General features: G+C 41.6%; 2 protein-coding genes across 4 annotated transcripts; one reads left to right on the top strand and one right to left on the bottom strand.

Moving 5' to 3' along the window:
- Positions 1 to 26,675: 26,675 nt before the first annotated feature.
- Positions 26,676 to 85,448, bottom strand: ccdc172 (coiled-coil domain containing 172). 3 transcript variants are annotated; one of them, XM_072239805.1, is made up of 8 exons: positions 85,265 to 85,448; positions 77,294 to 77,379; positions 66,095 to 66,211; positions 63,174 to 63,339; positions 44,917 to 45,018; positions 37,064 to 37,166; positions 28,961 to 29,048; positions 26,676 to 28,141 (listed from the first exon to the last, which is right to left on the bottom strand). In XM_072239805.1, the coding sequence occupies exons 1-8, from the start codon at positions 85,341 to 85,343 to the stop codon at positions 28,094 to 28,096; spliced, it is 789 nt and encodes a 262-aa protein (XP_072095906.1). In that variant the 5' UTR covers positions 85,344 to 85,448; the 3' UTR covers positions 26,676 to 28,093. The 3 variants fall into 3 exon arrangements, with proteins under 3 accessions (XP_072095906.1, XP_072095908.1, XP_072095907.1); XM_072239806.1 differs by lacking the exon at positions 26,676 to 28,141 and adding an exon at positions 30,024 to 30,057; XM_072239807.1 differs by lacking the exon at positions 66,095 to 66,211.
- A 70,113-nt stretch (positions 85,449 to 155,561) lies between these two features.
- On the top strand, positions 155,562 to 438,868 carry gfra1b (gdnf family receptor alpha 1b). The gene is made up of 9 exons (XM_072239804.1): positions 155,562 to 155,994; positions 156,469 to 156,762; positions 156,871 to 156,966; positions 365,405 to 365,750; positions 411,532 to 411,641; positions 413,445 to 413,579; positions 416,954 to 417,141; positions 431,747 to 431,800; positions 437,415 to 438,868. The coding sequence occupies exons 1-9, from the start codon at positions 155,955 to 155,957 to the stop codon at positions 437,586 to 437,588; spliced, it is 1,437 nt and encodes a 478-aa protein (XP_072095905.1). The 5' UTR covers positions 155,562 to 155,954; the 3' UTR covers positions 437,589 to 438,868.
- The last annotated feature ends 122,170 nt before the right edge of the window (positions 438,869 to 561,038 follow it).

Genomic DNA, 561,038 nt, shown 5'->3' with positions numbered 1-561,038 from the left:
GCAGTGGCTGCACGTGACCCTGATCGGGGCTAAGCAGGTGCTACACCTTTCCCAAGGGTGATCTGCAGGCTAGCGGAGGGAAGGAGTGCCTTACACCTCCTTTGGTAGAGACATATCTCCACCTTGCCACCTAATTTTAAGATAACATATAACAAATGTAATTTTATATGTATAAGAAACCCAGTTTTTATATTTGCTGTGCTGAATTCACAGGAAAAATTGAGACATTCAAAATAGTTAAACATTGTATAAATGAAAATGTTTTGCACTTTAAAAATTAAAAGCAAAAATAAAACACTTCCATTAATGGCATTTCTGACAATATTAGAACTAATATCAGCAATTTTGTAACAAATGTAAACAATTAATTATGCTAAACTTGCAACTGCGCATAATACTGGGGAAAAACAATGCAACTGGATTCCCATCAATGAACTGTACAGCTGCTCCACCTAAGTCATGTACTTACACAGAACTTTCAGTCTCAGCCAGTGCATTTCAACGCAATACAATGAGTGAACTAACAGAAACTGAGGTAAGGTTACCGTATTTTTATGGTACAAAGGCATCATCTTTTTCTTCAAGGATCACTTCTACTCTGAAACATAGAAATATAGAAAACTTTCAGCACATTACAGGCCCCTCGGTCCACAAAGTTCTGCCCAACACGTCCCTACCTTAGAAATTACTAGGGATACCCATAGCCCTCTATTTTTCTAAGTTCCATGTACTTATCCAAAAGTCTGTTAGAAGACCCTGGCGTATTCGCCTCCACCACCATTGCCGGCAACCCATTCCATGCACTCACCACTCTGCGTAAAAAAAACTTACCCCCGACATCTCCTCTGTACCTGCTCCCCAGTACCTTAAACCTGTACCCTCTTGTGGCAGCCATTTCAGCCCTGGGAAGAAGCCTCTGACTATCCACACAATCAAAGTCTCTTATCATCTTATACATCTCTATCGGATCACCTCTCATCCTCCGTCACTCCAAGGAGAAAAGGCCGAGTTCACTCAACCTGTTTTCATAAGGCATGCTCCCCAATCCAGGCAACATCCTTGTAAGTCTCCTCAGCACCCTTTCTATGGTTTCCACATCCTTCCTGTGGTGAAGTGACCAGAACTGAGCACAGTATTCAAAGTGGGGTCTGACCAGGGTCCTATACAGCTGCAACATTACCTCTCGGCTCCTAAACTCAATCCCACGATTGATGAAGGCCAATACACTGTATGCCTTCTTAACCACAGAGCCAACCTGCGCAGTTGCTTTGAGCGTCCTATGGACTCGGACCCCAAGATCCCTCTGATCCTCCACACTGCCAAGAGTCTTACCATTATTACTATATTCTCCCATCATATTTGACCTACCAAAATGAACCACTTCACACTTAACTGGGTTGAACTCCATCTGACACTTCTCAGCCAGTTTTGCATTCTATCAATGTCCCGCTGTAACCTTTGACAGCCCTTCACACTATCCACAACACCTCCAACCTTTGTGTCATCAGCAAACTTACCAACCCATCCATCCACCTCCTTATTCAGGTCATTTATAAAAATCATGAAGAGTAGTAAGAACAGATCCCTGAGGCACTCCACTGGTCACTGACCTCCATGCAGAATATGACCCGTCTACAACCAATCTTTGATTTCTGTGGGCAAGCCAGTTCTGATTCGGTTTGTTTTGAGACATCCCTTGTACTAACTATTCCACAGGTGTCTGACAGGGTTTTAAATTTGCAAGGATATGGAGCAATAATCTGTTATCACCATAGGGGAGGATGTCTAAGTTGTTGACTGTTTACTAGCCTTAACCCTAACTGTAATGCATGGTCTGTTTTAGGTATAAAATGATGCTGTTTTGGAGGTCTGTCTAGGTCTAAAATTAAAACCTGTTCTGAAGTTGATATGACCACAGCTAATCTGGACCTAACCCCTTCTAGACTAGTGGAGAAAATGGGGTTTTCATGTTGCCCTAGATCATCACCAGAGCTAAACAAATCTTTCAGACTAGGGTAAATTTATGAGCCAGGTTAGAACACAACAGCTTATTGCGAACTAATCTCAAATATTTCATTGGGAGATAACACTGATCCTACCACAATTTGTCATGACACATGTTGTGAATACACTCAGGCTCCGGTTTACAATTGGTACATAATTTATACTTTATACTTTATTGTCGCCAAACAATTGATACTAAAATGTACAATTATCACAGTGATATTTGATTCTGCGCTTCCTGCTCCCTGGAGTACAAATCGATAGTTAATATTAAAAATTTAAATTATAAATCATAAATAGAAAATGGAAAGTAAGGTAGTGCAAAAAAACCGAGAGGCAGGTCCAGACGTTTGGAGGGTACGGCCCAGATCCGGGTCAGGATCCGTTCAGCAGTGTTATCACAGTTGGAAAGAATCTGTTTCCAAAGCTGGCCGTACGAGTCTTCAAGCTCCTGAGCCTTCTACCGGAGGGAAGAGGGACGAAAAGTGTGTTGGCTGGGTGGGTCGTGTCCTTGATTTTCCTGGCAGTACTGCTCTGACAGCGTGCGGTGTAAAGTGAGTCCACGGACGGAAGATTGGTTTATGTGATGTGCTGTGCTGTGTTCATGATCTTCTGCAGCTTCTTCAGGTCTTGGGCAGGACAACTTCCATATCAGGTTGTGATGCACCCTAGAAAACTGCTTTCTACGGTGCATTTATAAAAATTAGTGAGGGTTTTAGGGGATAGGCCAAATTTCTTTAGTTTTCTCAGGAAGTAAAGGCACTGGTGGGCCTTCTTGGCAGTGGACTCTGCTTGGTTGGACCAAGTAAGGTCATTTGTGATATTGACCCCGAGGAACTTAAAGCTTTTGACCTGTTCTACTTGCGCACCACCGATTTTTGGGCAAATAGTTCTCATTTGTTGAACGTGGGGCTTTTTACTCAACCCCAAAATAAATTCCTCAAATTCCCACCTGCATTTTGACCCTTTCTAAATTTTGAATACTTTGCACCATGTAAGACTATTTAAATAAGGAACAGTTACTTTGACAGAGTGTTATAGCCCACTACAGCACAGAAAGAGGCCTTTGGCCCATCTAGTCTATGCCAAACTCTTAGTCTGCCTTATGTCATCGACCCAGACCTGCACTTCCATCCCCCTTCCTTCCATGTACACCTTCAAACTTCTCTGAAATGAGAAGAAAAAACAGCAAAGAAATCCATACCCTGAACCAAGTTATTCAGCGAGGTGTATCCCAACCAATTTCAACAGTGATGTAATTTGGATCTCAATTACTGCCTGATAAGCTTAGAACACTTATTGGAAAATTAGGAGAAATTAGATAAAATTTTCTGTTTTTGAGCATATTTTAACCCAGTTTCAATCCTACCCTAAACATCTTAGGAAGATACTTGTGTGAACATTGGGCATCCATTCCTGTCCCTCTGTCAACCAAGTCTCTGTTGTGGCCACAACATCACAGTTCAATGTTCTAATCATTGCTCTAAGTTCATCACCCTTGCCCATAATACACCTAGCATTAAAAGTCATGTCATTCAACTCACCTGAATCATTGTGTCTTTTATATTGCTACTGGCTATGGCATCTTCCTCCCTCTCAATCCTTCCGGTTTCTAACCTAGAAAATGTTCCTCCTCAGAGTATAGCAAAAGCTAGGGAGCTAGACAACATCCCATTTGCAGTTCCAGTTGGGCTGTTTCAGGACTATAATGACATGGACATCTACCTGACAATGTGGAAAATTGCCCAGGAATGTTCTCTTCATAAAAGCAGGGTGGGTTCAACCTAGTTAATCAACAAAGTGATTGAAATTAATACCAAAAATATTAATTAATTGGTAGATCCTTGCCAATAACAAACACCCATTTTGGGTTTCATTGAACCTGATAGCTCCAGCTATCATCTCAGCCTTGGTCCACACATGGACCAAAAGAGACAGATTCTAGAAATGAAGTTAGAATGACTGGTCTTGACATAAATAGTCATCTGGTAAAACTGAATTTAATGTAATTAAGGGAACATGTAGCAATAGCTGGAGATATGTCTTGGACAAAGGAAGTTGACTGTGGTCGTTAAAACTCAATCATCCCAGTCCCAGAAATTCACCAGAGAAGTTCTTCAGGGCAGTGTCTGAGGTACAGCTATTTTCAGCTACTTCATCAATGACTGTCCATCATCATAAGGTCAGAAGTATGAAAATTCACAGATACTTTTGCAATTTTTATTTGCATATGCAATTCCTTGGTGAATGAATTAGCCCAGTGCTGTCTACAAGAAGATCTATACAGCATTCAGCAATGAACTAATAAGTACAAATAACATTTGCACTGTTTAAATGACAATGACCAACAAACAATCTAACCACCTACCCTTGACACTCAATGGCATTACCATTACTAAGTTCTCCACTAATAATATCTGGGGGTGAGGAAAGATCACTACTGACTAGAAAATCAGTGGTACCAACCACATAAATACTTCAGCTTCAAAAATGGGTCAGAGGTTGGGTGGCCTGTGAAAACAGCTTTAACTTGTGACAGCCAATCCCTTCCACCATCTACAAAGTACAATTCAGGACGTAATATTCTCCACTTGCTTTGGGTAGGTTAACTCCAACCATCCTCAAGGAGCTCAACACTGTTTAAGCAATAACTTCATAAACATTCACTCTCTCTACCAGTGATATGCAGTATACCATCTACAAAATACAATGTAGACATACCTGGTCTATTCTGACTGCACCTCCCAGACAACAGCATCAGTTCCATAGAAACACCACCAACTGCAGGTACCTTTCCAAGTTATACACCATCTTGACTTGGAAACATGTTGCTGGTCCTTCATTGTTACTGAGTCTGGATCAGGGATTCCCAACCATTTTTTTTATGGCATGGACCACAACCACTAACTGAGTGGTCTGTGGATCCCAGGTTGGGGACCCCTGGTGTAGAGCTGGAACTCCCTACTTTACAGCAGTATGGCAGCACTTTCACCAGAACTGTGGAAATGACTCTTGTTCACGTCTCAAGAGCAGTTAGAGATGGTCAAATATATTGGTCAAGCCAGCACCACCCAAAACCCAAATAAAAAGCCTTTCATAAACAAGGAGGTTTTAAATTCAAAGTCAAGTAGTTAAAACAATTGGTAGATATTTTAAATGAAAACTAAATCACATAAAAATGTAAACACAATGAATAAAAGACATAAATACAAACAAGTTTGTCACCAGTCTCGAGTTTGGAAGCACATTTAACTTAACATCATCTAGATCTGATTTGTTTTGTTATTTTTAAAGATATTATTCTGAAGCCACCAGATGGCACTATCATACTACATTTCTTATAAACTCCTCACCATTGCCTTCATCAAAACATTTTGGTAATATCAAAAACTATACTAGCAAAACTTGGATGAATACTTCACATGACATAAGAACCAAACTATTTATTGACTGTGATGTATACCAATCACAATTATCAAGTGAAACAGTGCTTATGATAAATTTACAAGAAAATGTATTCAGTATATACAATATTAATGTAATTTCATTATATCATAATGACCAAAAATTTAAGATAGTTTTATTGTTCAGAAATTCAATTATTATACCAAACATTGCACATTAGCACAAATTGAAGGAGTATAGCATCACTGTCACCCTTCTTAGTTGTAGAAGTCCCAGGTTTAGTCAGATGGTTCTTGGAAGTCATCTGCCTTATTTGTTTTTTTCATGTAAGGAGGCAGAAGAAGACCTTATAAAATAAGACCATAAGCTATAGGAGCAGAATTAAGTTATTTGGCCCATTGAGTCTGCTCTGTCATTTCATCATGGCGGATCCATTTCCTTCTCAGACCCAATCTCTTGCTTTCTCCCCATATCTCTTCATGTCCTGACTAATCAAGAATCTGTCAACCTCTGCCCTAAATATACCCAATGACTTGCCCCCACAGCCTCCTCTGGCAATGAATTCCATGGCCTCACCACTCTCTGGCTGAAGAAATTCCTCCTCATCTGTGTTTTATATGGACCTCCCTCTATTCTGAAGCTGAGCCTTCTGATCATAGAATTCCCACGCTGGGAAATGTCCTCTCCAATCCTACTCTTTTGAGGCCCTTCAACATTCAAAGGGTTTCAAAGAAGTCACCCCTCATCCTTCTGAATTCCAGTGAGTACAGGCTCAGAGGCATCAAACACTTCTCATATAATAAGCCTTTCAATTCTGGAGTCATTCTTGTGAACCTCCTTTGAACCCTCTCCAATGTCAGCACATCCTTTCTGAGATAATGCATCCAAAATTCTCACTATATTCCAAGTGAGGCTGCACCAGAGCTTTATAAAGCCTCAACATTACATCCCTGCTTTTATAGTCTAGACCTCTTGAAATGAATGCTATCACCACATTTACCTTCCTCACCACCAACTCAACCTGCCAAGTTAATCTTTAGAGAATCCTGCATAAGGACTCCCAAGTCCCTTTGCACTTCAGATTTTTAAATTTTCTCTCCATTTAGAAAATAGTCTATGCTTTTCTTTCTTCTACCGAAGTTCATGACCATACACTTCCAGACACGGTATTCCATCTGCCAATTCTTTGCCCATTCTTCTGATCTGCTTAAGTCTGTCTGTAGCCTCTCTGCTTCCTCAAAACTACCAGCCCCTTCACCTACCTTCATATTGTCTGCAAACTTAGCCACAAAGCCATCAATTCCATCATCCAAATCATTGGCATGTAACATAAAAAGAAGCCGTTCCAACACAAACCCCTGTGAAACACCACTATTCACCAGCAGCCAACCAGAAGAGGGTTCCTTTATTCCCTTTCTTTGCCTCTTGCCAATTAACCAATGCTCTATCCATGTTAATATCTCATCATGTAACAAGGAAAATAGGAAAAAGGTGAAGGAATTGATCCTTTTGCTCCCCCTGTATGTTGAACTTTTTAACAAGATAGCTGCTGAGCTTTTACCTCTGTCACTTTCCTATACTAACTCCATTTTCCCACATTCCCCTAATACCAGTCTTGACTATAATCAACAATTGAGCCTACCCAGTCCTCACAGGTGGAAATTTCCAAAGCTTCGCCATGTGCCAGTGAAGAAATGTCTTATTTCAATTCTGAATGGGTGACTTCTTAATTTGGAACTACAGACCCTAGCCTGTGAATAATCTGTCAAACTTGTAATATTTTTGTATATTTGCCAAATATTACTTTCATATATATTAGATTAAATTATTAGGCCATCTTTGTAACACCTGAATATATACTCTGTAGCCTAGGGTATCGAGAAGGACAAACTGGAGAGAAATAGAATAAAATACTGTACATAAAAATTATACAGTCAAAATAATAATTGTTATCCACAAATTATAGGTAAAATGGACTTTCTCATATTTTTCATTTATAAATAAAAGAAGAAAAATTGTACTAAAACCAAAAAGCTTCAAACTAATACCTGTGGCCACCTACATTATGAGGAGCAAAACAATCTACTCTGGTCTTGGAGCATAAAGGGCAACAGTATCTGCAGAATTTTTTTTCTGTTTTTCCTACTCTATGGGCATACGCACATCAGCATAGTATGAGTCTTATTTGCCTGTAAACCACGTTGGGTTGCTCTTCCAGAGATCTTACTTACGTAAAAAGGAAAAAGCTTGCTCTATAGTCAACTTCCTGTAAGCATAATCTTCATTCCACACGTATGGTTTGACAATTGCACAAGAGAATGCAGAAGTGTCCAATTAAGGAATGCTTGATGTGATTTTTGTGGAGGAGAGTAAAGACAAGATTACAAAAATAATCTGAGGGGTATGTCACCTCCAGTTGCTACCTCAAATATTGAAACTTCTCAATTTGTCTCAATATATTACAATTTCATTTTTAGTCATTTCTTCGTGTAGATCTCCACAATCAGTAGTGCCTTCAACAAAGATAAAAATCAGAAAGATAAAAATAGGAGCAGTGTCAGTAGACATCTTAAATTGAGTGAATGGGACATATTTATAGCATTAGAACTTATACAATGTGGGAATATCTGCAGAATTTAAGGACCAGTTGCGATAGTCCTGTATTAGATGGCCTTCATCAACAAATCTGAAATCACCTCATCTTTCCACTATCTTAACAGGGGTAATTTCCTCTTGTCCTCATTTATCACTCCATGAGCCTCCAGATCCAACACATCATTCGCCGTAACTTCTGCCACCTTCAATGGAATCCTACCACCAAACGCATCTTTACCTTCCACCCCCTCCACTCTCTGCTTTCCACAGGAATCACTTCCACCGTGATTTCTTTATCCATTTGTCTCTCTCCACTAATCTCCCTCCATGCTATACCCGCCCATTCACCTCATCCCTCCCCTTCATTCAAGGCCCAAACAGTCCTTCCAGGTAAGGCAAATCTGTTGGGTCCTCAATTAAATGCAGAGCTTCCAACATGGCCTCCTCCAAATTGATGCAAACCTACATAAATTACGGGAACCACTTTGTCGAATGCTTCTGCTTCATTTGCAAAAAGCAGTACAGTCCATCCTCCTTATCCGCGAGGGATTGGTTCCAGGACCCCACGCGGATACCAAAAATCGCAGATGCTCAAGTCCCTTATTTCACCTGTCTCAGTGAGTGGATCTTAGGACCCAGCGGAACCCCGGATTTATTGAAACTGTCAGTGTGGTGGGCATTAGGACCCGGCGGCGGAGCTCTGAATCCGTAGTGTTTCTGTTCACGAAAATAATCACGATCGCGACTTAAAATAAAGTGGAAATAATTAAGCGATCAGAAAGAGCTGAAACGCCATTAGTCATTGGAAAAGCGTTAGGCTACAGTCGGTCAACGATCAGAACAATTTTAAAGGATAAAATGAAAAAGGCCCTGCCCCAATTAAAGCAACAATTATTATGCAGCAACACGGTGGTTTAATTATTGGGTTTTTGATCCTCCATATCAACCCGGCAGGAATGGACAGTGCGCTCGGGAGCGATGTGTCATCGGATCGAACTCGGAAACTGCCGTTCCCGAGCCCGGCGCTGAAACATACGGCTCTTAAGTATTTTATATGCATAGAAAGGTAAAACAGACATCCCACCTCTCCCGGAAGTTCCGGGAGTCTCCCGCATATGAATAGTGGCTCCCTGATGCCCGCAAATTATATACAATATCACGGAAATCAATTTTTTTGAGAGCGAGCGAGAGAAAGCAAGCGAGAGCGCGCGAGCGACCACGAGAGAAAGAGCGCCCGAGCGAGAGCGCGCTATGGCAGAGTGTTCCAAAAAATATATAAAACGTACGTCACCCCAGACTTCACTAAAGTGTACCCCTGCCTAACAGGGGTCAACATAATGACAGTGTTGCTCGCTGCACTGTTTGCAACAGTGACTTTTCTATTGCCCATGGTGGGTTAAGACTGTAAAAGACATGTTGAGGTGAGTTTAACAGGTGTCATTCGTTCATTAGCATAGCTAACGTTATTTAAACTAGCTGGCTAGCTGCTAAGGAGCTACGCTATTGCAGACATCCCACCTCTCCCGGAAGTCTCCCGCAAATTGATGGTGCTACCTCCCTGAAATGAGTTTTTGCAGGGTGGGATGTCTGGTAAAATATATACTATATACTAAGAGAAACGTTTGAATAACTGACGCTAAATAATACCAGATGTACCTGTTCCAACTTACTTAGTAAGAGAACTTATGTTTTTTTTCGATCCCGATCCACGATAACCTACGCACATCCTCCCGTATTCTTTAAATCATCTCTAGATTACTTATAATACCTAATACAATGTAAATGCTATGTAAATAGTTGTTATACTGCATTGTTTAGGGAATAATGACAAGAAAAAAAAGTCTGTACATGTTCGAACAACAAGTCCTGGAAGAGCACTTCCAGGTTTTCTCGATTCGCGGTTGGTTGAATTCGTGCATGCGGAACTTGCAGAGCAGGAGGGCCGACTGTATTTCCCAGCAGCCGACCATTTTAATTCCTATCTCTATTCCCATTCCAACATGTCGATCCACGGCCTCCATTTCTGCTAAGGTAAGGACACTTTTAGGGTGGAAGAGCAACTCCTCATATTCCATCTAGGTCACCTCAAACTTGATGGCATGACTTTGATTCTTCCTTCCGCTAACATTTTTATTTCATCTCTCCTCCCCATGCTTTTCTATTCCCCACTCAAACCTACTCCCTCTTCTCCTCATCTGCCTACCACTTCGTCTCAGTGACCCTCCTACTTCCCTTTCTCCCACGGTCCATTCTCCTCTCCTAATTTTTTCTTCTACAGCCCTTCTTTCACTTTTCCACCACCAGGCTTCACCTATCAACTTCTGATTTGTCCTCCTTCCCCTTCTTCCCCTGCCCCCGACTTTTTTATTCTGGAATCGTCCTCCTTCCTTTCCAGTCCTGATGAAAGGCTCAACCTGATGCGTTGAATATTTATTCATTTCCAGTACGTTGTGTGCATTGATTCATTAGCAGTTATACTGCAATCTTCATTGTAGCTTACCTATCCAATAACGCTGTGTCACAAAATCACTGCTTTTTTTTTGAATCAAGCTGCCATTCAGCAGGTATTAGTCAGTCTAAATAGGCACTATAATGGTCTGCATTTTCTACTTTCCCCATTATGCTATTTATTTAATTAACTTACATGGAACAAATTTATTCTGATTTGTTGAAAGTATTCCAATTAGTTAAACTTTTGGCATTGATGAAACTAATGTTCCATTTGGTAAGCTGACAAGAGTAAAAATTGTCTCACCTCAGATTTCAGTGAAGTGGAACTATGCATTAATATTAATAAACAAATTATATTCTTTTCTTATATACAAAAGCCATAAGCGAAGAGGAAGGACTGAAGTTGTTCTTGATCATAATGATCACTCCTGCATTCAACAGTTACACTGCTATTTATGCAAGGCTTGAGAAGGGCATAGAATAATTATTGATTACAAATCGTGAAGCTACAGGAGCCTCCAGAGGGCAGGAAAGTACTCTCTGGACTCCATTGTTGGTGTCACCTCAGAAGATCAGCTATGGAACATACTGTACTGCACAGGCAGAAGCAAATATTTAAACATGGATCAGTCTCCAAGTTCATAATTCACCAGCGTTGTGTACGTAGGTATAAGAATAAATGAGTAACTCTGAAGCTAAGGGAGGTGTCATGTAGATATATTCCTCTAATAGTAATCAGAAAAGCCCCAAAATTTGCAGCACACATAAAACAAAGTAGGGTGAGCTTCATAAGAATCATTTTAAATCATGAGCCTGTGGACCAAAAAGACGTTTCAACGAGCATCGGAGAATAATGTATGAGAGAATATCAGTATTAATGAGGTAATTGAAGGCTGTCAGGCTCAAAATTCTAACCTGAAAAACAATACTCTGGGGCTAAGATGATTTCCAACATTAGACAGGGTGCTTCTTTTTTTTTAAAATGGAAAATCAGCAATCTCAGAAATAATCTATTTTGCTTATAATTTTCCAAGATCCAGCCACCTCATGGGTCTAGAAAGATACAATGACCAGCAGCTGCATTCACCGCTAAGCATTGTTAACACAGTTCTTTGCTGATGATATCAAATTGAAATTTAAACTTAGCTTGCAACTGTGGATTTCCAGAAACACCTGGGAGGTGTCCTTTGCGGCACGACAGAAATCACACTCTCAACTCCAACAACCAATTAAGGTGTTTACTCTGATCTAATTTTTTATTAAAGAATAGCATTTAACAAATTCTAGAGTGTTGGAGAAGGATATAAAAAGGGCATGGAGGAAAGTAGAAAAGGGAATGAGAGGAAACAGAACAGAGTGAAAAAGAAGGGTGGTAATAATGAGTGGCAAATAAGGATGACGGTGGTAGAGACAGAGGTGAGGACAGGCAGAGAGGAAGGTAAGTGCAAGTGAGGAATGATGTTAAGGGAACAATAAGCGGTAAGGTTGTCAACAGTCCCATATTAGCAGGAACCCTGCACTTTGTCGAAGAAGGCATTCCCTTCCTCTTGCCTAATTTTCCTGACCTAACCTATCAGAGTTCCAGCACAATCCTAAAGTGATTGATATTGTTATCTTGCTGCTAATCTCAGAAATTAGTTGAAACTTACCTTGAAGTTACCTTCCCTGTGGGAATTACTCCGGGGAAATCCTTCTCAGATGAAAGATAATGAGAGCATACCTTTTTCAGAAGAAGCTAAGCTACAACTTATATTAAGCTCCATTAGTTCTGATATCCATGGTTAACAACCGTATCATCTTCAGCTGTGCCAGATAAGTTTCCAGCCAGTGAAAACTTTTCCCTTTGATTAATTTTGAGCTTTACTCTGGAACTTTGATGCCACATTCAGTCAATTACTAATATGATGTGAGAGCCATTCACTCTCTCCTCACCTCTTGAATTCAGCTGGTTTGATCATGTTTGGAACGAGGTTGGAGATACAAAGCTGAGTTCACCTGGTCAAACTGAGCATCAATGAGCAGGACTATCAAGTTTGACTTGATGACACTCTCTCTTATACCTTCAATAATTTTTATCAAGGATTGAGAGTAGACTGATCTAATTATTCAGATTGGATTTGTTGTACTTTTGTGAAAAGGATATCCCTAGGCAAACTTTCATGTCTCAAATTATCTGGCTGTACTAGAATATCATGGTTGTTTCTAAAGCGCAAATGTTTCAACATTGCAACTAACGCATTGTCAGGGTCCATTATTTTTATTGTATTGAGTACTTATGCCATTCTTCATGGGGGTCAAATTAAATCAATTAACAATTGGCTTCTGGGATGAGGTGGGGAAGAGGGTCTTTGGCAGTAATCAAGATGGATTATCCAATCTCTTAATTAAGAAGTATCGTGAAAAAGTTAACCTTTTGCAATCATAGACTGGTCTCTCCTATACATGTGCAAGATGATGATAATTGCTTTTGAGAATAGCTTCCTCCATTCATTAGCCATTCAATTATGCGTTACCATCTTTGACAGTCCATATCAAGATTACAGAGCTCTGATCTGATTCATTGTGAGGATCTCTTCACTATGTCAATTGAATGTTCCATTCACTGTTTAGCATGTGTGTTGCCTGTGTTGTAGATTTACCAGGTTAGCATCTTAGATTTTAGGTATGTCATGTGTTGCTCAGCATGCAGTTTTTGCATTCTTTATTGAACAAGATTTGGTCTATGGGCTTGGTAACAGTGTAGTTACAAATTTTGGTAGAAGACAGCTTTACAGATCTGAACAAATTGACAGAGTCATGAAAATGTGTGCACATGCAAATATTGCCTGAATGCCATAAGACCATAAGACATAGGAGTAGAATTAGACCATTTGGCCCATTGAGTCTGTTCTGCCATTCAATCATGACTGATCCTTTTCTCCCCCCTCAGCCCCACTCACCAGCCTTCTCCCTGTAACCTCTGAACCCATGTTCAATCAAGAACCTATCAAACTCTGCCTTAAATACACCCACGACCTGGTCTCCACAGCTGCTAGTGATAATAAATTCCACAAATTCACCACCCTCTGCCTAAAGAAAATTCTCTGCATCTCTGTTTTAAATGGACGGCCCTCTGTCTTGACACTGTGCCCTCTCGTCCTAGGCTCCTCCACCATGGGGGCAAACTTTCCACATCTACTCTGTCTAGGCCTTCCAACATTCGAAAGGTTCCAATGAGATCACTCCTCATCCTCCTAAATTCCAGTGAGTACAGACCCAGAACCATCAAATGTTCCTTGTATGATAACTCTTTCATTCCTGGAATCATACTTGTGAACCTCTTCTGAACCCTCTCCAATGCCAGCATATCTTTTCTTAGATTAGGAACCCAAAACTGTTCACAATACTCAAGGTGAAGCATCACTAGTACCTTATAGAGACTCAGCATCACATCCCTGCTCTTGTACTCTAAACGTCTTGAAATGAATGCCAGCATTGCATTTGCCTTCCTCACCACCGACTCTTCCTGCAAGTTAACATTTAGGGTGTTCTACACAAGGTCTCCCAAGTCCCTTTGCATCTCAGAATTTTGGATTATCTACCCATTTAAAAAAGTTTGTGCGTTTATTTATTCTGCCAAAGTACATGTCTATATATTTGACACTTCCTAGCCCATTCTAATTTGTCCAAGTCTTTCTGCAGCTTACCTGTTCCTTCAACACCGCCTTCGTATCATCTGCAAACTTGGCAAGTGATATTACATATGAATGTGATATTACAGAGAAGGCATGTAATATTACTGAATAGTTTCCCATTCATCCTTCTCATCCTAATTTAGTTTCTGATGGAGCTGGCTGAAGACAGATTTCTGAAGTCAGGAAAGTACAATGAGGATTTGTTAGTCTCTCTTGACCGAGAGTCAAAGACATTTGTAAGTTCAGGGAGGGAACGTCAACTCAGACTATGAGAGGCCTGCATCAGGCATTTTCATGCCTTACGACTCACAGATTGGAAGTCTGTGTGGGGCGCCACTCCTCGCACAGACACTAGAGCAATGTGTGGTTAAATGCCTTGCTTAAGGACACAAACACGCTGCCACAGGACACAAACACGCTAGCGACCTTCAAATCACTAGACGAATGCCTAAACCACTTGGCCATGTGCCCAACACAAGTTCAAAGAAGGCTATATATAGTGGTTGACACTATTCCTGCACTTTTCTTGAGTAATCATAGAGTTAAAACCATGTCACTGTGCCTTTTGCTATCATTTGCCATTAGTTCTTCTGAACTGCAAGGACCTTGGTGGTGGCTTTCCCTTGGTAGACAGCAGAAAGATCCCTCTGTATTACCACTATGGGATTGATCTCATTCCCTGGTGGTCATGATTATACACCAGTCCAACTGGAATTTCTTCTCTTCAGAAAGGGGGAGATGAGGTTGTGAATCTGTGTAAGAGGCCTTGCTGTTAAATCAACATATAGTGGAAAAAGCACAGGAGATCCAGCAAGTCATTGACAAATACAACATACATTGATCCGTCAACTGTCAAGATCATCTATGAATCAAAATTCCAAGAGCCCGTTCTGTTGAAAGGATTGAAAAGTCAGAGCTTATCAAGAGTAGAGAGGCAATCAACACCTGCCAAAACAACAATTCAAAGGTACAAGAGATTCTGCAGATGCTAGAAATCCAGAGCAAAACACACAAAATGCTGGAGAAACTCAGTAGGTCAGGCAGCACACAAAATTCAAATACTTCGACCCATCTTATTCTTTAGTTTCACCACCAAAAAGGGCAAAAAGCTGGAAAGAACCAACACCACCTTCTGTAGACATGTATTAGATTAGATTCAACTTTATTGTCTTTCTTTTTTAATCTTTTTATTAGTTTTCAAGTTCATAAACATAAAAACAATAGTGATACATCTATTATCCATTTCTCAACTCCTAATTTACAGAGAAAGGTTGAACAAGTTGGGTCTTCATTCTTTGGAGCGTAGAAGGTTGAGGGGGGACTTGATAGAGGTGTTTAAAATTATGAGGGGGATAGATAGAGTTGACGTGGATAGGCTTTTTCCAATAAGAGTGGGGGACATTCAAACAAGAGGACATGAGTTGAGAGTTAAAGGGCAAAAGTTTAGGGGTAACATGAGGGGGAACTTCTTTACTCAGAGAGTGGTAGCTGTGTGGAACGAGCTTCCAGCAGAAGTGGTTGAGGCAGGTTTGATGTTGTCATTTAAAGTTAAATTGGATAGATATATGGACAGGAAAGGAATGGAGGGTTATGGGCCAAGTGCAGGTTGGTGGGACTAGGCGAGAGTAAGAGTTCGGCACGGACTAGAAGGGCCGAGATGGCCTGTTTCCGTGCTGTAATTGTTATATAGTTATATGTTATATGATACAAAGAGATTGGAATTACATTATTGGTAGTAAACATATATAATAGAAAGTACAAATAGTACAAGTGTAATAGACTTTCAAACTCTTAATAAAATTAATCATAAGGAGAAAAGAAATAAAAAGAAAAGGATATCACAAAGAAAAACCCAAAAAAACAAAAAAAAACTAAAAAAAGAGCTAAATTCCTAACCCCCCCCAAAAAAACCCGAACAGAACAAAACAGGGCTGAACCAATATATTAGATCGAACACATTCATTAATGTTATCAACTCTGCTCCTCTATTCATATATTCTAAGTTAATAAAAAGGATTCGAAAAAGGTCAAACTACATTGTATGAAAATATTGAATAAATGGCTTCCAAGTCTCTTCAAATTTAACCAAAGGATCAAAAATGACACTTCTGATTTTTTCTAAATTTAAACATGATATTGTTTGGGAAAACCATTGAAATGTAGTAGGGGGATTGGTCTCTTTCCAATTCAATAAAATGGATCTTCTGGCCATTAATGTAACAAGTGCAATCATCCAACAGGCTGAAGAGGATAAAGAGCTATGTTTCATCATTGGCAAACCAAAAATTGCCGTAATAGGATGGGGTTGTAAATCAAAACGCAAAACTGTTGAAATGATATCAAAGATATCTTTCCAAAAGTTTTCCAAGAGAGGGCAGGACCAGAACATGTGAATCAAAGAAGCCACTTCAGAGTGACATCTGTCACAAATAGGATTTATATGGGAGTAAAAATGAGCTAGTTTATCTTCAGACATATGGGCCCTATGCACTTCCTTAAATTGTATCAGCATATGTTTAGCACATATAGAGGAAGAGCTAACTAATTGAAAATTTTTTTCCCCATTTCTCTTGTTACATACCTCATGGATATCTTGTGACAGTCTTATGAGCATGATGTAATGGTCTTTCGGAGGTCACCTGAAGTAATTTTCCCGCCAATGTGAGGTCACGTGATGACATGTTCACCACGGGTATAAAAGGAGACCCCTGTGGTGATGCAGTTAGTTTTTTTCAGTTAGAACGTCAGCCAGAGACTCCACTCAGCTGCGTATTTGCCTTGTGACGCAGTTTGGATTTAAAATGGAGTTTTACGCTCTGTTGTAAGGTACAAAAGTGTTGGGCCGGCGGTTTAACCAATTGCTGCTATGTTTGTTGATGTACATTTTCAGTAGTATTGGATAGTGAAGACGGGAACCTGAAGGAGTCGTTCGACCGTTGAAAGGATCAACCATTATTGAATTCGTTCAGGAAAGAGTGATCTGCATGGGATAGCCTCTGCTAAAAGTAGCAGAAAGGGCTGTGCAGTATATAGTGTCCAGAGGGAAGGGTCAGTGCCTTTAAACCATTTTATTTCCATCATCATGAATCCTGCGAACAAGGCAAGACCCGGCTGGGATCGGCAGTGACGTTGTGTCTGCAAGGAATTCTTTACTTCAGCAAAGTCTCTCCTAGTTGACTGTATAAATCTCTTTGGACTTCCGAATTTACCATTCTAAGAATGGTGTTTGAATTTACCACTTTAAGAATTGTTTTCGCATTTATCACTTTAAGAACCAGTACTGAGTGGCGGTTTGTTAAATGGCCACATAGCAGTTTACTTCCAGTTAAGATTTTCGTTTGTTTTTTTTTATATTGAGCAGAGTTGAATAAGTGTTTATATAAAACCTGCCTCGATTGATACATTCATTGTTGCCAATCACGTGACATAAATTTGGGGGCTCATACAGACATGTTCCAATTTTGAGCTTAAGTGCTTGTTTAAGTATGATTCTGATTTGGAAAAGGGAAATATCCAATTCTTTTGTTTGATTGGTGTGCGCGTGATATTTGGCAGCAATAAATTTTGACGACTTTATGGCTTTGCCAGACCCAGAGTTTTTAGCGATGGCGAGAAAGGGTGTTGTATCCAAGATTGCTAGAAGGTTGAATATTAAAGGAATTACAAAGGTTACAACAAAGCCCATAATCCAGAGAAAAATCACTGAGCATTATATAAGTTTGGGAAAGTTTGATGAAGAAGTGTTAGATAGGTTTCCAATGAGTAATCTGGAAATGCAGTTACATATTGAACAAATAAAGTTAAAGCAATTAGAAGCTAATTTGGAAAGAAGTCGGTTAGAAGCTGAAAATAAACAGAAGGAATTTGAGGCTAGAGAAGCCCATAGGAAAAGGGAATTTGAAGAAAGAGAAGCAAATAAAAGGAGAGAGTTTGAGCTAGAGATTGAGAAATTAAAATCTGAGAATCAGTCCTCTGGTTCTAAGAAGCAGTTTATTGCTAGTCGTGAGATTATTTTGGTTCCTCCATTTAGTGAGACAGAAGTGGACAAATATTTCCAACATTTCGAAATTGTTGCTCTGAGTTTAAAGTGGCCGAAAGAGCACTGGCCAGTGATGTTGCAAAGTGTAATTAAAGGCAAGGCACAACAAGTTTATACAGCTTTAAACGCTGAGCATACACTGGATTATGATATTGTCAAACAGCATATATTGAAAGCGTATGAGTTGGTTCCGGAAGCGTATAGAGAAAGATTCAGAAATTTGAAGAAATCTGTGGGAAAAACTTACGTGGAATTTGCTTACGAGAAATCTGTGTTTTGAAAGATGGGTTTCCTCTAAAAATGTGAATGGGGAGTATAATAAATTAAGAGTTGATTTTAGTGGAGGAATTTAAAAGGAGCATTCCTGTTGAAGTGAGGACATACTTAAATGAAAGGGATACTGTTACATTGCAGGAGTCTGCTAAATTAGCTGATGAATATGCTTTAATTCATAAGAATAATTTTTCTCCAGGTAGGACTTTTAAAAGGAAAAATAGCGCAGAGAGTCAAGGTAAACCAGAAATTAAATCTGAAGTTAGTGAGAAAGGCAAGGATGAAGGGAGACATGTGAAGGAAAGACATTTTGGTATTATTTGTAATTATTGTAAGAAACCTGGACATGTAATAGCTAACTGTTTTCGATTGAAAAAGAAAGAGAAGGGAGCAGTCCCAGATGTTTATGTGCAGCATATTGAAACACCTGTAAATCCACAGAGTTTGATAGATACCAATGAAGTTTTGTCAGAGTCTGACCAAGTTAAGAGGGGATATGAACATTTTATGACTGAAGGATTTGTATCCTTGAAAGAGGGATCCACTCTGGTACCAATAAAAATACTTAGAGATACTGGAGCTTCTTGATCACTAATGTTAGACAGTGTTCTAAAGTTTAGTGATGAGTCTGACATTGGTGAGGTAAACTATATAAGAGGAGTTGGGAGTGCCCTTATGTCAGTATGTTTACATAGAGTAAATTTAAGGTCAGGGTTAGTTACAGGGCCTGTTAAAGTAGGACTACAACCCAATTTACCCGTGAATGATGTTTCATTCTTAGGGAATGACTTAGCAGATGGACAAGTTTTTCCTGAAGTGCATTTGACAGTAAAGCCTAATTCTGAGGAACCACAGAGGGATTCTAACATAGATTCTTCCTGTGTTGTAACACGAGCTATGGCTAAAAAGACTGATGTATAGGATGAGGTTGTTACCCATAACTGTTCAACTTGAGATTTGAATTTTGAGGATGTGTCAGAAAATTTCTTACCTTCATTATTTGATCAAGATTACTGTAGTAAGTCTGACCATGAAGATTTGTCTTTATCTCAGAAGGAGATGATAGCAGAGCAGGGTAGAGATCCTGAGATAGTTAAATTAAAGGAAGAAGCTCTTCCAGATAGTGAAATTGAGAGGGTGTCAATAGGATATTACTTTGAAAAGGGAGTATTAATGAGGAAGAGGAGATCTCCTACAGTTCCTGCAAGTGAGGAATGGGAAGTTAATCACCAGGTAGTTGTTCCTAAAGTTTAAAGTCTTTGATTTTCCTTTCCTTTGAAACTTTATTGGAGAAGTATTACATCTTAAGATGGTGGATTGCTCACTTCTTCCCCAAAGAACTTATTATTTCTTGCTGTGTCATTTTCGATCATTTATATATGAAAAAAAACTAATAATATGAATTGGCGCTTGGTCTTCTTGTTTTGACATATGAGTAAGAAGAAACTATTTTATGTTTGTAATTGTTGTAATCTCTTCCTTACATTTATAGTAATCGTGTTTTACTTTTTTGATCACGGGTGGTGTTTTTTAAGAAAACCATATTTCTTTTGGGTTGCCTTCTGGAGAGATGGGGTTAGATTTAGCATTGGCCACTTTTTGGCTTTTTTCCGGGTTCTTGTTGGTGGGGGGGGGGGGATGATATTTTTATTCTTATTTTTAATTTAGACTTTTTCTCTAAATGGGCTGACTTGAAACTACCAAAATGTCCGAAATGTCATAACTTCTGGTTCCTCTTTGAACCTTTTTTCCTCTTCTAGGGTCATGAGTCTGTATTCTGGTTAACCCTTTACATACCTTATGTTCGATTTCAGTACAATGGATAAGATTACTAATTTGGTCTCCTGGAATACAAATGGTTTAAACCACCCGGTTAAATGGAAGAAAATTTTTAAAGTATTCCAAAGGATGAATGCTCATATTATTTTCGTACAAGAAACTCATGTGCGGAAAGAAGATAATCAAAGTTTTTTTAAGGTTTTGGAAGGGCTATCAAAGCTGTTTGAATTCACAGGCCAAAGTGAAAGGCGTTTCTATTTTTATAGATCCTTCAATTTCATTTGTGCATCATGAGACTATTTCAGATCTGAATGGTAGATTTTTGTTAATTACTGGTCTGTTATTTAACAAAAAAGTTGCTGTGGTTAATGTTTACGCTCCAAATGTTGATTGTCCTGAATTTTTTAAACGCCTCTTTAAATCCCTTCCTAACTTAAACGATTATATGTTGATTATGCATGGAGATTTTAACCATTGTTTAAATCCTTGGGTGGATAGATCTATGTCTAATCAGGCACTTCCAAACAAATCGGCTACTCTTATTAACGACACTGGAACTTCAGTAATTTGGAAATTCTTAGACCCTAACGATAGAGCGTTTTCATTCTTTTCACATGTATATCATCATGTGATTACAATTGATTACTTTCTTATTGACCCACGATTAATTCCAATTGTAGTTGACTGCAAATATGACTCTATTGCTGTTTCATATGATAACCCTGGAATCATCCTTGTGAACCTCCTCTGGACCTTCTCCAATGCCTGCACATCTTTTCTAAGATGAGGGGCCCAAATCACCCATCCATCCAGCACCCCCTTTGACTTTCTACCATCAGGCAGGAGACTCCAATGCATAAAAACAAAAATGGTCAGGATGGGAAACAATTTCTTCCCCCAGACCATTAGGCTTCAGAACTCCCTACCATTTTCACATTCAAAGTGTCACTGGTTAATCTGTTGTGTGCCTTGCAATATTTAATTTATGAACTTTAGTTTGCTTATTTATATGTAATCTAACTTTAGATTTCATCCTATCTTTCATAAGTTATTATGTGTTATGTGTGTTATGTTTACTACTGTGCTTTACACCCTGGCTTGGAGAAATGTTGTCTCATTTGACGGTATAAATGAATATAGTTAAATGACAATAAACTTGACTTGATGTGAATCAGTGATCATGCTTCCTGTAATAGAATTTGGTATGTCAAGTGCTTCAAAGTTATTTTCAACACAAGCCAATATCAGGCGAGATGTAAGATCTTAGCTGATAAGTGAAGTGGCAGAAAACCAATAAATATACTAACCAGTAATCATATGAAATGTTTGGGATTACTGTGGACATCTATCGGGAGGCAATGGACCAGTCAGAATCAGAATCCTTTATTATCGCCAAGTATGTGGACACATATAGGGAATTTGATGCCGGTTTCCCTGAGCTCTCGCTGTACAGAATCAAAAAGCATACAAAACAATAGTGCAAATATTGTGAACTATATACAATGAGGTATACCTGTGTATGTACAGGTGGACTTGGTTTATAATAGACTAAAATTCAAGTGTTCATAAGACTGATGGCATACGGAAAGAAACTGTTCTTGTACTTATTTGTCCTGGCATACAGTAATCTAAAGCACCTACCAGAAGGAAGGAGTTGGAACAGGTGATGTCCAGGGTGTGATGGGTCTATGATAATGCTGCTTGCTCGCTCCCTGACTCCAGATGCATATAAGCCCTGGATCAAGGGCAGATTCACACCAATAATCCTTTCCGCAGCCCTGACGGTTCTTTGGAGTCTATTCTTGTCTTGTTTGGTAGCTGATCCAAACCAGACAGTGATGGATGAACAGAGAACAGACTGGATTATTCCTGAATAGAATTGAATCAGAAGCTCCTGAGGCAGGTTGTACTGCCTAAGTTGACGTAGGAAATACAATCTCTGCTGAGCCTTTTTGATAAGAGTGTCGGTGTTGGGTGTCCACTTCAGGTCCTGGGAGATTGTGACACCCAGAAACCTGAAGGTCTCCACAGCAGACACAATACTGTTGAGTATAGTGAGTGGGGGGGGGGGGGGGGGAGTATTGGGGTCTCCTCCTGAAGTTCACTGTCATCTCCACAGTCTTGAGCGTATTTTTAGCTCCAGATTGTTCTGACCGCACCAGAGGGCCAGCCATCCCACCACCTGTCTGTACAATCTAGATCTGCATTTGCGTGTTATATTTCATGTTGGCTTACTGAAAATTTGCAAGAATTTTGAAGCATCCTGATTAATAATTGTATGGGTTCAGAAGAACAGAGAAAGAGGCAAAAAATCCAAGTCGACAGCAGGATAAAATTTATTGAAGGAAGCGTTGGATTAAAATGACCAGCCTTCAAGTCATGACTCTGGTTCTCTATCAACATCTGAAGGCTTAGTTAGAATGAACTCACTTAAATATATATTTTGTGATCTGACTTACATCAAAAAGATACCTGTTTAAAGATAAATGGAAAACCTTCACAGATATAACAAATGTGAAGAGCATCTGTAAGAATTAATTATCTCACAATTCAACTCACAGAAGTGTTGCAAGTCAAAAGCCTGCAGAAGCTAAAAGACAGCTAGAAGAACTAAACAGGTCAGGTAGTATCTGTGGAGGTTGATGTTTTGTTTCCCCTACATCGTAATTGATAAGAGTAATGAAAAGGTAGCCAGTATATAGAAGTGAGAAGGCAGCATGAAACATATGCTTCCATATGTTTCCATATAACAAATAAACAGGCAGACTATTATTTAAATGGGGAAAGAATTCAAAGTTCTGAGATGCAACGGGACTTGGGAATCCTCGTACAGGATACCCTTAAGGTTAACCTCCAGGTTGAGTCGGTGGTGAAGAAGGCAAATGCAATGTTGGCATTCATTTCTAGAGGAATAGAGTATAGGAGCAGAGATGTGATGTTGAGGCTCTATAAGGCGCTGGTGAGACCTCACTTAAGAGTACTGTGGGCAGTTTTGGTCTCCTTATTTAAGAAAGGATGTGCTGACATTGGAGAGGGTACAGAGAAGATTCACTAGAATGATTCCGGGAATGAGAGGGTTAACATATGAGGAACATTTGTCCGCTCTTGGACTGTATTCCTTGGAGTTTAGAAGAATGAGGGGAGTCCTCATAGAAATATTTCAAATGTTGAAAGGCATGGACAAAGTGGATGGGGCAAAGTTGTTTCCCATGATGGGGGAGTCTAGTACGAGGGGGTATGACTTAAGGATTGAGGGGCGCCTATTCAGAAAAGAAATGCAAAGAAATTTTTTTTGTCAGAGGGTGGTGAATCTATGGAATTTGTTACCATGGGCAGCAGTGGAGGCCAAGTCATTGGGTGTATTTAAGGCAGAGATTGATAGGTATCTGAGTAGCCAGGGCATCAAAGGTTATGGTGAGAAGGCGGGGGAGTGGGACTAAATGGGAGAATGGATCAGCTCATGATAAATTGGCGGAGCAGACTCGATGGGCCGAATGGCCGACTTCTGCTCCTTTGTCTTATGGTCTTTCTGCTGATAGATGACAGATGGGAACACATAAGAAAAATAAATAATAAACACAAATGCTTCTGCAGATACAGGAAAAATAGCTAGGCAGATAAATCTGGGTGAAGAGGGGAGGACAGGTATGCAGGACGTTGAAGAAATCCATTGACTATGGCAGAGGGAAGTCTCATTTCTTTAAGAATGATGGCATTTCAGAGGCCTTGTAGCAGAAAGCTTCATCTTGAAAACGGATGTGGCTGAGACGGGGAATTGAGAGAAAGGTTTAGTGTCCTTACAGAGGGCAGGATGGGAGTAAGTGTAACTGAGTAAGCTGCAGAAGTCAGTATTTACAGTAGGTAATGGTGGATAGTTGAGTCCTGTCTTGGCTAGCTTTGACTTCAAGAAACATGGCTGAATGGGTCTATTTTATAACCAAAATGTTACTGTGAAAAAGTGTCTGAGTGAAAATCTTGCTTTTAAACAGCATACTGAGTTGAAGCCTGAGAATTTGTTCATTGGACTTTTGGACATCTAGAGATGAAGATGCCTAGCTATGTGAGATGACTACTTACATGGGAATTACATTAATGAAAACATACAAATGGCATGTTGTGTGGTTGATAAACAACATCAGGTGCCTTATATGCAATACCATAAAATTTACAAGGGTTTTCATTTCTGGAAGCTCATTGCATAAACCTTATAAATAAATGCGCTAGAAATTAGTGATTGTGACAGATGGGCACAAATAGAAACACAGCAGAGAATCAAGCCCTTCCACTCAACCCACTGTTGTAGTAGCTAATAGCAACACACAAAATGCTGGAGGAACTCAGGAGGCCAGGCAGCATCTATGAAAGGAGTACAGCCAGTTTTTGAGGTTGAGATTTTTCAGCAGGACTGAGTATTGTTCCTATGTCACTCAGCCATTCCCACATGGAAGTAGTTCACATATTGTACAATCATGATTATTGATAAAGTTCAGTTGGATATCCTGCATGTTGGCCTCCTGCTATGTGCTTTGTTCTATCCTCAGTATTGACCAGGATATCTATCTGAACTAGGCCCATTTGCCTGCATTTGGTCCATATCCCTCCTGGCCTTTGCTATCCATGTAACTGTCCAAATGTCTTTTAAACATTGTAACTGTACCTACTGCTATGTTTTGTCTGCCAACTTGTTCAATTTACCAACCAGCAACCATTAGGAGTTGCAACACAAGTTACTTTTAATTGTTCCCCTCACCTTAAAACTATGCCCTCTAGTTTTATACTCCCTGCTAAGTTTGAGATTTGAGATCAATTTTCAGTTTCTTGCAGGTTTAGTTCAAGCAGCAGACTGTATAGGAATGGGATTAAATTCAAGTTGCTGCTCAGCAAAAACAATATAACATGAAGCTTGCTGTTCTCAAGCATACAGAAAACCTACAGCACAATACAGGCTCTTCGGCCCACAATGCTGTGCTGAACGTACTTACTTTAGAAATTACCTCAGGTTATGCATAGCCCTCTATTCCTAATAGTCTCTGTTCCTAGTAGACATTCCAGCAGAACAGATCATGCTCTGCAGGGACCCATGATAGTGATATTAAACCTGCTTTTGATTCCGATTCTGAGCACTGCTAACTTACGTACAAACATACAAAATACAAACCTGGCCTGCCTTTCGGTAGGATCTTGGCTGAACTAACTATAAACTCCATATTCCTATATACCCCACAAATATTATCACTAATCCAAGGTCCAGCTTTGTGGATAGAATACAGAACACAGAACATTACAACACAATACAGTACAGGCTCTTCAGACCACAATGTTGTGCCAGCCTTACAACTTACTCTAAGATCAATCTAACCCTTCCCTCCTTCACAGCCCTCCTTTTTCCTATCAGCCATATGGCTATCTAAACCTTAAATGTCCCTAGTGTTTCTCCCTGGCAGGGTGTTCCATTCACCCACAACACACTGTAAAAAAAACAAAACAAATCTTACCTCTGACATCCTTCTTAAATTTTCCTCCAATCACCATAAAATTATGCCCGGCTTTGAGAAAAAAGTTTTTGGCTGTCCACTCAATCTTTGCCTCTTATCATCTTTATACCTCTATCAAGTCAGCTCTCATCCTCCTATCTCCAAAGAGAAAAGCCCTAACTTGCTCAACCTATCCTCACAAGGCATGCTCTCTAATCCAGACAGCATCCTGGTGAATCTCTTCTGCACCCTTTCTAAAGCTTCCACACCCTTCGTTTTATAAGGTAACCAGAACGGAACACAATATTCCAAGTGTAGTCTAACAGTCAAGAAAGTACACTGGTGCCTCTACTTCCTTGGAAGTCTTAGGAAAGTCAGAATATCTCCAATAACCCTCACTGATTTTTACAAATGAACTACAGAAAGCATTCCATTCAAGCATATCACAGCTTGAATGGCAACTGCACTGCCATTAAGAGACCTAAACAGAGCTGTGAACACAGCTCAGCACATCAGCCTCCCCTCCACAGACTCTGTCTACACTCCACGCTACCTCAAGACAGCAGCCAATATTTCAAAGACCTCTCCCATCCCAGTTATTCTCTGTTCTCTCCTCTGTTGTTCCATAGATAGACAAAACATGAAATCACATACCATCAAACTCAAGGACAGCTTCTATCTAACTGTTCTATGGACTCTGTCTACACATTACACTTTCAGTAAAACAGGCAGCATAATCAGAGACCCCACCCATCCCAGATACTCCCCTCTGCTCCCCCTCCATTGGGCAGAAATTACCAAGTTCTAAAACAGGGGCTCTCTACTTTTTTTTATATATATCAGAAGAATCAGAATCAGGTTTAATATCACCGGCATAAATCGTAAAATTTGTTGTCTTTGTGGCAGCAGTACAATACAATACACAATAGAAAAAACTGAATTATAGTAAAAAAAATATATGTATTTCAATTGTTTGCATGATTTGTTGTTTTATTTCTCTTGGGTTCTTTTGGGTTTCTTGCTTTGAGGCTGTCTGTGAGCAAGCAAATCTCAAGGTTGTATAATTTATACATAGTTTAATAATAAATCCACTTTGAATCTTTGAATTAAATAGTTAAATTAAACAAAGGGCAAAAACAGAAATAAAAAAAAGTAGTGTTCATGGGTTCAATATCCACTCAGACATTAATGGCAGAGGGGGAGATGCTCTTCCTGAATCACTGTTTGAAAGTTCGATACAGAAACTATTATCAGTTTTAAAGAATGCTTGGATGTGTACCTGCAGGCCTCTAAAGCTAGAGCTGTAAAATGGGATTAGGTAGCTTCATTTCCAAGAATGGGCAGGATTGGAAAAGGCCTTTGTGTGACAAACTTTATCTGATTCAGTATAGCATAGGCACTGTCTCAGCACAGACAGTCTGCTTCATTTGCAGAACTGTCTTGTCCTTCAGTGAGGTTCTGTGTCTGAAAGTCAAGGCAAGTAGTCAGAGGTGCCAGCTGTACTGTGAGTGAATGCCTTTGACATTCAGTTAATAACACTCGAGACTTTAAAATACCCAAAACCACTTTCACACTCTAAGGATCAATTAAAAACATTGAAACCAATAAATAAAAACTACATACTGTATAATTTCCCATTTATTAATTTGCCCCATTTATTTGAATGTGTTCTTCTCCACCCAGACCAGGTTTAACCTTACGCTAGGTCAGCAGTGGAGGCCAAGTCTTTATGTATTTTTATGAAGGGATGCAGAGTCTCAAGGATACATAAACCCCTTGAACATACAATTCCCACTCTGTGTTCTCTGGGGAAGCAGAAGTGGGTTGAAATCAGTCCTACAAACTAATTTATTTCTAAACTTACTTCTGCACATAAAACATAATATTAGCAGGAACTAATCTGTGAGTGGAACCAAAATTAAAATCCAGAATAATATCCCTCAATACTGCTATAATGTTCCACTTGAGAAAACTGATCAGGCTACATTTTGAGATATTTAGTAAGAGACTCTTTAGTAATTCAACTAGGAGGCAAGGCAAACACATTTAACAGCAGTTTTCTCACTGTAAACTGAAGTATATTTCTGATTGTGGCTGAGCTCATGCTTTGAAAAATAATAAAGAGTCATTGTATTTAATAGAACATAGAATAGTACAGCACTATACAGGCCCTTTGGCCCACGATGTTGTGCCGACCCTTAAACCCTGCCTCCCATATAACCCCCCACCTTAAATTAATCTTTAACTAATAATCACAATGTGAATGAAAAAGAACTAACAGTATTTTAAATTTAATTTTGAAAACTGTGTTCATATTTAGAGTCTCAAATTATTCATAATGTGTCTTCCAGTGTGTTTTTTGTTCATTTCACAGTGCTTGCAGAATCAGATGCAGTCCATTATGAAATATGAGACTTGTTCTGTGGATGGTTGTCCTGTGATAGTTTCTGAAAATACATAGTGGGATATTATAGATTTTGCTAGTTTTCTCTTCTGTCCAGCAGCATTGATCATTCCCATTCATTTGACCAAATGATCCAGAGCAGTGTGCTATCTATTATCTTCCTAAATGACAACTTGACCCACTGGTCACAGCAAAGAATAAACAGCCACTGAAACACGGCAAGTGCCACCACATTTCTTACTTTTGTAATTACAGAAAGCAAACACAGAAACACTTTAGTGTCACCAGACATGACAAGAAAGATTTTTTTAATGTGCAATGCATGCTGAAAAATAAACTAGAATTGAAAATTTGATCAGCATATGAACAAAATGAGATAGAATTTTTACTTACTAACAAATGTTTTGTTTTGTATGTAATGGTATTGATATTATAGAAACATGGAAGTTTAACAAATTATCATTAAACATAAGGTGGTAGAATCTGGGCTATGGTTTGTGCAAGATTACTGTTGCATTCATATACTATAAATTGCTGGTTATGTGTGGGGCAAATTAATCATCTGGGTACAGAAATGGTGGGGTAGTAGTGTTGGGTATAATGATAGCTTCTATTAGAGTGGCCATAATTCAATTAGTTTCAAGATATAATGGAAAAAATAGGACTGGTCTTCAAATTAAAGTCCTAAATTGGGTGGGAGACCAACAGGCTGTAACTCATTTTAAATCATAAAACAAAATAATAGCATTTATTAAAGTGGAAACAATATTTTAAAACTACATTTCCATTGTTTATGTTGTTCCATTGTTAAACTACATTTAACCAATTTCCCCCGGGATCAATAAAGTATGACTATGTTTACCAATTGCAAGGTCTGTATCTCTTTTCGAAGGGTCTCGTAAACACTCTCCAAATCATCGATTTTGTGTGATTCCAATTCTTTCTTTAACCTGAAACAGAAATATTCCTTATACAATACATAAAACATATCTTTCTAAAATTAAATATTTGCCTATAATATCTGGATAAAACTGCACATTTGCAGCAAGGTTGTAAAATTTCTCAGTCTGGTCTTCATGTTCCACACCTCCCAAAAACACTGATATCTCAAACCATATTGCTTAATAGTAAAGACTTGAAATAATGGCCTAATAGTTCTGGTCAAAGCCAAAGGACAAGTGATAAGACCCAACCTCAAAGTTCTAGCAACTGTTGTGATAAGAACTTTACGTTTGCTATTGCCTTCACCTGGATGGAGCACCTAGCCTTCTCTTCTTCCTATCTCATCCACGCCCCACTATAAAGTGGAACAAATGGTGCTAGCCTGAACTAGGCAGAGTTGGAAGGACTGAGCAGATTCACTCTGAGTCAACAAGGAAGTATTCTTCCCATGCTTTCTCACTTTTCTTGTCACGTGTTTCTCTAATTGTGGTAAACCATATATGTTGTAACTGGGTTACCTGCCTGGATAAGCCCCTCTGCTGACTGCTCCTGTGGCTCCTCCCACAGATCCCTGAATAAAGGCAGTTGTGCCACTGCTCCTCCTCTCAGTCCAGGGCAGATACTCAGCAGGGACAAGACCCATTTTGCTGTTAATAAAAGCCTTTCAATATTTGCTCTACTTCCAGTCTTTTGGAGTAATTGATAGTGCATCAATTTTATTAAATTGTACCCACAAGAGATTATTCAAGTACAATTGCCTGGTGTTTGGAGTGGCATCCAGCCCTTCCATTTTCCAAAGGACAATGGACACTTTGCTGCAGGGGATTCCACACGTAGCAGTGTACCTTGATGGTATTTTGATCACAGGGGCTACGAAGATGGAGCATCTGGCTAATTTAGAACGGGTGTTGAAGAGGCTCTCAGACGCAGGGCTGCAGTTGAAACGTGGAAAGTGTGTGTTCCTGGCATTCAGTGTGACTTACCTGGGACACAAGATCACAGCTGAGGGGCTTTACCCTGTGGAGGACAAAGTGAGAGCTATTAAGGAAGCCCCAAGCCCTAAGCCCGTCACGGAACTCAGATCATTCTTGGGCATGGTGAATTATTATGGCAAGTTTCTTCTTGACGTCTCAAGGGTTTTGACCCCACTCTATAAGCTGCTTCACAATGACACTAAGTGGCAATGGGGTGAAGAGCAGGAGAAAGCTTTCAAGGAAGTGAAAGAACTCCTCCACTCAGAGAAGCTGCTTGTTCACTATGACCCAGACAAGAAGATCACCCTTGCATGCGATGCCTCGCCCTATGGAATCGGGGCAGTTCTGTCACATGTAATGGAGGACCGTTCAGAGAAGCCTATTGATTTTGCTTCACGTACCCTGACAGCTGCTGAGAAGGGATATTCACAGCTAGACAAAGAAGGTCTGGCCATTGTTTTTGCAGTCAAACGCTTTCATCAGTATCTTTATGGACGCGCATTTACAATTTATACGGACCATAAACCACTGATGAGCCTGTTCAGTGAGACTAGATACATCCCACCGCTAGCCTCAGCGAGGATACAGCGTTGGGCTCTTACACTGTCAGCCTACCAGTACACTATAGTGTACAGAGCGGGTGGGAATAATGCTAATGCTGATGCACTGAGTGGACTACCTTCACCTGAGACACCTGTTTTACATATGTGCCTGCAGAGACTGTTTTCATTGGAGAGGCTGTCAGAGACGCCTGTAAAGGTGACCCAAATCAAGCAGTGGACAGAGAGGGACCCAGTCCTGTCAGAAGTCAAGACTTTTCTTTTACAAGGTTGGTCCAGAGTCATGGAAGGAGAGGAACTACGGCCTTTTGCCAAACGCAAGACAGAACTCAGCCTGCAGGGTGGCTGCATTTTCTGGGGGGCGAGGGTCATCATGCCTCCCCCTGGCCATTTACAGATTGTGGAGGAAATTCATGAGGCTCACCCAGGAGTATCTCAAATGAAAAGCCTTGCAAGATCCTAAGTTTGGTGGCCAGGAATGGATCGGGATCTGGAGAACAAGGTAAAATCATGCACGCAATGTCAGACTAATCAGAATATGCCACCACCAGCTCCTTTGTATCCATGGGAGTGGCCAGACCACCCCTGGTCTAGGCTACATTTGGACTTTGCTGGCCCTTTTATGGGGCAGATGTTTCTTGTAATGGTAGATGTGCATTCTAAATGGATCAAAGCTCACATCATGAGCAACATCACAGCCCCCTCAACTATAGACAAACTCAGACAAGTGTTTGCAGTCCACAGGTTGCCTGACACTCTGATCACTGATAATGGCCCGACGTTCACCAGTGAGCTGTTCAGTGAGTTCATGCAGCAGAATGGCATTTGTCACATTCAGACGGCCCCTTTCCACCCAGCCTCAAATGGTTTGCCTGTTCAGACAGTGAAGGAAAGCCTGAAGCGGATGACGGCACTCTCTTAGCATTCAGCTTTCATGTTTCCTGTTTAAATACCACCTCATGCCACAGACTACGACTGTCCGCACTCCCACCGGGATGCTGATGGTAGTCAAGATTGGACCTGCTGCGCCCGGACATGAAGGCAAAAGTGAGACAGTACAGTGGAAGCATGTCCACCAGTGACTTTGCCAGAGGGCAAGATGCTGGCAGAGGGGTCGGGGTTCCCTGAAGAGGATAGACATTCTCACGCAGACACACAGACCCCTCTCATGCCCCCAACACCAGACCCACCCAAAGCACCATCACCAGTTGTGCCTGCTGGGTCACCAGGGGTAGTGCGCAGATCACAGCGCACTCGTAAACCTCCTGACAGACTGAATCCTTGACGGGACAGTTTTTTTTTTTGTTGTTAGATTGAATGTTGAATCTGTCATGTTTTCCAGATGTTTTGTATTGATAAACGATTGCTGAGATACTAGTATAAGTTTTCAGGGGTATGCAAGTTAATAACACCACTGTTTTTATTTCCTAGTTTTTACATTTGGGGAATGTGGATCTTAAAGGGGGAGAAATGTTGTAATGTGAGCATTATTAAAAGTAAGTTAATACTAATTAGGATAATGGGGGGTTTTACTTTCTTTTTTTTACTTCCGGTGGGTTTTTGTATATAATGTGCCTGCCATGCCGCACGGGTTGTGAAAGCCTCTGTATGTACATAACGATTTTGAAGTTCAAGATAAAGTTGTTTCTTGGGCATGATGTTGTCGAGTGTGCCTTTTTCAAAGTAGAAGTTACTACAAATACAAACATCAACTTTTGATTGTACTTGGTTTTATAAATGCCACACATATGGCTTGCAAAATGCTCAGATAGATAACTAATCACATTTTTTGAGGATGCATGGTCAATGACAAACAATAAATAAGTCATTTTCAATTATATGAAAGAAAAAGAAAATATTGTCAAAATAATAAAGGTAAATTTTTCCTGTTAAGTTTTATAAAGATTGAAAACCCCAGATAATTTTTGTTGATCACCTGCAAGGTTAAGTTGTAAATAGTATGGATGTACAGTACTTATGCCTTCCCTTGACAGCAGTGGAGTGGACTGAACACCCCATCCTGCAAAGGGGTGCTGAATCACTGAGTGAGTTCAAACAACAAGAACTTGTGGCCTTTGGCAAAACAATCTTCTGTGTTTAGAGTCACCTATTTTATTTTTACTTGGAGCTATAGCACGGTAATAGGTCTTGTCAACTTAAGTCTGCACCGCCCAATTACATCCATGTGAACAATTAACCTACTAACCCATACATCATTGGAAATGTGGAAGGAAACTGAAGCATCCAGAGAAACACACGTGATCATGAAGAAGAGCATACAAACTCCTTACAGATAGAGACAGAATTGACCCCGGGTCACTGGTGATGTACGAGCATTAAGCGAGTCACCACGCTACTGTGTTCCACCCGGTTGCCACACAGTTTGTAGAGGTAGGAGTAATTGTACCATGATTAACAACTATCACACAGGTTTGAAGAAAAATAACTTAAATTGTTGTCCAAGATATTTCACTGCTCTCTAGATTACAGGTGGTGTATTGTCGAAGCTAAGTAATGAATCAGTCACATCCTCTTCCTCGAGCAAATTACTAAAATTTCATTGCACAACAGCATCAAAGTCCTAGAATAACTTACTAAAAGTAGACCATAAGACCATAAGACAAAGGAGCAGAAGTCGGCCATTCGGCCCATCGAGTCTGCTCCGCCATTTTATCATGAGCTGATACATTCTCCCATTTAGTCCCACTCCCCTGCCTTCTCACCATAACCTTTGATGCCCTGGCTATTCAGATACCTATCAATCTCTGCCTTAAATACACCCAATGACTTGACTCCACTGCCACCCGTGGCAACAAATTCCATAGATTCACCACCCTCTGACTAAAAAAATTTCTTCGCATTTCTGTTCTGAATGGGCGCCCTTCAATCCTTAAGTAAATGCCCTCTCGTACTAGACTCCCCCATCATGGGAAACAACTTTGCCACATCCACTCTGTCCATGCCTTTCAACATTCGAAATGTTTCTATGAGGTCTCCCCTCATTCTTCTAAACTCCAAGGAATACAGTTCAAGAGCAGACAAACGTTCCTCATATGTTAACCCTCTCATTCCCAGAATCATTCCAGTGAATCTTCTCTGTACCCTCTCCAATGTCAGCACATCCTTTCTTAAATAAGGAGACCAAAGCTGTCCACAGTACTCCAAGTGAGGTCTCACCAGTGCCTTATAGAGCCTCACCATCACATTCCTGCTCCTATACTGTATTCCTCTAGAAATGAATGCCAACATTGCATTCGCCTTCTTCACTACCGACTCAACCTGGAGGTTAACCTTAAGGGTATCCTGTATGAGGGCTCCCAAGTCCCGTTGCATCTCCGAACTTTGAATTCTCTCCCCATTTAAATAATAGTCTGCCCGTTTATTTTTTTCTGCCAAAGTGCATAACCATACACTTACCAACATTGTACTTCATTTGCCACTTCTCTGCACATTCTTCCAATCTATCCAAGTCTCTCTGCAGACTCTCCATTTCCTCAGCACTACCGGCCCCCCCACCTATCTTCGTATCATCAGCAAACTTAGCCACAAAGCCATCTATTCCATAATCCAAATCGTTGATGTACGAAGTAAAAAGAAGCGGCCCCAACATGGACCCCTGTGGAACACCACTGGTAACCGGCAGCCAACCAGAATAGGATCCCTTTATTCCCACTCTCTGTTTCCTGCCAATCAGTCAACGCTCTATCCACGTATGTAACTTTCCCATAATTCCATGGGCTCTTATCTTGTTAAGTAGCCTCATGTGTGGCACCTTGTCAAAGGCCTTCTGAAAATCCAAATATACAACATCCACTGCATCTCCCTTGTCTAGCCTACTGGTAATTTCCTCAAAAAAATTGTAATAGGTTTGTCAGGCAGGATTTTCCTTTAAAGAATCCATGCTGAGTTTGCCTATCTTGTCATATGCCTCCAGGTACTCTGCAACCTCATCCTTGGCAATCGACTCCAACAACGTCCCAAACACTGATGTCAAGCTAACAGGTCTGTAATTTCCTTTTTGCTTCCTTGCTCCCTTCTTAAATAGCGGAGTGACATTTGCAATCTTCCAGTCCTCTGGAACCATGCCAGAATCTATTGACTTTTGAAAGATCATCGCTAATGCCTCCGCAATCTCCACAGCTACTTCCTTCAGAACACACGGGTGCATTCCATCTGGTCCGGGAGATTTATCTACCTTTAGACTATTCAGCTTCCTGAGTACTTCCTCTGTCGTAATTGTGACTGCGCACGCTTCTCTTCCCTGCCACCCTTGAGTGTCCGGTATACTGCTGATGTCTTCCTCAGTGAAAACTGATGCAAAATACTCGTTCAGTTCCATCTCCTTATCTCCCATTACAATTTCTCCAGCATCATTCTCTATCAGTCCTATATCTACTCTCATCTGTCTTTTACTCTTTATATACTTGAAAAAGCTTTTAGTACCCTCTTTGATATTATTTGCTAGCTTCCTTTCATAGTTAATCTTTTCCCTCTTAACGACCTTCTTGGTTTCCTTTTGTAAGGTTTTAAAAACTTCCCAATCCTCTGTCTTCCCACTAATTTTTGCTTCCTTGTATGCCCTCTCCTTTGCTTTAACTTTGGCTTTGACTTCTCTTGTCAACCACGGTTGCATGCTTTTCCCATTCGAAAATTTCTTTTTTTTTGGAATATACCTGTCTTGCACCTTCCTCACTTCTCGCATAAACTCCAGCCACTGCTGCTCTGCCGTCTTTCCCGCCAGTGTCCCTTTCCAGTCAACTTTGGCCAGTTCCTCTCTCATGCCACTGTAATTTCCTTCACTCCACTGAAATACTGACACATCAGATTTCGGCTTCTCTTTTTCAAATTTCACAGTGAACTCAGTCATGTTATGATCACTGCCTCCTAAGGGTTCCTTCACCTCAATCTCTCTAATCACCTCCGGTTCATTACACAATACCCAATCCAGTACAGCCGATCCCCTAGTGGGCTCAACAACAAGCTGTTCTAAAAAGCCATCTCGCAGACATTCTACAAATTCCCTCTCTTGAGATCCAGTGCCCACCTGATTTTCCCAATCCACTGGCATGTTAAAATCCCCCACAGTTATCATAACACTGCCCTTCTGACAAGCCTTTTCTATTTCTTTTGTAATTTGTAGTCCACATCCCTGCAGCTGTTTGGAGACCTATAAATAACTGCCATCAGGGTCCTTTTACCCCTGCAATTTCTTAGCTCAACCCATAAAGATTCTGCACCTTCCGATCCTATATCACCTCTTTCTAATGATTTAATATCATTTCTTACCAATAAAGCCACGCCTCCCCCTCTGCCTACCTTCCTGTCCTTCTGATACACTCTGTATCCTTGGACGTTCAGCTCCCAGAGACATGCATCCTTTAGCCAGGTCTCTGTGATGGCCACAATATCATACCTGCCAATCTGTAGCTGTACGACAAGATCATCCACCTTATTCCTTATGCTGCGTGCATTTAAGTATAACATCTTAAGACCAGTATTTGGTATTTTTCGCTTTGATTTCACTGCAACTTTATTGCACTGCATCTCATCTCAATGGCTACAAATTTGCCCCATTATCTGCCTGTCTTTCCTGACATCCTTACTGCTCACTATCTTAGATTTATTTCAGTTTTCCCCTTTCTCCGCTCTGTCATTCCGGTTCCCATCCCCCTGCCAAATTAGTTTAAACCCTCCCTAACAGCTCTATTAAACTTTCTCGCCAGGATATTGGTCCGCTTCAGGTTCAGGTGTAACCCGTCCTTTTTGAACAGGTCATACTTCCCCCAGAAGAGATCCCAATTATCCAAGAATCTGAAGCCCTGCCCCCTGCACCAGTCTCTCAGCCACGCATTCATCTGCCTGATCCTACTATTCTTGCCCTCGCTAACACGTGGCACAGGTAGCAATCCCAAGATTACTACCCTGGAGGTCCTGCTTCTCCGCTTCCTTCCTAACTCCTGGAAATCTCTCTTCAGGACCTCCTCCTTTGTCTTATCTATGTCATTGGTACCAACATGTACCAAGACAACTAGCTGCTCACCCTCCCCCTTCAGAATATTCAGGACCCGATCCCAGACATCTCGTACCCTGGCACCTGGGAGGCAACACACCATGCGGGTATCTCTATCAGGCTCACAGAATCTCCTGTCCGTTCCCCCGAATATGGAATCCCCTACAACTATCGCATTTCTCTTCTCCCTCCTTCCCTCCTGCACAACAGCGCCAGGCTCATTGCCAGTACTGTGTATTCAGAAAATGGCTGAAGGATAATTAGGGCTTGAGTAGCAATGGCAGCTTAAACAGTAATATATTTTTCTGAAATAGCTTCATGCCATGAATGAACCAGAAAAAAAAGTTAAAATCTGTCAATTAACTTATTACAAGATATGGGAACTCCAATATTATTAATAAAATCCTACAATATATAATTCAGGAAATGTATGAACAATAATATACCCGTATACATAATTAAATCCAAGTTGGACATACCGTAAAATCTCATCATCTGTTTGAGGTTTTTGACATACTTTTAATCTTTCTGTTTCCAAAAGCTTTGAGTTAAAAGTAACTGCAGCAACCTCATCTTCAAGACCTGAAAAATAAGATGTTATTTTCACCTCTATTAACAAACCCACAAACAATCAGAGGGCAAATAATGTAGAACTGAAATGCCTCTGTGTAAATCTGAAATCAGTTGAAGAAATCAAAGGTTACAGTGCTTTTGACTGAAACAGACAATCCACACAGCAGGTGACACTACATGCCTCAAATATAACCAATCTGTTCAATCACTCCTGATCTGGATTCCATCTCCTTGCTTTTGATACCAAAGACCTTTCATTACAATATGTGAGAGATTAATAAGTTCTATTTTATGTCACACTAACTTAAACAGTAACTCAATAATGTTGTCTTATTGAAACCAGCCCAGACTCTTCTGGACTTTTGCGATGATGGCCTCCTGCTGTTTGAATTTACAACAATAGCTTTAACAGACTATTCAGACCAACAGAAGATGGCACCGATATGTAACAGCTCTTTGCATACAGCTCTGATGGGAATCATCAAATATTCCCATAGAGGACTACTGCAGCTGAAATCCTGTCACAGCCATGGGTACTTCAGTAAGCAACATTGTTTTAAGATATTTTTAAAAAAATCTATCGATACTCAAATCTAGCGACATTGGCGGATCTTCAACTGCGGACTGCATCATGAGTGCAGTTCCTCTTTAAGTAAATGGAATTGGGGAAGGCGCACCCGGTCCAGGTACGTTTGAAACATTGAGGCCTTAGACCCTCACTCCCAACTATCCTGCTGGCAAATGCATAATCTCTGGAAAATAAAGTTGAATACATCAGAGCAAAATTGCAGTACTTGAGGAACATTAGGGACTGCTGTGTAGCTAACTTCATGGAAATATAGCTCAGGCCCGCCATTTTGGACACAGCTAGGGTTGCCAACTGCGCCATATTAGCCAGGACATCCTGTATATTGGGCTAAATTGGTTTGTCCCATACGGGACCGCCCTTGTCCCGTATTTCCCCTGCTAAGGTAGAGTGTTCCTATGAAACCGTTCGTAAGCTGAAATAGTGTAAAGCGCAGAGGCAATTACCATTAATTTATATGGGAAAAATTTTTTGAGTGTTCCAAAACCCAAAAAATTACCTACCAAATCATACCAATAACACAAAACCTAAAATAACACTAACATAGTAAAAGCAGGAATGATATGATAAATACATAGCCTATATAAAGTAGAAATAATGTATGTGCAGTGTGTCAGAATTGAGAAGATTAAACTAAAACCGATTTGTAGAAAAAAAAATCAGCACGTACATGCATGTGCACACAGCTTCCCACACAGGGCTTCATGGTCATGGTAGTCTTTCTCAGGGTAAACACAAGTGTCCCATATTTGACTGCTACTTTTGTCCCTTATTTGGGAGTGAGAAAGTTGGCGACCCTAGACACAGTTCTTCAGTCCAATGGCTTCGTAACTCTTGGTAAAGACAGGACATCTCAGTCTTTTAAAGGTAGAGGTGGTGGATATGCTTTATGATTAACTCATTGTGGTGTTCAGATGTGGCAGTTCTGTCTCAATCATGCTCACTCGACCCAGAACATCTGGCGGTTAAATGTCAAAATTTTATCTACTAAGGGAGTTTTCCACCATCATCCTGGTACAGTGTACATTCTACCTCAGGCCAACATCAGGCAGGCACTGGAGTGGCTGAGCACATTCGGATGCCTTCCCTATCATTGTGGGGGATTTCAACCAGACCTGTTTGAAGAAATCTCTCAACAATTATCACCATCCTATCACCCGTGGAACCAGAGGAGTCACCATAATTGCCCACTGTAATACCACCATCTAGAATGCTTACTGTGCCATCCCACACATGCACTTTGGAAAGTCCAGTCACCTGGCTGTACTTCTACTCCCAATGTATAGGCAGAAACTAAAGACTGCAGCACCAGTATTGAGGATCAAGAAGGGATAGTCAATTGAAGAGGAGGAGTGCTTAAAGGACTGGACAAGATTCATGAATCTGAATATGTCACAGTTGTCACCGACTTCATCAAGAAATATATGGATGTGTGTGTGCTTTTGAGAACATACCACACATTCCCAAACTGAAAACTGTGGATGAACCAGGAGATTTGTAGTCTGATGAGGGTTAGATCAGTGCCATTCAAGACTGATGATCCAGAACTATACAAGAAATCCAAGTACGACCTACAGAAGGCTATTTTTTGAGAGTGAGAAAACAATTCTGATTCAAGTCAGATTTGCAATCAGATGTTCAACAGCTTTAGCAGGGTTGGTAGGCCATTACTTCCTAGAAAGTGAAACCAGACATTAGGTACGGCTGTTTTGCTTTGCTCCCAAATTAGCTCAATGCCCTTTCTGCACGCTTTGAAATGGAGAATTACAACTACACCTGTGCAAACCCTTGCAGCATCTGGTGACCCTGTGATCTCTGTCTCAGAGGCTGACATCAGAACATAATTCAGGAGGGTGAAGCCTCTCAAAGCACCTGGCCCTGATAGTGTACCTGGTAGGGCATTGAAAACACGTGACAACCAACAGGTGGGAGCATTCAAGGACATCAGAAATGTCCTCCTTTAAAGAATGGGGTTTCCCTCCCTCCACTATTGATGTGGCTGTCATCCATATCTCCTCCATTTCCCATAAATCCATGTTCACCCCATCTTCCCGCCGCTGTAATAGTGATAAGAGCTCCTCTTATCCTTCTCTACCACTCATCAGCAACTGCATCCAACTTATTATCCTCCACAACTTCTGTCATCTCCAAAGGGATCCTACCATCAAACGTACCTTTACCTTCTCCCCACTTTGCTTTCCAAACGGTTCACTCCCATTGTGATTCCCTTGTCCATTATTTCCTCCTCCACAAATCTTCCTCCTAGCACTTACCCCTGCAAGCGGCTGCCCACAAACCTCCTCCATCACCTCTATTCAGGGCCCCAGGCAGTCCTTACAGATGAGGCAACACTTCACCTGTTAATCTGTTGGGGTCTATTGTGTCTGGTGCTCCAATGCAGCCCTCTCTATGTTGGTGAGACCTGTCGTAAATAGGTGGACCACTTTGTCGAGCTCAGCACCTTCTGCCACAAGTGGGACTTCCGGGTGGCCAAACATTTCAATTTCGATTCCCAGTCCCATTCTGATATGTTGGTCCATGGCCTCCGCTTGTGCCAGCATGAGGCCACTCTCAGTGTGAAGCAGCAACAATTTATATTCCTTCCAGGTAGCCTTCAACCTGAAGGCATGAATATCAATTTCTCCTTCCAGTAAACAATACCCTATCCTCCCATCTCTATTCTCCACTTTGACCTTTTACCTCTTCTCACCTGCCTATCACTTCCCCCTGGGTCCCCCCCCCCCCCACCACTCCACTCCACCCCACCCTCAATTGTCCCTTTCTCCTCTGGTCCACTCTCCTCTCCTATCAGAATTGCTTCTTCTCCAACTGTTGATCTTTCCCATCCACCTAGCTTCACCTTACACCTTCCAGCTAGCCTTCTACCCCTCCCCCCACTTTTTATTCGGGTATCTTCCCCCTTCCTTCTCAGTCCCGAAGATGGGTCTCAGCCCAAAACATCGACTATCTATTCACTTCCATAGATGCTGCCTCTCTTACCACCAGGTGCGGCTAAATGTGCCTATAAGGGTCACCGACTGGAAGATAAACAGATGGAAGGCCAAAACAGCACATTAGTACAAGGGGTTTTATTTAGTGCCAGCTGGAAAAAGTGATAAAAGCTGCCTAGAAGTTGTGAAGAAAAATATTTACAAGTAGACAAATGATTAAAAAACATGTACAAATATCTACAGATGTAACCCTCAGGCTCGGCCAACACATGTTCGTCTAGGGGAAGATGGCCTCTGGCCCCACCAAACTGAGAAATCTCATTTGTGTGGATGCTGCATGATGTGTTGCCCGGTTACAAATCTGCACTGCAAAATATCAGACAATACACCACAAGCAATTAAATGATTGAACTTTATAAATCTTAATCTGAATATAGGGTTAGTAAAGAAAATAAAAAGGGCTCATTTTAAGGAAAAAGTCAAAAGTGCACGTTGGAGCTTGCTGATACGGCCATTCATCAACCATTGACCTCCTCCGAGTGTCGCTGATCTTTGGACCCTTGCTCCAAGTCTACTCCGTCCAGTGGTCTACCAGCTCTCTTCACACGTGTCTTCCTTCTTCATCTCTCGCCAACAAAAGACTGCAAAATTCTTGCTCTCAGACCCACAAGAAAGAACAACATCCCGCTCATTGGCTAACATACATTCCAAAGGCTCCATTATCTCTAGGCATAACCCAAACATTGCTGTTATAGAGAAGCCATTACCTTATCAGTGGGACATTAAAGAGCGGCCATTACATTAGCAATGAAACCTTGCAGCACATTACACTCTCCCCCCACCAAATTTAGTCATGTCCTCATGATGTTGAGATAATTTGCCAACCCTTCCTGCAAAACACAAAGCCCAATCCAGATGACATAGCTCCCCAAAACAGTAGGGGTCACACTCCGTTCCCCTGGTGCTACATAGGCCAGCCTATCCGGTGGTCTCCTAATTCTCTGAGACCTCCGTTCCCCTTCACCCAACTCTTCAGGTTCAGACACTACTGGGGATACTCCTGGTCTACCTGGCACGGCCCCCCCCCCGACCTATCATTCGTGCCCACCTGCAATTCGGGGCCCTCTGTCCCACAGCCAAGCCTCGCTTCCTTACCTGCAGAGTCCTGCTGCAACTCAGGCTGCCCACAGATAGCTCCCCCCCCCCACTTCACCTGACTCAGCGGGAGAAGGGCTGGGAGTCTCTTCCTCAATCAATGGGGAGTTAGCAAAAGGCAGCATATACCACACATCTAGGTCCTCATCCTCCAAATCAGTATCTCTCTCAGGGGTGGGGGCCAACCTAACCTTGCCTGCTGTGGGCCTGCAGTCGCCCAGTGTTTCCGCAGAGTCCTCTTACTAGGTGTAGGCTCCATGTCGAGCTCTGGGTCTACCTGCACCTCTTGTCCCGGGGCAGCAGATGGTTCCGATGGAGAATCTTGACAGGCCCATTTTCATCCTCTTGTTTTACCCGGAAAACTGGTAGGCTTGGTATCTGACTCTCCACCACACAGAGCCTAGCCACCTAGCGGTCAGCCAACTTATGCCTTCCAGGTAGCCCCAAGTTCCTTATGAGGACCCGGCCTCCTGGCATGAGTTGGGAGAACCTCACCTTTTGATCATACCCCTTATTTCCTTGATTCTGCTTGGCAGCTGTGACCCCAGCTAATTCATAAGCCCTTTTCAGCTCTCTTCTCATATCAGACACATATTTCAGATAAGTCTTCGGTGTTAAGTCACACTCGTCAGTCCTAAAACAAACATCAATGGGCAACCTTGCCTCGCACCCAAATATCAAGTATGGCAAGTACCTAGTAGCTTCATTTTGTGTACAGCTGTAACTGTGAACCAGATGCCCAATATGTTGACTCCACCTGCTCTTCTTGATGATCCTGAGCATGTCCAGCAAGGTCTGATTAAACCTCTCTGGCTGGGGATCATCCTGCTGGTGACAGGGCACGGTCCTCAACTTCTCAACTCCAAGCATGCCCAGTAACTCATGGATGAGTCTGCTCTCGAAATCCTGTCCCTGATCACTATGTATCCACGTCAGTAAATCCTTTCTAAAATAAGAAGCCCAAATCTGTACACAATACTCCAAGTGTGGTCTCACGAGTGCCTTATAGAGCCTCAATATCACATCCCTGCTATATTTCATTAGGAATTTGAGGAGACTTGGGATGTCACCAAAGGTTCTCACAAATTTCCTCAGGTGACCCGTGCAGAGTATTCTAGTTGGTTGCCTCACCATCCAGTATGCAGGAGCCACTACACAGGATCAGATAAAGCTGAAGAGAGTTGAAAAATCAGCTAGCTCCATCTTGGGCACTAGCCTCCCAACCATTAAGGACCACCTTCAGAAAGTGATGCCTCCAGAAGGTGACATCATTAAGGACTCCATCACCTAGGATATGCCCTCTTCTCATTGCCACCATCAAGGTGGTGGTACAGGAGCCTGAGCAGAGATACTTAATGTTTCAGGAACAGCTTTCTCTCTTTCATCATCAGATTTCTGAATTGGCAATGAACCTATAATCACAGTTCTTTTTTTGTTTTACTTATTTTAATTTTTACATATATTTTATTATGATGCATTTTATTGTACTGCTCTGCAAAACAACAAATTTCATGACATATGTGAGTGATATTAGATCTGATTCAGATTCATTCATAGTAAAAGCTTCAACCATTACCAAACATGGTTTTACCCCCAAACCCTAAAGTGTAATAGGGAACACACAAAATGCTGGAGGAACTCAGCAGGCCTGGCAGCATATATGGAAAAAAGGACAGTCTTACTATGTGCTAGCTGCTGCTGAATCTGTGAAAATTGTTGTTTTTGCATCAGTACTTGTTGCTGTTGATGTTGCTGGTATTGTTCTGCTGTAAATGCACTATCTTGCAGAATATGTACAGAACAGTGCATTAACCGCGGAACAATACCAGCAATATCAACAGCAACCAGTACTGATGCAGAAACAATCTATTTTTTCCCTATAGATGCTGCCTGGCCTGCTGAGTTTCTCTAGCATTTTGTATGTGTTGTTTGCATTTCCAGCATCTGCGGAATTTCTCTTGTTTGTGAAGGATAATAGAGAAGTTGATCAGAGGAGTGCTTCAAAGGAGAAAACAGAGACTGAGAGACTTAAGAAGAGTTTGCAACATCAACAGTGGAGGTTCAAGCATCCAGATTTGGAGCAGTGCTCTCAGAGGCAGGAAGTTTCTGGAGTGTGTTAAAAATATGAAAAGAAAGATGATAATACGAGGGGTGATTGCTAAGTTTGTAGCCCAAGGTAGAAGGAGTCAATTTTAGAAAACTTAGCACATTTATTTTTCAACATAGTCCCCTCCTACATTTACACACTTAGTCCAGCGGTCATGGAGCATACGGATCTTGGACCTCCAGAAAGTGTCCACAGCAGGGGTGTTTGATAAGTTCGTGGCCTAAGGTAGAAGGAGATGAGTTATACAGCTCTCGTTACATGCACATGTAGTTCAATTCTGAGTGATTACGCAGAAAGTTTGAAGTTAATAACTCATCAGGGGTGATTGATAAGTTCGCGACCTAAGGTAGAAGGCAGTGACCTCATACTTACAAAAAATAGAATAAGTGAAATTTGTTTTTTTAAATGAAATGATTGCATCTGATTCGACTTCCTCTGGCAGCAGGTTTCCGATATCAACCTGTCTTTTTTATCAAATCATCTTGAAAATTCATTCCTCTCAAATATGACCTCTTATTTTTGATACCTCTACAACACAATTAGGTGACATTACAGAGGTAGAAATAAGAAATTTTTGTGCAAGACCTACTCTGGTTGGTCCTACCAAAGTGCAAAGCCCCGCACTTGTCTGGATCCCATCAGCCTTTATTCTGGACCAACTTACCATAATGGATCGTGCCTTATTAACGCCCATGTACACAACATTCACTACTTTACCTTCATACAGTGCTTTGAAAAAGTATTCAGCCCCCATGTATTTTACTGGCAAATTTTCTAAATTTAAAATATATTGAAGTAGGATCTTTTGAGCTAATCTGTAAAACATTGTGCATCATGTCAAATCAACACCTGTCAACAATTTACGAAAAATTAAAAATCAGAATTTCAAGATCTTTTTTTATAACTAGTAAATTAATGGCATTTAAAAAATAAAACACTGCATTGCACAGACAAAAATACCTTGCAATTTGTTCTGGAGTTGTTGAAGTTCTTCTTTTAATTCATTTTTCTGTTGTTGGAGATCATTCAACTGTATGTTTTTCTGTTCAAGGTTTTTCATATCTGAAATTACATGATGCACAAAAATGAAAATAATTATACTCCTATATTTACCCAAGTCAAAATTTGTCAATTATTTCAGTTTTGGAACTTTAGCAAGATTTCACTGAGATTTAAATTCAAGAAAAAAAACAAGATATTGAACCTGCTATTTGACTTTGTTGAAAGAAAAGCCAATAGACTCTGTTAAATCATTTTCAGCATAGGTAACCATTAGAGGCTTATAATCCTTACTAGCAATAAAATGAAACAGTAATATTTTGTGCCAGTTGCCAACTGAAATATCAACTTTCATGAATTCTTTCTGATAGCTACCAAATACACATCCATTGTCAATGTTTGCCTATTTATTCTCCTCTACAAGAACGGGGGAAATTCAGGAAATTAAAGGACAAATCAACAGAATTGCAAAACTGTAATAGTAACAATGAAACACACACAAAAAGCTGGAAGAAGTCAGCGGGCCAGGCAGCATCTATAGAAAAGCGAAGGGTCTTGGCCCAATACGTTGACTGTTTACTCTTTTCCATAGATACTGCCTGGCCTGCTGAATTCTTCTGGCACTTTGCGTGTGTTGTTTTGGATTTCCAATTGATTTCCACCAGATTTTCTCATGTTAATGGTAACAATGATGTGGAGACAAAGAAAAACACCATCCATTTAAGAGTCAGAGTAGGGAAAAGGACTCTTTACCTGAATGCACATAGCACAGTTAGATTATACAAATAGAAAGCAAAGGAATGAGATGATAAACATTATAGAAATGTTAAGACCAAGGCTGGGCACTAAGTATTCTGGGGTAAGGGATGAGATCAGTACAATCGTGAGAAATTATATTGGTTTAAGATGGTCAAGATGTAGAATCAGTTTATGGAGAGAAAACGTAATAGCAAGATAAGGGTCTTAGAGTGAGTAATAGATCCCCTAACAGCAAATATACAGCAGAACAGACTATATCATGTGGACTTCAAAGAACAGACATCAATAGTTGTGGGTGACTTTAACCTTAAGGTAGATTGAACAAATCAAACTAGAAAAGAAGTCTATGGGATGAGTTTCTGGAATTTACTAAATACAGTTTCTCAGCACAACATATTTAGGAAACAGCCAGGAAGCAGGATATTTAGATCTGCTTCCGTGAAATGAGACAGAATTATCCACTCTCAGTTCATTACATAACACCCAATCCAGTGAAGCTGATACCCTAGTAGGTTCAATGACAAACTTCTCTAAAAGGTCATCTTGTAGGTAGTCAACAAACAGAGACGACAGTAGCGCAGCAATGGTGAGAGTTTCTGGGAAAAATGAGGATGGTGCAGGATTGATGTATTCCAAAAACAAAAATACACAACTGGCACAACAGTACAACCGTGGCTGCCAAGGGAAGTCAAAACTAATGTAAAAACAAAAGTGAGGGCTTACAACAAAGCAAAAATTAGAGAGAAGATAGAGGATTGGGAAGCTTTTAAAAACCTACAGACAGCAACTAAAAGAATCATTAGAAGGGAAAAGATGAAATATGAAAGGAAGCTAGCATACAATATCTGTCACAAAGGTGGGGGGGGGGGCGTTGGGAACGGACCCAAATGCAAGACACAGACACTGAAGTACTAGGAACAGGAACAGACAAAACTAAATGACGGGACAGCATGCAGACCAGGAGTAGGTACAGGAACACAGACTAGACTAAGGGAGCAGGACCAGGACGAGGGACTGGGAACAAGGAGCCTGGGCATGGACTCCGAGCCAGAAACTGGACAAGAACCCAGAACCTGGGTCTTGACTGGGGCTTGGGTTCCTGGAGGCCAGGCGAGGACATGACGGGGCAACAGTACTTTGAGGCAACGGGGCAAGGGTACTTCGAGGCAACTCCTGAAGAGGACACGGGACTCTTGGGCAGGACGTGGGACTCCACCCCACGGAGGCAAGGACAGGGAGGAATAGACTCAACTGCAGGGTAACGGCAAATGGCCTGGCTTACCCAATGGAGGCAAGGGACAGGAAGGGAGCTAGGTCTGGGGTGGCTCCAAGACTCGAGGCGGCCAGTAACCTCGGCAGGCTACAGAACAGCCACATCCATATCTCGATGACTTCACTAGCCTTCCACCGGTGGATTGCTCCAAGGGGAGACTGACAAGACATCCCAGCAGCACACTCAATCCCAGGGCCACTTATATTCCCAGCCCCAAGATGAGCATCATGTGCTTATGGTTAAGTCCAACTGAACAAGGTACAGCCGGAAGACCCGGAGTCCGGAGTAAAAGGACCGAACTGTGAACCGGATTGCGGACATCCGACCAGACCATGACAATATCGAAGTGGATAGTAAAAGCTTTTTCAAGTATGAAAAAATAAGAGAATTGAGTGTGGATATAGGACCACTAGAAAATGAGGCCAGAGAAATAATAACAGGGGACAAGGGGACGGCAGATGGAATAAATCTAATATTTTGTACCATCCTTCACAGTGGAAGACACTAGCAGTGTGCCAGATGTTGTAGTGTGCAAAGGAAAAGAAGTGAATGCAGCTACTATTACAAGGGAGAAGGTGCTCAAAAAGCTAAAAGACCTAAAAGTACATAAGTCACCTGGACCAGACAAACTGTATCCTAGGGTTCTGAAAGAAGTAGCATTAGAGATTGTCGACTCAAAAATCATCTGGCTCTGGCATGGTGCCAGAGGGCTGGAGAATTGCAAATGTCACTCCACTCTTTAAGAAAGGAGGACGGCAGCAGAAAGGAAATTGTAGATCAGTTAGCTTGACCTCAGTGGCTGGAAAGATTTTGGAGTCAATTGTTAAGGATGAGGTTCAGGAGTACTTGGTGACAAAGGACAAGATAGGACAAAGTCAGCATGGTTTCCTTAAGGGAAAATCTTGCCTGACAAACCTGTTGAAAAACCTTGAGGAGATTACAAGTAGGATAGATTAGATTAGATTATTAGATTACTAGGACACTCAGTCCTCGTTTATTGTCATTTAGAAATGCATGCATTAAAAAATGATACAATGTTCCTCCAGAATGATATCACAAAAACACAAGACAGACCAAGACTAACACTGACAAATCCACATAATTATAACATATAGTTACAACAGTGCAATCAATACCATAATTTGATAAGAGCAGACCACGGGCATGGTAAAAAAAAAAAGTCTCAAAGTCCCGATAGCCCCAATATCTCACGCAGACGGTAGAAGGGAGGAACTCTCCCTGCTATGAGCTCCTAAATGCCACAAACTTGCCGATGCAGCATCCTGGAAGCACCCGACCACAGCCGACTCTGAGTCTGTCCGAAAACTTCGAGCCTCCGACCAGCCCTCTGACATCGAGTACCGAGCACCATCTCTGCTGAGTGCCTCGGCCCCGCCTTGGCTGCTCAGTAATAAGCAAAGCCTAGGATTCGGGGCCTTCCCCTCCGGAGATTTCGGATCACACAGCAGCAGCAACATCAAAACAAGCATTTCAGAAGTTTCACCAGATGTTCCTCTGTGCTCTCACGTCTGCCTCCATCAAATCAGAATTGTGCACGGCCCCCTACTTGACAAATAACGTATTCATCACCGGATAGATAAAGGGGATGTAGTGGATGTTGTATATCTGGACTTTTAGAAGGTCTTTGACAAGATGCCATATATAAGGCTGCTTACCAAGTTAAGAGCCCATGGGTACTACAGGAAACTTACTAACACAGTTAAAGCATTGGCTGATTGGTAGGAGGCAGCAAGTGGAAATAAAATGATCCTTGTCTGGTTGGCTGCCAGTGACTTACGGTGTTCTGCAAGGGATGGTGTTGGGACTAATGCTTCTTTTTATGCTGTATATCAATGATTTAGGTGATGGAATAGATGACTTTGTTGCCAAGTTTTCAGATGATATGAACATTAGTGGAAGGGCAGGTAGTGACGTGGAAACAGGTAGGATGCAAAAGGACTTAGATTAGAAGATTGGGCAAGAAAGTGGCAAATGAAGTACAATGTTGGAAAATACATAGTCATGCACTTTGGTAATAGAAATAAATGTACGGACTATTTTCTAAATGGGGAGAAAATCCAGGAATCTGAAATGCAGAGGGACTTGGGAGTCCTTGTGCAGAACATCCTGAAGGTTAACTTGCAGATTGTGTTGGTGGTGAGGAATTGTGTTGGTGGTGAGGAAGGCAAATTCAGTGTTTAGCATTCATTTCAAGAGATCTTGATTACAAGAGCAGGGGTATGATGCTGAGGCTTTATAAGGCACTGCTGAGGCCTCAACCTGAGTACTATGAACAGCATTAGGCTCCTCATCTAAGAAAAGATGTGCTGGCATTGGACAGGGTTCAGAGACAGCTTATAAGGATGATTCCATGAATGAAACGGTTATCGTACGAGGAGTGTTTGTTGGCTCCATGTCTGTACTCGCTGGAACTTAGAAGGATGAGAGGGGTCTTATTGAAACCTTTCAAATGTTGAAAGACCTAGACAGTAGTTGTGGAAAGGATGTTTCCCATGGTGGAGGACTCTAAGACAAGAGGGCACAGCTTCAGGATAGAGGGGCATCCATTTGAAACAAATAGAGAAATTTCTTTAGCCAGAGGGTGGTGAATTTGTGGAATTTGTTACCACAAGAAGCTGTGGAGGCCAGGTTGTTGAGTATATTTAAGGCAGAGAATGATAGGTTTTTGATTGAACTTGGCATCAAGGGTTATGGGGAGAAGGCCAGGGAATGGGGTTGAGGAGGGGAAAAATGGATCAAACATGATTGAACAGCAGAACTGAATTCTACTCCTACGTCTTGTGATCTCTTGGTCTTTTGCCTTATACCACACAGCTACAAATGGCCTGTCAGAAAATCTTGTCCAGAATATAAAAAATGCACTATGAGCAATGTCATCAGAACACACTACACTAACACTGAACCAGAAGTTTCCCAGTTCCCTCTTTGATCATCATAATCCAGAACCAGAGATTGTTTCACAGCCACAAGTCTCACCTGCCAAGCAGAGTGATCCCTCTTGTCAGGGAAGATGTTATCCCACAAGAGTAAGAAATCCTCCACAGTGATTAAATCTTTAGGCCTGAATAGGACAATTTTAAATTTACTATTCTGTGTATGTCTGTATAGTAGTTGTATTATATAGTTAAGATGCATTCTATATTGAGTTGGAGCTTATGTTAAGTAGGGAGGAGTGTGTATTTAATATATTTGAGTAATATTGTAATATTTTGTTTGATTAAGCATGCCTTGTTGTTTATATAATTCATTATGGTTATATGTAAAAATATGTGAATTGCATATGTCATGACGCTACCACATAATACGTGTGCGATTCACTTAAACATGAACCAAAACTGATATCCCTGGCTCTCTAGTTTTCCTTTGAATTAGTTTAATGTTTTGGAATTACAAAACAAAATACTTTCTAGCAGTCTACAGAAAGTTTCTGCACCTTCAAGGCTAATAAAATGTACTTATCATGAGAATAGCATTCTGCTTAACTGAGACATGCACAGATGATCTAAAATCCTAGATGTGTTCAACACAAATTAAAACACTCAGTAATATTCACTCTCAGCATGAATTTCACTGAGTTCTGACCTTGGATTTATACATCACTACACAATATTCCTGTCCAATTGATTTCACAGTAAGATAATCTGACTGAAATGTCCAACTGACTACCTAATATAATAGAGTTGAATAGCTGACTAAAATTGCAGCAGCAATGCAGTCAAGGAGATAGCGGTCTAATCTTGCCACACTTATAAAAAAAATTGTTTTCCCCCCAGAGTGGAACAAGATTTCTATCATTTCGAACTTGAATTGCACCAATCCAGAAATTTACGAGGGCTATTCTAATTGTGAAACTTTTACACATCAGACTTAAGCACCTACTATGATTTCTGCATCGTTTATTGTGAAGAACAAGTATGATTTAAAAACACTGCTCCAGTCTGGCCTCACTCAATTGTCAAAATTCTTGACTCCTTTCATAAGGACAGTATCGAAGGTCACTTCCTCATGGAACTAGCACCACCACTCTCAAACTTCATACCTACACTCTCAGTCAGCTCCCACTTTGACCCAAGGGTCTCAACGATCAGCCATCAATATTCTCCTCCTTGACGTGCATTCTATGTTATACACATGGATCTTATCGTAACTTTTTTTATATCCATTGAAGTGAAAACTAAAAACCTACCAGAGTTAGTTTTCTAGGTTCTCCAACACAGAGACAATGAGGAGAAAATTCAATGTCCTCAGAACAAGCGGCAGGATAAGTGCAGCTGCTGAACATATATATGTTATCCAGCCATGAGAAAACAAGGACCCTAGAATGCTATTTTCTGAGATAAGCTACAAAGCTAAAAAGAAAATAGATTCCTTTCAGCAACATTCCTTCATTCAAAAGAAACCGACATAAGCAATACAGTCCACCTAATATTATGTACCTACAAACAACTAGCTAAAACAAAAACACATTGCATATTAATTTTAAAAAAATTAGCATTGTGTCAACTGTTTTCATAATGAAGTAATGCTGCATAGCATGCCCTGCATTTAGGGAAACTGATCTCTAAGGTGTAAGGGTAGCACCAAGGCTACCAGTGGGCAAGGTATCACAGTCAGCCTTTTAGGAGATGGGCCTTGCTATCCTGACCACAACTTTGCAAAATAATTTAGTCAGAATTTATTTGGGAGCAATGGTACTATAAACCACTATGCCTCTGGAATTACTTCTCAGAGATACAAAATTCAATGATGAAATTTACTATTACCTTCAAGGCTCCAGCATAGTCTTTGAAGGGGAGAGGGATGGTTTTGAGAGTCAAACCTCAGACCCGATACAAATTTCATAGCTTACCAAGCAGCAGTAGTCCTAACCCTCCTTTATGTTTCTGAGATTACAGCAATATTCTCAAAGCATTTGAAAAATACCACCAATACTGTTTCTGACATCAGTCTCACTGCCAAAGCCAAAATCCCCAGCACTAGAGCCCTAATTACATTCAGTAAGCTCAAATGGAAGACAATGTTATTCTTTTCTCAAAGCCAAACTCCTAAATGAACAGTCTATTCCACACTCTATCGCTGGACAAGGTAAACAGAGTAAAAGTTTCAAGGATGTTGCAACGGTAATGTGTTCCAGGAACTCGGGATTGGTCTTAATCTTGAATGCTTTCTGTCAAGTTTTCACATTCTCCTTGTCCCCATGTGGGTTTCATTAGGATGCTATTTTTATCCCACATGCCAAAGACATGCAGCCTGTAAGGTTAATTGGTGTGCAAATTGCCAAAAGTGAACGTGGGTGGTAAGAAAAGCAATGTTGCTGTGTTTGTTAGAAAAGCTTAGTGAAAAATTGGACTGGTGGGAATCTTCTGGAAACAGTCTCAGTGACAGCCCTACCTGTGGAAAAGTTCGCTGTTCCAATCAGTTACTTCACAATTCTCAAACTAGAGAGAAGCAAGCCATCTTCGATCAAGATGGACTGTATTTGAATAATCATCCATTTGTTACAGACTCTTATTTGTTGACCGCCAAACAAATGCTTCATAATGGAATCCAAGTGGTTAGGACTCCTGCAACAGGCCCTAAAAAAACGTCACTTCACCGTAATTTTTACTTCATTTATTTCTCAAAACCTCTCAAAAACAAAATTAGTGTCAACTACATAAGCAGTGCATGACTCTTAAGTGGAAAACAGAGCATAAGCATGGAAAGGAAAAAAAAAAATCACAAGATTTTAAAATGTTGTTCTGGAAACACAGTGGAGGGTTGTTGTTGGTCATGGTCAATTCCCATCTGCTGTTGCTTTCCTGCCCTTTCATCTGTCCAGTCATTGTAAGGCAATCAATTTGAAATTTCTTCCTGCAAAAGGACACCAGCAGCTCTTCCACATTGCATAGGTATGTTGCAATAACCAATTTTACTTTGAGTCTCCTAGTTCTGCTGCGCAAAATGACTGATGCATTGTTTTTGCTTCAAATCTTTTATTTGACAAATTTCCTCCTGGTATGTTAATTCTATTCAAATGGATTTATCATTAGGTTTTTGTTTTATGCTTGAGTTTGTTTTTATAAAATCAAGAATTCCTGTACTCTCCCATTTTTATCTATGTATGTTTTAATCATTGTTTGAAAGCTGCATTATTTTATAATGGGTTAGTAAATTTGTTGATAACACAAAGGTTGGAGGTGTTGTGGATAGTGTAGAGGACTGTCAGAGGGACATTGATAGGAAGCAAAAATGGGCTGAGAAGTGGCAGATGGAGTTCAACTCAGGTAAGCATGAGGTGGTTCATTTTGGTAGGTCAAATATGACGACAGAATATAGTATTAATAGTAAGACTCTTGGCAGTGTGAAGGATATTATATACTCCATGCTAGCATGAGTAATTCCCATTATTGCATGCATTCAAAGTTCATAGCAAGATGCTGATTTGTGCCACACTGAACAAGATCAATATATTTTTCAAACTAAAGCAAAAGATGGATGGAAATTCTGATGATCTTGAAAATCTGAAATAAATAACAGAAAAGACTAGTAGCCAGGTAGCATCAATGCATTGATAGAGATAAACAGAATTAGCATTTCAGGTTGATGACCTTTCATTTCAAATGGGAAAAGCTAAAGATAAAATGTATTTTAAATTACAGAGAAGGGAATTACAAGAATTGGGAATAAAAGGGTAAGTTTGTGATATGGTACTGGAAAGGGAAATTGAATGAAACAAGCAGTAGCTGTGTCAACTGAGAGAGTGGTAAACTTTCATAATAAAAGGTATGCCTGATGGAGCTGTGAATTAGATTTGAAATTACCAAAGGTGGAGAGAAGGAATAATTAATTCCAAAGATATGAGATACTAGGTCAAAAGGGCTCATTGTATCATTTCATGTCAAGAATGAAGTCTACAATGTACCCAGATGGCAGATGTGTTCCTTCAAACTCCATTAGGTATAGGGCCAGGGTTAGACAGTGTTCATACTAGAAGTGGGGTAGAGGATGAAGTGACAGGCAGCTAGAAGTTCAGGATCATTCTTACAGTCTCAATGATGTTCTGTAAGGCAGCCAGTCAATCTGCATTTAATTTCTTCAGTACTGAGGAAACAAAACCATGATCATTCTAAATCTGAAAGAGGTCTTCCCTGTACATCAATCAGATTCTTTTCCAACTTTACAAAAATCCTTTCTCCAGCTCATCACACCTTCACATGCAATTGCAGGAGAATCTCTACAAGATGGCACCAGTGAACAAAGGTGATGTTCTGCAGGTTATGTGCAATACATCTAAATATACAATACCTCTTTTGAATTACTCTCACTGCAATCTGCAGCATATAACTTACCTTCACACAATGTACTTTTAAATTGACTTAATGAACTATAGATTTCATGATCTTTTGAAGGACTTGATGGACTTAACTCTCAAGCAACAACTCTTTAAGTGGACAAAGGTTCATTGCCATGGCTGGAGCAAGATGGGGGACTCCAAGCCAGGCAGGAACGCAGAAGAATGAGGCCCCCTCTACCTAGCATCTTGTTAGTCAATATGCAGTCACCAGAGAACAAAATTGAGGACCTGAGGGCAAGATTGGTGTTCCAACAGGAAATGAGAAATTGTTGTGTTCTGTGCCTTACCAAGATGTGGCTTACTCAGAGTACCGCCAAATCGGCAATCAGACTCAAAGGCTTTTTGATACGCAGGATGGACCAAACTGCTGCTTCAGAAAAGAGCAAAAGATGAAGGTGTGTGTCTCATGGAGGTTTTGTCGAACTTGTATTTCCATGACCCTGAAAACCGAATGATCAAATGCTGACTGTTTACCAAGAGTTATCCTTCGTGATCCTGACCGCAGTTTACACACCTACAGCGGCTGACTATACTCAAGTGCTTGAGATACTGCATGACACTGTTAATAAACAAGAAACCGTCCACCCAATGCTTTTCATATCATATTGGGGATTTCTTGTTTAAAGAAATCCCTGCATATAACTTGTAGCGCCAGAGATCCCAACACACTAGACTACTGTTAAACAAAGATAAGCCCAAAATATGCCCAGAACGTATTTTGGTCCCAAAATATGCCCAGAACGTATTTTGGTAAATCTGATCACTTGGCTATCCTTCTCCTACTTGCATACAGGCAGAAAGTAAAGAGCAAAACTCCAAAAATTAAGACAACATAGATGTGGTCATAGGAGGAAAAACAGCAGCTACAGGATTGCTTCAAGTTGGTGGACTGGGCCATGTTCAAGGACTCATCCGTGAATCTGAATGAATACACCACAGTGGCCACAGACTTTTTAAAAACAATCATAGTTGAGTGTGTCCCCACATAATCATTCAGATCCTTCCCCAACCAGTAGCCCTGGAATGAACCATGAGATCTGCAATCTATTGAGAGTCCGATCAGAGGCATTCAAATATGGCAACCAAGTAAGTTACAAGAGGCATAGCAACTAAATTTGGGTAATGAAGGATACTCGATAGCTGCTGCAGGACTTGAATGCTGTCACCTGTTATGAAGTGAAATCAAGCAACATACTGTAGGTGACAATAAGGCTTCACTTCCAGATGAGCTCAATGCCTTCTATGCTTGCTTTAACCATCAAAACATGGAGAAAACATCATGAACTCCCACAGTCCCCAATGATTCTGTGATTTTAGTCTCTGAAGCTGACATGACAGCATGCTTCACAAGGATAAACCCATGGAAAGCATCCAGCCCAGATGGAGTACCTGGCCAAGTACTAAAGTCCTGTGCGGATCAACTGGTTTGAAGTGTTCACAGGTGTTCAACTTCTTACTTCAGCAGGTCAATTATACCGATGTGTAATGTCACGTACCCCGTGACGGGAATAAAGAACCAGCAGAGATGGAAAACACTTAGGAGTCCAGTATTGCTATTAACTAATAGTATTTATTAGTAACTACGCAATACATAGAAAACATAGAAAATAGGTGCAGGAGTAGGACATTCGGCCCTTCGAGCCTGCACCGCCATTTATTATGATCATGGCTGATCATCCAACTCAGAACCCCGCCCCAGCCTTCCCTCCATACCCCCTGATCCCCATAGCCACAAGGGCCATATCTAATTCCCTCTTAAATATAGCCAATGAACTGGCCTCAACTGTTTCCTGTGGCAGAGAATTCCACAGATTCACCACTCTCTGTGTGAAGAAGTTTTTCCTAATCTCGGTCCTAAAAGGCTTCCCCTCTATCCTCAAACTGTGGCCCCTCATTCTGGACTTCCCCAACATCGGGAACAATCTTCCTGCATCTAGCCTGTCCAATCCCTTTAGGATCTTATACGTTTCAATCAGATCCGCCCTCAATCTTCTAAATTCCAACGAGTACAAGCCCAGTTCATCCAGTCTTTCTTCATATGAAAGTCCTGCCATCCCAGGAATCAATCTGGTGAACCTTCTTTGTACTCCCTCTATGGCAAGGATGTCTTTCCTCAGATTAGGGGACCAAAACTGCACACAATACTCCAGGTGTGATCTCACCAAGGCCTTGTACAACTGCAGTAGTACCTCCCTGCTCCTGTACTCGAATCCTCTCGCTATAAATGCCAGCATACCATTCACCTTTTACACCGCCTGCTGTACCTGCATGCCCACTTTCAATGACTGGTGTATAATGACACCCAGGTCTCGTTGCACTTCCCCTTTTCCTAATCGGCCACCATTCAGATCATAATCTGTTTTCCTATTTTTGCCACCAAAGTGGATAACTTCACATTTATCCACATTAAATTGCATCTGCCATGAATTTGCCCACTCACCCAACCTATCCAAGTCACCCTCTTAGCATCCTCCTCACAGCTAACACTGTCACCCAGCTTCGTGTCATCCGCAAACTTGGAGATGCTGCATTTAATTCCCTCATCCAAGTCATTAATATATATTGTAAACAACTGGGGTCCCAGCACTGAGCCTTGCGGTACCCCACTAGTCACCGCCTACCATTCTGAAAAGGTCCCGTTTATTCCCACTCTTTGCTTCCTGTCTGCTAACCAACTCTCCACCCACACCAATACCTTACCCCCAATACCATGTGCTTTAAGTTTGCACACTAATCTCCTGTGTGGGACCTTGTCAAAAGCCTTCTGAAAATCCAAATATACCACATCCACTGGTTCTCCCCTATCCACTCTACTAGTTACATCCTCAAAAAATTCTATGAGATTCGTCAGACATGATTTTCCTTTCACAAATCCATGCTGACTTTGTCCGATCATTTCACCGCTTTCCAAATGTGCTGTTATCACATCCTTGATAACTGACTCCAGCAGTTTCCACACCACGGATGTTAGGCTAACCGGTCTATAATTCCCCTGTTTCTCTCTCCCTCTATTTTTAAAAAGTGGAGTTACATTAGCCACCCTCCAATCCTCAGGAACTAGTCCAGGATCTAACGAGTTTTGAAAAATTATCACTAATGCATCCACTATTTCTTGGGCTACTTCCTTAAGCACCCTGGGATGCAGACCATCTGGCCCTGGGGATTTATCTGCCTTCAATCCCTTCAATTTACCTAACACCACTTCCCTACTAACACGTATTTCGCTCAGTTCCTCCATCTCACTGGACCCTCTGTCCCCTACTATTTCTGGAAGATTATTTATGTCCTCCTTAGTGAAGACAGAACCAAATTATTCAATTGGTCTGCCATGTCCTTGCTCCCCATAATCAATTCACCTGTTTCTGTCTGCAGGGGACCTACATTTGTCTTTACCAGTCTTTTCCTTTTTACATATCTATAAAAGCTTTTACAGTCTATTTTTATGTTTCCTGCCAGTTTTCTCTCATAATCTTTTTTCCCCTTCCTAATTAAGCCCTTTGTCCTCCTCTGCTGAACTCTGAATTTCTCCCAGTCCTCAGGTGAGCCACTTTCTCTGGCTAATTTGTATGCTTCTTCTTTGGAATTGATACTATCCCTAATTTCTCTTGTCAGCCACGGGTGCACTACCTTCCTTGATTTATTCTTTTGCCAAACTGGGATGAACAATTGTTGTAGTTCATCCATGCAACCTTTAAATGCTTGCCATTGCATATCCACCATCAATCCTTTAAGTCCTATTAATACAGTAATATAAATGTAGATAAATCAAACAGGTTAGCAATGATTATATAAGTAAATCAATAAGTGTGGGAATATATGTGAAAACCAAGCTTCTGTAAGTCTAGGGGTAAAAAGATACAGTCTTACGATGATGAGTAAAGTTCAGTTCAGTTCATGGTATTGAGTTGAGTAATGGAGATGACAGAGAGGGAGAGAGATTTGAGTCTTCAGTTGAGCTGATCCTGTCGATCTTCAGTTGTCCTCCAAAATCCTTTAAAAGTCACCGACTGTGACCACAACAAAGGGGACTGGTTTTCTGTGGTGGAGTTATCAACCCAGGCAAAGGTTGGACACATGGACAACTCCCCACCGATCAATCCCTTTTCTCATTGTAAGAGCCAACTAATCAATCCGCCTGAGCGATCCTCCAAAAACTCACTTTTTCTGTGGGCACAGCAAAGCTCATTCAGTGTCCACAAACATGTGCCTGAGGTCTACCATCTGACCTATTTTATCTTCCCATGCTGAGCATCAACTGTCACTCAAATAACTCCTCCTTCCTTTGTCTGTGTAAGAAATGTACGAGCAGGCAAATATCCTTGAAGAAAGTATCAACAACCTGTGAGCAGTCTTCATCCATCTCTCTCTCTCTTTTAAAAACAAGTTGCTGGTGTTAAATAACTCTCTCTCTCTTTTCAAAAGCACAGTTAATAGGAGTAAACGAGCACAGTTCATAGGGGTAATTCAGGACCCCATCACACCCCTTTCTTCAGATAAAAAGATTTTTTGATGAAGGTGAAAGTTTTTTTAGTCTAAGTGTGAAGTACAGAGTTTGAAACAATACAGGTAAAATCATCAGGTGACAGGAAAATGTATACAATTTCCAACTTAATATCTCGATAACCAATCAGCTAATATATCTTTCACATGTTTAATTTTTAAGTCACATTCTTGCAATATCAGACTCCAATTAACAATCTTCTATTCTTATCCTTTACCTTAGTTAGAAACACCAACAGGTTATGATCCATGTAAACCAAAAGTGGTCTCTGGGCAACAGACAGATTTTGAGGTCTCTGATCATAGACCTCAAAACGTAAAGCCAGAATAAGTGCTAACAATTTCTTTTCAACAGTTGAATAATTTTTCTGGTGCACATTAAATTCCTTTGAGAAATAAGCTACTGAGTGTTCAATGTCATCCACTCCCTTCTGTAACAGTACTGCCCCAGCAGCTTCATCACTAGCATCTGTTCCTATCGAGAATGGTTTTGAAAAATCAGGTGCTTTGAGCACAGGATGGTTTCCAGACATTCAAATGCCTCCTGACAAAGATCACTTCATACAAATCTTTCACTCTTCCCTAGGAGTTTTGTTAAAGGGAGAGCAATGTCAGCAAAGTTCTTACAAAACTTATGATAATACCCAACCATTCCTAAAAATCTTCTCAAAGATTTGGCGGACCCAAAAGCAAGGCACAGACACTGAAATACTAGGAACTGGACTAGGAGTGGCAAGGAAGCAAAAGAACAGGCGAAGAAGGGACACTGGACATTGACACAGGCCCTGGATGAGATTAGGATGCAGGGCCTGGGCTAGGACTTGACTAGGATAGCGGAACCAGGACACGGAACTTGGAACTAGGAGCCTGGGCTTGGACTCTGAGCCAAAGACTGGACAAGGACCCAAAACCTGGGTCTTGACTCTGGCTCGGACCACGGATCGAGCCGAGGACATGATGGGGCTTGGGTTCCTCGAGGCGAGGACATGACGGGGCTTGGGTATGGACTCCAAGCCAGAGACTGGGAAAGGACCCAGAACCTTGAACTTGACTTGGGCTCGGACACCAAAACTAGACGAGGACAAGACATGGCTACAGGGTGAGGCCAGGCAACAGGACTGGATGTGAGACTCCTGGACAGGACAAGGGAATGCCAGCACAGGACAAGGGAACCCCAGCAACGGGCTGGGCAAGGTACTCCTGGGCTGGGCAAGACGAGAACACAAAGCCATGGCTTGGACAGGACAAGGTTCTTGGATCGTGGTTAGGACTGGACAAGACCCCAAAGCCCAGTCTTGGTCGAGGGAGGGACAGGGACGCAGGGCCTTGATTGAGGAAGGGACAGGAACATGGAACACAGAGCCAGGACCCCTTCTTGGAAACAGGACATAGGGCCAGGACTCATTACACAGACGAGACAGTTCCTAACACAAGGTAACAACAGACAGCCAGACCTATCTAGCAAGGGCGTGGACACAGACAGTTCCCAACACTAGGTAGCAGCAAACGGCTAGACTTACCTAGCAAAGGCGTGGATACAAAGACATATCTCAACACTAGGTAGCGGCAAACAGCCAGACCTACCTAGCAAAGGCGAGGACACAGAGACAGTTCAAAACAACAACAGACAGTTCCTTATCTTGCTTCAGCAATTGAACTTGACAGTGGTACAGTCAAGGGTTACAGGTGAGGCAATGCTTGGTTTCAGACAAGGCAAGGCTTCAGAAGGCAGAGGAACAGAAGGGATTCAGATAGGGGGTTTGGACAGGAACAATCCAGCAGCCAGAGGCTGAATCCTGAAGGTATTGATGAAGCCAGCCCAAACGAGAATCAGCTGCCTTAACAGAAACTGGGGAAAACCGGAAAACCTGGAATAAGGAACATGAACCGGACTGTGAACCGGAATGTTGATTTCACGGACCGGACTATGACACCGGTATTGAAACACCAATACCCTCGAATGGAAAATACTACAAAATGTAATGGATATGGCCCATCACTGGTAAAGTCCTTCTCACCATTGAGCATATCTACATGGAGCATAGTGACAGGACACTAGCATCCATCATCAGGAACCTCCAAAACCCGGGTCATGCTCTCTTCTTGCTGTTGCTATCAGAATAAAAGTACAGGAGCCTGAGGGTTCACACCACCAGGTTCAGGAACAGTTATTACACCTCAACCATCAGGTTCCTGAACTAGAGGGGATAACATCGCTTGCCCAATCACTGAATTGTTCTCACAAACTATGGACATGCTTTCAAGGCCTCTTCATCCCATGTTCTCATTAATAATTGTTTATTTTTTCTTTCTTTTTGTATTTACAGTGTTTGTTATCCTTAGCACATTGGTTGTTTGCTCTGTTGGTGTGGTCTTTCATTGATTCCATTATTGTTATTGGATTTATTGAGTATGCCCACAAGAAAATAAATCTCAGGGTTCCATATGTACTTTGATAATAAATTTAGTTTGAACTTTGAGGATCAACACTTTCCATTTTATTTTGTCCTTTCCCATTATGTAAAGGTCCAAACACAACAGAACCAACTATTTTCTTGTCCTTATTCCAAGTTATCAATTTGCATTCTGTGCTCCTGATGTGTTCTTCTCTATAAACAAGAGAAACCAGTGCCAAATAGGTAACAGTTGTGCAGACTATCTCTGTCAGTTGTCAAGAGTGACCCTGACTTTCCAGCTGTCTCTCACTTTCTTCCTCCATTTTCATTCTCCTTGTCCCATTAAGTTCAATCTTTGGCCTCCGCCACTGTTCCAACATAACTTAAGACGAGTTCAAGAAAGAGCCCTTCATTTTCTAACTGGGCACAGTTCTGTTTACAGGACACAACATTTTATTTCAGATCAACAACTATTCCTGCCTTGTATCTCATTTCTAGCAGTGAAGTGTATTTCTTTTTCTGATTATTTCATATTTCTTTGTTTACTTCAATTTACACTTCTGTGTGGCATACTTTTCTTATTCGTAAGCCTTTAGCAAAGACTATCAAGCGACACCATCAGCACTTCTGTTATCCAATCAGAACCTTTTAAAAAAAGTTTCCTGTTTGTTCTTTCTGCCCTGTTTCAGTTCCTACATAACTTAAAACATGCTGAATCAGGATCAGGGTATATGTATCATTGGCATATGTTGAGAAATTTACTGTTGGGCAGTACAGTACATTGCAATACATAATTAGAAAACCGATAAATTACAATAAAGACACAAAAAAATTAAATTAACTAAGTAGTGCCAGAAGAGCGTAAAAATACTTAGGTAGCCTTCATGGATTCATTGCCCATTCAGAAATCGGATGGTGGAGGGAAGAAGCTGTTCCTAAAATGTTGAGTGTGTGTACCTCCTCTTTCCTGGTAGCAAGGAAAAGAAGGCATGTCCTGGGTGAAGAGTGTCCTTAATGATGGATGCTGCCTTTTTTGAGGAACCATCTTTTAAAGATGATCTCAGTGCTGGAAAGGCTAGTACTCAGCTGGCTGAGTTTACAACTTTCTGCAGCTTTTTCCAATCCTGTGCACTGGACCCTCCAAACCAGACAGTGATGCAGACAGCTACAATACTCTTCACAGTACATCTGCAGAAATTTGTGTGTCTTTGGTGACATACCAAATCTCTTCAAACTCCTAATGAAATATAGCTGCTGTCATGCCTTCTTTGTAATTGCATCAATATATTGGGCCCTGGATAGATCTTCAGCGATGCTGATATCCACGAATCTCAAATCTCACTCCTTCCACTGCTGACTCCTCAATTAAGTCTGGCATATGTCCCCTTCACTTCCACTTCCTGAAGTCCGCAATCAATTCCTTGGCTTACAGATGTTCAGTGCAAGCTTGTTGTTGTGATACCACTCAACCAGCTGATCTATCTTGCTCCTGTATGCCTCATCATCACCAACTGAAATTCTGCCAACAATAGTCTGCAAATTTATAGATGCTGTTTGAGCTGTGCATAGCTACACAGTAATGTGGCTACCCTTTCTAAGTTCTGATGAAAGGTTATTGATTTGAAACATTGACTCTTCAGAGTGTGCCTGACCTTTAAAGAATTTCTAGCATTTTTTTAACACACGATTTGTAGAATGGCAAGTTAAGCCAAAGGCCTACAATTCTTTATGCTAGATATTTCAGCAATAAAATCGACAAAGAACATCAATCAATGAAAATCAGTAGCATCAGTTTTCAAATACATTACATATTTTGCTACTTTATGAATGAATTGTAAATAAAATGTATTGACTTTGTATTAGTTCTCAAAACCTTACCTTGAAAAATTTGAGAACATAAACATACAAAATGGGACTAAAAAAAATCACTAACCATTCTTCAGATACTTGGCTTCCATTTCCAAGTCAAATATTTTTGACTTTGCATTTACTTCAATTGTAATTATTCTATTGCTCAAGAGGTCATATGTAGCATTGAATTCTAAAATTTCTCTAACAAATCTGTCCCTTTCCTCTGCGTTTTTTCTTTTCTTCTCATGCTGGAAAACAGAAGCAACAAGTTGTTGATATTTCTCAGATTAATGGGATAACAGCTTATCAATAATTGGAATTTCATTTATGTTGCTAAAATAAATAAGAAGTTAATTTTCACAATCCTGCTTATATACTTGTGCTTCAAAACCACAGTTCAAATATGAGTGAATGTACACTGTATTCCACAATCAGTTTTCTTTTTACTATTTCAATGTAATTATGCATGGCATGATATATACAGATGGCATGCAAAAACTTTTCACTCTATCTTGCTATAATAATAAGCCATACCAAATCCTGTTCTGATCCTTCCAGTTTGGGGTTTAACTTTGCTTTCTAATTTGCTTGCACTCATACAGTGGTGCTAAGAAGTTTGTGAATCCTGCAGAATTTTCTCTATTTCTGCATAAATATGACTTAAAATGTGATCAGATTTTCATACAATCCTAAAACTAGATAAAGAGAACCTAATTAAATAAATAACATGAAAAACATTATACTTGTTCATTTAATGAGAAAAATTATCCAATATTACATGTATTTGTTGGAAAAAGTATGTGAATGCCTTTATTTAATAACTGTTGTGACCGCCTTGTGCAGCAATAACTTCAACCAAACATTTCCAGTAACTGTTAATCAGTCCTGCACATTGGCTTGGAGGAATTTTAGGTCACTTGTCCTTACAAAACTGCTTCAACTTTGGGATGTTGGTGGGCTTCCTTGCATGAACTGCTTAGTTTAGGTCCTGCCTCAACATTCCTATAGGATTTCTATAGGATTAAGATCAAGACTTTGACTTGGCCATTCCAAAACACGAATTTTCTTCTTTTTAAACTATTCTGTTGTTGATTTATTCTTGTCTTTTGGATCATTGTCTTTTGCATTATTCAACTTCTATTAAGCTTCAGGTGACAGACCACTACCCTGATATTCTCCTATAAAATGTCTTGATACAATTTTGAATTCATTGTTTCCTCAACCACTGCAAGCTGTCCAGGTCCTGAGGCAGCAAGGCAGGCCCAAACCATGATGCTCCTTCCACTATGCTTCACAGTTCAGATGAGGTTTTGGTGTGGTTATGCAGTGCTCTTTTTCCTCAAAATACAGCGAATATTTGTTTTTTTTTTTGGAGAGCAGTGATTTCCCTCATGATGTCCTTTCATGAACACCGTTTTTCTTATAGTGGACACACGAACTGAGAATTTAGTAAGATCTAGAGATCTCTGCCAGTCTTTTACTATTATCCTTGAGTTCTTTTTCACCACCTTCAGCATTGCAGATTGTAATCTTGGTGTGATCTTTGCAGATTGGCCACTCCTAGGAGAGTAGCAACAGTACTGTGTTTCCTCCATTTGTACACAATTTCTCTTACAGTGAACTAATGAACACTCTGCTCTCTAGAAATGTGTTTGTAGTCTTTTCCATCTTCATGCATCTCTGCAATTCTTCTTCTAAGGTCCTCTGAAAATTGTTTTGATTGTGGTGCACATAAACAGATCTTTCTTGAGAAAAGTAGGCTCTGTTAGTAACTTGACTTTGTCTTTCCTTTTGTATACCACACCTCCAATCACATCTCGTTGATTGGAACATCTGACTCCAAATAGCTTTTGTAGAAGGCATTACCCCAGAGGTTCACATACTTTTTCCAACAAATACATGTAATATTAGATCATTTTTCCTCAATAAATAAATGAACAGATATAATGTTTTTGCGTTACTTATTTAATTGGGTTCTCTTTATCTAGTTTTAGGACTTGTATGAAGATCTGATCACATTTAGGTCATATTTAAGAAATAGAGAAATAGAGATAATTCTACAGGGTTCACAAACTTTCTAGCAGCACTGTAGCAGTGTATAGCATTAATTACTGATTTAAGGAAAAGAAATTTTGCTCGTTTTCAAACCATCCAAAATATCTACTATTTCTGGGCAACAGAAGGGACATTTGAGCTGTACCTATCAACGTTCTTCTTTGTTTAAGTTCTGAAGCTAAGTGACCTACTCTTAGTATAATTTTCCACAAGCACAACACAGGCTATCTGAATTCAAACAGGTGGTTATTTCTGACAGCATAAAGAGAACAGAAAATTGTAAAGCAGATAGCAAAGTTGAATATGCATTCCATGTTTTTCACTCTGTTAAATCAATTCTCCTCACCATGATGCAAGTCTTCTGTGAGAGAATTGTTGGTAAAAACGAAATTCTGACTTTGGCTCTAACCCTAATCTTCCAGGTCACTCACCATTAAATCCTGGAATAACACGGAGTGCAAGTTTATATCACATAGATTACAGTAGTTCATGAAGAGGATCACTAGGTCAACTTTCACAAGGACATCTTGGTATAGAAAATAAGGCTAGTTTTAAAGATAATGTCCATATTACTAGGATTATCTTTAAAGCATCTTCAGAAATCAAACAAATGCTGGTCCTTGAACAAAAGGACAAAATTTAATCTTGATAAATGATAACTCAAAATATCATACAACAATGAGCAAAAAAATAAACACACAAGAACAAACTTGCATGCATCCATGCAGAAAACAGAGGCATATTTTGACAAAATCCTTTCTTCGAAACTGATAGAATTATTGCTGTAATAACAGAAAAGGGTAATGGAAGTACATAGGAAGATTGAAAAGATTGCTCAATTCACCCAGCTGTGTCTCAATTGAGACAGATTTTAATGTAGCTTAACTCAACTTCCAATAGTGTGTTACTACTATTGCTAAAATATATTGTAAAGAATTAAGGACTTACAAGCGCTTCTAAGTACATATTATTTTCTTTCGCCAACTCCTCTCTTTGCTTTTTGAAGCCATCTTCCTGCTTCTTCAGCAGATCCAAATGGAAAAGTTCAACTGAAACATTCTTTACCTTTTTTTATAAATATAATATTTAACTGGTCAGATAGATTGTTTATCACCTGAAAATCATGGTAATCCATATAAGAAGTCAAATGAGGTAAGAACTTGGTTTTTGATAGCTTGATGGGACGTTAAATCATGAACATTGTGTTCTAGTTACAGTAAAGAAAGCCACACTTTTCAAAACTACTAAAGCGCTACAGGATCTTTATGTAACACAAATAGAACATATAATTGAAATTTCAGTAAATAACACATTGCATTAAAAGAGACTATGTACTAGCATTGTGATTTGTTTGTTATAGAAATTAGTCAAGCAGAAATGAATGCAATGGACTTATTCATTTAGGTAATGATTGCTGGCATAAATAAAATGGAGGCTGATAACCTATTAAGCTGTGCTGTTTTAGTTGGTTAAAAGATTGAGTGATGGGACTAATGCCTTGTGCAGTGTCTAGGTAAGACAAACCAGGTAAGTAGCCTTTGGCGTTGGCTGCCTCCAACTCCAACAGCAGATCTCCTACTTCCATATAACCATATAACAATTACAGCACGGAAACAGGCTAGCTCGTCCCTTCTAGTCCATGCCAAACTCTTACTCTCACCTAGTCCCACCGACCTGTACTTAGCACATAACCCTCCATTCCTTTCCTGTCCATATATCTATCCAATTTAACTTTAAATGACAACATTGAACCTGCCTCAACCACTTCTGCTGGAAGCTCGTTCCACACAGCTACCACTCTCTGAGTAAAGAAGTTCCCCCTCATGTTACCCCTGAACTTTTGCCCTTTAACTCTCAACTCATGTCCTCTTGTTTGAATCTCCCCCACTCTCAATGGAAAAAGCCTATCCACCTCAACTCTATCTATCCCCCTCATAATTTTAAATACCTCTATCAAGTCCCCCCTCAACCTTCTACGCTCCAAAGAATAAAGACCCAACTTGTTCAACCATTCTCTGTAACTTAGGTGATGAAACCCAGGTAACATTCTAGTAAATCTTCTCTGTATTCTCTCTATTTTGTTGACATCTTTCCTATAATTTGGTGACCAGAACTGTACACAATACTCCAAATCTGGCCTCAGCAATGCCTTGTACAATTTCAACATTACATTCCTACTCCTATACTCAATGCTCTGATTTATAAAGGGCAGCATACCAAAAGCTTTCTTCACCACCCTATCCACATGAGATTCTGCCTTCAGGGAACTATGCACCATTATTCCTAGATCCCTCTGTCCTACTGCATTCTTCAATGCCCTACCATTTACCATGTATGTCCTATTTTGATTACTCCTACCAAAATGTAGCACTTCACATTTAACAGCATTAAACTCAATCTGCCACCTTTCAGCCCACTCCTCTAACTGGCCTAAATCTCTCTGCAAGCTTTGAAAAACTACTTCATTATCCACAACTCCACCTATCTTAGTATCACCTGCATACTTACTAATCCAATTTACCACCCCATCATCCAGATCATTAATGTATATGACAAACAACATTGGACCCAGTACAGATCCCTGAGGCACACCACTAGTCACCGGCCTCCAATCTGACAAACCGTTATCCACCACTGCTCTCTGGCGTCTCCCATCCAGCCACTGTTGAATCCATTTTACTACTTCAATATTAATACCTAACAATTGAACTTTCCTAACTAACCTTCCATGTGGAAACTTGTCAAAGGCCTTACTGAAGTCCATATAGACAACATCCACCGCTTTACCTTCGTCAACTTTCCTAGTAACCTCAAAGACGTTAGGGCTACCTGCTAGAAATCTTGGGAAGCACTCAAGTTTGTTGAAGAGAGTTGTCTCCCTTGCCTCCGCGGATCTGTAGCATTCTTCCAGTCTTTACCAGAGTAAAATGAGAGCAGCACTGAGGTGCTTGATGTGAACTGACTTTATTCTTCTTACATGCTCAGCAGACTTGGGTCCAAGCCACTTCACCAGCAGGGTGAGCTCTTCACTAGGCTTGAGGTTGAGGTCTTCAATGGCTTTGGAGTATGTGGACTTCCAAGCCCAGTAATTTTCTGGTTTATCATCGAATTTGATGAGTCTGGCTGTCAGCAGCTCATGACGGGCTAGGAATCTCATGAGATCTGACACCTCATGATTAGTTTGAAGCTCATTGGGGGTGTGGTGCACCTTACCAGAGAACTAAGCAATGTTACCACCTGTGTTATGCCATGGTACATATGAGCCTTCGAGTTTAACACTACATGGCTGCATATCTCTTTCATATCTATGAACAAGTGAGTGGCTGGTCATCGGAAGTTTTGAGATATCTGCCCGTTCAATGTGAGTATGCACATGTGAGGTAGCTGGTATCTAAGCTGTTCCATTTGAGTAAAAGATGTTGAGTTGTGGGGTGTTATTCTTAGGAAGAGGAGCCCCCTTTCAGTCTTAAATAGCTGGCCTGAGTCATCAGTGTCTGCTAAGGGTTGAGTATAACTAAACTGGCTTGAACAGACTTCTAAGTCCTCTCAGCTGAATGAAATGGTGAATTTGATCTGACATCATTCTCAGCAAACCGTTCCATGTCCACCTCAAAGACTTTGGCCTCGCCTAAAGCTGCCTCTGCTTCTTTTTTTATGCTGCAGTGCCTCTAATGTGGTTTCCAGGCGGGTCTTCTCTACAATTAATTCAGTCTGTCATAATTTAATAGCAATTTCGTATTTTGCACATGAGGCCCTAGCTAGCACTGCTTCAGCCTTTGCACAGATTTCCAGTGCCATGCTTGCTGCCCATCTGCTTGACAGTTTAGATAATCTCGACGAACATAAGGAACACACTGATCTGGTTTCAAGGCTTCTCTTCTCCATTGCCGACATTTTAACTTTTCGTCATGCTGGAACCTACAGAATCAATATCTTATCCGCTGTGGATGGAGTCACCGTTGAGAGTGTCTTTCTACTATTCTGCCCTTGCTGAAAAATTTTCTCTGTTTTCTCAAGCTAGGCAGACTGGTAAACTCCAGTCCCAGTGTAGTTGTTGTTTAAAGGCAGTTTTATTGATCACCAATACGTTACAGTAGGAGCTGAGTAAAAAGACAGTACTTCTCCGCATTCTCACGTAAGATAGTTTCAACTATTGATTAAAATTCTTTTGACCCCTAACAAAATGCTTCCAACTAATAGCGTCGAAATAAAATGCACAAAGAATACAAAAATGGCTCACCTGATGACAAAAGTAAAGCAGTGATATGTTCTTTGTGCCGGCTGTTGGAGAACTGGGAGACCCAGAGTCTTCTGGGGAACTACATCTGTGTGAAGTGCATCCGGCTACAGCTCCTTGAAGACTGTGTTAGGGATCTGGAGCAGCAGCTGGATGACCTTCAGCTTGTACAGGAGAGTGAGGAGATAACTGATCAGAGTTACAGGGAAGTAGTCACCCCAAAGATGCAGGAGGCAAGTAGCTGGGTGACTGGCAGGAGAAATGGAAATAGGCAGACAGAGCAGGGCACCCCTGTGCCCATTCCCCTCAAAAGCAAGTATACCGCTTTGGATACTTTTGTGGAGGATGACCTCCCGGGAGAATGCCATGACGACCAGGTTACAGGCACTGTGCATTGGTCTGTGGTGCAGAAGGGAAAGAGAGAGAAGACAGGAGCAGTAGTGATAGGGGACTCAATAGTGAGGGGAACAGACAGGATATTCTGTGGACGTGAATGGGACATACAGATGATACGCTGCCTACCAGGTACCAGGGTCAAGGATGTCTCAGATCGTGTCCACAACATTTTGGAGAGGGAGGGGGAGCAGCCAGATGAGTTGCTGCATATTAGTACCAATGACACAGGAAGGAAGAGCAATGAGGTCATGAAAAGAGAATTTAGAGAGCCAGGTAGAAACCCAAGAAGCAGGACTTCCTGAGTAAACTGGTTCAGGGGGTAGGGTTTCAGGTTCTTGGATCACTGGGATCTCTTCTGGGGGAGATATGGCCTGTTCAAAAATAATGGGTTGCACTTGAACCCAAGGGGGACCAATATTCTCGTGGGCAGGTTTGTTAGAGCTGTTGTGGAGGATTTAATCTAATTTGGCAGGCGGGTGGGAACTGGAGTGAAGGGACTCATGATAGGACAAATGGTAAAAATGTAAAGATAGTGTGCAGTCAGACTGTCAGGAAGGGCAGGTGATGGGACTTAGTTGCAGACAACAGGCTGGGTATCAAAACTTTAGAGATGCAGAATCAGAAAGTATAGCAAATATGATACTCAAGGTGTTGTATCTAAATGTACATAGTATAAGAAATAAGGTGGATGATCATGTTCCACTATTACAGTTTGCCAAGTATGATGTGGTGGCCATCACTGAATCGTGGCTGAAGGATGGTTGTAGTTGGGAGCTGAAAGTCCAAGCTTACACATTATTTCGGAGGGATAGGAAGGGAGGGAGAGGGGGTGATGTGGATTTACTGGTAAAGAATGGCATTGAATCAATAGAAAGATGTGACATAGGACTGGAAGATGTTGAAGCCTTGTGGGTTGAGTTAAGAAACTGCAAGGCTAAAAGGACATTGATGGCAGTTATATACAGGCCTCCCAACACTGGCTGGGAGATAGACCACAGGTTATAGCAGGACATAAAAAAGGCAAGTCAAAAGGGCAATGTTATGGTAGTCATGGGAGATTTTAACATGCAGGTTGATTGGGAAAATCAGGTTGATAATGGATCTCAAGAAAGTGAGCTTGTTGAATGCTGAAGAGATGGCTTCTTAGAGCAGTTTGTCATTGAGCCTACCGGGGATCAGCTATACTGTACTGCGTGGTATGTAACGAACTGGAGGCGATTAGGGAGCTTAAGGTAAAAGGACCCTTAGGAACCAGTGATCACCATACGACTGAGTTCAACTTGAAATTTGATAGGGAGAAAGTAAGATCTGATGTAGCAGTATTTCAGTGGAGTAAGGGAAAATTACAGTGGTATGAGAGAGGAGATGGCCAAAGTAAATTGTAAGGAGCTGCTGGTAGGGATGTCAGCAGAGCAGTAATGGTATGCGTTTCTGGGAATAATGGGGAAGGTGCAGGATATATGTACAGGTATTCCAAAAATGAAGAAATGCTCAAATGGTAAAATAGTACAACCACGGCTGACAAGGGAAGTCAATGCTATTGTAAAAGCAAAAGAAAGGGCATACAACAAAGCAAAAATTATTGGGAAGATAGAGGACCGAGAAGTTTTTAAAAACTTACGGAGAACAACCAAAAACATCATTAGAAGGGAAAAGATGAAATAGCAAATAACATCAAAGTGGATAGTAAAAGTTTTTTTCAAGTATTAAAAATAAAAAAGAAATGAGAGTGGACATAGGATTGCTAGAAAATGAGGCAGGAGAAATAATAACAGGGGACAAGGAGATTGGTTGATGAACTAAATGAGTATTTTGCATCAGTCTTCACTGTGAAAGACAGTAACAGTATGCCTGATGTTGGAGCGTGTGAAGGAAGAGAAGTGGGTGCTCAAAAAGCTAAAAACCTAAGGGTACATAGTCACCCGGACCAGATGATTAGAGATTGTGGTGGCATTAGAAATGATCTTTCAAAAATCATTGGACGCTGGCATGGTGCCAGTAGACTGGAAAACTGTAAATGTCACTCCATTCTTTTAGAAAGGAGGAAAGCAGCAGAAAGGAAATTATAGACCAGTTAGCCTGACCTCAGTGGTTGGGAAGATGTTAGAGCCACTTTGGTAGTAGAAATAAATGTGCAGACTATTTTTTAAATGGGGAGAAAATCCAAAAACCTGAGACACAGAGGGACTTGGGAGGCCTTGTACAAAAGACACTAAAGGTTAACTTACAGGTTGAGATGGTGGTGAGGAAGGCAAATGTCATGTTAGCATTCATTTCAAGAGGTCTAGAAATATAAGAGCAAGAATGTGATGCTGCGGCTTTAAAAGGCATTGGTGAGGCTTCACCATGAGTATTGTCAACAGTTTTGTGCCCCTCATCTTAGAAAAGATGTGCTGGCATTAGAGAGGGTCCAGAGGAGGTTCACGAGGATGATGTTTTTTCTATTAAGTGCAATCATGAACAATAGCCAGATCAGAAATGCTGATCAAGTCAACTAGTTCCCAAAGAGAACTCTGATAGGCCAATCAGATGGTTCGCTGCTGCTCAGCAATAGAACACAAAAAAATCATATGTACAATTAAGAAACACTGATTCCAGGAATAAAAGGATTATTATACGAGGAACGTGTGATGGCTTCATGTCTGTACTCGCTGGAATTCAGGAGGATGAAGGGGGATATAACTGAAATTTTTCGAATGTTGAAAGGCCTAGACAGAGTAGATGTGGTAAGGATGTTTCCCATGGTGGGACAGTCTAGGACAAGAGGGCACAGCCTCAGGATAGAATGGCGCCCTTTGGAAACAAAGATGCGGAGAAGTTTCTTTAGCTGAAGGGTGGAGAATTTGTAGAATTTGTTGTCACATGCAGCCGTGGAGGCCAGATCATTGGGTGTACTTAAGGCAGAGATTGATAGGTTCTTGATTGGACATGGCATGCAAGGTTATGGGGAGAAGGCCAGGAACTGGGGTTGAGGAGGAGGAAAAAAAGGATTGAATGGCAGACACGAGGAATTCTGAAAAACACTTTATATTCTGTCTGGGTAGCCTCCAACCTGATGGCATGAACATTGACTTCTCTAACTTCCACTAATGCCCCACCTCCCCCTCGTACCCCATCCGTTATTTATTTATATACACATTCTTTCTCTCACTCTCCTTTTTCTCCCTCTGTCCCTCTGACTATACCCCTTGCCCATCTTCTGTGTTTCCGCCCCCCTCCCCCTTTTCCTTCTCCCTGGGCCTCCTGTCCCATGATCCTCTCATATCCCTTTTGCCAATCACCTGTTCAGCTCTTGGCTCCATCCCTCCCCCTCCTGTCTTCTCCTATCATTTTGGATCTCCCTCTCCCCCTCCCACTTTTAAATCTCTTACTAGCTCTTTCTTCAGTTAGTCGTGACGAAGGGTCTCGGCTTGAAATGTCGACTGTACCGCTTCCTAGAGATGCTGCCTGGCCTGCTGCATTCACCAGCAACTTTGATGTGTGTTGATTGAATGGCAGAGCAGACTTGATGTGCCAGATGGCCTAATTCTGCTCCTACGTCTTATGGTCTTATGATATCTAGTTATTAGAATTAAAATAAACCAAATCAGGAAGGACAACCTCAATGTGGAGGATTTCACTGAAGATTAAACACCCAAAGTCAGCAAAGGACTTTAGCACAGGAATGCAGATGGGTTTGAACAGGCTAATGGGAATAGGATTTGAAGTCAGCAATTAGTCCTCAGATTGTTTTACAGTAGACTGCAGGCATGCACACATAATATATGAGTGGTCCTTAAGAGCAAACTGTTGCACAAACTTTGTACTTTTGAAAACAAACTTCAACTGTGCCTAACAGCTGGTCCCACTTAGAACAATGTGCCCAATTTATACCAGCTACGTTCTAACAATTATTTTACAAATGGTCTGATTGGTCCATGTATAGCTGCAAGAAAAAGTTAGCGAATCCTTTATAATTACCTGGCTTTCTGCATTTATTACTTGTAAATTGTGGTCTGATCTTGTCTAAGTCAAAATAATAGATAAACACAATCTGCCTGAACTAATAATACAAATAACTGTACTTCTCAATTCTGAGCACACCATTCAAACAATTACAATCTAGGAGTTCAAAAAAGTATGTGAACCTCTCAGGTAATGCCTTCTACTAAAGCTGTTTGGAATCAGTTGTTCCAATCAATGGGATGAGATTTGGAGGGGTGAGTTGGAGAAGTGCCCTGCCCTATAAAAAAGATGCACAAGTTAGGTTTTGTCATGGTCTGGTCCGTAAAGTCCGCGTTCCGGTTCACGGTCCGGTCTGTGGACTCCAAACCCCGGGTCTTCCGGCTATCCCTTCTTTCAGTTGGGCTTAATCGTAGGCACCTGATGCTCGTCTTGGGGCTGGGAATATAAGTGGCCTTGGGTTTGTGTGTGGTTGTTGGTTTGTCTTGTCAGTATCCCATCCTTGCCTCTGTGGGGTAAGTCAGGCTGTCTTTGCTGTTACCCTGTGGTTGGCTCTGTCCCTTCCTGTACTTGCCTCCGTTGGGTAAACCAGGTTGTCTTTGCTGTTACACTGAGGCTGGACTGTTTCCTTCCATTCCCCTTCTTTCTGGAGCCTTGCCCTGTGACCTGGTCAAATTGTACCACTGGAGCCTTGCCCCGTGACCTGGTCAAGTTGTACCACTGGAGTGAGACTGGAGCCTTGCTGTATTAAGATGAGGAACTGTCTATTGTTGAGTTGGAACTGTCCCTGTGTCCACACCTTTGTTAGGTAGGTCCAGCCATTTGCCACTACCTGGTGTTGAGAACCGTCTGTGTCCACGCCTTCGCTAGGTAGGTCTGGCCACTTGCCGCTACCTAGTGTTGGGAACCGTCTCATCGTGTTCAGCATTCTGTGTAGAGCCCCGGCCCCAAGTCCTGTTCCCAAGGAGGGGTCCCGGCTCTGTGTTCCTGTCTCTCAAGTCCAAGGCTCTGTGTCCCTATGCTCTAGAGCAAAGCTCTGTGTTCATGTCCTCCCCAAGACCAGGGCTCCGTGTTCTGCATTTCTGTAGTCCCAAGTCCAAGGTTCCGAGGTTCCTGTCGTCCCAAGTCCAAGGCTCAGCTGTTCCTAAGTACCAAGTCAAGGCTTCACGTTCTCATCCTGTCCATGTGCTTCATCCTGTGCTGAAGTTCCCTCGTCTTGCCCAGGAGTCTCTTGTTCTGTCCTGTAGCCTCGCCTAATCCTGTCTCCCAAGACCACGTCATGTCTTCGCCTAGTTCCGGAGTGCGAGCCTGAGCCAAGACCCAGGTTCTGGGTCCTTGTCCAATCTCTGGCTCGGAGTCCGAACCCAAGCCTCGTCATGTCCTCGCCTCGAAGAACCCAAGCCATGAAGTACCTAAGCTATGTCCAGTCCTGTAGCCACGTCATGTCCTCGCCTAGTTCCGGGGTCTGAGCCCAAGTCAAGACCCAAGTTCTGGGTCCTTGTCCAGTCTCCGGCTCGGAGTCCAAGCCTAGGCTCCTAGTTCCCAGTTCCTTGTCCTGGTCCCACTTGCCTAGCCAATGTCCTAGCCCCAGTCTGTGTTCTTGTCCCAGCTCTCTAGTCAAGTCCTGTTCCTAGTACTTCAGTGTCTGTGTCTTGCATTTGGGTCCTTTCAATGACGTCCCCTTTATGACAGGTTTACTGACAGAGATAGCTCTCCTCAAGAAAAAAATCTGTTTCTTTGCATCACGTCTCAATCAAAACAACCTACAAAGGACCTTCAAGGAAGAATTGGAGAGATGCACAAAACTGGAAAAGGCTACAAAAGTATTTCTAAAGACCTGAGTGTTCATCAGTCCACTGTAAGAGAAATTGTCTACAAATGGAGGAACTTAAGTATTCTCCCTCAGAGTGGGTGCCCTGCAAAGATCACACAAAGAGCACAATGTGCAGTGTTGTATGAGGTGAAAAAGAACCCGAGAGTAACAGCAAAACACCTGCAGAAATTCCAGAAGTTGCTAAATTTCCTGTTCATGTGTCCACGACAAGAAAAATACTCAACAAGAATATTGTTCATGAACGGACACCATGGAAGAAACCATTGCTTTCCAAAAAGCACATTGCTGCATGTCTCAAGATTGTAAAAGGCCACCTGGATGTTCCACAATGCTTCTGGGATAATGCCCTGTGGACAGAAGAGACAAAAGTTTAACTTTTTGGCAGAAATGTACTCTGCTATGTTTGGAAGGAAAAGGGCACCACACACCAACACCAAAACCTCATCCCACTGTGAAGCATGGTGGAAGGAGCATCATGCTTTGCTACCTCAGGGCCTGGCCAGCTTGCAATCATTGAGGAAAAGTTAATTCAAAATTGTATGAAGATATTTTACAGGAGAATGCCAGGGTAGTGGTCCATTATCTGAAGCTTAATAGAAGTTACATGATGCAACAAGACAATGATCCAAAAGATAAGAGTAAATCAATAGAGAATGGTTTAAAAGAAGAAAATTTGTGTTTTGGAATAGCCAAGTCCGAGTCCAGACCTTAACCCAATTGAGATGCTGGTCTAAAATTCCTCCTCGCCATTGTGTAGGTTTGATCAGCAGCTACAAGAAATGTTTGGTCGAGGTTATTGCTGCTAAAGGAGGTTCTACCAATTATTAAATACAAAGATTCACATACTTTTTCCAATCTCGACTGTGAATGATTAAACAATGTGTTTAATAAAGGCATGAAAAGTACAACTGTTAGTGTGTTATTAGTAGGCAGATTGTGTTTGTCTATATTGTGACTTCAGTGAAGATCAGACTACATTTTATGAGTAATTAATGCAGAATACTATGTAATTGCAAAGGGTTCACAAACTTTTTCTTGCAATTGTACATCTGTGGTAAACTCGTTATTTGTACAAATAAACTTGGCGTTAAAAATGCCATTATGTTTATTCTGGAAACCTGTAACCATGCAGTGATACAAAACAATTTCTGGTCAGCAAAGCCACAGGTAAAGAAATATGAGGCAGCATAGTTAAGATTAAGACACGTGGAATCCAAGGCAAGCTAGTTATTGAGCCAGAACCTTGAAAATGGTGTTATTATGTACATCAAACCACAGTTGCAGATTCAATGAGTGATTGAATTAATGATGATGACACAATTTTAAAGTCACATCAGACACTTCTGCTTAAAGAATTATTAAAGTAGATTTGTTTCTAATATTAACTAGTTACTTAAACATTACTTTATGGTAAACTGCCAAAACAGCAACACATAACTTTATAGATTGCAGCTGTGTATTTTACTATGTTATAATTACCTGATTTAACATTTGAAAATGCACGTACTTATGTTAAAACAATACTGCTGAAATGGAAACAGCTCCCAACAAATGAAATCAAGTATTGATTTGTATATCATATCAATGGCTTCATGACATGTTGATATTACAATAACTGTATATGTTGACAACCCCTGATATCACGAACTTTAAAAACTACTGATGTTACCATTCATGAGATAACATTTTAGTATGCTGCTTTTAAAAAGCACTTCCAAAAAAAAACTTTTAAAATTACCTTTGAATCCAAAATAGTTTTGTTTTTATATAAATGCTCTGTCACATCCCTGAGCTTTTCATTGCATCTAATAATTTCTGATTTGACTGAAACATAAACAACAAAATCTGTATGTAAGAAATAATCTAAACAAGAAAATATGTCTGTTATCAGGTCTCATGCATGCTTTGTAAAATTGGCAAATGAAAAAAGTGGGATGGAAGAAATAAAGCAATTTTACAACTTGCTACAGTTTTAATGAAATCTTTTCTCAAGCAGATTAAAATAGAACATAGAATACACAGAACAATTCAATAGTAAGGACATAGTAGCCCATTGTAATTGATTTTTGCAGCTCAGTTGACTGATGTGCACCTGCTGAACACTGATATCTCCCTCTCTCAGGGCTGTTAGAATTTAACTACATCTCTGAATCTAGAATAAAAAATGGAATTTGTACCTTTTACTGTTTAATCAGCATTTCTTGCTGTTATATAACATTATGCAATCAACTGCTGTAATTTCTGTACTTTTTCTTTCAATATGCTACAATCAGATAGTCAAGAACTAGTATTAAATTATTTCTGACCAGTCATTTCTATAAACCTCATTCAAAATAATCACAAATTCATGATAGTAGTGATGTTCTATATTCCATAGTACAGTAGATTCCAGTTAATTGTGACACATTGGGATCAGTACTTTTTGGCCCAATTAAACGGCCAATTAGCTGAAGATTCATGGAATTTGTTAAAAAGGTATAAAAATGACAAGTAGATTAACAAATTATGTAATTAAATGAAATACAGAACAAATTAAAACACTACTAATACTGTTACGTACTATAAAATTCTGTATTAATTCTTATTACTTTATTGACAGAGGAAAATATCTGCAGTGCATTCTTTTAACTATAAATAAACAAATAAGTGTGGACACGTAGTGGAGATACCGGATTGGCTTCATACCATGCTGTCAATGACAGCATCCTCCATATCTTCATTTTCATTGTAACACTGAAGATGACTGTCAATGCCTTCAAATTCTCCATAGTTTCTAAGGTGCTGTAGTGAAATCATTTCATTTTCACTCCTATTTCTTGCATCTCTAAGCCTGAATGCTTGAAACCACAGTGAGCAAAACGGTTCTGAAATGTTTTACTGCTCATTTCTTGCCAACTGTCAATAACAAAAGTGCTGTTTTGAACACATACATATGCAACTGATGCTATTTAAAAACTGTTTGTATTAAGCACTGTGTAGTGTCTAACGGCCAAACAGTGCACATGACTGACGCTAGTTAAGGCTAATTTATACTTTTGTGTCAAATGGATACCGTAACCTACGCAAATGGCCTACGCGCGTTGTGAACATTTATACTTGTGCGTTGGTGTGTCTGTGTCACTCTGCAATTCCGGCATGTTGCACATGTGCACACACCTGCCCGTGCAAGGCTTCATGGTCATGGTAGTCTTTCTTGGAGTAAATAAGTTTAAAGCGAGCGCCTTTTTTCGTAAAAGTGAAATATGTCCTCCATAATTTTGAAGGTCTGTAAAGCTTTATGGAAAGCATTGCAGCCAGAGTTCCTTCCCTGCCCTTCAGTCACCCAATGGGAAGCTATTGCAGAGTAGGAGGAAATGCAATGCTACCAAGCGGACCAATCACAGTTGTTGCGGTCTGCGTTGCCGCGACACGTAGGTACATTTTGGGAGAGGTGCGCATCAGGCTATGGTGTAGGGATCTGCTTAGGCTCCGCGTAGGGTTCGCAGCGATGCTGTACCTAGTTAACCAATGGCCCTATTGAATGGAATCCAATGTATATAGGAATCTTGGACGTACACCATTTCAATTGGGACAGCCAATATTTATGAAGAACATTCCACACCTCCTTCAAATCTAAAGAGAGGCAAGAATTCAAAGGCATCTCATTGGTTAATTGAACAAATAGCAAAACACAGGAATTGCTGGATAAACATTTGGGGGAGAGGGAATAGAAAGCCATGCTGATAATATCAGATACAGGGGTGTGGAAACACAAGAACAACATGAGTTCCAATACTGACTATTTACAGCCAAATGGTTACTTGTATTTCAGACTCAAGATAACTCACAGGAATATTAGCTTTTTCATTTGGCTGAAGATATGCACAAGAGCCCCAGTGCTGCTGAGAAGAAAGCTGTTCCAGTGAAGAACTATGTGATAATTAATCCTTTTTTTATTTTCTCATGATCCTAAGTGATAAAACTTCCTTTTATTTGGTCTTGGATGAATGTGTTTGCTTGCTAATTTAATAAACAGATAAAAACTTTCAAGCGTAAATACCCAGATTAGGATTGAATGCATGGGATTGCAAAAACATTGCATTGATAATATTGCAACTAGAAACAAATTTAGAATAGAAAATTGTACCCAGCAAATTCCAAGTTTTATCTAGAGAATAAGCAGCATAGAGATGCTATATGTTTATTGTGTCTCTGTGGGTGCAAGAGGAAAATCAAAATATTACAAGTTTAAAATAGTATATTTACTATTTCTGTGTCAAGATAGTTCCAGTACAGTGCCATTACACTACATGGACAGTGTGGCACCAAGTGTCATGGTCCGGTCCGTGAAGTCAGCATTCCGGTTCATGGTCCAGTCCGACGATTCCTTATTCTGTTTTTTTTCTGTTTTCCCTTGTTTCATTGGGTGCCTTAATTGAGGCACCTGATTCTCAGTTTGGGCTGGCACATAAATACCCCAGCAAACCAAGGATTCCCTGCTGGACTGTTCCCTTCCCTTCCCCATCTGAATCCCTGGCAGTTACTTCGGCAGTTTATCTCAACAGTTACTTCAGCACTAATTTTTGTCTGTAATCTTCCTCTGTTACCTTCGCCTGCTACCTTGCCTGCAACCTCGCCTGCGTCCTTGCCTGTACCACCGTCAAGTTCAACTGCCGGAGTGAGACCAGAGCCTTGCCACGCCAAGATAAGGAACTGTCTATTGTTGAGTTTGGAACTGTCTCTTTGTGTCCCTGTTTAGTGTCTGTGTCAAAGAAGAGTCCCGGCCCTAGGTCCTGTTCCCAAGGAGGGGTCCTGATTCTGTGTAGAGCCCCGGCTCTAAGTCCTGTCCCCAAGGAGGGGTCCCAGCTCTCTAGTCTGTGTTCCTGTGCTCCAGTCCAAGGCTCTGTGTTCCTGTGTTCCAAGACCAGGCACCGTGTTCCAGCCCTGTCCAAGTCTGTGTCCTCATCCAGTTCTGGTTCCTCGCACAGCCCAGGATTTCCTCGCCCAGCCTGGTGCTGGAGATTCCTCATCCTGTGCTGGATCGTTCCCATTAGAAACCTCGGCAGTTTGTCTTGGCAGTTCCTTCAGCAAGTATCCTCGGCAGTCATCCCAGCCCTGCATTCCAAGGAGGAGTCCCAGCTCCATACCCAAAAGCCTGACCAAGCCGAGTCCAAGAGCCGAGCCAAATCTAGTTCAAGAGTCACGTCCAGCCCAGGAGTACCTTGCCCAGCCTGGTGCTGGAGATTCCTCGTCCTGTCCTGTAGCCACGTCCTGCCCTTACCGAAATCCTAGTCCCGAGTCCTTGCCAAGATCCTAGTCCCGAGTCCTAGCCTAGACCCGGGTTCTGGATCCGAGTCCCAACCAAGACCCAGGTTCCGGGTCCTTGTTCAGACTCTGGTTCTGGAGTTCCAGGTTCCTAGTGCAGGCTCTTTGTTCCTAGTTCCAATTCCAGGTCCCGTGCTTTTAGCCCAAGTCCCAGCCCAGGCCCTGAATCCTAGTCTTGTCCAGGGCCTGTGTCAATGTCCAGCGTCGTTTCTTCCTGACTCACCTTGCTATATCGATAATCCTAGTCCTGTTCCTCGTACTCCAGTGTCTGCGTCTTGCTTTTGCAACCGCTTCCAACGCCCCCTTTATGACACCAAGGACACTTGGATTTTGCTTAAACTGCCATCAAAGCTCTCTGGTAAATATAAAAAGCACAGCAGGAAAGCCACTCAGCAAGACCACTGAAGCTGTGGTCATGGTATCCACTCTTCTATCTCAGATCTAAAAGGATACCCCTCTGTTTTGAGGCTGTGGTCCTCGACTCTCCCACCATAAGAAACATCCTCTCCACATCCATTTTATCACGGACTTTCACCATTCCATAGGTTTCAATGAAGTCACCCTTCATTCTTCTGAATTCTACTGAATACAGGCCCAGAGCCATCAAACACTCTTCATATGACAAGCCATTCAATGCTGGAATCATTTTTGTGAACCTCCTTTGAACCTCCTCCAGCTTCAACACATCCTTTCTCAGATGAGGGACCCAAACCTGCTCACAATACTCCAACTGAGGCCTCACCAGTGCTTTATAAAGTTTCAGCATTATGTCCTTGATTTTATATTCTAGTCCTCTTGAAACGAATGCTAACATTGTATTTGCCTTCCTCAGCACAGACTCAACTTGCAAATTAACCTTTAGGGAATCCTGCACAAGGACTCTCAAGTCACTTTGCATCTCCGTTTTTTCTATTTTCTCTCCATTTATAAAATAGTCTACCCTTTCATTACCATACACTTTCCAACATTGTATTCCATCTGCCATTTCTTTGCCCATCCTCTTAATTTGTCTAAATCTTTCTGTGGCCTCTCTACTTCCTCAAAACTACCTGTCCCTCCATCTATCTTCATATCATCTGAAAACTTTGCAACAAAGCCATCAATTCCATCATCCAAATCATTGAAACATAACATTAAACAATTGGTCCCAACACAGGAACACCAGTAGTCATCGGCAGCCAGACAGAAAAAGCTCCCTTCATTCCCACTCTTTGCCTTCTGCTAACCAGCCACTGTTTATTCTTCCTGGAATGTTTCCTGTTATACCATGGGCTCATAGCTTGTTGAGCAGCCTCATGGGTGGCACCTTGCCAAACTCCTTCTGAAAATTCAAGAACAGACCATCATGCAATTCGACTTTCTCTATCCTGCTTGTTTTTTCTTCAAAGAATTCCAACAGTTTGTCAGGCAAGATTTTCCCTTAAGAAAACCATAGCTATTTTATCATGTGCCTCTATGTACCCTGAGACGACATGCTTAATAATTGACTCCAACGTCTTCCCAACTACTGAGGTCAGACTAACTGGCCTACAGTTTCCTTTCTTCTGCTCACTCTCTTCTTGAAGAGTGGAGTGACACTTGCAATTTTCCAGTCTCTGGAGCCATTCCAGAAGCTAATGATTCTTAAAAGATCATTCATAATGCCTTTACAATCTCTTCAGCCACCTCTTTCAGGATTCTGGGGCGTACACCACCTGATCCAGGTGACTTATCTACCTTCAGACCTTTCTGTTTCCCAAGAACCTTCTGTCTAGTTATGGTAACTTCATACACTCCATGACCCTTGACACCTGGAACTTCCACCATACCGCTAGTGTCTCCCACAGTGAAGACTCATACAAAATACTTATTCAGTTCATCCACCATTTGACTGCCCCCTATTACTACCCTTTCAGCATCATTTTCCAGCAGTCTGATATCCACTCTTGCCTTTTACACTTTATGTAAGTCTTAGCTCAATGCAGACAAGACTTCATATACGCTCAGGGCCACTTTATTAGGTACTTGAATGGAACCTGTTATGGTCTTCTGCTGCTGTAGCCCACTCACTTCAAGATTCGATGTGTTGTGCACTCAGAGATGCTCTTCTGCACCTCACTGTTGTAACACATGGATAGGTGAGTTACTGTTGCCTTCAGGTCAGTTTGAACCTATCTGGCCCTTCTCCTCTGTTCATTTTCATTAACCAGGCATATTCGCTCACAGATCTGCCACTCACTGGGGGTTTAGTGGTTTTAACACCATTCTCTGTAAATTTTAGAGATTGTGTGGGTGAAAATCCTAGAAGATCAGCAATTTCTGAGATACTTAAACCACCCCATCTGGCACCAACAATCATTTCACTGTCAAAGTCATTTAGATCACATTTCTCCCCATTTTGATGTTTAGTCTAAATAACAACTGAAACTCTTGACAACGTCTGCATACATTGATGCATTGAATTTCTGATTAGATACTTGCATTAACAAACAGGTGTACAGGTGTACTTAATAAAGTGGCCACTGTGTATATATTGCCTCTTGGCATAGAGGCATTATGAAATTGTTTCCTAGGTTATGAAAATATGACTTTCAGAAATGTTTTCCCATACATTTAAAACATTTTCATTAATAATAATGTGGTGTTGTGGTATTCATTAATGACTGGGTATGGTATATATTCCATTGGTTTAATTTTTGGATAATATTAGAATTATTATACTGTGTACACAGAGTGATAATGATGTGGGTACCTACAAAAATAGGTGGTGGGATGGAGATACATCTCTACCAAAGGTGTAAGGCACTTCTTCCCTAAACTAGCCTGGAGATTACCGTTCCGCAAGGTGTAGCATGTGCTTAGCCCCCCCTCCCCCAGTCAGGGTCTCGTGAAGCCACGGGTGCAGGTGGTGGATGGTTGTATGAACAGCAGTTGCATATCATGTCCTGGTTATGTGACCACTGATAGCAGGCAGACAACTGCTGAAGAGTATTGATAAATGCTGGGGTCACCCTTCTTGTAAAATTGCTATCTAGAAGAAGACAATGACAAACCACTTCTGTAGAAAAGTTTGCCAAGAACAATGATGGTTATAGAAAAACCCAGATCACTCATGTCATATGACATGGCACATAATTATGATCATGAACTACAGAAAATGGTCGATTCTGATTTAGGAAGAAATCAGCTATGGACATTCGCAGACTGTCAGGGAACTGTAATCTTAGTATCTAACAGCAGTTGGCAAACTCTGAACGGCCGCGCCAGCAGTCACTTCTGGAAAAACAATGGCAGTGTCAAGCTCAGGCTAACAAACATAAAAGAACTATTTGGAGCCAGAACAACCATTATTGAGATCACAGTCTCTCCCACAGCAGCACAACAACACAACCTCACTCACTGCAGGACCTCACCAAAATCACCCAGGGACATAATCTAAACACAAAATATTCTGCAGATGGTGGAGCTCTAAAGTAACATATACATAATGCTGAAGGAATTCAACAGATCAGGCTGCATATATGGAGGGACATTATGGGCTGAAAGGATCTCAGCCCAAGACGTAGATTGGGAGACCGTTTCGCCGAGCACCTATGCTAGATCCGCCAGAAGAAGCAGGATCTCCCAGTGGCCACCCATTTCAATTCCATTTCCCAATCCCATTTTGTTATGTCAATCCAAGGCCTCTTTTACTGTTGCGATGAGGCTACACGCAGGTTGGAGGAAAAACACCTTATATTCCATCTGGGTAGCTTCCAACCTGATGGCATGAACATTGATTTCCTGAATTTTCGGTAATGCCCCCACTTCACCACTTCCCATCCTTTGCCCTCTCTCACTTCATCTCCTTGCCTGCCCAGCGCCTTGCTCTGCAGCTCCTCCATGCTTTTCTTTCTTCCATGGCCTTCTGTCTTCTCGTATTAGATCCCCCTTCTCCAGCCCTGTATCTCTTTAACCAACTTCCCAGCTCTTTACTTCATCCCTCCCCCTCCCAGTTTCACCTAACACCTTGTGTTTCTCTCTGCCTTCCCCAACCTTTTCAATCTACTCCTCAGCTTTTTTTTCCGTTCTGCTGAAGTGTCTCAGCCCGAAACATTGACTGTACTCTTCCAATAGATGCCGCCTGGCCAGCTGAGTTCCTCCAGCATTGTATTTATGTTGCTTGGATTTCCAGCATCTACAGATTGTCTCTTCTCCAAGACATCTAATGTTTATTCATTTCCAGCGATGCTGCCTGAGCTGCTGAGTTCCTCCAGGACTTTGTATGAGTTACTCAGGAATATAACTAGATGCCGGAGCAAAGCGAACAAGGTCACGGTCTGGGCTGCTGGGGAAAAACCCACGGGTCCTCGTCGCCCTTGAGAGCAATTCAACCTCTTCAGATGGAGCGCTGTCTACAGGGAGGAAACGCAGGCGCTTCATTTACCACTCTGGAGGTACTGCCTTTTTTCCAAAGCCTTCTGTTCGGACATCAGGATCTCTTCGAATAAATTGTCGAAACTCATGGTAGAAAATGGAGGCCAGTCAGTGCTCTGGCGGAGTGAAGCGGCAGTGCGGGAAACACACCGGCCCTCACACGGAGAAGGAAACCATCGGCTGCAGGAACAGATGAGCGGAAAAACCGGCAGCAGGCTGCACTGAGCATGCGCATTATCGAGAGGGGACAACCCGGCAGCCGGCTGCACCAAGCATGCGCCTGAGGCTCGCCGATCTACGCCAGGCGGAGAAAACTGGCAGCCGGCTGCACCGAGTTTGCGCATCCTCGAGAGGGAAAATCCGGCAGCCGGCCGCACCGAGCATGCGCATCATCGAGCGGGAAAACTGCCGAGCCGCGGGGAGAAAATTCGCAGCCGGCAGGACCGAATTTGCGCCGCTGTCTTGTCGAATTGTCACGCGTACTACTGTCCGCGCCGAAGGACATCATTAGTAAGGAACTGATAAAAATGAAAGTTCATTTTTGAGAGGAAACCTGCACTCTGTAAATGTGCTTCTCTTTGTGTTTAAAGCTCGAAATCGTATGAAGTTACAGTTAATCACGATAATCCTCTTTAGCATCTGGATCATTAGGTCCCACTCCCTCCCCACACCAAGACCGGCTTGTCCGTCCCCGTTTCCTGTTTCCCTTTAAACTCCACGGAAAGATTTATTATAATAATTGCAGCATTTGTAAAAACAAAACAATGAATTTGAGGTGTTTGTGTGTGGGGGCGGGGTATAACAATAGCTGTAATGTCTAGTTTGGTGTCAGTGTGGAACTTCCAAACATCATGATGTACCAGATCATTGAAGGTTTATAGTGATTAGTAATGTTCCAGTAATTTTTCACATGCCTTCCATCTTCTGAGATGTGATTTTAACCCTAGTGATAATGGTATTTTTAACTATTTCCCTTTTTAAAATACCGTTTCTGAAGATACATTTTTACAATAACATATTTCTTTTAATTTAACTCATTTTGTGAAGTTTATTACCAGTTTCATACAAATGTCTGTGATTTTATTTATATATTTATACAAGCATAGTGCAACTGCTTTGTTCTGTCCATTGATCAACCCTTCCAAAAGCCAATTTAAGTAGTGAACACTTAACCTATGTAATACTAAAACTCTCATGCTCTGTCTGTCTGTCTGTCTGTGACCTCCAATTAGCGCAAACAGTACATTACAGCTGCACTTTTTTTCAGCTAAATGGAATTAAAATGCGCTAACTTACAGAATGCAGGCAAAGTTCAAGGTTATATATTCGTATAAAATTGCTCATTCGCCAAAAATCAACAAGCTGGCTTTCACCCGAGAGCCGATTGGCCATCATGGAAGTCAAGACGTGACAGCCCGACGCATGCGCACGGCAGCCTCAGCAGCGACATCTACCAGAGCAAAAGGGCAGGGCAGCTCTATTTCACGGGGTCACCACCATCAGCATGTGCAGGATTGGGGCAGATCTAACTACCACCCATCAAAAAGAGATAATTAAATCTTACTGTAATGACATACTTCGAGACACCCATAAAACCCTTTGCTGCAGTCAAAAGACAGTGGTAACTATATCACGGCCATTTAGGAGAGCGCCAACCTTTGGTGTTAGTGCTTCGTATCTTCTATCCAGCATTAGAGTAAAAAAAAATGGTCAGCCTAATTATGCTGCGTGGAAAGGGAAGGGGGACATTATGGTCAAGAGATGACACCAAATGTTGTCGGGAAGTGGCAAGAAGAGGGAGAGAACAAGAATCGGATGAGGCCAGGGCCGCACGACTCCAGGATCAAAGAGTCAGCGCAAAAAAAAGATTAGAGAAGAAGAGACAGAGGAGGGGAGGCATGCACGTCTCCAGCATCAGAGACAAACAACAAACAGCAGAAGAGATGAAGAGACAGGTGATGAAAGGGCTGCATGTCTCCAGAATGACAACAAGAGGCACAAGGGTGGCAGATAAACCAGAAATAATGCCATCAAAAGTGTCCTTCATTAAATGAGGAGCAGCTATATTTGCTTTGCTACGCGTCGTTCTTCTTTAATAAACTGAGGTTTTCTACTTCAGTTTCCAAAGCAAAGCAATACCAATAGCATTCAGGAAAATTTAATGTTCATTCTGGTCACATCAGACTGCACTACCCTTCTCTCAAAGGGTGCCCCAACGGGTCACCCCGTTGTCTAGTAGATACTGTCCAGATGCACTAGAACTCTCCAGAGCCATTGAATATTTGTCCACTGCAAAATGCTGATATGAATATACTAAGCCATTTTGAATTGAATGATCTTTATTGTCATTATACATAGATACAATGAAACTCTGTTTGGCTTCCTCACAGGCAATTAAATAAAGCAGTAGATAAAAACAAGACAGTAATAGAAAACAGTATTAAATAGATAAGTAACAGAAAATAAGTTGTAGCAGCACCAGAATATCACAGTAATGCACGAAGTGCCATTAGTGCAAGTATTTGAGTCCTTTTGTGTGCATGTCTGTACTCACAGTTTCAATCATTGTTCTGCGGGAGTGGTATGATGGAGGCCACAGCTCTGGGACAGAAGCTGTTCCTCAGTCTATTTGTACTGGCTCTTAGTGTCCTGAACCTTTTGCTGGATAGCAGCGGATCAAACAGGGAGTGGCAGGGGTGTGTGGTGTCACTGGTTATGCTGATTGCTTTCCTCCTAAGTCTGCTGGAATAGATAGTGTCCAGTCCTGGGAGCTCCATCCTGCCAACTCGCTGGGCTGTCTTGTGTCATAAAGGGGGCGTCATTGAGAAGACCTAACTGCAACACACAGACACTGAAGTACTAGGAATAGGACTTGACTAGAGTAGGGACGTGACAGGATACAGACAAGGAGCAGGGACTGGAACACAGACCTGGGCTAGGACATGGACTAGACAGAGAACCCAGACAAGGAACCATGAACTAGGAGCTCAGGCTTGGGAAGGCGGGACCAGGACTAGGAACCATGAACTAGGAGCCCGGGCTTGGAGTTCGAGCCAGAGACCGGACAAAGGCCCAAAACCTGGGTCCAGCCTCGGGCTCGGACCCCAGAACTAGGCAAGGACATGACATGGCTACAGGACAGGACGTGGCTGGGGTCTTGGGTCTTGAGGCTGGGATCTTGGGTCTTGAGGCTGGGGCTTGGAGACAGACTGGGAACTGTACATCAACATAGAGCCGGGCCTTATCCTTAGACAAGCCGGGACTCAACTTTATCTTCATACCAAGGTGGGACAGGTCCATCCGTCGGGTAACAGCAGAATGGCCGGACTCACCCAACAGAGGCAAGTCAAGACAAGACAGGTCCCCCCGCAGGGCAATGGCAGAATGGCCTGACTTACCCCACGGAGGCGAGGACAAGAAGAGACAAACACCGAAGAACAACAGACAGTTCTATCTCTGCATCATGGTTGCTCCGAGTCGCAGTTACAGCCAGCAACCTTGGCTGGCTACAGAAACAGCTGGATCCCTACCTAGCTCGGAGTGGCTAATGGCCACTCAGCTGGCCCGGGAAACGGCCAAATTCATACCGCAAAGACAGCTCCAACTACCGACAGCAAGGCTCCATGAAGCAATGATTCTCCAACGCAGCCTAAAGATGGCAAGTGGCCGCTCTAGCTTTCCACCAGCAGGTTGCTCCCAGGGGATCTTGACAAGACAAACCAGCAGTCCACACTCAACCCCGAAGCTACTTATATTCCAAGCCCCAAGATGGGAATCAGGTGCCTATGAATAACCCAACCAAACCAAGGGGCAGCTGGAAGACCCGGAGTCCTGAGTCCACAGACCGGACCGTGAACTGGAATGTGGACTTCACGGACTGGACCATGACATCTTGTCGCTCAGTAGCTGTGCAGCTGGCATACCACAGAGTGGCCATTAACCATAAATGTTTAATGTTAATAAATATTTTTCAATAATGTTCTAAAAACTTTACTATCACCCAGAGATTATAAACCAAATTGATTTAGCATGCAGAAATATTCTATTTTTACTCATCCATCGTACTGTAAGCCACCATTATAAATCTGAAGCTGCCTTACACTCATTACCACTACGGTGCTAGTATGATTATACCATTTATATTGATTGAAAATTGTAAATTTGTGACAGCATAGCTGCTTGCACAGTAAAAGCTACCGCATACTGCTACCCTACTCCTTAAAAATTACATTTTCACTCGTTATTAATTCAAGCATGATCATGAATAGTAATTAAAGATAGAATTTGAAATGATTCTTTTTGTATGCGCTGTACATTTCATGAATTAGTCTTAAGGTTTATAGGCCAGACAGCTTGAATTTTTCAAGAACTAAGACTTACTAGCAGTCTTAATTTCTCTTTGTTCCTGATAGCTGTAGTTTTAGGGGACTTCTAGTGTTCTTTGTTTTACCATTCCATATAAGTCGGTAAAGATGACCATAAAAGCCATTTAGTGTTATCTGATGGTACCAATTAGTATCATGGATTCTATCACCAATATGATATCCATGGTATTTAGATTCAGCAACAGCTATGTAATAACGGTTGAACAACCTATTTAAGAAGACTTACATCCAGTACAGGAACAGTACTGGCAAGACAGTGCAATTGACCATGACTTTTCTACCTCTAGTGCCTTTTAGTGTCTTCTGCATTATCATTATTTTGTCCAAAAACATACTTTGTTAATTTATGCAATGAGGTCAATGTGTTTTTTTCACAATTAGCAATTTTATTTCAGAACAACCCTACAACAAATGGCTAAGGTGTTGGTGCGGGGAGAAATGGTTCACATTCTTGGTGTATTTGGGTAATTTCTGAAGTAAGTAATTGTTACTCATAAATTAAAGGACTTCTCTCTTAAAATCACAGGCTGAGCATTGCTAGCTTTCTTATTGGTCACACATTGTTTGGAATACCTTAATAGTGTTTCAGACCTTTTGATGATTCTGCCTCTGCTCTTTAGATTTTGATTTCTGGAATAATAAAGATCTAATGTGGTAATTTCCTGAACATGTTCAGTATAATATATGGTTACAAATGTGTATCAAATGGTAATAAATTTACTTTGAACTTTAATATTTTCACTTCCCTTCATCTGTAATACTACTTTTAAATTGTCCAGGATTTTCCAACTCAGATATTTTACAAAACATAGATTAATTCTCTTTAGGTCTATTGGAGGTTTTAACTCAAGATCAGTTCTTTCCATTGTTAGTTTTGGTATGTGGTATTAGACCAAGTATTCTGCGTAGCAAGGTAAGTTTTTTGGTCAGTTCTGTTCCTGCATATGAAGCAGTATTTCTGCCATGTTATAATTTATATTACGTTATAACTACATATGCTTTTGGATAATATAGTTTTAAATCTAGATCAGACTTTGATTTGAAACCTGTACTGCCAAATCCAATTTAATGTAGAATATACAATTAAATATTCATCATTGAGGAGATGACAGGCTTTTCTACATATTGGGTGATTTTTCATCTATTATCCTGTTAGATTGTAAGTCGGAAAAAGGTCTCTCATTTGTTGAAGTCATTAATTGTACTCAATTGGCAGCTGTATGATAGTCATAAATGGTGTGACCTATCCATATTGAAGTACCATATAGTGAACCTTGTTTATTCTTTTTGCTGATGGGTAATTCCTCACCTTCAGGCATTTGCATACTGTTAATGATATCACAATTGTCCATACCTTTAGGATTACAATATTCCACAACATATGGTAGAATAATTCATTTTCACTGATCTGCATCTAAGTATTTTTCTCTGATTTTCATAGCTGAAGCTGACTCTTTTCTCTAAGCTAGTTATTTAAAACTTGCCAATATTTTCCAAAATTTCTCATTTAAACTAAATATCTATGAATTCTTTGTGTAGTGACTATGCCCCACTTGACTCCCATTCGTCTAAGATAAACTGGCATTGACCCCGCCGACTCTGTAATTGCATTGGTGTGGATACTATATGATGCACCCCAGTACAAGCCCACAACATAGAATATCAGACAGTACACAATATACAAGTAAATCATTACACTTTATAATTATTTCTTGGTGATGGGTTAGTAGAAACAAATAAAATAAAGGCACCAAATCAGTAAATTTAGCAGTTTTGTGCACAAGAAATTTTAATGCGTTGAAGCTCATGCCTCCGGATCCCTCCACAATGACCTCCAGGCCTCCGACGACTGCCGAATCCCGGTATCCGCCGTCCTGGGACTCCAACTGCTCCCACACATGTCCGTCCTTGACTCTCGCCTCCCTAAAAAGCCACGCAAAAAAACCCAGGTTCCCAAACATAAGAAAGACTAACACTTGACATAAGAAAGAATAACACTTCTCCCATTGGACAGTAAACCCGTTATCAGTAATTATAACCAAAGCAAGCTGCTGCCAAGAACAACAGAGACCCCATGTTACTTTCCATTACAGAGAAGCCATTTTATTAACCTTAACAGTTAACATGGGAGAGAAACTACTACATTTGAAACACCACAGGATCCTATGTTCCTAGACTTTCCATAAAATTTGTTTTAACTTGCTGCTCATCATATCAGTTCCTTTTATTTTGTTTCATTTATTTACTGGCTTAATCATGTTTTCTTAATACTTTCTCATTAGTGACAACCATGAATAGAATGTTTTAACTTCTAAATCAGTTGATTTCATAGCCTTCAGATCATTATAAATTCATGGAGCAGTTTCCCAGGGCAAAGTATTATGCTAATTATCAGTAATTTATGTACATTGCATTCTGTATAGTGTAAATCATGGCAGCTGCTTATTTGGGACAACTCTTAAAGAACAAAAACTAATTGAGTACATAGCTGAGATTCCCCTCGTTTATTTGGGACACCATACTGCTTAATTGGACCAGGAGACTGTTGCCGAACAGTTTCTAACTAATGTCAGACGCGTGCACTTCTGTGGCTGTTAGACACTGTACCGTGTATAGTGAGAACTTGAACAGTTTTTAAATAGCATCAGTTGTATGGTGCTTGTGATCAAAAAGCAATGATTCTTATCACTGATAGTTGATGAGAAATAAACAGTAAGACAACTTGCTGCAGTTTTATTCACTGCAGTTTCAAGCATTCAGCCTTGGAGTGGGTGAAAATACAATGATTTCACCACTCAAGCAAGTTAGGAACTACAGAGAATTTGAAGGTGTCAACAATCATTTTGAATGTTACAATGAAAATGAAGAATTGGTGTATGCAATCATTGATGGCATTGTATGAAGGCAGTCCATTACCTATGATTTTATTCATTTACACCCAATCAAAAGAACATGGGAGCATACAGGTGCACTGGATGAATTCCACTGTTGATAAAATTATAAATTAATATACAATTTTATAGTACTGTGGTAGTATTGATAGTGTGCTAATTTGTTCTGTGTTTCATCTAAATCTCAAGGACCTCTGTTGGTTGAGGTCAACCATGGATGTTGCCTCCTAGCTCTCTATGTGATACACAAACCAGTATGTAGGCTAAGGCAGTACAATATGGAGAGCAAGCTGTTGGCTATGCAGTTGATGAATCCAAAGGAATGGTAGGGACTGATACAGTTTGGCACCAGGAGCATCACAGGAGTTGTCAGTCAATGGTGAACATAGTGTAGGACTGTCTTATTTCAGCTCCAGACTTTCTTGGGGTTTACTTCTAAAGCCTTCCCCATGAATGGGTATAGCCACAAAGTAGCAGAGGTTTGAGATCTGAGTTTTCCTTCGCCTAGATGAGCTGTCAACTAGGACTGTTGAGCCCAATGTCGCTGGTTTTAAAGTGCCAGTAAAACACCTTTGCTCCTTCTCCTGTCGGTAGAAACAGTTCTGCTGCCTTAGTAGCTAAGCCACACAAGAAGGACAGGAGCTGGACTTGGTCGTCAGAGGCTGTTTGGGTGTACGCCATTGGGAGCATTTAATAGGTAGTGGGATCTTATCCCCACTACCTCCCCTGGCTACTGACAACTTTAAGGAACCATTAATCTACATATATATCATTCGACACCGTGAGCAGGGAAGGTCTGTGGCAAATCATGGAACGACTGGGATGCCCCCCAAAGTTCCCCAGCATGGTCATCCAGCTACATGAAGATCAGAGTGGCCGAGTCAGACACAACAATGACCTCTCAGAACCCTTCCCTATAGGCAATGGAGTAAAGCAAGGCTGTGTCCTCGTGCCGACTCTCTTCACCATCTTCTTCAGCATGATGCTCGAAAGGGCCACAGAAAACCTTGATGACGAGGACGGTGTCTACATCCGATACCGCACTGATGGCAGCCTGTTCAACCTGAGGCGACTACAGTCCCACACTAAGACATTGGAGCAACTCATCTAAGAGCTACTCTTCGCCGATGATGCTGCCCTTGTTGCTCAGACAGAGACAGCCCTGCAGCGTATAACATCCTGCCTCGCAGAGGCTGCCGAGCTCTTCAGACTGGAAGTCAGTTTGAAGAAGACACCAGTTCTCCATCAGCCCACGCCTCAGGAAGATTACCACCCTCCCCACATCACCATCGGTGAGGTAGAGCTGAAGGCAGTCCACCAGTTCAGCTACCTGGGGTGCATCATCTCGCCAGATGCCAAGATCGACAAAGAGATTGACAAGAGACTGGCAAAGGCAAACAGCGCATTCGGCAGGCTGTACAAAAGAGTCTGGAACAACAAGCATTTGAAGAAAGGGATAAAAATCAGCATGTACAGAGCCATTGTACTGATCACCCTCCTGTACGACTCCGAGTCGTGGGTCACCTACCGTCACCACCTACGACTCCTTGAGCGTTTCCACCAGCGCTGCCTCCACACTATCCTCAACATCCACTGGAGTGACTTCGTCACCAACATCGAAGTCCTCGGACAGGCGGAGGTCACCAGCATCGAGGCCATGCTGTTGAAGACGCAGCTGCGCTGGGCAGGGCACGTCTCCAGGATGGAGGACCATCACCTGCCCAAGATTGTGCTGTATGTCGAACTCTCCACTGGTCACTGTGACAGAGGGGCACCGAAGAAAAGCTACAAGGACTCTCTGAAGAAATCTTTTGGTGCTTGTCACATTGACCATCGCCAGTGGTCTAATCTAATTGTGAGGCCTGGTGACACACCATTCACCAGTCTGTCTCCTCCTTCGATAACGTACACAGGGCTGGCATTGAGGACAAAAGGAGAAGGAGGAAGAACCGTGACACAGCAGCACCAAACCCAGAACAGAATTTCCCTTGCAGTTGCTGTGGTCAGACGTGCCTGTCCTATATTGGCCTCATCAGCCACCAGCGAGCCCACAGCAGACATGGGCAGCCCCCTTCCAAAATCTTCGTTTGTGAAGCCAAGCCATGATGATGATACCCTTTTAATTATTTCCATGAAATTTCAGCTAATTGGGGCAGCTGCTGAAGTTTGCAAAATGTGCTGATCCCTATGTGTCCCAATTAACCGGAATCCACTGTATTTTGAAGGGCTAGTGCCTGAGACTCGCACTGTGTTGTACTTCCTCACTAGTGCCTACAGACTGATTATGTGATGTTCTTTATATGTACCTTAAATATCACACTACGTCTTGTTTATTTATGTAATGTGTACAGCTCTGTAGGTTTTCAAAAAAGTAATTCTGAAGGATCGTACTGAAATCACCTTGAGGCGACTCGTGTGGCAGCAGAACTCTCAATGGCTATGATTAAATATTCTCATTTCAGCCTGATACAACTAAAAAACACAACTGCTTCCAAGGTCAGTACAGCAATCAACAAAGATGCCTTAATGCTTTTAAATGAACTATTGCTTAAAATTGACGGAAACAATGCCGAATGTGGATGGACTCCTCACCCAGATTCCACATGGGAAATATGGTTGCAGTTCAGGGACACAAGTGCGTTTAAGGAAATGGGGTTTTAACTCCCAATACCAACTATCTTGCTGGCAAACATGCGGTCTATGTTGAATAAAATTGATGATCTCAGAGCTAGGGTGCTGAATCAGAGGGATTTTAGAACAGCGTGTGTCCTTTGTTTCACGAAATCCTGGGTAACCCCTTCTGTACTGGATGCAGTGATTCAGATCGACGAGCTTTCTATACACCATCAGGGTAGATCTATAGTGTCTCTCAGAAGCAGAGGTGGAGGAGTATGCCTCATGATCAACCCTTCTTATATCAGTGCTGTCCCAATTCTGCTCACCAGACCTGGAATGCCTAGCAGTTAAGTGCTGTCCATTTTATCTACCATGGGAGATTTCTGGGATCATTTTGGTAGTGGTAAACATTCCACCTTAGGCCAATGTCAATCAGGCTTTAGATGATCTGAGCAATGGGATCAACATGCACGAAACAGCGCACTCTAACGCCTTCACTATCGTTTTGGGGGATTTTAACCAGGCCAGTCTGAAAAAAATCACTAAGCAATTACCATCAAGAGGTCACTTGCAATACCAGAGGAAACAACACACTGGAGCACTGTGACACCACCATCAAGAATGCCTAACGTGCTATTCCACGTCCTCACTTCAGGAAGTCTGATCACCTGGTTTCACCTGGCTGTACTTCTACTCCCTGAGTATAGGCAGAGACTGAAAACTGCAGCACCAGTAACGAGGACCAAGAAGGTATGGAAAAGGGAAGCACAGGAGCACTTGCTGGACTGCTTTGAATCAACGGACTGGACCATATTCAGGGATTCATCTTCGAACCTGAATGAGTATGCTGCAGTTGTTACCGACGTCATTAAAACCTGTGTGGATCAGTGTGTGCCTACAAAGACTTTCTGTACATTCCCAAACCAAAAGCTGTGGATGAACCAGGAGGTACATGGTCTGGTGAAGGCTAGATCTGTGGCAACCCAGGCCTGTACCAGAAAACCAGGTATGATTTGTGGAGGACTGTTTCAAGAGCAAAGAGACAATTTCGAATGAGGTTGGAGGAGATCTCAGATGTACGACAACTCTGGCAGGGTTTACAAGATATAACTTCCTACAAAGTGAAACCCAAGAGCATGAATGGCAGCGATGCTTCACTACCAAATGAACTCAATGCCTTCTATGCCCACTTTGAAAAGGAGAATATGACTACAGCTGTGAAGATCCCTGCTGTCTTTAAAGAGGGCGAGACCTCGCAAAGGTGGAAGGTTCTGATGGAATACCTCGTAAGGCTCTGAAAACCTGTGCCAAACAACTGGCAGGAGTATTCAAGGACATTTTCAACCTCTCACTGCTACGGGTAGAAGTTCCCACTTGCTTCAAAAAGGCAACAATTACACCAGTGACTAAGAATAATGTGAGCTGCCTTAATGACTATCAGCCCGTGACACTCACATCTACAGTGATTAAATGCTTTGAGAGATTGGTCATGACTAGACTGAACTCCTGCCTCAGCAAGGACCTGGACCCGTTGCAATTTGCCTATCATCACAATAGGTGAATGACAGATGCAATCTCAATGGCTCTTCACACAACCACCTGGACAATACAAACACCTATGTCAGGATGCTGTTCATCGACTGTAGCTCAGCATTTGACACCATCATTCCCACAATCCTGATAGAGAAGTTACAGAACCTAGGCCTCTGTACCTCTCTCTGCAATTGGATCCTTGACTTCCTAAGCAGATTGGTGATAACATCCCCTCCTCGCTGACCATATACACTAATGCACCTCAGGGGTGTGTGCTCCACCCACTGCTCTACTCTCTCTGTACCCATGACTGTGTGGCTAGGCATAGCTGAAATACCATCTATAAATTTGCTGATGATACAACCACTGTTGGTAGTGTGACGGGGTCCTGAATTACCACTATGAACTGAGCTCGTTTACCCCTATTAACTATGCTTTTGAAAAGAGAGAGAGAGAGAGAGAGAGCGAGAGAGAGAGAGAGAGTTATTTAACACCAACAACTTGTTTTTAAAAGAGAGAGAGAGAGAGTTATTTAACACCAACAACTTGTTTTTAAAAGAGAGAGAGAGAGAGAGAGAGAGAGAAGAAGACTAACTGTTGGACTGTCACTTTAAGGCACGAGGAAGAACTGGCTATCTTTTGGATTTCTGCTGAGTTGGAGAGAGAGATGGCACCGAGCAGCTCGTAAGTTGCTATGGGTGAGCAAAGCGGTATTATCTGATGGACACTCGATGTTATGATTTTTCCGGCAGCGTGTTGATACTTTCCAAGGACATTCGCCTGCTTGTGATGTTCTTACACAGACGAAGGAGGGGTTATTTGAGTGACAGTCGATGCTCCATGTGTCCACTCTCGCCTGGGTGATAGCTCCACCACAGAAAACCAGTCCCCTTTGTTGTGGTCACAGTTGGTGAGTTTTAAAGGATTTCGAAGGACAACGAGAAAATCGATGGCGTCAGCTCACCTGAAGACTCAAATCTCTCCCTCTCTCTCTCTCTATCACTACTCAACTCAATACCACGAATTGAACAGAACTGAACTGAACTTTACTCATCATCGTAAGACTGTATCTTTTTACCCCTGGACTTAAAGAGGCTTGTTTTTCATACATATATTTCCACACTTACTGATATACTTACTTATATATAGAATCATTGCTAACCTGTTTGATTTATCTACATTTATATTAATGTATTGCATAGTTACTAATAAGTATTATTAGTTTATAGCAATACTGGATTCCAAAGTGTTTTCCATCTCTGCTAGTTCTTCATTCCCGTCACGGGGTACGTGACAGTAGAATTCCTGCTGGAGCCAAGAGGCCGTACCACTAGTGGAGTGGTGTTACAGCAACAACCTTGCACTTAATGTCAGTAAGGCGAAAGTGCTGATTGTGGACTTCAGGAAGGATGAGACAAAAGAACACATACCAATCCTCATAGAAGAATCAGAAGTGGAGAGAGTGAGCAGTTTCAAGTTCCTGGGTGTCAAGATCTCTGAGGATCTAACATAGCAATGCAGTTATAAGAAGGCAAGACAGCGACTATACTTCATTTGGAGTTTGAAGAGATTTGGTATATCAACAAGTACACTCAAAAACGTCTATGGATGTACTGTGAAGAGCATTCTGGCAGGCTGCATCACTGTCTGGTATGGGGAAGGGGGCTACTGCACAGGACTGAAAGAAGCTGCAGAAGGTTGTATATTTAGTCAGCTCCATCTTGGGTACTTGCCTACAAAGTATCCAGGACATTTTCAAGGAGCAGTGTCTCAGAAATGCAGCGTCCATTATTAAGGACCTCCAGCACCCAGGGCATGTCCTTTTCTCGCTGTTACCATCAGGTAGTAGGAACAGAAGTTTGGTGGCAGACACTCAGCGATTCAGGAACAGCTTCTTCCCCTCTGCCAACTGATTCCTAAATGGACATTGAACCTATGAACACTCTTTTAATATATATTATTTCTGTTTTTGCACAATTTTTAGTCTATTCAATATACATATACAGTACTGTAATTGATATATTTATTTAGTATCTTTTTTCTTCTTCTATATTATATATTGCATTGAACTGCTGCTGCTAAGTTAATACATTTCACAACACATACCAGTGATAATAAACCTGATTCTGATTCTGATCTTGAAATTAAAACATGAAGCAATGTAAGCAATGCTTCATCAGGGAGTGGGAAATCAACCTGAACTCAGAATCTGTCCTATTGCAATATTTCCCTGCTTTTTGCTATTTTATTCTGGTAGTTCTTATCGGGCAGGAGCTTCCATCTATCCTTTACAAGCTAAATGTAATTTCAACTTGCTTGTTTTGTTACTAGTTACTGAAGTGAGTTTAGTGTAAACTATCACCCTTGACCGTGAGTCCCGCATTTCAGAAAAGAGGTGGAATTTTTCTGAACGATTATGAATATTTGCAATTCTCTAACCTAAACAGTTGGAATGGTGACTGTATATTCTCTGTACTTAAAAAATAGCATATCCTCAATTTATTGTCATATGTTCAAGTACATTAATGTACAAGTGCAGTGTGTGACGAAAGAGGGTTACAAAAGTACACATAGAGTAAGATGTTAACTGTCCTGTGCTAGCACCAGTGGGATCAACAGTTGATCTGCTACCTGTCTTCAGGAGAGAGAGAGACAAGTAAGACAATGGAGCAGCATTTGGAAATGTTAATGAGGAGACGAGAGAGAGTTTAACGGAAGGAGACACCGGTCTGAGTATTGTCAAGACCGGCTCCTTTTGAACCCTGAACTGTTTGAAGTGTGATGGACAGGCGATACCCCAGCAGGGGGATAAAAAGGGGCAGGTTCGCTAAGAGACCACACACGACACCACGAGGTAACGAGACCCTGGAAGCGGTGCGCCCCCACAAGTCGGTGAGAGTTTTGGAGGTCTGGTCGCGGGACCAGCCATAGGCGCACAGGGTGGAACGATACGGTCGGCGGGAACCTGGTGTGTGTCCGCCCTTGCCTGGGTGCCGGGTTCACCGCTGAAGAATGATCGTGTCTGGAATGGAGGGGTCACAGTCGGTGACCTCAGAAGACATTACAAAGGGCTCGCCTGAAAGCTAACTGCGAGGAATATCGAAGGTCTGTTTGGAATCCGATTTGCATATTCATTCGTTCTCTCTCTCTCTCTCTCTCCAACGGCACGACGGCGGTTACTGCGAACTGAACTAAACTGAACTCTGTCACTTGTGATTGATCATCTTGCCCCTAGACTGCGATAGAGCTTGATTGACCCTATTATCCTAGCTCTGTGTACATGTGTGTTTATTCATTGCTAACTGTTGCATTTATATCCTTACTATTAGAGTACTGTGTTGCTTATTTCTTTAATAAAACTTTCCTAGTTCCAGTAATCCAGACTCCAACTGAGTGGTCCATTTCTGCTGGTTTGACAACCCAGTTACGGGGTACGTAACATAAGTGGGGTTCTCGTCCGGGATTTTGAATGCTAAATTTGGGACGGGGTAAATTGATAGGGTTAAAATTCCCGAAAGAAAGAAAAGGCAAACAGCAGAAATGGAGATTGAGGAATTTCTAAAGGCGCCGACCTTGGAGGCATTAAAGGATGCCAGGAAAGCGGAATTGGCAGCTGTGGCCAAATGGTTGAATCTTGTTAAGGGGAAGTCGACAATGAGGAGAGAGGAGATACACAGAGCTATCGCAGAGCACTATGTATCTAAAGGTGTGTTTCCCCAAGGGGAGCTGGAGGTGATATCTATTGGAAAACCTGGTGGAGACACAGTACAGGTGCAGATTGAAAAACTGAGACTCGAGCACGAGTTCCGGGTATGGCAGCTAGAACACGAAGAGAAGCAGTTAGAATGGCAGGAGAAAGAGAAACAGTTAGAACGGCAAGAGAGGGAGAGACAGTTAGAACGGCAAGAGAGAGAGAGACAGAACGGCAAGAGAGAGAGAGGGACAAATAATTGGAGCGAGAAGAGAAACAGGGGGAAAGGGAATTCGAGCTGGAGAGGTTAAAGATGATGGCAGAGCAGGGGCCCATGCCGAACCGAGGTGGAGGGTTCAGGGCGACCCAGGAGGTTAGGCTGGTTCCCCCAATTGACGATACCGATGTGGATCGGTACTTTCTCCATTTCGAAAAAGTTGCTGCAAGTCAGGACTGGCCGAGGGATAAGTGGGCTGTTTTGCTTCAGAGTGTACCTAAAGGGAAAGCTCAACAAGCTTATTCGGCTTTGTCTGCGGAAGATGCCCAGAGGTATGAGGTGGTGAAAGAGGCCATCCTCAGGATTTATGAGTTGGTCCCGGAGGCATACCGGCAGAGGTTCCGGAATGCGAGGAATCAGTGGGACCGCACGTATTTAGAGTTTGCCCGTGAGATGCAGACATATTGTGAGCATTGGTGCACCTCGAAAGGGGTAGATGGGGATTATGACAGACTGCTACAGCTGATCCTGATTGAGCAGTTTAAAGGTTGTGTCCCTGAAGGTATGAGACCCTACCTAGATGAGAAAGAGGCAGCCACGTTAGCCGCAACTGCTAAGTTAGCGGATGAGTACGCGTTGACGCATGAAATGAAGTTTGCCCCGAGTAAAGGCTACCAGAAGGGTAGTCAGGACGGCGGGGAGAGTCCGCTGGAAAAGTCAGTAAGTAAGCCAGGGACTAGTGAGAAGGATAAGGTAGACCAGGAGCAGTCTAGTAGGAAGTCTCCTGGGGTCGTCTGTTATAATTGTGGGAAAGTCGGACACTTTGCGTACAGGTGCTTTGCCCCAAAGAAGGAGACAGGAAAAGGAAAAGCGGCATTTCCGACTGGCTATATTGAGTTGGTAAACAAACCGCTAGTAGAGAAGAGGGCTAGCAAAGTTCAGGAAGGGCGCGAGAGGTTTATCTCGGCCAGATTGGTGTTGGAGAAGGAGGGGTTAAGCCCAGTTCCAGTGCGGATCTGGAGAGACACAGGAGTGTGTCAGTCATTGATATTGAAGAGCATGTTAGAGTTTAGTTCAGAGACCCAGACTGGGGAGGTCAGGGTCAAAGGTATTGGGGAAGGGACAGAAGCAGTACCTTTGCACCAGATACACCTACAAAGCAACTTGGTCTCTGGATTAGTCACGATTGGGGTGAGGCCCGAATTACCGAAGAAAGGCGTGGAAGTCTTGCTCGGTAATGACCTCACCGGGGGAATTGTGTTCTCGGCAGTGAGATTGACAGGGCCGCCTGTCAGCATTAAGGCCCCGCCCATGGACTCGCAGGTTCATCCTGTTTGCGCAGTGTCTCGCTGTATTTTCTATGTTTCTATGTTTCTATGTATGTCCAGAGAGACTGCTGAGACATTTCTACCAAACTTGTACGAGGAGGGGGTAGAAAGTGAAAGGAAGGAGCGTAATGAAACAGGAGGAAATGGGGAAATTAAGGTAGATTTATCATTAGAAAAGAAGGACTTTATACAGGCACAGGAGCGAGACGAGGAAACAGCTCTCTGTGAAACAGAATTAGGAAGGGAGCCAGTGAATTATGGTGTGAAGGGGGAGGTGCTAAGGAAGGAAGGGAGACCAAGTACCGCAGATGAGGAATGGGGAGTGGTGCAAAAGAGTTATGGGAATGAGATTTTTAACCTGGCCCACAAGGTACCCCTTGGTGGACATTTTGAGGTGCTGAAGGAAACAGTTGGCGGAGCCAGGAGAGAGTTTTTCTGGCTGCACAGGAGGAAGGATGTTATTGATTATTGCAGACGCGAACTGAGACGGTCACAGGCTTTTGATATGCTAACAAACCTAGTCGGTGTTAGCGCGGAAATCAATGAAGCTAGGGTGCCGCCTGATAAGGGGAAAACCCATTTTGAAAAGATGAGTATGGTACCGACCAGATGGGAGAAGGCTATTGTTTTGGCCAGCTCTGCTGATAAGGTCTCTCCCTTAATCCCCGAACAAAGCGACCCTTTAGGAGAGCTAATTAAACGGCTCACACACGTGTTTGATTGTCCCGAGGCGATGCAAAGAACTGGGACGTTGGGTGGTGTTTGTCACGCTAGGTCAGCATAGTGAGCAGCATCCCTATAGAATGAGTAATTCAGTAACAAAAGGGCTAAAGAACACAGAAGTGTATATTGGCGATGTAATACAGCTGTCTGAAGCCAGCTTGATAGTGAACCTTGAAAAAAATGAGTTCGGCCACGCGAAGGTCACTTATCTGGGAATTGTGGTAACACAGGGGCAGCTGGCAGCGATGCAAGATAAGGTGCGGGCTATCTCTGACATTCCAACCCCGATAGACAAGAGGGCCCTCAGAAGGCTCTTGGAGATGGTGGGGTACTGTAGGAAGTTTTGCAATAACTTTGCAGGTACTACCCCTCCCCCTCCTACTAAGCCCTTGCGAAAGAAAACTAAGTCGGGATGGGACGACCCTTGTTATCGTGGTCCGGGACGAAACCCAATGAGAGGTTACACTGATCACAGTTCATCAGTGTTTTCGTCCACTATGAAGTTTGCTAAATTGGAGCCTGGTTTAGAGGATTATTAAAATAACACGTATAAAAGGGACAGAAAATGTGATTGCTGACTGTCTGTCAAGGTGTTGACAACTTAAAATTCTGTGTATTAGCCAAATAGCTGATGAAGATGTATATTTGTATGTATCTAATAATGTATTCATGCTTATAATTTTTACCCCGGTAAAAATCCTTAAAGGGGAGGGGTGTGACGAAAGAGGGTTACAAAAGTACACGCAGACTAAGATGTTAACTGTCCTGTGCTAGCACCAGTGGGATCAACAGTTGATCTGCCACCTGTTTTCAGGAGAGAGAGAGATAAGTAAGACAATGGACCAGCATTTGGAAATGTTAATGAGATGAGAGAGAGTTTAACGGAAGGAGACACCGGTCTGAGTATTGTCAAGACCGGCTCCTTTTGAACCCTGAACTGTTTGAAGTGTGATGGACAGGCGATACCCCAGCAGGGGGATAAAAAGGGGCAGGTTCGCTAAGACACCACACACAACACCACAAGGTAATGCGACCCTGGAAGCGGTGCGCCCCCACAAGTCGGTGGGAGTTTTGGAGGTGTGATCGCGGGACCAGCCATAGACGCACAGGGTGGAAAGATACGGTCGGTGTGAACCTGGTGTGTGTCCGCCCTTGCCTGGGTGCCGGGTTCACCGCTGAAGAACGATCGTGTCTGGAACGGAGGGGTCACAGTCGGTGACCTCAGAAGACATTACAAAAGGCTCGCCCGAAAGCTAACTGCGAGGAATATCGAAGGTCTGTTTGGAATCCGATTTGCATATTCATTTGTTCTCTCTCTCTCTCTCTCTCTCCAACGGCACGACGGCGGTTACTGCGAACTGAACTAAACTGAACTGTCACTTGTGATTGATCATCTTACCCCTAGACTGCGATAAAGCTTGATTAACCCTATTATCCTAGTTCTGTGTACATGTGTGTTTATTCATTGCTAACCTGTTGCATTTATATCCTTACTATTAGAGTACTGTGTTGCTTATTTCTTTAATAAAACTTTCTTAGTTCCAGTAATCCAGACTCCAACTGAGTGGTCCATTTCTGCTGGTTTGGCAACCCAGTTACGGGGTACGTAACAAGTGAGAAACTTACTTGAAGCAGCATCACAGGGGTGTTATTGTTATACAAAAAGGATCATCTGTTATTGAATCATGTTACATTCTGAAAACTGGAAGCTTAGCAGCTTGACTAGACCAGTATTTGATTTAAAATTGAAAATGAATTGTAATAATTCAATAGACAACTAAAAATTATTCTAAGAAATTATGTTGGGGAATTGTTGATAATGAAAATCTTTCTTATATTTATATGTTTCGCATGCATAATAAAAGTGCCTCAAAGAACTATGACCACTGTTTAGAAATATGGTGGTAACCATTTTTCATTCCCAAAGATCCAACATGCAGCAGTGATCTGATAGATAATTCATTTTTTTAAAAAGTAGTTTGGGAATTAGTAGAGTTCTTTCTTGTAAAAAAATGTTACCATTGAATTTTAAATATATTACTAAATGAGGTTTTAATTATATCTCAAGGAAAGGAAGGCACTTATGATAATACAACGTTGTATTGGTACTGGATTACATTGTTAATGTAATTAAAAAAGTATAATCTGGGTTTGTGTATTTGCTGCTGCTATAAAAGCTTCCAATCCCCATCTAAATATTGGACAAGATGAAAGTGGCTGCTTACCACATAATACCGGTTCCCAAAGTAGTTTATTAATTACACTTGAAGGTTTACATAATCATAAACACAAGGGATTCTGTAGATGTTGGAAATCTTAAGCAAAACACACAAAATACTGGAGGAACTCAAAAGTCAGGCAGTATCTATTGAGGGGGAAGACAGTCAAAATGTCAACTGACTTATTGAGTTCCTCCAGCACTTTGCATGTGTTGCTCAAGGTTTGCATAATGTTTTCTTTCAGACTACAGGCCATGCATTACTGAAAAGCAATGTGCTTTATTCCAAATGTAGTGCAGTAATAAATGATGCTGTATAAAAGTACAAATATTATGTTTACACCTATAACTATGGATCTATTTTCATTCTTCCAAAAATGTGATATAAATTTGTTTTTAAAACAATGTATTTTATATAGGTTTTATTTAAACTTATGACCTTAATTCATCGTATATCTTGGATATAAAGATATTGTGATTCGATGTCATGGACTTGGATATAGTCGGCATTATATGAATGGCTGAAAGATTATGATGGGGATCTGGTAACTTTTTTTGTTGCAGAAGATAAACTCAGTGTTTCTGGCATTGGGGAAATCATTTTTGGTATGATGAACAACACATTATTTACAGTAGAATTTAAATTTGAATTTACAATAGAATCCATAGAAAAGGATCACTCATATGCCATGCAACCTGTGAAATATCAATGGTTTCTCCACCTGACACTTAGCTACAGGTGCAGTTGCTGACTACCATCTTAAAGCTTGCCTGGCCTCACACTTTTATTGTTTGTTTTCAACTAAGTCGCTTTAGCTCCTCGAGCCACAGGCATCAGTTGCAGAATAAGCAATCTTCAGTCCTCTGTTCATCCTTGAAGTGGCTATTTGGTGTATTTTTGAAGGGAAAGATTTTCTACAATGATTGAATAAAAAATTCTATGTGGAGCAGTCAAGCCATACTGTCCATGTGGTTACTCTTAGGGCCTTTGATGTTTGGTGGCTGTGTGCGTCTCATCAATGAGCTTTCAGCCCAGTAAGAATTCAGTGCACAGTCGGGTTTAACACAAGATATATTAGATACCGTTATTACTGAATCACAAGAGTCTTAAAACATTCTGCCTACACATTTAACTCATTCATCACCAAATTGTCAGAACAACTGTGATAAAGTGTTGAAAATTTAAACTTCATCTGTTATTTAAATCATTATTATTATAGACTAAAATTGCTTGTGACATAAGCACTGCATTTAATAACAGAAACATACTTTTAAAGAAAAATAAGGCATCTGATACATTATGAACTATTTTAGTAAAAACAAATTGTTTCTTTGATACTTTAAATGAGACTCATTTTGATGATCTTTTATGTAATCGCATCAACTGAGTTCATTAATGTATATAGATCAGCTCTTGTTAATATAAAAACCATACAGTGATTTGCAAAAAAAATGTAGCGATAGCTGTTGGAATAGGAATTATATGATGGTTTCGTAATCAACTTTGGTAAACATTCCCGAAACCTATAGGCTGAAAAACTGAATGTTGCCTAGAAAGGTGAATTATTAAGATGATGTGAGCATCACTTATTTCAGGAGTCTAGAGCTGTCAAAGTTTGTAGTGCATGAGATCCAAAGATCTTATTTGCTCAGAGCTATGACTTTAAGACCAAGCTTGCAGAGGAAGTTAGATAATTCTTAGTTTCAAATCTGGGGTTGCTGATGAGGTGGGGTGGGAAGTGGAATGATGGATGAATTAGCTTCAGGGGTGAAAGGGTGTGTCATCACTCAGTGGGATAGGAGAGGAACACTGAGACCTTGAATGAGGGCCATCATTATGATAAGGATGAGGTGATTGTTGAAAGATCGGTGAGGATGATCAAGCAGCAGATCATTTTGCTGGAGGAGGGGGCTTGTTAAGTGGGTGTGGTAAACCATATATATATATATATGTTGTAACTGGGTTAACTGTCTGGACACGCCCCTCTGCTGACTGCCCCTGTGGCTCCCCCCACAGATCCCTGAATAAAGGCATTTTTGCCCTGTTCTCCCCCTCGGACCGGGGCAGACACTCAGCATGGAGGTCACATCTTACTGCGAATAAAAGCCTTTCAGTATTTACCCTACTTCAGTCTTTTGGAATTATTGAAGCAGCTTCAATTTTATTCGCAGTCAATTTTAAAGCATGGAACATTCCCTGAGACCTGACAAGTTAGATCTCGATCCGCAAACGCCTGAAGCTGGAAACACTTTCGAACTCTGGCAGGCTTGCTTCAAATCGTACCTAGAGGAGATTAAAGCGACCGACCCCGTAGCGAAGCTCAGAGTTCTACTCTCCAGGGTAAGTCCACGGGTCTATTTGCTGATCAGAGACCAGCCGAACTACAACGGCGCGATGAGTGCCCTCAAAGGACAATACCTGCGGCCGGTAAGCAGCGTCTACGCGCGACATCATTTAGCAACTCGAAACCAGCGGCCTGGGGAATCAAGTGCTGATTTCATCCGAGCCCTACAGACACTTGTGCGAGCCTGCAGTTGCTGAGAACTGATGGCAGAACAGCATGCAGAGCTCCTAGTGAGCGACGCCTTCGTCACGGAGACCAGGTCAGTGTATGTGCGCCAGCGGCTGCTGGAAAAAGCTGATCTTACCTTAAGTTCGGTGATCTAGCTGGCCGATACGCTGGAGGCCGCTTTGCACAACTCTGTGGCTCTCCAGGCACGCAATCCCCCGATGGCCTCGTGGGAGCCACAGACCCTGCAACCTGCCGGCGAATCGACCTCGGCTGCTGCCAGTCGCGAGTCCGCGAAGTGCTACTTCTGTAGACTCAAGAAGCACCCACGGAAATGCTGCGCGGCCCGACAAGCTACCTGCTCCAGCTGCGGAAAGAAGGGCCACTTCGCCAAGGTCTGTAAGTCCAAACCGTGAGCGGGATCAAGCAGTGCCGTGTGTGGGACATGGGGGTCGCCATCTTCCCTGCACGCCGCCACCACGTGCGAGACATGGGGGTCGCCATCTTCCCAGTTTGCCGCCACCACGTGCGAGACATGGGAGTGGTCATCTTGGTCGGCGCCACCTCCCCCTGCCTACGACCAATGGGTGCTCACAGGGCACCCCACCGCGCCAGACCAAGACAGCGACTCAACCCTGGCTTCCGTGACCCTCGACCAAAGCGCTCCCCACCAGCTCGCAAGGTCAATGATGGACATCCTGGTGGAGGGGCGCAGGACAAGCTGCCTGTTTGACACAGGCAGCATGGAGAGTTTTATCCACCCAGACACGGTGCAGCATTGCGGACTCACAATACGGCCGGTAAGTCAAAGAGTCGCCATGGCTTCCAGGTCGCATACAACAGACATCCGAGGGGGTTGTGTAGCAACGCTAGTGGTGCAGGGCACAGAATATAGAGACTTTACATTACTGGTCATACCTCAACTGTGTGCCCCTGTGCTATTGGAACTTGACTTCCAGAACCACCTGAAAAGTGTGACAGTGGAGTATAGTCATAGTCATACTTTATTGATCCCGGGGGAAATTGGTTTTTGTTACAGTTGCATCATAAATAATAAATAGTAATAAAACCATAAATAGTTAAATAGTAATATGTAAGTTATTCCATGAAATAAGTCCAGGACCAGCCTATTGGCTCAGGGTGTCTGACCCTCCAAGGGAGGAGTTGTAAAGTTTGATGGCCACAGGCAGGAATGACTTCCTATGACGCTCTGTATTGCATCTCGGTGGAATGAGTCTCTGGCTGAATGTACTCCTGTGCCCAACCAGTACATTATGTAGTGGATGGGAGACATTGTCCAAGATGGCATGCAACTTGGACAGCATCCTCTTTTCAGACACCACCGTCAGTCCAGTTCCATCCCCACAACATCACTGGCCTTACGAATGAGTTTGTTGATTCTGTTGGTGTCTGCTACCCTCAGCCTGCTGCCCCAGCACACAACAGCAAACGTGATAGCACTGGCCACCACAGACTCGTAGAACATCCTCAGCATTGTCCGGCAGATGTTAAAGGACCTCAGTCTCCTCAGGAAATAGAGACAGCTCTGACCCCTCTTGTAGACAGCCTCAGTGTTCTTTGACCAGTCCAGTTTATTGTCAATTCGTATCCCCTGGTATGTGCAATCCTCCACCATGTCCACCCTGACCCCCTGGATGGAAACAGGGGTCACCGGTACCTTAGTTCTCCTCAGGTCTACCACCAGCTCCTTAGTCTTTTTCACATTAAGCTGCAGATAATTCTGCTCACACCATGTGACAAAGTTTCTTACCGTAGCCCTGTACTCAGCCTCATCTCCCTTGCTGATGCATCCAACTATGGCAGAGTCATCACAAAACTTCTGAAGATGACAAGGCTCTGTGCAGTATTTGAAGTCCGAGGTGTAAGTGGTGAAGAGAAAGGGAGACAAGACAGTCCCCTGTGGAGCCCCAGTGCTGCTGATCACTCTGTCGGACACACAGTATTGCAAGCACACGTACTGTGGTCTGCCAGTCAGGTAATCAAGAATCCATGACACCAGGAAAGCATCCACCTACATCGCTGTCAGCTTCTCCCCCAGCAGAGCAGGGTAGATGGTGAAGTCAAAAAACATGACCCTCACAGCGCTCGCTGGCTTGTCCAGGTGGGAGTATGATAGGCCCCTCCCACGAATCACTGTCGTAAATCCCCAGTTTGGTAGGAATACATCACATACCCCGCTACTGACCACACACACACACACACACAAACACACACACACTGATCCCGCACATCCCATCCAACACCATGCCAACTGCCACACTACCGCCACTACTTGTGGCCTCTCCACCCTCAAGATCCCTCCCCCACCGCTGTTCGCCAACCTGACCCCTGACTGTAAACCTGTGGCAACTAAAAGCAGGAGGTACTGCACGGGGGACAGAGCCTTCATTAAGTCAGAGGTGCAGCGGCTGCTTAGGGAGGGGATCATTGAGGCAAGCACAAGTCCTTGGAGGGCGCAGGTGGCCGTTGTTCAGAATGGGGAGAAAAATAGGATGGTCGTGGACTATAGCCAGACCACAATAGGTTCACACAGCTCGACGCATACCCTCTACCCCGCATTGCGGATATGGTCAATCAGATAGCACAGTACAAGGTGTACTCGACCACAGACCTAAAATCCGCTTACCATCAGCTCTCCATCTGCCAGGAGGACTGCCCTTACACCGCCTTCGAGGCGGACGGCAGGCTTTATCACTTCCTGCACGTCCCCTTCGGTGTCACGAATGGTGTATCTATCTTCCAGAGGACAGTGGACCGGATGGTGGACCAGTGCCAACTGAAGGCCACGTTCCCATATCTGAGTAACATCACCATCTGCGGTCACGACCGGCAGGATCACGACAATAACCTCCAAAAATTTCTCCAAGCGGCCAAAGCTTTCAGTCTCACCTATAACAAGGACAAGTGTGTGTTCGGGACCACCCGACTTGCTATCATTAGGTGTGTCGTGGAGAATGGAGTCATCGGCCCTGACCCCGACCGTATGCACCCCCTGTTGGAACTCCCTCTTCCCAATTCCCTCAGAGCCCTCAAGAGGTGCCTGGGCTTCTTTTCATATTATGCCCAAATGGTCTCTAATTACGCAGACAAGGCCCGCCCCCCGGTCAAGTCCACCACATTCCCCCTCTCAGCTGAGGCCCGCGCGGCCTTCAGCCGCATAAAAGGGGACATTGCCAAAGCAGCAATGCATGCAGTGGATGAGGCCATTCACTTCCAAGTAGAGAGTGACGCCTCCGACTTTACACTGGCTGCCACCCTCAACCAGGCAGGAAGACTGATGGTATTCTTCTCCCATACCCTTCAAGGCCCTGAAATTCAGCACTCCACGGTGCAGAAAGAGGCCCAGGCCATAGTGGAAGCTATTAGGCACTGGAGGCACTATCTCGCTGGCAAAAAGTTCACCCTGCCAACTGACCAGCGCTCAGTTGCATTCATGTTTAATAACCAACAGCAGGACAAAATCAAAAATGATAAAATTCTGAGGTGAGGAATCGAACTCTCCACCTACAACTATGACATCATGTACCGGCCTGGGAAGCTCAACGAGCCCTCCGATGCCCTATCCCGGGGGACATGCACCAGTGTGCAGATTGACTGGCTATACGCCCTACATGTAGATCTTTGCCACCCGGGGGTCACCCGGCTTTTCCACTTCGTGAAAGCTGGGAACCTGCTTTACTCCCTCGAGGAGATCAGGACAATGACCAGGAACTGCCAAGTCTGCACAGAGTGCAAACCGCACTTCTACCGACCCGAAAAGGCACAACTCATCAAGGCCACCCGCCCCTTTGAGCGACTGAGTGTTGACTTTAAGGGCCCCCTTCCCTCCACCAACCACAATGTGTACTTTCTTAATGTTATTGATGAGTACTTCACCATCCCCTGCCCCGACACCACTACCACGTCAGTTGTAAAAGCCCTGCACGAGCTCTTCACTCTGTTCGGATACCCATGCTATATCCACAGTGACAGAGGGTCCTCGTTTATGAGTGACGAGCTGCACCAATACTTACTGGCTAGGGGAATTGCAACTAGTAGGACCACGAGCTATAATCCCTGGGGGAATGGACAGGTGGAGAAGGAGAATGCCACGGTGTGGAAAGCCACACTCTTAGCCCTCAGGTCAAAGGGACTGCTGGTATCCTGCTGGCAGGAGGCCCTTCCCGAGGCACTCCACTCCATCCGCTCTCTGTTATGCACATCCACCAATGCCACCTCTCATTAGCGGCTCTTTTCTTTTCCCAGAAAGTCGACCACTGGAACCACCCTACCAACTTGGCTGACGTCCCCGGGGCCAGTGCTGCTCCGGAAGCATGCGAGGAGCAATAAATACTCCCCGATGGTCGAGAGGGTTCACTTACTTCATGCGAACCCCCAGTATGCCTATGTGGTTTTAACTGATGGGCGGGAGGACACGGTCTCCATCCGTGACCTGGCGCCCGCAGGAGCACCGGGCCCCTACCCTGAACACTCCATGGTGACTATTAACCCTGTATCCACCAATATGTATACCCACCAGACATCGCACACTCCAAGCCCTACACAGACACCACATGACACTCCCATACCGGGCACGACGCACATGCACGAGGGATTACCGACGCCTAACGTGCTGGCACCTCAAGTCAGGCCGGAGCCAGCACAACCACCGTCGCCAATGCAATCACCACTGGTGCTACGTAGATCACAGCGACGGACTTGACCGCCTGATAGACTTGACATGTAAATATGCTTGTTTTAAATATTGTCAGTCACCTTACCCCGCGGGACTCTTTTTAGAAAAAGGAGGGGTGAATGTGGTAAACCACATATATACGTTGTAACTGGGTTAACTGTCTGGACACACCCCTCTGCTGACTGCCCCTGTGGCTCCTCCCACAGATCCCTGAATAAAGGCGTTTTTGCCCTGCTCCTCCCCCTCAGACCAGGGGCAGACACTCAGCATGGAGGTCACGTCTTACTGCGAATAAAAGCCTTTCAGTATTTACCCTACTTCAGTCTTTTGGAATTATTGAAGGAGCTTCAGTGGGGCAATAATCTGTAGAGGTTGGATTTATGACCAACCTGGAGAGTCTAAGTGAGAGTCATGAGGGAACAAAATTCATTTGCTTAAAGTCAACCTGCAAGAGGTGGATTTTATGCTCCACCAGCTCCAGATTTTATGGTAAAGTGCTGACATTGCAAAGCTTTTTCCTGCATGCAAAGCCTGCTCCATCTACTGGACATAGGTACATGGTTCAGAATTTTGGAGGTGCTGTTCAGTCATATGTGGCATAGTGTTCAATTCTTCTGCATGTGTCCAGGTTCCTTTTTATCTTAGTACATTAGATGCATGGAAGACCCAGAAGGAACATCACAAATTTTGCAGTAAGTCCACAATTTTGCCATGACATTGACTCTATTAAGATTGAATCTCTTAGCTCAAGAATGTGCTGTTGTGCAATCATATTTCTAAGCCAAACCACTTTCATATATATGTTTTTATTAAATTTCTGCCATGCCTCAGAAAACCTTCAACCACTTATATCTTTATTATTCCTTTTGCTATATCTTACTAACTCCTAATCTATTTAAAATTTCTGTATCATTATACCTATGGTGCCTTTTTGTTTGGGGTGTGTTGAACTAACCAACTTTAACCACTGATTTGTATTAACGATAGGCAAATTGCCTTTTACCTATAAAGCAAATGCCTACCAGATGTTGAACTTTCTTCTGGCAAACTGCCTGCTCAATTTTTGTTTTAAATTTCCACACAAAAAAATTACAGAATGCCAGGTGTTGCTACAGAAAAATATAGATTGTATGCTGAAGTGAACTCTTCATGTCATTAAGACTTATGGAAGCACACTGACAAAACTATAATTTAATTTCTTGTTGTTTTAAACCGAATGTTTTATTTCAAACATGAGAAAATCTGCAGATGTTGGAAATCCTACACATCACAAAATGTTGGTGAAACTCAGCATGTCGGACATCATCTTTGGAAATCAATAAACATTTGATGTTTTGGGCTGGGACTCTTCTTTAAGACAAATGTTTTATTTGTTTTGATATGGTTCAGTGAATGGAGCAGTGGATGATGGGTGGTTGATAGCTGGAGTCCCATGGTCACCCATTCTAGTTGCAAACATGCATCATGAATTATTTTCAAGATCTGGCATGATTTAAAATTAATAGGTGAACTGCAGAGCACCAGGAGAATGAGTTAGTGGCAAGAATGTTTTGGTGGGGTGGGGGAAGGAGAAGTTCTGGGCAGCAGACATCCAGATTAAATTTTGGTACTCCAGAGTAACACACAGGTTATTTGACTATTTATTTTTGAGAGTACAGACTTTTTCCATCCCTGCAGAACTACTGTATGTGAAGCCTGCATTATTTTGGCTCCAACCAGTTTGTATATAAAATGACACGAGGTTGAAGTTACATCCACAGTATTCTAATTACTATAACCAGAAATGGGGTGGAGGGGGGGGTTGTATTTTGGTAAAGAAATCAAATGCTTGAAGTCAACAGTAAAAATAGGGTACTGGCAGGAATATAGAGGAGAAATGAAATTAGAGGCTTGAGGCCTCCCTGAATGGAGTTCAAGAAGTGGTTGTTTCAGAGGTTAAAAGAAAACATCATTAATTTAAAACAAAATTTGACACCAAAGCTCAAATGGAAAGTGAATAGAGCGAATTTATAATTTCCCCAAAATCACTGGCTACCCTCCACTCTGCAACACTGTTTGTTCTAGTATCGTCCGGGTCATTCTTCCTCTGAGACCTCAGCCTCATGCACTTCAGTGTGGCTAAGAGCACAATTGTGCTGTCCCATTGCAGTCTGCAATTATGGAATGGCTTGACTGCTTGTGAAGCCGCAGCCCTCAGTCCGACTATAAGTAGGTGGATGCATTCAGAAATTATAGTAAAGTGGATTCTGATTAGTTGGGATATATTGGACCCAATTCATTTTGGCCTAATTAGGTGGTGCACCAAATAGCCAAAGTTTCAAGGCAAGAGTTTTAAAAAGGCAAAAATATAAGACAAATTAATGTTAACTGAGGAACAAATTACTTATTTAAATGAAATACAGAAAAATTATAACAATATCAGTACTACTGGTGGTTGTCTGTCATATAACCATGTAACAATTACAGCATGGAAACAGGCCATCTCGGCCCTTCTAGTCCGTGCTGAGCTCTTACTCTCACCTAGTCCCACCAACCTGCACTCAGCCCATAATGCGCCGTTCCTTTTCTGTCCATATATCTTTCCAATTTAACTTTAAACAACAACATCGAACCTGCCTCAACCACTTCTGCTGGATATCTGTCAATGACAGGAAACTTGTGCAGATGAGTTTTTAATGTGGAAAAGCCATTGCACTGGGGCATTTGCACACTATTGACCTTGGAATTCTAGGCCCAGTGGTACAAGTAGTTGTCATAACTGGGGCTTCCTTGGTTGCACGTAATGACCATAACTAATTCTGTACCTCGTCATACCCTTCAATCTCCATGGAGCATTGCAGAATTGCTTTCCTAGTAGATCTGCCCAGTCTACTGGAGCTGACTTAGTATGCTGGGACAGGCATGTCCCTGTCTCACCAGAGTATGAGATCTGCCAGCTACACTCACCTGGTTTAGACTGCCTGTTGAAGCAGTTTACTAGGGTATGAACACTGTCACATGCAAACAGCTACTTGGAACCACAGGTAAGAGTGTCTAATGACCACACAAGCACATGTGACTGACACTAGTTAGAAACTAGTCAGCATCAGACTCCTGACCGAACTAAACGTTATCGTGTCCCAAACAAAAGAAGGGAATTCTGTCTATTTTCTCAGTTTTTGTTCTTTCAGAGTTGTCACAAATAAGTGGTTGCCCCAAATAATCAATAGCCCAATTAACCAGAACCAGTACATCAAATTTCAAAGTAAATTTAGTATCAAAGTGCATATATGTCACCATATATAGCCTTAAGATTCATTTTCTTTTGGGCATACTCAATAAGTCTATTGAATAATAACCATAACAAAACCAGTGATAGACCGTACTAATTTGGGTATTCAACCAGAGTGCAGAAGACAACGGATAGTGAATTCAAATAGAGAAATAATAATAATAATAATAATAATAAATAACCAAGCAATAAACATTGAAAACATGAGATAGTGTCCTTGAAAGTAAGTTCATTGGTTGTGAGACCTTTTCAATGATGGTGCAAGTGACGTTATCTCTTTTGTTTAAAGAGCCTGATATTTAAGGGGTAATAACTATTCCTAAACCTGGTGGTGTGAGCCCTGAGGCTCCTGTACCTTCTTGATGGCAGCAGAGAGAAGAGAGCATGTCCTGTGTAGTGGGGGTTCCTGATGATGAGTGCTACCTTCCTGTGACAGTGTCTTATGTAGATGTGCTCAATGGTGGGGAGAGGTTTTACCTGTGATGACTAGGCTAAATCCACCACATTTTGTAGTATTTTCAGTTCAAGGAAAATATATTGTATTTGAAAAATAAAGGTATTTAGTAATTGGATGATTATGTACTTCATATACCAAGATGCAAGATGCATTTGTTTGCATACTGGAAACTTAATGTGCAGAATTGTAGATTAAGCTTTGCAAGTAAAAACAACTTCATAAAATGGATGTGTGTGTGCACCTTGCTAGGAATTCTTAATCTGTGTTGCAAGTAAATAATAAACAAAATGTGTTAATCATTTTTCACTTCAAACCTTGATTACCAGTTCTGGTCATCTTGGAAACAAAGTGAGCTTCACTAATAGCTAGTTACAACCTGTTGAGTTCACTCCAGCACACTTAAGAGTAGCCTAATAGACCCTATTCTCTCCCCTAACAATTAGTCCGACAAACGGATGATTTTCAGCGAAATCACTGAGCTGAGCTCTACAAAAACCCGACCCATTGCTGATACTGGCAGATACAGGTCGACCTTCACTAATCCAGCACCATTGGGACCTGAGGAGTTTCGGATTAGTGAAAATGCCGAATCACAGAAGGATCACATTAAACATAGAAACATAGAAAATAGGTGCAGGGGTAGGCCATTCGGCCCTTCGAGCCTGCACCGCCATTCAGTATGATCATGGCTGATCATCCAACTCAGAACCCTGTACCAACCTTCCCTACATACCCCCTGATCCCTTTAGCCACAAGGGCCATATCTAACTCCCTCTTAAATATAGCCAATGAACTGGCCTCAACTGTTTCCTGTGGCAGAGAATTCCACAGATTCACCACTCTCTGTGTGAAGAAGTTTTTCCTAATCTCGGTCCTAAAAGGCTTCCCCTTTATCCTCAAACTGTAACCCCTTGTTCTGGACTTCCCCAACATCAGGAACAATCTTCCTGCATCTAGCCTGTCCAATCCCTTTAGGATTTTATACGTTTCAATAAGATCCCCCCCTCAATCTTCTAAATTCCAACGAGTATAAGCCTAGTTGATCCAGTCTTTCATCATAAGAAAGTCCTGCCATCCCAGTAATCAATTTGGTGAACCTTCTTTGTACTCCCTCTATAGCAAGGATGTCTTTCCTCAGATTAGGGGACCAAAACTGCACACAATACTCCAGGTGTGGTCTCACCAAGGCCTTGTACAACTGCAGTAGTACCTCCCTGCTCCTGTACTTGAATCCTCTTGCTATGAATGCCATATGCATAATCAGTGCCGGATTATCGAAGGAACCAGATTACAGGTAGTTGGATTAGTGAAGGTCGACCTGTATCTGCCAGTATCAGCAATGGCAGGGGGAATCCAATGGACATAATGGCAATAGGCTTACACAATTTTTTCCATGTGCTACTTGTGTACATATACAAATAATATGAACAGAATGGACAGCCTACTTTTAGTTCTTGTTACATTAGTATCTATGATGTTTATCTAATTGTAAATAAAAATAATTAGAAGGGTAAAACTCATTCAACTCCTGATGAAATCGTGCTATACTTGAACCCTGTCTAACTGGTAGAAACTGATCACCATGTATATATACCGAGTGTCTTACTTGAGTTCATGAGCACTCTGCTGGAGCCAGAGGAAGGAAGAACATCTCAGGCTTCAGGGAAGAAGATACTGGTGCAAGATTAGGTTAGTACTTCAGTGGGGAATGCAGGTAAGTCCCAACAGTAATGCTAGTGTCTAACTGAAAGGTTTATTACCTCTGCTTGTGGAGATGGGTTGGAAATTTAAAACACTAAGAAAATAGGGAAAAAAATTACTAATTTTCCTTTTCTTAGTCCATGATTTACCTTATAATATAATTAAAAATCTCTAACTGCCACAGACGAAATAAAATTGAATATGAAAATAAGATGGTGCAGGTAACTGGCGACTCTGCGCATGCTCTACCGAGCAAACTGCCCTCTACACTATCCTATACCGAAGCAACTCTTCTAAACTTTCAATCTGCTACATCTAGCAAGATCAACAACACCCTGGCAAAGCTACTGACCCAGCTGGAGACCACTGCGCCAGACTGCTTCTTAAACTCTGGACCGCACCTGGACCAAACCAGTGATGCCTGGTCCGAGGCCCACCACGTTCCCGGAGACGCGCGGTCTGCTACTGTGCCGGAGCGCTTGGATACACGGCCCATTCTGACCAGCACCTCTCTGGAGCAGAGGACCACACAGAAGTGATGGCGGAGAGCTCAAGGTGCCCCAGACGCTTCCCCGGAGCGACCACCACAAAGCCCTGTTGGTGGACATCCACAGCTGCCAGAAGTGAGGCCTCTGCCACCGACCTCAGAAATCGAGCCCGAGGCTCGGCTGGAGCGGAGGCCTCCACAACCATGACTCAGTTTATGGACTTGTTTCAGCCAGGAGCCCGGCCCTCCAGGATTAAGTGTTGGCTTTGGGGCCCAACCCAATTGACAGCCTGGGCCCCCGGCAGCTGGAAGTGGCAGTGGAGCCTCCCCCATCACTCGGCCCGACCCAACGACGCGACCCGCCAATTAATCCCTGTGGGACGCGTCCACCATCCTCAAAGAGTTGACAACAACACACTGCATCAATGGAAACCTGGAAAGATGCACTATTTACCGAGGAAGCGTGGGAAAACAGCTGGACTGCTGGTCAGATTGAAGCTGAGGGGCTTCAGGGTCCCTATGACCACCATCCTACTAGCGAATGTGCAAGCCATAGAGAACAAGGTGGATGATCTTAAAGGGAGACTCACCTACTGCAGGGAGATGCAGAACTACTGTGTATTCTGTTTCACCGAGACCTGGCTCTCCCCTGCCACCTCCGACTGTGCCATCCGACCGGAGGGATTTTCGATCCATCGGATGGACTGCACAGCGTCTTTGGGCAAGACAAGGGGAGGTGGTGTCTGCCTACTGATCAACACTGCGTGGTGCTCGGACACAGTGGCACTGACAAGCTCCTGCAGCCCAGACCTGGAACACCTGTCGGTGAAGTGTCATCTCTACTATCTGCCACGGGAATTCACCTCAGTCGTACTGACAGCGGTCTATATTCCCCCCCCAGGTGGATGTGGAGTGTGCTCTGAACATACTGTATGCCAACATCAGTGAACTTGAGACCAGGTATCCAGAGGCTTTGCTCATTACAGCCAGGGACTTTAACCAGGCCAACCTCAGAAAGGCGCTGCCAAAGTTATACCAACATGTCTCCTGCCCCACTAGAGGCCCGAATATACTTGACCACTGCTACACAGCAGTCAAAGATGCCTACCATTTCGTCCCACAGCCTCACTTCAGAAAATCGAACCATTAGGCCGTGCTCCTCTTCCCGGCTTACAAGCAGAAACTGAAGCGGGAGATCACGGTGTCAAAGGCAGTGTCACATTGGACGGAGGAAATGGATGAGGTCCTCCGTGACTGCTTTGAATGGGTGGACTGGTTAGTATTCAAGGACTCGGCAGCTAACCTCGATGAGTATGCCTCAGCTGTCACGGACTTTATTTGGAAATGCACAGAGGACTGTGTGTCTCGCAAGACGATCCAGGTATTCCCTAACCGGAAAACTTGGATGAATTATGAGGTCAAGTCCCTTTTATAGACAATAGGCAATAGGTGCAGGAGTAGACCATTCAGCCCTTTGAGCCAGCACCACCATTCACTGTAATCATGGCTGATCATCCACAATCAGTATCCAGTTCCTGCCTTATCCCCATAACCTTTGGTTCCGCTATCTTTAAGAGCTCTATCCATCTCTTTCTTGAAAGCATCCAGAGACTTGGCCTCCACAGCCTTCTGGGGCAGAGCATTCCATGTATCCACCACTCTCTGGGTGAAAAAGTTTTTCCTCAACTCCGTTCTAAATGGCATACACCTTATTCTTAAACTGTGGCCTCTGGTTCTGGACTCACCGATCAGCGGGAACATGCTTCCTGTCTCCAGCGTGTCCAATCCCTTAATAATCTTATATGTTTCAATAAGATCCCCTCCCAGCCTTCTAAATTCCAGAATATACAAGCCTAGTCACTCCAATCTTTCGACATATGACAGTCCCACCGTCCCGAGAATTAACCTTGTGAACCTACGCTGCACTCCCTCAATAACAAGAATGTCCTTCCTCAAATTTGGAGACCAAGGCTGCGCACAGTACTCCAGGTGTGGTCTCACCAGGGCCCTGTACAGCTGCAGAAGGAGCTCTTTGCTCTTATACTCAATTCTCCTTGTTATGAAGGCCAGCATGCCATTAGCTTTCTTCACTGCCTGCTGTACTTGCATGCTTGCTTTCATTGACTGATGTACAAGAACACCTAGATCACGTTGTACTTCCCCTTTTCCTAACGACTCCATTTAAAGGAGTCAAGGCTTTTGAAGGCTAGAGCTGTGGCTTTTAGGTCTGGGGATACCAGTCGCTACACAGAATCCAGGTGTGAACTCCAGAAAGCCATTAAGGGTGCCAGGAGGCAATATCGAACCAAGTTGGAAGCCCAGGCTAACCAGAGGGATGCTAGTAGACTATGGGCAGGGTCTAAATGAGATCACTGGGCACAAAGAAAAGGCTGGGAATATCAATAACTGTGGCCCTTCTCTTCCTGATGAACTTAACGTATTCTACGCAAGGTTTGAACAGAAGAGGAGCGTCCTGCTCCCTCCGGATGAACAGGACCTGGTGGCATCGAGATTCATCGTCACCGAGGAGGATGTCAGAAGGGCCTTCCTGAACATAAATCCAAGGAAGGCGATGGGTCCAGATGGCGTCCCAGAATGGGTTCTCCAGGCCTGTGCAAGCAAGCTAGCTGGAGTGTTTGCTGACATCTTCAACTGCTTCTTGCTTCAGTCTAAGATCCCCTCATGTTTTAAGAAGGCAACGATAATCCCAGTGCCAAAGAAGAGCAAGGTGGCATGCCTAAATGACTATCGACCTGTGGCTCTGATATCAATTGCTATGAAGGCTTCGAGCGATTGGTTATGGCACACATCAACTACAGCCTACCGGTCAACCTCGACGCTTTGCAATTCGCCTACCGGAGCAACAGGTCAACGGCAGATGCCATCTCTCTGGCCCTACATTCCTCCTCAAACACCTGGAGAATAAAGACACATACGTAGGGCTCCTTTTCATTGACTACAGCTCTGCCTTTAATACCATCATTCCAAATAAACTGATTCCTAAGCTCCGGAACCTGGGCCTTAGCACTCAGATCTGCAGCTGGATCTTCAACTTCCTCACAGACAGGACCCAGGCTGTAAAAATAGGGGACAAGCTCTCCTCTACGATAACTCTTGAGCACCGGTGCCCCACAAGGCTGTGTACTCAGCCCCCTGCTGTACTCCCTGTACACCCATGATTGTGTAGCCAAGTTTCCATCGAACTCAATATGTAAGTTTGCTATTGACACAACAAATGTAGGCCGTATCTCAGCTAATGATGAGTTTGAGTACAGAGAGGAAATTAAGAACCTGATGGCATGGTGCGAAGACAATAACCTATCTCTCAACGTCAGCAAGACGAAGGAATTGGTTGTTGACTTCAGAAGGAGTAGCGGACCACACGACCCAATTTACATCGGTGGTGCACAAGTGGAACAGGTCAAAAGCTTTAAGTTCTTCGGGGTCAATATCACAAATGACCTGACTTGGTCCAACCAAGCAGAGTCCACTGCCAAGAAGGCCCACCAGCGCCTTTACTTCTTAAGAAAACTAAAGAAATTTGGCCTATCCCCTAAAACCCTCACTAATTTTTATAGATGCATCGTAGAAAGCATTCTTCTTGGGTGCATCACAACCTGCTATGGAAGTTGTCCTGTCCAAGACCGGAAGAAGCTGCAGAAGATCGTGAACACGGCACAGCACATCACACAAACCAATCTTTCATCTTTGGACCCACTTCACACCGCACGCTGTCGGAGCAGTGCTGCCAGGATAATCAAGGACACAACCCACCCAGCCAACACACTTTTCTTCCCTCTTGCCTCCAGGAGAAGGCTCAGGAGCTTGAAGACTCTACAGCCAGATTTGGGAACAGCTTCTCTCCAACTGTGATAAGACTGCTGAACAGATTCTGACCCAGATCTGGGCCGTACCCTCCAAATATCCGGACCTGCCTCTCGGTTTTTTTGCACTACCTTACTTTCCATTTTCTATTTTCTATTTATGAATTATAATTTAAATTTTTAATATTTACTATTGATTTGTAATCCAGGGAGCGGAGCGCAGAATCAAATATCGCTGTGATGATTGTACGTTCTAGTATCAATTGTTTAGCAACAATAAAGTATAAAAATCTCTTAACAGCCACAGAAGAAATAAAATTGAGCAGAGGAGGATTTAGGGTTACGGAGATAAAATCCACAATCTCTCTCAGCACAGGTGCACCACATGGCTGTGTGTTTAGCCCCCTGCTCTTCCCACCACATATATATGACTGAGGCTAAGCACAGCTCCAATACCATGTTTAAATTTACTGATGACACCACAGTCATAGGCCGAAACAAAGATGGTGATGAATCAAAATGTAGGAGGGAGATTGAAAATCTGTCTGAGAGGAGTCACAGCAACAATCTCTCACTCAATGTCAGCAAGACCAAGAATATGATTATTGAATTCAGGAGGAGGAAACTGGTGGTCCATGAGCCAGACAACATCAAGGGATCAGAGGTGGAGACAGTCAGCAATTTTAAATTCCTTAGTGTTATTATTTCAGAGGATCTGTCCTGGGTCCAGCACATAGGTGTCATTATGAAGAAAGCAGGGCAATGCCTCTACTTTCTTAGAAGGCTGCAAGAATTAGTATGTTATCTAAAACTTTGATGAACTTCTGTTGGTGTGTGGTGGAGAGTATATTGACAGGCTGCATCACAGCCTGGTATGGAAATACCAATGCTTTGTATGGAAAAGACTACAAGAGGTAGTAGATATGACCTTGTCCACACAGGTAAAGTCCTCCCCACTATTGAGCACATCTACATGGAGTGCTGCCACAGGAAAGCAGCATCCATCATCAAGGGTCACCATCCAGCCATGCTCTCTTCTCTTTGCTGAAAATCAAGAAGAAGGTGCCCGAGCCTCAGGACTCACACCATCAGTTTCAGGAACAGTTTTTATCCCTAACCATCGGGCTCTTGAACCAGCAGGGCTAACCCCACTTACCCCATCACTGAGTTGTTCCCACAACCTATGGACTCGCCTTCAAAGACTCTTTATCTCACATTCTTGATATCTATTGCGTATTTATTTATTTATTATTTCTTTTTTTTTCTTGTTCCATTTTTATATTTGCAGAGTTTCAGTTTTTTTTTGGACATGGGTTGTCATCAGCACAGTTGGGAGTGGTTTTTCATTGATTCTATTGTGCTTCGCATATGAACTGTGAATGCCTGCAAGAAAATGAATCTCCGTGGAGTGTGGTGATGTATATGTACTTTGATAATAAACTTACTTTGAACTTTAAAAATGCAGTAAAGTCTAAGGGAAACTTGAAAGCTTTTCTACAAAAGTAGCTTTAAATTTTTTTGAGCACAAGAGTGGTATTGATGGCAAAACACTATTCCAACAAAAACATTTTGGCTGATTGCCACTTTTTTTCATCCCCTTATGCAATGGTCAGCATGGTGCAGAAACTAGACATTTATTTGAAATACCAAAATGGCAAACTAAAACAGACATCCTCAAATCAATACATATAAAAATGGCCTTAGATGATACTGCAGGCATAGAGCCAATTAGGTGATACTGTAGGTATAGTGCTCAAAATGAAATATCCTTCTCTCATTCAGTGTGCTAACATATTCCATACATTCCAAAGGCTTTGTATACATACACCAAAAACAAAAGGGTAGCTAGGGAAAAAGTAGAACTACTCAAGAACAATTTAAGCCTAGCACAGAGGATGTGGGTGAGGTACTAAATGAGTAAAAATGGACGTAGTGCCTTCCCGACAAATATGATGAATAAACTTTTCTAGGCTTCAAGCTGGTTGCAGGTATTGATTATAACCAACATTTTGATGACAAATTCTGCCATCCCTGAAAAAGAGGGCAGAATTTGTCATCAAAACGTTGGTTATAATCGATATCTGTACCCGGCTTCAAGCCCAAGAAGAGTTTATTTGTACTAAATGAGTACTTCACATCAATATTCACTAAGCAGAAGATCATGGAGGAAAGTGAGATCAGTGTGGGTTCAGATCAAGAAGGAAGTGGTGTTGGATCTATTGAGGAACAAGAAGCTGAATAAATCCCCAGGGCCTGATGGAATTTATTGTAAGATATTGAGCGAGGCAAGAGAGGAGATTGCTGGGATCTTGACAAAGATCTTTGTATCCTCTGTAGCCATGTGAGATTAGCTAATTTTGTTCTTCTTTTAAGGATAGAGTAGGTATGATACAGGAAATTATAGGCTAGTGGGCCTCACATCATTGGTAGGGAAGTTACTGGAAAGGATTCTTCATAACAGGACTTACTCACATTTGGAAAAGCATGGTCTTATTAGGGATGGTCAGCATGGCTTTGTTCAAGGTTGGTCATGTCCTATGAACTTGCTTGGGTTTTATAAGGAGGCGATTGCTGAGGATAGAGCAATGGCTGTTGTCCACATGGACTTTAATAAGGCATTCAACAAAGTCCTTCAAGGTAGATTGATCCAGAAGATTTAGATGTATGAGATCCATGATGAATTGATACATTGGATTAGAGAAGACAAAGGTCAGTAGTGGAGTGGTGCTATTTTGATTGGAGGCCTGTGACCAGTGGTGAGAAAAATATAGTAGGGCTGATCAGTACGTTTATGAATGACTCAAAAATTGTTGTAATTGTATGATAGGGATATGTCAGATAATACAGCAGGATATACTTGAGATCAGCTGGAGAGATAAACAGAGAAATGGCAGATGGAATTTCATCTAGGCAAATGTGAGGTGTTGCACTTTGGGAGGTCAATTGTACGAATAGTATACAGTAAATGGCTGGACCCCTGAGAGCATTGATGTGCGGAAAGATCTTGTTGTCCAAGTCCGTGGATAACTGCACAAGTAGGCAGGGCATTAAAATAGATGTAAGGGATACTTGTCTGCACTGGTCAGAGCACTGAGCACAAGAGTCAGGAAGTCTTGCTGCATTTAATACTTAGGGTGAGCTGCTTTTGAGGTATTGTGTCCAATTTTGGTCAGAAAGGATGTGAAGGATTTAGAGAGAGAGGACACAGAATAGGTTCACCAGGTTGCTGCCTGGATGAGGAAAGTTTAAGTGTAAGGGGGGGGGGATGTTGGACAAACTTGGATTGTTTTCTCTGGCGCATCAGAGGCTGAATTCCACACAGATGTCACCCAAGAACAGGACTGACCACACCAACATTATGGAGCTGCAGGACCTTTTTAAATAAAGGATTTTCCATTTTTATAATATTATGTATGGATTAATAGTTAAAGATGCATAATTACTCAATGTCAAAACTTGACAATTTTCATGAGTAAACTTCAGCAAGAATAATTAACGGCTTTACCTTTTACAGAATGCTATATCTTTGCTCCTTATACATTATAACTGTCAAAAAGCAGGCAGCTCCGTCTGTCTGTTTTCTAGTTGAATATGTCCAGAGATTGGCATGTAGCACATTTGGTAAGATTCACAAACTTCAATAAGAGAGCAAAGAGATGATTTAATCTCTTCCCAGCCTACTAGTTTAATGAAGCAGTGGCCATGAGCCAAACAAGTTACTTCCTTTGCTCTGAAAGAAGTGTGAAAATTATCCCAGTGGATTCACTGAGAAAAGGAGAAATTCATTTCTGATTCAATATTCAAAAGGCTGCGACCAGTTTATGCAAAAAAAAACCCTGAAGCAACAGTAGCTTTGGGTCTCAGCAATTGGGAGAGCTCCTGCTTTGCCAAGACATTTATGGAATTTCTTTCATCAGAAGTCAGAGCTAAGAACAAGATCATTGTGAAGATACAGCAGGAAGCCCAGTAAATGTATATTGTGTGGAAAGAACCTCAATGACTCAATAAATGTAGATTATTTCACTACTGGGAGATGACAAGCTAGCACTAGAGGAGCTGAGCACTGTAAACAACCAGTAAGAGACAACACACACCAATGCCTTCTCAGTCATTGCAAGGATTTTCAACCAGTCCAGCTTGAAAGAATCTCTGATAATCTACTACCAACATGTCACCTGTAGAACCAAGGGTGCTATACCCTTGATCACTATTACATCAACATCAAGAACGCTTACTGTGCCATCCCATTCTTGCATTTTGTCAAGCCTGATCACCTGGCTGTATTTCTACTGCTGGCATATGGGCAGAGACTGAGGACTGCAGCACCGGTGGTGAGGACTGCAAAGGTATGGTCAAGGGAGGGCTGGAGTGCTTACAGGACTGCCTTGAATTGGTGGACTGGACCATAGTTGGGGATTCATCATTTAATTTGAATGAATATGGTACAGTTGTCACTGACTTTATCAAGACCTGCTTGGATGAGTGTGTGCTTTTGAAAATAACTGGAAGTATCCAAACAGGAAGCTCTGGATGAACCAGGAGTTTCATTGTCTGATAATCCAGTACACTACAAGAAGTCCACATGATTGGCTGATGGGGTATTTGCATTAATAAGCAGGTGTACAGGTGTACCTAATGTAGTCAATGAGTGCAGAAAGTAATGACATGCAAACTCTGCCAAAGTTGTCAGGAATCCAGTTATGCCTATAACTTCATACGGAATTGCTCTTTGCACTCACAAAAGGCCATTGTCTGCTAGTCTTGTGGCAGCAACTCAATGTATAAAAGTATACAGTCATGGTCAAGAGGTTCGCTTGTTGTTCAGAGGAAACTTTAGAATGGGGAAGAAGTGTGATAGAAGTGACTTTGACTATGTAAGGATGTTGGTGGCAGAAGGGATGGTTTTCTTATCTCAGAAACTGCTGATCCCCTGGGATTTTATGCATAGCAGCCTCTAGAGTTTCTAGAGAATGGTGTGAAAAACAAGAAGCATCCAGTGAGCAGCAGTTCTGTGGGTGAAAACACCTTATTAATGAGAGAGGTCAGTGGAGAATGTCAAGACTGATTCAAGCCGAAAGGAATGTGACAGCAACTCAAGCATTACAACAGTGATGTGCAGAAGACTATTTCTGAATGCACAACACATTGAACCTTGACGTGGAGCCACTACGGCAGCAGAAGACCACGAATATCCACTCAGTGGCTGTTTTATTAGGTACATCTGTGTGAATCCTCACAGTATCTGGTGAACCAATGATCTCTGTCTCAGAAGCCAATGTCAAACATTTTTCAAGAGGGTGAATTCTCACTAAGTATCAATCTGCTGTTTATCAATTACATCTCAGTGTTGAACATCAACATTCCCTCCGTATGAATCAACAAAATTTAAAACCTAGGCTAGTACCTCCCTCTGCAACATGATCTTTTGCTTCCTCATCGGGAGATCACAGTCAGTCTAGACTGGTAATAACATTTCCTCCTTTCTGACAATCAACTCAGGCACACCTAAAAGATGAATGCTTAGTCAAATGTTCTATTCACTCTACGATCATCACTGTGTGGTTAGGTGCAGCTCAAACATCATTTGCTGATGACACCACTGTTGTTGGCAGAATCTTAGATGGCAATGAGGAAGTGTACAGGAGTTGGAAAGACCAAAGAATTTATTGTGGACTTTACGAATTGGATGTCTGGAGAATACAAACCAGTCCTCATTGATGGTTCTGAGGTAGAAAGTGTGAGCACCTTCAAGTTCCTGGGCATCAACATTTCTGAGGATCTACACATTGATACAACCATGGAGAAAAAATCCCAGCGGCTATACTTCATTAGGTGTTTGAGGGGATTTGGTATGTTGCCAAAGACTCCTAAATTTCTACAGATGTACAAAAGAGAACATTTTGACTAGTTTTATCACTGCCTGGTATGGAGCCTCCAATGCACAGGGTTGTAGACTCAGCCAGATCAGATCCATCATGAGCACAGCCTTCCCACCATTGAGGGCATCTTCAAAAGGTGCATGCATTATTAAGGACTGTCACCATATACCCCTCCTCTCAATGCTGCCCATGGAGAGGAGGTACAGGAGCCTGAAGACCCAGACTCATCATTTTAGGAATGGCTTATTTCACTCTACCATCAGACATCTGAAGAGTCCATGAACTCATGAACACTATCTCACTATTCCAAGCATCTAAAAAATCCGCAGATGCTAGAAATCTAAAGCAACAAAACACAAAATGCTGGAGGAACTTGGCAAGCCAGGCAGCATCCATGGAAAAGAGTAAACAGTGGATGTTTCAGGTCGAAAGTCTAATGACATACTGAGGGTGTGCTGCACTCTCAAAAGCTCCATTACTTTGGGGAGATATAAGGCCTAACTGCACTGACATGCTTAAGATCCCATTGCTTTCAGCAGTTTTGAAAGGAAATTATCTGATAATTACCACATTCCCACATTCACTTTATGTCTGCCATGTTTACAATGATCACAATTCAGAAATACTTGTTGTGAAGTGTTTTGGGATGCTCTGAAACAGAAGTGAAAGGTGCTACGTAATGCATGTCTTTTTTTCTGTCTTTTATTATTAATGAAACCCCTTTTACCGAATGTCTCTAGAAACATGGTTTGTTAGCCCCTCACTAATACGCCAATGGACTCAGCATTAAGAAAACCACCTTCTCAAATTCTGGGTGTTTAGGGTCAATATGACTTGGGTCCCACCAGACTGGGAGAGCCAGAATATTTCAACCATCTGCATCCCAATCTGAGTGAATACTTTGGAAATACTGCTCATTTGTAATTATCCATGTGCAAGAAATAACAGATCATACACTGCATACAATTATAAAGACAGTATATTTACAAATTTCAGTTTAATCAGTTAGTAGGGGAAAAAAATAGAGAAAAATAAAAAGGGCCTATTACAGTTAGCCCAATCCAAATGTGCACATAAGTTGGATCTCCTCTTGAAGTTATCTTTAGCTCACACACTGGACCCACGGTTTGCATGAAAGCACACACCACCTTCTCAATGTCACTCAAAATCCGTCTCAAACAAACGGGCTTCCCCCATGGGAGTATTGGTCCTTCCTCCTTGAAACTATTCATCTGCACAAAGCTCCTTGCGAACAGGGACGACATCTTCAGCGAACTTCCCTCCTGTTTTCTCCCAGCTCCCACCTCGACCCACACCAGTGTCCATCTCATAAGCATCTCTGGCCAGCATTCTCTAGAACCTTCTCCCAATTCCACCATCCTGATTGGATAACACTACAGTCCTAAGTGTGAGCCACACAACCCCTTATCTTCAGCTCAAGCTCAAACATGCTGAAAGCAGAACAGACTGCTTTTACAGAACCACTAAAATGAAATGCCTACAGCATAGCAGTAAAAATCTTAAGCAGGGTGTTACATTAAAGTATCAGGAAAACATTACTGCAAAAAACTGGGGATGGTAGTACCTTAGGGTGTTAAGTCTCAAATTCAAAATAAGTTGAGATGTAAAAACTATAGATACTGGAAATCTGAAGTGAAAAAATACTGAAAAATATCCAATAGGTCAGGCAGCATTCATGGGAAGGAAACCCAAGCTAATGTTTCAGCTTGTAGAGCTTTCATTGGAACTTGGAAAGAAAGAAAAGGTTTAAGGTGTAGGGTAGGGGGACAGGAAGTTAGATGGAAGAAACAAAGAATATATCTCTAATAGAATGAAGCTGAGATAAGCTCTATGAAGTTTTGCTGGGAGATTGTTTATTTGGAGGTGAGGTAATATCTGAAAAGATATGAAAAGAAATTATCCTCAGATGTTTTCTCAATTTTATGTGTTATCAAAAAGTTCTGAAATTCCTTCGCACTCTGAAATTAGTTCATCAGGTCAAATTTCACAGCTCTTTTATGTTTTCAATCAATGAAGATGCCTTACCAGGAGATAGTAGTCACCTGGAGCAACAGTCAAGTATAACCAGTCTGACTATTTTTTTCACTTCTGTATCAATTTCAAGATAACCTGAAAGAGTACATAAGTTGGCAGATATTCATTTTTTCATTTTTTTCTCGTTTATTTGAAGTGCCTCTGCCACAAACTGCTTGAAGTCAAAATTGATAAATTTAGAATTGCAGCATTAATGAATCATAAGGCCAGTGATCCTTAACTAATAATATTTAAGAATCAAATGAGAAACCATGGAAAATGGAAAAGGGTGAATTGCTTGCATTACTTATTTCATTTGGGTTTGGAGCAGCAGTATGCAGTTGCACTTAAAGCAGGCTGATGTCTTTTGAAGAACACTAAAGGTGAAGTTTTTGCAGTGGCACACTTTAAAATTTTATTTTAACAGTTTAACAACTAAATGCCATGTCAAAGTGGCCATTAATTTAGAACAAAAAGCATAAAATTATGCAAAGCTCAGAAAAATTATGCATTTCCAGAAGATGCTTTCACAGTTCTTTTAGGTCCCTAGTTATTGTACAAGTGAGAACAAATCAAATTCAATTTATTTTTTTAAAGGTCAAATGACATAGGGTTGGAATCATTGTGGATAGAGCTAAGGAACTGTAAGGGTAAACAGACTCTGATGAGAGTTGTATACAGACCCCCAAACAGCTGTAAGGATAAGGTCTACAAATTACAAAGGGAGATAGAAAATGCATGCGGAAAGGGCAATGTTGCATTAGTGATGAGGGAATTCAATATGCAGGTAAATTGGGAAAATCAGGTTGATTCTGGGTTCCAAGAGGGGGAGTTTCTTGAATATCTACAAGATGGCCTTTTACAGCAGGTCCTGTTTGAACCCATCAGAGGATCAGCTATTCTGGATTGGGTGTTGTGCAATAAATCGGAATTGATTAGAGAGCTTAAGGTAAAAGAACCCACAGGGGAAAGCGATCATAATGTGATTGAGTTTACCCTGAAATTTGAGAAGGACAAGCTAAAGTCAGATGTATCAGTATTACAGTGGAGTGAAGGGAATTACAGAGGCATGAGAGAGGAGCTGGCCAAAATTGATTGGAAAAGAACACTGGCAGGGATGGTGGCAGAACAGCAATGGCTGCAATTACTGGAAGCAATTTAAAAGGCACAGGATATATACATTACTAAGAGGAAGAAGTACGTTAAAAACAAGATGACACAACTGTGTCTAATGAGAAGTCAAAGCTAATATAAAAGCCAAAGGGAGTCATATCATAGCAAAAATTAGTAGGAAGTTAGAGGATCGGGAAGCTTTTAAAACCCAATAGAAGGCAACTAAAAATGTCATTAAGAAGGTAAAAATGGAATATGAAACTAAGCTAGCTAATAATATTAAAGAGAACACCAAAAGTTTCTTCAGTGATAGAAAGTGTAAAAGAAAGGCAAGAGTGGATATCAGACTGCTCGAAAATGATACTGCAGAGGTAGCAATGGGGGACAAGGAAATGAAGGTTGATCTGAATAAGTATTTTACATCAGTCTTCATTGTGGAAGACACTAGCAATTTGGTGCAAGTTCCAGGTGTGTGAATTTACCATTACTGGAGAGAAGGTTTTTGGGAAGCTGAAAGATCTGAAGGTAGATAAGTCACCTGAACCAAATGGTGAATGGCCCAAGGATCTGAAAGAGGTGGCTGAAGGGATAGTAAAGGCATTAGTAATGAGCTCTCAAGAATCACTAGATTCTGGAATGGTTCTGGAAGTCTAGAAATTTGCAAATGCCACTCCACTCTTCAATTAGGGAGTAAGGCAGGGGTGTATGGGCTGGCAGGGAGGGGTAGCACCTCTGGTGGGGGAACATGTCGCATCCTTTTCAAGGCGGTTAGTCCACCTTTGGTCCCCACCTGGCCCTCAGCTCTCTCCTGTGGCTCCCTGTAGCTGTTTGCATGCGACAGCGGCCACACCCCGGGCAACGGCTTCGACAAGTCGGCTAAACAAGGTGAGGGCAGCCAATGGGTCTCAAACCCTCAGTGAGATAGGGAGTTGTCTATCCCAGCATGTGAAGACAGACTCTGGCGGATTGAGCAGATGAGACCAGTGGAAGGTCCAACGGTCAAGAAGGCGGTATCTGCAAGCGTTGTGGAATCTGTAGAGCAGGACAAGACACAGAAGCCATCCTGGTCATCTGCTGCACCTAGTCCATCTCCAGCCGTCTCAACTCTGCCTTGCTACTGGATCCAGATGGGAATTGGGAAGAGAGAGTGAGGCTGACGCTGCGCAACTCTCCCTCAGTTAAATCCAAATCACGCACTAGTCTCGACACCATCATAATGGTGTTCAGGTCCTCATCGACGTCGACGATGGATGAACACACATGGAAGAAGAAAGGAAACTATGGGCCTGTTAGTCTGACTCAGTGGTTGGGAAGATGTTGGAGCTGATTATTAAGGATGAGGTTTCTGGGTACTTGGAGGCACATGATAAAATAGGCTGTAGTCAGTATGGTTTCCTCAAGGGAAAACCTTGACTGACAAATCTGTAGGAATTATTTGGAGAAATAACAGCCAGGATAGATAAAGGAGAATCATTTGCTGTTATGTACTTGGATTTTCAGAAGGCCTTTGACATGGTGCCACACATGAGGCTGCTTAACAAGCTACAAACCCATAGTATTACAGAAAAGATTCCAGCATGGATAAAGTGTAGTAAGAAAGGGGGTCTTTTCTGGTTGGCTGCTGGTGACTAGCGGTGTTCCCCAGGGGTCTTCGTTGGGACTGATTCTTTTTATATTATAAAAATATAATATAAAAATTGGATGATGAGATTGATGGCTTTGTTGCAATATTTGCACATGATATGAAGGTAGATGGAGAGGCAGATATTTTTGAGGAAGTTGTCCTGTCCAAGCCCGGAAGAAGCTGCTGAAGATCATGAACACAGTGCAGCACATCACACAAACCAATCTTCCGTCCTTGGACTCACTTTACACTGCACGCTGCCGGAGCAGTGCTGCCAGGATAATCAAGGACACGACCCACCCAGCCAATACACTTTTCGTCCCTCTTCCCTCCAGGAGAAGGCTCAGGAGCTTGGTGACTTGTATGGCCAGATCTGGGAACAGCTTCTTTCCAAATGTGATAAGACTGCTGAACGGATCCTGACCCGGATCTGGGCCGTACCCTCCAAATATCCAGACCTGCATCTCGGTATTTTTGCGCTACATTACCTTCCATTTTTCTATTTTCTATTTATGATTTATAATTTAAATTTTTAATATTTACTATTGATTTGTAATCCAGGGAGCAGGAAGTGCAGAATCAAATATCGCTATAATGATTGTACGTTCTAGTATCAATTGTTTGGTGACAATAAAGTATAAGTATAGAGAGTCCACAGAAAGACAGACAGATCAGGAGAATGGGCAAAGTGGCAAATGGAACACAGTCGGAAAGTGTATGGTCATGCACCTTAGTGGAAGAAATGGAAGTGTAGTCTATTTTCTAAATGGAGAGAAAGTACAAAAAACTAAGGCACAAAGGGGCTTGGGAGTTCTTGTACAGGATTCCCTAAAGGTTAACTTGCAGGTTGAATCTGTGATGAGAAAGGCAAATGCGCTGTTAGCATGCATTTCACAAGGATGAGAATATAAAAGCAAGAATGTAATGCTGAGACTTTATAAAGCACTGATGAGGCCTCATGGAGTATTGCAAGTAGCTGTGGCCCCCCTTATCTTAGAAAGGATGTGCTGAAACTAGAGAGGGTGTGAAAGAGTTTCATAAAAATGATTCCAGGAATGAATGGCTTATCATGTAAAGAGTGTTTGATGACTCTGAACCTGTATAGAATTCAGAAGAATGAGGGGTGACTTCACTGAAATCTACTGAATGGTGAAAAGCCTTAATAGAGTGGATGTGGAGAGGATGTTTCCTTTGGTGGGAGAGTTTAAGACCAGAGGACACAGCCTCTGAATAGAAGGGCATCCTTTTAGAATGGAGATGAGGAGAAATTTCTTTAGCTAGAGAGTGGTGAATGTGTGGAATTCTTTGCCACAGGCAGCTATGGAGGCCAAGTCTTTATGTATATTTAAGGCAGAGATTGATAGATTCTTAATTGATCAGGGCATGAAGAGAGACGGAAAGAAGCAAGGAGATTGTGGCTGAGAGAAGAGTTGGATCAACCTTGATGAAATGGTGGAGCAGAATTGATGGGCCAAATGGCCTAATTCTGCTCCAATATCTTGCGATCTTATGGTCAAATTTGTCATATTAATTTGATTATGAATACATTTGGACAGTGGTTATTGATACTTGCAATTAAATATGTTCAAATAAAAATCTGGCTGTTCATTGTCTGAAATTGTAAGGTAAATACATAATACTTAAAAAAAAAATCATACACTACCTACTGCCCAAAATTCTGATCATTATGTGTAATAGGCTTGCAGTTAACCACCCCTCCTATACAGAATCATAGGCAGGAAGTAGGGCAGCAGGAGAATAGTACTCGGAGCCAACATGAACCCAAAGGACCAAATGCCCTTCAGCTGTTACTATATGTAAATATAAAGTAAGAATAAGATCATGGCTCAAAACAGTTTCGCACTATTAAATGAATTTTCTAATACAAAAAGTAAGACCTACATTTCATAAAAATGTAATTGCAGCAAGATTAAATACATCGACAAAGTTATTGTCTTTCCTGAATAGATAAGTGAATTTTTTTTCTGTGAAGATTTTAATTTCTTTCAAAATTCTGTGTCTGAAGTTTGCACTTCTATCATTTTGTTAATAACCATAGATTTGTTCATTTTAGTAATTTTTGTTAGCTAACTCCATCAAGGAAAATTGTTAAAAAAAAATAATTAGAAGATCACAATTGAAAAAAATGTGAACATGCCATCCTATATTGCATGATGTTTGTACATTTTCTGATTTTTGAACAAAATCGACTTGGACATCTATAAAAACAGAATATTGGATTTAGAAGAATGAGGAATGATCATGTTGAAATGTATAGTGTTGTTAGGAGGCTTTATGCTAAATGCAGGGATCATGTTCCCCTGGCTATAGTGTCTAGATTTTGGGTGTCACAGTTTGAAAATAAGTGGTTAGCCATTCATGGCATGGTTGGGAAGAGATTTCTTCATCACTGGACTAGTACATTTTAGGGATCTCTCTCCTGGGGACCTGACGAGGGTTCAGTTGGTGAGTATATTCAAGACAGTTTAATTTTCAGATATAAATAGGATTGGGTGATATGGGTAAGGGATAAAAGATCAGTCATTATTTTCACAATGACTGAACAGGGACATAGGGCAAAAAACGTCCAATCCTGCTTCTGTTCTAGCAATAATTATATTCCATAAGGTTGTTTTAGGCTAGGAAGGTTAACTAACTCTGCAGAATAGTCACATATTAAGGAAAGTCTAAGATCAGTCTGTGACCTGGAAAAGAAGAACTATCAAAAGAGATGTTTGCAGGCTGTTGCAAGAAGCATAAGGTTGTAATAGGAGGTGATTTTCACATATTGTCTGGGAATCCCATAATGTAAAAGGGCTGGATAGGGTAGATATTTGTCAAATGTGTTCGGGAGAGTTTCCTTAAATTTTTCTTGTAAGTATTTGGATAGACTAATTAGTGATTGTAAACATGAGTTCATGTGTTGCAGTTCATGTCTAACCAATCTTATTAAGTTTTTCAAGGAAGTTACCAGGAAAGTTGATGAAGGCAAGGCAGTAGATGTTGTCTACATGGACTTTAGCAAAGCCTTTGGAAAGGTCCTGCATGGGAGGTTAATCAAGAAGGTTCAGTCACTTGGGATTCAAGATGAGGTAGTAAATTGGATTAGACATTGGCTTTATGGGAGACTGCGTCTATCTATAAATGGAGTAGCAGCAATTTTTGTGCTGCTCTTAGTTCTGTTCTTTCCCCTTAGTTTAAACTTCAAATTTAAAATTTTTATTTGCTGATTCTTGAGGGGGAACAATATGACTATGTCTACAAGGAGTGGGAAAAACTTGTCTGAACCTAGTGATAAAGGTAATGGGAAAGGGAAGATGCAAAAGGAAAGATCTGATGAAATGCCACCATGGGCTGAAGATATGGTTCAGACACTGGATTCAATTAAAGATCAGAATGGGTCAATTAAAGACCAACTAGAAAAGAATAGTAATGAAATGAAGTCATTTCTGGGAAAACTTAAAGACCTGGAAACTCAAGTTATTACACACGAAGAGGAATTGAAGATAACCAAGCAAAAATTGTTTGAAGCTACAACTTGTTTGGAAAGATATCAAAGTAAGATTATAGACCTGAAAACTAGGTCTTACCGAAGGAATATACGAATTGTTGGGCTGCAAGAAAGAGCTGAAGATGGAGATTTAACTGCGTACTTTGGTAAGCTCTTCCATACCTTATTTCCTACCATGTTATCACAGCCGCCTGCTATAGAAAGAGCACACAGAACTTTTACTTCGAAATTTAAAGATCCAAGTAAACCAAGATCTGTTTTGGTTTGTTTTCATCACTTTAAAATTAAAGATCAAATAATGCAACAGGCAAGAAAACAGAAAGTTTTTAGATTTAAGGAATCTGAGCTTCGTTTTTATGAGGATTTTCTGAAAGAGGTGATGAAACAAAGATCAAGAATTGCTGTGGTAATGAAACAGGCATATGATAAGAAACTGTTTCCTTCTTCATGTTACCTGACAAGAATTAAAGTTTTCCCTCCTAATTCTCCTCCTCATACATTTTTCGACCCAAAAACTGCACTGGAGTTCGTTCAAACTATACCTGCTGCTGCTGCCGGATGAACTGTCCGGAAGATTGTTTGGTTATCTGTATATTATTGGCATTTCGGAAAGAAGATCTATGAAGGTTACTTAGCTATTTCATTCAGAGACTATTAAAAGAAGATAAGGAGATTTGCTCATTATTGCATATTATTGGTTTTTTTTGGAAAGAAGATCTATGGTCCAAGTATGACTGTTTAAATGGTTATCTGGACATTCGACTGAGAAAAAGAAGATAAAGGGACTTGTTCCTTTAACCTAATATCTGGTTTGGCTTTTTTCATTTCTTTCTTAATTAATCAATTGGTAGTTTTTCTTACTAATGGGGCTTCTTTATATATATATTTACGGGAGGGTTCAATTACTTATAATATTATTAGTTGGTATCTTTGAAAATTTAGTTGGGTTAAATATGCTATTAACTTTTTTCCTGCTTTATTATAGTGTCATATAACAGAATTTAAAGCTTTTTTAGGGATTTAATGTTAAATTTAAAAGTGGCGCTGGTTTTTCTTTTTAAAAGATAACATTATTTTGGTTCTTTCTTGTTTAAAAAGTAGATTAAATATAAACATGGGATAGTTTGTAGATGCTGGAATGTAAGTATTTTCCTCGGCTGAGATTTTGTCATTCCTCTTACAAGGTCAGTGGGGTTTTTTTTTAACTAGGAGGAGGGAGAGAGAATCTTTCTACATTTTTTGTGTACAGACAGAGCAGTCCCTGGCTTTGTATTCTATCATAGGGTGCCTGCTTTTTTTCGGGCTGTGGGGGGAGGAAGGTGGGGTTAGAGTTAGGGGCTTTTTCCCATTGGGTGGTTCCGGAGCATGTGTGTTTTCTATGTGGTTGTATTCTTCATCGCCACCATTTTTGATCATCTGGTATTGGTATGTGCTCTGCGCATGTGTAAAGTAGAATAAAATTATAGTATGGTATTTAAATGGATTAATGTAATAAGTTGGAATGTACGTGGTTGGAATCATCCTATCAAATGAAGAAAGACTTTTAAAATCATTAACCGATTCCAACCTGATATAATTTTTGCCCAAGAGACACAAACCAGGGCAAGAGATCAAAATAGATTTTTTGGATGGTGGAGGGGTTTGCAGTTTCACTCCACTTTTCAGAGTAAAACTAAGGGTGTATCCATCTTTATTAAATCCAATATATTTACTCAAGAGGATATTGAGTCAGATTTTAATGGTAGATTTTTAATTGTTAAAGTAGTAATTTGTAACAGAAAAGTTGTTTTGGTTAATTTGTACGGTCCTAACTTAGATGATCCTTCTTTTTTAAAAAAAGGTATTTGCTTTACTGCCTGATTTAAATGAATATATGTTGATAATAGGTGGGGATTTTAACTGTTGTTTAAATCCTTTGATTGACAAGAGCTCAACCAATCAGCGACTTCCAAATCACTCCACGTCATTTATTAATTCCTTTTTTACTGATTTTGGATTGATCAAATTATGGAGATACCTGCATCCTGATAACAGAGAATATTCTTTCTTTTCACATGTTTATAAAAAATATTCGAGGATCGATTCTGTTATAATCGATCCTCGCTTCTTGCCTAGTGTTAAAAATTGTGAATATGACACTATTGCTATATCTGATATATATGCCTTTAAGTTTGTCTTTTGAATTTGATGATGTCATTCTTGCCCGTCCATCATGGCGCATGTCTCAGACATTATTGTAAAACTCTGACTTTGTCAGTTTTATTGAAACTCAAATTAATCGTATGGGATACATTTAAAGCATTTTTACGTGGTCAGATCATTTCTTATTCAGCTAAGTTTAAAAAACAGACTAAAGTAGAATTAGATAAGATTTCAAAACAAATTAAAGACTTAGATAATATTCATGCAATTTCTCCTAATATTGATTTATTCAAACAAAGGGTGGAACTTCAATCACAATATAATCTATTATTAACTCATCCTATTGAAGGCTATTTGCTTAAGCTAAAGAGCCAATTTTATATGTTTGGAGACAAAAGTAATAAACTGCTTGCATCTCAATTGAAAACAGCAAGAGTCAAAGGCAAATTTTGAAAATTCGTAGGGAAGATGGTACCCAGGCTTGGGAATATGAAGAAATTAATAAGATTTTTCAAGATTTTTATACTGAACTTTATATATCTCAATGTCCAGTAGATTCTTCTAAAATGAATGCTTTCTTACCAAAGATTGCTTTTCCTAAAATTTCTGTTGAGGATCAAAAACCTCTTGATGCCCAAATTACTGAAGCCGAAATTCATAAAGCTATTTTTTTCAATGCAATCTGGTAAGGCCCCTGGACTTAATGGCTATCCTGTAGAATTTTATAAAAAATTTGGAAAATTGCTTTCTCGTATGTGTTGGAAATGTTTAAGGATTCTTTTGTGAAAGGTGATTTACCCTCTATTTTTTTAATGAGGCTTCTATTTCTTTAATTCTTAAAAAGGATAAAGATCCTACTGATTGTGCCTCTTATAGACCTATTTCATTACTGAATGTCGATGCTAAGATTCTGTCAAAGATAATGGCCAATTGGTTGGAGAATATTTTGAGTAAAATTATTTTTAAAGATCAAACAGGCTTTATAAAGGGTCATTATTCTTTTTCAAATGTTTGAAGATTATTTAACATTATATATTCGTCCTCTTTTAAAACTCCACAATGTGTCGTCTCTTTGGATGCTGAAAAAGCCTTCGACCGAGTTGAATGGAAATATTTATTTAATGTTTTAGAGAAATTTGGCTATGATGTTAATTTTATTAATTGGATTAAAATGATATATAAAATCCTATTGCTACTGTTAATACTAATAACTGTAAGTCTGCTTTTTCAGCTTTCACAGGGGACAAGACAAGGTTGTCCATTAAGTCCTCTGTTATTTAATTTAATAATAGAACTCCTTGCTATTGCTCCTCGTGAAGCTAAAGATATTTTTTTGGGATCTTTGTAAATGAGACCATTCATAACATTTCTCTTTACGCTGACGATTTATTGGTTTATATATCCAATCCTGAGGCATCTATTCCTGCCTTGCTAAAATTATTTAATAAATTTGGAGATTTTTCAGGATATAAAATAAATTTTAGTAAAAGTGAACTGTTTCCTTTAAATGAATCTGTTTCTATATATGATAATACTCCTTTCAAAGTTATGGATTCTTTTAGATATTTAGGTGTTATAGTCACTAAAAAAGATAAGGATCTTTATAAAGCTAATTTTGTTCCCTTGGTAGATTCTTTGAAGTATTTATTTAGTCAATGGAGTCCACTTACATTTTCACTTGTTGGTGGCATCCATATAGTCAAAATGATGATTTTATTAAAATTTTTATATTTATTTCAGAATATCCCTGTTTTTTTGACTAAGAAGTTTTTTGATCGGACTGATTCTATTATTTTATCTTTTATTTGGAATAATAAAAGACCAAGAATTAGTAAATGTCACTTACAAAAGTTGAAAAAGGACGGCGGTCTCTCTTTGCCTAATTTAAGAATGTATTACTGGGCTGTTAATGTGCAATGCATGTCCTTTTGGTTACATTGAGTTGATAAGAACAATCGGCCAATTTGGGTAGACTTGGAATTGAAAGCTGTGAGAGAGTTTTCTTTAACCTCGTTATTGGGAGCTGCTCTACCTATACAATTGGCTAAAGTTACTAATTTAAATCTATACCCCATGATTAAGCATTCTTTACAAATTTGGCTCCAGTTCCGCAATTTTTTTTAATCTTAAAAAGATTAAACTTTGTAATTTAATTTATCAAAATTACTTTTTAAGCCTTCTTTGAGTGACCCAATTTTTTTACTTTGGAAAAATAAAGGTATTAATTCTTTTTTGGATTTATTTAAAGAAGATAGATTGATGTCTTTTGAACAATTAGTTGATAAATATTCTCTTTCCTACTCACACTTTTTACAATACCTTCAGGTTAGACATTTCTTACAAAAATATTTAATTAATTTTCCTTACATATTGGATGCTGATCTGTTAGATACTGTTACGAGTATGAACACTTCGATGAAGGGTTCCATTGGAAGAATTTATAATTTACTATTACAATGGGATAAGTGTCCTTTATTTAAGATTAAACAAGACTGGGAAAAGGAAGTTAACTTGACTTTTATGACGGAGAATTGGAAGTGGATTCTGAAGCTGGTTAATTCTTCGATCTGTGCTAGTCATTCACTGATTCAATTTAAAATTGTATATCGCTACCATTTTACGAAAGAGAGATTGTCTAAAATATTCCCTAACGTTGATAGTTATTGTGATAGATGTAAAACTGAGGCAGCTACACTGACAAACATGTTTTGGTCTTGTTCTATACTGGAACAGTTTTGGAAGTCAGTTTTTTCGACAATTTCTAAAGCACTTAAAATTAATTTACAACCTAACAAATTAACTATGCTTTTTGGAATAATTCCTCAAAATATCTGTGGTATTTCTTTGTCTGACCAACATGTTATTGCATTTGTTACATTGATAGCTAGGAGGGCCATTTTGTTGAAGTGGAAGGATACATTGGCTCCCACTTTGTCACAATGGTTCTCTCAAGTGATGCTATGTCTTAGTTTGGAGAAAATTAGAAGTCGATCCTTTGAACCTTTATTTGATCTTGAGAAGAGATGGGGCTCATTTGCTCGTTGTTATCATTTGAGCTAATTGATAGATTTTTTTCCACAATCTGATTGTAACGATGAGCAATAAGGCACTGAGGAGTGTGGTAGAACAGAGGAATATGGGAACATAGATCCATAATTCCTTGAAAGTGGTACACAGATAGATAGGGTCATAAAAAAAGCTTTTGGGATAGTGGCCTTCATAAATCAAAGTATTGAGTACAGGAGTTGGCATGTTATGTTGAAGCTGTAGCAGATGTTGGTGAAGGCAAATTTGGAGTATTGTGTGTAGTTTTGGTCACCTACCTCAGGAAAGATGCCAATAAGATTTAAAGAGTGCAGAAAAAATTTATAAGGATGTTGCTAGGAGTTGAGGATCTGAGTTATAGGGAAAGGTTGAAAAGGTTAGGACTATTCAATAGAGCTTAGGAGAATGAAAGAAGATTTGATAGAAGTAATCAAAATTATTCGGGATATAGACAGAATAAATGCAAGTTGGCAATTTTCCACTGAGGTTATGTAAGTCTTAAACGTAAAATCAGGGGTTAAAGATGAAAAGTGAAATATTTAAGAGAAACATGGGGGGAATTTCTTCACTCAGAGGATGGTGAGGGTGTGGAATGAGCTGCCAGTGTAAGTAGTGGATGTAGGTTCAATTTCAATAATTAAGAGAAATTTGGAATGTACATGTTGGGAGGGATATGGAGGGCTATAGTCCAAGTGTGGGTCGATGGGACAGCACAGATTAATAGTTTAGCATGGACTAGATGGGCCAAAGGCCCATCTGAGCTGTTTTTTTTATGAGATAGTGGTTAGGGAGCATTTGATTGTGCTGTCAGTATATGTTTTATTTTGGGTAATTTTACTAAGCATCAATGGGTTTAGGAATAGGAGAAAAAGACTATTCTTTTGGGCCATTGCTCGTTTTACAGAACTAAAAAAAATTCTCTTGTATTGGTAACAAAGGAGTCAAAGTGAGTAAGAACAATCCATTCATCTGGTTAGTGTAGGAGGGACTGTGAAGTGGGATGGTATGGTCTGTAATATTAATTATTGTAGAGAAGTAAGTTTTCTAAGGTAAATTTGATAACATTTCTGATGTTCTCTATTGTGACTGGTGAGAGCACCTGGTAGGAGAACATTAAGCATGTAGAAAAGATGCCAATGGATATATGAGATGATAACATATTCAAGGTTGTTAGAGATGAAAAAGTACTTGAAAATGCTATGGAACTTCACACTTATGATATAACCATATAACAATTACAGCATGGAAACAGGCCATCTCGGCACTTCTAGCCCATGCCGAACGTTTACTCTCACCTAGTCCCACTGACCTGCACTCAGCCCACAACCCTCCATTCCTTTCCTTTTGGCATTTGTCTCATATCTCTAAACCTTTCATACTTATGTACCCACCCAGGTGCATTTCTTTTAATGTTGGAGCTGTACCCACATCTACCACTTGCCCTGGCAGATTGTTCCATAAACCAACAGTCCTCATATGAGAAAGTTGTTTTTTAGATTTCCTTCAAAATTTTCCCTCTCACCTTACACCTGTATGTTCTCTAATTTTAGACTCCCTTAACTGTGGGGGGGAAAGGACTATGAATATCACTGACTACCTGTGACCCTCATGATTTTATAAATCTCTATAAGATCACTTTTCAAATTCCTCTGCTCCAGAGAAAACAGTCTCAGCTTATCCTGTCTCTCCTTATAACTCTAGCCCTCCAGTCCCAGCAATATCCTTGTGAATCTTTTCTATACCTTCATTATCCTAATCCAGCCTTCTCACAGAATAGTGCCCAGAACTGCACATGATACACCAAGTGTAGTGGCACTGACATCTGTTACATGACATCCATCCTTTTTTTTGTTGCTATTCTGGGTGATTTTGATAGGGGCAGCCTGCAGAAAACGAATAACACAGCACTAGATTGAACTGAAATGAATATGTTTGGACTCTTTCGATTTTGTGTTTTATATTCTACGTTTTCACTCTTTCTTTGCTGTTTGTGCGATTTTTTTTTTCTTTTTGCTCATGGGGGAGTAGTTTGATGTTTTTCTTTGAATGGGTTCCATGGGTTTTTTTTTGTGTGTGGCTGTCTGTGGGAAGACAAATCTCAGGGTTGAGTACTGCATACATAATTTAATAACAAATGTACTTTGAATCTTTATACTCAGTACCTCAACTGATGAAGGCAAGCATGCCATATACCTTGTTTATCATTTTGTCTGCCTATTTGTTACTTACACAAAACTTTGCACTTGTAGCACCATATTTCTCTGCCCTGAACTGCTTATGACCTCTTTGGCTTAACATTTCAAGTTGCATCACTTTGCACGCCTGAGTTAAATTCCATCTGCCATTCCTTGTCCACTTCCCCAGATGATTAATATCCTGTTGTAACTTTCTATATAGACAACACCTACCATCTATCCTCTTGGTTGCCCTTTCAAAAAACACAAATCAAATTCATGACACATGATTTTCCATGAACATAGCCAGGCTCTCAGTAACCAGTCTGTTTTTCCAGTAATTTTCATACTACTCTGTCATGGTCCAGATCGAGGTCCCTTTAAGTTTACCTTGTTTATGTTACGATCCAGACCATTGATTCCCTGTTTTCCCGTGTCCCTCGACTTTGGCAGTTAGAGGCAATTAACACTTGGCTGAACCGGTAGTTTATAGTCTCCGGCTTTCAGCCGTTCGGCGCAGGAGCGTCTGCAAAGTCATCTAAGGTACGGTGTGCCGATGTCATCTGGCCGGAGCAAGCCTGGTCTCTGCTGAAGCGAATGCCAGTAATTTGCCTCTCCTCACCAAAGCGAGCCTGCAAAGTTTCCTCACCGAGGTGGGTCCGTCACTTAACTCGCCGGAGGGAATCAAGAACCGCTGTCTAGTGTTCCTGGGCCGAGTCGAGAGCTCACCACTACCCGGAGGCTCCAAGTCAAGTCCTTTCCCAAGTGGCATTCAAGCAACAAGGCAAGTCCTGGCCCTGGCGACATTCTAGCACCAAGTCAAGTCCTGGTCCTGGCGGCATTCAAGCACCAAGTCAAGTCCTGGTCCTGGCAGCTTCCCAGTTCTGAGTCAAGTCCTGGCCCTGTCGGTCTGTGATTCCTGTCCTACCCACTTCTCTGAATCCCTTCTCTGCCCCTCTCACCTCTAGCCCTCGTCTGCAGCCCCCGCCTGCACTTCGGTCTTGTTCCATCGCCAGAGCTAGATAGGTACTGTCTGGTGTTCATTCGTGTTGGTCTTGTCTTGTCTTGTTCTCGCCTCTGTGGGGTAAGTCAGGCCGTCTTGCCGTTGCCCTGCGGAGAGGGTCATGTTCTGTCTTGTCTTGTCCTCGCCTCCGTCGGGTAAGTCAGGCCGTCTTGCCGTTGCCCCGCGGGGAGTCATGTCTTGTCTTGTCCTCGCCTCCGTGGGGTGGGTCAGGCCCTCTTGCCGTTGCCCCACAGAGGGTCATGAGTCCTGTCCCTATGTCCTGTACCCAAGGAGGGGTCCCAGCTCTCTGTTCTATGTGTGAGTCCCGGCCCTATGTCCTGTACCCAAGGAGGGGTCCCGACTCTGTGTTCTGTGTATGTGTCCATGGTTCCATGTACCTGCTCCCCGAGACCTTGGCTGTGTTCCCATGTTCCTCCTCTCCCTAGCCCATGTCATGTCCTTGCCTGGTTCTGGGGTCCGAGCCCGAGGCAAGACCAGGTACTGGGTCCTTGCCCAGTCTCTGGCTCGGAATCCATACCCTAGCCTCTTCATGTCTCCTCTAGTTCTGGGAGCTGATTCTGAGTCCTAGCCCAGACCCTTGGTCCCAGCCTAGTCGTAGTCCTCAGTCCTTGTCCAGTTCACTATTCCTACTCCTGCCTTGCTCTCCTGGTTTCGAACAATAAACTAAATCTAAGTAACCTCACAAGATGTGTCTTGCATTTGGGTCCACCCTTGCTCCCAATGCCCCACCATTGTGACATACTCTGGCATAAGTTGTGAAATTTGTTGTTTTGCAGCAGCAGTACATTGCAATACATAATAATAAAAACTATAAATTACAATAAGAAGTATATGTTAAAAAAGAAAATTTTAAAAATTTGATGTCGTGTTCATGGATTAACTGATCATTCAAAACTTTGTTGGTGGAGGGGAAGAAACTGTCCCTGAAATGTTGAGTGTGTGTCTTCAGGCTCCTGTACTTCCTCCTCGATGGTACCAATGAGAAGAGGGCATGTTCTGGATGATGGGGTTCTTCATGATGGATACGAGCCTCCCGAGTTCTGAAATCGCCATTGTCTAGTACTAGAAGATGTATCCATTGACTTAATAGGTAGTTTCAATGGCGTATGATCGGAAACAGCAATGGAGTCATATTTACAGTCTACAAGTGGAATTAATCGAGAATCAATAAGAAAGTAATCAATTCTAGAATAATGATGATCTCCATGTGAAAAGAATGAAAACTCTTTATTGTTGGGGTGTAAGAATCTCCAAATCTCTGAAGTTCCAGAGTCAACCATAAAAGAGTTAATAAGAGTAGCCGATTTGTTCAGAAGTGCCTGATTAGACATAGATCTATCCATCCAAGGATTTAAACAACAGTTAAAATCTCCACCCATAATCAACATATAATCGTTTCAGTTAGGAAGGGATGTAAAGAGATGTTTAAAAAATTCAGAACAATCGACATTTGGAGCGTAAACATTAACCATAACTTTTTTGTTGAATAACAAACCTGTAATTAGCAAAAATCTACCACTCGGATCTGAAATAGTCTCATGATGCATAAATTAAATTGAAGGATCTATAAAAATAGAAACGCCTTTCACTTTGGCCTATGAATTTGAATGGTATTGTTGGTCCTTCCAAAACCTAAAAAAATGCTGATTATCCTCTTTCCACACATGAATTTCTTGTACGAAAATAATATGAGCATTCATCCTTTGGAATACCTTAAAAATTTTCTTCTGTTTAATCAGGTGGTTTAAACCATTTGTATTTTAGGAGACCAAATTAGTAATCTTATCCGTAGTACTGAAATCAAACATAAAGTATGTAAAGGGTTAACCAGAATACAAACTCCTGACCCCGGAAGAGGAGAAAAGGTTCAAAGAGGAACCAGAAGTTACAACATTTTGGACATTTTGCTAGTTTCAAGTCAGCCCATTTAGAGAAAAAGTCTAAATTTAAAATATGAACAGAAATATCAATCCCCCCCAAAAACCCGGAAAAAAGCCAAAAAGTGGCCAATACTAAATCTAATGCTAAACCTAACCCCATCTCTCCAGAAGGCAACCCAAAAGAAATATGTTTTTCTTAAAAAACACCACCCGTGGTCAAAAAAGTAAAAAAGCACTTACTATAAATGTAAAGAAAAGATTACAACAATTACAAACATAAAATAGTTTCTTTTTACTCATATATCAAAAAAAACAAGCGCCAATTCATATTATTAGTTTGTTTTTCATATATAAATGATGGAAAATGATGCAGCAAGAAAAAATAAATTCTTAGGGGAAGAAGAGAGCAATCTGCCATCTTAAGATATAATACTTCTCCAATAAAGTTGCAATGAAAAGAAAAATCAAAGACTGAATCTACTACTTAATTACTCTCAAAAGCAAAAAGATTAAAACGAAAAATACAAAATCACTAACAAAAAAAGAAAAAAATACTTTTATTCAAAAATACGAAAAATACCTACACTAGAAAACCAAGAACCCTCAAAATATAAAGTTCTAAATCTGTAAGCTAATTACAGCTTTTCTTCCAAAAAAAAAATGAAAAGCAAGTTAGAAAAAAGAAAAAAAAGAAAAGTGTGTTGATTAGCCTTTAGCAGAGGAAGGCAAATTGTCGAGAAAGCTTTGAGCTTCGTCCGGAGTCTTAAACAGATGATGAGGTTTATCGGCCAGAACAATTCTCAGACGTGCGGGGTACTGCAACGCTGATTTGAGGCCCTTACGATAAAATTCTGACATCTGCGGTTTAAAAGCCACCCATTCCCTCAAAACTTCCGCGCTGAAATCTTGAACGATGTGAAATCTGAAACTTTGAAATTCAATCATACCTTTCTGCCGAACAGTTCATATCAATTGATCCTTAATGTGAACATAGTGGAACTGAATAATATTAGGTCTCGGTTTAGAATCTTTGGAAGGTTTGGGGCATAAGGTACAATACACACTATGAAGCAATGGGAGGCCTCCAAAACTTCTGGACCAAACGCATCCATTGAAAATTTAGAGAAGTATTTAGTAGGATTGCCCGTCTCAACATCTTCGGGATGCCCAATTATTCGCAGGTTCTGTCACTAAGATCGATTTTCAAGATCGATAATCTTTGATTTAAAACGTTCCAATTGCTGAGACGTCGAAGCTAAATTTTTCTCCAGAGTTTCAATTTTTCAGTCTCTCAGCTGTGGGACTAAATAGGATAAAATGGATCAGCTCATGATAAAATGGCGGAGCAGACTCGATGGGCCGAATGGCCTACTTCTGCTCCTTTGTCTTATGGTCTTCCAATCGGCTTCATCCATTTCTGAAATTCTAATCTGTTGTTGATCGATTTCGTGTCTCAACAATTTAACATCATCTTGAATCGTCTTCAAAACTTCTTCAAACACAGCAAATCTTTGGTTAAGTTTATCCTCCAGAAGGTTCAACATTGTTTCAAAAGTTAATGGAATGTGCTTAGATGCTTTAGGATCGCCATCTTTTTTCTTGTTCCTGTCGAAGTCTTTCCCATTTTCAACTTCTCGTCCTCCGGTCAGCATTTTCAGTAAGTTAAAATTGAAGTTCAAAGATATATCTGTAGTATAAATCCTTTAGTGTAGGTATAGATGAAGTAAATAAGGGTGGTTACAGGTTAAAAAAAAGTAAAGGGAATGGAGCGAAGCCAGAGTGAACCTCACGTCACGAGTGCCTCCTGGAGAGTCGCAGTCTTAGGCACCCTAGCCGATTATACATGCCTAATACTTTTGTTTGCACAGTACTGTAGACCATCAGAGACATTGACACCCTGGAACCTGAGACTGCTCGCCCTTTCCACTTCTGATCCCTTGATGAGGACCGCTGTATGTTCCTTGACTTCCCTCTCCTGAAGTCCATAATCAATTCCTTGATCTTTCTGATGTTGAGTGCAAGGTTGTTGCTGTGATACCACTCAACCAGCTGGTTGTAGTGATGAAAGGATTAATCCTTAATTGAAGGGTGAAGGGAAGTTATTTAGTCAGCATTTTGGTGTGGAAATGGTCAGGTTAATAGGTTTAGAGAATACATATGCAGAGAAACAGTGAGGGGAAAATAGTAAGTTCTACAGTATTTCAGAGTGGAGTTTTGGGAGACAAGACTTGGACGGTGACAGGAAAAGAGGAAGGTGGTAGAAGAAAATGGGAGACAGCTGAGAGATATGTGGGTAAGTGGAGAAAAGAATGAAAGTGTTGTTACATTTGTTTTGAAAAACTGAAAGAATTTTACTCTCAGCAATAAACAGGTGAGGATTGCCAAAGACAAATAGTGAAGAACTACCAAATTTTTAGATGAGGAAAAGTTGTTAGCAAAAAAGGCAGAACATGGTCAAATAGATCTTCTGTGGAGTACTGCAGCCAAGCCTTGTGAACTCTCAAGAAGGGATCACATACTTGCTATGTAAGCAATATTCAACCAGAAAGATTTGAATATGAAAAGCATCATGCTCTGTAGCCAAAATCAACTATGTTTTGTACTGCAAGCTATTATTTTGTTTCTATCATTACTAATGAATATTGACTTTAAAATTAAGCAACTCTCATCATTACAATGACCGTTTGAATCACTGGCCCTGCACAATGGTTTGTTGAGAATTTTGGAATGCAGCTACAAGTGAAGTAAAAATATTTTCCAATGGAGAATGCTGAATGCTAATTTGGTCCCCTCACATACAATAGATTCTGCAGTATATGACACAATGTTCAATTCTAGTAAAACAATATATATCACTACATATCCAAGACTAATGTCATTGAAAATATGCCACTAAAACATGTGGTACTATTTGAAGCCTCTGCTAAGTACCTAACCTGTAACTCTATCCCTCCAAACCTAAACATAATGGCTCCAGATGATTCAATAACTCAACAAGTTATGCCTCATTGTGCGATCACTTATCTGGCCATCCCTTCTCTGAAACATTAAACATGATTAGCTGAAGAGACCTCACATTCAAGATAATAGCTTTGACTAGTCTGCTAAATGCAACAGAATATTATCGGAAGTACTACTATTTGAACCAGCCCAAAGTACTACAATATGTTGTCATACTTCTCATTCTACAACATTAATGAACTGACCTCAGGTATGGTAAAAAATATATGTGAGGTTACTTGTTGCTTTCTTTGTGATGAAAGTCTTCCTCTTTCCTTTTAATGTTATTCATTCAATTGCAGTTTTTAAATGTAAGTTTAATTTGTTCCATAAAAATAAAAAGAGCAACAATAAATTCAACACTACTCAAAACATGAAAAAAATAAATAATCCAAATTGTGTATATAAATATTTTTCTCTCGGATATTTCTGCTTGCACCCAAGTTGCCTCTTGCTAGCAAAAGACATTTGGTCTTCAGAACGCACCAGTTATTATCGTATGAGCTTTGGTAGGTAGAAAGCATGAAGATGCCAAAAATCAGATCAATCTTAACTTTAATTGACATCCGTACTTCCAGTGGATTGTATGGAGTGGAACTTACTAAATTTTTATCATTTGCTAATTCAGGATACAGTTTATTTGCATGAAACTTCAACCGGTGTTGCAAACTACAATACAGTCTTGAATCAAACCTACATCCTTTCTCATCAGTATAGATTGTAAGCATATGTTTTATCTTTTAAACTGTATCACACCACTGCCAAGTGGAGTGGTCTATGTGGCATATTGTGTGACCTTGAAGAACACTTAGCATTGGACTCAGGGATCATTCAGCTGAAGCCAGTAGGCCATAGATACCCATTGCAATCTACATGAAAAGGGATCAGTGAAGTAGATCTGAAAATTAGGCTATTAACCACTGACTGTAAGTTGGATAGTGATTGAGAAGGAGCCTGTAAAGAATAGACAGAGATCATCTCCATTACGACAGTAACTTTTCTTTACTCAGAATAGTTCTGTTATCTGTTTCCCTGTTGAGATGCTACCTTATATCCAGCGTATTTCCAGCATTTTCCTTTTGCTGTTAAAATTATTCATTCTTATATCCTCCCTGCCCCATCTTCCTTCAGCCATTGTAGTTACTTGCTTGCCAAGTAATTGACATTACTATCCAGATTATGATACATTCCCCACAGACTGCCAGATTCGGCAGAAGAAATCCTAGGTCAGTGAAAGAAAAAAATCTTTACTTCTGGCTTTCCTCTGTCCTTGTAAATGCTGGGCTCCCAAGATCTGTGTGGCAGCAGATGGGACCAAGCATCTGCTTTGAGCGTTTTGCATTCATGACAATTCCTCATGGGATATATTAGAACTTTTGCATTCCTATTGTGTTACAATGGGTTTCCACAATCTATTTTTTACACTCAATAGCTAAACTGACCCCAGACAAACTGTCCTCTGGCTGCTGCTATTATAGTTTCGAGGACATTTGACACATGATGCCTTGGAGCCTTGAAACCCCACCATCCCAAGAAGAGTGGGCATGTCATACATTTCAAAGTACTTATTTAGACTCCATGGAAAAGTTGGGTGATTGCTTTAATCGTTCAATGATTTGTTTCAAGATTTATGATTGAAATATGATTTGGTTCCTCATGGAATTTAATTGAACTTAACAGAGTTTGAACCATCTGTTATATTACAGCCGATTCTGATCGATAGCAGTCTTTAATTTCTCAGAAGCAATTTTCAATTGATGCATGTTCCTGTGTTTCTTTTTCTTTAATGTAACCTTGACTAAATATTGTGCCCAAGGTTTTTTTGTGCAGGCATTTTGTCAATTGTGAATTGGGGATTTAGAGTTAATCTTCTTTAATAATAATACTAAATCTTTCTATGATTGTTTACCTTTTTCTTATCTGTAGTAAGATGCTCCAGCTTGGTTGTCAATTCAGAACTGACACACCTCACAGGTATAACAGAGTGTTAATGGCAAAGGGTAGGGAGAGAGGATCCATTTTGCCAGTTTGTGAAATAAATCCCCAGATATAATGCAATAACAGTTGAGTTATGCTGATGTAGAACAGCGGTCTGATTTGAACATTGTGTTAGTTATTTTTAAGATCATAAACATGAAAACCCTTTATATGCCACAAACACAGAAGCCCTTTAAACCTGTTCAGGCTTAATGCCTGCAGTATATATAATGGTATTTTGCATATAAGAATTAGAAAAAACTGTAAGTCTGCACGGAGGCTGCAAAGTAATGTGACTGTACAAGGAAGTGGCAAATGGAGGATAATGAACTACTTTGTTTTCCTCCTCCTGAAAAAGTTCAGACAATTAAATACTTGCAGAGGAATTTGAGTATCCCTGTGTGTATATCATCAAACCTTAACACGCTAGTTATAGCAAACAGTTAGGAAAACATTGTCCATTTTTGCAAAGGCACAGTAATATAACTATATCAATAGGATTGCTTCCGTTTCGCAAGGCATATGGTAAATGGTGATACATTGGGAAGAAAGACTCCTTTTGAATGAGCAGAGCAAAGAAAATTCCTGAAATTAGAAGGTTATCCTATAATGTAACATAAAGTAAGATGAGTCAAATCTTCCAAGGTTAAACAAAGGTGAATTTAATAGAAATATACTTAATTTTCAGTTGGATGTGATAGGTCATTTCCTTGGGCTAGAGAAGCTGAAATGAGCAGTCTATTCTCAGGATAAGGAACAGCAATTTAGAATTGGGTTTGTCCGGAATCTTGATATCATATCTGACCCTGAGGTGAGCGTCAGGCTATATTGAAATGTCAATGAGATGTCAATTTTCATTTCCAAAATAGCAGCCAACTCAGCTCCTTCCTCATGTCTACTGACGTCTTCACTAGATTCCCTAATTCTACATACTGTGTTTGCAAGTAAGAAGCCATCTAAACCTCTTGTACTGACTGAGAGTTATTGAGTTATGCAGCACAGAAAAGGGGCCTTTTTCCCATTGCATTCATGCCAAGCTATTTGTCAACCTACACCAATCCCAATTTTCTACATTACATTTGGAATCTTCAATGCCATCTCTGTCTAAGGCTTCTTAAAATGAGTAATTGTATCTGATTCCACCACCTCCACTGGCAGTGCACCCTGGACATCAATCACTCTTTGTGTAAAAACACCAATCCCTCAACCCCTTTAACACTCCTAGTTCACACCTTAAGCCCATGTCTTCTTGATTTTGATACTCCTACCATGGGAAAAATTCTGACTACCTACCCTGTCTATGCTTCTCATAATCTGAGATCATTTTATCAGGTCACCCCTGAGTCTCCTTTGATTAAGGAGGGGAAAAAAGCTAGACTTTCCAATCTCCAACCCCCCGCCCAAAAAAGTAACTAAATCCAGGCAACATCCCAAGAAATCTCCTTTGCACTCTCTCCTGTGCAGTCACATCCTTCCTACAGTGTAGAGACCAAAACTGCATATGATACTCCAAATGCAATCTTACCAGTGTTTGGTAAAGTTGCCACATAACGTTCCAATTTTTATTTTCTATACAACATGTTGCAAGCATTCCGTATGCCTTCTTTGAAACCCTATCCACCTGACTAACTATTTGTGTAATTGGTTCAGTATTGTTACATGTACTGAAGCAGTGAAAAAAAATGTTTGTTTGTGTGCCATTCAGACAGATCATTCTATACATAAGTACATTGAGGGTGTATAAAAAGGAAAAAAAAAAACAGAATGTATCATATGGTGTAAAAGAGAATGTGCTGTGCAGAATGTACCACCTAATGTTATCCTGCTGTAGCCTGGATGGGACAATCTTCATCACCATCCACAATTTGCATTCCATCTGGTTTTAAATGTACAAATCATTCCTCCTGAATTTGTATATCACAAACAAAAGAGGTCCCAGCATGAATTCCTGCCATATACCACTAGTCACAGACTTACAATTTTTAAAAAATCTTTCCCCATTACACTTTCCCTATACTGCCAGTCTTGGAATAAATTGGCCATATTGCCTTGGATCCCTTTGTTACATAACCTTTTGGACCAGTCTACCATGTAGGAGCTTGTTAAATGCCATACTAAAGTCCATATAGACAACTCCTACCATGCTGCCTTCACTAATATCTTCAGTCACCATCTCAGAAAACTGAATCAAATTAATGATACAGAATTTCCCCTCACAAAGCCATGTTGATTCTCCCTAACTAGTCCCTGTCTTTCCAAAATAACAGAAATCCTTTCCCTTAGCATCTCCAATAATGATGGTAGGTGCACTAACCCATAGTTTTCTGGCTTATCCCTACTACTCTCCTTAAATAAAGGAACAGCAACAGAGCGACTGAATTTCATATGATTTCTTGTGTGCATGTTGCTTCTCTGATTGTTGATCTATGTCAGGTTTTGGTTAAGCAATACCTTAATATTAAAGTTCAGGTTTAAAAATTCTAATTCCTGTTTTAAAATTATGTATTGTCTCAGTTATCGCTATCTATGCAATCATCAACTCCATAATTCTCTAAATTACCAAATCTCTCCTAATTCTAGGTTCTTGCCCATCCCTAGATTTAATCTTCCTGCTATCGATGGCCATGCCCACAACCATCCTAACCTTTTACTAGATCTTTGGCTCTTGATCACTTTTACTACTTTAAGTAGCTACTTAAAATCTAGTATTTTGACCAAACTTTTTCTTCATTTGTACTAATGGCTCTGTATTTATCAATCTGTGTTTGCTCACAGTTCTGTCAGGCTCTTTGGGAGATTATTTGCTCCATTGAAATGGTTGCAACAATCTGCTGGAGGAATTCAATAGATAGAGCAGCATCTGTAGGAATTGAAAAGGAACTGCTGGTGTTTCAGGTCAAATCCCTGCATTAGATCTGAGGAAGAAAACTTCTTCAAAGTCAGCATACCCAGGAGATATAAAACGGAAGCAGAAGAAGCTGTCAATATTGGAATCTAGAGCAATAGTCTGCAGCAAGAACTCCATCCTGGTCCAGGATTGTAACCACACATTTCCTTTTCATCAATGGTGCTATCCAACTAATTGAGTTCCTCCGGAAACTTTTTTTTTACTTCAGATTCCAGTATCTGTACCCTGCTGTGCGTTCACTGAAGTTGTTGAGTTGAGAAATGTGTTGCCTCCAAGGCTGGTGAATTTGTGGATTCCCCTATTTTATAGGTTTCTGTATTCTCAGTGATTGAGTATAATCAGGACTGAGATCTACAAGTTTATGAAAACTAAATGAATGGAATCTAGAAGGGGAAATTGAATTTAAGGTGAAAGTTCAGCCATGAACTTGTTGGTTGGCAGAATAGGTGTGAGGGTCACATAGGCTACTCCAGTTGTAATTTCTGATGTTCTTGAATTAATGGGATTTGTATCTTTTGTTAGATTACAAATATTTCTACATGTAAGTCTTCAGTTTTCCCCTTGGTCCAGGTAAAATTCAGAAAACAGCTGTAACAGATGAAAACCTAGTTTATTCCATAATGGTAGATATTGATAATAACCGTAGAACGATGATGACGTTACAATTCCCACCAACCTTTCAGGTGCGCTCTCCTCCCGATTTTCCCGTAATCCGGGTCTACCAACAAGTGTTAAAATGCGGAGGAAATTTACGGCTGCCGAAAGGAATGCCGAATTCCTGCAACAATATCTGCAGCAAGGATTGTTTAATTTTTAGACCAGCCATTTTCAGGATTGCAACTTTATGACACTACAGTATTTGTGATTTTATTAAACAGATTTCACACCTATGCAAACTGGACACACTGGGAAGTGAAACAAAATGCCGTGCAGATTTGGAAAACCGATATGGATTTTATTGCTCTTTTTAAAATCATCAAATGTGAGGGACAGAGGAGGTATCACAGAGATCAGCGTTGTAATCTTTCAATTCCAGTCAGCAGGCGATGAATTGCTATTAGACTCTGCTTCCTGCAATAATCATTTCCGTACTTTTAATCTTTGGTATCTTACAGCAATGCGCCCAATATTAAGCAATCGATCTCTCGGTATCTATCTCAGTAAGATCTTGAACTGGGTAACAGTTATGAGCTTTCTCCGCAATTCCATATCAACCTTTATGTTACTGCTTTACGCTAAACAGAAATTAGAAATATTTGGCTCTACACATCATTCTGTAACTAACATGCCCGTCTTCCCAAAACGAGCAAGATAAAGCGCGGGGAGGGGAGATGGATGTGGGGGGGGGGGGTATGGTAGAAAATAAACGGTACGTAGGAAAGTAAGTGGCTGAATGCTAGATCGGAGTTGGAGGGAGCTGCAGACGTTTGTTTTAAGGGAAACTGTTGGTGGTGTTAGCGCTCATGTGCCAGATTCATCATACACATTAGGGTAAGCAGCGGATTGAGCAAGGCACTGAGTTGATGGATTGCCTCGAATTTTGATAGCACTTTCAGGCTATTTCGCCGGAGGAGCTGATATTTTAGGCGATACGGTATGTAAAAAAGAAATGTTACAGGTCGTGGGCGCTGATTTTTTTTTCTACAAACGTTCAACTACTGTGAATAAAAGCGGAAAGCCTGGCTCGCTGTTTAAAGGGGTTCGTGCCCAAAACTAAATGGATCTGAACTGGAATAATTTGCATCGCTGGCTCGTTCTGAACGTTGGAGTGTCAAAGTGCTGAAGCTACTTAATGAAGCAAAGCTGTTTATAGTTGATGTGCCGAAAACAACTGTATCGCAATGGTTTCTACAGCCTTGTATTTCGTTCTGCCCATTATAGGTAAGACGCACAATTTTACAAATTGTTCAGCTTATTGTTTTCTTTATCATAGTTCGACCCAAAAACTTAACGGGGAAGTATGTTTCATCCTGAGGTTATTTTGGTACATTAGCAGCCACTTCAAATTACCAGCCCAATAAAGGATACCCGAGTTCCAATACTATTTAATCTGGATCCACGTGAATCACAAGTGTCGTATTTTATTTTCTAATAGCTCAAATCAGACTTCGTTTTAGGTTGGGAAAAATCAGATTTATTGACCAGAATATATATTAAACCCTTAAATATTTCTATATTAATTTTCTTATTTTAAATGTTGGAATATTTTCTAGATTGTGTATTAACGATTTTGATTGGCAGATTATCTGTATTGTGTATAATCATTGATTTGTCCTTATCTATGGAGATCAGGAAACCCTGTGAAGTAATAAGTACTTGTTTTTTTTTCCCCCTTTCCTTCTTTCTCCCTTCCAGAAGCTGTAGTTCAGACTGCAGGTGTGAGTACCGCTATTAACCGTGTTGACTGCGTGAAGGCCAATGAACTGTGTACAGGTGACCCAGCCTGCAGCAGCAAGTATCGGACCCTTAGGCAATGCCTGGCCGGCAGCGCCAGCATGGTTACCGGACCCGAAGCCAAGAACGAATGCATCAGCGCCATGGAGGCAGTACGACAGAGCCCATTGTATAACTGCAGGTGTAAGAGGGGCATGAAAAACGAGAAAAGATGTCTTCGAATCTACTGGAGCATTCACCAAAGTTTCATGAATGGTATGGCACATGGTTTATAAATCCTTCGAGTTATTATGTTTAACAACTTTTATTTAAAAAATACACGTGCAATAAAACTAAGTTAACTGTGGTTGTGCGTCCCGACAGAGTTTACGATTACCGGACATGATCTGGTCGGTTCTCCGTATGAGCCGTTGAACAATAGACTTTCGGACATATTCAGGGCAGCATCCATCATCTCAGGTAAGTTTCACGGTGACATGTGACTTGTATTAACTTGAAATATAAAGATGGCTAACTCTCTACATTTAAAATACAGTACATTACGGTGTATAAATACCCACATTCCTCTCCATCACACATTTATATCCTGTCTTGTGAATTACTCACGTTGTGTGATGGATGCAGCTTCTATGTTCGCGCCGCCACAGTATCCTTATTTCGGTATCGACTTCTAGGTCAACTCAGGATTGTTGCTGCATCCCAGGCACCAATAACTACAAAATCTAAAACATTGGCCATACATAAGACCAACGTACGCTAATGCTGAGCTCGTTTCAAAAGTGATTTTCTAGCATACTTCTACTGATTTAATTGGCAGATTATGCTATGCAATAGGAACCACGCCTTCATGTTTGGATGAAGATCACGAGAGCCCCTTAGATACATTTAACTACTAATGGTGATTTACGATTCCCCCTTTCAAAATGATTCGATTATTAGCTTTGCAAGAAGAAAATGAAACAAACATTTTTTTTTGCTGTCCTAAGGATTGAAATAGGGAAAAAGACATGCCTTTACGAAAGGGAAATTCAGCGGGCAGGTCGTTTGCCTTTTTACTCCCATGTTTCTCATCTGTCTGTAGATGGCAGTCTCATGCCTTCTTAAAGATTTGTCTGTCTCCGAAATAGTGATAATTTTCTAGATCCATAACAAAGGGTTAGTGAGGGTTGTGTCAGATGTCAGGCGACCACAGGATAGATGATCTCTGAGAAGTGGAATGTTTTCCTTCTGTTTTATTTCCACCTACCTTGCTCATCGTTTCTCTTTCGTGTTTGTCTATTTGTTATTTAAAATGTACTAAGGTTTCAGAGTTTTTTAAAACTAGTCACAGGGTCGGGAACAGGCCCTTCGGCCTATTGAGTTCGCTCCCACCATCAAGCACTCAGTTACACAAATCTTACATTAATCCTTCATTTAATCCTCCTATATTCTCACCGGCCCCTCCCCGATTCTACAACTCGCCTATACAGGGCCAATTTATAGTGGACAATTAATTTACCAGTTTACAGAATTTAGGACACAGGAGGAAACCAGAGCATACCGGCTATCACAGGGAGACTTGCAGACTCCACGCCAGCAGTACCCGGAGGCGGGTCACTGGCACTGTGCAGCAGCAGATCTACAACCTGCACCACTGTACATTTAATTTCTTAATATTTATAGATGTGCCTGAAAAACATAGTCAAGATTAATTTTGAAGATGCTCAGTGGCCACTTTATTGGGTACACCTCCTTATCTAATCAACCAATCATGTGGCAGTAACCGAATGCATAAAAGCTGATAGATATGGTCAAGAGGTGCAGCTGTTGTTTAGACCAAGTATCAGAATGAGGTAGAAATGTGATCTAGATGATGTTGACCATAGAATGACTATAGGTACCAACCTGGGTGGTTTAAGTATCTCAGAAACTGCTGATTTCACAGGATTTTTGCACACAATTCAGAGTTTACAGAGAATGCTGCGAAAAAAATTCTAGCGAGTGGCAGTTCTGTGGTCACCTTGATAATGAGAGAGGTTAGGAGAGAATGGTCAGACTGGTTCAAGCGACAGTAACTCAAATAACTATGTGCTACAACAGTAATGTGCAGAAGAGCATTTCCAAATGCACAACATATCGAACCTTGCAGTGGGCGGCTATAGCAGCAGAACACTACATTGGGTTTCACTCCTGTGGCCACTTTATTAGGTATACTCCTACACCTAATAAAGTGGCTGCTGAGTGTGAAGTTTTTATTAGTCCATTGGCACTCATACATCTGTCCATACTTTAGTGGATTTCTGGTGTACTCCTAGACCTATAAAATAATACCATCTGGATCATAAACATAAAAATAAACATTTGTTTGTGATCTAGGAATGAACTGAACTTCAGCAAAATTAAACTGTTAAGTGTAGCACTAAAAAAAATATAGCCAGAAATAAATACAATTAAGCAGAAAAACATTCAGATGCTGATATGACGTAGAAACTGTAAGCACATGTTCCTGATTTAAACAAAAGGGTTTAAAATACATTAATATTTTTAAACTCATTTGGGAATGACAAGATGTTTCAATAATTCCACAGGACACTTTATTTAATGCCTTAGAGAGAGAATTATATGTGACCAAGTTATTTTGCATCATTTAGTCAAAGTATATATCTGAACTAGGATAGGAACCCGTGCTTTAATATTAGCTTGGCCATTATGGTCACATGGTGTTAAGATCTATGTAGCTACACAACTTTGGATTGGGGTGAGACCAGCACCAAAGGCATCCACATTTCAGTAACATGGAAATGGTTGCCTATTTCAACAGCTTGGGTAACTTTGATAAAATGGAGTCATCACTTCAGATTTAGCATAATTAGTTGTTACAAGGTTAGATTTGATTAAAGTTGGCAAAAGACTTAAAACTGATGTCATGACTGCATCTTCAAATATAACATGAAATTATCTGAACACTGTCAGTGCATAAATATCTTGACAAAGGTAGTACCACAAACTTAAGCGTCTAACTAAAATAGTTCATGGATTTCAAAGTGAAACTAACCAAGTCATGAACTCCTTCAACTATCATCTATGCTTTATATCATAATTCCAATCATTATTAATTTTTGCATTGTACTGTTAATTTTGATTGTACTGTTAATTTTTAGTAACTCAGATATGAATATAAATAGCGTTTTAGTGAGAACCATAAATTATACCAAAATAATGTTCCTGCATCAATAATATTATAAATGACTATAATAATAAGACCATAAGACTTGGGAGCAGAATTAGGCCATTCAACCCATCATATCAATTGTGTAAATCTGATTTAAAGAAACAGTCCAGAGGTAGTAAAAGTTGGCTCTTTAAAGCTGAACTATTCCGAAGTTCTTCTTTTCATATTGTAAATTGTTGATTTCATCATCACTGTGAATGTTGATCTGCCACAGAGCTGCCTGGCAATGTCTCAGATTGAAACACTCTGTTCAAATCCCTCCATAGAATCATTCTTTATATTTATGTAAGTTCAAACCATTAGTATCACAATCACCCCTCACCCACTTTGCCCCATCTTAATCCCTTGCCCTATCTTTCCACCTGGCCCCCAAATCTTATTATGATTTCTGTTCCCTAATGTCTAAGCTGTTGTAACTCTTCCATTTTCATTGGATGTCATTGCCATCCTGTAGTTTCATAGAAACATAGAAAGCCTACAGGACAATACAGGCTCTTTGGCCCACAATACTGTGCTGAACATGCACTTACTTTTGGAATTAACTAGGGTTACCCATAGCCCTCTATTTTTCTAAGCTCCATGTACCTATCCAGGAATCTCTTAAAAGACCCTATTGCATCTGCCTCCACCACCGTTGCCGGCAGCCCATTCCACACACTCACCACTCTCTGCGTTTTTCAAAAAAAAAACAACAACTTATCCCTGACATCTCCTCTGTACTCCTCTGTACCTACTTCCAAGCACCTTAAAACTGTGCCCTCTTGCGTTAGCCATTTCAGCCCTTGGAAAAATCCTCTGATTATCCACATGATCAATGCCTCTCATCATCTTATACACCTCTATCAGGTCACCTTTTATCCTCCGTCACTCCAAGGAGAAAATGCTGAGTTCACTCAACCTATTGTCATAAGGCGTGCTCCCCAATCCAGGCAACATCCTTGTAAATCTCCTCTGCACCCCTTCTATGGTTTCCACATCCTTCCTGTAGTGAGGCAACCAGAACTGAGCATGGTACTCCAAGTGGGGTCTGACCAGGGTCCTATATAGCTGTAACATTACCCCTCAGCTCTTAAACTCTATCCCATGGCTGATGAAGGCTAATGCACCATATGCCTTCTTAACCACAGAGTCAACCTGTGCAGCAGCTTTGAGTGTCCTATGGACACGGACCCCAAGATCCCTCTGATCCTCCACACTGTCAAGAGTCTTACCATTAATGCTATATTCTGCCATCATATTTGACTGACCAAAATGAACCATCTCACACTTACCTGGGTTGAACTCCATCTGCCACTTCTCAGGCCAGTTTTGCATCCTATTGATGTTCCACTGTAACCTCTGACAGCCCTCCAGACTATCCACAACACCCCCAACCTTTGACATTAGCAAATTTACTAACCCATTTCTCCACTTCCTCATCCAGCACATTTATAAAAATCACCAAAAGAAAGGGGTCCTAGAATAGATCCCTGAGACACACCAGTGGTCACCAACCTCCATGCTGAATATGACCCACCTACAACCACTCTTTACCTTCTGTGAACAAGCCAATTCTGGTTCCACAAAGCAAGGTACCCTTGGATCCTATGCCTCCTTACTTTCTCAATAAGCCCTGCATGGGGTACCTTATCAAATGCCTTGCTGAAATCCATATAAACTACATCTAATGCTCTACCTTCATCAACTTGTTTAGTCACATCCTCAAAAAATTCAATCGGGCTTGTAAGGCATGACCTGCTTTTGACAAAGTCATGCTGACTATTCCTAATCATATTATGCCCCTCCAAATGTTCATGAATCCTGCCTCTCAAGATCTTCTCCATTAACTTACCAACCACTGAAATAAGACTCACTGGTCTATAGTTTCCTGGTCTATCTCTACTCCCTTTCTTGAATAAGGGAACAACACCTGCAACCCTCCAATCCTCCGGAACCTCTCCTGTCCCCATTGATGATGCAGAGATCATTACCAGAGGCTCAGCAATCTCCTCCCTCATCTCCCACAGTAGCCTGAGGTACATCTCATCCAGTCCTAGAGACTTATACAACTTGATGCTTTCCAAAAGCTCCAGCACATCCTCTTTCTTAATGTCTATATGCTCAAGCTTTTCAATCTGCTGTAAGTCATCCCTGCAACTGCCAAGATTCTTTTCCGTAGTGAATACTGAAGCATCCTTTTCCTCTCTAACCTTTACTGCCCTGTCACACTGCTTCTAAAAGCCTCATTCTGTGGCCATCCCTTTAGCCACCTGTTCTAATATCTCTTTAAAGTTTAGAGCTAAATTTTGTCTGTGTAAGCTTTTATGAAGCGCCTTGAAGGTGTTACCCTGTAAAGATGCTAGTTAAGTGCAAATTGTTGTCCTTAATTTGAATCATTTCCATCATGGGACACAATGTCAGCATCAAATATTCTGAGGTGAGTTAGATTAGACATATAGGAATTCAAGTATTCTTAAGAGGCTGTTTTGCCATTCAGTGATACCATGACTGTTCTGTGATCTAATACATCATCCTACTTTTATCTGTATCTATTCATTTAGTTAACAGGATCTACCAATCTCACTTTTAAATGTAACTCTTGGGTTAAAGTAGAAGGTCTGCCCGGACCCTTAATCCCTTCTTATGTACATGATTGTGGACATGTTCCAGAAGAGTTCCAAACTTTGTATCAGCTTTTACAAGTATTTCTAGCCTCTCCAGAATGGGATGGATCTAATTTTCACACTTCATTTGAATGTTAAATTTCAATTGCAACCTTTGTTAGCTCTTCCTTCTTGTTTTGTCTGTTCCACCTAACAACTTTATCATCATTAAGTTTGCCCCTAGCTATCTTCAGTTCCAGAAATACAACTCTAGTTTGTTCATCACTGTTTAAGGCATGAAGATCAAATGTTTCACAAAGGCTTTATACAGATTGAAATTTATTCTTCCCTTGTATATCAGTCCTCTAGATTCATTAGACTTTTTGATCCTTTTCATAATCAACCCATGACATTAGCTGCATACTTGGACCTTACTTGGACATACTTAACACAGTGGTCCCCAACCTTTTTTGCACTGCGGACTGGTTTAATATCGACAATATTCTTGTGGACCGGCCGACCTGGGGGTGTGGGGAGGGGGGGTTGCCAAAGGACAAGAGTAGCAGTCAACTACGTTGTGTTTACCCCAAGAAAGACTACAATAACCATGAAGCCTTGCGCGGGCACCTGTGTGCGCCTGCGTGACTTGCACATGCGTGTGCGTGCTGATTTTTTTGTACAAATCGTTTTTGGCAATTCTGTTCGTTGGGGGTGGGGGGGTGTTAATCACGACCGGAATATAGGTGATAAGTGGCTAATGCACTCAATTTCATTTCTAAAAGGGTTTATCTAACAAAATTAATATTAAACACACAGCACATATTTTCCTTGCATGAATATAGTGATGTCAATTATCAGAGGAGGACAGGGGAGCTTGAAGTAAGTGTTGAACGAACTTCCAGTAGAAGTGGTAGAGGCAGGTTCGATGTTATCATTTAAAGAAAAATTGGATAGGTATATGGACAGGAAAGGAATGGAGGGTTATGGGCTGAGTGCAGGTTGGTGGGACTAGGTGAGAGTAGCGTTCGGCACGGACTAGAAGGGCCGAGATCGCCTGTTTCCGTGCTGTAATTGTTATATAGTTATATAAGTCACCTATAAGTCAATAGCATCATGACATTTTAAGTAACGTTTGGATATTAAAACACACAGCATATATTTTCCCAGTATGAACATATAAAATCATTGCAACACTCCAATATCGCTGAATCAGTGGGAGCCCTGGGCTTGTTTTCCTGCAACGAGACGGTCCTGTCGAGGGGTGATGGGAGACAGTGATACTCAAGGGGTGTTCCTTATGTCCCGTCTATTCCGCAATTTAGTTTTTGTTGCATTCATTACAGAGATATGTTGGAAATGGAAGCAACGTTTTCAGTGCTTTTGTGGTTATTTCAGGATATTTAGCCTTGACTTTGATCCAGAATGCCGGCAGAGATGTTATGTCAAACATACTTTTCAGCCCGCCATCATTTGCAAGCTGGAGGAGTTGATCTTCCCGCGCTGACATGGATGACGCACAGGTCATGACCTCGCCTGCGTTCAGGCTCAACAGTGGCTGTGACGGAGAATGAGGAAAAGTGCAGCTGACTCATATCACCAAATCATATCGTTTCCTCGCAGTCCAGTAGCACATGCTTTGCGACCCGGCACCGGTCCACAGCCCGGTGGTTGGGGACCGCTGATTTAGGACCCTCATGCTTCACTTTTATCACTGAGAAATTGTTCAATTTTATCCCTTTTGACACCCAACGTGTCCACAAGGAAACCTATTTGGAACATATTTGCTCATTTGCTTATTCAATGAATATCTTTTCTACTTTATGCATTCTTCTGTTTTGGGTGATATTGCTTTCTATGCCATTGACAAACTTGGTAACATTCTGCCAATTTGATTGTCTCCCAATTAATGCCAATGGATTTGTAACTAAGTTGATATTTAACCATCAAACCATGAGAAGCTTTGGCACTGAAGGAGCCCATTTGACCCATCATGCTGGCTAAAAAAACAATCCTCAAGTCATTCTTACCTCTCAGATGTCAGTCTGTTGCCTTGTAGATATGGCTCTTCAATACTCTTGGAGGCATCTTTAAACATGGTGTGTTTCTGCCCTGTACCACTTCAGAAAGTAAGTTCTAGCTTAGATCCCTGCTACTCATTGAGTGAATGTATTTTTGTCAATATTACTGTAATCCTTCTATCAAATACTCTGTCTATTCTGACTAGTTTTTGTCCTCTCTTCTAAGGACAGAAGATCGTTTTTTGATGTCTGAGTAACATACCTGATCTAAACTTAGGTTAAATTATTTTCCTATCACCATAAATTATTTTTGAGTGCTGAATTTCAACCCTATCCTAAACAATATGCATCAACTCCAAACCGAAGGAAGATTCGTATTCAGCTCTGCGATTTTCATTACACAATAACACAGCTAAACAAGGTTCTTTAATACCAATACAGGACATTGTGTCATGAATTGTGACTACATAAGATCTACACAGATGGTTGAGCTTTGTGAAATATTTATGACTCTGCTGGATTTTAGGTGGTGGAGTGGAGATGTGTCTCTACCAAAGGAAGTGTAAGGTGCTCCTTCCCTCTATTAGCCTGCAGGTCACCCTTGGCCAAGGAGCTTAGCCCCCCCTCCACCCCCGATCAGGATCATATGAAGCCATGGGAGCAGGTGGTAGATGGTCGTATGCACATCACAAGTCCTGGTTACCTGACAATCTCTGAAGAGTACTGATAATGACTGGAGTCACCCATCTTGCGAAGACACTGCCCAGCAGAAGGCAATGGGAAACTACTTCTGTAGAAAAATTTGCCAAGACTATGGCTTTAGACCATGGTCGCCCACGTCATGCGATGAGTCACGTAATGATGATGATATGTGGATTTGGACTCAAGGCTCAAAGATGAATATTAGCCAGTGTCAGATATTCATTCCATCTTCCTAAAGATGTACATTTATTTATTTCTTTCCAATGCTAGCTACTGGCTGGCTGGTGGTGGTGTGTAGTACTGGACAGTGAATGATCCCGAGTTCAAATCCAGCCAACTCTTTACACACTTCCCATCCGTACTGGGTCAAGTTAGCAACTCGGCCATGAAAAACAGTCAAGTGCTTTGGAAATGGCAAAAATGCTGCTCGATACACTGCAAGGTGTGAAAAGAAACAACAATGGTAGCTACATAAGAACTGAATATTAATTATTTTTAAATGGGAGCTTTGAATTGTTTTTCTGTGGATTTTTTATTCATAATTTAATATTAATAATATTTAATACGTTAAATAGTGTCTTTTGTCCAGCATAAATCTTAGAAGAATACATTGCGGCAGTACTAGAGGAGATTATTAAGGTATCCGTTAGTCTTGCGAGAGGATGGATCTGCGCCTGGAAAGTCTTCACTCTCCAGGGCGCAGGCCTGGGCAAGGTTGTATGCAAGACCGGCAGTTGCCTATGCTGCAAGTATCCCCTCTCCATGACACTGATGTTGTCCAAGGGAAGGGCAAGGGCCGATACAGCTTGGCACCAGTGTCGTTGCAGAGCACTGTGTGGTTAAGTGCCTTGCTCAAGGACACAACACGCTGTCTCGGCTGGGGCTCAAACTCACGACCTTCACTAGTCAAATGCCTTAACCACTGGCCACGTGCCCACATGGAGATTAAATTTGTGCCAGTTAATATGTGTTTGGAATAACTAAAATGGCGCAACAGTTTTATGGTAGCATTTGTAATATTGAATAGCTACTGCAAGTGCAGAGAACTTTGTAGTAACAGTTGTTATGAATTTGATCAAACTGTTGCAAAGTTTAAACAAAAAGCTTATAGAAATATAAAGTTTAAATGGATGTTTAAGAAGTATGTTTTATTTTTTAAAAATTTCTCACCATGTTAAGGAATATAATGTTGATGAAAGAAAATACTGCATCGGTATGACTCCTCTAGATCCTCATGCACACTGAATCCGATCCAGTAACAACTTTTGATAAGAGTCTGTGCCCATTGGTATCGAGGTCAAGAAAACAAAAACTCATTTCGCTTTGAACTTGTTCAGAAAGGTATTAGTTTCCTCCCTTTTAGCCTGACTCAAACCCAATGCCTTAAATTCGGTTTGCTCGCTTGTCACTCAAAGCTACTGATTCTCTGTTTTGGCCCAATGTCAGTAATCCTACAGCATCACACGTGTTCATGTGCGAGCTTGGCTGTGCTTGTCAATAACTTATTAACTGTGCTGGTGATCAGAGAGGGCACAGTTTCTGTCTCGCTCACTTACAGCAGGATTGCCCAGGTGTAAGTTGACTTTCTTAGTGAAATGATTCCTCTGAGTCAGTATCAAGCTTATTGTCATTTCATGACACAAACTTGGTTGTTTTGCAGCAACAGGACAGTGCAAAGTTATAAAAATTGCTATAATTTATGAAATTTGCATAAGTACTACAAAGAAAGGAGCAATGAGGTAGTGTTCATGGATTGTTAACAATCATAGGCATAGTCATAGTCATACTTTATTGATCCCGGGGGAAATTGGTTTTCGTTACAGTTGCATCCTCAACTCCTAGTCGGGGCTGGTAGGCGAACTGGAGGGGATCTAAGTGTGGCCTGACCATAGGCCGGAGCAGCTCCAGAACAAGTCTCTCCAGGGTCTTCATGATGTGGGAGGTCAATGCCACTGGTCTGTAGTCATTGAGGCCACTGGGGCGCGGTGTCTTCGGCACAGGGACGAGGCAGGATGTCTTCCACAGTACAGGAACCCTCCGGAGCCTCAGGCTCAGGTTGAATACATGGCGAAGTACTCCACATAGCTGAGGGGGACAGGCTTTGAGCACCCTGGTACTGACACCATCCAGTCCTGCAGCCTTGCTTGGGTTGAGACATTTTAGCTGTCTTCTCACCTGTTCAGCTGTGAAGTCCACCGTGGTGATTTCGTGTGGGGAAGGGGTATCGTCATGAGAGCAGGGTGGGGGACTGTGAGGAGGGGTAGGAGGAGAGAGTGGAATATGTGTTGGTTGGGAGCCAACAACAGATGGCTCATGTGTGGGATGGGCAGGGGCCACAATGTCAAATCTGTTAAAGAACAGGTTAAGTTCATTGACCCTATCCACACTGCCTTCCGCTCCTCTGTTGCTAGTTTGCCGGAACCCAGTGATGGTCCTCATCCCCCTCTAGACCTCTCTCATGTTGTTCTGCTGGAGTTTCCACTCAAGCTTCCTCCTGTACCTGTCTTTAGCCTCCCTGATCCTGGCTTTCAGGTCCTTCTGTATTGCCCTCAGCTCCTCCCTATTCCCATCTCTAAACGCCCTCTTTTTAGCGTTCAGGATGTCCTTAATGTCCTTTGTCACCCATGGCTTGTTATTTGAATAACAAAGGATAGTTCTTGTCGGAACATTGCAATCCACACAGAAGCTGATGTAATCAGTGATGCACTCTGTGAGCCCATTAATATCCTCTCCATGTGGCTCAGAGTGCCTGCCAGTCTGTCACCTCAAAACAACCCTGGAGCGCCTCATAAGCCTCCTCCGACCATTTCCTCACTGTCCTCGAGGTTGCAGGTTTACTCTTCACCAGAGGCACATAGCAGGGTTTTAGATGCACCAGGTTGTGATCTGACCTTCCCAGTGGGGGGAGGGGAGAGGAGCTGTGTGCATCCTTAACGTTAGCGTACATCAAATCCAGAGTCCTCTCCCCTCTGGTTGTACAGCTCACATACTGCGTGAAGTTGGGCAGTGTTCTAGCCATGGTAACCTGGTTGAGGTCACCCCAGATGGTAATGAGGGCACTCGGGTGCTGGGTTTGTGATCTGGCTATGACGGTGTAAATGATGTTACACGCCGACATCGGGTTGGCAGAGGGAGGGATGTACACAACAACCACAATTGCATGCGAGATTTCCCTTGGCAAATAATATGGCTGGAGTCCAACAGCAAAAAGTTCAATATCCAGGCTACAGACACGTTCCTTGATCGTAATATGCCCAGGATTGCACCATCTGTTATTTACCAGAACCGCCAGCCCCCTCTTTACACTTACCGCTCTCAGTGCAATTCCAGAAATCTGATGGTGGAGCAGAGAAAGCTAATCCTGAATCATTATGTGGGCCTTCAGGTTCCTGTACCTCCACCCAGATGGTAGTACTGAGAAGATGGTATATCCTGGATGGGGCAGTCCTTAAAAATACATGCAGCCGCCTTGAGGCATCGTCTCTTTGAGGTGCCCTCAATGGTCGGGAGCCTTGTGCCCATGATGAAGCTGGCTGAATTTCCAACCTTCAACTTCTTGTCATCCTGTACACGGAGGGCTGCAAATGAGGCTGTGAAGTAACCTGTCGAAATCCTCTCCACTGTAACCCTGGAGAAATGCGCAAGTTTAACTCAATGACATAATGCAAACAATAGCCTCCGAATTGAAACTGATATTTTTTACTGAGATGTGTGAAAGTCCACTTTCGAGTTCACTTAAAGGCAAAAATATGATATGTGAATCCATAAGTCACTGTCAATTTTCATATTTAATTTGAATTGTTTAAGGCTATATAATTTTGCAATTACTCATTTCAGTTTTGCAGTACACATTCTGTCTAGGTTATGAATGCCTAACTTATGTACAGTCTGTACAAGTGAATGGGCATTTGGGAGACTGGCAAAGGGAATTTGCTGGCTATTGCAGGGCTGCAGGTATCTTTTGCCATGCGGGAGCTCTGTTTGGTGCTACATTTCCAACTTGTGAAGTGGTTGGGTTACAAACAGTTCACAGGAATGGAACCCTGCCAGAATGTGGTGGTACCATTTACAGTGAGTGCATCTCCCAGGCAATGCACCAGCAGTGGCTGAATGGGTGCATTGAGGCTTCTGACGTTAATTTGGGTCATCTCAAGAAAGTTCATTGTCAGCTCTAACTTGCTCCACCATCTCACAGGAATGCATCAAATGTTTGTTCAGTGTCAACCCCCCACCCCACTAACATGGGCTGATATTCAAAAGTTACACAATGGAGTGCTGCAAATGCACATTCTGCCCCATCTGTTCATTGTGCAATGAAATAATGCTCCAAAATGTTATGCCACCATTAATTATGATGAATATATCTGTATCTGGTAATCTCATTGTAGTCAGCATGTACCGACTATTTTACCGCGATAATTCACTGGTCTTATGATGTGAATAATCGGATGTATGAGAACAAAATAAAATGAGTTCTTAGCAAAACTATTTTGTGCTCCATTTCATGTCATTTTGGGTACCATTGAAAATCCATCTCAAATTAAGATTTGAGATATCTATATCTATATAATCACCTATTAGATAGACAGACAGACGGACAGATAGATAGGTAAATACTTTATTGATCCCAAAGGAAATTACAGTGTCACAGTAGCATTACAAGTGCAAAGAAATACAAGTATTAGAAGAGAAGTAGAAAGAATGAGAAATAAGTTACCACAAACAGTCTAACGGGGGGGGGGGGGGGAAGGGGGTCATCACTTCCCCAGCTATAGGCTGACTCATTATAGGGCCTAATGGCCAAGGGTAAAAATGACATCATATATTGGTGACTTTCTTTCAAAATATGCAGTGAGTAGAAAATTGCAGTGCTTTTTTTTTACTGATATTTGATAATTATTCATGAGTAGGTATGGCTATACCAGATTGAAATGCACACCTCACTATCATTCCTACCTTTGTTCAGGTAAAAATGTTTGCTAAATAAATTGAGAGCTGCACATAGTGTTTGTAAGTGGGGCACTAGCCAATAATTTATTCTTAAATAAGAACTAACAATGGAACCTTAGATTTTAAATGATAAAAGATGACAACCTAATGTGATGTAATTTTGAATGTTTTTCTTCCGTTATGTGATAAATTTCTGAATATGAGTGAAATTAAAGATATTAACACCTTTATTCAGTTCATGGTATAAAATTTTAAATTGCTATGCTGTTATAGAAGGACTCAGGTGAACAAGGCAGGGGTCAATTTGCATACAGTTCTTCAAGTAATTCTCTGATATAATCTGTGAATAATTCAAGAGCTCTTTTTCTAGCAAGTCATTTCACACCTATTAAATTCCTTCACCCTTATCCACCTAATTATGCAGGTGTTATAACCAAATGAACATTAACCACATACACTCATGCTGCAATAAGGATTATGGAACTCTGAAAGATACATTAACTTGTTTTAGTGCTAGAATTTGATTGCCAAACTTAATATTACTTTGTAAGTATTATGTCTAGCTATTGTCATTGAATTTTATTTCCCTTTGTATGGCCTTTGAATTAGACAATAGACAATAGGCGCAGGAGTAGGCCATTCAGCCCTTCGAGCCAGCACCACCATTCACTGTGATCATGGCTGATCATCCACAATCAGTATCCTTTTCCTGCTTCTCCCCATATCCCTTCACTCCGCTATTTTTAAGAGCTCTATCTAACTCTTTTTTGAAAGAATCCAGAGGATTGGCCTCCACTGCCTTCTGAAGCAGAGCATTCCATAGAACCACAACCCTCTGTGTGAAAAAGTTTTTCCTTAACTCCATTCTAAATTGTCTACCTCTTATTCTTAAACTGTGGCCTCTGGTTCTGGACTCCCCCAACATCGGGAACATGTTTCCTGCCTCTAGCATGTCCAATCCCATAATAATCTTATATGTTTTAATCAGATCCCCTCTCATCCTTCTAAATTCCAGTGTATACAACCCCAGTTGCTCCAATCTTTCAACATATGCCAGCCCCGCCTTCCCAGGGATTAACCTCGTGAACCTACGCTGCACTCCTTCAATAGATGGAATGTCCCTACTCAAATCTGGAGACCAAAACTGTATACAGTATTCCAGGTGTGGTCTCACCAGGGCCCTGTACCACTGCAGAAGGACCTCTTTGCTCCTATACTCAATTCCCCTCGCCATGAAGGCCAGCATGCCATTAACTTTCTTCACTGCCTGCTGTACCTGCATGCTTACTTTCAGTGAGTGATGAACAAGGACACCTAGATCTCATTGTACTTCCCCTTTTCCTAACTTAACACCATTCAAATAGTAATCTGCCTTCCTGTTCTTGCCACCAAAGTGGATAACCTCACATTTATCCACATTAAACTGCATCTGCCATGCATCTGCCCACTCACCCAACCTGTCCAAGTCACCCTGCATTCTCATAACATCCTCCTCACATTTCACACTGCCACCCAGCTTTGTGTCATCTGCAAATTTGCTAATGTTACGTTTAATCCCTTCATCTAAATCATTAATGTATATTGTAAATAGCTGCGGTCCCAGCATTGAGCCTTGCGGTACCCCACTAGTCACTGCCTGCCATTCTGAAAAGGATCCATTAATCCCGACTCTGTTTCCTGTCTGCCAACCAATTTTCTATCCATGTCAGTACCCTTTCTCCAATATCATTTGCTCTAATTTTGCCTACTAACCTCCTATGTGGGACCTTATCAAAGGCTTTCTGAAAGTCCAGGTACACTACGTCCACTGGCTTTTCCATGTCTATTTTCATAGTCACATTCTCAAAAAATTCCAGAAGATTAGTCAAGCATGATTTCCCCCTCATAAATCCATGCTGACTCGGACCTATCCTGCCACTGCTATTCAAATATGCTGTTATTACATCTTTTATAATTGATTTCAGCATCTTCCCCACCACTGATGTCAGACTAACTGGTCTATAATTGCCTGTTTTCTCTCTCCCTCCTTTCTTAAAAAGTGGAACAACATTAGCTACCCTCCAATCTGCAGGATCTGGTCCTGAATCTATAAAACATTGGAAAATGATTACCAATGCATCCACGATTTCTAGAGCCACGTCCTTAAGTACCCTGGGATGCAGACCATCAGGCCCTGGGGACTTATCAACCTTCAGTCCCATCAGTTTACCCAACACCATTTTGTGCCTGATGCAAATTTCCTTCAGTTCCTCTGTTACCCTAGGTCCTCTGGCCACTATTACATCTGGAAGATTGTGTCTTCCCTAGTGAAGACAGATCCAAAGTACCTGTTCAGCTTGTCTGCCATTTCCTTGTTCCCCATAATAATTTCACCCATTTCTGTCTTCAAGGGCCCAACTTTGGTCTTAACTAATTTTTTCCTCTTCACATACCTAAAGAAGCTTTTACTATCCTCCTTTATATTTTTGGCTAGCTTACCTTCGTACCTCATCTTTTCCCCCTGTATTGCTTTTTTAGTTATTTTCTGTTGCTCCTTAATAGTCTCCCAGTCCTCTGGCTTCCCACTCATCCTTGCTATGTTATACTTCCTCTCTTTTATTTTTATACTGTCCTTGACTTCCCTCGTCATCTACGGTCGCCTCCTACTCCTCCTAGAACCTTTCTTCCTCTTTGGAATGAACTGATCCTGCACCTTCTGTATTATTCCCAGAAATACCTGCCATTGTTGTTCCACTGTCATCCCTGCTAGGGTATCTTTCCAGTCAACTTTTTGCAGCTCCTCCCTCATGTGTCCATAGTCCCCTTTGTTCAACTGTGATATTGACACTTAGTTTATGTTTATTATTTATGTTTCAACCTGTTTTAACATGTTTTTGTTTTTACCCTAATTAAATTAGAGGTTTTTAAAAATAGTTGAATTCAGGCCTCCAATCTGATGGCACCATGTAGAATATGGCAAGTACACTGTGTGCTTCCATTTCTAATTGTAAAATTGGTGCTCGGATATGTCACTTCGAGATTACATCATAAAATGTCATGATTCTTCAAAGGTGAAAAAAGTAAAGATTTGTCGATATCTGAATAGTACGTATTGGGAGAATGTCACATGTTCGGTACATGTTTTTCTATCTGTTTATTTTAATGCACCGAATATTGTAGAATGAGATTGCTGATTTTCCTGACATGCATGGGTTGAGAACACAGCAGCTGCAAAAACTATCTCCTAATCGAACCCCATGACCTCTTTCAAGGATATTACAAACATTAGGCCAAATTAATTTTAATGTCTTTCTTTGTATTTGTTGAGAATGCCGCAAGAAAATGAATCTCAGAGTAGTATGCATTTGGTAAAATATAAGTACTTTGATAATAAATTTACTTTGAAGTTTTGAATTCTGAAATTGAACATTATTCAGCACACTAGCTTGATGTAGCATTCTGTTTGTATCATCTTCTGGTTTGCAGTGGGATGGAGCACTGCACAGGATTGGAAAAAGTTGTAGGAAGTTGTAAACCTAGTCAGCTCCATCATAGGCACCAGTCTCCCCAGCATCAAGGACACTTTCAAAAGGCAGTGCTTGAAGAAGGCGGCATCTATTATTAAGGACCCCCATCACTCAGAACATGTCCTCTTCTCATTGCTGCCATCAAGGAGGATGTACAGGAGCCTGAAGACACACACTTGACAGTTCCGGAGCACCTTCCTTTCCCCCTGCCATCAGATTTCTGAATGAACAATGAACACTTGAGCACTACCACACTTTTTTGCTTTCCTTTTGCACTACTCCTTACTTAATTTTTGAAAGAGAGAGAGTATGTGTGTGTGTGTGTGTGTGTGTGTGTGTGTGTGTGTGTATATATATATATATATATATATATATATATATATATATATATACACACATACACACACAATATATGTTGCTGCTGACTGTACCACTTGGCAACAGCTGTGTAGGGATGGGGTTCATATTCTGGAGACAGAAAGAACAACCAGAAAAATGCCAGGAGAAATGCAGCCATGGTTACCACCACTACTACTTCCACCACTACCTCATATACATGTCCCACCTGCAATAGAGCTTGTGGGTCCAGGATAGGACTGTATAGTCATCAAAGATCTCAGCATTAAAGGAGTGGATGTCGTCATCAGGATTCGATGGACAACCGAAGAAGAGGAAGAATGTGTGTATATGTATGTATATGTATATATATAATATCTTATTGTAATTTATAGTTTTATCATTATGTATTGCAATGTACTGCCCCCTCCCCCCCACAGAACAAAAAAATTTCGCAACATATGCCAGTGATATTAAACCTGATTCTGGTTCCTGCTAGTGCACATTTTCCTAGGCAGGATGCAGAAAGCTGACTGAATTTCATGTTTAATGCATAATTCTGGGAGCGGCTGAGTGCACTGGTTCTCTTAGGAACCACCGGCCACAGACAATTCAGTTTGCTGTATTACAATAGCAGACAATTATAGAGATAAAGGAAAAAGCAAGATACCGCTACTAACATTAAGTTTTCCAATCAATTTGCCAAGATTTTTGGATTTTCTTTTGTTGCTGGGAGGACTCATTTCCTTTTAACTAATCCCATGAGATCGTTAATAGATCATGCAGATGGTAGTACTAGAGGAACTGTGTGAATCCCATAGCACCTCAAACCAGAATGCAGGAGGTAGCCACAATCTTGTGATACAGCAGTAAGAGCTATTCTAACCCACTCAAGCATTCCTCGATCATTCAGGCATAATTCCATAGCTTTTCATTAGTTTTAATTCATCTGTTTTCATTTATCTATTTACTTCCCTCTACATTTATGAGAAGCCAAGATAAAATATAGTTTGTGACATTTTTGATGATTTTGTAATTTTCTTTCAAATCAGGGTGGTGTTGTGGTTAGCAAATGCTTTACAGTGCCAATTTTCAATTCTCACTGCTGTCTGTAAGGAGTTTGAATGTTCTCCCTGTGACTGTGTGGGTTTCCCCTGGGTGCTCTAGTTTTCTTCCACAGTCCAAAGACATTCTAGTTGATAGGTTAATTGGTCAATGTAAATTGTCCCATGATTAGGCTAGGATTAAATCGGGGGTTCCTGGGTAGTGTGGCTAGAAAGGCCAGGTGGGCCTATTGCATGCTGTATCTCAGTGAAATAAAGAAGTCATGAAGTTCCTTATAAATAAGAAAAAATGATTTTAAAATGTTACACAGCTGTGCATCAGGAAGTTTTAAATATTCAAAGATTAATAGGCAGCTTGTAGAGTCGGGCTTCTACTTTATGGCCTGAAATGTACTTAGCTTGGATGCAGTTCAGGTGAGAACACCTGTGAGGGGCTTCTGGCAGGTCAGACATTCATTATTTCTGTGCCTGAACATTGAAGCATGGAAGGAAGGAATATTTTGAAGGCCAAATATCTGAACATATCCTGAACTTAAGGATTCATGACTGAGTCTTGGCACCAGTCCCCAGCATCCTGAATCCAGCCATTGAATTAGCATCATCGGATGCAACTAGCTCTGCTCCGTTCATTTAATGGAGTTATTGATTGTCATTAAAAGGGTAAATTTAGCTAAGTTTTCTTTTGATTTTGGTTACTTGACTTTATATTCACATGTTTGGTTAATGAAAATATGATAAATGTGTCATTAAGTAGTTTTGACAACAGGAGCTGTCAAACGGCCATCAGGACATTCCAGGTTGGGGCTTGAGGTTCAGCTGCCTAACCATCTGCTAACGTGGTTACAGTGAAGCTGCAGAAGATTATTGTAGTCCGGAGATGAAGGGACATGAGTTTTGGGCGATACCTGTGGTGCAGGCTGTGCTGAGCATGGTTTTGGTCATTGTGTTGCCAACCTTCATTTGACTGTCAGGGTCAAATGATACTAAGCTGAAATGGAAATAATCTGTGGGCTCCATTTAACAATTTTGAAATGCGGCAAAATACTATACTAACAAGACCAAAATCAATTTACAGTGTTCTTTAGTAACAGCCAAGATGCTGGAGGAACTCAGCACATCAGGCAACATCTGTGGAGGAAAACTTACAGTTGGTGTATTGGATCAAGGTGAAGATTCTTGACCAAAAATGTCAATTGTCCATTTCCCTCCACAGACACTCCCTGATATGTTGAGCTCCTCCAGTATCTTGTTTGTTTCTACAGATACTAGCTTCTGCAGTCTCTTGAGTCATCAGTATTGTTTAGGAAATTATTTCTCATTTGCTATAACACAAGAGGTGACCCTTGAGCCCATAGAGTCCATGCCATTCACAGCAGAGCAATCCCATAAGTCTTGTTCCTAGGCTTCCAATTTACTCCCACTTGCATTACTAACAGCTCTCCCTTGATTCTTTTGCCACTGATGTACATTGAGATGATTTACTGTAACCAAATTAACCAATCAGCACATCTTTAGGAGGTGGGATGATACCAAAATACCCAACAGAAACAATATGATCACAGGGAGAACATGCAAACTTCACACTTGCAGCATCAGAGGTCAGGATTGAATCTGAGTCACTGGATCTGTGAGATAGCATCACTAACCACCGTGAAACATTTCCCAACCCTTAACATTAGAATGTTGAAAAATCTAACATAATAAATGTAGGGGAATTAGAACAAAAAGAATGAATGCGCTTTTACATATGCTGGAAAATATTCAGTTAACCCTCAATCAGTGTCGCGAAATGTGCAGTCTTATATTCTGCTTCCACAAATTAATACTTCTAATTTTAATGGAACTGAATTGGAGAAGAGGGACATAAGACCAGAAGAAAGTAGGAACAGGAGTAGGTCACTTGGCCCCTCAAGCCTACCATGCAATTTAGTATGACCATGGCCTATACCGAACTGTCAAAGTTTGATGTCTACAAGTTCATTGCTAGTCAACATCTATGAATTGTTCCACAGCAGAGAACATGTTCTAGTCTGCCTTGGAAATTCAGTTCCAGTGACTTATTTATGCAGCTACTGTATATGTTGTTATTTTACTACATCTGGTTGCCCTCTATAAATCATTGCCTTCAGTTACCCTATTTTTTGGATGTTGTGTACATTGCTATATAACTCATTTAATTTGTTCTTAATTGTTCATTTCCACAATTTTATTAGGCCATCTGTGTGTAGAGATATTAAATGTAAACTTTGTGTTAGTAACTCTTTTCTCCAAAAAGCATAATTAAAATAAAACTGACAGTGTTACAGAAATATGTATGTTGATAGACTTAAATAAGAAGAGCACAATTAATGTGATATGCTTCAACTGGTAATAAATGGAAAAAAAAACAAGCGCAATTGTGATACACATTTGTTGTAAATTCACTTAAATAGATACTGAATCTAAAGAGTTAATCTAATCAGTAAATAATAGCTTACAAAATATTTCCAGCAATTTAAAAATAATTGTGACGTGTATTATTCCAGTCATCTGAATCTACTGCTGACTATGTGTAACTAATTTCTTCAAACAAAACAATTAAGACTAGAACTTCCATAATAATAGTTTATTATAAAGTTGCAAAACTTTCATTAAGTTATTGCATTAAATCTGAAATTGTTTGGTCATAGGTTCACAGGTTCACCCAGTGTAGAAGCAAGCGTTTTGCCCATCATGTGTGTGCTTACTGTCAGGTACCCAGGTGTACTAATTCCATTTTCCAGCACTTGGCTTGTGGCTTTCGCCATTCAACTGCTTGTTTGGCTACCTCTTAAATGTCTGAGAGGCTCTGTCTCTTCCACCCTTCCAGGCAGTGTGCTCATTTTTCCTTAGATTCTTTATAAACCTCTTACCCCTTACCTTAAGTCAGTGTTCTCCAGTGAGGAAAAGTCTCTTACTTTCTACTACCCTCATAATTTTACATTCATCAGTGGGGTTCCTAGTCCATCTCTTCTGTTCCAAGGAAAACAAAGCCAATTATTTAAATCTGTTCACATATCTGAAACATTGCACTCCATGCAACATTTTGCTGAATTTCCTTTGCCCCTTAGCGGTGTAATCAAGCCCTTTCTATACAGTTGGAACCAGAGTTGTGTGTGATACTCCAGCCATAACCTATTCAATGTTTTATATATACCATAGTCACCCTGTTCTTAGATTCTGTTCAGTAGCTAGCTCTGCATGCCTTCTTAACTATATTAATTACTTGCTCTGACACTTTCAGGGATCATTGGACCTGTACACCAAGGTCCCTCTAATCCAGGAGTTCCCAATCTTTTAATGACTTGTACTTTTGCCATTAACTGGGGGGTCATGGAGCCCAGGTTGGGAACTCCCACTCTAATCCTTAATACTCTTTGGGCCCTACCATTCATTGTGTAAGTTCTAGCCTTATTTGGCCTCACAATTATTAGGATTAAATTCCATCAGTCATTTCTCTGCTCAGTTTACAGCCTGACACTGCTCTCTTCACTATCAACAACACCCCCAGTTTCCACGTCAGTTACAAACTTACTTAACCAACCATAACTTATACACCCATATCCAAATCATGAATATACTGAACAGATAATAAAGCTCCCAGTGCCAATCCCTGTCATCCACCATAGAAACGTTCCACCATGGCCCTTGGCCTCCTATCACCAAATCAATTTTGTGTGCATTTTGTCTCTTAGATCCCATTGGCTCTTCTACTACTTGTACCTTTCTCCCAAGTGGAATCTCATAAAAAACCTTACTGAACTCCACATTTGCCCAGTCCTCATCAACACACTTCGTCTCCTTTGAAAAATTCAGTTCAAACTTCAAAGTAAATTTATTATTGATGTACACATACAAGCCTGCCGGCTGGTGGCGTAGCTGGACTTTGGAGTGAAGGCTCCCGAGTTCGAATCCAGCTGGCTTCCTTGCACGCTTTCCATCCATGCTGGATTGAGCGTCAAGCTAGCAACTCGGCCTCATAAAAATAAGAAAGCCTACTGAAAAAACACCGTCACAACGGCGTCCCGATGACTCCACTCAGAGTGCAGGGCTTTCTTCTTCTACACATCCAACCCTGAGATTCATTTTCTTGTGGGCATACTCAATAAATCTGTAGAATAATAACCATAACAGAATCAGTGAAAGACCACCTAAATAGAGTGTTCAACCAGAGTGCAGAAGACAACAAGGAGGACATAAATAATCTTCCAGAAATAGTAGGGGACAGAGGGTCCAGTGAGATGGAGGAACTGAGCGAAATACATGTTAGTAGGGAAGTGGTGTTAGGTAAATTGAAGGGATTGAAGGCAGATAAATCCCCAGGGCCAGATGGTCTGCATCCCAGAGTGCTTAAGGAAGTAGCCCAAGAAATAGTGGATGCATTAGTGATAATTTTTCAAAACTCGTTAGATTCCGGACTAGTTCCTGAGGATTGGAGGGTGGCTAATGTAACTCCACTTTTTAAAAAAGGAGGGAGAGAGAAACCAGGGAATTATAGACTGGTTAGCCTAACGTCAGTGGTGGGGAAACTGCTGGAGTCAGTTATCAAGGATGTGATAACAGCACATTTGGAAAGCGGTGGAATGATCGGACAAAGTCAGCATGGATTTGTGAAAGGAAAATCATGTCTGACGAATCTCATAGAATTTTTTCAGGATGTAACTAGTAGAGTGGATAGGGGAGAACCAGTGGATGTGGTATATTTGGATTTTCAGAAGGCTTTTGACAAGGTCCCACACAGGAGATTAGTGTGCAAACTTAAAGCACACGGTATTGGGGGTAAGGTATTGGTGTGGGTGGAGAGTTGGTTAGCAGACGGGAAGCAAAGAGTGGGAATAAACGGGACCTTTTCAGAATGGCAGGCGGTGACTAGTGGGGTACCGCAAGGCTCAGTGCTGGGACCCCAGTTGTTTACAATATATATTAATGACTTGGATGAGGGAATTAAATGCAGCATCTCCAAGTTTGCGGATGACACGAAGCTGGGTGGCAGTGTTAGCTGTGAGGAGGATGCTAAGAGGATGCAGGGTGACTTGGATAGGTTGGGTGAGTGGGCAAATTCATGGCAGATGCAATTTAATGTGGATAAATGTGAAGTTATCCACTTTGGTGGCAAAAATAGGAAAACAGATTATTATCTGAATGGTGGCCGATTAGGAAAAGGGGAGGTGCAACGAGACCTGGGTGTCATTATACACCAGTCATTGAAAGTGGGCATGCAGGTACAGCAGGCGGTGAAAAAGGCGAATGGTATGCTGGCATTTATAGCGAGAGGATTCGAGTACAGGAGCAGGGAGGTACTACTGCAGTTGTACAAGGCCTTGGTGAGACCACACCTGGAGTATTGTATGCAGTTTTGGTCCCCTAATCTGAGGAAAGACATCCTTGCCATAGAGGGAGTACAAAGAAGGTTCACCAGATTGATTCCTGGGATGGCAGGACTTTCATATGAAGAAAGACTGGATGAACTGGGCTTGTACTCGTTGGAATTTAGAAGATTGAGGGGGGATCTGATTGAAACGTATAAGATCCTAAAGGGATTGGACAGGCTAGATGCAGGAAGATTGTTCCCGATGTTGGGGAAGTCCAGAACGAAGGGCCACAGTTTGAGGATAGAGGGGAAGCCTTTTAGGACCGAGATTAGGAAAAACTTCTTCACACAGAGAGTGGTTAATCTGTGGAATTCTTTGCCACAGGAAACAGTTGAGGCCAGTTCATTGGCTATATTTAAGAGGGAGTTAGATATGGCCCTTGTGGCTACGGGGGTCAGGGGGTATGCAGGGAAGGCTGGGGCGGGGTTCTGAGTTGGATGATCAGCCATGATCATAATAAATGGCGGTGCAGGCTCGAAGGGCCGAATGGCCTACTCCTGCACCTATTTTCTATGTTTCTATGTAACAAACTCTGCAAATAGAAAAAGAAGAAATAATAATTATAATAATAAATAAGCAGATTAGTCAAAAACAATCTGCCCTAACAAAGCCATGCTTACTATCCATGATTAATCCCAGCCTTTCCAAGTGGAGATTAATTTTGTCTCTCAGAGTTTGTACATATCCCATCTTTAACCTGGTTGAGGATCTAATCTCATCCCAACATATCGATGTAGTTATAAAGAAGGCAAGACAGCGGCTATACTTCATTAGGAGTTTGAAGAGATTTGGCCTGTCAACAAATACACTCAAAAACTTCTAAAGATATATAGTGGAGCGCATTCTGACAGGCTGCATCACTGTCTGGTATGGGGGGGGAGGGTGCTACTATACAGGACCGAAAGAAGCTGCAGAGGGTTGTAAATTTAGTCTGCTCCATCTTGGGTATTAGCCTACAAAGTACCCAGGACTTCTTCAAGGAGCAGTGTCTCAAAGGTAGCATCTATTATTAAGGACCTCCAGCACCTAGGGCATGCCCTTTTCTCACTGTTAGCATCAGGTAGGAGGTACAGAAGTCTGAAGGCACACACTCAGCAATTCAGGAACAATTTCTTCCCTTCTGCCAAACAATTCCTAAATGGAATTCTTGGACACTACCTCATACATTATTTCTGGTTTTTGCAGGATTTTTAATCTATTCAATATATGTATACTGTATTTGATCTTATTTTTTATTATTATTTTGTTTTTTTCTTCTATATTATGTATTGCATTGAACTGCTGCTGCTAAGTTAACAAATTTCACGTCACATGCCCATTACAATAAAACTGATTCTGAGAAACTAGTGTCTACTATACAATATCTTTGCCCCTGAAAACACACCGTCATGGATTCATGTCTATGCTGCATAAGTGGCAATCCATTCCTCTCAATATCAATTTATAAAATCACTTAGCAAGGACAACCATTGCTATCCCTGGAGATGGTGATTGGATCATGCTTTAATCATGCGAAGTGGATAGCAAAAATTTGTAAAGGTTATTCGCTGGTTATGATGTAAGGCTGTGTTTTCACTGAGGGTAGTGAGTACAATGAAAATGATACTGTTAAAATTCTAATCATTATGGTTAGGTACATCTAGGGAGATTTCCAGTGCAAATGTAGCTGTGCACAGCTTAGGTGTTTTCACTGTCGTGAAACTATGCCTTCTGAAATCATATTAACAGCAGATGAAAATATGCCCAAGGCAAGAATAAATTTTGTTTAATAGTAAATTCTGCTCCAATCCACTGAACAGATATTTTCATTTATTTGATGATGCTTCAAAAATCCTAACCAAGAATATTAGATATTATTTTTTCACTTCATATATGACTTTATAATGATCATAAACAAGTGAAAGCTTTAGATATGCATGTAATTGTAAATTAAATGTATTCACCTCACTACACTACTTCTCCACAGTTGACAATTTTTTTGTGGTTCATCCAGTATTGTTTACTCATTTTCTATTACCAATTTTACTTCATGTGCCATTTTACGAGTACGACTTTTTTTAGCAAACAAAATATTTAGAACCTGAGAAGTATAAATGAAAGCTGATCAACCAAGATCAAGTTAAATGTGCCAACTGCAGGTGAGGTGTACAATGTTATATTGATTTTGTATCTGGTAATCCTTTTCCTGATGTCAGACGTACCAATGAAGGAGATGAAATAATAGACAATCCCAATGCAATTACTTCAGTGTAGCTAAGTGTTAGCTATTTTTTATTTTGCTCATTATCTATCACAGCTATTTATTAGAATGGTATATTTGTTTCATTATTTTAATAAATCTTGGTGAAATTGGATGCTTCTATTTGATAAACTCCAGGAAAAAAATAAATAACTGTAAAATATTTCACAGTACAAGCTATAATTCCTAAAACCTCTGTTAAGAACATGCTAAAATGAGTGAGGCCTATTAAAATACTTTGTTCTCCATCCATCATTACTTCAAAGTTGAGCTGAATACCTGTCAAGAATGTGTACCTTGTTCTAAACAGAATATAATCAGGTCTTTAACATGTACTCATTGTTGAATTGTTTCATTGAGTAATACTCCAGATATAATTCTGAAGGATGCAACTTTCAGCTCTATTCTATTGATTATATGAAGTGGGCAGATGACAGGACTGATGATGTATTTCAATGTTTCAGTATCACTGTTTTGGACAAGATGCTAAACTGTGGCTCTGTTTCTAGAGACATACAGCACAGAAACAGGCTCACCACATCCCTGCCAACTGCTTTGCATGTCTACACTGATCCAATTTATCCCCATCAATCTAGATCCCTCTATGCCTATCTAAATGTCTCTTATATGGAATGATTTTATCTGATTCCATAACGTCTTCTGCAGTGTGATCCAGTTACCAACTGCTCTCTGCAGAAAAAATAACCCACTCAAATTCCCTTTAGAATTCCTTCCTCTCACTTTAAACCTATGCCTTCTTGTTTTGGTCACAGGAAACAATTCTGACTATCCGCCTGTCTATGCTTTTCATAATTGTATGTACTTTTATCTGTTCAACCCTTCACTCAAAGGAAAAACAAGTCTAGCCTATCAAATCTTGCACTGTAACTAAAATTCTCTAATCCAGGTAACATGACCAAACTCCTGTGTACTCCCTTTAGTGCAATTATATTTTTTCTATAGTGTTACACCGAGAGCTGCATGCAGACCCCTCATGTACAGCCTCACTGGCTTTTTATAAAGTACTAACATAACTCCCAATTCTTATATTCTATGTCCCATGCCATATGCCTTCTTCACTACCGCATCTACCTATGATCTACCTTTGGTCAAAAATTAGTGGGAAGTTGGAGGATTGGGAAGCTTCTGAAAACCAACAGAAGGCAACAAAAAAAAGTAATTAATATGGTAAAGATGGAATACAAAAATAAGCTAGCCAATAATATTAAAGAGAAAACCAAAAGTTTCTTTAGATACATAAAGTGTAAAAGAGAGGCAAGAGTGGATGTGGACCACTGGAATACAATGCTAGAGAGGTAGTAATGGGGGACAATGAAATAGAAGATGAACTGAATAAGTATTTTGCAACAGTCTTCACTGTGGAAGACACTAGCAGTATGGTAGAAATTCCAGGTCTCAGGGGTCATGAAGTGTGTGAAGTTGCATTACTAGAGAGAAGGTTCTTGGGAAACTGAAAAGTCTGAAGGTAGTTAAGTCACCTGGATCAGGTAGTGTATGCCCAGGGTTCTGAAAGTGGTGGCTGAAGAGATTGTGGAGGCATTTGTAATGATCTTTTAAGAATCACTAGATTCTGGAATGGTTCCGGAAGCCTGGAAGATTATAAATGTCATTCCACTATCAAGAAGGGAGAGATGCAGAAACAAGGAAATTATAAGTCAGTTAGTCTAACCTCAGTGGTTGAGAAGATGTTGGAGTCGATTTTTAAGGATATAGTTGGTTTTGGGGTACTTGGAGGCACATGATAAAATAGGCCATAGCATGGTTTCCTCAGGAAAATCTTGCCTGACACATCTGATGGAATTCTTTGAAGCAATAACAAGCAGGATTGACAAAGGAGAATCAGTTGATATTGTCTACTTGGACTTTCAGAAAACCTTTGACAAGGTGCTGCACATGAAGCTGCTGAACAAGCTACAAGCCCATGGTATTACAGGGAAGATTCTAGCATAGATAAAGCAGTGGCTGATCGACAGGAGGCAAAGAATGGAAATAAAGGGAGCTCTTTCTGCCTGGCTGCCACTGACTAATGGTGTTCCACTGGAGTTTATGTTGGGACCAATTCTTTTTATGTTATATGTCAATGATTTGGATGATGGAATTGATGGCTTTCTTGCAAATTCTGCAGATGATATGAAGATAAATGGACAGACAGGTGATTTTGAGGAAGTAGAGAGGCTGCAGAAGAACTTGCACAGATTAGGAGAATTGGCAAAGAAATGGCAGATGGAGTATAGTGTCAGGAAGTGTATGGTCATGCAGTTTGGTAGAAGAAATGAAAGAGTTGATTATTTTCTAAATGGAGAGAAAATACAAAAAAACTGAGGCACAAAGGGACTTGAGAGTCCTTGTGCAGGATTCCCTAAAGGTTAATTTGCATGTTAAGCCTGTGGTAAGGACAGCAAATGCGATGTTACATTCATTTCAAGAGGACCGGAATATAAAAGCAAATATGGAACGTTGAAACTGTATAAAGCATTGATGAGGCCTCACTTGGAGTATTGTTAGTAGTTTTGGGCCACTTAATTTAGAAAGGATGTGCTGACACTGGTGAGGGTTCAAAGGAGATCACCAGAAATGATTGGGTATATGAGGACCATTTGGTTTTAGGCCTGTATTCACTAGAATTCAGAAGAATGAGGCGTAACTTCATTGAACCCTATTGAATGGTGAAAGGCTTTGATAAGAGTGGATGGGAAAAGGATGTTTCCTGTGATGGGGGAGACTAAGACCAGAGGACTCAGCTTCAAAATAGACGGTGTCCCTTTAGAATGGAAATGAAGAGGAATTTCTTTAGCTAGAGAGTGATGAGTCTGTGGAATTCTTTGCCACAGGCAACCTGGAGGCCATGTCTTTAGGTATATTTAAGGCAGAGATTGGTCAGGGCATGAAGGGATTGGGGGAGAAGGCAGGAGATGGAGCTGAGAGGAAAAATGGATCAGCCATGATGAAATGGTGGAGCAGACTCAATGGGCCAAATGGCCTAATTCTGTTCCTATATCTTATGGTCTTATGATGCTTCTATGGACTTGAACTTCAAGGTATCTCGAATGACTAACATTACTATACTTCTACTCTATGTATTTTATCTCTATTTGACTTCCTATCTGGTATTTGCTGAGATTAAATTCCATCTACTGATGCTCTTCCCAACTTTCCATCTTTGTATCAAGCTGTAGCTTTAGACAACCTTCCTCACTATCCACCACACCACCAATTTTCACATCACCAATAAACAATTATTGTATCTCTGACACTCTTAGTAATTAAAATGTGGGCTGTGAAATATAGGTCGACAGCTTAGAACGTATTGTGTTGTCCTAGTATTTCATAAATGTTTTTTCTCTACCATAAGTAGATTATGAGGTAGTGCTACTACCAGCAGATGGAATGTGTCAATGCAGGTATATATTGGATAGCAATAAACTTAAGCATGTTGAGTCTTAAAATGTCACTATTTATTTACTTTTCACAAGCTTTGGGAAATTTCAGAGCTCCTGTTTTGTAGACACATTGTTCCTCTTGACTATATATTAAGGAAACACATTCAGCCACATCCTTGACTTGAGACCTACAACCCTGATTTAGAGATACTCGGGTGACCACAGGTCTCATCTTTATATCTCCAGTTCACACCAGCTTTGAGAGGGCAGTACTTGTTATCCAGAGTTATCAATCAAGTTGCTAATTGCACATTAGGATAAACAATTTCTCTCTTCCACTGCAGAGCAATTTAAAAAAAAATCTTCCTAATTTTAACATATGGCAAAATTTCCAATATCCAAGCAGAAACAAATGGAATTACTTAGCTAACTGAACTTCTAGTCATGGAAATGGACTGTCACTTTTGTATTGTATTAGTCAATATGTACTTCCATGCATTTGCATTTTATACATGCTTGTATTTTACAACAATCGCCCATCCTGATTTTTCATGAAGGCAAGGACAGTTTTCTTGACCTGAGAGCTACTTTCTTCAGATTTGGCTAATGGTGCAGCTGCCAAATAAAGCAGATAGCAAGGTCATAATGAAACTAACACACTGATGCAGCATTCAGTATCTTAATATGCCATTGGACAAGCTAAGCATCATTGGTGTTTATGGCATTACATAAACTTTGTAGTTCTAAAGAAATTATTACCAAGGAACATCCAGCCATAAGCATTCTAATTGAGAAATTGGTGCTTTGAACACACAGTATCCTAGAACACTATATATCCTTTATGAAACCCTGTTGTCTGAGTTGCTCCTTCAAGAGAATATTCTACAATCGTATTCAACCTTAGTCTGAACGTGTTGCTGAACAAATTTAGAATTTAGTCAAAACAGCATATTGACTTGCTTTATGTGTGAGAAATGTATATAACATTTTCCCTGGTGTTACCCATAGGCTTGCTGTCTTGGGCATGGCTTTAGTGCTTTTGTAAATCTAGCTTTTAACTGGGATAGTAAGCTGGAGAGTAGAAAAGCAAGCATTGCATCTGTTTCTTTTCATCTATAATTCAGTGCTCTTCTACATTTGGTGAGCAGATGTTTCTTTATTACATTCCAATTACAATGATTGGTGCACTGATCTTCACTATTTTTTTTACAACCAGCCTATAAGAAGCCAGAGGAACTCAATGTGTCAGGCAGCATCTGTGGAGGGGAATGGACATTCAACATTTCAGATCAAGACCCTGCTTCTGTTTCTATGAAAGAGAGGTTTCATAGGCACTGGGTACAAAACCATTTAAAAAAAAAAAAAACTTTTATATCCTTAAGGCAGATTTGGAAGGTTCAAAAATTATCTGATTGAGTTTTAATAAGGCAAGGGGATTGCAGAGAGACCAGCAGGTTCAAGGCTATCCTGCAGCCCTTGGAGAATAATCAATATTTTTTTCCTCAGATGGCCAATGGCTCTGTACACTGAAGGTGATGCTGAACTTCATCTTTGCTGGCTTCCTAAATTGAAAGGTGGCTGTCAGGATTTGGGAGATAGACCACATTTTCTAGGGACTGCATTGCACTGCGGAGGCAGGTTGGCAGAGGACCCCTGTGGATGGTATGTTGAAGGCTCATCATCTCACAGGCATTAGTGAAGGAGTTGATGGGACTTACAGCACACATGTACACAAGGGTCATCTGTGTACAGCTGTTCAGTTACTGAAATTGGACTGATGTTGGTTTGAAATGGAGGTCATGCAGGTTGAACAGTTTCCCATTATTCCTGTAAAATGGCTTCATGCCAGTGAGAAGCTTGTTGGAAACGAGTACAGCACTGCAGCAAGAAAGAGTGAGAGTGATTTTAGGATGATGGCCCAGCCTTGATTGAAACTATACTGTGCTGGGAGAAGGTGTGTAGACCTATAGGTTAAGATCACAGTTTGCATGTTATCATAAAATAAACACAAGATGGAGATAAATTGCTGCAATCAGCCAAATGTTAGAGGCTACCCAATGGACTCTCTTGAGTCAATAAGAATATTTATTATTGAACAATCTGTTTGTCCATTCTCTTCCTCAGCTGTGTGATTAGTGACTCTCTGGACCCCTCAGTTGATCATCATACCTTGAACAAAGGGCCTCAGCTGATTTGCCTTCACCCTGGTTTGTCAGGTTCTGAAGGCCTGGGAATGCAGACGGTTTCACAGAGGAGGTGGGGGTGGAGGAAAGGGTAAACAGGTGGGTAGTTTGTGAAACAGTGTGCTGCTTTTGCAACTGACACATGGCTTCTGTTCATATGTGGGCTGGGGGGCTCTATTCCAACCCCAATGCCCCTTCTCCACCTTAAACAGTTATAAGACAATAAAACCATAAAGCCGTAAGACATAAGGGCAGATTTAGGCCACTCGGCTTCATGAGTCAGCTCTATCATTTGAACCTGCCCGATTTATTTCCCTCTCAACCCCATTCTCCTCCCTTCTCCCCATAACCTTTGATGCCCTTACTCATCAAAAACCTATTAACCTCCGCTTTAAATATACCACCCGTTCCAATGAGTACAGGCCCTGAGCCATTAATGCTCCTCATACATTAACCCTTTCATTCCCAGGATCATTCTCATAAACCTCCAACAGACTTTTTCCAATGCCAGCACATACTTTCTTAGAACAGAACAATATAGCACAGTACAAGCTCTTGGGCCTATGATGTTGGCAGCACCTTTTAACCTACTCTAAGGTCAATCTAACCCTTCCCTCCCACATAGCTCTCCATTTTTCTATCATCCATATGCCTATATGTCCCTAATGTATTTGCCTCTACCACCACCTGGCATTGTGTTCCACGCACCCACTCCTCTCTGGCTAAATAGACTTACTTAGGATATCCTCCTGTACATCCCTCCAATCATTTTAAAATTATGATCCCTCTTATTAACCATTTCCACCTAGGGAAAAAGTCTCTGGCTGTCCACTAGCTATGTGGACAGCCAGAGACATGTCAGATATAGGGACCAAAGGCTCCCAGGTGATATTCCAGAGGTTCCCAGGAATCAGTGGGAATGTCGCATTTCTTATTTTGTGATCTACTTTACATTGGGGAGGTAAATCACAGATTGGGTGACAGTTTTGTTGAATAATTCCTTGTAAATTCTAACTGTCACACAGAGCTCCTAATGACATCATTTGAATTCTTCATCTTACTCTTAATTTGTCCTCTGAAGTTCCAGTGAAGCTCAATATCAACTCAAAGCACATCACCTCATTTGTCATTTAGGTAGTTGGCAGCTTTTTTTCCTCAACAGTGAACTTAACAAATCCAGATAATAACCAGTATTTCATCTATCCCATACAGCAGCTGCTGGGAACAATTCTCATGCACTCAAAATCAGAATCAGGTTTAGTATCACTGGCATATGCCGTGTAATTTCTTGTTATAGAGCGGCAGTACATCGCAATAGATAATAGGAACCGTGTATTACAGTAAGAAGTGTGTGTATATTTTTTTTAAGTTAAATAAGCAGTGCAAAAAGAGAAAAAAATAGAAGTAGTGAGGTAGTGTTCATTTCTTTGCTAGATTCTTGTTTCTCTTCTTGACTTATTAACATCCACTTTGACTTGCACCTTAATGTTATCCATCTGCCTCCTTTCAAGATTTACCCTTTTGTTCTTCTCTCCTCTGCCACCCTTTCCCTCCCCTTCCACCCTTCTACTTGCATAAACCTGTTAAAATTTCAAACCTGTTTCAGCCATGACTTAAGTTTACCAAGCTTAAATGTTAAATTTATTTCACTCTTCCTGGATATAGCCTGATTAGCTGTGTGTTTCTGGTATTTTCTACTTTTATTTCAAATATAGCCATTAATATGTCGTTGGGGTTGACTGGTCAATTATCTGTAGATCTATGTACCCTATGGTTAATCTCGAGATTGTCTGCTACACGTAATACACAGCTATCCTTTGAAGATGATGCATGCAATATCTATCGAAACACATCCCCCTACACATTACTCCATTTCCACTGGTGCTTACTATATCAGCCATAACATGAAGATATGTACCCCATATACCAAGACTAGAATATAAGAGCAAAGATGTAATGCTGAGGCTTTATAAGGCATTGGTCAGACTACACTTGGAGTATTGTGAGTAATTTTTGGACCGTTATGTGTTGGCATTGGCGATAGTTCAGAGGAAGTTAATGAGAATGATTTCAGGAATAAAAAGTTAACATTTAAGGAATGTTTGCTGGCTCTGGGGTTTAGAAGAATGAGGAGGGATCACAGTGAAACCTATTGAATACTGAAAAGTCTGGATAGAGTAGATATGGGGAAGGAAGCTTCCTATAATGGGTATGTCTCAGACCAGAGGACACAGCCTCAGACTAGAGGGACGTCCATTTAGAACAGTGATGAGGAGGAATTTTTTTTAGCCAGGATTTGGTGAAACTGTGGAATTCATTGCCATGTGACAGTTGTGGAGACTAAGTTATTGAGCATGTTTAATGTGGACGTTGATATGTTCTTGATTAGTCAGGACATCAAAGGTTACGTAGACAAGGCAAGAGAATGGGGTTGAGAGGGTTAAGATGGAATGGTAGAGCAGACTCAATGGGCTGAGCAGCTTAATTCTGCTCCCATGTCTTATGATTGTATATTATCCTGCTGACTACCTCATTTATCTGTTCTTTCCTTGCTCAGGTTTTACTAAATATGAAATGTGCCGCAAACATTTTTGAACACTGGAAAAGACAATAATGTTTAAGCCTCAGAAGCCTGTTACTTTTCTATGGTTCTTACCAGTCTTGTGTTGAATAGCAGTCCTTTGGTATTACATGTTCTATGCCGAAAAAAGTACTTTTACAATCTCATTCATCCGTGCCTCCCTCTCGACTCTCACCTTACCATCTGTCTCCTCCATTCAGTCACTGGAGAAGGTTCAAGACTACATGAAAAGCTACATAGAAATTAGCTGACCTTGCTCATGTGATACGTTCACAAATTGCATATGCATCAGGGTATTTTAACAAACGCCAATTAGGGCTAGGGTTAGAGGAGAGACACAATACTTGGCTGTGTTCCATGGATTTAATGTGTGAAGCCCCTATCTGTGTATCAACTGTTTAGCCATGGCAGTTCAGCATTCAAGTAACTAAAAGGGCTTAAGAGTACATTACATTGGAAAACAATAAAAGAATTATATTTTTATGATGCCCATTTTTTTTTAAATGGGATCTTTATACAAAGGAGCAGATTCTGAATGGATACTGTCACCAATTTCCTGTCATCTATCTGTGACCTGGATTAATGTCTCATTGTCATGAAAGGCATCTTCCCTACCTTCACCATGTGCAGTGTGCTCCAGCTCAGTCACATGTGATTCTGTGATGGTGACTGAGAACATCAGGTATATTGTAATACAGAACTTCTTACCCTGTGATACTGGCATGAATACATTCCATTTCAACCTATCGTCAAACAGCCCACTATGAAGATGCAAAGGGCTGGCACATGCACACTGTAAATATTAGCAGTATAAGTACAGATGGCAGAAGAAGGATGTTTATCCACTAAATGATGCATAGTCTGATTAACTTTAATGTAACATATTGCTTTCTTTAGTGAATGTATGAGGGGTGATTGATAAGTTCGTGGCCTGGGGTAGAATGCGTCAATTTTAGAAAACCTAGCATGTTTATTTTTAGAACATAGAATCATAGAACATAGAAAACCTACAGCACAATACAGGCCCTTCGGCCCACAAAGTTGTGCCGAACATGCCTCTACCTTAGAAATTATTAGGTTTACCTATAGCCCTCTCTTTTTCTAAGCTCCATGTAGCTATCCAAAAGTCTCTTAAATGACACTATCGTATCCGCCTCCACCACCGTAGCCGGCAGCCCATTCCACACACTCACCACTCTCTGAGTAAGAGACTTACCCCTGACATCTCCTCCGTACCTACTCCCCAGCACCTTAAACCTGTGTCCTCTTGTGGCAACCATTTCAGCCCTGGGAAAAAGCCTCTGACTATCCACACGATCAATTCCTCTCATCATCTTATACACCTCTATCAGGTCACCTCACATCCTCCATTGCTCCAAGGAGAAAAGGCCGAGTTCACTCAACCTATTCTCATAAGGCATGCTCCCCAATCTAGGCAACATCTCCTCTGCACCCTTTCTATGGCTTCCACATCCTTCCTGTAGTGAGGTGATCAGAACTGAGCACAGTACTCCAAGTGGGGTCTGACCAGGGTCCTATATAGCTGCAACATTACCTCTCGACTCCTAAATTCAATTCTACGATTGATGAAGGCCAATACACAATACGCCTTCTTAACCACAGAGTCAACCTGTGCAGCTGCTTTGAGCATCCTATGGACTCAGACCCCAAGATCCCTCTGATCCTCCATGCTGCCAAGAGTCTTACCATTTTCCTACATTTACACACTTAGTTCAATGGTCTTGGAGCATACGGATCCCTTCTTTGTAGAAGTCGGCATCTTGGACCTCCAGAAGTGGTCCACAGCAGGGATGATTGATAAGTTTGTGGTCTAAGGTAGAAGGAGATGAGGAGGAACTACAAACTTTCTGCATTTTCACTCAGAGTTGAACTGCACATGCATGTAACGAGAGCTGTATAACTCATCTCCTACTTTAGGCCACCAACTTATCAATCACCCCTGCTGTGGACCACTTCTACAAAGAAGGGATCCATATGCTTCACGACTGCTGGACTAAATGTGTACGTGTAGGAGGGGACTATGTTGAAAAATAAGTGTGCTAGGTTTTCTAAAATTGACTCCTTCTACCTTAGGGCACGAACTTATCAATCACCCCTCGTAAAATATACTTTTACTGCAAGTCTTTTTTCAAAGAAGAACATGGAAGCTGTCAGTTGCATGCTCGAGCCTATATTTATTCTTCAACCAATACATACATACCGATTACTTGGTGCTGTTTTTGGAAACGTGTTCTGCCGAAATGATTGTAATGTCTTCTCCAGTATAGCAAGCTTACAAGTTAAATGTACAGCTCTGGTTGTAAAAGATACAATACGTTTTCTTTAGGATGTGCTGAGATTGTGTAAGGGACCACAAAATACAAGCCTTTCTTTAAACAGCAGTAGCTCAATGTACAATGAAACAATGTTTCCAGCCTAATAACAGGCTCACACATTTTAAGTATCAAAAAAAGAACTGCTGGAGTATTTTAAATACTTCTTGAAGGCAGCAGTACATCAATAATTCATCTTTTTGTGTGGTTGCTAAAGTGAATATTTGAAGTTCTTTGAATGCTAGCTACAGAGGAACTAGGTGATATAATGGATTTGAGCTCTGACCTTTCACCTCTTGAATGTGAATTTGAAACCTTCCCAGACAGATGTATTGACAGCCTCATTTTCCTGATGGCATTAATGGGCCCCAAGTGGAATTAGCTGGTTTTATACAGTTGCTAGCCATTCATCACCAGTACTTGAAAGAGAATGGAGAAAATGTTTGGGGAATTAGGAAAACAAATTTAGCAAAGGGGCAATATTGTATTCAGGTAGATTTAGGGTGCTTTGGCCTCGACCTAGACCTTTACAATTATGTAATCAAGGGTTAATATTGATAACAGGTTTGGAATTTTCAATGACAATTGTAAATTTACCTGTGCATTTCAGTACTACTGTAAGTCTGAAGTGGCAGCAAGCCTTACCATTATACCTCTTGGTATTAGTAAAAGAGAAAAGGAAATACAAACTTTACAGTTTAAATTAATCCTGCCACAGTCTTCCCAATTCTTCTCATCCTTGGGCTGAATGAGGTTAGATGTTAGAAAGTATCAGCTTCAATAAAAAAAAAATTGCAAGAGCATATATAGTTTGCATAAATTCCCTGCAGAATTTCTAAAAGCTTTTGACAAATTTCTAATCCAGGAGCACATGTTCATGTACAGAGGGTAAATTGTGTATTAGATAGAATCAGGGAGACTTGTACGTTTTCTCCATCATCAGGACTTTTGGTTAGTTCCTTTGGGAGTTAAAGGGATTTTTTCCCCCTATATTGCTTCAGTTCCTTTCTCCTGACTTGCTGATCGTTCCAGGATTCTTTTTGACAGGCAAGGTTGGAAGTTTGCACCATATTGTTTCACTGGAACAAGCTTGACATTATTAGATATCAGTTCTGCCTTGTTTCTCATACTGTATGTATGCATAACTTTGATTGCTTCTGTCAAATTAAAATGGCAAGAGGCTAAATTAGACAGTGCAAGCAAAAGAATACGGTGAGCCAATTACATTATCCAATGCTCACATTGCACTCAGTGATTGCAATGCTGCCAGTAATACAACTTTATATTTTATGTTCACTACAATGATTAATGTGTGTAGCTATTACTGATTCTAGTGTTAATTGACTGCATGCATTAGCAGGAGATCCTGAATCATAGCTTACTGAAGTTAGCTTGCATCGCTGAAACAGGAGATGCACAGTGGATGTGGCCATTTGCAAACCAAAGCTGATCATTGTCTGAAAATCTGCAGATGCTGGAAACCTGAAATAAAACAAAAACTAATGCTGGAAATGCTCAGCGTATTAAGCAACCTCTGTGAAGGAGAGTTAAAACTTCAGGACCACATTCTTCATCAGAACTTGGTAGACTCGCTTGAACATCAGTGAATAGTAACACTGGTTTCAGTCACAGCTGAATTCACCCTCCCTCACCTCTAAAATCTCTAACAATCAAAACTCATAACTATTGTTCATATCCTTGATACAACTGCTGGAAGCCCTGCAACCATGTGATTAAATAGCTGGTTTGTACACACTTCCAGCTATTCAATCACCCAAACACATTACAGAACACTCGTTGTTCTTCCCTTTCTTGCAAACGAATGTAATACATAGCAGAAGCAACAGGGGTCATGAGTCAGGCATGCCTTCTTACCATAATGCGCATGCATCAAGTCCTGATGCTGGGCTTCAATCCAAAATCGTTCCTTTCTTCCCACAGATGCTGATTGACACACTGGGTTCTTCCAGTATTTGTTTGTTATTCCTTGATCAGTGTATTTCTATTCTAATGAAGAAAGAGGCAACGGCTGATATTTCAACTTCCACCCTGCCCTTAAATTCACTTGGGCCATTTCGGACACTCTTCTCGATCGCTCTAGTTCTATCTCTGGAGACATATTTTTGACTGACATCTTTTATAAATGTACCGATTCCCACGGTTATCTTGATTACACCTCTTCCCACCTTGTCTCTTGTAAAAAAGGCTATTCCCTTTTCTCAGTTCCTTTGTCTCCACTGCATCTGTTCCCAGGGTGAAGCTTTCCTTTCCAGGACGAAGTTTTCCTTTCCAGGACATCAGAGATGTCCCCCTTCAAAGAACAATGTTTCACTTCCTCCACCATTGATGCCACTCTCACTCGCATCTCCTCCACTTTGTGGACATCTGTACTCAAATTACCTTCCCACTGCCATAACAGGGATAGATCTCCTCTTGTCCTAACCTACCACCCCATGAGCCTTCACATCCAATACATTACTCTCCATAACTTCCACCATCTCCAAAGGGATCCTACCACCAAGTATATCTTTACTCCCCCCCCCCACTCTCCGCTTTCCGCAGGGATTGCTTCCTCCATAGTTCCCTTATCCATTTATCCCTCTTCACTAATTTCCCTCCCTGCAAGCATCCAAAGTGCTACACCTGCCCATTCTCCTCCTCCCTCACCTCCATTTAGGGCCTAAACAGTCCTTCCATGATAGGCAACACTTCACCTGCGGATCTTTTAGGGTTGTCTATTGTATCTGTGCTCCTGATGCGGCCTCCTCTACATTGTTGAGACCCGTCGTAAATTGGGGAACCACTTTGTTGAGCACCTCTGCTCCATCTGCCAAAAATAGAATCCCCGGTGGCCAACCATTTTAATTTCTATTCCAGTTCCCATTCAGACATGTTCATCCATGGCCTCCTCATGTGCCCTGAAGAGGTCACTGTCAGGGTGGAGGAGAAACATTTCATATTCATTCTGGGTGGTCTCCAACCTGATGGCAAGAACATCGAGTAATTTTCCCCTCCCCCTTCCCTTTTCTTCTATTCCTTACTCTGGCCTCTTACCTCTTCTTGCCTGCCTATCACCTCCCCCTGGTTCCCCTCTTCATTCACTCTCTCCTATGTGTTTCAATTACAACACGTTGAAAAAATATCTACCTCAATATCATTAAACCTTGGGTGGTTATGAAAAAAGAGAAATGGATGAACCCAGATGGAGAAGTTAATAGTTGGAAGTGGATTTTGTACAGATACTCTAGAATCAAAAATTAACACATGCAGTAAACAATGGGTGTTGATGACGATGTGTAAGCATCTGAAGGTATTAATCTAGCTCAAAATGAATAGTCACATTGGAAATTTTATACTGATATACAGAAGCCATCACAGACTTTAAATGTGAACGATTGAGCTTTTTAAGTGAAAACAAGGATCATTTAATTCAATTCAAGTTTAATTGTCATTCATGAATATAGCCAAATGAGATAATATTACTTTGGGACAAAGGTGCTAAAATACATTACCAACAGTCACACATTCACAGAATAAAAGAGTCCTGACGCATTCACCCCCTCCCTCCCTCCCCCGACGACAGTGCAGTTTGATAACCAGTCCTCACACATAAGGTCAACAAACCCATGTAGATTATCAGTAAAAATACAATGATGCAGAATATGAATGTATATAGTCCAGACCCCACTCTCCAGCCCACCAATATCATCTGACAGCCCGTCCCGATGCCTGCTAGGCGACACCATGGCTTTGAGGCCCAGTCCTTACATAGACAAGCTCACATAAAGTACCAGTAAAATTACAACAACGCAGAATATGCATGTATATAGTCCAGGCCCCCCCCCCCCCAGTTCACCAAGATCATTTCCAGACGGGCCCCAGTGCCCAACGCCCATTAGGCGATACCGTGACTTTAAGGCCCAGTCCCTGCAGGTACAGGCAGATATAGATTAGTAAAAATACAACCAGACAAATATATGTATATTGTCCAGCTCTCCCAGCCCAACTGAAATCGTCAGCCGACCACAATGGCTCGGATACCTCTCTGCCAGTGGCTGAAAAGCAAGTGACCCTGCAGCTTGAGGCCTGAGTACATTGAGTGCTACCAAAAGAAGTCTGCAGTCAACCACAACAGAGCTTGTCTTCTGACAAGTGCAACCCTGTGAGAGCAGCATTGCCTCTGTTCTGGATTGTGTGCCATCCTGCCCCTGGTGGAGTGCAACAGCCTCAGCTCCTCATCTCCTCACTCCAGCAGCCGCAGACAAGTGACATCGTGGCTGCAGGCCTAGTCCTTGCTATGATCAAAGCCAGAGAGCTCCCCCGCCTTTCTCCGCGGCTCTCATCCAATAAATCAGCTAAGCAAACTTGCGGCATACCACATTAGCGGTGTTCAAAGGGATCTTGCGATCACAAGAAAAGTGCCAAAGATGGCCACTTGCTAATTAGTTTATATTGCATGAATGAACTTCCAAAGTACGTCTACCAAAGTGACATTAAAGAACATATTTGCCAGTTTGGAGGTGAACGGATTTACAGAGGTCTCTGGCTGCATGGAAACAAAATTGGCTATGGCATAGCAAAGAGAGAACGGAGGCAGCTGTAACTAAGACTAGAGTGATGTGTTGGAGAGTCCCAAGTGTAAGTGCTACCACTATTGCTCTTTTTGATTTAAACTAATACTTGACTTGGAAAGGTAGAAAACATTCAAAAGTGTCCAGCGGATAGTAAACTAGTGAAGGGGATACTGATTAATTGTCACAGTTGGAAGAATGAAGAACATGAAAGGCCTAGATAGAGTGGATGTTTCACAAAGTGGGAGAGTCTAGGACCAGAGGGGGCACACAGCCTCAGATTAAGGGATCTATATTTAGAACAGAGATGAGCAGAAATTTCTTTAGCAAGAGGGTAGTGACTCTGTTGAATTAATCTCCACCACAGCTGTGGAGGCCAAGTAACTGCTTATTTTTAAAGTGGAGGTTGGTATGTTCCTGATTAGTAAGGGTGCCAGAGATTATGGGGGAGAAGACAGGAGGATAGGGTTGTGAGGGAGAATAAATCAACCAAGATGGAATGGTGGAGCAGGCTTCATTGGCCAAATGGCCTAATTTTGTTCCAATGTCTTATGGAAAGATGCTGTGCAATTTTAAAAGGTTGCACTTTCAGTGAGTCACTGGATCCATGATCAAATTGAGAAGGGTGTTAAAAATGTTGACTCAGTTACTGGATTTATAAACAGTGGTGAAGTTTACAAATACAAGAAATTAAGATAAGTTTAAAAAAAATCATTGGTTAGGTCAAGCTGGAGTAATGTGTCCAATTCCAGGCATAGTACTTTAGGAAGGATGCCAAATTTTTACCAACAGAGCAGAGGATATTTAGAGTGACATCAGTGATTAAAGTTGCATGAGAATCGAGCTGTGTGGCTCCAGGCAGCTGGGAAAAAAATAGGAGGAGATTTGGTAGATGTTCATAAAAGAAATGGAGATTGTCACTAGTGGCAGGGAACTCTGTACCAAGACTTAGGGTAATTGGCAAAAGAAGCAGAGGAGACATGAGACAATTTTAAAGCAAATTGTTACAATGATACACTGCTTGAAGAAGTGATGGAAGCTGATTCAACAGTAATTTTCAAAAGGGAATAAATATACGAAGGAGAAATAATTGAAGATCTATGGAGAATAAACAGGGGAGTAGGACTGATTTGAGACCTCATTGGAAAATTGAGGACCCTGTGATCTTCTCTGCTGTATCATTCTATGATTTTCATCACTATAAGGTATCAAAGACAGGACCTGAAGAATATAGGTAGCAACGTCACATCTACCCATTTTATTAATTGATTTACTTGTTTATTTATTATGTTTTATTTTATTTATTATTATTTTTTCTCTCTCTCTGCTAGACTATGCATTGAACTGCTGCTGCTAAGTTAACAGATTTCACATCACATGCAGGTGATAATAAACCTGATTCTGATTTATCTCCTTTCCAAAGTGTGCTTTTACCCACAGGGAGGGAAAATAGTCATTCAAAGAACATTGGTGCAACTTTCAATCATTTGGGAGCTCTAATTAGAAGAAGGCAAGATTTGGAAGTAACTACTGAGCATGCAATGTGCAAACTTCCTGTTTTGTTATCCTGATCTTAGAGGCCAATGCTGAGCTGAAGCTGAACTGGATTAACCAAAGAAATGCTATGGTTACTAAAACAGATCAGGATGCTGTGGTGTATAACTCGTTTCCTTATTCCCTTAACCTTTCACTTAACCTCAAGCCAGGAGTGTTCTCCATTTGTCTGGATGGTGTTTCTCTGATGACATTTAATAGCCTACATTTTATCCAGGACAAAGTTGTCTATGAGGGATTCAATGGCTCAAATATTCCTTCCCTGCAACAACATCACTTAATGGTTTGGTGTACACTATATACCTGAGGCACTACCGTAACTTACTAAATACTCTCTTCCTGAAGCATGATGCTATTATTTAAAAAGGCAAGTGGTAGAGGTTAACAGACATTCCAGGTAGCCCTCCAAGTCACACATGGTCCTGAATTAAACATGTTTTTATGCCCTTTTTCGTTACTGTGTCACACTCTTGGACATTTCTATTTATTTGATGTCAGAATGACTTTATTTTACAGGCTGAAGAGCTCACAAGAAAAAAAAACTCAGTTCCTTCTTAAGGGTAATTAAAGACAGACATTAAATACCATGTTTATATTCTGAAAATGAAGGCTTTAACACTATCTGGTTTTCTGAACAACACCATAAAGGATGCAGGGGTGTCATGGACAGGGTTGCATCCAACTAAACTAATGATCATTCTTCTATGAACTTCTCAATCAGGCATGAAAGTGACTTTAATTCATCTCAGGTAAGATGGTATCAATAATATTGCTGAGTTAAGCCACTTGCATTTAGTCTTTGAATGACTGAGGTGTAGAGCACAAGAACAGGTCCTTTCATCCCACTTCATCCACGCCAACCATGATGTGTATCTACACTAATCCATTTGCTCACATTGGGCCTATATTCCTCAGTGCCTCTCTTATTCATGTACCTATCCAAATGCCTTTCAAAAATATTAATTATATCGGCCTCCATTACCTCCTCTGGCAGCTCTTTCTGCCTATTCACAACTCACTCTGAACAGCTTGCCTCTCAGATCTCCTTTACATTTCTATCACCTCACCCTCCAATTTGAGTCCCCTGACCTTGACCACCTATACCAGCCTACATTTACCCGTTTCCAGCAGGCTACAAAGAGCAAGCTCCTCATATCTCCCTTTTCTACAAATCATACTCAGTGCTAAGAAATTTAGTAACAGGTAATACCATATATGGAGTGTTTGAACATTTGGGGATTGCAGACCCCTTGCAGAACGATATTATGTGAAGAGAATTGAATCTGTCTTCTACACCCCTGTTTTGTTTCACCGGAGTCAACATCCCACGGTTTAATCAGTCATCCAACAGTCCCACACAGAGTACTGATTTAGAATCTAAAGAAAGAGAGTTGCTGACATCTTGAGAATAGGCAGTTAACATTGTATCACTGCTACTCTTGTGGGTCTGTGTCCAGTCCAGAGATCCACTGGATTACCAGACAGCTGTGGAAGACAAGTTTCTCAGTCTGCTTCGTTTACTAATATGTCCATGGTATATACCTGTCTCTAAAATGAGACCTGCAAGAATCAGGGCTTTCACCAAAGAGTAGTGGATTTGGAATAAATATTGTGAAGATTTAGATGCAGCTTTCCTGGAGGAACCCATCTGTTATTTTGCTGGATTCTCCTATCTTAATTCTACCTCTTGATTATTCTATTTTGGCATTTTAGCATTTTGTTTTTGTGCTGCTTCAGATTGCGTAACATGTTTTGTACCTTCCTGTTCTTCTGCGCTCATTGTTATTATCGTTTATTTTTCTCAGCTCAGGCTGGTAAAACCTGAGGTACGAGCATAGCCAAGCGTGCTCATTTCTCAATTGCTAGGAACTTTCAAACTATCCTAGTGGTGTTTAGTATTGTGGCTTTCTGAAGTTTTACATAGATATTGTTGTGTAGCCCTGATTGTTTAATGCTATTATGTAGTGCCTTTGGGATGACCCCTGTTGTAGATATTACTATCAGGACAATGTATGCCCTGTTCATGTTCCAAAGTCTTTCAATTTCTGCTTTTAATTCAGCATATTATAATTATTATCATGTATACTGTAATGTAGCAGTTAGTGCAGTGCTTCACAACACCAGCTGTAAAATCAGTGTTCAATTCCAGCCACTCTCTGTAAGGAGTTTGTACGTTCTCTCCATGACCATGTAGGTTTCCTCCATATACTCCAGATTCCTCGCACATTCCAGAGATGTATGGCTAGGGTTTGTGAGTTGTGGGTATGATATGTTGGCAGCGGAAATGTGGTGACACTTGCAGGCTGCCAAGCACAATAGTCAGTGATATCCGAACAATGCATTTCACCATATGTTTTGGTGTACTTGTGACAAAAAAAGCTAATTTAAAAAAACATCTTACTCTGTGACCTTCACCAAGCAAAGTACTTCATTGCAGCTTGTTGTATATAACAATAAACTAATCTGAGCCTGAATCTGAATCTGAATCTGAGGTCACAGTAAATGGCTAAAGTCCAAATCCTAAAACTCCAAATTCTTTGAATTCGCCTCAGTTGTAAAGCCTGCCTTTGAAAAATAAATGTTTGTTTTCTTTCATGGAAAAAAACATTGGCGTCCTCATCTTGGTCTTCCTCAGCAGAACTGGGTGAGAACTTTGTGCTCCAGTGAGTTATCTGTTGGGATTTCCCTGCCAAAATAACTGATCACTTGTGTTGTGTGCTTCATTGTGGGCAGACCTCTCTGATTCACTATCTAACCTACACAAATTGCTACTGTCAGTGCTGCTACCAGAGAGACATGGAGGAGCTTCTTCATGCTGTCTTCTACATTGAGTTATTGCTGCAGTAAGAGACATAAAAGGAAAGAAATAGCTAGTGATTATGAAATAATAGTCTACAAAATAAACTAGAAATTATGAAGCTTGTTGAATTGAGGTGCAATGAACAATATCCATATGCCCTGCTCGTATAAGGCACTGGCTTGTCCATCTTTGTTATGTGAACAATCTCCACCACCTCCTGCTCCCTTGAAGAGCATAGCATTGGGTAATTTCTGCTTCTATTGGGAACTTCTCAGGCATGATTTGATGTTTTATCTGACATAAATACAGGTTGAGAATTATTGATTGTGCATTCATCTGACTTTGAAGACACCTTCTTAAATTTTATCCAAAGTGAAATAAAATGTTTAAGAAGTTGACTTACTAATGCTAGGGAATTTTAAGGCATTTGAAAGGTATTTTCCCTTTGGCACAGAGAAAACAAACTAAAGCTCTGATGATGAGTGACCAAAGTCCATATTAGCCACATGCTGGCTTCTCATTGGTTATCCATAAGTCTGTCCACAATTTTTTGTGTGAGGTTCCAGAAAAAGACATAGAATATAAAAAGCCACAGAAATGTAAAAAAAAATATATAAAGTGAGGAAATCTATCAAATGTATGTTCTCTGTATTGCTTTCCATAGGTAGTGAGCCATTGAATGACAATTACATACAAATATTATCTGCAATTATCTTTCTACATTTTACCCTATGTTACCAACATTGAATGCTCCCTGGCTCCCCATCATATCTATCTATCTATCTATCTATCTATCTATCTCTCTCTCTCTCTCTCTCTCTCTCACACACACACACACACACACACACACACACACACACACAGTTCGAATGCAGCCAGTTTGGATTTCACTGTGGAATGGTGTTGGGAGGCACAGCTATACATTAAAGGCATCTACTCAAATTTCATTTGTGAAAAATTCTATCCATGGAAAAAAAAATTAGAAATTTTAGGGATCCTGTAATATATTTAGTGATAAGGCTGCTCTTTGGTATAATACTGTTGATGCATGAAGGCTTTTGAACTGATGTACCTTTGAAGGTATTGGATTAGTCCTGCCAGGGGTAAAAAAAAAGAGCTGTTTAATTATCTGATTGTTGAATGTTCACCAATGTGAAATAGGAACAAACAAAATATTATAATTTAGAATTCAAGTTTGGCATTTACCAGCAAATTAGGAATTATTGTAAGTTGAACGGACAAAGGAAATAATTTAAAAAAAATGTATCTTAGCATATCTGCAGTATATCCTCTGTGGAAAGATAAGTTTTGGTTTGAGCTAAGCATTTATTATTCTAACATAACTCTATAAGGTTAACTGATGAACCTTTTTTTTTACATTGAGAGTACTGCTGTGTTTGTATTATATTATAACAGAGCTTTTTCAGAAGTCTTAAAAGTTCAATTTACCAAAACTGAAGCTTGTGCTGATTCGGATATCAAATTCATATTACTATGAAAAACAAATGATTTTTAAAGGAATGAAAAATATTGATCCCTGGTATGTAATTTTTGCTTTATAGCTATTTTTAATCATAAGATATATTTAGAATTTAGTATTTCACACAAATTATAATTGATTGAGAATATATTACATTTCTCTTTCAAAACAGTGATTATACTGGCAGTTGATAGCAATTATAAATAAAATAAATGCAGTCTCTTGTGTACGAAAAGCAACTGTTACATTACCAGTGCTATTATTTGAAAACAATGCTACTAAGAAAGCTAGAATACATAATTAATTCTGCTTTACATTAGAAAATGATGGATGGCAGCAAGCTGCCTTCAAATAGTTCTCAGGAAAATAGGCAAACATATTTCATATATATGTGGAAGAAACAAATATAATGAAGGAAGGCAAGTTTTATTATTCACTATACCAAATAGATCATTAAGAATGTTCATTCCATTTTGACTGAAGTGATTTGTAAATCACTTACTACTTTAATTTTATAGATCTCATAACCTATATAGACAGTGATATTTTCTTGCAAATAAAAATGATGAAGAATCAGAGGCAACATATAACAACATTTAATTAACTTAGAGGGAGAAATATTTAATAAGTATTAATTTAAGTGAATATATATTATAAATTGTGATATTCTATTGCACAACATAACTATAAATCATGTTAGAAAAATATTATTCATGACAGTAGGACTGTGTGAAGGAGAGCCATGAACAATCTCTCACTGGGATTGGTGATGGCATCATTGAACCTGAATATCTTTGTCAGTGATTGGTTGAAGCCTTCAGAGCACCTTTGGGATACTGTAATATAAAATTAGGGGCAACACATGCAAAGTGCTAGAGGAACTCAACAGATCAGGCAGCATCTATGGAGAGGAATAAATAATCGACATTTCACATGATGTTTCTCGGCCCAAAGTGGCGACTCTTCATTCTCCATCATAGATGCTGCCTGACCTGCTGAGCTCCTCCAGTATTTTGTATAGAATTGTAGAATTGTACTGCTCAGAGAAAAGCCCTTTGGCCCAAACTCATCCATGCTGACCAAGTTGGATGTTCAAGCTGATCGCATCGCACAGCACTCTTCCATATCGCTCTAAACTTCCCCTAGGGTTCCTCCTCTTTTTCTTTCTCCTAATGGTCCACTCTCATCTCCTATTAGATTCTTTTTTTCTGCAGCCTTTGACCTTTCCCACCCACCTGGATTCACCTATCACCTTTCAGCTGGCCTCTCTTGCCATCCCCTAGAATTTTAGTCTGGCATCTTCCCCCTTCCTTCTCAGTCCTGAAGAAGGGTCTTGGCCCAAGTCAGCAAACTGTTTATTCTTTTCCATAGATGCTGCCTGACCTGCTGAGTTCTTCTAGGGTTTTGCGTGTGTTGCTTTGGATTTCCAGCAATTGCAGAATTCCTTGTGACTATGTCCTCTAATTTTTAACCCCCCAACCCTAGAAAAAAAGACAGCTCAGTTTCTATACAATCATTTCAGTTAAGGGCAGAGACCAAATGCGTATCAATAGGATTAGTAGAAAGGAAACTGATTGTTGCTAATAAATATGGCAGACTGAGGGGCTATTTTCTGTGCTGTATGACCCTATAACTCTATTTTATCACCCACCTCCAAATATCTGTGATTTCTACTAGTTGCTTGAATGCTTTGCTTGGGTTCCAACCAGACTTGCACACCTAATATGAGGTTCTTCAACTTTTATCAGCAGTTACAGGGGACCTTGAGCAGAATTGAAAATTGATGAATTACAGTATATTAGATTAGCTGTTTATGATTAGATGGTGTGTATTAATTGGAAAACATCAAAATCACTTTTGACACTGTATTTTGTATAACTTAGAGCATTGATTTATTAACCCTTTACTCTTAGAGTCCTTCATGAAACCTCCTCTGAAGGAAATCTGTTGAGGACATTGGTACATTATTATGTGCAGGAGCTTAATTTGTGTTGCTTTGGATTTCTAGCATCAGCGGAATCTCTTGTATTTGTGAATATACAAATATAGTTAGAACTAACTACACTGTATGCAGTTGTCCTCAGACTTGTTTTCTGGATTTCATGTAAATTTATCTGGATGTGATAGAACTAGTCACAGCTTAAGCAGCCACACAACCCACATTACAAGTTTATTAAGACAGGTCAAATGTCATGAGTAAAGTAATACAAGTACAACCACTTCAAATAATATAACATGTCATACCAAAGCTCCGAAGATTATATGATATAAAAAGCTACAAGTTATTGTGGACTGATATGAGCTCTATACTTGGAACTTTAATTGTAAATACGTGTCTTCCACTGACACATACATCTCTCTAATTCAGACTGAATACAACTCACTCTAGTGATTACTCAAAGGTGCCTGTTCCCATATACTTTGGCGATAGTTCCTTTCTGGAGTTCCCTTGTGAAGTGTCCTTTAAATGTAATTATTACTCCTGCTTTAACTTTAATAATGTACATCTCATTCCAGCAATCACCTGGAGGAATGCTCCTATCAGTATAATATTGTCTGAAGCTACCTGCAAGCTGCTATAGTTAGCCCTGAATGTTCCTCATTTTATAATACGAAAATCAAAAGTGATGATTTGGTAGATATAGCCTCCCATTAGATTATATCATCCTTATCCTGTGCAACTGCCGCAAGACCATGAAATATTCTGTGAAACACTGTTTCATGTTTGACTAATACCACAACGAAAATGCTTTGACAAGGAAAACTCTCTGTATTTTCAGCATTTTGAAAAGCTGATGCAGGGCTTAACAATAGTGACAAATTTTATTATATTGTTTAGCGATATAGCATGCCTGTGTCCTCTGGGCTACAACACCCCAGCAACCCTACGACACCGATTAACCCTAATCTAACCACTAGACAATTTAAAATGACTATTTAACCTACCCTGTGAACTGTGGGAGGAAACTGGAGCACCCAGCATTCCACGGGGATGACATGTAGAGACTCGTTGCAGAATGGCCTCAGAATTGAACTCTGAACTCTGGAGCACTCCAAGCTGTAATAGTGTTATACTAACTTACACTACCGTGGCACCCAATGTTGCCACTTTCAAAAACTTTTGGAGAAAGAACAGCCATGGCAGTGTTATGCTGATCAGTCAGGTTTTGACTTATAAGTCTCTAATTTTTATACAGGAATTTAAAGATGCCTCTTTCTATTTGTATAATTAGTTTCTTCACAATTACTACTCATGACATCTTAGAAAAACTTATTATGGAGTCCCTTGATTCCTCTTGGCATGGTGACATAGAAATTTTGGTCAGATCTTAGTCCATTCTGGCATACCCTGAGTAAACAACACATTTGGTAAAGATTAGGACCATAGCATATTAGGCAGCTAAACTAGCATTTGATAGTCCAGCCTCAGGGATTGGGATCGGATCAAAGCTGTTCAGTCCTGTAACATTCAGCCATCAATGATAATAGACATTTGTATACCTAATTTGAAGTGGATGTTACTCATGTGCAACCAAGATTGATTCCAGGACACTAGAGCTTAAAAACTATCATGCCCTCTGACAGGGTTTGGAAGCTATAAGCACCTTTGGCTACAAGTATCAAGTAGACTCCTCATTTATCTGAAATCCTGACCATCACAGAAGCTGGTCTACATCACTTTGATTCACTCTACAGGAAATTATGTAATAAAGGATAACACTAGATAACTCAAATACTTTAAACAGTAAATAATTCTGTTGTGATGAATTATGCTTCAGTACCTACTCACCTTCCAGCTAAGCTGAACCATTACCATCTGCATGGCAAGGAAGAACATTGCGCAGGCATGTCCTGTTCACAGAAAAAATCAGGACAAATCCAATACTGTAATGGAGCCAAAACAGATTGGAGGCAATAATCAACCAAATACTAGAAAGTGTTGACAAAAGTGCTATTGTGACACTTTTTTATCAATAATCTGCTTACTGATGATTAGTAGGGGTATGCCAGTGCCAATTGACTCCAGACCTTATTGTAATTACATAGAAAACATAGAAAATAGGTGCAGGAGTAGGCCATTCGGCCCTTCGAGCCTGCACTGCCATTCAGTATGATCATGGCTGATCATCCAACTCAGAACCCTGTATCTGTCTTCTCTCCATACCCCCTGATCCCTTTAGCCACAAGGGCCATATCTAACTCCCTCTTAAATATAGCCAATGAACTGGCCTCAACTGTTTCCTGTGGCAGAGAATTCCGCAGATTCACCACTCTCTGTGTGAAGAGGTTTTTCCTAATCTCAGTCCTAAAAGGCTTCCCCTTTATCCTCAAACTGTGACCCCTCGTCCTGTAATTGTTATTATCCAAGAACAAATAAAAGTGGTGAGTTGCTGAGGTTAGCTAAGTGATACTACTGTTAACAGCAAGGAAGCATCAGAATCAAGGATCCCTGGTAAAGATGAAGTCATTTGGAATCAGGAGATAACTGTCTAGTGGACGGAATGCTGGAGGAAAACTATCTCTGGCCTTTGACACTCCTGTAAAATATCTTCAGGGCAGCGCCAAAGGCTCAAGCATATTGTGTTTCATATTCAATGAGTCACCTTTCATTATAAGGTTAGAAGTAACATGTTCACTGATGGTGAGTTCAATTTCATACGCAATTATTCAGAGGATCAGGCAATCAGAGCCCTTATGTAGGCTTACCAGGCAGGTTTAATTGAGCTGCCTCTGGAGGGTTTAAACTAATTTAGCAGGAAGGTGGGAACCGGAGTGATCGGGCTGAGGAAGGGGAAAACAGATAAATCAAAGATAGCGTGCAACAGAGATGATAGAAAGGACAGGCAGGAGATGAGGCATAATCACAGCCAGTGGGATGAGTTACAGGGCAGTAGAGGTGTGGTGCAGTTAAAACAGAAAGCAACAAATACTGGACTGAAAATGTTATATTTGAATGCACGCAGCATAAGAAATAAAATGGACGATCTTGAAATCCAGCCACAGATTGGCAATTATGACCTTGTGGCCATCTCTGAAACACGGCTAAAAGATAGCTGCCATTGGGAGCTGAACATTCAAGGAAATATGGTGTACCGGAAAGATAGGTTAGTAGGCAGAGTATGGTGTGGCCCTGTGTATAAGAAATAATATTAAATCATTAGAAAGGGATAACATAGGATCGGAAGGTGTAGAGTCTCTATGGGTTGAGTTAAGAAATGACAAGCGTAAAAGGACCCTAATGACTGCTGTATATAGGCCTCCAAACAGCAGCTGGGATGTGGATTACAAATTTCAGCAGGAGATAGAAATGGCATGTCAGAAAGGCAATGTCATGATAATCGCTGGGGATTTTAACATGAAAGTGGATTGGGAAAACCAGGCCAGTACTGGACCTCAAGAGAGAGAATTTGTAGGATGTCTAAAGGATGGCTTTTTAGAACAGCTTGTTGTTGGGCCCACTAGAGGGTCGGCTGTGCTGGATTGGGTGTTGTGATCTGGAGGTGATAAGAGAGCTTAAGGTTAAGAAACCCTTGGGAACAGTGATCACAATATGATTGAGTTCACTTTGAAATTTGAGAAGGAGAAACTAAATTCCAATGTGTCAGTATTTCAGTGGAATAAAGGAAATTATAATGGCATGAGAGGGGAACTGGCCAAGGTTGACTGGAAAGGGACTCAAGCAGGAAGGACAGCAGAGCAGCAATGGCTGGAGTTTCTGCAAAAATGAGGGAAGTGCAAGACTGATATATTCCAAATAAGAAGAAATTTTTAAATGGAAGTAGGACACTATCATGGCTATGTGTGTGTGTGTGTGTGTATATATATAAAAAACCCTGAGTGATTTAAGAGACTGCCTCATCAGCACTACTTTTCCAAAACCAATTACAGGGAAGGAAAAGAGTTAATCCCTCAGCCCACATATGATATAGTTTCACCTAAAAAAAATAGATGCAGTGGGAAATATGACAGGGCTTGGAAGGTATTTTTCTGTATAAAATCACAGTGATATATTTTTGTAGGAGGGGTGATGAGGGAACAATTCAGAGTATGCTCCCAATGCAGATTTGATCACCTCAGGCTGCAAAACAGGAGAAGGACATATATTCCAGCACATACTGTAAATTACAGGAAATGCTGACCATTGTTGTCCAACCCTTAGGAAAGTCAGTATCATATAAGACTGGTCCAAGTCCATCTTGTCGAATTTTAGTCCCTGTACAAGATAATGGATATTAAAGCCAACCATTTAATTCATACTAATTTCAACAGCCTTTAGCTATCAAGATAGCAGTAAAGAACAAAAATAAAAGCAGAAAATACTGGAAACAGTGGGCTTGTGGGCAGAGAACCAGAAGTGATGTTTCAGATCGAAGACCTTTCCTCAGAGCTGGAAAATTTAGTAAACAATGACCTTTTAGCTAGCCTTCTTCCCCTCCCCCACCTTATAATTCTGACATCTTTCCCCCTTCCTTTCCAGTCCTGAAGAAGGGTCTTGGCCTGAAGTGTTGACTATTTGTTCATTTCCTTGAATGCTTCCTGACCTCCAGCATTTTGTGGAAGTTAAAGTATTATGGTTTTGTTTTTGAGAAGCATAGACTTGTGGGGCAAAGAATGAATTTTCAAATTAAGGGACTAGATTCAGATCATATGATTGATTATTTGAGTAGCGCGATGTTTTATAAATTATTAAGGCTTAGAGTAAAGTTAGATATTATGAAATACTTGTTTTTTTATAGAGTGATCACTTTAGAATATGTTGTCCATACAATATCTGGTGAACATGGGGTCACTGTAGGTATCCAGAGAAATGTTTGTTCAATTTGGTGAAATACAGTATATCATAGAGCCAGAATAGAATCTGATAGAGACTATTATGGGGAGATGAACAACATTTAGCTGACTTCAAGACTTCTGGACAAGCAAGTTGCATCCAGAGTTGGATGCATTTGTAGGAATTCCCCTTGCAATACCATATGATTGCAAGAATAAGAAATATGATTGCAAGAATAAGAAATAAGTTTGCAGGGCTGGACAAACAGCTCGATGTGAAGGAACAAACTTCTGACCAGAACCCAAGTAATAAATATAAAATAGGAGTTCTCACTCCATCAAGACATTCCAATTATTGCAGGAATATACATAAGCTTGGCAACAGAATCAGAAACCGAAGAAAAATGTAGACACATATTCATTGCTCATGGTTTTTAAGCTTGCCAAATCTGTGGATGCATACATGATTTAAGCATTGCAAGCTATGCTTAACTGTGGAAATATGTCAGCATTCCTTCGTCATAGCTGTTGTAAAACGTTGAAGATTCTGCACAGGTACATGATAACTGGATAGTACATGGATGGTAGGGGTATGGAGAGCTATGGTCCAGGTACTGGTCAATGGGAGTAGGCAGTTTAAATGGTTTGCCATGGACTAGATGGGCCAAAGAGCCTGTTTCTGTGCCGTAGTTTTCTATGGCTCTAACCAGCAACACCATGTGAATGAACATAGAACAGTACAGCACATTCAGCCCACAGTGTTGTGCTGACCTATGTGAACCTACTATACTATCTATCCCTTCCCTTCTATGCCGTTCAAAGCCTGCCATTTTTAGAAACATAGAAAACCTACAACACAATACAGGCCCTTCAGCCCAAAAAGCTGTGTTAAACATGTCCTCACCTTAGAATTACCTAGGCTTACCCATAACCCTCTATTTTTCTAAGCTCCATGTACCTATCCTGGAGTCTCTTAAAAGGCCCTATTGTTTCCGCCTCCACCACTGCTGCCAGCTGCCCATTCCACGCACTCACCACTCTCTGCGTAAAAAAACTTACCCCGACATCTCCTCTGTACCTACTTCCAAGCACCTTAAAACTATACCCTCCTGTGCTAGTCATTTCAGCCCTGGAAAAATCCTCTGACTATCCACACGATCAATGCCTCACATTATCTTGTACACCTCTATCAGGTCACCTGTCATCCTCCGTTGCTCCAAGGAAAAAAGGCTGAGTTCACTCAACCTATTCTCATAAGGCAAAGAACAAAGAATAGCACAGCACAGTACAGGCCCTTCGGCCCACAATGTTGTGCCGACCCTTAAACCCTGCCTCCCTTATAACCCCCCACCTTAAATTCCTCCATATACTTGTCTAGTAGTCTCTTAAATTTCACTAGTGTATCTGCCTCCACCACCGACTCAGACAGTGCATTCCACACACCAACCACTCTCTGAGAGAAAAACCTTCCTCTAATATCCCCCTTGAACTTCTCACCCCTTACCTTAAAGCCATATCCTCTTGTATTGAGCAGAGAGGCCCTGGGGAAGAGGCGCGGGCTGTCCACTCTATTCCTCTTAATATCTTGTATACCTCTATCATGTCTCCTCTCATCCTCCTCCTCTCCAAAGCGTAAAGCCCTAGCTGTCTTAATGTCTGATCATAATGTATACTCTCTAAACCAGGCAGCATCCTGGTAAATCTCTCCTGTTCCCTTTCCAATGCTTCCACATCCTTCCTATAGTGAGGCGACCAGAACTGGACACAGTACTCTAAGTGTGGCCTAACCAGAGTTTTATAGAGCTGCATCATTACCTCGCAACTCTTAAACTCTATTCCTCGACTTATGAAAGCTAACACCCCATAAGCTTTCTTAACTACCCTATCTACCTGTGAGGCAACTTTCAAGGATCTGTGGACACGTACCCCCAGATCCCTCTGCTCCTCCACATTACCAAGTATCCTGCCATTTACTTTGTACTCTGCCTTGGAGTTTGTCCTTCCAAAGTGTACCACCTCACACTTCTCTGGGTTGAACTCCATCTGCCACTTCCCAGCCCACTTCTGCATCCTATCAATGTCTCTCTGCAATCTTGAACAATCCTCTACACTATCCACAACACCACCAACCTTTGTGTCATCTGCAAACTTTCCAACCCACCCTTCTACCCCCACATCCAGGTTGTTAATAAAAATCATGAAAAGTAGAGGTCCCAGAACTGATCCTTGTGGGACACCACTAGTCACAACCCTTCAATCCGAGTGTACTCCCTCCACCACAACCCTGTTTTCTGCAGGCAAGCCAATTCTGAATCCACCTGGCCAAACCTCCCTGGATCCCATGCCTTCTGACTTTCTGAATAAGCCTACCATGTGGAACATTGTCAAATGCCTTACTAAAATCCATGTAGATCACATCCACTGCACTACCTTCATCTATATGCCTGGTCACCTCCTCAAAGAACTCTATCAGGCCTGTTAGACATGATCTGCCCTTCACAAAGCCATGTTGACTGTTCCTGATCAGACCATGATTCTCTAAATGCCCACAGATTCTATCTCTAAGAATCTTTTCCAACAGCTTTCCCACCACAGACGTAAGGCTCACTGGTCTATAATTACCCCGACTATCCCTACTACCTGTTTTGAACAAGGGGACAACATTCGCTTCCCTCAGGAAGGCATGCTCTCCAATCTAGGCAACATCCTTGTAAATCTCCTCTGCACCCTTTCTATGGTTTCCATGTCCTTCCTGTAGTGAGGCACTCAGAATTGAACACAGTACTCCAAGTGGGGTGTGACCAGGGTCCTATATAGCTGCAACATTACCTCTTGGCTCCTAAATTCAATCCCAGGATTGATGAAGGCCAATGCACTGTATGCCTTCTTAACCGCAGAGTCAACCTGCATAACAGCTTTGAATGTCTTGGATTTCATAAATCCATATGCCTATCTAAGAGTCTCTTAAAAAAAAAATCCCAATTTTAGCAGTCCCTATGACCACCTGTGCATTCCAGTAATAGTGTGTGTAAAAAAAAACATCCTACATCTGGCATCTCCGCTAAACTTTTCTCTACTCAACTTAAATGCATTATAGAATAGTACAGCACAGTACAGGCCCTTCGGCCCACAATGTTGTGCCAACCCTCAAACCCTGCCTCCCATATAAGCGCCCACCTTAAATTCCTCCATATGCCTGTCTAGTAGTCTCCTAAACTTCACTAATGTATCTGCCTCCACCACCGACTCAGGCAGTGCATTCTACGCACCAACCACTCTCTGAGTAAAAAAAACCTTCCCCTAATATCCCCCTTGAATTTCCCACCCCTTACCTTAAAGCCATGTCCTCTTGTATTGAGCAGTGGTGCCCTGGGGAAGAGGCGCTGGCTATCCACTCTATCTATTCCTCTTAATATCTTGTACACCTCTATCATGTCTCCTCTCATCCTCCTTCTCTCCAGAGAGTAAAGCCCTAGCTCCCTTAATCTCTGATCATTATGCATACTCTCTAAACCAGGCAGCATCCTGGTAAATCTCCTCTGTACCCTTTCCAATGCTTCCACATCCTTCCTATAGTGAGGTGACCAGAACTGGACACAGTACTCCAAGTGTGGCCTAACCAGAGTTTTACAGAGCTGCATCATTACATCGTGACTCTTAAACTCTATCCCTCGACTTTTGAAAGCTAACACCCCATAAGCTTTCTTAACTACCCTATCCACCTGTGAGGCAACTTTCAGGGATCTGTGGACATGTACCCCCAGATCCCTCTGCTCCCCGGTATTGTCCATTGGCAGAAAGGTGCAGCCTGCCTAATCTATCTATGCCTCTCATGATCTTAGACACCTTTATCAAATCAACTCTCATCCTCCATCCCTCCAAGGAGTGAAGCACTAGTTTTCTCAACCTTTCTTCATCAGTCATATTCTCCAATCTAGGCAGCATCCTAGTAAATCTCCTTTTCAACCTCTCTCTAAAGCTTCCACATCCTTACTATAATGAGACAACCAGAACTTATCTATCATAATTGTTTTCAAAACACTTACCTAGCCTAATTTTTGCCAGAAGCTCCTCAAGAATCATTGTCACCTTCTCAAGGCAGTTGATGATGGAGAATAGCTGCTAGCCTCTCCAGTGATAAACACTTCTGTGAATAAATAGTTTAAAAAAAATTCTGTGGCATCTAGTTGTTCTGATACAGCTCAGGTAGACATTTCAGCAGGACCGTTATTGACTGCATAAATGCTCACCCATTATGGCTAAGCTATGTTATAATTTCCAAAGCCCACATAGTACACAAAATACAGTGAAAGTGCTGTATATAAAATAGCAAAGCCTCAAGCTAAAATTGTTCCTGTGCTTGGATGCAATGAATGATAGGAAACAATGTTATAATGGCCTACTTGAGTTGGAGAGAAGATATGATAAAAGAAATTACCTCAGTGGATCAGAGACTGTAAAAGAATGCTCTTTCACTCTTTGATCCACATGGGAAGAGCCATTACAAAAGTTGCTGTTATATGTACAGTATACTGTGATTACAACTAAGTGTTCTGGATATGAAATAACAATAAACCAGGAGGCCAAATCAAGCAGGACTGATAAAGTAGAAGAGGTTGGATTTCTCAAAAGCAACAAGAACCTCCTTTTTCTTTCAGTTAGTCCTGACGAAGGGTCTCGGCCCAAAATGTCGACTGTACTGCTTCCTAGAGATGCTGCCTGGCCTGCTGCGTTCACCAGCAACTTTGATGTGTATTGCTTGAAATTCCAGCATCTGCAGATTTTCTCGTGTTTGTGTTTTTAAAAGAACCTCCTTTTTCTTGCTTTTCTCTCAGATGGATGTTAAAGCTGCTGGGTAACTGTACTCATTCAGACACAACTAAGGCAGATGTACACTAAGTGGAGTATTGCATACATGTCTGGTTGCCCCATCATAGGAGGGATGTTGAGGCTTTAGAGAGGATGCTGAAGAGGTTTGAGGATGCTGCCTGGATTAGAGGGGATGTGCTATAAGGAGAAGTTATAACTTGGGTTGTTTTCTCTGGAGTGGTAGAGGCTGAAGGGACATCTAATAGAGATTTGTAAGATTGTGAGAGGCATCGATTGAGTAGACAGACCAGTATCTTTTTTTTCCAGGATAAAATGTCTAATGACATATCCCAGGGCATACATTTAAGGAGAGAGTGGACAAGTTTTTTTTTACAGAGAATGCTGGGTGCCTGGGATGGTGGTAGAGGCAGATACATTAGGGATTTTTAAGAGATGATTAGATAGGCACATGAATGTAAGGGAAATGGAATGGTAGGGACATTGTGTAGGCAAAAGGGATTAGTTTAGTTGTCCTTTTGATTAATTTAATTGGTTTGGCCTGTTCCTGAGCTGTACTGTTCTATGTGCTATGTTGATTATTAAATCCTGAGTTATGATGGAGGATTGGATATAATTAGGATCTTCAGCTTTGTAAAGAAACAGTTAAAAGGAGACCTTACATATTTGCATGCAGTGGTAAATTATGTTTCAAAGGCAAATATGATTTAGTACTTTGAAATAAAAAGTCACAGGGGACAGAATTTCAAGCAATCACAAGCTAATTTATCTCTTTATTTTCACACACAAAAATTATCAATGTGTGAAATAGATTTCTAGTAAGTTAGTGAAAAGAAAACTCATTAGTCATTTAGGAAATGAGAATTGTGGGATCTTTGAGGCAAAAAGCTCCTGTGTTGTCTGAAGTGTATCCCTGTGCTTTGTCACTATAATACTGGAGAACTGTGTGTGGCAATCAGATATCCTAATGCACCTTCATCAGCCAGCACTAATGTCCATGAGTAACTGTCGGGAAGCAGACAAGGGCAGGTCCCTTGTGAAACCAGAAGTAACATTCTTCTTCTTTCATATCTCATAGAAAGTTCTTTTCTTGCATGTCTTATTCAAGACTCTGACTTCTAGGTTTATGAGTGTTAATTAGATCTATACAACACCTTAGAATAATTAACAGAAGACTGCAAAGCATCAGTAATAAGGATTGAAGGTTAGCTTTATTTGTCATATGTACATCGAAACATACAGCGAAATGCATTATTTGTGTCAACAGCAAACGCAGTCTGATATGATAGCACACAAGTATCACCATGCTTTCAGTGCCAACATAGCATGCCTTTAATTTACTATGTGTGTCTTTGAAATGTGGGAGGAAACGGGAGCTTAGACAGTTCAGTTAGAAGCATGTCTGAACTGAGGATTGCACTGTTCTCAGGCAGTTGCACTAGCCCCATTGTCTATCTAAAAGCTGACTACTTGCCCATGCAACTCGTATGCCGTTGTTGAGTCTGACTCCTGTTACGGAAACTTGCATACTGATGAACTCCTAGAGTGTTTAATCAAACCAATCTTGAATTGCTATCTGATTTTTCCGTTGTTCTGGTTATATTAGAATGCAATAGTTCAATGTGAAATATCATATTAAATTATTTGGTCTTATCGCTATTCTGCAGTAACTTGTACTTTCCTGAAACTCTGAAGGACTTATAAGAAAACTTCAAGCTGTTTTAAATCAAGCATTCTAGCCAATTTTCAAAGGAGTGAGTGAATGTTGCTGACCCTATTTTAATCCCTTGTACTTGTGAGAGGAATCTTAACTCCTGAAAAGGAAGCTAGGTGGTCAAATAAGCAGTTCTCTTGGGAATGGCATAATGAAACCTGGCAAATTTTAATCACCATGGCATATTTACACTCTGGTGTAACACACAGAAAACGCTGGAGAGCTCAGCAGGTCAGGGAGCGTCCATGGAAGGAATAATCAGTTGACATTTCTGGCTAAAACCATTCTGGTGGCTGATTGCCTGCTTATAAATGATTAGAAAAAGCAAGCGAATGGTGGTCATATATCTAAGATAGGGAGCCCTGGAGACTACCCACCAACATTCAGGTAAATCACAGGGACTGATTTTGGAAGGAGAGGGGTCATTGGATCACTGGATCATATCGTAGGCATTCCTGTGCTCTTGTTGAGTCTGATCCTGTCCAAATACTTTCTATCCCTTGTTCTGGAGCTATTTGTCTCTCCCAGTTCATCTTTCTCCTTTAAAATGTTTCCTTCCTATACCTATCCCAATGATACCTTAGCTTAAATCTACCTCACAAGACTACCAGGTCTTCTTGCAAGGATTTTGGGCTGTAATCCATATAGTATATTGTGTGGGGATTATGCTGCAATTCCCAGTTGTCCAGGAATCAAAGCCTGCCCTCCTGCACCTTTTCTTTTTCTTGCCAAGCACTTACTTATGCTATCCTCTTACTTCTATAACCCTTTTATTTCTACTAGCTCATGATACAAGTCATTTGGAAATTACTTCCTTTTATATTCTGTTTCTTAATTACTTTCCTAACTTCTTAAGGGTCTTCATTTAAGATCCCTTTTTCAACCTATGAGAATGGTCCCAATGTAGACCATAATTTTTGGTTGTGCACCATCCCCCTCTAGAATTTTCTATTCCCATTCAGTAACTTCCCCAGAGAGGCAGCAAAACATCCTGGAATCACTTTTACAACTCGTTTTACATCATCTGTCCCTTTAGTTCTCCTTTAAATATTACTTTTTTTTTTATCTCTTCTGTGTCTCTCTGTGGCCTTGGTTCTAGCTGTGCTACCCTCCCTCCACCCCCCCCCCCCACCTGCTTAAGAAACCTCTTTTTATAAGTACTGAAGAACTGAATAAAGAGTAAGATGTCTCCTGGGATACTCTGAATTACCTGCCCATCATTAAGGACCCCTACCATCCAGGCCATGCTCTCTTCTCGCTGTTGCAATTGGGAAGGAGGTACTAGGAGCCTTAGGTCCTCCCACTCCAGCTTCAGGAACAATTATCACCCTTCAACTATCAGGCTCTTGAACTAGCATGAATAATTTCACTCAACTCAACACGGAACTGATTCCACAACCTATGGACTCACTTTCAAGGAGTCTATAACTTGTGCTCTCAATATTGTTTATTTACTTATTTATTATTAATATTTTAGTATTTGCAGAATTTCTGTATTTCTGTATTTTGTAGTTTTGTACTTTGTCTTATTTGGAATATTGGTTGTTTGTCGGTCTTTGTATATAGCTTTTCATTGATTCCTCTGTGAATGCCTGCAAGAAAATTAATCTCAGAGGTATATATGGTGACATACACAGTATGTACTTTGATAATAAATTTACTTTGATCTTTGCATGCTCTTTGTTAGCTGCTGAGCAGTCACTTGTCCTCTCACTGCTGGCATGCACCGGAGGAGAGATTTACCACCTCAACCACCAAGCCAGTGGAAGGGATCCACCATACTTAGCCAATTTTGTCAGAGGTGCTGATATTTTCCATCACTGTAATATTAATACCCAATTCATATACCCAGAATGCACGTGGTGCAGTTATAGGGAACATCAGGAGCAGCTCCAAGGGTTGTCACAATCTTGATGAGTGAGGCTACAAGATAATTTCTGGATAATATTTTCAGACATCATGAATTTATCCGATATTAGGCCTTACATAGTGAATTTGGAGGTAAAGTGAGTAATAATACCTGATCCTTTGCAGTACTTTACTTATCAGTACTGCCTCAGTGTGGCAGAGATGTGGATTCAATCCTGGGTGAAGGTTGTGTGGAGTTTATTTGGTTTCTCATGACTGCATGATTCCTCCAGGTACTCCAGTTTCCTCTCACCTCCAAGGTTACTGAACCATCATAAGTCATCCCTTTGTGCAGGTGACAGGTGCGAGAGACAGCTGGGTGGTATTGTGGTAATGATGAGAAAGAATGTGGAAGAATAGAAAATGGATTAAGATTAATGTAAGATTACTGTAAATGGGGGGTTGATAGTGCAGATTTGGTGGGCTGAAGGGTTTGTTTACATGCAATATCTCTCTGTGATCCTACGATTATGACTTCAAAGTAATAAAGCATTGTGCCCACAGGGAGTTATTAAGGTGTAATGTCTATGTGAAGACAGATGGGTATTTCAGCAATTATACAACAACAAGGTCCCATGAACAACCTTGAGATGATGGATGACTCAGTTAATCTATAGATGTTATATTCCTGGACTTGAACATTAATGATCATTTTAGAGCCTCATATGTAAACAATTTAATTCAGGTCATCTATTTCGGTATATTTTTGATGTTACCAGTTAGAAATGTTTCTTTAATGGAAATTAAGGAAGTTGAGCCAGTTATGAATCCTGCTGTTTATAAAGTATAATAAGCTTGCCAATAATAGTAAAATCAGAAGGACAGCAAACTGGTTTAATGAATCAGAATTATGAAGCTAGATATCTCTGTGCAGTAAGGTACTGCTGCTCTTGTCAGCTACATATAATGATGAGAAGTTTTCAGAGTGCTCTGCCACAATTCAAACTTCATAGTAATTTCTCTGTGTACCTGTCACAAAAAAAAATGGAAAGTAGGAGATGTGCTCTGGAATCATATTGGTTGTTAATCAAAAGCTGTTTGAATTTGAGATAGTGCATTCCTGGCCATTAATTATCAGTTTCTCAAAATGGCTAATTAGGAAGAAATTATCAGTATCAGTTCAATCATCCTATTTGGCAGTTGATCAACAATCACTTGTGTCATTAGAGCTGGGTGCTCAAAGGCTTAAATTTCTGAGAGAAATCTTCACAGTACATTTGAAGCAGTTGTAATAATATCTAATAGTATCTGTCACCAGGAAAACACTGAAGGATTGGCCAGGATCAAAAATACGTTTCCAAATTTAAATAAATTACAATAGTCACATGTATCCAATATATTTGTATCAGTTTCAGAGAAGAAAAGTATGTTTTTTTTTTGGAACAATAGGTCTTCATATAAAATTAACCTAAGCCATCATCTGGCAGTGTGATATTATTTTGTGGTTTCATTGTAACATCGTTCATTGGCTGAGTAGTTGTTTTCTCCCATTCTTCAATTTGCTTTAAACTTCTCTGAGGATGAGATTCTCTGTAGTAATTTGCAGCCTCAGTGATAGTAAAGATATGAGGGTGAAAACATCACAAGTCAATGATGAGATTCTCAGTAATGATGAGCCCAAAATGTCAACTGTACTTTGCTGCCTGGCCTGCTGAGTTCCTCGACCAATTTGTGTTTGTTGCTTCCATTTACACTAATCCTACATTAGTCCTGTTTTGTTCTTCCCACAGTCCCAATATTTAATGAGAAGAGTTAGCAATGTCTTTTGACCTGTGGAAGGGAAATGTCTCAATAAGATCTACACTGGCAGCAGCTGCCCAAGCTACAGTAGATGCCCTGAATAGGATCAAAAATTGGGTCTTGGTATTAATTCAATAATTTAAGGTTATCTTCAGGCACCTTTCACACCTCAGACGGGTGATGACCTGTGTGATAACAGTATTTTGTTAGGAGCTGGTCTTTTAAGTTCGAATGATGTGATTGCTACATACCCTGATTTACATAAATTAATCTGTTCAGAGGAGAATTCAGTTTGTTCATTCTAGTGTATGTATACTATTAATGATAAGCAATCTTATCTATACTGATACTGAATAGGAATTTTTACAAGCCTGGCAACTACTTTTTAATTTTAATTATCTTTAATTTTTCTTAACATTGCTTTTTATTTGACTTTTGTCTTTGATTTTCCCCCTTCTTTTCTCAATATCTAATTTGGCAATGAATTAGGAACCATTTCCTTGGTTAGACTGTTTGGCATTTACTAATGGTTCTTCATTTAGTGTGGATAAGGAGTTGCAATCTGTTCATGCAAGTCCTAAATACTCATATGAAGAGGACTGGCTTATTTTTGATATTTAAAAAAAAAACTGCTAAAGGAACAAAATGGCTTGAGTCCTTAATATTACCTCTTCTTTTCTGTCATTTGGCATTTCTGTTTACACTTAGTTACTTTGCACTATTCCACTGAATTCAAAGATTCAAAGTACATTTATTATCAACGTATGTATGCACAATACAACTCTGAGATTCACCTTCTTGCAGAAAACCATGAAACAAAGAAAACAACGGAACTCATTCAAAGGAAAGCATCGCAACCCCAATGGGCAAAAAAAAGAACAAATTGTGCAAATGGCAAAAATTGAGTGGAAGAAAACAGAATATATAATACCAAACCACAAAGTAATCAAAAGAGTCCAGGAATGTACAGTTCAGCTCAGTTCACTTCAATCTACCACTGTGTTTTGCACTCATTGCTGTATTTCTTGTTGTATTTATTTTTATAAGACCATAAGTCCATAAGATATAGGATCAGGTAGGCCATTTGGCCCATCGTATCTGATCCACCATTCAATCATGGGCTGATCAAATTCTTCCAGTCATCCCCACTCTCCTACCTTCCCCACATAGCTTTTGATGCCCTGGCTAATCAAGAACCTATCTATTTCTGCTTTAAATGCACCAATGACTTGGTCTCCACAGCTGCTCGTGGCAAACAGTTCCACAGATTTACCACCCTCTGACTAAAGTAATTTCTCCGCATCTCTGTTCTAAATGGACGTCCTTCAATCCTGAAGTCATGCCCTCTTGTACTGGACTCCCCTACCATGGGAAATAAATTTGCCATATCTAATCTGTTCAGGCCTTTTAACATTCAGAATGTTTCTATGAGATCCTCCATTATTCTCATGAACCCCAGGGAATACAGCCCAAGAGCTGCCAGACTTTCCTCATACTGTAACCCTTTCATTCCTGGAATCATTCTCGTGAATCTTCTCTGAACCATCTCCAATGTCAGTACATCCTTTTCAAAAATAAGGAGCCCTAAACTGCACACAATACTCCAAGTGTGTTCTCACGAGTGCCTTATAGAGCCTCAACATCACATCCCTGCTCTTACATTCCATACCTCTAGAAATGAATGCCAATGTTGCATTTGCCTTCTTCACCACTGACTCAAGCTGGAGATTAACCTTTAGGGTATCTTGCACAAGGACTCCCAAGTCCCTTTGCATCTCTGCATTTTGAATTATCACCCATCTAAATAATAGTCTGCCCATTTATTTCTTCCACCAAAGTACATGACCTTACACTTTCCAACATTATATTTCATTTGCCACTTCTTTGCTCATTTCCCTAAACTATCCAAGTCTCTCTGCAGGCCCTCCTTTTCCTTAACACTACCCACTCCTCCACCTATCTTTGTATCTTCGGCAAATTTAGCCACAAATCCATTAATCCCATAGTCCAAGTCATTGACATATATCGTAAAAAGCAGCGGTCCCAACACCGACCCCTGTGGAACTCCACGGTAACCATCAGCCAGCCAGAATAGGATACCTTTATTCCCACTCTCTGTTTTCTGCCGATCAGCCAGTGCTCCACCCATGCTAGTAACTCCCCTGTAATTCCATGGGATCTTATCTTGCTAAGCAGTCTTATTGTGCTGCACCTTGTCAAAGACCTTCTGAAAATCCAAGTACACCATATCTACCGCATCTCCTTTGTCTACCCTGCTTGTAATTTCCTCAAAAAATTGCAGTAGGTTAGTCAGGCAGGATTTTCCTTTTAGGAAACCATGCTGGCTTTGGCCTATTTAGTCATGTGCCTCCAGGAATTCCATAATCTCATCCCTAACAATCGATTCCAACAACTTCCCAATCACTGATGTCAGGCTAACAGGTCTGTAATTTCCTTTCTACTGCCTCCCACCCTTCTTAAATAGTGGAGTAACATTTGCAATTTTCCAGTCATCCGGTACAATGCCAGAACATCTCGATTCTTGAAAGATCATCATTAATGCCTCCGCAATCTCTCCAGCTACTTCCTTCAGAACCCGAGGGTGTATTCCATCAGGTCCAGGAGATTTATCCACCTTCAGACCATTAAGCTTCCTGAGCACCTTCTCAGTTGCCATTTTCGCTGCATAAACTTCAATTCCCTGACTCTCTTGAATGTCCAGTGTACTGCAGATGTCTTTCACTGTGAAGACTGATGCAAAGTATGCATTCAGTTCCTCTGCCATCTCTGCATCTCTCATTACAATATCTTCAGCATAATTTCCTATTAGTCTAATATCTACCCTCAACTCTCTTTTATCTTTTATATATTTAAAAAAGCTTTTAGTATATTCTTTGATATTAGTCACCAGCTTCCTTTCATAATTCATCTTTTTCTTCTTAATGGCATTTTTAGTTTCCTTCTGCATGTTTTTAAAAGCTTCCCAATCCTCTATCTTCCCACAAGCTTTGGCTTCCTTGTATGCCCTCTCTTTTCCTTTTACTTTGGCTCTGACTTGTCAGCCACGGTAGTGTCCTTCTTCCATTCGAAAACTTATTTGCAAAATATCTGTCTTGCACTTCCCTCATTTTTGCAGAAACTCCAGCCATTGCTGCTCTGCTGTCCTTCCTACTAGTGTTTTTCTCCAGTCAACCTTGGCCAGTTCAGCTCTCATGCCATTGTAATTTCCTTTATTCCACTGAAATACTGACACGTTGGAATTTAGTTTCTCCTTCTCGAATTTCAAAGTGAACTCAATCATATTGTGATCACTGTTCCCCAAGTGTTCCCTAACCTTGAGCTCTCTTATCACCCTTTGGATCATTGTACAACACGCCATCCAGCACAGCCGATCCTCTAGTGGGTCCAACAACAAGCTGTTCTAAAAAGCCATCTTTTAGACATCCTACAAATTCTCTTTCTTGAGGTCCAGTACTGGCCTGGTTTTCCCAGTCCACTTTCATGTTAAAATCACCAACGATTATCATGACATTGCCTTTCTGACATGCCATTTCTATCTCCTGCTGTAATTTGTAATCCACATCCCAGCTGCTATTTGGAAGCCTGTATACAACTGCCATTAGGGTCCTTTTACCCTTGCTATTTCTTATTCTATATACTGTTACACATGTGACCTTCATGCAAGCCAGGAATTTCATTGCACCCTGGTGTATATGACAATATACCACTGGGTTATAGACTACCCAGGCAGAATATGAAGTGTTGTTTTCAGTTCATGATTCTAGCATCTGTAGTACCTCTGTCTGCAGCTTATTTTTGATCGTTGTTTGACCAAAACTACAAGAAGACCCGCGGAAAAGTTATAAATAAGTGAAGGTATAAGAACAGAAAAAGCAATTAATTTGAACTTAATTATGTAAAGTATTGTTTTCGTTGATGAGCATTAAGAATTTATGGTTCTGTGAAATGGTGGTGGGTCTTGAGTTCTGATTCTGAAATCCTACGAAGTATTTCCACTGCTTAATAAGCCAATTATAACTTTAGATTATTGTCAAAAGATTCCAACATCAGCATGACAATGGCTATATTTCATTAAGAATTTGAGGAGTCTTGGTATGTCACCAAAGACTCTTGCAAAGTTTCGACAGCTATAACGTGGAGAGTATTATAACATTATAAACTGGTTGCATCACCGTCTGGTATGGAGGGGCCATTTTACAGATTTGGAAAATGCTGCAGAAAGTTGTCAGCTCAGCCAGATCTTTCATGGGCACTAGCCTTTGCAGAATCAAGGATATCTTCAAAAAATAATGCCTCATGAAAGCATCATTCATCATTACGGTCCCCCATCACCCAAGATGTAACCTCTTCTCATTGCTACCATCAAGGAAGTGGGACAGGAACCTGAAGGCCCACACTCAATGTTTCAGGAACAGCTTCCTCCCCTCCACCATCAGATTTCTGAATGGACATTGAACCCATGAAGATTACCTCAATATTTTTTGCTCTCTTTTTATTTATAGTTATTACGTATTGCAATGCATTGCTGCCGCAAAACAACAAATTTCATGACATATGCCAGTGATATTCAACCTGAATCTGATCATAGGGGAATAAAATCTGTTTGTAATATCACCTTGGTGTGGCCAATGACAGTTTGGGATTTAATGCTTGGTTTTTGACCACAGCGGTAAATTCAAGTTTAAAAAGATTCCAGCTGTTTGCTAACATAAACTGCAGATTATGGAACAACAAAGTTTTGACTTTTGTGAAGTGAGCAGATCTCTACTCAAGATCAAATTATCTATCACAAAGTAATGTTGCATAGACTTCCCATTCTTTATGTTGGCACTGAGCCACTTGAAGAAAAAGTAACTTAATTCCGTCCTGACAAGGCCATGTGCACTTTTAAATATGAATTTAAATACACTATTATTAAATATAAGTATTTCAAGTTCAAGTTTATTGTCATCTGACTCTACATATATAAAAGTTAAATGAAACAACATTCCTCTAGACTACAGTACACCTGCAAAGCATAAATCATACACAGTACATAAACCAAAATATTACCATACATAAATTAATAAAATATAATACAAAATTTGGCATTATATTTGAAGAAATATAATTTATTTATTCATAAATTCAAGTCAACCCTAATTTTATTTTCTGTTGCAAACCTAGCTTGCTTTACTGAGACTTAGATATTCAAATAAAAATCAAAATTCATTTACCATAATTCTTTTCATATTTTTTCAAATAACATTAAAAGAACTCTCCTATGAATCATTCATTTTAATTGAAGCTAAACTCAATCTTTTGATCATTTCTGCAAACCATTCCTCAAACACATAAATAAAATATGAACAAGAACAAATTGCTTTTTAAGTCCTTCGTTTATTGTCATAAAATAATAGTAAACTGAGGATGAATAAGAGTAAATATATGGTACTTAAAATCAAGACTGAGACCAAACAGTAGTCTGGATGTAGGGTGCAAGTTGAATCAAGAGTTAAAATTGGCATGTCGCAAAGGTAATGCTACAGTTGTGGGGGACTTCAGCATGCAGGTAGACTGGAAGAATCAGGTTCGTACTGGACCCCAAGAAAGGGAGTTTGTAGAGTCCCTCCGAGATGGATTCTTAGAACAGCTTGTACTGGAGCCTACCAGAGAGAATGTAATTCTAGATTTAGTGTTGTGCAATGAACTGGATTTGATCAGGGACCTCGAGATAAAGGAACCATTAGGAGGTAGTGACCATAATATGATAAGCTTTAATTTACAATTTGAGAGGGAGAAGGGAAACTCTGAAGTGTCAGTATTACAGTTAAACAAAGGGAACTATGGTGCTATGAGGGAGGAGCTGGCCAAAGTTCAATGGAACAATACCCTAGCAGGGATGACAGTGGAACAGCAATGGCAAGTGTTTCTGGGAATAATGCGGAAGATGCAGGATAAGTTCTTTCCAAAGAGGAAGAAAGATCCTAAGGGGAGTAAGGGGAGGCCGTGGCTGACAAGGGAAGTAATGGACAGTATAAAAATAAAAGAGAAGAAGTATAACATAGCAAAGACGAGTGGGAAGCCGGAGGATTGGGAAACTTTTAAAGAGCAACAGAAGGTAACTAAAAAGGCAATACGCGGAGAAAAAATGAGGTACGAAGGTAAACTAGCCAGGAATATAAAGGAGGGTAGTAAAAGCTTCTTTAGGTATGTGAAAAGGAAAAAAATAGTTAAGACCAAAATTGGGCCTATGAAGACAGAAGCAGGTGAATTTATTATGGGGAACAAGGAAGTGGCAGACGAGTTCAACAGGTACTTTGGATCTGTCTTCACTAGGGAAGAAACAAACAATCTCCAAGATGTAATAGTGGCCAAAGGATGAATTGAAGGAAAATTATATTAGGCAGGAAATGGTGTTGGATAGGCTATTGGGCCTGAAGGCTGATAAGTCCCCGAGACCTGATGGTCTGCATTCCAGGGTACTTAAGGAGGTGGCTTTAGAAATCGTGGATGCATTGGTAATCATTTTCCAATGTTCTATAGATTCAGGATCAGTTCCTGTGGATTGGAGGGTGGCTAATGTTGTCCCTCTCTTCAACAAGGGAGGAAGAGAGAAAGCAGGGAATTATAGACTGGTTAGCCTGACGTCAGTGGTGGGAAAGATGCTGGAGTCAATTATAAAAGATGAAATCACGACACATCTGGATAGCAGTGACAGGATTAGTCCGAGTCAGCATGGATTTATGAAGGGGAAATCGTGCTTCACTAATCTTCTGGAATTTTTTGAGGATGTAACTATGAAAATGGACAAGGGAGAGCCAGTGGATGTAGTGTACCTGGACTTTCAGAAAGCCTTTGATAAAGTCCCACATAGGAGATTAGTGGGCAAAATTAGGGCACATGGTATTGGGGGCAGAGTACTAACATGGATTGAAAATTGGCTGGCTGACAGAAAACAAAGAGTAGCGATTAACAGGTCCCTTTCGGAATGGCAGGCGGTGACCAGCGGGGTACCACAGGGTTCAGTGCTAGCACCGCAGCTGTTTACAATATATATTAATGATTTAGATGAGGGAATTAAAAGTAACATTAGCAAATTTGCCGATGACACAAAGCTGGGTGGCAGTGTGAAATGTGAGGAGAATGTTATCAGAATGCAGGGTGATTTGGGCAGGCTGGGTGAGTGGGCAGATGCATGGCAGATGCAGTTTAATGTGGATAAATATGAGGTTATCCACTTTGGTGGTAAGAACAGGAAGGCAGATTATTATCTAAATGGAGTCAAGTTAGGAAAATGGGAAGCACAACGAGATCTAGGTGTTCTTGTACATCAGTCACTGAAAGCAAGCATGCAAGTACAGTAGGCGGTGAAGAAAGCTAATGGCATGCTGGCCTTCATAACAAAGGGAATTGAGTATAAGAGCAAAGAAGTCGTTCTGCAGCTGTACAGGGCCCTGGTGAGACCACACCTGGAGTACTGTATGCAGTTTTGGTCTCCAAATTTGAGGAAGGACATTCTTGCTATTGAGGGAGTACAGCGTAGGATCAGAAGGTTAATTCCCGGGATGGCAGGACTGTCATATGTCGAAAGATTGGAGCAACTGGGCTTGTATACTCTGGAATTTAGAAGGCTGCGAGGGGATCTTATTGAAACATATAAGATTATTAAGGGATTGGACACGCTGGAGGCAGGAAGCATGTTCCCACTGACGGGTGAGTCCAGAACCAGAGGCCACAGTTTAAGAATTAGGGGTAGGCCATTTAGAACGGAGTTGAGGAAAAACTTTTTCACCCAGAGAGTGGTGGATATATGGAATGCTCTGCCCCAGAAGGCTGTGGAGGCCAAGTCTCTGGATGCTTTCAAAAATGAGATGGATAGAGCTCTTAAAGATAGCAGAATCAAAGGTTATGGGGATAAGGCAGGAACTGGATACTGATTGTGAATGATCAGCCATGATCACAGTGAATGGTGGTGCTGGCTCAAGGGGCCGAATGGCCTACTCCTGCACCTATTGTCTATTGTCATTTGTGCAACATGTCAAAGTGGAATTGGTGTGGAGTGCTACTTCCCACAGAGTCCAATCAATTGTATGGCCTATAGTTCTCTTTCACTGTATCTGCGGGTACATAAAGAGGTAAACTGTTACAAATATCCCTTTTGAAAACAAAGTAATGAATGTTACTAAGAACAGCTCCAAGTTAGTTGACTGTGAAACCATGGACTGATATGTCAGTACCTCCCAGCTTCTAAATCAGAATAATTTTAAAGTCGAGGAACAAGGTTAGGAAGATAAAGCTAGAGCTGCTGTTCTTTGGTCAAAAGAGGTTGAGAGGAAATTATGAAGGGTATAGATAGGGTAAATGCAAGCAGGGGTTGGATTTACAACGAGGTTGTAGACCCACTGAGGTTGGTCTACAATGAGAGGTTTGGCGGTAATGCACCATTAAGTTGGATGCCAACCGCCGTAAAACAAGATACAGACAGACAATGAGAGGTCATAGGTTAAGGGTGAAAAGTGAGAAATTTAAGGGGAACATGAGAAACTTTTTCACTCAGAGGGTTGTGAGAGTATGGATTGAGGTGCCAGCACAAGTGGTACATGTGAGCTCGATTTCAATATTTAAGAGAAGTTTGGATAGGTACATTTATAGTAGTGGTATGGAGGGCTATGATCCTGGTTCAAGTTGATGGGACTAGGCAGTTTAAATAGTTTTGGCATGGATTATATGGGCTGAAGGGCCTGTTTCTGTGCTGTTCTTCTCTATGACTACATGACTATAAATCTCATAGAGGTACACGATAAGGCTAAGGAAGAAAAACTTCCTGATTTGCCAAAGGCACGAAGGGCCTTGAACTTAAGCTATGAGCTTGAAATATGGGAGAGGCAACAGAGAAGGTGAGAAGGCAGAAAGAGTTCCTCTTGTCTTTACCCTTCACCCCTTGAGCCTCCATATCCAGTATACCATTCTTCATCATGTCCTCCAGTGTAATGCGATCCCATTGTTTGCTACAGCTTCTCCTTATGCAGTGCCCCCACACCCCCCCCCGCACTATGTATTGATCTGTTGTCTGCACATGGGCATTCTCTCGCCCTCTCTCGCCTTCTCTCTCTCTCCCCCCACTGTGAATATACCAGTTGGAGCCATCACCTGCATGCATGCCTTTATTTGATATGTAGATGTGCACAGACACAACACTGTGGTCCACTTACCCTATCCCATTCCCACACTTTCATGTCCATCTTTCTCCTTCTCCATTGCCTGAATGAATCGCAAGGCAAAAAAGAAGGGCACTTAATATTCTGCCTGGGTAGTCTACAATCCAATGGCAAAATTATTGTGTTTTCCAATTTTAGGTATCACCCACCCCTCCTACTTTTTTTTTTCCTTCTCCCACTCCACCTCTCAGCCTTCTGATCTTCTGATCCTCCAATTTTTGCCCCCTTTTCCATCTCCGTCTACTAAATTCACATACATTTTTCTATCCCCTTCTCCAATTCTCACTTGGCTCATACTGTCATTCACCTCTCCCTTGTCTTCTACTAATACCCATTTTCTCTTCCCATCCTTATCAGAGTCCAGCAATGGTGTTTGTGCTTATCTCCGTCCTGCAGCATTCTCCAATTTTCTCATGTTGCTCTGTACCCTACCCCACTCCACCATCTGTTGTCTTTTTTTCCCTCTCATTGTCTTTCTCTATCTATCCTTCACCTGCCAAAGAATTCTAAATCCACCCCTCTCACCTCCCCTACCTGACACTACATGCCTCAGTCTACTATTCACCATGGAGCCCTTTACTGCAGCTTCCTTTCTCCTGTCTATGCTGGCCATCTCACCTCTCCACTCTCAGTCCTAATGCAGGGTTTCAGCCCAAAATATCAGAAGTTTATTTTCTCTTACTGATGCTGCTCTATCTGCTGAGTTCTTCCAGCAGATTGTGGATTGCTCCAGTTTCCAGCATCTACAATCTCTTGTGTATCCAGATATAGGAGGAGATAGGTTGTGCACTTTTTTTTAATGTAATATGTGGTAATGACTTGGAACTTCTGCCAACAGGGTTGATAGAGGCATAGATGTTTCAAATGACATTGGATGGACATTCAAAGGAAGTAAAGTTGCAGGACAGTGGGGATAGAGCAGGAAAATTGAACCATTTTGAGTCTATGATTCTTTGTGGAATTAGGTTATTATTTTTCATCCCTTCTTGACTTCTCTTCAATATAAGTTTTGTATGCCTATGTTTCAAGAAGGACGGGGTACTACCAGAATGTTGGCAGGGTAGCTCTTGGAAATATTGCAATGCTAGATTCCATAGATTGGACGCTTTAGTCCAGCCTCCTTCAAACAGCGCTGGAAGCCAGTTGCATTTCCATAGTATTGAATCTGAGATGTAGGTGAGTTAACAAAAACTACTATGTTTATTGAAAAGGAGACGTGCAGCAAACCTTAATCTTTTGCTCCAGAAGGGTGGATGTTGTTGTGTGCTCTGTTGTTTGGTTGAAATGTAGGTGTAGAACCTTCATGCTTCTCAATGTCAGAGTATACTACTGTGGAATTGGTCCCAAAGTGCTCAATATGCTGTAGATTCATGTTCGATAGTACTGTGTGAGTGTGAAAATCAATGAGCTGTTAGCTGCACCATGTAGGCAACTTTTATGTCGTAATTCATGCCACAGCTTTGTGATTGTGAACAGTGATTAAGGCTATTATTTCCTTTGGGATTATTTCAGGTAAATATTTATTTATTTAGCAATACAACGTGGAATATACCCTTCTGGCCCTTCGAGCCACACTGCCCCAGCAACCTCTGATTAATCCATAGCCTAATCACGGGACAGTTTACAATGATCAATTAACCTACTAACCGGTACATCTTTGGACTGTGAGAGGAAACCAAAGCACCTGGGGAAAAAAACCCACATATTCTACAGGGAGGACAAATAAACTTCTAACAGATGAGCTGTGAATTGAATTCTGACTAACTGCTCTGTAAGCTGCAACAAATTTCTACAGAGGGTCAGGGAAGCAGTCTTGAATGAAGAGAATAAACCTTCTTCTGAGGTTCTTTTGACCTACATGTACTTACCTGTACATCCTGAAAATGAGGATGGAATACAAAGAATCATAGCCATCGTAAAAGTGACAAAATCATTTGGCAACTATGGGACAAGTCTGGGAAACAAGTGATTTATCATGATCCAGTGAAGCAAGTCATCAGGAAAAAGGATAAAACCGATCACAGGCAAAGGGCCTGTTTGCAGCTGCCAAGCAGTAAACAATGCAAAGTGTCTGACATCCTCCTGACTGGGTCTTGGAGATTACAGCAGCAAAGTGCGGGAGCCCCTCACTTCATCTATTAAATAAATGGAGATGCTTTCCTGTTGAATAACACAACTGAAATCAAAGACTAGAATGAATGTGATCGTTACAAGACATAGGGCTAGACACTTGTGGGAAGTTGGCAAACCTGTTTATTTGAGAATCATGCCCCATTTATTGAAGATGTGAAGTTGCAACACTATTTTGACCTTATGCTGTTAGAAATAATATATTTGGGACCCAAAAGCAGAAACCAGGGAAATGCTTACTGCCTACCTGGTTGTTCTTATAAATCTATTCTGGCATTGTAACTTCATTACATTTTGGATTGTTCAGTGGAAATTCGGTTTGTTTATGAACTTGTGAATAAGATAGCTCTAGTATACAAAATTTGACATTTATTGGGCAGTCACAATTGTGGAAATGGCCTCTAAAATTGCAAAATAGTTTCAATCGGTGCAGTATGTTATTGTAAATGTAGTATTCGTCCGAAGGCAGAAGAGTTGGCTTTAGTTCCAACAAGAAGTCAGGATCATGTGAGCATAAGTTTGACTGCTATAAGGATACTGCTTGGCAAAATTCTGTCAGCTTAGAACTGCAGACACTTTAATTGTTACAGGTAAGGGTACTTAACCATTGTATACAAGACTAGATTGAATACATGCACTAGAATGGTGGAAGTTAAGCAAAGTCCCAATGGAAGGGAAACATTAGGTTGAAAACCACAGATGGGTGGTTTACCCAAGATTGAGTTAGGTGAACAAGACAAGGTACACAGTTTTATTACAGTGATTAAAAAGCCCTAGTGATTTCAAAACTAAGGATCTTAGATCAAGATGTTGATGTGAAAATTGATACAGCTGCAGCTGATCTGGTATCATTGTTAAGAAGTATTTGAAAATTTAAGTACTTATTTTATTAAGATGTTGAAGACACTTGAACAAATTGAATGGATAGTCCATTATAATGTGTAGATGACAAAGTTATTGATTATAGTGGTTGACTATGCATGGAAAGCATTGGTTGAGAGGGAAGATGGATTGGAAGTACAGTATGAACTCTGTGTCAATGGTTCGTAACCAGGTTTGAACAGGCTTCTGCAATAGAGTTACGTTTAAGTATTCACTTCTTCAAAGGCAGTCCCACAGGTGATGAACGCCTACTTTGTAAGCCCTCTAATGGCTGATAAGGCCACATTGGTCTTCCAAAGGTTTTTCCACATGGAGGTACTACAGTAGAGGTAGACTGTTCTTTTTTGAATCCCCATACTTCTGGCAAGGAGATGTAAGAATCTCAGTCATGCAGGTTGCCTCATTTCCTTTACCATCCTTACAGGCTGTGGTTCCTCTCTGGTGTTTACTTTTTCTAATCATTCTACCACTCACTTGAAATCCAATCTCATGGTTTTTGTTCTCCCAGCTAAGGGAAGTAGATACTTTCTATTTACTCTTTTGAGGTCCCACTTAATATTATACATTCAGCTCAGCAAACCCCTGCCCTTCAGTCTTTACAAGTTGTTTGGGGTCACCTCCTTCACTGAAATGTTACAGTTTTGCAAAGAAGATTTGAATGGCATAGTCTATCCATCGGTGCCTGCTGAATGTTATAGAGCCTTTATGTTGGAGATGTTGGCTTGGGAGAAATCACGTCTGTGGTTTGCTGAGTCTATCAATGCAACTGGGTGTGTTTACAACAGAAGTGTAATTTGTACACTCCTATTGCTTTTAGGCCCCTGCTCTAGGTAGTCCATGTCTCTACAGCATACAGGAGCGCGAGGGTCATTGAACCTTGTAGACCATGAGCATTTTGTATAAATTGGGATCTTGATCCTCAATGTTCTTTTCCTCAGACAGACAACTGCAAAGCAAGTGAGTGTTATTAGAGCCTTTCTATTACCAATATTGGCTTCAGAGCACAAACATTTGATGCTGGAAATTTTAAGCAATATACACAACGCTGAAGGACCTCAAAGTCTGGCAGCATCACGAGGATCAGAATCAGATGCTGAGGCTGAAACAGTGACTGCTTACTCACCTACATAGATGCTGCCTGACTTGCAAAGTTCCTCCAGCATTTTGTGTGTGTTGCATAACGTCAAGTAGCTGGTGCCAATCTACTTGTGAAGATCACAGCTTGGGCTCATAATGCTGACTCGCCCCCAATTTAGAGTTTTAACTTGCTTCTGTTCTTCAATTACGCTATATCTAATTGAATTAAGAAGCTGGGTTTATCTCAAACCTTCTTAAGAATCTTTGGCTCCTCCACCTTGTTCAGGCAGATTATAGATTTCTAAGTTGTAATGGTGGGATTTGAACAACATAGATGAGGAAGATCAACACTTCTCTGTAATTGATGCCCTCAAGAGGTGGTATGCTCATACCAAGCAACAACAACATAAACAGCAAAAATATTTCATGAAATTGTGGTTAAGGTGCAAAAGGAAGTTCAGAATTTTTTGTGCATTTAGAAAGATATTTCACTTGCTACAGGCACTGAGGCAGAGAACCTTAAAATGATCCAAGAAGACAGCATCAGCTGACAATTGAATTGAATTAACTTTATTTTTTACGTCTTTCAGGTACCTGAGGAGTAAAAATCTTTGTTACGTCTCCGTCTCAATGTGCGATGTGCAGTCATAGTTATTTATAATACTATGTCAATGTAACAGTCAATGTAACCTAGAAACACACTCAAATCAGCATGAGTTAATCAGTCTGATGGCCTGGTGGAAGAAGCTGTCCTGGAGCTTGTTGGTTCTGGCTTTTATGCTGCGGCACCATTTCCCGGATGGTAGCAGCTAGAATAGATTGTGATTGTGGTGACTCGGGTCCCCAATGATTCTTCGGGCCCTTTTTACACACCTGTCCTTGTAAATGTCCTGAATCATCATGGGAAGTTCTCAACTGCAGATGCACTGGGCTGTCCGCACCACTCTCTGCAGAGTCCTGCAATTAAGGGAGGCACAGTTCCCATATCAGGCAGTGATGCAGCCAGTCAGGATGCTCTCAATTATGCCCCTGTAGAACGTTCTTAGGATTTGGGGGCCCAGACCAAACTTGCTCAACCGTCTGAGGTGAAAGAGGTGCTGTTGTGCCTTTTTCACTGCACAGCTGGTGTGTACAGACCACGTGAGGTCCTTGGTGATGTGGATGCCGAGGAATTTAAAGCTGTTTACCCTCTCAACCCCAGATTCATTGATGTCAATAGGGATTAGCCCATCCCCATTCCTCCTATAATCCACAAACAACTCCTTTGTTTTTGCAACATTGAGGGAGAGGTTGTTTTCTTGACACCACTGTGTCAGAGAGATGACTTCTTCCCTGTAGGCCACCTCATTATTGTTTGAGATAAGGCCTATCAATGTGGTATCACTGGCAAATTTAATTAGCAGATTAGAGCTGTGGGTGGTGACACAGTCATGGGTATACAGGGAGTAAAGGAGAGGACAGTACACAGCCCTCGGGAGGCTCCTGTGTTGAGGATCAGAGGGGCAGAGGTGAGGGAGCCCACTCTTACCACCTGCCAGTGATCTGACAGGAAGTCCAGGATCCAGCTGCATAAGGCAGGGTCAAGGCCCAGGTCTCTGAGCTTCTTGTTGAGCCTGGATGGAATTATGGTGTTGAATGCTGAACTGTAGTCCAAGAACAGCATTTTCACATAAGCATCCTTCTCCAGGTGTGAAAGGATGGTATGTAGAGCAGTGGCTATTATGTCTTTGTCGACAAGGAGTAAAGCTCTCATTAAAGCCAGGAAACTCAAATGTGTTACAGAGCTCAGATGCTTTTTGGGCAAGATCCTATAGACACCCTAGATTCCCACCCAGTAAAGGAAACTTTAAGAAAAAATGATGCTGAAAAGTTGAAATAAAACCAATGAATGCTGGATACATTTGTAACCCCCTCACTGGGCGTGTATGCAAACTGGGCTCGTTTGCTAACTCTGCTGACAGCCATGGGACCCAGCGGTGAGAAGGCCAGCATTCATAAACAATATGTGTCTAGGGTCAGTATGAGTTGAAGTTCAACCAAACGGAAACGTCGTTTTAAACGAATGCTGTGTTAATATTGCCTATACACAATTACTGTTCATACGAACATAGAACATAAGAAATAGGAGCAGGAGTAGGCCATCGAGCCTGCCCTGCCATTCAATAAGATCATGGCTGATCTGTCCGTAAACTCAGCTCCATCTACCTGCCTTTTCCCCATAACCCTTAATTCCCTTACTATGTAAAAACCCATCTAACTGTTTCTTAAATATATTTAGTGAGGAAGCCTCAACTGCTTCCCTGGGCAGAGAATTCCACAGATTCACCACTCTCTGGGGGAAAAACAGTTTCTCCTCATCTCCATCTGGAATCTTCTCCCCTGAATCTTGAGGCAATGTCCCCTAGTTCTAGTCTCACCTACCAATGGAAGCAAATTTCCAACTTCTATCTTATCTATCCCTTTCAAAATTTTGTATGTTTCTATAAGATTCCCTCTCATTCTTCTGAACTCCAGAGAGTATAGTCCCAGGCGACTCAATCTCTCCTCATAGGATAACCCCTTCATCCCTGGAATCAACCTGGTGAACCTCCTCTGCACTGCCTCCAGAGCCAGTATATCCTTCCTCAAGTATGGAGATCAGAACTGCACACAGTACTCTAGGTGCAGCGTCACCGGTACCCTGTATAGTTGCAGCATGTCCTCCCTGCTCTTGAATTCAATCCCTCTAGCGATGAAGGCCAAGGCCAACATTCTGTTTGCCTTCTTAATAACCTGTTGTAACTGCAAGCCAACTTTTTGCAATTCATGCACAAGCACTCCCAAGTCCCTTTGCACATCATGCTGCAATCTTTCACCATTTAAGTAATAATCTGCTCTTCTATTATCCCTTCCAAAGTGCATGATCTCGCATTTACCAACATCGTATTCCATCTGCCAGACCTTGGCCCACTCACTTAACCTATCTATATCCCTCTGCAGACTCTCCACATCCTCTGTACAATTTGCTTTTTCACTCAGTTTAGTGCCATCAGCAAATTTTGCTATGCTACACTCAGTCCCCTCTTCCAAATCATCAATGTAAATAAACAGCTGCGGGCCCAGCACCAACCCCTGCGGCACCCCACTCACCACAGTCTGCCAAATAGAGGAACACCCATTTATACCAACTCTCTGCCTTCTATCGGTTAACCAATCTACTATCCATGCCAATACACTTCCTCCGACTCCATGCATCGGTATCCTATTTATAAGTCTCTTGTGCGGCACCCTATTAAATGCCTTCTGGAAATCCATGTACAGGTTTCCCCGCCATCCGAAGGTAGAGCGTTCCTATGAAATGGTTCGTAAGCCAGAATGTCGTAAAGTGAAGAAACAATTACCATTTATTTATATGGGAAAAATTTGTGAGTGTTCGCAAACCCAAAAAATAACCTACCAAATCATGCCAAATAACACACAAAACTAAAATAACAGTAACATATAGTAAGAGCAGGAATGATATGATAAATACACAGCCTATATAAAGCAGAAGGCTTGAAAAATCGACAGTGTGCTTGACTGCTTATCCTCGCACATTTTTCTATCATCTCATGCAGTTGCTTCATATTCAGTTCCTGGACAACTTCACTTTTGATCCGTTTGCTACTGCATTCGGTTTCAATTGTTATCCTTTCCTCTTCCAATTGCATCAGCTCTTCATCTATCAGTTCTTGGTCATGGGATACCAAAACCTCTTCAACTTCATCTTCGTCAACTTCCACAAGCGAAACTCACTTTGTCCTTACTTGGTTCACCACGATCGAAATGCTTGATTATGTCTAGTTTTACGCTAAGTGTAACATCCTTACGAGCTCGTTTAGGCTTTTCTGATACCTTAGAACTCATCTTGCTAACGGCTGCTCACACTCACGTGTTTAAGCAATGCCGGTGAGAATGCAGTTCCGGGGGAGGATCTTGGCTGCTCGGGGCACGCACTGCCTTTTTTGTAACAGTGGAAACACTTTCTGTTAGCGAAAACAGGTAACTAATGTAGGTCTTTCGTAACAGCGAGGTTTCGTAAAGCGAACGTTCAAAACGCGGGGGACACCTGTATATGACATCCATCTGTTCCCCTCTATCCACTGCACTCATTATGCCCTCAATGAACTCCAGTAATTTTGTCAAATAGCACCTGCCCTTTCTGAACCTATGCCGCATCTGTCTAATGGAACCACTCCTTTCTGAATATTTTACTATTTCTTCCTTAATGACAGCTTCAAGCATTTTCTCGACTACAAATCTTCAGCTAACTGGCCTATAGTTGCCCGTCTTTTGCCTACATCCTTTTATAAAAGGTGCCGTGACACTTGCTGTCTTCCAATCAGCCGGCACCTGCCCAGAATCTAGAGACCAGACAGAAAGTAACAGATTGTACACTGCATAAAATTATAAAGAAAGTATATTTACAAATTTCAGCTTTGTTGAACAGTTAATAGGAAAAAGAAAAGGAAATGAATAAAATGGCCCATTATAGTTAATGCAGTACAAATATGAACATAAAGTTGGAGGTCCTCTTGAAGTTGCCTTTACTCGCACTGGACCCATGGTCAGCATGAAAGCACACACCACATCCTGAGCTTCACTTGAAATCCATCTTGAACAAATGAGCTGTCTCTAGGGAGTATTGGCTCTTCCTCCTTGGACCCAGTCGTCTGCCCAAAGCACTTCCTTCAATGGGGACGCTCCTTCCCATGGTACTCTGAGCCATTTTCCCTACTGTTCTCTCCGCAGCTCCCGCCATAAAGGCCACAAACTCCTCCTGTGCCCGTCACAAATCTCTCTCCACCCAGCTCACTCTAGAACCATCTCCCAATTTCACTATCCTGATTGGTTGACACAACATTCCCAAGTTGGACATCACCCTGTCAATTGCATTTTTACCAACTCCACATCTGGTAAAGAATGTCTAGGGAAACTATTGCTGAATGCACATATCAACCACAGTGAAAGAGGAGTGGACTATATTTTGGTTCTAATTGATATCATGGGTCCATAATCATGTGTAGCCATGTGTCAAATACATTGGTTTACAAGCACTGCAGAGCCTGTTTGTTCAAGAGTTAAAATCTGTTTTTGCTGCACACAGTCTGCCTATCTCAGACAATGGTCCACGGTTCAGATCCATTCAATTTGAAATTTATGAAGAGTAACGTAATAAAGCAGAAAGGTCTTTCTGCACAGCAAGACAAAATAGGTCAGAGAGGTCAATTGAACATAACCATAAAAGATGAAATAAAAACAGAAAATGCGGGAAATATTCAATGAACTGGAGTTAACATTATCAGTTGAAGATCCTTTGTCAGAACAGTCTTCAAGTCAAGTCAAGTTTATTGTCATTTAACTATATACATGTATACCGTCAAATGAGACAATGTTCCTCTGGACCAGGGTGTAAAGCAAGTAGTACACATTACGCACATGTAATACACAATAACTTCGGAAAGTAAGAATAAAGTCTACAAATGAATAGGTAAACAAAGTAAAGTGCATAAATTAAATATTGCAAGGTACAGAATAAACTAACCAGTGACATTTCAATTGCGATGTGGCAGGGAGTTCAGAAGCCTAATGTTCTGAGGGAAGAAACCGTTCCCCATCCTGACTTTATGTATCAGAGTCTCCTGATGATAGAAAGTCAAAGAGGAAGCTGGATGGATGGGTGGGTGGGATTCTTGATAATGTTAAGGGCCCCACGTTTGAGTGCTCCTGATAAATGTCCCTGATGGATGGTAGGAAGACCCCCATGATCCTCTCAGCCATTACTACAGACCTTTGTAGGGACTTCCAGTCCGATGCTTGGCTGCTCCCATACCAGATGGAGGTGCAGTTTGTCAGGACACTCTCAATGATGCTCCTGTAAAATTCAGTCAAGATGGGGTGGGGAGGAGAACCTTGCTTGCCTCAAACTCCTTAGGAAGCGACTGGGTGTTCTGCTGTGCCTTCTTGTTCAGGGAAATGATATTGAGGGACCAGGTGAGGTCATCTCTGATTCAACCCTAACATCAACTAGGCTTAACTTGAGGGTGACCGTTCAGGAGGGTTTAAACTAATTTGGCAGGGGGATGGAAACCAGAGTAATCGGGTTGGGGATGGGGCCATTGGTTTACAAGCAGAGGCAGTGTGTCGTAGACTTTCTGGAAATACAGGCAAAATTGCAGACAGTGAAATTAGTTAAAGTGGAACAGGAAGCCAAAATCAAAAAGGAATAAGAATACAGTACTGAAGGTGTTATATTTGACTGCATGCAATATTGGGAATAGGGTAGATGATCTTGTAGCACAGAAATTGGCAGGTATGAGTTGTGGGCATCTCTGAGTCATGGCTGAAAGAAGATCATAGTTGGGTGCTAAACATCCAAGGAAGTACATTGTATCAAAAGGACAGGAGGTAGGCAGAGGGTGTGGGGTGGCTCTGTTGATAAAAATGATACCAAATCCTTAAAAAGAAATGTCATAGGATTGGATGATGTAGAATCCTTATGGGTAGAGTTAAGAAACTCCAAAGGTAGAATGACCCTGATGGGAGTTATAGACAGGGCTCTGAACAGTAGCCAGGATGTGGGATACAACTACAACAGGAGATTGAAAAGGCATGTAAGAAAATCAATGCTGAGATAATCATGGGGGATTTCAATATTCAGGTAGATTGGGAAAATCAAGTAGGTGCTGGATCCTTAGAGAGGGAATTTGTAGAATGCCTATGAGTTGGGATTTTAGAACAGTTTGTGGTTGAAGCCTCTAGGAGAACAGCAATTCTAGAATGGGTGTTAGATAATGACTGAGATTTGATTAGGGAGCTTCCGGTAAAAGAACCCTTAGGAGGCGGTGATCATAAAATGAAAGAAGTAATTTGAGAAAGAGAAGCTAAAATTGGAAGTATCAGTATGATAATGAAGTAAAGGGGATTATAGAGGTGTAAGAGATGAGTTGGCCAAAGTTGATTGGATGGGGACACTATCAAGGATGAAGGTAGAACAGCAATGGCTGATGTTTCTGAGGGAAATTTGGAAGATGCAGGAAAGCTACTTCCTAAAGATGAAGAGTTATTCTAAAGGCAAGATGAGGCAACCATGGCTGACAAGGGAAGTCAAAGACAACATAACAGCTAAAGATATAATGTAGCAAAGCTATAATATAACAAAAATTAGTGCTAAGGTAGAGGACTGGGAGGCTTTTAAAAATCAGCAGAAGGCAATTGACAAGCCATAAAGAGAGAAAAGATGAAGTATGAAGGTAAGCTAGCCAATAATATAAAAAAGGAAACAATGTTTTTTTAAAATATATAAAGAGTAAAAGAGAGATGAGAGTGGTTATCAGACCACTGGGAAATGATGATGGAGAGGCAGTAATGGGGGATAAAGAAATGATGGAGGAACCTAATACGTAATTAGCGTCAATCTTCACTGTGGAAGACACCAACAGAATACCAGAAATATGAAAGTGTCAGGGGGCAGAAATGAGTGCCATTGCTATTACTCAGGAGAAGGTGCTTGGGAAAATGGACTCACCTCAAGATTCAGCTAAAGAGATTGTGGAGGCATTAGTAATGGTTTTTCAAGAATCTCTGGGTTCTGGAATGGTTCCTGAGGACTAGAAAGTTGCAAATATCACTCCATCCTCTAAGAAGGCAGAGAGGCAGAAGAAAGGAAATTATAAGCCAGTTAGCCTGAATATTTGGAAAGATGTTGGAGTCTGTTATTAAGGATGGGGGTCTCAGAGTATGTGGAAGCACATGATAAAATAGGCCAAAATCAGCATGGTTTTGTAAAGAGGAAATATTGCTTGACAATTCTGTTAGAATTCTTTGACAAAATAGGCAGGATAGGTATAGGGGAATCAGTGGATGTTGCTTAATTGGATTTTTGGAAGCCTTTGACAAGGTGCTGCACTTGAGGCTGCTTAAGAAAGCTGGGCAAAGAAGTGACAGATGGAAGAAAGTGTAGGGAAAAGGAATAAAGGTGTGGACTATTTTCTAAAGGAGGAGAAAATTCAAAACTCAGAAGTGTAAAAGGGTGTCGTCATGTAAAATTTCCTTAAGGTTAATTTGTAGGTTGAGTCGGAAGGAAAATGCAATGTTAGCATTCTTTTCAAGAGGACTAGATACACAAGCGTGGATGTAGTGCTGAGGCTTTATAAGTCATTGGTCAGACTGCACTTGGGGTATTGTGAGCAGATTTGGGCCCTTTATCTAAGAAAGGGATGCATTGGAGAGGGTCCAAAGGAGGTTCACAAGAATGATCCCAGGAATGAAAGGATTAACATTTGCAGAATGTTAGAAGGCTCTGGGCCTGTACCCACTGGAGTTTAGAAGAATAATGGGGGTTCTCACTGAAACCTAATGGATACTGAGAGGCCTAGATGGAGTGGATGTGGAGAGGATGTTTCCTATAATGGAGAAGAGTGTGGTGAATCTGTGGAATTCATTTCCATAGATGTCTGTGGAGGTTAAGTCATTGGATTTATTTAAGGCAGAAGTTGATATGTTCTTGATTATCAGAGTGTCAAAGATTACGTGGAGAAGGCAGGAGTATGGGGTTGAGGGAGACACTAAAACAGCCATGATGGAATGGTGGAGCAGACTTGATGGGCTGAATGGCTCAATTCTGCTCCTATCTTTTATGGTTTTATAAAACATGAGCAAATTATATCTCCATCCACTGTAAGTCATTCTCCTGCTGAAATTTTAATAAATTAGAAACTTAGAACAAGATTGAGTCTCATCCGTGCCATTTTGGAGGGCAAAGTAGAAGAGAGAAGGTGGGAGCAATGTAAGTGTTATGATTGTAACTGTGATCAAAAGGAGGTCAAATTTGCATAGAGTTCGAGTACTGGGATCTCCGAAAAGGGCAGGAATCCATTTCCTACATCTACGCTATAGGTTATATGAGCACATCGACATAGCGAAACATGTATGCTGCTAGCTGGTGTTGAGAACAGCCCTTCTAATAATAATAGCTTCAGTTCATCTTTATTTCTTGGCTGAATGTCAAAGCATCTGACCTAATCTGTTCTGTAAAAGCTTGGGGAAATAATTGAAAAATTAAGGCAAATGCCACATGAAATATCTGATTTTGAAATTAATCATCCTTGCTGACCTGAGCAATGGGAATTTATATAGAAAATCTAAAAACATAATCAGGATTTTGGAGACTAATTCAGTAAGCTTGCCCTCAGTGCATTGTTTAACTCCTGAATTCATTATTGAAATAGATGAGGAATTAGGAGCAGTGTTTCTGCTATTGTTTGACTTGCACTCTTTTTCTCAGACTTCTATGGTACTGCAATTCCTCAGAAGATGAATCTATATGTCACAAATCAAAAATAAAAGAAGGAATTTCTGCAAATGCAGAAGCATGTTATTTATCTTCTGAGTAAGAGAGAGATTAACACGGAACTATTAATATTAACTGTATATGAAGTGGAAATTTAATTCAACTAATAACAGCAAATCAGGTCACCTCACAATTTTCTTTACCAAAGATCAGTGTTTTTGATAAATAACCCCAGACAAAGGAGCACATAGAAAATATTAATCTCTTTCAGATTCTAGTTTTTTTCCAGATTTCCAACCTGTTTTTTTAATATATAGAAAATTCTGAGCTCCTTGCATGAACAGTAGTTGCTTATTCAACAGAATCACCGCTATTATTCTTGCATTAGATATTCTTGATCTTGGGCTTTTATTTCGTGTGTTCACCTTGTGTGGCTTGCAATCACTAACAGCAGTCACAGCGCTGCTAACACACTCTTGCGTGCTTCTCACTTACAATATAGTCGCCTCGACTTGGCACTTCTGCTCAGCAAAGCAATTTTCAACAATTGTCTCCCAATGGATGATTACCATGGAAGGATAAAATATTACCATTTAACCTTAGTCTTGGCAGCATCCCAAGTATCTGTCATGTAAATATTGAACTGCTTTGTATTATGCAGTTAGCCTTTTGTCACTGAGTCCACTGTGCTGTAAAATGCTTTAGATGTTTGCACATTTCCATAAACGCCACTGGTTATGTGGTCTTGCCTTTGTCAGAATTAGTAGAAGGCTTTAACAGAAGGAACATAATTCTATAGTATGCTTCAAGGAAGTAAATAAAGTAAATTTATGTTGCTGGACAAAATTGACAAATGATTATAGATAGATCAAGCATTCACTCAGACAATTATTAAGGAATCCCCAAACATCAATTTAGTCTACAGTTACTTCAGACAATTCAAGCTGTTAATTGCACTTCAGTGAACAATTAGACACAAAAAGGACATGATCAAAAGCAATTCTGAAAATGCTGGAAATCTAGAGCAACGCACACAAAATACTGAAGGAACTCAGCATGTCAGGCGGTATCTGTGGAGAGGAATAAAATCTCCATTTTATGAAGAGGCTGAGACTCTTCAGGGCTGGAAAGGACAGGGGAAGGTGCCAAAATCAAATAAAAAAGGACTGCTTGTTCGTTCCTTAAATGTTCATGCTTTTGCCATTTTAAATAGTCATATTTTGGGCTGTGTCAGTGACTGTAGTCCCAAATAAGATATGATGTTAAAAATAATTGTTATGCATTTGGCATCCAAGATTGGTCTTGCCAGCAACAGAAGATACCAACAAGCAGCAGGTTCAGAAGACAGCCAAATAGATATCAAATAGGATCGTCATTAAAATTACACCAAGTCAGAGGTGTAAGAGATACTACTTTGCACCCACAAGAAGACCACAGTCCTTCTTCCCTCAGGTTTCCTTCTTCCAACGCAAGTCATGTCCAGTTGATGCACTTACCTGACTGCCAAAACTGTTCATGTGAGTGCCTGATGATACTATCCCATATCCAAAAACTCTCCCATCACTGAAACAATCACCACTGATAGGCCACAGAGCCTTTGCCAATCCACCCCTGAACCATAGGACCACAGAACACCACAGCACAGAAAACAGGCCATTCGGCCCTTCTAGTCTGTGCCGAAACTTTATTCTGCTGGTCCCAATGACCCGCACCCAGTCCATAACCCTCGAGACCTCTCCCATCCATTTATCTATCCAACTTGTTCTTAAAACTTAAGAGTGAGCCCACATTTACCACGTCAGATGGCAGCTCGTTCCCCACTCCCACCACTCTCTGAGTGAAGAAGTTCCCCCTAATGTTCACCCCAAATCTTTCCCCTTTCACCCTAAAGCCATGTCCTCTCATGTTTTCCTCTCCTAATCTAAGTGGAAAGAGCCTACTCGCATATAGTCTGTATATACCCCTCAGTATTTTGTAAACCTCTATCAAATCTCCCCTCATTTTTCCATGCTCCAAGGAATAAAGTCCTAACCTATTCAATCTTTCCCTGTAACTCAACTCCTGAAGGCCAGGCAACATCCTAGTAAATCTTCTCTGTATACTTTCAATCTTACTGATAACCTTCCTATAGTTAGGTGACCAGAACTGCACACAATATTCCAAATTTGGCCTCACCAATGTCTTATTCAACCTCGCCATAACATCCCAACTCCTATACTCTATACTTTGATTTATGAATGCCAGGATGCCAAAAGCCCTCTTTAACACCCTGTCCACTTGTGACACCACTTTCAGGGAATTATGTATCTGAGCTCCCAGATCCCTTTGTTCCTCAGCACTCCTCAGTGCCCTACCATTTACTGTGTATGTCCTACCTTGATTTGTCCTTCCAAAACGCAACACCTCACACTTGTCTGCATTAAATTCCATCTGCCATTTTCTAGTCCATTTTTCCAGCTGGTCCCGATCCCTCTGCAAGCTTTGAAAGGCTTCCTCACCATCCACAATGCCTCCAATCTTAGTGTCATCGGCAAACTTGCTGATCTAATTTTCCACATTTTCATTTAGATCATTGATATAGACAACAAACTGCAATGGTCCCAGCACAGATCCCTGAGTCACACCACTAGTCACGGGCCTCCAGTCTGAGAAGCAATTATCTACTACCACTCTGTCTTCTCCCACACAGCCAGTTTTGAATCCAGTTTACAACCTCTCCATGGATACCCAGTGTCTGAACCTTCTGAACTAACCTCCCATGTGGGACCTTGTCAAAGAACTTACTAAAGTCCATGTAGACAACATCCACAGCCTTTCCCTCATATACTTTCTTTGTAACCTCCTCAAAAAAAACTCTACAAGATTCATTAAACACAATCTACCATGCACAAAGCCATGCTGACTACCCTTAATCAGCAAATACTTGTATATCCGATCTCTCAGAACACCTTCCAATAATTTACCTACTACTGATCTTAGGCTCACCAATCTGTAATTGCTTGGTTTACTTTTAGACCCTTTTTTTAAACAATGGAACAACATGAGCCACCCTCCAGTCCTCTGGCGCTGCACCGGTGGCTAATGACATTTTAAATATTTCTGCCAGGGCCCCTGCAATTTCTACACTAGTCTCTCTCAATGACCAAGGAAATATCCTGTCAGGCCCGGGGGATTCATTTACCTTTATTTGATGTAAGGCAGCAAGCACCTCCTCCTCTTTAATCTCTATATGTTCCATGACACTACTGCTTGTTTCCATTCCTTCCATGTACACTCTACCAGTTTCCTGAGTAAATATTGATGAAAAAAACTGTTTAAGATCTCCCTCATCTCCTGAGGCTCCACACATAGATGACCACTCTGATCTTCTAGGGGACCAATTTTGTCCCTTACTATCCTTTTACTCTTCGGGTTTACCTTCACATTATCTGCCAAAGCAACCTCATGTCTTCTTTTTGCCTTCCTGATTTCCTTCTTTAGTATTTTCTTACATTTTCTATACTCTTCAAGTACCTCACTTGTTCCTAGTTGCATATACCTGCTATACACCTCTCTCCTTTTCTTAACCAGATCACCAATATCCCTTGAAAACCAAGGTTCCCTATGCCTGTTAACTTTGCCTTTAAACCTGGCAGGAACATGCAAACTCTGCATTCTCAACATTTTGCCTTTGAAGGCCTTCCACTTACTGAACACATCCTTACCAGAAAACAACTTATCCCAATCCACTCTTCCTAAATCCTTTCTCATCTCCACAAAATTGGCCATTCTCCAATTTAGAACCTCAACTTGAGGACCAGATCTATTTTTATTCATAATTAACTTGAAACTAATGACATTATGGTCACTGGACCCAAAATGTTCGCCTACACATACTTCTGACACCTGACCTGTCTGATTCTCTAATGGGAGATCGAGTGTTGCATCCTCTCTCGTTGGTACCTCTATATATTGATTTAGAAAGCTTTCCTGAACACAGCTGACAAATTCCAAGCCATCCAGCCCTTTCGCAGTGTGAGAGTCCCAGTCAGGATGTGGAAAATAAAAATCCCCTACTATTACAACTTTCTGTTTCTTACATCGGTCTGCTATCTCTCTACAGATTTGCTCCTCCAATTCTCTCTGACTATACAACCCTATTAGTGTAGTCACACCTTTCCCCTTCCTCAGCTCCACCCATATGGCCTCTGTAGACGAGCCCTCTGGGCTGTCCTGTCTACGCACAGCTGTGATATTCTCCTTGACTAGTAATGCCACTCCTCCCCCTTTCATCCCTCCCCCTGTCAAGTCTGAAACAACGGAACTCCGGAACATTAAGCTGCAGGTCCTGCTCCTCCTGCAACCAAGTCTCAGTAATAGCAACAATGTCGTAAACCCACGTGCTAATCCATGCCCTGAGCTCATCTGCCTTACCTACAATACTCCTTGCATTGAAATAGATGCACCTGAGAACATTTCTGTCCTGTACAAACCTTTGATTTCTGTCTAAACTTGAAGTTCTTGCATGACCTTTATCCTCCTCCACCTCACTATCTGCTCTAACACTCTGGTTCCCCTCCCCCTGTAAATCTAGTTTAAACCCCTCAGAGCAGCACTAGCAAACCTTCCCACAAGGATGTTAGTCCCCCTCCAGTTCAGGTGCAACCCGTCCCGTCAGAACAGGTCCCACCTTCCCTGGAACAAGGCCCAATTGTCCAGAAACATGAAGCCCTCCCTCCTGAACCAACTCCTTAGCCACATATTTAGATGCATTATCTTCCTCTTTCTGGCCTCACTAGCACATGGCACAGGTAGTAATCCTGAGAATACAACGCTGGAGGTCCTGTCCTTCAACTTTGCACCTAACTCTCTAGACTCTCTTTGCAGGACCTCCTCCTTCTTCCTATCCACGTCATTGGTCCCTACGTGGACCATGACATCTGGCTGCTCACCCTCCCTCCCGAAAATACTGAGAACTCCATCTGAGATATCGCGGACGCTGGCACCAGGGAGGTAACAGACCATCCGGGATTCTCGATCTCTCCCACAGAATCTCTTATTTGTCCCCCTAACTATCGAATCCCCTATCACTACTGCTCTCCTCTTTTCCCTCCTTCCTTTCTGAGCTGAGGGTCCAGTCTCGGTGCCAGAGACGTGACCACAACTTGTTCCTGGTAGGTCGTCCCCACCAAAGGTATCCAAAACGGTATACTTATTGTTGATGGGACCGGCCACAGGGGTGCTCTGCTCATTCTATTACCCTTCCCTCTCTTGACAGTCACCCAGCTACTTGTCTCCTGACTTTGAGGGGTGACTATCTCCCTGAAACTCCTGTCTATTTCTGCCTCTGCTTCACGAATGATCCGAAGTTCATCCGCTCCAGCTCCAGTTTCCTAACTCGGTTTGTCAGGAGCTGCAGCTGGATACACCTTTTACAGGTGTAGTCATCAGGGACGATGGTGCTCACCCTGACTTCCCACATACTGCAAATGGAGCACTCGACTGCCCTAACTGCTGCCTCCATTACCTACTTCTAAGTTAATTAGATTAATTAAAGAAGCTTACCTGGCCTTACCTCACTGGGAGCAAGCTCGTCCTCGTCCTCAGCCTCTGCTCGCCGAAGCCTCTTGAGCCAAAGCCTTCCTACTCTGTCTCCCATTACTCCGTCGTTCAGTCCTACGATGCCCGCTCTGTTAATCTGCTCACTTTTTAAACTCTCCCGCTGTTCTCACAGGCCGACCTTCACACGCTTGCGCAGTCACGCCCCATTCAAATTGCCGAAGAAATGACCAACAGGTTTTTTCTTCAGTGTAATTCAGTGAACTTGGTCTTACTTCAGTGACTCTATATTCACCTCCTCTATTCAAGTAACTCCTTGAATCATTGGCAAGATTGATTATTATGAAATTTGAAATCATATTAAAAACTATTTAACTGTTGATGAAACAGATTTTTTGACTTTTAAGTATGCCATACACTGAATATTGAAATTCAATCACTGAATTCTTGGTTTTTTCATTAACAACTGGGCACATTTTTCAACATTACTACAATTCTGTTAGAGTTCAGGATAAAATAGAATTCTCCAAATTCATAAAAGGCAACAGTCCATTTTTTGTTGTCTCAAACTCATGGCAACATAATTTATTTGTAACCACTGAAGTATTAATTTTTAGATCCAGGCTTAAGTTTAGTTTTTCAACCTAACTGCTTGTGAAAAGGTAATCTGTAGCAGTCTGTGCTGACTGCAACCAATTTTCAGCTTATTTGAATAGTTATTCATCACTACCTGCTGCAGTCACCTTTTAAGAGACAAGGTTCCTTTAAGAAATATTATGACTGTATTGTTACCACTGGTTCATGTGGCTGAATGATGACACAAGGTAGACTGCACAAGTTAGATGGCTAATCTGCAAGTGTTTGATGCTCTTCTTGTGACAATAGTGCTGTTATGAGACCTGTGCTGCTTTACCTTGATCATCGTCGAATGGAAACTTTAGAAATCCGGAATGTTGGTACACAAGTAAATGTACGTAGGCGCATTTTGAACATCCAATCCTTCCAAAGCAACATACAGAAAATGCTGGAGGAGCTCAGCAGGTCAGACAGCAACTATGAAAATGGACAAATCGTCGACATTTCAGCCTGAGTCCCTTCATCAGGACTGGAAAGGAATGGGGAAGACACCAGAATAAAAAGGTGGGGGCAGGGGAAGAATGATAGTTAGAAGGTGATAGGTGAAGCCAAGTAGGTGGGAAGACAGGTAAAAGTCTGGAGAGAAAGGAATCTGGTAGGAGAGGAGAGTGAAACATAGTACTGTATCACGGATCTCCAGGACTCTCTGTACATCTGTGCATTAAATACATGGTAGATTTGGAAGGAAAATTATATGCTTGGAAAATTTCCAGCAAGCCCCTCCTCCCCCACCCACCAATTTTCCTTTATTTTTCATTAAAATTGAACTAAATAAAACACATAAGCAATTTTAATGTATATTTATTTATTTAGCAATGCAGCATGAAGAAGCCCCTTCTGGTCCATTGAGCCGTGCTACCCCACCAACCACATAACCCCGATCAATCCTAACCTAATAATGGAGTAATTTACAATGACCAATTAACCTACCCATCACATCTTTGGACTGAGGAAGGAAACTGGAACACCCAGGAAAGCCCATGCATTCCATGGGGAGGACGTACAGTGACTCCTTATAAAATGGCACCGGAATTGAACTCCGAACTCTGAAACATCCTCAACTATAATAGCATTGCACAAACTGCAACGCTGGTATGGTGTTACATATGTCTGCTATGTCTGAATTGTCTAATTGAATCCATGGATCCAGTAGTTGTGCTGATGGGCAACACTCTTTTTGGAGCATTTATACATTGAGGTGTCTGGGGATTACTGATTGTTGGTCACACCTGGGGCAAGCATGAATCAGTAGCATGGCAATTTAGTGAAACTCCTGTAAGGCCAGTCCTCTGCTTATTGTTCATTCCCTGGCCTCTGCCACAAAGGCAGGAGCCACAGATCTGGCTTTGAATTCCATTCTGATTTCGCTCCCTATCCCATCCTTCCAACCTATATAGGGACCCTTAGTCCAAATCCTTAGGACTGACTCTGTTGGCCCAGGTAATCTCTTCTCCACTATATCTCTTCTCCACCACATCTCTTCTCCACCACATCCCATCGTACCCTACTACACAAACTTACCACAGGTCTTGCATGCACCTGAAATTTCCAGAAAGGGACAGTGGATCTGAAATGTTTGACTGCACTTGAATTTCTAGCTGGAGGTTTCATGGCAATGATCATTCTACAGAGTTGGGAGAATTAGAAATGAACAAGTTTTAAATTGCAAAAATGGTGGAAAGGTGAGGAGGGAGCAAGAGGGTCAGTAACAGAAGAAATTTCAGGAAGGGTTAAATCTTTATAAGGTTATTCAGAATTGGCTTCCATCAGAAGGTAGAGAATGGTAACAGATGGACATGTTCTGCCTGGAGGTCAGTCACCAGTGGTGTTCCATAAGAACATAAGAAATAGGAGCAGGAGTAGGCCATCCGGCCGATCAAGCCTGCTCCACCATTCAATAAGATCATGGCTGATCTGTCCATTATCTCAGCTCTATCTACCTGCCTTTTCCCCATAACCCTTAATTCCCTTACTATGTAAAAACCTATCTAACTATTTAGTGAGGAAGACTCAGATGCTTCCATGAGCAGAGAATGGGATCTGTTCTGGCTACTCTTTGTGCTTTTTCTAAAAGACTTGGGTGAGGAAGTAGAAGAGTGAATTAGTAAGCTTGCAAATGACATGAAGGTTGGTGGTGTTGAGGACAGTGTAGAAGGTAGTCTCAGGGTACAGTGAAACAGTGACAGGATGCAGAGCTGGACTGAGAAGAGACAGATAGAATTTAATGCATTAAAGCATGAAGTTATACACATTGGAAGTCAGAGTGGAGGGCAAGTGGCATGATTCTTAGCACTGTGGAGAAACAGATGGATCCTGAGGCCCTTATATATTGATCCCTCAAAATTGCCATGTAAGTTGATAAGTTGGTAAAGAAGACATATGATGTGTTCCCCTTCGTTAGTCAGGGGACTGAGTTCAAAAGCTGCAAGCTGCAGCTCCATAAAACCCTAATTAAACCACATTTGGAGTATGGTGTTCAATGTTGATCGTCTGATTATAGGAAGGATGTGAAAGCTTTAGAAAGCGTGCAGAGATTTAGCAGGATGTTGTCCAGATTGGAGAACATATCTTATGAAGATAGGTTGAGCAAGTTAGGGTTTTTCTTTTTGGACCATAGGCAGATGAGAAGCGAACGGAGGATAGGAGGCATAGGTAGAATGGACAGTTAGAGTCTTTTTTGCAGGGCAGAAATGGCTAGCACAAGGGGGGATACTTTTAGACAATAAGACTATAAGACAAAGGAGCAGAATTAGTCTATCTGGCTCATTGAGTCTGCTCCGCCATTCATTCATGGCTGATCCTTTGTCTTTCTCCTCCCCAACCCCAGTTCCCAGCCTTCTCTCCGTAACCTTTGATGCCATGTCCAGTCAAGAACCTATTTATCTCTGCCTTTAAATACACCCAATCACCTGGCCTCCACAGCTGCATATGGCAACAAATTACACAAATTTACCACCCTTTGGCTGAAGAATCTTCTCCACATCTCTGATTCAAAAGGGCACCCCTCTATCCTGAGGCTGTGCCCTCTTGTCCTAGACTCTCCCACCATGGGAAACATCCTTTCTACATCTACTCTGTCTAGGCCTTTCAATATTTGAAAGGATTCAATGATATCCCCCCTCATCTTTCTGTATTCCAGTGAGTACAGACCCAGAGCCATCAAACCTTCTTTGTGTGATAACCCTTTCATTCCTGGAATCATCCTTGTGAATCTCCTCTGAACCCTCTCCAATACCAGAACACCTTTTCTAAGATGAGGAGCCAAAAACTGTTCATAATACTCAAGGTGAGGCCTCACTAGTGCCTTATAAAGCATCAGCATCACATCCTTGCTTTTGTATACGAGACCTCTTGAAATGAGTGTTAACATGGCACTTACCTTGCTCACCACGGACTCAACCTGCAAGTTAACCTATAGGGTGACCTCCACAAGCACTCCCAAGTCCCTTTGCATCTCAGATTCCTGTATTTTCTCCATGTTTAGAAAATAGTCTGCACATTTATTTCTACTACTAAAGTTCATGACCATGCATTTTCCAAGATTGCATTTCATTTGCCACTTTCCTGCCCATTCTCCTAATCTGTCTAAGTCTTTCTGCATCCTGCCTGTTTCCTCAGCACTACTTGCTCCTTCACCAATCTTTGTATCATCTGTAAACCTGGCAACTAAACCATCTATTCCATCATCTAAATCATTTATATACAGCATAAAAAGAAGTGGTCCCAACACCAACCCCTGCGGAACACCACTAGTCACTAACAGCCAACCAGAAAAGGATCCTTTTACCTATCAGCCAATGCTCTAACCATGTTAATAACTTTCCTGTAATACTATGGGCTCTTAACTCGGTAGGCAGCCTCATGTATGTCACCTTGTCAAAGGCTTTCTGAAAGTCCAAATATACAACACTCACTGCATCCCCTTTATCTATCCTACTTGTAATCTCTTCAAAGATTTCCAACAGGTTTGTCAGGCAGGATTTTCCGTGAAGGAAACCATGCTGACTTTGTACAATCTTGTCCAATGTCACCAAGTACACCATCACCTCATCCTTAACAATTTACCCTAACATCTTCCCAACCAATGAGGTCAGGCTAAGTGCTCTATAGTTTCCTTTCTGCTGCCTTTCTCCTTTCTTAAAGAGTGGAGTGACATTTGCAATTTTCCAGTCCTCTGCACTATGTCAAGTCCAATGATTTTTGAAAGATCATTTATCTTGCCACCACAGTTTCTAATGCTATCTCTTTCAGAGCCCTAGGGTGCAGTTCATCTGGTCTGGGTGACTTATATACCTTTAGGTCTTTCAACTTTTTGAGCACTTTCTCACTTGTAACAGAGACTGCACCCATTTCTCTTCATTCAAACACTACAACATCAGGCATACTGCTGGTGTCTTCCACAGTGAAGACTGACACAATATACTCATTTAGTTCATCTGCCATCTCCTTGTCCCTCTTATTATTTCTCCTGCCTCATTTTCTAGCTGTCCTATATCCACTCTCATTTCTCTTTTATTTTTAACATACTTGAAAAAACTTTTACTATCCACTTTGATATTATTTTCTAGCTTGCTTTCACATATCATCTTTTCCCCTTCTAATGATTTTTTGAGTTGCTGTCTGTAGGTCTTTAAAAACTTCTGAATCCTCTATCTTCTCACTAATTTTTGCTTTGTTGCATGCCCTCTCTTTAGCATTTACATTGGCTTTGACTTCCCTTGTCAGGCATGGTTGTAGTATTTTACCATTTGAGTATTTCTTCATTTTTGGAATGCACATGTCCTGCACCTTCCTCATTTTTCCCAGAAACGCACACAGTAGCTGCTCTGCTGACATTCCTGCCAGCAGCTCCTTCCAATTTACTTTAGCCAACTCCTCTCTCATACCACTGTAATTTCCCTTACTCCACTGAAATACTGCTACATCAGACCTTACTTTCTCCCTGTTGAATTTCAAGTTGAACTTAATCATATTGTGATCACTGGTTCCTAAGAGTTCTTTTACCTTCAGCTCCTTAATCGCCTCCAGTTCATCACACACCACCCAATCCAGTATAGCTGATGCCCTAGTAGGCTCAATAACAAACTGCTCTAAAAAGCCATTTCTTAAGCATTCAACAAGCTCACTCTTGAGATCCATTTCCAACTTGATTTTCCCAATCGACCTGCATGTTAAAATCTCCTATGACTACAATAACATTGCCCTTTTGACACACCTTTTCTATTTCCTGCTGTAACCTGTGGTCCACCTCCCAGCCACTATTACATTCACATCCACGTCCTGTATGTAACTGCCATCAGTGTCCTTTTACCCTTGCCTTTTCTTAACTTAACCCACAAGGATTCAACATCTTCTCATCCTATGTCATATCTTTTCTATTGATTTGATACCATTCTTTACCAGTAGAGCTACATCACCCCCTCTCCCTACCTTCCTATCCCTCCGTAACAACGTGTAACCTTGGACATTCAGCTCCCAACTACAACCATCCTTCAGCCACGATTCAGTGATGGTCACAACATCATACCTGGTAACCTGTAATATTGCAACAAGGTCATCTACCTTATTTCTTATACTACACACATTTAGATACGACACCTTGAGTACTGTATTTGCTTTTCTTTCTGACTCTGCATCCCTAATAATTTGATACTCAGCCTGTTGACTGCAACTAAGACCCATTACCTGCCTGCCCTTCCTGACAATCTGACTGCACACTATCTTTACTTTTTCACCATCCGTCCTATCCTGAGCCCCTTCACTCCGGTTCCCACCCCCCGCCAAGTTGGTTTAAACCCTCCCCAACAGCTCGAACCAAACTGCCCGCGAGAATATTGGTCTCCCTCGGGTTCAGATGCAACCCGTCACTTTTGAGCAGGTCGTATCCCTCCCAGAAGAGGTCCCAATGATCCAAGAACCTGAAGCCCTGCCCCTTGCACCAGCTTCTCAACCACGCATTTATCTGCTAAATCATCTGTTTCTACCCTCACTGGCCATGGCACAGGTAGTAATCCAGAAATTACTATCTGGAAGATCCTGCTTCTCAGCTTTCTACCTAGCTCTCTTAATTCTCTTTTCAGGATCTCATTGCTTTTCCTTCCTATGACATTGGTACCAATATGTACCAAGGCATCTGGCTGCTCCCCCTCTCTCTCCAAAATGTTGTGGACGAGATCTGAGACATCCCTGACCCTGGTGCCGGAGAGGCAACATACAATCCGGGTGTCCCATTCACATCCACAGAACCTCCTGTCTGTTCCCCTCACTATCGAGTCCCCTATCACTACCACTCCCTTCTTCTCTCTCTTTCTTTTCTGCACTATGGACCCATGCTCAGTGCCTGTAACCTGGTCGCTGTGGCATTCTCCCGGGAGGTCATCCCCCACAAAAGTATCCAAAGCAGTGTACTTGTTTTTGAGGAGAATGGCCACAGGGATGCTCTGCTCTAACTGCCTGTTTCTGCTTTCCCTGACAGTCACCCAGATACTCACCTCCTGCAACTTCGGGGTGACTACCTCCTTGTAACTCTGATCAATGATCTCTTCATTCTCCTGTACAAGCCGAAGGTTATCCAGCTGCTGCTGCAGATCCCTAACACGGTCTTCAAGGAGCTGCAGCCGGATGCACTTCACACAGATATAGTTCCCCAGGAGACTCTGGCTCTTCCAGTTCTCTAACATCCGGCACAAAGAGCACACCACAATCATTTAAATAGTACAGTAAGAGAGGGGGATTGGAAATTATAGTGATTGGAGGAAAGTATAGAGGGATGTCAAGGTAGGCTTTTTACTCAGAACGTGGCAGGTGTGTAAACATGCTGCCGTAAGTGGTGGTAGAGGCAGTTATATTAGGGATATTTAAGGGACTCTTAGATAGGCACGTGGGTGAAAAGTACATGGAGAGTATGTGGGAGGGAAGGGTTAGATTGATATTAAAATGTCTGCACAATATGATGGGCAAAAGGGCCTGTACTGCACTGTACTGTTCTATGTTCTAAGGTTAATCATGTAACATGAAAGGGGGTGATTTTGTTTGTATCTTTAAAAAGTATTTTTTGAGAATAGGAAGCAAAAATTGGTTGTTTCGTGTAACAACAGGGTGGAAAACCAACTGCAGCATTAAGCTTGCTGCCTTAGTTGAAACCAACTTTCCCACTGCCAACAGGGATTAGATGCTGGAACTTTTCAATTTGTTTGGTTTAATACCATGCAAACAAAGTATTTTATAGGCCTTTGGGGAAACTACAGATTATTGAAAGTTTAATCATTGCAGCAACATCATCTCCTGAGGTTTCTCTACATCTGAGTCAACACGTATTTCATATTTTACCTCACATATTATGAGGCTCAAAGTCAGGTGATATTTTTTCAATACTACTAATAAAATGTGTACTTTAAAATGTCTCAAATGGAAATTGTTATGGAAGCATTAATATTTTTCTGCTGCCAATTATTCTCAGTTATTCATGCTGCTCTCCTATTTTTCCTATTATCTATATTTTCCATGTTACTTGAAATTTATTTCAAAAAGATATTTGCTTATTTTCTACCAACCCCATATTCATGGTTAAAATGTTATTACTTTAGTGAAAATCTTATTTGATGATCTATTTTCAGGCAATTATTAGATGCATTAGTAAAATTTGATCAGATGATCCCATCAGATTGACAGATTAAACTTTTTATATGATGTTGGTTGAAGCCAAGAGTCCTGGTTTTAATTATAGCTCGATTGGATTTGGGAGAATTAGAAATTCACCACTTCCAAATGAAATCAGGCTTGGGGCATTTGAACTCCCAGCTCTCATTAACACATTGTTGGTCCGGTTACTGTTCCCTTCAGTCAGCGGATAAAGATATATTTTAACACTTATTTAAAGAGAATCACTCTGCTTTACTGACAATTTAACACAGTAGGGTAACAGCTGCTCTCACCCTGCATCAGCATGGCCTAGAATGCCAGAGTCCTATTTATAAAAGGGATTGTTAATTTATATTTATTAGCGTGTCTTCCAGTGAACGCAAATGGGAAACTCATCTAACATCAAACTCAAAGACAATAAAATGGATAATTACCAGGAACAGAGCAGGAAATGGTGCATATCATTTTTAACTACTCCCCTTTATCCACTCCCAGTGAACAAAGTTAATATGCTTCTTAAGGAAGGTCAACATGTCAACAACTGGGTAGAACAAAGAGGAATAGATAGAACAACCAAATTTGAGTTTACAGTGCGAGTAGAGGAATTTTTATTTTATAATGCTCTTCACAATGTCATGCCCCCTCGACTGTTAGCTTTAATTTACACCTAAACATTCTGGCATATAATCTAGTATAGTTCTGCATTCCTCACTGTGTATTGCACATTTGCAGATTGTACTAATTAAAATAATGTGGAAAAATGGTGATCTCATCTTTGAGTATATTTAAAAAATTGTATCCTCAAAATTTTGCTTTCTCGAGTGGCATGAAGCCCAGCAAGAGAATGGGCCACACACACACAATGCTGGAGGAACTCAAGAAATCAGATAACATCTATGGAGAGGAAAAGAAAATTAAGGTTTTGGGCCGAGATCTTTCATCAGGATTGGGTCATGACTCTGTCATTGTGATCTATGATCTGGTTCTGATATTCCCCAGCCCTGAATTGTTGACTGTTGATTTTCCTCTATAGATTCTCCCTGACTTGCTGAGCTCCTCCAGCATTTTGTGTGAATTGTTCAAGATTTTCAGCATCTGCAGAACCTCTTGTGTCTCTAAAATAATAGTAACAAGAAATTCTACAGATGCTGGAAATCCAAAGGAACACACAAAATGCTGGAAGAACTCAGCAGGTCAGGGAGCATCCATTGAAATGAACAAACAGTTGACGTTTTGAGCCAAGTGTCCTGAAGAAGGGCCTTGGCCTGAAATGTCAACGGTTCATTTCCATGGATAATGCTCAACTTGATGAATTCCTCCAGCATTTTGTGTGTGTTGCTCTACAATAATAGGACAGTATTTTGGGAAATAGATGACATTTCCTCATTGCCGTTTTGGATGTTTGAAAATCTGTGCCCAGAGAATTGTAAATATTAAGTCAATGAGCTTATTGAACAATGAGTTCAATAGATATATGTGCAGTATCAGAAACAAATAATGTTGTGAATGCAGAACTGAAATGTATCAGTTATGATTTTATTAAATGGCAGAACGTGCTGAACGGTCTGCATTTCTTCTGTTCCCTTGAGTATGGGAGCATACTGGTTAGTCTCCAGACCAAGATCTGAAGATGGACCATTAACCAAGAGAATTGAATTTAAGTTCTAACTGAGCACTGCTCTTGAGCAAAGGAAATCTGTCATGATACATTTGTCTGAGGCTGCAGACTCAGCATTGTCAATGATTGGGAATAGCATCCATGTTTCAGGGTTCATTAGAGATAGACAATAAATACCACTCTTGCCAACAGCATCTACTGTTTTGCCTTAAAAAGCAAAAAAAAACTATGTTGTTGGATATGAGAAATTAAACCAGAAATTGCATGTTCAGCAGCATCTGTGGTGGGGGTGATTGAGTTAACCGTTAAGGTTGGTGATCTTTCATCTAAACTGGAAAAAAAATTGCTGCAAATTAAAACTCATTTCATTTCTCACTTCTCCATTTCTAATGAAAGGTCATCAATATGAAAAGTTAAATTAGTTTGTGTCTCCACAAATGAAGCTCGACTGCTAAGTACCTCTGGCATTTTCTACTTCCCTTATCCATATGTGCCCTTCAGAGAATGGGACCGGCATGCTTAACAAACTGTTGCAATGTTTACAATGAAGGTGCCCTCCTAATGCTGTTGAGGGTGGTGTTTCAGCTTTCTCATCCAGTGGTGATGAATGAAAGGCTATCTATTTCCAAGCAGTGATGGGATGGAGTGGGAAGGAATCCTGTGCAAGACAGCACTCCCATGCAACAGTAATACTTGTCTTTTTGAGAAGTATGAGATGTGATTATCAAATACAAGTGTGGATAGTTGTTAATGGATCAAGTACTGATCAACTGGAGTGCATAGTCTTGACTGGTACTGGTCTTATTGTTTCTTGATGCAGTACATCACTACTTAAGTGGAAAGTATACAGTACAGAATGTCCCGACCTTTGGATTGTAGATTACATAAAAAATTGAGTTAGTCAGAAGTAAAGCACTCAATGAAAATTTCATGGTCTGGTCCGTGAAATCCGTGTTCCGGTGCACGGTCTGGTCCGTGGACTCTGGACTCCGGGTCTTCCGGCTGTCTCTTGTTTCAGTTGGGCATAATCATAGGCACCTGATGCTCGTCTTGGGGCTGGGAATATAAGTGGCCTGGGGATCGAGTGTGGGTACTAGTTCACCTTGTCAGTATCCCCTTGGAGCAACCTGCTGGGGGAAGGCTAGAGCAGCCATTCGTGATCTCTAGGCCTGGTTGGAGGACCACCACTTCATGGAGCCTTGTTGTCTCCAGTCGGAGCAGTCATCGTGGTATGGATTGGGCTGTTTCCGGGTCCAGCTGAGTGGCCGTTTGCCACTCTGAGCTGGATATGGATTTGGTTGTTTCCATAGCCAGCCAAGGTTGCTGGCTGCCCTGAGACTCGGAGCCACCCTGGATTGAGCTCCCTTCCTGTCCTTGCCTCCATGGGGTAAGTCAGGCCATCCTTGCCGTTACCCTGTGGTTGGATCTGTCCCTTCCCATCCTTGCCTTGGTTGGGTAAGCTGAGCTGTCTTTGCTGTTACCCTGAGGCTGGTCTGTTCCCTTCCCCTCTCCATCTGAATCCCTGACAGTTTCCTTGGCAGTTTACCTTGGCAGTCATCCCGGTCCCGCATCCTAGAAAGGGTCCCAGCCCTGTGTTCCACGGAGTACCTCATCCTTTCCAGGAAAGCCTTGAAGAACCCAAGCCATGTCCAGTCCTGTAGCCACGTCATGTCCTCGCCTAGTTCTGGGGTCTGAGCCCCAGTCAAGACCCAGATTCTGGGTCCTTGTGCAGTCTCTGACTCGGAGTCCAAACCCAGGCTCCGAGTTCCCAGTTCCTTGTCCTGGTCCTGCTTTCCCAGCCAAAGTCCCAGCCCAAGTCTGTGTTCCTGTCCCAGTTTCCTAGTCTGTGTCCAGTCCTTTCCCTAACTCTAGTCCAGTCCATTTCCAAGTACTCAGTGTCTTGCATTTGGGTCTGCCATCAATGCCCCTGTATGACAGAATGAACCAGCCATACGTGGACCCAGCAACGCAGACACTGTCATCTAACTCTCATCATCCTGGGTTCCCTCCTGATAGAATAACCGCCCCCCCCCCCCACCTGCCCAGGTCGTCCTTAGTCCTGGAGAGCCTGTTCGGTCACCTAGAGGCTCCAATGGGGGGGGGTGGGGGAGTACTGTCATGGTCTGGTCCATGGACTCCAGAATCCAGGTCTTCCAGCTGTCCCTTGTTTCAGTTGGGCTTAATCATAGGCACCTGATGCTTGTCTTGGGGCTGGAATATAAGTGGCCCTGGGATTGAGTGTGGTGGCTGGTTCGTCTTGTCAGTATCCCCTTGGAGCAACCTGCCGGGGGAAGGCTGGAGCAGCCATTTGTGATCTCTAAGCCTGGTTGGAGGACCACCACTTCTTGGAGCCTTGTTGTCTCTAGTCGGAGCAGTCATCATGGTATGGATTCGTCTGTTTCCGTGGCCAGATGAGTGGCCGTCTGCCACGCCGAGCTGGATATGGATTTGGTTGTTTCCGTAGCCAGCCAAGGTTGCTGGCCGCCCCAGAGCCTCGGAGCCGCCCCAGATTGAGCTCCCTTCCTGTCCTTGCCTCCGTGGGGTAAGTCAGACCATCCTTGCTGTTACCCTGCGGTTGGATCTGTCCCCTCCCGTCCTCGCCTCGGTTGGGTAAGCCGTCTTTGCCGTTACCCTGAGGCTGGTCTGTTCTCTTCCCCTCTCCATCTGAATCCCTGACAGTTTCCTCGGCAGTTTACCTCGGCAGTTATCCCAGTCCCGCATCCTGGTAAGCATCCCGGACCGGTGTCCAAGGAAGGGGTCCGGCCCTGCGTTCCCAGGAAGGGCTGCCTCGTCCTGCCAAGAGTGCCTCGAAGAACCCAAGCTTCACCTAGTCCTGTAGCCATGTCATGTCCCTGCCTAATTCAGGGGTCTGGGCCTCAGTCAAAACCCAGGTTCTGGGTCCTTGTTCAGTCTCTGACTTGGACTCCAAACCCAGGTTCCTGGTTCCCAGTTCCTTGTCCTGGTCCCACTTTCCCAGCCAAAATCCTACCCCAAGTCTGTTCCTGTCCCAGCTCCTAGTGTGTCCAGTGCTGCCCCTAACTCTAGTCCAGTCCAGTTCCTAGTACTTCAGTGTCTTGCATTTGGATCCACCATCAATGCGCCCCCCCCACCCCATATTACAGAAAAATACATAGCCATTGACCTGTTCTGGTAGGTACAATGTTTATGAATTGGTCCAGTTGAGTTTCTGATCTTTCATGATATTAGGATGATGATTATAAACACATAAGACATTGGAGAAGAATTAGGCTGTTTGGTCCATCGAGTCTGCTCTGCCATTTCATTATGGCTGATTTATTATCCTTCCCTCACCTTCTCATAAACCTTCAATGTCCTGACAAAGCAAGAATCAATCAACTTTGGCTTTAAATATGCTCAATGGCTTGGCCTCCATGGCCATCTGTGGCAGTGAAGCCCACAGATTCTCCACCTTCTGGCTAAAGAAATTCCTCCTCATCTCCGTTATAAATGGACATACCCTTATTCTGAGGCTGAGATTATAGTAGACTGATTATAATCATCTTTTAAAGCTACAGAGGGTAGCTGAATTGGCATTTGTATTGGGCAAATACTTTGTACTATTTTGCAGTTCCAGTTCTGGTTGTTATTCAGGTTGTTTTGTGTGTGATTTTCTGATGAATTGGGAAATCATGATAGAACTGAATGTTTATAAGTTTCAGCAAACATCTTTGGGGTTTAAATAATCATAAAGTAGCTTGTTTCAAAGGACTAACATATTAAATTCAGATAGCATTAACAAACATGCAAGCAACGCAACCAAACCCTTCATCTTCTACCATACACCTAATTACATACTACCCAATATACGACTTGTTTGCATGATTAAATATGGAACTGCTCTTGCAGCTCTTCTTTTAAATTTAATATTCAATATGGCTAAGTATGTTACAAGATACCAAGTGATTGATATTGAATGGTGAAAATATTCTGATTTACTCAAAAAGGATATAATGCAATATATTTAAAGTTGAAATTGAAACCCAGCAATAGTTTGCAAATGTATGATTTCTCCAGTTTAAAATATTAGCTTTATGATACACAATCTGTTTAATCATACTTAATATCTGATGTTGTTCTCCTTAACTATGTAATTAAAAGTCCAATATTACTGCTTTGAAACCCTCTGTCAATTGGGGTCAACCATGGATGTTGTGTCCCAGCTGTTTACACGATTCACAAGTCAATATGCAAGCCAGTGCAGTAGGGTATGGAGAACAAGCTTCTGCCCATTTAGCAGGCTCCCCCTCTCCACGCAGCTGATAAATCCAAAGATCCAGAGGAATGGCAGAGACTGATACAGTTTGGCACCAGCAGTGTTGCAGGTCAGTGATTATACGTCAGTGTTGAACTCCATGCAGTACTGCCTGAGGGACTCCAGCCCCAGGTATTTCCTCAGGGTTTACTCCTGAAGCCTGCAAGGCAGCGCAGATTTGAGATCATCGTTTTCCTTCTCCTTGCTGAGCTGCCAATCACGGCTGATGAGCCCCATCTGCCCGAAGCAACTGGTTTTGAGGCGCCAGTAACCTGCCTTTGCCCCTTCTGCTGTCAGTAGAAATGGTTCTGCCAGCATTACTGGCTAAGCTGCACGTGAAGGCCAGGCGCTGGACTTGGCTGTCAGAGGCTATTTGAGGTGCATGCTTTTGGGAGCATTTAATAGGTAGTGGGAGCTTGTCCCCCCTACTACTCCTGACTCTGACAACCTTAGGGAACCACTAGTCCTTTAGATATGCTTGTATTACTACAATTAATGTGCAAAAATAAAGACAATATGTATTGATATTGCAAATTTAAATTCAAAATAACCAAAGGAGCACGACAGAAATATTATCCATCAGAATTTGTTATTGAACCAAAGGTAGGCAGGTATTTTAAAAAAAAAAACAGTTTTGGTCAAATTATTATGTTCTTAGGGAGCACTTTCAATAAAGAAGGCATTGTAATGAGCAGAACAATAGGGAGAGGATTCCTGAGCAGAACCTTAATAACAACAGATTTCTCATCATATAAAATGGAGATAATAAACCTCCTTCGGATTCTGAAGCTGAAGGCAGGATAAAGATTCTGAGGCAGGAGAGGTTTGCATAAAAGAGACAATTCCTGAGAGAGATTTGGAAACAAGGATGGGAATTTGAAATTGAGGTATAGTGAAGATCAGGGTAGATCACCAAGCATAGAGTATGCCACAATATGCGTTAAAGCACTTGTCTAGTTATGGCAAAATAAATGGAAATGGAATACATTCAGGCTATCCCAACATCTATTAAAGTAATACACATACAGTGCTGGAAGAACTCAACAGTTTGAGCAGCGTCTATGGAAATGAATAAACAGTCGACATTTCAGGGCGAGACCCTTCTTGACTGAGCAAATATGTACCAGTATGCCAAAGGCAGGGCAGGCACTCATCCAACCTGCTCCAGGTTGGACCTCCCACCACCTATTACCTCCACCCCAAGACAGACAAGGGTGGTAGGTACATGGAATGCATTCACCTGAAGTCTCACAGGATCCTGGTTTGGCCCTTAATTGTCATTGGGATAGCTCTGCCCAACAATCCAGTGGGAGAGCATCTCCAGCAGGTGTAGTGCAGTGGCTCAGGAAAGGAGCACACTCCCTCCTCAACACAGGATATTCTGAACATGCTCCGATAACCCCTTAGGAGAACGTTATACCTGACATGAGAGATCATTCTATTATTACTAAACCAGTTGCATGAAGTGGGGTTAAAGTATTGGATATAGGATGTCAATTGGTCCTTTTACCAAACTAAATGTAATTTATAAGTTCTGTTTTTCAAAATAGAGTAGATGTATTATTGATTATTATAGTAAACATCAATAGCAGAGAGATGTTTCACTTTGAGAAACCTTGAATAGCCTGAGATAAAACTTGTAAAGCCTTCAGTATTACTCAGAAAGAGGATATTTGCACATGCAAATTTTTTTAGAATATTGATTTTCAGTCATTAATGTACAAGGATAATGCAAATTATTTCTGCCAGCAAAGCCTATATGAATTTACTAAAATTAAAGAGAATTTGCAATTTTTGATTGAAGAGAAATATAAACTTCCCTGCCTTCTCAAAATCTTCACATTTAATATGTCTTCATCAGTTTCCGGTGACACTGCAAATAGAGTCCGAACAAAATGAGGTGAGGTTAGGTAAATCCCTCTCAATTTTGTAATTTTCAAAGCCTTTTTTCTTTTGTTTCCCCAGAAGACCTATAGTGAGGGAGAAAATGTCAGTGAAGGAGGAGTGATGTGAGAGAGAAGTGGGTGGGTTAAGGAAAATAACCAAGGGATAGGAATGAGTGGAGACAGACGAAGTGATTCAACAGTGGTGGATAGCAAAGCTGAAAATTGTAGGTGCAAGAAATAGGATCAAGATTGAAAAGCAGGAAGGAGTATTGAGATGGAAAATAGTCTGCAGATGCTGGAAATCCAGAGTAATGCACACAAGATGCTGGAAGAACTCAGCAGGTCAGGTAGGAATAATGAGCTGACGTTTTGGGTAGAGACCCTCTGAAGCAGAGTAGGGAAGATGTGGAATAGGAAGAAATGGAAACAACGGATCTTATCACTTAGAACAGTACAGCACACTATACTATTCAGTGCATAATGTTGTGCTGACTATTTCATCTACTCCATGATCAACCTAACACTTCCCTCCCCATAACTCCCCATTTCTCTTTCATCCATGTGTCCCATAGTATGTTTGGGTACAAGGGAAGAATAATTATCATGCACAATAGTGTGAGTTTGGGTTATGGGCAGTGGTGGAAATGTCAATTATCACATTAAGACAGAATATATCAAGTCAGAATATATTCTTAAGGTGGACATTGATGGAAGGTATGAGGCAGATGAATTTTAATTGGAGTTGATTGGACATTTTTGTACTTTTCTCACTTGAAATGTAGCTCAGGTTACATTTCCTTTCACTTGGTACATTAGGGAATATTGGAAGATGGTAGCAGTGGAGGAGTTTCAATATTAAATTATTTTCTCTGTATAAGATTTAAGAATAGTGAGGTGGGTAAGGAAAGACAGGTATTTGGTGCAAGTTGCTTTGCTGTGTAAGAGACAGATCAATTTTTATTCCTTTCAGGACATGAAGAGGAGAGTTGCTTTCTCTGTTTGGGTTTCTCAGGGCAGTTCTACATTTGGGCACAGAGTTTTTTGTATTTTTCAGTGCATGGAGTATTTGGGGTTTTGATCTCCATTGTCACAGCAGGGTACTTCTGCATTTATCTAACCCTGCGGCATGTCAAGCAGAACGCCAGCTGAAACAACAGCACTGCCTGCCACTTCTTCCGTTTATTCAGTCTATCAAATGGCTTGTGCAAATGCAGAAAGTTCAATTAAGTTATATGTCCACTGGAATTGATTGAGTGGGCAATGTTATGATTTTTCTCTCAGCTATAGTGCTTTATGCACAGAGCGAGAGCTCACAGCAGAGTTTGCTATCACTAAAGTCACTGAATTAGTAATTTTACTTTTCTCCACAAGCAGTGCTAACTCTGCTTTCCCTTGTTAGATGGTGCAATATACTGGTTACATCATAGCTAAGAGATAATAAGGGAGAGATTTGGTTAAACTTGTACAAGTATATTGGCTGACAATTTCACTCACCTACGCATATTAGATTCCATGTATATTTTATGAATTTTAACTTGTTATTAAGCAAACATAATTATATTTAAAGTACAATGAATACATTAAAGATAACTGCTTAAACCTACTTTAAAATGTATGAATTATTAAACAAAAATTCATCAAAAATTTTTCATGCTTACCATAGGCAAAAAGGCAGCCCAGAGGAGATCTACTCCTCCCTTTGTGCCCCAAGGTTCTTGCTGGTATATTTCTCGCAAGTAACTGCACCTGTCTGTTCTCACTGCCTTGGCCTTTTCGATCTCTGAGACAAACAGAAGTATGTTAGTATAAAATCTTTTCATCAGAGGTTATGGTGAGAAAGCAGGAGAATGGTGTTGAGGGAGATAATGAATTAGCCATGATGGAACGGTGGAGCAAACTCGATTGACTAATTCTGCTTCTGTCTTATAGACTTTTGGTCTAAAGTGGATCATAAGCCTGATTTCACACAAAAACCCGTAGGTTCTCAGTATTTGAAGTCTCCAAATCTAATTCAGAGAATTCCCAGATATCTACTGTTATATTCTTGTGATTTGGTGCCATGCAGAATATTATCTGGGAAAATGTAAGGTTATTCAGTTTTGTAGGAGGAATAAAAAAAAAAGCTAGAAATTGTTTGCCGCTGCAAAGACATAATAAAGAGGTGGAGGCACAATAACCTGCAGATGCTGCAATCTGGAGCAAAACAAAATGCTGGAAAATTCACAGGGGGTCAAGTAGTATTAATGGGGTTCAAGGATGGTTGATGGTCGAGACCCTGCATCAGAAAATGTGTGGGTGTGCACTGAGTTAGTGAAGGAATTGCTCCTGAAGAATGCCATTGTCAACATATTGAAGACTTTTGCTTCATAGTAGTTGAGAGGGTGAAAGAAAATGGTGTGTCAAATCCAGGTCACAGATGTGGTGAGGAAGAGCTCATAAACAGGAGAATTTGGACATCAATCAAAATGAAAGCAAATATCAGGAACTTGGACCCGCGAGGTCCTCCATTGGTCGGGGTCAGCCATGGCTGCTGCATCCTAGCTCTACGTTTACGTCAGCCAGAGCATCAATGTATGGACAGCAAGCTGTTGCCCATGCAGCAGGCTCCCTCTCTCCACGTGGCTGATGAATCCAAAGGAATGGCAGAGGCTAATAGAATTTGGCCCCCGTGGCATTGCAAGACATGCCAGTCAATGTTGAACTCAATATAAGACTGCCTTAGGGACTCCATCTCCGGATTTCTCCAGATCAGAGTTTTCCTTCTCCTAAATGAGCTGCCAACTACGGCTGACAAACCCCCACCTGTCCTGAGTGACTGGTTTTAAAGTGCTAGTAACCCACCTTTGTCTCTCCTCCGGGCAGCAGAAACAGTTCTGCTGAGCTTAGTAGCTAAGCCTCATTGAAGGCCAGGGGCTGAACTTGGTTGTCAGAGGCTATTTGAGACACACACCATTGTGAGCATTTAATAGATAGTGGGAGCTCATCTCCATAAAACCCTCAGCAGTCCCCCTCCCCTGGCTCTGACAACATTAATGAACCAAACCAAACTTTGGACCAAGGCCAGCAGTAGGGAGTGAGGTTGATTGGGGAGGTGTCATCGACATCGGGGGGCTAGTGAAGTGATTGGACGATGGAGGCTTGGGTGGGATGATTCACCATAGGCCATCTATGGACCCTAACCCGCAAGGACTCTATCTCATGTTCTTAATACTTTTTACTTATTTATTATTATTTCTTTTTTCTTTCTCTTTCTTTTGCACAGTTCATTGTTTTTATTCTACATTGTTTGCTGTCCGTCCAGTTGGGTGCAGTCTTTCACTTATTCTATTGTGTTTCTTGTATTTACTGTGATTGCCTGCAAGAAAATGAATCTCAGGGCTGTGTTTGGTGACATATATGTATTTTGATAATAAATTTACTTTTGGACTTTGAATTAATTTGGATGGGCTGGAAATTGTAATTGGTTCCAAGTTGCAGGGCTGCCCTGAGGGGTAAGTGTTCCAAGTTGAAGTAGCCACAGCACCATAATCTGCAAGCTGTCATCGGATCAGGCACGCTCCTTTCAACAGGCACTGAAATCCACTTCATGTACCTTTGGGAGGCCTCTTTCTACATGCAACTTGCAATATCTGGCGAGTGTAAATGCATCAGTGGAAATCAAGGAGTGGCATGCAGACATGTGTTGCATGTTTTTAATGTTGTTTGTGTCTGGGTTCTTTTCCTTTATTCATTATCATGAAATATTTACTTGCCATTCCAATCGAAGATGAGAAGATGGCGACGAGCCTTTGTAATCCATCTGGTGTTTCTCAGCAGGAACATGCTGGATTTTGACAGTGATGATGAAGGCTTAGAAATACACTTAGTCAGTATGGTTTGTAACTAGAAGGGGAATCTGTGGGTGGTGGTGTTCCTATGAATCTGATCTCCTTGTTTCCTTTGGTGATAAAGGTTGAAGATTTTGTGCCAGTGGTGTAGCCTAGGCACATGATTACAAAGCATTTTAGAGTTTGTACACACTATAGGCACAAAACACCTCTCCTTATTCAGTGAATATTGAAGATGATGGATGGAGAACCAATCAAGCTGGCTGTCTTGTCCAGGAGGATGTCTAGCTTCATGAATTTTGTTACAATTGCAGTCTGCCTAGACAACCAGAGAATATTCCATTACTTTCCTCACATGCCAGCACTCATTGTTGTGGGCAAAATCACGGATACTGACGAACAGGCACATAGGAATAAGATAGGTTTGCAGGTTGAGTGCAGTAGTAACAACAATCTTTATGACTAAGGAACTGATTAAAGACGTTAGGAAGGAGAAGTCAGACGAACACACACCTGTCCATCTGCGATGGAAAGGGTGAGCATCTTCAAGTTCCTGGCTGTTAACATCTCGGAAGATCTATTCATAGACACAACCACGAAGAAAGCACACCAGCATCTCTACTTTCTTAGAAATGTAAGGAGATTTGGTACATTATCAAAGACTCTGGCATGTTTCTGAGAATATGTAGTGGAAAGCATTCTGATTGGTCACATCACAGTCGAGTATGTAAACTCCAATGTGCAGGAACGCAAGAGGTTACAGAGAGAGGTGGACTCAGCCCTTTCCAAAATAGCCACAGCTCTCCCCACATCAAGGGTGGTATCTCAGGAAGGTGACATCCATCATTAAGAACCAACAGCATCTGGGCTGCGCTCTCTTCTCAATGTTGCCACCAAGCAAGAAGTACAAGAGACTGAAGCCCCACACCTTAAGGTTCAACAACAGCTTCTCTACTGCTGTCAGGTTCTTGAACAACTTGAAGAACCCTAACTCCACCTTGTTTGTTTTGTTGTGTATGTATAAATGATATAGCATTTATATTAACGTTATGTTTGTAATGTCCTGTACTGCAACTGCGAAGAGCTATTGTCATGGTATTTATACCCTGGGTATGTACTGTCTGCCTATGACCATATATTTGAACTTATACCATGTGGATGGTGTAAAGGCTTTGAGATATCAGGAGGGAGTCACTCACTCCAGGATATCCAGCCTCTGAATTGCTCTTACAACAGGAATTCTGCAGATGCTGGAAATTCAAGCAACACACATCAAAGTTGCTAGTGAACGCAATGGGCCAGGCAGCATCTCTAGGAAGAGGTACAGTCGACTTTCGGACTGAGACCTTTCGTCAGGACTAACTGAAGGAAGAGTTAGTAAGAGATTTGAAAGTGGGAGGGGGAGATCCAAAATGATAGGAGAAGACAGGAGGGGGAGGGATGGAGCCAAGAGCTGGACAGGTGATTGGCAAAGGGGATGTGAGAGGATCATGGGACAGGAGGTCCAGGGAGAAAGACGGTGGGGGGGGAACCAGACAATGGGCAAGGGGTATAGTCAGAGGGACAGAGGGAGAAAAAGGAGAGTGAGAGAAAGAATGTGTGTATAAAAAAAATAACGGATGGGGTACGAGGGGGAGGTGGGGCATTAGCGGAAGTTAGAGAAGTCGATGTTCATGCCATCAGGGTGGAGGCTACCCAGACGGAATATAAGGTGTTGTTCCTCCAACCTGAGTGTGGCTTTATCTTTACAGTAGAGGAGGCCGTGGATAGACATGTTACAGTAGAGGAGGCTGTGGACAGCCCCAAACAGTCCTTCTAGGTGAGGCGACACTTCACCTGTGAGTCGGCTGGGCTGATATACTGCGTCCGGTGCTCCCCATGTGGCCTTCTATATATTGGCAAGACCTGACGCAGACTGGGAGACCGCTTTGCTGAACACCTACGCTCTATCCTCCAGAGAAAGCAGGATCTCCCAGTGGTCACGCATTTTAATTCCACATCCCATTTCCATTCTGACATCACCTGTCCAGCTCTTGGCTCCATTCCTCCCCCTCCAGGCTTCTCCTATCATTTTGGATCTCCCCCTCCTCCTCCCACTTTCAAATCTCTTACTAGCTCTTCCTTCAGTTAGTCCTGACGAAGGGTCTCGGCCCGAAACGTCGACTGTACCTCCTCCTAGAGATGCTGCCTGGCCTGCTGCGTTCACCAGCAACTTTGATGTGTGTTGTCTGAATTGCTCTTGTAGCCACCTTATTTATATAGAGGTGAGTTTCTGTTCTGTGTAGTTCTAAAGGAATTATTCAAATAAGGTGGAAAAAATGAATATCGGTTTATAGAAGAATCCAGATATGCTGCTTGAAGAAATGCAATAAATTAATATGTCAGTACAGTGTATAAATGAGAAGGAAACAGAATGTGCTACTTATTAGCAAGAAAATTGGAATACAATGTTGAAGTCACAGCACAGGCTGAAAGGCAGAGGAGAGAGCATGGTTTGGCAACTACAGGAGGAGGAAGATAGCTTCAGAACAGAAACAAGAAAATAGGAGGGAATTTTTTTCACAGTTCATGATATTTAGAATTATACCAAATAATTATACACTCATACTTTTTGAGGCTGTTAATTAGAGTTATTAGTTATTTGTGTTTTGATTTATGTAAACTGCATACGGTAAGCAGTGCATTCAAAATTATGGAGATAATTATGTTAATTCTGCAATCATAGAGATGTTAAGTATAGCTTGTCGTGAAGAATTCTGTAGATAACTTAGACTGAGTATATTTATTGTTACTAATATATATTATATATAAAATTACTGAAACAGTTGGTTAATTGTATAATTTAAATTACTCTACAAGGTAGTTATTTCTCTGTAATGTCATACATGGATAGCAATTTGATGGAATAATGTAATGTTTTAGGTAATTGATCATTCACACAGGTTTATACTCTTTTATAGGAGAAGTAATGTAATTTGAATGTTGGTGTAACAGAATGTGCCCCTTGGTATAACCTTGATACTTTTTTCACCTAACAATATTCATTAAGTTGAGCATAGCTGCCTTTGATAAGAAAAGTTCTGTAGTTAATTCTGCCTAATCTGAGTCATGCTACCAGCAACAATACAAATCAAAGCCCAAACACTATTAATCTCAGTTAAGAAGGTTGCCCTGTGCAGATCACCTGAGTAAGGTAGGCCTACATTCATGAGCACTTTAAAGAACTAAAGGCAATTTTGTTGAAGAATGCACAATTCTGCGGAGCGTAGGTGCCGAGAACTGATTTTCTGCACACTAAGAGTAATAATGACAGGATAGAGAGCTGGCCTGTTAGGACTGAGATGTGGAAAAGATTATTACTGACAGGATTGTGAGTATGGATTATCTGCTCCAGAGGGTACCATTTTGAAGGACGATAGGGCTTGAGTATATCAAAAGAAAGAAGGGAAAGAGAATTAGGCAGGAAAATAGAGGAAGTATAGAATCAGCATGATTGGTTTGAATTACCGTGCAGGCTTAAGATACCAGATATCTGTCTTTTGCTTTTATTTCACTTTCTGGGCAGCAGCATGTTAGTGAGGGTCTATTTACTGCAGACTGACTGGAAAACAATTCATTAGTGAGATGCAACATGTGAGGTTCCTGTTTGGAAGCTGGCTATATACTAATTCACATGTAAACTTCACCTACAGATACAGTACCATGCAAATCTTGACTACCCAATTAATTTTAATATGTCAATATTGTTATTCATGAAGATCATTCATACTTATGAATACATTGCATATTCGTATCTTACTCTGTCTGAAAGAATGAATATGTATGTAAAACAAGTTTCATCTTATTAAAGCAGGAATAAAGTATCTACTGAATAATAAGATGCCATCCTCATCATCATTTTCTGGGTTACTATTTCAGTAACAAAATATTTCTGATAAAAGTCGTTGATTTTTTTGTTGAATTTATCCAACAGAGTACTGGCATAAGAAAACAGTTTACATTGTTGCAAAACATAAATGAGGACCCAGTAAGCATCGATATTAAAGACCACAGGACACAATTTGTCAAATCGGTCATAGCACAGCTGGAAGTAAAACTTCCTGAACAACATTGCTCCAAGATAATACATAAAGAGATAACATAAATCTTCTTGTATCATTCTGAACCACCAAGCGATCAAAGTAATTAAATCTGTTAAGATGTACAAGGTACAGAAAATAACTAGTGTTAGTGTGATGATCAAGACATTTAGTTGGGCCAAATGGATTGCAGATTTGGAACAATGCAGAGAAAGAGTAAGTGTTTTCTCTCCTGAACTTTCCAGTCAGCTAGGTAGAGTTTTAGCTGACGAAAGCACTAATACCCAGCATGCCAGTGGGATGAGCTATAGCCTATCATAGTGTTGACAGGAAATGTTAGATTACTTCTAGATTGGCCAAACATAAAAAAAGCTAGAAAAAAACTTTTCGATGGTGCATTTTGTTGTGGTCCTTTGAGGTATTTTGTTGCCATTGAGCCATAGAGTTATGAATAAACCAGATATATGATATTCTCTAAGTACATTATACATGATCAAAGCTATGACATCTAATTGATTTTTCTTGTAAGAAGCTGCTCTTGGTATTTCCTCCTACTGCGTGGTTCAGGCTTTCTCAGTATTTATTGTATTGCGGTGTTTGGGGTCTTGTGCAACACTATCACACAAACGATATTTACAAACTCACACAAATAATTCACGTTGTAATCCTGAGTGTGTTTATTTCATTTCCATTTTCTATTCCTATGAAAGGAATAACTTTGAATCAGTAGTGTTGCGTGTATATCAAGAGGTTATTTTGTTAGAAATTAATTGGCACAATTTTCTGGGTTTGAGCATTCGGTAACAGTATCTTTATAATCTAATAGCGGTGCATGCGAGCTCAATTGCAGTGTTTAAGAGAAGTTTGGGTAGGTACATGGATGGTAGGGATATGGAGGGTTGTGGTCCTGTTGGGAGTCAATGGGCGTAGGCAGTTTAAATGGTTTGGCATGAACTGGATGGGTTGAAAGGCCCGTTTTTGTGCTGTACTTTTCAATGACTCCAATCAATTTTACCAGCAGTCTATAATAATTACCAATATAGAGTTGAGGAGGATTAGTGTATAAATTGATAGCTTCTGTGTGTTCATTTATGGTAGGCATGAAAAACATTTTGTAATACAGAAGCATTCTTCTGCTCTAAACTCATTAAGCCAAGAGAAGGAGAAGGAAAGCATGAAGCATCTCAGATATGATAAGCCCAGGCACAGATAACAAATATGCATGAGTCATCCCAAACAATCCAAGAATCTGCCTAGTCAAACACCACTTACCCCACCTGAGGCAGAAGCTGACCATCCTGCACAAGACTCTTCTGTCACTTCATAACCTGTAGAGCTGGAGGGGAAAGAAGTCATCCTTGACCCCAAGGCACTGCCTAAGAAGAACATTTGCTTCTTAAATCTTAAACCTGATTATTTTTTTCAAAGATAATTTGCTATTCTAATAAGGATTTAAAAATGTTTAAGATAGTTAGAATCATAATCAGGTTTAATGTCACTGACATATGACGTGAAATTTGTTAACTTAGTAGCTGTACAATGCAATACATGACAATATAGAAAATAGGTAAATTACAGTAAGTTTGTATATGTTAAATAGTTAAATTAAAATAAATAGTGCAAAAACAGAAATAATTTTTTAAAAGGTGAGGTAGTGTTCATGGGTTCAATGTCCATTTAAAAATTGGATGGCAGAGGGGGGGGATGTTATAAGTAAGATTAAAATCCAATCTTGAGAGAAGGTACTAAATTGGGGGTGGGGGATATGAACGGATAAAACAGGAACCAAGAGGCTTTGATTAGAAGTAATCAGTGTTGAGCAAGTCCACGTCAGATGTGTGGGAGTTATTTAAAGACCAGCTGATCAGAGTTCAAGATGAGCTTTGAAATGATATAAAAACAAGACGTTTCATAGAATAGTACAGCACAGTACAGGCCTTTCGGCCCACAATGTTGTGCCGACTCTCAAACCCTGTCTCCCATATAAGCCCCCACCTTAGATTCCTCCATATACCTGTCTAGTAGTCTCTTAAACTTCATTAGTGTATCTGCCTCCACCACTGACTCAGACAGTGCATTCCACACACCAACCACTCTCTGAGTAAAAAACCTTCCTCTAATATCCCCCTTGAACTTCTCACCCCTTACCTTAAAGCCATGTCCTCTTGTATTGAGCAGTGGTGCCCTGGGAAAGAGGCGCTAGCTATCCACTCTATCTATTCCTCTTATTATCTTGTACACCTCTATCATGTCTCCTCTCATCCTCCTTCTCTCCAAAGAGTAAAGCCCTAGCTCCCTTGATCTCTGATCATAATCCATACTTTCTAAACCAGGCAGCATTCTGGTAAATCTCCTCTGTACCCTTTCCAATGCTTCCACATCCTTCCTATAGTGAGGTGACCAGAACTGGACACAATACTCCAAGTGTGGCCTAACGAGAGTTTTATAGAGCTGCATCATTACATCGCGACTCTTAAACTCCATCCCTCGACTTATGAAAGCTATCACCCCAGAAGCTTTCTTAACTACCCTATCCACCTGTGAGGCAACTTTCAAGGATCTGTAGACGTGTACCCTCAGATCCCTCTGCTCCTCCACACTACCAAGTATCCTGCCATTTACATTGTACTCTGCCTTGGAGTTTGTCCTTCCAAAATGTACCACCTCACACTTCTCCGGGTTGAACTCCATTTGCCACTTCTCAGCCCACTTCTGCATCCTATCAATGTCTCTCTGCAATCTTTGACAATCCTCTACACTATCTACAACACCACCCACCTTTGTGTCGTCTGCAAACTTGCCAATCCACCCTTCAACCCTCACATCTAGGTCGTTAATAAAAATCACGAAAAGTCGAGGTCCCAGAACAGATCCTTGTGGGACACCACTAGTCACAATCCTCCAATCTGAATGTACTCCCTCCACCACCACCCTCTGCCTTCTGCAGGCAAGCCAATTCTGAATCCACCTGGCCAAACTTCCCTGGATCCCATGCCTTCTAACTTTCTGAATAAGCCTACCGTGTGGAACCTTGTCAAATGCCTTACTAAAATCCATATAGATCACATCCACTGCACTACCCTCATCTATATGCCTGGTCACCTCCTCAAAGAACTCTATCAGGCTTGTTAGACACGATCTGCCCTTCACAAAGCCATGCTGACTGTCCCTGATCAGACCATGATTCTCTAAATGCCTATAGATCCTATCTCTAAGAATCTTTTCCAACAGCTTTCCCACCACAGACGTAAGGCTCACTGGTCGATAATTACCCGGACTATCCCTACTACCTTTTTTGAACAAGGGAACAACATTCGCCTCCCTCCAATCCTCCAGTACCATTCCCGTGGACAACGAGGACATAAAGATCCTAGCCAGAGGCTCAGCAATTTCTTCTCTCGCCTCGTGGAGCAGCCTGGGGAATATTCTGTCAGGCCCCGGGGACTTATCTGTCCTAATGTATTTTAACAACTCCAACACCTCCTCTCCCTTAATATCAGCATGCTCCAGAACATTAACCTCACTCATATTGTCCTCACCATCATCAAGTTCCCTCTCATTGGTGAATACTGAAGAGAAGTATTCATTGAGGACCTCGCTCACTTCCACAGCCTCCAGGCACATCTTCCCACCTTTATCTCTAATCGGTCCTACCTTCACTCCTGTCATCTGTTTTTTCTTCACATAATTGAAGAATGCCTTGGGGTTTTCCTTTACCCTACTCGCCAAGGCCTTCTCATGCCCCCTTCTTGCTCTTCTCAGCCCCTTCTTAAGCTCCTTTCTTGCTTCCCTATATTCCTCAATAGACCCATCTGATCCTTGCTTCCTCAACCTCATGTATGCTGCCTTCTTCCTCCTGACTAGATTTTCCAGCTCACTTGTCACCCATGGTTCCTTCACCCTACCATTCTTTCTCTTCCTCACCGGGATAAATTTATCCCTTACATCCCGCAAGAGATCTCTAAACAACGACCACATGTCCATAGTACATTTCCCTGCAAAAACATCATCCCAATTCACACCCGCAAGTTCTAGCCTTATAGCCTCATAATTTGCCTTTCCCCAGTTAAAAATTTTCCTGTCCTCTTTGATTCTATCCTTTTCCATGATAACTATAAAGGCCAGAGAGCGGTGGTCACTGTCCCCCAGATGCTCACCCACTGAGAGATCTGTGACCTGACCCGGTTCATTACCTAGTACTAGATCTAGTATGGCATTCCCCCTGGTGGGCCTGGAATGAGCAAAGGACATCCTGCGAAACCACCTGCACGAACTACTGTGCCAGTGCTGGATAGAGGGAGCAGTGCCTCAAGACATGGGAGACTGCAACATTGTCACCCTAATAAGAACAAAAGGGACAGAAGCGACTGTAACAACTACAGGGGAATCTCCTTGCTGAGCATCGTTGGGAAGGTCTTCGCCCGCGTGGTCCTGAACAGTCTGCAGAAAATAGCCGAAAGGGTATATCCCGAGTCTCAGTGCGGTTTCAGGTCAGAACGCTCCACAATCGACATGATCTTCTCCCTTCGACAGCTACAAGAGAAATGCAGACAGCAAAGACCACCACTCTACGTCGCTTTCATTGACCTTACGAAGGCCTTCGACCTCGTGAGCAGAGACGGCCTGTTCAAAATCCTCGCCAGGATTGGTTGTCCCCCAAGGCTCCTCAGGATAGTTCAGTCATTCCACACAGACACGAAGGGCGTCGTTCAGTTCGACGGCTCTTCTTTGGAGGCCTTCAACATCCGCAGCGGTGTGAAGCAGGGCTGTGTGCTTGCCCCCACCCTGTTTGGCACCTTCTTCACAGTCATGCTGAAGCACGCCTTTGGAACATCAACTGATGGTGTCTACCTCCACACCAGATCGGACAGGAAGCTATTCAGTCTGTCCCGGCTGAGGGCGAAAACCAAGGTTCGCGAAGTACTCATCAGGGACATGTTGTTTGCAGATGACGTGGCACTGTCAACACACTCTGAAGAGCAACTGCAACACCTCATGGACAGCTTGTTTTCTGGGAAAAACGAGGAAGGTGCAGGACACGTGTATTCCAAAAAATGAAGAAATAATCAAATGGGAAAATAGTACAACCATGGCTGACAAAGGACATCAAAGCTAATGTAAAAACAAGAGCAGGCATACAATAAGGCAAAAATTAGTGGGAAGATGGAGGTTTGGGAAGTTTTTAAAAACCTACATATAGCAACTAAAAGAATCATTAGAAGAGAAAAGATGAAATGTGAAAGCAAGCTAACAAACTATCAAAATGGATAGTAAAAGCTTTTTCAAGTATGAAAAAAATAAGAGAGATGAGAGTGGATATAGGACTGCTAGAAAACAAGGCAGGAGAAATAATAATGGGGGACAAGGAGATGGTAGATGAACTAAATGAGTACTTTGCATCAGCCATCACTGTGGAAGACACAAGCAGTATGCCTGATGTTGTAGTGTTTGAAGGAAGAGAAATGGGTGTAGTTACTATTACAAGGGAGAAGGTGCTCAAAAAGCTGAAGGACCTAGAAGTACATCTGGTCACCCGGACCAGGTGAATTGAACCTTAGGGTTCTGAAAGAGGTAGCGTTAGAGATTGTGGTGGCATTAGAAACGATCTTTCAAAAAGTATTGGACTCTGGCTTGGTGCCAGATGACTGGAAAATTGCAAATGTCACTCCACTCTTTAAGAAAGGAGAAAGGCAGCAAAAAGGAAATTATAGACTTGTTAGCCTGACCTCAGTGGTTGGGAAGATGTTAGGGTCAATTGTTAAGGACAAGGTGATGGAGTACTTGCTGACCCAGGACAAGATAGGACAAAGTCAGCATGGTTTCCCTAAGAGAAAATCCTGCCTGACGAACCTGCTGGAATTCTTTGAGGAGATTACAAGTAGGATAGATAAAGGAGATGCAGTGGATGTTGTATATTTGGACTTTCAGAAGTCTTTGACAGGGTGCCACATATGAGGCTGCTAACCAACTTAAGAGCCGTAGTTTTACAGGAAAGTTACTAACGTGGTTAGAGCATTGGCTGATTGGAAGAAGGCAGCGAGTGGGAATAAAAGCATTCTTATCTGTTTGCCTGCCAGTGACTAGTGGTGTTCTGCAGGAGTCGGTGCTGGGAGCAATTCTTTTTATGCTGTATATAAATGATTTAGATGATGAAATAGATGGCATTGTTGCCAAGTTTGCAGATGATACGAAGATTGATGGAGGGATAGGTAGTGTTGAGGAAACAGATAGGATGCAGAATGACTTAGACAGATTAGGAGAATGGACAAGAAAGTGGCAAATTAAATATAATGTTTGAAAATGCATGGTCATTGCCTTTGGTAGCAGAAATAAATGTGTGGACTATTTTCTAAATTGGGAGAAAATCCAAAAATCTGAGATGCAAAGAACTTGGGAGTCCTTTGCAGAACACCCTAAGGGCTAACGTAAACATGAGGAATTCTGCAGATGCTGGAAATTCAAGCAACACACATCAAAGTTGCTGGTGAACGCAACAGGCCAGGCAGCATTTCTAGGAAGAGGTACAGTCGACGTTTTGGGCCGAGTCCTGATGAAGGGTCTTGGCCTGAAACGTCGACTGTACCTCTTCCTAAAGATGCTGCCTGGCCTGCTGAGTTCACCAGCAACTTTGATGTGTGTTACTCTAAGGGCTAACTTGCAGGTTGGGTCAGTGATGAGGAAGGCAAATGTAATGTTAGCATTCATTTCAAGAGGTAATGAATACAAGAGCAAGGATGTGATGCTGAGGCTTTATAAGGCACTGGTGAGGCCTCACCTTGAGTATTGTGCACAGTTTTGGGCCTCTCATCTTAGAAAAGATGTGCTGGCATTGGAGAGGGTCCAGAGGAGGTTCACAAGTATGATTCCAGGAATGAAAGGATTATCATACAAGAAACGTTAGATGGCTCTGGGTCTGTACTTGCTGGAATTCAGAAGGATAAGGGGAGATCTCATTGAAACCCTTCAAATGTTGAAAGGCCTGGACAGAGTAGATGTGGAAATGATGTTTTCCTTGGTGGCAGAGTCTAGGACAAGAGCGCACAGTCTCGGGATAGGGGCCGTCCATTCAAAACAGAGATGCGGAAAAATTTCTTCAGCCAGAGGGTGGTGAATTTGTGGAATTTGTTGCCTCGTGAAACTGTGGAGGGAAAGTCGTTAGGTGTATTTAAGGCAGAGGTTGATAGGTTATTGATTGGTCATAGCATCAAAGGTTACGAGGAGAAGGCCAGGAAATGGGGTTGAAGAGGAGGGGGAAACAAAGGATCAGCGATGATCAGGCAGAGCAGACTCGATGGGTCAAATGGCTTAATTCTGCTCCTATATCTTATGGTCTTATGGGCTTAATATCCATTCTGGGACTATTAGACTGAAGAAACAGTTACTACCCCAAACTTGCAGGCTGGTCAACACTTCCACCAATTATCTCATCCCACCACCACAATATATACATCACCTTGTGTCACTATGTACATATAATCAGTCCATGTATATAAAAATTGCTGGTACATTGTGTTTTATAGTGTTGCATTTATATTTATTGTGTTTTTATTGTACTCCTTATGCTTATTGTGTTCTTTATGCTGCATCAGATTAACAATCATCTTACTCTCCTTTATACTCGTGTACTGAAGAATGACAGTAAACAATCTACCCCTCAATTCCAATGTGAATTTTCTATTCCTTTTTGACTTCTTACAACTGTACAAACTAATATCATGTCAGTGTGACTAAAGCATGAGAAGTACAACAAAAAAGACCTTTAAGAAACACGAGTTAATGTGCAGTTTAACCATAACCAATTACTTGTAGGTATCATAACTGCTGTTTCCCTTTTAGATCTGTTATTCACTGGAGCATAATTGTTGGAAAATTCTATTTTTATCTAGTGTACAAGAGTTGAGTACAAGTTGTGCTCAGTTTCATATGTTATAGTTGTACTAGGTACAAGGAACACGCGCCGAGATGATTACAACTAGCATCTAATATTTTTGCATGCATTTTGCTAAATGTGAATTCCTCTCTTGATATTACTACATCAAAAGGTACTTCAGGCTATATTTTCCACTTGATCAAATGTTAATCAAGCATGTTTTCTGAAAGATTTAAATTGTTTTATTCATGAAAGAGAATTATGGCATTTAGAGGCACCTCTGATGTGAAAGCTGAAACCTGACTTTCTTTTCTCTCCAAAAGCCACTGACAAATGCCAGGTTTCACCTGAGAATGCGATTTCTGTTTTCAGTGAGGATTGGGTCTTGCATTAGTATTCAACTATGGGAAAACAGCTGAGAGCAAAAAAATCGAATAAAACTTGCAAGCTTGACTTTTATAAGTCATGCTAGGAAGGATGAAATAGGAACAATAAGACTTTGATTCTAACATTTTATCATTCCCACATGAGAAAATGGTGATTTGACCAAAGAAACTTCAATAAGTGAACATAAAGTGCTCTTGTAGGAAAATCAAAAATTCCTTTGTAACAAGTGGACAGAAAAATTAACTAATTCATAAAATTAATGATACTAGCATGGGCATTTGACTGATATCTTAGAATATTACGATGAGTGCAGTTTCTTAATGGAAACGGGATTGCAGTGAATACAGTGAACTGATAGATAACAACCTCATTTTTGCACTTTCTATGAAGTACCAAGGACCTTTGTGGTGGTGTTCTTGGATTCATATTGATTTAGAATTCACCCAGTCACACTGCTGGTGCTTTGTGACCAGAACTATGAAAAATTACACCAAAAAGACTCTTACCTCTTCTTCGGGTGGAAACAATTCCCATGTTGGCTTTTTATTCAAAAACTGTAACTTGTGGGTGGATATGGGAAAAGGTCATAAGTCATGGGTAGAGAGGAGTTAGATGTGGAAAAGCGCAAACAGTGGTGGAATTGTGCAAGAACCCAACCACCATAGCAAGGTCTGTTGATCATATATTACACTCATTAATCATGTCAGATTGCATTGAAGTGCAGCAGAGCAAATCATTCTTAACTTTGCAGCACTGCCTGGGAAGAAATAATGTAAACAATGTTGATATTCCTGGGAATGTACGGTAATGACCCAAAATGCTGGTTGTTTATTTATTCTCACAGATGTTACCTGACCTGTAGAGTTCCTCCAGCATTTTGTATATGCTGAACACAAGAGATTCTGCAGATGCTGGAAATCCAGAGCAAAATGCTGGATAAAAACAGCAGGTCCGGCTATATCTATTGAAATGAATAAAGCGTCTATGTTTTAGGCTCAGACCTTTGTTTCAGAACTGGACAGGTAGGAGGAGGATACCAGAATAACAATGTGGGGGTAGGGGAAGAAGGACTAGCCAGAAGGTGATAGTTGAAGCCACGTGGGTGGGAAAGGTAAAGGGCTGGAGAAGAAGGAATCCGATAGGAAAGGAGTGTGGACCAGGGGAAAGGGAAAAAGAAGAGTCATCGGGGGAGTTGACAGGCAGGTGAGAAGAAGTAAGAGGTTAGAGTGAGGTATAGAAGAAGGAGGAAGGGAGAGGGGGAAAATTACCCAGAATTCTATATCTGTCACCCCAAATTCAGGTTAAAGTTTGATTTGATTGACATTTGGGGTATTTTGAAAGAATTGATAGGGTAGATGGAACTGTGGAATGATAGGAATTTATAGCATAGAAGGGAAGCATTCACATTATGTGTAGTTGAATGAAGTAGAGATATCCAGAAAAACCTTCAAGCCCTCAGTCTGAATGTAAGCTTGGTTACAGGACATCAGGTGTTCACACAGGTGCCTTTCAAATGAAAAATGCATTTCTACCTCCACTATCCTTTCAGAGACATCCAGTGAGTGATTTTCTTCCAATTTTGCTTTCTACCATTTACCTTAAATTAATGATTCCTAATTATTTGCTGAGAATAGCATATTTTTCCTATTGATGCTTCTCAAGTGTTTCAGAAAGATACAGGCCTCAATCAAAACAAACCTCAGTTTTCCCTCTTCACAAGAAAACAATTGATTGTTTCCCACATCTAAAATTCTTTTAGGTAAAGAGAAAGATTTTTGCCCCTTGTTGATACATTCTAGTAAAAGGTGATTTAACCTTGAAGACAAAAGCAGGTCATCCTGAAGAGGTTAGGTTAAGTGTGAGGCTCTCTCCCCAAAAATAAAACAGTTGACACTATTACAATAAATTGTTGTGAGTATGAGTTTAGTAGACCTTGTGGCCAAATTTATGGAGGGACTTAATGCCAGATCTGGCAGAATAAATTAGAGAACAAAAGCCACAACTTTATTAAATAAAGAAGATAGAGGGGAAAAATGGAAAATGGCCCATTTCTGGCATGTGTAGTCACAGATGTTATTTTATTTGCTTTGTACGTGAATCAGAAAATTTAAAAGAAATGATATAATTGTCATTTTATTGCCCAGAATTAATGTTATAATCAGAAAATGGAAAAAGAGACAATCGACCCATTAATATCTAGAATATTACAAATATCAACACTCAGCAGACAAAATGTTGAGGAATGTATATCCATAATTAGATATGCTCCTGATATCATGGCTACTAACTCATTTGGCTGACTTTAAATGAGAACAAGTGAAATGCAATGCAGCCTGAAACTAGATGACAATAGGTTCTGTTGGATTTTCACCAATACAACATGCTGTGGGCTAGGTGGGCAACAGGGAGTCAAAGCTCCCAATCACAGCTGGTGAGAACATTGTGAGCTTATTAAAGTGAGAAGGAAGTGCCACCCTATCAACGTCCGCACAGTTGGTCTACCTGATTCGAGGTTGCTCAGAAAAAAAAATAGCGAAATGTTGCTACAAGATATCTAATTTTAATCCAAAGAGTTCAAAGGCCTGATGCCATTGAAAGGCATATTTAGAAATATGTTTTATATTAATCATTGGAATCAAGTATAATCTGGAGATTCTATGTTCTATAATGGCAGGATATGGACATTTTGTAGGCAGAAGGAATTAGCTTAGTTGGCCATTTGATTATTAACTTCAAACAAAAGAAAATCTGCAGATGCTGGAAATCCAAGCAACACACACAAAATGCTGGAGGAGCTTAGCAGGCCAGACAGTGTCTATGGAAAAGAGTACAATCAACGTTTTGGGCAGAGACCCTAAGTTAATTCATTCAGCATGATTTTCCAAAGGGGAAATCTTGTTTGCTAAATATATTAGCATTCTTTGAGGAAGTAATCGCCAGGATAGACAAAGGAGAGCCAGTAGATATTGCTCACTTGGATTTTCAGAAGATCTTTGACAAACTGCTGTACATGAGGTGACTTAACAAGATAGGAGCCCATGATATTACAAGAAAGGTACTAATGTGAATAGAAGATTGGCAGGAGGCAAAGAGTAGAAATAAAGGGAGCCTTTTCTGGATGGCTGTCGGTGACTTGTAGTGTGTTGCAGGGGTTGGTGTTGGGACTGCTTCTTTTCACGTTATACGTCAATGATTTGGATGATGGAATTGATGGCTTTGTGGACGATATGAAGATAGGTGGTGGGGCAGGTAGTATTCAGAAAACAGCGTGAGTGCAGAACAAAATAAACAGATTGGAGGAATAGGCAAAGAAGTGGCAGATGAAATATAGTGTAGAGAGGTACATGGTCATGCTCATGCTCTTTGGCAGAAGAAATAAATGCATGGGCTGTTTTCTAAGTGAGGAAAAAATTCAAAACTCAGAGGTACAAAGGGCTTGGGAGTCCTTTAGGGATTCCCTAAACATTAACTTGCAGGTTGAGTCAGTGGTAAGGAAGGCAAATGTAATGTTCCCATTCATTTCAAGAGGACTAGGATACAAAAGCAAGGATGTAATTCTGAGGCTGTATAATACATTGGTCAGTCTGCATTTGGAGGATTGTGAGCAGTTTTGAGCCCCTTATCTGAGAAAAGATGTGCTGGCATTGGAGATGGTTCAGAGGAAGTTCACAAGAATTATCCCAGGAATGGAAAGGTTAACGTATGAGAAGAGTTTGATGGAAGAATGAGGGGTGATCTTATTGAAACCTATTGAATATCGGAAGGCCTAGATAGAGAGCGAATGGAGAGGATGCTCCTATAGTAGGGGAGTCTAGGACCAGAGGGCACAGCCCCAGAATAGAGAGATGTCCATCTAGAGCAGAGATGAGGAAACATTTCTTTAGCCAGGTGGTGCATCTGTGAAATTCATTGCCATAGATGGTTGTGGAGGCCAAATCATTGGGTGTATTTAAGGCAGAGGTAGATAGGTTCTTGATTGATCAGGGTGTTAGTGGTTACCAGGAGAAGGCAGGAGAAAGGGTTTGAGAGGGATAATTAATCAGCTATGATGGAATGGAGGAGCAGAGTCGATAGGCTGAATGGTCTAAATCTGCTTTTATGCCTTATGATTTGTCACAATATTGCAGACCAAAGGGCCTGTTCCTGTGCTGTACTGTACTGTTTTTTGTTCTATGTTCTATTTGCTCAAAGACAAATGAGCAGTAGAGCTACTGTAATGATGTATTCAATCGAATAAAGAGAATAATGTGTGTATATTGTTTGCGGAAAGAATTAGTTTAATAGACTGAATGGACATGCCTTGTCGGGTGTTGTCTGGTGGCATCCATTAGTCTCGCGAGACCATGGATCTGCGACTGGAAAGTCTTGCTTCAGTCTGTGTTAGAGCAGCATCTGTTGTGGCTGTAGAGACCCACACGGGAGTGACAGTCTCGGCTGCAGCGACCGCACTTGAAGGCGCTGTCCTCCAGTGTTGTCTTGGTGCTGTTTTTCCGACGAGTGCGCTTTTCTTCACAAGTTGAACGCAATTATATTTTGATCACTGGTTCCTAGGGGTTCTTTTACCTTTAGCTCCCTAATCGCCTCCAGTACATCACATAACACCCAATTCAATATAGCTGATCCCCTAGTAGGCTTACTGACAAATGCTCTAAAAAACCATCTCTTAGGCATTCAACAAATCATTCACTTGAGATCCATTCCAAACCTGATTTTCGAATCGACCTGCATGTTAAAATCTCCCATGACTATCATGACCTTGCCCTTTTGACACACCTTTTCTATTTCCTGTTGTAATCTGTGGTCCATCTCCCAACCTCTGTTGGGAAACCTATATATAACTGCCATCAGTGTCCTTTTACCCTTGCAGTTTCTTAACTCAACCCACAAGGATGTTACATCTTCCAATCCTATTTCATATCTTTCTACTGATTTAATGCCATTCTTTACTAGGAGAGCCAAGCCTTTCCCTCTACCTACTTTCCTCTCCCTCTGGACCTCTCCCAACTATAGCGATCCTTCAGCCACAATTCAGTGATGGTCATAACATCATACCTGGCTATCTGTAATAGTGCAACAAGGTCATCCACCTTATTTCTTATACTCTGCGCATTGGGATACAAGACCTTGAATACCATATTTGCTACACTTTTTGATTTTGCATCCCTAATGTACTGATACTCACCCTATAGGCTGCAGCCAAGTCCCATCACCTGCCTGCCCTTCCTGACAGTCTAACTGTACGCTACCTTTATTTTTTCACCATCCGTCCTATCCTGAGTCCCTTCACTCCAGTTCCCACCCCCCTGCCAAATTAGCTTAAACCCTTCCCAACAGCTCGAACAAATCTGCCCATGAGAACATAGAACATAGAATAGTACAGCACAGTACAGGCCTTTCGGCCCACAATGTTGTGCCGACCCTCAAACCCTGCCTCCCATATAAGCCCCCACCTTAGATTCCTCCATATACCTGTCTAGTAGTCTCTCAAACTTCACTAGCGTATCTGCCTCCACCACTGACTCAGGCAGTGCATTCCACGCACCAACCACTCTCTGAGTAAAAAACCTTCCTCTAATATCCCCCTTGACCTTCCCACCCATTACCTTAAAGCCATGTCCTCTTGTATTGAGTAGTGGTGCCCTGGGGAAGAGGCGCTGGCTATCCACTCTATCTACTCCTCTTATTATCTTGTACACCTCTATCATGTCTCCTCTCATCCTCCTCCTTTCCAAAGAGTAAAGCCCTAGCTCCCTTGATCTCTGATCATAATGCATACTTTCTAAACCAGGCAGCATCCTGGTAAATCTCCTCTGTACCCTTTCTAAATGCTTCCACATCCTTCCTATAGTGAGGTGACCAGAACTGGACACAGTACTCCAAGTGTGGCCTAACCAGAGTTTTATAGAGCTGCATCATTACATCATGACTCTTAAACGCTATCCCTCGACTTATGAAAGCTAACACCCCATAAGTTTTCTTAACTACCCTATCCACCTGTGAGGCAACTTACAGGGATCTGTGGACATGTTCCCCCAGATCCCTCTGCTCCTCCACACTACCAAGTATCCTGCCATTTACTTTGTACTCTGCCTTGGAGTTTGTCCTTCCAAAGTGTACCACCTCACACTTCTCCGGGTTGAACTCCATCTGTCACTTCTCAGCCCACTTCTGCATCCTATCAATGTCTCTCTGGAATCTTCGGCAATCCTCTACACTATCTACAACACCACCAACCTTTGTGTCGTCTGCAAACTTGTCAACCCACCCTTCTACCCCCACATCCAGGTCGTTAATAAAAATCACGAAAAGTCAAGATCCCAGAACAGATCCTTGTGGGACACCACTAGTCACAATCCTCCAATCTGAATGTACTCCCTCCATCACCACCCTCTGCCTTCTGCAGGCAAGCCAATTCTGAATCCACCTGGCCAAACCTCCTTGGATCCCATGCCTTCTAACTTTCTGAATAAGCCTACCGTGTGGAACCTTATCAAATGCCTTACTAAAATCCATATAGATCACATCCACTGCACTACCCTCATCTATATGCCTGGTCAACTCCTCAAAGAACTCTATCAGGCTTGTTAGACACGATCTGCCCTTCACAAAGCCATGCTGACTGTCCCTAATCAGACCATGATTCTCTAAATGCCCATAGATCCTATCTCTAAGCATCTTTTCCAACAGCTTTCCCACCACAGACGTAAGGCTCACTGGTCGATAATTACCCGGACTATCCCTACTACCTTTTTTGAACAAGGGAACAACATTCGCCTCCCTCCAATCCTCCGGTACCATTCCCGTGGACAACGAGGACATAAAGATCCTAGCCAGAGGCTCAGCAATCTCTTCTCTCACCTCGTAGAACAGCCTGGGGAATATTCTGTCAGGCCCCGGGGACTTATCTGTCCTAATGTATTTTAACAACTCCAACACCTCCTCTCCCTTAAGTTAATATCAGCATGCTCCAGAACATCAACCTCACTCATATTGTCCTCACCATCATCAAGTTCCCTCTCATTGGTGAATACTGAAGAGAAGTATTCATTGAGGACCTCGCTCACTTCCACAGCCTCCAGGCACATCTTCCCACCTTTTATCTCTAATCGGTCCTACCTTCACTCCTGTCATCCTTTTTTTCTTCACATAATTGAAGAATGCCTTGGGGTTTTCCTTTACCCTACTCGCCAAGGCCTTCTCATGCCCCCTTCTTGCTCTTCTCAGCCCCTTCTTAAGCTCCTTTCTTGCTTCCCTATATTCCTCAATAGACCCATCTGATCCTTGCTTCCTAAACCTCATGTATGCTGCCTTTTTCCACCTCACTTGTCACCCATGGTTCCTTCACCCTACCATTCTTTATCTTCCTCACCGGGACAAATTTATCCCTTACATCCGGCAAGAGATCTCTAAACATCGACCACATGTCCATAGTACATTTCCCTGCAAAAACATCATCCCAATTCACACCCGCAAGTTCTAGCCTTATAGCCTCATAATTTGCCTTTCCTCAATTAAAAATGTTCCTGTCCTCTTTGATTCTATCCTTTTCCATGATAATACTAAAGGCCAGGGAGTGGTGGTCACTGTCCCCCAGATGCTCACCCACTGAGAGATCTGTGACCTGACCCAGTTCATTACCTAGTACTAGATCTAGTATGGCATTCCCCCGATCAGTCTGTCCACATACTGTGACAGGAATCCATCCTGGACACACTTAACAAACTCTGCCCCATCTAATCAGGTGCCAATCAATATTAGGGAAGTTAAAGTCACCCATGATAACAACCCTGTTATTTTTGCACCTTTCCAAAATCTGCCTCCCAATCTGCTCCTCTGTATCTCTGCTGCTACCAGGGGGCCTATAGAATACGTCCAGTAGAGTAACTGCTCCCTTCCTGTTCTTGACTTCCATCCATATTGACTCAAAAGAGGATCCTGCTACATTACCCACCCTTTCTGTAGCTGTAATAGTATCCCTGACCAGTACTGCCACCCCTCCTTCCCTTTTTCCGCCCTCTCTATCCCTTTTAAAGCACTGAAATCTAGGAATATTGAGAATCCATTCCTGCCCTGGTGCCAGCCAAGTTGATGTAATGGCCACTACATCATAATTCCATGTATGTATCCAAGCTCTCAGTTCATCACCTTTGTTCCTGATGCTTCTTGCATTGAGGTACACACATTTCAGCCCTTCTACCTTACTGTCTTTACACCGTTTATTCTGCTTCTCTTTCCTCAAAGCCTTTCTGTATGTTAGATCTGGCTTTACTCCATGCACTTCTTTCACTGCTCTTTCGCACTGGGTCCCATCCCAACCCCCCTCACAAATTAGTTTAAACCCTCCCGAACCATGCTAGCAAACCTACCTGCAAGGATATTGCTCCCCCTCGAGTTCAGGTGCAACCCATCCAATCTGTACATATTGGTTCCCCTTGCGTTCAGGTGCAACCCATCACTTTTGCACAGGTCATACCTCTCCCAGGAGAGATCCCAACGATTCAAGAACCTGAAGCCCGACCTCCTGCACCAGCTTCTCAGCCACACATCTATCTGCCAAATCATCCTGATTCTACCCTCACTGGTGCGTGGCACAGGCAGCAACCCAGAATTACTACCTTGGAGGTCCTGCTTCTTAGCTTTCTACCTAGCTCTCTAAAATCTCTTTTCAGGATCTCTTTTCTTTTCCTTCCTATGTCATTGGTACCAATACGTACCAAGACAGCTGGCTGCTCTCCCCCTCTCTCCAAAATGTCGTGGACATGATCTGAGACATCCCTGCCCCTGAGACCCGGGATACAACATACCATCCATGTGTACCATTCACATGCACAGAATCTCCTCTCTGTTTCCCTCACTATCAAGTCCCCTATCACTACCACTCCCTTTTTCTCTTTCTCTCTGCACCACAGACCTGTAACCTGTAACCTGGTTACAGTACCTGTAACCCATTTGCCGTGGCATTCTCCCGAGAGGTCATTCTCCACTTAAGTATCTAAAGCGGAATACTTATTTTTGTATTGCCTCTTCCCTGTTGGGAGTGGGACAAACAGGCCATAACACAAGGTGAGCAGGATGCTTCATGATATTAATTCGACACTTGTACTAAAATTTTGTCCAACTTTCTGAGAGTTTAGATAGCTCCTTTCCTTTGACCAACCCTCCTTCCTTCCAGGACATGTACCAGAAGACCAGACCAGGCTTTGCTATTGGTCCTATTCAGAAGTGGACAATGATAGTTTGGGACACTGTCAATCACTGAAGATTTCTTGACTCCTATCAGAGCCTCACAAGATTACAAGATAGATAGAGATCAAGAAGGCCATTTGTCTCATTTTTGTCTATCCAGCTAGAAAAAAAACTGCAGTTTCAAATATGCTTTTTTTCCTCATTTATGCATATGGTTCTTTGCCCTGCTGTCACATTCAATTTGAAATTTACCTCCTACATCCAATTTATTGTATCCGCCTGGAGCCAGTTTTTTAAAGGTTGATAGCCTGGGTTTTTTCAGTGTTCTTTTGATAACCCTGCCCTTATTTCTGGTTCTCAAAAGATTCTGCAGTTGCTGGTAACTTTGAGCAACACACACAAAACGCTGGAGTAAACTCAACAAGTGAGGTCGCATCTAAAGAGTGGAATAAACACTCGACATTTAAGTGACGCCTAAGCTTGCAGTGTGATGAGGTGAGAACAATGCATTTCACTGTATGTTTCAATGTGATCAATAAATCAAATCTAAATTAAATAAACTCTTCTCCCAGATGCCTTCCCATGCATCTCCGTATTTCTCCACAACCATCCCACACTCTCAGCCTCCTCCACTAAAGAGGCTAATCCCAAGGGTCACACATCAATGCTCAGGTTGCTCCCCATCCCCCCACCTCTTCGTATGTACTCTTCTCTCAGTGCTGGAGCTGACTGTGAGATGCAGGTTGGTTTGAAAATATGACTCCTGATAGGAGATATGAGAGCTTCCTCTTAATCAGTTTGGGGAAAGAATCTCTGTCCGTTTTATAATCTGATAATGATTTATAAATACTTTTAGTGGGTATAAGAAAAATAAGTTTCTTTTGGAATCTGCTTTGACATTTAGAGGAATAGGAGGGGGTGTCATTGAATCCATTGAACATTGAAAAACCTAGACAGAGTGGACATGAAAGATGTTTCCAATGGTGGAAGAGTCTAGGACCAGAGGGATAGTCAGAATAGAAGCACGTTCTTTTAGAACAGAGTTGAGGAGGAATTTCTTTAGCCAGAAGGTGATGAGGTTTTGGAATTCATTGTCACAAACTGCTGTGGACATCAATTACTGGGTATATTTAAAGTGAAGATTTATAGATTCTTGGTTATTATGGACATCAAAGGTTATGGGGAGAGGGCAGGAGAATTGAGTTGAGAGGGGCATGCTGAAACTGGGAGGGTTCAAAGGAGGTTCACAAAAATTATTCTAGAGTTGAATGGCTTGTCATATGGGGAGTGTTTGATGGCTTTGGACCTGTATTCACTAGAATTCAGAAGAAGGAATGGTGACCTCCGTGAAATCTATCAAATAGTGAAAGGCCTTGATAGAGTGGATATAGAGAGGATGTTTCCTATGGTGGTAATGTCTAAGACCAGAGGACACAGCCTCAGAATAGAGGGGCGTTCTTTTATAACAGAGATGAGGAGGAATTTCTTTAGCCAGAGAGTCGTAAATCTGTGGAATTCTTTGTCACAAGGGGCTGTGGAGGCCATGTCTTTATGTATATTTAAGGCAGAGGTTTGTGATTGGTCAGGGCATAAAAGGATTTGTGGAGAAGGCAGGAGATTGTGGCTGAGAGTAAAATTGGATCATCATAATGAAATGGTGCAGTAGACTCGATGTGCCTAATTCTGCTCCTATATCTTACGGGCTAAATCATCTACCATCGAATGGTAGAAGGCTTGATGGGCTGAATGGCCTAATTCTGTTCCTATATCTTATGGTTTATGTCCTTTTGATCACCATTCTACTATTGAAAGAAGCAGCTAAGACATTGTGTTTCTGTGTAATTTAATGAAAGGTGAGTCCTAAAGGAAGAGTACTGACCTACAATGTTACATGAAATTTTGAAATTTCCTCCAGCATCCGCTGTGCTTTCATTGTGCTAACGCCTGTACATGCACAGTGGTATGTAATGGCTCACAATGCCACTTTCATCATGGCCTATAGTTGCTGCATCTGTCAGCACCTTAGAGACCTGAGAAGTTCACCTTCATTGCAGCTCTCAAACCTCCTGCAGTATTATCTAAAGGGGGGAATCCAATTTGGAAACGCATCTTCTAAGTAATATGAATAACCAGCTTTCCCACCATCTGCCCGATTGCAGTTTCAGATCTTCCACAATTCACAGCCTTCAGTTATACCCACAGTGGTGGTGCAACGACATCCTCAAAATGGTGTGAAGGAACACACTCCAGTCCTCATCGAGGGATCGGCAGTGGAAAGTTTGAGCAGTTTCAAGTTCCTGGGTGCCGACATCTCTGAAGACCTATACTGGGCCAAAGATATTGATGTAATTACAAAGAAGACATGTCAGCAGCTTTATTTCATTAGGAGTTTGAGGAGATTTGGTATCTCACCAAAGAGACTGGCAGATTTCTACAGATGTACCATGGAGAGCACTCTAACTAGTTGTATCGCCATCTGGTGGGGGGAGGCACTGCACAGGATCGGAAAACACTGCAGTAAAGTTGTAAACTCGGCCAGCTAGGCACTAGCTTCTCCAGCAATAAGATCACCTTCAAAAAACAATGCCTCAAACAAGACAACATTCATCATGAAGGATCCCCGTCATCACCCAGGACATGTCTATTTTCATTGCTACCATCAGAAAGGAGGTACAGGAGCCTGAAGACCCACACAATGTTTCAGAAACAGACTCTCCCCGCCACCATCATATTTCTGAATGGGCAATGGATCCATGAATACTACCTTGCTATTTTTTCCTCTCTATTTTCACTACTTATTTAATGTGACTTTATATATACACACACTATAATTTATAGTTTTCTTTATTTTGTATTGCAGTGTACTGCTGCCACAAAATGAAAAATGTCACCACAATTGCCAGTGATATCAAACCTGATTCTAATTCTGATTAACCATCAAGTCAACCTCACAATCTGGCAACTGAACCAATCCTTGCCCCATTGACTTCCTGCACTAACATCACTTGGCTCCTGCATTTTGATACACACTTACAACCTCTTGGCCTGATATCCCATAAAAGCCCTGACTTTCACTGCACCCTTTTGGGCCTCCCTTCCCATTAATGTACAGTCCGCGCCGTAATTGACTCAGATCAAGACTAAATTCAGAATGAAGAAGGCTGTTTTCTGGAACACAGTGAGCTTAGGATTCATTTGATCTCATCTATCTACTACTAAAACTCTCATGCTCTGTTTGTGACCCCCAATTAGTGCAAACGGTGCATTACAGCGGCACTTTTTTTGGCTAAATCAAACTAAAATGCGCTAACTTACAGAATGCAGGCAAAGTTCAGGGTTATATATTCGTATAAAATTGCTCATTCACCAAAAATCACAGGCTGCCTTTCACCCAAGACCGATCGGCCATCATGGAAATAAGGATGCCACAGCCCAACGCATGTGCACGGCCAGCCTCAGCAGCGCCTCACGATGCTCACAGAGCCGCTTCCACCTTCCATGGAGACCACAACGCCACAGCCCGACGCATGCGCACGGCCAGCCTCAGCAGCTTGGAGGCTTTGGTGTTACTGCTTCCTATCTTCTATCAAGCATTAGGGTAAAAATCTGAGGATAGCCTAATTATGCCGCATGGAAAGAGAAGGGGGACATTATGGTCAAAAGATGATGCCAAACGTGGTTGGGAAGCAGCAAGGAGAGGGAGAGAACAACAATCGGATGAAGCCAGGGCCGCACGACTCCAGGATCAAAGAGTCAGGACAAAAAAGATGAGAGAAGACGAGACAGAGGAGGCCAGACATGCACATCTCCAAAATGACAACAATAGGCACAGACGGAGGAGAGAACAAGAATCTGATCAGGCCTGGGCCGCATGACTCCAGGATCAGAGAGAAAGAACAAATGGTAGAAGAGATGAAGGATGAAAGGGCTGCGCGTCTCCAGAATGACAAAAACAGGCAGAGAAGGAGGAGAGAGGAAGAGACAGAGGAGAAAAGGAAAGATCAACTTGAGAATATGCGGCACAGAGTAATTATTGCGAGAGTTGCTGAAGGCGACAATGGCCACTTTCGACAACAATACCTTGACAGAGAAAGAGCAAGGCAAGCTGCACGACTGGCATGCCGTCACATTTCTGCTGATGTTGGTTCGATGACCAGAGTATGCCCTCACTGTCGTGTCTTCCTATTCACTGGAGAAACCGCACATTTCTGCTGTATGAAGGGAAAGGTCAGGATAGGCAATTTGCAGCCTCTACCTAATGAACTCCTCAATTTGTACAGCAATGATGAACCTATTGCAAACAAGTTCAGGAAGAACATCAGACAATACAATTGCCTCTTCCAAATGATATCCTTTGGTGCCAAAGAAGTCATTCCAACTAGGAATCGATGGAATCCTTCTGTGATTATTCAAGGCTAAATCCATCATTACTTCGGACATTTAATTCCAGACCTGACCCAGCAAGCCCTATTCCTTCAAGTTTACTTCATGGATATTTAATGTTCATTCCGGTCTCATATTTGTCTTGCTATGCGTCTTTCTTCTTTAATAAACTGAGTTTTTCTTCTTTAATTTCCAAATCAAAGAGATAGCAACAGCATTCAGGAAAATTTAATGTTCATTCTGGTCACATCAGACTGCACTACCCTTCTCTTAAAGGGTGCCCCAACCGGTCACCCCATTGTCTAGTAAGCTGCTAAAATCTGCCCTTGGATAAGACCCTCATTGCTCTTCTGCACATCAACCATTTAAATCACCTTTACCAAAGTTGTTCTGCCTTTCCTTCTTAACCTTGTTGTCCATTATTTCCTTCTATCCCCCAGCATGGTTAAACAGTCTCTCTAAATCCTCCAACAAAGCACCTTGGCCAAATTGATGTACACGGTTCTCTAAAGACTCTTTGGTTAATTTGCCGTGTTCTTTTTCAATAGATTATAGAGTCATTGCGTTCTACAGCATGGAAGTAGACCTTTCAGCCCAGCTTGGCCATGCTGACCAAGATGTCTATTTGAGTTAGTCCCATTTGCCTGTGTTTGGCTCAAGCCTCTCTAGGCCTCTTCTATCCATACACTTGTCCAAATGTCTTTTAAATGTTGTAATTGTACCCATCTCTACAGCTTTCTCTGGCAATTACTCATAAGCCAATTACTGTCTGCATGAAAAAGTTGCTCCTCGGGTCTCATTTAAATTTTTCCCCTTCTCCCTTATTTCAACAGATTGTTGGTAAACTAAGATGGATTCTTGGCCTCACGATCTACCTGGTCACGGCCTTGCACCTTATTGTCTGCTTCACTGCACTTTCTCAGCATTTTCCGTTGAATTACTGCTTTTCCCTTATTCTACCTCAATGTGATGATGTGATGGAAGCATCTGTATGGATGGCACGGAAAACAGATTTGCACTGTCCCCCAGTATGTGTGCCAATGATAAAACAATTACCAATTAAAACTAGTTTTATAACATTATATATACATATAATAATTGTCAACAGCAAAAACAAAGAGAATATTGCAATAAACACAGCTCATCTGCTGTTATTTTTAATCTAAATCCCAGAAATCTGGCAAAGTCTAAGGAGGCTTCAACTTCATAGGGGAAATTTTCAAGAGGCTTTCTATAAAATGCCAGTAGAAAAGATTTATATAAAGTTTTTTGGGCTTTTGGCTAACATAACAGCAAGGTTAGTGAATTGATTAAAGTCGTGAAAACAGAAGTGGTTCACTTGCAGGTTGGTAAACTATAATGACTTGGGTGCCACAAGGATCAGTGATGGAGTCTCAGCTATTTACAATCTATATTATTGCCTTGCACAAAGGAATTGTGTATAAAATATCCCAGTTTACTGCTGATACCAATTCAGGTGAGAAAGTAATCTCTGAGGAGGATTGAAAGAGACTGCAAAGAGATACGGACAGTTAATTACAAGTTTAATTGAAAAAGTATTCAGCCCCCACAACCACTTTCACATATATTGTCTCATTTTCAAAATTTAAAGTATATTAAAGTAGGATTTTTTCAGCAAAACCAGAAAACATTGTACAGAATCAGAATGAGGATTAATATCACTGGCATATGGCATGGAATTTGTTGTTATGCAGCAGCAGTACATTACCGCAATGCATAATAATAAAAACTGTTAATTACAGTAAGTATATATTTAAAAGGTTAAATTAAATATGTAGTGCAAAAAGGAAACAACAGTACTAAGATACTGTTCATGGGTTCAATGTCCATTCAGAAATTGGATGACAGAGGGGAAGATGCTGTTCCTGAATCATTGAGTGTGTGTCTTCAGGCTCCTGTATCTCCTCCTTGATGGTAGCAATAAGAAGAGGGCATGTCCTGAGAGGTGAGGGTCCTTCATAACGGATGCTGCCTTCTTGGGACACTGCTCCTTGAATATGACCTGGATCATGGGGAGGGAAATGCCCATGATAGAGCTGACTGAGTTCACAACTTTCTGCAGCTTATTTTGCTCCTGTTTAGTGCCCCCACCCATACCAGACGCTAATGCAGCCAGTTAGATTGCTCTCCATGGTACAGCTGTAGAAATTGTATGTCAAATCAACAGAAAAATTCCAAAACCTGTCAACAAGTTATTAAAAGTTAAAAGCCAAGATTGTGAAGCTAAAAGAGTATTCATTCCCTTTGTAATTACTACATAAACTTTCCTCTGGTGCAATACCAACTCACCAAATTTGTTGATGTAGCAAGTGGAAGGATAGCCTGTTTTCAATGCATTCATAAGAATAGGTACCTCCTCTGTCTGTAAGGTCCAACCATATGCTAGATTTTCAACAGACCAAGCCAAAGTGAAGACAAAGGAGCATTCAAGACAAGTCAGGAAAATGATAATAGAGAAGCAAAAATCTGGGGAAGAGTATAAGACCATCTCAAAGGTGCTGAACGTACCTTGGAGTTCAATACAGTCCATTGTGAAAAAGTGGAAAAAATATGAAACCACAGCCACACTGCCTAGGTCAGGCTGCCCCTCTAAACTTAGAAGCTGGAGAAGAATTGCACTTGTAAGAGTGGGTACTGTGATGCCAACAGTCATTCTGAGTGAGCTGCAGAGATCAGTGGCTGTAATTGGAGATGATGTTCATGGCTTCGCAATCTGTAAAACTGTGCATAAAAAGGGTATTTATGGAAGACTGGCAAGGAAGAAGACCTGGCTAAAAAAAAAATCCTTGCCTGCAAAGAAACTGTAAAGATGTGGAAGCATCTCATGGTCACATGAGACTAAAGTGCAACTTTTTGGCCTGAACGCCAAGCGGTACTCGTGGCAAAAATCTAATAGTATGCATCAGCCAGCTAACACCATTTCATACTGTAAAGTATGGTGGAAGTAGCGTCATGCTGTGGGCTGCGTTTCAGCAGCAAGGACTGGAAATCTGGTCAGGATTGATGAGATGTTGAATGCTGCTAAATACAGAGAGATTCTGGATAAAAACCTGCTAGCTTCTGTTAGAAAGCTTAAACTGGAGAGGACACTCGTCATTCAGCAGGATAACAACCCAAAGCCCACAGCCAGAGCAACCATGGAGTGGCTTCAAATGAAGAAAATTAATGTCCTTGAGTGGCCCACTCAAACTCCTGACCTTAACTTGATCAAGCATCTATAGAAAGACCTCAAGTCCACTGCTGCTCCCCAAATAGCCTGGCTCAATTTTGCAAGGAGGAATGGGCAAATTTCACTCTATCACAAACATGAGAAAATGTGCAGATGCTGGAAATCTGAAGCTACAGGCAAAAAATGCTGGGGCAACTCAGGAGGCTAGGCAGCATCTTTTGAAAAGAGTAAACAGTCGACATTTTGGGCCAAGAACCTGATGATGTCGACTGTGTCCACACATTTTAATTCTACGTCCCATTCCAATTCTGATATGTCTGTCCACGGCCTCCTCTACTGTAAAGATGAAGCCACACACAGGTTGGAGGAACAACACCTTGTATTCCGTCTGGGTAGCCTCCAACCTGATGGCATAAACATCAACTTCTCTAACTTCCGCTAATGCCCCACCTCCCCCTCGTACCCCATCCGTTATTTTTTTTATACACACATTCTTTCTCTCACTCTCCTTTTTCTCCCTCTGTCCCTCTGACTATACCCCTTGCCCATCCTCTGGGTTTTCCCCCCCCTCCCCCTTTTCTTTCTCCCTGGGCCTCCTGTCCCATGATCCTCTCATATCCCTTTTGCCAATCAACTGTCCAGCTCTTGGCTCCATCCCTCCCCCTCCTGTCTTCTCCTATCATTTTGGATCTCCCCCTCCCCCTCCCACTTCCAAAACTCTTACTAGCTCTTCTTTCAGTTAGTCCTGCGAAGGATCTCGGCCCGAAACGTCGACTGTACCTCTTCCTAGAGATGCTGCCTGGCCTGCTGCGTTCACCAGCAACTTTGGTATGTGTTGGATGTCGACTGTTAACTCTTTTCCATGCTGCTGCCTGGCTTGCTGAGTTCCTCCAGCATTTTGTGTGTGTTGCTCCATCATATTGTGCAAAGCAAATGGAGACTTATCCTAAAAGACTACCGGCTGTAATAGCTGTGAGAGTTGGTTCAACTAAGTACTGAGCAGAAAGGGATGAATACCTTTCAACTGCTGACATTTCAGTTTTTGGATTTTTAGTTTTCAAGCTTTACAATTTTCTCTTTTTTTTGGGCTCCGCTGTGAAAAAAGGAACATATGATTCACAAATAAAATTTATCAGTTAAATTGGTTGTAATACTTATTTATGTTAACAAAGGGTTGGGGGCTGAATACTTTTACAAGGCATTGTAAATGGATAAGACAATAGCAGATGGAATATAATGTGGGGAAATATGAAGTTAGTTGATCAGATGGATTTTTAAAAAATTTATGAGGAACTAGTGTTCAGAAAGATCTCTTGGTGTCCTTATACATGAAGTACAAAAAAGTTAACCTGTAATTAAAATGTGCCAGATGGGCCCTACATGGTTCCAGTTGGAGCCAGACTCAATTGCTGACACTTTATTTTGCAGTAATGGTACGACACAATAGTTCTGCCTCTTCAATGCACAGTCCTTAATGGCAGCCTAGTAGTAACAGCACTCAGTAACATCAGCATGCTCTCAATCTGCAACGTCAACTACCCCTCAGCCTCCACAGATGTTGTCTGATCCACTGTGTTCCCTCTGCAGTCTGACTGTTGCTCTCAGTTCTAGCATTTGCATCTGCTTGTATCTACAACACACTCACTATAGCTGCCTGGGAGAAATGGGAGTCTGCAGGGGAGAGGCAGAGAGCTCCCACATTCACCTAGGTGTCCTAGCCAACAAGTTACAAACCAGAAGAGGAATCCTGTGCACCAGATCATAGAACAAGATATTTCAGGAGCTCACAAACTATATCAAAGTATGTTGCGCATTTGGCAAGATTGCTATTGTATGAAAAAAATTAATGTTATGACATCCCTTGGATCTGGTCAACAGCAGTCACTTTCATACCATCTGTGCTACTGTGTAACCTTAGCAGTGTTTTAAATAGAGCTTACTCACCATCATAATTATGTACCATGTCACTATGACGTAGGAGGACATGGTCTCATGACCATGATTGTTCTTGGCAAATTTTTCTACAAAAGTAGTTTGCTATTGCTTTCTTCTGGGCAGTGTCCTTACAAAATGATGACCTCAGCCATTATCAATACTTTCCAGAGATTGTCTACCTGGTGTCAGTGGACATATAGCAGGACTTGTGGTGTGCACCAGCTGCTCATATGGCCATCCATCACCTCCCATGGCTTCATGTGACCCTGATCAATGGGGGGGGGGGAGAGGAGGAAACTAAGCAGGGGCTACACCTTGCCCAAGGCTGACTTGCGAGCTAGCAGAGGGAAGGAGTGCCCTTACACTTCCTTTGGTAGAGACCGATCTCTGCCTCACCACCCAGGAGCTTATTAGCATCTTCCATTTTGCCTTTATAACCTACCTTTGCCTCTTCCAAAAACTATGAAGAAATTGAGCAGAAAGGAGAAAATAGGAATGGGGACGCGCTGACAGCATAGCCTAAGACTTTAGTAGTGCCTAGAATGATGAGATTAGATAGGCGCCTGTGGTGCAGGGAAATAGACCAGGCACCAGGAGTCAACATGCATCGGGAATCTCTTGTTAGAACTTCCAGGTAGTCATTCAAGAAATTTACACAGACATAAAGTGAAAGTGAGCAACTTTGCTGCAGCCACACAGGAGCTACTTCTACATTGCGCTAGGACATTATAACACAGTTTAAAAGTTGTCAGATCAGAATGGCATTTGAAAATACAAAATTTCAAAGACAAATAAAGGTCAAATGCCATGATTTTCCATCATGTATTACTTGACTTGGCTTTGTTATAAATGATTCTCAAAACACCAATACTATTCCAAGAGTTTCTCATTTAAGAGAAGTAACACTTTTTTTCAACTGTATTGCCTCATTGAGAAGGGTTGCAGTGTTATGCATCCCACATGACATGTTGCTCAACATTTTAAAAATTATAGCCTTACATTTATAGCACAATGTGATAGTGAAATAATTATACATGCATGTCATTCTGACAATGGTTACTTATGACCTCTATTAGCAAGTTAGTACTGTCTCTGCACTCTCATTGTGGCTAACTCTGAGGGAGTCCAATGACAATGACGTGGTATTAGTAATGGTGTATTATTGTCACATGTGCCAAGACATACTGAAAAGCTTGTCTTGCATAGCATTCATTCAGAACAAAACATTATTCACTAAATCAAAAGAGAATAAGGCAAAACAATAACAATGCAAAATAAAGAGTAAAGTAAAAGTGACTGGAAAAAGTGCAGAGTAGGGAAATGATGAAGGGCAAGATCATAATGAAGTAGACTGAGAGGTCAGGAGCCCATTTTATCACACCAGAGGTCCATTCAAGAATCTGGTAACAGTGGAATGGAAGCTTCCATTCAGCCTGGTGGCTCATGGTTTCAGACTTTTGTAGATTTAAGTTCAAGTTTATTATCATCTGACAAAACAACCAAACAAAACAACGTTCCCTCGGACATCAAAACATATGTCACACATGGCACATGAAACAAAATATTACCACAAATAAGTTAATAAAATATAATTCAAAATGTAGCCCAATCAGTAAACAGCTCACTGTCCTAGTGACGAGACCTTAGTCTCACAGCCTAAGAGAAGGAGTGTTTACCTAGTATGGTAGTCTTAGTCTAGGTGCTCCTGTAACTTCTTCCTGAGGTTGTGGGATGGGTGGTAGGGATCCCCAATAATGCTTTGGGCCCTTTGTATACAATGCTCCTGGTAAATTTCATAAATGGGGTGATGGGGGAGAGGTGGAGAGGGAGAACTTGGTGATCCTTTTGGCAGCTTTTGCTATCCTCCGAAGGGTCTTGCAATCTGTTGCCTTGCAGCGTACACAGCACACAATGATGGAGCCAGACAGGATACTCTTGACGATGCTTCTGTAGAAAGGTGCTAGAGTGTAGCCATGCTGTGCCTTCTTGACTATTAAGTGGTGTTCTGGGTCCAGGCACCGCAGGAAACTTTGTGCTCTTCACTCTTTCCATGGCAGAGCCATTGATATGCAGTGGAGAGTGGTCAACCTGTGCCTTCCTGAGATCCACAGTCTTGTCCACATTGAGACTCAGGTTGTTGTTCTCACAACATTTGACAAGCTTCTGTACCTCCTCCCTGTAAGCTAACACAATTTGATGATGGACTTTGAGCTGGATCTGTCAGTGCAGTCGTAAGTAGGCACCATGAACAGCAGTGGGCTGAGCTCACAGCTCTGGGGCACTAGTGCTCAGTGTGATGGAACTTCAGATATTCCTGCCAACTCAAACTGACTGGGGTCTTTCCATCAAGAAGTCCAAGGTCCATTTTCTGAAAGGGTATTGAGTCCCAATGTGGACAGTTTACCCACCAGCTTCTGAGGGAATGCTGAGCTGAAGTCGTTGAACAATAACCTGGTGTATGAAGCACCATTTTCTTGGTGGGACAAGAAAGATTGGAGAGCAGAGACTGTGGCAGCTTTGGTACACTGGTTTGAACAGCTGGCAAACTGAAAAGGGTCCAATGTAGCTGCAAGGTGGGATTTTATAAGATCCATTACCAACTGCTCAAAGTACTTTGGGACTGTTGAGGTCAGTGCCACTGAACAATAATTGTTTAGTTGCTATCTTCTGCTTGATGGGAAGGGTCTTTGATTACGCTGGCTGCTTTACAGAGGCAGTGATAATATTGAAAAGAATATATGGAATGTCCAAATGTGAGATGAAATATCTGTTCAATATTTCCCTGTCTCTGGGATCCCCTTTTCATAGGGGATAGGCAGAGGCAGGATTAGATAAGATATTTGAGAAAACTAGATGTTCAGGAAAGTATGATACCAAATTAATGAGAGTTGAAACGTGGTTGATCAACCACTGATATTTCATCAGATTTGTCCCATTGTTTACCTTGAGTTAATCACTTGTTGCCATAGCTTAGGATCGGAATCAGAATTTAGATGACCCTCAGTATGATGTCATATAAAGAACTTTTCTTTGCACATTGGTTATGTCTTAAAATTTTAGCTCCCCTATCCACAGGGAACCTGTTCAATCTATTGCGCACATCACTGTAGCTGCTCTTGTAATGCTGACTAGCCACTGCTGATGTCACGCAGCAGTTCAAGGGGTTCAATGTTTAGTCCTCCAGAACAAAAATAATTCGAAGTAAGTTTATTTATGTCAGAGATCATTGTTGCATAAGCAAGGGCCACTCATCAGGAAGGACAAAGATCTTATAGCCACCCATTTAAGTTATAAAATGAGAGCTTTCTTATTAATTTGCTATATTCCCTGGACATACACAATACAATCACATGGGCTTAATGTATTATCTGAGCTCTTAGAATGGTTGTTGTTGTACTGTGTTAATGCTAAGCATTATTGCATGACTATGGTAATTTGATTTCAAGTGGAAACAATAATTTTGTAGACTCCTTATGAAAGTTACCTTTCTTTAATGGCATTCACTATAATGTCTGCCTACTTATTTCACCAGGGAGTTGAGGCTGTATATGTTAAACAGGGATATTGCCATCTTCTTCTTCCTCGTCTGGCTCCAAGCTTCCAGTCTCCTTGTTGTTACCTGCTTCTGTCTTCAATTGGATAGGTAATCCAGCATTCAGGAGCCAACACAAAGTCTCCACAATTTTTATTGTGTACTTCAAGATAAGCTCTGATGAATGAAGGAAGCAAAGTTTGACCTTCAGAACATTAAAGGACTTTAATCACAACCCAGGACATGGCATGTACAGTTGGTAACACACACAAAATGCTGGAGGAACTCAGCAGGCCAGGCAGCATCTATAGAAAAGTGTAAACAGTTGACGTTTTGGGCTGAGACCCTTCATCAGGACTGAATAGAATGTAGCATTGGGGTATTCTCATGGTTCTTGTTGTGAATGTAGTTGAAGAGTGCACTTCTAGGGGTGGGGGGGTCAGGAAAGTATAGAGGAGCCCTTGTTCCTGGAATCCTTTTCTGTTGATAGCACTGATTGTTGAGAATGCCCAGCAGTTCCTCAGAATGAAGTGGCCACGAGTCCTTAGAGGGAATCGAAATCTGTACTGATCATAGAGAAAGGGCTAGGTTTGTTAGAGGAAATCTTTACAGATATGAATGTGGTCAGTGGCTGCCTGCACTGCTGGAAAGCCATGAGTGTTGTCAGATTCCTGTTCCCAGTGCCCAATGCCACCTGTTCTTCACTAAAAACCACTCTCCCTTTGCTTGTGTGACCACTGCAATGCAACAATGGGCACTTTGTTGGAGGAGATCAGCTGCAGAATTCTGTGACAAGGAAGTTCAGAGTCAGCTTTGGGAAGAAAGATTTCCATCCATAAGAGATTACCTGAAATGTTTACACATCCCAGCACTGCCAGGCCTATCCTGTGAATCCATCATTCAGCACAGAAATCTAGGGTATGATGCATGGTGATGAAGCTTCTCTACAAATATGTGTTTCCCAGATGGGGTATTTGACCTTTGCCCCAAGATCTCCTAAGCCTTCCTGATTACATGAATAGTAATATCATTAAGCACAGTCCTGATGCCAAATGGAGATCAGGCATGTTAATACACATTGCAAACAGATGTGCCCAATCCAGTTTCATGACTGGAAATGAGTGCAATGTATTCTGAAGAGCTACACAACAAAACTTCTTGCTGTTGTCTTCTGCCTTCCCCATCCCCTGCCCACCAATCCAAAGTCCAAGACCTTCCTAAGCCATCAATCTGTCAGTTAGTTGACTGCCTTTCCATGACAGTTGATGTTCTCAATCTTCCTTTGGTCAAATAAACATTATTTACATTCTAAATTCTTTTAGCTGCTCCATGTATGTCAAAATGCTGATTTGATTTGGATTGATACTACTCATAGAATACGTGTTTTCCATGTCTTTCCTATGAATATTCTAGCTTTTTCTCAGTTTGTGGCCAATTTCTGTTGTTTCTGCTATATTTTGTGCATGAAGCTGGATCTAATACCATGTTTTCGGCCTTTCTTTCTCCTACATTGATGTGTTATTGTGTTCCTGATTTGATCCCAATCACTCATCGTCTTCCTTTTGGAAGATTTAATTGTCCTTTATGCTGATGTACTTTAATCATTTAGGCTTACTCTTTTTCAGTCTCTGCTAGTCTTGAGGTATTTATTTTGTGCTGCATCAGATTTGGAATAACAAATTGTTGTTCTCCTTTATACTACTCTACTGGAAATGACATTAAACAATCTTTATTCTTAAAGTACGGTGTTAACCCTCAGCCAAATATTTCTATTTTATCCTCTTATTTAATTGAAATTAAGCTTTTGAGATTATCTATTAATTTGTGCACAGAATCAGTTGTACAACATCTGTGGCAGGGTTTGCAGACCATTGCTTCCTAAAGGCGAAAACTTACAGCATAAATGGCATTGATACTTCACTTCCCAAGGAGCCCAACAGCTTTTATGCATGCTTTGAAAACCATACCTGTGCAAGTGCCACAGAATCCGGCAACACTCTGATCTCTATCTTGGAGGCCAATGTCCGAACATATCTCAAGAACGTGACCCCTCTTCTGGCCTAGACACTAAAACCCTATGCTGACCAATTGGCTCAAGTGTTCAAGGACATCTTTAACCTCTCACTGCTGTGGTTTGAGTTTCCCACCGCTTCAAAAGGGCAGCAATCATTCCAGTGTCCAAGAAGAGCAGGGTGAGCTATCTCAATGACTATCATCTAGTAGCACTTAAACCTACTGTAATGAAATACTTTGAGAGATTCATTATTGCTAGGATTAACTTCTGCCTGAGCAAGGACCTGGGCCCATAACAATTTGCTTTCCACCACCATAGCAAGTCTATAGTGGACTCAATCTCACTGGCTCTCCATTCTGCTTTGGAACAACTAGGCAAGGCACATGTCAAGCTTATGTTTATCAATTTCAACTCAGCATCCAATACCATTATTCCTTCAGCACCAATATCCACACTTCAATGTCTGGGCCTCTGTATTTCCGTCTGCATCTGTATCCTCAGCTTCCTTACTGGGAGACCACAGAAAGTGCAAATTGGTAATAACGCCTCCTCCTCGACACAGACAATCAACACAGGTGCACTTCAAGGATATATGGTTAGTCTTTTGTTCTACTGTCTCTACACATGACTGTGTGGCTAAGAAGAGCTCAATCACCATCTACAAATTTTCTAGTAACACCACTATTGTTGGAAGAATCTCAGGAAGTGATGGGGAGCCTTAGAAGAGAGAGATGGATCAAGTGGTTTAATGGTGTCATAACAACAACCTCACATTCAGCCTCAGCAAGACCAAGGAATTGATTGTGGACTTCAGGAATTGGGAAGAAATCAGAAGAACACACACTAGTTCCCATTGAGGGATCATTGGTGGAAAGGGTGAGCAGCTTTAAGTTCCTGGGCTTCAATATCTGAAAGCATCTCTCCTGGGCTTGACACATTGATGCAGTCATGAGGAAGGCATGCCAAAGGCTCTACTTTATTAGAAGTTTGAAGAGATTTGTTGTGTCACCAAAGACTTACAAAATTCTGTAGTTGAATGGTGGATAGCTTTCTGATTGGTTGTATCATAGAATCGTATGGAGTCTCCAATTCACATGATCACTCAGCCAACACCATCACAGGCAAACCTTCCCTACTATTGAGGATATCTTTGAGAAGTGGTGCCTCAAGAAGGCAGCATCTATCATAAAGGACCCTCACCATCCAGAGCACACCCACTTCTCATTACTACCATCAGGGAGTGGGCACAGGAGGCTGAGACCCACCAGTCAACAGTTTAGCAACAGCTTGTTCTCCATTCACATCAATTTCTGAATGCTCCATGAATCCATGAACACTACTTTGTTATTCCTTTCTGATTGCATTATTTATTTATTGCTGTAACTTATAGATTTTTATGACTTTGTACTCTAATGGTGCCACAAACCAACTAACTTCACATTACATAAGTGGGTGATTCTGAATCTTTGCATATTCATTCTTCAGTCATACTCATGACTCCATATCCTGAATGTATCTGGTCTTATTAACATTATCAAGTCAAAATGTGAACTGCCTCCTGTGGCACTCCACGTTCACTGAATTGTGTAATTATTCATCATACCTTGCAAACTATAATGGTATAGCTCATTTTTTGAAGAACTATGACTCAAATATTACAATGAACTACACTATATATCCTCAGGTTTTTTTCTTCTTTTTACTGATTCAATGTGTCTCAAAACATTAAAAATTCAATTAAAACATATTGTTTCCCAAATCAAGTGAAATGATCACCCTTTGGTGTCCCAGTGAGATTTTCCAGTGTTTAACTCAATGCTACAGATCAAAGAGATGACATGTTCAATTCACAGTCCATGCTGACCCAACTCTCCTCGGCCAGAGTAGTGGAAAGAGAATAATATCTACCCAATGTTCTTTCTGCTTTTGACATGTTGGAAACATCATCAGATAGTGATAAGATCAGGTTCAGTCAAAATTCTCCATTCTCTGCAACACACATAAAAGTTGCTGGTGAATGCAGCAGGCCAGGCAGCATCTCCAGGAAGAGGTACAGTTGACGTTTCAGGCCGAGACCCTTCGTCAGCTTGGCCCGAAACGTCGTCTGTACCTCTTCCTAGAGATGCTGCCTGGCCTGCTGCGTTCACCAGCAGCTTTTATGTGTGTTGTTGAAATTCCAGCATCTGCAGATTTCCTCGTGTTTGCATCCTCCATTCTCTCCTCATCCTAAGAACAACTCATCTTGAATGCAATGCAAAATTGAAAATTGCAAATTGGATGAGGTTCAAAAGACCACAGAACATGCAGGTGCAATTGAACTATTCCTGTAAAAAAAGAAGACTCCAATTCAAAGCAATGCAAATAGCATTGATTACCACACTCAAACAATTTTTGTTGACATCTTTTTCTTTCGGGTAGCTGAGATGCCTGCCCAACTCAGCCATAAGTTTCATACATGTATAAGCATCAAAGTTCAAGGTAAATTTGCTATCAAAGTACATAAATGTCACCAAATCCAACCCTGAGATTCATTTTAGACCACAAGACCTTAAGACATAGGAGAAGAATTAGGCCATCAGCCCATCGAGTTTGCTCGGCTATTCAATCATGGCTGATCCTTTTTTTTTTCTCTTCCTCAACCCCAGTTCCTGGCCTTTTCCCCGTAACCTTTGATGCTGTGTCCAATCAAGAACCTATCAATCTCTGCCCAACGACCTGGCTTCCACACCTGCATGTGGCAACAAATTCCACAAATTTGCCACCCTTTGTCTAAACTTGAACATGAACTGACTCAGCACGGAGTGAAGTTCTTCCCGCATTGTACGGTTCAGTTTCACGTGAAATGGTGATCTATTTAATTATTAAACTGGAATAATGATATCTAAAATGTTATAGTATCTGATTTATCGAAAAAAAGCCCTCTTCCACATTAAACAACCGGAATTCTGCAGACGCTGGAAATTCAAGCAACACACATAAAAGTTGCTGGTGAATGCAGCAGGCCAGGCAGCATCTCTAGGAAGAGGTGCAGTCGACGTTTCAGGCCAAGACCCTTCGTCAGGACTAACTGAAGGAAGAGTGAGTAAAGGATTTGAAAGTTGGAGGGGGCCCCCTCTTCCTAGAGATGCTGCCTGGCCTGCTGTGTTCACCAGCAACTTTTATGTGTGTTGCTCTTCCACATTAATTAGTTTTATGGACAGCAAAGCTCCACATTCTGAATGGCTCCTGTTCCACTTGTTTCCAAGTAATCAACCCTGTAGTGGTGACTTGATTTAGTTTGCTGCTCAGCTTTCTTTTCAGAGCCTCTGCCGTTCCTCTGCCATCGCACCCATGATCCCGAACCTTTGCCATTCTCCAGTATTAAATTCCAACCACCTCTTCTCCTTTTGCCAAGCTGTCTAACCCTCCCAATGCTGTTACAAGGATAGATCATAATTTTGCCAGACACTAGAATATCTTATATGCTTGCTGTAACTGTAGCTCTGCTTTGAAGGCACTATCCAGAAAACACCGTTATTATGTCATTTCAATAATGTCATCTTGAAAGCTTAAAAAGCAGAATGTATAGGATTTTAAGATCCCTTCTTGGAGTAATGTGTAAGGCATTCCAGATCAGCACAAAATATGAAATGCAATTCAGTATGGATTTAATAGCACAGTCAGTAATTCATGCAGTTGCTGATGTGATATTGACTGGAATTATCTTTGTACACAATTTTGGATGTTCCCACCTTAAGGATCATTAGGGTGATATTAACAAGAATAGCCAATGCAGCAATATATCTGTGGCATGACACATGATAGCGTATTGATCAGATTTCAGTCCAGATAGAGCTTCGATTAATGTTGGGTTATTGGCACACAGCTCATTCAAACAGCTGAGAGGAAGTTCTTTTGCAGAGGATTTAAAATAGACCTTGTACCTTAAGTGACCACCTATAAATGTTTTAATTTTCCCTAGTGATTGTTTTATTTGATGTTGTCTTTCTAAACTGTGTGCACATTACAATGGAACCCTTGTTGTCCTCCTTAATGAGAACAAATCCTCAGCCAATAATGAAAATCAAATGTTATTTCCACGTTACCTGATTTAGAATACATATGAATGTGTACTTAATGCTTTTGTTATTTGAGATGCAGTTGGTTATTTTGAGATCCCATGAGACTCTATTAAACAATAAGACCATAAGATATAGGAGCAGAATTAGGCCATTTGGCCCATCTAGTATATTCCACCACTCCACCTTGGCTGATAGATCACCCCGCTCAACCCCATTCTCCTGGCTTCTCCCTGTAACCTTTGAAGCTGTGATTAATAAAGAACCTATCAATATACCAAATGACTTGGTCTGCACAGCCATCTTTGGCAATGAATTCTACAGACTCACCACCAACTGGTAAAGAAATTTGTCCTCATCTCTGTTCTAAGTAGACATCCCTCAGTTCTGAGACTATGCATTCTGATCCTAGATTCACCCACTATAAAAAAACATCCTCTCCCACAACCACTCTATCCAGATCTTTCAGTATTCAACAGGTTTCTATGAGATACACCGCCCCCCATTCTTCTAAACTCCAGCAAGTACATGCCCTGAGCCATGAAATACTCCTCATATGTTCACTCTTTCATTCCTGGGATTATTCTTGTGATCCTTCTTTGAACCCTCTCCAATGTCAGCACATCCTTTCTTAGGCAAGGAACCTAGAATTGCTCAATCCTTGGAAAGTTATTATGAACATTTGCTGTCACTGACAGAGACTTGCACTTAGCTCTTTTCCTGACATTCAGTTTTTAATACAACTTACATTCCTTGCAAATGTAATTGGGAATATCAAAGTTGGGAGAGTGCATGTTCAGATACCAATACAGTTTGTACATGTTAATGGATGAAAGATTCACCCCTTAGTGTTAGCAACAAATGCCTTGAGATAAATCCAGGGATCGCAGAGTGTTTTGGCTTGATGAGCTAGAAATCTCTTTGCACTGAATCTCAATAAATATGACAAAGAATTCAATGTTGGATTATGTGGATTTTTGAGAAGTTGTGCCATGTGTTAGAGCTAACATTATAAACTGAAAAGAAGAGTGCTCTTAAGATTTAGTTATAATTAAGGCTAATGTGAAATCTGCCACTGTAAAATCAAACAACAAACTGTAGAATCAGAAATTAAATAATACAACAAATGTGCAGAGGAGATTTACAAAGGCACTGCCTGGATTTGAGGGCATACCTTATGAGAATAGATTGAGTGAACTTGGCCTTTTCTGCTTGGAGTGACGGAAGATGAGAGATGACTTGATAGAGGTGTATAAGATCATGAGGGGCATTGATCGTGTGGATAGCCAGAGGCTTTTTCCCAGGGCTGAAATGTTTAATACAAGGGGGCATAGTTTTAAGGTGCTTGGAAACAGGTACTGAGGGGATGTCAGGGTGCAGGAAAGGCAGGCAGGTGATGGGACTGAATCGCAGCCAACAGACTGAGTATCAAATCATTAGAGATGCAGAGTCAGAAATGACAGCAAATATGGTTCTCAGGGTGTTGTAACTAAATGCACATAATACTGTATAAGAAATAAAGTGGATGATCTTGTTGCAATATTACAGATTAACAGGTGTGATGTTGTGGCCATCACTGAATTGTGGCTGAGGGATGGTTGTAGTTGGGAGCTGAATGTACTAGGTTATACGTTATTTCGGAGGGATAGGAAGGTAGGCAGAGGAATTGGTGTGGCTCTACTGGTAAAGAATAAAATCAAATCAGTAGAAAGATGTGACATAGGATTGAAAGATGCTGAATCCTTGTGGGTTGAGTTAAGAAACTGCAAAGGTAAAAGGATGTTGATGGCAGTTATATACAGGCCTCCTAACAATGGCTGGGAGATGGACCACAGGTTATAGCAGGAAATAGAAAAGGCGAGTCAAAAGGGCAATGTTACGGTGGTTGATAGAGGTTGATTGGGAAAATCAGGTTGATAATGGATCTCAAGAAAGTGAGTTTGTTGAATGCCTAAGACATAGCTTTTTAGAGCAGTTTGTTGTTGAGCCTACAAGGGGATCAGCTATACTGGATTGAGTGTTATGTAATGAATTGGATGTGATTAGGGAGCTTAAGGTAAAAGAACCCTTAGGAACCAGTGATCACAATATGATTGTTTTCAACTTGAAATTTGATAGGGAGAAAGTAAAGTCTGATGTAGCAGTGTTTCAGTGGTGTCAGGAGAGAGGAGTTGGCCAAAGTAAATTGGAAGGATCTGCTGGCAGGGATGTCAGCATGGCAGTAATAGCATGCGTTTCTGGGGAAAATGAGGAAGGTGCAGGACATATGTATTCCAAAAATGAAGAAATACTCAAATGGTAAAATAGTACAACTGTGGCTGACAAGGGAAGTCAAAGCTATTATAAAAGCAAAAGAAAGGGCATACAAAGCAAAAATTAGTGGGAAGATAGAGGATTGGGAAGTTTTTAAAAACCTACAGAGTGCAACTAAAAAATCATTAAAAGGGAAAAGATGAAATATGAAAGCAGCTAGTAATTAATACCAAAGTGCATAGTAAAAGTTTTTTCAAGTATGTTAAAAATAAAAGAGAAATGAGAGTGTATATAGAACCACCAGAAAATGAGGCAGGAGAATTAATATGGGGGACAAGGAGATGGCTAATGTACAAAATGAGTATTTTGCATCAGTCTTCACTGTGGAAGACACTAGCAGTGTGCATGATGTTGTAGTGATTGAAGGAAGAGAAATGGCTGCAGTCCGTATTACAAGAGAGAAGGTGCTCAAAAATTTGAAAGACCTAAAGGTACATAAGTCATCTGGACCAGATGAACTGCACCCTAGGGTTCTGAAAGAGGTAGCATTAGAGATTGTGGTGGTATTAGAAATGATCTTTCAAAAATCATTGGACACTGGCATGGTGCCAGAGGACTCAAAAATTACAGATATCATTCCACTCTTTCAAAAAAGGAGGAAGGCAGCAGAAAGGAAATTATAGACCAGTTAGCCTGACCTCAGTGGTTGGGAAAATGTTAGAGTCAATAGTGAAGGATGAGGTGATTCAGTACTTGGTGACATGAGATAAGATATTAGAAAGTCAGCATGGTTTCCTTCAGGGAAAATCCTGCTTGATGAATCTGTTGGAATTCTTTGAGGAGATTACAAGTAGCATAGATAAAGGGGATACAGTGGATGTTGTATATTCGCACTTTCAGAAAGCCTTTGACAAGGTACCACACATGACGCTGCTTACCAAGTAATACCCATGGTATTACAGGAAAGTTACTAACATGGTTAGAGTATTGGCCGATTGGTGGGAGGCAGCAAGTGGGAATAAAAGGATCTTTTTCTGGTTGGCTGCCAGTGACTAGTTATGTTCTGCAGGAGTCGGTGTTGGGACCACTTTATTTTTATTCTGTATATAAATGATTTAGATGATGGAATAGATGGTTTTGTTGCCAGGTTTTCAGATGATACAAACATTGGTGGAGGGGTAGGTAGTGTTGGGGTAACAGGTAGGATGCAGAAAGACTTAGACAGATTAGGAGAATGGGTCAGAAAGTGGCAAATGAAACACAATGCTGGAATATGCATGGTCATGCACTTTGGTAGTGGAAATAAATGTGCGAACTATTTTCTAAACCGGGAGAAAATTCAAGAATCTGAGAGGGACTTGGGAGTGCTTGTGCAGAACACCCTGAAGGTTAACTTGCAGGCTGAGTCAGTGGTGAGGAAGGCAAATGCCATGTTAGCATTCATCTCAAGAGGACTAGAATACAAGATGCCGAGGCTTTATAAGGCACCGATGAGGCCTCACCTTGAGTACTGGGAACAGTTTTGGGCCCCTCATCTTAGAAAAGATGTGCTGGCATTGGAGAGGGTCCAGAGGAGGTTCACAAGGATGATTCCAGGAATTAAATAGTTATCGTATAAGGAATGTATGGCTCTAGGTCTGTACTCGCTGGAACTCAGAAGGATGAGGGGGAGCTCATTGAAACCTTTTGAATTTTGAAAGCTCTAGACAGAGTAGATGTGGAAAGGGTGTTTCTCATGATGACAGAATCTAGGAAAAGAGAGCACAGCCTCAGGATAGAGGGGCCCCCTTTCAAAACAGATATCCGGAGTAATTTCTTTAGCCAAAGGGTGGTGAATTTGTGTAAATTGTTGCCACATGTAGCTGTGGAGGCCAGGTAGTTGGATAGGTTCTTGATTGGACACGACATCAAAGGTTACAGGGAGAAGGCTGGGAACTGGGGTTGAGGAGGAGATAGAGAAAAGGATCAGCCATGATTGAATGGTGGAGCAGACTCAAAGGGCCAGATGGCCTAATTCTGCTCCTATGTCTCATAGTCTTATGGTCTCATACATGTGAATTATGTGCAAAATGTCAATGTCAGTTACTTACAGTAGTGTGGTTACCAGGCTAGAATGATAGGTGACTTACTTGTTATCTGTCTTCTGGATAACAGCATTGCTGGATAGATCATTATTTCCCCAATTATGCATTATACTTCGAGTTCTGTAAAAATGCACTGACTGAATAGACAGTGTGAGCAACTATCTGATCAGTTGTTAATTTGAGAGCCTTCTACGGGTAAGACATTTTTACTCACAACACTCTTAATATTCAACATGGTACTGTGATATACACTCAGTGGCCTGAGCTCCCTCCTGTGCCTAATAAAGTAGCCACTGAGTGTTTGTTTGTGACTTTCTGCTACTGTAGTCCATCCACTTCAAGGTTCAATATGTTGTGAGTTCAGAGTTGCTCTTCTGCACACTACTGTTGTAACGTGTGGTTATTTGAATTATTGTCACCTTCCTATCACCTTGAACCAGTCTGGCAATTCTCCTCTGTCCTCTCTCAGAGGCATTTTCACCCACAGAACTGCCACTCTTTAGATTTTTCTGTTTTTCACACCATTCTCTGTAAACTGCAGTGCATGAAAATACCAGGAAATCAACAGTTTCTGAGATACTTAAACCACCCCATCAGGCACCAACCATCATTCCATGATCAAAGTCACTTAGATCAAATTTCTTCTCCTTTCTGATATTTAGTCTGAAAAACAACTGAACCTCTTGACCATGTCTGCAAGCTATTATGCATTGAGTTGTTGTCACTTGATTGGCTGATTATATATTTGCATTAATGAGCAAGTGTACAGGTGCACCTAATAAAGTGGTTATTGAGTGTATTGATAAGTTTTCTTTAATATATACTGTGTGGAAAACCAGGAACTACAAGAGGGGAAGAAGCTGTTCCTGAATCGCTGAGTGTGTGCCTTCAGGCTTCTGTACCTCCTACCTGATGGTAACAGTGAGAAAAGGGCATGTCCTGGGTGTTGGAGGTCCTTAATAATGGACACTGCCTTTCTGAGACACCGCTCCCTAAAGATGTCCTGGGTACTTTGTAGGTTAGTATCCGATATGGAGCCAACTAAATTTACAACCCTCTGCAGCTTCTTTCGGTCCTGTGCAGTAGCACCCTCCCCACCCATTTATCAGTGTTCAATTCCAACATCTCCTGTAAGCAAGTTTGTATGTCCCTTCACGTGTGTGTGTGTGAATTTCCTCTGGGTGCTCCAGTTTCCTATGCCATTCCGGTTAGAAGGTCAATAGGCCATTGTGAACTGTCCTGTGATGAGGCTCGCTGGGCAGTGCAGTTCCATGGGCTAGAAGGACCAGTTCCACACTGTGTCTCTAAATAAACAAATAAATGAATATTTATACAACTCCTCTGCTGTAATAGATTTGGAGTTGTGTCCTGACTTTGAATAATGTCCCATCAATGACGATGGACAGATACTGAAAGTGGTGCTTTCCTATTATCAGTCCAACAAAGAGTGACACCTTTATCATTCATCATCAAATCAATTATCATTGGTTTGTCTTGGCTGGGGATTTTCACTTTTATTCTTGATGCTCTGCTTACCATAAGACCATAAGGCATAAGAGCAGAATTAGGCTATCTGGTCCAACGAGTCTGCTCTGCCATTCCTCCTCCTCAACCACAGTTCCCGGCCTTCTCCCCGTAATCTTTGATGCCATGTCCAATCAAGAACCTATCAATCACTGCCTTAAATACACCCAACGACCAGACCTCCACAGGTACATGTGGTAACAAATTCCACAACTTCACCACCAACCTCTGGAAAAGATATTTCTCCGCATCTCTGTTTTAAATAGTCATCCCTCTATCCTGAGGCTGTGCCCTCTTGCTCTAAACTCCCTCACCATGGGAAATATCCTTTCCACATCTACTCTGTCAATGCCTTTCAACATTCGAAAGGTTTCAATGAGATTCCCCTTCATCCTTCTGAATTCCAGCAAGTACAGACCCAGAGCCATCAAGCGTTCCTTGTATGATAACCCTTTTCTTCCTGGAATCATCCTTGTGAACTTCCTCTGGACCTCTCCAATGCCAGCACATCTTTTCTAAGATGAGGGGCCCAAAACTGTTCACAATACTCAAAGTAAGGCCTCACCTGTGGCTTATAAACCCTCAGCATTGCATCCTTGCTCTTGTATTCTCATCCTCTTGAAATGAATGCTAACATGGCATTTGCCTTCCTCACCACCAACTCAACCTGCAAGTTAACCTTTAGGGTGTCCTGCACAAGGATTCCCAAGCCCTCTGCGTCTCAGATTCCTGGATTTTCTCCCTGTTTAGAAAATACCAAAGTGCATGACACTGCATTTTCCAATTGTATTTCATTTGCCACTTTCTTGCCCGTTCTCCTAATCTATCTAAGTCCTTTTGCCTCCTACCTGTTTCCTCAACACTACCTGCCCCCCACTAATCTTCATATCATCCGCAAACTTGGCAACAAAGCCATCTATTCCATCATCTAAATTATTTATACACAGCATAAAAATGAAGTGGTCCGAACACCGACCCCTGTGGAACACTACTATTCACTGGCAGCCAACCAGAAAAGGATCCTTTTATTCTCACTCACTGCCTCCTACTAATCAACCAATGCTCTAACCATGTTAGTAACTTCCTTGTAATACCATGGGCTCTTAACTTGGTAAGCAGCCTCATGTGTGGCAGCTTGTCAAAGGCCTTCTGAAAGTGCAAATATACAACATCCACTGCATCCCCTTTATCTATGCTACTTGTAATCTCCTCAAAGAATTCCAACAAGTTCGTCAGGCAGGAGTTTCCCTGAAGGAAACCATGCTGACTTTCTACTATCTTGTCCTGTGTCACCAAGTACCCCATCACCTCATCCTTAACAATTGACTCTAACATCTTTCCAACCACTGAGGTCGGGATAACTGGTCTATAATTTTCTTCCTGCTGCTTTCCTCCTTTCTTGAAGAGTGGAGAGACATTTGCAATTTTCTTGTCTTCTGGCACCATGCCAAAGTCCAATAATTTTTGAAAGATAATTTCTAATGCCACCACAATCTCCAACGCTAGCTCTTTCAGAATCCTGGGGTGTAATTCATCTGGTCCGGGTGATAAGTGTACCTTTTGGCCTTTTAGCTTTTCAAGCACCTTCTCTCTTGAATAGTAACTGCACCCACTTCTCTTCCTTCATACACTACAATATCAGGCATACTGCTAGTGTCTTCCACAGTGAAGAATTATACAAAATACTCATTTAGTTCATCAGCCATCTCCTTGTCCCCCATTATTATTTCTTCTGCTTCTAGCTGTCCTATATCCACTCTCATTTCTCTCTTATTTTAACATACTTGAAAAAACTTGCACTATGCACTTTGATATTAATTGCTAGTTGCTTTCCCTTTTTCATCTTTTCCCTTTTAATGATTGTTTTAGTTGCTCTTTTCCCAGAAATGCTCATCATTGCTGCCCTACTGACATCCCTGCCAGCAGTTCCTTACAATTTATTTTGGCCAACTCCTCTCTCCACTGTAATTTCCCTTACTGCACTGAAATACTGCTACGTCCAGACTTTACTTCCTCCCTATCAAATTTCAAGTTGAACACAATCATATTGTGATCAGTAGTTCCTAAAAGTTCTTTTACCTTAAGCTCCCTGATTGCCTCCAGTTCGTTATATAACACCCTATTCAGTATAGCTGATCCTTTCGTAGGCTCAACGGCAAACTGCTCTAAAAAACCATCTCTTAGACATTGAACAAGCTCCCTCCCTTGAAATCCATTACCAACCTAATTTTCCCAATCGACCTGCATGGTAAAATCTCCTAAGACTACCCCATAACATTGCTCTTTTGACACGCCTTTTCTATTTCCTGTTGTAATCTGTGGTCCACCTCCCAGCCAATGTTGGGAGGCCTGTATATAACTGCTTTTTCTTAACTCAACCCCCAAGGATTCAACATCTTCTGATCCTATGCCACATCTTTCTACTGATTTGATGCAATATTTTATCAGTAGAGCCACACCACTCCCTCTGCCTACCTTCCTATCCCTCCAATATAAAGTGTAACCTTGGACATTCAGCTCCAAACTACAACCATCCTTCAGCCACGATTCAGTGATTGCCACAACATCATACCTGGCCATCTGTAATAGTGCAACAAGGTTATCCACCTTAGTTCTTAGATTACGCACATTTAGATACAACATCTTGAGTACCATATTTGCTATCCTTTCTGATTCCGCATCCCTAATGTTTTGCTACTCAACCTCTTGGCTACAACTAAGTCCCATCACCTGCCTGCCCTTCCTGACAATCTGACTGCATGCTATCTTTACTTTTTTACCATCCGTCCTATCCTGAGACCCTTCACTCCGGTTCCCACCCCCCTGCCAAGTTAGTTTAAACCCTTCCCAACAGCTCTAACAAACCTGCCTGCGAGAATATTGGTCCCCCTCGGGTTCAGGTGCAACCCATCACTTTTGAACAGGTCATATCTCCTCCAAAAGAGATCCCAATGATCCAAGAACCTGAACCCTTGCCCCCTGCACTAGCTTCTCAGCCACGCATTTGTCTGCCAAATCATCCTGTTTCTACCCTCACTGGCCCATGGCAGCAATCCAGAGATAACTACCTGGGAGGTCCTGCTTCTCAGCTTCCTACCTAGCTCTCTAAATTCTCTTTTTAGGACCTCATTGCTTTTGCTTCCTGTGTCATTGGTACCAATATGTACCAAGGCAGCTGGCTGCTCTCCCTCCCTCTCCAAAATGCTGTGGACATGATCTGAGACATCCCTGACCCTGGCACCTGGGAGGCAACATACCATCCGTGTGTCTCGTTCACATCCCCAGAATCTCCAGTCTGTTCCCCTCGCTATCGAGTCCCCTATTACTACCGCTCCCTTATTCTCTCTTTTTCCCTTCTGCACCACAGACCCATGCTCAGTGCCTGTAACCTGGTTGCCGTGGCATTCTCCCGGGAGGTCATCCCCCACAGAAGTATCCAAAGCGGTATACTTGTTTTTGAGGGGAATGGCCACAGGGGTGCTCTGCTCTAACTGCCTATTTCTGTTTTTCCTGACAGTTACCCCAGCTATTTGCCTCCTGCATCTTTGGGATGACTACTTCCCTGTAACTTTGATCAATTATCTCCTCACTCTCCTGTACAAGCTGAAGGTCATCCAGCTGCTGCTCCAGATCCCTAACACAGTCTTCAAGGAGCTGCAGCCGGATGCACTTCACACAGATGTAGTTCCCCGGGTGAGTCTGGCTCCCCCAGTTCTCTAACATCCGGCACAAAGAACACACCACCACCACCATTTAAGTGGAATAGTAAGAGAGAAAAAAAACAACAAAAAGGAAACCTTAACAGATGCTTTATGCGGAGCCGAAGCCTCTTTTGAGCCAAAGCCTGTCACTTCTACTCCCACCATTGGCCTACTCCTGACAATGGCCGCTTATCCCTTCTGTAATTCTACTTAGTTCGTAGAGCTCTGTTGACGTCTGTGATAGGCTCCGTAAATAGGACAAATGCCCGCGAAGCTCTCTTTTTAATAATCGCCACTGACCTACAAGAAACACCTTTTTCATAGACCTCTGTTGATGTCGCTAATAATCCCTGTACGATTATTAAGTGGAATGTTTCTATAGCTGATCCAGGTGGAACTATTAAAGTTCTTAGTCATAGTCTGATCAAACTTTAGAATCCCTCTCAGTTTAATTTAGATCCGTGTTAGTAATTCCAGCTCCACCATATATGGTCCCAAGCTCAGCTGTGTAAAGGGGGGGGGTGGGTGTTGGGCATGAGGCTGGTAATCCCATCCTGTAAAAACCAAGCACTACAGAAACACCTACAGAAGCTCCAGAGACCTCATCCTTGGAAGGGGAGTGATCTTCAAAGATGGGCCGTACCTGGGGTCAATTTGAAGGACTGGCCCAGGAGAGAGGATTCTGGCGAGCTGCAGTCAGCAATCTGTGCCCCAATAGGGGTGTTGGGCTAAGTAGAAGAAGTTATTAATTCCACTTCACATTGACAGTGACTGATGGCCCACTGTTATATGCTGTCAGAATCAAAAATGGCAACCAGTGAATCGATTTGTAATGGTCCAGGAAATTTGGATCAAGCTGGCTGAATTCACCCTTGGTTGTACACACTAGACAGTTCTCTGTGATAATGCTTCAGGTGCACAGGTGGTGACAGCACAGGTGCAATCATTCACTCAGGTGGATGAGCTGTTCAATGGCGGGATTAAGAATCATGAAGTTAGCTTTAAAATGGTCTTCATCATCCAGTGATCACCTGTGATTGCATGACTCTTTCAGCTTCAAGATTGCTTAATGTCAAGTACAAGGAGAATGAAATGATTGTTACTCCAGATCTGATGCAGCACAAAAATAAAAGACAAAAGATAAAGAACACAATAATAATTTAAAAACACACCATAAATATAAATAAATAAGATAGCTTACATACACAGATTGATTTTATATCCATGAATCCACTGGGCTGTACATAAAATGACTGACAGGAAATAGTAAAGTAACGGTGGAGTTAATGGGTGGAAATGTTGATCAGCTTTACTGCTTGGGGAAAATAATTGTTTTTGAGTCTGGTGGTCTGGTGAGGATGCTATTTAGTCTTTTGATAGACTTCTGGCTGAAAATTGTAATTACAATTCAGGCAATTCTCTCAAAGTGGCCATGCAAGTTGATAGGGTTGTTAAGAAGGTGTTGGCTTCCATTAGTTGGGAGACTGAGTTCAAGAGCCTTGAGGTAAGGTTGCAGCTCTATTGAACCCTGGTTACACCACACTTAAGAGTATAGTGTTCAGTTCTGGTTGCTTCATTATAGGAAGGGTATGAAAATTTCAGAGATGGGTGCAGAGGAGATTTACCAAGATACTGCCTAGATTAGCGATCATATCTTAAGAGAATGGGTTGAATGACTTAGGGCTTTTCTCTGCAGTGAAAAAGGATGAGAAGTGAAAGGAGGCATAGGTAGAATGGATAACCAGAGACTTTTTCACAGAACAGAAATGACTAACGAGGGGGCATAATTTTAAGGTGTTTGAAGGAAAGTATAGGAGGAATGTTAGCTATTTACACAGTGAGTGGTGGGTGCATGGTCCACCCTGCTAAGGGTGGTGGTTGAGACAGATACATTAGGAGCATTTAAGAAACTCTTATATAGGCACATAGATGATTGAAAATTGGAGGGCCACATGGGAGGGAAGGGTTAGATTGATCGTAGAGCAGGTTAAAGGTTGGCATAACATCGTGGGCCTAAAGGCCTGTACTATGCTGTAGTGTTCGATGTTCCTGGAATACCATTGGCTCTTTTTTTGTTGTCATCCAGAGCAATTGTTTGAATTTTGTGAAGCTGGTCAAAGTGAAACATGAGACAAGTGTTGTTTTCTGATTGTCGTGTCCAGTTATCCGTTGCTGCATTTGGAATCTCAGCCTGATAGTACAGGGATAGTGCAGTCTACAGCAGGGACTTGTTTATTCATTTATTTAGAGATGCAGTACCGAATGGGCCTTTCGGCCCTTCCAGCCACGCCCAATTTAACCCTAACCTGATCACAGGACAATTAATCTGTTAACCGGTTCGTCTCTGGATCGTGGGAGGAAACAGGAGTACACCGAGAAAACCCAAGCATTCCATGGGGAGGGTGGACAATCTCCATACAGAGGATGCTGGGATTGTACTCTGAACTCCGGTGCCCTGAGCTGTAAAAGCATTGCACCAACCACTATGCCAGTTTGGTATTTCTTATCTGTCCTGAAGTTGGTGGACTGTCTGTGTGTGAGTGGGTGCGAGAGTGGTGGATGAAATGAGCTTGTTTTATTGCTGCTGCTATTATTGCTGTTGTTGTTCTGCTGAACACTGGGCATGCTGGGTTAACATCACGATGTGTAGCTGCCCCAGCACATCCTTAGGTTGCGTTGGTTGTTAAACACAGATGACACATTTCACTATATGTTTCAATGTACATGTGATAAGTAAATGAATCAGACCCTGAAAGAAAAATTTCAGGAATTATTTGTCTATGATAGGATCAATGAGACTTACAGGAAGATGTTGGTTCCTGCTTGGTATTGCTGCCTGCCACATCTCCAGCAGTGCAATCGGATGGTCTGTATTAAACATCCTTGCATGAATTAAAAAATAGCTGCTTTGGTGACCTAAATAACAAATTTCCATAACATACACCAGTGATATTAAACCTGATTCTGGTTCTGATTCGGAAATTTTAAGCTGATCCCTGTCATATGTACTAATGCATTTATTCCTGGGGAGATATGAGTCCAGTGCATTCTATGAAGCAGATGGGATATCACTTAGAGATGGCTGTACCCAGGAAAAGCTGACTGCTGATTTAACTTTGTTAATTTTGACTTCAAGAAAGCTTTGCAGCTGGGAACAAATCAGCTCCAATTTTCTAAGTATAAATAGCCTGTAATTAAGTACTTGATATATAAAATGTGTGCTAATTTATGCCGAGTTGCTTGTGGAAATACATATTTATTCAGTGGAGGCACTTTCTCGGTCATTGATTCACTGGGTAGCTGTTGAGGTCAATGTCTGCTGCTTTACCTGTCCGATGGGATGGAGTGGATAAAAAATTGCATTTTGATCATTGCTAGGACCTATCTTTGTTTTGAGTTATTCTCTACTATGATGCTTTGCAAAATGAGAAATTGACTTAGCAATTTGTACAAAATCCACCAATCTTCCTAAAGGACTGGAAAATGTATATTTCCAAGTCTCTGTGCAACAAAAGGAATTTATTTTTCTTGGGAGAACTCTAATGCTTCCTAAATGCTATTGAATGAGACAATCACCCTGTTTGTGTCCCCATGATCAAGAAGCATATGCAGTAAAATGCATTTTGAATTTATATGATGTGATGGCCATAAAAACCTGTTCTTTAGATTGACATTTTCTTGTACAAGCTCTATTTGGAAACACTTGCACTTCTACAATGATCACACGCTACAGATAATACATTATTTGTGATTTTTTAAAAATCGCTATTCATGTGTTGGAGGGCTTCTGAAAATAAAAGTTTAAGTAATATGAATGAAGCTACATTGTGGAAGGGAGAAATAATGGTTTTCAAAATTGTTTAATCTCATCTGATTTGACAAGAAACATGAAATAATGCTGCAGATAAAGATAACTGCAGCACACATGTGCCACATGATCCCGTCACTTTGTTTAAAACAGATAAAAGGTAATTACTAAATGGACTTAATTAACCTTTAGCACAAAACAATATGTCTATAAAGAGCAAGTATTACACTGCAAAAATCTAATTTAAAGTTATTGATATTTCAATATACCTTTGTGCAAAGTGGCTTATTTTTAATAATAAAATATTCTTAATGAATAGTTTTAATTATGAATCTTTAAATTCAATCCAATTGGAGCTTCCAATTAGGTTAAAAGTATGTCAAAGTGATATTGACATGAATTAGTCCATTAAAGAATGTCTAACAAAGTGGTCAAATAATTCCGCAGATAATTTTTCAGCTTGTCCATTGGCCAAAATTCTGTGATAAGTAGTCATCGCTGCATTTAGATAATAATGTAAATGGAAATGAATAAGGTACAGAAATTTAAATGACTTACTACCACAACTCAACTTGAAGCTTCATTTTTCGAGAAAGACAGAAGGAAGATTAATGGGCATGTATTAAATTACACTTGTGGGTGTAGTATATGTATTGACTCTAGAGAGTTGCCTTTAATTCTGAGACAAAACCCATTAAACTTCATTGTTAACTTTGCTTCCAGTAAAGATTAAAAACCTTAGTAAGAAATTCATCAGGAATATATGTGTAACTGTGTAGCACAGTATTGCTGTAAATTCGACAGCTCTACAACCTTTCTTGTTGCTTACATCCAAAATTATTATTTTCTTGAGAGGTGATTTGTAATCCATGTGTCTAAAACCAGTACATTTAATGATACTTGATACAAGCTCCAACATGATCAATCAGGCCCAAAACTAACTGAATTTCTCTGAATTTAGTTGAGTAATTATTATGAATAGAGTCATGTTGTCATGAGGACTTTTATAATTCATTTTAAAGAAAATCATTTATAGCATCTGTTTTTGAAAAATTTTCATTCAGATAAGCAGAATGTTGACTTTGATATCCTTGAATTAAGAAGGGTAATTGTTATTTGTAATTGAGAACACAGATCAGCTACATCACTGTCCAGTACTGGAATTGCAAGGAATTTGAACACAAGTCCCTACAAAGGACTGCGAGGACTGTTGAGAGGGTCATCGGGGTTTCTCTTCCACCAATCAGAGATAAATAAGGCCCTTAACATTGTCAACGATCCCTCTCATCTTTCCCATCAGTCTCTTTGACTCCCTGCCATCAGGCAGGAGGCACGTAGCAATAGGGCAAAAGCTGTTAGAATGGGAAACAGCTTCTTCCCCCAGGCGGTGAGACTACTGAACTCCCTGCTACTGCCCAGGTCTCATCACGCATGAAGCACCAGTAATGTTACGCTGTTTTTTAAAACTTGAGTCATAAATGCACCTTATTATTTATTAGCTTCAATATCACATGTGTGAATTATGTGTACTGTGTTGTTCTCCCTGGTGTTTTGTTTGGCTGTGTGTGTATATTGTTTTGTTTGGCTGTGTATATTCATTAACTCCCCCCTCCCCCTCCCACTTTCAAAGCTCTTACTATCCCTTCTTTCAGTTAGTCCTGACAAAGGGTCTTGGCCCGAAATGTCGACTGTACCTCTTCCTATAGATGCTGCCTGGCCTGCTGCGTTCACCAGCATTTTTTGGGTATACTGTACATCTGAGTACATTGGGTTTTAATCATGGGTGAATCCTTTGCTTCCTTTTCAAGCTTCAATAACATGGCACCAGAGTTCAGAGCAACTCAACCATTGATCATGTAGTTGTCAATATCGGATGCAGCATTTGGGTTTTAATAACACTCTTTGACATGTCTAAGAAATTCAAGTTGCAGACTAATTTACTTTAACAAATGGGTGGCTCTCATCTGGTTTGATAAAATGCCAGATTTGCATGAAAAGTAACCAGCAGGTCAGAATATGTAATTATATCCCATTGTCATACATCTTGGAACGGGCCCTTTGGCTTACATGTCCTTGCTGATCAAAATCCCGATCAGCGTTCATCCCATTTTCCTGTATTTGCCCGCATCCCTCTGCTCCTTTCTGATCCATGTACCTACTCAAACTTTTTTTAAGCACTGTGATTGTACCCGCCACTATACACACCAGTGAAAAATTTGTCCGTCCGACCTCTTTAAAATATGTCACCCCTCACCTTAATCAACACTCAGTGGCCACTTTATTGGGTACACCTGCTCGTTAATGCAAATATCTAATCAGCCAATCATGTAGCGGCAACTCAATGCATAAAAGCATGAAGACGTGATCAAGAGGTTTGATAGATCTGTATTGGATTATGGAAATGTAGTATATGGATCAGCAGCTAGGTCTCTTATAAGGAAACTGGATGTGATTCAGGCTCAGGCCTTGAGAGTGTGCAGTGGGGCTTTTAAAACATCACCAGTGTCAGCCCTACAGGTAGAAATGGGAATAATGCCTTTGGAACTAAGAAGGATGCAACTGATGGCAAACTACTGGGCTAACTTGCAGGGGCACAATGATTCTCACCCTACTAAAGGAGTGTTGCAGGAGTGCTGGGAAAATGGGAGGTTTCAGAGGGATACCTTTAGTCGGGAAGGGAATGATATCGCGAAAGAATGTGGAGTGTTTGATCTGAGGATAAGTCCTTCAGTAGTTTATCCGGTTGTAGCTCCATGGAAGCTTGTATGGCCTGACATAGACTGGCATTTGTTAGAGGTAAAAAGGAAAGAAAGATATAAAACAGATTTGGTAAATGCATTTAACTGTCATGTGATGGAAAAGTATAGTGATTATACTCACATTTATACAGATGGTGCGAAGGAACCTGAAACAGGAGTGACGGGGTTTGGGGTGGTAATACCAGTAAAAGAAATTAGAATCAGCAGAAGAACATCTAATAAGTTAGGGGTGTTTACAGTGGAGATGCTGGCAGTGTTGGTTGCGTTGCAATGGGTGCAGAAAGCCAGACAAGCCAAAGCATTGATATGTTCAGATTCATCCTCAGTTCTAGCAAATTTAAGGTCTTTTCACACAAACAGTCGGCAAGATGTACTTTATGAAGTCCTTCAGTTAGTTACAAGAATTGCAAATCAGGGAGGTCAGGTAAAATTTCTATGGGTTCCAGCACATGTAGCGGTGAAGGGGAATGAGAGGGTGGATGAGTTGGCAAAGAGGGCGTTAAGGAAAGAAAATATGGAAATGCACATTAGTATCAGTAAAGCAGAGGTTAAGTGTGTAATCTGGGAAAAAGTCAACCGAATGTGGCAAGAAAGATGGGACAGGGAGGGGAAAGGGAGGCATTTATATCAAATACAAAAGAGTGTTGCATTTACTAGGGTAGGTAACGGAAACAGAAGAGAGGAAATTATGCGGACTAGGTTAAGGCTGGGGCATTGTGCATTAAACAAAACATTGAAAATGATAGGGAAACATCAGACAGGATTGTGTGAGGAATGTCAGGAAGAGGAGTCAGTAGAACATGTAGTTTTGTGTTGCAGGAAGTATGGGATACAGAGAGAGATGATGAGAAATAAATTAAGGGAGTTGGGGATGCAGGAATTCACATTAAAAGGGTTGCTGGGCATGGGTGAGAGAGCACAAGTCCGGGTATTTTTAGCGTTTTTAAGGGGTACAGGGGTTTTTTTATAGAATATGACGAATAAACAGGAATAGGATACTAGGATGGTTAAAGATGGGAGGGTGAAGTGTAGGTTTGTATATATATGTATATATAATATGTGCGTGCGTGTGTGTGCGCGCGTGCGCGATTGGGTGAAGGGATTTAGAATGTATGTCTAGTGCACATTCTGGAGCAGAGGGTGGCGGTAATGCACCATTAAGCTGGATGCCAACCGCCGTAAAACAAGATACAGACAGACAGACAAGAGGTTTGATTCAATGGGGATCTTATCTGAAGATATTTACTGATAGCTCAGTGGACGCAGAGAGCAGTAGGGCAGGATTTGGGATGTATGTGTCTCAACTTGGAGTTAAGATTGGTCACTGCGTTTCAGATGGTGTTTCTGTCTTTGCAACAGAATTATTAGCAATCCTCTGGGCCTTATGGTGGATAGGAGACTCTCGACCATGTAGGATTATCATCTGTTCAGATTCTGCTGCTGCCTTAGAGTCTATAAAAGGGAGTAAATCAAAAGCTCGTCCTGACATAGTTATTGAGATTCTCTTAGTGTTGTTTACAGTAGGGAAGATGGGTTGTGCAGTTAGATTTTCATGGATACCTGGGCATGCTGGGGTGGAGGGAAATGAAATTGTGGATGGCATTGCAAAGTCTTCCTTCCAGAGCAGGCAAGTAGAAATTAGAGTTCTAGGCAGAGCAGAATTGAGAAGTAGGATTAAAAAAAGTATAAAGAAGAAGTGGCAAGAGGATTGGAAAAATGAATTAAGGGGCAGGCATTATTTTTCTAGTCACCCACTATTTAAAAAGGTCTCAGACTGTTACCTTTTAAGTCGTAGAGATATGGTGAAATTTACAAGACTGAGGTTGGGGCATTGTGGCTAAACTATTATTTAAAGATAATAGGAAAACATCCTACATGTGACTGTGGGAGTCCAGAGACAGTCCAGCATGTTTTACTGAGCTGTAATCGATACAAAATTGAAAGAAGCATGTTGTTCAAGAGGCTATCTGGCTTAAATTTATTTTGGTTTTCTATTAAATCTTTGTTTGGCCATCAAGAGAATCAACATCTGATTGAAGAGTCTATAATTCAGTTTATACGTGAGACTAGGTTGTACTCAAGAATTTGAGTTCCTTGAAGTTCTATAATTAATTATACATCCTGCGGAGGGCTGTAATACGCCTAGATGCGTCTAAACAGCCAGAAGAAGAAGAAGTTTGATTATTGTTCAGACCGACCATTAGAATGGGGAAGAAATATGATCTTCTAAGTGACTTTGAACGTGGAATGATTGTTGGGGTCAGGCAAATGCTGATCTCCTGGGATTTTAATGCATAACAGTCTTTAGCGTTTACGGAGAATGATGTGAAAAAAACAAAACAATATCCAGTGAGCAGCAGTTCTGTGACAAAAATGCCTTCTTAATGAGAGAGGTCAGAGGAGAATGGCCAGACTGGTTCAGGCTAACAGGAAGTTGACAGTAATTCAAATCGCCATGTGTTACAACAACGGTGTTCGGTATAGTATCACTGACGCACAACTCATTGAACATTGGGTGGATGGTCTACAGCAGCAGAAGACCACAAACGTACACTCAGTGGCCACTTTATTAGGTAAAGGAGGTACCTAATAAAATAACAACTGAGTGTATGTTCTCTAGTTTTAGACTGCCCTGCCCTTGGCACAAAATTGTGACAACCTACCCTATCTATTCTCCTCATAATTTTTTAAACTGCTATAAGGTCACCTTTCAGTGTGGTGTGCTCCAGTGAGAAATTTCCTGGACTACCCAATTTCTCTCTCTGTTATTGTGCTTGTGACACTTTAGTATTTCTCGTTGCTTTTTTTCAGATTTACACCATTCTGTTATTCTTTGCTCATCTCTCTATTTATTGGAAACATAAGACACTGCAGATTTTGGAATGTGTAGCAACAAATTACTTTTTAGCTGGTCAAGCACCATCAATAGGGAGCAGTCCTGATTCAGGTTCAAGTTCACTTTATTGTCATTCAATCATACACATGTATGCGGCCAAACGATACATTGTTCCTCCAGACCAAGGTGCCCGACACAGTCCGTATAGCTCACACACATAGCACACAAAATAATATTACCACAAATAAATTAACAACTAATGAGGTTCATATACAATACAAGTTCAGAAGTGAACAGTATAATGTCACTGGCATCTCATGCATGATGAGACCTGGGTGATGTCAGGGAATTCGGTAGTCTCACGGCCTGGTGGAAGAAGCTTTTCCCTTCAAAACGGTGCTTGTCCTAATGCTATGGTACCTCCTGCCTGATGGTAGGGGTTCAAGAAATTGTTGGACAGATGAGAGAGATTATTGGCAATGCTAAGAGCCCTGTGTATGCTGCACCGCTGATAAGTATCTTTAACAAGTTTCAATCTAAAACGGAGAAAACTTTGTCTCTGTATAGGTGCTGCTCAGGCCACTGAGTTCTCCTAGCAGACCACTGCTCGTCGAATTAATTGTTACAGTGTGCACTGTTTACTCTGTGAGTTTACGTAAGCACGGAATTTCATTGCACCCCAGGTGTATGTGACAACAAACTGATTGGAATCTGAACCTAAATCTCTTCTGCTCTTTTAGTGCTACAACAGTTTTTCTATGGTGTGGTGACCAGGACCATACAGACTATTTCAAGGGTGACCTAACCAATTTCTTGTATGGCTGCAACATGATATCCCAGCCCCAATAGCTGAGACCCCTGCCCTCGAAGCAAATTAACCTTCTTCTTCACTACTCTATCCACCTGTGTCACCATTTTCAGGGAGCTATGACCTTTAACTCTGTACATGAATACTTCTAAGGTGCCTGCTATTACTGCAACACTCACAGCATGCTGGAGGGACTCAGCAGGTCGGGCAACATCCGTGGAAGCGATGAGTCGACGTTTTGGACCGGAACCCTTCGTCAGAACCCTGCCATTACTGCATTAGTCTGGCCAGTATTAGACAATCCACTCACCCTTGTCTGGATTAAATTCCATCCACTACTGCTCTGCCCAACTTTACAGTTTATCCATGTCCCTCTTCATCTTTAGGTAACATTCTTGCTATCTAAAATTCACAAGTCTTCATATCATTAGCAAATTTACTTATCAGAACATCCACATTTTTATATGACAAGCAACAACAGTCCCAGCACTAATTCCTGTAGTACTCTAGTTACAGACTTCCAGTCAGAAATAACCATCCACCATGATTCTTTGCTAACTAACATCAAACCAATTTAGGATCAATTTTGCCAGAACCCCTTGGGTTTCATTGTATCCCTAGTAACACACACAAGATTCTGGAGGGATTCAGCAGGTCAGGTAGCATCAATGGAAAGGAGTCAATGTTTCAGGCTAAGACCCTTTTTCAAGGTTCCCCACTATCCACATCATGCTCTCTTCTCACTCCCGCAATCAAGAAAGAGGCACAGGAGCCTCAGGTCCCACACCACCAGGTTCAGGAACAGTTATTACCCCTCAATCACCAGGCTCTTGAACCAAAGGATATAACTTCACTCAACTTCGCTCGCCCCATCACTGGACCGTTCCCACAACCTATGGACTCATTTTCAAGGACTTTTCATCTCATGTTCTCAATATATATTTATTCATTTATCTAACTATCTATTTATGTATTATTTGTTATTTATTATTTTCTCTTTGTATCAGCACACCTTGTTGTCTTTCACACATTGCTTGTTTGTCCGTCCGGTTGAGTGCGGTGTTTCATTAATTCTATTGTGTCTTTTGTATTTACTGTGAATGTCTGCAAGAAAATGGATCTCGGAGTGTTTATGGTGACATATATGTACTTTGATAATAAATTTACTTTGAACTTTGAACTTAATGTGCATCAATATCTCTAGCCCATTGTTCTTCCTGATATAATCAAATATTCAAAGTAAGAGTTAGCTAAGAAAAGGGATAGTCCCTTCAGGTGCCAAAATGGCCATCTTGGTGTGGAAACAAGGATTATGAGTCGTCTCCTGAATGAATATTTTGCGTCAATATTCAGCAGGGAGAGAAGGATGGTCTTGCTTTGAATATATTTACAAAGGGTTGTCTGAACTACAAGTAATTGGGTGAAAATTATTTTGGCTTCACCTTTGCCTCTGAATCAGAAGATAGTAGATTCAGACCAACCATGGGATTTTACATTGTACTATATTCAGGGAGCAAAGGTAAATTTAAATTGGTGAATTGATTTATTATTGTTACATGTACCAAGATACAGCGAAAAACCTTATTTTGCATGGTCTCCATATAGATCATTCCATCACATCATTGAGGTCATACCAGGGAAACAATACCAGAATTCAGTTATAGTTGTGGATGTACTCCATTACAGGCAGTTAATAAGGTGCAAGGCCAGAACGAGGTAGACTGTGAGGTCAAGCATCCATTTTATTATGCTAATTTAGAACATAGAACATAGAACTGGGGCGGGGTTCTGAGTTGGATGATCAGCCATGATCATAATAGATGGCGGTGCAGGCTCGAAGGGCCGAATGGCCTACTCCTGCACCTATTTTCTATGTTTCTATGTTTCTATGAAACATACAACACAATACAGGCCCTTTGGTCTACAATGCTGTGCCGAACATGTACTTCCTTTAGAAATTACCTCGGGTTACCCATAGCCCTCTATTTTTCTAAGCTTCATGTACCTATCCAGGTGTCTCTTAAAAGACCCTATTGTATCCGCCTCCACCACCGTTGCTGGCAGCCCATTCCACACACTCACCACCCTCTGTGTAGAAAAACTTACCCCAGACATCTCCTTTGTACCTACTTCCAAACACCTTAAAACTGTGCCCTCTCATGCTAGCCATTTCAGCCCTGGGAAAAAGCCTCTGACTATTCACATGATCAATGCCTCTCATCATCTTGTATGCCTCTACCAGGTCACCTCTCATCCTCCGTCACTCCAAGGAGAAAAGGCTTGTTACTGTTCAGTAATCTCATAACAGTAGGATGGAATTTGGCCTTGAGCACTTCCAGGCTTTTGTATCATCTACCCAATGGGATAGGTAGAAGAGGGAGCATCTGAGGTGGGTGGATGTCATCTTTTGAGAGCAAAATTAAAGCTACACCTTCTGAAATATCCTATGACAGTATTTGAAAAAGTTGGGAATTCCCCACCACCCTGACCAACTTCCTCACTCAACCCTCACCATCTCAAGCCGACATTATGGTAATTTATTTATTTGTAGCTTTTGGAGTCATGTTGCTAGTTTAGTAACCATGGCTGCACTTCATCATGTAATCTGTTACTTGTGAAGCATTTGGAAACATCCTCAGGACAACACATTAGTCTCTATATAAATGTGAGTACTATTTATTTTGCAAAGCAGTTAACCACCAACAGAATGGGACCAGGCCATGTGTGGGTTTGATGACTAATGATGCTAACCAATCATTTCCTTGTACAGCAGCTGAGATCAGAAACAGATTGGAAATTAAACTTGCTACCAACGTATTCCTTTAAAACAAATCCTGTTAGCAAGCTGTTCAAGTAAGAAGAGTTATTAGGCTTAAGCAGTATATCTTCAGTCATACTCAAAAGTTTCTGCAGGGTAAACAGGAGTTGTTGCAAATATAGATTTTGATGCAGCATATCATGAGACCAAAAGGGAGATGAAGCAGAATACACTGTTCCCACTAGAGTGCCCAATTACATATAATTATAATAAATTGTTTGCCTGCTGGCTGAAGTTGATCATCAGTCATGATCAGAACAGTTCCTTCCAGGCCAGTGACAATAAATGCTGTTCAGAAACCTCATGAAGGCATCTTTCGTCTCTGGAGAGAATACAGTACACAATTGGCATCTGACCCAGCAGGTCATGAACCAGAACCCATCTGCAAGATGGCTGGTAAAGTTGACTGTACACAGGCAGGAAGGAAATTGTCCTGAACCCAATTAATATGACGCAGTGGGTTGTCAAGGTAATTGCGTAACAGATACAAATGTTAATGATGTTGAATACTTAAATTCTACTCTGTTTTAAGGCTTGATGGATAATGCCAAGAAGCACTTATCTAGGAATGTGCACCTCCCAAACCCCTCCCGAACAACCTCTTTGCAACTTCAAACTAATATGTTCTCTCTGACCTGACAACGGGTGCTTTTCCTGAAATATTAACTCTGTTTTATCACAGATGCTACCTGAGCTTCAAAGTGTTTTCAGAGTTTTATTTCAGATGTTTTTGTCAAAATTGACCAACCACCTTTCCCCGCATCCATCAGGTTGCTGAAACCTGTGTTAGCCAGCAACCTTCCAGAGGCTTGCAATCATCTTGCAGTCTCTTCCTCCTTCCTAGATGCTCAGGGTTTCCTTTCAACAATTCCTGGCTACTATATACACACAAAAAAAACACGAACATTTGTTAAATTTCCGGCTCTTCACCGTTCCTTTCATATCTAGACTTCCTGGGTGCAAAGTCACTCTCCATTTCCTCCATCCTGTTACATTCTGATGTTTTAATCAAGGGTCTTTCAGAAGTCGGGAAAGAAGCACAAAACTTGTTGCTTCGCGATCATTTTATTAAGTGTTGATAGAACAAAGAAAATTGAAATGTGAAGTTATCCACTTTGGTGGTAAAAATAGGAAAACAGATTATTATCTGAATGGTGGCCGATTAGGAAAAGGGGAGGTGCAATGAGACCTGGGTGTCATTATACACCAGTCATTGAAAGTGGGCATGCAGGTACAGCAGGCGGTGAAAAAGGCGAATGGTATGCTGGCATTTATAGCGAGAGGATTCGAGTACAGGAGCAGGGAGGTACTACTGCAGTTGTACAAGGCCTTGGTGAGACCACACCTGGAGTATTGCATGCAGTTTTGGTCCCCTAATCTGAGGAAAGACATCCTTGCCATAGAGGGAGTACAAAGAAGGTTCACCAGATTGATTCCTGGGATGGCAGGACTTTCATATGAAGAAAGACTGGATGAACTGGGCTTGTAGTCGTTGGAATTTAGAAGATTGAGGGGGGATCTGATTGAAACGTATAAGATCCTAAAGGGATTGGACAGGCTAGATGCAGGAAGATTGTTCCCGATGTTGGGGAAGTCCAGAACGAGGGGCCACAGTTTGAGGATAGAGGGGAAGCCTTTTAGGACTGAGATTAGGAAAAACTTCTTCACACGGAGAGTGGTGAATCTGTGGAATTCTCTGCCACAGGAAACAGTTGAGGCCAGTTCATTGGCTATATTTAAGAGGGAGTTAGATATGGCCCTTGTGGCTACGGGGGTCAGGGGGTATGGAGGGAAAGCTGGGGCGGGGTTCTGAGTTGGATGATCAGCCATGATCATAATAAATGGCGGTGCAGGCTCGAAGGGCCGAATGGCCTACTCCTGCACCTATTTTCTATGTTTCTATGAAATGAACAGTAATAGGGGTCTACCAAGTAAAGAGAGAGAGAGAAAATAAACTAAGATGGTACTGCTTTGCACTGAATCTATTTTATACCCAAATATAAGGAAAATTCCATTCAAGTGTGTAAATTAGTCCATTAAAATTGAGGCCCTGATGTTTCATAGCTCAGTTGTTCCACTTGTTTGAGTGCAATGGTATCCTACTGAACCCGTAAACTTTAAACAGACTGATCCATTGCGATTGTTCTCAAGGTGTCTTTTCATCTTGCTATTTGGCCAATCGATGGTGGGGGGGGAGGGCTGCAGTTGGTGACTGTAACTAAACTGCTGAAACATCCTCTTCCACCCATTAGAGATACTTAACAGGAGCGCTACGTATGCAGGGCCCTTATCATTGTCCATGATCCCTTCCATCCATCCAGCAATCTCTTTAGCCCCCTCCCTCCAGGCAGGAAGTACCATAGCATAAGGACAAGAACTGTTTGGAGGGCAAAGAGCCAGTAGTTTTATACTGCTTACTTTTTAACTTGTATCATATATGCACCTTATTCTTTGTTAATTTATTTATGATAATATTGTATGTGATGCATGTGAGTTATGTGAACTGTAGTGTGCGCTTTGGCCTGGAGGATCACTGTTCATTTAGCGGTATATAAATGATGTGTTCAGCTGAATGACAATAAACTTGAACTTGAATGAATGCCATTTTGCTCTGGTTTTGAAAGTATGAAAACACTAGTTTTGAGAAATGATGATGTTTTCAAATGCACAAAGGAGTGCTTTTCAACCTACTTCACTCTTCCACCCTTTTGAAGAAACTGGGAGAAATTTATCTAGGATCTTACCTTGAAATTGTTACATTCATCCTATTTGACAAGCTTATTCATATTATTGAATAACACTGTAAATTTTGCTTTTGAAGTGTGTGTCCTTGACAATTCTGAAAGTATCACAGAGTTCCTTCACAAAGCTCTTCCTGTTAGGACCTAAGTTATCTATTTGCAATAACTTCATTTAATAGGTTATTTGGAATTTACAAGACTAAAACAGCAACGTGTCTCACAGTTCAAGAGCATGCACCATACTGATATGTGACCTTTAATTATGAAACAAGTGCTTTGAAATTGCTCCATTTATCAAATTCAATGAAAGATGTATTGCGTAGATGAACTGAGGACATAAGAGTTTGCAACCTGATCCGTTGAGTTCATCCAAGATTTTCATTTTGTTCCAAACTCCAGCGTTTACAGTCCCTTGGGTCTTCAGTGCAGCATCCACCGATCTATTGTTTTCTACTCGAGTCGCCGTTTCCCACCTGTCCCCTCCAACCCCAGTGTCATCTGTCATACTGCTCTGCACTGAGATCCTCTAACGGTTACACCTCATTAATGTTCTTGAAGGCTTTTGGGCACCTCTGTGTCTTGGACAAGAAATGCTTAGCATCTGACTTACAAGTTAGGATTTAGAACTGGCTTTCTGTAGAAGACAGCGAGTAGGAATGGAAAACTATTATTCTGACTGGAAGTCCATGGCTAGTGGTGTCCCACAAGGATTGGTGCAGGGACCTCTGTTTTTTTGGGATATGTATATCAATGGTTTAGATGAAACTGTGGGTGGATTCATCAGCAAGTTTGCAGATGACAACATGATTGGTGGAGTTGTAGACATTGTAAAGGATAAGCAAAGAATAAAGCGGGTTACAGATGAGTTACAGATAAGGGCAAAGATGTGGAAGATGGAGCTTAATCTGGACAAGTGTGAAGTTTCTCACTTTGGGAGGCCAAGTGAAAGAGAAAGTATACAGTTAATGGTAGACCCCTTAATAGCATTGAGGCAGAGAGGATCTTGGGGTTCAGATCTGTAGTTCACTGAAAGTGACTACACAGTAGGTTGAGTGGTAAAGAAGGCATATGTCATACTTGCCCTCATTGGTAGTATGAGTCTAAGAGTAAGGAAGGCATGCTGCAGCTTATATAAAACTTTAGTCAGTCCTCATTTGGAGTATTTCGTACAGTTCTATATGAAATTGGACCATACATCAAGTTTAATGAAAGACTGTAGTAAAGCTGAAGACTAAGAATTTGCTGCCTGACCCGTTGCCCCATTATAAGAAGGATATGGAGACTATGGAGAAGGTGCAGAAAAATTTTAACACTATGCTGCCTGGATTAGAGGGTAGGAGCTATATGGAAAGGTTGGATTGTTCTTCCTAGAGTGCCTGATTCAGAGGTAAGACCTGAATAGAGGCTTTTAAATTTTGAGAGTCATAGATAGGGTAGACAGACAAAGTCATTTCCCCAGGGTGGAAATGTCATGCAGCAGGGAACATTCTTTTAAGGTTAGATTGGGGAAGTTTAAAGATGATGTGAAGGGCATTTGTTTTTACACAGGGCATGGTAGCTGCCTGAAATAGATTACTGGGGAACTAGTGGAAGCAAGCATTTTGGTGGAGTTTAAATTGCTTTTACACAGACACATGAGGAAAACGGAGGGATATGGATGATACACAGGAGGAGGATATTTGATACAAATTGACATCAAGATTGTTACAACATTGTGGGTGGGATGCAAGTCCAGTGCTGTACTGTTCAGTGTTCTATATATAGGACATCAATAGCTGGAATATATCTCCATTCAGAATGATTATCAGCCAAAGGGAAACGTTGCCAATGTGAATTTCTTGGTAATGTGCGAGGAAACTCTTCAACTTGCTAATGGCTTTCTGCACCTATAAAACCCCCAACCAAGCAGAAAAAATGAAGCAATTAAAGGTTACATTGCTTGATCCAACTTGCACCTTGTGTACTGCTGGCTGCAATGAATGATTATCTAAAAGGAAATATAATTTTGTAAGGGAAATTAGCAGGAACTGTGCAATGGGAATATTATAGTGGAAGCACATACTGTATATAAAACTTAGCACCAGCTGCAGTGAATTAAGTAATTTTAATGTTCCTTTATTTTTAGATTGTGATCAGGTGGTGATAATACTTTTGTTGCTGTATTCCGCAATTATGAAAGAAACTAACTTGCCAAAATGTCGAAGTGAATGCCCTCATATTTATCAGCTTATGTCGGCACAATTTGTCCTGTTCATTTTTTAGTCAACAAAATTGTGCCTTTATAATGTACCATAAGATAAAATACAGGCAATGCATAGTGTAGGGTATCATATCGTCCATTTAATTCTATAGTTAGCGAGTAGCAACTTTCCACTGAGACTAAAAGCTTATGATGATTGCGAGTTTTATGCACTTTTATTCATAAGGGTGAACATTTCAAATGACAGCGGGTGTCAAATTGATGTACTTTATTATTTGAAAGGAGGAGTATTTCTTCATATAATGACTATTATTATGGCCTGGGTCTGCTTCAACCTATGAAAAGGCTTTGCAAATAATGTGAAGCATAAATGATTTCTGTCCAATCCTACTAAAATCTTTAGGTTAACGTTAGTCATTGGCAGGGACATGTTATCTTGAAATGGAAGTAATAAATTATAGATAGCAGTTTTCTAGCTGTGCTATTACCAGCTTACTACTTAGTTCTCAGAAACAGCAATGTACTTGATTGATTTGCCTCAAGACAATGATGGATAGTTTTGCTCATTGAATGTCAAATGTGTATAAATGTATCAGTGCCTTCTATATAGGAACTGACATACTAAGCTAGGGTGGGAGACTAGGCATCGAAGCTGTGTACGCCAGGTTATCTGTTTACACCACTTTATAAACCTCTATCAATATCTTGCCCAGATTTCTTCTTAACTCCCTGGAAGTATAGGTTATGCTTAATTTATCAAAGGCAGGCCTATTAAAAATACCCTTAACATATTGATTATTCATTAAAAATGATTGGCGGCACAGTGGTCTAGTGGTTAGCACAATGCTTTTCAGCGCCAGCGATCACTGATTGGGGTTCAATTCCTACCACTATTTGTAAGGAGTCTTCTCAATCTGTGGGTGACCACGTGGGCTTCCTCCGATTTCCTCCCACATACATTCCTGAGACATACAGGTAGTCAGTTGTGAGAATGCTATGTTTGCGCTGTAAGTAGACGACACCTGCGGGCTCTCCCAGCACATTCTCAGACTATGTTGGTTGTTGATGCAAACACCACGTTTCTCTGTATGTTTTGATGTACATGTGACAAATGAAGCTAATCTTTAAGCTATTTACGAAATAACCCATGTGCACATTTGGCTGAGACCATTTCAGTTCTTCAGAATACTGTTGAAATAGTTCTTGCTGATTCTTTCTCTTCCTATGGAATTAACTCCCCTGATACCCCTGTGCACATGCATACCTGTCCCAAATGTGGAGAGCCATTCTTGCTGACTGAAAGCATCCCAAAGTTGAAGGATGTGGGTAGAGCAATGGTGGAGGAGTAAGGAATGCTCTGGCCTTTGAATCACAATTCCACTCCTCACTTCATTGTCTGTAAAAAGTAATCAGTAATTTTCAGGTTTCCACTGACAGTTGGAATTTTAAAAACTTCTTGAAATTGAAATGAATAATTAAAATTCCTGAAAATTATTTGTTAAAAAAAGCTGTTGGCAACAAAGATCTAAAACACATACCTAATTAAAGCATTAAATAACATGAGTCTGCAAGGTGGCTTAGTGGTTAGAATAACACTATCACAGTACCAGCAACCCGGGTTCAGATGTGTTGCTGTCTGTTAGGAACTTGTACATTCTCCCTGTGGTTGTGTGAGTTTCCTCCAGGTTCTCTGGTTTCCTCCTACAGTCCAAAAGTGTATAGATTAGTAGACTAATTGGTCACATAGGTGTTAGTAGGTGGTGTGAGCTTGTTAGGCTGATAGGGCCTGTTAGCAAGCTGTATCTCTAAATACATTTTAAAAATTAAGGGTAAAATCATTTTTAAAGATACATCCTTCTGGCCACTAAATCCAAAGACCCACAAGCCCTTCTATCCTGCTGTTAGCAAGCTTGTGAAAAGGCCCCTCATGTACTAGAGATGAATTCATCACCCCCAATCTAACTTGTTGTGGCCCCTGTATCACATTTGCTTGCTTACACTGCATTTTGCATTTTGTTTTCCTTTCACTACCTCAATGAACTTATTTATGGAATGATCTGCTTGACTGGTACGCAAGGTTTTTCATCATATTTTCATATGTGTGACAATAATTCTAATTCTAACACTTCCTTTGGTAGAGATGTATCTCCACCCCGCCATCCGTAATAATCTATCGAAAAATCTGTTGAAAATCATCAAAATATATTACATTTCATTCTCTGTAAAACTGAATGTATTTGCTTTGCTCAATTTTACCAGGTTTCAGCATCAAACCAACTGAATAAATAAAAGCATTGCCCAAAAATGGTTCCAAGCAGCATCCTTCACTATGTGTTTCTGGAATGAACAGATTTGATAAATTGGCTTATTATTGTCACCTGTACCAAGGTACAGTGAAAATCTTGCCTTGCACATCCTCCATACAAATCAATTCCTTACTACAGTGTATTGAGGTGGGACAAGGTAAAACAATAACAGAATGCAAAATGAAGTGCTGCATTTACAGAGAAAATGCAGAGAAGGTGCAAGGTCACAATGAGGTAGGCTTTGAGGTTGAATCCATCTTATCATACTAGGAAACATTCAATAGCCTTATATTAGCAAGAAGGAACCTGTCCTTGAGCCTGCTGTCATGTGCTTTCAGGCCTTTGTATCTTCTGCCCAATGAGATGGGAGAGAAGAGAGAATGTGCGGGCTGGGTGGAATATTTGATTATGCTGGCTGCTCTACTGACCATCGGGAAGTATAGACCAAATAATTTCGATAAATTAAACTACAAAATTTAGTTGTAGTTTAATTTATCGAAATTACTTTTTTAAGCCTTCTTTGAGTGATCCAATTTTTTTACTCTGGAAAAATAAAGGTATTAATTCTTTTTTGGATTTATTTAAAGAGGAAAGATTGATATCTTTTGAACAATCAATTGATAAATATTCTCTTTCATACTCACACTTTCTGCAATACCTTCAAGTTAGACAATTTTTACAAAAATATTTAAGTAATTTTCCTTACATATTGGAGACCGACCTGTTAGATAATATTATGAGTATGAACCCTTCGATCAAGGGTTCTATTGGAAGAATTTATAATGTATTATTACAATGGGATAAGTGTCCCTTATCTAAGATTAAACAGGATTGGGAAAAGGAACTCAATTTGACTTTTATGACAGAGGATTGGATGCAGATTTTGACGTTGGTTAACTCTTCTTCAATTTGTGCTAGCCATTCACTGATTCAATTTAAAATTGTACATCGTTATCATTTGACCAAGGAGAGACTTTCTAAAATATTTTCTAATGTTGATAGTCATTGTGATAGATGTAAAACTGAGATAGCTACACTGACACATATGTTTTGGTCTTGTTCTATATTGGAACAGTTCTGGAAGTCAGTTTTTTTCAACAATTTCTAAAGCACTTAAAATTAATCTACAACCTAATAAATTAACTGTGCTTTTTGGAATAATTCCTCAAAATATTCATGGTATTTCTGTGTCTGACCAACATGTTATTGCATTTGTTACATTGATAGCTAGGAGGGCCATTTTGTTGAAGTGGAAGGATACATCAGTTCCCACTTTGTCACAATGGTTCTCTCAAGTGATGCTATGTCTTAGTTTGAAGAAAATTAGATGTCGAACCTTTGAACTTTTATTTGATTTTGAGAAAAGATGGAGCTCATTTGATCGTTATTATCATTTGAGCTAATTGATAGATTTTTTCCCACGATCTAATTGTAAATTCTTCGGTATATTTTCTTTTCTTGCTGGCGGTTTGACGTTTATTTTTAGAAGCTTTTTGTATGACACATGGCTCCGGGGTTGTACGCCTAATGGGGACTTTTTTCCCCACTTTTTCTGCTTAGGAGGGTTTTTTTGTTATCACAATTTTTTTTCAATCTTTATGATAATGTCTTTTTTGAGACGTTATAAGTGTTGTTACTTCAATGTACTCGTGTTATTTCTTTTGTATAATATAACAATAAAAAGATTTGAAAAGAAAGAGAAGTCTAGACCAAGTCCATGGAGGAGAAGTTGGTTTCATTGATAGGCTGACTAATGTCTACAACTCTTTGCAGTTTCTTGCAGTCATGGGCAGAACAGTTGCCGTACCAAGTCAAGCCAATAGGATACTTCCTATGGTGTATCAGTGAAAATTGGTGAAGGGTCAAAGAGGAAGATGCCAAATTTTTTTTAGACTCCTGAGAAAGTAGAGGCACTGGTGAGCATTCTTAGCCATGGTGTTTCTGTGGCTGGAGCAGGACAGGCTATTGGTGATGCTCACTCCCACAAACTTGAAATTCTCAACCCTCTTAAATGCACGCAGCATAAGGAATAAGGTGGATGATCTTGTCGTACAGCTGCAGGTTGGCAGGTATGATATTGTGGCCATCACTGAGACCTGGCTAAAGGATGCATGTTTCTGGGAGCTGAACGTCCAAGGATACACAGTGTATCACAGGTAGGCAGAGGGGGAGGCGTGGCTTTATTGGTAAGAAATGATATTAAATCATTAGAAAGAGGTGACATAGGATCAGAAGGTGCAGAGTCTTTATGGATTGAGCTAAGAAATCACAGGGGTAAAAGGACCCTGATGGCAGTTATATACAGGCCTCCTAACAGCTGCAATGATGTGGACTACAAATTACAACAGGAAATAGAAAAGGCTTGTCAGAAGGGCAGTGTTATGATAATTGTGGAGGATTTTAACATGCGAGTAGATTGGGAAAATCAGGTCAGCACTGGCTCTCAAGAGAGAGAATTTGTAGAATGTCTGCGAGATGGCCTTTTAGAACAGCTTGTTGTGGAGCCCACTAGGGGATCGGCTGTACTGGATTGGGTATTGTGTAATGAACCCGAGGTGATTAGAGAGATTGTGAAGGAACCCTTAGGAGACAGTGATCATAACATGGTTGAGTTCACTGTGAAATTAGAAAAAGAGAAGCCAAAATCTGATGTGTCGGTATTTCAGTGGAGTAAAGGAAATTACAGTGGCATGAGAGAGGAACTGGCCAAAGTTGACTGGAAAGGGACACTGGCGGGAAAGACAGCAGAGCAGCAGTGGCTGGAGTTTATGCGAGAAATGAGGAATGTGCAAGACAGGTATATTCCAAAAAAGAAGAAATTTGAGTGGAAAAAGGATGCAACCGTGGTTGACAAGAGAAGTCAAAGCCAAAGTTAAAGCAAAGGAGAGGGTATACAAGGAAGCAAAAATTACTGGGAAGACAGAGCATTGGGAAGTTTTTAAAACCTTACAAAAGGAAACCAAGAAGGTCATTAAGAGAGAAAAGATTAACTATGAAAGGAAGCTAGCAAATAATATCAAGGAGGATACTAAAAGCTTTTTCAAGTATATAAAGAGTAAAAGACAGGTGAGAGTAGATATAGGACTGATAGAGAATGATGCTGGAGAAATTGTAATGGGAGATAAGGAGATGGAACTGAACGAGTATTTTGCATCAGTCTTCACTGAGGAAGACATCAGCAGTATACCGGACACTCAAGGGTGGCAGGGAAGAAAAATTTGTGCAGTCACAATTATGGCAGAGAAAGTACTCAGGGAGCTGAATAGTCTAAAGGTAGATAAATCTCCCGGACCAGATGGAATGCACCCTTGTGTTCTGAAGGAAGTAGCTGTGGAGATTTCAGAGGCATTAGCGATGATCTTTCAAAAGTCGATAGATTCTGGCATTATTCCAGAGGACTGGAAGATTGAAAATGTCACTCCGCTATTTAAGAAGGGGGCAAGGAAGCAAAAAGGAAATTATAGACCTGTTAGCTTGACATTGGTGGTTGGGAAGTTGTTGGAGTCGATTGTCAAGGATGAGATTATGGAGTACCTGGAGGCATATGACAAGATAGGCAGAACTCAGCATGGTTTCCTTAAAGGAAAATCCTGCCTGACAAACCTATTGCAATTTCTTGAGGAAATTACAAGTAGGCTAGACAAGGGAGATGCAGTGGATGTTGCATATTTGGATTTTCAGAAGGCCTTTGACAAGGTGCCACACATGAGGCTGCTTAACAAGATGAGAGCCCATGGAATTACGGGAAAGTTATATACGTGGATAGAGCGTTGGCTGATTGGCAGGAAACAGAGAGTGGGAATAAAGGGATCCTATTCTGGTTGGCTGCCGGTTACCAGTGGTGTTCCACAGGGGGCTGTGTTGGGGCCGCTTCTTTTTACATTGTAGATCAACGATTTGGATTATGGAATAGATGGCTTTGTGGCTAAGTTTGCTGACGATACGAAGATAGGTGGAGGGGCCGGTAGTGCTGAGGAAACAGAGAGTCTGCAGAGAGACTTGGATAGATTGGGAGAATGGGTAAAGAAGTGGCAAATGAAATACAATGTTGGAAAGTGTATGGTTATGCACTTTGGCAGAAGAAATAAATGAGCAAACTATTATTTAAATGCGGAGAGAATTCAAGGTTCTGAGATGCAATGGGACTTGGGAGTCCTTGTGCAGGATACCCTTAAGGTTAACCTCCAGGTTGAGTCGGTAGAGAAGAAGGCGAATGCAATGTTGGCATTCATTTCTAGAGGAATAGAGTATAGGAGCAGGGATGTGATGTTGAGGCTCTGTAAGGCTCTGGTAAGACCTGACTTGGAGTACTGTGGGCAGTTTTGGGCTCCTTATTTAAAAAGGATATGCTGACGTTAGAGAGGGTACAGAGAAGATTCACTAGAATGATTCCGGGAATGAGAGGGTTAACATATGAGGAGTGTTTGTCCACTCCTGGACTGTATTCCTTGGTATTTGGAAGAATGAGAGGAGATCTCATAGAAACATTTCGAATGTTGAAAGGTATGGACAGAGTGGATGTGGCAAAGTTGTTTCCCATGGTGGGGGAGCCTAGTCCGAGAGGGCATGACTTAAGGATTGAAGGGCGCCCATTCAGAGCAGAGATGCGAAGAATCTTTTTTAGCCAGAGGGTGGAGAATCTATGGAATTTGTTGCCACGGGCAGCAGTGGAGGCCAAGTCATTGGGTGTATTTAAGGCAGAGATTGATAGGTATCTGAGTAGCCAGGGCATCAAAGGTTATGGTGAGAAGGCGGGGGAGTGGGACTAAATGGGAAAATGGATCAGCTCATGATAAAATGGCGGAGCAGACTCGATGGGCCGAATGGCTGACTTCTGCTCCTTTATCCTCTGGTCTTATGGTCTCTTGATCTCAACACCATTGACGTAAACTGGAGCATGTGCACCACACCCTTTCCTGAAGTCAATGACCAACTCTTGCTTTGTTGACACAGAGGGAAACATTGTTGACATTTTAATGGTGCTGAAATGTGATTTAATCATAGAATCATCAAACTGTAGAAATTTACACAGAAAGTGGTAATTCAGCCTGTCACATCAGAAGGTTGATCTTACTTTCCTACAGGGTTATGGCTTTTCAGCAGCCTATGAGTTACTTAAAGGGGTGCTTTCTTGAGGGTGACTTAAGCAATAAAAATCCAACTCATATAATGCTTCAATTTAACTACTTACATAAACTCAAGAGATTTTGCAGATGCTGGAAATCCAAAGCAATGCACACAAAATGCTGGAGGAACTCAGCAGGTCAGGTAGCATCAATGGAGGTGAATAAGCAGTCAATGTTTCGGGTTGAGATCCTTCATCGAGAGTTAATAATTATTTATTTAGTTTCTTGTGGTTCCCTGCCCCCTGCAAGATAAAAAGAAAACATCAGCTGATACCTGTTCTGTCTGTGCCAAGTACACTTTTCCCCTCTGATCTACTTCGCTCTCACCCATGTCCTTCCCACTGACCTGGGGCTGATCTACAACCCCACATGAACCCTGTAGCTCAAGATTGAAAAGCTGAGTATGAAAGAAAATTAAATTTACAGCAAAAAGTAGAAATTGAATTTTGCAAGAAAAGTAGAAATCGCCACAGTTTAACATGGCAATGTTCTATCAGCCATTTTGTTTCTTCCAAATAAGTTGCTGTCCCTTTTGAAGTCATGAACACAGACATCAAGCAACACGTTAAGCAGCTTCCAGTAAAACCACTAAAATTAACTTCTTGTCTTAAATCTCTATAATCCCGCATGATGGATTCTTGTTATATTTTGTTAAATCTTTGTATCTTGAATTGGTTATTAATAAAAAAAAAGGCTGAACAGATTTTTTTTCATCTTGTAATTCAATGCGTAAGAAACCATTTATATGATCAGCCAAGAGTATCCTCAAGAGTCTGTGCACACATTGAATGTAATTTTTACCATGTCAACTGGAAGAGACAAAGACGCTTGGAGATTTAATTACAAGAGCCATGACCTTGTTTTATCTGATTTAATACAAAATTCTTGTGAGATTATTGGATTGGAACATAAATTTGAAAAATGGTAATATTAAATGGAGCTCTGTAGTGACAGTAAGATCTGTAGTATTATAGTTTTTGCTATAGCAGCAGTTTGCATTTCGCCTTTACCTGCTGGTGGATGATAGCACTGGTAGAAAGAAGTGCAATTAATCAGGAAGCATACTGCTGATTCATTGGAATGCCGCTGAATAACAGAAACACCCAAAGGTACCAATTAAATCTACAAACACTTTATTGCAGTTTTCTTGAATAAATGACATGGAGGGTTAAGATCTTTTCTTCACTGAATATATATGTGCCAGGAAACTGGGTCCATTTGCCCAGTTTTAATGTGCAACTAAATGCTTTTTTATTCACAGAAAAGCAAACATGTTGGCAAAGAGGCATGAATTAAAGCATCCATATTTGGACATTATTGTTTTCACCACAGCTTCTGTCTGGCTTGTTTTTTCTGTAGTCTTAGACAACATTCCTCGGTATAAATAACACCTCCAACATTCATGCCATCTACATTCGTACTAATCACAGTCAAATTGTTAATTTAGATCACGAACAAAAAGAATCTCAGTGCTGATCCCTGCAGGACCTCACTGGTCACAAAATCCAATCAGAAAAGCATGCTTCCACCTCCAGCTTTGCCTCCCATCAATGAGCCAATTTTGGATCCAGTTAGCCAGCTCATCTCGATCTCAAGTGCCTTAACTTTCAGAATCAGTCTGTCGTATAGGATTTTCTCAAATGCCTTACTAAAGTCCATATAGACAACATCTAATGCCTTGTCATTGTCAATCTTCATAGCTATCTTCTTAAAAACCTCACATCAACTTAGTGAGTTAGGATCTCCCTCCACTCAAAGCTATGCTGACTATTCCTAATCAGCCACTCCCTTTGCAAGTGTACGTTATTCCTATCCCTTGGAATTTTCTCCAATAATTCCTCACCACTGACACTAGGGTCACCTGGCTTTTCCCTCCTGCTCTTCCTCAATAAAGGAACAATATCAGTGATCCTCCAGTCTTCTGTTATGTTATCTGTGGCTAACCATAGAAACCCTCTGGCCCTTCTTGGCTGAGCCAAACCATTTTCTGCCTAGTCCCACTGACCTGCACATGGACCATATCCCTCCGTACACCTCCCATCCATGTATCTGTCCAATTTATTCTTAAATGTTAAAAAAGAACCGGCATTTACCACCTCGTCTGGCAGCTCATTCCATACTCCCACCACTCTCTGTGTGAAGAAGCCCCCCCTAATGTTCCCTTTAAACTTTTCCCCCCTCACCCTAAACCCATGTCCTCTGGTTTTTTTCTCCCCTTGCCTCAGTGGAAAAAGCCTGCTTGCATTCACTCTATCTATACCCATCATAATTTTATATACCTCTATCAAATCTCCCCTCATTCTTCTACGCTCCAGGGAATAAAGTCCTAACCTATTCAACCTTTCTCTGTAACTGAGTTTCTCAAGTCCTGGCAACATCCTTGTAAACCTTCTCTGCACTCTTTCAACCTTACTTATATCCTTCCTGTAATTTGGTGACCAAAGCTGAACACAATACTCCAGATTCGGCCTCACCAATGCCTTATACAACCTCATCATAACATTCCAGCTCTTATACTTAATACTTAGATTAATAAAGGCCAATGTACCAAAAGCTCTCTTTACGACCCTATCTAACTGTGACGACGCTTTTAGGGAATTTTGTATCTGTATTCCCAGATCCCTCTGTTCCACTGCACTCCTCAGTGCCTTACCATTAACCCTGTATGTTCTACGTTGGTTTGTCCTTCCAACGTGCAATACCTCACACTTGTCAGTATTAAACTCCATCTGCCATTTTTCAGCCCATTTTTCCAGCTGGTCCAAGTCCCTCTGCAGGTTCTGAAAACCTTCCTCACTGTCTACTACACCTCCAATCTTTGTATCATCAGCAAACTTGCTGATCCAATTTACCACATTATCATCCAGATCATTGATATAGATGACAAATAACAATGGACCCAGCACTGATCCCTGTGGCACACCACTAGTCACAGGCCTCCACTCAGAGAAGCAATTCTCTACCACCAATCTCTGGCTTCTTCCATCGAGCCAATGTCTAATCCAATTTACCACCTCTCCAAGTATACCTAGCAACTGAATTTTCCTAACTAACCTCCCATGTGGGACCTTGTCAAAGGCCTTACTGAAGTCCACGTAGACAATATCCACTGCCTTCCCTTCATCCACTTTCCTGGTAACCTCCTCGAAAAACCCCAACAGATTGGTCAAACATGACCTACCACGCACAAAGCCATGTTGACTCTCCCTAATAAGCCCCTGTCTATCCAAATGCTTGTAGACTCTGTCTCTTAGTACTCCCTCCAATAACTTACCTACTACTGACATTAAACTCACCGGCCTATAATTTCCCGGATTACTTTTCGATCCTTTTTTAAACAACGGAACAACTTGAGCCACTCTCCAATCCTCCATTTTAAATATTTCTGCCAGGGCCCCCGCAATTTCAACATTAGTCTCCTTCAAGGTCTGAGGGAACACCCTGTCAGGTCCCGAGAATTTATCCACTTTAATTTTCCTCAAGACAGCAACCACCTCCTCCTTTTCAATCTGTACAGTTTCCATGGTCTCTCTACTTGATTCCCTCAATTCCATCGATTTCATGCCAGCTTCCTTAGTAAATACAGACACAAAAAAACCTATTTAAGATCTCCCCCATTTCCTTTGGTTCCGCACAAAGCCGACCACTCTGATCATCAAGAGGACCAATTTTATCCCTTACAATCCTTCTGCTCTTAATATACTTGTAAAAGCTCTTTGGATTATCCTTCACTTTGACTGCCAAGGCAACCTCATGTCTTCTTTTAGCCCCCCTGATTTCTTTCTTAAGTATTTTCTTGCACTTCTTATACTCCTCAAGCACCTGATTTACCCCCTGTTTCCTATACATTTCATACAACTCCCTCTTCTTCTTTATCAGAGTTGCAATATCCCTTGAGAACCAAGGTTCCTTATTCCTATTCAATTTGCCTTTAATCCTGACAGGAACATACAAACTCTGCACTCTCAAAATTTCCCCTTTGAAGGCTTCCCACCTACCAATCACATCTTTGCCAGAGAACAACCTGTCCCAATCCACACTTTTTAGATCCTTTCTCATTTCTTCAAATTTGGCCTTTTTCCAGTTCAGAACCTCAACCCTAGGACCAGATCTATCCTTGTCCATGATCAAATTGAAACTAATGGTGTTATGATCACTGGAACCAAAGTGCTCCCCTACACAGACTTCTGTCACTTGCCCTAATTCGTTACCTAACAGGAGATCCAGTATTGCATCCCCTCTAGTTGGTCCCTCTATATATTGATTTAGAAAACTTTCCTGAACACATTTTACAAACTCTAAACCATCTAGACCCCTAACAGTATGGGAGTCCCAATCAATGTATGGAAAATTAAAACCCCTACCACCACAACTTTATGTTTCCTGCAGTTGCCTGCTATCTCTCTGCAGATTTGCTCTTCCAAGTCTCGTTGACTATTGCGTGGTCTGTAATACAATCCCACTAATGTGGCCATACCTTTCCTGTTTCTCAGCTCCACCCATAAGGACTCAATAGACAAGCCCTCTAATCTGTCCTGCCTGAGCACTGCTGTAATATTTTCCCTAACAAGCAATGCTACTCCCCCACCTTTCATTCCTCTGCCTCGATCACATCTGAAACATCGGAACCCTGGAATATTAAGCTGCCAGTCCTGCCCCTCCTGTAACCAAGTTTCACTAATTGCTACAACATCATAATTCCACGTGTCAATCCATGCCCACAACTCATCCACCTTCCCCGCAATACTCCTAGCATTGAAATATATACACCTCAGAAGATTTTTACCACCACTCACAACCTTTCTATCAGCGGATTTGCTTAAACTTTCAACATCATTTATTTTCACCCCAGCCACATTGTCAGCTCTGGCACTCTGGTTCCCATCCCCCTGCAAATCTAGTTTAAAGCCTCCCCAATAGCACTAACAAACCTCCCTGAAAGGATATTGGTCCCCCTGTGGTTCAAGTGTAACCCGTCTCTCTTGTACGGGTCCCACCTGCCCTAGAAGAGGTCCCAATGATCCTGAAATCTGAAACCCTGACCCCTACACCAGTTCCTCAGCCACTTGTTCCTCCTCCAGATCATCCTATTCCTAACCTCACTGGCACCTAGCACAGGTAGCAATCCTGAGATTACCACCCTTGAGGTCCTGCTTTTCAACTTCCTACCAAGCTCTCTATACTCACTGTCCAGGACCTCTTCACTCTTCCTTGCTATGTCATTGGTACCAATGTGCACCACGACATCTGGCTGTATGTATGTACAAAAGTCTATCGGAACCCTGCTATCTCCTCCCTTGCAACCTGGAATAGATCTCATTCACCCTTGGGCATCAGAATCAGAATCAAGTTTATTATCACCTGCATGTATCGTGAAATTTGTTAATAGCAACAGTTCAATGCAATACATGATTATATAGAAATAAAATAAAATAAATAACTAAGTTAATTGGTTACAGTAAATATATGTGTAGCACCCCCCCCCCCCACCCCAGCCAGCCTCAGGGTCACTCGGCTCGCTGTCGTCTAGGGAAACAGCCCTCGGCCCCGGCAAACTGGGTAATTAGTTTGGGTGGATGCTGTGTGATGTACCCCACCTTGCCCAAATAACAGACAGTCCACCAGATATGATTAAATGATTGACAGTTTATAGATATTACTGGAACTATATAATTAATAGAGAATAAAATATAAAAGAAAAGTAAAAGGCGCCACACTTATCAAAGTTCAATCTCTTCGTGCACAAACAGTTGGAGCTCAGGACTCTTCTTCTTCACCCTGCGACCCCTCGGACCACCTCGACCGGCTGCCTAGGACTAACAACGGTGGTCGACCAGACGTTCCACACGAGTCCGTCTCCATCTCCTCTCCTCGCCGAATGCCCCGTTCAGGGTCTGATCCCGTTAGCGGACTCACAACACCTGGTCCATCCTCTGTCTCCCTCTCCCGCCTTCTCCTTCCAAAACCCCACGCATACAATATCTTATAGATACACCAAAAGCATAATAGCTATCCCAATTGGTTCGTAACATTTTCTTATTACAGTCTAACCCAAAACAAGCTGCTAGCGCAAGAACTTCCTCAGCGCTTAACATAACAAAGAAGCATTCCCAAGTATAACGTAACAAAGACGCCATTTTAATTAGCCTACGCAGTAACACAAAAGACGAAACCTCCTTACATATGTGTATTGAATAGATTAAAAATAGTGCAAAAAAAGAAACAATGTATATTAAACAAGTGTGAGGTAGTGTTTATGGGTTTATTATCCATTTAGAAATCACATGGCAGGTGGGGAGAAGCTGTTTCTGAATCGCTGAATGTGTGCCTTCAGGCTTCTGTACACCTTCCTGATGGTAACAGTGAGAAGACTGCATGTCCTGGGTGATGAGGGTCCTTAGTAATAAAAATGTCACCTTTTTGAGACACTAGTCCTTGAAGATGTCTTGAGAACAGTGGAAGCTTGTACCCAAGGTGGAGCTGACTAATTTTTCAACTTTCTGTGGTTTCTTTTGGCCCTGTGCAGTTACTTACCCATACCAGACAGTGATGCAGCCTGTCAGAATGCTCCCTACGGTACATTTATAGAAGTTCTCAAGTGTTTCAGTTGACAAACCAAACCTCTTCAAACCCCTAGTGAAATACAGCTGCTGTCTTGCCTTCTTTGTAGCTGCATCAATATGTTGGGACCAGGTTAAATCTTCAGAGATCTTGATACCCAGGAATTGAAATTGCTCACTCTCTCCACTTCTGATCCCTGTATGAGGATTGGCATGTGCTCCTTCGTCTTACCCTTCCTGAATTCCACAATCAGCTCTTTCCTTACTGACGCTGAGTGCAAGGTTGTCGCTGCGACACTACTTAAATAGCTGGTATATCTTGCTCCTGTACGCCCTCTCATCTCCATCTGAGATTCTACCAACAATGGTTGTACTATCAACAATTTACAGATGATATTTGAGCTATACCTAGCCACACAGTCATGGGTATAGAGGGAGTCGAGTGGTGGGCTAAGCACAAACATCTGAAGTGCACCAGTGTTGATCGTCACCAGGGAGATATTATCATCGATCCACATAGATGATGGTCTTCCTGTTAGGAAGTCGAGGGTTCAGTTGCAGAGGGAAGTACAGAGACCCAGGTTCTGTATCTTATTGATCAGGACTGTGGGAATGATGGTGTTAAACACTGAGTTATAGTTAACGAACAGCATCCTGACATAGGTGTTTGTATCATCCATGTGATCCAGGGCCATGGGAAGAGCCACTGAGATTGCATCTGCCATAGACCTGTTGTGGTGATAGGTAAATTGCAGTGGGCCAGGAGCCATAACCAACCTCACAAAACATTTCATCACCACAGATGTGAGTGCTACTGGACAATAGTCATTAAGTAGTCCACACTACTTTTCTTAGTGTGACGAGAATACACATAGATTAAGGTGTTAACTGTCCTGTGCTGGCACCAGTGGGATCAGCAGTTGGTCTGCCACCTGCCTTCAGGAGAAAGAGATAAGGAAAACAATGGAGCAGCATTTGGAGATGTTAATGAAGGGACGGGAGAGTTTAACGGAAGGAGAGCTGTCAAGATCGGCTCCCTCTTTGAACCCTGAACTGTTTGAAGTGATGGACAGGCGATACCTCAGCAGGGGGATAAAAAGGGACAGGTTCGCTAAGGCAAGACACACACGACACCCCGAGGTAACGAGACCCTGGAAGCGGTGCGTCTCCCACAAGTCGGTGGGAGGTTTTGGAAGGCTGGTCACGGGACCAAGCCATAGACGCACAGGGTGGAAAGGCACGATCAGCGGGAACCTGGTGTGTGTCCGTCCTTGCCTGGGTGCCAGGTTCACCGCAGAGAAACGATCGTATCTGGAAACGGAGGGGTCACAGTCGGTGACCTCAGAAGACATCACAAAGGGCTCGCCCGAAAACTGACTGCGAAGAATATCGAAGGTCTGTGCGGAAGCCGTTTGAATATTCATTCATTTTGCTCTCTCTCTCTCCCTCCCCCAACTGTCCATCTCCCACGGCAGTGATTACGGTGAACTGAACTGAATTCAATTGAACTGAACTTTGTGTCACTTTGAAACTGGTCATTTACCCCTAGACGACGATAGAGCTTGATTGATCCTGTTATCCTAATTCTGTGTACATGTGTGTTTATCATTGCTGAACTGTTGCATTTATTATCCTTTTGATTAGAGTACTGTGTTGCTTGTTTCTTTAATAAAACTTTCTTAGTTCTAGTAATCCAGACTCCAACTGAGTGACCCATTTCTGCTGGTTTGGCAACCCAGTTACGGGGTACGTAACATAAGTGGGGTTCTCGTCCGCGATTTTGAACGCGAAATTTGGGACGGAGTAAATTGATTGGGTTAAAATTCCCGAAAGAAAGAAAAGACAAACAGCAGAAATGGAGGTTGAGGAATTTATAAAGGCGCCGACCTTGGAGGCATTAGAGGATGCCAGGAAAGCGGAATTGGCAGCTGTGGCCAATCGGTTGAATCTTGCTAAAGGGAAGTCGACAATGAGGAGAGAGGAGATACACAGAGCTATCGTAGAGCACTATGTATCTAAAGGTGTGTTTCCCCAAGGGGAGCTAGAGGTGGTGTCTATCGAAAAACCTGCTGGAGACGCGGTACAGGTGCAGCTTGAAAAACTGAGACTCGAGCACGAGTTCCGGGTACGGCAGTTAGAACACGAAGAGAAGCAGTTAGAAAGGCAGGAGAAAGAGAAACAGTTAGAAAGGCAGGAGAGAGAGAGACAGTTGGTGCGAGAAGAGAAAGAGAGGAACAAACAGTTGGAGAGAGAAGAGAAAGAGAGGCAATGGGAGCGAGAAGAGAGAGAGAGGCAGAGGGAAAGGGAATTTGAGCTGGAGAAGTTAAAGATAAGGGCAGAGCAGGGGCCCATGCCGAACCAAGGTGGAGGGTTCCGGGCGACCCAGGAGGTTAGGCTGGTTCCCCCATTTGACGATACCGACGTGGATCGGTACTTTCTCCATTTCGAAAAAGTTGCTACCAGTCAGGACTGGCCGAGGGATAAGTGGGCTGTTTTGCTTCAGAGTGTCCTGAAAGGGAAAGCCCAACAAGCTTACTCAGCTTTGTCCGAGGAAGATGCCCAGAGGTATGAGGTGGTGAAAGAGGCCAGCCTCAGGATTTATGAGTTGGTCCCGGAGGCATACCGGCAGAGGTTCCGGAATGTGAGGAAGCAGTGGGACCGCACGTATTTAGAGTTTGCCCGTGAGATGCAGACATATTGTGAGTGTTGGTGCACCTCAAAGGGGGTAGATGGGGATTATGACAGACTGCTACAGCTGATCCTGATTGAGCAGTTTAAAGGTTGTGTCCCTGAGGGTATGAGACCCTACCTAGATAAGAAAGAGGCAGCCACGTTAGCCGCAACTGCTAAGTTAGCGGATGAGTATGCGTTGACGCATAAGATGAAGTTTGCCCCGAGTAAAGGCTACCAGAAGGGTAGTCAGGACGGCAGGGAGAGTCCGCCAGAAAAGTCAGAAAGTAAGCCGGGGACTAGTGAGAAGGATAAAGTAGACCGGGAGCAGTCTGGTAGGAAGTCTCCTGGGGTCATCTGTTATAATTGTGGGAAAGTCGGACACTTTGTGTCCAGGTGCTTTGCCCCAAAGAAGGAGACGGGAAAAGGAAAAACGGCGATTTTGACTGGTTGTATCGAGCTGGTAAACGAACCGCTAGGAGAGGACAGGTCTGCCAAAGTTCAGGAAGGGCGCGATAGGTTTATCTCGGCCGGATTGGTGTCAGTGAAGGAAGGGTTAAAACCAGTTCCAGTGCGGATCTGGAGAGACACGGGAGCATGTCAGTCATTGATATTGAAGAGTGTATTAGAGTTTAGCTCAGAGACCCAGACTGGGGAGGTCAAGGTCAAAGGTATTGGGGAAGGGACAGAGGCAGTCCCTTTGAACCAGATACACCTACAAAGCAACTTGGTCTCTGGACTAGTCACGATCGGGGTGAGGCCCGAATTACCAATGAAAGGCGTGGAAGTCTTGCTCGGTAATGACCTCGCCGGGGGAATCATGTTCCCAGCCGTGAGATTGACAGGTCAGCCTGCCAGCATTGAGGCCCCGCCCATGGACTCACAGGTTCATCACGGGACTGCCGAAGTAAATTTAGCTGAGACGCTTCTGCCAGCCTTGTACGAGAAGGGGGTAGAAAGTGAAAAGAAGGAGTGTAGTGAAACAAGAGATAGTGAGGGAGCTGAGACAGACGTAGCATTAACCAGGAAAGAATTTGTGCAGGCGCAGGAGCGAGACGAGGGGCTGATGGTTTTGGCGGAGACAGCTCTCTCTGACGCAGAATTATAAAGGGAACCAGTAGGCTATTGTGTGGAGGAGGAAGTGCTAAGGAAGAAAGGGAGACCAAGTACCGTACTCGCAGATGAGGAATGGGGGGTGGTGCAGAAGAGTTATGGGGATGAGATTTTTAACCTGGCCCACAAGGTACCTTTCGGTGGACATTTTGAGGTGCTGGAGGAAACAGTTGGTGGAATCATGAAAGAGGTTTACCGGCTGCACAGGAGGAAGGATGTTATTGATTATGGCAGACGCGAACTGAGACGATCACAGGCTTTTGATATGCTAACAAACCTAGTCGGTGTTAGCGCAGAAATCAATGAAGCTAGGGTCCCCCTGATAACAGAAAAAAACCATTTTGAAAAGATGAGTATGGTACCGACCAGATGGGAGAAGGCTATTGTTTTGGCCAGCTCTGCTGATAAGGTCTCTCCCTTAATCCCCGAACAAAGCGACTCTTTAGGAGAAGTAATTAAATGATTCGCACACATGTGTTTGATTGTCCCGAGGTGATGCAAAGAACTGGGACGCTGGAGTGTGTTTGTTATGCTAGGTTAGCCTAGTGAGCAACATCCCTATAGAATGAGTAATTCAGTGACGAAAGGGCTAACGAACACAGAAGTGTATATTGGCAATGTAATACGGCTATCTGAAGCCAGCTTGATAGTGAACCTTGAAAAAAATGAGTTCGGCCACACGAAGGTCACTTATCTGGGAATTGTGGTAACACAGGGGCAGCTGGCAGCGATGCAAGCTAAAGTGCAGGCTATCTCTGACATTCCAACCCCGACAGACAAGAGGGCCCTCAGAAAGCTCTTGGAGATGGTGGGGTACTGTAGGAAGTTTTGCAATAACTCTGCTGTTACTACCCCTCCCCCTCCTACTAAGCCCTTGCGAGAGAAAACTAAGTCGGAATGGGACGACCCTTGTTATTGTGGTCCAGGACGAAACCCAATGAGAGGTTACATTGATCGCAATTCATCAGTGTTTTTGGCCACTATGAAGTTTGCTAAGTTGGAGCCTGGTCTAAGGGATTATTAATAACCCATATAAAAGGAACAGAAAATGTGATGGCTGACTGTCAGGTGTTGACAACTTCAAATTCGCTGTATTAGCCAAATAGCTGATAAAGATGTATATTTGTGTGTATCAAATAATGTGTTCATGTTTGTAATTTTTACCCCGGTAAAAATCCTTAAAGGTGGGAGGTGTGACGAGAATACACATAGATTAAGATGTAGCTGTCCTGTGCTGGCACCAGTGGGATCAGCAGTTGGTCTGCCACCTGTCTTCAGGAGAAAGAGAGATAAGGAAAACAATGGAGCAGCATTTGGAGATGTTAATGAAGGGATGGGAGAGTTTAACGGAAGGAGAGCTGTCAAGATCGGCTCCCTCTTTGAACCCTGAACTGTTTGAAGTGATGGACAGGCGATACCCCAGCAGGGGGATAAAAAGGGACAGGTTCGCTAAGGCAAGACACACACGACACCCCGAGGTAACGAGACCCTGGAAGCGGTGCGTCTCCCTCAAGTCGGTGGGAAGTTTGGGAAGGCTGGTTGCGGGACCAAGCCATAGATGCACAGGGTGGAAAGGCACAATCAGCGGGAACCTAGTGTGTGTCCGCCCTTGCCTGGGTGCCAGGTTCACCGCAGGCAAACGATCGTATCTGGAAACGGAGGGGTCACGGTCGGTGACCTCAGAAGACATCACAAAGGGCTCGCCCGAAAGCTGACTGCGAAGAATATCGAAGGTCTGTGTGGAAGCCGTTTGAATATTCATTCGTTTTGCTCTCTCTCTCCCTCCCCCCACTGTCCATCTCCCACGGCGGTGATTACGGTGAACTGAACTGATTTCAATTGAACTGAACTTTGCGTCAGTTTGAGACTGATCATTTACCCCTAGACGACGATAGAGCTTGATTGATCCTGTTATCCTAATTCTGTGTACATGTGTGTTTATCATTGCTGAACTGTTGCATTTATTATCCTTTTGATTAGAGTACTGTGTTGCTTGTTTCTTTAATAAAACTTTCTTAGTTATAGTAATCCAGACTCCAACTGAGTGACCCATTTCTGCTGGTTTGGCAACCCAGTTACGGGGTACGTAACATTAGGCATTGGTATAATTTATGCCATTTGAAACAGGTCTGGTGAGCAGAATTGGGACAACACTGTGCTCCAGGAAGTGATCATAAGCCATACACCTCCACCTCTGCTTTTGAGGGACTTTTTGCAATCTATAGCATATATCACTTTCTACTTCTTAAGACTGACCTACTACAGATTGTCCATGTACCCCCTCCCAGATCTCATTGTCCTCCATGTCCTTCTTGGTGAATATAGAGAAGTACTTGTCAATGACCTCACCCACATTGCCTGCCTTCACCCTCAGGAGACCTATTCTTTTCCTCACTACTTTCCTACTCGTGCTGGACTTACAGAATATCTTGGAATTCTGTATAAGCTTAAATTTGCCAAGAATATTTCATGATTCCATTTTGCCTTCCAAATTTCTTAAGACTGAACTCTGCCTCGTCTTTTATAGGGCTCTGTATATTATTTTAAAAACAAATTGTGGATGCACTTAAAAAATCTAGCCCATGTAAGCCGCAAAGGCAGTTCCAGTCAATACTGGTAAAGTTAAAATCTCCTACTGCTCCAACCTTGTATCTGTTCTCCTAATTCCTATTGATTATTGAGAGGCTTATATGTACAGCCAGCAAGGTGATAGCCCCACTCTTGCTCCCAAGCTCTAAGCATATGGCCTCATTGAATAAACCGTGAGGGATATCATCTGTAAGTACTGCCATTATTGATTTTTATTTAGAGAAACAGCACAGTAACAAGCCCACAAAACCCAATTACACATGTGACCAATTAACCTACTAACCCAAAGTCCTTGGAGTGTGGGAGGAAACTAGAGCACCCAGAGGAAATCCATGCAGTTATGGGTAGAATGTACAAGCTCTTTACAGACAGCAGTGGGAATTGAACCCAAGTTGCTAGCACTGTAATAGCATTACACTAACCGTTACACTACCATGCTGTCCTAATTCACCCTAGTCAGAAATGCAACTATTCCTCCTCTTTTGCATTCCTCTTTGTCATGTCTAAAACTTGTATACACCAGAAAATGAAACTATCAGTTCTACCCTTCCCTCAACTATGTTTCCATGCTTACAATACACTGTACTGTGCAGAGCATTCTAACTGGCTGCATCACCGTCTGGTATGGAGGGGACACTACGCAGGATCAGAAAAAGCTGCAGAAAGTTGTGAATTCAGTCAGCTCCATCATGAGCACTAGCCTCCCCGACATCCACAAATTCTTCAAGGAGTGATCTTTCAAAAAGCAGGCAACCACCTTTAAGGACCCCCATCATCAAGGTCATGTCTTGTTCCCATTGCTACCGTCAGGAAGGAGGTACAGGAGCCTGAAGACACACAGTCAACATTTCAGGAATAGCTTTCTATACCTGCGGCAGACATGACCAACTTGCTAAACATAATATCTGTAACATTTTCCACATGCCAGATTCTCTGCAGAAATTCCCAACACAGCTCTAACATATGCAAACTTTGTCACATCAGCCTGGAGAATATTTATTCAGTTTAGTCATATTGTTAGAATCAGCATTTCCTCCATACCAGATCACTCCATGAAATTGTCAGTGTTCAATGATAGAACAATGTTTCCAAACACAATAAAATAAGAGCAACGTGAAATATTATAAACATAGTAACCTGCTTACGTGTGACCAGCCGAGTGTGATAATATGTGCCGGGTGCAGGATGTGACAGGTACTCTGGGAAGATTGTACCTTTGCTGATTTTGCACATCTCATTCAAATCTCTTACTAGCTCTTCCTTCAGTTAGTCCTGACAAAGGGTCTCGGCCCAAAACGTCGACTGTACCTTTTCCTATAGATGCTGCCTGGCCTGCTGAGTTCACCAGCAACTTTGATGTGTTTTGCTTGAAGTTCCAGCGTCTGCAGAATTCCTCGTGTTTGCGTTTTTAAACTCAGTCTTAAGTGTTTTTGGCTGTGCTGTACCCAGACAGGTAACAATCAGCTGCTCCTCACGCCTACAATGGGCATTGCTGGAAGACTGTAACAAGCCGGAAGCAGAGAGGTCAGAGTAGAATGGAACAGAGAGATAAAGTGTCAGGTGAACTGAACAGGTGCTGTTATTCAGGATTGTGAGTTCACCACCGACAGAACTTATAAATAGACAAAAAAGTAATTTTTATAATTTAAAGCAAGATCTTTACCATTACAATGAAGTCAAGAAGGCCTGTGAGGGGTGTGGAAGTTCACTCTGTGACAGGCACATTTAAAAATGAGATGCCAGTGTGGTGAAGCTTCTGCACAGGAGTACCAGCATATTAAACAATACGAGCAGTACGCAGGAGACAGAGCAGAGATATTCCACACTCAGCAGATTGAATCAAAGCTCTGTCTCCCTTGCTATGTTTGGTTGTGAATGGTACTGTACTATTAAGCAGCTAATGGGAGGAATTGGCTCCAAGGAAATCCTCATCCTGAATGACAGGTATTCCGAAATATGTCCAGGAATATGTGCCAAATGAACAATCCATCTCGACCTCCTCCTGAGATCCCCACATCACAGAAGCTAGTTTTCAGTCAATTTGATTCACCCCACAGTAATCCTGAAGACCTGCACTGCATAATCTGTCATGCTTCTTGTTTAGTTTTTCCATCCAGTTCAGCATTTACCAGACAATGGGGGAAAATTGCCAGGATACGTCCCATGCATAAAAACCAGGTCAGATCCAATCTGGCCAATCATTGCCTATCAATCCATTCTAATTATCAGTGATGTGATGTAAGGTGTCAAAAGCAGACTTATCAAACGGTATTAACGTATCAACAACATTCCAGCCAATGCCAAGTTTAAGTTTGGCCAGCCCCAGTTGGCTCGACTTCTCATCACAGCATTGATCCACTCATAGACGCAGGATCTGAACTCCAGAGGTGAGACAAGGTGAAATCAAGGCAATGGTTCATCAATCTCTGATAAAATTAAAATCAATGAGCAACCCAGAGAAAACACTGCAATGATTGGAGTTATGTTTTACCGCCCCACTAACAATGGCATTTTGGGAATGCCATAATGAACTTACAAACTCACATCATATTTATTTAGGGGTTCAGCATAGAAAGGTTCAGCATGATGTACAAATAGCTTACAAAGGATGCCAAGATTGAACTCTGAACTTTGACACTCCGAGCTGTAGTAGTGTCATGCTAACCGTTACACTATCAAAGCTAAGAGGAAGAGCAAGTATAATGAACTTAGAGACTCATATTATGCCTGCCTTCACCCAATTATTTGTAGGTAGTGACAAAAATATGTGCATCCCTTGGCTTGTCAGGGATGATTAAGCTAAAGAGGCTATTGTTCATGAAACATTGATAGCAATACATAGTCTACTGCCAGACTATTAGACTAGTCCCAGGTCAGGGATGAGGCTGTCAAGTGGCCGTTGTTTTGAAGTTTTAATGCATTATTTGCTTCTTTCCAAACAAAAGCGGGTAGCTGTCAAATCTCACAATCAGAAATTCCAAAGCTTCAAGAAGGTGAAACAAACATTATTTGACAGGACAAACACTTTAATTTCCCCATGAAAACCAGCCAGTAGACAGCTCTGCATTCCGACTAATGTGAAAACTTCATGCATGGTATAAAATTCCCATAATTTTCCATCCTCAAATTCACTTTTACACACCATGAATGTTTTGCTGATCTGTAAACATTGAAAATTTAATTCTATTTCATAGTTAAAAAGTAACCTTTAAAGTGTGCCCCATATCAGTATGTAAGGAAAATGCAGCAGTGAAAAACCTAAAAAGCTACTAATTTTTTGTATTGAATTGGTCACATAGATGCAACAATTTTCAAATGCTGTCTCTAGATTTTTCATCTGAGAATAGAACAATCAGTAATGAAAAAATTGGGAGTATGGTGGGGTGGTGTGTGTGATACACTTCCACCACCTAATCAATACCCCGGCATAACCAATGTAAATTTCAGATGAGCCTCTGCATGCAAATCTGTAATAGGCTGCCATGATATATAAATCAGAATCCTCCAACTATCCTTCAATTTTATGGGAACGTGCATGTTTCAGCTCATCACATGCACAGGGTTTCTTCTTGGGCAGATTCCCAGAATCAAAGGTGGCCTTCTTTCATCTTGTTTCTGTGGATGCTGAGATGACTGATGAGTCCAATATGGAACTGTAGACCCTTCCATTGATGGGGCAGCAACTGGCTGTCAAGTTGTTTGTTAGATGTGTTCTATCCACCATTTATACAGTCCATCTGCAGGCTACCTGCTTCCTCAATACTACCTGCCCCTCCACCTAACACAGACCCCTGTGGGACACTACTTGTCACTGGCAACCAACCACAATAGTTTGTCTTTATTCCCTTCTTTGCCTTTGGCCAGTCAGCCAATCTGCTATCCATATGAGTATATTTCCTGCAATACCAAGGGCTGTAATCTATTTGCAGCATCTTGTCAACGTCCTTCTGAAAATCCAAAATGTTCTGATGCATTTGATTACAAATGTTCCTTCTGTACTGTAAATGGCCCTAAGCCAGGAATTTCCCAAGAGGCAGTCGAAATGTTGTATTTCTTTCAAAGAAGGTTTGAGCACCTCCTTGATGTTTCCCCCCTGTGCACTCCTGGAAATCAGGCTCTAAACAACATGCATTTCCGCAGTCTTGTGTCAGCTTCAACAATGTGGCCTACCCAGTTCTGTCACTGTAACTGGGATTTCAAAGTTGGGAATGTTGACTTGGGAGAAGATACTGTTGTGTGTTCACTTGTCCTTCCAGTGAACTTGGGGAATTTTGAACAGGCAGTATAAATCCCTCATCACTTTCTACAGGGGCACAATTAAAAGCATCCTGTCTGGCTCCATCACTGCCTGGTATGGGAACTGTATTTCCTTCAATCGCAGGACCCTGCAGAATGTAATGCGGACAGCCCAGCACCTCTGTAGATGTGAACTTCCCACTATTCAGGACGTTTACAAAGACAGATGTGTAAAAAGGGCCCAAAGGATCATTGGGGACCCAAGTTACTCCAACCACAAACTGTTCCAGCTGCTACCATGTGGGAAACGGTACTGCAGCATAAAAGCCAGGACCAACGGGCTCCGGAACAGCTTCTTCCACCAGGCCATCAGATTGACGAATTCATGCTGATACATTAGTTCTAATGAATGAAAAAATTCTGCAGTCCTTTAAAATATCCCTCTCTGCTGGCCAGTGACTTAATCCAAGCGAAGGTCTGTGCCAAAAACATGGATTCACAAAACCAATCGGAATCATGGGAGTGTAGTGAAGCTGCACTTTACCTCATTGTTTTTGAATGATGACATTCAATTATAAGTATTAACCTGAATGGAAACCATTGGTAATCAGCACATTGCAATGACTGTTTAAACATAGTCTTGGAATCTAGGTGTCTCAAGCGTGCGGCAGGGTTCCACAGACCCTTCAGTTAATGGTATGGGTCTGTGGCATAAAAAGTGGTTGGGAACCCCTGGTGTAGAGCATACCTGGTGCTGTACATGTTTTGTCTTATGCTTTATCGATGATATACAGTATCTTCTGGCATCATGAACTTTTCAGTACAATGTGAGCCTCTCAATTCACCATGGACTGTCTCAAGCCTTGCTGCGGAATGAGGAGGGTTAGGTTGTAAAAAAAACTCAGTGCTACAGAAACGCCATCAGAAGCTCTAAATTTCTCCTCCCTGAGAGAGAAAGGATAAACCAAGAAGACGGGCTACACCTGGGAAAACTTGAAAGACTGGCAAAAAACAGATTGATTCTGGAGAGTTGCTGTCATTAGCCTATGCCCCTGTAGGGGTGGTGGGCTTAAAAAGAAGAGGGTGAGGTACTCAGCTTGGTCTGCTCCCATCGTTCCCTGTATTTCCAAAAGTTTTTCCTTCACAAAGCATACATGAGTGGATGGATTCAATCAAGCCAGTAGCAAGGACAAGGAGCAAATGTCATGTTCCCTCCATGAAATCCATGTTCCGGTTCACGGTCTGGTTCATGGATTCCGTACTCCGGGTCATCCAGCTGTCCCTTGTTTCATTTGGGCTTAATCATAGGCACCTGATACTCGTCTTGGAGCTGGGAATATAAGTGGCCCTGGGATCGAGTGTGGTTGCTGGTTAGTCTCGTCAGTATCCCGTCCTCGCCTCCATGGGGTAAGTCAGGCCGTCTTTGCCATTACCCTGTGGTTGGATCTGTCCCTTCCTGTCCCTGCCTCCATTGGGTAAGCCAGGCCATCTTTGCTGTTACCCTGAAGCTGGACTGTTCCCTTCCCTTCCCCCTCCTTCTGGAGCCTTGCCTGCAATCTTGTCATGTTCTACCACCAGAGTGAGACCAGAGCCTCGCTGTCAAGATAAGGAACTGTCTATCATTGAGTTGGAACTGTCTCTGTGTCCATGCCTTCACTAGGTAGGTCCAGCCGTTTGCCGCTACCTAGTGTTGCGAACCACATCTGTGTCCACGCCTAGCCGCTACCTAGTGTTGGGAACTGTCTCGTCATATTCAGCATTCTGTGTAGAGCCCCAGCCCCAAGTCCCATTTCCAAGGAGGGGTCCTGGCTTTGTGTTCCATGTATGAGTCCCAGCCCTAGGTCCTCTTCCCAAGGAGGGGTCCCGTCTCTGTGTTGCATATTCCTGTGTTCCTGTCTCTCAAGTCCAAGGCTCCATGTTCCCATGCTCTAGACCAAGGCTATGTGTTCCTGTCCTCCCCAGGAACAAGGCTCTGCGTTCTGCGTTCCGGTCATCCCAAGTCCAAGATTCCAAGGTTCCTGTCATCTAAAGTCCAAGGCTCGGCTGTTCCTGAGTACCAAGTCAAGGCTTTGTGTTCTCGTCATGTCCATGTGCTTTGTCCTGTGCTGGAGTTCCCTCCTCCTGTACTGGAGTTCCCTCGTCTTGCCCAGGAGTCTCTTGTTCTGTCCTGTAGCCTCGCCTAGCCCTGTCTCCCTAGACCACATCATGTCTTCGCCTAGTTCCGGAGTCCGAGCCCGAGTCAAGAGTCCTTGTCCGGCCTCTGGCTCGGAGTCCGAACCCAAGCCTCGTCATGTCCTCACCTCGAAGAACCCAAGCCTCGTCATGTCCTCGCCTCGAAGAACCCAAGCCTCGTCATGTCCTTGCCTCGAAGAACCCAAGCCATGTCCAGTCCTGTAGCCATGTCATGTCCTCGCCTAAGCTCCAGGGTCTGAGCCCGAGTCAAGATCCAGGTTCTGGGTCCTTGTCTAGTCTCCAGCTCGGAGTCCAAGCCCAGGCTCCTAGTTCCCAGTTCCTTGTCCTGGTCCCGCTTGCCTAGCCAATGTCCTAGCCCAAGTCTGTGTTCTTATCCCAGCTCTCTAGTCAGGTCCTGTTCCTAGTACTTCAGTGTCTGTGTCTTGCATTTGGGTCCTCTCAACGATGCCCCTTTATGACAGCAAAAGAATATTGTAATACTGAAAGCATCTATAGTGCAAAACAGTTCCACTCATCACAGAGCTCAGTGTCTGATGGTCATCTTTGTGGTCATTGCTAACAACACAAGTTATCTGCAACAGCATAAAAACCAACTTCATTCACATCTTTAGAAAATTAACATGTTATCGATAATGGAATGGTATCAAATACAGAGAAAATTGCAACATATAACAAAATAACCTCTTGTACCTATAAAGTGGCAACTGAGGTAAGTTCATGGCCTTGTGCTGCAGTAGCCCATCCACGTCAGAGAATGCTCTTCTGTACACCACTGTTGTATCACGTAGCTATTTGAGTATTGTCACCTTTGTGTCAGCTTGAACCAGACTGGTCAATCTCCTCTGACCTCCCTCATTAACAAGTCACTTTGCTACAGAACTACCACTCATCGGATGTTTTTTTTTGTTTTTTGCACCATTCTTTGTAAACTCTAGAGACTGTTGTGCATGAAAATCTCAGTAGATCTGCATCTTCTGGGATACTCAAGTTACCCCCGTCTACAACCACCAATCATTCCACAGTCAAAGTAACTCAGATCAGATTTCCTCCCTATTCTGATATTTGGTCTGAGCAACTGAACCTCTTGACCATGTCTGTATACCTTTATGCATTGAGATGCTGTCACTTGATTGGCAGATTAGATATTTGCTTTACTAAGCAAGTGTACACATGTACCTAATTAAGTAGCCACTAGTATGCAAGTTCTCTACAGTTAATATTTTATTTAGAAAATAACAAAAGACATTCTGCAGGTGCTGGAAATCCAGAGCACCAAACACAAAATGCTGGAGGAACTCAGTCAGTCAGGCAGTATCAATGGAAAGGAATACATATATATTACATATTTATTATATACATATTATATATTACTAAAATATAAATATACATATATAATAAGGAAATATATATATTACACAGTACTATACAAAAATTTTAGGCACATGCGTATTTGTCAATGTGGAGCAGGGAGCGAATTTGTAAATCTGGTAGGAGCAAAGCATATTGGGAATGACAAAGGGTGGAGCCCTGTGGGAGGGATGTGGGACGGGTGGCAGAGGAGTGCCAGGGATGGGATGTGGTGTGGTGTGGATGCAGATCCTGCCCTGAGTCAGCAGGCAAGGTCATTTGATTCCAAATTATTGATTTATTGATCATTACAGAATGTCTCTCTGGTCTTCCTGCTCTCTCCACTCTTCCTTCCTCTTTTCCCAATCCTGATTCCCCTCTCTCCCTGCTCCCTTCCCACTCTCAGTCCACAGCAGAGACCCATATCAGAATCAGGTTTATCATCACTCACATATGTCATGAAATTTGTATTTTTCTTTGTATGTTCTCCCTGAGTGCTCTGGTTTCCTCCCACAGTCCAAAGATGGAGCAGTTAGTAGGTTAATTGTCCCATGATTAGGCTGGGATTAATAGGTGGATTGCTGGGTGGTAGAACTCGTTGAGCTGGAAGAGCTTGTTCCGTGCTGTATCTCTGAATAAATAAATAAAATAGAATAAACAAGTATGTCATAACTTTTTTTTGTTGCACTAGGTGCAGAACCGATAGGCTCAAAGGGGAACAGCTGTTTGGATGCTGCCAAAGCCTGCAACTTAAACGACAACTGCAAAAAATTCCGATCAATGTACATCTCGCCCTGCACCGCCCGTGTCTCTGCGTCAGAGATCTGCAACCGGAGGAAATGCCACAGAGCCCTCCGACAGTTTTTTGATCGTGTCCCTGCAAAGTACACCTACGGAATGCTGTTCTGCTCTTGCAGGGATACAGCATGCACGGAACGGAGGCGGCAGACGATCGTGCCTATTTGTTCCTACCAGGACAAAGAAAAGCCAAATTGCCTGTCTTTGGCCACTATGTGCAAGACAAATTACATCTGCAGGTAAGATACCAGTTGGCAGAGGAGTGATTAATGAAAGCACGGAGCAAACTTTACAGCTGCTGAACTCACCAGGCTTTGGTTGCAGAATTTCCACCAGGGTATTGAGGAACTGGGAAAGCCTGACAGCTAGAGCTGAATAATAGAAGCCTGTTTCTTGTTGTAGTTCCAGTAGAATAGCTGATAACCGAAACAAATTATCCCGGGCTTTGTATCAGACATAGAGGAATGTGAACTACAGTCTGCGGGAAAAGCTAAAAATTTTATATATTCCATAAAGCATGGCTTCTGTTACATAATTCCGATTTACTCCATGGACTTTATTATAATTCTCAGTGTCCTCAATTATATATTGCAATAACACAGATGGCATAAAACTCCAGCAACTGCATTCCGTGTCCCACTAAGGAATAAAGTTATAAACTATTTGTTGATAATTTGTTCCCATTGGGGTTTGTAACAACATACTGAGCTCTCTCATTTAATCTCTTTTCAGTGAGGAAAAAATTGATCTGGTTTCAATGTGTTGGGAAGATTATAAGTATGTTCTTTACGAATGCATTAACCAGTATACATTGACTGAAGTCCTTATTCACCCTTAGACTGCAGATCAAGTAGTGTACTCTTCACCCGTCATGTCGAACACGTATCCGCTAACCTTCACCAGTCTCTCAGTGCTTCTTAGCAGTCCAAGTAAGGTTAGTATGTCAGTACATTTCCTATATGCTTCCGAGACATGGACAACCTGCAGCAGGCATTTCAATGCAATTGAAAATATCACCAAAGCGATAATCAGTCAATCTTACAAGTTCACTGGAACTTAGGTGTGAATTAATGTTAGCTTCCCCTGCCAGGCCGATATCTCTAGTGGCTGCCTATCACCATATTCTCAAAATAGAGATACTGCTTCGCCCTCGGTTATGGGAAGAGATGATGAAGAGGAAAGAGAAAAGGATTTTAAGGAAGCACTCCAAGTGTCCTCGAAGAAATGCTGCCTTCTGCTGATTTTGAGGAAGTACTGGCCCATGATTCTCAAAGTAGAGGATCATTCTGGATGAGAGCGTCAAGGCCATGCCTTGGAGGAGCACACTGAGCATCTGTAAATTGTAGAAGGAGAGCACCACCTCCAAACTGCTCATTCCCCTGTGCTGTTGCACCTCTTGCCCCATCTGCAAAAGAGTCGACACTTAGCTATCTCTGAATCTATAAACACACATCAAAGTTGCTGGTGAACGCAGCAGGCCCGGCAGCATCTCTAGGAAGAGGTTCAGTCGACGTTTTGGGCCAAGACGTCAACTGTACCTCTTCCTAGAGATGCTGCCTGGCCTGCTGCGTTCACCAGCAACTTTTATGTGTGTTGCTTGAATTTCCAGCATCTGCAGATTTCCTCGTGTTCTGAACCTATAAAGCTGGGTCAGAAAAGCAAGTGCTCCTGAGGGATTGCTTAAGAACAAGGAAGCAACAATTAGTCAAGTCAAGTCAAGTCACTTTTTATGGTCACTTCAACCATAACTGCTGGTACAGAACATAGTAAAAATGAGACAACGTTTTCCAGGATCATGGTGCTACCTGAAACAATACAAAAACTACACTGAACTACGTAAGAAAAAACACAAAAACTACACTAGACTACAGACCTATCCAGGACTGTATAAAGTGCACAAAAACAGTGCAGGCACTACAATAAATAATAATAATTAATAAACAAGACAATAGGCACAGTAGAGGGCAGTCAGTTGGTGTCAGTCCAGGCTCTGGGTATTGAGGAGTCTGATGGCTTGGGGGAAGAAACTGTTACATATCCTGGTCATGAGAGCCTGAATGCTTCGGTGCCTTTTTCCAGATGGCAGGAGGGAGAAGAGTTTATATGAGGGGTGCGTGGGGTCCTTCACAATGCTGTTCGCTTTACGGATGTAGCGTGTGGTGTAAATGTCTGTAATGGCGGGAAGAGAGACCCTGATGATCTTCTCAGCTGACCTCACTATCCGCTGCAGGGCCTTGCAATCCGAGATGGTACAATTTCCGAACCTGGCTGTTCAATTTTACCTTTGTTAAGTGTTATATTGGAGTTTACAAACATAAATAATTGCTTTCATATGCTCCCAATTATTCAATCTCTTGTACATGCAGGCTCTCTCTCTCACAAACCTAACTACAATTATATAGTTAGTCCATCACCACCCCCCCGCCACACGTCAGCCTGATCTACACAAACCCTTTCTCTAAGCCTACCACTGATATTCTACTCCATACAGAGTCACCACCAAAGTCATGTTTATGCAAAACATTTTATTCAGGCTAAGATCACCAGGTTGGGAGGAGAAGATGGCGGCGTGACAGCAGCGCGCACGGCCTCTCCGGTGAATGATATCTGTAATCTGTCAAGTAGGGGACCGTGCACAATTCTGATTTGATGGAGACAGACGTGAGAGTACGGAGGAACATCTGGAAAACTTCTGAAATGCCCACTTCGCTGCCACTGCTACTGAGTGGTAACCGGAATCTCCAGAGTAGAAGGCCCCGAATCCTCGGCTTTGCTTGTTTCAGCGGCCGGGGCGAGGTCAAAGGCGCTCGGCAGAGGATGGCGCTTGGGAGGCTGTATCGGAGGGGCTGGTCGGAGGCTCAAAGCTTTTGGACGGACGCACTCAGTGTCAGCTGTGGTCGGCTGCTTCCAAGGCATCGGCAAGTTGACGGTGCCTGGAGGTTTATGGCAGGGAGTTTCTCCCTTTTGCTGCCTGCTATTGGGGACTCAGGAGTTGATCGACTCGGGGACTTTGAGCCTTCTTTTTACCGTGCCCATGGTTTGATCTTCATCAAATTATGGTATTGCTTTGCACTGCTGTAACTATATGTTATAATTAGTGGTTCTGTCAGTGTTAGTCTTTGGTCTGTCCTGTTTTCTGTGATATCACTCCGGAGAAACATTGTATCATTTCTTAATGCATGTATGCATTTCTAAATGACAATAAGAGAGGACTGAGTGTTCTCATAATCTAAATGGAAGAAAGCTGCCACTCATGGAGGGGTACCCTTGCATTTAGTGCATCATTCATGTGGAGTAGTTGATGAACAGAGAATGTATTGAGCCCCAAACTGTGTAAATAATGTCTGCTGTCAGGCAGGTAAGCTCACTAAGAATTGAAATAACACATATAGGTGATTTCAAAAAAAATGGTGCAAGATAGGGAAATTTCATGATCAGCAGCCCAAAATCCATAAAATGCACCAGAAGTTTTCATGAAGCAAACTCCTTGTTGTCCGGTGGAATAGATATTTCACTGTGATTGGTCCACACTATTTCATTTGAACGTCGAGCCCTCATTACTCTCTGTTTTGCTAGTTAACATAAATGCATTTTGGCTATAGCTTATGAAAGCAAGCATTTCTGGTTCATTTTTGCAAGGTATCAGCAGAGACTGTGACAGATGAAGAGATTGGCATAGAGACACAGGTTGCAGAGAGGCACATTATGCACCCATGGGCTCTAACTCAGCACCAAGCATTGGAAATGTGGAGCAAGAGCAGGGGCTTGTCCAGAAATAGTCTCTCTTTGGTTCTGCCCAAGGGGATACAGATGAGAGGCCATGATTGGAAAGGTTTTGTGAAGAGGCTGTTTCTGGATTGTTAATACATTAATGTATCATTGAATTGCAATAGTCATAAAGCATTGTTAAGTCAATAACACTTTTCATTTGCTGCCAATTGCATGCTTTTAATAGTACACAGATAAGTGATACTAATCCAGTAGCTGTTGACATAGTTACAGACTCTGTTGTTCTTCATCGGAGAGGGTGGTTAATGGAGTGCTGCAGGCAGAAGCAGCACCCGACACCTATTAACTCAGTGCATCAACAACATACTCTGAACTTTGGGAGGCATTTGAGCAGCCTGTAGAAAGGCCCAGTGCTGCACAACACCATCTTTCATCGTCAGAAAAAATATCCTCTTACACAGACAGGATAAAACAAAGTCATGCAAAGAAATGCTGTTTGTCCCGTGACTGTTCCATGAAGATCACAGGCTACTTCCAAAATCTTGAAGGTATGTTAGCAAGAGCAAATGCATTAATTGCATGGTTGGTGATTTCATAAGGCGCATGCTTGACACCAGAGGAATGTCAAAGTTGCTTAGGCAAGTCGCCATGAATGTGCCTAAGCCAGTTTCCTGACAGCTGCTATTTCACCTAGAAATGGTTGTTAGCTAGATCTAAATTACAATTAATGACTTTGTTGTCTGGCTGTACATGTAGAACAATTTCTAGACAGTAAGTGATTTTGCTTGTCAGTGGAAGAAGTTCACACTTTGTGAGGGTGAAATGTCAGCAGAATTGGCCTTACATCTTTCTAGTGAATTGCAGTGGCCTACTCCACTCTTCCTATTCTTCTTCTTAAGCCCATCACCCCGCTGGGGCATAGGCCATCAACAGCATCTCACCAGAGTCCTCTCTCCTGGCCCGACAGAAGATCGATCGGCCCTGTGGCTTCTGTTTTTACCGCAGAACTTCAAACGTCTAGGTGAAGATTCTTCCTCTCCCAGGGATGAGGTCTTTGGAGGTTCTGTTGGCATTTCTGTAGCTCTGGGTTTTTAATGAGATGGGGTTGCTAGCCCCATGCCCAACCCTTCTTTCGCAGCTGGGCTGGGGACCATCCATGGCAGAGTTCACTCCTATGAAATGGATTTAATTCTAATACACTGTATGGATGTGCTGCAGTATCCCGATTACTGTTTGAGTGACACAGCGGACAGGCCCATTGCATCACAACTTCAGAGGCTTGAGTTCAGCCCTAACCTTAGGTACTGTTGGAACAGCCCCGTGTTTGCATGTATTTCCCACCAGGGTGCTCCACCATCCTCCTTTGTGCCAAAAATTTGTTGGCCAGTAGATTCATTTGTCACTGTAAATTGCTCCAGAAGTATGTGTCTGTAGGAGAACTGGAGGCAGGGAGCTGAGTTGATGGAAATACAAAACAATGGGAATAGTTCAGATAGGCTCTTTCCATGCCATAAGGCTCTGTTAAAACTTGATAAGTGTCGTTCATATCTTGTGCTATCTGTGAAAGAGCATTTTTATTGAGAAGAGACTGGTATGCAACTCCAAACCTCAAATGACAGAAGTGTTGGTGTAACTTCCTCGGTTTGAAGATAATTATTTTTCTGTTGAGGATTACTTTCCTGGCATAATTTCACAAGAAGTTAACTAAGCCTGCTTCATCAGTCAGTTTGTGAGTACAATGTATTCAATAACATTTTTGAAGACAATGTGATCCAACCGGTTTTCAGATCTTAGTTGCACCCACTGTAGACTTTCTGCAAAGCAGATGTGACACTGATTTCCAAGCAAAACACTACAGTGGTCTTATCTGCACATGTCGAAGGCACTGCAGTGTAGAGTAGCCTCAGGTACAAATTATATGGGAATTGAAATCATCACAGTACAGCAGCGGGTTAACACAAAATACTCTGCAGGTTCTGGGGTCAAAGCAACACTCACAACATGCTGGAGGAACTCAGCAGGTCAGGAAGCATCTGTGGAAACGATCAGTCAATGTTTCAGGCCGGAACCCTTCGTCAGGACCAGTCATCAGTTAATAACACATCAGGGGTGATTGATAAGTTTGTGGCCCAAGGTAGAATATGAGTTATTAACTTCAAACTTTCTGCATAATCATTCAAAGAATTGAACTGCATGTGCATGTAATAACAGCTGTATAACTCATCTCCTTCTACACTAGGCCATGAACTTATCAATCACCCATCTGTGGACACTTTCTGGAGGTCCAAGATCCGTATGCTCCTTGACCGCTGGACTAAGTGTATAAATGCAGGAGGGAACTACGTTGAAAACTAATAGGCCACAAACTTATCAATCAGCCCTCATATAATAGTCCTGTTGCGAGGCTACTTATTGCTGGCACTGAGTGCAGAGAAAAGTAAATCTTAGATTCCCAGGTCTACTCTTTCTTTATTGTTGACACAGAATCAGTGTTTTAATTGAAAAAGTATGTGATCAAGTGGTGGGGAAGACTCAATGAACTGAATGGTCTAATTCTGCTCCTTTGTCTTATGGTCTCATAGTTCTATGCTCTAGCAGGCGTTCAGATTTTCTGACTTTGGATGGACACATGTGAGTCTTGGTGTTACACTTGAACATTTGTATCTGCAGCCATTTTCTCAATCTTTTTGTCTTTACCCATTCCCCTGTATGTACAAAACATTAACCTGTATTAAAATATAATAATCTTCATCCAGCCACATATGTCATCCAAGAGTTCCCACCCTGAGCACTATAAGCACATGCAGAACGGCAACAGTTTTAATACAGCATAAATATCCTGAAGTGTCTCACAGAAGTGATGCCAGAGGAGAGCTGATGCCAAATCATATAAAGGAATACTGTCAAAGATGTCTACAAGTGTATACGTTTTGAACCACAAAGATGGTATTTCTCCTGGCCCCATGATTGGATCAGGACTGCTTCCCCACTAATGTTATAATGGTGCTCATGTACAAATTTTAGATTTCCAGAAACACATGAGATTCTGCAGATGCTGGAAATCCAGAGCAACGCAGACAAAATGCTGGAGGAACTCAGCAAGTCAGGCAGTATCCATGGAAATGAATATACAGTCAACGTTTCATGATGAAGGGCCTCGGCCCGATTCGTCAACTGCTTAGGTGCCTCATCAAAGACTATTGTGCAAAATGAAAGCTATGCTGTAGGGGATAACACACTGGAGTAGATTGAAGATTGGCTGGCTAACAGAAAACAAACAGTAGGCATAAACAGATCTTTTTCTGGTTGGCAAGATGTAACAGGTGTTGTCAAAAAGGATCAGTGTTGGGGCCATGATGTTTTAGAATCTTAACTCAATGACTCAGATGAAGACACTAAAGGAAGGATTGTAAATTTGCCTGTAAGTCAAAGTTAGGTGTGAAAGTAAGTTGTGAAGAGGGTGGAAGGATCCTGTAAAAAGATAAAAATAATTTAAATGAGTGAACAAAGATCTGACAATTTGAGTACAGTATCATGTGGGATCATTTGGAGCTGTCAATTTGAGAAGAGAATAGAACTGAATATTATCAAAATGTGAGAGACTCTCTCAGATGCAGAGGGAACTGTGTTACAAAAGCTAATATGCTGATAATCTGGCACAGCAGCAAGAGCTCCAAATTACATTATTCATACTTTTAATTCATTCTCTTAAATTTTACACAGTATCATAATCCATTTTCCACTGAAGTTTGGAACTGCGGTAAATCAAAAGGGCTCACAGGAACCAGGGTCCAATGAGTGGAAAGCGAGATAGTTAGAGTAGTAGACACAAGATACTGTGGGTGCAATAGAGACATTGGATGCCATGCCTCACAAGTGCCAGGGTCGGGGATGTCTCAGGTCGGGTCCACAGCAATTTAATGGGGGAGGATGAGCAGCCAGAAGTATTGGTACATATTGGCACCAATGACATAGGTAGGAAAAGCAGAGAGGTCCTGAAGAGAGAATTTAGGGAACTGTGTAAAAAGCTGTAAAACAGAACTGCCAGGGTAGTAATCTCTGGATTGCTGCATGTGCCATGTTACAATGAGGGTAAGAATAGGATGATTTGGAAGGTGAATGTATAGCTGGGGAAATCATGCAGGGGGCAGGGTTTCAGATTTCTGGATCATTGGGATCACTTCTAGGGAGGATATGACCTGTACAAAAGGGATGGGTTACACTTGAACTCGAAGGGAACCAATATCCTTGCAGGCAGGTTTGCTGGAACTGTTGGGGAGGGTTTAAACTAATTTGATAAATTGTAATTAAATCTTGTCTTAACTAAGAGAACAGGTTTAAAATTGTAAGTGGGCTACCCTTGCAGCTGACTCCTACTTTTGTACTTAGGATGAACACGATGAGCACACAGCTCTGTCTGCAACATGAAGCATGTCTGAGGGGTGCAATAGAAGTTGCTGTTGCCAGCCTTCAGAGCTCCTCAACAATTCATCACATTTTCCTTGAGAGGCATTTAAATTCCCAAACATGTACCCAAACACAAAGGATAGACTGCATTCCAGGTGCCCCATAGCACTGGAGTTTCTGCAGAGCAATTCCCTATTTCGATTTGACTTTAAATCTATCCCCTCCCCCTATACCTCAAACACGCCCATGGTAGGTTGATGCTGGGAATTCAGTGCAAATCCAGTGAAAAGTCTGTCCCTGGGCAACTTAAATTATTAAGAAATTCCAACAAGAGATACTGAGTGTTAAAAATAGGCTTCTTACCAGAAAAGCTAAGGAGTAACTGCTTATTGGCAACTTAAAATTATGCATCTCAAATTTCAACATTGATAGTTTTTTGCAAGAAATCATTAAATGTTCTTTGCCATTGCTTGAGCTAAATAAGGAAGAGAAATGTGGTGATGAGCACTGGAGAAATTCAAGATTTAATTCTCCTGTGCAAGATAAAGCTTGTTATCTTTTTATACTTTAGACACTATGAAGTACATTTGTACAATGCCCAGTGTATAACAGGCTTAAGCAAGAAATTCTTCTGCACACCACATTTTTTTGGGTGCGGTATGTTATCTTTTGTACCTCCAAAACAAAAAACTAATTGAAAGACAAACAAGGGAGTCTGGAATACATATAGATTAACTTTATTTTTACTTTAGCAAGGTGCGCGCATATGACGTGATGGCGTGATGACGTCTGCCACTCACATGCTTTCACATGTAGCCCATAATGAATTATGTAAATAAAAAAGAATGCTTCATCAAACAATATATTTACAATGTTACTCAAATATTATTGAACTAATATTATTGAAATATTAAATACACAACACTCCTCCATGCTTAGCTATAAACTCCACCACATTACAGAAATCATCTCAACTCGTATACAATAATATATATGTGTATGTGTATATGTATATATTCTTTTCCTTTTTTTTCACACATAAACAGTATACTATATAACACAACAACTATATAGATATCCTCAGCATTGTAAATTTTAAATTGTTCTATTCACAATTCTTGTGGAATTACCTCTTTCCTGACTCTGCTTCTGGCAGGTGAGACTTGTGGCTGTGAAACAATCTCAGGTTCTGGGGCCTCCTCCGTGGTGGTTATAGGAGTTGACTCTGGGACTCAGGAAGTAGTTCTGACATCTCTGGCTATCTTTCTTCTGAATGTGTTGGCATCCCGAACAGTGCATGGCAAGCTGCTCAATCTGCTGATCTATCCCAGGACCCCAGACAAAGCTTCTAGCCAGCATTCATTTTGACCATGTCCAGTTGACCAGCATGTGCTATAGCTCCTCCAACACTTTAGCTCTCAGCTAGAATGGTACAACTCTCAATCCCCACATTAAACAACCTCTGTCAAGGGCAAGTTCATCCTGGCACTGATAAAAATGGGGTAACTGGAGCCTCTGCTGCACGTTCTAGCAATTTTGGGTGGCCACATACACCTGAGTTATGGGTCATTCCTGCTTTCCCTTTAGATCATCTCTGCAGTAAAAAGGAAATTTTTGATTTACATTCGGGTGAATGCATCAAGAGAAGAGTCCTCTTTTGTATATTCTTTAGGTATTATCTTTTGCAAAGGTAGACGGGACAATCCATCAGCAATTCCATGATTAATTCTCTTCTTGAAATCGATCTGGTAATTATGCCCTCCAAGAAACAGAGCCCATCTCTGTATTCATGCTGTTGCTGCTGTTGGTAGAACACCCTTCTGTGCTTTGAAAATAAACTCTAGTGGTTGATGAACAGTAATGAGGGTAAATTTTTTCCCATGTAAGTACTGGTTCAAATATTTTACACACCAAACCAGACTCAAAGCCCTATTCAGTCTGTGCATAATTTGTCTCTGCAACACTCAGGGAATGTGATGCAAAGGCTAAGGGGCTTTCACTTCCATTACTCATAGCATGTGACATGACGGCATCTATACCATTGGATGAAGCGTCCCAACCAAGCTTCACGGACAATGTGGATCATAACGTGTGAGTACAGTCTCTGTCATCAGCATTTCCTTTACCTTTTTGAAAGCCAGCTCACATTACATTGTCCATTGCCATTTCTTCCTGATCTGTCCTAATGAGTTCAAGAGTGGAGTACAGTACCTAGGCTTGGCAGGAACCTGTTATAGTAATTGACAAATCCTAAAAAGGACCACTCTGTGTCACATGCTTTGGTCTTGAGACATCCACCACTCCTTGAATTTTCTCAGGACACTTGTTTAATTCTTGTGTGTCAATAGTGTGACCGCAGTAAGTGATGCTTAATTTGAAGAATTCGTACTTGCTGTGTCATGCTCTCAGCCTATAACCTTCGAATCTTTTTAACACTCTCTTGAAATTTTAGTGATGTTCCTTGTCATCCTTACTGGTATCAATGTTGTCATCCAGTAACACTGAGTGCCTGGGCAGACTTGCAGCACCTGGTCCACAGATTTCTGCCAGAGTGCAGTTGCAGATGCTACTCCAAAAATAAGACTATTATAGCTATAATGCCCTTTGTGAGCATTAACACTTTGGACTCTTCTTCCATCTTCTTGTGTAGGTAGGCCTTAGCTAAGTCTAGTTTGCTGAAGTCTTTTCCTTCAGAAAGATTTGCAAAGATCCTCTATCCTGAGCAGAGGATATTGATCTATTTTCAAAACAGGGTTGATGGTGACTTTAAAAATCAATACAGATCCTGACAAACCCATTATTCTTGGCTACTGGAACAACTAGCTCCACTCAACCTTAGAAAGAATTCCTTCATCTCCATGCAATATAGCTCATTGGCTACTTTATCTTAGGTGGTATAAAAGGAGAAGCTAAAGTCAGATGCATCAATATTACAGTGGAGTAGAGGGAATTACAGATGCATGAGAGGGGAGTTGGCCAGAATTGTTTGGAAAAGAACACTGGCAGGGATGAGGCAGAGCAGCAATGGCTGGAATTTTTGGAAGCAACTCAGAAAGTACAGGATACATACATCCCAAAGTGGAAGATGTATTCTAAAGGCAAGATGACACAACCACAGCTAACAAGAGAAGTCAGAGCCAACATAAAAGCCAAAGAGAGGGCATATAATATAGCAAGAATTAGTCGGGAATTAGAGGATCGGGAAGCTTTCAAATACGAACAGAAGGCAATTAAGAAGTCATAAGAAGGTAAAAATGGAATACGAAAGAATGTATCAGTATGGCAATAAAATAAAGGGAATTGCAGAGATATGAGAGAGGAGCTTGCCCAGTTGGACTGAAGGAGGATACTGGTGAGGATGACGGCAGAGCAAAGATGGGTGAAGTTTCTGGAAATAGTTCATGAGGTGCAGGACAGATATATCCCACAGAAGAAAAAGTTCTCAAATAGTAGGGATAAGCAACCATGGCTGACAAGGGAAATTAAGGACTGCAGGATACTAAAAGTTTTTCAGTTATATAAAGAGTAAAAGGGAAGTGAAAGTTGATATTGGACCACTGGAAAATGATGCTAGTGAGGTGGTAATGGGGGACAAAGAAATGGCAGATGAGCTTAACGGGTACTTTGCATTGGTCTTCACCGTGGAGGACATTAGCAGTGTGCCAGAGGTCCGTGAGTGTCAGGGAGCAGGAGTGTGTGCCATTGCTAATTACAAAGGAAAAAGTGCTAAGCAAATTCAAAGGTCACAAGGTAGATAAGTCATCTGGACCAGATAGATTACATCCCAGAGTCCTGAGAGAGGTTGCTGAAGAGATAATGGATGCATTGGTCATGATTTTTCAAGAATCACTTGATTCTGGCATACTCCCAGAGGACTGGGAGATTGCAAATGTCACTCCACTCTTTAAGAAGGAAGCAATGCAAAAGGAAGGAAACTATAGATCAGCCTAACCTCAGTGGTTGGGAAAGTGTTGGAGTCTATCACTAAGGTTCCGGTTTCAGGATACTTGGAGACTAATGATGAAATACATCAAAGTCAGCATGCTTTCTGTAAAGGGAAATCTTGCCTGACAAATCTGTTGGAGTTCTTCAAGGAAGTAAGAAGCAGGGTGGACAAAGGAGAGGCAGTGGATGTCATTTACTTGGATTTTCAGAAGGCATTTGATAAGGTGCCACACATGAGGCTGCTTAACAAGATAAAATCCGTTGATGTTTCAGGAAAGATACTGGCATGGATAGCTGAATGGCTGACAAGCAGGAAGCCACAAGTGGGAATAAAAATGGTCCTTTCTAGTTGGCTCCCAGTGACTAGTGGTGTTCCTCAGTGTTGGGACTGCTACTTTTCACATAATTTGTCAATGATTTGGTTAATGGAATTGATGGATTTGTGGCAAATTTTATGGATGATACAAAGATAGGTGGAGGAGTAGGCAATGCTGAGGAAGTAATGCGATTGCAGCAGGAGTTAGACAAATTGGAAGAATGGCAGATGGAATACAATGAGGGGAAATGTATAATAATGCATTTTGGTAGAAGGAACAATAGTGCACACCCTTATCTAAATGGGGAGAAGGTTCAAACATCAGACTTAGGAATCCCTGTGCAAAGCTCCTAGAAGGGTAACTTACAGATTGAGCCTGTGGCATGAAGGCAAATGCAATGTTGGCATTTATCTCAAGGGGAATAGAATATAAAAACAAAGAGATAATGCTGAGGCTTTATAAGAGACTATCCAGACCACACTTGGATTATTATCAACAGTTTTGGACCCCATATCTGAGAAAGGATGTGTTGTCATTGGAGAGAGTCCAGAGGAGGTTCGTGAGGATGATTCTGGGAATGAAGGGTTAACGATATGAGGAACGTTTGGCAGCTTTGGGCTTGTACTCACTGGAATTTAGAAGAATGCATGGTGATCTCATTGAAGGCTACCAAATGTTGAAAGGACTAGGTAGGGTGGATGTGGAAAGGAGGTTTCCTATGGTGGGCATATCTAGAACTAGAGGGCACAGCCTCAAAATTGAGGGCGACCATTTGGAACAGAGATAAGGAGAATTTTTTTTTAGCCAGAGAATGGTGAATTTGTGGAATGCTTTTCCACAGACTGCGGTGGATGTGGAGGCCAAGTCCATGGTATATTTAAGGCAGAAGTTGATCATTTCATAATCAGTTAGGGCATCAAAGGATATGGCGAGATGCAGGTGTATGGGGTTGAATGGGATCCGGGATCAGTCATGATAGAATGGTGGAACAGACTCAATGGGCTGAATGGCCTATTTCTCCTCCTATGTCTTATGGTCTTATGGAAGGTAAGCTAGCCAATAATACTAAAGGGGATACCAAAGTTTCTTCAGATACATAAAGTGTAAAAGAGAGGCAGCAGTGGATATCAGACCAGTGGAAAGTGATAGTGGAGAGGTAGTAATAGGGGCAATAAAATGGTGGACAAACTGACTAAATATTTTGCATCATTCTTCACAGTGGAAGACAATAGCAGTTACCATAACTAGGAAGAAGGTTCTTGGAAAACTGAAAAGTCTGAAGATAGAGAAGTTATTTGGACCAGATGTATACCCCAGAATTCTGAAAAATGTGCTTGAAGAGATTGTGGAAGCATTTGTATTGATCTTTCAAAAATCCCTAGATTCTGGAATGGTTCTGGAAGAATGGAAAATTGCAAATGTCACTCCTCTGTTCAAGAAGGGAAGGAGACAGAAAATAGAAAATTATAGGCCAGTTAGTCTGACAGTGGTTGGAGTCGATTGCTAAGAATGTGGTTTCGGGGTACTTGCAGGCATATGATAAAATAGGCTGCAGTCAGCACACTTTCCTCAGGGGAAAATCTTGCTTGACAATTCTGTTGGATTTCATCGAAGAAATAACAAGCAGAATAGACAAAGGAGAATCGGTTGATGTGTATTTTGATTTTCAAAGGCCTTTGACAAGGTGCCACATGTAAGGCTGCTTAACAAGCTACAAGCCTGTGGTATTGTAGGATAGATTCTAGCATGGATAAAGCAGTGGTTGACTGGCAGGTGGTAAAGAGTGGGAATAAAGGTTGCCTTTTCTGGTTGGCAGCAGTGACTAATAGTGTTCCACAGGGTCACAGGGTTCTGTGTTGGGACAGATTCTTTTTACGTATGTGTTAATAATTTGGATGATGGAATTGATGGCTTTGTTGCCAAGTTTGCAGATGATCTGGGGATAGGTGGAGGGACAGGTAGTTTTGAGGAAGTGGAGAGGCTACAGAAGGACTCAGACAGATTCAGAGAATGAGCAAAGAAATGGCAGATGGAATACAGTGTTCGGAAGTGTATGCTCATGCATTTTGGTAGAAGAAATGAAAGGATTGAATATTTTCTAAAGGGAGAGAAAATTTTTTTTAAAAAACTGAAGCAGAAAGGAATTTGTGAGTATTTGTACAGGATTCCTTGAAGGTTAGTACGCAGGTTGAGTCTGTGGTTAGGAAGGCAAATGTGATGTCCGCATTCATTTCCATAGATCTAGAATATAAAAGTAAGGCTGTAATGTTGGGATTTTATAAAGTACTGGTGAGGGCTCAGAGTATTGTGATTAGTTTTGGGCCCCTTATCTTAGAAAGGATGTGCTTAATGTAGAGAGGGTTCAATGGAGGTTTGCGAAAATTAATCCAGGATTAAATGATTTGTTATATGAAGAGTGTTTGAAGGTTCCGGGCCTGTATTCATTGGAATACGGAAGAATAAGGGGTGACCTCATTGAATTCTATTGGATGGTGAAAGGCCTTGATAGAGTGGATGTGGAGAAGATGTTTCCTGTGGTGGGAGAGTCTATGACCAGTGGACACAGAATAGAGGCACATCCTTTTGGAATGGCGATGAAGAGGAATTTCTTCAGCCAGAGAGTGGTGAATCTGTGGAATTCATTGTCACAGGCAGCTGTGGAAGCCAAGCCGTTATGTATATTTAAGGCTGAGTTTGATAGATTCTTGATCTTCAGGGCATGAAGGGATATGGGGAGGAGAATGGGGCTGAAAGGAAAAATAGATCAGCCATGATTAAAAGGTGCAGCAGATTTGATGGGCCAATTGGCCTAATTCTGCTCCCATGTCTTCTGGTCTTATGATCTTATAAGGGACTGGATGGCTTTGCAAAAGTTATGTGCGGCATTTTTATTCACCAATATTTTCCCTGTTTTTCAATGCATCCTGATCACTGCTGTGGTATCATCCAGTATCTCTCTTAATTTGCTTTCAGTTGACTCTATTGCAGGGGATGTGGCATGCAAATGGTGGATGGATCTCCAACCAAGTTGTAGATGTGTCAGCCACTCATGACCCCACAATGCTGACCCTCCTGTTATTACCACATAGAAGCCCAAAGCGGCTTGTTGGCTGTTGCATTTCACTGTTAGGAATGTCATTTCCACACAAGTTATCTTTTCTCCAGTGTAAGTTCTTAGTTGGATTTCCACAGGCTTCATTTCAGTATCTTTGAAATACCATTCAAACTCATTTTGTGGAATGATTGAAAAAGCCGAGCCAGTATCCTATTCCATTTTAATTAATTTGCCATTCAATTCTGGTCTTAGCCGTGTTGCTTTGCTATTGCTAATGTTCAGATTGTAAATGTCAAGGCTACCCAGTCCAGTATAATTCTCATCACGATTGGATTTTTCATGCAGATTAGTACTCATTTTGAAACTGCAACTTGACTTTTTATCTTTATCACTTCCCTGTGCAGTCCATTTATTTTTGCCTGTTCAACATTCTCTTTGTATGCATCCTACCTTGTTGCATTTTCTTCAAGTTTTGCCTTTACATCTACATTGGTCTGGAGTATGTGAGCCTCTGCCACAATGATATCACAATTTGGTAGGCCAAGCCGGTTTCTGTTTGGACATTGCAACTTTGTTCCTGCTCACTTTCGTTCCTGATGCAACTCAACTGTGTCTCTATCTGCTGTTTCCACTGTTACAGCAATTTCAACTGCTCTTTTAAATGTGAGTTCTGCTTCAGTTAGGAGCATTTTTGAATGTTTTTGTCTCTTAAGATTCCACAAACTAGACAATCTCTAAGAGCATCATTAAGCACATCACTGAACTGACAATGCTCAAACAACTTTTAAATTCAGCCATGTATGCGGAAATGGATTTCCTTGCTTTTGATTCCACTTAGGAAACATAATCAACAATGGTTTCAATTCATTACTTTTACAATATCAGCAACACTCATTTTGGTTGGTTTGGTTGGAGCAGTGAAACTAATAAGCAAATTTTATGCTTTTCCACATTTTACTTACTTCTCTTTCCTGTTTCATTTACTTCAAAATACTGCTCAATTTGCTTGGTATACATGAGCCAGTTATCCATTGTGCAATCAAATACATCTATCTGTATGATGTAGGCAGCCATTTCTTGTTCATGTTTTGCTTTTATTGTTTATGATTATTATCACCCAATACACACTATATATGAACTCATGAATTTGTCTGTTTCCTGACTTTTATTGAACACAAAATAATCTGCAGATGCTGGGGTCAAAGCAACACTCAGGGTTCCGGCCCGAAATGTTGACTGATCATTTCCACAGATGCTGCCCGACCTGCTGAGTTCCTCCAGCATGTTGTGAGTGTTGCTCCTGACTTTTATTAACTCGAACGAATCTGTCTACCCCTGTGCTGCCCTTTTTAAAAACTTGAATGTCTCGCTTTGTTTCAACGGGTAGGTAGTCATCTCAGGTTCAATTAAAACTTACTTGTCACCATTTTTATGTTTAAGTCCAAAACATAAATCTAATTGAAAGAAAAATCAGGGAGTCCAGAATTCATGTACGTTAGTTAGATCTTTACTTTAGCAAGACACATGCATGTAACATGGTGGCTTAATAAGGTATACCATTCACATACTTTTACATATAACCCATAATGAATTATGTAAACAATGAAGAATACTCAAACAATATATTTACAAATTTACTCAAATATTACTGAAATATTACATACACAACATTGTAGACAGTGAAATTTAATTATTTATTGAGATCCAATTCAGAACAGACCCTGCTGACCCTTTGAGCCGTGATGTCCAGCAACACTTGATTTAACTCTAGCCTAATCATGGAACAATTTACAATGACTAATTATCCTAGTAACCGATACATCTTTGGACTGTGGGAAGAAACTGGAGCACCTGAAGAATCCCCATGTATTCCATGGGGAGGATGTACAGATTCCTTACAGGTTAGATAGGATGTAAAACTTAAGCTATTCTTTCCATACATGTGAAGCATTCATTCATATCACTTGGCAAATGATATCAAAAGACTTGTGAAGCATATTTCAAAATTTTTTCACAAACTTACTATTAATGGCAGAGATCATTCATATGGGCGCAGTCCATCATGGGTAAAGCCCTCACAATTGAGCACATCAATATGAATCATTGTTGAAGTAAAGCAACATCTGTCATCATGGACCCCCAACCAGGACACTCTCTTCTCACTGCTGCCATCTGGAAGAAGGTACAGGAGCCTCAGGACCCACATCACCGGGTTCAGGAACAGTGATTACCCCTCAACCATCAGGCTCTTGAACCAAAGGGGGATAACCACTCAAATTCACTTGCCCCATGAGATGTTCCCACAAACCATGGACTCACTTTCAAGGACTCTTCATCTCAAGCTCTCAATATTTATTGCTTATTTATTTATTGCTATTATTTCTTTCTTATTGTATTTAATGTTTGTTGTCTTTTGCACACTGGTTGACGGCCCAAGTTGATACAGTTTTTCATTGATTCTATTATGGTTATTATTCTATTATGGATTTACTGACTATGCCCACAAGAAAATGAATCTCAGGGTTGTATATGGTGACATATATGTACTTTGATAATAAAATTACTTTGAAGTTTGAATATTGATGTAGTCTTGAGAAGGTGGTACAAGCTCCCTTCTGCACAATTTAAAGGGACTTCCCTTTAACATGATCATTGAATCCAGTGCATGTATTCTCCTTCAGGTAGGCTCCATAAAGTTTTCAATTGCCCTTTACTGCCAGCCCATTACATTAGGTCACATTGCCTCTCCCCAGTTATGTCTACAAAACCTCTTCACCCCAGAGAATTGCACCTCACTAATAATAATAACATTTATAGAGCACTTTTCATAAGGATGATGTAGTTCAAAGTGCTTTACAACAGGATAAATTGCAAACATGAAAATAAAATAAAAAAGATAAAAATAAATATGAAATATTATATAAAATTATGTTAGTTAAAAGAAAAGATAAATAAATTGGTTCTGTTCTGGTGTTTAAATGTGTCAACTGAGTCTGCATTCCTTATAGTTGTAGATATTATATTCTACAGTTTGGGAGTGTAGTTCAAAAAAAGTTGACCTGCCAATTATATTTTTGAAGGAAATTGTTTAAATTTAAGAGACTAGTGGAAGAACACCGGAGAGCTCAAGCAGAATTATAAAACTGCTCCAAGTCCCACTGCTTCAACTGAAACCATGTCTGGAAGGTACAATAAACACTTTGCATTGTTTTTCCCTATCTAAATCTGCAATGTCTTGGAATCACCTTTAATTTGGCCCACTGACTGAAGGCTTAACCTTCCATCCCTGGCTCCGAATATTTCTCCTGCCCTCTGTCAATGCTTCTGTCCTCCAAATATCCAAAATCCAAAATCTATTGTTTTCCAGAGTTGGCTTTATAAATGCAGAACAAGTGGTTACTGTGTATGTTTAGGCCAACTCTTTTATTTTCATAATTGGTAAAGGCTTCTAACACAGTCATTAGTTGTATTTTTAATATCAAGTATTTATTGGCTATGAATTGCTTTCTACTATGGAGTCTAACAGGTTCGTCATGAATTTTTAGAACCTAACGTTTAGAACTTGATTATTATGGTATTTCCTTGCCTTGAGCTTCCTAGTACATCTAATTTTCTAGACATATGTCTGAGACCTTCATAACCTTGCCTTAGCATAGCTGAATAATGAAGAATATTCTCCCCTGCAGACAGCAATTTAATTTTCAAGCAAACATGGGTTAACATCTCTGGATAGCTGTATTGCAACATTCATATTCCTGGTGATAAATAAAACATTTGGCCTCAGAAATTGTATGAGACGAGTCTCAGACATACAATAAACCCTTCAGGATTATGTCAGGTTTCACTCCACTGCTGCCCCCAGTAGGCACGTAGATTAAAATTAAAACTTAAAAAAGTACAAAAAATACATTGTACTAGTCTACTGATCTCACCCTTTGTTTTCATTATTAGTAAATCTGTCAACCTATCACTTGGAGCTTGGGAAGAGATTAGACTTTTCAGCCTTCCAGCCAGATTGTAGCTGCTCCAATCCTCAGAGTCTTTTACTCTCCATCTATTTCAAAATCCTCAACTGCTTTGCTCAACAAAGATGGCACATAATAACTGTTTGCCATCCCACAGATTTATCGTGGATTACAACAAAAATGTGCCAAATTCCTGAAAATTCCAGGCTTTGTTATTGAGAAGCTTGTCTGCTTAAAATGCATTACTTTACATCTGATAGAGTTTTAGCATCTACATTCATCTCAATATAGCTGTAAAGGAGAGAGGCAAAGTTCAGGTAATTTAATGAATTTTGCTTTAATTCAGTCAATATCAATGTCCTTAATTGTTTCAAGATATCAAAGTGTTAATTACTTGTTTTTAAGAACAACATTTCTGAATTGTATGATTAAATAGTTTTTGAGTGTTGTAATTGTCTGAAGTATTCTGCAAAAGGCCTCAGCCAAAAGTTTAGCATCACGTTTTGTATGGAGTCACTGCTTGCTAAAGGTTATCCAAAGCTCAGGCAGGTAGCCAGAGGGAGAGGCCTGGCTCTGTTGGTAAAAAATAAAATCAAGTACTTAGAAAGAGGTGGCAATAAGATCGGAAGATGTAGAATCGTTGTGAGGAGAGTTAAGGAACTGCAAGGGTACACTGATGTGAGTTATATACGGTATGTGGGTTATAAATTTCAATGGGAGATAGAAAATACATGTCAAAACAGAAATGTTATGACAGTCATGGAGGTTTTCAATATGTAGGTAGATTAAGAAAATCAGATTGGTGCTGATTTTCGATCCCAAGAGAGAGAATTTGTAGAATGCCTACAAGATGGCTTTATAGAGAGCTTGTGGTCGAGTCTACTAGAGAAGCAACTACTCTGGATTAGGTGTTGTGATAAGATTAGGGGTTTTAAGGTAGAGGAATCCTTAGGAGGCAATGATCATGATATGATAGAATTCACCTTACAAATTGAGAAGGAGAAGCTAAATCAGATGTATTAGCATTACAGTGGAGTAAACGGAATTACAAAGCATGAGAGAGGAGCCAGCCAACGTTGATTGAAAGAGGACACTTGTAGGGATGACAACAGAGCAGCAATTGGAGTTCTGGGAGCAATTCGAAATGTAGAGGATAGATACATTCCAAAGAGGAAGAAGTATTCTAAAGGCAGGATGATGCAACTGTGGCTGACAAGGAAAGCTAAAGTTGACATAAAAGCCAAAGAGAGGGCATATAATAGACCAAAAATTTGTGGGAAGTTAGAGGGTTGAGAAACTTTTAAAAACCAACAGAAGGCAACTAAAACAATCATTAAATAGGAAAAGATGGAATACAAAGGTAAGCTAACCAATAATTTCAAAAAGGATATCAAAAGATGTTTTTAAGAGTATATAAAGAGTAACAAAGAAGCGAGAGTAGATATTGGAGTGCTGGAAAATGATGCGGGAAAGGTAGTAATAGGTCAAGGAAATGGTAGATAAACTGAATAAGTATCAGCCTTCAATGTGGAAGACAGTAGCAGTATGCCAGATGTTCGAGAGTGTCGGGGGCAGAGGTGAGTGCAGTTGCTATTACTAGGGAGAAGGTTCTTGGGAAGCTGAGAGGTCTGAAGATCGGTAAGTCACCTGAACCAGATGGTGTACACCCCAGGCTTCTGAAAAAGGTAGGTAGCTAAAATGATTCTGGAGGCATTAGTAATGATCTTTCAAGAATCACTAGATTCAGACATGGTTTCATAGGACTGGAAAATTGCAAATGTCACTCCACTGTTCAAGAAGAGAGAAAGACAGAAGAAAGAAAATTACAGGCCAGTTATCCTGACCTCAGTGGCTGGGAAGATGTTGGAGTTGATTGTTAAGGATGAAGTTTTGGAGGCACATGATAAAATGGGCCAAAGCATGGTTTCCTCAACTGAAAATCTAGCTTGACAAATCTGTTGGCCTATGGTATTATAGAAAAGCTAGAAAATCTAGCTTGACAAATCTGTTAGCCCATGGTATTATAGGAAATATATCAGCATCGATAGAACATTGGCTGATTGGCAGGAGGCAAAGAGCGGCAATAAAGGGAGCCTTTTCTGATTGGCTGCTAGTGACTAGTGATGTTCTGCAGGGGTTGGTTTTGGGACCATTTCTTTTTACGTTAAGTGTCAGTGATTTGGATGATGGAATTGATGGCTTTGTGGCCAGGTTTGCAGATGATTTGAAAACCTTTAGTGTTACATATTTTCTCTTTCCTTTGTGTGAAAATATATCTCCTATTATCACTCCTAACTTCCTTATTTCCAATTTACAGTTTATATCAGATTATCCCTGTCCTGATTCAGGGATTTGACCAAGAATGTCAACAATTCCTTTCCCCCCACAGGGCTGTTCAACCTTCTGAGTTCCTCCGGCAGATTGTGTTTTATTTTATACCTGTTCTTACTTGGATTACCACACAGGATAAAGTAGAATAAGTGTGGCCAACTAGATCCATAAGACCATAAGATATCCTTTCATTTGAAGCTCAAATGTTTATGCAACTTGTCTTCAGTTCGAAATTTTTGTGCCATTTTGATGAATCTTTGATGTGCATTTTCCAAGGACCACATTTCATTCCCGAGACTAAAATTATATGCCTAAAATTATGTTTTCCTAAATGGCCAAAATTCTTTTTAATTAAACTGTCACCTCATCAAAGTTTAGTTGAAGGCCAGCATTTCCTTAATTACTTTGATGATGGGTTTGAACAAGGTTGTTGTCTTTCAGTCATTTTTGAACTTTGGTACTTAAATTTCAATTATTAATATATTGTTTACTTTCCCACTTTCAAAGAGAATAACAAGCTTTCATCACACAGAATTCTATTCTCCACAGATGTGTTGAGTTTTTTGTCTGTTCAAACAAAAGTTCAAAAGTAAACTTAATGTACATGCCACCATATACTATCCTGAGTTTTATTTTCTTGTGGGCATTCACAGTAAATGCCAAGAAAAACAATAGAATCAATGAAAAACTGTACACAAAGGCAAACAATCAATATGCAAAAGACAACAGATTGTGCCAATACAAAAAAGAAAAAGCAATATAATAATAATAAATTTACACAACAGTCAGATAAAACTTCGAAGGATATATTTTCATCATCGAAATCAGGATTCAGCACTTACACAAGCATATGCAATTCTGATAAGAAATACAGCCAATTAAATTAAAAGAGAGCACAACCCAGAAAAATGAAGAAAACGTTAACCAATGGAAGAAGAGCATGAGCCTCTCTGGAAGACATCCCCATGATCTGAGCAGATTAGATGTCGACAAACAAGTGTCAAACATCTGGCTCAGAGTTGGAGACCTCTTTCCAGAAACAGAAGCGTTCCTCGTGGCAATAAAGGATCAGGTGGTGAACACAAAAATGATCAAAATACATAATAATAGACCATAAAATTCAGGATGATAAATGCAGAAAATGCCAAGAGAAACCAGAAACAGTCCAATGTATTACAGGATCCTGCAGCAGTTTAACTCAATCTGATTACTTACACAGGCACAATCAAGTGGAAAACATCATTCACCAAAATCTTGTTTTAAAATATAAACTCATGAAAGAAATCATATCTTACAAGCCTAATCCGGTTTTAGAGTCAGAGTCCTATAAATTATATTATGACTGATCTATTATTACAGAGAGGACAATCCATAACCATCCAGATATAATAGTACAGGATAAACAAACAAGAACAACTTATTTAATAGATATAGCCACTGCAAACACACATAACATACAGAAATCAAAGATGCATACACATGTACATACAGAAATCAAAAAGTGAAACACACCAGAAAGATGCTGAATTAAAAGAGGAAATTGAAAGACTTTGGAACATGAATAGGGTATACATTGTCCCAACAGCAATATCTACAACTGTTTTCATCCCAAAGGCACCACACACTAACATTAAACAAATGGGGCTACTCAGCAATCTCTATGTAAATCTTCAGAAAGCCACAATACTAAACACCACTCGAATACTCTGAAAATTACTGGCAATTGAGAAATGAGTGTTCAAGGCTATGCCTTACTTCAGGTTTTACCAGCTGGAGCTGAGAGAAAATAAAATATAATAATAAATAATGACTATCGTGAGCATGAGTTGTAAGAATCCTTGAATGTGAGTCCATAGGTTGTGGAATCAACTCAATGCTGGGATGAGTGAAGTTATCACCTCTGGTTCAAGAGCCTGATGGTTGAGGGGTAATAACTGATCCTGAACCTGGTGGTGAGGGTCTTGAGGCTCCTGTACCTTCTTCCTGATGGCAGCAGAGAGAAGAGATCATAGCCTGGATGGATCAGACCTTCATGATAGATGCTGCTTTCTTGTGTCAGCGCTCCTTTCAAGACGGTGCTGTCGATACATGGTGACGTTTTGCAGGTAGCTCACAAAATGTCTAGATATATTTCTTCTGGATAGGCAATTCATTGGTCATCATTATCTATTTCTATCTATATTGGGGCTCAGAGCAAAGGAAGAAAAAGAAAAGAGGCTGATTTCCACTCTATGTGTGTCTTCCGGGTCATTTGAACATAAAACTCAAGGCTATGTCTGAGTATGAAAAAAAAGATGAAAAAATGCCTCTTAAATCTCTGGAAATCTCTAAAGACTTTTCAAAGGTGTAAATGAAGATATGGTACATAACTCTACAGACCTATTCCTACCTGCAATTGCTCTTGTCTGCCTCTTTAGCACAATGTTACCTCCAATGTTAAATGCTGGCAGCAAAAATCTGTTTTATTACCTTTGATAAAGAATCAGGCACTGCACTCGCTGCCAGCAGAAAATGTAATCTGGAGAAATGAAAGAGTGAGTATCAGTTGATTCAAAACATCACAACTTGAACCGAAAGCATTGAACCATGTCAAATGCCATTTAACCCCCAAACCAAACACAGATTAAAAAATAAACACAAGTTAAAGAGAGAGAGGATAGCATAAAATATTTCTGGAAGTTTTATTTTTGAAGCTAAATAAATATGCTCTGTGAGTCTAAATGTAATATTTATATAGCCCTTGAAATAATGACTTACAGTTACTGTATAAAATCTTATGGAAAATATTTTTATATAAATGCACGTCATTAACGAGAAGCTTTATTACAACTGTGGCATCAAACAACTCTTTTACTTGTGATAAATGCATCACTATTTATCCCAAATATTGTCTGTACGTATTTCACAATTAGTCTCCTATTTTGAGGGGTAGCATGGGCATCCACATGGGCCCCATCTATGCTTGCCTTTTCGTTGGCTAGTTAGAACAGTCCATGTTCCAAGCTTTTTCTGGTAATGCTCCCCAACTCCTTCTCTGCTACATTGACAGCTGCAATGATGCTGCTTCACGCACCCATGCTCAGCTCGTCAATTTCATCAACTTCGCTTCCAACTTACACCCTGCCGTTAAATTTACTTGGTCCCTTTCTGACACCTCCCTCCCCTTTCCCACCCACCTGGCTTCACCTATCACCTTCTAGCTAGCCTTCCTCCCCTCACCTCCACCTTTTTATTCTGGCATCTTCTCCCTTCCTTTACAGTCCTGATGAAGGGTCTCAGCCCGAAACATCAACCCTTTGTTCATTTCTATAGATGCTACCTGACCTGCTGAGTTCCTCCAGCATGTTTTGAGTGTGTTTCTTTGGATTTCCAGCATCTGCAGAATCTCTTGTGTTTATGAATAATTTCTTTGTGTGTATGGGATCAAAATGGAATACACAAATAATCTAAATGCATTTGGTTGAGTTCTCAGTCTATTTGTTGACATAAGCAAACTAGTATAGTCACATTAGTCCTTCTGTTGAGTGACTGTGACACATAAGCAAAAATCTGGTCTGCATGCATATCAAAGCAACACATTATAAGAATTGAAATCTATATTACTGAGGCAATTATAATTCTGCAAGAGCTTTCCATTAAAATAATGTGGCTGCTCTCTGAAGAGAGCTGAAGGAGACATTTCAAATTAAATATAAAGATTCTTTGATTCAATTAGTATGAAAGAATTCAATGTGTACTGAAACCTACAGCCAAAGCCAAAATTATACAGCAGCTCTATCTCATATTGTAATGAAGTGATTTATTGCACATGCTTTAATATGAGAAAGTGCTATTCCTCATTTTGAATTGTACCAGATGTAAATAAAGCACTTATTTTTGTTACATGCAAATACAGTAGCACATTAAATACACTTTGTGCATATTTCTACTCAATTGGAACTATTTCTGGCAGAAGACCTGGCAAAAGGAAAAATGGAATAGGCCATTCTGAGTATGGTTTTTATCATCACACATCTGAAATTATCAACATCCGTGATGCACAGCACTGCCTTTAAGGCAGAAAATGACCAATAATTAGCAGCATACCTCTTTTCAATTCCCACTAAAGCAAAGAGAAAAACCTGAAGTAAATTAGCTAGCATTAATTACTGTGTGCTGCCTGGAATATCAGTATGTGGTTGTATGTACATTTCTTACCTCAGTTATCACTGTTAATTACATTCTACATAGAACATAGACCATTACAGCAAATGAACATGTCCTTCGGCCAAACTAGTTAAGCTAATGACACCTAAGCCCTTTCACCTGCATATACCTCCTCTAAATTGTGTATGATGAAAGAATCAAAGTACAATGTAAATTTATTATCTAAGTATGTATATGTCACGTTATACTACATTAAGATACATTTTCTTGCAGGCATTCATGGTAAAAAAAAAGAAATACAATAGAATAAGTGAAAACTACACACAAAGACTTCCAAACAATGTGCAAAAGCAGCAAAGAATGCCACGTTTGCTAAACTGAAGCACGACAGTCAGAAGGCCTTCACAGCAAGTGGAGATGCATGTACCAAAATGTAAACGCATGCTATCCACACTTGAAAATCTAATCCATTTCCCAGGCTGTGATCCTCAACATGTTCATTGTAAATGTTTAATGTTGTACCCTGCACATATCTCTGCCTGACCACTGAAGCCATGTTTTACAGTGGAGCTGGGCCACACTCGTCACAGGTCTCTATCTATGAGTGTAATGGTGGGGACATGGGGTGTGACCACACATACGACTGAAAACTGCCCCCCATGACGTTGCCATTCTGGTCTCTTCAGGTGCTGCACTGGTTGGAACTGGCTTCCCATCTTTTGGATGAAGGGAGTGAGTTTAAAGCTAATCTTTAATCTGTTAAATATTTATATCATCCTTCAGCTTGATGAAAGAATTTTCTGGAACTGCTCCAGTTGCCTAAGGCTCCACTTTCAGTGGACCTGAGCAATAGCAGTCTGTTGGTCTCTCTGGGTCCCTAACCATTGCTTCAAGGATCTTCCACTGATAGGAAAAGATCAAAGCTATTATCAATGAAAAGGATATCAGCTCACAAAGCTGCACTGCCATTCTATGCTCTCCTGGTGATGCTTTGATTGGAACTGGCTTTCCAACATTTGGATGAGGGCACTGAGTTTAATGCATCCATATTTGCGGAGTTACAAAGTTGGACGGCAAGTGTTACTTGTGAGAAGGCTGCAGCACCTTGTCAGTGGAATGTAGACAGACTCAATGAATGGCCAAGGACATGGCAAATAGAACATAGTGCGGAAAAATGGGAGAAAGTTACTCCACTTTAAATTGAAAAATGTTAACGTAGTGTATCTTAATTGGTGGATTGTAAAGTGGTGTTCAGAGAGACCTTGATAGATAAGCAATTAAGCAGCCAACTAGTATGTCAGTCTTTTTTACAAGAGGATTCAAAGACAGGGGAAAGGATCTCTCACTGCAATTACATAGGCCCTGATAAGACCTCAGTTGGAGCATTGCATGTAGGCTCAGTCATTACCTAAGGAAAGATAAATCTTTAATAATGGGTGTGCGATGGTCTTTCATCAACTTAATTCCTGAGATGGAAGAATTATTCAATGAAGAAAGATTAATCAGATTCATCTATGATGTCTAGAGTTTAGAAAAGTGAGAATTTTTTTTTCTGAAACAGACAAAATTCTTATGGGACTTGACAGCTTAAAATGAGAAAAAATTTCTTCATCTAGAAAGAACCCTTTAAATTCCATACCGAAGAGATCCATGGATGCTCATATGCTGAGCATTAAAAAAAGAGATTCTTAGATTTTTGGAGATTAGGATGGCTAGTGGTTATTGGGCTGTAGGTTATTGGGCAGGTGCAAGTGCATGCAAAAGTAAAATATTGGCCATGATCTTATTCAAAAGTGGAGTAAATGAGAACCACTCCTCCTCCTATTTCTTACATTTGTGTTTCCTGATTGTATACAGTTAAATATGGAAACTTAGATGTTATAAATGGTAGTTTCCCTGGTCCTGGCCATTGTGGAGCATTGTCTATCATAATCATTGTGATCTCAACTATTTACAAACTATACTTGCTGTAGAAAAGCATCAAAGATGTTACATCTTGTTGACTTAGGATCTGCAAGTTATTTTCTTACATAAGCCTTCCCCTTTTGCCATTTGCCCCTACTACTGGCAACATATAGTAGTCAAGTAACCTACCTGCATACTTTTTGGATTTGGGAAGGAGTTAGGGGACCTGAAGGAACCTTCATAATCTCAGGGAGAATGTGCAAACTCCACATAAACACAGACAGAATGAAATGGGGTCTGTCACATTGAAAAGCAATAGAGCTTCAGATTCTTTCAGACTATTATTTCAAAATTTCAGATATTCTTATAAATTTATTTTAAGATGTTGTAACATTTCAACCTCTTCCTTAATCCTATATATGCCTTTAAAATTGCTGTTTGTAAGAAATCTTCCGCTTGATCAGCCATTCAGCAGGCTTGATGGTATTACCCTTGGTAGATACAGAGATCTGTGATGGCATCTGACATTATGAAAGCCAGAATCCACACCTGAGAGCACAAATCTTTAAGGACATCTTTCTTCAAGTCCAGAAGCAAAAGTACCATTTCTTGACTGAAGTAAAAATCTGTCCAATATTTTCACTAATCCCACTTGCCTCTCCTCCGGGTGCCCTCCTTTATTTCTTTACTCATCATTTTGCTTTGCACCAACATCCATTTTGTCCTTTAAACTCTCCTGCCCTCCACCCTATCACAGGCCTTCCACTTTTCTCTTTGCCCTCCTTATTCCGGTATCTGTAGTTCCTTAAAATCAAATTCAAGTTTATTGTCTTGGGAATACTTACCCAGGCCGTAAAAGCCCTGAAAATTTCTACGAAAATTTGACAAAAATCCAACATTTTCAAGCTCCAATGAAAGATCATTGAACCAGAACATTGACTATGCTTGCTCATGTATTGCTTTGTCCTGCTGAGTATATATTGTTTCAATTTAATCTTTGACTGGTATTCAGATGATAAATAAAACTTTAAAAATTATTGTATTAAACTCATTACCTCTATCATGGTAAAGCAATGTTTTTCTGTGCTTGAGTCTGCTGTCATTTGTCATTCATGTCAAAATTGGATCATGTTGTCATTGGTTTGTACCAGCAATTGTTAATGAAAGATCTTTTTATGCAAGTGTTGTTTATAAAGAACAAGCAGGTCACTAGAAATGCTGCCTGTTGCTGAATTTCTGACCTTATCCTCAACCTTATTCATTGGCTTCCCTGCTTCCCACTTTCATAGACCATCACCCCCCACCATCCAAATTTACCAAAATCTGCCTCGTGAGATAGTTTTGACAATGCCAGAAAGAGTATTTTGTTTTTAGGTAAGCCAAATCTCAGGGTTGCAAACTTTGAAAATAAATGTACTTTGAATCTGTTTTTGAATTGTTGGTGAGTTACTATGTGACACAGCATGCTGAAGGCAGCAAGAATGCAAAACCTTGTAGCTGGGCATGTTATAGAGAGGTCTCAGACTTACTCAATCATTTGTTGCAGTTGTGGGATAGTGTGATCAATGACGTTCTTAGTTATCCCATGGCTCTAATTATACCCAAGCTCTTCAGTCAGGGTCAGGTTGCTGGAGGAATGCCGTCGGTCTTTTGATGGTGTTTGTAAGCAACCATCCTATTAATTTCCTGGAATAAGTGAAGTAATGGATGACTGGTCATTGATTAAAGTATTTAATTCTTGCCAGAGAACTAGCACAGACTCGACGTCACACAACTGCAATCTTTTAAGTTGACCAAATCTTCTGGCTCAGTTTCTGGTACCATGACAGTTGCAAGAGTACTGGCTTTAATGTCTCAAGTGGGAACAATATAATCCCATGCTGGAATTTCAGAATTAATCTCAGAAATTGTGATGTATTGGGTTTGCAGTGAGTCTGTTAGCAATGTAGCTATGCATTGTAGATTGGAAAATGCCAGAAAGAAGCCTGAGGCCAGAGAAAAGCTAAAGGATGGTGATGAGTTTGACAAGCTCTGTTGAAGTTTGGCCACCTGGCCCAGGAGCCAGCAGACCATGTTATGGGAGGCTGCATAAATCAGTGGCAGTCTGCCCAGGAACTGCAGCTTTCTGCTGTACAGTATTCACCTGGCTGGCTCAGGTCTTCAAGACCTTGTTCAAGCTGCCCCATTCATCTCCAGTCTAATAATGGGCACAACGGCAGCTGACCCTAGTTGTATGTCCAGAGGCTGGTGTCTTCTCACCACAGATGTTCCTCAACAGACTTCCATATAAATCTGTTTAATCTTAAATCTGTTCAATCTGAGTAAGAGAAACAAAAACACAGTCCTTTCTTTTTCTTTCTCTCTCTCCCTCACCCTCACCCTCTCCCCTCCCTCTCCCCCCCTCCCTCTCCCTCCTCCCTCTCCCTCCTCCCTCTCCCTCTCTCTGGGTTAAATAGTTTGGCATGTACCAGATAGGCTGAAGGGCCTGTTTCTATTCTGTACTTTTCTCTGATTCCATGACTCTCTCTTTCTCTTTCTCCCTTCTCTCTCTCCATGAATCCTCTTCTCTCCAGCCTTCAATCAATCCTGTTGCTCTGCTCCTCCCTCCCCCTCCTTCCCTCCTTCTCTTTCTCCTTTCCTTTCTCTCTCTCTTTCAGTCTCTCTTTCTCCCCTCCCTCTCCCTCTCTGTCCTCTCTCTCTCTCTCTCACACACACACACACACACACACACACACACACACAGAGTCCCAATCCTCCCTCCCCCCAACCCATATCATCTGCACTCTCCACAGATACTGCCTGACTTGTTGAGTGTCTCCACCAAGCTCTGTTCTTATTTCAGTCTAAATAATATGATTATTTATAATGGCAAACAACAAAAGCAAGCAAATACTTTGTAATTTTGTTACATGACAAACAACCAGATCTATTTTTTACCTTCTAAATATTGCACTCATTTTCCAATTTCAAATATGACAGGATTGTGAAATAAAACAACAAATCCAATGTCAACATTTATAAGTACTTAGGGGAGTATTTGCTAAATAGAATTTGGCATTAATTATGTCAAATTGACTTATTGAAATGGCCCACCAGCTGAGCTGGCAATGTTGAAATTGATCCCTCTGTCCCTTGATCAGGAATGGCTTAGGTAGGGTGTGGGAGAATTACTGGCCATGTGAGTTACAGCAGGTTACATTGCTCTATGGCTATATGTGGAGTTATGGGGGAGGACTGAAAGAACAGAAGGAAAAATAACTTGAAGATATTAAGGCAAAGGTAGAAAAGCAGTGAGAAACTACAAATAATTAATGACTTTTCAATAATGACTCTTTCACCTTCTTGCTAGTCCTCCTTTCCTCCCCCAGCCTATTTATTCTGGCATCTTCCCTCTTCTTTTCCAGTCCTAATCCTAATGAAGTGTCTCAGCCTGAAACGTGCTTGGTTTACTCATTTCTGTTGTGTATTTAATATTTCAATAATATTTGAGTGATCTTGTGTATGTGTGTGCGTGTGTGTGTGTATATATATATATATATATATATATATAGTTTGATTATATTCATATTTATTTAAATAATTAATTACGGGTTATATGTAATAACAATAATAATAATAATAATGGCTCCGTCTGTCTAAGTAGACAATGGATGCGCCCGGTTTTTCAGGGCGCAGACCTGGGCGATGAATATGGAGATCCTGGGCTGCCCAGACATCAAGATCCCCCTCTCGGCCCGCGGATGTGGTCCAAAGGAATGCGAAGCAGTACATTTGGCATCAGCTTGGCTGCAGGAGCTGCCAGGACGTGATGTGATACGTCATCCAACCCCCTTAGGGACTCCACTCCGGATTTGTGTAGGGTTTACTCCTCAGCCTTCTCTTCTCCCGAAGATACCCACAAGGCAGTGGGATCCGTAACCCTGGATAGGGGCCCATACCGGGTACTGTCAGCTGGAGCCAGCTGAGCCCAGGACTCGTGTAAGGCAGGGTCGTCCCACCCTGTAGTAGTGACATGTGGAGCTACTACCCACTACATGTTATATGTCAATATATGTTAATTGCATATGTCATCATGCTACCACGTGATACGTGCGCCTTGCTTAAAGTAAAATCGAAGTTAGGTCCACATTCCCGGATTCCCATGTCTTCCTTTGAATTAGTTTAATCTTTTGAAGTTACAAAACATAACTATTTTCATAGATGCTACCTGACCTGCTGAGTTCCTCCAGCATTTTGCTCTGTTTCATAAATGTATCTTCTGTGTTTGTGTTATTTTACCATATATTCAAAAGTGTTACCATGTACATCATACAGAGAAGTAAAAATATATCTAGTCAGCTGTACTCCAAGGAAATCCCATTATACTGAACACATTAATGAAACAGTGAGCCATCCAAAGTATCCATTCCTCCTCTTGCAAGGTGATTTATGTCGAGTCAAGTGACACCTGTGAGGAAAATGTGGGAGAAAAACACATTCATTAAAAATGTAGTTCTACACCATTGTTATTCTTTGTTTGTACAATTAATTCATTGACCTCTAGATATTAAACACTAAATGGAATGATATTTGCTAGCAATGCAACTTCCTTTCAGATCATTCGTAATGATAAAGGATTAATTAATTTTCTAGACTGAATCGTCTTAATGACTTGCAAGTCTTTCAGATTGAAGAGACTATGACTTTAATTCTTTATGCGAGTGGTTAATTTAAAATCAATAATTCATTTTTATTGTTCATTGAATGATTGATTAGAGGTGGCCTATTTAGATGTCATACCGAGCTCCAATATATTTCCACAATCTTTGTTTTACCTAATTGGTCTTTGCAGTCCACGATGATAAATGGCTAACAGGATAAGCAGTTTGCAGTTTTCAACAAGTAATTGATGGGAAATGATAGCAGCAGACTGTATCACTCAAAGATACATCAGTGCTGAATGTTCATAATGGAAATTTCTTAAAGAAATTCACACCTTGATTAGAAATAACATTTCATTTGTAAGTTCCACAGTTCTTAAGGTAAGCAATTGCTTTACCTTCTTATTTCCAGTAGAACTGACAACAGTCATCACGTTACTGTTAACTATTTCTAACAGATCAAATTCAAACTGCAATAAATAACAGAAGAGATTAAAACCCATTTGGCAGTTCGGTCACTTTAGAAGGATATGAGGATGATAATGAAGGTGATGAGGATGTTACTGACATCTTAATTATAATTAAGATATGCCTCTCCCTGTTTGAATTTATGCAGCAAAACATCTGCTGGAGCCTTGAATGAATCAATGTTGAACTACATTCGGAGATGTTAGGCATATAATCCAAAGCTTTGTCAAAGCAAAAGATTTTTTAGAGGCTCATTAAGGAGGAAACTGGGATAGAGCACAGAAAACATCATCAGGGTCGCTCTCTCCCGCTCCCCTCTGCCCTCTCCCCTCCCCCCATTCAGGGCATGTATCAGGACCCAGCATACGCTGTGCCTCCAGCATTATCAAAGGCCGCTCCCACCCTTCCCACAATCTCTCTGACCTCCTGCTGTCAGGCAGAAGGTACTGCAACATAAGAATAACAACTGTCAGGCTGGGTAACAGCCTCTTCCCCAGGCACCCTGCTACCACCCAGCACATGGGTACACCCTGTCTGAATACCCATCAACTCACAGACACACTCTCATCCTGCATTGGTCACTATTTATCTCTTATTGATGCTGTTTCACACATTTATATGAGTGCTTGTTTCATTATAGTAATGCCAGTAGCATTATACTGTCTTACATAAACATACACCTCGCGCTTTATGTCAACCTTCGGCCGTGCTGCTTGGGGAGTTGTGCTGATATTATTTTGCGACTGAATGTGCTGGGTCATAACTATATATATGCTGTGTGTGACTGTATGCACCTTGGCACACCCAGAGGAACAATGTTTCATTTAGCTGTATACGTGTGTGCAGTTGAAAGACAGTAAACTTGAACTTGAACATGGAAAGATTACTGGAGGAATTTAACAGTTTAAATCTTCTTCACATGAAACATGACTGCCAGTGAAAAGTCCAACAAAACTGAGAACACAAGAAACCTGATTAAAAAGCCTAAGGTTGTTAGTTTGGGGTAGAATATAGAGATAGTGAAAAAATTTGCAAATCAAATTGGTGTTTTGGCAAAAAAAATGTATGAATGACAAGATGTATTTTTTCTTCCAATGTTTACAAAATAAATATTAACCTTAAATTTGTGTTGTGAAACATCCATTAAATTGATACAAAACCCTCTTATCCACCGGAATTTACTGCATTGGTTAAGAAAAAAAACATAGAATACTGTGCCAAAGTCTTAGGCACATATACTGTACTGTATATAGTTAAGGTGCCTAACACTTTTGCACAATGCTGTATTCATCAACGAGGAGTGGAGAGCGAATTCGTATTTCTGGTGGAACTACTGGGAATGGTGAAGAAGGAATGCCACAGGAAGGCTATGGGGCAGGTGGCAGATTAGGAGTGCTAAGGACATGAGGTGGCATGGGTGGAGACACAACCAGTCCAGAGATTCCAGGAAAGGTCATTTCATTCCAAACAATTGTTTTATTGATTGTTACAGAATGTCTCTATGGTGCTTTTTGCTTCCTCCCTTCTCCTTTCCCCTCTTCCCAACCATGATTCCCCTCTCCCTGTCCCCTTCCCAATATAGAGGTCCATACCAGAATCAGGTTTATCATCTCTTACATATGTCATGAAATTAGTTTCTTTGTGGCAGCATTACAGTGCAATGTATAAAATTCCTACAGTACTGTGCAAAAATCTCTAGCACCCCAGTGATGTATATGTGCCTAAGACTTTTGTATACTACTATAGATGTGGTTTCGTATGGCTGATCACAACAATCTACATAAGCCCACTGAATCCCTTCTTGCTTCTGCATACCCACTGTTTCAAGGTGAATCAAATACTTTGCACCCTCTCTGTCCTTCATAACCCTGAACTGAGCCTTTAGCCTTAAGTCTTCTCTACCATCAAGACTGTTGTCTTCCACATCTATACTGTCATTCATTTTCAACCCATCACACCTCATTTACCCTTTATCCCTTTTGGTGTTAACCATGTGAAGAAGGCCATCCAGATATGCTATGGATGGCTCTCCCCTTATCCAACCGTCTGCGGGCATGCAAAGCATTATTACCTATCATCAATTTCAGATGGTTATGAGAAGGCATACAGGAGCAAGATTCTTCAGTTAGTTGAGTGGTGTCACAGCAACAAACTTGCACTCAACATTAGGAAGACCAAGAACTAATTGTGAACTTCAGAAAGGGTAAGATGAGGGAACACATGTCAATCCTCATACATGGATCAGAAGTGGAAAGCGTAAGCAATTTTAAGTTCTAGGGTGCCAGAATCTCTGAGGATCTATCCTGGGCCCATCATATTAACGCTGCTACAAAGAAGGCATGACAATGGATATATTTCATTAGGAGTTTGTGGAGATTTTTGTATGCTTTGAAAAACACTCTGCAGACGTACCATGGAGAGGATTCTAACTGGCTGCATCACCCTCTGATACGGGGGGGGGGGGGGGGGGAGGGGGGAGGGGTTCTACTGCACAGAATCAAAAGAAGCTGTAAAAGGCTGTGAACTCAGTCAGCTCCATCATGGGCACTAACCGCCCCAGTATCCAGGACACCTTCAAGGGGCAGTGCCTTAAGAAGGATCCTCTTCTCATTGCTGCCAGCAGGGAGGAGATACAGGAGCCTAAGGCACACATTCAAATATTCAGGAAAGGCTTCTTTCCCTCTGTCATCAGATCTCTGAATGGTCATGGAACCCATGAAGACTACCTCTCTGCTTTTTTGCACTACCTTTGTAACTTAACTCTGTATGTACGTATACACACACACACACACACACACACATCTGCATTGTACTGCTGCCACAAAAACAACAAATTTCATGACATATGCTGATGATATTAAAACTGATTCTGATTCCTTTACTTTTGCCTTGGTGACCATGCCCAGTGCATATAGGATCTGGAATTCTCCCTCACAGTTTATTTACTTTTCCGCCATTACTCAATTAAAGCCTTCCTTAAAACGTGCCTCCTTTCTGCCATCTGTCTCAGCACTTCGTTCTTTGAAATTATTGAGAAAATAAACAGATGTGAACAGATAAGCTCCATTCAAATGGATATGGAGATCCACAAGAAAGCTACTCACTCACTCGGTGTTCGGACATGATCTAGAAATACAAGGAGCAAAAAGGAAGCAACCTTTTCTTGGATTTTAGGATTTAGGGAGGGGCTGGTGGATGGTCGTATGAGCAGCTGGTGTATATCTGCAACCACAGACGCCAGGCAAACAATCTCTGAAGAGTATTGATTATGGCTGGGGTCACCTGTCTTGTAAAGACACAACCCAGAAGGAGGCAATAGCAAACTACTTGAGCAGTGAATTTTGCCAGGTACAATCATGGTCATGGAAAAACTCTTATTGCCCATGTCATACAACACGGCACATAACAAATATTTGTAAAGTAAGAAGTAAAAATTGCTACAATGTTTTGTTCAGGATTTAGCTATTTCACAAATACTGATAGATTTCAACTGATCTATGTGGAATAAACTGAGTCTACATGATAGGCATACTTTTATGGTATTAGTTTTGTTTTCCACTAGATCCAACTTCAATATCACTCACAAGAGTCAGCAACTTGCCAAAACTTCAAGCCTTGCATCAAGTCCTGTAGGTACTCCACTGAGCTTTCTCAATGAAGAATGCTCAACTGATACCAATGAAACAACCCCAGTGTGAAATATGATTCGTTACATTTTATCTACTCCTCAGTAGCATTGCTTAAGGACAACCTCTAGTTGGGAGTACTCGTGTATTAGCAGATAAGGCTGAATATATTCTGAAGATCAGGATACATCTTTGAAGAAGCTGAGTTAAAGTAATAGGTGACTGCAATTTCTTGCTTTTTGATAATTTGAGGAATGTTGTATTGTTTCTACCTAGATCTTTAATCTCAGGCCATTTTTGCTTTGTAAAGTTACAGTATATAGTATAGAAGGAGATTCTGCCAATTTTAACTTGTCTGAGTACCAGTGATAACCTTTCAGCTTTATCTGGCTGAAAGCCAATAGAAAGGGGCAAAATTGCGGAGTCAATAAAGGTACAGCTGATTGGGAAGGAGCGTTAGGGTTGCAGGGGAGAATGGTTTCCGTGACGTGCTGAGCTGTGTCCACAACTCTCTGAGTTTTCTTGTGGTCATGGGCAAAGCAGGCACCATACCAAGCTGTGATGCATCCAAATAGGATTCTTTTTACAGTGCGTCAATAAAAATTGGTGAGAGTCAAAGACGATGTGCCAAATTTCTTTAGCCTCTTGAGGATGTATAAGTACTGGTGATCATGGGTAAAGCCCTCCCCACAATCAGACATATATACATAGAGTACTGTCACAGGAAAGCAGCATCCATCATCCGGGATGCCCACCACCCAGACTATTCTCTCTTCTCACTGCTGCCACCAGGTTCAGGAACAGTGATTACCCCTCAACCATCAGGCTCTTGAACTGGAGAGGGTAACTTCACTCGGTCCATCACTAAACTGTCCTCACAAACTACAGATTCAGTTTCAAGGATATAAACACTCATTTTTCATCTCACATTCTCAGTATGTATTGCTTGCTTGCTTATTTATTTATTTATTTATTTATCTATCTATCTATCTTTTATTTCTTTGCTTTGGTATCTGCACAGTTTGTTGCCCTTTGCACTTTGCTTGTTTGTGTGTCCTGTTGGGTGTAGTCTTTCACTGAATCTATTGTGCTTCTTGTATTTACTGTGAATGTCCACAAGAAAATGAATCTCAGGGTTGTATATGGTGACATATATGTATTTTGACAATAAATTTATTTTGAACTTTTCTTGTCCATGGCATCATGAGGACAGGCTATTGATAATGTTCACAACACGCTGGAGGAACTCAGCAGGTCGGGCAGCATCCGTGGAAACGATCAGTCGACGTTTCGGGCCGGAACCCTTAAACGTCGACTGATCGTTTCCACTGATGCTGCCGGACCTGCTGAGTTCCTCCAGCGTGTTGTGAGTGTTGCTTTGACCCCAGCATCTGCAGAGTATTTTGTGTTTACTATTGGTAATGTTCATGCCTAGGAACGTGAAGTTCTCAACCCTCTGGACATCAGCATTGTTGATGTAAACAGAAGGCTGTGCATCACCTCCCCTTTCTGAAGTCAATTACCTGTTGCAAGGGGCGCTGGTAGTGGACCCAAATGCAAGACACAGACACTGAAGTACAAGGAACTGGGCAATGAGTTTATCAAGAAAGCAAGGCAAGTCGGGAAGCAAGGATTGATCAGAGGTAATCCAGGAGAGAGCAAAGCAGAAGCAGGAAGAAGCGTAGCTGGACACGGACACAAGCACTGAACAAGACTGGAACTCAGGGCCTGGGCTAGGACTTGGACTTGGAACAAGTGACCCGGACATGAAACTTGGAACTACGAGCCTGGACAAGGACACTGAACCAAAGACTGGACAGGGACTAGGAACCTGGGTCTTGACTGGGACTCGGAACCTGGGTCTTGACTGGGACTCAGAACCTGGGTCTTGACTGGGACTCGGAACCTGGGTGCAGGCTAGGACTCAGGACTAGGATCTTGGCTAGGACTTGGGACTTGGATTGGACTTGGAACTCGACTGGGACTTGGATCAGACTAGACCCTCGACTGGGAGTGGGAACACAAAGCCTTGACTGGGACTGCACTGGAACACGAAACCTTGACTTGGACTGGACTCAGCTCTTGACTCTTGGACTGGACTCGGCTCTTGACTCAGACTAGACATAGGACACAAAACACTGAACCAGGGCTCCTCCTTGGATACAGGACATTGAGCTGGGACTCCTCTTAGACACGGAACACAGAGTCAGGACCCCTCCTTGGGTACAGGACATAGGGCTGGGACCCTTTCTATATGCAGAACACTGGACACGAAGAGACAGATCTCCACTCAAGGTAGCGGCAAACGGCCGAACCTATCCAGCGGAGGCGAGGACACAAAGAGACAGTTCCCAATTCGAGGTAGTGGCAAATGACTGGACCTACTTAGCGAAGGTGAGGACACAAAGAGACAGTTCCAAACAACGATAGGCTGTACCTTATCTTGACACGACAAGGGTCCAGTCTCACTCCGGCGGGTTACTTGACGGGGATTCTGACGAAGTCGCAGACGAGGTAGCAGATGAGGTTCCAAACGAGGTTCCAGATGAGGTAACTCACAGGGTTCCTACGAGATTCTTTCGGTACTGCCGGGGTGACAACCGAGGTGACTTGCCAAGGAGACTTGCCGAGGAGACTTGCCGAGGAGACTGCCGACGTGACTGACGAAGGTTACTGATGCCGAGCTTCCGATGATGAACCAGCAAAGAGCCACTGTAACCCAGAGCCTTTTATGTAGCCAGCCCCAAACGAGAATCACGCACCTCAATCAAGGCGCTCAATGGAACACAGGAAAAATGGAATAACCAGAGTATGGAATCCACGGACCGGACCGTGAACCGGAATGCAGACCTCACGGACTGGACCATGACATTATCAGTTCTTTTGATTTCCTGATATTGAGGGAAAGATTGCTGCATTGACACCATGTCATTGAGCTTTCTATCTCCTTCCTGTATTCTGACTCATTGTTATTCGGTATCAGATATGGCCCACTAAATATTTATTTATTTAGTGATACAGTGCGGAAAACACCCATCGAACCCTTCGAGGCACGTTGCCCTTGTAACCCCCAGCGAACCCGATTAACCCTAACCTAATCACAGGACAATTTACAATGACCAATTAACCTACCCGTTACATCTTTGGACTGTGGGAAGAAACCGGAAGACCCAGAGGAGACCCCATCCATTCCATGGGGAGGACATACAGAAACCCATTACAGAATGATGCCGGAATTGAACTCCGAACTCTGGGACTCCTGAGCTGCAAAGGTGCTGTGCTAACCTTTACACTACTGTGGTGCACCATAGTGGTATTATTTGCAAACTTGTAGATGGATTTGGAGCAGAATCTGGCCACACGGTCAGGAGCATACCAGGAGTCAGGTAGGGGCTGAGGATGCACCCTTATAGAGCTCCATTCTTCAGAATAAACATGATAGAGGTGTTCCTTCCTATCCTTACTGACTGCGACTGTTGGTCAAAAGTCAAAGATCCAGTTGTAAAGGAAGGTGTTGAATCCCAGGCTTTTGAATTTGGAGATAAGCTTGCTTAGAATAATGGTATTGAATATGGTGCTGTTGTCGATAAACAATAATCTAACATACTGTGGGTCACTTTATTACCTGAATGAACCAGAGATGAGTTAAGAGCCAGGGAAAATGCATCCACTGTAGACCTGTTTTGAGAGTCAGTGAATTACAATGGTGGTTTGGGAGGCTGGAGTTAATGAATGTGAGAATCTCCTCAAGTAGAACCAATGTCTCACAGGGAACATTGTGTGAACTGCATCCAGCTGCTGCTCCTTGAAGACCGTGTTAGGGATCTGCAGCAGCAGCTAGATGATCTTCAGCTTGTACAGGAGAGTGAGCAGATAATCGATCAGAGTTACAGGAAAGTAGTCAACCCCAAGTTGCAGGAGGCGAGTAGCTGGGAGACTGTCAAAAGAAAGAATGGGAAGCTGAATAGGTATTTAGTGCAGACCACCCTTGTGGCCATTCCCCTCAATAATGAGTCTACTGTTTTGTATAGTGTTGTGGGGGATGACCTCCCAGGGGAATGCCAACAAGACCAGGTTACTGGCACTGAGAATAAGTCTGGTGCAGAAGTGAAAGAGGGAAAAGAGGGGAGTGGTGGTGATAGAGGACTCAATAGTCAGAGGAACAGACCAGGATATCCTGTGAACATGAACGGGATACCTTTCTCTTCCTGTTGCCCTCCAGGTGCCAGGGTCGGGGACATTTCGGATCATGTCCACAGCATTTTGGAGAGGGAGGGAGAGCAGCCAGATGTCTTGGTACATACTGGTATCAAGGGCATAGGAAGGAAAGGCGATGAGGTCCTGAAGAGAGAATTCAGAGAGCTAGGCAGAAAGCTGAGAAGCAGGACCTCCAGGGCAGTAATTTCTTGATTGCCACCTGTGCCATGTGTTAGTGAGGGTAGGAACAGGATAATTTGGCAGATAAATGTGTGGCTGAGAAGGGGGCAGGGCTTCAGGGTCTTGGATCATTGCAATCTCTTCTGGGGGAGGTAAGACCTGTTCAAAAGTGACAGGTTGCACCCAAACCCAAGGGCGACCAATATTCTCGCAGGTAGGTTTGTTAGAGCTGTTGGGGAGGGTTTAAACTAATTTGGCAGGGGTATAAGAATTGGAGTGAAGGGACTAAGGATAGGACGGACAGTAAAAATCAAAGATTGCATGTGGTCAGAATGTCAGGAAGGGAAGGCAGATGACAGGACAAAATTGCAGCCAGCAGAGTGAGTATCAGTGCACAGGGGATGTAGAGTCAAAAAGGGTAGCAAATACAGAACTCAAAGTGTTATATCTCAATGCAAGGAGTATAAGAAATAAGGTGGGTGATCTTGTTGCACTATTACAGATTGTCCGGGAGATTTTAACATGCAGATAGAATGGGAAATTAGGTTGGTAATGGATCCCAAGAGAGTTAATTTGTTGAATGCCTATGAGATGGCTCTTTAGAACTGTTTGTCATTGAGCCAACTAGGGAATCATCTATACTGGATTGGGTGTTATGTAATGAACCAGATGCGATTAGGGAGCTTAAGGTAAAGGAACCCTCAGGAGCCAGTGATCACAATATGATTGAGTTCAACTTGAAATTTGATAAGGGGAAAGTAAAGTCTGACATAGCAGTATTTCAGTGGAGTAAAGGAAATTACAGTGGTATGAGAGAGGAGTTAGCCAAAGTAGATTGGAAGAAGAAGCTGGCAGGGATGACAGCAGAGCAGCAATGGCACGCATTTCTAGGAAAAATGAAGGGAAGTCAAAGCTAATGTAAAAGCAAAAGAGAAGGGATACAACAAATCAAAAATTAGCAAGAAGGTAGAGGATTGGGAAGCTTTTAAAATCATACAGAAAGCATCTAAAATAATCATTAGGAAGGAAAAGATAAAATATGAAAGCAAGCTAGGAAATAATATCAAGATGGATAGTAAAAGCTTTTTCAAGCATATAAAAAATAAAAGAGAGATGAGAGTAGATATAGGACCGCTAGAAAATGAGGCAGGAGAAATAATAACAGAGAACTAAATGAGCATTTTGCATCAGTTTTCACTTTAGAAGACACTAGCAGTGTGCCAGCAGTTAAGGGGTGTGAGGGAAGAGAAGTGAGTGCAGTTACTATTACAACGGAGAACATGCTCAAAAAGCTGAAAGACCTAAGGGTACGTAAGACACCCAGACCAGATAAACTGCACCCTAGGGTTCTGAAAGAGGTAGTGGTAGAGATTCTGGAGACCTGAGTGATGATCTTTCAAGAATCATTGTACTCTGGCATGGTTCTGGAGGACTGGAAAATTGTAAAAGTAACCTCATTTTTTAAGAAAGAAGGGAGGCAACAGAAAGGAAATTATAGACCAGTTAGCCTGACCTGAGTGGTTGGGAAGATATTGGAGTCAATTGTTAGGGATGAGGTTATGGAGTATTTTGTGACATGGGACAAGATAGGACGAAGTCAGCATGGTTTTGTTAAGGGAAAATCTTGCTTGACAAACCTGTTGGAATTCATTGAAGAAATTACAAGTAGGGTAGATAAAGGGGATGTAGTAGATGTTGTATATTTGGATTTTCAGAAGGCCTTTGACAAGGTGCCACATGAGGCTGCTTACCAAGCTAAGAGCCCATGGTATTATTGTAAAGTTACTAGCATGTTTAGAGCATTGACTGATGGTAAGAAGCAGTGAGTGGAAATAAAAGGATCCTTTTCGAGTTGGCTGCCGGTGATTAGAGGTGTTCCGTAGTGGTCAGTGTAGGGACTACTTCTTCTTATGCTGTACAGGTTTCCCCCACCATCTGAAGGTAGAGCATTCCTATGAAATGGTTCGTAAGCCAGAATGTCATAAAGCGAAGAAGCAATTGCCATTAACTTATATGGGAAAATTTGTGAGCGTTCGCAGACCTAATAAATAACCTACCGAAACATGCCAAATAACACATAAAACCTAAAATAACAGTAATATATAGCAAAAGCAGGAAGGATATGATAAATACACAGCCTATATAAAGTAGAAATACTTTTCTACAATCATTTCCACACTGTTCTCCATAGCAAAAATCTCACGCAAGCGCTCTCGGCAGAAACACGGCGCAAGCGCTCACGGCAGAAACACTCTCTCCCGTAACCTTTAAGCTATGAAGCTGCCAAATCATTCCAAATAACACATAAAAATACACAGCCTATATAAAGTAGAAATAATTTATGTACAGTGTGGTATCACTTACCGGAATTGGGAAGACAGTGCCGAGCACACTGAGGATGGTGTGTTAGGCTGAGTCCTGGAGGTTGGGGTGGTGCAGTGGACCCCAACCTCCGGGCCGCCGACCAATACTGATCCGCGAAGCATGCAGGGGTCCAGCGGTAGCCGAGACGCACCCAGCACATCTTTAAGGAAAAGGTCGAAATAAACAAGCTAATTAATTAGGTGCCGCCTGGCACGTAAATGTCGGCCCAGATCAGGGGCGACACAATCGATAATCGCCTCTGATCTGGGCCAACAATTACGTGCCGGGTGGCACCTAATTAATTAACTTGTTTATTTCGGCTTTTTTCTTAAAGATGCGCTGGGTGCGTCCCGGCTACCTCTGCATTCTTTGCGGCAATGTATCAGTCTGTGGCCCGGGGGTTGGGGTGGTGGGACACTGGGGTGTCCTCTCATCGTCGTCTATTTCCATCAGGGCAGGCAGGTCATCTTCTTCTATGTCTGCCTGCCTCGATGTCGAAGGTCGAGGTTCGTCGTCTGCTGTGGCTGATATGGAAGGCTTGAAAAACGACATTATGCTTGACTGCTCAGCCTCAAGCATTTTTCTATCATACAGTTCTTTGTAAGTACTCAAACCATCTTGCAAATATGCCCGAAACCAACACACCCTTTCAAAATTAAAGTCATACTTTTCTGCGATAATTGAAGCGAAAATCTCACGCAGTTGCTTCACGGTCAGTTCCTGGACAACTTCACTTTCGGTCCGTTCGCTACTGCATTCAGTTTCAATTGTTATCACTTCCTCTTCCAATTGCATCAGCTCTTCATCTATCAGTTCTTAATCATGGGATGCCAAAAACTCTTCAACTTCGTTAACTTCCACAAGCCAAACTCACTTTGTCCTTACTTCGTTCACGACGATTGAAACGCTTAATTATGTCTAGTTTTACACTAAGTGTAACACCCTTACGAGCTCTTTTAGGTTTTTCCGATACTGTACCTTAGAACTCATCTTGCTAACGGCTGCTCACAGACACGTGTTTAAGCAATGTAGGCTAGAATGCAGTTCCGGGGGAGGAGCTTGGCTGCTCAGCGTGCATGGTGCTTTTTTTGCTTGCTATTTTTTTCCTTGCGCTGCCTTTTCTCGTAACAGTGAAAACACCTTCTGTCAGCGAAAACAGGTAACTAATGTAGGTCTTTTCGTAACAGCGAGGTGTCGTAAAGTGAATGTTCGAAAAGTGGGGGACACCTGTATATCAATGACTTAGATGATGAAACAGATGGCTTTGTTGCCAATTTTTCAGATGATACAAAGATTGGTGAAGGGGCAGTTAGTGTTCAGGAAACAGGTAGGATGCAGGAGGACTTAGACAGATTAGGAGAATGGGCAAGAAAGTAGCAAATGAAATACAATGTTGGAAAATGCATGGTCATGCTCTTTGGTAGTAGAAATAAATGTGCAGCCTATTTTCTAAATGAAAGAAAATCCAAAAATCTGAGATACAAAGGGACTTGGGTGGCCTTGTGCAGAACACCCTAAAGGTTAACTTTCATATTGAGTCATTGGTGAGGAAGGAAAATGCAACGTTAGCATTAGTTTCAAGAGGTCTAGAATACAAGGACAGGGATGTGATGCTGAAGTTTAAGAGGCACTAGTGAGGCCTCACCTTGAGCACTGTGAAGAGTTTTGGGTTCCTTATCTAAGAAAAGAAGTGTTGGCATTGGAGGTGGTTCAGAGGAGATTTACAAGGAAGATTCTGGGAATGAAAGGGTTATCATATGAGCTTTTGGTTCTGGGTCTGTACTCGCTGGAATTTAGGATGAGGGCAGATCTCACTGAAAATGTTGAAAGGCCTAGACAGAGTAGATATGTGGAAAAGATGTTTCCCATGGTGGGGGAGTCTAGAACAAGAGGGCACAGCCTCAGGATAGAGGGGTATCCATTTAAAACAGAGATGCGGAGAAATTTCTTTAGCCAGAGGGTGCTGAATCTGTGGAACTTGTTGCCACAGGCAGCAGTGGAGGCCAGGTCATTGGGTGTATTTAAGTCAGAGATTTATATGTTCTTCATTAGTCATGGTGTCAAAGGTTATGGGGAGAAGGCCAGGGAGTGAGGCTGAGGATGGGAAAATAAAGGATCAGCCATGATTGAACTGTGGAGCAGATTCGATGGGCCAAATGGCGTTTTTCTGCTCCTATGACTTATGGTCTTATGGATTTCCCTGTTGAGACACTCTCCCAGCTCAATGGGCCTGAATCCTTCTTCAGTGAATTGTAGCAAGGTTTCTGGGTCAAAGTAGTCAGAGTAACAAGGAAGAGATCAGTCTTGGAGTCTAATAAAATTGTAATAAGTAGATTCAGGTTCACCAAGTGGATTGCATGATTTTAACGTTCCATTTGCCTCTCTCCCTTCAACATTGAAATTTAAGCACAATTCCTGTGAGAAATCCAAAAAGATTGAAGGTCAACAAAAGACTAATCACATTATGATGAGAAGTAATTACCAATTGCTAACATTTCAAAATTGAGCTCTGTTTGTTTTTAGGCCACCTTTCTTGTCTTAAGTGTATATTTGCGCATTAAAACATGGATTTATGGAGTGTAATCGATTCTGATGAAATGTATAGGTACTGCTCATGTAAAGATATGTTTGAAAGACACTGTAAGTAATATATTCAACCTACAACACTGAACACTGCTACAAATTGCCCTAACTGTTTTGGTGCCAAAGTGATAATGTAATGTTTTGTATCTTTCTTCCTAACAGGTCAAGGCTTGCAGATTTCATCACTAACTGTCAGCCAGAACCTCGTTCTGCAAGTGGTTGCTTAAGGCAGAATTATGCAGCTTGCTTACTTGCTTATTCAGGACTCATCGGTAAGATTTAGAGTACAGAGCATACTCCTTGCCACAGTGAGAACCAGAGCCATTAAATCTAAACCACGATTTAATAAAATTATGGCTAATTCAAGATCCAAGTCCATTAATTGCCTTTGCCCTATTTCATTTTATTACTTTAGTTAACAAAAAAAAACTAACAAAATCTCAACTTTAAAATCATTAACTGGTCTTGCATCAAATGTTGTTTACAGAAGGGACACAAGTTTCCAGCACCATTTTAATGTAGAAAAACTTCATTTTTGAAAGGCTTAGTTCTAATATTTAGATTATTGCCCCAGTACAATCTATCGTAACCCCTCATTTTCAAGTAAACGTACGTCAATATGTCCCGTAACCAACATCATTTACTTATTCATTCCTTGTGAATAACCATTGGAGTTTGAATATTATTTTATTTGTCTTTCTGATTGATTTTTGTGTGCATCCATGATACTTCAATCTATATATAAGGACCTCAGGTCTTAGGAGACTGCCATTATTTTCATTATTTATAAAGAAAATTAATTTCCTGCATCTCTGATCAAAACGACCCAAAGAAAATCAGAATCAAAACCAGATTTAATATCACTGACACATGGTGTGAAATTTGTTGTTATGTGGCAGCTGTACAATGCAGTACATAATAATTTTTAAAACTAAAATATGGCAAGAAGTATATATATTATATGAAATGAAATTAAATAAATAGTGCAAAAAGTGAGAAAAAAAGTAATGAGGTAGTGTTCATGGGTTCAGTGCCCATTCTGAAATCAGATGGCAGGGGAGAGGAAGCTGTTCCTGAATCGTTGACTGTGTGCCTTCAGGCTCTCGTACCTCATTTTTGATGGTACAAACAAGAACAACAAGAACAAGGCACCTCCTGGGTGATGGGCGTTCTTAATGGTGGGCGCCACCTTTTTGAGACAACCCTCCTTGAAGATGTCCTGGATGCTGGAGAGATTAGTGCCCGTGATGGATCTGACTGAGTTTACAACTCTCTGCAGCTTATTTCAGTCCTGTGCAGAGGACCCCCCCCCCCAACCCGACACCAGGCGGAGAAGCAACCAGTTAGAATGCTTTCCTCGGTACCGCTCCAGAAAATGGTAACAGTTCTGCAGCTTGGAGACAGGTCATTTCAATGTCCTGTCTAACAATGGCTGGTATCTCTCTCAATTTTTTAATTTAATTCTATAAGTATATCTGTTTTTATCTTTTTTCCTCACAAGCTTTTCTCACAAATATATCTAGGCTATTTCTTCAATTACTACTTGTGACACCAAGTTTTACATTCCAGCCATACTTTAGATCTCCTGATTTACTCCTATTTTATATTCATGGCCCCTACTCTTGCTCCATGCTGCAGGCCAGAATTTCATCTTTACATTTGCAACATCACATGATTAGAATTTTTTTTGCTTGCAGGGGAAGTAAGCAGTGAGACTGACAGGTTAAGCTGAACAGCTTGCCTGCGTGTTGTAATTTATAAAATCCTTGTCTATGTATAGCAATGAGACTTCACTTATACTTTCATCATAGAACCATTAGAAGATGACAATGGTTGAGAGATAGCTTCTCCAATTTTCTAAAAATTTCCCTTTTATCCCACTTGGGTCTATTGACGCCTGGCTCTAAAAAGTGACAAGCAGTAATGGCTGAGCAATCTCTTGCTATTTTTGAATGTTATTGTTTCTTTTCATATACTTATGATGTGACAGCCAAAGTGTTTATCTGAGAATATATAACAGTTTGTGTTCAGTTAAAAGAATGATTATTAACTGTGAAGTTGGCATCTCTTGACAGGAACTGTCATCACCCCAAACTATGTTGACTCCAGTGGGATCAGCGTGTCGCCATGGTGCACATGCAATGGCAGTGGGAACCAAAAGGACGAGTGTGAAGAATTTCAGAATTTCTTCAAAGACAACAGATGTTTCAGTAAGTTGAGCATTGTACAACTCAAGGGGAACATCATAGACAGTAGGTCTCTGCTGAACTGTCCCCTCACACCTATTTATTTATTCATTTATTTAGAGATACAGCACAGAGCAGGCCCATTGAGCTACGCTGCCCCAGCAGCCCCCAACAAACCTGACAAACTCTAACCTAATCACAGGACAATTTACAATGGCCAATTAACCTGCCCGCTCCACCTTCGGACTGTGGAAGGAAACCGCAGCACCTGAGGAAAACCTACATATTCCACAAGAAGGATCTGGAATGGCACCGGAATTGAACTCTGCACTTCAGGGTGCCCTGAGCTGTAATCGTCTGTTCTAACTGCTGCAATACCAAGGCGCCATTCAGTAAGAAACTGGCTGATCTTGCTTTAGCCTCAGTCCCACTTGTTTACCTGATCCTTACAATCCTTAAGCTTCTCTTTATCCAAAAATCTATTGATCCAGTCTTGAATATACTGACTTGTGCAGCCTCCACAGCTCTCTGGGATAAAGAATTCCAGGGATTTACAATCCTCTGAGAGAAGAAATTTCTTTTCTCCTCAATCTTAAAGATAGCTTTGTAGATTTTGCGGAAATATTTAATTATAAGAATATTAATATGTTGTGGCAGATTTGTGCATGTTTTTTCATCCTGTTCAATATATTGAAAATTATAGCAGCTGCAGATACGTATTTTTAAATTAATAAAAAGCACTGTTCATTCATTTTCTCCAATTGTACTTATTAAACTAGGATTTGTTCAGAACATAAATGCACACTTACATTTTCTTTATTAATTTAGATGGCTGTAAAATATATTAATCCAACTTTATGTAAAATTCTACATAACACTATAGTTATATGCAATTTCATTGGTGTTTAGATTCCCTCAAGGAAAACTAAGCTATAACTTGATTTTAAATCTTTTATACGAAAGGTTTTCTTGGATCAATTGGTAAATGAATCAAAGTTCAAAGTAAATTTTATTATCAAAGTACAGATATGTCACCATATACAACCCTGAGATTGATTATAATGTGTTTCTGGCCTGCCTAAAAAGGGGCTGTTCTGGTGCACCATATTGCTTTTCTCTAGGTGTGGGATGGGGTAGGACGTCCCTTGAGTTGGTGTTCCTGTCATGGTGGATATACAGGGCTGTACACGAGTACAGTGCATCATCATGTATTTCTGAACTATTTTAATGTATTCACTTTTTGACAATTTAGCCATTGCTGGAAAGAGCAGTATTCACTGTCCAAGCCTAATTGTTTTTGAAAAGGTAGTGATGAGTTGCCTTGCCTGAATTTCTTTTGTCCTTCTGGTGAGCCCAGGAAGGAGTTTGAGGATTTAGACTCACAAATGGTGATTGATTTTGAAGTCAGAATGGCAAACGACTTGAAAAGGAAGATGCACATGATTGTTTTTCCATGAGGGAGAAGCTCTTTCACTTTGTAGTCATGAAAGTCACGGATCTGGACGATGGGCAAGCAACTATAGTGCCCTTTGTCTATATCACATACTGCAGCCATTGTGGTAATGGAAAAAATAAATACTTATGATGGTGGATGGAGTACCAACCAAGCAGGCTGCTTTATCAGATGCCAATAGAATCCTACCTTACAATAGTTGGCTATTTGCCCACCAAGACTACATTGTCTATTAAACACCCATCCTCACTATTCTCTCTTTAGCCTCAACACATTATATACATGTCTTACATTGGCCAATTAGAATGTGCAAGGAAACTGGAGAAGAGAGAACATGCAAACTCTATACCTAAAATCAGAAACAAACCCAGGTCACTGAAGCTGTGAGATAGCAGCTCTACCAATTGACACTGACTGTTGCAATTGCACTCATCCATTCAAATGGAGGGTGTTCCATCACAATCTTGACATGCTTTATAGATGAGGAAAGACTTTGCGGTGTCTGAAGGCATGTGACTCACCAAATCATACCCTCCATCTTAATTAAGGTTCTCAGCTGGAAATGTCAACTATTTACTCATTTCCATTGATGCTGCCTGGCTTGCTGAGTTCCTTCAGCATTTTGTCTATGTTGCTCCAGCCTCTGACCTTTTTTTGTAGCCATAGTTATTTCTGGTTCATTAGAATTTCTTGTCAATGGTGATACTAATGCTTTGGTGGGGGACTCAGTGATGGCAATGCCATAGAAAATCAAAGAAAGGTCGCTAGATCCTTATTTGTTCGAGGTGGTCACTTCTTGGCAGCTTTGTGCAGAGGACTTACTTGTTGCTTACAGCCTACATATAATACGTGTTTAGATCTAGCTGCATGTACGTTAGGACTATTTCATTTGCTGGAGGGTTGCAAATGGAAATGAACACTGTCCCATCTCCCTGCACCCAGACCGTAGACCTCTATATTTCTCTAATCCATGTACGTTCCATTTACCTACACCCAGACCATAGCCCTCATACCTCTCTCATCCAAGTATGTCCCATCTCCCTACACCTAGGTCACAGCCTTCCAAGCTTCTTTCACCAAGTACGTCCCATCTATTTACACCCAGGCCATAGTCCTCCATATCCCTCTCATCCATGATCCTCTCCAAATCTCTCCTAATTGAAATCACATCTACCACTTATGCTGGCAGTTCATTCCACACTTGTACCACCCTCTAATGAAGAAATTCCCCCTCTAATGTCCCCTAAAAATTCATCTTTCACCTTCTATGGTAAGATTTTAACTGGATTTCTTGAATCTTTTCCCAGGCCTCTGGATTATTACTCCAGCTGCTTACCCACTACACAAATACATGCTTCCATTATCAGAAGGTTCATAGTTTTGATAATCAATTGTGCTGATTCCTTCAAGATGCCAATGTTGTTAGACAGAGAAATGATTGTCCTTTGATTATCTTTTCCTGATCATCTCCAGTGATGTGTTAGAAAACATGTATTGGGAAGTATCTTGTCTGACATGTCATCTGAAGGAGAAAATTACATGGGAATAGGGAATGCAAGAAAACACCAATATTGAGTCCTGAAGAAGTGCCTCGGCCTAAGACGTCGACTGTTTATTTATTTCCATAGAAGCTGCCTGACCTGCTGAGTTCCTCCTGCATTTTGTGTGTGTTGCTTTGGATTTCCACCATCTGCAGAATCTCTTGTGTTTATGAAACACCAATATTGACTCATTTTCTCATTTTTCTTTGTCAATTGATATTAGTCACATGTGATTTAGTGACTGAGTAAACACTTTTATATTCCAAATATCTGCCTTATATTTTTATTCGGATTCAATTTAAATAAATGGCATTCATATTAAAGAAATTAAAATAGGCTTTATTTTTCTTTTAAAACTTGTGTATTTATATTATGTTTTCAATATTCATTATTTTATTCTGCAGAAAATGCCATACTAGCATTTGGGAATGGCACTGATATGAACGTTTGGCAGTTAATTCCTCCTGTGCCAACTACAACCACAATCAAACAGAAGTACACTTCACAACCCAATACTGAGTCAGTGAGCCATGCTAATGAAATCAACTCAATCGATGATGAGAGTATTCTTTCTTTGTGTGCAAATTTACAGGTAAGAGATTACTGTTGCAAACCAGTCATTATCCATATGATTATCCAATGCAAACTTGTTAGTAAATTTTAGAAATACTTAATTACAGAATTCAGACAGGTTTATTATCACTGACCAATGACATGAACTTTGCTGTTTTGTGGCAGCAGTATAGTGCTAGACATAAAAAATTACTTTAAGTTACAATAATAAATAAATAATGCAAAAGGTAACGTTGAGGAGTTCGTGGACTATTTAAAAATCTGATGGCAGAGAGAAAGGAGCTGTTCCTAAAACATTGAATGTGGATCTTCAGGTTCCTGTACCTCTTCCCTGATGGTAGTATTGAGAAGAGCGCATGTCCTGGAAGGTCGTTATCATTAAGTTGCATCTGGAATTTCCAGTTGGTGGACGATTTCCCTCCACGCCGCTCTGACGTGTTGGGAAATCATGTGCTCGGCAGGTTCCAGCAGTGATTTGCCTTTGCCGACTGCCGGGTGAGATCACCAGCTCCGGCAGTGGATGACCAGGACGTCTAAGTGCCTTGTCGTTCTCTTAGCGCTCCACAAACGCCTGCTGGCCTGCCTTCTTGACCGTTGGACCATTAATCCGTCTCCTCCGCTCCATCTGCCAGGGCCCGACTTCACATGCTGGGATAGGCAAATCCCCTACCTCACCGAGGGTCGAGGACCCGTTGGCTACCCTCACCTGGTTTGGCCCGTCTGCCGAGACGGTTTACCGGGGTGTGGCCGCTGCGCATGCTACAGCTACTTGGAGCCACAGGTGAGAGCTGAGTGCCAGGTGGGGACCAAAGGTGGACAAGTCCCCTGAAAAAGGGCACGGCAGGCCCCCCCACCAGAGGTGCTACCCCTCCCTAGACAGCATATACACCCCATCCTGGAAGGTGAGGATCCTTAATGATGGATGCCACCTTTTCTAAAATGGCATCCTTGCATCTCCCTCTTAAACTTCTGAAGGGCTAACATAAGACATTCAGTAACATTTCAACTTGCTTGAACATATCTAATCACCAATAATTCTGGCAAAGTAGCCAAAATTACTAAACTGCAAAAGCAGAACTTCCTGGTGCCTAAACATTTCAATTCCGATTCCCATTCCCATTCCAATGTGTTGGTCCATGGACTCCTCATATGCCAAGATGAAGCCACCTTCTGAATGGAGAAGCAACACCTTATATTCCATTTGGGTAGCCTCCAAACTGATGACATGAATATCGATTTCTCCTTCCTGTAAAAAAATCCTCCCCTTCTACCCTTCTTTTCCTCACTTTGGCCTCTTCCCTCTTCTCATTTGTCTATCACTTCCCAATGAGTCCCCTCTTCATTCCCTTTCTCCCATGGTCCACTTTCCTCTCTTATTAGATTCCTTCCTCTCCAGCCCTTTATCTTTCCCACCCACCTGGCTTCACCAATCACCGTCCAACTGTTCTCCTTCCCCTCCCCCACCTTTTTATTCTGCAGTCTTCACCCTTCCTTTCCAGTCCTGAAGAAAGGCCTCACATGAAACGTTGACTGTTTATTCATTTCCATCGATGCTGCCAAACCTGCTGAGTTCCTCTAGTATTTTTTGCACTGCAATAAGTAGTTGCTGGCTTAATTGTTTTGTGTTTCTGTTCTATGTTATGATCAAAAGGAGAATTGTTGCATGGTTATTGTGATGTCCAAGGACCTAATAATTTGCTGAAGCTAGCCTGTTGTTCACTGTGACTTATTCTGGGACTTGAAGCCTGATTAAGTAAAAACATTTGCCTTTCCATATACTCAAAAAAGAATTTAGCCACATTGCCCACACTCATCATGTGTTCAGAATAAAACTGTTCTTTAATAATAAAGAACAGTTTAAGTGGTTTAAGTGCCACCAGGTAAAAGTCAGGTTCTTGAAATGAGAAAGATTTAACAAAGACATATGGCAAAGTGCATTATTTGTTCTGCATTCAGAATGGAATATTTATACACAATTTATATTCAGTTATATTTGACTTGAAGTATAAATATCAGTACCCACTTGTTTCCTAAAAAGAAACATAATAAATAATAATATAGGTATATAATGGAATTGAAAATGCAAGTGAAAGAAAAACATTTTGTATTAAATATCCATCAAATCACACATGCAAATACATGCACTGAAATATTGATAGCATTTTTCCAAGTGGTAAATGTTCAGAGAGAAGAACCTTATCACCTAGAGTGAATATAAATTATTCTTAAGGTTATTTTTAAATCATTGAGCAAACAGAAGGAGGATTTGTCTAGCTTTATTCTTTCAAATAAACTTTCTAGTTCCAACCTCATTAATTCAATAATTTATACTTTTGCAAAGTCTCAGATGGAGAAAGCCTATACCATTAATTGGAAGTCATGAGCAAAGAAAAAGGCAAAGGCACAGTCAATGATAGAAGAGTGAAGTACAAGAGTTCAATGTTCAAAGTAAATTTATTCTCAAAGTACATATCTGTCACCGTATACAACCGTGAGGTTCATTTTCTAGCAGTAACACAGCAGAATCAATGGAAGACCTCACCCAACAGGAGAGAACAAACAAACCAATATGCAAAAGACAATAAACTCTGCAAATACAAAAAAAGAAATAAAATAATGATCCTAATTAGGATTTTCTGATCCTGGTGACACAGGCAGTCAATTTACTCTCTACCATGTATCTACAGAAGTCTGTCAAAGTTTTAGATGTCATGCTGAAACTTTGTAAACTCTTAAGGGTTTCCTATGGTTACTGATGCCTGACATACTATGTACAGCCCATACATGAAACTGAACATTGGGGAAACATGTCGAACGGATGGGCTTGGAAGTCCCAGCTGATGCAGGGATCTTTTGCTGGGTGGAAACAACTCATTTCCACCTACCTTCTTTCCCCACCAACCAGGGTCTGGGTTGAGCTGCCCTGAACTGTTTTGTGCACTTTATGTAGTCCTGTGTAGGTCTGTAGTCTAGTGTAGTTTTTGTGTTATTTTACGTAGTCTAGTGTAACCTTGCGTTGTCTCACTTAGTCTAGTGTAGTTTTGTGTTGTTTCATGTAGCACCATGGTCCTGGAGGAATGTTGTTTTGTTTTTACTGTGTACTGTGCCAGCAGCTTATGGTCAAAATGACAATAAAAAGTGACTTGACTGGGGGTCACTACCCCTTCTCTCCCCATAATCAGGGGCTGGATTGAGCCATGCAAAGCCGGTGGAGGGGGGGTGGGTTGGGTCGGGGTCACTACACCTTCTCTCCCCACTAATTGGGGTTAGATTGAGCTGAGCAGAGCTGGGGGTGGGGGGGATAAGGTTAAAGCAGACTCACCAACTCACTCACTGAGTCATGAGGCCAGCTAGCAGACATTCTTCCCACTCCTGCTTGCTGTTTCTATCATCTTCTCCCACACATTGTTTTTGTTCATTTCTGGCATGTCAACAGTATAGTTTATGAGCAGTTCTCAGTAACTGAATCCTGTTGTAACCTGGGGATTGCCTGTATGGTCCTTCAGGGAAGGAAATCTGCTGTCCTAGGCCAGTATATCCTTTATGTTATTTCAGAATCCACTTATGCAGTTAATTCTCAATCGCCTCTTCATTTCAGAGGCCATTAGAGATAGACAATTAATACCAACCTCCAACAACAACAGTCATATCTGTTGAATGTGGTGAAGTGTTTTGAGAGGTTGGTGTTGAAACATATCAACTCCTGCCTGAGAACCAACTTGGAATCACTCCAATTTGCTTACTGGCACAACTGGTACCATTTCATCAGATTTTCACTCAACCCTGGAACATCTGGACAGCAACAATTTATACATCAGGATGCTCTTTATCAACAACTGCTTGACATTCAAACCTATCATCCCCTCAAAAATAATCAATAAGCTTTAAGACATTGGCCTCAATAGCTCCTTATGCAATTGGATTCTCAATTTCCACACTTGCAGACCCCAGTCAATTTAGATTGGCAACAAAATCTTTTCCACAATCTCCATCAGCACAGGTGAACCATGAGACTGTCTGCTTTCCCCGCTGCTCTACTCACTTTATACTTATGACTGCGTGGCTAAGCACAGCTCCAATGCCATATTTAAGATTGCAGATGACACCACTGTCATTACCCGAATCAAAGGTGCTGATGAATCAACATACAGGGGGGAGATTGAAAATCTGGCTGAGTGGTACCACAACAACAACCTCCTACTCAATGTCAGCAAGATCAAGGGTCTGATTATTGACTTTAGGAAAAGGATAGCGCTTGACATCAAGGCAGCATTTGACTGAGTATGGCATCAAGGTGCGTTAGAATGGGAATTAGGAGGAAAGCCCTCTGCTGGTTGGAATCATACCTGACACAAAGGAAGATGGTGTGGTGTTGGAGGTCAATCATCTCATCCTCAGGACATCACTGCAGGAATTCCTCAGGGAAGTGTCTTAGGAACAACCATCTTCTGGTGCTTCATCAAAGACCTTCCTTCCATCATAAGGTCAGAAGTGGGGGTGCTCGCAGATGACTGCACAATGTTCTGCACCATTCGTGACTCCTCAGATAGTGAAGCAACTCATACCCAAACGCAGCAGGACCTGCACAATATCCAGGCTTGGGCTGACATGTGGCAAGTAACATTCGAGCCACGCAAGTGCCAGGCAATGGCCATCTCCAACAAGAGAGGTAACCATCATCCCTTGACATTCAATGGTATCACTATCACTGAATCCCCTACTATCAACATCCCGGGAGTTACCACTGACAGGAAACTGAACTGGTCTAGCCATATAAACACCATGGCTACCAGAGCAGGTCAAAGGCTAGGAATCCTGCGACATGTAACTCACCTCCTGACTCCCCAAAGTCTGTCTATCATCTACAAGGCTCAGATCAGGAGTGTAATGGAATACTCACCACTCGTCGGGATGAGTGCAGTTCCAACAACACTCAAGAAGCTTGACGCCATCCAATACAAGGCAGCCCACTTGATTAGTACCCCTTCCACAACCATCCAATCCCTTCACCATTGACGAATAGTGTGTACTATCTTCAAGGTGCACTGCAACAACACACCAAAGGCAGCACCTTCCAGAGCCACGACCACTACCATCTAGGAGGTCAAGACCAGCAGATACCCGGGAACACCACCACTTGGAAAAGCCCCTGCAACTCAGTCACCATCCAGATGGAAACATATCATCATTTCTCCATTGTCACTGGGTCAAAATCATGGAATTCCCTCCCTGACAGCACCGTAGGTATATCTGTGCTTCAGGGACTGCAGTGGTTCAGGAAGCTAGCTCATCATCACCTTCTCAAGGGCAATTAGAGATGGGCAATAAATGCTGGCTTAGCTGATCATGCCCTCATCCTGTAAATGAATAAATAAAAAAAAACAAAGATCCATGAGCTTGTCCTCCTTGGAGAATGAGAGGTGGAGAAAGTCAGCAACTTTAGATTACTCGGTGTTATCACTTCAGTGGATCTGTCCTGGGCCCAGCACGTAACTGCCATTATAAAGGAAGCATGGTAGCTCTCCTACTTCCTTAGAAATTTGCGTAGGTTCACCATGATATCTAAAACTTTGACAAACTTCTATGGGTGTGTGCCTATTGACTGGCTGAATCAGAGCCTGATATGGAAACACCAATATCCTTGAATGGAAAATACTACAAAAAGTAGTGGATACGGCCCAGTCCATCATGAGTAAAGACACCCTGCCTCCACCATTGAGCACATCTACACGGAGCATTGAGCCCCTCCGCCCAAGTCATGCTCTCTTCTCACTGCTGCCGTTAGGAAGAAGTACAGAGCCTCAGAACTTGCACCACCAGATTAAGGAACTGTTATTACCCCTCAAGCATGAGGCTCTTAAACCAAAGGGAATAACTTCACTCAACTTCACTTCCGCCTTCATTGAAAAGTTCCCACAACCTATGGACTCACTTTCAAGAACTCTTCATCTCATGTTCTCGATACTTATTGCTTATTTATTTACTTGTTTGCTTGTTTACTATTTTATTTTGTTCTTTTTCTATTTGCACAGCTTGTTGTCTTTTGCACACTAGTTGTCTGCCCTGTTGCTACAGTCTTTCATTGATTCTGTTATGGTTATTGGATTTAGTGAGTATTCCTGCGAGGAAGTGAATCGCAAGGTTGTACATGGTGACATATATGTACCCGGATAATAAATGTACTTCAAACAACGTATCAAAGTGGAGAATGAAATGCTGTAAGGTAGATTCTTGACGTAGAAGAGCACTGTATGAAGCAAATTTGCAGGTAAATGAGACAAGCATGTATAGCTATGTATACTGCAAAACCCAGTTAACAATTCATCTTCAAGTCTGATCTTCAGAGCATTCCCACCAATACTGCTGCCCAGTAAGAGTGAGTGCTAATAGGAAAGTAAAGGAAAAGAAAAAGTATGCCTCTTCTTATAGCTACCAAGAGAACAAGTAAGAACATTTGTTTCTCTCTGCAATGAGCTTGTCAAAGGATGGAGTACTTTGTCACAGAGTGCATGAACAGGGGATATTGCAGTTTTTATGGTAACAAAAACAAGGAAAAATAGGAACTAATGGGAGAAAACTGGGCAGTAAATTATTTTTGGACATTCTTTGCAAAGGTCAAGTGGAGACAAAATAGGACCACTTTTATCTCCTGGGCCGAAGCCTGGTGGATCACTGTAAGTTTCTAAAGACCAGCAGGCTTTTAATTTGTGGCTGAAAATGACAGTTGCCAGAAGATGGAGGAAAGTAAAAAAGTCTGTCCTTCACCATGGGCCCAGCAATCATCTCCTGCCAGGTGTGCTGAACTATTGCCCGGTTTCACCATCCTCCCAGTGGGGAGGTATGGATCGGTGCCTATCACACAAAGAATGAATGCCAAGAGGTGTTCTGCATTGTTACACAAGTGAAATTGAGTGAGTGAGTGAGTGAGTTATTAGCTTGGTCTCCAGTTCTCTTGACTGCCTGTTCTTATAGACTTGCAAGGAATGAACAGGAAGATGTTCCAAGTTCACCTGCAAGGATTCCCCTCACATAGAGGTCAGGTGGTATGACACCCTTGCAAAGGTTTTGTGCTTGATGACGTCTCTGTGTGCTAGGGAATGTAGGAGTAGCAAAGAGAACAAGAACGAAACTATCCTCCAGTTTCAACTTGCCCCTTCCCTCTCTATGACAATTATCAGTGTAATATTCCATTCCGAAAGGTACTTACATACTTGCAGTTGCAGGACTATTTGCCACATGGATTTCTTCCATGCTGACACAAAGCAATTTGCAAGCAAGGAGCAGTGTTGTGGTATGGCAAATTGATGCTCCACTTTATAGAGAACATCAACAATCACCCTATTTGTCTGCTGCACAGACAGCAAAAACAATGGCTAAAAATAACTATGTGTTCATTCAAACAATGAGAGCTTGATTTAACACTTCTGATAACTCCTGGCAGCTCTCTTTCCCACTGAAATAATTACTAAAAATATTAAACGTAATCGAATATTTGTAGCACATTACTCACCATGGAATCAGTCCACCCACTTTGCACTAAGCAGGCAGATTAAAGAGTAAGGTGTGATGTTAATATAATCAGGAAAGTCTCTTATAAACGCGGTGAATCCTGTGATATTAATCTCAAGGTGGCAGCCTTGTTCAATTACAATTGTAATACTGATGTCTGGAATCAAAGGCCTCAAATTCTCACAAAAATTTGCATTTATATAGTGCCTTAAAACAATAAAATGTTCCAATATACTGCACAGGGGGTTTATCAGGCAATTGTTGACAATAGGGGAACTAATGGGACATTACAGCAGATTTGAAGGATTATCTTGGGCAGAAGAAGGCAAGTAGCAGGGTGGAAATTCCAGAACTCAGGACAAATGAAGGTGAGATGATTTAAATGAGGTATGCTATTGAGACCAGAAATGAAAATAATGTTGCAGATAGTTCAGTATTTTTGGACTAGGGATGTTTTAGATTGGGGAGGGATGGTTATGGAGGGAATAGAAAAAGCATGAGAAAGTTAAAATTGAGTCATTGATTAAAAGGTAGATAAGCTAGGTCAGTGATCCTGTGGTGATGGGTGAATATGACTGTGCAGGCTATAATACAAGCTGCAGAATTTGTGATGTTATCATATTTATGGAGAGTAGAAAATTGAAGAATAATGTACAAAAGCTAGTAAGTTATTATAAACACATATAAAATATTAGTGCAGTCACAGCCATCGTACTGTATCCAGTTCTGTGCACTACAGTTTACCAAGGCCTTTGATATGTTGTGCGACCTTTGGAAGGAAGTTACAAGAATGCTTCCAGAGATGAGGGATTACAGTCACATGAAGATAACAGGAGAAGTGGATTTGTTGTTGAAGGTTGAAGACCAAGTGGTTTGATAATCATAAGAGATATGGGAGGAAAAGTAAAAGGAAACTAATTTTCAGTGGTCATTGACATGAGACCACATATTGGAAAGGATTGGCAAAACTATCAAAGACTACTCAAGGAAATTCTATATTAGAAAATTAGTAAATTTGGTAAATTATTTTTTTATTGTAACACATAACAAAAATTCTTTTGCATGCTACCCTTACAGATAATTTCATCACATTAATGCATCAAAGTTTTACAAGGGCAAAGCAACAACAGAATGCAGAATAAAGTGTTACCATCACAGAGAAAGTGCAGTGTGTTGTGTGTTTAATATTTTGTAATAATTGAGTAGTATTGTAAATATATTGTTTGATTAAGCATTTTTGTTATATATTGCAGTGTGGATTATATGTAAAAGTACATAAATCGTAAATGTCATCACATCACGAAGTGATATGTGCACAGCTCGTTTAGAAGTGAAATAACAAAGTATACAAGTTATCCCGGTCTCCGCTTGCTTTTATTTCAATTAGTTTTTATATTTTGGAGTTACAAATCATAACTCAGTGCAAGCAGACAATAAAATGCAAGGATCGTAATGTGATAGATTGTAAAGTCAAGAGTACGCCTATTGTACAAGAAGTGCATTCAATAGTCTCATCAAATGAAGTGGAAGTTGTCCTTGAGCCTGGCAGTATGTGCCTTCAGGCTTTTGTATGTTTTTGCCTGATGATCAGGACAAAATATAGAATGTCTTGAGTAGGTGGAATCTTTGACTATGCAGTTGCTTTACTGAGGCAGCAAGAACTATTGACAGTCTCCATGAGTAGAGGCTGGCTTTTGTCATGTCCACAACACCACGGTTTCTTATAGTCTTGGGCAGCACAATTGCCACACAAAGTTGTGATGCATCCATAAGGGATACTCCCTCCTGTGCATCTATCAAAATTGTTGTGTTGCAAATTTCTGTAGGCCCTGGGGAAGTAGAGGTGCTGCATTTGGAATCCATTGTCTCATAGGCAGGCAGAAACAACTTTGGGAGAACCAATCAAAAGGGAACTGAGGAAGTACTTTAGGATGATGAGTGGGGAGAGTGTGAATAACCAGGTTGTTCTGTGCAGAAGCTGTTAGGGTCAGTTAGTCTCCTTCCCTGCTACACTACTCCAGGAGTCTATGCTGAAGAGTATTTAATATAGTTTGCAATACTGATTGTTGTGATTTTAGCACATGCTCAGAGATATCTAAAAAATACTTCTTAAATATCAAGTGATTGAAATTAGGTCATCAACCCTATTTGGGAGGAACTAATGAGGTATGGACTGCATTAGTTATTCTGCTGTAGGTAACTGAAGCCTCACCCTTTTCCAGCGAGCTACGCCACTGAGTTGAGTGGCATGTAAAGTGGAGGCAGTCTGATGGCAAATACAGGTGCATTATAGAAGAGGTATCACCAGATGCTAATAACTTTAAGTATTTTTGTAGCCCCTTTTAGAACAGCTAGTCAGGATTTAAAAATGCAGGAGCAACTGATGTGACATAAGAAATTACACATATTTCTTCCAGGCAATGATTTGTATTAGTATTTATTGAAGTTTTGTACATCTAAAAATTATCGGATGTCTTTTCTAAGGTGGATGTGGCTTCAACTAAAGATATATATAGCATGGTTAAGTTCAACTCAAGCAAATGTTGATTGATATTTTTCCACAAATTATAACAAATCATGATGTATTTGCAATGTGCATAATCTACAAGGCGAGTATAGAGTGGGTGATCCTCCTCATCTTCCTCTGAGTTTCCCACGTGGATAGAAGCCAGTTCTCATTCACTTGTACTTTGCATCAAGAAATGGCTGAAGTTAATGGATGGGACAAGGGTTATGAACCCTGCCAACATGCAATAATATCATTGAAACTTGTGTTCCACAACTCTCTGTGTTCCAACCACATCCATAAACTAGCATCTGCTTGAAGCAAAAATGTCCTGATATGTCCTGCTCATAAAATGCATGATATTCCGATCAAAGTGATAGAATGATGTATTGACAACCCTGTTCATCAATAACCTCCTGCGTTTGGGTTCTTCCAGGATGAGGTAACCCAGAACTCATAATAGCTTTGGCCTAAACAGTAGTGATTCAAATTGTGGGGCGAGAATGACTGTCCTTAATATTGATTTAGCATTTAACTAAGTGTGCAATCAAGAAGCCCAAATAAAAGTTAAGTCGATTCACAATCAAAAACTCTCTGCAAGCTAGAGTCATTTTGCTTAGTACAGAGCAAAATATTTCTATTTATTAGGTAGCAGCCATCTTTTTGTATTATATCAGTGCAGGAATTTTCCAAGGAGTATTTTTAGTGTGATCATTTGTAGCCACATTAATAATAACCTTCCCACTGTGATAGGATTGGAAGGAGGGTGAAGAGAGAAAAGTTTAAAGGGAACATGGGGGGGGGGGGTGCTTCTTCACACAGAGAGTGGTGGGAGTGTGGAATGAGCTGCCAGATGAAGTGGTAAATGCGGGCTCACTTTTAACATTTAAGAAAAACTTGGACAGGTACATGGATGAGAGGTGTATGGAGGGATATGGTCCAGGTGCAGGTCAGTGGGACTTGGCAGAAAAATGGTTCGGCACAGCCAAGAAGGGCCAAAAGGCCTGTTTCCGTGCTGTAATGTTCTATGGTTCTATGTTTCTAATGGAAGACAAAGAAATGGCAGATGAACTGAATTAAGTATTTTGCATCAGTCATCAATGTGGAAGACACTAGCAGTATGGTAGAAGTTTCAGCTTTCAAGGGCCATAAAGTGTGTGAAGTAACTACTACTAGGGAGAAAGTTCTTGGGAAACTGAAATGTCTGAAGGTAGATAAGTCGCCTGGCCCAGATGGTGTACACTCCAGGGTTCTGAAAGAGGTGGCTGAAGAGATTGTGGAAGCATTAGTAGTGATCTTTTAAGAACAACTAGATTCTGGAATGGTTCTGGAAGAGTAGAAAATTGCAAATGTCATTTCACTCTTCAAGAAGGGAGACAGGCAGAAGAAAGGAAATTATAGGCCAGTTAGTCTGACCTCAGTGGTTGGGAGGATGTTGGAGTCAATTGTTAAGGATGTGGTTTCGATGAACTTGGAGGCAGATGATAAAATAGGCTGCAGTCTGCATGGTTTCTGCAAGGGAAAATCTTACCTGACAAATCTGTTGTGGTTCTTTGAAGAAATAACAAGTAGGATAGACAAAGGAGAATCGGTTGATGTTGTGTACTTGGATTTTCAGAAGGCCTTTGACAAGGTGCCACACATGAGGCTGCTTAACAAGCTATGAGTCCATGGTCTTACAGGAGAGATTCTAGCATGGATAAAGCAGTGGTTGATTGACAGGAGGCAAAGAGTGGGAATAAAGGGAGTCTTTTCTAGTTGGCTGCCAGTGACTAGTGGTGTCCAACGGGAGTCTGTGTCAGGACCGATTCTTCTTATGTTATATGTCAACGATTTGGATGATGGAATTGATGGCTTTGTTGCAAAATTTGCAGACAATGTGAAGATAGGTGGAGGGGCAGGTAGTTCTGATGAAATAGAGAGGCTACAGAAGGATTTAGGCAGATTAGGAGGATCGGCAAAGAAGTGGAAGATGGAATACAGAGTATTGGAAAGTGTATGGTCATGCACTTTCTTAGAAGAAATGAAAGGGTTGACTATTTTCTAAATGTAGAAAAAATACAAAAATTGGAGGCACAAGGAATTTGGGAGTCCTTGTGCAGGATTCCCTGAAGGTTAATTTGCATGTTGAGTCTGTGGTGAGGAGGGTAAATATGATCTCAGTATTCATTTGCAGAGGACTAGAATATAAAAGCAATGATGCAATGCTGAAACTTTATAAAGCTCTTGGAGTATTGCAGACATCCCACCTCTCCCGGAAGTTCCGGGAGTCTCCCGCAAATTAATAGGGGCTCCCTGATGCCCGCAAATTATATACAATGTTCTGGAAATTGATTTTTTTTGAGAGCGAGCGTGAGAGCGAGCGCAAGAGCAAGAAAGCAAGCATGAGAGAGAGAGAGAGAGAGAGAGAGAGCGAGAGCAAGAGCAAGAGTGAGAGAGTTCCAAAAAAACTCAGAGTGGCAGAGTGTTCCAAAAAAAGAAAAAATAAAACGTGCGTCACCCCAGGCTACACTAAAGTGTATCCCTGCCTAATAGGGGTCAACATAATGACAGTGTTGCTCGCTGCACTGTTTGCAACAGTGACTTTTCTATTGCCCATGGTGGGTTAAGACTGTAAAAGACATGTTGAGGTGAGTTTAACAGGTGTCATTCGTTCATTAGCATAGCTAACGTTATTTAAACTAGCTGACCAGCTGCTAAGGAGCTACTCTATTGCAGACATCCCACCTCTCCCGGAAGTCTCCTGCAAATTGATGGTGCTACCTCCCTGAAATGAGTTTTTGCAGGGTGGGATGTCTGGTATTGTGAGCAGATTTGGGCTCCTTATCTTAGAAGGGATGTGCTGAAACTGGAGAGGTTCAATAGAGACTCACAGAAATGATTCCAGAATTACATAGCTTGTTATATGAAGAGAATTTGATGGCTCTGGGCCTGTATTCAGTAGAACTTAGAAGAATGAGGGGTGACCTCATTGGAAACCATTGAATGGTGAAAGGCCTTGATAGAATGGATGTGGAGGGGAGGTTTCCTCTGGTGAGGGGATCTAGGACCAAAGGATACAGCCTCAGAGTAGAGGGGTGTTGTTTAGGATGAAGCTGAGGAGGAATTTCTATCTGAGGAATTCATTGCCACAGGCAGCTGTGGAGGCCAAGTCTTTAAGCCAGAGGTTGATAGATTCTTGATGTTGAGGGCATGAAGGGATAAGGGGGGAAGGCAGAAGATAGGGGCTGAGGGAAAAAATGGATCAGCCATGACAACCCAATGGGCCAAATGCCCAATGCCCTAATTCTGCTCCTATATCTCATGGTCTTATGATCTTCAATAGGTGGCCTGCTGGCTGATGCGGCTCTGTGGGCCAGAAAGGCCTGTTCCGCACTGCATTTCTGAATAAATACATAAATTTAAAAGAGATCTTTGGGGAAAGTTTGAAATACAGAGAGTGGTGGCTGGATTGGGCTGCCAGAAGAGGCACCAAAAGCAGATACAGTATCACTTGGTAATTAGGGAATAACTGTTAGTCCTTCCAACTAATTCTTACTTAAAGAATTATTGAGACAATTCTAGAAGTAATAGAACCAATCTGGATTGAGGGAGTGGCCTGAGATGATGACATGTATTCTTCCACTTACCATACTGTACATTTCTTTAGAGATATTCCATTTGCCACAAAAGAACAAATAGGAGAGAATTAGTTCATCAAAAAACTCATCTATAACTTATCTATAATTGTAATGCCCTGAATGTGTGCATATCTGTCTAAATGAGTGAGAACAGGCCAATGCCTGTGTTCTGCAGTAGTCAATCGTACATCACTTTCAGAGAGGAAAGAAAAAACAGAAAATAGTCCAGTTTAGTCTCTCTTTTAAGAGCTCATTAACTGCATGAAGTCCTCTAGGTGTGAAGACAATATCGTTGCTCTGAACTTAATTACTCTACCAGGTTCTTTCAACATACTTACCAAGCTCTGATGCAATCCCAGCACTGCCCAGCCAACACAGATTAAATCAGCCAGACTCAACACTCCCAACAGAGTTAATTAAAAGTAAGCACAGCCTTGTGGAATAAGGCCTGGGCTTTGCAAATCCAAATCTTTTGTCCATCAGTGGTTCCAAATCAGAATCTGGTTACTTATCACTGATATATTGTATGTTGTGAAATTTGTTGTTTTGTGACAGCATTACAGTGCAAGACAGAAAACAATTACAACAAGTTACAATAGCAATAAAATAAATCAATAATGCAAAGAGGAGTGGTGAGGTAGTGTTCATGGACCATTCAGAAATCTGATGGAAATCTGAAGAAGCTGATCTTAAAATGTTGAGTGTGCTTCTTTAGGTTCCTATATCTTCTCTTCAGGCCTCACAACTTCTTTTCCTGACCATTGCATTGAGCCTAAGCTCCACATTTGTGTCTCTGTCACCTGTTCTCACCAACTTCAATAGATTTGAGGGTTCTTTGACCTCAGTGGGTTTATGTATTATCATCACCCAGTTCCCCAAAGACTGTTTTCGCCCAGGTTTTGGGACAGTATCCTGTCTCTTCAACTTCAGCTGTCAATATACTTTGTTTATCTGCCTTATGCTAATTTTTTCCCATGTTCTTTACTCAGGCACAGAGACTACGCTCTAATGTATCGGTTGCCCAAGACTTCTGCATTACAGAGGTAAACAATTAATAAGGAATTCACAACAAACTTATTTTTTAAGCACAATAATTGTGCCTGGACTTAGAATGAGTAGTTTGAATTCTTACAAAATGCAGTGTCACGCTTGGATTTAATTTAAAAGCATTTTGAACAAGTACTAGGAAACAGATCTATGTTTTTACAGTCTTAAGAAATCGTAACATAAATTTAAAAGGAAAGATAAGTGTTCATACTAAGAATAACAAATATAATAACAATCATGTTAATGAACACAAGGTTTACAAATTGCAATGGATCATAAAGAATTGGACTTGATGTAAAAGTGTTCCATTGAATCAAGTCACCTTAACTCATCCTCCACATTGAATCGATAACTGTAGTGTTCAGTAAATTAGCCTGTAAATAGAATTATTTAACTAGACCATAACATTCAGTTTAGGCTTCACTGGAGATTATGGCAGGGTCTAGTTAACGTTAGTAGACTCTGTTTCTCAGCCACAGTCATCTAGAATATATCAGCTCTTTAGCACTACAATACAGCCAGCAAGGAGAGGTGGGGCTGGATTGAGGCAGTCATCTAACATCAGAATGGGCAGGAATTACGGAGATTACAAACATACAATCAGTGGCAACATTATTAAGTACAGGAGGTACTAATAAAATGGCTGCTGAATGTATGTTCATGGTCTTCTGCCCATCCATTTCAAGGTTCGACATGTTGTGGGTTCAGAGATGCTCTTCTGCAAACCACTGTTGCAACACATGGTTATTTGAGTTACTGTTGTCGTCCTATCAGCCTGGCCATTCTCCTTTGACCTCTCTCATTAAGAAGGGACTTTTGCCTACACAACTGCTGCTCACTGGATTCTGTTTTTTTTTTGTTTTTTTGCACCATTCTCTGTAAACTCTTGGCATTATTCTGTTTGAAAATTCCAGGAGATCAGCAGTTTCTGAGATACTCAAACCACCCCATCTGTTACCAAAAATCATTCCACAGTCAAAGTTACTTAGATTACATTTCTTCACCATTCTGCTGTTTGGGCTGAACAGTAGCTGAACTTCTTGACCATGTCTGCGTGTTCTTATGCATTGAGTTGCTGCCACATGATTGGCTGATTAGATATTTGCATTAACAAGCAAGTGTACAAGAGAATACATTGTCCACTGAGTGTTGGTCTGGATTCAAAAACATCAGAGTTGTTGGAGGGAAATGTTAGATGCTGAGAAATGTTCAGCAGGAGACAAGTAATGATGTCAAATAGTGTGGTAAACTCAATCACAGGGATCAGGAAGGTTAACAGGTCAACCAGCAGCTGTTGACAGACTACTCCTGATTTCAGAGACTGCCAACAATACCGGAAAAGCTCATAGCTGTTTGATTCAGGTGTTCTTGGGAAGCAAGCTTGGCCAGCATTATAAGAGAAATACAATTAAAACCACAACTTCATTAATTACCTGAATTTCGGAGCAGGTTAATTGACTAGACTTATACTCGTTGGAATTTAGAAGATTGAGGGGGGATCTTATTGAAACGTATAAAATCCTAAAGAGATTGGATAGGCTAGATGTAGGAAGATTGTTCCCGATGTTGGGGAAGCCCAGAACGAGGGGTCACAGTCTGAGGATAAAGGGGAAGCCTTTTAGGACCGAGATTAGGAAAAACTTCTTCACACAGAGAATGGTGAATCTGTGGAATTCTCTGCCACAGGAAACAGTTGAGGCCAGTTCATTGGCTATGTTTAAGAGGGAGTTAGATATGGCCCTTGTGGCTAAGGGGATCAGGGGATATGGAGAGAAGGCAGGTACAGGGTTCTGAGTTGGATGATCAGCCATGATCATACTGAATGGTGGTGCAGGCTCGAAGGGCCGAATGGCCTACTCCTGCACCAATTTTCTAGATTTCTATGTTTCTATGCCACCTTTCACATTAGCTGCCCTTGAAACCAGAAGTGAATTGGAGGGAGGTTGGGCGTTTGTATTTAAACCTTGTCACCCTGCAGCCACTCCTTATCTGCCTACCGCACACCAACTCCCCATCCATTCCGTGATCATGTATAGGCATAGACTAAAGGGACTTAATATTATTAATATAATTTGGTGCATTTTCTGCTGACAGAAAATGACTAAAAACATTGTGTCCCCAAGAATATTTTAATAACCGTACTTGTGTGTATTTGTTAAAAGTTTAAATTCTTTACATATGCAGATATTTCTCTAGCTGTTTGTTAAGGGAGTTAATCAATATTGAATTAAGTAGGATTGATGGAATGTTATTTCTCACAACCAACTGCACTGTGGGAAAATTGTACTTCTAATCCTGAATTTAGTTTGAGGTTTGCCACTGTTAAATTCATGTTCTGTTGTCTTACAGTCATTGGTTAATTTAAATACCTATGAATTTCAACAAAGTAACTCACAATTCTTTTGACCCGAATGAAAGTAGTGTTCATATTTCCTGACATGGTACGAGGAAGGCTGTTCAGCTCACTGAGTATGTGCCAACATTAGAGTATTCCTACGTTTAATTCCCACTGTTACTTCTCTGAAACCTTGTTCCTCCTACATACTCATTAACTCCCCCAGTTTTTCTGCCGTCCACCTACTCCAAGGCAATTTATGTTCACCAATGAATCTGCCAGCACATCTTTTGGAATGTGAGCACTCCAACTCCACACATGGAAAACACGCCAGGTCTGGATCAAGCCCAGGTCAGTGGAGCAGTTCAGCAGCAGCACCAATTGGATGCACCACCATCGTGCTGTCAACTTAGAACAACATAACTGTAACATATTTTCATAAGAGTATCAACAATGTGGGATTGTACAAACACATCTTCTAAATTAGAAGCTTTTCCATATGGAATATAGATTTTATGTTGGAGTCAAAGAGCACTACAGCACAGAATGAGGCCCTTCAGCCCATCTAATCTGTGCAATGAGATTTTCTGCCTAGTCTCATCTACCTGCACCTGGACCTCAGCCCTTTGTACGTCTCTCATCCATATATCTATCCAAACTTCTGTTAAGTGTTATAAATGTACCTGCATCTACAGCTGATTCCACCCTCTGAATGAAGAAGTCTCTCCTCAGGTTTGCCTTAAAAATTTCACCTTTCACCATTAACCTCTGAATTATATTTCTAGAATCCCAAAATCCATATATTCACGTTATCTAAATTTCACCCTTCATAATTTTATACCTCTCTACAGAATCTTCCTCATTCTCCTGTGCTCCAGAGAATAAGGTCCTAATTGATTCAACCTATCCCTATAATTAAGGTCCCTAAGTCCTAAGAACATCCATGTAAATTTTCTCTCTACTCTTTCCAGCTTATTAATACTTTTCCTGTAGATAGGTCACCAGTAGTGCACACAGTACTCTAAATTTGACCTAAGCAACATCATATCCAACTTCCTCTCCTGTATACAAATACCAATTTATGAAGGCCAATGTGTCAAAAGCTTTCTTTACAACCCTATTTATCTATGATGCCATTTTCAAGGAATTATGCCTATGACAAATAAATCTAATCTTTATCTTTCATGGATCTCTATTCCCAGATCCAATTATTCTACCATTATCCTCAGTGACCTAAGATTCACATGATCTCCCTGGTTTGTCCTCCCAAAATGCAAACACCTCACACCTGTCTACATTAAACTCCATCTCCCATTTTTTTTCAGTCCATTTTCCTGCTGCAAGCTTTGATAGCCTTCCTTGGTGTCCACTACACCCCTAATCTTGGAGTCATCTGCTAATTTGCTGATCCAGTTTACCATATTATCATTTAAATCCTCATAAAGAATTCCTTAAAGGTTAATTTGCAGGTTGAGTCAGTGTTGAGGAAGGCAAATCCAATATTAGCATTCATTTCAAGAGGACTAGAATATAATAGCAAGGTCGTAATGCTGCGGCTTTATAAGGCATTGGTGAGGCCTCATTTGGTGTATTGTGAGGAGTCCTGGGCCCCTTATTCAAGAAAGGATGTGCAGACATTGGAAAGGGTTCAGCGGAGATATACGAGAATGATTTTAAGAATGAAAGGCTTATCATATGAGGAGCCATTGATGCCTTTGGTCCTTTACTTGCTGGAATTTAGAAGAATGAGGGAGGATCTCATTGAAACCTATCAAATGTTTAAAGGACAAGATAGAGTGGATGATTCCTATTGTGAGAGAGTCTAGGACAGCTTCATGATAGAGGGACAGAAATGTAGAACAGAGATTAGAAGGAATTTCTTTAGCCAGAGGGTGGTGAATCTATGGCATTCATTATCACAGGCAGCTGTGAAGGCCTCGTCATTGGGTTTAATTAAGGCAGAGGTTGATACGTTCAAGACTGGTCAGGATGTGAAAGGTTACAGGGAGAAGACAAGAATATGGGTTTGAGAGGAAAATGTATGGGCTATTTTTGAATGGCGGAGCAGACACTATGCACTGAATGGCCTAATTCTGCTCCTTTGTCTACTGGTCTACATCGTTAATATAAATGATAAATGACAATGGACCCAGCAGTGATCCCTGCAGCACACCACTTGTCATAGCCCTCCAATCAGAGAGACAACCATTTACTACCACTCTCTGGTTTCACCCACCAAGCCAAAGTTGAATCCAACTGATGTTGCGATGGTGAAATTAGACATTCTATGAGACGTTCTAATGGAAATATCATATTCTAGGCTTTGTGTCATCAAAATTTAACCTGAAGGACTGAAGGAATAGTGGCAAGGTGGCTGCATGTTTAATAGGAAACGAAAGGTGGATACAAGTTTATTTTCAGATCAGATGGAAGAGTGCAAGGTTTCCCATAGGGTCAGTGGTGGCAATTTTATTTTTCATAAATTATGTTAAAGATCTCCTCCAAGAGGAGCACAACCTTGTCATGGTTTGGAGGCTTGCGTGCCTCTATCACCCATAGAGCTATATTGACAGGATCCAGGGCCTTGTGCTTTGACACTTGGTAGGGTCATCCATACCAAACAGGTCAAAGGGTAGAATTCAGACTAAGAATGGTCTACCAGTCTCTAGGTTTGGGGGTTCAGCTCAGATCTAACAACTTTGACTAGTCAACAAATAATTGTTACAGAAACAGCAATGAAGAATCCTGTTGAAGGGTCTTGGCCCGAAACGTCAACTGTACTCTTTTCCATAGATGCTGCCTGGCCTACTGAGTTCCTCCAGCAGTTTGTGTGTGTTGCTTGGATTTCCAGCATCTGCAGATTTCCTCTTGTTACATTTGTGTGCAACAGTATGGACAAACAGAGATGGAAGACCTTCATTGCTGCCCTAAGTGCCAGCATAACAGGCAGTTGGTATATTAAGGATTTGGGTATGTGAGGCATTAGTCTTAAGTTTGCCAATAATGATAAAGTAACATTAAATGTATCAGGAAATAAAACAGAAAATGCTGGAGAACAGGCAAGGCAGCATCTGTGGAAGGTGAAGCAGAGTTAACTGGTCAACGATCTTTTATCATTTGCGCAACAGTGCAATTCTTACATTCCTTTGTAGATGTAACATTTAAGCTCCAATATTCTGGGTATTCGTATATTCCTGTGCAATACTGATATGCTTAGGAAGTGCCCCTTTGCATTCATTGATAGAACTTACTTTTGAAATTTTAATTATTTTCAGACACAGAGCTCCACTGCAAACAATAAGGAGATTTCTGCAATACAATCCAAAGAACAGACATCTGAAGGGACTTCATCTACAATCAGTCGAGAGGGCCACATCAGTACAGTGTTGTGGGTGATCACTATTTCACATTCAACTTTCATTTGCTTCTACTCAACAGAAACATTGTAGTTTCATACATGGACCTGTACAAAATCTATTTCCTGTCCATTTTATTTTTCAAAAATGCTAGTTCTAGAGACAATGTGGAGATATCCTGCTGAATCGAATTCGTTGTAACTAGTTGAGGCAGGGAAAATGCGAGCTTCTCGTCAATTATGGGCTACTTTATGCAATCCTACATTCCAAACAAAAAATCTAGTGGGCATCATGGACCAGGGTTTAACCACAGCTGCACTTTCTTTTGACCTAGCCTTAAGCTTGGAAGCGGCGTATGTTGAATCCTGGGTCCATTGTCTATACAACTGCTTCATTGAATCTGACAATTTAGGTAGAGCACAGCAGAGAATTTCTTTTGGCAATTGTTTTATTCAACTTACCATTTCAGCTGAAGAGTGGGAAGATATCCTGTTTTATTTTAAACATCAATTATTAGTTGGATTGCATCAGATATTTTGATCTTTATGAAATGCACAAATTTCCTGTAATGTTTATGTAAATTGTCTGCTGTCAAAACTAAAAAAATACATGACCCATGTCACAATCCTTTGTGAAAATCTGGGTTTTCTTTTGCCAGGAACTGAAATCTGTGATGTGCTTAAAATTCTTTAAAACAGTGATATTTACAAAATTGAGGATTTATTTTAAAGCTAGCCTTAGTAAATGGAAGTTTGTTTTCCTTTAAGTTTATGTTAATAACTATAAGCAGTTAGTGAACAGCATTATCACAGATAAAACATCCATTAATGTACTAAAGTGTTCACTCTGATACTTCTGCTCTACAGTAATTCTGTCAGTAACCAGCAACCTTTTGGCTGACTTGTGGTTAAACAACCGCAGTTTTGTCTGGAAACTGTTATAAATCAAATATCCAAATTTGATAGCTAATTGGAAGAATAGAAGGAAGAGTTATTTAGCTAACTTGATAGCTAATTGGAAGAACAGAGGGAAGCTGTTACTAACAGTGACACTGAAAATTGTGGAAACTATCTGTCACATTTTACAATGGAGCATTAAAACATATCTACGCATCAAAATTATTACTTCTTGTCTGTTTACATAATCTATACATCTGAGACTATAAATTGTCTAAAGAAAATTATTCTAAATTCCATTCATCATCAGTGGACTGTCATTTTGTACACTATATTCAGCCACTATGCAAGAGAAACATAGCAACCAAGGTGAAATCTCTGCATAAAAGGTCCTCAATTACTTTATTAAAATGCACATATAATCTTTTAAATGTTTTTGGATACTCGTGCTGGGTGATAGGTTATATTGTTGTAAATCCAAGCATTCATTAATCAATTATATCATTTTATTACTTACTTTCGAGGAAGTAATTGTATGTTGAAAATTTAATTTAGGATAAAGCATTGAGACAAGCTTGTGCAAATATTGACAAAGATAAAGCAATAGAATTTGAACCTTGCTCCTTACAATAAAATATCGTACAGTCTTTTTATTCCCAAACATAAAACAATTCAACAACTGAACTATGGTGGAGTACTTAGAGTATCAAGGCTCTATGACAAGAGTCACACTGTAGGTCAACTGACTGTCAGGGAACTTGAAAGTTCAAAGTAAATTTATTATCTAAGTACACACGCGTCACTGCATACAACCCTGAGGTTCACCTTCTTGCGGGCATACTCAACAAATCCGATAACCATAATAGAATCAATGAGAGACCGCACCAACAGGGTGGGAAACCTGGGTGCAAATACAAAAAGAAAGAAAATAAAGAATAGAGAAATAAGCAATAAATCTTGAGAACAGGAAAAAAAGAGCTCTTGAAAGTGAGTTTCAGTGTCTTCTCAATATTTCTGTCATACTGTCCATCATAAGGACCATTAAGTCAAACAGTCAAACAAGGCAGCAGTGGGTGGAACACAGGTATGGAAGAACCAGGCAGAAATCTACTATCATGAACCTTCAAATTCCACTGGAGAAAGTCAGACTGAAGAGAAGCAGGATGCTGGTATCTGTGCCAGATAGCCAATCAGGGATCCCAGGTGCTGCTTGGAGTAAGCTGACAGTGCTTTATGCAGCTCCTTCACCTGCAGAGTGACACACAGCGGCGGGAATTGGTGCTGCAATAACATTATACTAACCACTATACTATATGCCACCCCTTACTTAGCTAAAGATTTATTCAATGGAGTTTTCTACCATAGGTATAGATACATATGAGGAACACGTGGTCAGATATGTCAGTGTTTGTAATGGTTATTCTGGAATGACATTAAAATGGTGGACTATCAATTGTCCGCATGATTATATCACAAGATATAATCTTGTGGCAGAGGCCCATTCATATCTAACTATGCATTATTAGGCATCCATTAGTCTTGTGAGACCATGGATTTGCGCCTTGGAAGGTTTCCAGGGCGCAGGCCTGGGCAAGGTTGTATGGAAGACCGGCAATTGCCCATGCTGAAAGTCTCCCCTCTCCACGCCACCGATGTTGTCCAAGGGAAGGGCAGTAGGGCCGATACAGCCTGGCACTGGTGTCATCGCAGAGCAATGTGTGGTTAAGTGCCTTCCTCAAGGATACAACACGCTGCCTCAGCTGAGGCTCAAACTAGTGACCTTCAGATCACTAGACCAACGCCTTAACCACTTGGCCATGTGCCAACATGAACTAGCTATTATACACTTTTGTAATTGACAGTGTGTACCTGATCCAACTCTCCTGAGGCCAGGCTGAGGAAGTCAGCCATGGATGGTTAGAGAGGGTAGGACCTTACTTGGAATTCAACAAAAAGCAGCAGAGGAGGGAGGGGAGTGTCAGTACTCCACCTAAAGTACGCGGGAGTGAGGGACAAGGTCGAGTGCTACACTCAACAATGCTAGATTGTAAAGACGACTGAGGCCAGGGAGAGTAGGGGAAAGTTCTTCACTTGGGAAACAGCATTTGGTGAGGGGGATCAGGAGACCAGCTGCACATTGTGAAGGTGGAGTGACTGTGGATTAGGAGCTTGGGGATAATGAGTCTTAATTATCTGAAGATCTCCAGGTGAGTAATTCAGACTATGTACTTCAGGAGCACTGTCCAAATTCACCTTCAAGAGGGCAGATGTTATCACAAGCATGAAATTACATCAATCCTACAAGGGTGAATAATGAAGCAAGTGCCAGAATAAATAGGCATGATTTAATTAATGTCAAAATAGCACATTCTAAAATCTTCAATTCTTTAGTGTCAAGGTTGGTCAGAAGGCTGGAGTTTTACCAATTTAGAATTATTCTTATCCAGGTAGGTACATGTTAACCAGTTCAAAGTTCAAAAGTTCAAAATAAATTTATTATCAAAGTACTTATATGTCATTTTATACAATCCTGGAATTTATTTTCTTGTGGGCATACTCAATAATCCATAATAGAATAGTAACAATATAATAGATGAAAGACTGCACCAGTTTGAGTGTTCACAGTATCATTTAACATTGCAATGATGTATAGATTAAGCAGTTCCTGACCCAGTTATAGAAAAAAACCATTTATAAAACCATAAGATATAGGAGCAGAATTAGGCCATTTGGCCCATCAAGTCTGCTCCGCCATTTCATCATGGCTGATTCATTTTTCCACTCAGCCCTAATCTCCTGCCTTGGACTCCCCCCCCCACCCCTTATTCCTTCATGCTCTGACCAATCAAGAAGCTATCAAACTCTGGCTTAAATATACATAAAAAACAAGCAATGAATTTCACAGATTCCCCATTCCCTAGTGAAAGAAAATCCTCCTCTGCTCTGTTCTAAAAGGACACCTCTATATTCTGCAGCTGTGTCCTCTGTCCTAGACTCTCCCATGTCCTCGCCACATCCACTCTATCAAGGCCTTTCACCATACGATAGGCTTCAATGCGGTCACACACACCCCCACCCCCCAATCTTCTGAATTCCAGGAAATTCAGGCCCAAAGCCATCCAACACTCTTCATATGACAAGCCATTCAATCCTGGAATCATTTTCATTAGCCTCCTTTGAACCCTGTCCAATTTCAATATATCCTTTCTAAAATAAGGGGTCTAAACCTGCTCACAATCCTCCAAGTGAGGCCTCACCAGTACTTTATAAAGTCTTAACATTACATCCGTCCTTTTATATTCTAGTCCTTTGAAATGAATGCTAACATTGCATTTGCCTTCCTCACCACAGACTCAACCTGCAAATTAACCTTTAGGGAATCCTGCACAAGGACTCCAAAGTTCCTTTGCACCTTAGGTTTTTGTGTTCTCTCTCCATTTAGAAAATATTCAACCCTTTCATTCCTTCTACCAAAGTGCATGGCCAAACACTTTCCAACATTGTATCCCATCTGCAATTTCTTTGCCTATTCTCCTAATCTAAGTCCTTCTATAGCCTCTCTACTTCCAGAAAACTGCCTGCCCATCCTGCTATCTTCATATCATCTGCAAACTTTGCAACCAAACTATCAATTCCATCATCCAAATCACTGATATATAACATAAAAAGAATTGGTCCCAACACAGACCCCTGTGGAACACCACTAGTCATTGACAGCCAGCAAGAACAGGCTCCCTTTATTCCCGATCTTTGCATCCTGCCAATCAGCCACTGCTTTATCCATGCTGGAATCTTTCATGTAATACCATGGTCTCATAGCTTGTTAAGCAATCTCATGTGTGCCACTTTGTCAAAGACCTTCTGAAAATCCAATACACAACATTAAGTGATTCTCCTTTGTCTATCCTGCTTGTTAGTTCTCCAAAGAATTCTAACAGATTTTTCAGGCAAGATTTTCCTTTGAGGAAAACATGCTGACTATGGCTATTTTATCACGTGCCTTCAAGTACCCAAAACCACATCCCTAACAATTGACTCCAACATCTTCCCAACCACTGAGGTCAGACTAACTGGCTAAATTTTCTTTATTTGCTTCTGTCCCTTCTTGAAGAGTGGAGTGAGATTTGCAATTTTCTAGTCTTCCCAAACCTTATCCTTGTTTATTAAAAGTTACCATGACTTTAAACATCTTTTTAATTTCTATAACTTTTAAGTCTCTAAAGACAGCAAATCAACTTCCACCTTAATCTTGAAATTGTATTGTAATTCAGAATATAATACATTCTTACTATTAAAGATCACCTTGTGACATCAAGGGAGTTGGTGAGTGACCTGTACTGACCTGAGCTACCGAATGCTATGTGTACAACTCTACTGGGGCATCAACAATTGCACTTCCATCATGCAGATGAATAAGATATATTGCACTAATGTTCCTGCTGTAGCTCATCCACTTCAAATTTTGATGTGTTGTGCAACCAAAGGAAATCTTCTGCGCACCAGTAACGCATGGTTATTTTGGCACCACCAGTCTCTTAGATCACATTTCTTCCCCTTTCTGATGTCTGGTCTGAACAAAGACTGAACCTCTTGACCATGTCTGCATGCTTTATTGCATTGAGTTGCTGCCACATGATTGGCTGATTAGATATTTGCATTAATCAGCAGGTGTACTGGTGTACCCAATAAAGTAGCTGGGTGTACTTGTAAGTCCCTTGTTTTTGGAAATTTAAATTTACAGATTTTTAAATTAATAACATCTGTTCTGTAAAAATAGACCCTTTATTACAATTTAGTATTAATGCATCACCATTGTGTAAACTAGAAATATGGACAAAAGAAAATTGTTGAATTTATCTTTTCAACATTTTTACCAACGTTGTTGGATAAGAACATTGTTTTTTCTAGAACATACTTTATTCCCAGAATTTGCAAATGCTTAAATACTGTGCATTCAAAAATTCACCATAAGTGAATCATATTCATTATGTACACTAAGGCTAACCCTCTGATTTTATGTACAAGATTTGCATTTCACCAACTTTAACCAATGGTGCTGACTTCATTCTCTGCTTACCAAGACTTGATGAGGAAGATCCTTTTCACCTTCGCCCATACAAAGTCATCTACTGAATGCTCTTGATAGACTGAGAAATGGGAGTCAAAGCTAATTAGGGTTTCAAAAAGGTAATTCACACACTTTCAAGATGATCCTAGTGCCCTCAGCCCAGAAGATCAACTTACTATTTGGAGCAGTATTAAACACATGCAAATGAGGGCAATTCATGCAATTTCCCAGTGGTGATTAAATCACATTGGTGATGTGGCATGTTCAGAAGTGGAACCTACTTAAATCACCGAGTTTAAAAACTAGTTGTAAAATATCGCGGAATTTTGGCTACTTCATACTTAGTAGATAGCTGGCCAGTGGTATTAGCACTGAATTTTATGGCAAATGGTCCTTGGTTAGAATCTGGCTGGCTCCATTGTGCTAAGTTGAGCATCAAGCTAGCAACTCGGCCTCGTGTAAAACAGACAAATGCTAAGGAAATGGCAAAAAATGCCACCCGATGTGCTACAGGGTGCAAAAAAGAACAACAACAATACTCAAAAGATATGCCAATGTTAGAGGAATTAAGCTAAAAAAAATGCAGGAAAGCAGAAACTCTCCACCATGGAATTTATAATCCGTTGCTGTTAACTTTTGCAAGTTTTTTTGGTGATGGAAGTATGATTTACATACCAAGTGTTCCAGCGTTATCAGTTAAAAGCAGATGCACAAATCTGCAACATCATCCAAAACTGCCTTCTGCAACTGTTTGTTGGTCCCAAGCAGTGATAGTATTAATTATTCTGCAATAGATTTCAAAGCACCAGGAGCTTTCATAGATACAGTTATCAATCCTCTTCTGTCACACAATGATCAATTACAGTGTTAGCCATGAAAATGGATCTTTTCCCTACATTTGATATGAATTGGAACCTATCAATATCTCAGTAAATACACCATGATCATGGTGTCCTGTAAGTAACAGAACTTGTTTCGTAAATTGCAGAGAAAGTAAATGATTTAATTGTGTTGCAGCAAGTATTGTGTCTCCAACTGCAGAAAGGCAGCTATTGACAAAAGGGTTACTTACACTTGAATACCTTTCACTTTTCATCCATATGCTCTCTACGTAATAGAGGCAGAAGTGATAGAGGTCGGCAAAATTATGAGAGGTATCGATAGTGCAGATGTAAGCAGGCTTTTTCCACTAAGGTTGGGGGGCACTACGACCAGAGGTCATGAGTTAAGGTGAAAGGTAAAAAGTTTAAAGGGAACATGAGGTGAAACTTCTTCACCCGGAGGGTTGTGAGAGTCTGGGACAAGCTTCCAGCACAAGTAGTGCATGTAAGCTCATCAAAGAGAAGTTTGCATAAGTACATGGATGGTAAGGGTATGGAGGTCCATGGTTTAAATGGTTCAACAGGGACTAGATGGGCTGAAGGGCCTGTTTCTGTGCTGTACTTTTCTATGACCCTGTGACTCTAATTTCATCCTAAACAGCACAATCCCTCTAGTGTTTCATTCATCATACACAAAATAGATTCTGCAGATGCTGGACGCACACCAAATGCTGGAGGAATTCTACAAGTCAGGCAGCATCTACAGAGGGGGAATAAAGAACTGATGAAGGGTCCTGGCCTGAAAAGTTAACTCCTTATTCCCATTTTCTACATCATGCTGCTTTGTCTGACAGCCATTTCTAGGTAGACAGAAATTTCGTACCGAAGGCATGGAAAAATCAAACACACTTCCATTGGTCCTTGACCCAAACACTGTTTGATGGCCAACATCTCCCACCTTTCCCCAGTCACTGTCAGAAATGGACAACATATTGGAACTAGGACAAAAAAAATAACCCAAAGCAATACCACATAGCTTAAAAATGTGGAAAAGTGCATAACAAAATGCACACTGCTGTGGCTACAAATATTTGAATGTGAATTGTCTGAATCAGTGCACCATTCCAGAGAGAATGGCTACTGGATGCAGATGCCCTGTTTCTCATTCAGATTTTAATACTATTGTTAATCTTACCAGACAACCTATCAACTGTATCTGCCATTTTGCAGAATGAGCACATGATCCAAGTAGATGTAAAGTTTTTTAATGCAGATAATTTTTGTAGATCAGTTATAGTCTAATTGGCGCTAAATATCATCCTCTGTCATTGATTTTAGTTCATCTCCATTTAAGCTCCATAATCTTTGCCCATCTTTGATGATAGTTGGAATTTCACCAGTAGCTAATGAACAGTTTGCAAAGTGATCAGGCACACCAGTAGCTTTTGGAACAGTGAACGAGAGGTAATTATTTTTCGTCCTGACACGGTTGCAATTTTCTCAACGTTTTGGTAAGTGTGATGAAGCCTACAACTACTGTTAGTATCATGAAATGCTGATGTACCCTCTTGACTTAAAGAAAATGGATGATCCATTTCCATTAGAAGACAAGCCATCATTCTTTTATGGAAGGCATATGGTCGCCTGCAGAAGGCTGACGATGAGTTCCTTTCTTCTCTTTGAGCACCCTGTAGTGATGATTACATACAAAAACAGGAACCAACAAATGCTTGATCGACAACACATTTATTCAATTCCTCCCTCTGTGCTCAGACTTCCTGAAGAACATCCCTCATCCTTTGTGTAGTCCCTGCTCTATGGATATAACAGCAGCTGATTTATTCACTGCAGCCTCAGGGTTACTGGACAAAGATTGCCTTCTGGCTCTGTACTGCATATGCACTCTGCGCCCATCTCTAGAAGGCTAACAACATTATTGATCTACTTGCAGGATTAATCGGGTGGGGGGGAATGTGTTTATACGTATTTCACATGAGCTGGCTTAAAATGTAACACTATTAAAGATACTTCAACATCCTTTTCATCACAATGTTCTTTAAAGTCAGCACAGAGGCCAAAGAGTTTCTGCTTTGAGACTGATCAGGAATGTAAGTTCAAATGGCTCAAATTACCTGAAGCATTATTCTTTCCAGAATTTGCTTTAACTTATTTTGATAAATAAAAAAGTGAAATAATTTATAAACTGGGAAACCAATAGCATAACAGAAAACAATTACTTGAAACGTCGACTGTACCTCTTCCTAGAGATGCTGCCTGGCCTGCTGCGTTCACCAGCAACTTTGATGTGTGTTACTCCTTCTTTGTTCCTTTTATTTCAATTTATTAACACAGCTGAAAATTGAGATATTTATTTATTTTATTTATTATTTAGAGGTACAGCATGGAATAATCCCTTCCAGCCCTTCAAGCTGCGCCACCAACAACCCCCGAATTAACCCTAGCCTAATCACAGTGACCAATTAACCTACTAAGCGGTATGTCTTTGGACTGTGGAATGAAACTGGAGCACCTGAAAGAAGCCCACACCTTCCATGGAGAGGATGTACAGACTTCTTAGAGAGGACACCAAGATTGACCTCCGAACACAAAGACATAGATATTTTCACTACCTGAGTAAACTGGTCTAAAATAACTGAATATAATTTTCAATATTTGAAAGCTTTTAACACTGCTTATTGAAAAGTACCCTTAAATATAAAAAGGTCCCATAAAGGGCAGAAAGTTCAATTAGTGGAGGCTTGCAATTATCATTGATTCGTTCAGCAGTCCGAAGTTGAGCGTGAGCTGTGCTGCTGTCTGTGTAGGTTCTACATGTTTTCCCGGTGCCTGCACACTATACTTAGTTTCTCATCACATCCCAAGGACCTGCTAGTTGGGGGTGGGGGTTAATTGGCTTCTGCCAGCTGCCACTAATATAAGTAATTGGGAGTGCAGGCGGGGTAGATGTTGGGGAAGAAATAATGAAAAATGAGATGACTGTAGCTGGGTGTTTGCTTGTCAGCAGGGTTGCAATGGACCCGTGGGCCTGCTCCTGTACCAGATGAGTCAATTTGATCAGATTTGGTGTCTGTTTTGTGAGCAACTCTGGTTTCTAGTGTCACCTTTATTCCAATCCATTCAGAAATTGAAGGGAACTTGATATTCACCAGATGTAACATGCATGACGTTCTTGGATCGGTTGTGCTGTTTGGGCTGATTCAGGGTGAATGTCAAGTCCACAAAAATTAAAATAATGTATGGCTATTTTAAGCTAGATCTCTTTACATAGGATGTGGGATGTAGGTATAGGATGTACCCACACATATTCTACCTAAAGCACTCAGTCACTTGAGTAATCATTGACAGAGAAAACTCCTGGTTGTTATTGAGTAAAATTCAAAATATATTGAATAAGCTTTAATTCTGAATATTCAACTAAAATAAGTACATGCACATTAGTCACTCTTGATTCCAGAAAGAAAACGAATTATATGGTACAAAATACTGGATCACATACAAACGTTTGTATGTATATCCTTATCCTTAATAAAGATCATTCACTATCTCCTTAGTTATGTTTTACTTGCAGTTCCTTTATAAATATTTTCTAATTTTTTAAATTTATTAAAAACAAAACAATACCAAAAAAAACACAGCACATCCACAAAAACCACAACCATAACAAAATCAAATTAAATATTGAGCAGCAAAAGGGAGAAAAATATAAAGGCAAAAGTAAACATACACAGCAGAGGTACACCACACCAAAAACCCTCAGTCCTCACCCCGTGAGGAAGTCCAATACAGGGCCCCATATCCTTTCAAAGATGTCCCCTCTGTCCTCACTACATAGTCTCAGTCTCTCCAAATGTAAAGTATTTTGTGTGTTCCATAGACATGAAGCCCAGAGCAGTGGGAGCCGGCCATAGCCTCAGCCTCAGTTCATCACACAGTAGAGCAAAATATTATGGAGCTCTCAGACATGAAGCCTGAAGCAGCCAGAGAAGGATCACAGTCTCCATCTAAGTGCAGCAAAGAGCACCCAGTGCACCGAGAGCATCCCGAGGAAACCCACATGGTGATGGGGAGAACTTACTAAGTCCTTACAGAGAGTTGAAAACTGAGTGAGTTCATGAAGCAGAGAAAACAATACCTTTGGGAAAAAACCGATCTGTAACCCCCAGTAAAGGTTTTACTGTTAATGTTATAGGGTATTTCACATAACGGTCTTTCTGTAGATCAGTGTGTGGGTTACTGTTGGAGATAAGGGATGTTTAGGAATGTGGGCCATCCAGTCAGGAGAGTGGTTCTAGAGAAGGCTGGGGGGAGCGGCTTTGCGACTGACTCGATGTGGGTCTTTGTTTTTTATTCAGCGGCAGATGAAGAGGAAGGATGGTGGAGAGAACGGGCTGTAGGACTCGATTCGGTGGGAAAATGTGATTCGATGAAGCCAAGGTGCGGAAGTCTACCAAGAATCAGTGAATATGGATTTTGGAAGATTTGAGCTCCAACCTGCGCACATTTGACTGTTTAATTATAATGGCCCTTTTTGTTTTTTTTCTTTCTTGACTAACTCTTTGGTAAAGATAACGTTCACAACTATACTTTATAATTGTTTGCAGTATGCGATCTGATACTTTATGCCAAGGGGCTATTGCAGGGCAATAAATCACACAGCATTCACCCAAACCGGGGTTTGGGTGGGCGACACAGCCCAACCCCATGGATTTTGTGGGACCAAAGTCATTCACACCCCAGACGTACTAAGCCTGAGAAAGGTGGGTTCTGGCCGTGGAGTCCACTGGCTGTTAGCGAGAGGCTAACGAGCTGAACTTCCAGAGATGCCCAGTAAAAGAGGATTTCACATGTTATTTTATGGGAAAACAAACCAATGAAATCTGATAAACTAGGAAAACACAAAACAGCATGGAAATAGATGTGACGATGATAATGACTTTTACTTAACACCTGCGAGAAACTTGAAATATTTTGACATGCAAATCTCAATACAGAACTGAAGTCAATTAATCTGTTAAAATACCCTGTATAACAAGTTTCAGATAACATACGGTAGGATCTGTGCTGGTAATTCCATTAAATGTATACTTCTACATTAAATGTATACTTCTACATTTAATGTATACTTCTGAAACTTATGTTATCTGAAACTTGTTATACAGGGTATTTTAACAGATTAATTAACAGACAAATTAACAAATTAACAGACTTTCTTGGTAGACTTCCGCACCTTGGGGAGAGAGTGGGGATGAGCCCCCACTGCCTATTAAACGCTGCCAATGGCATCCACTGTTGTCCAGCTCCTGGCCTTAAAGTGTGGCTTAACTATTTCTACTGACTGGAGAAGGGGCAAAGGCCAATTATTGCTGCCTTAAAATCAGTTGCTTCGGGCAGATGGGGTTCATCAGCCATGTTGGCAGCTCTTCTAGGACAAGGAAAACTCTGATGCCTCATGGATACACCCACTCCTGGGGAAGGCTTCAGTTGTAAATCCGGGGCTGGACTCTCAAAGGCAGTGCTACGTTGAGATTGATGTGACTGGCAACTCCTGCAATGCTGCTGGGGCCAAACTGTGTCAGTCTCTGCTGTTCCTTTGGGTTTATCGGATGCATGGAGAGGGCAAGTTTGTTTCAGGAGCAGCAGCTTGCTCTCCATATCGCACTACCCGGGCTTGCGTATCTAGACAGCAATCCAAGGTCAAGCCTGACCAACAGAGGCCTCAAAAATACGTGGAATGCTTTTCATGGAAAGTGCATTACACGCTGGTGGAAAGAAGGTGTTGGAATAACATGCCTCAAGTCTAATTAGTAATAGTGTAGGCATCCTTGCCAGCAGCAGCACTTCCATACCATCACCAATTGACCTGCCCACAACCCTACACTGAACCTTATGAACCTCACTGAGGTTACATGGCTGATTTCCCAACTCTGAATCCTAAGGCTGCCTGTTGAGCCAATCCCTATCGAGTGAATAGGAAAAGAAAAGTAAGCAGTTATATTTATTTTGTATTTAAATTGTGGGCATGCTATGTTGGTGTTGTGGCCTACTACTGTGGTGCTGGAATGTGTGGCAACATTTGCAGACTTTCCCCACCTTATCCCTAGGTGTGTAAGTTGTTAACACATACAACACATTTCAGTGTATGTTTCAATGTACATGTGATAAATAAATGATTACTTCTTCAATGTAATTCCAACCATGATGCCACATAATAACTTTTCATTGTAGAGGTCACCATGGCAAAAGTAAGTGTAAATAAATGGCATTAATTAAAAATATTCATTATTACAATCTTAGATATCTGTCAATGATATTAAAGCAGTAGCTTCAGCTGACTCTTTCAGTTGGTTAACTGCCCTGTGATCACTGTCAGATATACATTAATATCCATAAACTAGAAACCACACACTAAGCATGCTCCCATGACATTTTGTTCATGAGATGTCTGCTCATTTCAAATAAATAGGTTGGTATTGTTATTAATTTATTATAGTCACATGTACCGAGATACAGTGAAAAGTTTGTCTTGCATACAATTCATACAGATGCACAATGCATACACTGTGCATCGAGCTAGAATGAGGTCAAACATAATAATGCAGAATAAAGTGTAAAAACAACCAAAAGAGTGCTACTGGAAATGAGAGCAGGTAAACGATAAACCACAGGGTCATAACGATGTAGATTGTAAGGTCAAAAGTCCATCGCCACACAAGACGACTGTTGAAGCACCTGATAGTAGTGGGATGGAAGCTCTTGTTGAGCCAGGTGGGATGTGCTTTCAGGTTTCTGTCTGACGGGAGACGGAAGAAGAGAGAATATCTGGAGGGTCTAACATGGCATATTAAGAAATATTGCAATGTATTTTGAGGTCATGCACTGGAAGATAACATTTGACCCATCCAGTATAAGCAATCACATCAATCTTGTTTCCCCATAACAGTTCCCATTTTTCGAAGCATCTCTGTGTTGAAGGGTCTGATTGATTTTGTTACAAAAAACAAGCTGCTGGAGAGAAGCAGTGAGTCAGGCAGCAGCTACGCCAGGGTTTCCCAGCCTTTGTTGTGCTACGGAGCAATGCCACTTATGCTGGCTGCATAGCAGCCTTGGCACTGGACTTCGAGGCGAGTGGCCCTGGGTTTAAATCGGGCTGGCTCCTTGCACGCTTTCCATCCGTGCTGGGTTGTGCGTCGAGCTAGCAACACAGTCTCAGAAAAAACAGACAAAATGCTAAAGAAACGGCAACATTGCTGCCTGATGCGGCACAAGGCGCAGAGAAGAATAACAACCAATGCCAGTAAGTAAGGGGTCCGTGGACCCCAGGTTTGGAACCACTGAAACAAGTTGAGGTTACAGAGTATAAAGAGATCGATGGGGTGGTGGAGTAAGGGCTGGTAAGTGATAGATGGATCCAGGTGAGGGGGTGTTGATTGGCAAATGGAGTCAGGCAGGGAGATAGGCTTGAGACTACTTCAGTTTGTTCCACTCTTACAGAGAAGGAGCTTCAGGTTGCGCAGTGGGTAATATAGAACATAGGACATTACAGCACAGTGCAGGCTATAATATCAGTAAAAGTGATTCCAAGGTGCATTTTCTGTTTTTTTTTATCCATGCCATTGCAAGGGGTTCTTCAGTTCTTCACCTTAGACCACTTTGTGATTTCTACCATTGGTGCTTCATGATAGTGTGGTGGTTAGCACAATGTTATTACAACTCAGGCCTTCGAAATTCAGAATTGAATTCTGACATCATCTGTAAGGAGTCTGTATGTCCTTCCTGAGGAATGCTTGGGTTTCCCCTGGGTGCTCGGTTTCCTCCCACAGTCCAATGATGTACTGGTTAGTAGCTTAATCGGTTATTGTGAATTATCCTGTGATTAGGCCAGGGTTAAATCAGGGGCTGCTTGGCGGAGCAGCTCGAAGGGCCAGAAGGGCCTATTCTGCGCTGTATCTCAATAAATAAATAAATGGCAGCAGATATACTTGTAGAGGCTTGAACATGCCATAATTTCCCACTCCTGAATTATTGGGAACATTTTCATGGAGGACTAGTCAACAATTCAAGGAAAACTGTACAGCATACACATGACGCTGAATACTTTTCAAGAGGATTAAAAAAGGAAATAATTTCAAAGTTCAAAGTTCAACATTCAAAGTAAATTTATTATCAAACTACTGTACATATATATCACCATATACAACCCTGAGATTCATTTTCTTGCCAGCATACACAGAAAATCCAAGAAACACAATAAAATCAATGAAAAACTGCTCCCAAGGGTACGGACAAACAACCAGTATGCAAAAGAAAAGAAATGTGCAAATATAAAAGAGAAAGAAAGATGATAATAAATGAGCATTACATGCTGAGAACACGGGAGGAAGAGACTATGTGATGAGAATCAGTATAATTACTATTAAACTAAATCATTCCCAGAGTTTTACTGAACATTGGAAATGATCCCAACTTGTTATCTTTGAGCATTAGGGTTTGTTCTCATTTTATGGTTTAATTATAGCTGTCAAAATCTAGTTTATACTTTAAAATCTATTATCAAAAATCAAGTCAATGTCCAGTTCTCATTCTGTTAAAAAGAAATTCAAACTAAAAGCACAATAACCTGAAAATATATTGATTTATATTTCACTCACACAGATAAGTGTTCACAGCACTCTTAGAAACACTCTGGAACATAGTTTTTCACTTTTATTGTTTAAGGAAACTGGTCGCATAAAATATATTAGTTCTACAAATATTTTGCTTGCTAGGCAAGTAGGAAATGGAGTGAAGACAGAACCACTAAAGGGAGACTGTGATTTTGACAGAGAGGGAGAACATGGAAAATAAGGCTGAAGAAGCAAAAGGTTTAGCAGCTGATTGTTAAATCTTCCACAAGTATGTGAAAGGGCAGAGAATAGAAAATTGGATGTTGGTGTCTTAAAAACGGAGGCAAAGTAATTCAAAATGGGGAAGAGGGAAATGATAGATTTATTGAACAGAGATTTTATATTTAGAAATTCATCATTAACCACAAGGATGTATTAGTCCATCCCAAAATGAATCAATGACTGTCTCCGTCAGGGCTCCTGATACACAAGAAGAAAGTAATGGACAGTACTTTAAATTGTGTGGTGCACCTTGTGAGCTGGGTAAAATAATATTGGAGTCTCATTTGGCTGATGAGCTGGGTATCCAGCTGCAGAGTGTGGACTGTGAGCGCAATTGGGGTCAAGAAATAAGCTGGTGGACAGCCCTTGTGATTAGAGGAAAGGAATCTGGGAAGGAATGAAGGAGAGTCATTACATCAGGAAGAAGGAACAGGAGCCAATATTCACACCACCAGGTTCAAGAACAGTTATTACCCCTCAACCATCAAGCTCTTGAACCAGAGAGGATAACTTCACTCATCCCATCACTGAACTGTTCCCACAACCTGTGGGCTCACTTTCAAGGATTCTTCACCTCATGTTCTTGGTATTTATTGCTTATAAGGCTATATGATCATAAGATACAGGAGAAGAATTAGGTCATTTGGCCCATGGAGTCCATTCTAATGCTCATCATGGCTGATACATTTACTTCTCAACTCCATTCTCCTGCCTTTTCCCCATAACCTTTCATGCCCTGACTAATCAAGAACCTATCAACCTCTGCCTTAAATACACTCAATGATGTGGCCTCCACAGCTGCCTATGGCAACAAATTCCACAGATTTACCACTCTCTGGCTAAAGAAATTTCTCTTCATCTCCATTCTATTCTGAATCTGTGCCTTCTGGTCCATAGGAAATATCCTCTCCACATCAATTCTATCTAGGCCTTTCAACATTCAATAGGTTTCAATGAGATCTCCCCTCATTCTTCTAAATTCCAGCGAGTAAAGGTTCAGAGCCATCACTCCCTCTTCATATATTAAGCCTTTCATTCCTGGAATCATTCTCAAGAACCGCCTTTGGACCATCTCCATTTTCAACATATCTTTTCTTAAATAAGGGGCCCAAAACTGCTCACAATCCTCCAAGTGAGGCCTTACCAGTGACTTATAAAGCCTCAACATTATATCGTTGCTTTTGTATTCTGGTCCCCTGGAAATGAAGGCTAACATTGCACTTGCTTTTCTCACCACTGACGCAACCTGCAAGTTAACCTTTAGGGGATCCTGCACAAGCACTCCCAGTCTTTCAGCATCTCAAGTTTTTCTCCCTGTTCAGAAGATAGTTTATGCTTTTATTTCTTCCACCAAAGTGTATGACTGTTCACTTCCCAACATTGTATTCCATCTGCCACTTCTTTGCCCGTGCCCCTAGTCTGCAGTCCTTCTGCAGTGCCCCCACCTGCCCCTGCACCAATCTTTGTATCATCTACAAACATGCCAAAAAAGCCATCAATTCCATCATGTATTTATTATTAATAATATAATAAGTATTATTACTTTTTTCTTACTGTATATGCACATTTTGCTGTCTTTTGAATATTGATTGTCCATACCATTGGAGGCAGTCTGTCGTTGGTTCCATTGTGTTTCTTCGCCCACAAGAAAATGAATCTCAGGTTTGTAAATCATGAGATATATGTATATTGACAATAAATTTACATTGAACTTTACATCAGAGGTTCTCAGACTGTGAAAATAATCCCATGAGAGGTTTACGTGCCACGAACGGTCTCCAACTGGAGAACTGGCGACTGCATATGGGGATCCTGTCAAAACATTAATGTGCGGGAAGGGTCCTTTGCTGTAGCATTAGTGCTGGAGAAGGAGCTCTTATCAAAGGATCAGCATCCATCGTTTAGCCTAGTCTGGAAGCAAGGTTCCCAACCAGAAATGCACACACGAATTTTCAATTTTGTTTGACTGAGAAATCCCAAAACTGTGTTCAGGAGAAAAAACAGTTTCAAATCCATTTATTTATTCTTTATGTGTCATGTCATATGTTGATGATCATGGTCTTGGCAAATTTCTACAGAAGTGGCTTGCTATTGCCTTTTTCTGGAAGTGCCTTTATAAGATTGTCTGCCTGGTGTCAGTGGCTGCATAACCAGGACTTGTGATATGCATCAGCTGCTCATACGACCATCCATTGCCTGCTCCCATGGCTTCATGTGACCTTGATCACGGGGTGGGGGGGATGTGGGCTCAGCAGGTGCTACACCTTGCCCAAGGGTGACCTGAAGGCTGGCAGAGGGAAGAAGCACCTTAAATTTCCTTTGGTAGAGACGTATCTCCACCCCGCCATCCATTTCCAATCCACAACTCTGATACAAATAGAGACTGGTATCTAAGTTTCCAGGTCTTGAAAAAAACAGATTTAGTAGGTAACCAAGGGACAAAGAAGTGGAGTATTTTGAACTTTTCGTATTGCTAGCTGTACAATCAGTTAAATCACAGGGACTAAAGTGTGACTTATTTTTGGATTTCATTGTCTGGACCCAAGGGATACATTAGTTGCAAACATTCATAGTCATAGTCATACTTTATTGATCCCGGGGGAATTATTTTTCATTACAGTTGCACCATAAATAATAAATAGTAATAGAACCATAAATAGTTAAACAGTGATATGTAAATTATGCCAGTAAATTATGAACTTTCAGGACCAGCCTATTGTCTCAGGGTGTCTGACCCTCCAAAGGAGGAGTTGTAAAGTTTGATGGCCACAGGCAGGAATGACTCCCTATGACGCTCAGTGCTGCATCTTGGTGGAATGAGTCTCTGGCTGAATGTACTCCTGTGCCCAACCAGTCCATTATGTAGTGAATGGGAGACATTGACCAAGATGGCATGCAACTTAGACAGCATCCTCTTTTCAGACACCACCGTCAGAGAGTCCAGTTCCATCCCCACAACATCACTGGCCTTACGAATAAGTTTGTTGATTCTGTTGGTGTCTGCCACCCTCAGCCTGCTATAAAATCCATTTTATTGAAGTCATAGGCTTTTTGTATGGTAACAGTCCTTTGGGCCCACCAAGTCTGAAAGGAGAATAAGAACAGGGAACTAGTAGCCAATTAGCCCCAAGTCAATAAATACAAGTGAGTGGAGATGTCCGTTTTTTGGAAGTGATATCATAGCTCTTCGAAAGGCACACAATAATTCAAGGCAAAATAGTTTGTGAGTATTTATCAGAGTTCATTAAGCAAAGGGATCTGGGAATACAGGTCCATAATTAATTGAAAGTAGTGTCACAGGTAAATAGAGTCGTAAAGATAGCTTTTGGCACATTGGCCTTCATAAATCAAAAGTTTTGAGTACAGGGGATGGGATGTTATGTTGAAGTTGTATATGACATTAGAGAAGCCTAATATAGAGTATTGTGTACAGTTTTGGTCACCTGCCTTACAGCAATGATGCAAATAAGGTTGAAAGAGTACAGAGAAAACTTACGAGGATGTTACCAGGACTGGAGGGCATGAGTTATAATGAAAGGTTGAATACGTTAGGACTTTATTCTTTGGACTGTATAAGGTTGAGGAGAGATTTGATAGAGGTATACAAAATTATGAGGGGTATAGTTAGGGTAAATGCAAACATGGTTTTTCCACCAGGATTAGGAGAGACTACAACTAGAGGTTGTGGGTTAAGGGTGAAAGATGAAATGTTTTAGGGGAACATGAGGGGAAATTTATTCACTCAGAGAGTGGTGAGAATATGGAACGAGCTGCTAGCACAAGTGGTGCATGCAAGCCTGATTTCAGTATTTAAGAGAAACTTGGATAAGTGCATACATGGCAGGGGCATGGAGGGTTATGGTCTGGGTGCAGGTCAAAAGGAGTAGGCAGCTTAAATGGGTCAGTAAAAGGGTCTGCTTCTATGCTGTAATTTTCTGTGACTCTGTGACTCTATGAAACTGGTAGGATAGATAATTGAAATTAAGAGCATTTGGATTTCCAAACGACATTTGTTGCTATACAGCACAAGATCTCATTTGTTTGAAAGTAACATATGAGAATGTATTGAGGAGTTGCTAAAAGATCAAAAACAATTAGATTAAAGAGTTGCCTTTCAGTTGGCAAGCTGTAATTACTGGGGTACTCACGTGTCAGTGATGAGTAGTGGAGGTGAGCTGTATAAGATCTGCAGTATTGATTCGTGTGAAGGGACTGAATAAAGTGGCGGTACTGTCGTGGTCGAGTTACCGGACCAGTATCAGCAGCTCTCACCCATTGATCCAGAAACAAGAGTTCGATTCTACCCTGGCACTTGGGGAATTTAACATTGAGTAATTAAATAAACTTGTAATTACAACAAAGGCTTTCCTTAATATAATGATTGGATCGTGGTAAAATCTCATTTCATTCATGAATGTTCTTCGGGAAAGGAAATCAGCCACCCTCGCTTGTTCTGCCATCACTGACTGCAGGCCCAGCAGAATATAAGATTCCTAACAGCACTCACTTCAGAACAACTTGAGATGGGAAATAAAGATCAATGTGGTCAGCAACACCCACTTCCTATGGGTGCATTAACAAATTAGCCAATATTCCACTGATTCAAAGATAAGTGGGCACAAGGAGTCTGCAAAGGGATGCAAGTGGGCAATAGAATGGCAAATGGAGTATATTATTTTAAACAAATGATGTTAATCCTCTTGTTGAAAGAGTAGGAATGGAGAATGTCATATAAATAATATGAAATAGAATCAGAGTACTGCAGTACAGAAATAGGCCCTTCAGCCTGTCTAGTCCATGCCAACCTGTCTTCTGTCCAATCCCATCTACCTGTACCAGTACCATATCCCTATGTACTCTTTCATACATATCCCCATCTGAAATTCCCTTAAATGTTGCTCTTGAGCCTGCATCCAGCTCTTACGCAGGCAGCTCATTCCACAGTCTCACCACCTTCAGAGTGAAGAAGTTTCTCCTCAGATTCTGTTTAAATATTTCTCCTTTCACCCTAAACCCGTAACCCAACCTGGGAGAAAAAGTCTGCTTGCATTCACCCTACCTATACCCCACATAATTTTATATAGCTCTACAAGATCTCCCCTCATTCTCCTGCGCTCCAGGGAATAAAATCTTAACTTAACAAAACTTTCCCTATGACACTGGTCCTTTAGTCCTGGCAACATCCTTGTAATTTTTTTCTGCACTCTTTCAAGCTTATCAATATCTTTCCTGTAGGTAGGTGATCTACACTGCACATAATACTCCACATTTGGCCTCACCAATGTCTTGTACAACTTCAACCTAATTTCCCAACTTCTGCTCTCAGTGCCCTGATATATGAAGGCCAATACACAAAACACTTTCTTTAAGACCCTAGCTACCTGTGGTCCCACTTTCAAGGAATTATGGATCAGTATTCCCTGGTCTCTTTGTTCTTTTGCATACCTCAAAACTTACTGCTCACTTTCTAAGTCTTACCCTGGTTTCTCTTTCAACGTACAACACCTCTTGGCTGCCCGCATTAATTTCCTTCTATCTGCCCAGCTCATTTTCCCAGCTGAACAAAATCACTTAGCAAGTTTTCACAGTCTCCTTTGTTGTCCACTGCACACCCAATCCTAGTGTCATCCGTAAATTTGTTGTTCAAGTTTACCACATTATCATCCAGTTCATTAATATAGATGAAAAACAACAATGCACCCAGCCACAATCCCTGCATCACTGGTCGCAAGCCTTCAATCAAAGAGACAACTGTCTACTACTACTCTCTGGCTTCTCCTGGTAAATTAATGTTTCAAAGGTACATTTAATGTCAGAGAAACATTTACAATATACATCCGGAAATGCTTTTTCTTCACAATCATCCACGAAAACAGAGGAGTGCCCTAAGGAATGAATGACAGTTAAATGTTAGAACCCCAAAGTCTGCCCCAGCTCCCCTCCCTCCCAGGCATAAGCGGCAGCAAGCAACAATTCCCCCCCCCACACCGGGAAAAAAAAAGCATCGGCACCCACCACCGAGCACTCAAGCATGCAGCAAAGCAACAGCAAAGACACAGACTTGCAGTTCTCCAAAGACTACTCGTTCACCTGGTATTCGACATAATAAAGGAGAAAGAGATGTCTCCATTTCACAGCGAGAGTGGAGACATAACAAACAACTCGCTGGTTTATGGTTTTAAAAGTCCGTTGCATCGTTTTTTCCGAGTTCTGTGCCCAAAGATCTCAGGTCTCTGGGCACACAGCCAAAGATCCTCCAGCTCCCACAACACACTGGTCTGTTGGGACACTGACCTTCGATCCACCCGTCTCCAGAGCCCTGAGATCCTGAACCACCAAAGGCGAGCCGAACTCTTAGGCCATGCCCTTGGCACGTTGAATCCAATTGACTACTTCATCCTGAATCCAAATACAAATACAAGCCAATCCAAATACAAAGAATGTATACTATATGCAACCTTGAAATTCATCACCTTACAGGCAGCCAGAAAACAAAGAAACCCAATAGAACCCATTAAAAAGAATTGTCAAACACCCAAGGTACAAAAAAAAAATGCAAACAACGAAAGCAACCAAAAATTTAAATTCACGAAGTGAGTCCACAGCTGCAAAGCCAGTCAGCAATGCAGCCGGTGCAATAGCCTGTTGTTGCAGGCCACAGCCTCAGTTCAGCACAGAGATGAGTAAACCTTGTGGTGCAGTGAGCTGAACCAAGCACCCCTCAGCTCTGGCCCTGACACTCTGACCTTTTCAAAGGGGACGTGTCAAAGCCTTTGCTAAAGTCCCTGTAGATAAATATCACCGCATTTCCTTCATCAAGCTTTTTGGTAACCTTCTCACAAACCTCTATATCAGCGGTACCCAACCACCGGGCCGCAAAGCATGTGCTACCGGGCCGCGAGGAAACAATATGATTTGGTGATATGAGTCAGCTGCACCTTTTTTCATTCCCTGTCACGCCCACTGTTGAGCCTGAACGCACGCGAGGTCATTTTCCATGCGTCACCCATGTCAGAGCAGGAAGGAGATCAACTCCTCGAGCTTGCAAGTGACGAAGGGCTGAAAAGTATGTTTGACGTAACATCTCTGCCGGCATTCTGGATCAAAGTCAAGGCTGAATATCCTGAGATAACCACGAAAGCACTGAAAATGCTGCTTCCATTTCCAACATATCTCTGCAATGAATGCAACGAAAACTAAATTGCGGAATAGAGTGGACATGAGGAACCCCCTTCGAGTATCGCTGTCTCCCATCACCCCTCGATAGGACTGTCTTGTTGCAGGAAAACAAGCCCAGGGCTCCCACTGATTCAGCGATATTGGTGTGTTGCAATGATTTTATATGTTCATACGGGGAAAATATATGCTGTGTGTTCAATATCCAAATGTTACTTAAAATATTATGATGCTAATGACTTACTTATATAACCATATAACAATTACAGCACGGAAACAGGCCATCTCGGCCCTTCTAGTCCGTGCCGAACGCTACTCTCACCTAGTCCCACCGATCTGCACTCAACCCATAACCCTCCATTCCTTTCCTGTCTATATACCTATCCAATTTTTCTTTAAATGATAATATCGAACCTGCCTCAACTACTTCTACTGGAAGTTCATTCAATACTTACTTCAAGCTCCCATGTCCTCCCCTGATAATTAACTTATCACTATATTCATACGAGGAAAATATGTGCTGTGTGTTTAATATTAAATTCGTTAGATCAACCTTTTTAGAAATGAAATTGAGTGTATAAGCCACTTATCACCTATATTCCGGTTGTGATTAACATCACCACCCCCCACCTCTGAACAGAATTGCCAAAAACGATTTGCAGGAAAAAAGGTCGGGAGGTACATTCATGCGCAGGTTACGCATGCACACTGGTGCCCGCGCAAGGCTTCATGGTCATTGTAGTCTTTCTCTGGGTAAACACAATGTATTTGACTGCTACTGTTGTCCATTGGCAACCCTACACCACCGCCCCCCCACCCCCCAGCCGATCGGCCGGTCCATAAAAATATTGTCAATATTAAACCGGTCGGCGGTACAAAGAAGGTTGGGGACCCCTGCTCTATATGATTGGTTAGATATGATCAACCACACACAAAGCCAGTATTGGCTATCCCTAATTGTGTCTTGCTTATCCAAATACCTATAACCCTATTCTTTAGAATGCCTTCCAATAATTTACCCACAACTGATGTCAAGCTCACCTATCTATAACTTCCCTGCTTACTTTTAGAGCCTTTCTTGAACAATGACAGGCTCTTCTATTGAGTTTTTCTTGGTAACTTGTATTGGAATCTAATATTTGTGTATAGTGAGATTGAGAAACTTCATATAATTAATAAAAAGACCAGTAAAAATGGAGTAGAAAAATTCCCAAAGATTCATAGTCCTTTGACAGAAGAGTCCTTCCTATCAAACACATCCAGAATCTTTAATGTTTTAGTCATACAGAAACAGCTGGGTAACATGATGACAATTGGAAGTTTGACTTTAAGTGCAAAGGAGGGGGAGTACAGGAAACTCATTTTACAATTGTGTTGCCTTTGGCAAAACTCCACCTGGATTAACTTCCTATATTTTTTATCTCCTTATTTAGGAAAGGATTTATTTACTTAGAGGGTGTAAAATGAAGATTTACTGCACTATTAGTTGAGATGAGTAGGATGTCCTTCAAGGAAATATTGCTCTGCTTGTGCATTCCTGAGTTTAAAAGAATTGATAGTAAGCAGATTTAAAAATTAAGGATTCTAGGTAGGTTTGATAATGTACATAGTAGAAGATATTTCCTTCTAGTTGGAGAGTCTAGGTTAAAGGGAAAAGTCTTAAAATAAATAGGAATGACCCAGACAAGAAGGAATCTCTCATTTTTTTTTAATTTTATTGCGATACAACCAGGTTAGAGATACGTCTGTACCAAAGAAGGCGTAAGGTGTTCCCTCCCTTCGTGAGCCCACAGGTCACCCTTGGAGTGTAGCACCTGCTGCGTTCCCCCCAATCAGAGTCATGTGAAGCCATGGCAACAAGCGGTGGATGCTCGTACGAGCAGCCGGTACATGTCACAAGTCCCGGTTATGCAACCACTGACACTAAGCAGACAATCTCTGAAGAGTATTGATAATGGTTGGGGTCACCGCATTGTAAAGACACTGACCAGAAGAAGACAATAGCAAACTGTAGAAAAATATGCCAAGAACAATCATGGTCATGAGATCCTGTATGACACGGCACATAATAATAATGATGATGATGACAGTGTGGAATAGGTTCTTCAGGCCACACTGCACCCAACCCCCAATTTAACTCTAGCCTAATTACGGGACAATTTACGGGGCCAATTAACCTACAAACTGGTTTGTCTTTGGATTGTGGAAGGAAACCAGAGCACCCAGAGGAAAACCATATGGTCAAGTGGAGGAACATGAAAACTCCTCACAGAGAGTGGCAGGAATTGAACTCAGGTCACGAACACTGTAAAGTGTCGTGCTGACCACTACACTACCATCCGCCCCTCTTCTGTCAAATGATGTGAATCTTTGGAATTCCTTTTGACTCCAGAAAGCTGGCATCGCTGTCACCCTAAAAAGACCAAAGTAAGATCAGATCACTAGTAGGTGGTAAGAATGGGCTCCCTCACCTCTGTCTTTCTGACCCTCAACACAGGTGCCCCTCAGGGCTGTGTACTAAGCCCCCCACAGCTTCAATCTGCTAATTAAATTTGCTGATGACACTACACTGATTGGCCTAATCTCAAATAATAATGAGGCAGCCTACAGAGAAGAAGTCACCACTCTGACACAGTGGCGTCAAGAAAACAAACTCTCCCTCAATGTCACAAAAAACAAAGGAGCTGGCTGTGGACTACAGGAGGAATGGAGACAGGCTAGCCCCTATTGACATCAATGGATCTGGGGTTGAAAGGGTGAACAGCTTTAAGTCTCTTAGCACAAACATCACCGAGGATCTCACGTGGTCTGTACATACCGGCTGTGTGGTGAACAGGCACAGCCGCACCTCTTTCACCTCAGACGGTTGAGGAAGTTCGATATGGACCCTCAAATCCTAAGAACTCTTTACAGGGGCAAAATTGAGAGCATCCTGACTGGCTGCATCACTGACTGATATGGGAACTGTACTTCCCTCAATCGCAGGACTCTTCAGAGAGTGGTGTGGACAGCCCAGAGCATTTGTAGATGTGAACCTCCCACTATTCAGGACATTTACAGAGAGAGGTGTGTAAAAAGGGCCCAAAGGATCATTGGGGACTCGAATTACCCCAACCACAAACTGTTCCAGCTGCCACCATCTGGGAAATGGTACCACAGCATAAAAGCCAGGACCAACAGGCTCCAGGACAGCTTCTTCCACCAGGCCATCAGACTGATTAATTCATGCTGGTCAACTGTATTTCTATGTTATATTGACTATCCTGTTGTACATAATATTTATTATAATTTGTACATTGCACATTTAAACGGAGATATAACGTAAAGATTTTTACTCATGTTTATGAAGGATGTAGGTGTTCAATTCACTGTTTTTTGGATAAGAATTAAGGGCAAATAAATTACATCAGAACATGATGGGAGGGGTATCAATAGGATAAGTGCAAGTACGCTTTTTCCACTGAGGTTGGATAGGTCTACAACTAGAAGTCATGGGTTAAGGGTGAAAGGTGATAAGTTTAATGGGAATGTGAGGGGTAATTTCTTCGCTCAGAGGGTTGTGAGAGTGCGGAATGAGCTGCCAGCACAAGTAGTGCATGCACGTTTGATTTCAACATTTAAGAGAAGTTTGGATAGGTATATGGATGGCAGTGGTATGAAGGGCTATGGTCCCAGTGCAGGTTGATGGGAGGAGGCAGTTTAAATGGTTCAGCATGGACTAGATGGGCCGGAGGGCCTATGTCTGTGCTGTACTTTTCTATGACTGTATGACTCTAACAGGCTCGAGTGGAATTGAGGACAAATATTAGATTAGATTCAACTTTATTGTCATTGTGCTGAGTACAGATACAAAGCCAATGAAATGCAGTTAGCATCTAACCAGAAATGCAAAGAATAGTGTTATTTACAAAATAACTGCGAATAATAAGTAAGTGCTACAGCACACAAATATAAAAGTACTAAGACAGTACAATATGGGTGCAATACTGCTTAGCACTGTGATGTGAGGTTCAGCAGGGTCACAACCTTGGGGAAGAAGCTCTTCCTGTGCCTGCTGGTGCGGGACCAGAGGCCCCTGTAGCGTCTACTGGATGGGAGGAGAGTAAAATTCCATGGTTAGGGTGAGATGCATCCTTGATAATGCTTTTCACCCTGCCCAGGCAGTGTTTATGGTAGATGTTCTCAAAGGTGGGCAATTGGGTGCCGATAATCGGCTGGGCATTTTTCACCACACGTTGGAGTGCTTTGCAGTCCAATACGGGACAATTGCCATACCACACTGAGATGCAGTTGGTGAGTATGCTCTCAATGGTACAGCGATAAAAGTCCGTCAGTATCCTGGGACAGAGGTGAGCTTTCTTCATGCTCCGCAGGAAATAAAGGCGCTGTTGCACCTTTTTGATCAGGATGGAGGAGTTCAGGGACCAGGTGAGATCCTCGGAAATGTGGACACCAAGGAATCTGAAGCTTGATACACGCTCCACTACAGCTCCATTGATGTAGATGGGGATGTGAGTGTGGCTCCTAGCATGCCTGAAGTCCACAATGATCTCCTTGATCTTCTGGGTGTTAAGGGCCAGGTTGTTGTCAGCACACCACATGGCCAGGTGCTGGACCTCGTCCCCGTAGGACGTCTCGTCATCCCCTCTGATCAGGCCAACCACCGTGGTGTCCTCTGCGAACTAGATTATGGAGTTAGAACCATGTACAGGAAAGCAGTCATAGGTGAAAAGGGAGTACAGAAGAGGGCTCAGCACACAGCCTTGAGGCACGCCGGTGTTCAGGGTGAGAGTGGAGGAGGAGAGGTTGTCTAACTTAACAGATTGGGGTCTGTTAGTCAGAAAGTCCAAGGTCCAATTGCAGAGGGATGAGCTGATACCAAGCTAGTAAAGTTTGGCAATCGGCTTGGAGGGGATCACAGTATTGAATGCCGAACTAAAGTCAATGAACAACATTCTGACATAAGAGTTGGGGCTGTCCAGGTGGGTCAGGGCAGAGTGAAGTGCTGTGGAGATGGCGTCCTCTGTTGACCTGTTGGTGCAATAGGCAAATTGGTGGGTGTCCAGGGTAGAGGACAGACAGGATTTCAGATGTGATAGAACCAGTCTCTCAAAGCACTTTGCAATGAAGGGAGTGAGTGCAACTGGGTGGAAGTCATTCAGGCCCGTGGCAGTGGAGTGCTTCGGCACTGGCATGATGGTGGCGATCTTGAAGCTTGTGGGGACAACTGTCTAGGCCAGGGACAGATTGAAAATATGTTATGTCAGAATGGGTTAAAGTGGATTGGGGGCAAATATGTTATGTCAGAATGGGTTCAAGGAATGCCTGGCTCTTAAAACTTAAATTCTAACACACTCCCTGGTGAAATATTAGGGTAGTTCAGCCTTTGATGTTGCTTTAAGCAATACCCAGCTTTAATAACATTTCCCCCAAAGAACATGAGCCTTTCAATGGGAATGAGCCTGAGTCATTTGCAGAAGCCACACATGGAGTGCATTTCTAAACTGCTAACTTTTAAGAGGCTCCTGGATAGGTACATGGAGCTTAGGAAAACAGAGGACTATAGGTAACCCTAGGTAATTTCTAAGGTAAGGACATGTTCAGCACAGCTTTGTGGTCCAAAGGGCTTGTAATGTGCTGTAGGTTTTCTATGTTTCTATGTTTCTAATCCATGCGTGTAATTGTTATTTATTCCTGTGGGATGACTGAGCACATTTCATGTATTTTGTATGCAAACAGAATATAATCCAAAGAATCACAAATGCTAATGGAAGCTCAAACCAATTTTCATCCTTTCAGCAGGGTCACACATACCATACACAGTTAATTCCATGGCAGCATAGATTTCAAAACTAATTCCAACTCATTTGCTCTCATTAAGCCTAGAAATAACTCGATAAGCTCTAAGTACAAATATTTAGTTTGAGACTTTGATTTTTCTCTTATTTATTATAGTGGTGACTTCATTTATAAAGGTTAATTCTGCATAAGAGCAGATATAGAAATGAAAGGTAATTTGTTTGGTAATGTTTTCACAGTAGTTCCTCATCTATTGTCTTAAGTAGTGGTTTGGCCTATTACCCTAGAGACAAAGCATGATGAACACAGCTGTTTCTGGTCTGTTAGCCAATCCTGTATCAACTTTGGAGAGAAGCTTTATTTTCAAGAATGAATCTGGTCATTAGAAAGCAGAAAAATAATAACATCCGAGAAACACGAGAGATGCTGCAGATACAGGTGCTATGTCTTGAGTGAAGCATAAGCATTGAATGGATCAGTTGTTCTGTTTAGCCTGCCGTACGTTCGGTGTAAATCAGTGTAGTCCCATTTCCCTTTATTAACTTATCTATCCTGCTAAGTTTCAAATATATTTAATTGAGTAAGAGAGAGTCCTCATCTCTTCACTTTTCTGTGATCTCATCTCACACTATGGCTCCATGAATGACAACATAAAAGGCAATGGTTTGCTTGAGAAGAAATGTATTTGTTTTAATGAGGTAAAATAAAATGTTATAAATCTGAAAAAGCAGGCAATGCTAAAATATCAGCAACATGTTCACAATCAGAAAAGAGATAATCAATTTTAAATTGAAGGTAAATTTATTATCAAAGTACAGCATCTACAACCCTGAAGTTCATTTTCTTGTAGGTATACTCAATAAACAGAACAAGAACCACAATAGAATCAATGAAAGACCACGCCAACGGGACAGAACAAACAGTAGACCATGCAAAAGACAGCAAACATGCAAACACAAAAGAGAAAATAAATAGATAGATTGATAGATAAGTAATAAATATCAAGAACTTGAAATGAAGAGTTCTTGTAAGTGAATCTATAGGTTGCGGGAAGAGTTCAGTGATGGGGCAAGTGTTAACACTTCTGGTTCAAGAGCTTGATGGTTGATGGTAATAGCTGCTATTGAACCTGACGTGGGGGTCCTGAGGCTCCTGTACCTTCATCCTGGTGACAGCGGTGAGAAGGAAGCATGCCATGTGTGGTGGGAGTCCTTGATGATGTATGCTCCTTTCATGCGACAATGCTCAATGCAGATGTGCTGAATGGTGGGGAGGGCTTCACCCGCGATGGTCTGGCCTGTATCCACTACTTTGTAAGATTTTCCATTCAAGGACATTGGTGTTTCCATACCAGGCTATAATGCAACTAGTCAATATACTTTCCAGCAAGCGTTTATCAAAATTTGTCAAAGTTTCTGATGACATGCCAAACCTTCGCAAGCTCCTGAGGAAGCAGAGGTGCTGCTGTGCTCTCTTTGTAATTGCACTTACATGCTGAGCCCAGCTCAGGTCCTCTGAAATGATAACGCTGAGGAATTTAAAGTTGCTGACCCTCTCCAACTCTGACCCTCTGATGGGGACTGGCTCATGGACCTCAGCTTTCTTCCTCTTGAAGTCAATAATCATCTCCTTGGTTTTTGCTGACATTGAATGAGGCACCACTCAGCCAGATTTTCAATCTCCCTCTTAAATGTTGGCTCATCACCAGCCTTCCTTTGCTCTATGACAGTGGTGTGATTGGCAAACTTAAGTATGGCATTGGAACTGTGCTTAGTCACAAGGCATAGATGTAAGTCAATAGAGCAGAGGGATATGCACACAGCTTGTGGTGCACCCGTACTGATGGAGATTGTGGAGGAGATGTTGCCATCCAAACTGACCGGAATCTGCAAATGAGGAAATCAAGGAAGTATTGAGGTCAAGGTCTTGGAACTTATAGATTAGTTTTGAGAGGATGATGACATTGAATGCTGAGCTGTATTTGATAAATAGCATCCTGATGTATGAATCTCTACTGCCCAGATGTACCAGGTTCAGCGAAGAGCCAATGAAATAGCATCTGTGCACTGGTAGGCAAACTGGAATGGATCCAATTTACTTTTCCAGCATCTCAAAACACCTCATCACTGTGGATGTAAGTGGTGCTGGATGATAGCCATTGAGGTAGGTTACCACGTTCTTCTTGGGCACTGGTATAATTGAAGTCTGCTTGAAGCAGGTGGGTACCTCAGACTGCCGAAGCAAGGGGTTAAAGATCTCAGTGAATGCTCTAGCTATCTGATCAGCACAGGTTTTTAATACTTGGTCAGGTACCCCATCTGGGTTGGATGCTTTCCATGGTTTCACCCTCCTGAAGGATGCTCTTGCATTGGCTTTGGAGACTGGAATCACAAGATCATCAGGGGCTGTGGGAGTTCATGATGGTTCTGCCATATTTTGATGACCAAAGAGGGTATAAAAAGCATGGAATGCACACAAAATGCTGGAGGAACTCAGCAGGCCATGCAGCATCTATAGAAAAAAGTACAGTTGACGTTTCAGGCCAAGACCCTTCGGCAGGACTGGAGGAAAATAGTCACAGTCATACTTTCTTGATTCCAGGGGAAACTGGTTTTCATTACAGTTGCACCATAAATAATGAAATAGTAATAAAACCATAAATAATTAAATAGTAATATGTAAATTATGCCAGGAAATATGTCCAGGACCAGCCTATTGGCTCAGGGTGTCTGACCCTCCAAGGGAGGAGTCGTAAAGTTTGATGGCCACAGGCAGGAATGACTTCCTATGGCGCTCTGTGTTGCATCTTGGTGGAATGAGTCTCTGGATGAATGTACTCCTGTGCCCAACCAGTACATTATGCAGTGGATGGGAGACATTGTCCAAGATGGCATGCAACTTGGACAGCACCCAAAAAGCTGAGGAGTAGATTCATAAGATGGGGGAGGGGAGAGAGAAACACCAGCTGATGAAACCGGGAAGGGAAGGTTGAAGTAAAGAGCTGGGAAGTTGATTGGTGAAAGAAATACAAGGCTGGAGAAGGGGGAGTCCAATAAGAGGGAACGGAAGGCCATGGAAGAAAGAAAAGTTGGGAGGAGCACCAAAGGGAAGCGATGGGCAGGCAAGGAGATAAGGTGAGAGGGGAAGAAGAGGATGGGGAATGGTGATGGGGTGAGCATTAGCGGAAGTCTGAGAAATCAATGTTCGTGCCATCAGGTTGTAGGCTACCCAGATGGGATATAAGGTATTGTTCCTCCAGCCTGAGTGTGGCTTCATTGCGATAGTAGAGGAGGCCATGGATTGACATATCAGAATGGGAATGGATAGTGTAATTAAAATGTTTGGCCACTGGGAGATCCCACTTCTACTGGCAGACGGAGCGTAGGTGCTCAGTGAAATGGTCTCCCAATCTGCATCGAGTCTCACCGATATAAGGCATGGAGCTCATCTGGAAGTGAGGACATGTTGTCGCCTATATCACTTGGTTTCACTTTGTAAGAGTTTTCAAGCCTTGTCACAGCTGATGAGCATCCTTCATTGATTCAAGTTTAAAGCATCTGTCATTAGGAAGTAACTTATTACAGGATCAAAAAAACAAACTGTAGGGCAGAGGAAGACAGATAAAATCCAAGTATATATTAAATATTGTCACAAAGATGTATTTAATAGGTTTAATAGACTGTGAAATTGTTTCTGAAAACTAGAATATCGTCTAGAGCAAAAATGACTGTAAGTACAGATAAATAATTTGACTGAGGCAGCAAAACTGCCTCAGTATTTTAAATAAATTATTTTAATAAGTAATACAGTGCCAAATAGGCCCCGTCGGCCCTTTGAGCCACACCACACAGAAAAGCCCCAACTTAACCCCAGCTATACCATGGGACGATTTACAATGAACTATTAACCTACCAACCGGTACGGCATTGGACTGTTGGAGGAAACCAGAGCACGTGGAGAAGGCCCACACATTCCATTGGGAGGACGTACAGCCTCCTTACAGATGATGTCTGAACTGAACTCTGGGATTCTGACCGCCTGATTTGTAATGGCTTTGCAGTAACCATGGTGCGAGATAATGGCGCTTTGATCAGCAGTTTCAAATATATTAGATTGACAATAGGGGAATTAGAAGGAAAGGAATAAAGTTGAATGTTTTTGGGAAAAATAAGACGTATAAATAATAAAATCATTGCTAAGCATCTCCAAGGACTTCCATCCCTCTCTTAAACTTACAGTTTTAACAGTTCTGCAGAACCGTCCGGGCAGTCAATCCTACCTGCTTTCACAGGTGACCTCTGGCAAACAGGAGTTCCCAGCACTTTTTTTACTGACTTCCTAACAGAAAGAAATTTAAATGAGGCCCTGAGTTTTATTTCTGGAGCAGCGGTTGCCTTTCTGTGTTTCTCCCTTTCATCCAAACTGGCCCTCAAAGCCAGGTTTAAAATAATTGTGTTTGCAAATACAGTCGCGTGCTGGCTTCTCTCAGCACAGTCAGTACACAGGTCGAGGATTCAATTAAATAATGCAGGGCACAGTTAGGAAGAAAAGCAGAATAAGCTTGCATTTATATTTCATGTCCCCAGGATTTCTCACTGGGTTCGTAGCCAGTTAATTACTTCTGAAAAGTAATCAGAATTGCCAGCAAAGAGAGGATTGAATTAGTACCCAAAATCTCATAACAGCAACAGAATAAACGACCCATCAATCTGTACACGGTGATGCTGGTGATACAAGCTAGATAATTTGGCTGGGACATAGTTCATATAATTCATCTTAATTATGCTGGATTTTATATTACCACTGTTATAATCAAAGACTGGTTGTATGGGGAGGAGTAATTCCTCTGGTGAAGGGGTTTGTCGTGACCATTGCAGGGCAACTCCCTTTCCTTTGATCCCCAGCCGACACTCAGCTCTCACCCGTGGCTCCAAGTAACTGTTTGCAAACGACAGCTGCCACACCCCGGTACACCACTTTGACAGGCAAATAAACGAGGCAAGGGCAGCCAGAGGGCCTCGTTTTTGGTGAAATGAGGACATGCCTATCATAGCATGCAAAATCAGCTCTGGTGGACTGGGCAGATTAAATCTGCAGCGAGATCCAACCAGCAGGAAGGTGGTACTCCATGGAGAGAGAGGGCTATGCCAAAGCACAGAAGAAGTCATGTTTATCCACTGCAACCAAGGGAGACCCCAGTGGTGATGCTTCTTCATATCATTGGACCTGGATTTCTGAGGCTGGGAAACTGAGCAATTGCAACAGCTTTTCCACTTTAAAAAACTCTCCTGCGCAGGTTTCCTGTCCTTGTCAGACAAGGCGGACAACCACAAATCGAAGCCACTCCCTCAATATCAGACTGAAGTTTCCACTTGTAACCTATTCTAACACTGGGCAGGCCCCACAGCCTGATTCAGAAATAGGAATGCCTTCAAGGAATCTAGAGGAAAACACAATAGTGTAGTGGTTAACACAATGCTATTACATCTCAGAGTGTCCAGGTTCAGAGTTCAATTCCAGCATCCTCCATAAGCAAGTGTGTATATTCCTTTTAATGCTGGTGACTACAGTGCTCTGATTTCCTCCCACAGTCCAAAAACATACTCATTAGTTGGTTAATTGTCCCGTGATTACACTAGGGTTTAATTGATGATGTGTTGGGCAGCGCAGATTGAAGGGCTGAAAGAGGCTCTTTCACTCTGTATTGTTAAGTACATTAAATAAATAAAGATAAGTTATCTAATTGTACAAAACCAGTTTTACCCTTTTATAATGTGGCAGCAGGTAACTCACATAGTGAGTAGCTATTAAATTCAATTGAGTGGATTTGTATATGAACAAAATATAGTACAGTATGATCAAAAAGTAATGGATCAGCTGATGTCATCACCAAGTCACCGTGGTAAGGTACCTTTTACCAGCAAGCTTGTCTTGGGTGGCAAAATGATGACAGCAGAGAGCATTCACCAGTTTACTGATGAGGAGGTCTCGCAAAACATATACCCTCTTTCCTCAAATCACATTACTCACACCAAAATCTATATTTATTGTATATTCAGGGGAAAAGGCTAATTTTAAATACTTTATTTGAATTCAGTGGAGATAAAACATATTAGTTTTTGACTTTTATTATAGAATATAAAGTAATTTTCCCTGTGCATGCCAACTAATGCTGTTTCGCCCACCCTCTGTGCATTTCAAAACAATCTGTGGAAGCTCGGCTACTTTGAATTTATGATCTGACAAGCTGAATCTACAACATCAAATTCCAATTATATGTTCCCATGCATCAAACATTACCATCCACTAAAATATAATTTGCTGCTGATATGCCTAAGTTCAATCATTTACTCCTTTATTAGTTTCCTTCTCTGTGAAAGAGTTTGCCTTACTCAGCCATTCTCTACATGAGCCTGGGTGGTCATTTGGCTATTGGATGTGTAGAGGGTCACAGTGATCCCAGTTTCTTCTTGTTCAATTTGCTGCAGTTAACTCGGAGCGATAGGCAAACTAATTGCATTTGTTCTTCCTCGGGGGCAAGGAGGCTGTTTGCATAGGGAATTGTTATCTCCTGCTTATTTGCTGATAGGGACAAGCATTAAGGGCGCCACGGCCCCATAGGTAGCACAACGCTATAACAGCTCGATGTGTCAGAGTTTGGGGTTTAATTTCAACATCATCTGGAACGAGTCTGTATGCCTCCTTGTGGAGTACGTGGGCTTTCTCCAGATGTTCCAGCTTTCTCCCACAGTCCAAAGACGTACCAGTTCATAGGTTACTCGATCATTGTAAATTTTTTCATGATGAGGCTAAGCTTAAATCGGGGGTTGGTGGACGCCAGGGCTCTAAGGGCCAGAAGGGTCTACCTGAATAAAATAAGAGGATAGTGACAAGCCTGCAAGAAAAATGCACAAAACCATTCAGATCCTCACATACACTCTGTTATTCAATAAGAATGTCGATGATCTTTGGCCATTTTCCTGCACTAATCCATCTCTCTCAACCACCTAAATTTGTCCACCCAGCTGGGGATGGTTGGTCTGTGTTGGGGAGGACACCCAGACGGTGATTGTTGATCCTGTGTCCACCAAGGCATGGCATCTGATTCCCTCCACCATGCAGTCCATGTATAAGCCTTGGTCTTTGCCCAAATGGTCCACCTGGAAGGGCAAAAACAGAGGGATTCTGCTGGAGGTTTCAGGTGGTGTTGCCTGCTCAGCATTTCCTGATGCTGCACTGGGTTGTGGTGTGGTGCTGGTGTGGGCAATCCCAGGCCCCATGGCCTATCTCACTACACCAGTAGCAGAGATCGCTCCGTGGCACACAGCTGGGTCGTACCTGTCTCACGGGCTCCTCCTCGTCTGTTTCCTCCTTCGCTTGCGTGACACAAGCCTGGGCTCATGGCATGCGGGGCAACACCAGCACACCTTGGGAGGCTGAAATTGCTTCTGCTCTCTCTTCAGCCAGCGATGATGGCGATGTCAGGCAAACATTCTACCGAAGGTGCTCCGGTGTCAGCGTCTTTACAAAGGCATGGACGGCAAGCTTTTCCTGGGCCGTGGGAGGGAACTGGGGATAGCCAAGCCAAGCATGGTGGTGGAGATCTGCTGTGAACGCCCCCAGGCTTTCTCCCACGTGGCACTGCCTGCTGCCCAGTTCTTCCCTCATTGCTTCCTCCATTGGCCTCTGCCCGAAATGCCGCTCCAGTACTCCTGCTAGGGCCCTGTAGTCATGCCGCTTAGCTGGTGTTACGTCAAGAAGGGCCCATGGGTTATCCTCCTCTAGCACCAGGTAAAGGTCCAGCACCATCTCAGTGGGGCTCCACCCGTCATGCCATGCGGCAAGTTTGACTTGTGCCAAGTAAGACTCCAGGCGGCTGTATCTGTGGAGATTCAGGGTGGACCCTGTGGCGTGAATCACTGAGGCCTGTTGGTCTTCCTCTTGCTCCGGCGATGTCGGTGGTAACCGCCATGTTGCCCGGTCCTCCCATGGCTGCAGTATCTTGAAGGAAGCATACTGCTCAGTCCCTCAGCTTATTCCCCGGGTCTTAAAGCACTCTACATGATGTCGTAGCACTTCAATCTTCCATCAATTTCTAATCCCAGTGCTGACACCAATGTGGCGAGCATTTGGTCCGTGATGACAGACGAGAGAAACTCACTTAGCTCAACTGACATTTTTATTGTGACCAGCATAAAAACTGACTGAGCACAGTGACCGGGGAGAGAACTGCTCAGTCTCGTGCAGATGGGGAAGTTAATGATCACACACCCCAGTTACCGTCAGGCTGACTCACAAACACACCAGCAAATAACTGTAAAACCCAAGCTAAAATATAACAATAAGTGAACATGAACATGCCACCATAATCCTACAAAAGCATTATAAAATACAAACAATAAATAGTACTGGCTACTAGGGATGCTGGGGCAGGCTGTCGACTACACAACCCGCTCCACCCCAGAGCATACCACATGTTGACTGGTTTCATCACAGCCTAGTATGGAAACACCAATGCCCTTGTACAGAATAACCAACAAAAAGTAGAGGACGTTGTAGCGTGGATGAAATCATCGGAGAGGCAGAGTCACTGGTCGATACAAAGCAGCTTCTTTATTCGACACAAGAAGGTACAGCAGGCATCATACAGATGGAGACGCTTTCCGCAGAAAGGCCTGCTAGCCCAACGTGGGCTCGATATTTATATGCTAAACACAAAGGCAATCACTATTTAAAAAGTTATAGACAATGCTTCCTTTTGAAGCTACATACAAATATCACACCTTCTAACTTCATCCTTTCCTTCTGACGCCAACATGTCTGGGTTGTTATCCACAGCCTTTAGTTAAATCCACAATACATTTATTTGACATTTTATGTGCTAACATAGAAGACAATTAATATTTATAAAGTATAGATAATACTGTCTCTGAAACTACAGCATCCGGTCAAACTACAGCGCCAGAAGCGTCTGGTATTCATACCTTTTCAGGAAGTGCATTGTTGTGGACTCAATCCATAGCACTTTGTCAAATAGTCAAATAGAAGTCTGGTGGCCAAAGTCATTTAATTGTAAACAAATCATCTACCCAAAAAACTCACTCTAACAGAGGATATGACCCAGTCCATCATGAGTAAAGCTCTCCCCACCACTGAGGATATCTACACAGAGTGCTGTCGCAGGAAAGCAACATTGATCGTCAGGGACCCCCATCACCCAGGTCAAGCTCTCCTCTCTCTGCTGCCATCAGGAAGGTGGTACAGGAGCCGCAGGAATCACACCACCAGGTTCAGGGACAGTTATTACCCTCAGTCACTAGGCTCTTGAATCAGAGGGGAAAACTTCAGTCAGCTTCACTTGCCCTATCACTGAACTGTACCCACAACCCATGGGCTCACTCTTAAGGACTTGACAGCTCATTTTCTCAATATTTATTTATTATTTTTTTTGTACTTGTGCAGCTGGTTGCTTTTGTACATATGGTGCTGTCCGCCTTGTTGGGTGTGGTCTTCCATTGATTCTGTTCTGTTTCTTGGGTTCACTGTGAATGCCCACAAGAAAATAAATTGCAGGCTGTATATGGTGACATATGTGTACTTTGACAATGAATTCAGTTTGAGTTTTGAAATTTAAGCCTTTTAGTTTCAGACAGCCCAGGGAAAACATCATGCCTGGTCTACCCTGCTGAGCATTGTAAGAATGTTGTTCCTTTCAGTGAATCACCTTTCATTACTCCAAACTCAAGGAAGTTTAAGCCAAGCCAACTTCATCTCTTCCCATATTGCTATCCCTCATCCCAGAAACCAACCTAGAGAACCTTTAAGCAACACACACAAAATGCTGGTGGAACGCAGCAGGCCAGACAGCATCCATAGGAAGAAGCACAGTCGACGATTCGGGTCGAGACCCTTTGTCCTGATGAAGGGTCTCGGCCTGAAACGTCAACTGTGCTTTTTCCTATGGATGCTGTCTGGCCTGCTGTGTCCCACCAGCATTTTGTGTGTGTGTTGCTTGAATTTCCAGCATCTGCAGATTTCATCGTGTTTGCGCTGGAGAAGTTTTATTTTATTTATTTACATATATTCGAACCACTCTAATGTTTGGTGTACCTACGAACAGTATGTCACAATCTGTCCGGATGACCTGTCATAGAAGCTTGTCACTGTCTCTTGGTAAACGACACCAAAGTTGCACACAAAGGTATTGTTACTGGTCCATTATTGTCATTTTTACTCAGACACAGTGAAAGGCTTTATTGTAGGCCATCTAGACAGATCATGACATCAAAGAGCAGGGTAAATATTATACATGTAATCTAATCTGCATGCCCTGTTACCATCTTGGTTTAGGACAGTGATAACTGTAATAGCTTTCCCATTACAGTAATGAATGGACACCATTGCCGTGTGCTTGTTGGTAACACTAAACCAGTTGTTGACCCAATGTAGCTCTTTCCCTTGGTTCCTGTGTACCTTTATTTTTTGAAGATCTCCACAAAAGTCTTGCTGGACTTCAGGAGGACAACATCAAACGTATTCCCTTCATCAACTCTCAATATCATTGCAAATATGGTCATCATATTGGTGAGGTATGACCTTCCGTTAACAACTAGTTGTCCCCAATTAATCGCCATATTTCAGAATTAATTCCAGTAATACACTCAACACCAATTTTAGAGCAACTGCTCTGCTTGATTACTGCAGGCATACTTGTAACGAGCTTTTCAGGCCTCTGTGGGGTGCCCGACAGCAGTCTCTCCAATGTTTTTAAAGCATTTGAAGTGGTTAATTGTTGTTTAACGCAAAGTTATTAATCATTTAGTGTTCCTTGTGTTTTCTTCGAGTGACTCACTCTTTTTAATGCAGTCTGCTGGTGCTTCCTGTTTAAACTTGTTAAGCTTATTTTGATAGGCTTAGGGAATCTGTATTACTTCTATTATTTAAGTGGATTAAGTGGTTAGAGCTAATGGTGGGAGCTAGTGTTGAGAATGTTACTTTTTGTAGTGCCGCTTGGCCAAGCCACCGATGTTCTGTTGGAATTTTTATGAATAAATCCTAATGGCCTTCTCTTCATCAGAGTCTGTCTTTCCTCTGCATTTGGATTCTGATATTGCCAGCGCACATCGTGACAATACTTTGGTCTATAAATATTAAATGCACCCCATCTATCCAGATGCATCTTCAATGATGCACACTCTTCTCGAGATGCAGAGGACTGACTGAGCTGTCTCTCAGTGCCATAGTAATATTGTATGGGCTGGAGCTGTAAGTAAATCTGCCTTCGATAGTTCGCCTTGAAAAGGCTTATGGAACTGCGTTCAAGTGCACCTACTTTACTAACTGTTCCAGTAGATTTAAATTTAAAAAAAAACTTTCAGTAAAAATGTCTTTCAAAACTAACACATTAAAAAATGCTCAGGTATGTGTATGTAGAAGCTTTAGAGAGGATGAAGAGGAAATTCACCAGGATGCTGCCTGGATAGGAGAACATGTCTTATGAGGATAGGTTGAGTAAGCTCAGGACTTCTCTCTTTGGAGCGAAGGAGAATGAGAGGTGACTTGATAGATGTGTTCAAAATGATAAGAGGCATTGATTGAAAGGACAGCCAAAGCCTTTTTCACAGGGTGAAAATGGGTAATACAAGGAGCATAATTTTAAGATGAATGGGGGAAAGTATAAGACCATAAGATCATAAGACATAGGAACAGAATTAGGCCATTTGGCCCATCGAGTCTGCTACGCCATTCAATCATTGCTGATCCTTTTTTTCTCCTCCTCAGCCCCACTCACCGGCCTTCTCCCCATAACGTTTGACGCCATGGCCAACCAAGAACCTATCAAGCTCTGCCATATATACACCCAATGGCTTGGCCTCCACAGCTGCCTGTGGTAACAAATTCCACAACTTCACCACCACCCTCTGGCTGAAGAAATTTCTCCACATCTCTGTTTTAAAGGGACGCTCCTCTATCCTGAGGCTGTGCCCTCTTGTCCTAGACTCCCCCACCATGGGAAACATCCTTTCCGTATCTACTCTATCAATGTCTTTCAATATTTGAAAAGTTTCAATGATATCCCCTCATCCTTCTAAATTCCAGCGAATACAGACCCAGAGCCATCAAATGTTCCACATATGATAACCCCTTCATTCCTGGAATCATCCTTGTGAACCTCCTCTGAACCTCCTCCAATGCCAGCACATCTTTCTTAGATGAGGATACAAAACCTGTTCACAATACTCAAGGTGAGGCCTCAACAGTGCCTTATAAAGCCTCAACATCATATCTCTGCTCTTGTATTCAAGACCTCTTGAAATGAGTGTTAACATTGCATTTGCCTTCCTCACCACTGACTCTACCTGCAAGTTAACCCTTCAGGGTAATCTGCACAAAGACTCCCAAGTCCCTTTGCATCTCAGATTTTTGGTTTTTCTCCCCTTTTAGAAAATGGTCCACACATTTATTTCCACAACCAATCTGCATGACCATCAGTGTAGTTCATTTCCCACTTTCTTGCCCATTCTACTAATCTGTCTAAGTCCATCTACAGCCTACCTGTTTCCTCAACACTACCTGCCCCTCCACCAATCTTTGTATCGTCCGCAAACTTGGCAACAAAGCCATCCATTCCATCATCTAAACCATTGATATACAGCATAAAAAGAAGTGGTACCAATACCGACCTCTGTAGAACATCACTAGTCACTGGCAGTCAACCAGAAAAGGATTCATTTATTCCCACTCACTGTTTCCTACCAATCAGCCAATGCTCCAACCATGCCAGTAACTTTTGTATAATACCATGGGCTCTCAACTTGGTAAGCAGCCTCATTAATGGCACCTTGTCAAAGGCCTTCTGGAAGTCCAAATATACAGCATTCACTGCAGATACTTTTTCTATCCTACTTGTAATCTCTTCAAAAAATTCCAACAGGTTCGTCAGGCAAGATTTTCCCTTAAGGAAACCATGCTGACTTTGTCCTATCTTGTTCTGTGGCACCATAACGTTATACTCCATAACCTCATCCTTAACAATTGACTCCAACATCTTCCCAACCACTGATGTCAGGCAACTGGTCAATAATTTCCTTTCTGCTGCCTTCATCCTTTCTTAAAGAGTGGAGTGACATTTGCAATTTTCCAGTCCTCTGGCACCATGCCGGAGTCTATTGATTTTTGAAAGATCATTACTGATGGCTCTATCACTACCTCTTTCAGAACCCTAGGGTCCAGTTCATCTGGTTCCGGTCACTTATGTAGCCTCAGGTCTTTCAGCCTTTTGAGCACCTTCTATTAGTAACTACACTCATTTCTCTTCCCTCACACCCTTCAACACTCTGCAACTAAAATACTCTTTTAGTTCATCTGCCATCTCCTTGTCCCCCATTATTAATTTTATGGCCTCGTTTCCTAGTGGCCCTATATCCACTCTCATCTCTCTTTTATTCCCTACATACTTGAAAAAGCTTTTACTATCCATTTTGATATTGTTTGTTAGCTTGCTTCCATATTTCATCTCTTCCCTCCTAGAGATTCTTTGTATGGGGGGGATGTCAGAAATGAGTTTTATACAAGGTGTGAAGGTGTGTGAAATACCCTGCAAGAGGTGCAGGTAGAGGCAGATAGAAACATAGAAACATAGAAAACCTACAGCACAATACAGGCCCTTTGGCCCACAGAGTTGTGCCGAGCATGTCCCTACCTTAGAAATTACTAGGCTTACTTATAGCCCTCTATTTTACTAAGCTCCTCATACCTATCTAAATGTCTCTTAAAAGACCCTATTGTATCCGCCTCCACCACCATTGCCGGCAGCCCAGTCCATGCACTCACCACTCTCTGAGTAAAAAACTTACCCCTGACATCTCCTCTGTACCTACTCCCCAGCACCTTAAACCTGTGTCGTCTTGTGGCAACCATTTCAGCCCTGGGAAAAAGCCTCTGACTATCCACACGATCAATGCCTCTCATCATCTTATACACCTACAGATCCAGTAGAGACATTTAAGAAACTCTTAGATAGGCACAAGGATGACAGAAAAATGGTGGGCTATGTAGGAGGGAAGGGTTAGATTGACCTCAGACTAGGATAAAACATCAGCACAATATCATGGGCTATCAGACCTGAACTGTGTTGTAATGTTCTCTGTTCTACTGCATGTATAATGTTATTCACAGGGTCAATAACTTCATTCATGTCTCAGGATGGATAGACTTGCATGAGAAGGATAGTGTTGAAAGTTCTCTAGACTGATTCCTGGCATAAAGTTGAGTGCAATGCTGTTGTACTCATGTGGCATTGCAGTTGGTGAACTGACCACTCCGACACATAGCTTAAACACATAGAGTGATGAACTGCAAGATATCTGCCAACTCCCTATTAACTGCTGACTAAACGCATTCTCAGTCTTGTCAGAAATTGGGCGGCATGGAAGTGTAGCAGTTAGCATAACGTTATTACCAGCACCAGTGACCTAGTGTCAATTCCCACCGCTAACTTTAAGAAGTTTTTGTGTTTTCCCTGTGACTGCGTGGGTTTCCTCCAGATGTTCAGATTTCTGCCAACATTCCAAAAACTACTGATCAGTAGATTAATTGGTCACATGGGTGTAATTAAGCATCACAGTCTCATTGGGCTAGAAGGGGTTGTAAGACTCTAATCGATGAAGTCATCAAAAGAATTCTCAACTCGTTAATTTAATTCATCATGTCAAAATTGGATTCTTTAGACCATAAGACCATAAGACAAAGGAGCAGAAGCCGGCCATTCGGCCCATCAAGTCTGCTCCACCATTTTATCATGAGCTGATCCATTCTCCCATTTAGTCCCACTCCCTCACCTTCTCACCATAACCTTTGATGCTCTGGCTACTCAGATGCCTATCAATCTCTGCCTTAAATACACCCAATGACTTGGCCTCCACTGCCGCCCGTGGCAACAAATTCCATAGATTCACCGCCCTCTGGTTAAAAAAATTTCTTCGCATTTCTGTTCTGAATGGGCGCCCTTCAATCCTTAAGTCATGAACTCTCGTACTAGACTCCCCCATCATGGGAAAAAATTTTGCCACATCCACTCTGTCCATGCCTTTCAACATTCGAAATGTTTCTATGAGGTCTCCCCTCATTCTTCTAAACTCCGAGGAATACAGTCCAAGAGCGGATAAACGTTCTTCATATGTTAATCCTCTCATTCCTGTAATCATTCTAGTGAATCTTCTCTGAACCCTCTCCAACGTCAGCACATCCTTTCTTAAATAAGCAACCCAAAACTGCACACGGTACTCCAAGTGAGGTCTCACCAGTGCCTTATAGAGCCTCAACATCACATCCCTGCTCCTATACTCTATTCCTCTAGAAATGAATGCCAACATTGCATTCGCCTTCTTCACCACCAACTCAGCCTGGAGGTTAACCTTAAGGGTATCTTGTACAAGGACTCCCAAGTCCCGTTGCATCTCAGAACTTTGAGTTCTCTCCCCATTTAAATAATAGTCTGCCCGTTTATTTCTTCTGCCAAAGTGCATAACCATACACTTTCCAACATTCTATTTCATTTGCCACTTCTCTGCCCATTCTTCCAATCTATCCAAGTCTCTCTGCAGACTCTCTGTTTCCTCAGCACTACCGGCCCCTTCACCTATCTTCGTATCATCAGCAAACTTAGCCACAAAGCCATCTATTCCATAATCCAAATCGTTGATGTACAATGTGAAAAGAAGCAGCCCCAACACAGACTCCTGTGGAACACCACTGGTAACCGGCAGCCAACCAGAATAGCAACACACATAAAAGTTGCTGGTGAACGCAGCAGGCCAGGCAGCATCTGTAGGAAGAGGTGCAGTCGACGTTTCAGGCCGAGACCCTTCGTCAGGACTAACTGAAGGAAGAGTGAGTAAGGGATTTGAAAGTTGGAGGGGGAGGGGGAGATCCAAAATGATAGGAGAAGACAGGAGGGGGAGGGATAGAGCCAAGAGCTGGACAGGTGATAGGCAAAAGGGGATACGAGAGGATCATGGGACAGGAGGTCCGGGAAAAAAGACAAGGAGCGGGGGGGAGGGGACCCAGAGGATGGGCAAGAGGTATATTCAGAGGGACAGAGGGAGAAAAAGGAGAGTGAGAGAAAGAATGTGTGCATAAAAATAAGTAACAGATGGGGTACGAGGGGGAGGTGGGGCCTTAGCAGAAGCTAGAGAAGTCGATGTTCATGCCATCAGGTTGGAGGCTACCCAGACAGAATATAAGGTGTTGTTCCTCCAACCTGAGTGTGGCTTCATCTTTACAGTAGAGGAGGCCGTGGATAGGCATGTCAGAATGGGAATGGGATGTGGAAGTAAAATTTGTGGCCACTGGGAGATCCTGCTTTCTCTGGCAGACAGAGCGTAGATGTTCAGCAAAGCGGTCTCCTAGTTTGCGTCGGGTCTCGCCAATATATAAAATGACATGCCTCCTCTACTGTAAAGATGAAGCCACACTCAGGTTGGAGGAACAACACCTTATATTCTGTCTGGGTAGCCTCCAACCTGATGGCATGAACATCGACTTCTCTAACTTCCGCTAAGGCCCCACCTCCCCCTCGTACCCCATCTGTTACTTATTTTTATGCACACATTCTTTCTCTCACTCTCCTTTTTCTCCCTCTGTCCCTCTGAATATACCTCTTGCCCATTCTCTGGGTCCCCCCCACCGCTCCTTGTCTTTCTTCCCGGACCTCCTGTCCCATGATCCTCTCGTATCCCCTTTTGCCTATCACCTGTCCAGCTCTTGGCTCTATCCCTCCCCCTCCTGTCTTCTCCTATCATTTTGGATCTCCCCCTCCCCCTCCAACTTTCAAATCCCTTACTCACTCTTCCTTCAGTTAGTCCTGACGAAGGGTCTCGGCCTGAAACGTCGACTGCACCTCTTCCTTCGGATGCTGCCTGGCCTGCTGCGTTCACCAGCAACTTTTATGTGTGTTGCTTGAATTTCCAGCATCTGCAGAATTCCTGTTGTTAGCCAACCAGAATAGGATCCCTTTATTCCTTCTCTCTCTTTCCTGCCAGTCAGCCAACACCCTATCCACGTATGTAACTTTCCCGTAATTCCATGGGCTCTTATCTTGTTAAGCAGCCTCATGTGTGGCACCTTGTCAAAGGCCTTCTGATAATTTGTATTCAGTGTATTAGTAAATCTATACGGAGAGAAAGAAATCTGCAGATGCTGGAAATCCAAACAACACAACATTTTGGGTCCTGGTGAAGAGTCTCAGCCCGAAACATCAACTGTTTACTCTTTTCCATAGATGCAGCCTGGCCTGCTGAGTTCCTCCAGCATTTTGTGTGTGTTCCCTAAATCTACACTGAATCTAATTTCCTGTCATGTTTAGATATTTCCTCCCGAATTAGTAACAAAATACCAATGATCTAATCTAATGTGAGGAATTGCTCAATCTCGCTTGGTGATGGGAAATTTTAACATGTTGCAAGATTTTCTCCAAGTGAACATGATCTTGTTTGGCATTTCACTGACACTAAATGCATCTATCTGCTGCTTTCATGGAACAAACACACTCAAGGTGGTGCCTCAAGAAATTTAAAAATAATACTTACAGAGTTTTCTGTATGGGTGACTTAAAACCTGAACAAATTTGAAGGAGTGTATTTCAGGAGGAGGAAGAGGTATAGTGGGGATGGTGTGGTATGGTAGGGAGCCCAGCACTGGATGTCTAAGTTTAAGTGAGATTGGCAGGATTCAAACCGATATCATCAGATCAATAGATTAGGCCTCAAGATAAGTAGCTTCACTATAATGGTACCGTATCCCTTTCTCTCAGTCAGGATATTAAATCTAAGTCCATCTACTTGTGTAGCCATCTGTAAATGATTCTAAAGCTCTACTAAATGTCTTCTCTGAAGAGAACCCAGAGGATGATCTCACGAATGAAAGGGTATGAGGAGAGTTCAATCACTGGAGTTTAGAATATGCTGTATGGGGGCCAGATCTCATTGAAACCTATCGAATATTGCAAGGCCTCGATAGAGTGCATCTGCAGAGGATGTTTCCTATAATAGGGAGTCTAAGAGCAGAGGGCACAGCCTCAGGATAGAGTAGGGGTTCCCAACCTTGGGTTTATGGACCACTTGCTTAATGGTATTGGTCCATGACATAAGAAAGATTGGCAACCTTTGAAATAGAGGGACATCCATTTCGAATAGAGACGAGGGGGGAGTCATCAGATAGAGGGTGGTGAGTCTGTGGAATTTATTACCACAGATGGCTGTGAAGTCCAAGCCATTGAGTATACTTAAAATAGATGTTAATAGGTTCTTGATTAATCAGAGCATCAATGGGTATAGGGGGAAGGCAGGAGAACAGGATTAAGAGAGATCAGCCATGATGGAAGTGTGGAGTAGACTCGATGGGCTGAATGGCCTAATTCTGCTCCTATGTCTTAAGGTTTTATAGTCCAAAATTAAGAACCAAGTCTTCTATCAATGATCTGCCAACCTTGAATATTCAATTAAAATGCTGATTATTAAAACTGTGCTTACATGTTTTTCTGAAAAATTATTTTAAAATGAATGAATTAATTAACTAACTGAGTACGTATTAGAGTTTCCCAGAATGAGAATGGCACTCTTCTGGGAGAGGCTCTTCATTCTCCTTGTAGGTGTGGCACAAAGTCCATCATTATGAAATGCTTTGAGGAACGAGAGCTAATAGACTGGCTGGCAGATTGAAAACAGGAAAGCTGTAAATCGTTCACTTTCTGGTAGCCAAGATTGAACAAATAAAGTACCATAGGAATTGGCGCCATAGGCTTCAACTGTTTTCAATTTATATTCATAATTTGGAAAATTTTGCTGTTAAGATAAAGGTAAGAAACAAACTACAATGAGAAGAGAAAATATAGAAGCAAAATCAGAATCGGAATCAGAATCAGGTTTATTATCACTAGCATATGTTGAGAAATTTATTAACTTAGCAGCAGTAGTTCAACGTAATACATGATAAATATAGAAAAAAAGTAAATCAATTATAGTAAGTATATACAAAATTCTCTGCAGATGCTGGGGTCAAAGCAACACGCACAACACTCTGGAGGAACGCAGCAGGCCTGGCAGCATCAGTGGAAACGAACAGTCAATGTTTTGGGCCAAGACCCTGAAGAGGGAGGCTGCAGGGGCCCTATAAAGAGGGTTGGCAGAGGGTGGGAAGCAGCACCAATGTAGTCGTCAATGTAGCAAAGGAAAAGTTGGGGAGCAGTACCAGTATAGGTTTGGAGCATAAACTGTTCCACATAACCAACGAACAGGCAGGCATAGCTGGGGCCCATGCAAGTTCCCATAGCTACGCCCTTGGTCTGAAGAAAGTGGGAAGAGCCAAAAGAGAAGTTGTTAAGTGTGAGTACCAGTTCCGCCAACCGGAGGAGGGTAGTGCTGGTGGGGAACTGGTGAGGTCTATTGTCCAAAAAGTAGCAGAGGGCTTTGAGGCTGTCTTGATGGGGAATGGAGGTGTACAAGGATTGGACATCCATAGTAAAAATGAAGCTGTTGGGACCGGGGAACTAGAAGTTATTGAAGAGGTGGAGGGTATGGGGTGTATCCCAGATGTAGGTGGCGAGGGACCATCAAACCATCAAACCCGCAGACAAAGGTGGTGCCATAGTAGTCTGGCGGACGGACCTCTACCTCACTCAGTCCAAACGGCAGCTCTCTGACACCTCCTCTTACTTACCCTAGAACAGGACCCCACCAAAAAACATCAAACCATTGTCTCCCGTACCATCACCGCCCTTATCAACTCCGGAGACCTTCCATCCTCAGCCACTAAACTCATAATTCCCACACCCTGTACCACTCGGTTTTACCACCTCCCCAAGATCCACAAGCCTGACTGTCCCAGTAGACCCATAGTTTCTGCCTGCTCCTGCCCCACCGAACTTGTATCTACCTACCTGGACTTCATTTTGTCACCCATAGTTCAGTCCCTCCCCACCTACATCCGGGATACACCACATGCCCTCCACCTCTTCAATAACTTCCAGTTCCCCGGTCCCAACCGCTTGATTTTCACTAACAATCCCACCCACTCTGCTCCTGGACTGTTTGCCCCACTCTCACCAGGGAGGGGGCTATGTAGCATCCACACCAGGACAATCAGATTTAAAAACAGTTACTTTCCACAAGTAGTAAGACTGATCAGCACCTCCACCCATTAACTCACCCCTCCACACCCCCAACCACCACTACTTTATCATTTCCTCCCAGTCACCTTGTGTGCATTCACTCCTGTGCCTAGCATCAGTTTATGGACATACAATCAATCTATGTTTATAAGCTATCTTATGTATTTATATTTACTGTATTTTTATTATTATTGTGTTCTTTATCTTGTTTTTTTTGTGCTGCATCAGATCCGGAGTAACAATTATTTTGTTCATCTTTACACTGTGCACTGAAAGTGACATTAAACAATCTTAAATATTTTAAACAATCTTGAACCACCCATTTGATGTTGAGGCTCTATAAGGCACTTGTGAGACCACACTTGGAGTATTTTGTGGAGTTTTGTGGGCTCTTTATTTTACAAAGGATATACTGACATTGGAGAGGGTTCAGAGAAAATTCACAAGAATGATTCCAGGAATGAAAAGTGTTACCATATGAGGAACGTCTGGCGGTTCTTGGACTGTGCTCCCTGGAGCTCAAGAGAATGAGGGGGGATCTCATAGTAAAATTCTGAATGTTAAAAGGCCTGAACTGATCAGATATGGCAAAGTTATTTCCCATGGTAGGGGAGTCTAGGACAAAAGGGCACAACTTCAGGACTGAAGGACGTCCATTTAGAACAGAGATGCGAAGAAATTACTTTAGTCAGAGGGTGGTAAATCTGTGGAATTTGTTGCCACGAGCGGCTGTGGAGGCCAAGTCACTGGGTGCTTTTAAGGCAGAGATAGATAGGTTCTTGATTAGCCAGGGCATCAAGGGGTATGGGGAGAAGGCAGGGAAGTTGGTTCAGCCATGACTGAGTGGCAGAGCAGACTTGCTGGGCCGAATAGCCTATTTCTGCTCCTGTATCTTATGGTCTTATGGTCTTATTTAAATGAATCCCACCTTAACAGTATTTTCTTCATTCTCATCACCTCATTACCCCTAGGTCCAACCACTAACCACCCACTGGAGGCATTTTATACGACCAGTTAGCCTCCTGCAGCCTTTGGATTGTTGGAGAAAACCAGGGGAACTGGATGAACGTGCAAACAGAACCTGAGGTCGGGAGTATTTTGGTCCTGTCAGGCTGTAATGCTACTGTGCTGCTCAGCAGCATAATGGTCAGCACAACACTTTACAGTGCCGGCAATTAGCGCTCAATTCCCACCGTTTGTCTGGAAGGAGTTTGTACATTCTCCTCTGCATGTGTTTCCTTTGGGTGCTCTGGTTTCCTCCCACATTCCAGAGACATACAGGTTAGGGTCAGTAAGTTGTGAGCAGGCCATGTTGGCACTGGAAGCACGGTAACACTGCGGGCTGCTCCCAGCACAGCCTTGGACCCTGTTGATCGTTGACACAAACTACACATTTCATGGTATATTTCGATGTTTCAAAGCACATGTGACAAATGAAGCTAATCTTTCATCTTTAATCTTTAACAAGTGGTTCAATTGCCTATTTGGTGAAATGGCGAAGAGTTATGAAAATGAAGAAAATTTTAAAGTTTTTGTGGTTTATTTTCCTTTTAATAAAATAAATTAAGTTATCAAGACTTAGTACCAAGACGATATTGGTGCAATTTCAATTATTTGTTTCAATGTCTTTGGTTCGAACAACTGCTTAAATAGCCAGAGGTCGTGGTCCATGTAGGTACCAATAACATGGGTAGGATGAGTCACGAGGTTCTGCGTAAGGAGTTCAGGGAGTTAGGTGATAAGTTAAAGGGCAGGACCTCCAGGGTTGTGATCTCAGGATTGCTACCTGTACCACGTGCTAGTGAGGGTAGAACTAGGAAGATTATACAGTTTAATATATGGCTAAGGAGTTAGTGTAGGAGGGAGAGCATACGATTTTTTGATCATTGGGCTCTCTTCCAGGGAAGGTGGAACCTGTACAGAAGGGATAGTTTGCACCTAGACTGCAAGGGGGTAATACCCTAGCTGGAAGATTTGTTCATGCTGCACAGTGGAGTTTAAACTAAAATTTCAGAGAGATGGGAATCAGAGTGCCAGAACAGTTAGTGGAGAGGTTGTGGAGACAGATGTTGTTAAGATCTCAGACAAAGTCAGGAATCAAAAGGTTGAGCATGGTGCACCTAGTGTCCTGAGTTGTGTATATTTCAATGCAAATACTATCGTTGGAAAGGCGGATGAGCTGAGAACATGGGCCAACACCTGGAATTATGACGTTACAGCCATTAGTGAGACTTGGCTGCAGGAGGGGCAGAACTGACAGCTCAGTATTCCAGTGTTCCAGTGTTTTAGAAGTTACAGAGCAGGAGGGATTAAAGGGGAAGGAGTGGTGTTACCATTCAGGGAAAATGCTTCAGCAGTGCTCTTTCAGAATAGACTGGAGAACTCTTCTCCAGTGAGGCTTTATGGGTGGAACTGAGAAATAAGAAAGGTATGACCACGTTAATGGGGCTATATTACAGACCACCCAGTAGTCCAAGGGATTTAGAGGAGCAATCAAATCAATCAAATCTGCAGATGCTGGAAATCCCAGCAACACACACAAAATGCTGCTTGGCCTGCTGAGTTCCTCCAGCATTTAGTGTGTATTGATCAATCAAATCAAGTTTAATTGTCATTCAAACAGTACATGGATACAACCGAATGAGACAGCGTTTCTCTGGGGCCAAATTGCAAAATCATACATGTACATTCGAAGTAATGAGACGGGATAAAAAAAAGAACATAGTCACGTAAGAAAAGACATCTTTAGTCCAAATCCGTCAGCGACAAGTGCCGCAGATTGATGGTTCCTGGCCAACACTTTAGGGCAGCACCAAAGGGAGAGGCCGCCCCCAACTGACTCGGATGCCACACTACAATGCAAGCCTGAGGATTGAGGCCTAGTCCTTGGTACAACTGAGACAACACTGCTGCCTCGCCACATATCTCCCCAGCAAACAAGGGAAGCAGGCCTGTGGCGACCCAAGTCCAACAGGGTCTTGCAATCGCGAAAGAAAAGTCCAAGACAGGCAGTCATGGTCTCTCTACATGCTGCCTTTGCCAACTCGAAGGCACCAACTCCAGTGTCTCAGAGTAGCAGGCAGCAGCATGGTCTGCACCCAGGTCAGTTCTTCCGAACCCAACCCAGCCCACAGCCTGACTCGAATCCCCAGCGTTAAACCACAGTGTCATGAGTTTCAATGTAAATATGCAAAAAGAAAGATCTCGTCCGCTGGGTGAGATTCAAAATTGGAGAAAGGCTAATTTCAGCGGTATCAGAAATTATATGGTAAGTGTGGATTGGGACAGGCCGTTTTCTTGCAAATATGTACTTGGTAAGTGGGAGGCCTTTCAAAAGCAAAATTTTGAGAGAACAAAGCTTGGCCCTGCCTCTCAAAATAAAAAATAAAGATAACAAGCATAGGGAACCTTCATTTTCAAGAGAAAAATTGTTTTCTCTTGCCCTGGTTAAGGGAAACAAAGAGGTGCACAACTGGGATAGGCAGGTAGGAAAAACTGAGGTGCTTATGGAGTACAAGAAATGCGAAGAGAACGCTTCAGAAATAAATCAGGAGGGCTAAAAGAAGGTATGAAGTTGCTCTAGCAGACAGGTGAAGGAGAGTCCCAAGGCATTCTACAGGTATGTTAAGAGCAAAAGAATAGCAAAAGACAAAATTGATCCTCTGAAAAACCAGAATGGCAATCTATGTGAGGCGCCAAAACAGATGATGGAGAACAAAGGAGTGTGGTAGAGCAAAGGGATCTGATAATACAGATACATAATTTGTTGAAAGTGGTGTCATGTGTAGATAGAGTAAGAAAGAAAGCTTTTGAAGCTGTATATGAGTTGGTGAGGCCGGATTTGGAGTATTCTGTGCAGTTTGGGTCACCCACCTATAGGAAAGATGTAAACAAGATTGAAAGAGTATGGAGAAAATTTACAGGGATGTTGCTGGGTCTGGGGGACCTGGATTATAAGGAAAGAGAATAGGCTAGGAGTGTATTCTTTAGAACGTAGAATACTGAGAGGAGATTTGATAGAGGTATACAAGATTATGCGGTAAAAAAGGGGTAAATGCAAGCAGGTTTTTTCCACTGAGGTTGGGTGGGATGACAACCAGAGGTCATAGGTTAAGTGTGAAAGGTGAAAAGTTTAAGGGTAAATGAGGGGAAACTTCTTCACTCAGAGGATAGTGAGAGAGTAGAATGAGCTGCCAGCACAAGTGGTGCATTGGAGCTCGATTTCAATACCTAAGAGAAGTTTGAATAGACACATGGATGGTAGAGGTATGGAGGGCAATGGTCTGGGTGTAGGTCAATGGGAATGGGCTGTTCAAATTGTTTCAGTTTGGTCTAGATTGGCCATAAGACCATAAGATATAGGAGCAGAATTTGGCCATTCAGTCGACCACGTCTGCTCTGCCATTCCATCATGGCTGATCCCAGCTCCCACTCAATCCCATACATCTGCCTTCTCGCCATATCCTTTGATGCCCTGACTGATCAGGAAACGATTAACTTCTGCACGAACCTGGCCTTGCACTGCAGTCTGTGGCAGGGCATTCCACAGATTCACTACTCCCTTTGGGAAAAATATTCTTCCTTACCTCTGTTCTAAAGGGTCGCCCGTCAATTTTGAAGCTGTGCCCTCTAGTTCTGGATACCCCCACCATAGGAAACATCCTCTCCTCATCCACCCTACCTAACCCTTTCAACATTCAGTAGGTTTAATGTATGAGGAGCGTTTGTCAGCTTTGGGCCTTTACTCACTGGAATTTAGAACAATGATCTCCCCCCCCCGCATTCTTTTAAATTCCAGTGAGCACAGGTCCAAAGCTGCTCATACATTAACCCCTTCATTCCTGGAATCATCCTCGTGAACCTCCTCTGGACCCTCTCCAATGATGACATCCTTTTGAGATATGGAGCCCAAAACTGTTGACAATACTTCAAGTGCAGCCTGACTAGTGTCTTACAAATGCTTAGCATTATCTCCTTGCTTTTATATTCTATTTCCCTTGAAATAAATGCCAACATTGCATTTGCCTTCTTTACCACAGACTCAACCTCTAAATAAACCTTCTGAGAGACTTGCATGAGGACTCCTAGGTCCCTCTGTACCTCTGACGTTTGAACCTTCTCCCCATTTAGATAATAGTTCACACTATTGTTCCTTTTACCAAAGTTCATTATCACACATTTCCCAACACTGTATTCCATCTGCCACTTTTTGATTATTCTTCCTTTTTGTCTAAGTCTTGCTGCAATCGCATTGCTTCCTCAGCCACTACCTAGTCCTCCACCTATCTTCGTATCATCCACAAACTTTGCCACAAAGCCATCAGTTCCATTATCTAAATCATTGACAAACAATGTGAAAAGTAGCGATCCCAATACTGACCCCAGAAGAACACCACTAGTCACTGGCAGCCAACCAGAAAAGGCCCCTTTTATTCCTACTCGCTGCCTCCTGCCTGTCAGCCATTCTTCTATCCATGCCAGTATCTTTCCTGTAACACCATAGAATTTTATCTTGTTAAGCAGCCTCATGTGTGTCACCTTATCAAACGCCTTCTGAAAATCTAAGTAAATGACATCCACCGCCTCTCCTTTGTCCACCCTGCTTGTTACTTCCTTAAAGAACTCTTAACAGATTTGTCAGGCAAGATTTCCCTTCACAGAAACCATGCTGACTTTGACTTATTTTATCAGTAGTCTCCAAGTACGTTGAAACCTTATCCTTCGTAACAGACTCCAACACATTCCCAACCACTGAGGTTAGACCAACTGGCCTATAATTTCATTTCTTTTGCCTTTCTCCCTTCTTAAAGAGTGGAGTGACACTTGCAATCTTCCAGGCCTCCAGGACCATGCCAGAATCAAGTGATTCTTGAAAGATCATGACCAGTGCATCCGTTATCTCTTCAACAAACTCTCTCAGGATTCTGGAATGTAGTCTATCTGGCCCAGGTGACTTAGCCACACTGAAACCTTTAAGTTTGCCTAGCACTCTTTCCTTTGTAATTGCAATGGCACTCACTCCTGCACTCATGGACCTCTGACACACTGCTACTGTTTTCAACAGTAAAAGCAGATGCAAAGCATCAATTAAGTTCATCTGCCATTTCTTTGTTCCCCATTACTACCTCACCAGCATCATTTTCCAGTGGTCCAATATCAACTCTCACTTCCCTTTTACTCTTTATATAACTGGAAAAAGAACTTTTGGTATCCTGCTTTATATTATTGGCTAGTCTGCCTTCAATTTCATCTTTTCCCTTCTTATGGCTTTTTTAGTTGCCTTTTGTTGGATTGTAAAACCTTCCCAATCATCCAACTTCCCACGCACTTTTGCTACCTTCTATGCCCTTTTCTTGGCTTTTATGCAGTCCTTAACTTCCCGTCAGCCACAGTTGCCTGGCCCTGCCATTTGAGAGCTGCTTCTTCTTCTGTGGGACATACCTATCCTGCACCTTGTGAACTATTCCCAGAAACTTCAGCCATCTCTGCTCTGCCATCATCCCCACCAGTATCTTCCTCCAATTCACTTGGGCAAGCTCCCCTCTCATGCCTCTGTAACTCCCATTATTCCATTGCTATACAGATACACTTGAGTTATGTTTCTCCCTCTCAAACTGCAGTATGAATTCAATCATATTATGATCACTGTCACCTCAGGGTTCCTTTACATTAAGCTCCCTAATAAGATCTGGGTTATTACACAACACCCAATCTAAGATAGCCTTTCCCCGAGTAGGTTCAAGCACAAGCTGCTCTAAAAAGCCATCTCACGGGCTTTCAACAAATTCCCTCTCTTGTGATCCAGCACCAACCTGATTTTCCCAATTCCCTTGTATATTGAAGTCCCACACTACAATCGTGTCATTACCCTTATTACAGTACATGTCTTTTCGAGCTCCCTTTGCAATCTCAACCCCACATCTTGGCTACTATCTGGAGACCTATGTATGATCCCCATAATGGTTTTTTTCACCCTTGCAGTATCTTGATTCTACCCACAAAAATTGAACATTCTCTGCCCCTATGTCACCTCTTTCTAAAGATGTAATTCCATCTCTTACCAACAGAGCTGAATCACTGCCTATGCCTTCCTGCCTGTCCTTTCAATATAAAGTATATCCATTGATGTTAAACTCCCAACTATGGCCTTTTTTCAGCCATGACTTAGTGATGCCACAACATCATACCCACCAATCTGTAACTGTGCCACAAGTTCATCCACTTTATTCCAAATGTCAGGCGCATTTAAACACAGCACCTTCAGTCCTGCATTCTTCACTCTTTTGAATGTTGCCTCTGGGGTACAATTTAACTCTTTGCTCTGTCTGCATTTGTACCCAATCACTGGTGTGTCCTTCCTTACATTCATGTTACACTCATCATTTAAGAGCCTGTGTCTGAGCTATACTTCGCTGACTCTAAATTTAAGGCAAAGATGCAATGAACAACAATTTCTATAACCCATTAAGCCATTCTGCTCCCAAGATCACTGTTCCCTCTCAGCTGCACAGTTGTGTGGCCACACCATAACTAAAATGCTTCCCTGTACGTTGTCTTTGTTGCTACATAAATGGAATTATATTTTATATCATGTTTAATTAAAGTGCCACTCAGTTTTCAAGCTGCGTAAAAATTCCCTGTTCAGAGCAATGTTTGGTCCGCTCAGCTGTAAAAAAAAATTAAAGGGAATGTTGCATAAATTTTGAGCGTTTGGTCCTGCTCAGTACATCAAGTTACACATACACAGTATATATGTTTCACATACTTTACTGTCCTTTATCTAAGAGCACTTAATTTTTTTAAGATGAAACTCCACACTAGATTGTTTATTTTTGTCCCAAATTCTGAAGTATATAACTGTAATAAATTTCTTCATCAATATTTTCGTGCTATCCACTTAAAATTGCTTTCTTCTCCTCTGAGCAAGTTTAATGTAAGTTTGCCTCAGTTTTTCAAATGAAACCCCAAATTTGTTCACAAATTTTGCCATTGTGAGGCATCACACTCTTATCTAAAATGTGATCAAAAGTGGCCATAAACTCCCAGCTTTGAAATATTCCTGGATTTTATTTCTGCTTGGCATTATTTTAAATTGCTGTGCATTGTATCTTCAAAGGAATCTGGTGAATAAAGGCAGTCTATCTACAGATTTTTCAATTCTTGTCAGTTTCTGAAGAGCATTCCATTTGGTTTATTTATTTCACAAGAAACTCCCTACTTTAGGAATGTTGCTCAAGGCAATATCCTGCTACCAAGGAATACAAGAAAGCTGAATTGTGAATGTTCACTGCAGATGTTTTAAAGACTTTGATTTCATTCCAAGAGACTTTTTATTTGATGTGACTATTCTAATTGCCTAGGAGGTATAGTGAGTCCACTAATAAATTTGTGGAATCTGAAAGCATTCTTGATCTGTGTGGCAGTGACTGCGAATGCCCGAACAGCCTCAATTAGTGAACAAATTTATGGCAGATACAAGCACCTTCTACCAATTCCAGATTAAATTTTGGCTTTTGGGAAATAGTTGAATCTCTCACTTTGGGTATGCTGAGGGTGGTGGGTTGGTTTGAACAGACCTCCTGGTCTTGTCTTGCCCAGACATTAGGACTTCTTCTAATAATCTCCACCATCTTGTGCCTTTCAGCAAGTGGAATGTATGTATCTTAGGCAAGATCACTGGAACATCCTGATACTCAAAAGAGTATGAATGCTGTTGGTGTTCTGTAACTCAGACAGCCCACACTTCACAGGCAATTCAGCCGGAGTAGGTGTGGAACATTGGCTTGCCAAGCCTGCTATCCCATTCAATGAGATCGTAACTAATCTGGCTGGGGATTTATCTCCACTTACCTGCCTTTTCCCCATAACCCTTAATTCCCTTGCTATGCAATAATCTATCTAATTGTGTCGTAAATAAACGTATTTAATGAGATGGACTCTGTTGCTTCCCCAGTCAAAGAATTCCATAGATACACTAATGTCTTGGAAAAGCTGTTTTTCTTCATCTCCGTCCTAAATCTATTCCTCTGAATCTAGAGACTACGTCCCCTAGTTCTAGACACTTACCAGTGGAAACAATTTTCCTGCCTCTGTCTTATCTAATCCTTCCACAATTTTATATGTTTCTAGAAGTTTCCCTCTCATTCTGCTGAATTACAGCAAGTATAGTCCCCAGGTGGCCTAATCTCTCTTTATAGGTTAACCCCCTCACCTCCGGAATCAATCTCTGCAATGTCTCCAGGTTAGGAGAACAGAAATGCACAAAGATTTTTAAAAAGGCAATGGCCTGGAAGTTCCTTGATCTCAGCATGACAGAACGAAAGTCCTGTTCTCTTTCCACAGATGCTGCCTTTCTTGCTGGGCGTTTCCAGAATTTTTTACTTTTATTTCAGATTTCCAAAACCTGCAGGAATTTTTTTTTGATTTTCAGAGTGCAATTCTCAGTTAAGGATTAAAAACAATATCCCAAATTCTGATGAATGTATCACTAGATTAATAAATCTATATCATGGAACCTCACCAACCATTTGTAATATCTAGGAAACTCAAATAATCTAAATAAACAAATGTTTTTTTAATTCTTCAATTTGAGGAGTGCTAGGTCAATGACATACTCCAGCAGGTGGCATCGAAAGGGACTTGCCCTCTTTTCACTGACATAAATTGTATCAAGACCTTCCAGAGGTGCTAAAGCATCTTCCAGAGCAGTCTTTGAAGTCCCCAATATGTCTTTCTGACATTAAAAAATCAGGAGTAAAATCTGCCCAAGGATCCTCCTACCAGGATTTCTGGATTTAAGTTAGGCAGGGTTTCCCTGTCTATTTTATCCCGTGGATCCCTAGCATGAACTGAGGGGTTCCATAGACACCAGGCTGGGAATCCCTGGATTAAAGCACAGCAGAATCTTTCCACCAATCCTTGCCATTACTGTACTTCCAAACATGGTCAATGGTAACTGAAATCTAGAAAGTACAGACAGGGGTAATGGACTCCATCTGCAAGAATTTAGTTTCCAAGGGATGTGGTTCAGATTACCACATTTCCCACAACAGCAATGCAGGTAATGGAAGCATAGAATACAGGAGTATTTTTTTTTACAAATTTAACATTTGCCTAATCTGCAAAATATTTTCAGCATCTTATGTTCATATTTCAGGTTTCTAATATTTCTATTTTTTGACTTTTTAATTTAGAAAATCTTCTTTACCCCCAACGTTCCCTCTAATTTTTTGAACAACTGTGTGGACCAACCATTTCTCTGAGCAGGAAATTTGTACATGACTTGAAAACTGTGTGGCACTGTAGTAACGCATTATATAAAAGAGAATTCTAACTGTGCAGGAGATTTCAGTTACTGTGTGGTTGTGCACCCACACAACTTAGAGGGAACAGTGATTATCTCTGTCCTGAATCAATTCCTTATTGGTCATTTTGCCATTAAGCCACATACAAATTTCAATTCTTGAAAATGAAAAAGAGTTGGCTTGATTTAGTGACATATGAATCAATTCACTACTCTCAAACAGGTAGCACTCCACTCACTGATAGTCTACATCATTTAACTACATGCATCATTTTTTCTATTATACAAATATTTGTAGTGATGTTTAAAACATAGAAACATAGAAAACCTACAGCACAATACAGGCCCTTTGGCCCACAATGCTGTGCCGAACATATACTTACTTTAGAAATTAACTAGGCTTACCATAGCCCTTTATTTTTCTAAGCTCCATGTACCTATCCAGGGGTCTCTTAAAAGACCCTATCGTATCCGCCTCCACCACCATCACCAGCAGCCCATTCCACGCACTCACCACTCTGCGTAAAAAAACTTACCCCTGACCTTTCCTCTGTACCTGCTTCCAAGCACCTTCAGACTGTGCCCTCTCCTGTTAGCCATTTCAGCCCTGGGAAAAAGCCTCTGACTATCCACATGATCAATGCCTCTCATCATTTTATACACCTCTATTAGGTCACCTCTCATCCTCTGACACTCCAAGGAGAAAAGGCCAAGGTCACTCAACCTGTTCTCATAAGGCATGCTCCCCAATCCAGGCAAAATCCTTGCAAATCTCCTCTGCACCCTTTCTATGGTTTCCACATCCTTCCTGTAGTGAGACGACCAGAAATGAGCACAGTACTCCAAGTGGGGTCTGACCAGGGTCCTATATATTTACCTTCGCTAATCGAGAGATCTGTTCCTTTATCTGCAAACTGGCATAATGAACCACAGCAACTGCAGAGATATAATATGCATACATTGAATAAATTACTGCCTAAAATACATAGAGGTACAACATGGAATAGGCCCTCGAGCCACACAAACCAGTAAAGCCCAATTTAACCCTAATCATGGGACAGTTTATAATGGCCAATTAACATACTAACCATTATATCATTGGACTGTGGAATGAAGCTGGAACACCCTAGAGAAAACCAATGCATTCCACATGGACAACATACAGAGTCCTTTTAGCGGATATTAGAATTGAACTCTGAACTCCCATGGCCCAAGCTGTAATAATGTCGTGCTAACTGCTACACTACCACATTGAAAATAAGGTTGAAGATAAAACCTTTGTAATGCTACAAAAATCTACAAATTCCCTTTAAAACTTCTGTATATGACACAAGCGATATTATATCCTCTGACAATTCCAGAATGACAGGAAAAAGTAAATCAAGCAGATTGTATATAGAAGTTTGAAGTGAAATTGTTTTTGGCTGAAATGTTAAGAAGTACTATGATTCCACTCTAGTGACATTTGATCACCGAACTGCAGTTTGTACTAGTCCTGTCCACCAGCACGTGACCTGTAGTTTTCTCCTCCTTAGCGATTCAAATGCTCATTTCGATATGTTTTAAATCTAGAGAGAGTATCTAGCTCCTGCACCTGATCGGGTAGAGTTCCAGATTGCAACCACCCTCTGGGTGGAAAGATTCTTCCTCAGAGCTCTTATAAACCAACTACCCTTTATCCCACACCTGTGTGTTAAGAGTTAAGACATTTCTGTTGTGGGGAAAAGATTCTTACCTTTGCTCCTCATTATTCTGTGTAGAACTCAGATTCATATTTCATATTTCCAGTATTTGCACTTGTTGGCTTTTCAGATTAGAAAGTCATATTTGCTATGTCCTGGGTGAATTCTTTTTTAGAGATCCTGGGTTCAAGAAATTAATGGGCTTTATAACTCTGTGACTCTACCCCTTGCATCACTACCTTGGACTGCTGGAGAAGTTTTGCCTTACTCTTATCCGCCAGTGATATTTCATGTCTCTTTTTGCCCTCCTAATATTTTTGTTATGTAACCCTAAGGCCTTCTATACTCCTGCTAGGTCTCTGCTGATGGGATAGAAATCATTCACTGATTATTTTTCCGCAGATGATGCCTGATCTGCTGCGCACTTCCACTTTTTTCTATACTCTCTAGAGCTTAGAAAAATGGGAAGAGATCTCACTGAATCTTACAATTATAATTTTAAAAGGGTTCTGACAAGTTGTAAGTATGGATAATATTTTCCCCAGCTATACATCTACTGTCTCATCCCTTTGCCAAGTTAATTAAACAATGCCTCGTCAAAACTTCCCTCAAAGATATTTTACTTGTTTCAGTTTAACCATCAGTCTCTGAACCAGAGTGCATAACTTCACTCAACTTAACTCATCCCATCACTGAACTGTTCCCACAACCTATGGCCTCACTTACAAGGATTCTTCGTCTCAAGTTCTCGATGTTATTATTAGTTAATATTTTTTCTCGGCTCAAGCTGGTAAAACCTAGGTTACAAGCATAACCAAGCAAACTTAGCAAACTCAATTCTCAATTGCTAAGAACTTTTGGCCTATTCTAGTGGTGTTTAGCCTCGTGGCTTTTGGAAGATTTACATAGTATTGGTGTTTAGTACCTTTGGAATGACACCAGTTGTAGATATTACTATCGGGACATTCGGGACAATATATACCTTGTTCATGTTCCAAAGTCTTTCCATTTCCTCCTTTAATTCAGCATATTTCTATATGTTAAGTGTGTTTGAAATGTCTATATCTATTAGGTGAGTTCTTGCTTGTTTATCCTCTATTATTATATTTGCATGGTTATTGTGGATTATCCTATCTGTAGTAATGAATCGGGTTAAATGTAATTTGTGGGACTCTGACTCTAAAACTGGATCTGGCTTGTATTTATAGTAAAATATGGTTTCTTTGATGAGTTTCTATTTTAAAACACGATTTTGGTGAATGATGTTTGCTACTTGATATTGCCTGTGTAAGTAATCAGATTGAATTAAACTGCTGCAGGGTCCTGTAATGTGTTGGATTGTTTCTGGTTTCTCTTGGCATTTTCTGCATTTATCATCTTGAATATGCTGGTATTTTATTTTGTGTCAACCACCTGGTCCACTATTGCCACAAGGAACTCTTCTGTTACTGGGAAGAGGGCTCCAAATCTGAGTCAGGCATTCGATGCTTCCATGTTAACATCTAACCTGCTCAGATTATGGGGGTGTCTTCCATGGAGGGTTATGCTATTCCATTGGTTACCTTTATCTTCAATAGTGATAATTTCATTTTTCTGGGTGGTGTTTTCAATTAAGTTTAGTGATGTGTACTTCTTATCAGAATTATATGTGCCTGCATAATGTGCAGAATCCTGTTTTCATTGATGAAAATATATCCTTAGAGGTTTTATCTGACTGTTGTATAAATTTTTAATGTCTGTTATTCCTCTTCCTCTTTCTGTCCTAGGTAGCATTAATCTAAGTTTGTTCGAATGTACATAGTCTTTTCTGAAACTTGTTATCTCAGTTCTTATTTTTCTTAGTAAGTTTTCCAGCTCTGTTTCGGACCAAGATATCGTGCCAAAAGAATATGTTAGTATGTGTATACCAGAAGTGTTTATTGCCGTTGTTACGTTATTGTTATTTCTATGTTTATTTGTTTTTGTATTTACACAGTGTGTTGTCTTTTGCACACTGGCTCTTTGTCTGTCCGGTCTTCTACTGATTTTATTGTTTTCTTGTACTTACTGTGAATGCCCCTGAGAAAATGAATTTCAAGTTCCATATGCCATATATGATGATATATATGTACTTTGATAATAAAGTTACTATGAACTTTGAAATTTAAGTATAACTCATTCAGTTTATACAGGTCCTATCTTCCACAGCAACAGTTGCAGAGATCCAGAAGTCTAAAACCCTGTCTCCTACACCATTTCTTCAACCACACATTCATCTGACCTCAGCTCCAATTTCTATACTCATCAGTAATGGAAGCAATTTAGAGAGTGTGGTCTGTGAAGTCCTATGCTTTAATCTGTTGTCTTGCTCACTAAATTCATGTTGCAGGTCATCAGTTTTCTTTACAGATACATCATTAGTTCTCCCGTGAACCATGATCTCTGACTGTTTATCCTCTTCCTTTCATTTCCTCGTAGTTTTCTGTGACGTCCTTCATCCAGGCACCATCTTGACCATAGAAGCACCTGCCTATTGCGTCCCTACACCGCCATCATCACCACCATCACCACCATCATGTCTTCGACTACCATTGCCCTTGGATTCTTGCTCCTTCACTCCTTGCCCTTCCCACCACTGAGCACATCTACATGGAGAGTTGTCACAGGAAAGCAGCATCCATCAGGGAAGAGCTTAGGAGAATTAATGGTGCCTAACGGTGACTCCTTTGCTAGCATCTTCAGAAACATCTCTATTTCCATCTTTGATATCTCTATTTTTCCTTTTCTTTGAAGACCCTGACCTGGAGCTACATGCTGACTGCGACAACAGTGAATGTTGGAGGAAATTGGAGCATCTGAAGAAAACCCAAGCAGTCATGGGGAGAACAGACAAACCCCTTACAGACAGCAGTGGGAATCGAACACTGATCAGTGACTTCTGGCCCTGTAGAATGATGTATTAATCAGTATGCGACCGTACCGCCCTTGAGATGTACTCTGAGTTCTCCTGATTACCCGCTGTCCCCTCGCTTCCTCTGCCTGATGGTCACCCCCCCTTGTCTGAGTGTCTCTTGTGAAGCTGCATTATGACCACCTCCAAAATCGTGCTGCTCAGATAAACCACAGGCATGCAGATACAACAGTGTCAGCTCTGGGGGCCATATCAGCAACACCTCACACAGCTGTGATCACCTGGAGAGCAAACTGTGTCTGGGATTTCCCACATGCTGCAAAGTGTACAAGGCTGAGCCCCCCTGCTCCACCTCCTTCTTATACTGTAATTGAACTGTGTTGGCTATGGGTAAGGAATTGTAACTTTCCTTGTGGTTTAATTTCCTATGCTTGCTTCTATTTTATCTCCTATGTACATGTAATTATTCAGTGAATTTTCCAGCAATTACAGTGCAGTTCCCTCTATTTTCTAGAAACAGTAGATGTCACATTACTTGAATCTAGCTACCTTACTTTAACTTGGTTCCTTAATTTGTCGTAGCCAGGGGTGCTGGGGTGGTAGTAGGGATAAGCTCCCACTACCTATTAAATCCTCCCAACGGCGTGTGTCCAAAATAGCTTCTGAGAACCAAGTCCAGCTCCTGGCCTTCTACTGACAGGAGAATGGACAAGTGTGGGTTACTGTCTCCTTAAAACCAGTTGCTTCAGGCAGATAGGGCTTGTCGGCAGTGTTTGGCAGCTCATGTAGGAGAGGGAAAACTCTGATCTCCAACCTCCACTGCCTTGCAGCTATAGGAGTAAACCCCAAGAAAAAATCCGGAGCTGGAATCCCTAAGGCAGTCCTGCGCCGAGTTCATTGCAGACTGGCAATTCCTGCAGGTGCCAAGCTGTATCGGTCGCTGCAGATCCATTTGATTCATCAGCAGCATGGAGAGGGGGAGCCTGCTGCATGGGCAACAGCTCGCTCTCCATATCGTACGGCTCTGGCTTGCATACTGGCCTGCATATCATGTATGTAGCTGGGATACACCGTCCACAGTCAACCCTGACCAATGAAGGGTCTCAAGGCTGGTTAGCTGTTATTAGTGGAATTTCTGTTGTCTCTAGTCTGGTACGAGAAGACCACAACTGCATTTTAGTCTGCTCTTCTCTTTGTTCTCTCACCACTTCTCCTTCTTCTTTGCTCTTGTACCATTTATTAAAATTGCCTTAAGCAACAAGTTTTATGCCTCATTCTTTACTTCTGAAGAACCATTGGATGACAAAAGCATCAGGAATCAACAGCATAAAAGTGCAAATGTTCTCCGAGCACTCCCAAACTGTCATCAATCTCATACAGTTAACAGCCAACGTTGACAACTTGCCGAAGACCACTCACCCATCCCCTTACCCACCAGGGGTCACATTCTGATACCACTGCATCCCAAGGACAACTGTGAAAAGATCCTACTGTAGGTTCTTTCCCTCCTTCTTTCCACAGTATCTGTCCAGTCAGACGAGCACCTCCACTCCATCCACAAAAAATGGAGTTTCCCAATGGTCAAACATTTCAATTCCTATCCCCATTCTCGTTCTGACATGGTTCATGGCCTCCTCTTCTGCCATGATGAGGCTTCTCTCATGTTGGAGGAGCAAAACCTCGTATTCCCTCTAAGTAGCCTACAACCTGATGGAATGAATATCGATTTCTCCCTTTGGGAATTTTATTTTCGTCCCCATTCCCTCTTCTTCTATTTAGCATTCTAGCATCTTCCCTCTTCTCCTCACCTGCCTATCACCTTCCCTTGGTGCCCCTCTTTCTTCCCTTTCTCCAATGGCTCCAACCTCTCCCCTCCTATCAGATTTCTTCTTCTCCAGCCCTTTGCCAAGTCTCACCTCCCAGCTTCTTATTTCACCCATGCACCTAGCTTCACCTATATCATGTTCTAGCTTGTCCTCTTCCCACTCCCCCCACCCCCTTATCCTCTTTTTCTTTCCAGTCCTGAAGAAGGGTCTTGGCCGGAAACATCAACGATTCATTTCCATTGATGCTGCCTGACCTGTTGAGTTCCTCCAGCATTTTGTGTGTGGGGCTGTAATTAATTGATCGCATTTGAAAATGGTACAATTACAATCTTCTGGTTGCCTGTAGTTTGGCAGGGTCTCACAAGAAAGGGCTTTTAACCGTAATGGAAGTATTAAGATGTAGAGCAGTGAGAAAGAAAACCATTAGCCTGCCATCTGTCATACAGAAATACAAGAATTTATTTTAATGGAATGATTGCAGAGAACTTGGAAAATCTCTGCATGATTAAGCAGAATTAATATGGCTTTATTAAAGTTAAATTGTGCTGAGCAAATCTGGTAGAATTTAGTGGAAGTGTAGTTATCAAGAATTTTGACTACATTACATAAAGCCCATTCATAACTAGCATCACCGGTACAGCATGACTGCAGTGTGTGCTCTCTACAAAATGAATTGCACTCACTTGCATGGGTTACTCTGACACTATTCCTCAAATCTCCAACACCGAGAAGGGCAAGATCAGTGGGTCAATTTCCCCTCCAAGTTACACACCCTCTGAACTTGCAAGTGTATCTTTGTTACTTCATTGTCACTGGGTTGAAATACTGGAACTCCCAGCTCAACAGCTTACAAAGACTGTCATCATCATGTCAAGGTAAATTGGGATGGGCAACAAATACTGGCTTCACTAGTGGTGCTCACTATCAGGAAATGTAGAGGAAGCTTAACGCAAGAACGGAGCAGAGGAGACGATTGAGTGGAGAGCAATCACTTTAATAATAAACTGCAAAATAATACGTCGCGAGGGGCCACAAAACAAGAGGGAACAGGTATTGACATGACCAGACAACTGAAGGCTAGAGGTAACTGGTTGAGGCTGGTTCAATAAGTGAACAAGGATTGTAAATGAGGGTTGGGTTTAAATAGGCTGCAGGTTTTGAGTTGGAAATAAGTGGCAGGTGAATCTTGTTAGCTGGGTGGAGACTGAGGGGTGGATGCCTGTGCAAGCTGAACTCTCACATCCTGAAAAATGAGGAAGGTCTGGTGAATAATGGGGAATTATTATTCAGGGAATTGTTGGGATCAATGGATTTAACTAAATGGTCACCTCATTACAGTATAGGAAACTTGTGGAAGCTGTAGAAAGGGTTCAGAGGAGATGTACCAGGATGCTGCCTGAAGTGGAGAGCATATTGTATGATGATAGGCTGAATGAGGTAGTGGTTTCTTTTTGGAGTGCAGAAGGATGAAAACAGACTTGACAGAGGTTTCAATCACAAACAAGAGAAAATCTGCAGATGCTGGAAATCCAAGCAACTGTCACAAAATGCTGGATGAACTCAGCAGGCCAGGTAGCATCAATAGATAAAAGTATAGTCGATGTTTTGGGCCAAAATTCTGTTGCCTGGCCTGCTGAGTTCCTCCAGCATTTTGTGTGTGTTGCTTGATAGAGGTTTACAAGAAAATAAGATCAATTGGACGTAAGACCATAAGACATAGGAGCAGAATTAAGCCATCGAGTCTGCTCTGCCATTCCATCATGGCAGATCCCGGATCCCTTTCAACCCCATACACCTGCCTTGTCACCATATTCTTTGATGCCCTGACCAATCAGGAAACAATGAACTTCCACCTTAAATATACACCAGAGACTTTTTCCTAGGATGAGCACAAGGGGGCATAATTTTGAAGTGATTGGACAAAAGTATTGGTGGGGGTAGGGTTGTCAGAGGTAAGAGTTTGCACAGATTGGTGGATGTATGGAATGCCTGCCAGGATAAATGACAGAAGCAGATACATTAGGGGTATTTAAAAAACACATAGATAAAGAAAAATGGAGGGCTATGTGGGAGGGAAGGGTTAGATTGATCTTGGAGTAGGTTAAACATTGTGGGCTGAAGATTTTGTACTGTGCTATACCGTTCTACGTTTAATATATTAGCAAAGGTTGTAGATTAGCAAATAACAGAAAACTGAGATTAGAAATTTCAGGAAAGCGAGGGTAAGAGATCCTTCCTTGAGTCTCAGCTAATTTACACTTTGTGTTCAAAACTTAGATGAGGAAATGCAATGTATCAAATTTAAAGGCAAAGCTGAGTGCAGAGATAATGTGTCAAGAGTACGCAAGGGGCAACAGGCTAGTCAAATGTTGAGATATAAGCAATGGTCACATGCTGTATAATGTGGGGAAGTGGGAAATCATCCTTCTTCGTGCAAAGAATAGAAATGAGCATTACATTTATTAACAAAAGAATATCTGCAGATGCTGGAAGTCCAAGCAACATGCACGAAATGCTTGAGGAACTCAACTGGCCAGACAGCGTCTATGGAAAAGAGTACAGTCGACGTTTCAGGCCAAGACCTTTCATCAGGACATTACTTTTATTAAAGCTTTCAGACAAATAGATATTTTAGGTCAAGTTGATTTGCAGGGGAGTTAACAGTCAAGCACAGCAAGCAATTAAGAAGGCAAACATTAGACTTTGATGCAGAGTGACTGCAGTATGAATCTGGCTATAGTTATATTGTGAGCCTGAATCCAGAATATTGTATGTTGCTTCAGGCTCCTTGGCTAAAAAAAGAATGTACTATCCTATTCACAGATACTGCAAGTCTTTATTAGGAGTCTAGGGTAAAATAAGTGCGAAAGGACACACAAAGCCCATATTGCTGGAGTTTCAGAGGCTGACAGGTCACCTTGTTGCTATTACAAAATTATTTTATGTTCAGCAGAGTAAATGGTTGAAAATCTTGACTGGACAGTTTTGAACTAAGGAACACATTGTCTTAGGAAAAGGGATAGAGTCTGATGAAGATAAATATTCATATATAATGACTCTTCTGAGGTAATATTTTGGATTCTGTTTACAAGTGAAAATGATGGAATTGAGAGTTCATCAATTAATGGCCAAGAAATTGACTGTTGTTGCTGAATCCTGGGGCTGCCCAAAGGGACAAGATTCGTGATTACTTAACTGAAGATTTATAACCCTCAGTATTACTTAGCCCCAGAAAATTGGAGATTCTCAGTCAATAAATCTGCCAGTGCTGAGATATAATAGATTTTTTAGATGCTATTGCAGTCAGGTGATATGATAGAGGTTGAACCCAGGACTGAGCACTTAATCTCCCATATCTATTTCACAATCCTTTGAGATGATAGCTGATCTATGAATTAATATCTTTGCTTTATTTTTGTTTTAATTTAACCTAACATTTTTTCTAATTTTGGAAGTAGACTGCAGCATATAAAGACTGAAGATCAACCTTTATTTTGTTCATTAATATCAAACAAGAATGCATGAAGACTACAAACACAAGAGGTTCTGTAGATGATGGAAATCCAGAGCAATACATACAAAATGCTGGGGGAGCTCAGCAGGTCAGGCATCTATGGAGAGGAGTAAAGAGTCCATCAATATTTCAGGTTGAGACCCTTCATGAAGATTTGCATTTGAAGACTTGCATTTTTGTGCCAGGAATTTAAAAGAAGAGGAAAAATAAACTCCCATGATCTACTGTTCATTGCGTAAAGAACAAAGTGACCACCCAAGCCCACAATTTTTTTTGTAGAATTAAGTTACAACATGATCACAACATTTAACAGATACTTAGGCAGGCATGGGAACTAGTATGGAAGGCTGGGAAATGGACCATATGCACAAGAGATTCTGCAGCTGTTGGTAATCCAGAGCAACACACACAAAATGCTGGAGGGACTCAGTAGGTTAGCCAGCATCTATGGAGATGGATAAACAGTCGTCATTTCAGGACAAGACCCTTCATTACGCCTGGAAAGGAAGGGGGAAGATGCCCAAATAAGGTGGTGGGGGAGGGGAGGACAAGCTAGAAGGTGAAGCCAGGTGAGTGGGAAGGTAGGGGAGGGATTAAGTAAGAGGCTAGGAGGTGATAGGTGGAAAAATAAAAGGGCAGGAGAAGAAGGAATCTGAATAGAGAGGAGAAAAGGAAGGAGGAGGGGCACCAGGGGGAGGTGAAAGGTAAGTGAGGGGAAGAGGTAAGAGGACAGAATGGGGAATAGAAGAAGAGGGAAGGGGGAGGGGCAAGTCAGAAGTGCAGTTTAAAATGACATCGTAGAAGGCACAGACAGACATCACAGGCTGAAGGCCCTGTTCCTGTGCTGTACTGTTCTCTATTCAGTCAGAAATGGATGTTTGCACTCAGTACGATAGGCTAGTAGAAACACATTGCACTCAACACTAAATTTTCCCAGTTTTTAAATTTTAAGTTGATGCTCACTTGAGAAGCACAGGAAGGCAGGCATTGTGAACTGATTGACATCTATTACCCCATTTTAAATGTTGAGAAGCAAGTATAATTGAAAGAATATTTAGAACCCTCTGAAGATGTATGCAAGTGATTATGCACAAGGCAAAAATTCGGGTGAGAATTAATACACAAATATTCAATGGTAAGTATCTGAAACACAGCTGCTAGATATTTAATAAAAGCAGATGGCTCCAGTAGCTCTGTTTCGAAACTATCTTCCCAAATTAATTGCAAAGACGTCAAGTGCAGCACAAGTTCTATTTGTACACCTGTAGTCTGAGGAAAGTGCATAAGTCTTCTCGAGAGCACATTGATGTTTATCTCCTAAGCCATTCCTTTCAGCCTTCAATTTCAATCAGTTAAATGTTCTCCCACCCAACTACCTTCCCCATCACTTCATTTCCCTTATCACCTGCTTGCCTGTACTCCTCTCCCTCTCTCCATCGCCTTTTTCGGGCTTTTGCTCCCTTCCGTTCCAGACTTGGCCTGAAATGTTAGATCTGCCTGACTTGTTCAGTTCCTCCAGCATTTTGTGTGGGTTCCTCTAGATTTTCAGCATTTGCATAATCCTTTGTGTCTCCAGAAAGATAGAGGCCCGAGAAAATATTCAAAGTTCAAAAGTTCAAAGTAAATATATTATCAAAGTATGTGTATGCCACCATCTAAAATCCCGTGATTTGTTTTCTTGCGGGCATAGTCAATAATTGCAATTAACCTTAATAGAATCAATGAAGGGCCCTACCCAACAGCACGGACAGAATGCAAAAGACAACAAACTAGGCAAATACAAAGGAAAAATAGAACTAATAAAAATAAATGAATAAGCAATAAATATCAAGAACATGAGATGAAGAGACCTTGAAGGTGATTCCATAGTTTGTGGGAACAATTCAGTGATGGAGTGAGCAAAGTTATTCCCTCTGGTTCATGAGCCTGATGGTTGAAGGGTAATAACTGTTCCTGATCCTGGTGGTGTGAGGCTCCTCGTCATGATCCAGTCCGGAAAGTCCGCATTCTCGTTCATGGTCCGGTCCAATGATCCGTATTCCAGGTTTTCCGGTTTTCCCTTGTCCTGTTGTGTGCCTTAATTGAGGCAAATGATTCTGATTTTGGGCTGGCTATATAAATAGCTCCTGGGTTCAGCTTCAGTTGCTGAATTGTTCTCTCCCCTTCTTTCTGAAGCCTTGTCTGCTACCTTTGCCTGAAGCCTTGCCTGTAATGCTGTCAGGTTCAACTGCCAGGGCAAGATTGGGGCCTTGCTGTGTCTAGATAAGGAACTGTATTTCGTTGTTTGGAACTGTCTCTTTGTGACCTTGCCTTTGCTCGGTAGGTCTGGCTATTTGCTGCTATCTTGAGTTGTGAACTGTCTCTGTGTCTTCACCTTTGCTCAGTAGGTCTAGTTATTTGCCGCTACCTTGTGTTGGGAACTGTCTCTGTGTCCATGCCTTCGCTAGGTAGGTCCAGCCGTTTGCTGCTACCTTGTGTTGGGAACTGTCTCTTTGTGCCTTTGCCTCCGCTGCGTAGGTCTGGGCTGTTTGTTACTGCCTTGTGTTGAGATCTGGCTCTCAGTGCTCTGTGTATGAGTCCTGGCCCTACGTCCTGCTCCCTCGGAGGGGTCCTGACTCTGTGTTGAGCCCCGGCCCCAAGTCCGGTTCCCAAGGAGGGGTCCCCGGCTCTGTGTTCCATGTTCTTGTTCTCCCTCAACCAAGGCTCTGTGTTGCTGTTCTCCCTCTACCAAGTCAAGGCTTCATGTTCTCGTCCTGTCCATGTGCCTCGCCCAGCCCAGTGCTGGGGTTACCTCGTCCTGTGCTGGGGTTCCCTTGTCCTGTCCAGGAGCCTCACGTCCAGTCCTGTTGCCTCTCCTCATCCTGTAGCCACGTCATGACTTCGCCTATTTCCGGGGTCCGAGCCCAAGTCAAGACCCAGGTTCTGGGTCCTTGTCCAGTCTCTGGCTCGGAGTCCTAGCCCAGGCTCCTAGTTCCCAGTTCCTTGTCCTGGTCCCGCTTACCTAGCCAAAGTCCTAGCCCAAGTCTATGTTCTTGTCCCAGCTCCTAGTCTGCATCCAGCCGCGTCCCTAACTCAAGTCCTGCCCTGGTCCTAGTACTTCAGTGTCTGTGTCTTGCATTTGGGTCCACCACCAACACCCACTTATGACACTCCTGTATGTTTGTCATGATGGCAGCAGTGAGAAGAGAGCATAGCTTGGATGGTGGAAGTTCCTGATGATAGATATTGCTTTCTCCATGTAGAGGTGCTCAGTGGTGGGGAACGCCTTACCCTTGATGGACTGGACTGCATCCACTATTGTAGTACCAATGTGCACCACACACTTCACATAGCAAATTCAAACCTATAATAATGATGGCTTTGGACTTAGTGCTGTGTACCAAGTATGTACTGTGGAGAGCATTCTGACAGGCTGCATCACTGTCTGGTATGGAGGGGGAGGGAGCTACTGTACAGGACTGAAAGAAGCTGCAGAAGGTTGTTTATTTAGTCAGCTCCATCTTGAGTATCAGCCTACAAAGTATTCAGGATACCTTCAAAGAGTGGTGTCTCAGAAGGGCAGCGTCCATTATTAAGGACCTCAGGCATCCAGGACATGCACTTTTCTCACTGTTACCATCAGCCTGAAGGCACACACACAGTGATTCAGGAACAGCTTCCTACACTCTGCTATCCGATTCCTAAATGGATATTGAATCCGTAAACACTACTTCACTTTTTTAATATATATTATTTCTGCTTTACACAATTTCTTAATCTATTCAATATACATATACTCAAATTTATTTATTTACTTTTCATCTTCTGTATTATGTATTGCATTGAACTGCTGTCGCTAAGTTAGACCATAAGATACAGGAGCAGAAATAGGCTATTCGGCACATCAAGTCTGCTCCGCCATTCAATCATGGCTGAACCAACTCCCCTGCCTTCTCCCCATACCCTTTGATGCCCTGGCTAATCAAGAACCTATCTATCGCTGCCTTAAAAACACCCAGTGACTTGGCCTCTACTGCTGCTCGTGGCAACAAATTCCACAGATTCACTAAATCTGACTAAAGTAATTTCTCTGCTTCTCCGTTCTAAATGGGCGTCCTTCAATCCTGAAGTCGCGCCCGCTTGTCCTAGACTCCCCTAGCATGGGAAATAACTTTGCCATATCTGATCAGTTCAGGCCTTTTAACATTCAGAATGATTCTATGAGATTCCCCCCCCCCCATTCACCTGAACTCCAGGGAATACAGCCCAAGAACTGCCAGACGTTTCTCATATGGTAACACTTTCATTCCTGAATCATTCTCATGAATCTTCTCTGAACCCTCTCCAATGTCAGTACATCCTTTCTAAAATAAGGAGCCCAAAACTGCACGCAATACTCCAAGTGTGGTCTCACCAGTGCTTTATAGAGCCTCAACATCACATCCCTGCTCTTATATTCTATACCCCTAGAAATGAATGCCAACATTGCATTCGCCTTCTTCACCACCAACTCAACCTGGAGGTTAACATTAGGGTGTCCTGCATAAGGACTCCCAAGTTCCTTTACATCTCTGTATTTTGAATCCATCTAAATAATACCCTGCCCATTTATTTCTTCCACCAAAGTGAATGACCTTACACTTCCCAACATTGTATTTCATTTGCCACTTCTTTGCCCATTCCCCTAAACTATCCAAGACTCTCCGCAAGCTCTGTTTCCTCAACACTACCCACTCCTTCACCTGTCTTTGTAACATCAGCAAATTTAGCCACAAATCCATTAATCCCGTAGTCCAAATCATTGACATATGACAATTTGTCAAAATCATTGAGAAGTTAACAAATTTCATGACATATACCGAAGATAATAAATCTGATTCTGAATTCGTGTCACAATTCTTAATTCAAGATTTAAGATTGTTTCATGTTATTCCCTGTACACAAGTATAAGCAGAACAAAATAATTGTTACTCCAGATCTGCTGCAGCACAAAAAAAACATAATAAGATAAAGAACACAATTATAATTTAAAAACCACACCATAAATATAAATACATAAGGTAGCTTATATACTTAGATTGATTGTATAACAATTAAGTGACAAAAGGTAATTGATGGGAAATAATATAGTAGTGGTGGAGTTAGTGGGTTAGTTGTAGTCATCGAATGAAGTGTCCAATGAGAATACTTTGAAATTCACCACCAGGAAAAGTGCTGACTGATGTTTTTCAATTGGTGATATCCGAGTAGATTGTCTTCACACAAATTGTTGAGGTGCAGCTTCAATAAATTTTGCGATTTTGATATAAAGATTCAAGTCTAAAGATTGCATCAGTGTTTCTCGCTCTAACATATTGGGAATTAGTTCCTAACTCAAACAAACAACAAGCTACTTTATTAAATAAAAGAAAGCTTGCATTGGCAAGGCAATGTTCTTCTTACTGTGGATTTCTCCTTAGAGACAGATAGAACTGCTGGGAAAATTGATGCTAAACAATGTTGTCAGAAACTGTGGGAAATTGTTCACATAATATATTTCTTAAATAAAAGCAGAATATGTTGGAGATACTCAGCAAGTCAGGTAGCACCAGTGGCGAGTAAAACAAAATTTATGTTTCACGTCTCTTGCTATCACCAAAGAGAAGGTAAAGAAGCCAGAAGACACACACTCAGTGTTTCAGAAACAGCTCCTTCCCCTCCATCATCAGATTTCTGAATGGACAATGAACCCATGAACACCACCTTACTATTTTTTCCTCTCATTCTGCATTACCTATTTAATTAAAAATCTACTCCTCAGCTTTTTTTCTCCAGTCCTGCCGAAGTGTTTTGGCCTGAAATGTCGACTGTGCTTTTCTCCATAGACGCTGTCTAGCCTGCTGAGTTCCTCCAGCATTTTGTGTGTGTTGCTTGGATTTCCAGCACCTGCTGTGTTTCTCTTGTTATTTAATTAAATGTTCTTTTTTATATGTAAATTGTTTTTGAGAGTTCAAAGTAAATTTATTATCAAAGTACATATATGTCACCATACACAACCCTGAGATTCATTTTCTTGTGGGCATTCACAGTAAATTTATAATGGGATAATAACCATAATAGAATCAATTAATTGCAATTTACAGCTTTTTTAATATGCATTGCAATGTACCACAGTCACAAAACACCATATTTCTTGACATATGTCAGTGATAGTAACTCTGAGTCTGATTCTAAAAGGAGACCAGAAAGGCTGCAACTATTTTCCCTGAAGTGAAGGAGACTGAGGTGCGACCTTATAGGGGTTTATAAACTTATGGGGAGCACAGTTGAGGTGTTCCTCCAAGAGGACCAAAACCTTGTCGTGGTTGGGAGGCTTGCGTGCTTCAATGACCCAGAGATTTATGTTGGCCAGGGCTTTATGCTTTGGTTCTTGGTGGGGTAACCCATGGCAAAGAAATCCATGGGTAGTGGCCAGACTAATAGTGATCCACTGGTCCTCCAGGTTCAGGGGTTCAGTCAAGGTTTTCTTTTACCCTGACTGGTAAAACAAAACTGTTACTGAAACAAAAATGTAGATTCCTTCCACATCTGAATGCAATCGTATTCCTGAGGCTCCACTCGAGGCTTGCTCGACTGATAGTAGTGAAAACTGAGAAGAAGCTGCTGACATGATGAAGGGAGCCCTGCAGCCCTGCCCACCACTAGAGATGGAGGAACTCCATTGCTACCCTAAACGCCAGCAGCGTAATGGGCAGTAGGTAAGTATAGGTGAGGTAGATGGTTGCCAAGGTAGGAAAGTCAAAAACTAGACAGCATAAATTAAAGGTGGGAGGGGAAAGATGTAAAAGGGATTGGATGGCAAGATTTCACACAGAAGGTGATGTGTATATGGAACAAGCTGTCAGAGAATGTTGTAGAGCAGGGGTTCTCTACCTGGGGTTTACGGATCCCTCGGTTAATGGCATATAAAAGGTTGGCAGCTCCTCTTGTTGGAACAGGTACAGTTATAACATTGAAAAGACATTTGGACAGCCAGTTACCATGCTCTGTTACTCTCTGACTCTGGCGTTATAATTCTTCGTTTGCCTTTTAAGAAATTTGGTGTGAATGGCATTTCTGTTCCTTGAGTGATCAGGATAGAGTAGCTATTATGCTTATTGTATGAAAATCCAATTTATTAGTGACATGGATATGCTCTGAGTAATTGCCTGTTGTAGAATGTTTATCAATTAAATTCGTGCTTTGCTTCTGATTTCAAAAATAGGGCATGTCCTGGGCGAACTCAAGCCCTCCATTTCTGACAACGTCACTGTGAACTGTTTGTGTTCTCTCTTGAGCATTATCACATCATTTCTATGGAACGGCAAACAGAACTCTGCATGACATTCTGGTTTTACCAATTTACTATACAGCTGTAATGTGATTATGCAACTCTTGTACTCAATGCTCCATCCAGAGAAGGCAGGCATTGCATTTACCATCTTCGCCACTTTGCCTGTGTTGCAAAGAGCTATGCATTATATGCCTAGGTCTGTTCTACAACACTCCACAAGGAATTGTACGTTGTCTGTCTAATTCTCTGTTCTACAACACTCTCCGAGGAATCGCACATTATATGCCTAGGTCTGTTCTACAACACTCCACAAGGAATTGTACATTGTCTACCTAATTCTCTGTTCTACAACACTCTCCAAGGAATCGTACATTATATGCCTAGGTCTGTTCAACAACACACCCCAATGAACTATGCATTATATGCCTGGATCTCTGTTCTTCAACACTCCCCAAGGAACTGTGCATAATCAGAATCAGGTTTGTTATCACCGGCATGTGACGTGAAATTTGTTAACTTAGCAGCAGCAGTTCAATGCAATACATAATATAGAAGAAGATAATAATAATAATGATAATAAATAAATGAATCTTATTCAGTATACTTTACACAGTATACATGTATTGAATAGATTAAAATTGTGCAAAAAACAGAGATACTATGTATATTAAAAAAAAGTTCGGTAGTTTCCAAGGGTTCAATGTCCATTTAGGAATTGGGTGGCAGAGGGGAAGAAGCTGTCCCTGAATCGCTGAGTGTGTGCCTTCAGACTTCTGTTCTTCCTACCCGATGGTAACAGTGAGAAAAGGGCATGCCCTGGGTGCTGGAGGTCCTCAATAAAGGACGCTGCCTTTCTGAGACACTGCTCCTTGAAGATGTCCTGGGTATTTTGTAGGCTAGTACCCAAGATGGAGCTGACTAGATTTACAGCCCTCTGAAGCTTCTTTTGGTCCTGTGCAGGAGCTCCCCCATACCAGATAGAGATGCAGCCTGTCAGAATGCTGTGCAACTATAGACATTTTTGAGTGTATTTGTTGACATACTAAATCTCTTCAAACTCCTAATAAAGTATAGCTGTTGTCTTGCCTTCTTTATAACTACATCAATATGCTGGGACCAGGTTAGATCCTTAGAGATCTTGACACCAAGGAATTTCAAGCTGCTCACCCTCTCCACTTCTGATCCCTCTTTGAGGATTGCTATGTGTTCCTTCGTCTTACCCTTCTGGAAGTCCATTATATGCCGAGTTCTTCTGTTTTAGATCCAGTTTTAACATCAGGCACCTTTCTGCACTGTCTACCTCAATGCTAATTTTGGTGCCATCTGTACTAATGATGCCTTCTACTCTCTCATCCAAACCCTGAATATATATTACCAGCAGCAGGAGGACCCAGCACAGATCCCTGTGATATCTGCCACCCCTGACTCCTACCAGCCCACTTGCTTCCCACATCTTCGGATACACTTGGTCAGGTCCTGGGAATTTATCCACTTTACATAGAAACATAGAAACATAGGAAATAGGTGCAGGAGTAGGCCATTCGGCCCTTCGAGCCTGCACCGCCATTCAGTATGATCATGGCTGATCATCCAACTCAGAACCCTGCCCCAGCCTTCCCTCCATACCCCCTGATCCCCGTAGCCACAAGGGCCATATCTAACTCCCTCTTAAATATAGCCAATGAACTGGCCTCAACTGTTTCCTGTGGCAGAGAATTCCACAGATTCACCACTCTCTGTGTGAAGAAGTTTTTCCTAATCTCGGTCCTAAAAGGCTTCCCCTTTATCCCCAAACTGTGACCCCTCGTTCTGCACTTCCTCAACATCGGGAACAATCTTCCTGCATCTAGCCTGTCCAATCCCTTTAGGATTTTATACGTTTCAATCAGATCCTCCCTCAATCTTCTAAATTCCAACGAGTATAAGCCTAGTTCATCCAGTCTTTCATCATATGAAAGTCCTGCCATCCCAGGAATCAATCTGGTGAACCTTCTTTGTACTCCCTCTATGGCAAGGCTACTCACATCTCCTCTCTCATAATATCAGGATGTTTCAGGACATCACTGGTTCTTCCCTTGAACTCTTAGTTTCCAAGACCTTCTTCATTGTAAATGCAGATGATAGGTTCGTATCTATTTAAATATTTATCCATTTCCCATGACTCCACACATAAACAGCACACTATACCTGAAGAGGCCCATTCTCTCCTTAGTTACCAAATGGATTTGTAGAATCTTTAAGGAATCTTCTTTACCTTATCCTCCAAGGATATTTCATGCCCCTTATTATCCTACGTATTTCATTCTTAAGTTTACTCCTATACCTTAAGCACCTCAAGGTATTTGTTTGCTCTGATCTGCCTATACATGTCTCTATCCCTTTCCTCTACTGACCAGAGCCTTAATAGTCCTAGTCAGCCAGGGATCCCGAATCCTGCCAGCCAGCAACTTCACTATAACCGGAACATGTTGGCCCTGTACTCACCTCTCTCTGTTTTGAAAGGCTTCCACTTGACAAACATTCCTTTAACTTCTAACAGTCTCTCCCAACTCTTGCAGGTTCCTGCCCAAAGCCATTAAAGATAGCCTTGCCCAATTCAGGACTTCAACTCCTGGCCAAATCCAATCTTTTTCCTTAACTATTTTAAAATGAATAGAATTATGGTCACTGGTCTCAAAGTGTTCCCCCACTGATGTTTCAGCCACTTACATAGCCTTCATTTCCCAAGTTGTCCTCCACGAGTAAGCCTATGTACATATTGATATCATTACAATTCTATGACATCAATTTGCTATTTGCATCTAGCACTTACAAATACTATCTTTGCAAAATATTTTTAAAATATTTTCATTTCTATATAAACATCTCCATAACGCTGTAGGTAGCTTGGAAGTTTCCTTTTGTCTAATCGTTCTGAATATTCACTCTGTAACTATGCTATGAATCATTGGGTGTTGAATGCTAATCACAGAGTTTTACTGGATGCCATCTCAATGAGTGGAATTTCACACTCGTTTTACCGTTTGGATAGACATTGGACCATAATGCAAACACATTGAAGAGTCATCGTCATAGAAAAGTAAGTGACAGATCCAAGCCCATCGGCCCATCTAGTCTGTGCATAACTATTTAAACTGCCCAGTTCCATCAACCTGCATGTGGACCATAGCCATTCATGCCCCTACTATCCATGTACCTATCCAAGCTTCTCTTAAACTGAGCTCGCATGCACCACATGTGCTGGCAGCTCATTCTGCACTCTCACAAGTAAAGAAGCTTCCCCTCAAGTTTCTCTTAAACTTTTCACCTTTCACCCTTAACCAATGACCTCTAGTTGTAGTTCCACCCAACCTCAGTGGAAAAAGCCTGCTTGCATTTACGCTATCTATACCCTTCATAATTTTGTATACCTCTAACAAATCTCCCTTTGATCTTCTACATTACAAGAAATAAAGTCCTAACCTATTCAATCTTTCCGTATAACTCAGGTCATCCAGTCCCGGCAACATCCTTGCGAATTTTCTCTGTACTCTTTCAACCTTATTTACATCTTTTCTATAGGTAGGTGGCCAAAACTGACACAATACTCCAAATTTGGTCTCACCAAAATCTTATACAACTTCTAGATAACATCCCACATAACATATAGGAAGGCTAGAGTGAATGGCCCTCCCAATGTTTTTTGAAATCTGTATTCAGTCCCAAATCTAAACTGATAGGGTAAAGCTACACAAGACTCTAAACTTTATTTTTGAATGGTTATTGAAACTAATCAATATTATTACTAAACTAATATAATATATTTTAAAAATACAACGTAATATATTACATACCAGGAAGAATGTAACACAAAATTGCATGATAAAGGTACAAACCATAATTAATAACAGTTGCATCTTTTGTAGACTAATAATCTTGCAGATTTCACTGCTCACAATCTGTTTCTTCAGCCCCCATGTAATTAGCAGTTTATGGTCGCCATGGAAGCATTGTGATTAGTGTGACGCTATTACAGCTCAGGGTGTTGGAGTTCGGAGTTAATTTCAGGTATCCTCTGTAGGTCAGATTATGTGTTTCTTCCTGTGTGCATGTGGGCTTTCTCCAGCTTCCTCCCACAGTCCAAAGACGTACTGGTTAGTAGGCCAACTGGTCATTGTAAATTGTCCCATGACTAGGCTAGTGTTAAATCAATGAGTTGCTGGGCAGCACAAGTCAGTGGGCTGGAAGGGCCTGTTTTGCATTGTAGCTCCAAATAAATAAAATCAAATAAATTGTTTTATTTACTGAATAGACCTGTCCACAATTTCTTAGCAAATTGCCTGGGTTTGCCACAATTATACCAACCCCCACACCTTTTTATAATACTGGAAAATCCTACACATATTAATCGATCAGCATAAACCTTCTTCCCCACCCCCAACCCCCAATCTCGTATTATCATTTCCATTTCCATGCTCAGCTTATTGTTTATAAGGCCACACACCCAAAACCAACTAGACCCTGTGACGTCAACTTTCATCAAAGGTTTGCTGGTGTGAAAATCTGATCTTATTGACAGCTGGAGAAGTTATTCCCTTCCACTGGACAGTCAAACTACAAAGTCAAGAAGGAGCAAACAGATGATGTATTCTTAAGATAATCTTGCTTGTGAAGACAAAGGAGCACCTCTTGTATCTTTGCTCAACCCAAACCCTTTTACTTTTTCCTCAAAGTTGCTCACATTTCATGTTAGACATAATTGTTGGTCATTCAGGGGTTAAATGAATTAAAGGGCATCACATTAGTGTAGTGGCTGGTGTACCACTACTAAAATGCTAGCAATCTCGGTTAAATTCCTGTCGCTATCTGCAATGGATTTGTATATTCTCCCCATTACTACATAGGTTTCCTCCCACATTCCAAAGATAAACAGTTAGGGTTAGTGAACTGTGGGCATATTATGTTGATGCCAGAAGCATGAAAAACACCTGCAGGCTGCCCAGCACATCTTCACTGGTTTGATTAGATGCAAAAATAACACATTGCACTGTCTATTTCAATATTTTAATGTTTATGAGCCAAATAAAGCTAATTTTTATCTTGAAAAGCATACTTTCCTGAAGGTACTGCCTACAGAGATACAAGAAAATGAATCTCAGGGTTGTATATGGTGACATATACTTTAGAGTTACAAAATACACGTGGACTAAGAGGTTAACTGTCCTGTGCTATCACCAGTGGGATCATCAGTTGATCTGCCACATGTGTTCAGGAGTTTCGGCCCACTTATGATCAAGACTCCCTCGAGGTGGTGGGCCAGCAGTGCTAAAGCACCACCTCCCACTGGTGAGCTTAAAAACTTGGCATCTGCCTCTATCAGATTTGTTGGTCGCTTCCATCCAACAGATAGTCTGCTCTTCAGGTGTCTATGCAACTACTGAAGTTTTATTGTCACCAAACAGTTGATACTAGAACGTACAATCATCACAGCGATATTTGATTCTGCGCTTCCTGCTCCCTAGAGTACAAATCGATAGTAAGTATTAAAAATTTAAATTATAAATCATAAATAAAAAATAGAAAATGAGAAGTAAGGTTGTGCAAGAAAACCAAGAGGCCGGTCCGGACATTTGGAGGGTACGGCCCAGATCCAGGTCAGGATCCGTTCAGCAGTCTTATCACAGTTGGAAAGAAGCTGTTCCCAAATCTGGCCGTATGAGTCTTCAAGCTCCTGAGCCTTCTCCCGGAGGGAAGAGGGACGAAAAGTGTGTTGGCTGGGTGGGTCGTGTCCTTGATTATCCTGGCAGCACTACTCTGACAGCGTGCAGTGTAAAATGAGTCCAAGGACAGAAGATTGGTTTGTGTGATGTACTGTGCTGTGTTCACGATCTTCTGCAGCTTCTTTTGGTCTTGGACAGGACAACTTCCATACCAGGTTGTGATGCACCCTAGAAGAATGCTTTCTACGGTGTGTCTATAAAAATTAATGAGGGTTTTAGGGGACAGGCCAAATTTCTTTAGCTTTCTCAGGAAGTAAAGGCGCTGGTGGGCCTTGGGGCAGTGCACTCTGCTTGGTTGGACCAAGTCAGGTTATTTGTGATATTGACCCCGAGGAACTTAAAGCTTTTGACCTGGTCCATTTGCGCACCACCAATGTAAATTGGGTCGTGCGGTCCACTACTCCTTCTAAAGTCAACAACCAATTCCTTCGTCTTGCTGACATTGAGGGATAGGTTATTGTCTTCGCACCATGCCACCAGGTTCTTAATTTCCTCTCTGTACTCAAACTCATCATTACCCGAGATACGGCCTACAATTGTTGTGTCATCAGCAAACTTATATATTGAGATTGATGGAAACTTGGCTACACAATCATGGGTGTACAGTGAGTACAGCAGGGGGCTGAGTACACAGCCTTGTGGGGCACCGGTGCTCAGAGTGATTGTAGAGGAGAGCTTGTCCCCTATTTTTACAGCCTAGGTCCTGTCTGTGAGGAAGTTGAAGATCCAGCTGCAGATCTGAGCGCTAATGAGTAATTTCATTACTAAATGACAATAAAAGAGGACTGCGTGTCCTCATAATCTAATCTAATCTAAGGCCCAGGTTCCGGAGTTTAGGAATCAGTTTATTTGGAATGATGGTATTAAAGGCAGAGCTGTAGTCAATGAAAAGGAGCCTTATGTATGCGTCTTTACTCTCCAGGTGTTCTAAGGAGAAATGTAGGGCCAGAGAGATGGCACCTGCCATTGACCTGTTGCTCTGGTAGGTGAATTGCAAAGTGTCGAGGTTGACCGGTAGGCTGTAGTTGATGTGTGCCATAACCAGTCGCTCGAAGCACTTCAGATCAATTGATATCAGAGCCACAGGTCGATAGTCATTCAGGCATGCCACCTTGCTCTTCTTTGGCACTGGGATTATTTCTTGCAGGCATTCACAGAATCAGAATCAGAATCCTTTATTATCGCCAAGTATGTGGACACATACAGGGAATTTGATGCCGGTTTCCCTGAGCTCTGGCTGTACAGAATCAAAAAGCAAACAAAACAATAGTGCAAGTAACCGTGAACTATATACAATGAGGTGTATGTACAGGTGTAAACACAAGGAATTCTGCAAATGCTGGAAATTCAAGCAACACACATCAGATTTGCTGGTGAACGCAGCAGGCCAGGCAGCATCTCTAGGAAGAGGTACAGTCGACGTTTTGGGCCGAGACCCTTTGTCAGGACTAACTGAAGGAAGAGATAGTAAGAGATTTGAAAGTGGAAGGGGGAGGGGGAGATCCAAAAAGGAATCCAACACTATACTCCCAGTGGCCACACATTTTAATTCCACATCCCATTCCCATTCTGACATGTCTATCCACGGCCTCCTCTACTGTCAAGATGAGGCCGCACCCAGGTTGGAGGAACAACACCTTATATTCCGTCTGGGTAGCCTCCAACCTGATGGCATGAACATCAACTTCTCTAACTTCCACTAATGCCCCACCTCCCCCTCGTACCCCATCGGTTACTTATTTTTATATACACATTCTTTCTCTCACTCTCCTTTTTCTCCCTCTGTCCCTCTGAATATACCCCTTGCCCATCCTCTGGGTCCCCCCCCCTTGTCTTTCTTCCCGGACCTCCTGTCCCATGATCCTCTCGTATCCCTTTTGCCTATCACCTGTCTAGCTCTTGGCTCCATCCCTCCCCCTCCTGTCTTCTCCTATCATTTTGGATCTCCCCCTCCCCCTCCCACTTTCAAATCCCTTACTCACTCTTCCTTCAGTTAGTCCTGACGAAGGGTCTCGGCCTGAAACGTCGACTGCACCTCTTCCTAGAGATGCTGCCTGGCCTGCTGCGTTCACCAGCAACTTTTATGTGTGTTGCTTGAATTTCCAGCATCTGCAGAATTCCTGTTGTTTGTTGCCAACACTATACTGTTGAGTATAGTGAGTGAGGGGAGTATTGGGGGACTCCTCCATCCTTTTGGATCTCCCCCCTCCCCCTCCCACTTTCAAATCTCTTACTAGCTCTTCCTTCAGTTAGTACTGATGAAGGGTCTCAGCCCGAAACGTTGACTGTACCTCTTCCTAGAGATGCTGCCTGGCCTGCTGCGTTCACCAGCAACTTTGATGTGTGTTGTATGTACAGGTGGACTTGGTTTATAATAGACTAAAATTCAAGTGTTCATAAGACTGATGGCATACGGAAAGAAACTGTTCCTGTACCTATTTGTCCTGGCATACAGTGATCTAAGGCGCCTACCAGAAGGAAGGAGTTGGAACAGGTGATGTCCAGGGTGTGATGGGTCTACAATGATGTTGCTTGCTTGCTTCCTGACTCTAGATGCATATAAGTCCTGGATCGAGGGCAGCTTCACACCAATAATCCTTTCCGCAGCCCTGACTTTTCTTTGGAGTCTATTCTTGTCTTGTCTGGTAGCTGATCCAAACCAGCCAGTGATGGACGAACAGAGAACAGACTGGATTATTCCTGAATAGAATTGAATCAGCAGCTCCTGAGGCTGGTTGTACTGCCTGAGTTGACGTAGGAAATACAACCCCTGCTGAACCTTTTTGATAAGAGTGTCTGCGTTGGGTGTCCACTTCAGGTCCTGGGAGATTGTGACACCCAGAAACCTGAAGGTCTCCACAGCAGACACAATACTGTTGAGTATAGTGAGTGGGGGGAGTATTGGGGGCTCCTCCTGAAATTCACTGTCATCTCCACAGCCTTGAGCGTATTTACCTCCAGATTGTTATGACCACACCAGAGGGCCAGCTGTTCCACCACCCATCTGTATGCAGACTCATCACCGTCTCGGATAAGGCCAATGACAGTTGTGTCATCGGCAAACTTCAGGAGTTTAACAGATGTATCCTGTGAGGTGCAGTCATTAGTGTAAAGGGAGAAGAGCAGTGGGGAGAGCACACATCCCTGGGAGGCACCGGTACTGATTGTCCAGGTGCTAGAAATGATGCTCCCCAGCCTCACTTGCTGCACCCTGTCAGTCAGGAAGCTTGTGATCCACTGACAGATGGCGGGGGAGACAGTGAGCTGGGTGATTTTGGAGTGGAGGATTTCTGGGATGATGGTGTTGAACGCCGAGCTGAAGTCAACAAACAGGACCCTCGCAGAAGTCCCTGGGTTGTTGAGGTGTTGTAGTATGTAATGCAGTCCCATGTTGACTGCATCATCCACTGACCTATTTGCGCGATAAGCAAACCGCAGGGGGTCCATCAGGGGGCCTGTGATGTCCTTCAGGTGAGCCAGCACTAGTCTCTCAAAGGGCTTCGTGACCACAGATCATGACCACAAATGTCAAGGCAACAGGCCTGTAGTCATTTAGTCATTTAATTTATCATTGCCTTCTTAAAACATGAGAGGATATTAGACTGAAGCAAGGAGCAGCTGAAGATGTCAACAAACACTCCAGCTAGCTTGCTTGCACAGGCCCGGAGAACCCGTCCCGGGACGCCATCTGGGCCCGTTGCCTTCCTTGGATTTATCTTCAGGGAGGCCCTTCTAATGTCCTCCTCGATGACAATGAATCTCGATGCCACCAGGTCCGGTTCATCCAGAGGGAGCAGGACACTCCTCTTCTGTTCAAATCTTGCGTAGAATATGTTAAGTTCGTCAGGAAGAGAAGCGCCACAGTTACTGATATTCCCAGCCTTTTCTTTGCGCCCAATGATCTCATTTAGACCCTGCCATAGTCTACCAGTATCCCTCTGGTTAGCCTGGGCTTCCAACTTGGCTCGATATTACCTCTTGGCACCCTTAATGGCTTTCCGGAGTTCACGCCTGGATTCCGTGTAGCGACTGGTATCCCCAGACCTAAAAGCCGCAGCTCTAGCCTTTAAAAGGGACTTGACCTCGTAATTCATCCAAGGTTTCCGGTTAGGGAATACCCGGATCGTCTGGCAAGACACACAGTCCTCTGTGCATTTCCAAATAAAGTCCATGACAGCTGAGGCATACTCATCGAGGTTAGCTGCCGAGTCCTTGAATACTAACCAGTCCACCGATTCAAAGCAGTCACGGAGGACCTCATCCGTTTCCTCCGTCCAATGCGACACTGCTTTTGACACCGTGACCTCCCACTTCAGTTTCTGTTTGTAAACCGGGAGGAGGAGTACGGCCTGATGGTCCGATTTTCCGAAGTGAGGTCGTGGGACGGAATGGTAGGCATCCTTGACTGCTGTGTAGCAATGGTCAAGTATATCCGGGCCTCTAGTGGGACAGGAGACATGTTGGTATAACTTTGGCAGCGCCTTTCTGAGGCACTGTACTTTGATAATATATTTACTTCAAATTTTGACTTATTAGAAGACAAAATGCTTTCAAAATCTGGGGAACCCCTATAGGTTGCTGGAAAGAAAGTAACTGCAGTTTTTCAAGTAATCTAGTCCTCATTATAAATTTCTTATATTCATCCTTCCCATGCTATCCTGTAATTAATTTATTGATAAATAAAGTAAATACTTAAGTCAATTGCTATCACATGGTTTCTACCAAAATCTCATGATCTGCCAGGTCAACCATCACTTCCCTCTTCAACTAGGTCATATATTTCAAATGAAGCTAATCTCAGAGTCTGACACAGACTTAAACTTGACCTTTTAATGATTACAGATTAGTTTGTTGTGAGAACTTTGAATAGATGCCAAGTCCTCTTATTTTAATTACCACAAGGCTTCTGTGAGAACCATACAGTTTATTAGAGTGATATGAATTAGCTAAGCAGTCAACAGTTTTGGCTCCAATTGAATATCCATCAATGGAAACAATATAGAGAAAGTTAAACTTTAAGGAGGTGCCAATGAGAGATTTCAGTCATAGAAACCAAGTAAATAAATAGCTTAGTACGGCCATCAGTTTAAATGCATTAGTATTTCAAAGTTCAAAGAAAATCTATAATCAAGATACATACTTGTCACCATATACTACTCTGAGATTGTGTGGGCACCATTGCTTAGAAGATGAGGATGCATTAGCTTTACATGAGGTGAAAACGGCTACAATTGTCCATAAGACCATTGAGACATAGGAGCAGAATTAGGCCAATTAGCCAACCAAGTCTTCTCCATCATTCAATCATGGCTGATCCTTTTTTATCCCCTCAGCAGCCCCCTTACTGGTCTTCTCCCTGTAACCTTTGATATCATGTCCAAAAAAAGGATTTATCAAACGCTGGCTTAAACATACCCAACAACCAGTCCTCCACAGCTGCCTGTGGGTGCAAGTTCCACAAATTCACCAGCCTCTTGCGAAGAACTTTCTCTGTATCTCTGTTTTAAATGGATGCCCCTATCCTGAGACTGTGCCTTCTTGTCCGAGACTTCCCCCCCACCACTGGAAAAACTGTTTCCACATCTACTCTGTCTAGGCCGTTCAACATTCAAAAGGTTTCAATGAGAACCCCCCTCGTCTTCTGAATCCCAGTGAGTACAGACCCAGCCCCATCAAACGTTCCTCGTATGATAACCCTTTCATACATGGGATCATCCTTATGAACCACCTCTGGACCCTCTCCAATGCCAGCATATCTCTTCTTAGATGAGGAGCCCAAAACTGTTCACAATACTCAAGGTGAGGCCTCACCAGTGCCTTATAAAGCCTCAGCATCACATCCTTGCTCTAGTATTCAAGACCTCTCGAAATGAATGCTAACATTGCATTTGCCTTCCTCACCACCAACTCATTCTGCAAGTTAACCTTCAGGATGTTCTGCACAAGGACTCCCAAGTCCCTCTGCATTTCAGATTCCTGGATTTTCTCCCTCTTTAGAAAATGGTCCATACATTTATTTCTACTACCAAAGTGCATGATCATTCATTTTCCAACATTGTATTTCGTTTGCCACTTTCTTGCCCGATCTCCTAATCTGCCCAAGTCCTTCTGCATCCTACCTGTTTCCTCATTGCTACCTGCCCCTCCACCAATGTTCATATCCTCTGAAAACTTGGCAACAAAGCCATCTATTCCATCACCTAAATCATTGATATACAGCATAAAATGAAGCATTAGTCCCAACACTGACCCCTGAAAAACACCACAAGTCACTGGCAGCCAACCAGACAAGAATCATTTTATTTCCACTCACTGCCTCCTACCAATCAGCCAATGCTTGAACTGTGTTAGTAACTTTCCTGTAATACCGTGGGCTCTTAAATTGGTAAGCAGACTTGACACCTTGTCAAAGCGTTCTGAAAGTCCAAATATACAACATCCACTACATCCCCTTTATCTATCCTACCTGTAATCTCCTCAAAGAATTCCGACAGATTTGTCAGGCAAGACTTTCCCTAAAGGAAACCATGCTGACTTTGTCCTACGTTGTCCTGTGTCATTAAGTACTCTATAACCTCATCCTTAACAATTGATTCCAACATCTTCCCTACCACTGAATTTAAACTACCTAATTTCCTTTTTGCTGCCTTCCTCCTTTCTTAAAGAGTGGTGTGACATTTGCAATTTTCCAGTCCTCTGGCACCACACTAGTGTCCAATGATTTTTGAAAGATCATTACTAATGCCTCCACAATCCCTACCACCACCTCTTTCAGAACCCTATGGCGCAGTTCATCTGGTCCAGATGACATATGTACCCTTATGTCTTTCAGCTTTTTGAGCACATTCTTTCTTGTCATAGTAACTGCATTCACTTCTCTCCCCTCACACCCTTCAACATCTGGCACACTGCACCACAGTGAAGACTGGTGCAAAATACTCATAGTTCATCTGCCATCTCCTTGACCCCGTTATTATTTCTCTGGCCTCATTTTCTAGCAATCTTATATCCACTCTCATCTCTCTTTCATTTTTTGCATACTGGAAAAAGCTTTTACTATCAACTTTGATATTGTTTGCTGATTTGCTTTCTTATTTCATCTTTTCGCTCTGTGGAGTTTTTAATCACAATTGTCTGTTTTACCACTAATTTTTGCATTGTTTTATGCCCTGTCTTTTGATTTTACATTAGCTTTGACTTTCCTTGTCAGCCTTGTCAGAGTAGTAAGGAGAAAAGTAAAAGTGGCAGGCCGACAAATCCAGGGCAAGCATTAAAAAGGGCCACTTTTCAACATAATTGTATAAGGGCTAAGAGAGTTGTAAAAGAGCTCCTGAAGGCTTTGTGTGTCAATGCAAGGAGCATTCGTAATAAGGTGGATGAATTGAAAGTGCAGATTGTTATTAATGATTATGATATAGTTGGGATCACAGAGACATGGCTCCAGGATGACCAAGGATGGGAGCTCAACGTTCAGGGATATTCAATATTCAGGAGGGATAGACACGAAGGAAGGGGAGGTGGGGTGGCGTTGCTGGTTAAAGAAGAGATTAACGCAATAGAAAGGAAGGACATAAGCCGGGAAGATGTGGAATCGATATGGGTAGAGCTGCGTAACACTAAGGGGCAGAAGACGCTGGTGGGAGTTGTGTACAGGCCACCTAACAGTAGTACTGAGGTCGGAGATGGTATTAAACAGGAAATTAGAAATGTGTGCAATAAAGGAACAGCAGTTATAATGGGTGACTTCAATCTACATGTAGATTGGGTGAACCAAATTGGTAAAGGTGCTGAGGAAGAGGATTTCTTGGAATGTATGCGGGATGGTTTTTTGAACCAACATGTCGAGGAACCAACTAGAGAGCAAGCTATTCTGGACTGGGTTTTGAGCAATGAGGAAGGGTTAATTAGCAATCTTGTCGTGAGAGGCCCCTTGGGTAAGAGTGACCATAATATGGTGGAGTTCTTCATTAAGATGGAGAGTGACATAGTTAATTCAGAAACAAAGGTTCTGAACTTAAAGAGGGGTAACTTTGAAGGTATGAGACGTGAATTAGCTAAGATAGACTGGCAAATGATACTTAAAGGATTGACGGTGGATATGCAATGGCAAGCATTTAAAGATTGCATGGATGAACTACAACAATTGTTCATCCCAGTTTGGCAAAAGAATAAATCAAGGAAGGTAGTGCACCCGTAGCTAACAAGAGAAATTAGGGATAGTATCAATTCCAAAGAAGAAGCATACAAATTAGCCAGAAAAAGTGGCTCACCTGAGGACTGGGAGAAATTTAGTGTTCAGCAGAGGACAAAGGGCTTAATTAGGAAGGGGAAAAAAGATTATGAGAGAAAACTGGCAGGGAACATAAAAACTGACTGTAAAAGCTTTTATAGATATGTAAAAAGGAAAAGACTGGTAAAGACAAATGTAGGTCCCCTACAGACAGAAACAGGTGAATTGATTATGGGGAGCAAGGACATGGCAGACCAATTGAATAATTACTTTGGTTCTGTCTTCACTAAGGAGGACATAAATAATCTCCCAGAAATAGTAGGGGACAGAGGGTCCAGTGAGATGGAGGAACTGAGCGAAATACATGTTAGTAGGGAAGTGGTATTAGGTAAATTGAAGGGATTGAAGGCAGATAAATCCCTAGGGCCAGATGGTCTGCATCCCAGAGTGCTTAAGGAAGTAGCCCAAAAAATACTGGATGCATTAGTGATAATTTTTCAAAACTCGTTAGATTCTGGACTAGTTCCTGAGGATTGGAGGGTGGCTAATGTAACCCCACTTTTTAAAAAAGGAGGGAGAGAGAAACCGGCGAATTATAGACCGGTTAGCCTAACGTCGGTGGTGGGGAAACTGCTGGAGTCAGTTATCAAAGATGTGATGACAGCACATTTGGAAAGCGGTGAAATCATCGGACAAAGTCAGCATGGATTTGTGAAAGGAAAATCATGTCTGACGAATCTCATAGAATTTTTTGAGGATGTAACTAGTAGAGTGGATAGGGGAGAACCAGTGGATGTGGTATATTTGGATTTTCAAAAGGCTTTTGACAAGGTCCCACACAGGAGATTAGCGTGCAAACTTAAAGCACACGGTATTGGGGGTAAGGTATTGGTGTGGGTGGAGAATTGGTTAGCAGACAGGAAGCAAAGAGTGGGAATAAATGGGACCTTTTCAGAATGGCAGGCGGTGACTAGTGGGGTACCGCAAGGCTCAGTGCTGGGACCCCAGTTGTTTACAATATATATTAATGACTTGGATGAGGGAATTAAATGCAGCATCTCCAAGTTTGCGGATGACACGAAGCTGGGTGGCAGTGTTAGCTGTGAGGAGGATGTTAAGAGGATGCAGAGTGACTTGGATAGTTTGGGTGAGTGGGCAAATTCATGGAAGATGCAACTTAATGTGGATAAATGTGAAGTTATCCACTTTGGTGGTAAAAATAGGAAAACAGATTATTATCTGAATGGTGGCCGATTAGGAAAAGGGGAGGTGCAACGAGACCTGGGTGTCATTATACACCAGTCATTGAAAGTGGGCATGCAGGTACAGCAGGTGGTGAAAAAGGCGAATGGTATGCTGGCATTTATAGCGAGAGGATTTGAGTACAGGAGCAGAGAGGTACTACTGCAGTTGTACAAGGCCTTGGTGAGACCACACCTGGAGTATTGTGTGCAGTTTTGGTCCCCTAATCTGAGGAAAGACATCCTTGCCATAGAGGGAGTACAAAGAAGGTTCACCAGATTGATTCCTGGGATGGCAGGACTTTCATATGAAGAAAGACTGGATGAACTGGGCTTGTACTCGTTGGAATTTAGAAGATTGAGGGGGGATCTGATTGAAACGTATAAAATCCTAAAGGGATTGGACAGGCTAGATGCAGGAAGATTGTTCCCGATGTTGGGGAAGTCCAGAACAAGGGGTCACAGTTTGAGGATAAAGGGGAAGCTTTTTAGGACCGAGATGAGGAAAAACTTCTTCACACAGAGAGTGGTGAATCTGTGGAATTCTCTGCCACAGGAAACAGTTGAGGCCAGTTCATTGGCTATATTTAAGAGGGAGTTAGATATGGCCCTTGTGGCTACGGGGATCAGGGGGTATGGAGGGAAGGCTGGGGCAGGGTTCTGAGTTGGATGATCAGCCATGATCATAATAAATGGCGGTGTAGGCTCGAAGGGCCGAATGGCCTACTCCTGCATCTATTTTCTATGTTTCTATGTTTCTATGGTTGTAATATTTAGTTTTTGAAATACATCTATCCTGCACCTTCCTCATTTTTCCCAGAAAGTCAAGCCATTGCTGCTCTGCTGTCATCCCTGCCAGCATCTCCTTCCAGTTTACTTTGGCCAACTCCTCTCTCATAATTTCCTTTACTCTACTGAAATACTGCTACATCAGATTTTATTTTCTCCATATCAAATTTTAAATTGAACTCCATTTTATTGTGATCACAGCCTCCTAATAGTTCTTTTATCTTTAGCTCCCTAATCACCTCCGGTTCATTACATAACACCAAATCCAGTATAACAGATCCCCTAGTAGGCTGAACGACAAGCTGCTCTAAAAAGCCATCTCATAGACTCACCCTCTTGAGATCCATTACCAACTTGATTTTTCCCAATTGAACTGCATGTTAAAATCTCCCATGATTTTCATAACATTGTTCTTTTGATACACATTTTCTATTTCCCATTGTAATCTGTGCTCCACATCCCAGCTACCGTTGGGAGGCCTGTATATAACTGCCATCAGGGTCCTTTTACCCTTGCAGTTTCTTAACTCAATCCACAAGAATTCAACTTCTCCCAATCCTGGGTCACATCTTTCTGCTGATTTGATGCGATTCTTTACTAGCAGAGCCACACCACCTCCTCTGCCTACCTTCCTATCCCCCTGATACAACATGTAACCTTGGACATTCAGCTGCCAACTACAACCATCCTCCAGCCACAATTCAGTGGTGGCCACAACATCACACCTGGCAATCCATAATAGTACAATAAGATCATCCGCCTCATTTCTTATACTCCATGCATTGAGATATAACATTTTGAGTACTGTATTTGCTACCTTTTCAATTCTGCATCCCTAATGCCCTGATACTCACCTGCTGGCTGCAATTTTGTCCTATTATCTGCTTGCCCTTCTGACTGCACACTATCTTTGCTTTTTTACCATCTGAGTCCCTTCACTCCGGATGCCATACCCCTGCCAAATTAGTTTATACCATCCCCAAACCTGCCCGTGAGAATATTAGTTCCCCTCGGGTTCAGGTGCAACCTGTCACTTCTGTACAGGTCATACCCTTGCCCCTGCCCCCCAGAAGAGATTCCAATGAACCAAGAACCTGAAGCCCTGCGCCCCCCCACCCCCCGCACCAGCTTCTCAACCATGCATTAGTCTGCCAAATCGTCCTGGCGCATGGCACAGGCAGCAATCTCAGCTTTCTACCCAGCTCTCTAAATTCTCTTTCCAGGACCTCTTTGCTTTTCCTTCCTATGTCATTGGTACCAGTATGTACCAGGACATCTGGCTGCTCTTTCTCCCTTTCCAAAATGTTGTGGACATGATCTGAGACATCCCTGACCCTGGCACCTGGAAGGCAACATACCATCCGGGTGTCTCATTCACATCCACATAATCTCTTCTCTGTTCCCCTGACTATTGAGTGCCCTAGCACTATTGCTTCCTTCTTCTCCCGTTTTCCCTTCTGCACCATGGACCCATGCTCAGTGCCAATAACCAGATCTCCATGGCATTCCCCTGGGAGCTCATCCCCCACCATAGTATCCAAAGTTGTCCATTATTGCTCACCCTGTTCTTTCACTGTGATCATAACAAAAGATACAGTGATGAAATTATTGACTCTCCTCACTTTACCAATAGATATGTCTTAGGGTTATCTGACAATACTGCCAAGGAAGCACAAGTAAGAGGTAACAATGGCTGGAATTAGTTCCATTGCCGGATATATTGACTAACATTCGAGCTATTGCCGGATCAATAGGCTGGCAAGGAGGCCTTGTTAAACATAAAGTCTGCATGAGAGTCAATTCTACATAAATAGACCAGCATTGTAATCATTTCTGTGCGCATCAACCAGCACTAGATCCATTTTTACAGGCATAAACTCCATTAGAGTCATGGTAGATGACATACATTGGCACTATAACCATTGTTTGGTACAGAGACTACCACAGAATCCATTGCTGGTATCAAACCTATTACCATGTATGAAGACTGACAACGTCATTATTTCTGTGTGCATACACTGTACCCAGTAATGGATCTGATGTCATAGGCTGGAATTGGCATCACTGTCTGCATACATAGGTTGGTAACAGAGCCAGTGTTGGGTAAGGATTGTGGCATTAAATTCATCCGGGAGAAGGTTCAGGAGCTTGAAGACTCGTACGGCCAGATTTGGGAACAGCTTCTTTCCAACTGTGATAAGACCGCTGAACGGATCCTGACCCGGATCTGGGCCGTACCCTCCAAATATCCAGACCTGCATCTCAGTTTTTTTGCACTATCTTACTTTCCATTTTTATATTTTCTATTTATGATTTATAATTTAAATTTTTAATATTTACTATGAATTTGTATTCCAGGGAGCGGGAAGCACAGAATCAAATATCGCTGTGATGATTGTACGTTCTAGTATCAATTGTTTGGCGACAATAAACTATGAAGTATAAAGTATAAACTGACCATAGAGTCATTCTTCAGTATTCAGTTGGCATTATATCTATTGTCATAAAGGATTACTTTGCATATGGCTTCCAGGTTTTGACAGTTCTCAAGGAAAGTGCAGAGTTACCAGTGCAAGGACATAAGTCATTCGTTTGACCAGTCTCTCTCTTGCTTTTGCGCACTGCTCTCGGAGGAAGGCGGCTGCACTTGAGCAGTCTCTCTCTCCCTCTCACTCGACGCCTCTGGAGGAAGGTGCCAGAATCTTAGGTCTTGATCAAGGCTTAATGGACACGGATTGGACTCTGTAGTTTATGTAATAATGTGTTTCTTGCTTCTGGATCCTTTTCTCATTGCTACTTTGTGCAGTTTTGATCGGGGCAGACTGGCTCCACGGCCTGCAAGCAATGAACGACACAGCGCTAGGTTGAACTCAACTAAACTGAGCATTTCTAAGCTGGTTCAATGACTCTGTGATGTTTTATATTCTGTGTTGTTCACTCGCTTTTTGCCATTGCATGACTTGCTCTTTTTTGCACGTTTGTACTTGATCTTTTCTTTCAATGGGTTCCATGGTAGTTCTTTGTTTTGTCGCTCTCTGTGGGAAGTCAGATCTCTGGGTTGTATACTGCATACGTTGATAATAAATGTAATTTAAATCTTTCAATCTTTAAAGTTGCAGAATATGGTTATGTGGTAAAATTGCAGATGAGCTTGCTAATGGTGGGGAATCATCACTTCTCATGAATCACTCTTTGAAACAGAGATGATCAGTTGTGGAAATGCCACCAGTTTCTATTCTTCCTGTGTCACCTCCACCCACATTCTTCACTTCATCTGGTTTGGGAAAGTGAGGAGGTGATAGAGAGGAGCTATAGGCAGGTAGTCATACCAGGGCCTCGGGAGACAGGTAAGTGCAGAACAGTCAGGAGAGGGAAGGGCAGGAGTCAGATACTAGACAGTACCCCTGTGGCTGTACCCCTTGACAATAAGTACTCCTGTTTGAGTACTGTTGGGGGGAGAACGGCCTACTTGGGGGAAGTGGCTGAGCCTCTGGCACAGCGTCTGGCCCTGTGGCTCAGAAGGGTAGGGAAAGGAAGAAGGCAGGAGTAATAGGGGACTCTATAGTTAGGAGGGCAGACAGGTGATTCTGTGAACGCAGGAAAGAAAAACAGATGGTAGTTTGCCTCGCAGGTGCCAGGGTCTAGGATGTTTCCGATCAGGTCCACAATATCCTGAAATGGGAAGGTGAACAGCCAGAGGTCATGGTACATATTGGTACCAACGACACAGGTTTGAAAAGGGAGGAAAGCAGACTTCAGGGAGTTAGGAAGGAAGTGGAGAAGCAGGACCTCAAAGGTAGTAATCTCAGGATTACTGCCTGTGCCAGGAGACAGTGAGTATAGGAGTAGAATGAGGTGGAGGATAAATGCGTGGCTGAGGGATTGGAGCAGGGGCCAGGGATTCAGATTTCTAGATCATTGGGACAGGCGTGACCTGTACAAAAAGGACGGGTTGCATTTGAATCCGAGGGGGATCAATATCCTGGTGGAGAGGTTTGCTAAAGCTACTGAGGAGAGTTTAAACTACAACTGCTGGGGGAGTGGGAACTGAACTGAAAAGACAGAGGAAGGGACAGTTGGCTAACATATAGAGAAAGCTTGGAGACAGTGCGAGAGTGAGGATAGGCAGGTGATAGAGAAGGAATACGTTCAGACGGATAGTTTGAGATGTGTCTATTTTAATGCAAGAAGCATCATGAACAAAGCAGATGAGCTTAGAGTGTGGATCAGTTCTTGGAGCTATGATGTTGTGGCCATTACAGAGACTTGGATGGCTCAGTGGCAGGAATGGTTACTTAGAGTGCCAGGCTTCAGATGTTTCAGAAAGGACAGAGAGGGAGGCGAAAGAGGTGGGGGCGTGGCACTGTTGATCAGAGACAGTGTCACGGCTGCAGAAAAAGAGGAAGTCATGGAGGGATTGTCTACTGAGTCTCTCTGTGTAGAAGTTAGAAACAGGAGGGGTCCATAACTCTGCTGGGTGTTTTTTATAGACCACCCAATAGTAACAGGGACATCGAGGAGCAGATAGGGAGACAGATTCTGGAAAGGTGTATTAATAACAGGGTTACCGTGTTGGGAGATTTTAATTTTCCAAATATTGATTGACATCTCCTAGAGCAAAAGGTTTAGATGTGGTGGAGTTTGTTAGGTGTGTTCAGGAAGGTTTTCTGACATGACATGTAGATAAGCCTACAAAAAGAGAGGCTGTACTTGATCTGGTATTGGGAAATGAACCTGATCAGGTTTCAGGTCTCTCAGTGTGAGAACATTTTAGAAATAGTGATCACAATTCTATCTGCTTTACCATAGCATTGGAGAGGAATAGGAACAGACAAATTAGGAAAGTGTTTAATTGGAGTATGGGGAAACATGAAGCTATCAGGCAGGAACTTGGAAGCATAAATTGGGAACAGATGATCCCAGGGAAATGGACGGCAGAAATGTGGCAAATGCCCAGGGGATATTTGAGTAGCATTCTGCATAGGTACATTCCAATGAGACAGGGAAAGGATGGTAGGGTACAGGAAACATGGTGTACAAAGTCGTTGAAAATCTAGTCAAGAAGAAAAGAAAAGCTTAAGAAAGGTTCAAAAAACTAGGTAATAATAGAGATCTAAAAGATTATAAGGCTAGCAGGAAGGAGTTAATGAAATTAGGAGAGCCAGAAGGGGCCACAAGAAGGCCTTGGCGGGTAGGATTAAAGAAAACCCCAAGGCATTCTACAAGTATGTGAATAGCAAGAGGATAAGATGTGAGAGAATAGGACCAATCAAGTGTGACAGTGGAAAAGTGTGTATGGAACCAGAGGTGATAGCAGAGGTACTTAATGAGTACTTTGCTTCAGTATTCACTACGGAAAAGGATCTTGGCAAATCTAGGGATGACTTACAGCAGATTGAAAAGCTTGAGCAAATAGACATTAAGAAAGAGGATGTGTGAGAGCTTTTGGAAAGTATCAAATTGGATAAGTCACTGGGACCAGATGAGGTATACCCCAGGCTACTGTGGAAGGAGAGGGAGGAGACTGCTGAACCTTTGGCAATGATCTTTCCATCATCAATGGGAACGGGAGAGGTTCCGGAGGATTGGAGGGTTGTAGATGTTGTTCCTTTATTCAAGAAAGAGAGTAGAGATAGCCCAGGAAATAATAGACCAGTGAGTCTTACTTGATGGAAAAGATCTTGAGGGGCAGGATTTATGAACGTTTGAAGAGTCCTAATATGATTAAGAATAGTCAACGAAGGGTCTCGGCCTGAAACGTCGACTGCACCTCTTCATAGAGATGCTGCCTGGCCTGCTGCGTTCACCAGCAGCTTTTATGTGTGTTGCTAGAAATAGTAAGCATGGCTTTGTCAAAGGCAGATCATGCCTTACAAGCCTGGTTAAATTTTTTGAGGATGTGACTAAACACTTTGATGAAGGTAGAGTAGTAGATGTAGTGTATATGGATTTCAGCAAGGCATTTGATAAGGTACCCCATGCAAGGCTTATTGAGAAAGTAAGGAGGCATGGGATCCAAGGGGACATAGCTTTGTGGATCCAGAATTGGTTTGCCCACAGAAGGCAAAGAGTGATTGTAGATGGGTCATATTCTGCATGGAGGCCGGTGACCAGCAATATGCCTTTGGGATCAGTTCTGGGACCTCTTCTCTTCATGATTTTTATAAATGACCTGGATGAGGAAGTGGAGGGATGGGTTAGTAAATTTGCTGATGACACAAAGGTTGGGGGTGTTGTGCATAGTGTGGAGGGCTGTCAGAGGTTACAGCAGGACATCGATAGGATGCAAAACTGGACTGAGAAGTGGGAGATGGAGTTCAACCCAGATAAGTGTGAGGTGGTTCATTTTAGTAGGTCAAATATGATGTCAGAATATAGTATTAATGGTACGACTCTTGGCAGTGTGCAGGATCAGAGGGATCTTGGGATCTGAGTGCATAGAACACTCAAAGCTGCTGCGTAGGTTGGCTGTGTGGTTAAGGAGGCATATGGGGCATTGGACTTCATCAACCGTGGGATTGAGTTTAAGAGCTGAACATAGAACATAGAATAGTACAGCACATTACAGGCCCTTCCGCCCACAATTTGTGCCGACTCTCAAACCCTGCCTCCCATATAACCCCCCACCTTTAATTCCTCGATATACCTGTCTAATAGTCTCTTAAACCTCATGAGTGTATCTGCCTCCACCACTGACTCAGGCAGTGCATTCCATGCACCAACCACTCTCTGAGTAAAAAACGTTCGTCTACTATCCCCCTTGAACTTCCCACCCCTTACCTTAAAGCCATGTCCTCTTGTATTGAGCAGTGGTGCCCTGGGGAAGAGGCACTGGCTATCCACTCTATCTGTTCCTCTTATTATCTTGTACACCTCTATCATGTCTCCTCTCATCCTCCTTCTCTCCAAAGAGTAAAGCCCTAGCTCCCTTAGTATCTGATCATAATGCATACTCTCTAAACCAGGCAGCATCCTGGTAAATCTCCTCTGTACCCTTTCCAATGCTTCCACATCTTTCCTATAGTGAGGCGACCAGAACTGGACACAGTACTCCAATCGTGGCCTAACCAGAGTTTTATAGAGCTGCATCATTACATTGCGACTCATAAACTCTATCCCTTGACTTATGAAAGCTAACACCCCATACGATTTGTTAACTACCCTATCTACCTGTGAGGCAACTTTCAGGGATCTGTGGACATGTACCCCAAGATCCCTCTGCTCCTCCACACTACCAAGTATCCTGCCATTTACTTTGTACTCTGCCTTGGAGTTTGTCCTTCCAAAGTGTACCACCTCATACTTCTCTGGGTTGAACTCCATCTGCCACTTCTCAGCCCACTTCTGCATCCTATCAATGTCTCTCTGCAATCTTTGACAATCCTCTACACTATCTACAAGACCACCAACCTTTGTGTCGTCTGCAAACTTGCCAACCCACCCTTCTACCCCCACATCCAGGTCGTTAATAAAAATCACGAAAAGTAGAGGTCCCAGAACCGGTCCTTGTGGGACACCACTAGTCACAATCCTCCAATCTGAATGTACTCCCTCCACCACCACCCTCTGCCTTCTGCAGGCAAGCCAATTCTGAATCCACCTGGCCAAACTTCCCTGGATCCCATGCCTTCTAACTTTCTGAATAAGCCTACCGTGTGGAACCTTGTCAAATGCCTTACTAAAATCCATGTAGATCACTCCCACTGCACTACACTCATCTATATGCCTGGTCACCTCCTTAAAGAACTCTTTCAGGCTTGTTAGACACGATCTGCCCTTCACAAAGCCATGCTGACTGTCCCTGATCAGACCATGATTCTCTAAATGCCCACAGATCCTATCTCTAAGAACCTTTTCCAACAGCTTTCCCACCACAGACGTAAGGCTCACTGGTCTATAATTACCCGGACTATCCCTACTACCTTTTTTGAACAAGGGAACAACATTCACCTCCCTCCAATCCTCCGGTACCATTCCCGTGGACAACGAGGACATAAAGATCCTAGCCAGGGGCTCAACAATCTCTTCCTTCGCCTCGTGGAGCAGCCTGGGGAATATTCCGTCAGGCACCGGGGACTTATCTGTCCTAATGTATTTTAACAACTCCAACACCTCCTCTCCCTTAATATCAACATGCTCCAGAACATCAACCTCACTCATATTGTCCTCACCATCATCAAGTTCCCTCTCATTGGTGAATACCGAAGAGGAGTATTCATTGAGGACCTCGCTCACTTCCACAGCCTCCAGGCACATCTTCCCACCTTTATCTCTAATCGGTCCTACCTTCACTCCTGTCATCCTTTTCTTCTTCACATAATTGAAGAATGCCTTGGGGTTTTCCTTTACCCTACTCGCCAAGGCCTTCTCATGCCCCCTTCTTGCACTTCTCAGCCCCTTCTTAAGCTCCTTTCTTGCTTCCCTATATTCCTCAATAGACCCATCTGATCCTTGCTTCCTAAACCTCATGTATGCTGCCTTCTTCCACCTGATTAGATTTTCCACCTCACTTGTCACCCATGGTTCCTTCACCCTACCATTCTTTATCTTCCTCACCGGGACAAATTTATCCCTTACATCCCGCAAGAGATCTCTAAACATCCACCACATGTCCATAGTATATTTCCCTGCAAAAACATCATCCCAACCCACACCCGCAAGTTCTAGCCTTATAGTCTCATAATTTGCCCTTCCCCAATTAAAAATTTTCCTGTCCTCCCTGATTCTATCCTTTTCCATGGTAATGCTAAAGGCCAGGGAGCGGTGGTCACTGTCCCCCAGATGCTTACCCACTGAGAGATCTGTGACCTGACCCCGTTCATTACCTAGTACTAGATCTAGTATGGCATTCCCCTTATTTACCTCCCCTTATTTACCCCTCGATCGTGACCCCACTAAGGAGCACCAGGCCGTTGTCTCCCACACCATCACTGACTTTATCCGCTCAGGAGATCTCCCATCCACTGCTACCAACCTTATAGTTCCCACACCCCGCACTTTCCATTTCTACCTCCTACCCAAGACCCACAAACCTGCCTGTCCTGGACGACCTATTGTCTCAGCTTGCTCCTGCCCCACCGAACTCATTTCTGGATACCTCGACCCTGTTTTATCACCCCTTGTTCAATCCCTTCCGACCTATGTTCGTGACACTTCTCACGCTCTTAAACTTTTCGATGATTTTAAGTTCCCTGGCCCCCACCGCTTTATTTTCACCATGGATGTCCAGTCCTTATATACTTCCATCCCCCATCAGGAAGGTCTCAAAGCTCTACGCTTCTTTTTGGATTCCAGACCTAATCAGTTCCCCTCTACCACCACTCTGCTCCGTCTAGTGGAATTAGTCCTTACTCTTAATAATTTCTCCTTTGGCTCCTCCCACTTCCTCCAAACTAAAGGTGTAGCTACGGGCACCCGTATGGGTCCTAGCTATGCCTGCCTTTTTGTTGGGTTTGTGGAACAATCTATGTTCCGTGCCTATTCTGGTATCTGTCCCCCACTTTTCCTTCGCTACATCAATGACTACATTGGCGCTGCTTCCTGCACGCATGCAGAACTCGTTGACTTTATTAATTTTGCCTCCAACTTTCACCCTGCCCTCAAGTTTACCTGGACCATTTCCGACACCTCCCTCCCCTTTCTAGATCATTCTGTCTCTGTCTCTGGAGACAGCTTATCCACTGATGTCTACTATAAGCCTACTGACTCTCACAGCTATCTGGACTATTCCTCTTCTCACCCTGTCTCTTGCAAAAACGCCATCCCCTTCTCGCAATTCCTCCGTCTCCTCCGCATCTGCTCTCAGGATGAGGCTTTTCATTCTAGGAAGAGGGAGATGTCTTCCTTTTTTAAAGAAAGGGGCTTCCCTTCCTCCACTATCAACTCTGCTCTTAAACGCATCTCCCTCATTTCACGTACATCTGCTCTCACTCCATCCTCCCGCCACCCCACTATGAATAGGGTTCCCCGGTCCTCATCTACCACCCCACCAGCCTCCGGGTCCAACATATTATTCTCCGTAACTTCCGCCACCTCCAACGGGATCCCACCACTAAGCACATCTTTCCCTCCCCTCCCCTCTGCATTCTGCAGGGATCGCTCCCTACACAACTCCCTTGTCCATTCGTCCCCCCCATTCCTCCCCACTGATCTCCCTCCTGGCACTTATCCGTGTAAGCGGAACAAGTGCTACACATGCCCTTACACTTCCTCCCTTACCACCATTCAGGGCCCCAAACAGTCCTTCCAGGTGAGGCAACACTTCACCTGTGAGTCGACTGGGGTGATATACTGCGTCCGGTGCTCCCGATGTGGCCTTTTATATATTGGCGAGACCCGACGCAGACTGGGAGACCGCTTTGCTGAACATCTACGCTCTGTCCGCCAGAGAAAGCAGGATCTCCCAGTGGCCACACATTTTAATTCCACATCCCATTCCCATTCTGACATGTCTATCCACGGCCTCCTCTACTGTAAAGATGAAGCCACACTCAGGTTGGAGGAACAACACCTTATATTCCGTCTGGGTAGCCTCCAACCTGATGGCATGAACATTGACTTCTCTAACTTCCGCTAGGCCCCACCTCCCCCTTGTACCCCATCTGTTACTTATTTTTATGCACACATTCTTTCTCTCACTCTCCTTTTTCTCCCTCTGTCCCTCTGAATATACCTCTTGCCCATCCTCTGGGTCCCCCCCCCCTTGTCTTTCTTCCCGACCTCCTGTCCCATGATCCTCTCATATCCCTTTTGCCTATCACCTGTCCAGCTCTTGGCTCTATCCCTCCCCCTCCTGTCTTCTCCTATCATTTTGGATCTCCCCCTCCTCCTCCAACTTTCAAATCCCTTACTCACTCTTCCTTCAGTTAGTCCTGACGAAGGGTCTCGGCCTGAAACGTCGACTGCACCTCTTCCTACAGATGCTGCTTGGCCTGCTGCGTTCACCAGCAACTTTGATGTGTGTTGATGGCATTCCCCTTAGTCGGCCTGTCCACATACTGTGACAGGAATCCGTCCTGGACACATTAAACAACCTCTGCCCCATCTAAACCCTTGGAACTAATCAGGTGCCAATCAATATTAGGGAAGTTAAAGTCACCCATGATAACAACCCTGTTATTTTTGCACCTTTCCAAAATCTGCCTCCCAATCTGCTCCTCTGTATCTCTGCTGCTACCAGGGGCCTATAGAATACCCCTAATAGAGTAACTGTTCCCTTCCTGTTCCTGACTTCCACCTATAGTGACTCAAAAGAGGATCCTGCTACATTACCCACCCTTTCTGTTGCTGTAATAGTATCCCTAACCAGTAATGCCACCCCTCCTCCCCTTCCCCTCCCCCTCTATCCCTTTTAAAGCACTGAAATCCAGGAATATTGAGAATCCATTCCTGCCCTGGTGCCAGCCAAGTCTCTGTAATGGCCACTACATCATAATTCCATGTATGTATCCAAGCTTTCAGTTCATCACCGAGAGGTAATTTTACAGCTATATAGGATCCTGGTCAGACCCCACTTGGAGCACTGCGCTCAGTTCTGGTCACCTCACTACAGGAAGGATGTGGAAACTATAGAAAGGGTGCAGAGGAGATTTACAAGGATGTTGCCTGCATTGGAGAGCATGCCTTATGAAAACAGGTTGAGTGAACTTGGCCTTTTCTCCTTGGAGCGGTAGAGGATGAGAGGTGCCCTGGTAGAGGTGTATAAGATGATGAGAGGCATTGATCATGTGTAGAGACAGAAGTTCTTTCCCAGGGCTGAAATGGCTAACACGAGAGGGCACAGATTTAAGGTGCTTGGAAGAGGGTACAGAGGAGATGTAAGTTTTTTACACAGAAAATGGTGAGTGTGCGGAATGGGCTCTCAATGATGGTGGTGGGGGCAGATACGACAGGGTCCTTTAAGAGACTCCTCGACAGATACATGGAGCTTAGAAAAATAGAGAGTTATGAGTAACCCTAGGTAATTTCTAAAGTAAGTACAGGTTGGGCACAGCATTGTGGGCCGAAGGGCCTGTATTGTGCTGTAGGTTTTCTATGTTTCTATCACATTTTCAATCTCACTTTCTAAAATCCCTTGCCTCAATGAATCAGCATTGCTGACTGTCAAGGTGAGTTTGAATGACACAGATGTGCTTCGAGTTTATAATTGCTCCTGGTAACTGGGCCATGACTCCACTTCGCCTCCCTTGCCAGACCGATAAGAAGCAGGATTCACACTGTTGGTAGAGATTTACACTTATTTGGTGTCAAGGAACCCATAAATTAAACACAGAGGAGGATAAAGGAAAGTGAAAGGTCATTTAAATCCTGTGCTAATGTTAGTCTGTATGCGCACTCAGTCTTCAAAGATCAGTCCTATATTACTTCTCAATGGGTAGGTTGCAGTCTGACGTTTTGTACTCTGCTCCATCGTTTCCGCTCTCTTTCAGCTTTTTCTGTAAAGCCTGTGGCAAATATTGAATACGCCAATAAACCAAACAAATAGAGCATCATGTTAGAATCTATTGGAACTGGAGGGAAAGAAACACCCTATCGTCCTGCACTTGGAAAAAAAACTCATAAGGATTTATACCTAGATCCCACATACTGACGGGAAAGCAATTACTAAAATGTAATGTGCCATTTAATAAGTGAACAACCATTAAGTGTTACGTGAAGTGCGGTGACATTAGCCAACAGGAAATGGGAGCAAAATTAGGTCATAATTCAGTAAGGTCACAGGTGATCCGACCTTTGCCATAATTCTACCTTCTACCCTCCTCTTAGTAATCCTGACTCCCTCATCGCCTAAGAATCAACTCATTTCATGACGTATGCCAGTGATATTAAACTCGAATCTGATTCTGAATATCTACCTCAGCTTGGAATATATTCCACAGCTCTCAGACATAAAGGATTTCAAAGATTCATGATCTTTAGAGAAGGTATTGTCCCTCATTTCCCTCTAATTCCTGGTTCTGAATCTATGCCGCCTATTTTTATATTCTGCCATGCAAGAAAGTATCCATTCAGTTTTTCTATACCAAGTCCCCTTATGACATCTAAGATTGCCTATTATTTTCCCATAATCCAATGTCCCCATCACTCAGTGTTCAGCACCTGTATGGGTTTGGCCTCCTTGCCTAAAAACAGACATACTCGCCACAAAGGCAGTGCAGCAGAAATTCATTAGATTGGTTACAGGATATTGGTTTTGCGGAGATTGAATTGACAAGAGCTGTATTCTCTTGATAAAAATCAAAAAGAAACAAAAATGCTGGAAACGCTTGACAAGTCGGGCAGTATTCCAGTTGCTTTGAGATATAAACTGTGTTTCTCTTTCTGCAGATGCTGCTGACCGGAGTCAGAATCAGGTTTATTATCACTGACATACGTCATCGAATTTGCTGTTTTGTGGCAGCTGTACGGTGGAAGATATAAAAATATAAGTTGTAATTTAAAATAGGTAAATAAATATCGCAGATTAGGATTAGTGAAGTTCATGGGTTCGTGGACCATTCAGAAATCTGATGGCAGACGGAAAGACGCTGTTCCTAAATCATTGAGAGGAGTTCTTCAGGCTCCTATGCCTCTTTGCTGATGGTAGCAATGAGGAGAGGGCATATCCCAGGTGATGAGCGTCCCTGATATTGGATGCCATCTTCTTAAAGTAATGCCTTTTGAAGGTGTCCTCAATGACAGGGATGCTTATGCGCGTGATCATTGAAACGTACAAAACTCTTACAGGGTTTGACAGGTTGGGTACAGGGGCAATGTTTCACCTGGCTGAGTCCTGGCGAGGGGCACAGTTTGAGCATCTGAGGTGAGCCCTGTTAAGACTGTGAAGATGAGAATTTTCTACACACAGAAGCTGGTGAATCTTCGGAATTCCCCATTGTGGATTCCATTCAAAACAGAGTGAAAGAATTCTGGAGATTAGGGGTATCGAAGGATGTGAAGATAGTGCAGAAAAATAACCTTGCTGAATGGAGCAGTAGCTCCAACTAGCCAGATGTCTGTCTGTCTGGCATCGAAACCAGATTCCTGTCTAATTATCCAATGTTCTAAATACAGCCAATTTGGGGCATACTTTTAAGCTAACTGGAGGAAGGTATAGTGGGGCGGATATCAGAGGTAAGTTTTTTTTAAACAAAGAGTGTTGTGGGTGTGTGCAATACCCTGCCAGGGGTAGTGATGGAGGTAGATACTTCAGGGATATTTAAGAAACTCTTAGGCACATGGATGATAGAAAAATGGAGGTCCACATAGGGAGGAAGGGTTTGATTGATCTTGGAGTATTTAAAAGGTCGACAACCATTGTGGATCAAAGGGCCTGTACTATGGTGTAATGTTCCATGTTTTATGAACCAACATGGAGAACATAATCTGAACTGTCTCCAATGCAATTGCATCTTTCCTTATTAAAGGAGACCTGCATTTTATGCAGTAATGCAGCTTGTGGTCTTACTAAGATGCATTCCCAACCCAATTCGTCACTTCTCAGAAAACAATTTCTTCCCACCATCAGTCCATCCCGCTACATTCCCCAATCTAGAGATGTAGCATATTTCACATTTTTGTACATGAAAATGTAAAACTCCCAGTTGTTATCACCCTTGTTCTGTGCAAATCTAAAATTGCACAACTGTTTTACTGGAAATGCCTCATGTGTAAGATGCTATTGAAGGAAAACAAAGCCCACAAGTAAAGCTGAAGTAAGAAGCTAAGGTCAAAGGCAAATTTCCACATCTGGGATTAAAAATTATCTTCACCCTTCTATTGGCAGAGTCGAGCACACAAGCAGATCCAATTCTTGACCAACTTGCCAATTAAAGCGTCGAGCAAGATTGAAAACTGAGAACGAGAGCAGAAGGCAAGCAGGTGTTCAACGTGATCTGCCTGCGTTTGACTGGTCTCTCGCTCCCCCTCACTTGCTGAAAGATGCAGGAGTCTTGGGTCTTGGGTAAGGGTTGATTGATGTGGATTGTAGGTTGGACTCATTTTTAGAGGACTACAGTTCACGTTATATGTGTTTCTGGTTTTTTCTGGGAGTGGGTGGTGATAGAACACTGAAGTGACTAGAAATTCAGATTGAAGATTGCAGACGTAATATTTCAATGTCAAAGTCAACATGAGAGTAAATAAATGATCCAATTACATATATGTCACCATGTATTATTTTGTGTGATGTTGATTGAGGCAGACTAACTCTGCGCCCTGCAGTCAACAAACGACACAGTACTGAACGGAACTCAACCTCCCTAAACTGTTTCAAGCACCCTGCGGTTTGATGTTTAATATTCAGTGTGTATTTCACTCAATTTTTGTCATTTGCACAATTCGACCCTTTTTTTTGTGCATCGGGTGTTTGATGTTTTTTCTTTAAACAGGTTCCATGGTGTTTGTTTCATGGCTGTCTGGGGGAAGACAGATCTCAGGGTTGTATACTGCATACATACTTCCATAATAAAAGTACTTTGAATCTTTCAATTATTGAATCTTTATTAATTACCTGTCCATAAATTATATTCAAATATCAACTATTGATGCCACATTACAAGCCACGAAACACTGAAGACAGGGTTTTGTATCTCAGCAACAGTGATAAACAATCCCATTGACACTTTCAATGTAACTCATTCATACTTCCACCATTCATTTATTCATTCTCTACTTGGCTCCAGTGGTGGCCCTAAGACAGTTTCCATTCTTTCTCCTTTACTGTTGTTTACTGTGCTTTTTTTAAAAAAAAAGAAATGCCTTTTATTTTTGTCATAATACTTTACTCCTAAGTCAAGCCTTGTAAGCACAAAACATTTGAAACCAAAAGGTATGAAAGCATTTTCCAACACAACATGGCTAGGAATATCAGTGCTAGGCCATTCGGACTACCTTGTCTATCTTATCACCCTTTTCACTTCAAAAATTTGTTGTAGCATAGTGTGGTGTGAGTTGGCATCCAGGAAGGAGCCCCCATTGATCACTTGGCAGAAGGCAAGTTCTATTGTGGTCATCTGCAGATTTCTGCAGCATTGGTGGTTCAAGTTTTGGACTCTTGTATTGCATGGCTGTATCTTACCGATCCCCTTATGTGCTTGCTGTCTTGTACATGCTATGTGTGCTTTGTGCTGTGTGTGTTTGTTGGTACTACGTTTTGCACCTTGGCCCCGTAGTAACACTGCCTCGTTTGGCTGTATTTTTGAGTGTTCATGTATGGTTGAACGACAATGAAACTTGAACTGAATTGAGTTGTGGTGACCCTGGTCTGTTCTCAGCAACCATCAGTGCTTCCTCTGGCTGCTCCACTTTCCTTCCACATTCCAAAGACGGACGGTTTAATTGGAGTCACGGGTGTAATTGTGCAGCGCAGGCTCATTGGACCAAAAAGGCCTGTACCATGCTGTACCACAAATAAGAATAATAAACAAAATAATAAAATTACTACATCTCTGCATTTGATTGAATAACGATCATCTGTTTGGTAACCAGCAATTTTAGAGTGGGAAGCTTAGCAATGGTGTCAACCAAATTCTATCTCGGGAGAAGTCATTTTACCATTGAGACACTCCTACCTGGTAGGGTTTTGGAAAAACAATTTAAAAAAAACTTTGTGTATAAATAAAATATACATTTAATCAAAGAGACTTTCAATAATAAACTCAGCTGAGTACATCATATCACAAAGGACAAAAGAAGATCATGCATTGAAACTTAACTTGCTAATCTACAGATACATGTCAGTACAAATCTCATTACTCAGCCCATGATCAGAAATACACTCAGTGGCCACTTTATTAGGTGCACCTGCACACCCATTTGTAATGCAAATATCCAATCAGCCAATCATCCATAAAAGCAATTTGATACATAAAAGCATGCAGACATGGTCAAGAGGCTCAGTTGCTGTTCAGACCTAACATCAGACTGGGGAATAAATATGATCTAAGTGACTTTGTCTGTGGAATGATGGAGTGGTTTGAGTATCTCAGAAACCGCTGACCTCCTGGGATTTTCACACACAGCAGTGTTGCTGTACCAGATGTATCTGACAAAAGCACACGTTCAGTTTTATTGGGACAACAGAGGAGGCAGAGGCCAGAGAGGGTCAGAGTGGGAGTGGGTGGCGATGGAGCATCAAAACGACTGGAAGTTCAGACTCAAGACTGCAGACTGAACATTTTAATGTCAAAGTCAATGTCAATGTAAATTTGTTATCCAATTACATATATGTCATCGTGTACTACCCTGAGATTCATTTTCTTGCAGGCTTTTACAGGAAAATAAAGAAATACAATAGAACTTATGAAAATCTATACATAAATAAAGACTGACAAATAATCAACGTGCAAAAGAAGACAAACTGTGCAAATAAAAGAATAATACTGAGAACACGAGTTGTTGAGTCCTCAAAAGTGAGTCTGTAGGTTGTGGAATCAGTTCAGAGTTGATATGAGTGAAGTTATCCACGTTGTTTCTGGAGCCTGTTGTTGATGATAACTATTCCTGAACCTGGTGGTCTGGAACTTCAGCCATGGCCTGGATGCTGGAGGTCCTTGATGACTGATGGTGCCTTCCTGTGGCAGTGCTCCCTGTAAACGTTCTCAATGGTGGGGAGGGCTTCGCCTGTGATGAACTCGGCTACATCCACCACTTTCTGTAGGCTGATTCTGATACTAAATCAAGAAGGTGGCATCTGTCAGGAAGGGACATGACCTCTTTTCATTACCGTTTGGAAACAGGTAAAACAGCCCAACTACCACATCCATATTTTTTTAGGAACAGCTTCTTCCCCTCCACTATCATATTTCTGAATGGTCCATGAACCCATAGACTCACCTCACTATTTCTCATTTGCACTATTTGCTTACTTTTGTAATTTAAAGTACTTTTTATGTCTTGCATTGCACTGCTGCTACCAAATATTTTATGGCATACTGTACATCAGTGATAATGCAGCTCAATCTGATTCTACCACAACTAGTCGTTCAGGGGAGAAAGTGCCACTCTCTGCAATAAAGGAACTCAACTCCCCTCTAATCCATCTACTAGTTACTTAAAATCTATGCCCACTAGTCATTGCCTTCCTTCTAACAGGAAATAGATCTTTCCTGCTTACTCTCTCAAGGCATCTCATAATTTTAATTGGCCTTCAGTCTCCCCGTTTCATAGAAACCAAATGCAGCCACTCCAAGCTTTTCGAAAAGCTAAATTGTCCAGTCCTGACAACCACCTCTTAAATCTCCTTTATATTCTCTCACACACATTCAAATCCTCCCAGTAATGTGATCAGAAATGTACAGAGGGTAAGTAACGTCCTGAGAGGCATTCCAGGGATACGTATGACATTGTTACTCATTTCATATTTTAATTACATCCCTGGATTGCAACAAGGACATTCATTGCTTTATAACAAGTAATATTCTATAAATTAATTATATTCTGTCAGATATATAAACAGTACAAGAAGTAACTTATACATAGTTATATAAAATTCATTATGTTTGCAATGATATCACCCAAAACAAAAATCAATAGTGAGTTATTTCAGCAAGGGACGCAGGTTACATTTCACTGCTGAATCAAGGCTGCTCTGAACCGCATATACTCACAGAGCAATGGAACAAAATTCCCCAGTTATTTAGTATACAGTAGATCTTGATATTCAGCTCCACTGTACACTCAATTGTCTCTTTATTAGGTAGCCCCTTTACCTAAAATGTGGCCACTGAGTTCATGTTCCTGGTTTTTTGCTGCTATAGCCAACCTACTACAAGGTTCAACATGTTAGTTGTATAAGATGATGAGAGACATTGATCGTGTGGATAGTCAGAGGCTTTTTCCCAGGGTTGAAATGGCTAACACGAGAGGGCACAGTTTTAATGTGCTTGAAAGTAGGTACAGAAGAGAGGTCAGGGGTAAGGTTTTTATGCAGAGAGTGGTGAGTGTGTGGAATGGGCTGTCGGCGACGGTGGTGGAGGCGGATACAATAGGGTCTTTTAAGAGACTCCTGGACAGGTGCAGTGGAGCTTAGAAAGATGGGTAACCCTAGGTAATTTCTAAGGTAGGGACATGTTCAGCACAGCTTTGTGGGCTAAAGGACCTGTATTGTGCTGTAGGTTTTCTGTGTTTCTATGTTGTCCATTCAGAGATGCTCTTCTGCACACCACTGTTGTAACACATGGTTATTTGAGTTACTGTCACCTTCCTGTCAATTTGAACCAGTCTGGCCGTTCTGCTCTGACCTCTCTCTTAACAAGGGAGTTTTCCCTCACTGAACTGCCACTAACTGGATGTTTCTTGTTTCTCGCACCATTCTCTGTAAATTCTAGAGACTGATGTGGATGAAAGTTCCAGGAGATCAGCAGTTTTTGACATACTCAAACCACCCCAACGGGCACCAACAATGAATTCACTGTCAAGGTCACTTAGATCACATTTCTTCCCCACTCTGATATTTGGTCTGAACAACAACTGAACCTGGTGACCATTTTTGCATGCTTTTATACATTGAGTTGCTGCCACATGATTGGCTGATTAGATATTTGCAATAACAAGCAGATGTACCTAATAATGTGGCAAACTGGATTTATGTGCCATGGCACCAGAATGTACTGTAATACTTGTGGACTTCCCCCAGCACATCCTTATGTTGTGCTGGTTGTTAACACAAACAATACATTTCACTGTACGCTTCGATTTACCAGAAATAAAAATTCAGTCTGAATCTGAAGAGGGCAACATGGTGGTTAGCACAACAGTTTACACTACCAGTAACCTGGGTTTAATTCTTGCCACTGTCTGTAAGGGGTTTGTACATTCTTTCCGTGACTGGGTAGGTTTCCTCCAGGTGATCTGGTCTCCTCCTACAGTCCAAAGATGTACCAGTTGATCAGTTAATTGATCATTGTAAATTGTCCCGTGATTAGGCAGGGTTAAACCAGGGGTTGCTTGGCGGCGTGGCTCAAAGGGCCTGTTCCACACTGTATCTCAATCAGTCAATCAATCAATCAATAGACAGACAAATATACAAACAAATTAATTAATTAATAGACGTGAATCTGAATATGACCATGAGATTTCACAAAGGCCAAAAATACCTACAAGGTTCAATAAGTAACAAATAATCATTGAAGCATACACAGATAACAGAAAGTCTACGAAAAGATTCAGCAAAGGAAGGAGAGAAACTGCTTGCAAAAGCCCAAATAACAATTCTTAATAAGAGTCAAAGAAAAACCTGAGAAAATAACAAATTACCAAAATATAGAACAAGATAAATACATACTTAATAACAGCAAGACAGATCCAAGTAGAGAGAGAGTGGGGGTGGAGAGGTAAAAAAGACAAGGAAAGTTAAAAAAGATTGTAGAATACATTATCCTGGTTCTAATCCTATGAGCATTAATGCATGAAGAAGCATCAGATACAGGAAAGTGAGGAGGAGAGGAACTGCCCACTCGTTCTATCGATCACAGAAGGACAATGAAACAGGCTCCACAAACATTGTACATACATTCCTACCCAATGTCTTATGTGCCAAGGTGAAGTGAACAGCTGTAGTTTCAAGAGCTGAATTTTTTTTATATATTGTTTTGCTTTTGTGATGAACAATGCCCCAGGAAATCAAATGTTTCTATTTTAACTCTTCATCCTTAAATGGGATTGTAAAATCTTAAAATCCTTGGGGAAGAGAACATGAGGCATCACAGGATTGGGGGATATTTTCAACTTCAACTATCAGTCTGATAACAATAAACACAAGAGATTTTGCAGATGCCAGAAACCAAGATAAACACACACAAAATGCTTGAGGAATGCAGAGTCAAATAAAGAGTTTTGATGAAAGGTCTTGGCCCTAAATGTTGACTCATTATTCATTTCCATAGATGCCACTTGATTGCTGAGTTCCTCCAACATTTTGTTTGTGTTACTGTGGATACCAATATCTTTTTGGGGAAGAACAATGATGCTCTGCTACCAGACAAATTATTTTGTAATATTTGAAATATGTCTTTAATGCTTCCGAGCTCATTTGGAAATATCTTGATTTTCACCAGAGAGTCGGACTCCTTGCACAAATGCTAGGACTGAATGCACAACACAATCTATCCCAATCCTTTCACTAATTAGTAACTAATTATGCTGTAATTACTAATATTGTTGTAGCTGGATTTCATAATTTCCATTGCTGATCCTGGTTGTTAACAACTTTGTTTGTCTGTTTAACAGCTGGATTGTTTTCTCATTCATAGCACATATTGCCAATAATGGCTTATTTTAAGACTGCAGCTGCAATATATTGCAGGATGTTATTGGACTCAGTCGTATAACTGGAAAAATAGTTTGGCTTGCTTTGTCCCGTTTCAACAATTTCCTGAAGTCAATCTTCTTGTAAGTTATTAAATTCTAGGTTGAACAGCAATCAAGGTGCTACATGATCTATACTGCACAATTTAAAATATTTAGCTGTTCATTGCAAGTTAATGAGATAAAAAACAGATGGAATCTTCAAAGTATTGTATGTGTACAAGCTTCACCAGGTTGTCCGTGTAATTATGCATCTTATAATACTTGCCCAACAGAAAAATAAGAAATAATGCATGCTGTTGTTTTTGACAGGAACAGGGTCTTCAGCCCGTCTAGTCTGTGCCAAGTTGTTAAACTGCCTAGGCCCATCAACGAGCAGCCAGATGACAGCTCTCCATACCCCTCTCATCCCATCCATGTACTTATCCAATGCTGAAATCAAACCCCCATCCACAAACCACCACTTGTGCTGGCAGCTGGTTCCACACTCTCACCACCCTCTGAGTGAAGAATTTTCTCCTCATGTTCTCCTTAAGCATTTCACCTTTCACCTTGAGTTCCAATCTCAGTCAATCTCAGTGGAAAAATACTGCTTACATATACCCTATCCAAACCCTCTTAAATTGGCATACTTCTATCAAATCTCCCCTTGATCTTCCATGCTTTAGAGAATAAAATCCTAACCTAATCAACTTTTCCTTATTTACAGAGAATATTCTGAAACTCGGTTATTTTTATTGTTTTATATTAAATATAAAATCTCAAAGTTTAAGTAATTCCTGAATCTTCAATACTATATTTCAATGTTGATTAAAACAAAACAGAAATATATTTACAAATTTCTATGTATTAATAAATGTCTGGCATTAGGCTAGAAAAGGATATTTTCACTGCCATCTGAACCATTATGAACGATGCTCTGTATGAATACTCTGTAAGAAAAGTAGAAAATCACTCAAAGAAATGTTTTCCAAACAGTCAGGGAGACCAATGCACCTACAAAGAAAAAAATCATTTTATAGCTCCTTTTGACACCCCAGATACTTCATCAGCCACCTATTTAGTCTTACATTGCAATTATTTAATGTAATGGAGAGGGAGTGTCTCAACTGATTTTCAATAGGTTCAATAGGTACATTTAATGTCAGAGAAATGTATACAATTTACATCCTGAAATTCTTTTTCTTCGCAAACATCCACAAAAACGGAGGAGTGTCTCAAAGAATAAATGACAGTTAAATGTTAGAACCACACAGCACCCCCACCAACTCCCCCCTCCCACACATAAGCAGCAACAAAGCAATGACCCTCACCAGTAAAAAGCATCGGCGCCCCCACCAAGCACTCAAGCATGCAGCAAAGCATCAATTAAGACACAGACTTGCAGTACCCCAAAGAGTACTCGTTCACCCAGTAATTCGGCATATAGGGAGGGAGTTGAGAAAAAGGACCACAAAGGTAGTAATCTCGGGATTACTGCCTGTGCCACGCGACAGTGAGAGTAGGAATGCGATGAGGTGGAGGATAAATGCGTGGCTGAGGGATTGGAGCAGGGGGCAGGGATTCAAGTTTTTGGATCATTGGGACCTCTTTTGGCGCAGGCGTGACCTGTACAAAAAGGACGGGTTACACTTGAATCCTAGGGGGACCAATATCCTGGCAGGGAGATTAGTGAGGGCTACTGAGGTGACTTTAAACTAGAATGGTTGGGGGGTGGGAATCAAATTAAAGAGACTAGGCGTGAGGAGGTTAGTTCACAACAGGGGGATGGGAACCAGTGCAGAGAGACAGAGGGGTGTAAAGTGAGGGTAGAAGCAAAAAGTAGTAAGGAGAAAAGTAAAAGTGGCAGGCCGACAAATCCAGGGCAAGCATTAAAAAGGGCCACTTTTCAACATAATTGTATAAGGGCTAAGAGAGTTGTAAAAGAGCGCCTGAAGGCTTTGTGTGTCAATGCAAGGAGCATTCGTAATAAGGTGGATGAATTGAAAGTGCAGATTGTTATTAATGATTATGATATAGTTGGGATCACAGAGACATGGCTCCAGGGTGACCAAGGATGGGAGCTCAACGTTCAGGGATATTCAATATTCAGGAGGGATAGACATGAAGGAAGGGGAGGTGGGGTGGCGTTGCTGGTTAAAGAAGAGATTAACGCAATAGAAAGGAAGGACATAAACCGGGAAGATGTGGAATCGACATGGGTAGAGCTGCGTAACACTAAGGGGCAGAAGACGCTGGTGGGAGTTGTGTACAGGCCACCGAACAGTAGTAGTGGGGTCGGAGATGGTATTAAACAGGAAATTAGAAATGTGTGCAATAAAGGAACAGCAGTTATAATGGGTGACTTCAATCTATATGTAGATTGGGTGAACCAATTTGGTAAAGGTGCTGAGGAAGAGGATTTCTTGGAACGTATGCGGGATGGTTTTTTGAACCAACACGTCAAGGAACCAACTAGAGAGCAGGCTATTCTGGACTGGGTTTTGAGCAATGAGGAAGCGTTAATTAGCAATCTTGTCGTGAGAGGCCCCTTGGGTAAGAGTGACCATAATATGGTGGAATTCTTCATTAAGATGGAGAGTGACATAGTTAATTCAGAAACAAAGGTTCTGAACTTAAAGAGGGGTGACTTTGAAGGTATGAGACGTGAATTAGCTAAGATAGACTGGCAAATGACACTTAAAGGATTGACGGTGGATATGCAATGGCAAGCATTTAAAGATTGCATGGATGAACTACAACAATTGTTCATCCCAGTTTGGCAAAAGGATAAATCAAGGAAGGTAGTGCACCCATGGCTGACAAGAGAAATTAGGGATAGTATCAATTCCAAAGAAGAAACATACAAGTTAGCCAGAGGAAGTGGCTCACCTGAGGACTGGGAGAAATTCAGAGTTCAGCAGAGGAGGACAAAGGGCTTAATTAGGAAGGGGAAAAAAGATTATGAGAGAAAACTGGCAGGGAACATAAAAACTGACTGTAAAAGCTTTTATAGATATGTAAAAAGGAAAAGACTGGTAAAGACAAATGTTGGTCCCCTACGGACAGAAACAGGTAAATTGATTATGGGGAGCAAGGACATGGCAGACCAATTGAATAATTACTTTGGTTCTGTCTTCACGAAGGAGGACATAAATAATCCTCCAGAAATAGTAGGGGACAGAGGGTCCAGTGAGATGGAGGAACTGAGCGAAATACATGTTAGTAGGGAAGTGGTGTTAGGTAAATTGAAGGGATTGAAGGCAGATAAATCCCCAGGGCCAGATGGTCTGCATCCTAGAGTGCTTAAGGAAGTAGCCCAAGAAATAGTGGATGCATTAGTGATAATTTTTCAAAACTCGTTAGATTCTGGACTAGTTCCTGAGGATTGGAGGGTGGCTAATGTAACCTCACTTTTTAAAAAAGGAGGGTGAGAGAAACCGGGGAATTATAGACCAGTTAGCCTAACATTGGTGGTGGGGAAACTGCTGGAGTCAGTTATCAAAGATGTGATAACAGCACATTTGGAAAGCAATGAAATCATCGGACAAAGTCAGCATGGATTTGTGAAAGGAAAATCATGTCTGACGAAACTCATAGAATTTTTTGAGGATGTAACTAGTAGAGTGGATAGGGGAGAACCAGTGGATGTGGTATATTTGGATTTTCAAAAGGCTTTTGACAAGGTCCCACACAGGAAATTAGTGTGCAAACTTAAAGCACATGGTATTGGGGGTAAGGTATTGATGTGGATGGAGAATTGGTTAGCAGACAGGAAGCAAAGAGTGGGAATAAACGGGACCTTTTCAGAATGGCAGGTGGTGACTAGTGGGGTACCGCAAGGCTCAGTGCTGGGACCCCAGTTGTTTACAATATATATTAATGACTTGGATGAGGGAATTAAATGCAGCATCTCCAAGTTTGCGGATGACACGAAGCTGGGTGGCAGTGTTAGCTGTGAGGAGGACGCTAAGAGGATGCAGTGTGACTTGGATAGGTTGGGTGAGTGGGCAAATTCATGGCAGATGCAATTTAATGTGGATAAATGTGAAGTTATCCACTTTGGTGGCAAAAATAGGAAAACAGATTATTATCTGAATGGTGACCGATTAGGAAAAGGGGAGGTGCAACGAGGCCTGGGTGTCATTATCCACCAGTTATTGAAAGTGGGCATGCAGGTACAGCAGGTGGTGAAAAAGGCGAATGGTATGCTGGCATTTATAGCGAGAGGATTCGAGTACAGGAGCAGGGAGGTACTACTGCAGTTGTACAAGGCCTTGGTGAGACCACACCTGGAGTATTGTGTGCAGTTTTGGTCCCCTAATCTGAGGAAAGACATCCTTGCCATAGAGGGAGTACAAAGAAGGTTCACCAGATTGATTCCTGGGATGGCAGGACTTTCATATGAAGAAAGACTGGATGAACTGGGCTTGTACTCGTTGGAATTTAGAAGATTGAGGGGGGATCTGATTGAAACGTATAAAATCCTAAAGGGATTGGACAGGCTAGATGCAGGAAGATTGTTCCCGATGTTGGGGAAGTCCAGAACGAGGGGTCACAGTTTGAGGATAAAGGGGAAGCCTTTTAGGACCGAGATGAGGAAAAACTTCTTCACACAGAGAGTGGTGAATCTGTGGAATTCTCTGCCACAGGAAACAGTTGAGGCCAGTTCATTGGCTATATTTAAGAGGGAGTTAAATATGGCCCTTGTGGCTACAGGGATCAGGGGGTATGGAGGGAAGGCTGGGGCAGGGTTCTGAGTTGGATGATCAGCCATGATCATAATAAATGGCGGTGCAGGCTCGAAGGGCCGAATGGCCTACTCCTGCACCTATTTCCTATGTTTCTATGTTTCTATGTTACCACAGGCTTTCTCTCTTCCCAATAAAGGAAAAAGAGGTGTCTGCATTTCACAGAGAGAGGGGAGACATAACAAAACAACTCAGCAAGTTATGGCTTTAAAAGTCTGTTGCATTGTTTTTTCCGAGCTCTGTGCCCAAAGAACTTGGGTCTCTGGGCACACAGCCAGCAGCCAGCTTGCTGCTTTCGATCTTCTGTCTCCAATGACGCACCGGGCAGCACATACCGGCCTCGGGTCCGCCCGCCTCCGGAGCCACGAAAATCCGGCACCCTGAAGGTGCACTAGTCTTTCATTCCGTGCTTTTGGCATATCAAAAAGCAACCAGTCATGAGACCCTGAGAGCAGGTCCCATTTCCACAAAGAAATGAAGTCAGTGTCTAATGCCAGGTCAGGGTCTTTAAAAGAACACTGAAAAGAAAAAAAAGGGATATTAAAGATAGGAATAGAGCTGTTTCTGAAGGTGCAAGCAAAGGCGTCGCCATTAGGTGCCATCATCCTAAAATACCAGGGTTCCATTTTCTAATTTATTTGGTGTGAGCCAAGACTATTGCTCTGTTCTTTCCCAAATTTAATGTTTTTACAGTCAACTAGATGTGCAGACAGACCTTAGATAGAGTCATGGAGTCATACAACACTGAAACAGTCCATTCAGCCTATCTAGTCCATGCTAAAATATTATTCTGCGTACTCCCATTGACCGGCACCGGGACCGCATGCATCTCCCATCCGTGTACCTATCTAAACTTCTCTTAAATGATGAAATCAAACCCACATCCACCATTTCCACAGGCAGCTCATTCTGTACTTTCACTACCCTCTGAGTGAAGAAGTTCCTACTCATGTCCCCCTCAAACATTTCATCTTTCACCTTTAATGTTCCAATGAGACAGGGAAAGGATGGTCAGGTACAGAAATTGAGGTGTACAAAGACTGTTGAAAATCTAGTCAAGAAGAAAAGAAAAGCTTACGAAATGTTCAAAAAAATAGGTAATGATAGAGATCTAGAAGATTATAAGGCTAGCAGGAAGGAGCTTAAGAATGAAATTAGGAGAGTCAGAAGGGGCCATGAGAAGGCCTTGATGCTCCCAAATGGCCAGCGATCACCATTTGGGATTTGATTCCTGCTGCTGTCAGTAAGGAGTTTGTCCATTTTCCCTGTGACTGAGTGGGTTTCCCCTGGAATCTTTGGTTTCCTCACACAATCCAAAGACGTACCAGTTAGGATTTGTAAGTAATGGCCATGTTATGTTAGCAGCAGAGGCATGGCAACACTTGCTGATTTGATTTGAGGCAAATGCTGCATTGGACTGTATTTTTCAACGTTTCAGTGTCTGTGCGACAAATAAAATTATAAAGCTGATCTCAACCAGGATCTCATTGAATGGTGAAGCTGGCTTCAGGAGGAAAATAGTCGGCTGCTGTTCCCAATTATAACGGGGCTACAGATGATAATCATGAGTTGAGGGAAAAGCACAGGAAATTTAACATCAGAAAGTGCATGCAGTTAACAATCATAAGAACTCTGGCTCAAGCAGAATGGTTTCTAACAAGGACAATACTTTCACAGAAAGGAACAAATATTGTAAATATGAATTCTAACTTCTCATATTCTATGCAACTGCACTTTGAAACAGCACAGGGTGTTTAAAATACCAAGGATGTCAAAGCATCGCACACAAAATATCAAAGCATCACACACAAAATGTCAAAGCATCACATACAAAAAGCTGGGAAAGCTCAGCAGGTCAGGCAGCATCGATGGAAATGAATAAACAGCAGACATTTTGGGACTAGGCCTTCCTTCCGGACTGGAAAGGAAGGAGAAGACTCCAGAGTAAAAAGGTGGGGGAAGGGGAAGAGGAGGATAGCTAGAAGGTGATAGGTGAAGCCAGGTGAGTAGGAAAGATAAAGAGCTGGAGAAGAAGGAATCAGACAGGAGAGGAAAGTGGACCATAGGAGAAAGGGACGGAGAAGGGGACCCTGGAGGAGTTCATAAGTGAGAAGAGGTAAGAGACCAGAATGGGGAACAGAAGAAGAGGTAACGGAAAAGGGAATTACTTTTTTTTACTAGAAGGAGGAATGGATATTCATGCCATCAGGTTGGAGGCTACCCAGATAGAATATAAGGTGTTGGTCCTTCACCCGGAGAGTGGCCTCATCTTGGCACAAGAGGAGGCCATGGACCAATATGTTGGAATGGGAATAGGGAAAACTCATTATAATGGATATACCCGGCTTACCTCCTTTTTAAAGTTTGAAATAACTGTAATGATAAACAGCTAGCATCTTTCTAACGGCTACCAGCACAATGTAGTCCTGCAAAATGCATAAACACTTCACAGAGAATCCTTCCATTTGGCGTAACACATAGAAAATGCTGGAGGAACACAGCAGGTCAGGCAGCATCGATGAAAGTGGGAATAAGTAGTTCATATTATGGGCCCAGACCCTTCATCAGGACAGGACTGAAACGGAAGGGGGAAGAAGCCAGAATAAGACAGTAGGGGTGGGGGGAGGTGTAAGCTCGAAGGTGAAAAGTGAAGTCAGGTGGATGCGGGAAAGGGAAGAAGTGTGAAGCTGGGAGGTGATCGGTGGAGGAGGTAAATAGCTGAAGATGAAGGAATCTGATAGCAGAGGAGAGTGGACTATGGGAGATGGGGGGGACACCAGTGGGAGGTAATAGGCAGGTGAGGAACAGTTGATTTGGATCAGCATACAGCTCACAGTTCAAAGTGATTGTTGAATAAAATTTGCTGCAAAACAACAGAAATAAATGAACAAACCTATTAATATCACACACAAATGAGTTGTGAAAGCAGCCCTAATCATCAAACCTCACTAACAGGGCAACATTCCAACATTATTCAAAAATATTTTATTTTCATGTTTAAATCAAGACTCATTAGATTAGATTAGATTAGATTATGAGGACACGCAGTCCTCTTTTATTGACATTTAGTAATGCATGCATTAATAAATGATACAATGTTCCTCCAGAATGATATCACAGAAACACAAGACAAACTAAGACTAAAAAAACTGACAAAAACCACATAATTATAACATATAGTTACAACAGTGCAAAGCAATACCATAACTTGATAAAGAACAGGCCATGGGCACGGTAAAAAAAAAAGTCTCAAAGACTCTTGAAAGTCCCAACATCTCACGCAGACAGTAGAAGGAAGAAAATTCTCTCCCTGCAATGAGCTTCCAGCGCCGCAAACTTGCCGATGCAGCACCCTGGAGGCACCCAAACACAGCCGACTCTGAGTCCGTCCAAAAACTTCGAGCCTCCGACCAGCCCTCCGACACCGAGCACCGAGCACCGAGCACCATCTCTGCCGAGCGCTTCGACCCCAGCCCTGGCAACAGGCAATAGGCAAAGCTGGGGATTTGGGGACTTCCCCTCCAGAGATTCTCGATCGCACAGTGGCAACAGCAGCGAACCAGGCATTTCAGAAGTTTCTCCAGATGTTCCTCCGTGCTTCTCACGTCTGTCTCCATCAAATCAAGATTGTGCACGGCCCCTACTTAACAGATACGATATCATTTCGGAGCAGCCACGTGCGCTGCATTGTGCCGCCATCTTCTCCTCCCCATCTTCTTCATTAATGGTGTAATTTGCATTTACTGTATATCACCTCATTCCCATGAAGGAGTCATCCTATTTTTTCCAGCCATGTTGAATGTATGCTAAGGAGAAGAACAGAAAATATGGTTAACAGCAACAAACTCGGGGCTTTTGAAGAAAAGAATAGAATCAAGTTTAATTTCACCAGCATATGGTGTGAAATTTGTTGTCTTTGGAGCAACAGTACAATGCAATACATAATAACTAATCTGCGGCAACTGTGGGTTTTAATTGTCCCAATACATCTCCAAGGTGGAGGTGATCAGATGGCCCTCTACAGCACTTGATCTAATGTGGGCAAACGGGAGTCGTGCAGATAGGCATCACGGTTGTCATGGGTCAGCCAAAAGGCCATGTCCGTGCTTCTATAATTGATATGCTCAACTAAATCTATATAAGGCCTAAGGATATCAGACAGACCTCATGATCCCTATTTTACCATTCAAAATGTCATTACACAACTAACTCAGCCTGAAAGACGTTGTTTGGGCATTTTTATCTCATTGTTGTTTGTGAGATCCTATTATGTATAAATTGCGGACTGGACTTCTTTCCATTACAGCAGTGACTGCACTTCAAAAGTATTTCACTGTGTGATGAAATGCCTTGGCATATCCTGGGGACATGAAAAATCCTATAGAAGTGGAAGTTTCTTACTTCTAATATAAAGCATATCAAAGGATAACTGTAACAAAGGTTTGTCAGATACATTTTGACAGTACAATGCCGCCTTTCATATTAGTCCCTGGTGCAATTGTGCATTAGTAGAGAAAGAAAACCAGCAATGACTCATTAAAATTGCTTTCTTATATATAGTTCCGGGATACAATAGAAACATGGTGTGGGCATGAGAGCTATCTTCAGCTACCCCCGACAAAGAGACGAGATGGAGAAAAGATCAGACATGGAATCCTATTGACAACCAAGCTAGAAAATGCAGACATCAGAGAATGAAAGTAGGACATATTCATACATACCTTAGGGCACACTATACATCTAATTATGTTTTTACATTTGGCCTCTGGAATGCTGTGAATACTTTTATTTAGAACTACAGCACATCAGCAGGCCCTTCCTATTTACACCCACACAACCTATTAACCCTCCTGTTGCCATTTACACAATTCACTTTTTTGTGTGAGGTCGGGGTGGGGATTTAATGTTCTTGTTGCTATCTGCATGACACGATTTTTTTGTGCATAGGGGAGTTTGATGTTTTTCTTTGAACAGCATCCATGTTGTTCTTTGTTTTGTGGCTATTTGGGGAAGAAGAATTTCAAAGTTGTATACTGCATGCATACTTTGATAATAAATGTACTTTGAACCTTGACCCTACTAACCAGTACATCTTTGGAATCTGGAAGGAGACTGGAGCAACCTCACAGTCACGGGGAGCGTATACAAACTCCCTTCAGACAGTGGTAGA

The sequence above is a fragment of the Mobula birostris genome, chromosome 21, assembly GCF_030028105.1.
Source record: "Mobula birostris isolate sMobBir1 chromosome 21, sMobBir1.hap1, whole genome shotgun sequence".
Lineage (NCBI taxonomy): Eukaryota > Metazoa > Chordata > Chondrichthyes > Myliobatiformes > Myliobatidae > Mobula > Mobula birostris.
Note: the sequence above shows the minus strand (reverse complement) of the source record. Positions and strands in the feature narration are given on the sequence as shown.

Bases quoted from the DNA above. Each gene is read 5' to 3' on its own strand.
- ccdc172 (XM_072239805.1), bottom strand. From the start codon at position 85,343: ATGAGTTTCGACAATTTATTCGAAGAGATCCTGATGTCCGAACAGAAG. The intron at 45,019-63,173 runs GTTAGTGATTTT...ATGTAATTTCAG, and splicing joins AGCCAAGTATCTGAAGAATG to ATATGAAAAACCTTGAACAG. The intron at 28,142-28,960 runs GTAAACATAGTC...ATGTATTTTCAG, and splicing joins AGATACAGACCTTGCAATTG to AAACTATCACAGGACAACCA.
- gfra1b (XM_072239804.1), top strand. From the start codon at position 155,955: ATGGTTTCTACAGCCTTGTATTTCGTTCTGCCCATTATAG. The intron at 155,995-156,468 runs GTAAGACGCACA...TCTCCCTTCCAG, and splicing joins TTTCGTTCTGCCCATTATAG to AAGCTGTAGTTCAGACTGCA. The intron at 413,580-416,953 runs GTAAGTTGAGCA...TTTATTCTGCAG, and splicing joins CAAAGACAACAGATGTTTCA to AAAATGCCATACTAGCATTT.